Source organism: Aedes aegypti, chromosome 1 (assembly GCF_002204515.2).
Source record: "Aedes aegypti strain LVP_AGWG chromosome 1, AaegL5.0 Primary Assembly, whole genome shotgun sequence".
Classification (NCBI taxonomy): Eukaryota; Metazoa; Arthropoda; class Insecta; order Diptera; family Culicidae; genus Aedes; species Aedes aegypti.
Window position 1 is genome coordinate 27,854,733 of NC_035107.1, and position 576,716 is coordinate 28,431,448.

At 39.0% G+C, this 576,716-nt stretch overlaps 11 protein-coding genes and 3 long non-coding RNA genes across 22 annotated transcripts; 7 read left to right on the forward strand and 7 right to left on the reverse strand.

Annotated features, from left to right (window-relative positions):
• Positions 1 to 10,506: 10,506 nt before the first annotated feature.
• On the reverse strand, positions 10,507 to 161,665 carry LOC5573727 (gamma-aminobutyric acid receptor subunit beta-like). 2 transcript variants are annotated; one of them, XM_021839245.1, is made up of 9 exons: positions 161,030 to 161,665; positions 71,656 to 72,281; positions 50,538 to 50,641; positions 29,710 to 29,777; positions 28,576 to 28,999; positions 28,020 to 28,135; positions 27,513 to 27,900; positions 11,530 to 11,754; positions 10,507 to 11,464 (listed from the first exon to the last, which is right to left on the reverse strand). In XM_021839245.1, the coding sequence occupies exons 2-9, from the start codon at positions 71,814 to 71,816 to the stop codon at positions 11,292 to 11,294; spliced, it is 1,659 nt and encodes a 552-aa protein (XP_021694937.1). In that variant the 5' UTR covers positions 71,817 to 72,281; positions 161,030 to 161,665; the 3' UTR covers positions 10,507 to 11,291. The 2 variants fall into 2 exon arrangements, with proteins under 2 accessions (XP_021694937.1, XP_021694936.1); XM_021839244.1 differs by lacking the exon at positions 161,030 to 161,665 and adding an exon at positions 100,110 to 100,703.
• On the forward strand, positions 39,585 to 40,376 carry LOC110674818. The gene is made up of 2 exons (XM_021839246.1): positions 39,585 to 39,915; positions 39,991 to 40,376. The coding sequence occupies exons 1-2, from the start codon at positions 39,727 to 39,729 to the stop codon at positions 40,270 to 40,272; spliced, it is 471 nt and encodes a 156-aa protein (XP_021694938.1). The 5' UTR covers positions 39,585 to 39,726; the 3' UTR covers positions 40,273 to 40,376.
• Positions 161,666 to 170,959: 9,294 nt separating the features above from the next.
• LOC110674071 lies at positions 170,960 to 174,791 on the forward strand. Its single transcript, XM_021837517.1, has 3 exons — positions 170,960 to 171,187; positions 171,637 to 171,775; positions 174,571 to 174,791. The coding sequence occupies exons 1-3, from the start codon at positions 170,960 to 170,962 to the stop codon at positions 174,789 to 174,791; spliced, it is 588 nt and encodes a 195-aa protein (XP_021693209.1).
• Positions 174,792 to 176,256: 1,465 nt separating this feature from the next.
• Positions 176,257 to 306,905, forward strand: LOC5566204 (gamma-aminobutyric acid receptor subunit alpha-6). 2 transcript variants are annotated; one of them, XM_021839247.1, is made up of 8 exons: positions 176,257 to 176,743; positions 224,641 to 224,892; positions 260,783 to 260,923; positions 261,003 to 261,520; positions 261,576 to 261,643; positions 261,709 to 262,461; positions 283,278 to 283,653; positions 305,970 to 306,905. In XM_021839247.1, the coding sequence occupies exons 2-8, from the start codon at positions 224,852 to 224,854 to the stop codon at positions 306,122 to 306,124; spliced, it is 2,052 nt and encodes a 683-aa protein (XP_021694939.1). In that variant the 5' UTR covers positions 176,257 to 176,743; positions 224,641 to 224,851; the 3' UTR covers positions 306,125 to 306,905. The 2 variants fall into 2 exon arrangements, with proteins under 2 accessions (XP_021694939.1, XP_021694940.1); XM_021839248.1 differs by lacking the exon at positions 176,257 to 176,743 and adding an exon at positions 197,287 to 197,696.
• On the reverse strand, positions 306,520 to 368,866 carry LOC5568331 (heat shock protein beta-1). 4 transcript variants are annotated; one of them, XM_021839249.1, is made up of 6 exons: positions 368,306 to 368,866; positions 346,228 to 346,260; positions 315,804 to 315,906; positions 314,330 to 314,389; positions 307,568 to 307,663; positions 306,593 to 307,502 (listed from the first exon to the last, which is right to left on the reverse strand). In XM_021839249.1, exons 1-6 carry the CDS (start codon positions 368,488 to 368,490, stop codon positions 307,302 to 307,304), a joined length of 678 nt encoding a protein of 225 aa, XP_021694941.1. In that variant the 5' UTR covers positions 368,491 to 368,866; the 3' UTR covers positions 306,593 to 307,301. The 4 variants fall into 4 exon arrangements, with proteins under 4 accessions (XP_001657982.1, XP_021694941.1, XP_001657983.1 ...); XM_001657933.2 differs by lacking the exon at positions 346,228 to 346,260 and having other exon boundaries at positions 368,306 to 368,865; XM_021839251.1 differs by lacking the exon at positions 314,330 to 314,389 and having other exon boundaries at positions 368,306 to 368,865.
• A 29,111-nt stretch (positions 368,867 to 397,977) lies between these two features.
• Positions 397,978 to 448,339, reverse strand: LOC5568329 (integrator complex subunit 6). Of its 3 annotated transcripts, none has more exons than XM_001657934.2 (3): positions 448,117 to 448,339; positions 412,796 to 413,727; positions 397,978 to 401,247 (listed from the first exon to the last, which is right to left on the reverse strand). In XM_001657934.2, the coding sequence occupies exons 2-3, from the start codon at positions 413,402 to 413,404 to the stop codon at positions 398,479 to 398,481; spliced, it is 3,378 nt and encodes a 1,125-aa protein (XP_001657984.1). In that variant the 5' UTR covers positions 413,405 to 413,727; positions 448,117 to 448,339; the 3' UTR covers positions 397,978 to 398,478. The 3 variants fall into 3 exon arrangements, with proteins under 3 accessions (XP_001657984.1, XP_021694945.1, XP_021694944.1); XM_021839253.1 differs by lacking the exon at positions 448,117 to 448,339 and adding an exon at positions 432,166 to 432,266; XM_021839252.1 differs by lacking the exon at positions 448,117 to 448,339 and adding an exon at positions 423,108 to 423,207.
• A 6,653-nt stretch (positions 448,340 to 454,992) lies between these two features.
• Positions 454,993 to 456,327, reverse strand: LOC5568334 (myelin transcription factor 1-like protein). The gene is made up of 2 exons (XM_021839254.1): positions 456,055 to 456,327; positions 454,993 to 455,998 (listed from the first exon to the last, which is right to left on the reverse strand). Exons 1-2 carry the CDS (start codon positions 456,193 to 456,195, stop codon positions 455,018 to 455,020), a joined length of 1,122 nt encoding a protein of 373 aa, XP_021694946.1. The 5' UTR covers positions 456,196 to 456,327; the 3' UTR covers positions 454,993 to 455,017.
• A 6,505-nt stretch (positions 456,328 to 462,832) lies between these two features.
• Positions 462,833 to 463,578, reverse strand: LOC5565163. The gene is made up of 2 exons (XR_002498811.1): positions 463,329 to 463,578; positions 462,833 to 463,265 (listed from the first exon to the last, which is right to left on the reverse strand). It is a non-coding gene; the product is annotated as an uncharacterized LOC5565163 (long non-coding RNA).
• A 2,854-nt stretch (positions 463,579 to 466,432) lies between these two features.
• Positions 466,433 to 468,255, forward strand: LOC5565132 (COP9 signalosome complex subunit 5). The gene is made up of 2 exons (XM_001649429.2): positions 466,433 to 467,125; positions 467,715 to 468,255. Exons 1-2 carry the CDS (start codon positions 466,558 to 466,560, stop codon positions 468,155 to 468,157), a joined length of 1,011 nt encoding a protein of 336 aa, XP_001649479.2. The 5' UTR covers positions 466,433 to 466,557; the 3' UTR covers positions 468,158 to 468,255.
• Positions 468,256 to 478,423: 10,168 nt separating this feature from the next.
• LOC5568330 (probable RNA 3'-terminal phosphate cyclase-like protein) lies at positions 478,424 to 479,793 on the reverse strand. Its single transcript, XM_001657936.2, has 2 exons — positions 479,686 to 479,793; positions 478,424 to 479,621 (listed from the first exon to the last, which is right to left on the reverse strand). The coding sequence occupies exon 2, from the start codon at positions 479,614 to 479,616 to the stop codon at positions 478,453 to 478,455; it is 1,164 nt and encodes a 387-aa protein (XP_001657986.2). The 5' UTR covers positions 479,617 to 479,621; positions 479,686 to 479,793; the 3' UTR covers positions 478,424 to 478,452.
• An 11,312-nt stretch (positions 479,794 to 491,105) lies between these two features.
• Positions 491,106 to 542,080, reverse strand: LOC5568333 (histone deacetylase 6). Of its 2 annotated transcripts, XM_021839256.1 has the most exons (9): positions 541,831 to 542,080; positions 540,900 to 541,501; positions 527,634 to 528,176; positions 527,262 to 527,533; positions 527,005 to 527,197; positions 494,570 to 494,629; positions 492,435 to 494,294; positions 492,275 to 492,362; positions 491,106 to 492,192 (listed from the first exon to the last, which is right to left on the reverse strand). In XM_021839256.1, the coding sequence occupies exons 2-9, from the start codon at positions 540,900 to 540,902 to the stop codon at positions 491,864 to 491,866; spliced, it is 3,348 nt and encodes a 1,115-aa protein (XP_021694948.1). In that variant the 5' UTR covers positions 540,903 to 541,501; positions 541,831 to 542,080; the 3' UTR covers positions 491,106 to 491,863. The 2 variants fall into 2 exon arrangements, with proteins under 2 accessions (XP_021694948.1, XP_021694949.1); XM_021839257.1 differs by lacking the exon at positions 494,570 to 494,629 and adding an exon at positions 494,449 to 494,508 and having other exon boundaries at positions 540,900 to 542,080.
• Positions 542,081 to 555,578: 13,498 nt separating this feature from the next.
• LOC5570518 lies at positions 555,579 to 556,291 on the forward strand. The gene is made up of 3 exons (XR_002498812.1): positions 555,579 to 555,672; positions 555,733 to 555,847; positions 555,903 to 556,291. It is a non-coding gene; the product is annotated as an uncharacterized LOC5570518 (long non-coding RNA).
• A 2,610-nt stretch (positions 556,292 to 558,901) lies between these two features.
• LOC110674383 lies at positions 558,902 to 559,720 on the forward strand. Its single transcript, XR_002498813.1, has 2 exons — positions 558,902 to 559,220; positions 559,280 to 559,720. It is a non-coding gene; the product is annotated as an uncharacterized LOC110674383 (long non-coding RNA).
• Positions 559,721 to 566,033: 6,313 nt separating this feature from the next.
• Positions 566,034 to 566,845, forward strand: LOC5570517 (39S ribosomal protein L22, mitochondrial). Its single transcript, XM_001659155.2, has one exon. It carries the CDS (start codon positions 566,147 to 566,149, stop codon positions 566,804 to 566,806), a length of 660 nt encoding a protein of 219 aa, XP_001659205.1. The 5' UTR covers positions 566,034 to 566,146; the 3' UTR covers positions 566,807 to 566,845.
• Positions 566,846 to 576,716: the final 9,871 nt, after the last annotated feature.

A 576,716-nucleotide genomic window follows, 5' to 3' on the forward strand; every position in this document is an offset into this window, starting at 1 on the left:
TTTCTCAATTCAATACCCTGATAGCCTTACATGTTTTTCCTCTTCTAGAAATCCATCTACGAATGATTTGGTCTTAACCGACTCTAGTCATCTTTGTAGCCAATTAGTTACTCATGCTCATTTTGATTCTGATCATGTCCCTGTTACATTTCAAATATCCCAAGAAGCGATTCTAAATCCTATCAGCTCCACTTTCAATTATTTACGAGCCGACTGGAATATATATAAAACGTATGTTGACTCTAATCTTGATGTTAACATTTCTTTAGAAACTAAACTTGATATTGACAATGCTCTTGAAACTTTACCAAATTCCATTGCTGAAGCCAGAAGCATTGCAATTCCAAAATGTGAAGTAAAATTTGAATCCGTGATTATAGACGATGATCTTAAACTCTTGATCCGTCTTAAAAACGTGAGGAGAAGGCAATTTCAACGCACTCGCGATCCTGCTATGAAAATTATATGGCAAGAAATGCAGAAAGAAGTCAAGAAACGTTTTGCAGATTTGAGAAAAAAACATTTTGAAAAAAATTTCTCAATTGGACTCTGGCTGGAAATTATCTAAAATCTTTAAAAAAAAAACCTCAGAAGCCAATACCGGCATTGAAAGAGGAAAACAAATTGCGAAAAAGCTCAAAAACTTGCTATGCAGTTTGAAAGTGCGCACAATTTAATTTAGGACTTACTAGTCCAATTGAAAATGAAGTTACTCAGGAGTTCGAAAATATTCTCAATCAAGAGAACGTTTTCGAAAATGCCTGGGAGACTGATTTGGAAGAAGTGAGAACTATTATTAAAAAAATCAAAAACATGAAAGCTCCTGGCGATGATGGAATTTTCTACATCCTCATCAAGAAACTTCCAGAAAGTAGCTTATCATTTTTAGTTGATATATTTAACAAATGTTTTCAATTAGCATATTTTCCTGACAAATGGAAAAATGCTAAGGTTGTTCCAATTTTAAAACCAGACAAAAATCCTGCAGAAGCTTCTAGCTATCGTCCAATCAGTTTGCTTTCCTCCATCAGTAAACTTTTTGAAAAGGTTATTTTGAACAGAATGATGGCCCACATCAACGAAAATTCAATTTTTGCCAATGAACAGTTCGGATTCCGCCATGGACATTCGACCACTCATCAACTTTTACGTGTAACAAATTTGATCCGTTCCAACAAATCTGAAGGCTATTCTACTGGTCTTGCTCTTCTAGACATAGAAAAAGCATTCGACAGTGTTTGGCATGAAGGTTTGATTGTAAAATTGAAAAACTTTAATTTTCCACCATACATTGTTAGAATAATTCAAAGTTATCTGTCAAATCGTACACTTCAGGTTAATTATCAGAACTCCAGATCTGAAAGACTTCCTGTGAGAGCTGGTGTTCCCCAAGGCAGCATTTTGGGACCAATATTATACAATATTTTCACATCTGACTTACCTGAGTTACCTCAGGGATGTCAAAAATCCTTGTTTGCAGATGACACAGGCCTCTCCGCCAAAAGTCGAAGCCTGCGTGTCATCTGTAGTCGATTGCAAACAAGTTTGGATATTTTTTCTTCATACTTGCAGAAATGGAAGATTTCTCCTAATGCTCCCAAAACTCAACTAATAATATTCCCACATAAACCAAACGCTCTTTATTTGAAACCTTCAAGTAGAGATGTTGTCACGATGAGAGGGGTTCCAATAAATTGGTCAGATGAAGTTAAGTATCTAGGGCTCATGCTAGATAAGAATTTAACTTTCAAAAATCACATTGAGGGCATTCAAGCCAAATGTTACAAATATGTAAAATGTATCTATCCCATTATTAATAGAACATTGGAACAAATGTCAAATAATATAATCCTTAATTTCAGGCAAAAATCGTTACAATCTTCTATTGCCACGATTAATGCGTTATATGTTTAGGTTAAGTTAGGTTAAGTATATTTAAAGGGTTTTTTTTTCTCTTATAAGCAGGTGAAATCAACTCACCTGTAAAAAATCTGTACTGCTACGGCAAATGAAATGTTATATGTTGTTAACAAAATGTTAATAAAATCTTGAATTTGTTTTACCAAATTAGGATGATAGTGTTGTCTAATAACACAGAACACCTAGATATAAGAAATGAATGTAATGTTTGAAATGATACTAATAAAGAAATTAAAAAAAAAAAAAAAAATACAGACATTTACTAACACGACCATGGTCTTGCGACAAAACAATGTATTTGATCTTAAATTCTAAACATAATCATAAATTCATTAGGGTAGAAGCACCGGTTTTGGCCATACGCCAGTTGTATCCATAGTGGATTATACACCGTTTTACATAGCCAATCAGCATAAAACCTTTTGTGTTCAGTAGATCACATTCATATGATAGAGTTACATTCATTTACTTGTCCAAATTGATTCAAAACATAGGAAAAACAATTCATTTTCCTTATAATTTTGACTCCCATACACCTATTTTGGCCAGGGCACTCCTAATTTGGCCACTCTCATTAAAAATCAATGCAATTGGCCAATTAAGGAACCGAAGTTAAATCTCTGGCCGAAACTGGTTCCGTTGGCATATATTAACCAACGGGATTTTCAAAGCGAAAAAATGGTTTAAGCTCAGTTTTGATATTTACACGCATAATATGGATTGAAAGCTTGCATTTGACATATCTGTAGTATAAATACGACTTCCCATTTAATTTTAAAAAGACACGGACACCGTCTTCAGCCATTTAGCTGCACAGACTGTAACTTAACACTAGACAACGGACAAGCATGCTCCAATGGTACAGCCGAGAAACATTCCTGACGAAAAGTTTCAATGGCTGCAGCGGGAATCGAACCCACACCTCATGACACGATGCGCTCATTGCCTGACGACACTAACCGCACGGCCACGAAGCCCAATTTTTATTGACATTTTCTCTTAGGCTGGCCAAAACCGGTGCTTTTACCCTATCTCCGTTCATTATAACCTGTAGCATTACCACAATCAATTTCTGCGTTTTATTTGGCGGTGGTTATAATCACGGAAGTTAACCCCATGCTGCCAGTACTCTGTTGGTTAGAACACCAACAAATTGTATACTCTAACTCTAACTCTAAATGAAAAATGTGAATTTTTTGCGTTTCTACTGAGAGTGTTGAAAAATCCCATTTATAAACAAAATTGACATGACTTAACGGTACTGTGAATTTGGCGTATTAATTTTGATTACCGATAATAGTCAAATTATTCTGAAGTCGTAATTTACTGGTTTTCTCTAATTCTGTTTCATATATTACATCAAACACAATCAAACATTCTAAACATCTTAATTTTCCGGCAACGCAGTCTTTATTAAAGTAGGTACAAGTTGTGCACAAAAAAGGAAGTGATTTTCGTAGCTATGTACCAAAAAAACCTACACCAGACAGTTATAGTTCGACAAAACATAGGACAAAGAACGAAAACTATATTTACCCCCTGAGGAAGACCAATACCCGTGTCGAAATGTCGGGCAAATAAGCACCTCGTTTTACTTTAATAAAGACTGCGTTGCCGGAAAGTTAAGATTAAAACATACAGTCGATACTCCACAAATTCTAAACATCAAATCCCAAAAAAAAATCTAAGACATTTCTTATGTTTTACTTTATAACTCGTCTAACTATGTTAAAAACAATGTTTCGTCTGTTGCTAAGTAATTCTTGCTGAAACCAGGCCACCATAGTTAGGTACATATCGTTAGAATTCCAATTTTGTCGTAGTTCGTCAGAATAGGCTAAAACTTGAGAAAACTTTAGAGGACATTTGTCGCTTCTGTTTCGCTTAGAAACATGTAGGGTACACAACATTCAAACTGCATACCTTTTCGCGTTGACACTTATAGCCCCGCCTATCTCCACCAGCAAAAGATATTCCAACAGTGGTACCAGCGAAATTTTTCCTCTATAGTTTATTATTTCTATTGTTTTGGTTAACTCGTATTAATTTGAAGAGAAGCTCATTTTTTTCTCTCAAAAATCTTTGTGAAAATCCTCGTAAAATTGTTCAGAAAACTCTGGAAGAATTGCAGAAGCAACATAAGTTAAAAACTTCTTCGGGGGTTCCTAAATATAGCATTACATAAACAATTCATATTAAAAAAAAAAAAAAAAAAAAACAGAATGGAAATTTTATTGTAGGTATTTCAAAAGGAATTCATAGAGCTATTGAAAGCATAAAGGTTGAAGAATTAGCGAGAGTTATTTAAATAGTAGTTTACGGAACAAGTTGCAGAATGATGATTTTTACAGCACGAGTAGTAAATATATCCTACGAGGCTTGCCGAGTGCTGTAAAACTCGAGTTCTGCAACAAGTTACGCAGGGGAACTTACGTATTCTCGACAGTCTAAGACGATGGCGTGTTTCTTTTGTAATTTTCTCGGACATCAACAGACAAATTCTGTGTTTGTCTGTTTACATTTATGTGTTGCTCAATCCTCTATCGATTGACACTCACATACGTGTCAAAATGCTTTTGGAAACGATTTTACAACGCTGCGAACATCTCTTGTCAGTGTGACTATTGTCGGCAGCCTCATTCTGTTCGGCAACTTTCCCATAAGAACTGCTGGTGAATCTCTTCGACAGCTCCAAGTCAGTCGCATTTTGAGTCGTGTTCATTTGAATCGATGAACAAAGAATCATCTGAATGTTTTCATTGATGTGTTTTGACAGAAAAATACTGTGTTTTTGACGTTTGAAATTTGGTTGCCGATAATAGTCGAATGGTGCCGAAGCCGTAAGTCTCCCTACAACATTTTTTGCAATTTCGTAGAACACCACTTGAGGGTATCATGAATTATATCGGAATGTATTCACCATTATTTTAGGATTTCTGAAAACTTGTTGCGTTATGATTTATTACGCAACTCAAAACAGTTGCGTAATGAGAAAGCGTTGCGTAATGCGTAATCACAAATACTTGGCCTCTTTCCGCGAGCTTCAATAAGGGTTGCCATGTCAAGAAACGTAACATGTCGGTTGCCGAACATGTGATGAATGGAAAGGTGGAATCATAACTGAGACAAGCACTTGAATGACGTTGAATGCATATATGTATGTTACACACTAAACTCTTACGGTGAATTTCACCGTAATCCCAACAGCTGAACAGTTCGGTGAAATAAAACACCGTAATTCCGTCGAAATTTTACGGATTCCGGTGATTTTTCACCGAATACTGTAGAAATTTACCGTACTCCGTTAATTCATTTCACCGAACTGTTCAGCTGTTGAGATTTTACAGGAATCCGTAAAATAATTTAAGTGTGTAGGCTTTCGGAAATGATTGCAGTCATAACCCGACGCTCGTAAAATTCAATCTTTTCTTACTTTTTCATTGTAATTCACAATTGTTACGGTTAAATCTAAAACTCTTCAATGATGGCTCTTTTTTTTTGCTTCTGTTATGTTTATCTTACTCGCATCTTAGTTTACATAGTTGACGTCAGTATCATTTCATGAATGAGTGTGCTTTGGGAATAATGTTTTTTTTTTCTCTAATATAGCTATTCTGGTTTGTTCCTTATGATATATTTCTATTCAGTTTGGCTCTTTCTAATCGGTTGTTCAATTTGCAAGAATTTCGTACCGATTGTTATAGCCTAGCAAGGGGTTGTCCATTAATTACGTAAGGGGTTATGGGGGAGGGAGGTTTGGCATTTCTTACGCGCCATTCAAATTATTTTTGATTTTCATACAAAATATCTTACCATGAAGGGAGGGGGGTTGAAAAAGTGCCAAATTTGTCTTATGTAATTAATGGACGGCCCCAAGTGCATCATATCAATCGTAGCCATCTCTTGATAGCACTCCGCTCTGTGAACACTTGCTTACTTTAATGTTACTGTTTCATGTTTCTGCCAAATCCAATAAATTCTGAAAATACTTTGATTGCATAAGAAAATAAAAGAAATCATAATTTCATTCTACCAAACTGGAATGATCCTTTGATTACATTTACAGTAGTAAGAATATTGAAAATGGCAATCATGTGTCTTTTCCTTCCGAATTTTATTACGTAGCATCTAAACAAAAACTACATTGTAATATGAGCAATTTTGATCTTCACTGCCTCATTAATATAATGGGGGGGCTTATAATCGTTGATACTATTTATTTTCTTAACGGACAGTTAAATGATTATAACAGATCAAAGTAACATTGATAGAAAATTTTCTTTCTTCGTGAGTTGTTTACATTAATGTATTTAAAAATCTGCTAGATATTTAACAATGGGAAACAGACACTCAATCATGATTTTCACGCGGAGAGGTCCACTGAAACATTGACTTATGTGCGTAACTTGTGAACCAAGGTAAATGGCTCACAGTCCACTATTATTCATCCTATAGGCGAAGCCTAATGTGGACCAGGGCTGACAATCAGCTCAAAAAGTATTTGACAAAGAAGTTCAATACATAGGCATCATGCCCGTGCAGAAATTAAATTGAAAGTTTATGAAGAAATTTAAATGTTGAGTAAATGAAAACAAATTGAGATGTAACTGGATTCTTCTAAAAAATATGCCAAAAAATTGCTCAAATTATTTTAACGATTTTCTTTCTTCATTCTTCCTATGCGATACATTCAAGTATTTCATGCTTTCTTTCAGGAATCCCACCAGTTATACTCTTAAAGTATACTTCCAATCATTCTTTAGACATTTCTATTATAATTCCTACAAGGAATGTGTTAAGGGACTCCTATCATACTGTATAGAAAAATCAATGAAGAGTTATCCTAGAACGAAGTTCTTCATAATGGAGGAAGTTAAACCTGTGACATTGTTTTTTAGGAATTTCTTCATAACATTAGAGGAATTCCTAGAGATATCTTCTTCTTATTTGGCTTTACATCAATTATCTTGATAAAGCCTCGCCAACAATAATTCGCCAATTCACTCGGTTCATGGCCGCTTCTCTCCATCCTCGACTGTGACCCACACTCTCCAGGTCCTGGTGCACCTGGTCAATCCACCTAGCTCGCTGCGCCCCACGCCTTCTTGTTCCGACCGAACACCATCTTTACAGGGTTGTTGTCCGGCATTCTTGCAACATGCCCTGCCCAGCGTATCCTTCCAGCTTTAGCTACCTTCACGATACTGGGTTCGCCGTAGAGTTGAGCGAGCTCGTGATTCATCCTTCGCCGCCACACTCCGTTGTCCTGTACGCCGCCGAAGATCGTCCTTAGCACTCGGCGTTCGAAAACCCTAAGAGCTTGCAATTCCTACTCGAGCATAGTCCACGCCTCATGCCCGTAGGGAACTACCGGCCTTATGAGCGTTTTGTACATCGTACATTTGGTGCGGGGGTGAATCTTTCTTGACCGCAGTTTCTTCTGGATCCCATAGTAGACACGACTTCCGCTGATGATGCGCCTTCGTATTTCCCGACTAACATTGTTGTCAGCCGTCAACAAGGATCCGAGGTAGACGAACTCGTCCACCACCTCGAAGGTATCCCCGTCTATCGTAACACTGCTTCCTAGGCGGGTCCTGTCGCGCTCAGTTCCGCCAACCAGCATGTACTTTGTTTTCGACGCATTCACCATTAACCCGTCTCTTGTTGCTTCGCGTTTCAGGCGGGTGAACAAATCTGCCACCGTTTCAAATTTTCTCCCAATAATATCCATGTCGTCCGTGAAGCAAACAAATTGTCCGGATCTCGTGAAAATCGTGCTTCGACTGTTAAGTCCGGCTCTCCGCATGACACCTTCAAGCGCAATATTGAACAACAGGCACGAAAGTCCATCGCCTTGTCGTAGTCCCCGCCGAGACTCGAACGAACTGGAGTGTTCGCCCGAGATCTTCACGCAGTTTTGCACACCGTCCATCGTTGCTCTGATCAATCTTGTGAGCTTTCCGGGAAAACTGTTCTCGTCCATGATTTTCCAAAGCCCTATGCGGTCGATACTATCGTATGCCGCCTTGAAATCGATGAACAAATGGTGCGTAGGGACCTGGTACTCACGGCATTTCTGGAGAATTTGCCGCACGGAAAAGATCTGGTCCGTTGTCGAGCGGCCGTCGATGAAACCTGCTTGATAACTTCCCACAAACTCGTTTGCTATAGGTGATAGACGACGAAAGAGAATCTGGGATAGCACTTTGTAGGCGGTGTTTTGGATGGTGAATGCACGATAATTTTCACACTCCAGTTTGTCGCCCTTTTTGTAGATAGGGCATATAACGCCTTGCTTCCACTCCTCCGGTAGTTGTTCCGTTTCCCAGATTCTGACTATTAGTCGATGCAGGCAAGCGGCCAACCTGTCCGGGCCCATCTTGATGAGTTCGGCTCCGATACCATCCTTGCCAGCGGCCTTGTTGTTCTTGAGCTGTTGAATGGCATCCTTAACTTCCCCCATCGTGGGAGCTGGTTGGTTTCCGCTGTCCGCTGTGCTGACGTAGCCATCGCCTTCGTTGTCCTGACCTTCTGTGCCTGTGTTCTCTGCGCCATTCAGGTGTTCATCGTAGTGCTGCTTCCACCTTTTGATCACCTCGCGTCCGTCCGTCAAGATGCTCCCATCCTTATCCCGGCACATCTCAGCTCACGGCACGAAGCCTTTGCGGGATGTGTTGAGCTTCCAATAGAACTTCCGCGTTTCTTGAGAACGGTATAGCAACTCCATCTCTTGGCATTCCACCTCCTCCAGGCAGCGCTTTTTGTCCCGAAATAGGCGGGTTTGCTGTTTCAGCTGCAGTCTGTATCGTTCCACGTTTTGCCGCGTACCATGATGCAGCATTGCAGCCCGCGCTGCATTCTTCTCCTCTAAAACCTCCTGGCACTCCTCGTAGAACCAATCGTTTCTCGAGCTCTGTTCCACATATCCGACAATGCTTTCGGCAGCGTCGTTAATGGCTGCTTTGACTGTCCTCCAGCAGTCTTCAAGAGGGGCCCTATCGAGCTCGCCCTCATCCGGCAACGCTGCCTCAAGATGCTGCGCGTACGTATTGGCGACATTTGGTTGTTTCAGCCGCTCGAGATTGTACCGGGGCGGGCGTCGGTACCGTACATCATTGATGACGGATAGTTTTGGGCGCAGTTTCACCATCACCAGGTAGTGGTCGGAGTTAATGTTAGCGCCACGATAGGTTCTGACGTCGGTTATGTCGGAGAAGTGCCGTCCATCGATCAAAACGTGGTCGATTTGCGATTCTGTCTGCTGAGGTGATCTCCAGGTGTACCGATACGGGAGGCTGTGCTGGAAATAGATGCTACGAATGGCCATATTCTTGGAGGTGGCAAAATCTATCAGTCGTAGGCCGTTCTCGTTCGTCAGCCGGTGGGCGCTGAACTTTCCAATCGTCGGTCTGAACTCCTCCTCCTGGCCAACCTGAGCGTTCAAATCTCCTATGATGATCTTGACATCGTGGCTTGGGCAGCGGTCGTACTCGCGTTCGAGCTGCGCGTAAAATGCGTCCTTGTCATCATCAGTGCTTCCGGAGTATGGGCTATGCACGTTGATTATGCTGAAGTTAAAGAATCGGCCTTTGATTCTTAACTTGCACATTCGTTCATTGATCGGCCACCACCCGATCACGCGCCTTTGCATATCACCCATCACTATAAAAGCTGTTCCCAGCTCGCGTGTGTTGCCGCAGCTCTGGTAGATGGTATGATTACCTCTAAACGTTCGCACCAATGCTCCTGTCCAGCACACCTCCTGCAGCGCTACGATGTCGAAACCGCGGGTCTTCAGTACATCGGAGAGTATGCGAGTACTTCCAATAAAGTTGAGAGATTTGCAGTTCCACGTACCGAGTTTCCAATCGCTAGTCCTAGAGATATCTCTGAAGATATTTCAAGAAATACCTCTGGAATACTTTTTTGTGAATATTTCTTTGGGAAACCTTTGGAGGAATAAGAAAAAGCACCCAGAACAATTCTCAAAGAATTGTAGAAGATATCTCTGGATGAACCTTTGAAAATCTCACTGGGTTTCATTTGACTGCTACACTGTCATGAAAGATTGTTTTGAATCATCACCGGTAATTTTCGGGAAACAAATCAAATCGCTCAGAACTCACCTCCGGCGTAATTCTTTCTGAGCGTAATCTCTGATTGAGATGACTTTAGTCATGATTTTCAGTGAACCCTCGACTACAATTCGACATATTGAGTGCTTCAAATTATCTACGTTTAAATAATGCTTAAAGCCTTCTCTCACTATCATTACGTTAACTTACTCGTATTTCATTCGTCATCACATTTCCGAGCTTCGAGTCCTGCTTCTGGTTAGCCCATTTTCAAATACCTTACTCTTAAAACTCTCACAGATCCTTCATTGTCTTACCTTGTTAATATATTCCATTTTGCTAACTGTTTAATAAAAAATCAAACAACAGTAACATCTTCCCGCAATGGTTCCTTATGTTTTTTGCATTGATGACTCTACGTAATTAGACTAGTATCAGTTGTGCTGAACGATTTTCTGTGATTTGCTTAGCTTTTAAAATTGTCAATTATACTTTTTCATTTTGTATCTGCTTGTTGTACTCAACATGCCCTAATCTCCGCTAGAATCTAAGATGTTTAGTGAGCTGTGTTGTCTCATGATTATTACTTTCGTATGATTTTGTTTTTACTGTCACGCTTTAGGATACTCTTCTCTATCTCTCACACAATCATTCCTTTATGTTTTTTTCTTCGTTTTAAATTTTTCATTCTCCTACAAATTAATTTTAGTTTCCATTTTACTTGGACAAATCTAGGTGATTCTAAAACGCAACTACCATTCATTATGACGGATATATGTTTGTTTGCTTGTTTCATTTTCTCTCTCAAAGTTTGTGAGCTTGCTTAAAAACTAGTTGCAATTCGTTTTCCTACTTGGCGTCGCGTCGTCATCGGATTTTATCGTAGGAAAGTTGGTTTTTCGTTTGGTTATTTCTCACTAATGTTTTTTGTGTTTCATTTTTTCATATTTTTTTCATTTGGAAGGTGTTGCTCTGAACTAACCGGATGTCAAAACTCTGGTGCGTCAAATGTCTAAACTCGGCAGCGGAAGGATTATTGTTTTCTCGAATGTGCATGCGTTTTATCACTTTGTTATTTCGGTAGGGTCCTGAAACTCTACTGCGAACTTGAGGAAAGAGCCCGCACATTCTATGCACTCCCAGTAGCTAGCTCTAGTACTGCCCTACAATTGCACTGATGGATGGTGGCGATGGTGTTGGTAGTTTGAGAACTACTGCTATCACTAGAACAAATCCTCGGTCCGTCTGCTGCGGGTTGGCTGTGACTTACGTATCCGGTTAGTTCGCGGAAGGTCACTCCAACACGTAGAAGATCCAGTAGCCGGCGTTGAACGCCGCGAAACTGACCGGAAAGATCACCCGCGAGTACTTGTCGATCACATTGACGTCCTTGATCTTCGGGATGGACGCCTTGATGACGGATGCCCCTCGCTTGATCGCGTGCAGCATCTTGGGCCGGTTGTTACCTGAAATGGAGAGTGTCGGTACATAAGCCTTCAAAGTGTCCTAGATTCTTAGAAATTCTACAGACCTCGATTACCGCGGTACCGTAACCCACTGGACCGGGTGCTGGACCCGTAGGGCCGAGCGATCCGGAAGCTAGGAGGGAATTTGGCTAGATCTACGGCGTCCGCTCCGGACGACGAGGTCGTGTTGGCGTAGTGCCGATTTCGGAGCGACGCGATCGGACTCATGCGCACGTCCTGCAGCTCGATGATGTCCTCGGATGAACATCCGGCGCTATTTTCCTGCTTTCCTGTGAATTAGACGGAATGATCGGAATACAATCAGAAACACTGCATGGTTGAGTAAATCAAGTCTGTTAGCCTGTTTATTAACCCATGATTCGACTTCGAGTCTAGTACACGTCACTGAAGACGGCCTTACAGTTGTGGTTCGAAATATGCGTATCTGTCAAAGGATACAAACTCTAGTGGAATTAAACGGTAAGTACTCAATTCGGTTTTTCATTTACTTATAGGTATTCCGCTAAACATATCAAAGATTTATTATCAATAAATCCAAGATTATTGACTCGGATATTGTACACCAAAACCTTTTATTACGTTGATTCCATTTACGTCAACAGACCAACAATCGTAATCAGTAATCTTTCGACGATAAATCATTCATGTGTTTACTATAATTTTATGACGATAAATCATCATAAAATTATAGTAAACCAAGTTTAACATTTTTCGGTAATCATTGAACTCCTTTAAACTAAGACGCAGGGTCTTACACGCATAACCAATGACCATTCTGAATTTAATCAATATTGTGTTCACTCAAAGTTGCTGTACTATCAGGTTTCAAAATTCAAATTCGATTGATTGCAGTTATCCAAAAACTTCGTTGAGATAAGTCCTTTGTATCTACAAGCGTAACCAGGTTAAAGGTTAAAATTTACTGAATAAGATTCATACCCACACAGACTCATTCAAACATATTCCATCAAGTTAAGAGCCCAACATTTAAATCTTTCGAGCTGAAACCTATAGATATATAGACAAACAATTAACCTTTTTGACCTAATGGAAAAAGTATTTACCCAAACAAGCTCAATAGAAAATGTTCTAATAAGTTTTGACATCAACAATTGTGTGCGGTTGTCCAAAGGCTTCTTTGAGTGAAAGCTTTCTATAGGCATAATCAGAGATTTTTAAATGAAGTTCATCCCCAAGCAGATTAGAACAAACATATTCCATCCATTGTGGAGTTCAACGGTATTCCGAGGTTATCCAAGTAAATTAAACTTGGTAGAACCTAAGTATACGAGTCTGCATGGGTATTATTCTAGTTTGCAATGATCTAGAACGCCACTCAATATGATCGTATATTTGATACTTCAAGTAGTTCATGGGTGAACGTTGTTGAACTCAAATTTTGGTAAAGTAAAATTACATAAGTACGTATAGGTATCAATCTTGTTCCTAATTCTCAAAAGATAACTTGTTGCGTTTGTAGATCTGAAGACCTGTACCGCCCATAAATGCATAACAGTCCCACGTGAGTTTTTGTCATTTTTTAATTAATTACGGGAAACGTTATCAAATTGCATGCTTTTTCATGGTATTATAAAAATAATACGTTTGTTCTAGAAATGTTAAAAACAACATCGAACTTGGTCTGTTCCACGTTACTAATAAACGCATGTCAGTCGCGAGACTTGTATGATAAGGACATGCGACAAGTTGTGTTGAGAAGGAAGTCAAATAAGGAAAATATACTTATCTACAATTATTGTCGTAACCCAGAGCGTTCGTAAAAAAATCTCCGGCACACTTTGACGGAAGAACCGTTTGATTCAGCCAGATAAAATACAAAGCTATTGGATTTCTTTGGGTCGCCTTCCTCGTACTTGTAGCGACGCCGTCTTTGAACATCCACTCGTTCCACGCTCTTACGAATATAGCTGGTTTGCTCTCGTTAATCCACCGTGTTAAGACGAATAGAGTTTTTCTTCGATTTTTAAGCCCACAGTTCAATATACACCTACAAGCGACAAGCTTTACTTGGTGCGGAGCTTCTTGGCGTTGTGTCTCGCTCTCATTTTTTTGTTCTTTTGTTTTTTTTTGGCGAATTCAGCAACAGCCGTTTGACTTCCATCTGAGTCCATTTCATCAGTCCCCGTCACATATAGATACAGTTCCCTCCAGCTATTTCAAATGGCTTACCCAGTGCTACGTCTTTGGTGGAAACTAGAATCTACCGTCACCGCCTGCATTGCCGTCACAGCTTTCTTTATCGTCGAAGCCAGCGAGGTTGTCTTTAGAACCCACGTCATTGTCCAACGGGTCATCAACGGCCAAATTCAAGCACTCATCCACGGAACTATCAGAAGTACCATTACTTTTCAAATAATCGAGAGCAGAAATTTTCGCGACTTTGAATACGGACACTAAACTGTACAAACAACAATAATTCACATGTGAAGACCGATGCATCATAGTAAGCGCTGATACTGTTATGCGTTTATTCTCGTACATTCAAGAGAAAATAAACGCATATCAGTCACGCGTACATTTTCCCGTATAATAACTAAATATTTGAGAAAATTAATAAACAAAATGTATTTAACACTGTAATCAATAGTTCCTTGCACTATTTGAGTGCAAATTTTTAATATAATTGGAGTAAAGAAAGTATGAAAGTGTTCACGACTTCTATCTATCTATTGCTAGTGAGACTGGTATGCATTTATGGGCAGTGTACTCGAAGTAGTTCTTATATGATCTCATACATGCATATGTTCAAGAGCCTATTTGTTTATTGTAGCCTTATTTGAAATTATCATAGTAGGCCTTGCCTGTAAATTAGAAATAGAATTGTCATTAGGTAGTCAACCATCAACCAAGTAAGATTAACAAAATATTAGGTCGTACCGTTTTGATTCATATTACGGACAGCTTCAAATTCCGGACACTCTACTTTGTATGGGAAACATTTCACACGAAATGTTTCAATTTTTGCCGTTTTAAGGCACGTTTTAATGAGCATTTTTCATAGATATCTATTAAAATGTATAACGTCCAACCAGGTCCGTCGCACTCGGGCTCAGATTGGGTACCACTTCTAGTACTGCATTTGGTCCCTCGGTAGTGCAAAAGGTACCCAAGTTTGACAGATCGCAGTACACTTTGAACGGCATTCTAGATTACCTCATGAGCCATAAAATTTTGGGCAACTGCAAGGGACATGGGGGTCTTTAATTTGTCTTTGGTCCAACTTCCTTAGGCGTCTCTCTAGTGGTTTAACGATTTCATTTGATGATTTGACTTTTCTATTTATGATTTGTTTGACCTGTCCGGAATTCGAATCGAAGTGTCCGGAATATGAGGCAAAAGTAAGGAAGCGTCCGGAATAAGAATCATGTAAAGTCCAGTTAAGGGGATTGAAGGTTCGATAACGTGGAGGAATCCTACCGATTGATTTATTTTACATGCTTTTTTGTGAGTTATACTTCACTGAGGCCTTAAGTGTCCGTAATATGAATCAAAACGGTACCAACACCATCGTCTTTCCTTGGTTACGATTTTTGGCCTTGGTTACGGTCGGCTATAACACGGCGACGAGAATGGGATAGAGGCATCTCGTAGACCCTCAAGAAAAATCTGAAGAACACAATCATGCAGTTCATCAATCTCATCGCGTGGCAGCAGCATCAGATTGAAAACCTGGGGCACCGAGGCATCCGATAGTCGGCAGCGAGAAGACCATCGAGTAATTGGCAAGTGGAATTCAGTAGGTCCAGTACGATCCGGACAGTATGAGGACGTTATCAATCAGGACGGCCAATCTCTGGACGATGCCGCCCGTGTTAAGTTGCTTCCTCGCAAGCTACGTATAGCTTCCGAAAAAAAAAACCCCAGGACTACTCGTTGGGAAAACCGTCACGAAGCTGAAAAAAAAAACTGATCGGTCGACAGAAGTCGGTCTTCCATTCCCGTTACCAGTGCCTGCAGTACGCCAAAAGTGACGCGGACGGCTTTACCTCGTATGCTGCCATGGTGAACAGTTTCAACTTTCCAAGCTCACCGCAGATCAATTCAAAGCGCTTCGTTTCTTCTGTGAACTCCAATCGTCACGGGATGCGAACATCCGAGCCAGATTGATTTCGAAGCTGGAGGCAGACAAAACCGCAGTCAACGAACTAGGAGAAGCCACCAGCAAGATTACCCTGGAGAATCTCGTGGAAGAATGTCACCGCGTGGCCAATCTCAAACAGGATACACTGATGGTGGAGAACAAAGAAGCACGCAACGTCAATATTGTTTCTCGCAACCTGAAGAATCCTGTGAATAGCAAAAAAGTACCCAAAACGCCATGCTTGAAGTGTGGTGACCAGAACTAGTATCCGTTCGCTTCACACACACTTGTTCAAGATGCAAGCAACAGTGGCACAAGGAAGGGTACTATTACTGCAACAAACCCACACCTTCGAGGTCATTCAAGAATTCGAAGCCCAAAGAGAACATCAAGACGAGAAGCATCCACACGGTTTGCAATGTTAGAAGCAAGCAGAAGTTCATCCCGGCCTGACATGAAGCCTGACGCACATTTCTCCTATTGCCCGAAGCGACCACTTGCGTACGCTGCACTTCCCAAAGTAGATGCAGAACTCGAAAACTCCTGAATGACCTCTTTGCGGGACTGGTTGGGGCACGTTACTTCACACATCTCGACTCATCCCATGCTTATAAACCTGCGAGTCGAGGCGGAGGAGGAATCACGAAAACTGCTCACCGTGAACACTCATCACACCTTTTCCAGTACAACCGACTGCCCCCTGGAGTCAAGTCGGCACCCGGCGCTTTCCAGCGTATCATTGACAGCATGGTGGCCGGCATATCTGGAGTCAAACCATATCTGAACGACGTCTCCACAAAATGACGTTTCGCACTCTCCCAGATCGAGTGCCTCGGACACATCGTTGATATGGATACACGCTCAAGAAAGTGTTCTGGAAAACGTGAACTGTCAAAAATACACCATGAACAACCATCATGTTTACATGAACGTTCTCGGAACTAGGCAACGCGTTCACATAAACATGATCTAGTTCACGGTGTATTTTTGCTTGTTGACGAGTTCACGACTGCTGTTCACGGATACAAGAACGGACTTTTTTCTGTGTATATTGTAAATTTTGCACCTAATCGAACGCGACGATTTGAAATTGTCGCCGGTGAAACCGTCGCCAAAATCGTCGCCAGCCAATCAGGCGCTGCGAATTTGACGTTTCACCAGTCTTACCAACATAGTGGCACAGTATTCGACCCAATCCATAGAAAACGGATGCCATTACCATGATGCAGCCTCCTAAAGACATCCAGCAGCTCCGCTCTTATCTTGGTGCTGTGAATTACTATGGTCGGTTCGTCAAGCCGATGAAAAAGCTCCGGGCACTCCTGGATAATCTGCTCCAGAAGGATGCCCGCTGGAATTGCAAGAAATGGTCAGGAAATTTCCTACAGTGAGCACCATTTGAATTGACATTTCTTTTCAACTGCATACTACGACCAAAGAAAAATGCTTTTCTTGAGCATTTCTTGCCATAAATTTCCCACGCATCGAGATAAGCGATTGCTTTTCTGTTGAAGTGCATACTTCGCTTTAAGCCTGATTCGCTGCTGACAAGTAATTTCTCGGCCTATCTTGATGCATGGAAAATTTCTGCAAGAAATCGATCAAGAATGCGGTTTTTTCTGATCGCAGTACGCAGTTGAAAAGAAATGTCAGTTCAAATGGAAGCCACTGTAGAAAATTTCTGCAAGGAATCGGCGAGAAATTTCTTCAGCGATTCCTTTTCAGTAGCAAATCAGGCTACCCACTACGACGCTTCCAAGGAGATCATCATCGCAGCAAATGCATCAATGCATCGGCTCCCGACCAGTGAGGTGAAGGCAAGCGCTCATGCCTCTCGTTCATTGACACCAGTAGAGGTGAACTACAGCCAATTTGAAAAAGAAGCATTGGTCCTAGTCACTCGTTTCCACAAGAAGCTCTACGGACGCCACTTTCTACTTCTACAAACCGACCATCAACCTCTCTTCCCGGTTTTCGGTTCAAGGAGGGGATTCCGGTATACACAGCAAACCGCTTGCAACGCTGGTCCTTGACACTTGCTGTACGACTTCGACATCAAGAACATTTCGACAACGAATTTTAGCTACGCAGATTTCCTTTCCCAAAAGATGTCAGCACAACGTAGACCAGATGAAGATTACGTAATAGCCGCCATGCACGTTGAATACGAAGCGAAAACACTTCTCGACGACACCATTAGCAATCTTCCAGTCAAGCACGAGATGATAGTGGCTGAAACGCGAAGAGATCCAGTTCTCCAGCAAGTGGTGAATTATCTCCAAGAAGGTTGTAAAGCAAATAGTAGATCCTGATGTCAAGAAGTACTTCGCTAGACGGGTTGGACTTCAAATCATCGACCACTGCGTCATGTTCGGCGATCAAATAGTCGTGCCACTCAAATTTCGCAAACGGATTATTCATAGCTCTCGATCGTGGACACTCTACTACTGGGCCTATCTACTGGCCTTATGTAGACGACGATGTATCGCAATTTGTTCGTTAGTGCACAGCGTCCGACGAAAGCAACACTGGAATCGTGGCCCCTCGCAGTGAACCGGTGGCAACGTGTCCACATCGATTTTGTTGGCCCAATCGACGGGTACTACTATTTCGTCATTGTGAATGCCTACTCCATGTGGCCCGAAATTTTCCGTACTCGGTCTATCACCATAACGGTGACGTTGAATCTGTTACGTGAGATGAGATATTTTCCCATTTCGGCAACCCGGATACTTTGGTCTCGGACAATGGCACAAAAATCATTAGTGTGCAGTTTCAGCAGTATTTCCGGGAAAATGGTATTGCCCACCTTCGGACCGCTCCTTACCACCCACAGTCCAACGGCCAAGCGGAGCGTTTCGTCGATTCCCTCGAGCGTGCTCTTAAGAAGCTAAGTAAGGGGGAAGGCTCGCCTACACAGCACTTGCAGACATTCCTTTCGGTGTACCGAACTCCAAACCGAAACACATCACAGTCGGTGTCTCCGGCAGAAGCGTTCCTAGGACGATCGGGACGTACTACGTTGGAACTTTTGAAGAAGCCTGATCATGTATCCCTAGCAGTCAAGAGCCACAAGCAGAATAACCAGTTCAACCGTCGGTATGGAGCAGTCAAGCGTGACTTCAAAGAAGATGACCTGGTGTATGCTGAACAGCATTCCTGAAACATCAAGTCTTGGGTGCACGTCGAGTCATCGGGCGGAAAGGTGCCATAGCTAGCAACTGCCATTGGAAATCATGAAAGAGGAAGTACAATCTCCTATCGCCATCGCTAGACCGGCTGAAGCAACGCCGCTGTCGGATGTTCCCGGAGCTCCTATTTCCGCCGACCTTTCTACGCCAGTCTCACTCGAAGTGGATTGTCCTGACGAAGGTGCGTCGGGAACAAGCCCTGTGCCACCGATTGAAGATGTAGAAGAAATCCAGTCCGCATCAGCGATCGGGCCATCTGAATAATGTGGAGAATTTCGGAGACGAGAATCAAGACTTCCACGCAAGGGGTGGATCACTCCTGATGCATTTGATGTATCGAGCAATATTGATGCATTCAAATGCATTTAAATGTACACTTGTAGCTCAAATCATGGCTTGCTCAATCGTTTGGGTGTTGTCCTTATCAAAGTGTCAAACTTGGTATTCCCAACATTTGAAAGAGTTATTTCGTTTTCCAAGAGTTGATCAACAATAAGTTTCGTAATACTTCCAAATTATAGATGTTTGTGAATCGAATTCGAACACCTGTGAAATACAGTTATAAATGTGGTTTGATCCAAATACTTTCGAAGAGGAAGAGTGAGCATCTGTTTAGAAAAAATAAAGTAGTTCTCCGTGTTATTCCAGATTGCATCAATGCATGATTTAAGAGTCACCGGGTGCCGCCTGTTATGATCTGTAATGAGTGTATATCCTAGGGTTAAAACCAAACAAGGTATATTCTTCTCACGGGATCAAGCGTAAATAGTCAGCGCACGTTTCTCAACCGGGGATACGCGGATCTTCGACCTAGTTGAAATTGTGAGACCGGAGGCAGGTGACGAAGTGGAATTACGCCTTTTCGTAGGAACAAAATATCATATCCAGCGGATCAGTTGAATGAAAGAAAAAGAAAAGCATCAATTTCAAGTGTCCTTTGTGCTTTCAACCACCATAAAGCAAATAAAAAGAATTATGTTGTCAAGTAATTTCTATTTATTTTTTCTTGATAAAAAAAACATCAAGTGGATGTTTGTTCCATAGCTCGATCAGAACTACAGATCTTGAGAGACCAGTTTTTGCCGCTGTCGTCCGAATTTAGTTAGGTCACGTCGCCTTACAGACTGTGGATTTCCCACATATTGGTTTCTGACTACTCCTGCTTGCAAGGATGCAGTTTCGTTTCCATATGGAAGTAGGAAAAGGCTCATAATTAAAGAATTTCTCAAAGCCACAATGTCTAAAATTTCATAAATGCGTAATGATTAGGCATCAAATGCAAATTGGAATGGTACTTTCGGGCTTCTTTCTCGATAATCTGTAATAAATAACGATTAGCAATGAATTCCAATAAAAAATAACGAACCATTTTCAAACATTCACAACAAACAAATATGCGTTGCTACAGAACGATACGTTGTTAAGTTGGTGTTGTTAACGTCATAGCTAAGTTGATTGGAATGTTGAAAAAATGCATCTGATGCAAATAAATGTACATTTGATGTACACTGAAGAAGTGATCCACCCCTTGCTTCCACGATTGCTCTCTTCTTACGACTTCTTCCAAGAGGGGGAGACATAGTAGGCCTAGCTTGGTTTGAAATTATTATAGTGGGCTGTGCTGCCCATACTCGCATAACAGTCCCATTTGATTTTTCGCCACTTTTGAGTTAGCTTCATGAATAGTATTAATTTTTAGTGTACTTTCTAAAATAAAACTCCAAATTGTATCTTTGTATGGACAAAATGTGAAAAAAATACCAAACCATGTGCGTCCCATATTGAAAGTACCCGCAAAACAGTCCCATTTGATGATTATGAAGAAATTCAACTAAACCTATTCCTGTGATGATTTCTGAAAGCTTGCATTGTAAATTATTTCCTTATAGAAACAATTAAACGAATCAGGAAAGTACAACTCAACTATAATTAAGAAAAACTCTTATTTTTGTTTAAAAAAGGTTTTGCCATAACGACTTCTTCTGTTCTTCGATTAATATTAACACTACATCAGGCTAGCTGCCTGTAAACTAAAATAAAGCAAAATAGTTTTCTTTAGGCTATTCTACTGCTCCACTTTTCCTGCGGCCAATCATGATCAGAATCTCCGGCAGGCTAAAGTCCAACAGCGAGAAGTGAGAAGCTTGTTTGGCCGCCGCAAGATTACGCACATCGTCGCTTGCATCGTCGCCAGTGTTTACATGATCAAACTAAGTGTTTGCAGCAACAAATGCCGAGAAATAGGAAAGCTCCTGGCACCCATCAGGATTATCTATATCTTGAGAACCATCAAGTGGACTAAAACATGTTTTATTCACCTTTCTTTGATAGTTTTCAAATCCTTCACGCGTCACGTGCTGTGATTTCAGCAAGCCTTCCATATGGCCGACCGCAACGGTTAATTTGAATTCAGGAAATCTTCATAATTTTCTCAATTATATATCACCACTGTACAGCTTAAGAACTTCAAGGGACATTATTACTATTGAAAGATAGTTGATAACTGAAAGCTGCAAAAAAGTACATTGCAATCGATCGTAAACTCGAACAACAATGTGTCAAGGTGAACGATAACAAAGTAAGCGAATCCCCAGTAATGGGACTGGTATGCGGGTATTCAAGCGTTTAGCGAGAGAAATACTCGGATAACGAGTACTATCTGTAATAACCCTAATTTTGATAGGAAAAAACAACCAGTTTTACTAAATTTAAATTATTTACGGTTTTTGCACATTGCAATGATAGTATATTGAGCAATGCCACCGGCATTTACTACTTCCAGCAGCAGAAGAACGAAAAAGGAGGGTTTTATGTTTAGAAGCGTTTTTCTCGACATCGTGATTTTCCTAATGGGACTGTATTGCGAGTATGGGCAGTGTGCCTGTGAATTAGAAACAAATGTCATTAGTTAGCAAACCATCAACCAAGCAACCAACACCATCGTATTTCCTTGGTTACGACTTTCAGTTACAGCTATAACATATGGTCAGTATGGACCAATGCACGAGTTCATTAATTTGACGTTTGAGCGGTGCCGAATTCACTCGTTGCCATGGTCACGTAAATAACATGGCACCGCTCAAACGTCAGAAAGTGAACTCGTGCATCGGTCCATTCAGACAGACTGGATCAAGTGTTTTTTTAATGGTTTCAGGAAAACGTGCCCCAAGCCTTCGAAATATCAAATTACTTGCATTATTTGATGTAATAATGGAACATGTGTGTTTGATGATACATTTGTATCAAGAGAAGATCGGATAAATAAGAATTGCAGGTGTTTTTAACGTATCTTTGAAACGCCAAAATTTCATATGGATATATGGATGTTGCTCATTAACCGTCGAGAGATCACTAGTTACGTTTGTAGATCTGACGACCTAAACTCAAATAAATTTTAGGATAACCTTCAATAGTCTTTGAACTCATAACATTACAACATTACCTTATTATATGAACCCTAAATATCATGGTTCTGTCATGTCTTTCAGTATGCTTGTAGATCTACCTGTATTCAAATAATTATTGGATAACTTCGAACAGTCGTTGAACTTCAATTTTGGTAGAGAATAATCATAGAAGCCCGTATAGGTATAACCCACGTTCATAATCCTCCAAAAGATCATTGGTTACGCGTGTAGCTCTGAAGGGCTGTACTCAAATAAGTTCTTGTATAACCTCAAGCGATTACCCAAGCAGCACAGTTTGTTTCAACTCAAGAATAAAATATTCTCTTGAAACTAATCCAAGTTGTCAATGGTTGAAAATATGACTTGCAATTGCACTGAACAGCAACGAAAAAAGTGCAAGAGGCGGAGTCTGTTTGCAACATATTTAAGTTATATCAAAATTGCTTATTTGTTGCAAAATACTTGAGAAAAAAAAATTGAAAACAAAAGTATGAACGAGAATCAAACATCCGACCTCAAGATCACCAATCTTCTTCTCTACTCTCTACTCCACCAGCTCTTCGAACAATTGCTTCGCCAATGCACTATAAAAGCAACCACATGGCTCATTAATCAAAGCTTGTTGCTTATAACTTTACTGCACTCTTCGGAATACAAGTTCAATACTGGCGAAATTAGACCACGCCTGAAATAATCTAAACGTTTCGCAAAAACTTCCGCGCATCACATAAGAAACACCTTTGAAACAAACAAACTATTGCTAGACCATGTTTTCTTTGTTAGATGATACCTAAGGTGCAACACAACCGTATTGCAACTGGATTGAAACAAACAAACTTCTAGCTGTCATACACGTAGTTCAGTGCAACTTTCTCGCAGCTGGGATGAATCTTCTTGAGTTGTGGGTATGGGAACGAAAATTGAATGCAAGTGGCGGATGCTTTCAATGAAAGTAATTTGAAACATAACATTAAAACCGTCATTTTGGGAGAAGTTTCAAGAGTCTGTTTGAAAAGTTGCTGAAAACATTAAGATAAACTTGACTTCATTGCTATTTGCAAAGGACATTTGCAGCAAATCTCATCGTTTTAAAAATGTTGAACGTCGAACAAGAAGTTAAATGCATGTGTATTGGAACGGAAATGAAACTTTATGAGTCTTGATATTGATATGCAACCGAACTAGAACCCAGTAAGTAACAGATGCTTTTATTGATACGTGATTGAAACCATTTTAGAAAAGCATCTCTTTGGAATCTCGTTTGCTACTTGGGTATTATTCACAAAACTTGACGGAAGATATCTTTATCGTCATTTGTGGGTACAGATGTTGTCCATAAAACTTTGTGAGATCACTAGTTACGTCAGTAGATCTAAAAACCTGTACTTGAAGGAGGTTTTGGATAACCTCAAATGTCAACGGCTGAAGTCCTGGTAGCGTGTAATTATATACACTCGTATAGGTATCAACCTTGTTCATGGAAAATTGTGGAATGAATCCTGCAAGCAAGTGTGGATACTGGTATTTCAGTGTGAATTCTTCGATTTCAGAATAGATCATGGGATTCCAATGTAGATGCTGGTATTTCAGTGTGGGTTTTTTGATCCCAGTGTGGATCCTGGGAATGTAGTGTGAATCCAGACATTCTAGTCTGGATTCCCGTAATTCAGTGTGGATTCTTTGGGATCATTGTAAATATTAGTAGTAAAATATTGATCTTGGGATTTCTGTGTGGATCCTGAGATTCCAGGCCAGTGTGGATTTTTCGATGACAGTGTTAATCTTAGGATTGAAGTGTGTATTCCAGGATTTCAGTGTGGGGCCTTGGTTTCCAGTGTGGATCCTGGGATGCTTGTGTACATTCAGGGTTTGCAGCGTGGATCATGGGATTTCGATTTGAATCCGGGGATTGTAATGGGAATCGCAGGATTTTAGTGGATCCTTAGATTAGGTAGATACGTGTAGATCCTGATATTCGAGTGTGATCCTTGTATTCCAGTGTGGTTACAGATATTCGAGTGTGAATCCTAGGATTCAGTATGGATCCTGAGTATTCCAGTATGGTTTCTGGGATTCCAGTGTGGATCCTGCGATTCTGGTTTTCCAGTGTGGTTACTGGGTTTCTAGTGTAAATCCTGGGATTGATTTTGTGTGGATACTGGGATTCTAGTGTGGATTATTGGGTTTCAGTGTGGGTGTTTGGATTCCAGTGTGGATCCTGGGAATCCACTCTAAACACTGGTATCAGACAGTAAATGTTTGGAATCCAGTGTGAATCCTAAGAATGAAATATGGATCCTGTTGTTTCGGTCTGAATGCTATAATTTAAGTGTGGATCCTAGGATTCCAGTGTAGATTGTGTTACTGCATTGGATCTTGGGTTCTAATGTGGATATTAGGGTTCCAGTGTGAGCCAGGTATTCCACTTTGGATCCTGGAATTGTAACTTTGATTGTAAAATTCCAATGTGGAACCTGAGATTTCCGTGAGAATTTTGAGGTTCCAAGGTGAAACCTGACTGGGGATGAGCCTCCAAAACGGTAAATACACCTTGTTTTTTTATATTTCACCATATTCATTTTTTTAATTTCTTAATCTTTATCAAAAAGATATTTTCACTGTTAGATGGATTAATCAAAATTTTTCTGACAAGCTAGACAAATGTTAGCTAGAAATGAAAGAAAAATAATTTTGTAATAAATCGATTTTTTCAGTTTGCAAGTTTGAGTGTGTTACTGCTCGCGAAGTACCAACTTTGCAGTAGTATTAGTGTAGACTTTCATACTTAAATATTTAATTACTTTAATAAATTTTCGACAGCCAATATCTCAAAAATCTGACGTGCGGTGACATTTTTGGAAACGAAAATATATTCAATAATTTAAAATTGGGTCCAAATTTTTTTCTTATAAAATTTTGCTTTAGTTAATAACTCGATAGAGGTGTTCTTGCTACTTCTTTGGCATTTTTTTCCGCTCAAATAGCAGCTATTTCATATTTGAACATTAATTTAAAAATTGGTCCAAATTTGAACTTCGATACTTTTGATCATGTTTGACGTTCATTATGTCGACAAAAATGCCACACGAGTTTATCTTTTCAACACTGGGGTTGTTCCTATGTGACATTTTGGAAGGGACACGGAAAACAAAATACACGCAAGATTTGAGTTCAATCTAAGGGGAATGACAAAACTACAAAAAAATATTTTCAAAACTTAAATCAACAAAAAACATTTAAAAATTGAGTAAACATGTGTTTTTGTTCGTTGGGTTGGGTATTAAAATTGGGTCAGGAGCTTAGGAACCTACTAAGCTTATAACGGTATTTTGACGCTGACTGACAAACACTGTTGTGCTGTTGTACTTTTTACATTCGTTGATACGCAGTAGTGTTGGGCAAATTTAACCAGAATATCGATGTTACAAAATCGATTCAAATTCGATTTGTCGAATCGGTTCACCGTTTTAATCGATGTTTTTAAATCGATTCGATTTTCAAGCTCATAATGCGCGGTTGTGCTACTTTTCCCCGAATGTCGGTTCCCCGAATGTCGTTTCCCCGAACGCCAGTTCCCGAATGCCAGTTCGCCAACTACCCCGTTTCCCCGAATAACCCAGTTCCCCGAAAAATGTTTAGCACTCATAATTGTCATAGGGTGTCTGTACCAATGGTTGTAATGTACCAGTAGATTGGACTATGGAACAAAACTTACATTTTTCGATAAAAACGACATGTGCTATTTTTGGTGGAAAGATTATCCCTAGTTTAGTCGATTTGCCAAATTTCAGCTTTTTATTTTATCAAAAAGTCATATAAATAATTAACTCTATGCAAAAAATTTGCTCCCTTGCACCAGTATTTACCGTCGTGTTCCTGTTATGGATCAACGGATGGAAGCAGTTTTTAAAATGGATGTATAAAAATGGAGAAAAGCCCCAGAGATGATCTTTATGCATCATTCGAAAGATATTAATTGCTGTTCCGAGGGAAAAATGTTTTAACTATGTAAAAATTTATCATTTTGTTTAAAATCGCTTGTATCATTCCCGAACGTCTACTACTGGAGCACTAGCGCTACTACTGGAACACGTGTACCAGTAGTGGCTTGAGCGATTTTATGTTACAAAATAAGTTTTATATTTTTCCCATATAGTAGAGGTTGAAATCTTTCTGTTGACGCCAAAAGATCTCTGTTAAGGCTTTTCGTTATTTTGTTATGATTTTTTATAGCTTAGGTAGTCCACTAATGGCACCGGCACCCTAACTTTTTGTATTTCAAGGTGGTGAAAGTACCGGTCATCGGATATGCACCCTTCTTTATTTGATTGGCGGTTCTTTCGAGTTTTACCGTCCTCAGCATTTTTGGAAATATGTGTTTTATCGAGAATGATCACATATATCCTTCTTTTGATTTCTAATCATTCTTTCTAGTTTAGCACCCTGTCACTGAAGACTATTCTTGCACTTTATTAAACTGCAACATTTTTCGGGGAACCGGGTCATTCGGGGAAATGGTTTTCGGAGAGACGGGTCATTCGGAGAACTGAAATTCGGGGAAATGACATTCGTAGAATAGTAGCACAATCCAATAAGACGCATATTGTGGCCAAATATAAGCTCAGTAGCTAAAAAAAACCACAACCGAAGTGAATCAAAAGTGCCAAGAATTGGATCTGGCTCCCCATGAAAATTTGCAAAATAACTCTCAAAATAAGACCAATTGCTTTTTGCGTTTGATTATTTATTTCCTTCAATCAAATAACGTTTGAAATAATAAATCATACATACAATGCCTCAAAGCTATGTTTAAGATTCATCAGCTCATTGAAAAAATCTAATCAATTTCATACTTTTGAATCGAAACAAAAAATCGAATGATGAAAAAAAATCGATTAATCGAAACGAAAACATCGATGTTCGGAACATCGATTCAAAATCGCTCATCGCTAATACGCAGTCCGGTACTCAACGAATTTATTTATTCTAACAGCCTTAAACTGCCGTTGGACTCACGGCTCGACAGGTAATATTTGTTTACCATACTCATAAACCGCCGAGAGACTGCTTACGCGTTATGATTCCTAGACCTGAATTCAAAAGTTTGTTGCTAGCCCTCAAAAATCATTGAAATAAATGGGTGTTGATCTGAAAGTCTACATTCCAATTAGTTCTTGTATTACCCAAAATAGGCGTTGAACTTGTTTGATTTTGCGTTAGTTTGAATCGTAATAATAAAAGTCCCGCAGATTACTAGAAATCTTTAAAAATCTGAACACCTTGTTGCGCAAACTACTAAATTAAGTAAGTATCAAGTAAATACTCACTTGAAACCTTCTTCTCCGCCTCCTTGTTCTTTTTACTTTTCTTCTTCGCCCTCGCACCCCAGTACGTATAGTTAACAGCGGCATACTCCAGCAAGGCCGCGAACACAAACACGAAGCACATAACCAGGTAGATGTCGATGGCCTTAACGTAACTAATCCTTGGCAGCGAACTCCGCACTCCAGTACTAATCGTAGTCATCGTCAGCACTGTGGTAATCCCAAGTGCCACCCTGGCCGAAGTGGCCTCGTGGTTGATCCAGAACGATACCCACGACAGCATCACAATCAGGATGCTCGGCAGGTAGGTCTGGAACACGAAATAGCCAATGTTGCGCTGCAGTTTGAACGATAAGGACAACCGCTGGTATTCTCCTGTCGCCAGTCTTTCCTGTAATTGACCGTGGAAAAAATGTGGATAAATGATTATCGGAAACGGAAGCTGCATTTATAACGGCGCTAGCTGCGACTAATTACACTTGTAGAATGAATTAAAAATAGGGCACTCACTTTTCTATCATTAGTTTCGTAACCTATTATGGTGAACTGTGGCAGTTCTGCTTCCTCCACGCCTCGAATCGGAGTCGACCGCCAGTACATCAGAACGTCCGATACGGTGTAGCCATCTACATCCGACGAGCATGAAATTTGAAATGGGGAAAATTAAGTTCTCTTCTTCTCGAATGAAAACCCACATCGTTACACGTTCATATCGGGCGTTAATCAATCTCGTGGGTTTTCCCGGTGAAAGCGAGCAACGTGATTTGGTCGACGAACAGTCGTAAAATTTTCCATCACGTTGCACAGTGGGAAAAGATGAACGCAAATTAAACAATAACGGTTATTTTGCTCAACAACAAATGTTTCCTCGAGAACATTTTTTTTAATTACAAAACTGACACTTCCACGTGAATCCGGCGAATGAAACTTTGTCGATTCCTTTCCATATGAAGGTTTTAGATAACCGCAATCAACCACAACAATTAGATGCTTTTTTAGGTTCCTATTTTCCCACTGTACTATTGACGCCTTTTGTTCCTGAATAAATCTTTCAATTCCTACTCACAGCTCTCAATCTCCACGGTGCAGTTTTGCGAATCGAGCGGATAGTAGTGCAGGTCCATCATGCAGGCCAGCGTCGTCGTGAAGCGCATCCCATAGGTGACGGATCCGTCGCCGGCCAGCCTCACCAGCTTGTTCCGCTCGGTGACGTCGTGCAGGAAGCTGTTCTTATCGTTGGCGAAGAACGTATCTGGGACCCAAATCTTCTCGGCAAAGTCCCCCGACAGCGTGATGACGTCGTTGGCGCCGTCGTCCTCAATCATGATGTCGCCGTTCTGGTCGTACTGCCGGCTGCCGATTTGCGTCCCACCGGAAGCCGCCGACCCCGAACCCGATCCCGGAACGTCCGGGCCCCAGATCGAGTACGCGTTGAACGCTAATCGCTCGTCCTTCCAGTACTGATTAAGGTACATTGTTATCGTGTAGTCCTAAAAATATCCCAGTCACAGTCAAGCTCCATCGCCATGTATTAGGGGATTAGAGTGGTGCAAAATATCGTTTTTGCTTCATTCAATTCTAGGTGAGTGCCCTCCTAAAATTTGAACTCCTTTGAGTGAAAACTGAGACTGCATGGAAGGTAGGTACTATGCGAAATGGAAGTAATGCATTCAATCGGGTTTTTAATGTGCTTTTTAGGGTTAGTACTACTCTGATACTGTTAGATAGGTACATTTATCAACTTCAACTTTGTCGAAGACCGTTTCCAAATAAATAGCTGATTATTGATTGTTGTCCAAACGAAGGATCTTAAGGTGAAGATGAATCGAAGCCAAACCTCAATTTTTCAAGAGCACAAATCTGGAAAACCAAACTTTTGTTTAAACTAAAACTTCATCGCTAGGCCACTTGCTGGTGGTGACCAATCCAAGTTTTCAACTCAAACGGAAGGTCGGTGATTTAGCTACGATTCATCTTCACCACAAACATTGAAGTATTTGTGCAGTCTAAGTTTTCTTCGAATCAATATGAAGATTTTGAACCACCCTAATAGAGATTGCAACTAGAAATTGGTGGCCCATCGCCAGGTGATGTGAATTGTTGATGGCAAAATGATGGATTGATTGATTCGAGTTCCTAATTGTGACTGGATGGTGGGGTTGATGAGAGTGGTGGATGAGATGATTCGGACGATGCTTACCATATTAACTTCTGAAATTGCATCGAAACTAGCTATCGTTAGATCCATTCCTACGTGTAGTGGGTCACCTGTAAAAACAATTTGAAAATAGAATTATAGCTAGGAATGCAAATTATAAGGAGTGAACTCCCATACCAAAACCGTATTGAAGAAGGGGTGGGGTGTTCGCTGGTTTAAAAGATTCATTTTGGAGTATCTTATACTGCCCATACTCGCAATACAGTCCCATCAAGAAAATCATCATGTTGAGAAAAACGCATTCAAATATTTATGCTAATGTTTTCGTTACACTGTTACTGACAGTGGAAAGTTCTCGTGGCATTACTCAACACAGTTTCATTGCAGTATAAAAAGATGTTCAACTAAAATATAAACAATGCGAGTGTTTTTAATGCCCAAATCCAAACTTTTGCCATATGGGACATGTTATCCGAGTATTTCTTTCGCCAAACGCAAGTCTACCCGCATACCAGTCCCACGTCTGACCTAACCTCGAAACTCCATATAAAAAAATGTCAACAATTCCAGCAGTGAATGTCAACTCCATATAAAAAAATCTAAACAATCCCAGCAGTGAGTGTCAAAGAGCAGGATAGTCAATTGAGCGTGATGAAAGAGGGACAGAGAAGGAGAATTTTTCGTGACGTCACCATGCACTCTTCTATTACTTGGGACTCGCTTACTATGTTATAGCGTCACCCTGACACTTCTCAAAATTACAATAGATTTAAGATATCGTCAAACGGGCTACTTTTGACACTTGCGTTCTGGATTTTTTTGCAGCAGAGCGATTCCACGCCGTTTCACAAAACCGATTATTTTTGTATTTTTTGAATCGCCTGAAAATTTGCATACAAATTCTTTATGACCAAAAATGCCATTATGCACTTTCAGACCGCCATTTTGAACCTCGACTTATTTTTGAGAAGGGCGTATCGGAAAATGCATGGCAAATCTTTAAAAAACTGTAACTCAAAAACGGTTTGTCCGATCGATTTGAGATCTTCTACAAAGTTGTAGGTATTGCTTAGGACTATACACGGAGCCGCAAATCAACCGAACTTTGACTTCTTTGACGCAATTCGGTTCTTCCGTGGGATAACCCAAATTTGAGTTAACTGATATATACCTATCGTTAGGTTGTTTATTTGACAACGGCAAAACAAACAACCCAGTGCAAACAAAATCTACCCAGCGTTAGCTTTCGAAGTCTCCGTGATGGGTAAAAACAACTTAACGTTAGGTAAACTCGAAAGAACCGAAATTTGCATGCATGCAAATAATTACAGATTTAAAAAAAATAAATTAAAATCAATTTTCTATGAAAATGCATCTGTGATTTTTATTATTTTTGGACATGTTTTAGGAGACCACTTATGTGATTTATTGCACAATGTTGCATAATGGAAGAATTATGGACAAAAAAGTTATAATTTTATAAAATATTACAAATTTTGAAAAAAATCGAAATAAAGGAAAACAATATTTTTTTATGTGTTTATTTGATAGTACAGAAAATGCATTGGAAGAGTACTTAAGAAAAATGTTTCTAGGTTGCATCAATTTCGAGATATACTCATACCGTGCACCCCCGCTAATTTCAACGATGCCTCATGCAAACCATCGGGGTTCATTTTTAATTTGAACATCTAGTCACCCTAGAAACATGTTTCTGGTTACCTCTTTCGCTGTTTTGTGTTGATTCTGCGTTCTGTTCCACAGCGTTCCATCTCACTTCACTCCGTTCCATAAGTTAAATGAAGTTTGAACCATTTTTAATCTGAACGATGTGCAAATGAGCGGGGTACAGATTAAAAAGTGTTCAGATTAAATGTGGTCAAACCAACGTGGGTACCCGGTACTTATATAAAATTTTCAAATAAAAAAAGAAAAATAGGCCCTTTTCAAACATATTTCGTGTTTCTCCATTCCGGAAAATTTTATTTTGATTTCAACAACACAAACCAAGTCAAGTCAAGTACACAACACTGAAGACGGCTTTACAGTTGAGGTTGAAATACGCGTATCTGTCGAAGGATACAATAGTAGAATTAAAAGGAACAGTACTACTCATCTTTTTGTATATTTACAGGTATTCTACTAAACAGGCTCCACAAGGGTTTTCATCACTTTTGCCTATGTTAGTAGGTATGATGAACATACACGTTTTTCCCATACCCATACATTTGGACATGGTAGATGAATAAAAGAAAAACGTTCCTTTTTTTAAACGTCACAACCGACAGGTGTGATATTGAAACTTTTTTAAAGCAGCCTGAAGAATTTGTATCATATTTTACTCGTAAATTGGAGAAACTAATACCTCATGATTTCATCAAAAAAGAGCAAGCTACATTTTTATAGATGGTGAATTTGTGATTTTTCGGAAAACTACACATTTATTCTTCAAGATGAAGTTCAAAGCCATCATTGGAATGCTCAGCAAGCTATATGATTGGGCTCAAAATCGGAAAGAAGAGTAGCTTACACAAATCTTCTTTTGTTATTCAACTACTGAGGAATATGATATCATTTCACAAGATCTTAACCAACTATTTTCAAGTGCAAAAACAGTTCAAGGCACTCAGAAATATCACTCGTTTATCCCTATCTCTGAAACACAAATTGAAGTTAGACAATTTTCGAGCTGTGACGATAACAAGAAAGTAGTTGATATAATTAAGAAATAAAATTGTTAAAATTTTAAGCTTTCATTCCAAACAAAAAGATTGGAAATCGGTTAAGCTGTTCAAAAGTTATTTTTTTTTAAACATTACAAATCTAATGCGCTGAGACCTACAGTGTGTGCCGATAAAAAATGACTGATTTTTATTTTCAAAAAAATATAACTCAAAAACTAAAAAAAATACATCGCTGAAAATTTGACAGTATACGTAAAATTGAGAACAGCGATAGCCCCTTCGGTCCCGAAGCCTTCAAAACACGAAATAACGGAAACTATTGAGTTTTTTCATGTAAAAAACACATTTTTGTGAATTTTTATATTTTTCCTGAAAAGTCAAAATCTGTAGCCTTCATTTCATCCAAAAAGATTGAAAATCGGTCAAACGGTTCAAATGTTAAAATTAAAAAAAAAATAAAAATTTTGCAAAATCGCGATTTTTCTGGTCACCTTATTTCGGAAATAGTCACCCTAATCGATAAATACAAAAATACGTGTATCCTTATTTCGGATAAGGAACAAAATAGCAAATTTTCACGGAATTCGGAGACCCACTAGATCTGTTTTTCATGGAATGGCTATATATATATATATATATATATATATATATATATATATATATATATATATATATATATATATATATAATCAAAAAAAACAAACAAAAATAAACAAAATAACAAAAAAAACAAACTCCTTCTCCATGGTTGTACGATCTTGCCGCGATGAGAGTTTACCCATTAGCTGGGCTTAGCCCTGGGGACCAAAGGTACTCCGTTGTGATTGAATCACATTTTTAATGCCACGTTTTGATTTACCGTGTATATCTCGGAAGTGATGCATCTCAGCTAAATTTTACTTGAGTATTTTTTGATAGAAATTTTTCGTATTTAAAAATATATAGTTATTTTTCTGTACTCAAAAAAACGTACAAGTAATATCGTTTAACATTAATTCGTTTTATTTATTTTTTTATATAATTTATTTTTTATCCAAAAATTTTCCGTTTTGAGGCATTGTGCAAGAAATTACAAACAATATGCTGCAAAACATATCCAAAAATTAAAAACATCAATTTTGCGGTTTTTAAGAACAATGAACTTAAAATTTTCATATGAAAATTTCGTTTATATTTTTTTACCGTGCATACTTTTTTAAATACTTTAGTATAGGCCTCTGCACTGTTTTGATTTTGTATGGGATTTTGACTTTTACTAGCCTTGTTGTTTACAAATTTCATGAAAGAGTAAAAGGGAGGGGTACATTCTTGTGCAGAGCCCCATATAGGTTTTGATCAAACAATAAACAATTCAGCTACGATTCACTCAATCAAACTAAAATATTTCTGGAATGGAGAAACACGAAATATGTTTGAAAAGGGCCTATTTTACTTTTTTTTATTTTAAAATTTTATATAAATATGAATATATCTCGGAATTGATGCAACCTAGAATAAAATTACCTAAGTACTTTTCGATTGCAATTTTTCTGTACTTTCAAATAATCACATAAAAAAATATTGTTTTCCTTTATTTCGATTTTTTTTTTTCAAAATCTGTAATTTAAAAAAAATCATAACTTTTTTGTCCATAATTCTTCCATTTTGAAAATTTGTGCAATAAATTACATACACACTTAGATTAAATTACTGGGGTCGGTAAAATTTTACTGGGTTTTGGAACTACCGAAAAAGTCAGTAAAATGAAAACTGTCGCCACGCGAAATTGAAAAGCAAATTTCACCATGTTTTATTTCTTATCGATGTATGATATAAAAAGAAAGCTCTCTGCAAAATTTCAGTGAAAAATCTCTGTTTTTCGATTTCTGACATTTTGTTTTAGTTTACTGACTTTTTCGGTAGTTCCAAAACCCAGTAATTTTTACCGAACAAATTGAGTGTGTAAGTTGTCCCCTAAAACATATCCAAAAATAAAAAAAAAACAAAATTTTTTTTTTTGAAATAAAAAATAATCTGTAACTTTTTTTTACAGTGCATTTTTCTCCAAATAGTCCTAAGCAATACCTACAACTTTGTAGAAGATCTCAAATCGATCGGACAAACCGTTTTCGAGTTACAGATTTTTACAGATTTGCTATGCATTTTCCGATACGCCCTTCTCAAAAATAAGGCGAGGTTCAAAATGGCGGTCTGAAGGTGCAAAATGGCATTTTTGGTCTTAAAGAATCTGTATGCAAATTTTTAGGCAATTCAAAAAATACAAAAATTAAATTTAAAAAAAAAATCGTCATGTTCGGTGGAATTGCAACACGTCCTTTTCAAATGATAGCACTTGACTATTTAAGTGGATTTGTCAAAAGTAAATCGGGGAACACTGACTTATTAGTATGTTTGGACATTTTTTCCAAGTACGTTCGCCTGTTTCCTGTTAAGAAAATCAGCGTGGATAGCTTGACAAAAATCATTGAAACTGAATGGTTTTTCAAACTGGGAGTTCCTCAAACATTGATCTCAGACAATGCGGTAACATTTTTGGGAAACAAATTCCAAGAATTGTTAAAGAAGTACAATGTCCATCATTTTAAGAATGCTCGGCGTCACTGTCAAAACAATCCAGTAGAGAGAGTGAACAAAGTCATTTTGGCATGCATCAGGACTTATTGTCAGTGTGATCATCGTCTTTTGGATACGCAAATCGCTCAGATCGAATTTGCTATCAATAATACGAAACATTTTTCTTTTTTCCGTTTTTCCTCGTACATGGGTATGAATCGATCGTAGATGGAAGGGACCATCTTCAAGATAGGCAAACTTCTGATCCATCAATAGATCAATTTACTCAACGAAGAGAAGAGGTTGTGGGTCCTTTGTATGAAGAGGTTGTTAGGAATAATAAGAAGCAATTTGAGAAGTATAAGCAAAATTACGATAGCCGACACAAAGCATTACCCCCAACTTTCTTGATAGGGCAGAAAGTGTACAAAAAGCACTTCGAGCTGTCCAATGCAGCGGAGCATTATGCTGCGAAGCTAGGTCCAGTGTACGTCCCTTGCAAGGTAATTGCCAGGAGAGGGGCAACTTCTTATGAACTGGAAGATGAGAACGGCAGGAATTTAGGTGTTTTCGCTGCTCAAGATTTGATCTCTGAGTGAATGGTGTATTAAGTGTTAACTGTGTAAATTAGTGTGAATTTGTGTGAACAGAGAATTAATTGTATATGCGATTTTGTATAGTGTGAAAAACTGTGTGCAGTGAATTTGAGTCGATGAATGCTAGGATAAAGATGGCCATCTAAAGCATGAATGAGGAAAATGTTTGAATTGAGTGTTTTGTAGTGTAAAATTAAGTGCAAACGGGTAAAGTGTGTAGTATAAATGAGTTTAATAGGTTATATTATGAGCAGTCGCAATAGCCGAAAGATACCTTCTGTATCCTTTAGGCGAGGTAAGAACAAAGTCTTGCCTTCTCAGTCATAAGATTACTTTTGCAGTCTCTTGACGCGAAAATATTCAAAGATTTAGGTATTGAAATACCGTGGTGCATCAATACCCGGACGCTTAAGTCGACACAAATGTTCAAATGCTAATATTAATGTGTTGTTTCAGAAAACCTTTAATGTAATATTGTTTCGAACCTTGTTTAACTCAAGATCTTTACGCTACTGATGAACTTTTTGGTAAAAATCATGTTTTCAACATGAAAATCATTCAAATACTTGAGCATGTCTTGTCCATAAATCCGGACAACTGATGCAAACGGTGTATTTAAATCCGGACACTTATGAATCAAAATCCGGACACTGTGTAATAGCACATAATATTCGTTTAATTTTAATGAAAATCATATCAAAACGCAATAAAATATAGATATTTAATAAGCTTGATGTCTGCGTTTGCCCTATAATGTCAAAAAGAATAGCACGTTTGTAATATTAGCAATTGACTACCTGAGCCGAGGTGCGTGTGGCTTGAACTGCAGTCGGTGCAGATCAAACTGTTATTATGAAAGTTTAACACTATTTATTTCACATCGAGTTAAATGTTGAATACTCACAAAGCTTCCAATAGTTATTTTTCAAGTTTTCTCTTATTTTTTCTTGCACAAAACTCACTTACACTAATTATACCAGGGTCTTTTATATTTTTAGGGAAGAATTACATCTTTTAGAAGATGTCCGGATCTTAAAACACTGGCTTGAAATCCCGGACAGTCTCTAGAAGCACCGATAAATATGTATTCCCGACTTATTCACCAACATTGAAGTCACCAAGCTTTTGAAATATCTTTTCCTAAACACTTATGGTTAAAACTTGCTATAAAATATAGTTCACAAACTGTTCCTTCAATCAAACAATGTTCGCGCGGTCATCGATCGTTAAACTTGAGTTGGAGTCAGAACGCGGAGAAATGACGTTCAACACGAACAAATTATTTGTTTTTATTTTTATTTTTTGTTTGACGATGGTTACTAGATTAAACATAAATGTAAAGTAATAAGCATTGTTAATAATCAACGGAGTGAACAAAAACTCAACATATTGTTATTTAATTTAACTCTAATTGACTAATATAATCAGAGTGTCCAGATATTGGTACCGTCCGGATTTTGATTCACCACGGTATGCAATAACAAAAAAATTAAAACGTCAGTTAAGAAAAAGTACGAATATGAGAATCTCATTAAATTCCTGTCTAGACAGTCAGAAGCGATTCAAAAATTCTTCTGACATGGTAAGAAAGAATCGAGCATAGCTAAATCTAATCAGACTGGTCGTGAGAAACCTTCAGTTTTCTCATGACTCGACAGGACTCAATCGAAAATACAAACAAATTCTAAATAGTGTGAGCCGTTGGAGATTCTTAGCATTCCTTCGATGCAGGAATAGTATTTGTTTTGATAGCAGATGCTGAATTGAACACTATAGTGTGAAATATACTCCAGCACGATCGGTATTACAACGACAGTTCAACCCTTGATCAACTACAACAACCGCAAATCGAAACTGTTTGAACCGTTAGTAAATTCATAATGCCTCTGTATAAGATCTCAAAATCTGACTCGACAAGAATGTTCTCTAAAATGGATTACGGATTACACTTGACAAAACTGAACACTTAATAATCTGGACGGCAATTGGCTGTCGTGTGAGTGGATTTGACTGTAGTGATTTAGATAGCAGTAACATTGTGTAGATCATTATAGATGCTCTCCCCATATTACTGTCTGGTGCGGGGGTATTGTAACCTGCCCTCTGGCTTGATTGTTGCGGTGAGTATCCATTGCTCTCGTGGATTGAGCCTCTGATGGTGCTCATAGCCCGCCAATCAAAACAGAAGTTTCGGGCCATGTATATCATGTCAAATCACCACACAACAACACTAACAATAGAACAAATTCAACGGATCAATCGTTGTCAAGAGTCGATTGGTCGCGCCGCATGCCTCATGGATGCTCCGCTGGGCGCAAGCTGCTAAAGTTTAAAACTAATCAATAGTCTTATATTCCACCCGACATCACCCAACCATTCTCACACCAATATCCAGTCAAAGAACTATCTTTGCCATAAAGCCAAAGTACCGGTATTAGGAACCCTAACACAGGGGAGCTCATTCTCTGATAAGAGATTGAGACGCATCTCTCGAGATCACGAAGGCCGATCTGAGATGAGCACCACTCCATAATACACGCACCGATAGAAAATATAATCTATCCACACTTATGAGAAGCCATCAGTTGTCGGTTCATAGTCAATCAGACCGTGTGGTATAGTGCTATCCAGTGAAGCAGTGTGCGTAGTGTCTGACCGATGTAAGTTGCACGGGATTGTGTGATGCACAGCAGAAGACCATTTTTCAATTATTTCTGTAGAACGTAGTCTCGCAATGGCAGAGTTAGAGTCCCTGATGAGTCAGCGGGGCTAGAGATAAACCTTTGAGATCGATAAGACTATGCAAAAACCGAAAATGATTGAATTATTCAACTAATGCGTGCTTTGATGCCTACTGTAGGCCTTCTCTTTTTCAACCAGCAAACCCATGGTGCTGCATTTTGCCATGATGGGTGATGTGTCGTGGTGTGAGCATGAAAATGGCGTGCGAAGCAGCGGGGTTGCCGGCATGGTGCCGGTGGTCTTCATTCCCCAAACTGTCCGGACAGACGAGAGCTTGGAGACGCCGAGGGATACACGCCCACACATCCACATCACACTCCAACAGAACCCTAGGATAAGCAAATTGTGCAAAGTGCTCGCAGAAGCCATTCTGGATTATTACAAATTTGTCTCCTAGTCTCATGCGCCCTCTGCGGAGTGGTGACAAGGTGCTAAGGATTTTCGAATTGTCATTGACTATCGAGAAGTCAATAAGGCTATAGTCCGTGAGCCATAGCCCATGCCGTCTTTGGAAAAGATATGGACTGACATTCCACATAACAATGGATCGTTGTTCTTTTCTAAACTGGACTTAAAAGACGCGTATTTTCACGTAGAGCTACATGAAGATGTTCGTCACGTAACTACGTTTATGACCGCAAACGGTTTAATGCGTTTTAGAAGATTACCCTTTGGTTTGTCGTGTGCCCCAGAATTGTTTCAGCGGGCCATGGAGAGGATACTGATAAATTGCAAGGGCATTATTGTATATCTCGATGATGTACTGGTATTCGCGCCTTCTATAAAAGAGCTTCAGAGCAATGTACAAAAAGTTAAAAGCGTGCTGGAGAGTCATAATTTGACTATAAACGAGGAAAAATCGACGTACAACCAGAGAACGGTTGAATTTGTCGGATTCACCCTGGATGGAAGTGGCATATTACCCACACCGAAAAAGATTTCGTATATAATGCGTTTTGAAGAACCTAAGGATGTATCCGAAGTTCGGAGTTTTTTGGGCATGCTTACGTTTATCAGTCCATTCATCAAAAAATTTTCCCACATGACAAAGCCCCTACGCGATTTGCTCAATAAAACCACCAAATTCAAGTGGACTGAGCTACAGCAATTTGCATTCGACGATTTGAAACGTGCGGCACAAAACGATTTGGTAAAACGAGGTTACTTCAAGGACGAAGATCAGACCATGCTATACACCGACGCATCTCCATGGGGATTAGGAGCTGTTTTAGCTCAGGAAGACTTTGTGTCCATGGAGAGGCGCATAATAGCATGGGCATCGAAAAGTTTGACTGACGTTGAAAGCCGATATCCGCAGTTGCACCGTGAAGCGCTGGCCATTGTCTGGGCCATGGAAAGATTTGCATACTATCTCCTGGGACGCAAGTTCACATTGCGATCTGATAGCGAAGCGCTTATGTTTATGGTGAAGACGAGACGTAGGCAAACGGATTAGGTCGCGTGCCGAGAGTTGGTTTTTGAGAATGGATCATTTTCACTTTGACTTCGAACATGTGTCGGGCAAGGAAAACATTGCTGATGCAGCGTCTAGGATTGGTGGAAAGCGTAACGACACGCAATTCGGCGCAGAAAAAGAACCACATGAGTTGTGTTTAGTTGAGGCAGACTTATATAATATTAACGATCAGCTTTTAGCTCTGACCTCTACACAGGTAAGTCAAAATTTGTTTGCGTTGGTTTAAGAGCGGAGCGATAGTATTTTTTTTTTTCTTTAATAAAAATTTTAGGTTCGGGAGGAATCATTGAAAGACGAAGAATTGCAGACAGTTGTGCAGTGGCTGAACAAGGATGTAAAATGGCCACCGAGTATTTCAAAGTACCAACCTTTCCAACGCGAGATGTATGCCCAAGGAAACGTTCTCCTAAAACAAGAAAAACTCGTGCTTCCATCTACATTGCGTAGACGGGTTTTAACTGTAGCTCACCGTAGCCATCCGGGGATGTCTACAATGAAGAACTTTTTGAGGCAAGGTCTATGGTGGCCGAACATGGATCGTGAGGTGGAATAGTTCGTGAAAAGTTGTCCTGAGTGCCAACTTGTCATGGCCAACAGTAAACCCTTGTTACCGTTGGGGCATAAAATCCAAAATCATAATGCCGAATAAAAAGAAAAATCTATTATGTGTTTAGTTCGTCAGTAAGGTTAAAATGTTAGTCGCTTGAAGCTATATTAAACTTAAACTATGTGTGTACTAAAAAGTAATTAAAACTTAAAAGAAACCTATACAACAAGCATGCACACTGAATATGTTAGGAGAAATAAGTACAATTATTAAAAAGAAATCATGATTGTTATTTTTTTTAACTAGTTCGTTTATTTGGGGCTCAAATGCGTGTAACGCTTTACGGAGCCGAAATTCATTTTTGTACTATTTACAATTTGTTTACTTTTTCATTGCCAAAGTTAGTATGGGATGGAGCCAGGGTACTCGTGGCAACTCGAGGTTAATGGTCACAATTTTGAAAGGGAAGGACATGGTAAGGATTGGGTTTAGGGTTCTCTGCAGCTCATCCGGGAGGTATAGCGTGGTAGCTCTATTATCGTGTCATGGCGTTGGTACCAATTTCTTGCCGGTATTCGTCTGCCGGATGGCCAGGATCCTCAATCCAACACAAAAGGGACAACACAGAAGAAAAAAAAAAACTGGAGAAGAGAACACAAGAGAATTAAACTTTTATACAAGACAAGCGAAGGAAATCGTAAATTGCGACCATATAAATGAAATCGCGGGTGCCCAACACATCTCTAACTGGAACATAGGGTTGTCTACCTCGGGCCGCAAGGGTATCCAAAAGTTGCGCTCTGGAGGCGTCCATATCCGGGCACTGCCAAACTACGTGATCGATGTCGTCATAACCGGAACCACACCTATTACAAATATTGCTCAGCGCGAGGTTAATCCTGTGTAGATGTGCATCTAGCGAGTAATGGTTGGACATAAGTCTTGACATCACGCGAATGAAATCTCGACTTACGTCCAAACCTTTCCACCAGGCTCGCAAGGAAACTCTAGGAATTATGGAATGTAACCACCGTCCCAGTTGGCTATTTAGCCAATCGCTTTGCCAACCGTGAAGAGAACTTTGACGTACTAAATGAAAAAATTCATCGTGTGAAATTCGTCTATCATAAATCTCACCTTCCTCAGCGCCCACCTTTGCGAGAGAGTCCGCCTTCTCATTGCCATAAATTAGGCAATGTGAGGGGACCCATACAAAGGTAATCTTATATGATCTTTCGACCAGTGCACACATCTGCTCTCTTATTTTTGTAAGAAAGTAAGATGCATGCTTTACAGGTTTCATCGATCGGAGTGCCTCAATAGAACTGAGGCTATCCGAGAAGATGAAGAAGTGGTCTGCGGGCATGTTTGAGATCATCCCCAAAGCGAAGTTGATTGCTGCCAGCTCAGCAACATAAACCGTGCAAGGTTCCTGAAGTTTTCGGAAGGCGGAAGAGTTTTCATTGAAGACACCGAAGCCAGTGGATCCATTTATACGGGACCCGTCAGTGAAATATCTCCTGTAGGAATCGACATTCTGGTACTTTGCGTTAAAAATACGTGGGATAGTAATAAATCGAAGTTGATCTGGAATTCCATGAATAGCTTGTTTCATGGACAGATCAAATTCAACAGAGGAACTGTCATTGGTGAAGCGTACACGTGGGGGGTTATAACATGGAAGGCTAATGTCAGATGACATGTAGTAGAGATAAACTCTCATGAATTTTGACTGAGCATTCAGTTTGAGCAATTCTTCGAAATTTTCGATAACGAGTGTGTTGCTCACTCCACACTTAATCAGTATTCTTAGCGAGAGCTCCCAGAATCGGTTCTGTAGCGGTAAAACCCCTGCCAGAACCTCTAGGCTCGCATTATGTGTTGAGTGCATACACCCTAAGGCGATACGCAAACAACGATATTGAATTCGTTCCAATTTAATCAGGTGGCAGTTTGCTGCTGAGAGAAAACAGAAAGAGCCATACTCTAGAACAGATAAAATAGTTGTTTTATAGAGTTTTATGAGGTCTTCCGGGTGAGCACCCCACCATGTTCCGGTAATTGTTCGTAGAAAATTGATCCTTTGTTGGCATTTTTCCGTTAAATGCCTAATATGAGTTCTCCAAGTGCCTTTTGAATCAAACCAGACCCCAAGGTATTTTGAAGTCAAAGACTGGTCGATGTCTCTTCCCAAAAGCTTAAGCTTTAGTTGGGCAGGATTCCGCTTCCTAGAAAATACAACCAGTTGAGTTTTTTGCGGAGCAAACTCGATCCCTAAGCTTCTAGCCCAAGTGGATAGATTATCAAGGGAATTTTGCAATGGTCTTTGCAGAATTTCTGCTCGTGGGCCCTTCATAGAGACCACAGCATCATCTGCAAGTTGTCTAAGCGTGCATGGTTCTTCCAAACAGTTGTCAATATCTTTAACATAAAAATTATAAAGCAAGGGACTTAGACATGAGCCTTGGGGAAGACCCATATAGCTAATTCTGGAAGTTGTCAGTTGACCGAGAGTGAAGCTCATGTGTTTTTCTGACAACAAATTGTACAAGAAATTATTCAACATTCCAGGTAGTCCACTATTGTGCAGACTTTCTGACAATATTTCTATGGAAACTGAATCAAAAGCGCCCTTAATGTCCAAGAAAACCGAAGCCAATTGCTCCTTGTCTGCAAAGGCTAGTTGCATATCTGATGAAAGCAACGCTAGACAATCGTTTGTTCCTTTGCCCTTGCGAAAGCCAAATTGTGTACTGGAAAGCATGTTGTTTGATTCGACCCAGTGATCGAGTCGGGATAGGATCATTTTTTCTAACAATTTCCTCAAACATGATAACATAGCGATCGGGCGGTACGAATTATGATCAGACGCTGGTTTCCCAGGCTTTTGAATAGCTATTACTTTGACCTGTCTCCATTCAGGTGGAACAATGTTGTGCTCCATGAATGAGTTGAACAGGTCAAGCAACCGTCTTTTAGCGATATCAGGGAGATTTTTAAGAAGATTGAACTTAATCATATCGCGTCCCGGAGAGGAGTTGTTTGATGAAAGAAGAGCCATAGAAAATTCCAGCATAGTGAATGGTCTGTCCAACGCATCGTCTCTCTGGGTTTCCCAGAATGGCGGTTGAGCTGGAACTGAGTCTGGACAGACCTTTTTTGCGAAGTTGAATATCCAACGATTGGAGTATTCGTCACTCTCATTTGAGGATGAGCGGTTTCGCATGTTGCGAGCCACTCTCCAAAGCGTCGTCATTGAAGTTTCTCGTGAGAGGCCATCGATGAAACGTCGCCAATAGCTGCGCTTCTTCGCTTTAATAAGATTTTTCAGTCTTTTTTCGAGCTTCGAGTACTCTAAATAAAGTTCTGAGGTACCATATCTACGAAAAGCTTTAAAGGCATTAGATTTTTCTCGATACAACTGAGTGCATTCATCATCCCAACCAGGTGTGGCTGGTCGTCTTTTGAAGGATGCACTTGGAACTCGTTGCTTTTGGGATTCTAATGCACTTTTATAAATCAATTCTGTTAGGAATCGATACTCATCCAACGGTGGGAGAGTGTTGAATGATTCGATACCAAAAGTTACCGCTGATGCAAATTTTTGCCAATCGATATTCCTAGTGAGGTCAAAAGGAACCTGAATTGACTGTTCTGACCTTTCAACATTATTTCTGATAGAAGTTATTATGGGCAAGTGATCACTACCATGGGGGTCATCGATCACCTTCCACATGCAATCGAATGATAGTGAACTTGATCCCAAAGACAGGTCAAGACGGCTTTCTTTGCCGTCGGATGAAATACGTGTCACTTCACCTGTGTTCAAAATGTTCAAGTTGAAATCGTCGCATAAGTCATAGAAAATAGCCGCTCTATAATCGTCATAAGATTCGCCCCATCCAGTACCATGTGAGTTCATATCACCCAGTATTAAAACTGGAGATGAAAGCATGGAGACTGCATTCCAAAGATGACGGCGGTTTATTGAAACTCTTGGAGGAATATAAACAGAAGCTACGCAAAGATCTTTACCCTTTACGTTTATTTGGCAAGCAACGATTTCTATGCCTGGATGAGTCGGGATGGGGATTTTGTAGAATGAATGGCACTTTTTGATCCCTAAAAGCACACCCCCGTAATTATCATCTCGATCCTGGCGTATAATGTTAAAATCGTAGAAGTTAAGATCATCTTCAGAAGAAAGCCATGTTTCACAGAGTGCAAATATATCACAATCGGAATTGTGAAGCAAAAATTTAAATGTGTCTAATTTAGGTTTTAGACTATGACAGTTCCACTGTAGCACAGTGATCATATCTTGTACCTCACTTGATGAATTAGCCATCGAAAGATATGATCGAAGCAAGGAGGGGCCACGAGATAGTCAATTCCCTGAGATATTCTTCTATAGCGGGGAGAAAAAGGTCGAGTATGCCTCTGAATGAGTCTGAAACTCCGAGAGCATTACATATGCGATCCACAAGGGCCGTAAAAGTTATCAGTCCTCGCTTAGCCCGGGGGGTTTTCGAGGAAGAGCGAGGGACTTCAGTAGCATTTCTTTTGCTTTCTTGTCTAGAGCTTCTTTTCGAAGTGTATTTTATCTGTGGAGGCGGGGGCGGCAGATCTTTGCTGCAACATGGAACGGAAGCATCAAAGACCTGTTTCTTCGGGATTTTCAAATTTGCCCCACCTCCTTTGGAATTAGGCAAACTTCTGAGGGAAGATTTCAATACCTTACGGCGCAGTCCCGGAGAAGATGGAGACTTCCTTTTTCCGGGTGCGTGTACCTCCGAAGAATCTCCCCCATCGGTTTCGTCGTCGTTCGCTTCATCGGAAGACAACTCTTGAAAAGAGTTACCAACTGGGATGGCTGATGAAGACTCTTTTGCAGGCGGATTTAAAGCTTTCACCATTTCCGCATACGTCTTCTTGGAGCGCTTCACAATGGAGCGACTCTCATTTCGAATGCGCCTTTTGTATGCCGGGCATTTCTGCAAGTCATGAAGATCCTCACGACAGTAGCTGCATTTTTCAGCTTCCTGTGTGCAATCATCTTCCAAGTGAGCTTGGTTGCATTTGCCACAACGGGGCTTGTTGTCGCAAAAGCTAGCACTATGACCAAGCTGCTTGCAGTTGGTACAATTGAATACCTTCGGCACGTAAAGACGCACTGGGTAAAAAACACTATCGATGCAAACAAATTTTGGGAGGACGGAACCAGGGAAAGTCACTCGAAACGAGGCTGACGGTGAAAACACTTTCTTATTTCCTTCCATGGAAGCTGATTGTAATTGTTTACAATCCAGTATAGCCACATCAGGAATGGACCGGTTCTCAAAAACGCCTTTGCCTGTCTTAATGTCTTCACAGGTCAGACTCGCGTCGATAATTTTCCCTTCCACCTCAACCTCTCTGGCCAAAATATACACATAATATTCCACAGTAAAAGCCTCATGCTGAGCAATCTCATTCGCTGCTTTGTAACTAGGTGCAGTTACACGCAGCTTGGATTGCTTCACTTGGTGAATAACGGTCCCAGGATATTTACGCGTCAGCTCTCTAGAAATCGAGAGCACATTCAAAATCTTGTTTTTGCGCCGGAAATAGACAACCCAAGGCCCAGCCGAAGACGGTTGATAAAACCGCGTTCGAGCAACGAGATCTTTAGGAGGCGTATCGCCTCCATCCGAATCGTCCATGCGGGATAAAAATCAACCACAACCAAATAAGAAAAAAAAACAAAAAAAAAATATATGCAGAAAAAAATAACCTATCAGTGGACTATTTTGTACACACTTCCCCTGTACGGGCAAAAACAAAAATACTAAATACTAATAAAAAAAAAAAACGAGAAAAAAACTTAACCAATTAGTGGGCTATTTTGTACACGCCTCCCCTATACGAGCAAAACTTGCACCGGGAGAGAGACAGAAGTGAAGCGAAAAACAACCTTGAACTCAACGCTATTTGTTCGGAGATGCGAAAGCAATTCTATAGATGTATACAATAGATACTTATCCGTTCCCGTTCGATAACCGCACAGCAGCTGGTCTTCTACACTGTAGGTAGGGAGAAAAAACGTATCGCCGTTCTCACTGCTGATTTATACGGGGGAACCAATCACCGGGGGATGAAGGTGACAATGTTTTATTGTGGCACGATACCAGTTGACCCTTGTCAATCTGGTTCGCTTCCTTCACGATGCGCGGTTTAAAGCACTACGGTACAATACTGCACTGGTAAAAACCACACGGGCGGTGGAAGAAAAACCCAAAAAACTACCGACTGCCAAAAACTGAACTGGCTTGTTCAAGCGCACAGCAAGGAATGAAATCATGATTGTTAGTTCTGTTTAAATTTGTAAAATACATTTAGAACATTGCACACAACACACTAAAAACTGCTGCAGGGGAAACTTTCGAGGAGTTGTCGCGAGTTGACGAAAGGACTGTGAGAAATAGAGATGAAAAAGGGAAGGGAAAGGGTAGGCTACTGGGGGAAATAGAAAGCTGGCTCGGTCTTTTTCTTGTAGTGAACGCCAAAGCTATAAGACGTTCAATTTCAGCTAAAGCTGTTAAAAAAGCTAAAGTTAAACTTTAAGGAAATACCACCAGTGGTACAAAATATCCAGAATTACGCCGTAAAATACGTGATAAGTGAATCAGCAGGTGAATTCCGGCGCACATTTTCTTCGAAGAGAAGAAATTTTCTTCCATAATCCACCAGCAAGAAAATTTTCTTTTCTTCGAAGAAAATACGCGCCGGAATTCGCCTACAGGTATGCTATTTCAATAATAAGAAATAATTAGCAATCAATAAACCCAGTAGCCCATAAACCTAACCCCAAACCTACCCTAACCCTTTTATGCCATTAGGACCCAATAGTGCTTTGCACGAACGTTTTGAGGCGCCCAGCCCAAATTAGAAGCAGATACCGCCGAAGACACCGGATAATACACCCGATTGGTTGACGTTCCTTCCCGATCGGGCTAATAGGACTCCGAATTCCGCACATTCAGCGCAATCTCCCACCCCATTGTCGGTCGAAGGCCATTCCCGACAGGAGTATAACCTTTGAGGACCCGACATCTCGAACGAGTGGAGCAGCCACGTGCCGCCTAGTTCGAGATAGGCTACGTGAACACCTCGCCTCCATACTGCCTCCCAAAAGCGACCGACCGACCCTAGCAGCAGCAGCAGTAAGCGCCGGCCGGCCATCCCATCGCCTAACACCCACACAGCCCACACAGATCTTGTGAGTAACACCCAAATAAACTAGTAAAAAGCATTTAGAGTGTTGCCTTTTATTGAGCCTTTGATTAGCCTTTCCTATAGCCGATCCTGAGAGCAAAAAGCTCACGCTCTAGCTTGCCGATAATCAGGTCTTGCTGAGGGGACATCCTACTCCCAAGTAACACCCTTGCCAATTACATTGACGGAGCTCCCAAACAACCCGTGGGAATACGTTTCTATTATTATTATTATTATTATTATGCTTTATTAGAGACACTTTACCACATATCTGAGTGGCATTCGTGTCTGATACGTTTCTATGGATTTTGCTTCATGTTCGGATACAATGAATTGGAAAGCATTAGTGCTTACAGATAACTATTCCAGGTTTCTAGTAGCATTACCATAGAAAAGACAGACACTGAAGCTGTCAAACGGATCTTACGTCGTATTTTTAATACTTATCATGCACCTAAAACCCTAAAAGCTGATAATGGGCCACCATTTAACAGCTTGGATTTGCAAACCTGGTTAAGAGATGTTTAGGGCATTAAACTGATTCGTACTACACCACTTAATCCGACTGAAAATAGCCTTGTAGAGCGAAGTATGCAAGGAATCAACAAAGTAGCAACCATAACCCGGCTTAAAAAGCAAAATTGGAAGGATTCCCTTGCCGACTATGTTGCCGCTTATAACTCTTGGCCTCACAATGTAACTAAAGTTTCTCCCGCCGAATTGATGTTGGGAAGGGCAGTGAGGAGCCTGTTACCCAACGTCAAAGCCGATGCTGTGCAGTCACTAGATAGAGAGCTACGTGATCGTGATCGAATTGCTAAATTTGATCGTAACGCAAGGGAAGATAAGAAGCGTGGTGCACATCTAAATGAAACTCAGGTTGGAGATATGGTATTGGTTATGTAGCAGAAAAAGGATAAAGCGGACACAATTTATAAGAACGTGATACATAAAGTGATCAAGATTTCTGGTGCCGGGAGGGCTACGGTAAAAGATATGACGACTGATAAAGAGTACGACCGTAATATCAAAATGTTGAAGAAGTTTCGGGCTCTACCTCCGCAAGAAACATACGGATCGATAAACCTTGAGGATCAACATGAGTCGCAAGTATCGAAGGACATGCTTACTCCAACATTGGCGCAACCTTCAAGACAGGATTCGGACAACCCGGAATCGAGTCCCAAGAGACGAAGCTTGAGAGACATAAGACGACCAAAGCGTTATCTTAATATGTGCGAGGAATCCCGTGAATCATCGGAGTAAAACAGTTTACATTTCTTATTAAAGGGAGGATGTGGTATCCTTGGTCCAGGAGTGAACATGACTAGATTACAAATGTATATGTGAACTAAAAAGAGGTTGAATAAAGACTATTTGGAAGTGGAGAGCTAATGGGTTTTCAGTCTGTGTGAGCGGTCTGAAGATGGAGGTTATTTAAAATACCACAGTCACCGCCAGGAGAATTAGATTGACCTCAGTGACCACGCTTGGAGCAAACCACTGAAATCCGAAACAAAAAACGACCTAACAACTGATGGACGTCAGACTTCATACACACACTCGGTCTCCCAGTAGATGACACCACCGACATTGCACTGTCACAATTAAAAATCGCACACTTGACACAAGAACCAGGACCCTGACCTAACTCAATGACGACGACATCGCGTGATTTGATGCCAATGGGGATTGGGATTTCGGAAGAGGAGGAGGAAGTGTTTCCATTTTGATTGGTTTGCGGTTTTTGGCAGCGACATACACTTGAAAATTGCCTCGCAGTCGAGTAGCTAGCTGGATAATTAGTGTTAGAAGCTTCAGGAAAATATGGTTACATCAACTTAAATGAATTAAACCACCACTACACGTGTCTTTTGGTCTAGTAATTGCCGCGTGAAATCCGTTTGGAGTTCTCAAATCACTGTCAATGATTATAAAACCCGGCAGAACCGGATCGAATTTGTACATTTTGTTTTAATCTTTCATGCATGGTTGCTCGAGATCCGCTTTTCCAGATTGTAGCTCCGTGCAAGTGCAGCGATATTCAAATTTAATTGGAAAAGTTCCGCCCGCTGCACGCTCGATGGGAGGCACGGTGGTTTAGTCTAGAACGAATGCCGGCCTAAATTACAAACTCTCATTTAAATGGTAAATATTAATTAACTCATAACGCGTGGAAGAGATGGACAAATTATGGGTGAATTGTGAAAAGAATCCACGTGCTCAGGTGAGATTCGAACCCACTACTCATGTATGCTAGACGAGAGCTTTGCCCAATAACTCGGAAGGTAACAAGTTTCGAATTATGACCACGGGCATTTGCGGGCTACTATTAACTTATGATACTTTTTCAACAAATAGGGTAAACGCTCCCTTAGTGAAAGTAACTCCAATGGTGGATATCCATGAAGCTATGTAATACAGTTATTTCCCTACAAAATATTGCATCTTTGCACCTTTAGTGGAGCAACAGTACTCATAGTGAAGGGTCCCACTAGAAATCAATGGATTTTCCATTAAACGAACCATACTAAAAACATACCTTCACTAAAGTAATAGTGTTCCTATTATTGGTGCAAGGATTTTCACAGGAAAATTTTATAAAAAAAAATCATGATTTTCATACATTTAAAAGATAGAAGGATTGAAATTCTATGGACCGGCACGTTGAAATCACATATTTCATTATTTTATCAGCATATCAGCTGTCCACTTATAGAGTTGTATAAAATTCAGAATCCAGTAAATATGTTTCAAACTTTGGATTCAAACCACATAAGTGTAAAGGAGCATGAGAATAATATTACCATTCGGAGGAAACTACATCGATTTTTCAGATTTTAACCACCTTCGAGCCACTGCACTGCGGGATGACGGGAAAGCGAGATTCCCTCGCCTTCGTAGCAGTTGTTCGACTATAATTGGAGTATAGGTACGAGCCGTTGCACTCTAAATGAATAATGAACCCACACAGTTTTTTGAATCAGCTTTCGGTGAATGGGAAAGGATATACTTACCGCCAAAGTTTGGCCGCAACCGAATGTCGTAACCTTCCAATATCCTAGAAATAGTTTGGGTGACGTTCTCCAGTCGTCCGGCTGCCATCGATTTCGAGTGTCCACTGGAAATTGAAATGAATGGGAGATTTTACTCAAACTGGCCGATAGTAGTAGGGGATATAGTATATGCTATAATTCAATGTCTCAAACAATTAAGAGTGTGAATGTAATTAAATTTTAATCAATTTGTTTTCAATATCCTGCGTCCTGGGAAAAATTAAGAAAAAAAATGATTTTAACTCACTAGGATGCTGATACCAATGGTTGTAATGTACTAGTAGATTGGACTATGAAATAACACGTATGTTTTTCGATAAAAACTACATGTGCTATTTTTTTGTGGATAGATCGCCTCTAGTTTAACCTATTTGCCAGATTTCAGCTTTTTGTCACATCAAATGACTATTTGATTTTCTTTAAAAAAATTTCTACCTTGCACCAATAGTTGCCGTTGTGTTCCAGTAGTGGATCAACTGATGGAAGCAGTACTTGAAATAGATGTATAAAAATGACGTAAAATCCCAGAGATGATGTTTATATACCATTTGAAAGTTTTTCGTTGCTTTTTCAAGGGAAAAATGTATAACATATGTAAACAGAAGAAATGCGAAAATTGTTTGAACGTGAATTTTGCATACACAAGCATTATTGTTATTGTTTTTGTTAATGAATGTGATATCTTTTTGATGTAGTGTATTATAATGTAACTTTGCTATGTACAATCATTTTTATCAAAGTTTTTACTAACCTAAATAATGTACTAAAGCAATAAAGTTCAAAAGTTTTGTTCTCTAAAAGTAAGAAAAGCGTTTTATCGTTGTATACTCTGGTGATAAACTTTCGATCTACGAAAATCTCGCTTAAATGTTGAAAATACATATAGTTGGTTTAATATCAGAGGATTTGTTAGCTTTTATTTTGAGTTTAATCATATATTTCAATTTCTGCTCAAACATCTTTACTTGACATCTTCAAATAGATTCATGCATAAAAAACTACATGTCATAGCCTTCAATTTTGATTTACAGACAAAAAAGTTAAGGAAATACGTTTTTGGTGTGGTTTTCTAGGTAAAACAAATTTTGAGTGTTATCGGAAATTAATTTTTTTGCTCAAACATGTTCATTTGACTTTCACAATCAATTTGACGTCGAAAAAACTATAAGCCATCGCTTTGAATTTTGAATTACAGGCAAAGGAGTCCAAAAAATAGGGTTTTCCGTAATATTTTGAGTGAAAGAAATTTTAAGTGTTATCAAACATTTAAATTTCTGCTCATATATGTTTACTACGCTCACACAAGCAAATTAATGTCGAAAAACCTGTATGTCATCGCTTGAAATTTTGTTTTATCGTTGAGTTTATGAAAAAATGCGTTTAAAAAAAAAAATAGGAAGTGCCTTTTGCTTAATAACTTTGAGTAGACGCATCTATTTCAAAAACCCAAAAAGGACCATCAATCTTGAACAGTGTCCGGTTCTAATGCTGACGAAAATTGGATATCACTTCGAAAACGACAGAGATAAAGTTGTACTTCCAACGTTTTTTGGACCCTTGATAGTTGGACTAAGTTTTCACCCCCTTGGTAGAAGAAGAGTTAAACATGATATGACGATGGTCGTATTTTATGGGCCATACTGTACCTATTTCTAGACTAGATTCTAATTTGTTTGCAAACCGTAGTTGTATGTGCGCATCTATTCAATGTGACAGGTTTGAATTAGTTGAAGAGTGTTTCAATATGTACGTTTAACTTGAATCTGGTTGGTTTATATTGAGTTTAACAAGCTACTGACGAGAAAGAAAAATGGTTCACCGTAATACGTAAAAATAGACTCAGATGGGTGAGCTCGTTTTATGCTATAACTACAAACGATTTTTTCACAACCTTCATCAGGATAAGGAGTGTATCGAAAAGTAGTCGCAAACATTCACTTTATTGAAACAATATCACCGCATCATAATTTTTAAATACATTGTAAAGTATTTCTGATCAAAAAAATGTTTGTAGGTTCAACCCAATATTTTTGAGACTGTTTTGAATGTTTGCGGCTACTTTTCGATACGCTCCTTACATCCAAAAAGTATCTCATATAATTTTCTGCGATACTGTCAAGATTATAAAAAAATGCTATTAAGAACGACATAACTCCTCAAATTAGCTCTCTCAAAATTCATGCTTAATTTAAAAGATCAGAAGTATTTTTGAATCAGTCCTTTAAAATTGTTTTAGTATTTCCTTGACCAGGACTAGCCGATTTTATTAGTTACAGTGGGATTCCGTTTTTGGCATGCTCCGTTTTTGGCATGCTCCGATTTTGGCACCCCCCGATTTTGGCAACATTTTTCAATACCATTAAAATTTGTAATTTTTTGTAAATATTATCGTGTTTGTTGCTTTAGTCATTTGAATAGCATGTCAACTCCACACCAATTACATTCCAGAGCTCCATTTTCGTCGATATTTTCCCAAATCTCACCAATTACTAAGGACTCGGGTACGCGCTTATTTATTTCAGAATGGTCATTGGTCGTACATTGACAACGTTTCATGAGACCAATAATCTCCACCAGTATCTCAACTAAAGACTAATTTTTTTCTTAGGCATTCATATCGAGTGACCAGCCCACTTGAGTCTGCCAATAGGTGATACAATAAAAAACACTTTTCTTCAAATTCGGAACAGCTTGTTTGAACAATGCACCAGCACCGACATAAGAGCAACAAAAAATCTATGACTCACACAGAGTTACAATCATAAATCTTGTCTCATCTTCTTGGCTCACTGTCTTTATTATTATGCATTTACATACATTGCGCATGTAAAAAAAACACCGCAATAATAGATACAAATATGTACAGCAAAATGTCGTGTATCATAACTTTTAATAATTTTCATTAAATAACATGACAAATGCGAGTACGGTCCAAACTACAATTTATTCTCAATAATATCATTGAAGCGTGCGATAACTACGGTGGTATTGGTGTGTATATTGATCTTTCTGTGTCAACTATTTAAAGCTACGTTCCCTCTTTTCTATAGCCTCTGTAAGACGTTAGATTTGTTAAGGATGATCCAGAATTCTGTACAAGATTGTTAATCAAGGATACGGGTCTCAACTACATCAATATGTTCCTTACGAGCTGAGTCTATGAGTTCCCTAACTGTACCCTGGAGAATCCTTAAGGAATTCTTGGATCTTGTGGGATTTTTCAGAAATTTTATCGAAATCATGAGGATATCTGCAGATTCCAAGTGGATACTGAGAGCTTCTTGAGGGATCCAAGAATTTATTCAAAATCTGGTAACTCCTAATAAACTCTAGGGCGTTCTGCAATTTTTAAGCGGGATAATGTGAATTTCAAGTAGTATTTTTAAAATTTATGTCGAAAGCTTGGGGAGTTGAAAAGGTTCCCAGAGGAATTTGAGGTGCGCTAGTGGTAGCCTAATAATAATAAACTTTAAATGTTTTTTTCATCGGAGAGCAAGAGAATTTTCAGCAACATCGCAGCGGAATTCCAAGATGTTTACTTCTAGAAAAATCCTGAGAACTTTATGCGAGATCCTACGGGTGCTTGGCAAGATGCTTTAGAGCTCAAGCGTTTTTTCTGTAGACCCCTTATGAGAACCTGAAGATTCCTTTAAGGTTCTTGAGGTTTCATAACAGGATGCTGTGCATTTCAGTTGATTTCATAAGGTAGGTGTCAAACATATATCAAGCTCAATTTAAAATTATTTCAAGTAAAAACTAAATTCTACAAATCACGAGTCACGTTTATGCATCATCTCATGTTTGTATTTGCCCTTTTGATTGCAGTCAGCCATTCAATATCAGAAACATAAGTTGAAGAAGCCATTCTAAACCGCCCGAATTTTTCAAATTTTACGTTGAAGTCCAAAGTTAAACTGATTTTAAATGATCATACAATGAGAAAAAAGCAAATGCCACTTTGCAATATTCAGCGCTTTTGATTCATAAATACGTCTTTGTAAGAAAACAATTTTTTTTTTCGTTTTCTCTCATAGTTTTAAGAAAATGTCCAGTTCTTGAATAAAGGTCACTTACGCGATTATTGGTTTTAAAAGGCCCCCTTATACAAAAATTATACTTGAAGCTTCTAAAAAATAATTGAAGACGTTGATGAGTAAAAACGCCACAAGAAAAACGTTTGCCAGATTTAACATTACGGGGCTATAGATTCATAGCATAGTATAATCCTTCGAAAAAATGATTCGAAGTGAACCTTTTCGAAGTCTCAACGCCTTATGATTCCATAAAAATGATGTATTAACATTGTAATGATGTTTTCAAAACTAATAATTGAAAAAAAAATTGATATATGGGTTCCAATTTTGGCACGGTTTCGTTTTTGGCAACTGAAAATTTAAACTTTGTTGCCAAAAACTGGTCGACTAAATGGTGAAATACTAAATTCGTGTTTCTTTTGTTTCTAGGTATTCTACTTAACAGCTCGAAGATTTATTTTGCACATATAAAGCTGTCTGGAATGTTTCACTGAAATGACCACTTAACTTGTTTGATTACTTTACAATGACATTTTGGCTTATTTGACATCAGAAATCATTTACTCGAAAAGGCGGATTTCATACAAAAAACGATACAAGTCAATTTCACAAGATATGAAAAAATTTCCCATATTTGAACTTTTTTACGGTTTTCGAAACGATGAAAAGTTAATTGAAAAATGGGGGTGGTTCAAAATGATGGATGGGGTATAATGCCATTTAGTATGGAGAACGAAGAGTCAGCAACCATGCTTCTCCATGTGTTTGCTCTGTGGCATGGAAACGCTTATTCGTTAATGAAATCATCGGAAAAGCTTACGACTTAGACAAAAAGTGAAAACTGTTGAATTTCACAGGGAAATTAGAGGAAAATCTATGAGTTATGTCCAAGGTTTGTAGCGGCAACTAAGCGGTTGTTAAACACATTTTTCATCGTTTGGCAAAGAATACAAATCGAAACGTTCTAGAAATGATCCAATGAGTCGAGACATTTTACTCCATCTGTGCGTATTGGGTCATGTTCCCCTAACTAAACCACGAAGCTCCTGGTTAAAACTAAAGATCATAAAGGGGAGAGAGGAGAGAATAAGATAATGTCATTGATTGCTCTGTTGAGCCGGTAATGATATCGGAATAAACTCTTAGTCAATTCTGGTATTTAGATACAATAATTGACCTATACATGGGTTCACTATTTGATATTTAGGCGGTGCCGTGTTATTTATGTGACCATGAAAACCAGTGAATTCGGCACCGCTCAAACGTCAAATTAGTGAACACGTGCATCGGTGACCATTATCCCACACGCCCCATTTCTGGACTTCTGGATTTTTTCTCCATAATTTTTATGTCTTTCAATTTTCCAATGCTACGATTACGAAAAATTTATTGAAGCCCAGATTTTCATCACAAATACCGCTTTTCATAGTGCCCACCTCAGCAAGAAACTCCGCTTATCCGTAGCCCGTAACCGAGCATTGGTGATTGTGTAATGCGATAAAGCACTCAAAATAGATCCTGAATAAAATACGAGTGCTTCAGCTATTCTTAAAATCGATCAGAGTAAAAACAAGAAGCATGTAGAAAGGTGCATGATTTTCTAAAAAAATCAATGGGAACATCTGGGTACAATTGGAAATCAATTTTCAATTTCTAAAACGTTGACAAACGCTTCGAAAATCTCAGCAATGTATGCTTTGAAATCGGACAAGCTTAAAATTGCTCTGCAAAAACTTTTATTCGAAGATCTCAATATATTTGATAAAGTTAGGAGAATAAGGTTGTAATAAATTATGCTCATCATATTTAAAAGTTTTGACAAATACATTCATATCACAAAATTCGAGCGGAATTTTTGACGCGTATATACCAAACGCAAAAATCGAAACTCGACCAGTGGATTACAACAAAATTGTATCAAAATTATAACAAGAATTGTTACAAATAACAAATCATGTTTCACTTTTGTTAAAAGCATGGCAACAAGTTTCTTTGTAGATGCTCCCAGAAGCATACCCGACTAAGGGTACATAACAAAATTATATCAGCATATGTTATTATGTTATAAATTTTTTTCGAACATAGGTTGTTACAAACTTGATGCAGGATGTTGTTAAAATAACTAAAATTATAACAAAAAGTGTATGAATAGTAACATAAACATAACAAAATGTGTTTTAATTCTATCAAAAACATATCAAACCAAGTTATAATGTTTGATACAAAGTATCAAAATTATAATACTGTTCGATATACGATAATATTGTATATTATTGAAATGCATAACTATCTATTTATGTTGTTATAAAGTTGTTAAAAATAAACAAAAAAATATCTTAAAGAGAAATAAAACACATTATGTTATATTTCTGTTTTATTATGTTCTATGGATAACGGAGCCTAACAAAATTATATCATAATATGATATGCATATCATATTCTGATAAAATTTTATTATATTTTTGTTACAAGCCCCTAGTCGGGTAACCTTCGAAAGTCTTGCTGTTTTATACCCATATTGAAGTGTTTTCGGACATATTTTGAATTGGTCACAACCCTCGGGGCACCTAGCATCTACTAAAGGGTGGTCATGCAAGCCGGTGATGCTGAAAATGCTTCGGGAAGCATCAATTTTGAAAATATTAAAGTTTGATGCCTATATTGATATGGTTCCAGATATGTTCCTAATTGGCAACTTGCTCTAGGGCACCTGGAACCTGCTATAGAGTGGTCATTGCATCTAATGTTTCGGTATATCATGTTTGGTGAGCTCCGGATAGCATATACATGATTGGAAACACGAACATGACTGACCAAATTTTCCGGAACCAGTTCTACGGAAATGGACATACAGTCGACTCTCCACATCTCGATGTTGCTTCGGTCCCTTCATTCTGCATACAATTTCTCCCTCCATATCTCGATATCCTCCTTATCTGGATATCTACATATCTCGATGTGTTCCTGTTGATTTCTTGTTCCCAATTTTCTCTATAGGGCTCTGCACTGTTTTGAATTTGCATTGGATTTTGACGTTTACTGGCCTTGTTGTTTACAAATTACAAGGTAGAGTGAAAGTGAGTGATAGATTTGTATGCAGATCCCTATATGTCGGTATGAACATAATCAAAGGTTACTAGATCAGATTTATGAGAATCAGAACAAACTGGAAACTCGAAATGACGTATTGGCTTGTTGATATGTGGAATAGCTGAAAAGAGCGTTCAAATTGCTTTAGAACTGATGAAATATCACTCAATTTTCAGAAACTTTCCTTACTTGTACCAATAGTTGCGGTAAAGTGTTCCTATAGTGGAGGATCCCGTAAGAAAACAACGGATACCGCAACTATAAGAACACAAATTAAAAATATACCGCAACTAAAGGAACAGTGTACCAATAGTGGATGTATTATATTTCACTGACATGCCGTGGATTACTGCGATGAAATCATGTTTCTCATTAAGTCAATGATCGTTACTTCCCGTTACAACAATAACATGTACATTAATTGCGCTTCTTGAATTAAGGCGGTTAAATGAAGTTCAATCGTGCTTAGTACATCAACTATTGGTACATCTACCCTAACGGAGTAATTTTCAATCAAGTGTTCATTAAACTATTGTGCTTTGTGTCGATCTCTCCCTATCTCGATGTGTGTGGTTCACAATAGATGTGGGCAAACGGGAGCGCCACCGAAGGTTGACGCTTCGCTTTTGACGTTACTGGAAGAGTGAGATGTTGGTTTGTTCGCTATGCCTACTAGATTGCCTGATTAATGATCGGGTGTCAACTTCACATTCTTTGGCTACTAGGATGCCGCTTAGAGTAATCAGAACGTCACTGTAAGCATAGGGTTGTAATACTGCAGATTCAATACTACACATCCTCCCTTTTCTCAGGATTTAAAATGCAAAAAAAATAAAAATAAAATTAGGCCCAATAAAAGAGCCGAAACGTCGGGCAAAGCAAAACATACCGTTTTGATTTTTTCCCATGACTGAGAAAGCCAAATAAACGTAGTTTAAATCTCAAACATCCCAGTCGAATTTATCTACAAAAATTAAACGTAATGTAAATGCTATCTGCATTATTTAAATTATTTCCAACAAACAATGTTCAACACACGATTGATCATCATCAAACAACCACCTTTTGAATGTATTAATATTTTTTTAAACACTGCGGTCACTTATTAATATGAATATTTTATTATGATTTATTGAAAAACTTCATCCACGTTTTTGGGAGATGTACTTTTTTAGGAGATGTAACTATGTGCACCAAATTTCTTTCTTTTTATATATGACATTTAATCAGATTTAGTTTTCTCTCCAATCGATATTTTGAATACTTAAAATATATATAGAAACTAAGCATAATACATAACAATATAACCTAAAGACAGTTGTTTCACCTACAACAGGTTTCAAGATAGTTTATTCTACTCCTATCAATTTGAACCGAAAAGTTTACTATGTTGCAGGTTATATATTTGATAGTATCTGTTAAATAATTTATTCAAATGACCAGAACGTTGTGTAACTAGTTTAAAATTTGTTAACATTTGAATAAACTAAATGGCTCGAAGTAAGCAGATGGACACAATCTCACTGTTCACTACTCAGAAAAAAAAATCTCGAGAATCTCAATGTAAAGTGAAATTAAAAGAAAACTACGCACGCAATAAGTGATCATTCAACTGCCGATAATCTAAGTAGTGGAGCAAAAAACAACTATTCTAGCAGTCAAACTAATCCATATGATGAAAATATATATCGGAGTATTGAGAGCAATTTTTGTTTCTTATAAACTCGACTTTTCTATCAGAAGATTTATATTAGCATTTCTTTAATTCCTTCAATTATAAGAAAAAAGTCAAATGGTCGATTTAAATAACAGTTTATAATAAATATTATCTACTTGTTTTCAACCGTGCTTTTCTTTTTTTCTTGTGACAATGATCATACCTTAATGAATGTTTGCCCTTTACTGGCATATACCAGATTTGCTAGTATATCCGAAACATAGTTTTGGGAACTTGCAATCAGAAGACACAGTGTGTTTGTATGACAAATTGAGACATGAATTTGCGAAAAAAATACGCGTTCTAGTGAGACTCAAACTCACGACTCCGTGTACGCTAGACCGGCGCTTTAACCAGCTAAGCTACAGAACACCTTATGATTCTGCGGAATAGAAAGCCAAACTGAATCCGTTCATAGTTCAGTACTCACTGTTCATAGTTAGCACTCTGATTCAGTTTGGCTTTCTATTCCGCAGAATCATAAGATGTTCTGTAGCTTAGTTGGTTAAAGCGCCGGTCTAGCGTACACGGAGTCGTGAGTTTGAGTCTCACTAGAACGCGTATTTTTTCACAAATTCATGTTTCAATTTGTCAAACAAACACATTGTGTCTTCTGATTGCAAGTTCCCAAAACTACAATGATCATACCGTGTTCAAAAAATAAACCTATCCAAGTAGGCTGCTTGCACGCACGGATACCTGTTGGGTGTTTTTCTTTTTTCACTATTAATATGTTCAAATAAAAATCTACAGCGACAAATTTCCAAATTTCCATCGTATTAATCTTTCGGAATTGTTAGAAAAAATCATCACAAAGTGGGTCAATATGTGGTGGTTGAAGATATCGTTAAGTATAAGTATAGGATTTCCGTGAAATGCACAATTCTTGGCGTTTTACTTTGAAACACAATAACAAAAACATTAAAATGTCATGTTTTGATTTAAAAAACAAATCAACAGATCATGGTTACCTCAGATTAGTAACACAAAATTGGGGAAGCACTTCTTTTTTTACTTACGAAAACCAGCACATGGACATTTCGATTCGTCGGCCATTGCCTACCCGGGGTTAGATTATTGACTATCAATACTCTCGTATAATTAACTGCCAGTAGCATGTTTTTAGTAGGTCAAGCAAATACTTTGCCAATGATCCTCAATCACACATAATAAAACAACCCCAGTGACACACGTGTTATAATTGTATATTATCAACTGATATATGACCAAAATTAGTCATATATAAGTTGATAATACACAATTATAACATGTGTGTTGCTCGGGAACTTCACTGACACCCCTTTTTTTACTTTTTTTTTTTCTTTAAAACATCACTCACTTATTTTTTTTCTCGACACATTGTATCCTTTGAATGCAGCATCGGAAAAAAAGTGGACACTCCCGTTTGCCCATGGATGATTAAAATGGTTCTATGGAAACACTCGAATTTGTTACCGTAACAAAATAACTGGCAGGATTCGCCAAATGTGTTGCTCACAATAGATGTGGGCAAACGGGAGCGCCACCGAAGGTTGACGCTTCGCTTTTGACGTTACTAGAAGAGTGAGGTGTTGGTTTGTTCGCTATGCCTACTAGATTGCCTGATTAATGATCGGGTGTCAACTTCACATTCTTTGGCTACTAGGATGCTGCTTAGAGTAATCAGAACGTTACTGTAAGCATAGGGTTGTAATACTGCAGATTCAATACTACACACGATGGTCCCATCGATATCGAGATGTGGAGAGGCAACTGTATTTCTCAAGATTTTCAATGAATCCTAATGCGTCCACCAGCATTCAACTTCCTATTAGTTGTAGTTTCTAGGAAATTGTAAACAACAATACAACTTCATACCACACAAAAATAGTAGCAACAGAAAAATGCCATTTTGACATGACCTCAGAGAATCCGGAGCATGTCCGGTGTCCGGTGGCGTATGTGCATGGCAAAGCAAGTTCCTGAAAGTAGACCAAATTTGACGTCGTTTGCTTCCAGATGTATCCAACTTCATAAGTTTTTCATAAAAGTATAAGCACACAAAAAAATCTGCACCACCAACTAGGAGTCTAGCCGCAATAAATTGGGTTCATATTACGAATGACAAATGCGAAGTGAGAAACCAAACCAGTGTGAAGTAGAATATACGTATAAGTCAGTCAAATGACTTGCCACAAAATAAATGACAATTTGTGGCGCCATAATATGGAATGATGCGATGATAATAAGGATGACTTTCACCGCCAAGATGGTTGGGCTATGTCGATTAATTTGATTTAGAGCAAGGCTGGAATGTGAATTAACTTTCAATTGTCATTTGAGTTCTGCAGTTCATCCATTTACTCTATATTGAATGTAATCAGCATAAAACTGTACATTTAGAATGTTTGTGTTATTAGTAGTTAAGAAGAGTTCACCAATCGCATTCAAGTGACACAAATGACAATTCGGATACTTATCGTTGGGCTCCGTAAAAAATCGAACCAGTCACCAATTTTTCTGGTGAAATCGTTCCACTTGCCAGACTTTTACAATGTCAAAATTATTCGAAGGAAGCAATACATACTTCGGTTTATGTCCCGTCATTGCTTCCAATTGATTCCGTTTGTGATCGATCACCGTCATTCCATCAGAAATTGGATGCTGTCTGGTTGGCTGTGTGTCACTAAAATGAGATACCGTAATCCGGGGTAACATTGATCAGCGGGGTAACATTGATCGGGATGACTCATCTTGTTAAACGTTCAAATAAAGATTTATTGATGAAACATTTTCGAACCATGAATGGTGCCTCTCTTTCGTATATTCATAAGCTTATGATAATTAAGGTTTTTGCCAAAATTGCGTTTAGTTCATGCGCAAATTTGTCAACTTTTTGAAACAATGATTTCTATCATTTTCACTGACACTACCGAAAATTCATGTCTCACATGAGTTCTGCAGACGATGTGATCAAGGAAAATGCGGGTGTTACTAAAAATGACATCGCCAAAAACGAATCCATTGTCAAATCTTTCATAAGTTTATTCAATTAGGCAACATTAACTAATTACTATTACGAATGTAGAAATTCCTGAGGAAATTGCCTACTTTTAGGCGTATTACGCGGTTCAAGGTGTTTTTAATTTTGAAATAACTCAAAAAGTAAATGACTTGTAAGAGTTTGGTCTTCATATTCGACTTCAGGGGCCCTGATTTTAGTAAGTAACGACATTTCCAATATTAGCGAACGTTGTTTACTTGGGTGATCAATGTTACCCCATATCAGCTGAATCAAAAAATCACTTAAAACATTTATTTAAACATAATTAAATCTTTCGAAAAACAAAATAAAGTACATAGCTAGGAGCGGTGGGTGCCAGTACTTGTTTTAAAAATATGAAACTTGTAACATTTGTATTGTGAAATGAAAAATTTAAGAAAAACTAAAAAAAATGATCAATGTTACCCCGGATTACGGTACTAACTGCTTTCCGTAACGAGACTGTTATGAATATCGAACCGCACGGATAGGCCCTTAGTGGTAGTACATACATATATCTAACTGTTATCAGCCGACATGTTTTTTGCTAAATATAAGCCAGTATCATCTTGCTGATGGTTACCCGACCAGAAATACATAACAAAAAACAACTTATTTATATCAAGAATTGTTATTTTTATCAACGCTTGTTTTATGAGGATATGTTGCAAAATTTTCAGAACATTTTCCTATTACATCATAATTGTAACAGAATTAGTTATAACCATGAGAAATGTATGCGATATAGCCATTGAAATTATATATCTAATTTGCATTGAATTTTGCTAAAACCATTCATTTTAATCTCGTTTATTATATACCATTGTGTTATAATTCAGATATAACTTTATCAAGGCCTGTTATAAGTGCGATATCATTTGGTTTCATTACACCTAATCGGCTATAATTTAACGCACATTCTGCTGTTTCATGTTTTCAAATATTATCTACATTTGTTAAAATTGTGTTATTCCTTTCTAATCGGATATGGGGGAGCTTCTGTGGTGAGGTTGTGATCATCCTTGTATCGCGCGTGACGTACACACCGTGATGATGATGGCATGAGTTGCGAATAAGCGTGCGAAAAAAAACAGACCTTCTGGTAATGACTGACAACGGGTTTGGATGAAGGATGGTACAACCGGGAGAGCATGCCTCTTCAAGGGCGTTGTCAATGGGAAAACAGTTTAAAACTGAGTTATTGTGCGCGATTTGCCCTTCTTATCCTCGGGGGCTTTCGCTTTCGCTCCTATGTATGCTGACGATATACATGTCGGATGACTGTAATATGACATCGTGAAGCTCAGTCTGTTCAGCAACTTTGGAAAATATATTCAAGAACGTGTTGCTGGGCCTTACTGTTGAAATTGTTCTTATCCTTCTGATGTTTCGTTAGGTACAGTAACCTTATAGATAATACCCAACCAAGGTTTTTTTTCAATACTACAGCCAATTATCCTTAAATTAATAGTCTGTATCACAATCCCAAGCCTCTGAGAAAAGCTTTCCAAACTTCTGGAAGAAGCTGCACAAGCATCTGAGAGATGCTTCTCAAGCATCTGGAAGAAGCTTTCTCAGCTTCTAGGAAAAAAAAACTTGTCTAGTTAGTTCTTATAGAAGTAGCTTCCTAAGCGTCTAAGAGAAGCTTTCCAAGCTTGTGGAAGAAGCTTCTCAAGCTTCTGAGAGAAGCTTTCCTAGTTTTGAGAAAAGCTTCCCAAGCTTTGTGGTGAAACTTCCCAAGCTTCTGAAAAAAAAAAACTTCTCAAGCCTATGGGAGGTGCTTCCCAATCTACTGGGAAAAACTTCTCAAGCTTCTGAGAAAAGCTTCCCAATCGTTTGGGAGAAGTTTGTTAAGCTTCTGGGAGATACTTCTGAGAGAAGCTTTTCAAGCTTTGAGAAAAGCTCCCCACGTTTTTATAAGAAACTTCCCAAGTTTCTAAGAAAAGCTTCCATGAGCATGGAAAGCTTCATGCTGCTGGGAGAAGCTTCCCAAGCTTCTGGGAAAAGATTTCAAAGCTTCTGGGAGAAGGTTCCCTAGCTACTATCAGAAGCTTTCCAAGCTTCTGAGAGAAGCTCCCCAAACATCTGGGAGAAGCTTCCCAAGGTTTTCAAGCTTCAAGAGAATTCTACTGATAATAAGCTTTCCAAGCGTCTGAGAGAAGCATCCCTTACTTCTGGGAGAAGCTTCCAACTTCTGAGAGAAGTTCTCAAACTTTTAGGAGAAGCTTCCCATGGTTGTGGGAGAGGATTTCCAAGCTTCTGGGTGAAGCTTCCCAAACTTTTCGGAAAAGCTTCCTAATCTTCTTGGAGAAGCTTTTCAAACTTCTGAGAGAAGCTTCCCCAGCATCTGGGAGAAGCTGCCCATTCTTCTGGGAGAAGCTTCCCAAGTTTCTTCAAGACGCTTTTCGAGTTTCTGGGAAAATTTTGATGAGCTTCTGGAGAAAATTGTTCAAGCTTCAAGAGGAATCTGTTGAGAATAAGCGTCCCAAGCATCTGAGAGAAGTTCCCAAACTTCTAGGAGAAGCTTCCCAAGCTTCTGGGAGAGGCTTCCCATGTATCTTAGAGAAAAAACTTTTCAAGCTTCTGGGAGAAGCTTTTCAAGCTTATCAAGCTTATTGTAGCATACCAGTTGGATCCATAACCCAAAATAAAACCCATGTTGTAAAATAACACACACCAACCATCCTAGCACCAAAGCAATGACCAGGCAATTATGCAATCACAAACGGCACATATGGAAGTCATTAACCACCGAGGTGCATCGTTCTATCGGCTCACCTTACCTCCCTCGGTGAGGTCCGGAGCTGGTTGCGGGCAACTCGGAGGAGTCAAATAACAAGCCAAGCCAAAGTGATCGCGACAAATAACCGATATTCTGCCCATAACTGCATAACAGTCACATTCGACATTTTTGACAATTTCGAGTTAATACCAGGGAGAGTCATCAAATGACAAATACTTTCGATCCATTTACTAAAATCTGTGAGATCCGAATATTCGGAAAAAATACCAAGTTGTTTTGTCACATTGTCAATTGTAACCGCATAACAGTCACATTGAGATTATACATGAGCCTCATAATGCAGTGGCAACGAAATTTCTATCAGAATTTTTTTCTGACTACTCACCCAATAAGCGATATGAGTTGTACAAAATTTCAGCTTCAAATAAGCACTTTTGAATTTTTAGTGATTTTTTGAAATATCAGTTCTCTCCCATACTGCAATAAAATGCAAACTTGGTACCCCATTTACTCAATGCCTACTTTTGTCGAATATTACAAATATGCAGTTATGGGCAGTATTGCTTAGCATGCAAAGATGAACTTTTTGGTCACATTGTCAATCCAGTTGTCTCACCTATGCAACAAATTACTCTTTCTATCATACACACTTTAGCAAACTGTTCCAGACCTTGAAAATGTATAAAAACCTTTGAACTGCAATAAACGTGACGATTCTGATACATTAGCTCGACCCAATTGGACGTGTCCAAATTTGGCCATCGACCACTAATTGAAGAACCCTTGAGCGACCCAACTGACAGACGTCAGGATGGCTATCGTTTAGCAAGTTAAGTCAAGTTCGTCGCGATTCAATTAAGAACAGCGAGGTTCGCAAAACCACGTTGTACCGCGGCGTACCAGTGATCGCGGCGTACCAGTGATCGCGGCGTACCAGTGATAAGTGACCTAAAAGTGATAAGTAACTTAAATTATCAAGCTTATCAAGCTCAATAAAATGTGATATTAAAACGAAATAACAAACATGTTGTCAGTTATTAGTCTAATCTTAGCTCAAAAAGACGCTTCTATATTTACTACAGTTATGACCATTTTTCCGTTCTTCTCTTTATTGTAGAAAATCATACAAGTAAAATTGCGCCCCTAGGGTTTATGACGGATTACGTCACTTACTTTTTAAGAGGGGACTTCCTAACAAAAAAAATTGCACTCCGACCACTACATAACATAATAATGTCATCGAATGAGAACTGTGTCCCAATGCTTCAGGAATTTGGCCTTTTTCCGCCCGTATAATGGGGATTGCGCACTTATGGTTCTCTAATGTTGTCCTTTTATATAATCTCGTATACAAAATGGCACTCCTATGATCCAGGTATTATAAAAAATCATTGAAAAATGCAATGTAATTAAACCTGTGCCCATAAAATTCAAGAATAATGGTGATTTTCTCAAAAATCAGTAATACCATGTAATGGAAATAGTACTTCTATGGTTCAGAAATTGTGACAATTTGTCAGGACATCTCCCCTTTTTGGGAACTACTGTATAATGAAAACTACGCCTCTGTGATTCAGGATTTTAATTATGGAGTAATATCATATCATAAAAATGTGCTCCTCTGACTCAAGGATAATAAAAAAAATTGTGGGCTTCGTAGCCGTGCGGTTAGTGTCACCGAGGCATTTAGCCGCATCGTGCTAAGGAGTGTGGGTTCGATTCCCGCCTCAGGCCGAAAACTTTTCGAGAGGAATGTTTTCCGACTGTGCCACTGGGCGTTGCATGCTAGTCCGTTGTCTAGTGTGGTGCTTTCTTCAAAGGGCAAACAGCCCACTGGAAGCATTAACGTGTAGTGTCTTTAAAAAAAAAATGTCAGCCGCTTCTCCAAAGGCTTCTATTTTCTCATGAAATTATTTTTTTGCAATTTCTCAACGTAATAGGCTATTTTTGATCACCTCAATCTATCATTTACCCCTCTACCTACCCCTTCATATTTTACCGCAATAAAAATATTCAAGATTCGTGTAAAATACGGCAGACTTCCGTGGGCTGATCACTTAGTGCGAATGTCAGAAGAAAGAATTGCAAAAATAATATTCAGCAGGGAACCAGGTAGGTCGGCGGCTTCGGGGAAGACCACGAATACGCTGGCTGTACGCAGTGGAAGAGGACCTGGCGACTCTAAACGTTCGGGGCAACTGGAGAAGTTTCGCTGAAGACCGACGAAGATGGAGCTCTACAATACGCTGTAGCCATCAAGGTATCAAGGTAGGTAAAAATATTCAAACCTTGTTTCTCGATTTTTTTTACCATTTTTTCCCAAATTCTTAAAAACGATTCTAATTTTAGAATCTGTGTCAATATTGTCCATTGGAAAACTGGATCCTAAGATATTTCAAATTTCCTTGGGGGACCGACGCGTAGCTATAACCCACGTTAATATCTCAGGCTACAGATTTTTATATTTTAATGGGTATACTGCAGTACACTTCAATGGGTTCTATTTTCTAATAAAACCCCATCCCTGTGTTCCAAGAATTATGATTTTTTTCTTACACTTCCTTAATTGAAATTTATCACGTTATGCAAATTGCGCTCCTTTGGTTTAGTGATATTGACATTTTTTCATAAAATATTATTAACAAATCTATTATCTAATTAAAATTGCGCTCCTATGATCCCATCCACAAAACAACTAGTCACTGTAATCTAATGAAAAGTGTGGCCCAATCATAAGGGAATTGAGACCATTTTTCCGCCTACCTCCATATTTTAAATAATAATCTTATGAAAATTTTGCCCCTTTGCTTCAGAAACTATGGTAATTTTATTCATTCACTACTCAAAAATGTTTTTCTATCATATACATTTCACTCGAATTATACTGGAATTACTTGAAAAAATGGTAAAAATTGCGCCCATATCATTCTATTGTTAAAATTTTTCCGCCGATCACTACTCATTGGGTGAAATCAATAAATGAGAACTATGACCCTTCCATTGACGAATAATAGCTTTTTTGCGCTCGCTAACCTTTTTTAAATTTTAATCATAAAATGAAAATTGCGCCCATATGATTTTCGAATCGTGATGAATTTTTTACCCACTACTCAAAATTCTTCTCTCAGGGCTAAAAATCTCGTTAATAAAGTCAAACCAACCAAAATTCTTCACCCACCTACTTATTGAATAATATCGTGCAATGAAAATTGCGTCCCATAGGGCATCAAAGTTCAGAAATTGTTTTAAATTTTTAATTCACTTCCCGACAAATGGATTACAACAAAATTGTAGCACAATTTTATCAAGATTTGTTACAAGTAACAAATTTAGTTTAGTTTTTGTTAGAAGCATTTTGAGTTGATAGAGGAAATTATAACATAATTTAAACAAAATCAGTTAAAATAAAAAACGCTGTTTCAATTTAAAACTTAATTATAACACAATTTGTTATAGAAAAATTGCTTATACAGTTAACTCTCCCTTACTCGATATTCTGTATCTCGATATCGAGTTAGAGAACCATAGTAAAAGTTGGTTTTCATGGCTAACTCGATGGTCCCTTGGAACGCAGTTGCATTGCTTTTGTGTTCTGTAACTCGATACCTCCCTAAATCGATGGTCCCTTCAATATCGAGTAAGGGAGAGATGACTGTAACATATTTTGTTATAATTCAGTTATGGAAAATAACAAAATGAATTATATTTTTGTTTAGTTTGTAACATAATGAGTTACATTTTTGTTTAAATTATAACATATTTTGTTTCAATTTTGTTTAGCCTACAGGAATTTTGTTATATTTTTTGTTATTTTAAGGTGAAGATGAATCGAAGCCATACCTCAAATTTTCAAGAGCATGGATCTGGAGAACCAAACACCCGTTTAAGATGAAAACTTAATCGATTACTCGCTGGTGGTAACCAATCGATTAAGTTTTCAACTCAAACGGGTGTTCGGCTCTCCAGATTTGTGCTCTTGAAAATTTGAGGTTTGGCTTTGATTCATCTTCACTTTAACTACTAACCAGCGAAAATTGTAACATATTTTGTTAGAAATATCGTGCTAACTGAGTAATAAAGTCTGTTACAACTCTGTTGGAATCCACTGGTCGGGTTTCCATTAGGGTTTGATCATGTTATGAAAATTGCATGAAATCATGACATTTTTTCTGCCCACTTACTCACATTAACTTGTATCATATAAATGGAATCATGCCCTTTTGATACTGTATTTATGACCTTGAATATTATCAAATATACAAAATGGCACCCCTATGACCCCTATGACCACATCTTTATAAAATAATTTCAGGTTATTAAAATTGCGCCCAGGAAACCAGGAATTATGGCTTTTTTACCCACTTTCTTATTGAGTAATGAAAATTGCGCTACTATGGTTCCAAAATTATGACAATTTTAGTATCCTTCACTTATTGAGAATAAGAGTGTAATGAATCTTACGCGGCTGCGAAAGTATAACAATTTTCCGCCCATCTTAAGCAGCAATATCATATAGTAAAATTTAAACCACTTTGATTAAGGGATAGTAACAAACGCCCCTATCATCCAAGAATAATTAATCTTTTCTGTCGCCCAGCTCCCCCATTGAATTATATTATTTCATGAAAATTTCGTCCCTTTACTTCAGTTCATTATGTTTAACTATTCATTAACTTATCAACAGATTTCTGTCATCTAATGAAAATTGCGCCCATATAATATCGTTTTCTACTCAATGTGTACCTAATAAGAATTGCGCCCGTATTATCCAGAAGTTATAACAATTTTCCGCCCACCTTTGCTTAGTACAATATCATCTAATGAAAATTTCGTCACCATGTTAAAAAAATGCGCCTCTATCATTCATGAATTGTGACAATATTGTCCACCCATCTCCACTCATTGAACAATAGCATTCAATTAAATGACGCCCCTTTGATAAATGAAGTATAACTGTTTTCCAACCACTTTTTCTCTTAAATTTTGGTTATATGAAACCACTGGAGAATATGCAGTACAAATAAGAAGGAGAATTCACTATAAAATATTGGAAGAAACACTGAAAAAGAGGGTTTCTGTAAAAACCCTTTTCCTGAAAGTTTTTCTGAACGAATTTTCAAAGAAATTTCTGTCTCAATAACTGAATAAATTTCCTGGAGAAATAAAAATTTTGGCAGGATTTCCTATAAAAAAATATAAAGAATTTTTGTAGATTGCACTTAGAATACTTGTACAGGTTTACACAAGTATTTTTTATAAAACTTGGAAACTCTGGAAGATTTTTTTTTCTTTCTTTTCTAAAGTGTGTTTTAACTGACGCTAGTTCAACGCTCAGTGAATTCTGAAAGAATATCTGACTGTCTTCTCGGAATTTTAGGCAAAATTCCTTCCGCAATGATTTCAGAGTAAATCTCCGGGAGAACTTCTGAACACTTTCTCCATAGAACTTCTGTAAGAATTGTTGAAAGAGCTCATACAAGGATTTCTCAAAGAACTCCTGGAAATTTATTCTTGAAAATGCCATTAAAAATCGGAAAGTTCTCCGAAAAAGTTGCCAAAGTAGACTTCAGTGGAATGCCTGTAGAAATCTCTAAATAAATCTTCAGGAACATAAGAAGTAGACATCCTTGAATTAATTTTTAAAGTCTCCAGAAGTTACACCAGAATTTTTGCAAGAATTTTCCCAAAAATTCTTTAAAAAATTAAAGAGGTCACTCTTGTGATTTTCAAGTCAAGTCAAGTCAAGTCAAGTCAAGTCAAGTCAAGTCAAGTCAAGTCAAGTCGAGTCAAGTCAAGTCAAGTCAAGTCAAGTCAAGTCAAGTCATGTCAAGTCATGTCAAGTAATTCAGTAAGTCAAGGCGGTAAATCTGTCCGTTTTTCAGAGTAACGACCTTTTCGTCTTGACCCATTTTTACGGAACATCCCATGACCCAGCCTGAATACGAGTAGATTTTTTTTCACAGAAGAATTCGTCATCTGTATTATCACTCCATCCTTATTTTGAAGTTATGTTGCAAATGGGACGAACCAAAAATCGATAATTTCCCTCATCCTGAGCCTTCATTGACGAGAAAGGATAGAGACCATTCTCGCCGTGCATTCCCGGAGGCTGAAAACAATAATGATTGATACCGAACCTCAGCCCCAACTCCCCTGAGAGCGTCTAACCGCTCTAATGGGTAGTTAGGAAAACCTATTCGTCCTTCCACAGGTTGATACTGCTCATGGCAGTCATTTGATGTCTGTCCCTCCTTTTGGTTGCCTCACCGAGAGCACCATAAAAAAGTGGGTTCGATGGATTGGACGAGATCAAAAGTCGGTCACAAATTTAATGAAGCTGAACGAGAGAAGTGGTCCTTTCGTTCGAGGCTTTGCGCTGAAAATGGCAAACGACGTTGTTCGTTGGGGATGCTGGTCCCCCTCATAATACTCGAATAATTGATTTCCTAAAAAGGATAAAGAACGGTACTCACCCCTTCACAGCTAATCCCACTTGAAATGCGTGTAGTAGCGCAAATCCCATCAGCTGCCACCACATCTTCACTTTGCACCCCCGCCCCTCCCGGCACCTTTTATTGTGTCCTTTGGAGTTCCTCCTGGCGGCGCTGTGTGCACTATAACGAACCTCCTCCATGTGGTTTCGCCACAGTTGACTGCTGCGGCTGTCGTCTTCGTCGTCTTCGGTTCAAGGCCTTTCCCATCCCCGTGTGAAAAAACGCTCCACTATGACCAGAACTGGGCCCATTACCACTACCGAACCGGAAGCCACCAGTTCCCATCCCGTTGCCATCGGTTACCACGGCACATCACTAAGCAACCACCTTTGGCGATGCCAACTACGATCGTGGCCAACTCATCCTTTTCGCAGCCGGAATGAAATTTTAAATTTTCAATCAAACACTTCAATCAATCGGAAGTGTCTCTCGACAGAAGCGCACAGAATTCGTCCGACGTTTTCAGGTTTAATTACGGCTGTGCCTCCGTCTACCGGTCATTTTTTCCCTTCGTTTGGATTATTTGCACGGGTTTGCTGGCACTATTGCACTATGAACACGATTTTATTCCACTTGGAGCATCTTCCTACGCTGGAACATGAAATCTGGAGGAAAGAACGAGAAAAATTGGGTCAACAGATTAGTGTACAATAAATTGATGAAAAATAAAATGGAAAGAAATATATTTAAACACCCCATGAACGACTCTCGTCAAATGGAGAGAGCTATATAAGTTTTCATTTTGCGTGTTTTGTTCAGTTTAAAGTCTTTGGATATGGGCGAAAGATAATCCATTAAAATGAACTGATTCAGGTTTCAAACCCATGTCTTTTCATATTCATCTTTATTTATCTACAAGCTCCAAAACCTACTTTGAATCCAAGATTCATACTATTCGGAATGTACGTCTGTCCATTGAAATAATTTTCTCACGCAAGTTCATTCAAACATTCCTCGTTGTCGTGGCAACACTGACGAAAACTATGCTCCTCAGTTTCAGCACCACACACTTTGTTGTGAAAAACACTTTCAACAAAAATGAAAAGCGTTTGCTTGCTTTGATCCATTTTTTTCTCAGCCTACTGGGTGTTTTCCATTGTTGCGATTTTCCTTACTGACTGGTAACAGAAAAACTAGGTAGGCGAACGATGGCCACCGCGCATTCCTTTAAAGGCTTACGTTACGAACCAGATCTAGTTTCGAGTGATTGTTAGCAATGGGAAAAGTAGGCTGAAACAAGCTAGAAAGTGCTTTTTGTTGCGAAAGCGGAACGTTCCGGGATTATCTGCTATCGGCCAGAGAGATGGTAACAATGTTAGTCAATTAGGAATATGGAGCTACACACTGTGCTTTTTCAGGGAATTGAGGAACTTCAAGCGAACCACATCCAGGAAGAGTATGCCGAAAGAGATTGCTTTCGATGCTAGACCAAGTGAAATAGGGTATCCGTCCTATAATGGAGGAAGTATGCACGATGCCCAAATCTAAATCGTATTTCAGTTTGCAAAACCTAAATATTATCGCTTTTTTTTTGACGTAGAACTACGTCTTTCTTCTCTATACAGGAATGAAATTGGAATTTCATAACCAAGAGCGTTACGTTGGCATGAAATATTTTAAACGTTTATAACTTTTTGCTGGATCAACGAAATTCCTTGATTAGCACCTCAATCGATAAACAGAACATCAAAGGTTCATTTCGTTTACTTACTGAATCCCACATACCTGTCCAAATAGTTTAATAACTGTTTTAAAAGAGAAAATATAATCTATAAATATGGGGTGCTAGAGAAAAGTTGACGCCATTTGCTTTTCACTCTCCGCTTGGATCGCATCTCAGTAGGCAACAGGTCGGCTTGCTCTGACCGGGCGTGCTTCTCAGGCACAGACATCGATAGCGAAGGACCTCCCCGTTTGTCTTGCTTCGCTCAAATCAAACTGTCGAGCGAGCGAGAGAAGATGCCGTCCGAAGCCAAAGTCATCACCGCTGCCGCCGCCAAGAAGAAGAAGAAGAAGAAGAGGAAGCAGTTCACAGGAGAATTTGCGGTCGAACTGTGAACACGGTCGGGTGAGTCATTCTCGCTTTGTGGTTCACCGCTTGTCTGCGTTCACCCAGCCATCATCATCGCCGCCATCATCAGATTTCGACTTAAGCCAGGTGATCCACTATCTGTTACTGTTGAGCGCCGTCCACGCCACTTGCTCAAATTTATACATTTGAGTTGAGGATTCCCCATTTGACAATGGCAATCAACTGATAACATCCCGCAATGTTATTTATCTGTGAAAGCATCAATGCTAACAAAGCCATCGGCCCTTTTCAGGGCCATCAAATTAGTGGAAAAGAGTTAAAAGAGAAATATTTTCGACTTTATTTATGATTTCTTATATTCCTAAACAAGTTTCACAGCTTCATACAAAATTTCATTTGCCATGAATAATTTATGACTCAACAATTTGAGAGTGTACTCGCGGACGCTGCTGCAGTGCCATCGGGGTGAGTGCTCAACATTTCACAACGATTGTAAAATAGAGTGGCATTTCCAACAGCGCCTTTGATGTTCCATATTTTATGGGAACACTTTGATTAGGAAATTTATCACATGTAACAAAATTGCGACATATTTAGAATGCTTTTGAAAAGACATTCTCATTGAATCATTGTAATAATTTTGGCACCCATGGATCAGAAATTTACCTTCATAATAAAGAAAATTGTTGATTATCAAAAGCTTGTATTGAATTATAATTCATGTTCGACAAATTTCTCACGCATAAGCATTCTCTGCCATTTTCAAGTAGTTCTAAGCCCAACACATTATTGGCACATACCCATTTCCCAGATTGGTAGATCAGAACGTGAAGAGCACAAAAAGGAGGAGCATCATCTTCTATTCTAAGGTTATAAAACATGCTTCCTTCGTCGGATTCAGTTTCATTCCATTTCCTCTTTCGAACTGGTAAGAGCTCCTCCGAACTTGCTTAGCGAGAAGTACCTCGCTGCTTTCTAGCAACTGCTGAGCAGTTAATCTTCAAGCTGCCAATTTAGCATCTGGTTTGTGAAATCGCTCAAGATTTCTAGGTTGACCGACTCGCACTTCCAGATTTCGACTCGTGATAAACTCAGCATTGGTGTGCAGTCAAGAAACAAGCCCGCTTGGATACCAGAGCCCCTGAGTGGCTGATCCGAGAACCTGCTTATCGAGCGTCTGGCTTGTGAAATCGCTCAAGATTTCAAGATTGAGCTACGTTTCCAGATTTCAACTAAATCCCTGTGATCCGCTACCCGGTTGCTGTTGTGCACCCATGAAATATTCAGCTGGTTTGTCGTGTAAACAGAGAAATTATTCACATATACACTTTCGTTGGGGTTTCCCTGTTCAACCATGGCTATCAACTGATAACATCCCGTAGTGCTATTCATCTGTGACAGCATACAACCTCAATCGGCCCTTTTCAGGGCCAACAAACGTTGTTAAAAGAGTTTATTGGACCATATTTCCTGATTTATCTATCATGATCTAAATCTAGCGGTATTGTACAAAACTTGATTTTGTTCACATAATTTATTCCACATAATCTCATGAAATTTGAGAATTTACTCATGGATGCCACTGCAGCGCCATCGGACCGTAATAACATCATAGTACTCAGCATTGTATGGCATTACTAACAGTATCGTTGATTTATCATATAATGGGGAATAGACCGGCCCAGCTTAGTATGTGAGAAAAATAAAGTTGTATAATTCCACGGGGCACCCGCCAGGATTATTCCTTAGGGTTAGAGGAAGGCTTCCTGAAAATGTTAGCTTATTTGGTCGTTCCATGAGCTGGCGCAATCGGATTGAAGTTAACATGAGATTTTCAGCTCAAACATATGGGGAACAGCACATCATCTTTGGTTTGGTTTAGGAAAATTGTTGATCACGTTCAATTGAACTCAGAATGTCAAAAACACTGCTTGATACCATAGCGAATGATATTGTAGAAGGTTGTATGATGATCAAAATTGAGAAAGTTGGTGTTTTAACTATCCGAAGACGATTGGCAATACTGCTTAGTATTTCTTCAACATAGCTGGGTGGTAGCCACTAAGTGCATCATAGCCACCTATGACGCTGGGCGAGCTGCGATACAAGGTGCATGCATATATGTGATTGTACGGGAGTGCTGATCTAAGCCTAACTTTCAACAACTGAAAGGTTAATTCAAATGAGCTTAAATCCAGATACATCCTTCTGCAACTATGTTAATTAGGATATAAACTAGTGAATTCATCATTCTGGGTTGAATTGTACGCGATTAACTAGTATACGGAACTAAACAGTGATGTAAGATGAATTTTCAATATATTTGAAACGAATATTCCATACAAACTTCGAATTAAATGCGCCAGCTGGTGGAGCAACCAAATGAGTTGAAATTTTGAGAGAGCTTTTCTCTTACCCTAAGGCACATATCTAGGGGGTGCCCCGTTGAGTTTTACAACTTTTTTGTTTAAGGGCCAGTCAAATGGGGAAACACTCCCTGAATTCTCGAGTACGGGAATTGGGAAATGTATTAAAATTGCAACAGATTTTAAATACTGTTCACTAAACTGTTTCTTGACCAGTTGTAATAAGCATCTATTGATCAACATGTTAGTTTCAATAAAGAAATCCATTGCAAATGTTAACAGAGCATTCATATTAACGTATGTATTGGGTTTCGAATTCCGATTTCCATAACTTTTACGCACATTGATAAGAAATATTTAAAATTTGCTCGAAGGCAAAACATTCGTGTTTTTTTCATTTATAGTAAACTATTGCAATGATGTTTTATTGACCATCCGAACGCGTCCATGAACTTTCAAAGATATGTAAATCCCTAACCAAGACATCAAATTCATATACCTTATGTCCCAGATTGGTCGATCAGAAGAAGGCGAAGAATACGAAAAGGAGGAACATCGTCTGCTATTCAAATTTTGTAAAACATACTACTTTCGACTGATTTGGCTCATTTCATTTAAACTTTCGAGCAAGTAAGAGCTTCTCGTGATAATCGCACCATCGGCACAGGTTAGGCACCACTACAAGAAGCCTCATGATCGGATGAATCGAAAAGCTGCCAATCTTGGGGTATGTGAAATCGCTCAAGATTGAGCTACGTTTCCAGATTACGACTTAATCCCTGTGGTTGTCATAATATAGCCTAGTTCCCAGATTAGAAAGCGAAGAAATAGGCTGAATACGAAATAAGCTATATGAAATTGATGTCTTGGTAAGATGATCATTATGCTGTTATTGCATCCCGACGGCATTGCAGCAGCGTCCTCGGAAACATCCTCAAATTATCGCATTGTCGATTATTCGTAATAAATCAGAAATTGTATGATGCTACGAGATGAATTAAAAGATTATAGCAAGTGTGTAATTTACACATTAGGAAATATTACACAAATCACTCTTTAGTACATACTTGTTTGCCCTGAAAAGGGCCTATTAAGGCTAAGTAGCCCGTCATTCGTTTTGGCAACAATGATGACTTTTCAGCTTGCATTTCAAAGTGATAAAACTCAGTCTTGATAGCTTATATTGACTTGAAAAAGTATCACTGTACGCGCTAACATTCATAAAGTATGCTGATAATTTTTCAGCTGTGTCAGTGCAAAACCAACTAATTTTCTTTGATTCGAAATCGCGAGATGAATTAGCAACAATCATTTACGACGCGTACAAATTTCAATGACGGCCTACTTCGCCTTAAATTGTTTAATTCGAGTAACACGGACGCATTTTGACGGCGCACTGGTTGAATAATCCTCCACGCCAGATGAGGTTTGCGGTGGCGGCTTCTTCGGGGGCTTCTTCATCACGGCGGTCTTTGACAATTGGTCAAGGGGGTGGTCACTCTACGCAGTGTGCCTAGCGCAGCTGTGGCACATTTCGGCGCATTGACTGGCACAGCGTTTCAAAGTGGGTTGCTATAAAAATCACATTGAACTGAAATTTCCATCTCAGCAATCATTGGTTTTCTGAGTTGTTTACCTTGTAGCACATACGAAAAATGTTGACATTAGGGCTTCGGTTCGAGAAAGACCTCCTTATACATATATTAATTAACCATTAATAAACTTTCTTCTTATTTCAGAACGAAGCACCATGTTTGTCGCAGTAGTGTTTCATATGTTGATAGTTCAGTCGAGATGACGTGATTCATTCTGGCCGAACAGGATCCGCTTCCGTTGCCGTTCCGCTGTTATTGCGTTCGGGCCTTTAGAGTGGCACCAAATCAGCAGAACCCATAGAATCGTGATGGAATCGACTTTGGTCAAGTCCTATACTAAATTGGTATTGAATAAAAACCAATGTTAAAAGATAAATAAAAAAAAGCGTCTGGGACCTTGTCATCAACTCATGGAGCCCATTCACAAATTTTATAAAGCTGGAGGGGGGGGGGGGTCGTCCAAACGATTTTACGGCTCATATAAAAACTGAATAATGTTCATACAAAAATCGTTACAAGGGGTTGGGTGGGTGTCCAAAATAGCCATTTTTTGCGTTATGAAGCAAATTAGTGATCCCATAGCAAATTCAAAAGGCGATAAGACGGGGAAAAATATAGGGAGGTCTGGGGAAAAATAGTCAATCGTGCTTATTCTGCGCGGCGTGTGAGTCGAGACGAGTCGCTCTCACCGCGAGTGACGTGAGACGACTAATGTTAATCAAATGGGAGCGAGTCGACAATTGTCACCTCATTCGACTCGTGTCACCTCACACGCCGCGCAGAATAGGCACGAATGCCTTTCCTTCCTCGAGCTGTTAAACATACAATTCTCCCCGAATAAATACCGTAAGGTGGTTCCGGAGAGAAAAGGGTCTCAGACCAAGGGTAATGTCTGTGCATTCTGTACACCAATTGAACAATTCAACGAGAATTGCTCACTTACAGGGCACCTTTTTCCCTTTAACGGCGTCCCCCCGTACCTAACCATAAACACTACGTATTGCAGTTCTCGTGTTGTCTTGGTAGTTGTGTTGGTCATTTCCTAAATCTTCCAATTGAAGTCTCATAGGCCTTTCTCGTAGGTAGGTCGTTCGATAATGTGAAACGTATCCCGGAATAGTAGCACCGTCCCCTAAGAAGTACTTCAGAAGGATTAATGGAAGTTCAGAGAATCTCAAATTTGTAGAACGAGAGATAAACAAGAAAAAAAAATACAAATCTCAATGCTTGCTGAGAACGATTTTTCGTAATTTCAGTTCATTGAATTTTATGGCATGCTACTATTATAGCACGTTTGGCACGCTTGGCGCACTTTGGCGCTCTGAAGGCACAGCTGTGCCGACTGAAGTGCGTAGAGTGACCACCCCCTTGCAATTGGTAGGGTTTTGCTTAGGAACTGCCTTGTTTTTCTCCTCCGTCTTTTGGTGGCCACAACCATCTCATTCTCCTGTGCACTGCTTCCTCTTTTCTTCTTGGCGGCGGCAGGGGTGATGGCTTTGTCTTTGGACGGCATCTTCTCTCGGTCGGTCTACGGTCAGTTTGATTTGAGCAAAGCAAGACAAACGGTCCTTCGCTATCGATGCCTGAGAAGCACGCCTGTTGCCTACTGAGATGTGATCCAAGTGGAGAGTGAAAAGAAAATGACGTCAACTTTTCTCTAGCACTCCTATTTATAAATTTGCTTGAAATCAACGTTCTCTTTTAAAACAGTTATTAAACTATTTGGACAGGTATGTATGATTCACAGAACGACAAATGGTCCTTTTCAGGACCACCAAAATGAGTCCAAAAAGAGGTAATTTTTGAAAATTTCATCCGATCAATAACAGCACAAAAGTAGTACACTTACAGATTCATACTCATGACAAATTAAACCCATATTCAATTGCGGTGTAATTATTATCCACGATTTAAATTCACAGAAAAGATCGAACACAACTAATTAATTTATTGGAATTATGCAACAAAGCATGCATGGGTAATAATTGAATCTTTCAATGCCTTCCTTATTTGAAGATTGTAGCGCATAAACTTCAAAATACTGAGAAACATATAAAATATACGTCTTTTAATAGGTTAACTATTTTGGCAACACTCCTGTTGTTCTACAGGCAATCAGTATGATGTAATTGTGTCAAATCAAAAGTGAATAGATTTGAAAAGGGTCTATTCTGATTTTCTCATACACTGAGAAGAATATGAACCTTAAAAATTACTGGCAAGGTTTGGATTTTGATCCGAATTAGCTGATCGAACCATATTCGAAGAGTGATATTCAAAAAAAAAAAAAAAAAATCCTGGGACATCGCAATCGGATTTTGAGAGGTTGGGGTACCTCTTTTTACGACCGTTATCGGGGGGTCGTAAAAAAATCTGGGTAATAATTATGTTTTTGAAAAATGCAACGTCTATATGCGGAAATACTGATTCGGGATATTCGGCAAAGTTGAAGCATGGATTGAGAACTTTCCAAAATGGCCGTTCAAGTTTTCATATTTTGGTAATAGATGGCAACACTGCCCGATTGTTATCAAAAGAGCCAATTTTATGGGGGTGTGATATGCAAATACCAAAAAAATTCAAAGATGACGGTACCGAATGTTGACCAAAGTTGAAGGAAGTGTTGCGTGCTATACAGTCGGCCGAATCACGAATGTTCATGTGGCTGGCAGCACTGTTCAAGAAGAATGAAGAAAAGATCAAAACCATAAAACTTGAGCGGAACAAAAAATAGAATGGTTAGCAACATAGCAATACTCTTCAACTGTAATCCAGTTTTTCATGAAGGGTTCAAAATTTTGTCGTAGCTGGCAACACTGCTTAAGTGAAATTTTGTCACCGGCAGTACAAGTGTGCATGCAACTTTTGTTTTGCGAATATCTCAGGACCCTGACCAAAGTTGTTCATTAGCTCAAGCGCTATCATTATTAAAGCTATGAGGTTCAAAATTTTGCCAACAGGCAGCGCTAGTGAGCGTAGAATTTTTGTTTTGCGGATATTTCAGGATTCTGACCACTTAGAAAGATGGCGTCTTCGGCAAAGTTATTCAGTAGCTCAAGGACTATCATTATTCTGACCAAGAGATTCGAGATTTGGCCACCAGGCGGCGCTAGTGAGCGTAGAATTTTTGTTTTGCGGATATTTCAGGATCCTGACCACTTAGAAAGATGGCGTCTTCGACAAAGTTATTCAGTAGCTCAAGGACTATCATTATTCGGTTCAAGAGATTCGAGATTTGGCCACCAGGCGGCGCTAGTGAGCGTAGAATTTTTATTTTGCGGATATCTCAGGATCCTGACCACTTAGAAAAATAACGCCTTCGGCAAAGTTGTTCAGAAGCTCAAGCGCTATCATTATAAAAGCTATGCGATTCAAAATTTTGCCAAGAGATATCATTATTTTTGTCAAAAGATATAAGGTTTTTCCCACCAGGCAGCGCTAGTAAGCACGATATTTTTTGTTTTGCGGATGTCTCAGGATCCTGGCCACTTAGAAAGATGGCGCCTTCGGCAAAGTTATTCAGAAGCTCAAGCGCTATCATTAAAAAAGCTATGCGATTCAAAATTTTGCCTCCTGGCGGCGCTAGTGAGCATGAAACTTTTGTTTTGCGGGATCCTGACTACATAGACATGGCGTCTTGGGCAAAGTTGAGCTTCTCAGCAAGTTTATCGAAGACGCCATCTTTCTAGGTAGTCAGGATCCTTATATATCCGCAAAACAAAAGTTTCATGCTCACTTGTGCCGCCTGGTGGCAAAATTTTGAATCTCATAGCTTTTATAATGATAGTCCTTGAGCTACTGAACAACTTTGCAGAAGGCGCCATCTTTCTAAGTGGCCAGGATCCTAAGATAACCGCAAAACAAATGTTTCATGCTCACTAGCATCACCTATTGGTAGAATTCCGCAATTCAGTGATGGTGGTGCTAGCCTTTGAACTACTGAACAATTTTGCTGAACATCATGATTCTCTATTTTGAATACTTTGTAAGATATTGGTCATTTATAAAAACGGTCGTTAATCTGAATTTCGGTCTTTAAAAAGTGGTCGTAAAACGAACCGTCGGTATAAAAACGGTCGTAAAAAAAGGTTGGACTGTAATACCATTCATTCTCTCGGTAATAACTTGGTGATAGAGCTTTCAAGAGCAGCAACCTTTACAGACCAAAACCTTATCGAGCCATTCAGCTTATCAGTGAATAGTTCAATTCACGGTGAAATTCTTGACATTAAAAAAATGAAAACAACTATGCAAGTACCATCGTTGGGGGTGAGATTTGGCCAAAAATGCGTAAGTTCTCATTTATTTTTAAATAATTTTCGCAATTTGACTTGATATGTTCGGTTAAATATGAGAATACGTTGCAAATGCTAAACAAATAATTGAAATCTGATTATTTTCCTTTAAATAGGAACCATTTGAAAATTGGCCCATACTTACCCCTTCGAGAAGGTGACATTGGGCCAAACAAACTACACTCAGGAAAACGAACTATCGATAAACATAGGAACCCCAAATGAAAATTCGCCACAAGAAATTGGATTGAAATTCATAAATTTACGTCATGGAACCGAAATTTGAAAACTAAATTGTTTTCCCGGCAACCTGGAATCGAACCAAGGACCTTGCTTAGTTTTGTAACAAAAACTACCCAAAAACATGATTTTTTAAAGAAAAAATCGAATTTCTTTGGATTATTTAAGTTTTTTTTTGCCGCATATTACATGTTTCATATAAAACTTATGTTTCTAAAGCATTTTGTTTGAATTACAAGTTGAATAGTGTATTTTTTTAACATGTGCAAATATATCATTGTTTATTTAAAAAATGTTGCCAAGTCTTTTTCAAAGGTTTAACAAATAAGGAAAACCAGTTTCAGCTTTAAGAATATTGTTTAACTGATAAAAATTAAAATGTTGAATAACTTGGTCAATACAGTAAAATGTGGTGTATGCAAAGTTTTAACACAATTAAATTAGCTTCAAAACCATGCAAAAAGATTTGGAATCGGTTGAGTATTCATGAAGTTATGGTCAAACAAAGATATTTTTTCAGTAAAAAAAATGGAGTAAACTACTTTTTATTGAAACTAGTTTTGATTTTACACAAATTTGATGTTCTACAAAGTTTTCAAAAAAAAAAAATATTTTTAAGGTAATGGTGCTGAAATTACCGAAGTTATGGTGACTTCACTGAAGGCCATTTTTTATAACTTGAAAATTCACCTCCGAGACGCTTGCACCTCTAAATTTTAATATTTTTGGCTCAAACTTCGAGGTTTCTCTACTAATATGATTCGAATTCAGAAGACTACACGAATTTTTGGTTTTGAGAACTTTTGAAAAATAAGCCGCACCCTAAATAGACTGTAGCGCATGTGCGAGTAGCAAATAGGAGCATGCATGTACAGTGAATCCACAATTAAGAATCACCCACAATTTATGAATCAGCTGCCTTTAAAGGACAAAATAACAGTAAAAAATATCACAAAACATCACGGAAACATTTTCGCTTATAATTTATTTTGAGTAAAATTGTTTACGTGATGTTTTGTGTTGATTTTTGTTGTTATTTTGTCATTTAAAGTCAGCTGATTCATAAATTGTGGACGATTCTTAATTTTGGATCCACTGTAACTCATTCAAACGCAACTCTGAAATTCAAGTAATCCGATAATCGCGTTCCATGGATTTTTCTTGCAGAGCACAATATTATGAATCAATTAACCATGACGTCACGCTGCAACTTCTAGGTTGGATTCGCACCTGCTGCAAGTTTATTACCCCAGTGATGGAAAGTGGCGAACACTTCTTCTGAACTGGAACAAAAACAAAACCAAACGCTCCCGAGCGTCAGAGCGCTGGTTTACTCGCATCTGTCGGCTCCCGAGTAACTGAAGCTAAAAGTGATTCGCGAACGTGTTCAGAGCTGTTCAGAGTCATATTGTGCTTTTGGGAAAAAAGCTTCTTCCCCTCCGAGATTTATGGTTTTCAAGGACATTTGACTACAAACTAGTAGTTTACTGTCGATATGATGGATATACAATTAATTTGTCTGTCAAAACCATAATAAATCACACCTTGCTCGGTTACTCGCGAGTAAACGCTCCCGAGCTTGTTTCTACTTATTTTGACATGTTCTCCCGAGCAGACGGGTGCGGACTTACTCACACCTAGCCAGTTCCCGAGTCTGTGATGTTTGTTATGCGTTGGTATACACTCGTGAACTGCTTCGTGATGCGAACTTTTCCAGCACTGACCATGACATGGCAATTTTTAAAGCCGAAATGCTGCCATAGTGAGATTGAATACAAAATTTATTCGATAAAATAAATGAAAATGAAATTAGGCTGTGTCCATTTATGACATAACGTTAAAATGTACAATTTTCGACCATTCCCCCTCCGCAACGGCCTTTGCATGAAAAAAAAGTGTTTGAGCCGCAACGTTTGAGCCTACTCCCCCTCCCCCTAGAGCATTACGTAAAATGTGGACGGCGACTTAGTCTGCATAAATTTAGTGGCGTTGTGTATTCAATTTGAATCTCCGCTATTTTATTTCTAACTCCAATTCTTTTCTCAGTGTAGTCTGTATTTTTCTGCATTGGCCCTTTCACTACACTCATACTCAAACTTCACTGTCATTCAAACATCATAATCAAATCGAATTCTTTTTAAAGTATTTTACTTTGAAATCCGAAACTCTGAAAAAGCTTCCAAACCAAATGACAGATCCCCCTTAAAACCATAACGTAATTTAATACTCTCAATCACAGCACCTACCATCTATCATCAAACATCAAAAATCTGCAAAAAGCTACCGCACTGTTGTTAGAGTCTGACCCAGAATTGATCGGACACAATCCGTAGTAGTTCTACGTCAAACCCGCGGTAATGTAACAGAAATTACCCACCCCAATTTATTTTTTTGCAAAGTGATGTGATGAAACTATTCTTTATCTTTTCGTTGATTTTTTCAGGTCTACGATTTCTCATCTTCATATTTGGTCTGCTTTTCGCTCTTTGCAGCATTGAACAAATCAATGAAAAGAATGAAAAGAGTGGTCCAAGCTAGCAAAAAGCATGTCGCTCCGTACGGAACAACGCTGACTATGCTCAGAATTTATAGCGAAATATGCTATTTTGCCAAAACATCACCGATCAGCATGCATGAAATCTTTTACTACCCATATTTGCATACAAATATCTCTCCCCAACGAGCAGTAAGCGCATATGTGCTGAATTTTAGCCAGTGAATAATTCAAATTCGCTTGTTGCTGCATAGCTTTTCCCGTGCCTACTCGGCTTGTTTTTTATGTAATTTTTGATGCTCTGGACAGACACTCGCAGCCTACTACAACCGAACAGGAGTTAGTTTATGGAAACATTCTTCAAATGTTTCTTCGCCGAAATACGAAACCCAGACCCATCCCTTTCCCTTTCTCGGAACAAATGGAATATTCATCAGCCGTAAGACCGGGTCGAAGCAACAGTCGCAGGAAAAAGGGGTCCGCCAGGAAGGGATGAAATAAGATATATTCCAGAATCCTGCCTCGCCTACCCTGTTGCTTTCGTTCAACCCACCAGAGTTTGGTTCATCTACTTTCCATGCATTTCCGGGGGCACGGAGGGGCGGAAATCAGACGCAGAAAAGAACCGACGACGACGACGGATGGCGTCGTCGTAACCCACAAGAAGGCGATATGTGTACACGGACAAGATACTAATCGTTGCGCAACACCATGAGGGTCGATTTGGTGGAGGTTGAGGGACCGGATGGGTTCTCCATGAGGGTGGGGGATAACAAATGGGTGCCCTCAGGCAAGTCGTGGTGTCGTGCTCATCACCGCTGATAAAGGTTGTGACCTTTGATTTGAAAAGGAAAATTGGATTTGAAGAGCTTCTACTAGTGGGGAAAGAATTCACTGGATCACTGAATGATGTTTTACTACTAGCAGGGAGTGTGAATTGTAAAATTGGTCTTCGATAGTCGTGAAAAGCAATACTAGTTTCAGTTTCTTTCTTGTGAATTCTTATGTACTTTTCAAACCATTTATTAGGTAAGACGCTATCATTTTCTAATGAAATTCAAGCCTGTTTGGTAATACTTCTATTAGATTATTGGAGTGCTCGGTAAAACTTCCACTAGATTTATTTTGAATCTTACAAACCTCTGGCATTAGGTTTGCAAAATGATGTTCTGACCATTTGCACCAAAAGTTTTAGGGTAAACAGGTATAATACGCCCCCCCCCCCCTAACGAAAAATTGCTCTATTGCAGTGGAAAATGGATTACTTCTATTGTTATTGGTGTCAAAGTGTTGTTTACTTAGTTGGTCATGCTCTGCATGCAACGTTCTCTTGCCAGGTAACTTCTAAAAAGAATACAAGACGTTTTCTGTAAACGGTCCAAATCTTGACGTTTCAAAACAAACCGGGCAATATGCCCCTCCCGTAGAAAAAGTTCCGCAGCGCTGTAGAAATGTTTTCAAGGAGAATTCCACCACTTGCTAAGCTTAAAAGGGTCTATTAGCAGTCTTCTTCCGGTAAAAGTTTTTGTAATAAGTACGATAGTAAAGGATGGGCTTCATTTACAACGAGGCTTCCCTATCGGACCCAAAATTTTACGCCAAAAAGCTGATTTTCGATATTTTCGGTATTTCTATTGATTGTTCATACTACACAAAGATCTTATATGTGCAACATCAGTTTTTCGTGGATATTCACGGTGTGTAATCATATTAACGTGTCAAATAAGCCTTAATCCCTAGAAAATAAAGTGGGGCGTATTGCCCGGTTGGGGCGCATTATACCAATTTACCCTATAAAAAAAAACTAACAAAACTTCGCTGATTTCCCATTTTCCAATCTAGGGGAACTTACGTATTCTCGACAGTCTAAGCAGCTGGACTTTTAAAAAGGCAATTATACACAACAATTAAGCACAAGCATTAGCAGGAGATACCTGAAACACACTTGAGCACTCTTTATTCATTGGTTTTACACAAAACACTATTTTGTTCTCTAAATCATCTGTTTTTCCTCGCCAAAGTCACGAGGCACTTGTTCCTTTAGCGGCAATGCAATTACTATTGTCGGCAACTAAAATGTTCTCTTCGACAATCCAAAACTATGTAAAAACGAGCTTATGTTTTGGTTACTTTTCGCATGTGTTGACAATGACTGAAATTAAACGTCACACATTATGTTCTACTGGTTGAAAGGGCCAATGCAGAAAAATACAGACTACACTGAAAAGAGCGTTGCAGTTATAAATACAGTAACAGAGAATCAAATTGAATGCACAACGCCACTTAATTTGTGCAGACTAAGGCGCCGTTCACACATTACGTAACGCTTTAGTGGGATGAGAAGTAAGCTAAAATGTTGCGGCTCATACATATTTTTTTTTTCATACAAAGACCGTTACGGAGGGGGAAGGGGGTCGAAAATTGAACAGTTTAGCGTTACGTCATAAATGGACGCTGCCTAAATTCGTTTTCATTTATTTCATCGAATATTTTTTGTATCAAGTCTCACTGTGGCAGTATACTCCACTGCACTGTGACGTCACGCATCAATTTTGACAGGTACTGGTCCTGTTGTTTACAGTTTGGACTTTTTCGAATCATTCTTAATTTCGTGAAAGTTTGCTGCGAGGAGAGGTCAAATCCACTGCAGATACCCACGGATCGTATTATTCTATCTTGCTACCGTGGAAAATCGTCACCATCAGCATGCTGGTGATAGAAATGCGAAGATGAAAAAAATGATGGAAAAAACGACTGAATCCGAAACGTAAACAACAGGACCAGCAGCTGTCAAATAAGTGAGGTTAGGCTCGTCATATGCAGCGCTCTATTTCGGCTGTGAAAATTGACATGCCATGATTACTTGCTTCACACTGGTTTCTTCTCCTTTGAAAGAACTGAAAACAACGGCACCAGTGCCTGTCAAAGCTTACAGGTACTACGGTTGTTAAGAAAAATTTCCGGTTTACGGTAGCCGCAGAGTTCTACCGCAGCTGTCAAAGTTCTACCGCAGGCTTTGAAATCATTTTATCATTGAAGCAAACATTTCAATCATAGTGGACGTGAAAGAGAAAACGCTATGAAAAATAACAACAAACAACAATCATCAAGACGGTATCCAAGGTATCATTGAAGCCTACTGATGATTTACCAGTGCAAATCAGTGATATGACAGCTGCGGTAGCTTTCCGTTCTACCGTAAAAGGGAAAATTTTCCCTAAAATTGCAATACTGTCGTCGAGAGTGACATTGGACCAAATTATAATCTGAAATATATCAGCAAGCATAGGGAATATTAAAAAAAAAACTTTAATGTAGTATTCCTCACGGCATAACAATAAACAAGGCAGGCTTTTTACTGGTGTAAACTCGAATTTAGTTGTAAACATGTGACGTCACTTCTATCGTACTATATGCCATCAGGACCACTAGACCTGGGAGGGAGAAACCGATACAAAATTTCCCTACGTCAAGGTGAGCCGAGATTTCTGCTGTCACGAACTGACACTGTGAGCCCGGATCTTTCGCATTTCATCCAAATTGACAACAATCGGTTGAAAATCAATTCCTGTACGTCTAAAAAGCAATGCCACGATAGCACCTTTTTATTTTTTTCAATATAAGTATTGAAACACGCATCTTTTCACTCTTTTCAAATAAAAATGATAACAAAACGCACAGAAAACTATGGCCCTTCTCCATGTTTGTCCAGGAAGATCTAAGGTGCACAACAAACGATAACTAGTGTTTTTCCTCAAGCCTGCCTTGATTGTCATTGGTGAACTGGAGTTATCCTGAGACAAGACGTGACAGGTCAAAGTACAAAAATGAAACCAATTGCCTGTCAAAAAAGACCACTTCTCATTGGTCGTTTTAGCAAAGGCCTACTTTCACATCGTTGAGTTTGATTGCAACAGGGCACTTTGTTGCTAGTCCGGCCGTGTTGCTAGTTCATAGATTAGAGTTTTCACCAAAAGTTTGTAAAATTTTCATTAAATATTTCCCCCAGGCTTGGAGCATGTTTAGAGGGGTTTTATCATACACTACTATCCCCCCAATCTGATCAAAGTTGTAGCAGTATACGATAAACGGTCTCTCATAATGTGCAGCATGTCATGATAGTTACAGAGAGCGATAAGTGAGAGATTCTCTCAATTTTCTCAGGATTAAATCCCTGGCTACAATAAATAAATAATACCTAACTGAGACCAATATGATGGAATTTGTGTAAATTTTCTCTTGAAATATCGCCGAGTTTGAATTTTAACCAAAGTTTCTAAAAATATAGCACACTCTATTTCACTAAATGAATGAAACTTGCACGAAACAATCAAATTATGGGCCTTGATTTTTGAATTTGTTAACAAGATTTGTTTAAAAAGAATACTAGTAACACTGGCTTTTGTATCGTCAAGGTTATCGACTGAAAAACAACGGGCAGTCTCAATTGAGCTGTCACGTCCTGTCCTAGGAATTATCTTGCAGTTGGGAAAAGTTTTGTTTCATATTTTGTGTGTAGTATCTGTGTCTCCCTCCCAGCACTGGTCCATTCGTTTTCACAAATTTGTTCGAGATGGATAGGAATGACGTCATCAAGTAGCTGTCAGTTTTCGGAATATATCACCTTCTCAGTATTGTAACCGTGGTAATCCTTGAAATTATCTACAACTACAGTCAAATTTCGTTCTTTGCACTATCTTTAATAAGCGATTTCTTCACCACCGCTTAGGCCTTAAACCTGGTTTAATCGTATGGGTAAACGTGGTTTACGGCTTAAGCGAAGGTGAAGAAATCAGCCCTAAGTGAGCTACGTTTCAATTGGGCTCCCGTTAGTTGGGCTATAGCCAACCTAAAACGAAGGCAAACGTCATTTTCTGACATAAGGCGCAATTTATCAATGTTGATAGCTCCGTTTTTTTTTTGTTTTATGTTATTTGACAGCTCGAAAATCAGCCCGATTAGTCAAAGTTTTGCACTAAGTGGGCTACAGGTTTAGCACAACGAACGAAGCTTGACTGTACTATCAAAATATTAGATTCATGGAACTAGTAGTTTATTTTTAATAAATCATCGACAAAAGCTTGAAAAAGGCCTTTTTAAATTGAAAACACAGATACACAGATAATCTCGCTTTTAGGAGGACGAATACTATTTTGAAATCTCACATTCCTGTCCATCATATCATCCATCATATTAAAAAGCTCTAGTAATCATGAAAGGAACACGGCTCTCTTGATTTGTTCTTATTGCGTATCAATTCTACACGCAGCGAACTGGACTATAGAAATTCATATATTTTGCCTTAAGAATGATGAAACGATTATTGCAACACGAAAGCAGTATGTATCGTCTTAGCATCACCCCACATTAAGGCGTCGATAGACAAAAGGAGTGCGCACGAGCCTATCGATCACAAGGTTCTTGGAGCGATTCCAGGATGCCGCGAAAACTATTTTTGTTTCGGTTTTATTACGTAAATTTATGAATTTCAATCCGATTTCTTGTGGCGAATTTCCATAAGGGGTTCCTATGTTTATCGATAGTTCACTTTCCTGAGTGAAGTTTGTTTGGCCCAATGTCACCCCCTCGAAGGGGTGACTTTGTGCCAATTTTCATACGTTTCCTATTTAAAGGAAAATAATCAAATTTCAATCATTTGTTCAGCATTTGCAAAGTATTCTCATATTTAGCCGAACATATCATGCAAATTGCGAAAGTTTTTTAAAAATATATGAGGACTTACGCATTTTCGGCCAAATCTCACCCCCAACGACGGTACTTGCGCAGTTGTTTTCAAATTTCTTTAAATGCAAAAAGTAAATAATTTCACTGTGAGTTGAACTATTGGCTGAATGGCTCGATATGGTTGTGATCTGTAAAGGTTGCTGCTCTTGAATGCCCTATCACCATGTTATTTCCGAGAGAGTGAATGGTAATATTAAAAAAATTCCGGTTGCGATGTTTCACGATTTTTTGTTGGTTTATGATTAGCACTCTCCGAATATTGTTCGATCGGCTTATTCGGATCAAAATCCAAACTTTGCCAGTAAAATTTATTTGCGTTCATATTATTCTCAGTGTATGAGAAAATCAGAATAGACCCTTTGCAAATCAATTCACTTATGACTTGACACATAAACATCATCCTCTGATTCGCGACTACGAAGCTGTTGATGTTTTCTTCGGTTTTCTGTGAGAAAAACAAGGAGAGATATTTTTGGCTTTTTTCACGCACACGATGACAGTTCCTTACGAGGTTTTCCGTTGGCGCGAGTGCATTGTCGAATCTCTTTTTGCTTCGTAGTCGCGAATTGCCTGTAGAATAACAGGAGTGTTGCCAAAATAGTTACCCGAGCAACACACATGTTATAATTGTGTATTATTAACTAATATATGACTAATTTTGGTCATATATCAGTTGATAATACACAATTATAACATGTGTGTTGCTGGGGTAGAGTAAAGTGGGGCAAAAGTTCGAGTGGGGTAAGAGTTTCTTTTCAAGATTTCTAGCTCAATTCAAAACAAATCTTCTAAATGTCATGGTGGTTCGAATGCTATTCAAGTAAGAGACTTTCACTCCAAATATCATAAAAATCGATTGAGATTTGGAAAAGTTATGACTATTTGTTGTTTTTCGACGTAAATATTGTAATTTTTGGTCAAACTTTTGTTGCATGGAACCAATTGAAGATAAAATCTTTTTCAATATTTTATGTAAGGGCGTTTCTAGGTCTATCATAAGGTTGCTTTGAGGTGTATTAGTTTTTGCATAAATGCTTGTAAACAATTTTTGGCCCATAGTGGGGCAAAAGTTCGAATCAGCGGGGCAAAAGTTCGACACATGTACAAAATCACGGAAAAATTTGCGAATTGCCTAAAATCCTCATATTATCTTCAAATTTAGTTAAATTTGTCTGATCGTGTGAAAATTGTCACAAAAATTTTAAATTTTCACTTAGTTTTGCGAAAAACTGCTATTTTTGAGTATATTACAATTAACTCGGTTTTGGGCAATTTTTTGATGAAAATTTAGTGTGTATTTTTCGTTAAACTTAAGTTAACGGCTGGTGTAAGGTATGCCTGTCATAAAAGGATCAATATTTTGTGTTTTAGCCAGCGAACTTTTGCCCCACACTAGATTCGAACTCTTGCCCCACCGGTGGGGCAAAAGTTCGAATAAGACAATCAATTTTGAAACTGTTATAAATAAAAATGAGTAAATATTTTGACACAAGTTTGTTCAGCAAAGTTATAGTCAATATGTTGAAGGTTCACTGTATGGTATTTGTTTTGTTTTAACTGCTATTGTTTTCCTGGAAACTTTGATTATACCACTAAGGTCGAACTTTTGCCCCACCTTACTCTAACCTATTAAAATACGTATATTTTATATGTTTCTCAGTATATTGATGTTTAGTATTGATAGGCTCAATTATTACCCGTGCATGCTTTGTTGCCTAATTCCAATAAATTGATTAGTTGTGTTCGACTTTTTGTATGAGTTTAAATTGTGAATAATAAATACACCGCAATTGAATATGGTTTCCTGGCAACCTTGTCCAGTAATAAATAGTGATTGCCGAGGAAATCAAAGTGCATTAATTTTAATATGTGATTTGAAACATTAAAATTAAGTATTTTCGAGTGCTTTATATACAAATCGAAAGTTCAATAATGCATAAGTGATCAGTGCGTAGCTTTTGTGAAAAATTGTAATTGGAGCGGAGAATTGGACCGTTTAAAGTAGTGAGTTTTTCTTAAGCTGTTCTTGTGTTGTTTTATTCGGCAGCTCACGAATGACGCTAATTTCGTAAGCATTTATTTCATTTAATGATTAAACCAATGTTATATAATATTTTTGTGAAAGATGAGATCCACATGGAAGATTATAGTTCAAGGAATATGTTGAGTACATTGAAGTTAACTCTTGTTCCGTAGATAAATTTTAACAAGGACGATAAGTTAGTGCTGCCGAAAATATCCTCAGGGTGCCGAAGCCGTCATTTACCCTATGTAAATATGTCAAAAATGTGGAACATAAGCCGGGATTAAATGCTGAGAAAATTGAGAGAATCTCTCACTTATCACTCTCTGTAACAATTATGATCCGCAACAAATCATGAGAACCTATTTATCATCTTCTGCTACAGTTTTTATTAGATCAGGAGGATAACAGTGCATGATAAAACCCATCCAAACAAGTTCCAAGCCTGGGGAACACTATCAATATTAGATATTCAGGGACACCTATTTCCCATTGGGGGAATAAGTGAGAAAAATGGGTTCTATCATCGTTCTCTCTTTGGGGCTCTTGTTTCCTGCCGTTCTTCTTCATGCTTGCTACAACTTGGGAAACAATACCCGTTATGAAGCGATACAGATGTGATGCATTTATTCGCTTACTTTGATCGTGCATCAAAATCGGCAATGCTTGAACATAAGAACAAACTGTAAATAACTCTTTTTCTTCTTCTCTCTGACTTTAAATTCCAACTGAGGAAGAGCTTGCTTCTCAGCAGTGTTCTTATGACCACTTCAAAAATTATTAATTGAAAGCTTTCTTTGTAAATTGATGTTTTTTGCATTTGTATATCATGTGACAATCACGAAGATACTCTCTCTGGGAAGTCAATCCCAGGAGCCTCAGCTTGGTTTTGCTGAATAAGTACGCGTTTACCGTCACGGCTATCTGAGCTCCTAACTCCAACCCGAGCTACACACATGTTATAATTGTGTATTGTCAACTTATATATGACTAGTTTTGGTTATATTAGTTGATAATATACAATTATATTATGTGTGTTGTTGGGGAAATGCCTAACAATTGGCAAAAAAGGTTTCAACCCTTCCTGTTAATTAAATCTGTATCATGTTATTGGTTAATATGAAAATTAACAACAATATTTAATAATGTTTCCATTTTTTTGCATTTTTTTTTTTTTGAACTTTTGACATTTCGTGATCTGAGTGACCGCTCGATTTCATAAAAAAATTTTGAGCTCGGTTTTTGGTTTCGGTTGCATGCACAATTTTGTCAGTCAGTCGCGGAAAGCCTTTAAAAGACACGGACACATTAATGCTTTTAGTAGGCATTTTGCCCTTTGAAGGAAGCACCACACTAGACAACGGACTAGCACGCAACGCCAAGTGGCACATTCGAAAAACATTCCTGACGAAATTTGTTCCGGTCTGAGGCGGGAATCGAACCCACACTCCTTAGCACGATGCGGCTAAATGCCTGGTGACACTAACTGCACGGCTACGAAGCCCACAACAATGGTAAATCGATCAGATGTATTCTGCGTATTCTTGTACATGCTTATTTTCCACACGTTCTCCCTTAATTCACATTATGATCTAACCCTAAAAGCCATTGTTTAGCAAGTGTGTAGCTTGTTGTTACCTAAGGGGTGCAAGCTGAATACCAACAAGCAGCCAGGTGCTGTCAAGCTCAAATTTTTCATCAAAATGATCCGAGTATGCCTAGGAATGTGTAGCCATTACTTCGTCACGCTAAAAACCGGTATGTATTTTATGTGACACAAAAACTATCAACTGTTGAAAAAACGTTTACTTGATCTTATTGATGCGCAAGTTGTTCAGATTTTTTGTAACATATATGTTTAACTAACAAACAGTCACAAACTATCTGATTCAGCTGATTTATTGGACTCATTACCTGCATCAAATTGCAGAAGCTTTGCTTTGTGTGAAGAATTTTAAGTGTGCGTATTGAAAATGGTTTCCTGCGAGACAACCAAACAAACATCGGTTAGCACTGGTGGAAAAATTTATGTTCAAATTGAATGACCAAAATATTCTAGACCGCACCCCTCAGGATGTTACGAATGAATTTAAACGTTATTGAGCAATGTAACGATGAAGAGAAGATCCTCTTCTATCTGCTAGTGGTGATAGTTGATATCTTGGTCATTAATTTGCATTAAACACATTCGATTACCAATGGCTTTTAGGGCGAGATTATAAATTATACGAGAATTGTCTCTAATTCACCTTGATACCGTCGTCCCGCCAGCAAACCGGATGGCGTACAAATCACTCAGCTCACCGCAATTTGTAATTATATATTGAGCATTGCTCATCATTCATGTAACTTTCATGTACGTATTATATGTTACAAACATGTTAAGTTGTGGTGCTATGGGACTTCCTGAAAATCCACTGAGATTCTTTCGGAAATTCTTCTGATATTATTTCACTCTAACCTCTTTTTACGACCGTTTTTTTACCGACGGTTCGTTTTACGATCACTTTTTTACGACCGAAATTCATATTAACGACCGTTTTTATAAATGATCAATATTTTAACGAGTATTCAAAAAAGAGGATGATGATGTTCAGCAAAATTATTCAGTAGTTCAAGGGCTTAAATATGGTGGTCATTGAATTGCGGAATTCTGCCACTAGGCGGCGCTAGTGGGCATCGAAATTTTGTTTTGCGGATATCTCAGGATCCTGACCACTTAGAAAGATGGCGTCTTCGGCAAAGTTGTTCATTAGCTCAAGGACTATCATTAGAAAAGCTATGAAATTCAAAATTTTGCCACCAGGTGGCGCTTGTGAGCATGAAACTTTAATTTTGCGGATATATCAGGATCCAGAATTTTTGAATTTTTGAATTTCATAGCTTTTCTAATGATAGTCCTTGAGCTAATGAACAACTTTGCCGAAGACGCCATCTTTCTAAATGATCAGGATCCTGAGCTATCCGCAAAACATAAGTTCTATGCTCACTAGCGCCACCTGGTGGCAAAATCTCGAATCTCTTGGCTAGAATAATGATAGTCCTTGAGCTACTGAACAACTTTGCCGAAGACGCCATCTTTCTAAGTGGTCAGTGTGGAGATTCAGTATTTAACCGGAGAAGGAATCACCCTTCACGTGATGTTCACACAACTTACCCAGACAAGTGACAGTTCGCAAGTGCCAGAAAGAATATGGTTAATGCACCAGACCGCTTGCTGCGATCAATTATATTGCCACTTCCCAACACAGTGCAATCTATGCCTCACATTCTCCCTCTGCTCCAAAGAAATTAAAGTTAGTTTTCGATTAATGATAAACAAACAAAAAAAAAATGTTACAAACAATGACAATCTGCATTTTAGAACTGGTTATCCCTAATCACTGTACACTATGTAAACTTGTCTAGCGTTTCACATTTTTGGCAAGCTGTAGCTCAATAACATCGTGAATCGTCCCACGTAACTCGTAAATGACCTAATTATTTTTTTCATTGGCAATTATGTTGAATTTTTATTTTGTTCTGCAATTTTCTTCTTAGATTTTTTTTATATATTTATTTATTTTTTAAGCATCGACATTTTACTTATCAAGATGTACTCCGCTTTGGATTAATAGCTCTATTTATTTTATTGCTCAATGTTCTGTCCTACAGGCTGGCTATACTTCCATGTTTACTGTTTTGTAATCTGTTTATTACGTGACGTAATGCATTTACAATCAAGTCGTCGAATTTTATTCAATGTGTACAAATAATATTACAGACTTGTCTAGGAAACAGAATATATAAAATCTCTGATACCGTCAGTGGGCAATAATTTTTGCATAACAGAGTGTAATCGGCATGTAACAAAATAAAACAAACTACTACAATAGCTTATTTTGCTTCACATATTTTCAAATCATTACATATTTACATTATATTCCAATTTGACAGTTACACACAGTGACGTGAAATGATAATCTTTGTTTCATTTTCCTTTCCTGGATTCATCTTTCTCTATGGCGAGCAGAAACAACAATATTTTGTCAATACAGTATTTGCTCAAAGTAAAATGACAAAAATTCTGACATTTATTCAGTGCGATGTTTCCGAAGCTCATTTTTTTCCACGACACAAACCGAAATATTCGAAAATTATCATTTCTCGCTAGCGGAAATCAGAGCTCATTTTTAATAAAGGCAATACCAAGCTGTACTGTACAGAATCTGATATTTTTTTTTGTTAACGGATATTTCCGGGACATGGTTTTGTGTGACACTGAATTAACATCGTTATGGCACTTAGTTCCTTGTACTCTCATGATAGTCATTAACCGACAGAATATATGAAAGTGACATCCGATTGCATATTAAACATCTAAGTAGGCATGCTAAAACGTCAACGCCTCACTCATCCAGTAACGTCAGACCAGAATGGGAAGTTTATCGTGGAACTTTCACAAGCCAGCTATTATTGTTCTCAATTAGTTACCATGCTGGGGCTTGGCATCCCCCAGAACGAACAACATACTGCACGCTTCCGTACTGTCATTTGCATATAGTAAAACAACAGATTTATCCATTCTCGCTTTTCGTCAGCGGACATTGCCAGGGTTCTTCTTCTCCTCTTCTAGCAAACAACACACTGCGACTTTCTTTCTGACATTTGCGCTAAGCAAAACAAAAAAATCGCCAATTTTTGCTTATCGTTAGCGGAGATTGCCCGAGCTCCTCATTCCTACTGGCAAACAACACGCTGCAAGCTATTTTTCTGATATTTGCATTGAGCAAATCAACAGAGTCTACAATTTCAACTTCTCGTCAGTGGACATTGCCTGGGTTTCTCTTTCATCCTGACAAACAACACACTGTAAGCTTCCTTTCTGACATTTGCTAGAAGCAAAACAGCAGAATCAAAAATTTTAGCTTCTCATCAGTGGACATTGCCAGGAGCCGTCCCTCCTGGCAAACAACACACCGTAAGCTATTTTTCAGATATTTAGATTGAGCAAATCAACAGAATCGACAACATTAGCTTCTCGTCAGTAGACATTGCCAGTGCTCTGACAAACAACACACTGTAAGCTATCGTTCTGACATTTGCTAGAGCAAAACAACAGAATCGACTTGAATTTGTTTTTTTTTTCATGCTGCTGTTTTCACCGATACGTTCTTTATACCAACTCCTGCACTGTAGATTCTCCGCTCGGCTTCCACACTAGAACGCCAATATTCTTCTTTCCACGAACATCAATCAGCTGCAGATACTATCAGCTATCACTTTCATCGAGCACCAAGACGTACCTTCCAGATTCACCAGTATGGGCTTCTTTAAAAAAAATTATTTCTTGCATGCACGCTGCAGGGTGATTCCTCCTGTAAAAAAATAATGCCAGGTAACTTTTCCGCAAAATAGCGGAAATCTGGCAGGATCGCCAGTGTGGAGATTCAGTATTTAACCGGAGAAGGAATCACCCTTCACGTGATGCTCACATAACTTACCCAGACAAGTGACAGTTCGCAAGTGCCAGAAAGAATATGGTTAATGCACCAGACCGCTTGCTGCGATCAATTATATTGCCACTTCCCAACACAGTGCAATCTATGCCTCACAGTCAGGATCCTGAGCTACCCGGAAAACAAAAATTCTATGATCACTAGCGCCGCCTGATGGCAAAATCTCTAATCTCTTGGCTAGAATAATGGTAGTCGTTGAGCTACTGAACAACTTTGCCGAAGACGCCATTTTTCTAAATGGTCCTGAGGATCCTGAGATATCCGCAAAACAAAAGTTGCATGCACATTTGTACTGCCTGTTGGCGCAATTTTAATTAAGCAGTGTTGCCAGCTACGAAAAATTTTTGAACCCTTCATGAAAAACTGGATTACAGTTGATCTTTTCTTTATTCTTCTTAAACAGTGTTGCCAGCCACATGAACATTTGTGATTCGGTCCACTGTATAGCACACTACACTTCCTTCAACTTTGGTTAACATACGGTATCGGTATCTTTAAAATTGTTTGATATTTGCATATCACACCCCAATAAAATTGGCTCTTTTGACAACAATCGAGCAGTGTTGCCATCTATTACAAAAATATGAAAACTTGAACGGCCATTTTGAAAAGTTCTCAACCCATGCTTCAACTTTGCCGAATATCTCGAATCAGTATTTCCGCATCTAGACGTTGCATTTTTAAAAATCATAATTATAGCTCTGATTTTTTTACGACCCCCCGATAAAGGTCGTAAAAAGAGGTTGGGGTTATCTTTATTATTATTATCTGTATAATCGAGACTTTCAGCCTGTAGCTGGTTCGTCTCCATCATTCTCAATCTTCTGATACTATTATATGTAGTAATATCTCTAATCGCACTGAAATTCTTCCAAAAATCTCTCTGGGACTTTCTTTTGGATTATCCTGGAAACCTCTTAAGGGTTATTATGAAAATCCTTTCTTCCTAAAATTTAACTGGAATTCTGCCAAAAATGTTTCTATGATATTGCTTTCCAGAGGAATGGAACCCGTTTCAAAAATCTAGGATTCTCTGAATTTCTGGATTTTTAAGACATTTTTCGGGGATTCTTACAAAAAAAAACCCTCGGAATTTCTTTTGGAAATCCATCCCTAATTATTATGTTCGTCACTCTGATATTTTCCCAGAAATCTTTGATTAGTTCTTCTGTGAATTTCCTTGGGACTTCTACGAATATCCCTCTGAGATTCTTCAAGAAACATGTCTTGGATTATTCCAATCTATCTGAGATTCCTTGGAAATTCATCTGAAACTTTAATAAAATATCTATTCTTTCACTGCCAGATTCTTCCGTTCAAAGTCTTGGGATTTTTTCCGAAAATTCCTCTGGAATTCTTTCGTAAATCCCTATGGAATTCTTCCGAAAATTCTTTCAAAATTGTTTTGATATCTTGCCGCCACTCTTCACGAATTTTTTCTTCAATCCTTACGGAAATGTTGCTTTATTGTTTCCAGAAACATTCCAAGAATAATTTCAAACATCCGTTTAAGGTTATAACAAAAACGGCACTAACTAACATAATGTTATAATATTTTGCGATTCTTTAATTTGAGTAATTATATTTTTAATTACAACACTGTAACGCAACCTTTTTGTGCATCTTAATTGAAGGAGAAAGGGAAAAATGACTAATTGCTTTAAAAATAGTACTAAAACCGACCAGCTACACCATTCGTGCAAAGTCAGCTGGAAAAAGGCAATGAAGCCCCAAGCGGCAACGACCATGAAGGAGGATGAAGTAAATGACAAGAGGCAACATCCTCATTCCCACTCCCCTAACTCACTGCATCACTCATCTGCACACGTTCTGCCTTCAGTTGCAGGTCCACTTTTATCGGTCGCCATATAGCACTCTATACATCATCGGCTCACTTTTACTTCACATCCTCATTTTTCAATCAATAATTTTATTAAAAATTTCACACTCTCGTTCCACATCGCCATCGGCCACAGCTTTCGGTGGCAGGCCCCATCATGAGGAGGGTTCCATGTTGCCATTAGTCACAAGAGCTTGTCTCGGCCGCTTGTTCCCACCCCCCAAAAATCCCGCGCCAATCTCCCGCCACTGAATTTGTTAATTAATTCGACGTGTTTCAACTTCCCTCGCAGGAGAACCACCTACCTTCTCTTTCTCTCCGGCCGAGGCGAGAATCGGGTTGACTATTTCCACATCCGATAATCCATTCCGGGGATCCCCATCACCACCACCCTTCCCCCAAAAACCAACACTGCCACAGTCTATTTAATGTTCGTTCCGCTTCAGTAATTATCACCTCTTATGAAAGTCAAATCGACTTTTCGACTTCTGTTCTTGCAGCTAATCAGATACGACACCGAACAACTTCCCACGGCACGTCCTTCGGTGACAATGATCCTGCAGACTCTCGGTGGGTAACCTCAGTAGGAAAAATGACCTCCCTGTCCCATCAAATTACCATTTCAAACTTATTTCGCTTTTCGCTTTATGATTGCGAATTTCAAACAGAAAAAAACTGCACAAACCACCGCACTCGACACGAATTGGAGCTTTTTCGATTTTTCTTTGGAGTTAGTTGGCCACCACCAGCTGGATTTTCTTCACAGTTCACCGCGCGAATCAAAGAAGCTTCTGCGGTCTACTTGGCCGTGGCAGCCTACTAGGATTCTATCATCTGGCGCTGAAGGCAGAAGCAGCCACGAAAAACACAACGCTTGCTGCCACTGGACTGGCTGACTGACTGACTGCTCCAATGTGCGGATGCTGAGAGCGAGAGATGCTCTCGCCACAGTTATCTGACGTGTGGGGGGTCTTCTATCCTCTTTGTTGGGGATAAAATGCTTCCGCCTTTGACAGGTAGTCAGTTGGTATAAGAGTGGGGTGGTGGAAAAGCTGATGGGAGGGGATTTTATCTCGTGTGAATGTCCTAGCTTTGGATCGAAATGGTGTGGAAGAGAGACCAATGACAAAGAACTGTCTACTTGCAAGCAGGATGGAGAGAGCACCATATGGTTTGGATGGATGCTGCGAAAATGGAGACGGCAGTGCCATCTATACGTGATAGTACAGATTTTCACAAGGAATAGGGATCCCCCGTTACATATTTTTACCTTTTTTAAATATTTCATGATACGTTTTAACCACATGTCTGAACGCAGGAATTAGTTGCTTCGTGTAGAAAAATGCAGTATTGTTCAATTAGTTAGTATGTACTACACAGAAAAAAATCCGTTCTCGTATCCGTGAACAGCAGACGTAAACTTGTCAACAAGCAAAAATACACCGTGAACTAGATCATGTTTATGCGTAAACATGATGGTAGTTCATGGTATATTTTTGACAGTTCACGTTTTCCAGAATTCTTTTTCGAGCGTGTAAGCAGAGAACTAGTATACCAGTTACTGATTAGGAATATTCTTCCGGCTTCCATAACGTTCAAGGATCTGTCATTGTAATCATCGTCATCATCAAAACTTCAACTGCAGTTTTTCTTTTCAAAACTTAAATTTTTTCGACGAATATGTGTTAACTGTGTTCCGGTTGGAGATAGAAAACAGTGAACTAGACTTTCATGATTTTGAATATACCTGTAAAGTTGGGTATGCTGTTTTGCTAAAAAAAAGTAAGAATTCTGCGGAAGAAATTGTCAAGAAATTGAATAAAGGGCGAACACGAAATTATTAGGACACCGAAAATGTCATGCCAATTTTCTTATAGGGGGAGATCCCCCAGTACCGGACAGCACCCAATACCGGACAAAGTCGAAACATTGAGAAATCATGGTCCAATCAAGATGGTGTATTAGTAGTAAAGGAAGCTATTATGGAGACTAATGTTTGCGTAGAATAACACATCCTTGAAATATGCATGCCGTCTGAAAAAAGTACAAAAGTTTGAAAATTTCAAAAAAAAATTACGTGTTGCCTTAATTTTGAGCCTATTTAATAATTATTTTGAATATTAAGAAATACTTTGGATCACGCAAGCATATTCGAACATAATCCTATTTTGATAGTATGAATATATTTTGTACCATAATTGGACTAAATATGGACAAATTACAATTTTGTTTTTTTTTATACTCATTCTTCAAAATTGTTTGAACAAAATTTTCCTCCTCTTAATATTGCATCTACCTTCAAAAATATTCCCGGATTTCAGAAAATTAATGATAAAAATGGAGAAAATAATAATAATAACAATATTTCAGGCAGTGAAAAAATTATTTTTCCATTTTGAGCATTTTAGAAGAAATATTAAACTTATTAGGTATGAGCGATATTTGATAAAATCTAATAAAGAAGATTTTACCTTTTTCTTGTGAATCTTTTTGCAAAACTCAACTCATTTGGACCCTTTTTGTCTTCATTATTTTCCTAATGGCTTCGGACAATTTCAAAGGATTGAATATCTTGCAATGGAATTGTCACAGTATTTCCCCAAAAATTGATAGGCTTAAAGCCATGTTGACAAATTATGATTTAGATATATTTTGTTTGAATGAGACTTGGCTCACTAAGGATAAAGTTTTTCGTATTCCATCATACCATATTGTTCGTTGTGATAGAAATGTTCCATTTGGAGGGGTATTGATCGGTATCCGTGATAATATTGAATTCAAATATTTGGATATATCTCTCAATACTAATATTGAATTTATTGCTATTTCCGTCAATTATGATGGTTTTAAGTTTTCAATTATTTGTATGTACATTCCTCCAAATGTTTCTTTTTCATTATCTGAAATTAAAAATATTGTAGATAATGTACCTTCTCCTTTTTATATTCTTGGGGATTTCAATGCACATAATTTTGCCTGGGGAAGCGATAAAATTGATGGCAGAGGTTCATTAATAATGGACCTGATTGACGAATTAAATTTAAATGTTTTGAATGATGGATCATTTACCAGAATTGCTGTTCCTCCAGCTCATAATTCAGTTATTGATTTATCATTTTGTTCCAGTTATTTATCATTTATTTCGTCCTGGAAAACAATTAACCAGACAACCAGAAGTCGCATAACAGTTTACGAACAAAGTCATTTATACATACAAATTACATCACACTCGCACTACATGGTGAATGAAATCGTTTGATCGATGGGTTTCCTCGCATAAAACGTTATTTTCTGAGTTCATATGTACATTATGTTTCGTCCCGTATACTCGTACAAAGTAAGTCGGATCAATCCGTAGCAGCTGTCAAATGAACTTTGTTATCATAAATTAAGTCGCATAAGAGTACAGATTAGTTCGCAATAAAATCGATACACTCGCATTGCATGCTATTTTTCATCATATAATAATGCACGTATATCGCCTCCACTTATGTACGTATAAGGCCTTTTCGCACCATCTTATACGTGTAACTTTCCACATATAAGCATCGCATAACGCAAAAGGTGATTCCGTTATACGTACATTCTGGTTGTCTGGGTAATGATCCAAACGGTAGTGATCATTTACCAATTTTAATTCAAATTTATAGTTCTAAAAGCAATTCAAAATATGCTTTAGTAAATTCTCCAGATTTATGTAAAAATGTTGACTGGAATAAATTTTCTGATCTAGTTTCTTTTTCTTTAATACATTTTGATTACTCCACAACTCTACTTGAAAATTATGAAATATTTTTGAAGCTTTTAATGGAAACTTTAATAAAATCGTAAACAAAAAAACATGTCTCTAAATCTCCTGTTAAAAAACGTCCGACATTTTGGTGGGATAATGATTGTTCATTAGCTTTAAAAAATAAATCTGATGCATTTAAAAAAATTCGAAGGTTTGGTTCTAGGGATAATTACTTTTCATATTGCAAAGCTGAAGCACAATTTACTAGGATAACCAAATTTAAGAAAAGAAATTATTGGAAAAATTTGTTCAAAATCTTGATAAAGAATCTTCAATATCCACTTTATGGAAAGTTCCAAGAAATTTAAGAAATTACGAATTTTCAACTCAACCTATTTTGGAATATTCTTCAGAATGGATAGAAAAATTTGCATCAAAAATTTGTCCTAATTTTGTATCTCAAAATATAAATTTTAAAACTCATCAAACATTTAACTATTTTCCTGAGCTTTGTGCATTATTTTCTCTGGAAGAAATAAATTTAGCTCTATCTCTTACTCATAATACTTCTCCAGGAATTGATAAAATAAAATTTATTGTACTACAAAATTTACCGTTTGAAGGCAAAATGCATTTACTATCATTATATAATTCTTATCTTCTTCAAAATATATTCCCACCAGAATGGCGTTTTGTAAAAGTTATTAGTTTATTAAAATCAGGTAAAAATCCTTCATTGGCTGACAGTAGAAGACCTATTAGTTTATTATCATGTGTACGTAAACTTATGGAACGAATGATTTTGAATCGCCTTGAATAAGGGAATAAAAAGAGAGGAATAAAATTTTTGCTTCATCACAATATGGTTTCAGGAAAGGTTGTGGTACTCGTGATTGTACTGCTCTTTAAGCATCTCAAATTCATCTTTCATTCAATAGAAAGCAAGACATGGTTTCCACTTTTCTTGATGTTTCTGGAGCATATGATTCTGTTCTCATTGATTTATTATATGAAAAAATGTTAAATTTCAAAATTCCTATCGTTTTATCAAATTTCATATGTAATTTATTTTCTTTCAAAATTATGAATTTTTTTCACAATGAATCTTCTAAAATGGTTCGTTATAGCTATTTTGGTCTACCTCAAGGATCTTGTTTGAGTCCTTTCTTATATAATTTATTTACAAGTGATTTAGCATCTAATATACCAAATGGTTGCCATTTTTATCAATTTGCTGATCACAAGGTTTTATCTGTCAGTGGAAAAAATAGAGAAGTGATTCGTCATTTTATGCAATGTGCATTGGATAATATTTGTAGCTGGGCACATACAAATGGTTTTACGGAATATGGTTTGATTCCAAATTAAGGCTAAGTAGCCCGTCATTCGTTTTGGAAATAATGATGACTTTTCAGCTTGCATTTCAAAGTGATAAATTTCAGTCTTGATAGTTTACATTGACTTGAAAAAGTATCACTGTACACGCTAACATGCATAAAGGATGCTGATACTTTTTCAGCTGTGTCAGTGCAAAACCAACTGGTTTTCTTTAATTTGAAATCGTAAGACGAATTAGCAACAATCATCAACAACGCGTACAAATTTCAATGACGGCCTACTTCGCCTTAACGTGGAAGTTTCATATTCAGTATATTCAAAAAACGTGTTCGAAGCGAATAAATTTCCTTAAAACAATTACTGGTGCCTGGTGGGGTGCTCATCCTTCCGATTTAATAACACTTTATACAACGACAATACGTTCTGTTCTAGAATATGGATGTTTTACCTTTGGAAGTACTGCTCCTACACATTTTTCTAAAATTGAAACAATTCAATATCGTTGTTTGAGAATTTGTTTAAAATTAATGAATTCCACTCATACAAAATCTGTGGAAGTTTTAGCAGGAATTGTTCCATTGAAAATTCGTTTTCAAAAATTAAATTGCAAATATATTACACAATGTATTTCGAATAATCATCCGATAATCACAATTTTAAAAACATTAGCTGAAATTAATCCAACAAGTAAAATTTTAGACTCCTTCAATCATTGTATAAATCAAAATATTATAGCTGATTCGTCAAGCTTTTTTTTATAAATATGAAATTCAAATCCACTCGTTCCAATCTTTAATTGATTGATCTTTACATGAAGAATTGAAACAAATGTCACACAATGACTATCCTCGGTTTGCTAGTTTGTTTTTTCACCGTAAATTTATTGGTGTAAATGTTGACCAACTTTATTTTTCAGATGGATCTTTAATGAAGGACATTGCAGGGTTCGGAGTATACAATCATTTTGCAGCACATTTTTTTAAATTACAATCTCCATGTTCTATTTTTATTGCGGAATTAACTGCATTATATTTTACATGCAGTTTGATAAAAAATCGTTCACCAAATATATTTTTTATTTGTTCTGATAGTTTCAGTTGTCTTAAAGCCATTAGATCCGTAAATTTTCATGCTAAAACTCATCATCTTATTCTAATGATAAAACAATTATTATTTGAACTAAATTTACTAGGATTTATCGTTAAATTTGTATGGGTTCCATCCCATTCAAAAATTTATGGTAATGAACAAGCTGATTCTTTAGCTAAATTGGGTGTTCGTTGTGGTATTACATATAACCGTAGTATTTCTGCATCTGAATATCATACAAAATTTAAGAAATCTTCCTTAAATGATTGGCAAACGTCTTGGGACTCTAGTGATAAAGGGCGTTGGTGTAATTATATTCAACCAAAAGTTTGTCTAAATCCATGGTTTAAAAATTTATCAGTTAGTCGAAATTTAATTTGTAGCATTTCAAGACTGATTTCAAATCATTATAATTGTAACAGTCATTTATATCGCATTGACATAAAAGATTCAAATTTATGTGATTGTGGACCATTCTATGAAGACATTGATCATATAATTTTCCATTGTTCAAGATACGTTATACCAAGGAATAAATTTTTAAAACAAATTCAAAATTTAAATCATACTACTCCAATATCTGTTAGAGATATTTTAGGAAATATGTGCCTTCCAATATTGAAACTTTTATTTCAGTTTTTGAATGAAATCTCATGTATGATACTTGTCTTTTTTTTCGTATGTTTCTTTTCAGCTTTGAAGAACAGTTTTCTATATGTGGTACCTTAACTATTATGGACCTTTCCTAGGACCTTTCACTTCTTCAAGGATTTGGCTCTGCTATGGATCAATGCCGTTTGAGCCTCTTATTGTTAAGATTGTTTATTTTATAATGTTTTTGGAAAAGATGAAGAGGTTTTGGGCCTTTTTGAGATAGATTTCTGTAAGAAATCACTCAAAGGGGTTTTTCCCTCTTCCAAAATTTCAAGTTAAAAATAAATAAATAAATAAATAATAAATACAATTTTGGTTAAGCACCTCCTGTCCCCCAGTTTCGGACAGCCTGATTTGTTATATGATATCTTTGTAATTATTGCACCAGTGTCTCAAAATACATTCATTTTCCATGGATTCCGTCGATCATGGTATCAAAGATGCAATAAAAATAAGGAAAATGAACATTCAGAACAACATCGTAAAATGTGCTATTTTTCATCATATAAGAAAGAGGTTTTTTATGTACATCTTGCTAACTAAGAAATACTCAAATTGTTCTTGTAAATGTTGCAAATGCATTGAATTGGCAATTATATACTATTCCTATAGTAAACACATTCAATAATGTTCAAATTTACAGAATTCGAGGCATGGGGCAAGACACTTGATCTGGTATAAAAATATTAATATATATTAATAATATTACAATTGGTACTAAAGATATTATCTAGTGTGCTGGGAGTTTCCTTTCGATTAGGTTTTCGAAACATATGGGTAGAGGGATGGTACACAAATTATGTCACGCTAAATTTCAACTTTTCGGACCCCCCCCCCCTCTTGTCACGTTTTTTGTATGAGTCCTCCGATTTTTTGTAAGGCTTGTCACGCTTGGCTTGATCCACCCCCCCCCCTCCTGGGCGCGTGACGTAATTTGTGCATAACCCCAGATTGACGAAACTAAACAATAACGATAAATTTGAAACTTATGTGAAGCTAGTTCAGATCTGTAATTTGATCTAGTAAATGAGTCGTGGTTGTACGAATTATGAAGTGAACACTTCTGAGCCGATTTCACACTTAGATCTTGTGTTTCATCATTCCTGAAAGAACGTGTAAAAATTGCATGATGAATGTGGATTAAATAAAATGCAATGTCCAAATATGTCCAAAACACCTTAGTTCTTTCATGGATGGAAACAAGGGACACTTAAATATGCGTAAGGAGCAGAGTATCCACTGCAAAATGTCCGTATAAATGATTCAGTTGTCCACATCAAGCGATGTCTTTTTCATAACAGCCTCAGATCGTTTTCGATTTGAGAAACATAAGTTTCTTGGATTTCCCCAAGAGCATCGCATGAAGAATATCCTTGAAGATCAAGGATATTCATAATATGTTTCGGCAACAGACCGACCGCTGCTTGGATTCTCTCCCAGAAAAGTGAATGATCCTACAACATTATAAATGATATATGTATTGCATTTAAATTAAGGATAAAAGCATACCGTGTTTGAGTCCATCATGTAGGTTGATGTTGAAACGTCAGATGTCTTTGTTTCTTAAAAGAAAACTCACACCCACCTCGATGTGTTTCGAAAATATTAATGGATTAATATATATTAATTGATATTAACAGATATTAATACCAATATTATTGAGTGTCCTGCCCCATGATTCGAGGCATTTCCAGATCGTGTCCGGTATTGGGTGCCACCTTTCAATATCGATCAATTTGGTACTAAAAAACATCATCAAAATGCAATGTCAAAATTCATATTTATATTTTCAAATTTATTTTTGTACACTATAAAAATGATAATATTTATCATAAATGAGTAACACGAGCGCATAAAATCAATATCTTACGAATTATGAATTTAGTGGCTTAAGTGTCCGGTACTGGTGGATCTCCCCCTAATGTTTAGAATCAAACCAATATTTTAGGGTAGTTTTATACGTATATTTACTTCAAAAATCAAAAGAAAAGTTAATCGATGGAGCCTTGAGTTGAAGGCATTTTCGCTTGATGCCCTCCATCAAAGTCTTTACAGTGTCATCCGGTACCAGTTTCTCAGTTTTTGTTTTCATTTTCTTTACATGTCCTTCTCGTCTTTGACTGTATCCTTGCTCTTCCGAAGTTCCCGCTTCATTATTGCCCAGTACTGCTCCACCGGGCGCAGCTCTGGACAGTTTGACGGATTTATGTCCTTTGGAATAAAATGGACAGAATTGGCCTCATACCACTCTAGGCCACTTTTAGAATAGTAGCATAATGCCAAATCTGGCCAAAATAGCGGAGCTTCGGCGTGCTGCTGCAAGAACGGCAAACGGCGCTTCACGAGGCACTCAGATTTGTAGATCTCGCCATTTACTGTGCCCTTTGTCACGAAAGGCTCACTCCTCAGTCCGCAAGAGCAGATGGTCTGCCAAATGAGATATTTGGAGGCGAACTTCGACATTTTCTTCTTCTTAAATTTGTCGTCCATCGAACTTGCTCTTGCCGGTGAAAAACTCCAACCCCGGAATTTGCTTAAAATCGGCTTTTATATACGTTACGTCGTCCATCACTCAGCAGCCATATTTTGTCAGCATCTTCTCGTAGAGCTTCCGTGCCCGAGTTTTAACTGTCGATTGTTGCCGCTCATCGCAGTTTGCGAAGTTCTGTACATTGTATGTATGTAGTCCAGCAAGGTTCTTTGCATTCTGGACGTAGCTCTACGACCGATCTTTTTAGCCAAATCACGGCTGAATACGTTGGGATTTGCTTTAATCACCCGCTTCACCTTTCCCTCCGTCTTTTTGTTCTCCGGTCCCGGTTTTCTTTCAGCTCCCATGTCTTGGTCCAACGTCAACCGCTCCTGGAATCGCTTCAACACTCTGGAGACGGTTGAATGGTGTATGTTCAACATTTTTCCCAACTGCCGGTGCGACAGGTCAGGAAATGTCAGGTGTTGGGAAAGAATTTGTTCTCTCGACTAGCATTGGTTCACCTCCATTTTCGATGAATCGAAAAATACGACTTCGAGTTTGACAGCATGTAAACAATACACATCAATGAGAAAGTGTGCAAAATTTGGTTGATTTTTACCCAATGGTAGAAAAGTTATACCCTGTTGGAATGTGACGCAATAATTTCGTGTTCGCCCTTTACAAGTGCGCTCCATTTGTATTGACATTTATTTTCAACTGCGTACTGCGATCTGCTACTGCTTTTCTCAATCATTTCTTGCAAGAAATTTCCCACGCATCGATATAGGTTTTTTTTTTTTTTTTAAATCTTTATTAGAGTGTATTTTAACGCACGAGGGCTAGTTCTACACTTCATCGATATAGGTGATTACTTTTCTTTTCAGGAGCAGAGTCCCCATAGCCGCACAGACAAACAGACGTATCAGCTAGAACAATTATCAATTTTAAAACATAGTCACGCGAACATCTTCGCCCAATGCTAAAAACACTTCTTTTGGCCAACCGCGTACTAGGTGGCGGTAGTGAGCAAACGTCAAAATCGAACAAAAGCGATGCGAGCGTCACGAGTGGTCCGTCGGCCAACTATCAAATATTAGAATTGGGCGCTATTCTGCTGTGCGATGAAAATAATTAGAGTGTTACGTCTGTTTGTCTGTGGTAGCCGTGATATTATTTATGGTGTACTCGGTTGGAACATTGAAACGTTCGAACCGTTTGAACCTTGTAATGTAAAATTTCACAATTTTTGATTCCATAAATTACCCCCGTTATGCTTTTAGGGAAAAGTGGAATTCAAAAGAGACATTTTCGGATTCTTTAACATAAAATATGATTTAGCGGGGAGGGAGTTGACGAAATTTATGCCTCCAGTACCAAATTCTCCAAATACTTCCATAAATGGCCAAACTATTCAAGATCACTATACTTCTAACTTCTACTTGGGCTGTGAAATGGTGAGCCGACAACTAGGAAGGAGCGTCCAACATAGCTCTGGTCCTCACAAGTCCCTACCTCACGCTTCCACGGGTCAAATGATGACAAAGACCGCCAGCTAAGGGTTGCGTACTTAGCTGGTAGTGCAGCCTGGGCACTGTTGTCCTTCTGACATCAGCTAGAGTGAGGAGGTGCGTCTCGAGCGTCTGTCCACCAAGGAGGTGCGGCTCAAACAGCGTCTGTTCTGGCATCCAGCGGCTGAGTATGAAATGCTGTATCACGTCAGCTACACCTAAGGTGGCAGCCACACCATCGTGATGTAGGTATCGCGACCCTGGTAAGGTAACATATCGAATTTCTTACCTACCACGAAAAATGGAGAAAGGAGAAATAACAAACGATATTTTCGGCAATCGACCTGGCAACGAAATAAGGACTATGATTGGAAACTCGGTCAGGAATCAGGAATGTCAGGACGTTAAATGAACCCGGACGAGTGAGCCTTTTGGCTCGTGTTACCGGCAACACTGTTGACCGCGAAACGGCGGTGAGACCACTGTCCGATCCCTCGCAACTGAGCGGTAGTCGCCAAGTGGAATGACAGAACGGAGAAAACGGAATCAGTGTCAGATTGAAAAACAAACCGTGGAAGCATTATTGAGAAGTTCTTTCGTGAAAGTTAACCGCGTGTAATGAAACATTATCCGGTGGATTTATTATAACTGATCGGTAAAAGTGAATAATAACTGTAGTGATTTATGTATTAAATGAATGTGTCCGCTTAGGTAACGCAGTTAAGTGTTCTGATAATTACAACGCAGTAAGTGGTAAATTGAATAGTCGACTAAGGTATGTCCGTAAAAACAGTAAATCCATTCGTGCCATATTGAATTAAGCGAGGTATGCACCACAACAGAAAAGTAATTGCCTATCTCGATGCGTGGAAAATTTCTTGCAAGAAATGGTCAAGGAAAGCATTTTTCTTTGATCACAGTACGCAGTTGAAAAGAAATGTCATTTCGAATGGAGCTTCCTGTAGAAAATTTCTTGACCATTTCTTCCCGCAGAAATTTTTACTTTTCTTGAGCGGAACAGCATACTTAGCTTTAACCTAGAAAATAGCATGTGGATTAGTTGTAACAGTAACTGAATTATTTTCATACAGGATAGCACTCTTACAGTGGGACAGTTAAGGCAAACAGCGAAAAATCTGAAGTAGAACACTGAAAATGTAAGCAACTGTATACTGTAACTGAAACCATTTGTAATTATGAATTTAATACATTACAGCATTGAAGCTGCTAAGTCTGCAACTGCAAGGAACGGTGTTTGTTCTGACTTTCGAGAACATTCTTCAAAGATTTTCATCCGGAGTTGGATGACTGATGCCCATTGCTACCCCTGAAGAGAAGCTCAAACTACCGGGAAGACCGATTGAACGACCCACGACTGAAGACAACCATCATCATTACCGCCGACGGAAAACTGGAGGTTTGATTGCAGCAAACTCATGTCAGTAGAAGCTCTTTTATCACTTTACCTGCACCACAGTTGTGGTCTTTACAGTTAGAGATTAGTAGGCCTGTCTTAGAGGCAACTGAAATTAGGCAAATTTATTTCAATCATGCCAAGAAACGGCAAAAACGTCACTAGTACAGAGGGTATTGATAAGCCATGCAAAAAGTGCAATAAAAGTGAGGGTGATGATAATTGGGTCTGTTGCGATGGGTGTGAATCGTGGGAACATTTCCGTTGCGCGGGTGTAAACGAGTCAATCGCGGATAAAAGTTGGAAGTGCCGTGATTGTCTTGCCGATTGGGACGGTGCAGACGATGAATCGAAATCGGGAGTGTCGTTTAATGAATCTTCCGTGAGTAAAAGCAGCAGTCGTGCATCGCAAATATTACATCTCAGTCTGCAGCACTTGAAGGAGCAACGGAAGCTGAGTAAGCTGCGCGCAGAGGAAGCCGCCAAGTTGAAGCAGCTGGACGAAGAACAGGAGTATCTGAAGCAGCGATACGATTTGTTGATGCAGTTAACTGACGAAAAAGATTCTTCTAGTAGGCGAAGCGGAGTAAGCAGTAAACGGACCGGGATAAGCATAAAAAGTAAACGTGACCAGTTGGAGAAAAGGAGTCGGAGTCTCCACAATGCCAGCTGTTCCAGCATCTGTAGCACAACAATTCGAATCATCAGTTCCGCTCCAACCGTCAACTATAGTATCGAATGCAGTACTTTCGGGACTGCAGGATCTTCGAATCCGGAACCCCAACTCGATTTTGGAGGCTTTACCCACCGCAAGCTCGGCGCTGGGTACAATAGTTTCTGCAGCTCCTATTATGACGTCGCACATTTCTATTGGTTCAAGTGGTATGATGCCAACAGTTTACGGAAGTCACCCGTACTACACGGCCGCACCAATGCGATATGTGGCGCCAACAAATGCGACAGAGGGATTCGTCCAAGTAAACCAGTCGCAAAGCAGTTCGTCATGCGCTCAACCGCAAGGAATTCCAGTCGATGCAACAGTTTTCCAAGGGAATATATCAACTAGGAACCAAGGAGGAGTGCCAGTAGGATCAAGTATGTTCCAGCCACCATTTGATGCGGCCGGATCATTAGGAACGGAATTGGGTGCAGTGCGAATTAGTCCTCCAGTAGGGCCATCGAGTGCCCGTCAAGTAATGCCTCGCGAGCTGCCGAAGTTTAATGGCGATCCGCAAGAGTGGCCATTTTCTTCAGTTCTTTCAAGAACACAACGGAAGTTTGTGGGTACACAGATGCCGAAAATTTAGCAAGATTACAACGCAGTTTGGGAGGATCTGCATTAGAAGCAGTTAGAAGTCGACTACTGCTACCGGCTTCAGTACCATATGTGATGGATACACTTCACAAACTCTACGGAAGACCGGAAATTCTGATCAGTTCTCTCCTGAAGAAGGTGCGAAGCGTGCCACCGCCCAAATCAGATAATTTGAGCGCTTTAGTCACTTACGGTATGGCGATACAGAATTTGGTGGATCACATCGTCTTGGCCGATCAACAGGCCCACCTGTCGAATCCGAATTGATCGACAAACTACCCACCTCACTGAAGATGCAGTGGGGTACCTACAAGCAAGCGTTTGCGGTTGTCAACCTGGCTACCTTTAACAGTTTTATGGCGGGGCTGGTGAATCTGGCTTCAGAATTGACCATCGATGTCGACTCTGCTCAAAATCATCACAAACAAGTTAGAGCAGAAAAACCGAAGCAGCGAGAGAAGTTATTCACTCACGCCAATGAGTCACCGTGTGCACCATCGAAAGAGAAAGAAGCGCCAGCTGAAAGGACAAACGCAAAAGCTTGCTCATATTGTGGAAACGTAAACCATCAAATTGTGAACTGTGCCAGCTTCAAGTCATTGAATATCGGAGAGAAATGGAAAGCTATGCGCCAGAAGAATTTGTGTCGGTTGTGCTTGGTTCCGCATCGAAAGTGGCCGTGTCATTCGAAGAAAGAGTGCGGCTTTGAGGGCTGTCGTATTCGTCATCATATGCTTTTACACAGTAGTCAGCCCAGCCGAAGTGAACCTGTAGAAACTACGAAGCCAACCGAAGCAGTACACCATAACTATCACCATACGCAGTCGTTCTCCCTTTTCCGTTATCTGCCAGTTACACTCTATGGAAACGGAAAACAAGTGGAAGCATACGCTTTCCTTGATGATGGATCGTCGTCGACATTGTTAGAAGAGACGATCGCAGTTCAATTAGGGATTAAAGGAGAGCCGGACAACCTTTGGTTAGGATGGACCGGAAAGATTGGCAGACATGAAAAAGGCTCTAAACGAATCGGCGTAGAGATTTCTGGAACTGGCAAGCAGGAATCGTTTCAGATAAGCAACGTACGGACGGTGCGTGAGTTGGGACTTCCCCGTCAAAGTTTAAACTACAGTGAGCTGTCGAAGACCTACTCGCATCTACAGGGCCTGCCAGATAGCAGTTACACCAATGCAAAACCATATATTATCATTGGCATCGAACACGTACATCTTCTTACTAGTCTGAAGGTTCGCGAAGGTGGAAAGGGTGATCCAGTGGCTACAAAAACCCGCCTCGGATGGTTCGTCTACGGAAGGAATACTGGGAACGAAGGATCCGTCGAACAACTGAATCTCCACATCGAGAAGGATATGAGTAACAGTGAAGCTGTACGACTCGATGGAGAAGTTCTTTGCCGTCGAGGAATCTATTGTGACAAAACCTATGGAGTCCGAACAAGATCAACGAGCTCGCAGTATTTTAGAAGCAACAACAGTACGCCGATGATCTAGAGTTGAGACTGGTTTGTTGTGGCGCAAGGAGAACATCCACTTTCCGGAGAGTTACCAGATGGAGATGAGTCGACTCCGGGGATTAGAGAAGCGTTTATCCAAGGACTCTGAGCTTTGAAGAAGAGTGACTGAACAGATCAATCGAGCACGCTCCTAACATTTCCTACGATACGAAGCATCCAGTAGTACTGCCAAGAAGCCACAGGACCACGTACCTTCTTGTGCTCAGTTTTCACCAGCGTTTCCTTCACGCCAACAGTGAGACGGTTTGTAACGAACTAAGGCAACAGTTCTACATTCCGAGGATGCGAACAGTAGTGCGGAGCGTGTGTCGCAGTTGTCAGTTCTGTAAGATTAAGAAGGCAACTCCAGCGCCACCATTGATGGGTCCACTTCCGAAGGTTCGCCTAACGCCGTTCATTCGGCCATTCACTTATGTGGGCGTGGATTATATGGGTCACTTCGAAGTGAAAGTTGGTCGCAGTATTGTTAAGCGGTGGATACCCGACTAAGGGTACATAACAAAATTATATCAGCACATGTTATTATGTTATAAGGTTTTTTCGAACATAGGTTGTTACAAACTTGATGCAGGATGTTGTTAAAATAACTAAAATTATAACAAAAAGTGTATGAATAGTAACATAAACATAACAAAATGTGTTTTAATTCTATCAAAAACATATCAAATCAAGTTATAATGTTTGATACAAAGTATCAAAATTATAATACTGTTCGATATACGATAATATTGTATATTATTGAGATGCATAACTATCTATTTATTTTGTTATAAGGTTGTTAAAAATAAACATAAAAATATCTTAAAGGGAAATAAAACACATTATGTTATATTTTTGTTTTATTATGTTCTGTGGATAACGGAGCCTAACAAAATTATATCATAATATGATATGCATATCATATTCTGATAAAATTGTATTATATTTTTGTTACAAGCCTCTAGTCGGGTATGTCTGTTCACCTGCCTTACAGTTAGAGCAGTTCATTTGGAGTTGGCACACAGTCTATCAACAAAATCCTGCGTGATGGCATTCCGACGATTCGTCAACCGACGAGGTGCTCCACTCGAGATCTTTTCAGACAACGGCACCAATTTCGTAGGGGCCAACCGTCAATTAACAGAAGAGATGCAAAAGATCAAGGCAATCAATGGAGACTGTGCCTCTACCTTCACCAATGCGTGCACGCAGTGGCACTTCAACGTTCCAGCTGCTCCCCACATGGGAGGACCATGGGAGAGGATGGTAAAGTCAGTGAAAGTAGCTATGGCAGCCATTTCTGACAGTCCGCACCATCCTAGCGACGAAGTGTTTGAAACGATAATGCTGGAAGCTGAAGGAATCGTGAACAGTCGTCCTCTAACTTACATTCCGTTGGATGCAGCTGACCGAGAAGCGCTAACTCCAAACCACTTTTTGCTGTACGGTTCCAGGGAGTCAAACAGCCAACAGTTACAGTCGATCAGTTGGTCACTCTCCGAGACAGTTGGGTATCATGGACGGGTTTTGGCGCCGATGGGTGTTGGAGTATCTACCGATGCTCACAAGAAGAACAAAGTGGTTCGAGAACGTAAAGCCGTTGGAGCCGGGTGATCTGGTCGTGATAATCGACGAGAAGATACTGAACAGTTGGGAAAGAGGACGAATCCTGGAAGTCTTTCCTGACAAATCCGGTCAAGTGCGACGCGCGGTTGTGCAAACAGCTCGAGGAGTATTCGCCAGGCCAGCACTTAAGCTGGCAGTTCTGGACGTTTCTGGAGACAGAACAAAGTCGGATGAAGTCGCTCCGGAGACGGAAGTGGTTCACGGGTCGGGGGATGTGACCGGCAACACTGTTGATCGCGAAACGGCGGTGAGACCACTGTCCGATCCCTCGCAACTGAGCGGTAGTCGCCAAGTGGAATGACAGAACGGAGAAAACGGAATCAGTGTCAGATTGAAAAACAAACCGTGGAAGCATTATTGAGAAGTTCTTTCGTGAAAGTTAACCGCGTGTAATGAAACATTAGCCGGTGAATTTATTATAACTGATCGGTAAAAGTGAATAATAACTGTAGTGATTTATATATTAAATGAATTTGCCCGCTTAGGTAACGCAGTTAAGTGTTCTGATAATTACCACGCAGTAAGTGGTAAATTGAATAGTCGACTAAGGTACGTCCGTAAAAAACAGTAAATCCATTCGTGCCATATTGAATTAACCAAGAAAATAACATGTGGATTAGTTGTAACAGTAACTGAATTAATTTTCATACAGGATAGCACTCTTACAGTGGGACAGTTAAGGCAAACAGCGAAAAATCTGAAGTAGAACACTGAAAATGTAAGCAACTGTATACTGTAACTGAAACCGTTTGTAATTATGAATTTAATACATTACAGCTTTGAAGCTGCTAAGTCTGCAACTGCAAGGAACGGTGTTTGTTCTGACTATCGAGAACAATAATACTTTGTAGGCCGCATTTAGAATAGTGATCGCTCGAAACTTCTCACAATCTAATTTGTCGCCTTTCTTGTAGATGGGGCATATTACCCCTTTCTTTCACTTCTCCGGTAGCTGTTCTGTTTTCCAGATTGTGCCTATCAGCCGGTGCAGACAAATGGCCAGCCTCTCCGGGCTCATATTTATTGTTCTTGAGCTGGTTGAATGGCATCCTTGACCTCCCTCAAAGTGGGAGCTGGTTGGTTTCCATCCTCCGCAGTACTGACGAAAGCATTTTCTCCGTTATCCCGTCCTTCATTGCCTGTGCTCTCAGCGCCATTCAGGTTCGTCGAAATGCTGCTTCCAACTTTCGATTACCTCACGCTCGTCCGTCAGAATGCTCCCATCCTTATCCCTGACATCTCGGCTCGCGGCACGAAGCCGTTGCGGGATGCGTTGAGCTTCTGATAGAACTTACGCGTTTCTTGAGACCGACACAGCTATTCTATCTCCTACAGGCGGCGTTTTTTTCTCTCGAAAGAGGCGGGTCTGCTGTTGCCGTTTCGTCTATAACGCTCCATGTCCTGCCGGGTCCCTTGCTGCAACATGACCGCCCGCGCTGCATTCTTTCGCGCTCCAGCATCTGCCTACATTCCTCATCGAACCAATCGTTCCGTCGACTCCGTCCCACGTACCCGACGTTGCTCTCAGCTGCATTGTTGATGGCTACCTTCACTGTTCTCCAGCAGTCCTCAAAAGGGACTTCATCCAGCTCACCCTCTTCCGGTAATGTAGCCTCGAGGTGCTGCGCGTATGCCGCTGCGACATCCGGTTGCTTGAGCCGCTCTAGGTCATACCGCATCATCGAACCTGTCCAGCACACCTCCTGCAGCGCTACTATGTCGAAACCGCGGATCTTCAGTACATCGGAGAGTATGCGTGTGCTCCCGATGAAGTTGAGAGATTTGCAGTTCCACGTACCAAGCTTCCAACCGCTAGTCCCTTTACGTCGCTGTGGTTTTCGCCGATTGTCCCAGTTCGTATTCTCTCGTTGATTATTCGTTGCTTATTTTTTTTAAGGCCGGCTTGCTTGCAAGGCCTGACACCAACCCCCTAGATTTCCGGAAGACCATTCCCCCTAAATGTTCGGAGGACCATAGTGCACAGTTAAGCTTAGAGTCCATCTCTGGCACTTGGACGATGATCAGCCGCCCCAGACATGGGGAACAGACGCTGTTGTGAGCCGTCCTAACATGGAGTACAGACGCTCAAGGTTTGCAGAAGCAAAAGCAAAAGAAATTCCTTGAGCGATTCCTTTTCAGCAGCAAATTAGGCTTTAAGGTCGATTTCTTCACCTTCGTTTAGGCCATGAACCACGTTTACCTATACGGTTGAACTAGGTTTAACGCCCTAAGTGGAAATGAAGAAACCGCTTATAAGAGCAGTAATTTGTCTCCAGGCAATGACAGAAAGCACTTTCAGAACGATCCGGCAGAGGCAAGTATCCGTGTAGGTACACGCCAGGACGTACGACGGCTGTCTACGAAATGTGCGGCATTGGTTTGATGTGAGCTAAATGGGAAAATTTTAAATTCTTTCCTGTGGCTGCCGTAGTTGTTGTTGAAATCCGCCTGAATTCGTATAGCTCCGTAAACGAATGAGCCATTGTTGAATGGCTGCTGCCTTCTTAACTGCCCTCGAGCAACGAAATTTCTGCCGGCATCATCCACATGACAGCCATTTGGAATTCCTGGCTTTCTGGAGGTGTGGTTCGGGGGGATGGCATGGTAGTCGAATAACGAACGACGGAAAAGAACGTCCTACCCCCACTTACACACCAGGTGCATGGTTGACGAGTTTTTGATGCTGAAGACTCCAAGCATGCGGACTATGACTGAAAGGCACGCATGTTACACATGGCTTTTCCGGTGGAAGTGACGAAGGGGAAGCGCGCCAACAAACATTTTTTTTTTTCACTGCCATATCGGAAAGATAAACTGGCATTTTGGAGGCTCGCCTTTGGGTAATATCGATTTGGGGAACGCTAATCACTTCGATGTATGGGGCACCATGCTGCTCCATTGAAAACGTTTCTTCACGGCACACATTAACGCCAAATATCGCTCATGGAACAACATATTTTGTTAGAAAAATTCAAAGTCATCTTTCAAATCATACATTTTAGATTAATCATCAGAAATCTGAGTTTGATAAGCTTACTGTAAAAGCAGGTGTTCCTCAAGGCAGCATTCTGGGACCAATGTAGAAAAATATTTTTAAATCTGACTTACCTGAGTTACCTCAGGGCAGTTAAAAACCTTTTTTTGCCTAGATACAGGAAATTAATGTTATGTTTAAAATGATACTAATAAAATAATTGAAAAATCATACTTCTGTCATATGTAAGCACTGTTTACCCACATCAGAAAAACCGATCATAAAATATGCAAACGATTTTGTCAAGTCCAGATTTTTGTAAGTCCTCTTCCACTAACAAGCGCATCGAAGTAGTCCACGTGGGGATAAGTAGGCGCCGATTTGTAACAATCGATGAGACATGATAATATCGAACCGAGGAAAAATGCATTTCTCAGACGACTGCAACGTGTGCTGTTGCTGTTGCTGCTTCCACTGGTTACTATTCTCGCAATCAGCTGGGGCGTGTAATTGAATTTTTCCGAATCCGTCATCGTCGTCAACGTCTACGTAGAGAACAGTGGAACGCCGTTTGTTATGCAACCTGATGTCTAGCAATCGTCGACTCGGCAAAATAGGCAGCAGCAAACGGATGTAACGAAGGGAGGCACCTGCTGATGTGTGGTCGCCTGATGGCGCTGAACGTAGGGGGCCATGTGGGGAATATTTTGCAGGGCGCCCTTCGTGAGCGTCTAAGAACGTGAACGCTTTCCTTGTAGGGCAAAGTGGATCGAAATGCACTTACGGAGTGAAACGGCTCAGTTTACATTTTAAGGAATTAAATATTATTTAGTGTACTGGCAGAAACTACTGAAAATCCGTTCAATGGTAGTATGAGTACAGAATGGCCCTGAAAAGGTGCGATTCACGATCTAAGCAAGCGAAGAAAAACATTCTATCTCTGTCGCTCAATAATCGGCAATGTTTCGCAAGTTGTAACAAGCTTGATAAATAATAGCAGCGAACAAGAGCCCCAAAGATAGAGTGATGATAAAATCCATTTTTCTCGTTTGTTCATCATTGGGGGTAGGAGTTTCATTTTACTGCCACGATAAACAATACCGGAACATCCGATAGAGATCGTTTCCCCCAGGCTTGGAGCTTATTTAGAGGGGTTTTTTCATGCACTGCTATCCCACCGATCTATAATGCTTGAGCCTGAAAAATAAATGATTAAGTAAAAAAATCCATCCTATCTAATCAGAGATGTAGCAGTATATGATAAACAGGCTCTCATGATATGCTGCAATTCATGCAGAGAGCGATAAATGAGAGATTCTCTCAATTTTCTCAGGATTCAATCCCTGCATATAAGGCAAATGGGGTAAAAAAGTGAGCCTTTATTTTTCGTCAAACCTAATTAAAAGTAAATTCTGTGGTGTAAACGATTTTCTTGAGAAAAAGTTTGCTCCTTTGGCTAGAGATGTCTTAGAATCTTAGATCAACACTGGCTGTTTTTCGAGCTACAATATCGAAGAAGCTATCGTCCGATGTGAAGAGTCTGCTGAAGATGGCAAATAGCTTGCTTAAAATTACCACATCGATGTGGTGGAATGTGAGACAATGAAGATGGAGATTAAGCAGCTGAAGGATAAAGTACAGCGATCGCCGGAGGAAGATCAGGGAGATGAGAACAGTGGGCTGAAGGCGCAAATCTGGAAATGACGCATGCGCAGATTTACAGAGTGGGTCAAATAGATTAACGGCGCGAAGATCTGGAGAAGAAGAACGAAGCAATTGGTGAATTGCAGTGTAGGATTGAGGAAAAGCCGTCGAATGAAGAACTGGAACTACTAAAAATGGAGTATAAATGATGAGATTGAAGAGCTCAAAAAAGAACTAGAGCTATTGGGGATCGAGATAGCGGGGGAAATTGAGGAAGCATAGGCCAACTTGATTGCAGCGACTAAAGAGATTTAGATTTTGAAGGAGATGGTAGTCAAGCAGATGCAGCAACTAAAAGAGACGCATCAAGAGCATGAGAATGAGATTGCTGGTAAGCTAAAGGAGATCCAAGACTACGTGATTGAAGAGCAGAAAATGGCAGATCAGGTGGAAGAGTTGAATCGCCTGTATGTGGGTGAGCAACATTCGACCGACATAAAACGGCATTTTTTTCTGTTTTTGTTTTTTTTAATTAGTATTATTTCAAACATTCCATTCATTTCTTATATCTAGGTGTTCTGTGTTATTAGACAACACTGTTGGAGAGCAGTAGGCCATGAAAAAGAACGAAGAAAACAATTTTCATTACTTGCCAAACCGCATGTTAGATTAGTGCAATAAAGCGAAAAACTCCAAATTAGAAACCGTTGAAATTGTAATTTCATTCTTCATGGCGGAGATTTGCCGAAGAAAAAGGGAGAAGTGTTCCGTCGGATAGTTTCCGACCATTTGCAGGTGAGCGAAACTGTCAAAGCGATTCCGTGCCAGCCTCTGTGAAGAAGCAAGAAGAGCTCCCGAGAAGACGTTTCCGTCGTATTTGGCCCTTCTCCGTTTCCCAGGTGAGCCCGACCCTGTCGGTGAATCCGAGCGAGCGAATCCTGAAAAAAACACTATCATCCTAATTTGGCAAAACAAATTTAAGATTTTATTAACATTTTATTAACAACAGAACAACTGGCATCACTGCTACTTGTACGTAATGCAAATTGTATTCGGTCTCGTATTTAAGCTTCGTTTTATTTGTTAACCACATCCTAAAATCGCCGTTTCTGTTCCCCGTGTACTGTATACGTTCAGTGAATCGAGGGTTTATGAGTTAACGTCTGTGATTAGTGCCTTTGTGATATAATTGCTAATTGCGCTAAGTCGTACTTCGTTTTGCCGATAAACAATACCAATACTGCTCTCCACGCTGAATTAAACCAAAGCGACGCACCCCGGTGGATAGCGTAAACTACAATTGCAAGCTGCGCAGCCAGTGTGCTTTCACCTACTCGACTTGCAAGCAAGTTAAATTCGTATTCTTTGAAGTAGTGGTGCACATACACACTCGCATCCGTGCATTCGACTTACGCTAGCATAAAATACCAAGTGTGTGCTAGAATAAGGGCCAATCATCTCGTCGAAATGACCGCTGCGCAAAATCGATCAAGCGTGGCGAAGAAGTGATTATTTGCATGGGATTCTGTGATCATGTCGTTCATTTCATTCACATCGACAAAAATACCATCAAAGCCATTAATGATTCATCTAATTTGAATTGGATGTGTGATGAATGCGTGAAGTTGATGAAGTTAACGCGCTTCCGAAATGTCATCTCTTCCGTCGGAAACACGATAAATGAGCTCACCAGAAATCAACAAGCTGCTCACGACGATCTGAAACGGGAATTAATGAAGCATAGTGAACAAATCGCTCAGCTCTCGAATCAATTCAACTCGGTTACTCCAGTACATCCCGCTTCTATCAATCGTCGCGCACCAAAGCGCCGCCGGATGGAATATGATCCTCTAGTTACCAAGCCTCTTCTTGGTGGTACAAAGGCGACTGACATTGTCAGTATTGCAACCGTGCCACTGCCAACTGCTTTGTTCTGGATTTACCTCTCTCGACTGCATTCTAGCGTTAAACCAGATGCAGTTGAAAAATTAACGAAAAAGAGCCTGCAATGCAATTCAGCAAAAGCTGTTCCTCTAATCAAGCAGGGAACAGATGTGAATTCGTTGAATTTCATTTCACTCAAAGTCGGCATTGATCCTGAATACCGAACAGCAGTCCTCGACCCTTCCTCATGGCCAAGCGGAATTCTCTTCCGTGAATTCGAAAACACCAACGAACGGAACTATTGGATGCCCGAACCAAGTACTCCATCGATCCTTGTTACATCAGATTCCGAAGTAACTCCCCATCAAGCCGCCATGGACACTGCTGACTGCTGACCACAAAATAATAAACCACGACGCACCGTAGAAAGCACAATGGAGACCTCTTCTCAGATCGGCGCAGTCCAGCCAATTGCAGCCATCGTACATCGGAGTCGTTGTGGTCCTGCTGTCGAATCTGTGGAAGGGGTTCTCCAGCCCGCTTTTCCAGGCAAGTACTCCAACTCAATAGAACAAACTCTTCCTGATCGTCTCCCCGCTTCCAGTACATTAACGATGTCCTCTGTACCATATCCCATCGCATCGTATTTGTACCGTTCATCATGCTCATCAACATCCAACCCGGGACGCTCGACACTAAGCACTATGGAAGCCCCTGGTCCACCTAGCTCATTCGCGCCATCGAGTGTCGTCGAAGAAACGTTGCAGCAATTTCGTTCGTGCTATCCAAGTCGTCCCGGCCCTGAGTCTAGTGTTGGTGAAGGGGTCTTCCAAGCCACCTGCGATGGCAAGTATCTTTCCAATAATGGTGTGTCTTGTCCTGACGATTCTTCAATCCCTAGGGCCGCAACCAATGCGAGAAATGATGCGTCGGCTCCCACCAATATTCTAATGTACTACCAAAATGTTGGCGGGATCAACAGCTCTCTTGCCGAGTATCAGTTGGCCTTCAATGACGGTTGCTACGACATCTACGCCCTTACCGAAACCTGGCCTAACGGAAATACTTCTACTAGCCAACTGTTTGACGACTCTTATTGCGTCTATCGACAAGATAGGTCATCCTCGAATAGTGAAAAATGCTCAGGAGTTGGAGTTTTGCTAGCCGTTCGTTCAAACTACAAATCCCATGTGATAGATCCTCCTGCAAGTTCGATGGTTGAGCAAGTTTGGATCGCTATCAGCACTGTTGATGCAATGCTATATTTATGCGTGGTCTATATTCCACCAGATCGTGTAAATGACGAAATTTTAATCGAAAAACATCTCGACTGGTGGTCTCACAAATGGGACCAAGAGACAAACTCGTTATTCTGGGTGACTACAACTTAAGTGCGATATTTTGGCAACGGAATTTTCACGGTTATCTTTTTCCCGTCGCAACCCGATCTTCGATTAGCCTGGCTTCGCGGAAACTTCTTGACGCGTATAGTACCGCTAGACTCCGTCAGATGAATGATGTGAAAAACGAAAATAATCGCATACTGGATCTGTGCTTTTTTATTGAGGAAATACAAAACGACTGTGTGGTAATGCAGGCTCCGTCCCCACTCGTAAAAATGTGTAGGCACCATCCACCTGTGCTGACGAAAATTGCGATAAGACCACAACTACGCTTCCGTGATACAACTGAAGGTGTCAACTACGACTTCAGCAAGGCCGATTTTTCCGGAATGAATAATTTTCTTGCGAATGTTGACTGGGACGAAGCCCTCCACGATTCTGAAGCTAATCTCGCTGCGTCGACCTTGTCTGGTATACTGCTGTACGCTATTGACCAGTTCGTTCCAGTCAAGCTCAGGCGCGATACGCCCAAGCCAGCGTGGTCGAATACCGGACTTAACCATCTGAAAAGAATGAAAAAATCAGCTCTTCGGCGACATAGCAAGTACCGTACAGACTCTAGGCGAGCAACATACATGGAAGTGAATGCCGAATACAAGAAACTCAATAATCGTCTGTTCAACTCTTTCCAAAATCGTTTGCAAAACCGCCTCAAAACTAACCCTAAAAGATTCTGGCGTTATGTAAATGAGCAAAGAAAGGAGGTCGGATTGCCCTCTACGATGACCGATGGCCTGAACGAATTCAGTTCCACCATGGACATTGCAAATCTTTTTCGCACCCAGTTCAGCAAAGTTTTCATCAATGAGCATCTCCACCCTCAAGACATAGCCAATGCCACCACAAATGTTCCTCGACTACCTGCATCAGTAGAGCAGTTCACTATCACTGACAACATGGTCATCTCGGCTGGAAAGGAACTGAAATCGTCTACTGGATTTGGCCCTGACGGCATACCTTCTCTAGTCCTCAAACGCTGTATGAATTCACTAGCATCGCCGCTGGCAAAATTATTCAACACATCTCTAAGCACGAACGTTTTCCCGGACTGCTGAAAACACTCCTATGTTTTTCCAGTGTTTAAAAAAGAATGTAGACAGAGCGTTTCGAATTATCGTGGAATTGCTGCATCTAAATTGTTTGAGTTAATTGTTCTTCGCAAACTAACTCAGAGCTACTCTCATTACATATCGCCAAATCAGCATGGCTTTATGTCTAGACGTTCAACGACAACCAATTTGACTTGCTTTACCTCATTCGTGATACGCCAAATAGAATCTGGTCACCAAGTAGACGCGATACATACCGATTTATCGGCAGCGTTTGATAAGATGAACCATCAAATTGCAATTGCGAAATTTGACAAACTGGGCTTGAATGACAACATGCTTCTCTGGCTGAAATCCTACCTGACTGGACGAAACATGTCCGTCAAAATTGGCGAACATGTTTCAATGCCTTTCTCGGTCTGGTCTGGCGTACCTCAAGGTAGCCACCTCGGGCCTTTCTTGTTTTTGCTTTACATGAACGATGTCAACTTTATTCTGGACTGCCTAAAACTTTCTTACGCTGATGATACCGTGAAGGCCCCTAACTCTGCGCAGCTCCTAACTCTGCGCGCTTTCACCAAAATCCATCAAAATCTGGTAAAATACTTACATTTTTGTTCAAAATTTATTTTTCATATATTGCTACAATAGTAATAAAAAAGTACGCGAAGAATTTTCTTGACAGATTTACGTTTATTACTTTAATAAAAAATAAAATAGCTTTAAAAATATTGAAAAACGTCCAAATTGACTGCCGTTAGCAAAAATGCTAAGGGAGTACCTCATCACTTAAGTCATTTTAAGCAAATTAAAGAGAATATATTTCAGATTTTTAGTACGTAGGCACTATTTTATTTATCGAGCAATCATCACTGGTGAAGTGCAACTTATTTTCTTTTCATTTTCTTATTCTTCTTAAGTGCGCATAGTAAGGAACCATTTTTCAACTATGTTCCTTACTATGCGCAGCAGGTATAAAACGTTATTTTCAACATACAATCAACCCTCCAGATGTCGATATCAAAGAGAACCATCGACTTGTCGACACCATCGAGATATGGAATAGAAATGCTTTGGAAAATTGTTTGATGGGACCATCATAGTAAGGGAAGATTAAAAAATGACATCCATCATATTTTAAGGATTTCTACACTCCGTCCCCTTAATCCACTGTCGCGATTTTTACAGTACCTAATGAATGCATTGTCACATTTTCGTAGACTCCTCCTCTCCTGAACGATGGACGTAATTTTTGAATGCTGCATTGAATGCATTGAATGCAATAAAATAATTCTGATTTTTTGTATAGTTTCATGAGTCAATATCGAGTAATGGAACATCGAGGTTTAATCGTTGGTTTAGATTTTAGAAACCTAAGTTAAATAGATGTTTTGGAAAACATATGATGATTTCGATTGTTTTGAGAGTTGCACTTAATGGCATTCAATTGAATAATAGATAAAATTCACTTCACTTAGTAAACTTGTGTTAGAGACATTTCACGCTCCACTGGGGACGTAAAGCCGTATAGAGCAAGAAAATGAAGATTAATTCGGAGTTTAAATGCTAGTAATGCTTTTAGTAAAATACTTCAACTGTTATAAAGAATTTATCGAGTGCGCAGAGTTAGGAACCTAAATGCGCAGAATAAGGAGCATTGCAAAAATGTATGCGCAGAGTTAGGAACACGAACACCCTTGAGAAAAATTAAAAATTTGCTATAAAAATCATTACTTAGTGAAACTTTTATATTTTTTCCTTATACATAAGATCAATAAGTATTTGCTTCCAAAATTTCAGAATATTGTGTTTTGTTTTCAATTAATTACAGCTGTTTGAAAATTGAAAATCCTCAACTGCGCAGAGTATGGGGCCTTCACGGTATAAAGCTTTACTGCACAATCAATAAACCGCAAGATTCTGAGTTTTTGCAATATCAGTTGGAAATATTCGCAGAATGGTGTAATATCAACAGGATGTCCCTAAATGTGTCCAAGTGCTCAGTGATTTCATTTGGCCGCAGACGCACACTTCTACAGTTCAATTATGGTTTGGCTGGTGTCGAACTGCAACGTGTAACTACAGTGAAAGACTTATGCGTTCTATTGGACACTAAGCTGACGTTTAAGGATCATGTTGCTTACATCGTCTCGAAAGCTTCTGCGCAGCTGGGTTTTCTGTTCCGCTTCAGCAAAAAGTTCACCGATGTATATTGCCTGAAAGCTTTATACTGCTCAATTGTACGCCCTATCCTGGAATACTCATCGGTTGTATGGTCACCATTCTACAGGAACGAGATTCAACGAATTGAGGCCCTTCAACGCAAATTCGTGCGCTTCGCCCTTCGCCGACATAGGTGGAGAGATCCACTGAACTTGCCAAGCTATGGAAACCGCTGCAAACTTATTGATCTGGACCTTCTTGAACCTAGACGCAATGTAGCAAAGGCGTGCTTCATCTCTGACCTTTTGCAAGGATCAATAGACAGCCCTCTGCTGCTCAGTTCATTGGACATTAACACTCGTCGCCGAAATCTCCGGTTTCATCCATTTCTGAACATTCCTTCCGCCAGAACAAATTATGGCCTTCACGAACCAATGCGTAGCATGTCCCGTGTGTTTAATAGTTGTTATCATGTGTTTAATTTTAATGTATCGCGTAGAACAAATAAGTGTAATTTTAGACAATTTTTATGTTAATTCATGTGGAATGTTTGTTTAGATTGTTTGTGCTTTTAGACTTAAGATCAATTGTCATTGGGGTGGGAACTTCACCTGTTGACTAAAGCAGTAAATAAATAAATAAATAAATAAATAAATAAATAAATAAACAACATATTACATTTTATTTGCCGTAAAAGTTCAGATTTTTTACAGGTGAGTTGTTTTCACCTGCTTATAAGAGAAAAAAAAAACTCTTTGAATTTACTTAACCTAACTTAACCTAAACATATAACGCATTAATCGTGGCAATAGAAGATTGTAACGATTTTTGCCTGAAATTATTGATAATTTTATTTGACATTTGTTCCAGTGTTTTAACAATGGATATTCTATATAACTCATTGGTACTATACCAGGGAGGAAGCTTCTGAATCATTTTCAAAATTTTATTTTGAATTCTCTGCAGAGCTTTCTTCCTGGTATTACAACAGCTAGTCCATATTGGTACAGCATACAACATGGCTGGTCTGAAAATTTGTTTGAATATCAAAAGCTTGTTCTTAAGACAAAGTGATTTTCTATTAATAAGGGGATAGAGATATTTAACAAATTTATTACATTTGAAATTTACATTCTTATCAAGCATGAGCCCTAGATACTTAACTTCATCTGACCAATTTATTGTAACCCCTCTCATCGTGACAACATGTCTACTTGAAGGTTTCAAATAAAGAGCTTTTGGTTTATGTGGGAATATTATTAGTTGAGTTTGAATTTGATTATTTGTTGTCGGTTAATCAATAATGATTCAAGCCACCTTAAAAGTCCTGGTTCGATTCCAATCTTTTGTAATTTGAAAAGTAGCATAAGAATGTCAATGTGATCAAAAGCCTTTCTAAAGTTTGTATCAAGAGTTTCTACATGATTTCCATTATCCATTGCAGTCAATGTATAGTTTACAAACTCTAGCAAATTGGTTGTCGTCGAGCGACCTGCAAAGAAACCATGTAGCATGTGAGTTATGTGAGTATACTAGGATAATTACGTATGTCTGATTTTTGGCCTGATTTGAAAATAGGCACTAATGAAGAGTTTTTCTATGTTTTAAAGAGGTGTCCAGACATGTTGAAAAGCCAAAGCAGTGTAGTAGTCAGCTCCTTTGCCAAACATTTTAAAAATGATGGAGGAATCCCACAGGACCAGCAGGCATCTAAATCTTTTAGATCCTGGAAAATATCCTGTACTTGAATTTGGTTTACACCAGTCGTGTTTGAAAATTCTGGGCAAAATGCGATATATTCACGGTCGCGATCATTTTCTGAATGTATTGTACATACACTACCCACCATAAGTATGGAATCGCGTATTGCAACACTCATACTGAGTATTGCAGCACCTTGAAAAGTTTAGCATCACCTAAAATGAATATTATCTCGTGATTCTGAAGTGGTAGATCAATGTATTTTTGAGGACATCTTAAAAATACGTCTTTGAGCCCCTGCGATTTTTTATTTTTGTTGAAAAAAATTATATCGCTGGATTTTGGGTGATGCTAAATTTAAAAGTGCTGCAATGCTCAGTATTGCAACGATTCCATACTTATGGTGGGTAGTGTATGTTCTGGAAGAATCCGGCAAAAAGATTGCAAATTTCTTCAGGGTTATTGCCAAAATTTTCTTCGAGTTGCATTATGGTTTGGTTTTCACGTAATTGAAGAAGTTTTTTGGACTGGACCTTATCTCAAATTCTGTTTTTGAGTTCTATTGCTCAAATGCATTGCCGATCGCTAAATTCAGTTGATCACAGATATCCAAATTGTCGTTGCTAGATTTGGTGTATTAAAATATATGTTTTTTTATTAGCATGTTTTATTTCAGCGTGCATATTTAATTTGACCGTGCATGCTTCATATGAGTATGTATGTTTTGCTCAATCGTTTATGCTTTATTTAAGCGTGTTAAAATTGACAGCTAGAAAGCTCTGAAAAGCGCGCACTAGACTTTGCATGCGTGTCTTGTGATCGAGACTTGAGTTTAGTGAAGGATTTTGTGGCGTACGGTTGTGCTGGTTTAAAACCTACTTGATCGGCCGATAGCAGAAATCAGTTTTCATTTTGATCCGGATACTACAAAAATATTTTGATAAGCACTCAACGTCATTGTGTTTTTTTTTTTTTTTTTTTGGTTGCGACTTTTAAGATTTTTTATGTTCCTGACAAACCAGATAGGATATTTTGTGTTTCAGTGACGCTGCTTGAGAGAACATTATAAAATAAATCTACAGCGTATTCACATTTCCTTCATTAAAAAAAAGTTTGCCAATTTATATTGTTGATTCTGTGTCTAATGGACGCATATTTTGCTGAATGGTATTTAAAGACTTCTTCGTGTTCGCAGTCATTAGGTCTTTAAGTTGGCATTTTGAACCATCTTCCCCTAGGTAATACCTACTTGGATTCTGTACTGGTAAGACGAAAGCAAAAACAGGTTCGAAAGATGAAGAGGTTATGATGGCGGGCATGAGAGCATGGCATGTGGATGGGGGTCCTATTTATGATGTTATGATGAATGCAATAAGGAGGACACTACACGGCAGGAAGCCAAGCAGTAGGAATGAAAAAGGTTGCATTTTTCCGTATTCTGTGTAGGTAAACAAAATAATGCAATATTGTGTAACATTTGATTGGATAAGCCGATTGAAAGAAATGCATCCATGAGAGTGAGATTTGTTGTGTACCAGCGGATGGACTCGGCTTCCTATTAGACAGTAATGGCAGTTATGGCCAAGAGTTTCTAGCTCATTTCGAATCGTGATGGGTTAATCTACTTTTCCTTGATAGATAAACATGCATAGCTCTAAACGATCGATAGTCATCCGGAGCTTCTGAGTCAACTGAACGTGATGATTTTCTGCAAATCGACAGATCGAAACTTCGGCATGACTGATTTCGTGAAAAGTATATGTCTTGTTTTTGTTGCCTGTTGAATTTAGTGTAAGTAGAAATAGATTAAGACCCCATATTTTTAAATGTGGTTTCTGTGTAATGTTAGATTTTTGTGTAACAGTCACTGTGAGATCACACATTAACCTCGTAATGTAGTAGCAAAAAAAAAAATATCAGAATTCAGAATATCTACTCACCCAATATGCGATATGAACTGTACAAAATATCAGCCTCGAATAGGCGCTTTTGAAATCTTATGCTACGTTCAGACTAGAGCTGATATTGCGTAATATAGGCTCTCTTGATATTTTTATATCCTGTAAATAAAGAATAAAATAATATGTTAATCTGTTTACAGTCCGAGATCTCTCTTCTGCGCCTACAGCAGCCAGTATTTATAGCTCAGAAATCACTTAGGTAGGGTAAAAGCACCGGTTTTGGCCAGTGTAAAATATCAAAACTGAGCTATAACCATTGTTTCGCTTTGAAAATCCCGTTGGTCAATATAGGCCAATGGAACCAGTTTCGGCCAGAGATTTATCTTCGGTTCCTAAATTGGCCAATCGCATTGATTTCTCATGCGAGTGGCCAAATTAGGAGTGCCCTGGCCAAATTAGGTGTATGGGAGTTAAAATTATAGGGAAAATGAATTGTTTTTCTTATGTTTTGCATCAATTTGGATGAGTAAATGCATGTAGCTCTATCATGTGAATGTGATCTACTGAACACAAAAGGTTTCATGCTGATTGGCTATGTAAAACGGTGTATAATCCCCTATGGCTACAACTGGCGTATGGCCAAAACCGGTGCTTCTACCCTACGAACAAGTAAAAGGTGCCAGAGTCATAAGATAGAATGATGAATATCATTTGAGATAGGCAGACATGATAAATATCAGAAACCATGCATCTAGTTTTCACTGGAAATAAGAAGTATGACGTTTGATATCAAGATAGCCTGTATTACGTATTATCAGCACTAGTCTGAACGTAGTGCTGAAATTCAGAAATTTTAGTTTCTTGCCATACTGCCATAAAATGCACACTTGGTATTGCAATCTACTCAATGCCTACTTTTGTCGAACGTAACAAATATGCAGATATGGGCAGTCTAAAAGGAAGGTACTTCAATCTGTATTCCGCCATTTTTAACAAGCAAGTGACAGCTGGCGATTTTGGTTTGGTTGAAGAGACCAAAGGATACTTAAAAAACAACATCCCAAAAGCATTCACTCTCTAATCCATCGTTCACTTCTTAGGTAAATAGTTGACTTTTCTTTTATTTCACTAATTCTGTTCAGAAATTACTTAGTTCACATGCAGGGAATCGTAAAGTATTCAAAGTTTATTTTTCATACTCATTATGATGCGTACTTTTAAACTCAAGATGAAACAAGAAGGTGAGTGTAAATTTCCACTTAACTGCTGTAACTTGCAGTAAACAAGTCCCAACAACTTTATAGAAACAGTAGAGTGCAAAACTGTGTACACAAACGTGCCAGCTAGCCAGCTCGCCAGCTGTCACTTTCACGTCCCCCACAATGTTCTTCACCCCGCATCCACCCAGTCAACATTTTGGTTGGTATTACTTTTTTATACATCATTCTATATGATTCAATTCAATCGTATACAATGCATGAAAAGGTTACCAAAGTGGAGGCTATATGCGTACTTGGCACGACTTTTTCAGACTTGCTGCGATCAGATATACAGTCGCCTCTCCACATCTCGATATCGAAGGGACCATCGAGATAGGGAGAGATCGAGACAAAGAACCAATTTTTAAAGAATACTAGATTGAAAAACACTCCGTTGCCAAGAAAGTAATACACAAACAAACGTCAGTTTGCGCTCCTAATTTGTTTTGAATCCCAAAACTTTGGTCTAGTAACCTTCGATATTGGTCATATCGACATACGGAGGAAAAATTGAGAACGAAAAATCAACAGAATCACATCGAGATATGGAGATATCGAGATAAGGAGGATATCGAGTTATGGAGAGTGAAAATGTATGCAGACTGAAGGGACTTATGAAATCATCGACATAGGGAGAGATATCGAGATGTAGAACATCGAGATGTGGAGAGTCGACTGTACGATGCCACAAAAATTTGATGAAAATAAAAAAAAAAACAATGTTTCCAGCAAGCCCCGAACACCAGGCCTCTGGATTAAGAACCTGACACCATACCACAGCACCACCAAGGGCTACATGAAAGACAGGTCATTATTTGCCAATATTAATGCATATTTCATGTACAGTGACACTTGCTTTGTCGTTTTTTGAGGCCCATCATCAGCAGATACCAAGTTTGTGTGGCAATTTTTGCGAATTTATTGAGATTTCATACAATGCTTTCTGTCCAAATTGATATATGATCTGTCAGTTTATACAACTAAACGCGATTTAATGTTGCTCTATTTGCGACATTTTTTTACTGTCAAAGCAGATTGTCGTTTATGAATCGTATTGGGAATTTATATACAAGTTGTGTTGACATTGATAACGCCTTATTTAGCATCATGTGCAATTCTGACGATTCGACGTACAAATATGTGATTTTGGATGCACATTGTTATACGATACGTGGTTCACTGAACTGTGACTGTTTAGATCAGGCCTGCCCAACCTTTTCGCCTCAATTTTCGTTGAATAAACGAATACCTGCATTTTGAATAAACGAGAAACAATATTTTCTCTTTAAGTCTAACAATGTGTACCCTTATAGTTCTGAATGAACAATGAACAACATATGATAAAAATGCTCTACTTTTCCACGTATTTGCACCGGCTTTTATACAAGCAATTATTTTATAAGTGATTTATTATTAAATATCTGTTTTTTTTTTCAATAGCATGATAAAAGGCAAGTTATATATTTTTTTTTAACGTGCAACTGTTTTCACCAAAATGTAGGGTGCAGACAAAGATGGTTAAAAGGAAAAAGATGATCGACTCTTTATTTTGCCGTATATTTTGCGGACGACATGTTATTTTAGTAACACTACTGCCATCTGTTGAGTTAAAAGCGCGTAAACATTATATTCAGCTAAATTCAAATCATCGTGCAAATAAAAAACAAAAAGTGGAAGAAATCAAAACAACCACACTTAAAAAGTGTTACACAGAAGTGAGTTCGACTCACATAACATCAGGCTTTTCTGGAACAACACAACATTTGAGTAATTTTTATACATACTAAAATATGTGCTGGTTTTTTCTTCTTTTTCTCACATTTTATGCCATTTAGAGATGATTGGCAATATCACTCAGACATCCCCGTTTGAGCTTTGTACCTTTTTTCAAGCGTGAATGTCATAAACGAACACCTCAACATCTGGTGGTCACTAGGAGAACGTTGCATATTAGTTGGCTTTTGACTCACCAGAGCGGCACTATTCATGTCGCCTAGAATAAACGGGAGTCGGTTATCTTTTTCCTTCTAACCATCTTTGGTGCAGAGCTATTTGGGCACTTCCATGATTCACTTAAGCATGGGTTTTTTTTTTCTCGGCCGAATTGTCCGAAACTTTGCAATAAGAAGCTCTTAAATACGAAGCATATTGGGGCTAAATGTGAGCTCAAAAGCTTAAAAAAACACTGCCAAAGTGAATCAAAAGTATCAAGAATAGGATCCGACTTCTTATAAGTTGTTGTGGCATTTGAACGAAAACAAAACTATTTAGTTTTACATACAAAATTCAATTTGGTTGAAATCTATACTTATTAAGGCAAATTTGTCACTTATTTGGTAAACGAAAATTGTTGGCGTAAAATTTATGGAAATGTAAACTTTATCAAAATAATAAACCAGAATAAGGCACCAGCAGTCTTCCCAAACAAACATCAAACACGTTGGGTACTGGTGTTTTCGTACTCGCTTCGAACCCTATCCTCGTGTTCAAACCAAAACCACGAAGCAGATCACGAACCAGTACCAAATCTCGAACTTGTGTTTGGAGAACCAAAGTTCAAACCGATGCTCAGAAACCGGTACAACCGCACATGTACACCGTCACAAGTACGCGGCAGCATCAGTGTGTTTTGTTTTGTATTTTTTTTCTCCCGTAGCAGTGATCTTCTATTTTTAGGCAACAATGGCGCCTGCCACGTCAGAATGCTGACCAATGTGGGGGAAGGGAGAGGAATTGATGTTGCATTTATACTGGCCCACTGTAAACCGTGAAGTCCGACTGCATCTACGCCAGTTCATGCGGGAGTGTATGGATTGGGGGAAAGGCATGGCAGAGAGGTTTGCTTTTGTGGTTAGCAGACTGCCTATGTACCTATCATGCGTAAGGAAAGGCGTGCTATAATGATGAAATAATGGAAGCGTTAGGGAAACGGTTTCTTGTCCGTCTCTGGTTCTAGCGTTTTGCTCTGAACGAAGTTTGAGTGTGATAGATTAAAAATGAAAGATAGAAGCAAGAGAGAGATACAACTACAAAGTATGAGGAAAGGGACGGGCCTGGGAATGAACTCATGACCTTCTGCTTATGAAGCAGGAGCGGTAGCCATTAGACTACCAATCCCGTCTGGAAGAGTTTGTCGGGATAAAGGTTGAAGTCCTCAAGATTCTACAATCAAATCAAACGACCGTAGAGCAAAACTACGAATTATTGCCTGAATTTGAAAGCATTCCGTTGTTGAGTGTCTGCGTTCCGATAATGCGCTTTTGTAAAGAAGACAAAATGCACCCACCCACCGGTATTGTTTGACATTCCCAACCCCGCCGCTAGGAACAACCCCACATGCAAAGGAAGCCACTCATTCATCTTGAAAGAGTGCACTGCTTCAAAACGGGAAGGGATACTTTGCAATCCTTCCGCGCGCCTTACATCGCCTCACATCAATCACCCTCCTGGAAAATCGTGTGACAATCTGGAGGGGTTGGCTTCAAATGCACAACTGCAGGGCTGGTAGCGACAAGTGTTTTTAAAATAGTAACTTTATAAACTTCCTGTTTTTCAAAGGAGACCAAAGCAGAATCAAAAAAGAGTAAAATGAGATAATCCGGCTCCACGAAAATAAAACAAAAAGAATAAAAACAAACAAAGGGTGATGAGATTTTTTATGATGATCAGAGAATTAGACTAGGTATGTGACTAAGGATAGTTCTAAGAGATTCCTTTTGACATTACATGCGATAAGCATAGCTGCTCGTTGGGGTGTCCCAAAATTTTCACTTTGTCAGAAAACTTCGGAGCTTAAAAAAATCAAACATAACTGTAAATTTCCTTTCAGTTGAAACTTTCATTCGTTTCAATATTGTACCTTCCATCCATTCGACATTTTGTCAATTCAACCTTTTGTCCCTTCGATGTTTTGTACATTCGACCTCCAATTCATTTGACCTTGAACTATATATCCATTCGACCTTTCATCTTACAACCATTGCAAGTATTCATCTGTATAGAGTAGGCGATATTTAAAAGAAGGGTAAGTCTCATATGAAAATATTCACTAGAACCAGGGCGCGTCCACGTTTAAAACCAGGGTTCTGAATTTTCGTATCTACACGCTGTGAACTAGACTATAGAAATGCATACATTTTGCCTTATGAAAGGTGAAACGGTTATTGCAATACGAAAGCATTATGTATGGTGCTTTATGCGTGATGTACGAACGAGCCAAACGATCGCAAGGTCTTTAGTTCGATTCCAGGTTGCCGCGAAAACATTTTTTTGTTTTCAAAGTTTGGTTCCATAAGGCAAAGCTATGAGCTCCAACCCGATTTATTGTGGCGAATTTTCATAAGTGGTCCCTATGTATTTCGATAGTCCATTTGCCTGAGTGTATGATGCGAAATCTGTAATTTTTCGCACGGATGGAGAATGCTTTTTCGCTTTCTCACGTGAACATCTTATTTTCGCTAACACTTGCTTTCCCTAGAGTTACGATGATGGAGGATAACCGAAAATCATTCCACTCTGGGGATAATTTTTTTTTTGAACCCCATCATATTTTCGCTCACTAACATCTCCCGATAATTATCACTATGTGGATAAACAAAAAACTGGTGCCGGCGACGGGATTCGAACCTAGAACAATCCATACTACCACATCAACATGACGAAAGCAGTCGTTAATTTGGTGCATAAAAGCAACTGCTGCTCGTGGCAATGGATACAGGATAAGTTCTCCATGGGTAGGAGCAAGAGAAAATGAGCGAGAAGTGTGTGATTATCTATTTTCGCTCTGTTTTGTTGGTGGATAATTTTGCAAGGCAGTTTTCGCAGAAAATTGTTGTGAGGGAGAAATCCACTATCGTGAGAGTAAGTAAGAATTCGGAACCATGTCCTAACGTTGGCAAAAATTTAGTGCACAGTGAAGCTAAGAAAAATGATAACATTATATTTGAGGGGCTCAAACGCAAAGGGGTGTGGGTGACATTTTAGTCGGTTTTGAGTTAAGTTGAGGAAATTCTACTGTCTGCAAGCTGAAAAAACTTCAAGGTAGATTTTCTCAAAATTAGGTTCTTGTTACTGAAACCCATTTGCTGTCGTTGCCACAAGACTTAAAAAATCTTTTCGTCCTTACAGAGTTTGTAGCGACTGAGTGCCGCAAAAATAAGAAATTAGAGATCTAAATGGAGCCAAAAAGAGGTCGAAAATTGAGCAAGAAATGGAACCAAGAAATCAAAACGAAACATAATAGCAGCCGGATGATAAGAGTTTGATTCTTCATAGCATCAGAGCAGACATTTCTCTAAGATCTTGGATTTTTTTTTCGAGAATTCTTCGTGACATTATGACAAGTATTACTGTAAATGTTTTTTTTTTCATGATTTTCTCTAAGAACTTTATTCAGGTGTTTGTCAAAATGTTCAGATATTTCTCTGGAAATTTCTAAAACAGTTCATGATTTCCCAAGGAATTTTTTCACGTAATTTGCGTAGAACACCTCATGAATTCAATTTGCTTTTTTTTCTTAATGAGAACCACAGAAATGAAAGTTATCCAAAGATTATTTCAGAAATCATCTAAATTCCTACAAAAATTTCTTGAGACATGTTTCAAGAAAGTCCTAACTACTCTAAGATTTTATCCAGTGATTTCCCTGCCAGATTTACGGGCAAAACATCTTTCAAATTTAAATCCTTACCTTCTCCCGAAATTTTCAGGAATTTTCTATAACATTGCTTTCCGGGATTAATATACGATTTCAACTAGAGATTTCTCTAAAGCTACCTCCAAAAGTGCTTTAGAGATTTTTTCTAAGATTTCTACAGGAATTCCTCCATATATTCTTTGAGAGTTTAACTCGAATGTTGCATTGTGTGTAAGCTTCAATGAAAAATATTTTTAAAAAATCATCCTCTTTTACAAGAAATTTTCGAACTTTCCCCGAATATTAACCGGCACACAGTATTTTCCATCCTCATCCATCTTTTTGACAAGATCATCCCATCTAGTTCACAGTTCGTCGATGTTCTAACGATACTTCCATTTGCTCTTAGATTTCACTTCAAAATAGCCCAAAATCTCTAAATCGGGCTGAATTGGAGTCAATTAGGTGGGTTGAGGGTTCACGTAGATTTCATCATCCATCATGAAAAAATCCTACAATTGCGTCAACACTTGATCAAACATCTCATCCCGTTGCTGTAATTTTGTTCCCTATTTGGTTGTCTGCAGACATTATATTATTGGAGCTTCAATGCCCGAAGACGAATCCATTGCACGGTACTGCGTTCAGCATCAAACTTTTTGGCCAAATCGCTGTCCGACATGTTTGGATTGATCGCAGTAGGCAGCGCGCGCGAACGGATGTGTTGAACATTGATCTGTCACGTTTTTATCGTCACCGCAAATGGATCATTAAAATAACCAAAACGGCCACTATGGAAAGCATAGATAGCGCCACCGTGGCCTTGTGTGTTTGTGTTTGTTATTTTAAATGTACAATATATTAAAAACGTATTTTTATCATGACAACGATGGGAATGTTACTAAAATAAATTGATTTAACAAAAAATGAACTGTTCGTCGTTGTAAGTGTCGCCATGTTGCCTTAAAACAGCCAAAGTTGTGCCGATTTATAAAAATGGACAAAAAAGTTGCTTAGGAAACTACAGGCCTATTTCAATACTCCCCACATTGTCCAAACCACTGGAAAAGATCATTTATAGCAGATTAACCATTTTTTTCACTAGAAACAATATAATTGATAAAAATCAATACGGGTTTCAACCAAAATCCAATACTACAAGTGCTGCTGTTAATTTAGTTAATCTAATTCAACATAATATTGACAATCGGCGAATATGTTCGACCATTTTTATAGATGTTTCTAAGGCTTTTGACTGCGTGCCACATAATGTACTGATGAGAAAAATGTACAGCTATGGTATAAGAGGAAACGCTTTTCGTTTAATTGAAACTTACCTTAAGAACAGAAAACAATGCGTAACTATTGATGATCAGATTAGCCATTTAGAAATAGTCAAGTATGGTGTTCCTCAAGGATCAATTTTAGGACCATTACTCTTTATTGTGTTCATAAACGATATTTTTAAGTTGCCACTCAAAGGTAAACTCCAATTATATGCTGATGATGCTTCCATTGTTTATAACGCTAATAATATTGAATCATTATATTCGGACATGCAACATGATTTGGACATAATTCACAGGTGGTTTTACGACAATGGATTAACAGTAAATGCAACAAAAACTAAGTTTATCATTTTTTCAAGCACTGATCGTTTTAATAATATAAATTATAGTTTATGGCTAGGTAACGAACAAGTCGAAAGAGTTGACTCTATATCCTATTTAGGGCTTTTATTGCAACAAAATCTGAAGTGGAATATGCACGTTGAGCATGTATATAGAAAGCTAGTTAAATTTCTCGGAGTCCTAAGGCATAGTAGTTACATGCTTCCGGTCAAAGAGAAGAAGAATCTCTTTTATGCTCATGTTCACTCGCAAATAAGTTATTTGAACATTATATGGCAAAATGCTCCTACTTACGTCATGAACAAAATTGCAACCACATTGAATAAATTCATGCGGACTATCTTTTGGGAACAATATTTAGATCCAAACACAAGAACGCCAGATTTATACATAAATAATCGAATAATGAACTTAAATCAAATAAGATTTTTTTAATCAGTTTTGTTTATTTTCAAAGTAAAACGTAATTTAATTAAGCACAATTTTGATATTCAATCATCGCATGAATTACACCAACATAATACACGGAATATAGGTAATATGAGCCTTGTGACACCCAGAACTAATTACATAAGATTTGGATGCATATATCCAGCAATTGTCAATTTCAATAATTTGCCAATGAATTTAAAACAAATAATTTCGTTATACTTATTCAAAAAAGAACTTAAAAAATTTGTTATGGATAACATTTTATAAGGAACTAAACCAATGATTTGATGACTCTCTTGTGCACACATATAGGAGAAGTAAGACCTCCAAATCAGTCTTCTGGCTGTCTGAGGTCTATTATGATTAACATTTTGCACTATTAGTTAGGGGAAAACAATAATTGTAAACTAGTTTTAAGAAACTTTGTACACTCTTTAAATTGGGGTTTTTACGCCTGGGATTGAAACATAATAATGAATATGAAAATGTTTCCATCTTGGCTTTGCCCCTTGCTGAAAAAATGAATAATAAAACAAATAATAATAATAATAGACTCTTGTACATTATCATTAAAACCCCATACCTTTCCTTTTATCTAGTTTTATCATAATAAAACAATAACATTTTTAAATGGTTTGACGCTAAAAGTGTCGATTCACCATATGTTCACGTTGTCTTTAGAGTATTGATAGGTGATTTTTTTAGCTGAGGTTGCCTGTTATAATTCTTACCCACTAACACAACTCCTTCCCGTGACAACCATGGAGATGCAGAGGTGATCTCAATCTCTAGTATTGTAACAATGAATGTCATACTATAATTCCTTCCCTTCCCCGATGACTTTAAGGACTTGGCTGGTACCGTTATTGACTGTTTAATGATTGAAGTTCTCGTAATTGTACATTGAAGATGGAAAGCTACTCCCAACCTGAGAGAGACTCGCGAAGAGGAAAAATATCAACGTCATATGCAGCCCAGTTTCCCCTCTCACGAAACGTCAAATGCAGCCCACCGTTTTTATGGCTGAAAAAGTGAAAAGTATTGTGTTCAAAGTAAACTGTTATTAAAAACCTCGGTCGGCGGAGCAGTTTTTTCCAAAGTTGCTGATAAATCTAAGCAGAAGATTAATTATTTCTAATGTCTGCTACGTTTGCTACGTTTGCATGAAATTTCACTCAAACGGCTATCTATGATTCGATGTGATGCAAACTCAATAATTTTTTGCTGAGAAGTTCATGTGAGGATTTGAACAGCATGCGCATAATTGATATAAACACAAAGTGGAATAAGAAAAAAACTCAGCAATCACAGAAAAAGAAGACCGTTTTCAAATATTTGTGCGCAATTATTTCCTTTTTCTTTTCTTCCATGTTGAATTTTTCAGAAGTGCGTTCGAACTAAGCTGCGAAAAAAAATCAGTTTCTAAATTCGACCAGTATAGTCGTTGTAAGAACCAAACATGTTTATCGTAATTCTAGGTAGGCCAAACTTAGATAACACATGGATAAACAACAAAAATTCAGTGAATTTCTGTATGTATTTTTCTTCTTTGCATCGAAGTGAACCGGCTAATCACAAAAGCTTTCAGGACATTTCTACGGAGATTCTGAATCTGCCAAGAACTTCCAGACTCTAGAGAATGTGATGTGGGAGTTCTATAGGAATTGCTCTGAAGATCATCTAGATATTCAACATTGAGTGATAGATTTTACTAAGAGTGATCGCTTGTTCAGATATAACTAGCACTCTGAGCAATTTTCTCAAAGACAGGAATATTCTGTCTTGATTAGATTCATAAATATCCCTCAATTGCAACAAACCGGAAGTATTCACGCACATCAGTGTCACGTAGTGGATGAATCTGGAACTTTGCAAGGTCCATCAGGGAAGCATTGCTTGCTCTGAACAACTTTATAGAAGACTCCAGAAGTGGCATATGCTGAATGAAAGTGAGCATTGTCCTGTAACTCTCCCAAATATCTGGTCGGAAAACCAGTTCCGGAATATCCCAATTTCATGCACCAAGCGAGAGATGAGCAAATTTTGTGGATGGTCATAAACCTGTCGGTTCCCAGACCTGATTACATAAAATTAGCATTGAAGGTCGATTTTTTAAGTCCGAACCGTAAACAACAAGGCCATGAAATTTCAAACACTTGTACTAGAGTGTTGTTCTAGTATTTCGTTTATTTTCATTTCAGTCAGCATGGTGTATTATATTAAGAAGGTGATATATTCCGAAAACTGACAGCTACTTGACGACGTCATTCCTATCCACCTCGAACAAATTTGCGAAAAAAAAAAATGATCTAGGTATATCGTACGATAGGAGCGACGTCACCTGTTTACAATCAAACTTGATATTTACATCAGTAAAGAGCCTGCCTTGTTAATTTTTAGGGAGTCGATGCCGGTTATGGACCCTTTGCGTATTATGAACCCCCTACAGAAAAACATAAAATTAACACTCAAAGCAACCTTATTCCTATGAAAATCCTCCGGGGGAACTTCGATCGCATTGTTAGTCAGCAGTTTCAGACAAAATATTTGGTTTGAGACGCATAAATACAGATAATTGAACAGTTTTGTAAATGAAACCACACAAAAGGGTCCATAATACGCATTGCCAGGTGGGTCCATAATAGGCACGTCGGCAGCGAGCCAGATTACATGGGAGTCAAATGGAGGGTCCATAATAGGAAACGTCAAATTTGTAAACATTCCTATTATGGACCCTGGAAGGGGTCAAAATCTAATACAAAATCAAAACAGTGCAGAGCCCCATAGGCCACTGCACTGTTTTGATTTTGTGAAGGATTTTGACATTTACTGGCCTTGTTGTTTACATATTTCAAGTTAGAGTGAAAGAGTTAGAAAGATTTTTGTACAGAGGCCCATTGTTCTCAATATCGAAAACGAGATACCGTTTAGTTTCATATTAAGTACGGACACTTTTATCATACAATCCATGAAAGTATTCCAGATGATATATAAGATCTTTCGTAGAATTTCTGAAGCTTTTTTTCAATGAATCCTAGAAGAAATTTAAAAAAAAAATAGTGGATTTGTTCAATTTTGTTGCACAAGAATCTCTGAGAGTTATCTGGAGAAACAATAGTTTTGTATCTGGATTCACTGTAAGCAGAAAAAAAAACCGTATCTAAAGAAAATCCTATAAAAATGCAGACTAATAGAGACTCGCATAAAAAAGTGACCAAGCTTCTAAAAAGAGACCTACTACAAGCCCTGCAAGTACGCTTGCAACACTGCAATGGTCTGATCCAGAACCGGACCAACGAACTGCAGCTTGTTGTCCGGAAGTGCTTCCACCACTTCCATCTTTCCCCTGTATTCCGAGCGCCGTTTATGAAGTGGACCAACTAAATGCTTTGTGTTTGCACAACCATCGGTGCATCGGTGTTTGTGGTCGGTGGAGGAAGACGGGCCAGAAGAAGGATAATGATGGCACTCTCCCCTTCGCTAAATCTCGGGCATTTCCGTGTCATGCTCAAAGAAAGTGGAAAGGATGCCAAGTTCATTACGTTCCGCGCGCTTTGTCCTACCCCTGCTTGTCACCACCACCGGTTCATAGTTTGAAATTTTTCATTTGACCCTAGTCCCCGTTGCCTTCCCTTCCGATGCTATATTCTTAGTATTTCGGGGCGCGCGATGGACGTTGCTTGTCGTCTTAGGTCTTAGCATATTTGTAAGACGGCGATTGGATGGATTGTGAATGGGGCGGGGTGGGGGGCCATAAGGGAGTAAGGAAGCTTTATTGTGGTCTGCTCATCGCATACCGATGATGCCAAATGGCCCCGAGGGCAGGCAGCTTTGTCGGAATGTGTGACGAGGAAAGTATTAAAGTGAAGAGAAGAGATTGTACACGTTATTACAATGAAGACGATGATGGTTCAGGCGTTCGTTGGACGGAAGCGACTTGGCGATTTCGAAACAGTGGAAGTGGAGGATTTATTATGAAATGCAGTGAAGATTGCAGAAGCTCTGAATGGCGTGTACCGAGGGCAATGTTTGTTGAAAGCAAGCAATCGGGATTATTGTCGAAGATTTCTTAAGAAACTGGTATTGAATTGACTGTACTCAATAATACAATAGCGTTTACATCAGTGCCCAAAGAGAAAAAGATTGGCTACATCAGACTATGTTAAGTACTGCTTGTCCGAACTCCCACTGCTGAGACAAGCATAAATCATTATTTATTTGATTGTTTATTTGATACCTTAGTAGAGCGTGAATAGACACTTTCAAAAGAATCATATGAAAATTTGCGAAGATGTTCCTTCGAAACATAAAAAATACTTCAGAATTCGTAGTAAAGATCCTCAGAAACTACTCTTTCTTGAATGATTTTTGCAGAAAGTTTTCAAGGATTCCAAGCATTTCTCGTTATACTCTTTTTGGAATTTGCTGCCGAGTTTTTTTTTTCATATAGGTATAATTTAAAGAGTTCTTACTGATTCAGATATTACTTAAAGAGATGTTACTCTTCTTACTTAAAAATGTATTTCAACAATCATTGCAAAAAAGTGGTTTTTCAGTAATTATCTACCCATGTTTCGCCTCTTCTTGGCATTGAGTCATCACTGAGACAGAGCCTGCTTCTCAACTCAGTGTTCTTATGAGCACTTTTCGCCATTTTCGCATACTCTATGTCCAGGAAAGTCAAAGAAATTTCCCTTTACGAAAAGAACCTGGACCGGCCGGGAATCGAACCCAGCCACCTTCAGCATGACTCTAACAAATTATTGGTTCACCGAAGTAATGTAGCTCGTAATAATCATGATTTTCACAAATTAAGATATTTATAAATAATTAAAAAAATTTAATTGAAAAAATGTTCTTAGCGATTTCTCAGAAAAGTTTTCCAAAAATATATTTGCATTTTTTTTTGAAAATTCTTTATGTGTTTCTTTAGGTTTATATGAAAATCAATTTGATATTGATCCCCGAATTTCTTCAAAATTCTCGCTCGCAAATAATATTTTAAAATTTCTTCAAACACGATTACATTCCAAATTTATTAATTCCAAGTTTTTTAACGGAATACGTTCAGCTATTTTTTCATAAGCTCTTCCGTGAAAATATCCAAAAAATTCCCTATAATTTTTTCAGTGATTTCTTTGGAGAATTATATTATTGATACCACAGAATCATTACGAAAAAAAAACACCAGAGATCTACCCAAGCAGTTTGTGCGGTGACTCGGTATAGAACGGACGCAAATAAATAGCACGCGGTGAGAAATATCGAGCACGTTTCCAGCGAGCACGTTTTTCAGCTCAGCTGAATTGTTGTATAGGTTTCTGGTTTGAAGTGGATAAGTGAAAACAGAATTGTAGAAATGGCTGATGTTGAGCTAAGAGTTAACTCATTGCGGTTGCGCTTCGAGAGAGCCCAGAACCATCGGATGTCGACATTTTCGGTTTCATGAAGACAAGAATGGGGCTGAAAAGTGAAAAACTCTTGTCTATGTACAAGGACAAGAACGACGTCTCGGTCATCATCAAATTCAAGACCGAGGAGGATATGAGGAATACGCTTAGGAATCTCCCGGATACTATGGAATTTGCATACAGCAAGAATCAAAGTGCAACAGAGAAACTTTCCCCGGCAAACGCCATTGTGCGTTATGTGAGATTGTTTAATCTTCCTCCGGAAATCGAAGACCGTGAAATCGCGGCCGTGCTCGGAAAATACGGTAAAATTGTTCGAATGGTGAGAGAAAAATATAGTGAAGAAACAGGTTATCCTATTTGGACATCTGTGCGAGGTGTCTACCTAGAGTTGAAGGACAAAGTCGAGATTCCTGCGTTACTTAACGTTCGGAATATGAAAGCACGTGTTTTCTACGAAGGTTTGGTGAACAAGTCCTATCAGTGTGGTAGTGCAGAGCACTTAAAAGCTGAGTGTCCACAGAAGAGATCTGTAAACGAGAGAATGGCGAATGCCAGTCAACCATCATACAGCGAGATTGTGGCTAATGGTAATCGTTGGAGCAAGCCAACTTTGCAGAAAGGGGTAACTAATGTTACAAGTCCCACTACGACAACTAAATCAGCTATTGACGCCGTTGACGTTGTTGGCGGTATTGCTGATACAATGGACCAGCAGCCAGTTTCGTCTGGCACTAACACGCATTCAACTGAGCAGTCTGGAGAGAACCTGAGTACACTCAAAAGCACCGAGATGGGTGTAGTACAAGGTCAGCGAATGAACCGTCAGTGAAGCAACCGTCCATCACAAGTAGGGGTCCGTTCAAATATAACGTAACGCAACAAGGGGTGGGAGGGGGTCTTACATAGCGTTACGGTCCATACAAAAATTTAAAATGTTCCATACAAAAGTTGTTACGTGGGGGTGGGAGGAGGTCTAAAATTGACAAATTTTGCGTTACGTAATATTTGAATAAACTCTAGCAAGAGGGGAAAAAGCGATCGTCGATGGAGATGGAGACGCCGTGTCGGTGATAAAAGAGCAAGCGAAGGGAAGCGGAAAGAGTTCATCAAACAAAGCAAGAAACAAAGGACAGAATACAAATCAGTTGTCTGACTCGGACAACTCAAACAGAGACTTGGAGCAGCAGATCAAATCGAGCAACACGATCGGTAACGTGAGCGATGCGCTCGACCGCATTACCCGGAGCAAAACGAAGCAGATAAAACTTTCTATGTCAGGTGAGCAAGCAAGTAATGAGGATCCAGTCGAAGGGACGAATGAGGCAGAGATGGAGGAAATTTCTAATGAATCAATGAGTGATAATAGTATTTGAAAGACAACATGAACTTTATTCTTAATGTAGGTAGCATTGATTTGAATAGCAGTACGACAACTGTCAATAAGCTTTTGCTGAGAGATTTTATTAATGTCAATGATATCAATATCTTGTTTTTACAAGAAGTGCGATACGCGAACTTTTCCTTTATTCCGTCTCATCGTGCGGTTGTTAACGTTGATGAAAACGGTTCCGGAACTGCTGTACTTGTGAGAGCTTCTTTCGATATTGCGCAGCCATTGCTTGATATCGGTAATAGAATAACATCAATAGTAGTTAATAATGTTAATTATGTAAACGTTTATGCATATTCGGGAACAAATCGCAAGAAAGAACGAGACTCCTTATTTTTGAATGATCTGACTGTACATCTTAACAAACCAGGTGCCTCCACGAATGTTGTGGGCGGAGATTTGAACTGTATATTGAATGGATTCGATTGTGTGGGTGAGACAAAAAATTATTGCACGGGCCTGAGACAGTTAGTAGATATGTGTGGATGGAAAGATGTTGCGCTATCGCTGAGAAAAAACGAATTCACGTTTCACAGAATCAATTCAGCTTCGCGGATTGATAGATTTTATACCCATGCTTCTTTGATCAGTAATATTTTTTCTGACCACTGCGGAATTTTGATGAAAATTAGGGGGAACCAAACCGATAGTATACCTAAGGGAAGAGGTTTTTGGAAGATAAATAGCTTGATTTTGAACAACGAAAATACATCCGAGCACTATTCCGTTGCTTGTACAGAGTGGAAATTACGGCAAACCCATAATGATTACATCGACCGATGGTGGAAGGAAATTTTTAAAAGTAAAACTAAGCAGTTCTTTAAAACAAAAAGCTGGGAGCTAAATTCAAAAATTCGAGAGGAAAAGAATTATTTTAACGGTAAACTGTATGAATGGATGCATAAAAAACAGAGGGGTGAGGAAACTTGGCTAGATATCAAGATAATTAAATCTAGAATTATTGAAATTGAACATGATCGGCTTAAACATTTGTCAAATTGTATGAATGACACTTCCTATTTACAATGAGAGATAATAAATGTTTTTCAAATTGCCTCTCAAATTAAATATAATGATTCCAGTAGATTTTTGAAATTGAAACAAGATAACACGGTGATTGTCGATCCAATGAAGCTCAAAACATTGCTTTTGAACATTTCAGTTTGCGGTTTAACGACACTGATTTGAACATTACATCCGATGCCTCCAATGATCCGATTAATTTTATTACACAGAAAATATCTATCAAAGATAGTCAGAATCTTTTTGAAATGTCTCCGAAGAGGAATTGAAAAATGTAGGAGGACATGGGGCAAGAAGGACACCCGGGGTAAAAGTGCCACCTCTAATTTCACGTAGTTAAAATCAATTTTTTGATGTTTAACGCAGGATAAGTATAAATTGAGTACTAATTGAGGGTTGTGTAAACATTACAGTTAAAAATGTTTAGTACAAAAAATTAGAAAAATGTCTTTAACTCACCAACGCAAAATATGCGAAATATTATAAGAATGTAAGACTGGAAAACAAGGTTTGACTCCCAATAAATACAAATCATATTGATTTTTCTGCACAGTATTGATGATTTTCAACATCATAGCTGTGAGGATTTTTTTTCGAAAAAGTCCTTTTGACATTAAATTTTACATATATAATAACAGTATGTCTTATGGGGCAAGAGGGACACCGCAATTTTCTCATATAAAATAAAATGAACTTTTATTTTTCTTGTTTAATATTGCATTAAATCAATGTTTTCTACTAAAGAAAACCAAAATAAACCATCTTGGACATTCAAAATGGTTTCTGATTTTTTTTATTATTATTGTTACAGTCAAATAAGATGAAAACTAAATTAATTTCGTAAAATTACTTTTTAACTATAAATCAACTTTTATCCCTCAGTTTTTATCTTTACTTACTCTACAATTTATCGTTTAGGTGGGAAAATAATAATATACAAAATTTGTGGCATTTTGCTCTGGTGGTCTTCTTGCCCCGTGCCTCGTTTAAAAACCTCATAAGAAGGGACATCTTCAAAAATCTCAAATCATCATGTGTTTCTTATATTTTTGAAATCTATCGATAAAATAATTTAGGACAAGAGGTGAGCTTGCCCCTACACTGGAATAATCTTCAAAAATTGTGCTAATCAACCATGATTTGAACCTATATGTCTTAAGGTGTCCTTCTTGCCCCCAGCCCCCCTACTTGCAGATTGTGCTAAAAAGCGTACACCGGGCCCAGATGGCCTTTCATACGAGTTCTACTCCAAGAATTTCAATTGTGTGAAAGACGATATGATCAGACTTTTCAACTCTTATCTTTCGGGAGCCCTTAAGCCTCATAAAGGCTTCTCAGATGGGGTAATAATTTTAATACCAAATAAAGGAACTCGATCGACTACGTTGGATGACTATCGTCCGATTTCGTTGCTTAATTGTGACTATAAGCTTTTAATGAAGATAATTGCCACTAGAATTATGAAAATACTTGATAAATTATTAGGACCGGGACAAACAGCTTGTTTAAATAACTCATCATGTATAAATAACTTGACGGATTTACGAAGAATCTTGACGCGTTCATGTGAAACAAAGAGGTTTAGGGAGTATTCTGAGTATCAATCTGAACAAAGCCTTTGATCGAGTGGATCATAATTATTTGTGGAGAGTGTTGGAAAAGTTCAATTTTCCACAACAACTGATAATGTGCATTAAACATATTTATAAAGTGGCCTCATCTAGAGTACAAGTCAATGGATTTTTGACAGATGAAATAAAAATAAGTACTTCTGTGCGACAAGGATGGCCTCTTAGTATGATTTTGTTTGTGTTGTACGTAGAACCTCTTATTCGACAATTATCCGCAAATTTGACAGGATTCTGGATTTATGATAAATTTATTAAAGTGATAGTGTATGCTGATGACCTCAACATTGTTGTGAGAAATGATAATGATATTGATTTGGTTTTAATGATATTTGAAAATTTCTCAAAATATGCTAGGATTAAAATATTTTTTTCCAAATCAACCTTTATGAGATTTAATCAGGCTCGATTTTGACCTGAATTGGTTAAAGAAGTTGATGCACTTAAAATTCTTGGAATGAATTTCCATAGAAGCTGGTATAAAACAATTGTAAATAATTATGATACCGTGATTAATAATATAAAGCTGACATTGCAAAGCACTCAGTAAGAAACCTTAATTTGTACGAAAGGTGTTGGGTAGTGAATACTTTTATTTTGTCGAAAGTTTGGTATGTTGCTCAAGTTTTTCCTCCTTTAAATCGACATTTCGCTCAATTGAAATCAGCTCGTGGAAAGTTTTTTTGGTCCGGGCATATTTTTAAGGTAGAAAGAAATCAATTATATTTAGAATATGAACAAGGTGGACTGCAGTTAGTGGACCCAGAGTCAAAAATTAAAGCACTTTTTATTAGAAACATATTAAATAATCTTGATAACGCAGGCGACAATCATGAAGAATCCTACCTTTTAGATTTTTCGATTCCCCAGAGACTCACGAAAAATGCTAGGTTTTGGTTAGAAGAAGCAAATGAACTACAAACGAGGTTTGATCTACCAAGCACTAAAGTTTTGTATGCTTGTTTGGTGGATAGAAATAATTGTACGCCTAGAATTGAGAATTTGGTAGACGTTGATTGGCCAACAGTTTGGAAAAACTTTAACTACAATTTCATCCCTACCCAGGATCGTGCAAAAGTTTTTTGTTTTGTAAATGACTTAATACCAAACAACAGTAAATTGTGCACCTACGGCATTCGTAGCGATGATATTTGTAAAAGATGTGGTCACCGTGATAGAAATAAACAGAGGCTAAAAGATTGCCCAGATGTTGCCAAAGATGTTTCATGGCAAAATTCATAATTCAAAGTTTGGAGGAAATTTATGCGTTACTTTGAAAAATCGTTGAAGAATTTCTGATGGACTTTCAGAAATCAGGAACCATTCGTATAAAAATCCTAAAGCTTTTCGATATAAAATGTTGCTTGATTTTTTCTTCGAAATTGGCCAAGAAAGCGTCATGCGAAGGAAGGAGAAACAACTAAATGTTAAAGCAGATAGCAACAACAGATGGATAACGAAACAACCAACGATGAGTGATTATCTATAATTAGAGGTGAATAACTACATGATAATAGGAATCTCTAATGAATTAAAGAAAATCAAATAATTTAAGGACTCCATCAGAATCTTCTTTAGAAATATTTTTTGGAAACTAGCAGAATTCCTTCTTTGACTTCTGGATTTCCCATAATTTCATCAATTCATCATCACCTGCAGGAATTGCACAAGATTTCAATTCCAGAATATAGATTTTTGCAGAATTGATAAAATTATTTCCGAAGCACCGTAAATTCGGGTGAAATTGATCACCGTGTCACACAATTTATTGTTGACTCATAGATCACCAACACCAATGTAACCTGTGGTTAATGAACATTGTTTGTCTCAACTATTATCGAATTATGTTTTGTGAAGTTTTGCGTGTTAAAGAATGATCATTTCTATGAAAATAATATAAAATTCCAGAACTGTGTTCGGTGAGGAATTGGCAGACATCAATAAAATTTTAGTTCAAAACAATGATTTGGACATGGTGTCAGCCTTAAAGATTGTGAGGATGCTTAAGATATATCCCCAAAACAGATTGCATCATCAAAATTCGTACCAACTTGCTCATTTTGTAGAAATAATTGAATATCTGTTCAATATTAGTAAATTCTATTGGAAATTGCCTACATTTAGGCGTTTTCCGAGGTATTCTTTGAATTTAATTATTGATTATTTCAGTAAATCTTGAATTGTTAAGAATTTGGCAAGCATAATCGGATTCAGGGACCCTACCCAGTTATTTTGCTAACTGTTTATTCATAGATTTACAAGTATGCCTGGGGGTTTACAATAAATTTCCTCTGGAGATTTGAAGCTAAAAGACATTTCAAAAATACTTTTCGAATATAATTCCTATATAATCCGGGGGTTTGAAATAGAATTTACAGAAACAAATAACGAATGTGATAAAACTAAAATTCTTGAGAGTGTAAATTTTTTTCTTGGGAAAACTTAGTATAGAGTTAAAGCAATAAGTTCATACATGCGAAAATAATTTAGATAAAATTGAAGCGAAAACAAAAAAAGTACGTATTGCTGACATAAAAAAACTATGACTGATTTTTTGAACTTTTCTTAGAAGCCTCAGCCAGGTTGAAATTCCTTGAAGATGTGTTATGAGTTAGGCCAGCGGTTTTCAGATCGTGCTCCGTGAAGCCTTGGCAGGTGCTCCTCGACACTTTTGAAATTTGGTACCAATACTTTGAATATCTCAACTTTGTTTAATAAAATAAGCTGTTAATTACACCAAACCAAACCAAACGTGCAATTTTCATTATCAAACTTCCATCTACCTCGGATATCTTAACAAAAATGTTCAGCATTTGGGCTGAAATTTTGTAATTAGAAGATCAAAAGTATTCTGTCGGCGATTATTTTTGGGACAGTCTTAGCTGCAGAATTGGAATTTATTGAATTTAATATGGAAAACAATCCTTAAAGTTGGAGAAATCCATTTTTCTAAGACAGGATATTTCGAAACCTTCAGAATGTGAAAGTTGACACCACAATACAAGATTGAGAAAATTTAAAGAGTTGTATCAGAATGATGAATATTTCCGTGAGTGTTGACCTTTGGGTAAACCCATACAAACACAATTGTTTCAAAATGTGTGGCTTGGAATGCCGAATTGTCACAGCTTATAAGGCCTGAATTAAAAAAAACTTGCTCAATCAATAACAATAAACATTTTTAGATCAAAATCAAAAGTTTACAATAAAATCAAGAATAAAGAAAGATTGGTCAACATAAATCTCACTATACGATTTTCGTAGGGAATTATAGGGTCGATTAAGCTGTGTTATAAAATTCGGATTTCAAACAGAATGATAATGCAGAACTGGTGCTCCGCGCAACAATTTTATTTCAAGAAGTGCTCCGCGAGCCCAAAACACTGAAAACCCCTGAATTAGGCCTTCTTTTTCACCAATAACACAGCGTAACAAAAATGACACTTTCGCGTGTCTCAAGGATCAAATTATGTGTTTCTAGTAAATTTTGGGTCGCTGAATCTGATGCCGTTCTCAGAAATGTTCCAGCACGTCACAATTTTTAGCTACAGGTCGCCAAAGTTGTATAAAACACTGGTTTTATTTATGTTTACATGAAATTTAAAGTATGATTTATCAAACTTTTTTGTGATATAATCTACCAAACATGCTTAATAGGACATGAACTTTCAATTTAGATACAAATCAGTTGAAATTTTACGATAAAATTTAGGTTAAATCGATTTTTTTCAACATGTTTGCAGTCTTCATATAAAATTTTTCGTTTTTCTTATATGGCATAATACAATACTTTTCTGAACCACCAAAAAATAAAATTTTACCATCGAAAATATTATGAACTTCGTTGATAATTATTGTTCTGTACATAAAGTTTGAATTCTGTGACAAATTGAGCAAACAAATTGCCGTACAAGTTGGAAAACTTGCATGCAAGTTGGCTGAAACAGTCAAGTTTAGCATTTTCAACACTCAATATCTCAAAAACTAGACGTGCCATGATATTTCTGAAAACGGCAATGGACTCAGCAACCCTTAATTTAGTAAATAGCGGTATTTTGGTTCTTGAGACAAAACCGTGTTCCGCAGTGTAATTCCTACTGTCTTATATCTAAGTTCCTTAAGTAATTTTGCCAACAGCTTTGTTTTTCAATTAATTTTGTCAGATATTATACGAATTGTAGTTAATTTATGGATTTCTTTAAAGAAATCTTATGAAGGCAATCATTATCACCGGGCACTCTCCAAGAACATGGGAAATTATAATGCAGTTGAAATGCTGCTCTATGCTAAACCATTTGAAATACAGTCAACTCTCCCTTACTCGATATTCTGCATCTCGATATTTCCCCTAACTCGATGGAATGCGCAGTCCATTCAATTTAGCATACTTTGTTCTCTCTGTAAGTCGATACCTCTCTGTTTGAGTCTCCCATGCAAATTTACCTCTGTAACTCGATTTTATCATGAAATTTTTCAAAAATCCTCATCATGTTAATAAATTCCATAAATTTGAATATTATGATTGTGGAGTTTAGATAATCAACGAGAAAGGAATCACCCTCCACGCAATGCTCATACAACTTACCCAGCCAAGTATCGAAACGCAAGTGAGGCAGAGTGTGAATGCACCTAATGAGCAAGTGACAGTATTGTGTTAGTAATGGATACCAACATTGACAATATAACAGTTCGCATCACAGAAGAACGTCTAAAATCGATTGCTGTGATCAACCCTCATGCCACTTATCAACGCAGTGGAATCTGTATCCCACAATGATTATGCTTATAGTTAAATTATGGGTTTCAACTTCTTTCAGTGTGATAGAATTTTAATTTTTTGTTGACTATTCAAAAGGTGTGAAGAAGATGAATTTGTTAGAATTCTACTATTTTTCACATTAAACAGCTATTTTGAAAAATATATTTTGTAAAATTCACGATAATTTCACAATTTCAAGAATGTTTTGTTCTGTATCTCGAAACCTTCATAACTCGATGGTCCATCCAATATCGAGTTAGGGAGAGTTGACTGTAGTATTGTGCGCACTATTCAGAAAACACGAATTTAAGGAATCGAATAAGCAAACTAAGTTTGAGTTTAACAGAATTTTCTCGGCATACTATTAATTTTTAAGTTTGTTTATGCTTTTTTCTTTTTCCAAAGTGAAGTGAAGGGTTGGAATTTCATTTGTCATTGGTCGAATAAAATGTCATTCTTTTGAAACCATATGATAGCCAGACTACGGAACGGTTACTTTGAAGCTAGTGTGAAACAGTATAAGTTCCACGCACTTGTCAATACTTGCATGTCATCAATAATGCTCCGCAAACTTCAACATTACTATGTGTATACATAGGGGCCCAGATAGCCGTAGCGGTAAACGCGCAGCTATTCAGCATGACCATGCTGAGGGTCGTGGGTTCGAATCCCGCTGGTCGAGGATCTTTTCGTGAAGGAAATTTTCTCGATTCCCAGAGCATAGAGTATCTTCGTACCTGCAACACGATATACATATGCAAAAATGGTCAATAGGCAAAGAAAGCTCTCAGTTAATAACTGTGGAAGTGCTCATAGGAACACTAATCTGAGAAGCAGGCTTTGTCCCAGTTGGGACGTAACGCCAGAAAGAAGAAGAAGATGTGTATACATGAGCCATGTGAAATCTATAAACAGATAAGTGACCTTAAAAACTGGACATTGTATGTAGACTTTTCTGGAGAACAAGACTAAGTTTCATTAACAATCAATATATTAATTTAAGACATTTTCGTCGAAAGTGTACTGCTACTGAAATTTCTATGAATCAAATGGAGACAAAATACAGCTAACTCTCCCTTACTCGATATTCCGTATCTCGATATCGAGTTAGAGAACCATAGTAAAAATTGATTGTCATGGCTAACTCGATGGTCCCTTGGAACGCAGTTGCACTGCTTTTGTGTTCTGTAACTCGATACCTCCCTAACTCGATGGTCCCTTCAATATCGAGTAAGGGAGAGATGACTGTAAAAACTTTCCTTTAAAAAAAGCTTAGCATATAACGTTTTAAATAGCTCCTTAAATAAAGTTTCTCACAATGTGAAGTATTTCTTACGTGTTAATATAATGCTACTGTACAGTGACCGGCGAAAAAAATAACATCAATAGAGCCGTAAGAAAGAAACTCCCTTTGTATAAGTCATTTACACATCAGAATCAATTTATTTACACACACTCAGCTTCTGTTGGTCCTATTTAGAAAGATTTACTCATATATTGCATTATTCCCGTTAATTCAAATCCACCACTGATGGAATATTTATATATCTCCGATTTGAGGTATGACAAAACAAAAGATCATTCAACGGATTTTCCGTGTAGAAGCACCTTCCGTAAACCACTATTTTGACGTTTTATTGTTTACATCCCCCTCAAAGTTCTGCTGCAGCTCGAAAAAGTAAACGTGTTGAGTGCACAGAAAGTATTTTAAAAGCGACAGAAATGAGTGGCAAAAAATATCGCTACAGGTCTGAAATCCTATCTTGCGTTATTGCAATCGGAACCACACCCAGCACGAAGTTGTCAAGAAATATGGAGTGATCAGTAGTGCAGTTCAGAGGATTTTTCTGAAGTACCAAACGCTTGACCTGGATATGAGAAATCTTGAGAAATCAAGAAAAATCCGTTTTTCACCATCCGAGTAATAAAAGAAAAGCTGAGCCTACTGATTTTAGATCGTGGAATATGTTTACGCATCGCAGAACAAGGGTTGAAGAGTCATTTTACCACGAAGCGACCTTTCGTCAGCCAGAATAACGAGAAAAAAAATCCAATTCGTCCAGAACAACATAACTAAGCCTCTGGAGCTCTGCAGTTCTGGATACGTGTTGTGTGGTCCAAGTATGAGCTGTTCAACACGAAACGACGACAGAGAGTATGGCGCAAAAGTGATAAGGGACTGCAGCCGACAATGAAGCACCATGAAGATAATTTTATGATCAGGGGCTGTTTCTCGTAGTTTGGAGTGAGTAATCTAACCTAAACCAATGTCATCGTGACAGCAGACGGCTATATTGATGTTCTATGTGGAAATCTGGAGGAGTCATTGCTGAAAATACACCTTTCAGCTAGACTTTCTTCCGAACCTGTCGCATTGAACCCTTGAAATGGCCGCCTCAGAGCCCTAACCGGACCCAATACCTCGGAAGCCTGGTGGAAAGAATGGCAAAACGGTTGCAGGCTAATCAAGGCGAAAGGGGGTCTCATAGCTCAATTGGGTGTACTTGCTTTTGTTTGATTTTTATCACTTTTTCTATTGATTTTTGAAATTGATCATAATTTTGTCAAGCCCACGTAAACAAAAAGCACTTTGATTTGCCCTGCGTACACGGCAACGCGGTTTTACTCAAATCTTGGTTGTTTCAACGCAAAACCGCATTTGAGCCCAATAACCCAAATTTGGCTAAATTTCCTTTATTAGGTACTTGGCCCTTGAAGCCATAAGAAAGATTTACTTGAATTTAGTTTGATTCAACGTAAAATTGAGTTCATTCAACCCAAGCTTGAGAATAATGCATTTACCCAAATTTGGCTTGTTGGGCCGAACTACTCCCATTGAGTAGTTGCAGCTCTCTCTATTTTTGACAACATTGGTGGGGTAGAGAGAGAAAATCGAAAAATTTTGGGTTGAGAGAATAATCGATATACTTAATTTTGGGTAAAGTCAACTCAAAAATTAGGAAAACTGTTTTTTTCCGTGTACTAATACAGTCAGGAATCCTATTAAACGCATTCCTATAATACACAGTTGAGCGTTATAAAATACCCGGGGCTTATGGGATTTGATCAATTTGGGTAGCATAGTACTGTCTTGAGCAAAGTTATAGTGTTTAGTACAATATACTTTTAGGAGTTGAGAATCATCGTTCTAGTTGATAACATGGTCGGTAGAGAATGCAAACTTAGTAAAAACTGATATCTCTAGATCCCGATGTTTTGGAAGGTTGGTATCTTCGGCTAAGTTGTTCAATAGCTCAAGGTCTGGCATGATTCGTTCAGATACGGATTTACGCCACCAGACGGCACTAGTGTGCACGAAACTTTGGTTTTACTCAGGAATTCTGACGAATTATGAAGTAGTATATCTCAAAACTCTGACTACTTGGAAAGATGGCGTCTTCGCAAACTTTTTCAGTAGCACAAGGGCTTATTTGAGACAAGAAATTCGAGATTTTGTCTCCAATGTGAATGACCACCACATGTAAGGCCCTTAAGCTACAGAACAACTCTTCCGAAGACACCAACCTTCTAAAACTTCAGGAAAAGTAAAAATTCTGCGGAAGAAATAGTCAAGAAATTTTCTACAGTGAGCTCCATTTGAAATAACACTTCTTTTCAACTGCGTACTGCGATCAAAGAAATATGCTTTTCTTGGCCATTTCTTGCAAGAAATTTGTCACGCATCGAGGTAGGCGATTACTTTTCTGCCGAAGTGCATATTTCCCATCAAGGCTGATTTCTCACTTTAGGCATTTGCTCCATTATTACTTGGGACTTAACTGCTCCTAATTTTTTTAACTTTTATATAATCTGTAGACTTTATGACATTTCAATTCAAATAAAATTAGGTAATCGAGATTTTTATCGTTAAAATAGTAAAATGTTAACACATTTTTCCATGTGGTACTTTATAAATAGACTACAAAAAATGGAAATTTTATCACCCTGAAATAGTTTGTAAACCTTTGTTAACTATCAGTTCAATCATAATATTAAAATGCATGAATTTTAATGATATTGTAAGGATATTTGATATTTTTCATATAAATTTCATATTAAAGAGATAAACTTGCATGAAAAAACGGAACAGATATTTTCGAGTTAGAGAGCATCCAGTTACAGAGGTATCGACTTACAGAGTGATCAAACTATGCTAGATTGAAGGGACCGCGCATAGCATCGAGTTGGGGGAAGTACCGTGATACAGAAGAGTTGATTGTAGTTTCAAACGCGGTTTCAAAATAGTTCCAGAGCACCGCTTATCTGGATCGGCATCGATATTTATTTTATACTTCTTAAAATATATATCCCAAAACGGCAATGGTTTAGCTCCTATGGGGTAACATTGATCACCCATGGAAACAACGTTGAAAATATCACTACTTACTTAAATCATGGCCCCTGAAGTCGAGTATGACAACCAAACTCTTACAAGTCATTTACTTTTTGACTTATTTTAACCTTGAACTGCGGAATACTGCTAGGTAGGCAATTTCCTAAAGAAATTGTGCAGTCTTTACAATAAAGCTAAGTATGCTGTTTCGCTCAAGAAAAGTGAAGAAATTTCTTGACTGAATGGGTTAAGAAATTTCCTACAGAGAACCCCCGTAGAAATGACATTTATTCTCAACTGCGTACTGCGATAAGAAAAATGTGATTTTCTGAGCGATTTGTAGTTAGCCTCGATTTAGCCTCGATATTTAATTTGCTGTTGTAGGGTTCTTTCGAGGCTAACTACAAATCGACCGAGGCTAAGGTTTTGGTGCATTTTATCAAAAAACCGATAGCTGCATTGAAAAGATCACGTCTTTTCCAAGCGGAAAACATATAAAAACCTTTGGGTTTGACCACTTATTGCTGTTTTAAATGCGAAAACAAATTTTGCCATACTGACTTGCATGCAAGTTCCGAGGCTAACTACAGAAATCGAGGCTCAGAGGGAAATCAATTAAAATCAAATAGAAAACGCAATAATATTTGTTCTAATGCAATAAACTTATTATAAAAGACCGTCAATAAGTCCCCAATAATAGTACATCCAACAATGAATGGTAATAAAAATTAATTAGCAACGCTTATTATTAAAATCTAATAAAAACAGTGTATCAATCATCCGCCTCACAAAACCATCGAGGCTAAGATTTTGGCTGAATGAATATGCAAATCTCGCTCACCGCAACATAGACGGGATCCATATAAAGCGATTGGTGCATTGGAATTGAAAATTCGTTTTCTTCTTCCTTCTGACGTTACGTCCCAACTGGGACAAAGCCTGCTTCTCAGATTAGTGTTCTTATGAGCACTTCCACAGTTATTAACTGAGAGCTTTCTTTGCCGATTGACCATTTTTGCATATGTATATCGTGTGGCAGGTACGAAGATACTCTATGCCCTGGGAATCGAGAAAATTTCCTTTACGAAAAGATCCTCGACCAGCGGGATTCGAACCCACGACCCTCAGCATGGTCATGCTGAATAGCTGCGCGTTTACCGCTACGGATATCTGGGCCCCTAAAAAAATTCGTTTAGTTTTCTCAACTTTTTCCTAAATTTACGGATTTTAGAAAAATACTCACAACTTTGCCAGATTTTCTTTGTCACCATTTCTGGAAAGAAATTTTCCACGCATCGAGATAGCGGCTGCGGAATTTGGTTTAAACTGTGTGGTTAAATTTAGATTCAATCGACTTTTTCAACATGCTTGCAGCCTCCACACAAAATTTTTCGTTTCTCTTATATGGCAAAATGTAATACTTTTCTAATCATCAAAAAATAGCATTTGAGCAACGAAAGCATTGTGAATTTTTTGACGATAATTGTTTAACATATAAAGTTTGAATTATGTGGAAAATTAAACAAACAAATCACCATATAAGCTGCCAAACTTGCATGGAAGTTCTGCAAAGCTTACGTCAAATTCTGCATTTTTAGGGGTCTATTTTGTAAATCGAGCACATTCGTGGAACTCGTCTGTAATAACTGTCGATCAAAGTAAGCATGCATATTTCAGGGGTCTATTTTGTAATTCGAGCGAATTCACGTGACTCGTCCGAGGTCATTGTCGATCAAAGTAAGCATGCATATTTCAGATGCCACCCGTCGACTCCCATAGTAATCCAGTCACATTGAGTGACAACTGTCGATAAACTCGAGTGAGAGAGCCGAATCGAGCGAAAGTTTTGGTCGACAGTGATTCAAGTCGAGTCATTTTGATCGACTCGACTTATAAAATAGACCCCTTAACTAGACGTGCTAATTTTTTAAAAACGGCAATGGAATCAGCAATCGTAAATAAAATAAATAGCGGTATTTTGATGCTTGAGACGAAAAAGTGTTGCGCATCTAAAGTCACTGTAAGCCTTAACGAATATGATTCAATATAAATCTATTTCAACTCGTGGATTCTTACCAAGCCAAGCTACAAAAACAGGTTATTATTATGGTCCATGTCACAGCTCTTCAAAGAATTTCTGTTCCATGTTTTTGATATTTTCTTCAATGTCGACCCATGACTACTGGATAATTCTCTTTACACATTCTAAAAGCTTAATAAACGAGCTAAAATAGTTTTCCCACTTCGCAACGTTTGCCACGTGAACGCTAGCGCTATGTTATATAATAGACAATACAAACATACAATACATCATACAAACATTTCCATATCAAACTTACGGCTAAAATTAACTCCCACTCGTCTTTCGCCGCTGGCTGGATTGATCGATGAACAATGTCTCACCATGCGTGCAAACTACAGCAAAACGGCGTACAGCCATCGTCTTCGTTCAACCGTTTCAACATGTCATCCATCCATCGGAAGAAAACTACTATCCAAACCTCTCAAACGGTTCCATCACAAACTGAAACACGGAAAGACACCGCCTGCTATGCACCTCACTCCGCCTACTCACATCACGACAAGACGGCAATGCAAATCACACGCCGTAAACTATGCAATCCAAGAATTCCGGTTGCATCCCGCCTACTGTTCCTCACAGAGAGGTTCAAACCGAATCACGCTTTTCTTCTTCATTTTCTTCTACGGAAAGCATCTTGAACTGTCAGTACATGGCAACCCTACCCCAGGCCACAGCATCTTATTAGCGGTCCTCGAGAATCTCGCTGTTCGTGTCTTCCACTTTCGCCACCGCACCGTAGATTCCCTTCTTCGCAAAGCACTTGATCTGATCTAGGAAATCCACACCGAAGAACTCTCCACTGTAACAGCCGGAACGGCACTATGGCTTACGTGGCCAAAAATACTCACATGGACCTCCTCTGATGGCCGCTCACGTCGTCGTCGTCGTCGTCGTCGTCAAGTCGGTCAAGACGAACGGGAATCCCTTCCGAGGACACGACAAATTGGGAGCGCGCGCGAAGCCACACTGGATGACTGATGGATCCGTCCCCGTGGTGGATGCTGGATTCATCATTTGATGGGGGATGGTGAGAGCGTCCTTTTTTTCGCTCCAGGAGCGAATTGAAGGGAGCAGTGCTGCCAGCCATGGTGTCCATTGGAATCAGATGGTATTTAAGATTAATTTCGGTTCCTAGAAGTGATGAATAGCTTCTAAGTGAAGTACATTCTTCTTTAGGAAAATCTATATAAATAAAAATGGAGTGGTGTTTGTATGTCACGAAATGGCTTGAGAACGGTCCAACGGATTGCCGCAAGATTTTCACTGTTGCACTCTTCAAGGGATGCGACGTGTTCGTGCGAAGAAAAAATTCAGGAAAGTCGCCGGATTTATCGGAAAAACGGGAGAAGACTAAGGTGTAATTTTTATGGGGGATTTCTTGACGTTTTCCAACAGCCTACTTGATGGCAAAACAAAGTTTGCCGGGACCACTAGTATTCTAATAATTAACTAATAAATTCGAAAATCAAAATCAACTTCATTGCCAAATTTTACAATTCTCCTGAATGTAGGCTAAAAAAATTAGAGAAAAGGGAATCAGAGAGAATAGACGGCGCTCTCTGCGAGCGTTTCCATATCATCGAAGCAAACCACGTGTTACATTCGGCTAATGTGCTTCAGAGTAATCCGAACAGTGAAGTATAACTGAAAGGAAACTAAATTTGATTATCTATGCATCCTACGAAATGATCCATCTGATAGTGAAAAGCAATTGAAGAATCCAAAGTTGGCAAATTCTTGTCGACTCGATGATTCATTATGTTGCCAACATGGAAGTTTTGTACATGAATAACTGAAATTACCGTTCGCTTTTCGTTACATCGACCTTGTCTATTTCCAAAATCATATTCTCTCAAAAAAATATGTGATTGAGACTAACAGAGTTTTAAATTCCTACAGGAGATGTTCCTTTAAGTATTCATACAAAAGTTTCTTTAGGGATTCCTCTAGAAGTTACCTTATAAATTCCTCCATAAGTTCTTCGTGGAGTTTCTCCGGGAGTTAATGAAGCGATTTTTAAGGAATTCTTTCAAGGATTTTATCAGTGATTTTTCAATGAATTCTTCCAGGGATTTCAGGAACTTCTTCAGGAATTGATCCTAGAGTTTCTTCAGGAATTTATCCAAGAGTTTCTTCAGGAATTCCTCCAAAATTCTCCGCAAGCATTTCTCCAGGAGTTCCTCCAGGAATCTATCCTAGAGTTCCTGCAGGAGTTCCTCCAGATATTCTTCCAGGAATTCCTCCAAATATTTCCCAGAAGTTCGTTCAGGAATTCCTACAGCTGATCCTCTAGACATTGCTCCAGGAATGTCATTAGGAATTCCTCAATGAGTATCTTCAGAATTTTTTCCAGGAGTATCTTCTAGAATTTTCCTAGGATCCTCCAGGTATTCCTCCAAATGTACCTCCAGGAGTTGGTCCAGGTATTCCTCAAGGTGTTCCTCCATGTATTCCTCCTGGAGCTCCTTCAGGATTTTTTCCAAGAGTTCTCCAAGGATTACTCCAGGTATTCCTCCAAATATTCCTCCAAATATTCCTCCAAGAGTTCCTTAAAGAATTACTCCTGGAGTTTCTTTAGGAATAACTGCAGGAGTTCCTCCAGGTTTTCCTTCAGGAATTCCTCCAAGTATTCCTCCAGGAAATCCTTCAGGAATTCCTTCAGGAGTATCTCAAGCGATTACACCAGGAGTTCCTCCAGGCATTCCTTCAAATATTCTTCCAGGAATTCCTTCCAATATTCCTCCAAGAGTTCCTTAAAGAATTACTTCTGGGGTTTCTTTAGGGATTACTGCAGAAGTTCCTCCAGGTTTTCCTCCAGGAATTCCTCCAAATATTCCTTAAGGAAATCCTTAAGGAATTCCTCCTGGGATTTCTTCAAGAGTATCTTCAGCGATTACTCCAGGAGTTTCTCCAGGCATTCCTTAAAATATTCCTCCAGGAATTCCTCCAAATATTCGTCCAAGATTTCCTTTGAGAATTAATTCAGGATTTTCTTCAGGTATTCCTCCAGGAGCTCCTCCAGGTATTTCTCCATATATTCCTCTTGGAGTTCCTTCAGGAATTTCTTCAAGAGTTCTCCAAGGATTACTCAAGGTATTCCTCTAAATATTCTTCCAAGAGTTCCTTAAAGAATTGCTTCAAGAGTTTCTCCAAGGATTACTCTAGGAGTTGCTCCAGGTTTTTCTCCAGGAGTTACTCCAGGTATTCCTCCATGTATTGCTCCTGGAGTTCCTTCAGGAATTTCTCTAAGAGGAATTACTCCAGGTATTCCTCCAAATATTCCTCCAGAAATTCCTCCTAATTTTCATCCAAGGGTTTCCTAAAGAATTTCTCCTGGAGTTTCTTTAGGAATTACTGCAGAAGTTCCTCCAGGTTTTCCTCCAGGAATTCCGCCAGATATTCCTTCACATATTCCTCCAAATATTCCTCCAAGAGTTCCTCAAAGAATTACTCCTGGAGTTTCTTCAGGGATTACTGCAGGCGTTCCTCCAGGTTTTCCTCCAGGTTTTCCTCCAGGAATTCCTAAAATATTCTTCCTGGAAATCCTGAAGGAATTCCTCCAGGAATTATTCCTGGGATTTCTACAGCAGTATCTCCAGCGATTACTCCAGAAGTTCCTCCAGGCATTCCTTCAAATATTCTTCCAGAAATTCCTCCGAATATTCCTCCAAAAGTTCCTTAAATTATTACTTCAGAAGTTTCTCCAGGGAATACTCCAGGAGTTGCTTCAGGTATTCCTCCAGGAGTTCCTCCAGGTATTGTTCCATGTATTCCTCTTGGAGTTTCTTCAGGAATATCTCCAAAAGTTCTCCAAGGATTACTCCAGGTATTCTTCCAAATATTCCTCCAGGAATTCCTCCAAATATTCCTCCAAAAGTTCCTTAAAGATTAATTACTTTCTTCAGGGATTATTGCAGGAGTTCCTCCAGGTTTTATCTCAGGAATTTCTTCTTAATATTCCTCCAGGAAATCCTTAAGGAATTACTCCTGGAATATTTCCTGGGATTTCGTCAAGAGTATCTTCAGCGATAACTCCAGGAGTCTCTCCAGACATTCCTTCAACTTTCCTCCAGGAATTCCTCCAAGAGTTTCTTAGAGAGTTACTTCAGGAGTTTCTTCAGGGATTACTCTAGGCGTTGCTCCAGGTATTCCTCCATGTATTCCTCTTGGAGTTCCTTCAGGAATATCTTCAAGAGTTCTCCAAGGATTATTCCAGGTATTCTTCCAAATATTCCTCCAGGGGTTTTTCCTGGGATTTCTTCAGAAGTATCTCCAGCGATTACTCCAGGAGTTCCTACAGGCATTTCTTCAAATGTTCCTTCAGGAATTGCTCCAAATATTCCACCAGGAGCTCCTTAAAAAATCATTCTAGGAGTTTGTCCAGGAATTGTTCCAAGAGTTCCTTCAGGTATTCCTCTAGCAATCCCTACAGGTAATCTTTCTGAAATTGCAACATGAGTTCCATTATGAATTACTCCAAGAGTATTCTCAGGAATTTCACCAGTTATACCTTCAGGAATTTCTCTCAGAGTTCCTTAAGAAATTGCTCCAGGGATTACTCCAGGTATTGTTCCAAATATTCTTCCAGAAGATCCATAAGAAAAAAAGCCTAGAGTTTCTACAGAGATTACTTCAGGAAATCCTCCAGGTATTCCTATAAATATTGCTCCAGGAATTCCTTAAGAAATTCCTGCACAAGTTCCTTCAAGGATTACTCCAAGAGAATCTCCAGGGATTGCTCCAGGAAATCCCTCAAATATTCCTCAAGGAGTTCTTTAAGAAATTCCTCCAGAAGTTCCTTTAAGGATTCCTCCAGGAGTTTCTCCAGGAATTACTCCAGGTATTGCTCCAAATATTCTTCCAGAAGTTTCATCAGGAATTACGCAAGGAGCTTTTCAAGAGTTTCTCAAGGGCTTACTGCAAGAGTTCCACCAGGCATTCCTCCAAATATTTCTCCAGGAATTCCTCCTTAAAGAATTATTTCAGGAGTTTCTTCAGGGGTTATTTCAGAAGTTCCTTCAGGTAGTCTTCCAGGATTTCTTCCAAGTATTCCTGCAGGAATCCCTAAAGGTAATCTTTCTGAAATCGCAACAGGAGTTCCATTAGGAATTACTCCAAAAGTATTCTCAGGAAATTCTCTAGGAGTTCTCCAGGGATTATTCCAGGTATTTTTTTTTCAAATATTTCTTCAGGGATTCCTCAAAGTTTTCTTCCAGGAGTTCCATGAGGGAAAAACGCCAGGAGTTTCTCCAAAGATTTCTCCTAGAGATCCTCCAGGTATTCCTATAAATAATGCTCCAGGGGTTCCTCCTGGAGGAATAGAGTTCCTTAAGAAATTCTTCCAGAAGTTCCTTCAAGGATTCATCCAGGAGTTTCTCCAGGTATTGCTCCAAATATTTCTTCAAGAATTCCTTCAAATATTCTTTCAGGAGTTCCATAAGGAATTACCCCAGGGATTACTTCGGGACTTTCTCCAGGGACTACTTCAGGAGATCCTCCAGGTATTCCTACAAATATTGCTCCAGGAATTCTTCCGAATATTCCTCCAGGAGTTCTTTAAGGAATTCCTCTAGAAGCTTACCCAGAGATTCCTCCAGGAGTTTCTCCAGCAATTACTCCAGGGATTCCTCCAAGTACTCCTCAAGGTATTTTACCAAATATTCCTCCAGGAATTCCTCCAAATAATACTCCATGAATTCCTTCTATATTTCCTCCAGGAGGTCAGGAATTCCTCCATGAGTTCAGGAAATCTTCCAGGAGTTCAAGAATTCTTCCTGTAGTTCCTTTTGAAATTCCTTCAGTAGTTTTTCCAAAGATTCCTCCACGAGTTCCTAGACGAATTACTCCAGGAGTTCCAACAGGAATTACTCCATGATTTCCTGCAGGAGTATTTCCAAGAGTTTCTCCATTAATTCCTCCAGGAGTTCCTTCAGAAATTCCTGGAGAAGTTCCTCCAGAAATTTCTCAAGCAGTTCCTCCAGATATTCCTCCAGGAATTGCTCCGAATGAAGCTCCAGAAGGTCCTCCAAGGATTCATCCAGGAGTTTCTCTAAATATATCCCAGAATTTCTCCAAGTGAGGAGTTTCATTAAGAATTTCCCCAGAAGTTTCTCCAGAGATTCCTCCAGGAGTTCCGCAATAGATTCCCTAGGAGTTCTTCCAGTAGTTTCTTCTGGGATCCATTCAAGAGATCCTCCAGGAATTTCTACAGGAGTTCTTTTATGGATTTCTTCAGGGTTTTTTTTTATGGATTCCTTCAGGAGTTCTTCTAGGAGCTCCGTCAAGGACTCTTTCACAAGTTTCTTTAGGAATTTCTCCAGGAGTTCGTCCAGAAATACCTACAGGAGTTCTTTCAGGGATTCGTCTTAAGATTCTTCCAGAATTTTTTTTCAGAGATTCCTCCAAGAGCTCCTTCAGGGACTTCACCAGCATATCCTTCTGGGATTCCTCCACTAGATCGTCCAAGGATTTTCTCAGGAGTTACTCCAGTGATTCCTCCAAGAGTTCTTTGAAGGATTTCTCCAGGAGTTCCGTTAGAGAATTCTTCACGAGTTCCTTCAGGGATTTCCTCAGGAGTTACTTTATAGATTACTTCAGGAGTTCCTTTGTGGATTCCTTCAGGAGTTCCTCGGGGATTTGTCTTGGAGATTCTGCAGGAGTTTTTCCAGGAGTTCCTTCATACATACCTCAACGAGTTCTTTTAGAGCTTCGTCATAGCATTTCTCCAGAGTTCTTTTTCTAGAGATTCCTCCGGAAGCTACTTCAGAATTTCCTTCAGGGATTTCTACACGAGTTCCTCAAGAGATTCCTCCAGATGTTTCTCCAGGGATTTGTCCAGGTATTGTTTCAGAAATATCCCTAAATATTCATCCAGGAAATCCAAGAGTTCTTCAAAGGATTTTTCCAGGAGTTCCGCTAGAAATTCTTTAGGAGTTCTTTCAGGAGTTCCTCCTGGAATCCCTTAAGGTATTCCTTCACGAGTTCCTCCAGGGATTTTCTCAGGAGTACCTTTATATAATTTATTTCAGGACTTCCTTCAGGAATTCCTCCAGAAATTCCTACAGGGGTTGCTCCAGGCGTTCATTCATGTTCTCCGAGAAATCCTCTAGATATTTCTTTAAGAATTTCCCTAAGATATCCTGTAAAATTTCTTGATGGAAACTTTGGAGAAAAAAAATCATAAATGACTTCCTAACTAAAACTCTTGCATTCTCGGAGGAAATTTTGAAGGAATTCGTGAAGAAATTTCAAGCAAAATCCCTGAAGGAATAAGTGGAAGAATCCCTATACGAATTACAGAAAACCCCTAAAAGGAATTGCTGTAGGAACTCCTGAAGGAATCTTTGGAAGGATTTATGGAAAGGATTCGAAAAAATATTCTAGAAAATATTCTACTAGAAAATAATATATCTGGATGAACTTTTGTATGAATCCGGGGATGAATGCTTGGTGGGATTTCTTGATTCTGGAATATCTTGGAGGAATCCCTGAAGAACATGCTATAGAAATTTGGGGAGAAATTTCTGGGGGAGAAAATCTCTGGAGAATATTCTGGAGGTATCTTTGAAGAAATCCAGATTACCTGGAAAAAATTACTGTTTTTTTGCAAAAATCCCTGGAATAATTCCTGGAGAACTTTCAGGAGGTATCACTAGAAGAAATCCTGGAAAAAAATGTATGTGTATCTGTAGGAATCACTGGAAAAATACTTGGATAAAATGCGTGCAAGCACCATGGAGGAAGAAATTTCCGAAGGATATCCTGGATGAATTCTTGGAGTAATTCCGGGAGAAATACCTTTAGGAAATCCTTAAATTTCATGAGGAATAGTGGAAGGAGCTCTTCAAGGAATAAATAGGCGAATCCTTGAGAGCCTCATTGGAGATATTCCTGGCGATATCACCGACGCAATTCTGATAGGAACCCCTGGAGAATTTCCTAGAAGATATCATTAAAAAGTCCTGAAGGAACTCCTGGAGAAATCCCCAAAGGGACTCCTAGAAGAATCTATAAAGGGATTCCTTGGAAATACCCCCAGGAGGAATTCTCAGAAGAATCTTAGTTTGAATTCTCGGATTAATCCCTAGAGAATTAAATCCCCAGAAGAATTTCCGGATCAATCTCTGCAGGAATTGCTTGATGAAGGAGGAATCTCCGTATACAAATTCTCGTAGGAATCATTGAAGGAATACTCGTTGAAATTCCTGGAGGAATTCACCTTTTTTTTTCAAAAAAGATCCCTGTAGAAATTCCTCGATAGAGTCCTAGAGGAATGCTAAGAGAATTTCCCATCAGGAAATCCCGAAGAAATTTCTTTAGAAAATAATTTGGGAATCTCTGAATTGAGTTCCATTCTTGAAAGAATTTTGCAAGATGTTTTAAAAAAAATCATAGAAAATAAAAAAAAATGAAAATAATCACACATATTCTTCTTCAGGAATGCCTCATTATTTCTACAAAGAAACGCTGGTGTTCTTTGAAAAAAATAATTTAAAAGTTTCGCTGGAAAAATCTTGGAGAAGTTGTGTGCCATCCAGTATTTGCTTACAGGAAAAAACTCAGATTGATCTAGGAAGTCGTACTAACCTAGGCATAGATCGTTTAAGGCCTTTAAGGCTATTTTAAGGCCAGTTTAAGGCTATTTAAGCCTAGAATGGCTTTGGGAAAAGCCAAGAATGACTATGGGAAGAGCCATAAATGGCTCTATGAAATGCTAAACACGGCTTCGAGTAAAACTGATGATGCTTGGGCGGTTGAAGGCAGCCTAGGAGGGACTGAATACGGAGATGAAGATACAGGTCGAACGGTTTCAAGCGTTGGGGGAGCAAGTGTGTCAAAGCGCGGAGAAGTTGAACAAGTTGGAGGTCGATTTGGAGATCAGCGAAATGGAGAACAGAGACGCTGAAGAGTAAGTTAGTAAAGTTGGAACAGAGAATGTCGCTGGTGGAAGAGCGGAGGAATTCTATGGAACGACAGAAAAAGTTGCTCGTTGATTAGCTGGATGAGAAACAACAGGAGTTCATACTGCATGAGGATGAGCTGATGCAGCGCTTGGTGAATCTTTCGCAACGCGATAAAGCAGTTGAAGGCAAACTGGAAAGGAACTTCTAGAGCTGGAATGCAATCGTCGGGACGTGAAACACCAGAGAGATCAACATCAGCCGAAGTTGAATCAACTGAAAGTGCAGATTGGTGCCTTCGAGAAAAGTTCCAATCGTGCTTCCGAGCTGGAGAACAAGAACTACAATCTAACTCAGGAAGTTGCAGCGAAGGTCTTGGAGAAGGACTCCGAGATCGATCAGCTGGAGTATGAGCTGACTAATCAGCTGTCGAAGATTGAGGATGCGTGCAAGCAGCGGCCGGAAAATGTGGAACGGACGCGGGACAGCAATTCGGACGTGTAAGATGAAGTTGTTCGTCTGCAGGAGAATATGTACCCTCTGTAACAGCAGCGGACGGTTTTGCAGAAGGAAACTACATGGTATAAGATGCGGAATGAGAGCCTGAATAATGAAAAATAGCAAAGAACTGCAGGAGCTTTGCAAGCAAATTGTGCCAGATCAGACCGTTTTGGAGAATTTGAGGGCACACCTTAGCGCAGAATCATCAGTTCGAGATCTATGGGTATCTGTGCAGAATGAGATGGCTTAGCCAAAGGAACGACTCGATGGGAAGGATCAGCCGAAGTCCCTCAACTGCAGCAAAAGAATCTGCAGAAGCAGATGGCTGCAAGCGGTGGTCAGGTGGAAGATCCTTTCTCGAGCTAACAGGCAACTCCCGAAAAATCGGCGGCCGCCTTGGAGGAGAAGATTAGGGAACTAGAAAACGACGCCACCTGGAAAAATTCACGGATACAGGAGCTGCAGATCGAGAAGGTCTTGGCCGATGGAAGTTTGGAGGAGTTGAGGAAGCAAATGCATTTGTTTCAGCACAACGTGCAGAACAATGAGGCTTTGGAAACACAACTCGCACAGAAGAGCTCCGAACTGGAACAGTTCAGTATTTATGCAGTTGTCCCAAAAGATTCCGCCGAAGAAGCCGGATCAAGAGGTCGAAGCCATTCCAACCTTCAGTGCTTTGCAATTTTTCGCCGCACCAAGCAAGGTCAGTACCCCCCGCACTAGGATGGGATGAACCGGTAGCAGTGCAGCACCAAGTAGCAACCAACCAACCGAACGAACTACAAATGCTTCGCGATGAAATCGAGCAGTTGAAGGCACGAAATGAAGCTGCTGTCAAGGAGATTCGAAAGTTGCAGGGCAAGTTAGCAACGGTTGTGGACCGTGATAGCGAGTACCAGCAGCTGAAGGACGAGGTTGATATCCTACGAGCGCAGGACGCTTCGTGGAACCAGAAAGTGGACGAGAATGCAGCAAGATTGAGGAGCGTAGCACAATCGCTGCAGGAAGAGCAGGTGAATATTAGCCAACTGGAGGAGCAGTTACACAGCAATTCGTCGGCTGCAGTGGCGCCAATCCGTGGCGTCATTTTTTACCAATTCAGCATTTCAGGGTCCCATCTTTGAGGACTTGGTCGTGTCCAAGAAGGCATAGTGCGCCAAGTGCGTCAGAAAATCGCGAAGAATGGTCCGTGGAAGAACCTGCAGTGGTGTCAACGGCTGTAACATCTCAGCATGCCGTCGGCTTCATGAGCATGGTGGATGATCGTTAGCTGGAGAACCTTCGCGAGCAGAGCGAGCTACAGCCCAAACTAATCCACGAACAGGAAGACCGATCAGCAATATACCACGGCTCAATCGATTATAGAACGGCTGCAGCAAGATCTAAGTCCACTTCAGCAACGGTACGCGGAACTGGAGGCTCACCTACAAGCCTAAAATATGACGAATTCCTCCAACTGAAGGATGAAATCGACATCCCGCGGGCGCAGAACGCCTCACTGAGCTACGAGGTGAATGAAGCGACAGCCAAGCTCAAGAACTTGGCGAAGCTATTGCAGGAGGAACAGTTGAAGGTCAATCAGTTGGAAGAGCAGCTTCACAGTAAGGAATCTAGTAAAAATGGTTTCGGAAAAAAACTTGGTTTTTGGTAAAAAAAAGATTGGTTTGGCGCTCAAAATGAAACAATGCGTCGGCATAGGGAAAAGCCAAAATGGCTGTGAGAAAAGCCAAATGGCTTTGGAAAAAGCCAATATGGCTTTGAGAAAATCCAAAATGCTTTAGGGAAAACCAAAATGGCTTTGGGAAAAGCCAAAAAACTTGGAAAAAAAGCCAAAATGTCTTTGGGAAAAGCCAAAATAGCAACGGAAAAGCCAAAATGACTGAGAACAGCCAAAATATCTTTGAGGAAAGCCAAAATGGCTTTAGGAAAAACCAGATGGCTTTGGGGAAAGCCAAAATGGCTTTGGTAAGAGCCAGAATCGCTTTGGGAAAAAACCAAAATGGCTTTTGGAAAAGCCAAAATGGCTATGGGAAAAAAACAAAATGCTTCCAGTAAAGCCAACATTGCTTTGGGAAAAGCCAAAAATTACTTTAAGAGAAGCAAAATATGGCCTTTAGCATAGCCAAATACGGATTGTATGACATTTGCCAGAAAACCATTTGCCAGAATCAATTCGCCAGAATGTTTTTTGCCAGAAAGCCATTCCCCAGAATGGACCATTTGCCAGAAACCCATTCCCAAGAATCATTTTTTTGTAATTCATTCTGATCCTTGATATCAATTGATTGACAAATTTATGGAAAATTTAAGGCTACCGAATTTACCGAATTTATGGCGGAATTGACGAGAAATTAATATTTTTTTGCTATATAGCTGACCAAAATAAGAGATGAGATATTAGGCACGAATTCGTCGAATAGATATGTTACTGAACAGTGTATCATTGCCAAACATCGCACAACAACTAAAAAGAACAGCCTTTCATTAAAAGAAGGACAAGTTAACATACACGAAGAACGATTAAGTAGAATTATCCCCAGAAGAAGACTCGATTTTGAGTCGAAACGTCGAGAAAAATCTAAAAACATCGTTTCGATTCCTCCCAAGACTGCAGTGCCGAATCCAGTAGCTATTTAGGGACAGGTGTTGACTATCTATCCACCGATTTTTGCATTTTGCACGCCACCAGTCTTTCTTAGATTTATTTTTTCAACTGTAGTTATTGAAAATAGATTTGAAACTATATTGTTTATATAACTTCCATTGTTTCTGTAAGCTGCAGGCAGCAAAACACCTTTTCAGTATAATTATTGTGTGGTACTGAATGAACATAGCCATTGATCTTGTCTTTCAACCCTGTCAACCATCATGACAATCAAAAGCCTGTTGAAAGAAGCCCGAGAATGTAGCGTCGGATCGGACATCAAACGATCTAGTAGGCATGGCACAACTTCGACGCCTCACTCCTATAGTAACGTCAGAATGTAATGAAAGGTACTTCATGGGGCTCCCGCTTGCCAACAACGATTCTGAACTCCACATTTGGCGATCCTGCCAGAATTTCAAATAAATTTTCGTGTTCCTGGAGAGCCTGGATTTGTTAGCAAGCGGGAGTGTCCACTAGAAAATGTGTTTGTGTCGATACTTCTTAAACCACGTGTGAAAATAAGTGTTCAGAGTGATTGTGGAGTGAAGTTTGAATCTGATAAAAAAGGCATATATCTGTAAGTAAACAACAATGTGATATTTTCTATGAATAAGAGAAAACTGATTGACTGATAGAAGAGGAAATATTACATGAATATGTATTGCTGTGTGCGTTTGAAATGCAAATATCAAATACGGGAGCACCAAACGCGGTAAGATTTTCAACAACGAAGGAGAAGTCATAGATTGATTTTCATTGCTAGGTTGGCGGTGATATGGACTATGGTTGCTAGGTAACCCGTTGAAGCAGCAATGTTTCTCTCTGTTCTTGTTGTTGCTCTTATTGAACACCAGCATCAGCTCAACTATTTGAGTTGCGCGATACAGGCTTTGAAGTGAATATTTTGTTTTGCTTTAGAATTCAAACAGATTGCTTCGATGGAAATATTTCAATGTAAAAAAAATGGAGAAAGTGTTTCATCTGTTTTATCCAATTCAAAGATTATGTTCATTTCGAGCTGATTCATATGTTATGAAGTGCACATTTTGCTTTTATCAGGGACCTATTTTCTGCATAAGTTGAACCGAAAAAGAATAACGTTAGGAACTGAACTATTCTTTTTGCAGAAGGCAATTGAACATATCCGTGCAACAAGTGTATAAAAAAATATCGTATAATAAAGAATAATTTGTATAATAAGTATAATTTGTATAATAATGTGATTTTGAAAAAGAGAAGTGAAGTGTTGAAGCTCTATAAGCGGTTTTCTTGAATATTAATCATTTTGTATAACTTACACACTAAGCTCTTACGGTGAATTTCACCGTAATCTCAAGAGCTGAACAGTTCGGTGAAATTAAACACCGTAATTTCGTCAAAATTTTACGGATTCCGGTGATTTTTCACCGAATACTGTAAAAGTTTACCGCACTCCGTTAATTTATTTCACCGAACTGTTCAGCTGTTGAGATTTTACAGGAATCCGTAAAATAATATAAGTGTGTATCAATTAGTATTCAATCTATTTTTTTATGTTGAAACAATATGAAATCCTAATGCAAGGAATTTGGTCTTAATTTGAGCTGAACATTCTGAAGGCACAGTATGCCTCACTCCGGCAGGAAGTCGATGAGAAGTCCGATCGCATCAAGCGAGTCTGTTCGAACAGAAAACATGCGTGTCCGATCTAAGAGGAACAACTGGCCACTCGAAAGCAGTAACCTCCTTCGACTGCTGCCTTCTTCGGAGGCCAGCTGCAACCACCGGCAGCTGCCGTTTTCGAAGAAATCATTTCGCCGAAGAAAGCGTACGTGGTCAAGTCCACCTCTTCAAGCGTTGTGCTGAAGTGTCGAATATCCGAGAAGGTCGACTACATTCGGCAATTGGAAGTGGAGAAGGAGCGACTGCTGCAAGAGATTGTCGAACTGAAGGTCAGATCAGGCAAGTTGCTGGAGAAGCTCAAGGAATGAAAGACCAAGAGCGCTACGTTGCAGCGACGTTCGTCTTCGATGGAAACCAGCGAACTAGATCTGCCCATCCAGGAGGAGCTCAACGCCCAAATCATGACACTGGAAGGATGGTTGAGCTGAACGATAGAAGGAATCCGCGGAGAAGAAATCACTAATAAAGCAACTCGACGTGTTGGTGGTCGCCAACGAACGGTTCACCAAAAATAAGGAACGGCAGGACGCGCAAAGATGGAAATCCAGGTGGCCATGATCAAGGAGTTGAACACAATGCTGCAACAGTTGGAAATTGAGACAATGAGAGCGAACAAAAAGAGAGCAAACCGGTTGAACAAGGGCAATCCGAAGCAGTAGACGTTGGATCTCCTAACCATCGAACCCAAGAGCTGGAGAGAGAAGTTCAAGATCTCAAAGGAGACAACGAGGAACTGCAAGCGCTTCTGGATCGCAAAATCCAAGATCTTATCGAGAAAATGGTTCCAAAACTATTTAGACCAACCTGGAACGCTTGAACGAACAGAAATCGCAGGAAACTGAAAACCTGATGAGCAAGAACACCGAATTGACGCAATAGATCGAAAAAATGGGCACCGAAAGCCTGTTCCAATCGGCCGAACAGGAGGTGAAGCTTCAGGAACAGGTGTAACAGTTGAGCGCTCAGCTGCAATACAAAGAAGCGGTGATCATCCACTTGGGCGAACGGGTAGAACAGCAAGCGAAACCCAGTCACTAGTGCAAGAAATTCTCGTTAAGAACCAGGAAATCAACAATCTAACAACGGCATCGCGAGTGCAGCTGCTGGAAGCCGAAAGGCAAGAGATGCAAAACGCCTTTGATAAAAGGCAAAATGAAGTCAAAAGCCAAAATTTCTTTGTGATAAACTAAAACAGCTTTGGGAAAAACCAACATAGCTTTAGAAAATGCAGTGTTGACCCATTTTGCATAATGACGATTCGCAAAAACAAGTTTGACTTAATGGACGATTCGCATAAAGCATCTTCATACAAGAACAGGTAGCATTTTAAAGAAGGTATTTAATTCTCATCATGCCAAACGTCCTTATGACTATCGTCTTCATGCAAAAAGTCCCACTTCCGGAAAATGTCACAAATGGCTTTGGGAAAAGCCAAACTGGCTATGGGAAAAGACAAAATGCTTCCAGTAAAGTCAAAATAGCTTTGGGAAAAGCCAAAAATCACTTTAAGAGAAGCAAAATATGGCCTTGAGCATAGCCTAAAATGACTTTGAATATAGCCAAAGTTAATTTAGACATAGACATAATTCTCGCCATTTCCAGCAATAGCAATCACATAAACTGTTACACTCTCTCGCTCGGGATTCCTCCGCAATGTGATGCTGCGAATGAGAAAAACTCTTTTTTTCCCACCACCTTCAAGAGAGGCCCGCGTCGAGCCACTCGGGGAAAAGGCGGGAAAAACTCCGGCAATGTGGCCGACGGACTGACTGACTCTGATCTGCTAGTCGTCTTACGGAACACAACCGAAACTCTAAAGGCGGAATCACCGCACGATATGCTCGAGACGAAATAAAAACGGACAGCCTAATCATAACGTAACGGCGAATCGAACGGGCCGGATCGTTGTCGGGAAAGTTCCGTTCCTTTTCAGGGGCCCCGAGTTGCGGTTTGTGTCCCTTGCGAAACGACGACGACGGTTAGATTCGAAGTGCGTTTGACGCGTGGTCCGTTGAAATAGTTCGTTTTTTTTTTTTCAAGGGGGTTTCACAGAGTGAGAAGAGGAATCCCGGTGGAATTTCGTGGTCTTCCGGGTGCGAGTGTGTGCGATTGTGATCTCTGGTGGTTTTGCGGTTTGGACTTTGGGGTTTGATTGACAAGCGAAGGGTAACTCGGTGACTTAAGATTCGATTTGTGAAACAATTCAGTTGGAACGTGAGCTATGTGAATTCAACGAAATCTAGAAGAACTATTCTATATGGTAAGTGTTCTTCTTCTTCTTCTTTCTGGAAATATGTCCAAACCAGAGCGTTAATGATTAATCATAAATTTAATCATGATTAATGATTAATGATTATGATTAATCAAAAATGTTAATCTTTAATCACAAAAAATCAAGAGTTAATCATTAGTCACTAATCACAATCATTGCAAAATTATGTTTTAATCATTAATCATTAACCATAATCATAAAGATCGTTAATTTTATTCAGTAATCATAAACTTAATCATAAGTCAAACATTTAATCCATCATCAATCAATCATTGAACAAAATTTAACAAATTTTACAACATTGCCTTCTAATGTATAAATCAATTTTGCATTTCTTATATCTTGTGACACGAACAATGAGATTTTATGCCCAAGGAACGTCGAAATCCAACCAAGTACAGCATGGATTTGCTTTGTTCCGAAGACGTTTTCATAAGACTAAAAAAGACCCTTAAATATTTCCTTCATGTAAGACGGTGCATTTCTTAGTTGTATTGTCCGAAGACGCGGTTGGAAGCTTATATGTGGTACCATTCTACATGAAGGATTGCTGTTTATAGGGGCAGATCACAACATTTCGACCTAGCACTAGTTTATTGGCCGTACATAAGATTGTTGTATACTTTGTATCAAAATCCGAAAATTGGCACAATATTTTCAAGATCAAAGTTCTTTTCCCCCAGTAGGTAGTATTTCTGTCAATACTCCCTCGCTGTTTTTGTTCACGTTTGATGTTTGCAATATAACATCGCCTGAAGAAATCCACTGAATGTAGCAGAGCGTTAAGTTGATCTTGATTAAACATACGATGATTATAATCGATAAACTATGATATTCTAAAACTAGAAGAGTTTTTGAGTGCTTGTGAAAAATGGTGCAAAACTATCGAGAAACAATAAAGTTATCGCGTTTTGAATATTTTTTAGTGTTAAAAAATGAAGCTGCCGGTAGAGGGGTTAAAGTAGTTTCAGGGCACGGATTTTAAAATTTTGGGTTTTGGTTCAAACTTAAATGTAGATTCAGAAAATACGAAAAAAAAACTGAATACTCCTAAACAAGCCAATCCTTCCGAAAATTCTTATATCAAATACTTCAATAATTCCCTTGAAAATTAATTCAATTACTTGGATTGCAAAATTCATGAAGTTTATTATATGGAAAGCTTGGTTTCAGAACTACCAATATAGTGCTTCGCTATCATTTTGGAGGAATTTTTGGAGTATGATTAAACAACTTATTGAATTTTAACATTTCGCTTTACAAAAAGAATACTAATAATCACTAGAAAGGCAAGCAAATAGCATTCAACTTTTATATGTATAATTATAATACAATCACATTGTAGTAGGCTGAGATGAGGAATAATGTAACAGTAGGCTGAGAAAGTAAACGTACAATAAATGTCATTAATATTATAGTTCTCAACTGAACATGTTGTGTTCTCACATTACTACATTGGCGACGAGGATTTGTTCAAACTCCCGTACCGGGTTGAAAAAAAGAGAAGGTGGACGAAGAAGAAAAATATTGACCAAGTTGAAAAACATTTGTGCTAGTACTAGCCAAATCGGGAAGTGGTTGAAGAGCTTTTACTGAAGTCTGAATTTCCGGCAGATTTCCAGACTTGTTTTTGGACTAACGCTGCCTTATGTAAAGTAACAGCGGTCATTTGTGTGGCGGATGGACGATTGTTCTGGTGAGTTTTGTGATCAAATGTGTTACTGGTTGTGTGTATTTTATGTGCGCAAGTGAACCGACTTTATGCACCGAGGATCCACCGATGTAAAGTAAGATGAACTTAATTATGAGCTCATTGATTGTTGTATTGGATGTTGTAATAATAATTGGAAAAAAAGAATCAAGAGAAGGTCGTATCAGATACGTAATGTGAATATTATTTACATAAATCTTGAGTTGACTGAAAAATCACATTTTTCTACGGAACTGCTTCAATATAAAATGATCTGCATTTTGATAATTTCTAAATCATATTTGTTTGAATACGCTAAGCAAATTGACAGACAACTGGACAGACAGATGGACTGATCAATTCCATGCTTACTATGATAATATTTTGAAAAGGTAAAAAGACAACGTAAACATTCAATCACACTAAGACTTGAGATAAAAATTTAAATTCCAAATATACACTTTTATAACAGTCTTCAGGGATGCCTAGCTCGATTCATCATGGAAATTTTCCTAAATATTTTAATTGTGCATTAAAATTAAGAAAACAAACTTTGTGGCTAATCTGCACTAAAACAACGAGAAAAAGAAAGATTCTAGATTATTAGGAGAAGTAGTACTTGGCGAACTGAATACGAAATACGGTCTTTCATAAATTGTTATCATTAAACATTGTTTGATTTGCATTAAATTTTTTTTTTTCCTTGTCTGTAGAGCCTTTTACCCACTGCGTCCAATAATTAGGAATATTGTGGTATGACCCATATTTAATTTTGTGCTCATCAAATATCCTCTCACAATTGAGATGTGGTGGACAATGGTTGATGGAGCACGTTATCCCAACTAGGCTCAACTCGTTTTATAAAGTTTATTACCCTGTTTGGATTGCATTGCCAAACTTCGGAGGGCTCCAATAACCCTTTTCCAAATATTGACAACCTTTGATTGAACAATGCTCCACAGCTGCAAAGCAAGTGTTCAGCGGTTTCGTTTTCGTTCAAACAAAATCGACATTCTGAGAATTGGATTTTTCCAATCTTGTAAAGGTAATACCTGCTCGGGCAGTGACCAGTCATCAGACCGGTTATTACCCTGGTATTTTTTTATTAAGATTCAATATGGCCCGGGCTTTTGACAGACTGGGTCTAATAAATCTTTTCGCTTGCTTGGCTGTATCCGTGGCATTCAAATTAGTTTCTACCATGGACATTTCCCAAGTTCTTAGTTTCATCCTAAGAGTACTCTCAGGAACTCCACAAAAAGGTTCAGGGCCGACGAAGCTCGAAGCTGCACCCTGTCTTGCTAGATTGTCGGCGATTTCATTCCCTTCAATACCACAATGGCCGGGAACCCAGTACAACGTTACTTCGTTCCTACTGGCCAATTGCTTCAAAGAGAGAATACATTCCCACACTAACTTCGATTGACATGTAAATGCCTTTAGCGCATTTAATGCTGCTTGACTGTCCGAGAAAATACAGATCTTAGCAAACCTGTAATTCCTTTTGAGACAAACATTTGTGCATTCTAAAATTAGTCATTATTTATTTTCAACTTGGAATAGTATCATGAAGCCTCAGTTTGTATATATTATTTATATTTAATACTTTAATTGCTAAAGGATTCGAAGAAAAGTTAAAGATAAATTTCTATCTATTTGATACAGAAATGAACTGATAGTTTTATTTATGGAAGTTTTGAACACTTGAGAATTTATATGATGTATTGTTTACAGAACACTGAAAAAAGTCAAGAAGACAACTAACCTTAACTTAAATAGATTGTGCAGTTGTGTTATTAATTTTAAGCTATGTTGCTACTGTCTTGAATCTGTTATTGAATTTTTATTGATTTATTTATGAACGTGTACCATTCATAAAATTGATTCATTAGAATAGTTATCTAATTTAAACTTTTATGTACTATACCGAAAGTTAAGCAATTGAATGTTACAATTAAACTAGCGTAACATAAATAGATGAATAAATAATTATATATATGAATAAATTGTGTTATTCAAAAAAAAAAAAATAGTGTAATAATCTTTCACGTGAATAATCGTGATTTCATTGAGAGCAGGAAATATAGAACTATACTTCTAAAGTTACAAATTCCCAGATAATGTGTGAGAGTAACTTGACATTACAAATAATTCGTGAAGAAAATAATAGCATCTGAATTGAAGAGCAAAGGTTATGAAAGCTGACAATGCACGATGATGTAATATGTATGGTAACTAATATATGATCAGTATACTTTTGAGGAAAAAGTAACCATCTCTAAAAAAAAAACAAATGGTTGAATCAAAGATGAAATAACCTAGAGAATTCTCGTATAAGTGTATAAGTTACAGTTTTACAGTGAATTTAAGAAGTAAATGGTGCGGCGAATTTTTGTCTAGCAAGATAACAACAATGAGTTTTGGGAAATCACACCACACTCGGATTTCTTATGAAAATAGTAGATAATCTGATAATAATCCTAGCCTCTTTCTGTATCCAAATATAGGGGATTAAGTTATCCTAGTCTATTTGGAGTTGAAAATAAAAATACCAGCGAAGGGAAATTCGAATTCTAGTTCGCTGTATACAAGGAGTTAAAGGAGGTTTACGCAACCTTAGTCTAATTCCTATAAAGAAACGTAGGGAGCTTAACCGAAGTTCTAATCCGTTCCTGTATCCAAATATCCAGCTTTTTACGCTAGCTTGCTATAAATTTTGAATCACCCTCTTCTGACATATCTTGTCTACACTATAATTTTTTTAAAGTTTAATCGAAGCAAGCTTTGTGATTCAGTTTATTGTTGACAACTTGTTCAATGTCAGATTTTTCTACGTTTGTCTTCCAGGTGATTGTAATTAGAAACTATTTTTTATAATGTTTTGTCTTTCTTTTCAGGTTTATAAGCTAGGAGTTGAATATAGCTAAACAAGGCGAATAAAATCAACGGACTGACTTTATTGTGCATCTTTTTTAATTATTATGTTGTAACTGTATTAGTGGGAGCCAGGCCAATAATCACTGCTCAACAAAACAATACGGAGATAGAGAAAACATCTATTGAAGCATTCGTTATCCTTATTGATATAGCAAAATAAATTGAGACATCTTCAATTATGTGATTATATGATATTGCAATGGACGATTAAATGTATACGTCTAGAGATGTGATTCTGGGAAAACATTGGTCAAAAGCTATCTAACCCGCGAGTCGTGTCTGGGTTGTGGGACGACTCGAATAGGCTTCCAATTGAATTATATTAGGCGCCTTACGTCATTTGAGGTGTTAGCCTCTCCCAGAATTACCCTAGATGTTGGATTTTTTTTTTTTGAACCTGTGTTACTCTGACACAAACCCTAGGTTCAACCTAAATTCCTTCACTTTCGGTTATTTCTGGAGTATTCAAATCAGGTCAAACAGTAGATATAATTTAACTATATTTGCTCTAAATATCGTAGTTCGGCATCGTAATGATTGCATTACGGACAAAGACAATACTCATATGCCGGTGAAGCTCATATTAAAATGCCGACCACATACTTTCCCGACACTTTGCGACTATTTTCACGCAGTGGGAGGCTATATTATGAAAGATGATCTATATTGGAAGAACTGCGGAGGACTACAATGATATCTATTCCAACGATGCAGCATATGATCAAAATATCCCTTTAACTGAGGACCTAAAATCGAAAAAGAAGTGTATTAAAATGAAAAATAATAAATTTCTAATTAGCTTGATACTACGAAATGCACAACAAGTGAAAATTCTTGACAGTTAAATCAACGAACGCAAATCCTTACCTACTAAGATGTTATTATAAAATCGATAGGCAAGGAATGTCAAAATCCAATCACCCCTTGCTGTTTTATAGCTAGCGTAAAAAGCTGGATAGGGGGTAAAGTTATCCTAGTCTATTTGGAGTTGAAGCAGATATAAGAATGAAGAGGATTTCGAATTCTAGTCCATTCTAGATTGAGCTTAAAAAGACCTTAGTCAATAAAAGACCAAAATGAAGGTAGGTATTTCAGTTCATTTGGCACATTATCTAGTCTATTACGAGATGTAGGAAGTCAGCAGAACTTTAGTCCATCTCCTTAAATAATAAAGAGATATGCATAGGGAACGAAATGTTCTAGTCTGCAATAGAAAGACCAGATGAAGGAGATACGTCTCAGACCATTTGGCAATCCACAACATAGAGAAATTGATCTAAATCATAAATTTAATTTTATCTTGTGGTAAAAGGATACAAAACATTTATTTAACATAAAACAAAATTATTTTGAAGTTTTTTTTACTGATTGTTATTTTTACTAAATTTCAAGAATGAAGCAATACTGCGTAAGAATGATTATCAAGAACTAGAAAAAAAAAACGTTTTATGATCAATTCAAAATGTCTACGGTATAGGTCAAAAATCTCTGTTTGGGAAAAGAGATAATAAGTATTGAGAATGTCTAAGTATATAATATTTTAATTTCACAAATGATGATCAATTTACTGCGTATTTATTTCCAACCACATTTAGATTACTGCGCTATGAAGAGGGAATTACAAAAGAAGGACCAATGGATCAAAACCAATGCTGGAAATATCGTCATCAATCATAGTGTGGCTTTGCTGATCACACCACTAAAGCAACACAACAAGCAAGAAATCAAAATATTCGATGAGACTTGAAATTTGATTTAAGATAAAGTTTTAGAGATCTTTGTCATGTATCTACTAAAAATAGGGTATATTAGTTACGAAGGAAGACTCTATGAACGTTTTATATATTTCAATTTGGTTCTGTTGTTGTATAAAAAAAAAGTTATTTCATATCATATTACTATTTGAAGAAAGGGAGAGATGTAGTAGGCTGAGATGAGGAATAATAAGACAATTTACACCGTCTTCAGCCAAAGGCTGCACAGACTGAACGATCACTAACATTAGGCAACGGACAACACATAACACCCAGTAGTCCAGCGATGAATTTTTCGTTTGACGAAAAGTTTCCAGCGACCGGAGTGGGAATCGAACCCACACCCCGTGACACAATACGCCTAAACGACTGACGCCGCTAACCGCACGGCCACGAAGCCCCGAATGTAACAGTAGGCTGAGAAAGTAAACGTACAATAAATGTCATTAATATTATAGTTCTCAACTGAACATGTTGTGTTCTCACATTACTACACACATGAATAGCAATATATTAGAGTATACAGGGGTTTGCGCGCCTTACTAATGATTTTTTCAACACCAATATTTTAAATACTTTCCCCAGGAAATCGACAATCCTTAAGAATGTTTAAGTTTATCAATAACGCTTGAAACGTCCGTTTAAAACTTAATAATTCATGAAGTTGGACTTGTTGCAAGCTACGCTTCACAGAGCCAATACCGTGACCTGCTCTAATTCCGTGTTTTGCCTAATACCGTGTATTTGAGAATTATGTGAATTTCTAGCATATTGTACAATTTATTTTTCTAAATGATTGTCACAAACATTAGCACATTAAGTAGTATTTAGAAAGCCATGACAAACTTGAACTAAAGTTGCACACACAAACAAACAAAAATAATGTTAGAATGTAATCGCCTGGTGCCAACACACGGTATCAAGGCACGGTTGCTTATGTGTTCCAAATACCGTGTTTCAGTTATAATTTAAAAATGGCGAAGTGAAATATATATATTTTATTTCCCGAATCAATCATGCAAACCTCAAAACGTTGTTTGATACAAAAGTTTTATTTTTGATGCGTTTCGTTCGTTCAATTGAGAGATGTTTCAAAATGTGACCCGGCAGTCGGAGTCAGATGCACGGTATTTGAAACACTAGTATCTTTAACAACATCAACTGTAACTATGGTTAAAATTTTCAAAATAGTTCAAATCATATTTTTTATGCAAAGTATATAAAAAGGTCTACTATAGAAAACATGAAAGACTTGAAAATAATCTTACGTTATTTTTATCTGATCGATTGAACCTTGAGTTTGTTTAACCTCGCGGTAATAGAGCATGTCACGGTATATTAACCACTACCACCAGGATACTGGCTCTTCAAACCAGAGCAATTAATCACGATTTGTGATTGAAAGCTGTGATTAATTTGCCATAACGAAGTTCAAAATATTTTTATATAGGATTGTTTGTTAATCATCAGTAATATTCATCATTATCTAGTGTTAGTATATAACCCACTGATTGCATACTTCAAGTCGATCAGTGCATATTTTCGGGTATTTAATCATTCGTTATTGAGTTATAAATTGATTAATCAAATTAATAATGATTAATGATTAATCAAAGATAAATCATAAAAACAATAATTAAATGACATGAGACGCCCAAAACACCTTTAAGTATGCAACGAATGCATCAAACTCTTTAAAATTTATCGGTACACTTATGATTAAAAAAACTGAATCAAATAGCTCTCATCATGATTTTTGGTTCAATCATCAATTTTTCAATCATGATTAATTTAACGCTCTGCTCTTGAACCATCCTTATTTAAATTCGGTCTGCAAAACAATGAAGCTTGATTAATCGTCAATAAATTTTGAGACTCACTATAAAGGGGGCTCCCGACTCTTATGGGGCTACTTCAGTACTCGTCGTAATTGAATTCGGAACTATCGTAATTTACGAATCGATACACGCAGTTTCAAAGACAAACTGCAATCTTGATATTTACGGAATTTCGTTAGAAGACGACAGAAAAACATAATTTTTAAAAACTACCGTAAAACAACATTACATATACTTCGCGTATGGATTAAATGGAAAAAATGATGTGAAATTTGCGATTAAATAACACGTCTTCTAGGTGAGAATCGAACTCACGACTCCCTGTTCACTAGACAGGGCGCGTTATCCAAACACTACGAGAGAACTCACGGATGCAGAAGTTAACCTGAATTCGATTTCAACTAAATAATCACACACTACTCGCCAACGACTTGTTGGACGAGATTTGTAAACTGCAAGCTCACAATGAGTCGCGACGTTCACAATATAAATACGATAAATCAAGCGTGTGCTAGCATTAGGGCGTAAGTCGCATCATCGAATTCTCTTCATCGTTAATAAAGGTGACAAGACACAAGTTTGTCACCATTTTTTTACCTCAGGATGGCATCGCTGCCAAGCGTACTGAAGTGAAAAAATGCTAACAAAACCGCATCTTGTCACCTTTTGTGACAGAAGAGAAGATCGATGAAGAGAAATCGATCATGCGACTTACGCCCTTAATCTAGCACACGCTTGAAATGATAATTAAAAAAAACTATTGTTTTGAAATTGAAAATTTTGATCAAATTTGACATTAGGCATGTAAGGGTTAATCATAATCACTAATCATACTGAGTTTAATCATTAATCATCTAAAATTGTAATTTAATCATAAGGGTTGTTCATTTAAGAAAGTGGACACGTGTTTTTTACAGTAAACTGTTTATTTTCGAAGTCATAATCATTAATCATACTCTAGCTTATAAATCAATCATAATCATTAATCATGACATAAGAAATTTCAATCAATAATTTATAATAATCATAATCATTATTCATGATAAAATTGAATGTAATCATTAATCACTTAATTAATCATTGCGACCCGTTAATCATTAACGCTCTGGTCCAAACTGGGAAAGGGCCTGCTTCAAAGCTTAGTGTTCTTGGGAGCACTTCCACAGTTATTGGCTGAGAGCTTTCATGGTCAATGGACCATTTTTAAATGTGGGTATAGTGTGGCAAGCATGAAGATAGTCTATGACCAGGGATGTCGAGAAACTTTCCTTTACAAAAATGTCCTCGACCGGCGGTATTTGAACTACAGACCCTCAGCTTGGTCTTGCTGAATAGCTGCGCGTTTACCGCTATGCCTACCTGTGTTAATGCTATTGCCTCAAATTAATCCAAATCATGTGTCAATTACAGTTTCATAAAAAAGTGTTAAAAAGAATGTAGATATTCCGATGAGTTGGAAAATTACCAAAATAAATTATACCATTACCGTAAAATCATAGTTCTAGAATCCATAAATATAGTTTGATGGAAATTTTAAACATGTAAGACCATGCTAAACGTCATAGGAATCAATTGCGTCGCTCATAGACCTTTGCTAGTTGCAAATTTTCTCGTAGTTTCGTACTTGCCATAGAATTCCTAGGCTGGCTCTTTCAGTCATCTAGGAGAAGTAGCTTGCCAAAGGGTATCGTTAAACGGGATAAGTTTAAAAGTTTTTCGGAAGAAAATCTGATTATTTTTCAGATTTTTATTCTATAGTTCTTAAACAAGTTTTCTTCATATTGTTGGCATTAGCGTGGTGATCTACGTGCATTTTCACACAGTTGTTAACTGAGAACATTCATTGCCAAAGTTTTCATTTTTGTATTCGTGTATCGTGAGACGGATACGATGAAACTCTATCCCCAGGGTAGTCAATGAAATTAAAATTACGAAAAGATCCTGGTCTGACCGGGAATCGAACCTAGACAGCTTCAGCTTGACTCTGCTCTGTAGCCACGGGCTTTAGCACTGGGCTAAGGATGTCCCCCAAAATACTAATACTCGTATAATTTATCGATTCTTGTTGATGGATTACATAACAATTTATTTTGAATGTATGTGTATTAAAGTGGTTCAAAAAATCGTTTTTGCTCCACACCGCCCATTCGATTCTAGATCAAATTCTGAGTGTCCTCCCAAAATTTGAGCTCATTTGGATGAAAACTGAGACTGCAGAAGCCCTTCAAAGTTTAATAAAAATTACAATGAGAAAGGCAACTAATTCATTCAATCGGTCATAGTGTTTGTCCATGTGCTCTTGGGGATTAGAGCAACGTTGATACTGTGAGGTACAATTATCAGCTAAAATTTTGCCGAAGACCATTTTCAAATCTAACGCCTCAGTAATTAGTTATTGATTCATATCCAGTCACAAATTCTTCAGCAGTGCTCATTTAATTTCTGAACAGGCAACATTGCTGCACCTAGCACGAAAGATAGCACGCACTAATCATGGCTACTATGTATTACAGGTATGTTCCGTTTTTATCACGTTCCGATTTCGTCAACAAATTATTCCGTTTTTATCAACACAAAAAATTGATTATATTTAAATTTTCATAAAGTTCCAAATATAAACTAAATAACTTATTTTGAAGCAATCGAAATGCTTTTTAATAGCTCAGAGTTGAATTTTCCTCATTTTGTTAATAATGAGCATCTACGATACATGGTAGATGTCAAGTCATTTACGATTCAATAAGGTTTGACTTCTTCTTATGCAATTATTCAATTGGATTTTTCAAACGTAGCATGTTCTGTTGGACATAATTGGACCATCCTTCAACAACCGGGAGTTGCTCTGGCCACGTCCTAGCAACAACTGGAATTTGTGATTAGTTAAATACGTACTTAAGAGAGTTGCAGAACCCTCTTCTTTTTCTTATAAGATATGGCTTAAAAAAATTTTCTATGTAAATTTGATAGACATATATACCCCCCTCCGCCTGTGGTATGAATTTTTGTATGAAAATAAAAAATAAATTGTATGGCACTTAAGATATCTCAAATCCCCCTGCCTGTCCCCATAATCGCTTACATGATTAATGGACGATCCCATACATGTTCAGCTCTTTTTGATAAGGGATGCACTTGGGAATAAACTCAAGATTGTTTGGGAAACGGCAAGAGGTATGATCAAGTTTATTTTATTCTTAATAAGACTGTCGACCTTGTCGTAGTTTGGACATTACCTTCTATCTCCCAAACTCGATAGCATTGCACAAATTATAGCAAACAGCAATTGATTAGATCCTGTTCCAAGGGGTAGGGGAAGAGATCCAGCAAAACTAAGAAATCTGTAGAATACTTGTTTTTAATTAATTATGATTCGTGGTTTACCAGCCGAAAGAATTTTGAAAACTACCGAAAAACTAAACATTACATATACTTTGCATTTGACCATTTAATCCATTGGCAAAGTATATGTAATGTTTAATTTTTCGGTAGTTGTCAATCTGTAGAAGATTTTGTTGCCAGAACGGCCTGATAGACTTACATAGTTGTTTCATTCTTGCATTGGTCAAATGTTGTGACGTGTTTGAGTGAAGGAAACGTTTTGGAAAATTATCTGTAATAACTGTGTTCGTTGTGACAGTTGGGAGTTTTGGGAGCTCGCAATCTAAGCCAGCTGTCTCCTCTCTCTCAGTTATTTAATATTATTTTTACTCAACAAAAAACTACAACTTAAGTTAGTTTATTGCCAGTCTATTTGTGATCTAACGTAAAGTTCCATACGCCATGATAGCGGAACGTCAACGGAAAGCGAAACCGGTTCACCAGCATGAATCACACCATCCTGACTGAGCTGTCAACGAACGAAAGTGAACCAAGTCTGGGTCGACAAGCATGCTACAGTTCATGCTGGCGAACTGGTTCCGCTTTCCGTTGCCGTTCTGCTATCATTGCGTTTGGGTCTTAAAGCTTAAAGGCGATGGTGGTGCTGTTCTAGATTGGCGATTAGTGCATCCTTGTCGAAGTAGAAGAAAAATCACCCCAATCATTTTACTGTTAAATTTGGCAATTCAAAGCACAGAAAACCGCATAAAGTATTCATTTCAATTGCAAAACTTTCGCAACATAACTCCACATTTGTGACCAAAAATGCAAAAAATGTACCGTAAAATGGGGTGAAATTGATAAATTTTGAGAGACTCTGTTCTATAATTCTAAGTAGGGTGCATGTCTTCCAAATATTTTTTAAACCTGTACTGAATCAAAGTGTATCGAATTATACAAACGGAATTTTGACAAAATCTTATCTTATAACAGAAACATTTTTTAGAATTGGAGTTTTTGATTCCGATGTGAAATTGATTAATTACTGCAATAGTTTTCATGTATTAAAGAGATATGTTATTCACTAAATTTGAGCTCACGAAATCCAAATCAAATCTCGAAAATCTTACAACTTTTTGATAAATCGGTCAAATTTAGAATTAAATGTTGTTAATTACAGAATACACCATATTATACGCCTAAAGATAAGCAATTTCTTCAGAAATTAGTAACTCGCTCATTAAAAGAACATGTTTTTTCTCTGAAAATTAATTTTAATTCTCAATACTGATTTAAAACTGGGTTCACTAAACATATCTGGAATGTATGAAACAGTTTATTAAAATGGTGCTTTTATACAGACCTGGCAATAATCGACTGTTTGAAAAAGAACCCTTCAACACTTCATCAAACATTTCCTAAAAAATCTGTTTTCCATGGTATAATTATCTTGAATGTCAAACCGAATTTAGGAACATCAAGCGCAGCTATCAGGTCATCATTTAATTTTTAATAATTCAAATCGGATCATAGTTCTCTTGACGGTTTATACATGAGGGTACGGGAATGATCAATTTCTCCCCACTGATCAACTACTCCCCGAATTATGGTACCTTGGCAAAAAAAAGCTCTCAGTTGATAACTGTGGAAGTGTATATAAGAACAAGTTGAGAAGAAGGCTCTTTCTCAGTTGGGATGAAATGCCATAAATAAGAAGAAGAAGAAGAAGAAAAATAAAGATGAAGAAAAATAAGAAGGATGAAAAGTAAAACAAGAAGTTGTTTCTTGTTTAATCTTTCTTTTTAAAAAATTATCTGCTTGCCCCACTTCCTCGTAGTTATTTTTACAAATATGGCGTACCTTGTGATGCAAAAGACATTTATGTGATTATCATTTTAATATTCTTTATTACATTTATTGAAATTCTAACTAAGAAAACTAGAACTATTAATCATTTATAATAAAATCATATTGATTGATAGGAGTCTGCAATCAACTTTCATTGCGAACCTATAAGAATGAACAATCTAAATGCTCCTTACAGCTCTTAAACGTCGATACTGTGCATTAATATGATGAAAATGTGTATTATCCTGACGAAACTACAATTTTCATTTCAAATTTGTAAAATATTTTGTCTAAGAAAATTATTCCGTTTTTGTCACGGTTCCGTTTTTGTCAACTGAAAATCGTCGATCGTGTTGATAAAAACGGAACATACCTGTACTGCATATACCCAGTGAACAGCCCAATAATTATAGCCAAAGTTTTACAACTCATTCAAAAATCAACAACTAATTACTGGGGCGTCTGATTTAAAAACGGTCTTCGGCAAAGTTGTAACTGATTATAGTATCTCACAGAATCAACATAGTTCTAATCCCCAAGAACACATGGGCAAACACTATGACCGATTGAATGAATTGCTTGCTTTTCCAATAGTAATTCCCATATAAACTTTAAAGGGCTTGTGCAGTCTTAGTTTTCATCCAAATGAGCTCAAATTTTGGGAGGACATTCAGAATTTGATCTAAAATCGAATGAGCGGTGTGGAGCAAAAATGATTTTTTGAACCACTCTAATGTGTATACAATCCACCTCCCACTGACCGGCAGTGCTTTTATGGAAGAAATTTGTCTGCAGCTATTTATTGACACACGGTGAAATCTTCATAGATGCAGACAATTTTAGCCCTGGCGATTAAAGGTGATAACTCTACTACAATTCCAACGACCCATTTCAAGAATGGCTTACGCGCTCTAAAATTTATTTTTAATTTTCATACAAAATATCTTACCTTGGGGGGGGGGGGGGGGGGGGGGGGGTTGAAAATTGTCTTACGTAATTAATGGACCACCCCAAACCTAGCACAGGACGTGACAGCTCAACTAAGACTGCCCCGTTGCTTTTCAGCCGATAACCTTGACGATACAATAACCAGTGTTACCAGTATCCTTTTTGAGCAAATCTTGTGAACAAATTGAAATATCAAGGCGCATAATTTGATTGTTTCTTACACGCTTCATTCATTTACTGCAATAGAGGATGCTTTATTATTTAAAACTCAGGTTGATATTCAAACCCGGCGATATTTTTAGAGAAAATTGACACAATTTCCATAATATTGGTCTAAATGAGGTATTTTTTATATTTTTTAGTATTGTATGAATACATGCTTGGAACTTAATATGGCATATAAATAGATTTGTAAATATAAATATAAATGATTCAATGAAAATTTTGCAAACTTTAATCCATGAACTAGCCGGGCTAGCAACAAAGTGCCCTGTTGCAATCCAACTCAACGATGTGAAAGTAGGCTTTTGCCAAAACGACCAATGAGAAGTGGTCTTTTTTGACAGGTTTCGTTTTTGTACTTTGACCTGTCTCGTCTTGTCTTAGCCCCAAACTAGCTGGACCAGATAGTTTCTGACCTGAGACGAGACTCGCGGAGACGGTCTTCTTTTTCTGCGATTGCTGAGTTTTTTCTTATTCTACTCAGTGTTTACATCAATCTTGCGCAAGCCGTTCAAACACTCACAATTAGTTACTCATGCTGATATCGATTCTGATCATGTCCCTGTTACATTTCAAATATCCCATGAAGCGATTCTCAATCCTATCAGCTCCACTTTCAATTATTTTCGAGCCAACTGGAATAAGCATAAGCATAAGCATTGATGACCGTACAATTCGTAGTTGCTACTCCGTGATTGACCAGAATAATCGAAGCTGCACAAGGAACCAAGAGATGTAGCTTGGGAGTAGCGTTCCATCTTCAATGTACATCTTGTAGAACTCTAAACATTGAAAAGACAATAACGGCGCCGGCCACGGCCTTACGGTCATCGGGGAAGGGGAGAAATATTAGTGTGACATCCATTGCTACTAGAGACCGAGATCACCTCTGCGTCTCCTTGGTTGTCACGGGAAGGAGTTTTGTTAGTGGGAATCATAGCTGCATGATCAGGATTCACCTTGGTAAGTGATGCGATTCATGCACCTCAGTTCAAAAAATCACCTATCAGTACTCTGAAGACAACGTGAAAATACGGTTAGTCGACACTTGTAGCGTCGAACCATTCAAAGCTTATTTTTGTAATGAAAAAAAAACAGGTGAAAGGAAAGGTATGGGGTTTTAATGTTAATATGCAAGTGTCTATGACGACACTTACCGGACGAACTGTTTATAATTTGTGGAATCAATTCATTTAAGCAACATTCCCACCGTTGTCATGATAAAAATACCTTTCATAATACATTGTAAATTTAAAATAAGAGTATGAAACGAGCTCACCAAAATGATCATCCATCCTTGATTAAGCTGCTGTAGATAATTTAATAGGCATGTTTATTTCAAAATAGCAAGATATCGCTCCAGCGACGCAAAAATTTGAGCTCGATTGCACTCGTGCGAACTAAAACAAGACGAGAAAAAAAAGTCCGGCGGCGCGACGACGCAAAGAAAAAAAATGATTTTTCTGGTAGAGATGAAACGGAGCCAAAACTCCAACCCTCAAGAGCACAAATCTAGAGAATCAGACAGCGGTTCAAGCTGAAAACCTGATCGATTGGCTATCATCAGCGAGTACCATTCGCCCTCAGCCCGATCCACTGTACGGCTTTCCAGACTCGTCCTCCTGAAAATTTAAGGTCCGGCTTCGATGCATCTCCACCTTTTGCTTGGGCTTTAACGAAGCACTGCCCAGCAGAACGCGTGCAGAATAAACCGTTTCATTTCCACTACACTTTTTCTAGACACTTTTCCTTCAAAAACTACACCAGCCGTTTCACCAACCGAATCTAATAATTTACGAAGACGAAAAATTGTGACAGAACAATTTTCACCACATCCGTTCGAGCGCGCTGCCTACTGCGATCACTCTTATTTTCGAGCCGACATGAATATAAAAGAAACATATATTGACTCTAATCTTGATGTTAACATTTCTTTACAAACCAAACTTGATTTTGACAATGCTCTTGAAACTTTAACAAATTCCATTGTTGAAGCCAGGAGCATTGCAATTCCAAAATGTGAAGTAAAATTTGAATCCGTGATTGAGGTACCGCGGGGCAAGTGGGAACGAAAAAAACGATAGTTCAAACAAATTGTTCAATAAAATTTTCGAATGTCAATATTTTTCAAATCCAACAACACAATCACGTTTTGGCAACATATTTGCTGGTGTGTGCATGAAACTAATCGAATAATTTCGAAATTGTGAAAACCTTGGAAGAAAGTTTTAGAATAAGCCAATGGACGCAGTTACCTAGCTAAGCGGGGCAAGTGGGACACATCCAGTTTCATGCGTCAATCCACATCAGTAAGTCAACCATTACAATAATAGGATTGATAAGTCATAGATTTTTAATTTTAAGTACATATTCGATGTACATATGGGATCAACCATAAAATTACGTTACGTTTTAGGAAGAAACACTTTATTTAATAGTATGTCACCTCACATTTAATATTAACTGAAAATTCTTCAAGAAAAGCGTAAAGAGGAATAAAACATGTTCAAAATATATCATTTATAAGTTGTTAATTAAAATGTAGCACATAAACAATCAATAATTGACTAAATTATAAATAAGTTTTGTTATTATTTATATGCATGGCAGAAAACCACCTTATGGGATGGAATTTTTTTCCATCACTACTTAATTTGGTAGAAATAACAAATAAAGTTCAAATAACATAAAAAAGTAATCTTTCTCATGATGCATTTCTAATTTTAGCTGTGTGTTTGTTCAATTTTGAAGAATAACAACACTTTTCTTCTCCCTCTTATGCAATTACGTAATTTGAGGTTGATCTTTTTTGATAAAAATCATTTGTTTGAATGTTTTAGTGCTACTCTCTAGCAAAATGTTTAAAACGTGTACGAAAAGTTTTGATTCTGGTTTTTGTTTTGATAGGTCCCACTTACCCCAGGTACAAATATATTTTGGGGTAAGATAGACCATCGAAAATTTCATATGAAATGAAAACAAAATACTGGTTCATCGTTAGCAGCTTGTAATAATACTAAAAATTATAGCTTACTGATGGAAATTCGATTTAAAAAAACATTTATTTTTTGCGAGTCAATGCAAGACGTGCAACGTGTCACAATTTGTCATGCAAGTTGAAAATGGCGCTGAACTGACAACTGTAACATGAACCACATGGTAATAAAAATAACAATATGTTTAGTACTAAATACATTCCTTGTCATTGTATCACCAACGTTCTAGAAGAATACCCCCATGAAAAACTTTTCCTAGCTGAGCTATGACGAAACGCCCCACTTACCCCGGATTCTCACTTGCCCCGGGGTACCTTATAGACAATGATCTTAAACTCTTGATCCGCCTTTAAAACGTGAGGAGAAGGCAATTTCAACGCACTTGCGATCCTGCTATGAAAATTATATGGCAGGATTTGCAGAATAAAATCAAGACACGTTTTGCACAATTAAAAAACAAAAATTTTGACAATAAGATTTCTCAATTGGACCTTGGCTCTAAGCCCTTTTGAAAATTATCTAAAATTTTGAAAAAACCTCAGAAGCCAATACCGGCATTGAAAGAGGAAAACAAATTATTACTAGCTAATTGCGATAAGGCTCAAAAACTGGCTATGAAGTTTGAAAGCGCGCACAATTTTAATTTAGGGACTTACTAGTCCAATTGAAAATCAGGACTTCGAAAATATTCTCAATCAAGAGAACGTTTTCGAAAATGCATGTGAGACTGAATTGGAAGAAGTGAGAACTATTATTAAAAAAATCAAAAATATGAAAGCTCCTGGTGATGATGGAATTTTCTACATCCTCATCAAGAAACTTCCAGAAAGTAGCCTTTCATTTTTAGTTGATATATTTAACAAATGTTTTCAATTAGCATATTTTCCTGACAAATGGAAAAATGCTAAGGTTGTTCCAATTTTAAAACCAGACAAAAATCCTGCAGAAGCTTCTAGCTATCGTCCAATCAATTTGCTTTCCTCCATCCCTCCATCAGTAAACTTTTTGAAAAGGTCATTTTGAACAGAATGATGACCCACATCAACAAAAATTCAATTTTAGCCAATGAACAATTCGGATTCCGCCATGGACATTCGACCACTCATTTACTGTAACATGTAACAAATTTGATTCGTTCCAACAAATCTGAAGGCTACTGGTCATGCTCTTCTAGACATAGAAAAAGCATTCGACAGTGTTTGGCATGAAGGTTTGATCGTAAAATTGAAAAACTTTAATTTTCCAACATACATTGTTAGAATAATTCAAAGCTATCTATCAAATCGTACACTTCAGGTTGTAACGACTTTTTACTGATCCGCCTGGAGATTCCATAGGAATCCCGCAGAGAATACGACTGACAGCATTTTTAGTACTATCTCTCAAGAAAGGGGGAGATTGCTACGCTCGCGTTACGGAATGTATGGCTCCACTCGAAATTCTCCGGTACCCCAAATTCAGGTAGCATAACGGATTGAGTATGAGTGCTTGCTAGGTGAGATAGCTCACCCCCAAACGATATGGATCGTAATAGGGATCGCGGCACCTACTCTTGAGAGAAAAAGAGAATCCCCGGATCGTGGTTTCACGTGGCGGTTTATGATTGGCCACTTTTTGTCTGCATTAGGATCATCCGATGCATCACACGATAATCCGTTGGGCCGCGAATTGATGGTTGAACCTAGATGAGGTAGTTTTTGGGTGGAAGCCCTCAATCAGTTTTGTGAAGTCGAGCGAGCTAGACTGAAGTGATTTAAAGTTTGCTAGTGCCTTGAAGTTATTGTGGCTTATTATAACTTAGGTAATCCGTAGTTAAACCTATTCAGTGGATTTAGTTTCCCATATTTAGGCGAGAAGATAATTTTTCTGGTCAGATAATATCTCACAAAATAAAATTGTGTAGTTTGCAGAACACAGGATACCAGCATACATACGAAAATTAGCCTCTTTAAATTGTGTGCTTAGTTAAAAAAGCTGTGGTAAGCAAAATAGCGATTAAACATTAGTGGTGTAAATCCTAATATCGTTGTCGGGTAGCTTTCCCTTCAACGAAGGGTTTTTTCTTTAGTTCCAAAAAACCATCAAGTGCTACGCGTATAAGCCTCACCACCAAGCGTCTCGGGCCGCATGCGCCTCAGCCAGCAACGCTGCGTACTATTCCCATTGCCCACGTGTATACGCCTTCCGACGCCTTCGTCACGCTGACGATCCTCGCTCACCCGTGCTTTCGTCCTTCGGCGCCAGGGTAGGGGTTCCTGGGGTAATATGCACCACTTAAGGAAAACGTCCCGAAATGAACACTAAATGACATGTATGTAGTGTTTTAATACACGAATCCAGTTGGTTTGGGTTCTCCCTACATGGTGTTGGAGGAATTTCGATCATAATTACATTAGATTGTTGGATAATTGAACTTTTTTCAAACACTACTTTTGCGTGAATTAAGATTGATGCGGGGCACTATGCACCGCTTTTTGGGGCAGAACGCACCGCAACATTGAGGCACGACGCACCTAAACAAAGGGGCATGATGCACCACAACAATGAGGGAAGATGCACTATCGTGTTTTAAACGTAATTTTATTTATCGTAAAAACACGAATTTTGGATGATTTTCGTCCACAAGATGATACAATTGCGCATAAATATGCTAATAAAGACTTCAAATGACCCAACTTTTATGATTGTAGTTTATTTTGGAATGGATCGTTCTGCCCCGACCAAAGGAGTGCATGTTGCCCCAACCGGGCGCTTAACAGAAAATGTTATGGAAATAGAAATCGTTATGTTTTTTTCGCCAAATCATGTCATCAACAACTTACCCAGTCTCTAATCATCTGTTTTGTGGTGAAAGGTTGTAAAAATCTCTTTTCATCGCCTTCAAAACAACAGATGAAATGATCGGGAAAGTTACATCAGAATCGTGTTTTTCGAGTTTATTGTTCTATCTCCCTGTTAAGTTTGTCAAAATGCATCAAATTCTCAGGGTGTCAACAATTCGCCACGTTTCATCAATCCGCATAGCGTTTTTCTCTCAAAACTCGTTTATTTCAGAGAAATTGACAAGGTGCGTTTTGCCCCGGCAGTGCATATTACCCCAGGAGCCCCTACGCTCAAGTGGAACGATTGGCGCGCAAGCCCCCAGTGGACGCCGTTTTCCAGCCTGCTTTGATGCAACAGCGACTGCCGTCGCTCTTGACTGGAACAGATTCGTCGCATCACACGGTTCACGCACGAGGAGAGCCAACGCAACATTTGGTCGTATCAAAGACTGGCGCGTGACACCGTCGGAAAGAAAACTTGTTGCATCCAGTGCGGCTTATCCATCGCACGACCAACGCCGGTGCGACACAGTTGAATTCATCGCCAGCACACAATTTGTTAAGAACCGTAAGTTTAAAATTAGATCCTTTGAGCTCAAGGTAGGGCCCTCCCACGCAAAATTGTAAACTAATTGTAAAATCACCCTATAGGCATGAATAGACTATCGCTTCCTTTACCTAATTGATTGTAGCTTACACTTGTTTCAATTTAGAGTTTTTATTCGGAGATCCTTTTTTCATTTCAAAATTCGTAGGTACTTCGGTTGGGGTTGTCGGATAAGACCGAGTGTTTGAGCCACTAGTAAAACTCGCCCTTGGACAGAGTCTCATAGCCGGACCTGTGAAAAGCGTCAGCAGTCTCCCTAACCCGGGAGTGGCGCTTAAACTGCTGTACGTTGTGTGCACAACAATAGTGTTACAAGGTTAATTATCAGAACTCCAGGTCTGAAAGACTTCCTGTAAGAGCTGGTGTTCCTCAAGGCAGCATTTTGGGACCAATATTATACAATATTTTCACATCTGACTTACCTGAGTTACCTCAGGGATGTCAAAAATCTTTGTTTGCGGATGACACAGGCCTCTCCGCCAAAGGACGAAGTCTGCGTGTCACCTGTAGTCGATTGCAAAAAAGTTTAGATATTTTTTCTTCATACTTGCAGAAATGGAAGATTTCTCCTAATGCTTCCAAATCTCAACTAATAATATTCCCACATAAACCAAAAGCTCTTTATATGAAACCTTCAAGTAGACATGTTGTCACGATGAGAGGGATTCCAATAAATTGGTCCGATGAAGTTTAGTATCTAGGACTCATGCTAGATAAGAATTTAACTTTCAAAAATCACATTGAGGGCATTCAAGCCAAATGTAACAAATATGTAAAATGTCTCTATCCACTTATTAATAGAAAATCAATACTTTGTCTTAAGAACAAGCTTTTGATATTCAAACAAATTTTCAGGCCAGCCATGTTGTATGCTGTACCAATATGGACTAGCTGTTGTAATACCAGGAAGAAAGCTCTGCAGAGAATTCTAAATAAAATTTTGAAAATGATTCTGAAGCTTCCTCCCTGGTATAGTACTAATGAGTTACATAGAATATCCAATGTTGAATCATTGGAGCAATTTTTTTTTCTGTCTTTATTAACGACATTTTTAGCCCTGGGCTAGTTCATCTCGGGACCAACGGCTTTGCTTCCCTTCCGAAGGAAGTCGTTACTGAAAATTTTTAGTGACTATCTCGGAGATGGGATTCGATCCCAGGTCCTCGGCGTGAGAGGCGTGTGTTCTAACCACTACACCAGGTCCGTCCCCCATTGAAGCAAATGTCAAATAAAATCATTAATAATTTCAGGCAAAAATCGTTGCAATCTTCCATTGCCACGATTAATGCGTTATATGTTTAGGTTAAGTTAGGTTAAGTAAATTGAAAATGTGTTTTTTCTCTTATAAGCAGGTGAAATCAACTCACCTGTAAAAAATCTGAACTACTACGGCAAATGATATGTAATACAGTAAAAACCCGATTTTGTCAGTCCCTCGATGAATTTTAGGCTGATCAAATAGGGAACCTGACAATATCGGGTCATTTTATTTTGTTCCTATTTTTCAAATTTTGACGTGTTTGATGGTTACATAGACTTTCAAGAAGGCGATGGACATGGGAGTAGACAGTTTTTTTGATCAGGGGCTCCCCCTCCCTTACATTGGTAATATCGATTTTTAGCACTTAATAAAAGGCATTGCCGTTGCCCCCTCTGGCTACGCCCATGCGTGCATGACATCAAACATCATCATCAATTTTAATGTAAACGTGGTAAAACATGACGATAACAATTTTTTTTTGACAAATTTAAAATAGGCTGACAAAATCGGGTCAAAAAGCTGACAAAATCGGGGGCAGACAAAATCGGGCCAGTATTGTATCTTGTAAACAAAATGTTAATAAAATCTTAAATTTGTTTTACCAAATTAGGATGATAGTGTTGTCTAATAACACAGAACACCTAGATATAAGAAATTAATGTAATGTTTGGAATGTGACTAATAAAGAAATTCAAAAAAAAAATTGAATTCTTTCCCAACCAACGAGTTATTAATCGATTAAAAAAAAGCTCGCAATTTCAAAGCAATAAAACTCAGTTCGTAAAGTTACCAATGATCCGGAAAAGTATCAGTATATGTGCTCACATGCAGAAAGTATGCTGATACTTTATCAGCTACGTCAGTGCATCAAATTTCAATGACGGCCTACTTCGCCTTAATGCAACCACAAATTCCTATTAAATTTATTAACAATCTTTTCAATTTCAAGTAGCCTTCAAAAGATACTGGACGTGAGTTACGGCTTCTTCCATCCGAAATTATGTCAGCATGCCACAGAACTATATCCAAACCATATTGTGGATTGGTTGCCTTAAGTCAACGACCTCGAGAAAAGTCAAATTTCAATGATAGCAAATCTCAATTTGTTCTCTTTCGAAACTTCCAAAAAGCAAACAGACCACAGTCCCTCGGTCAACAAACTATTCTCCATTGAATCGAATTTTAGCCAACACAAGTCGTCGATATTGCCACGACATGAACAACCCATTTCACAGTACAGAGTACATCCCATGCTGCTCCTGAAAATGAGTGATGTTAAATCAGTCGGAAACTAATCGGTCCATTCACACCACTCACCACTCGACTCATACATCACCTCATTCCATCACCCATTCGTAGCCAAGCTTTAGAACGAGATCCACTCTCTTGAAGACTGAATTAAAAGCCATTTAAGCACGTTCCTGGCAGGCATAGTTGCTTCTTAAAAAAAAAACGTTTCACAGGTACTTACCCCTTTCCCCTTTTTCACTTCCGTCGCCATCTATTTGTTCCCGATCCGATGTATCGTTTTCGTATGTGATGAATTAGGATATGAAGGACGAAAGCCTCCTACAAAGCACCGCTTGATGGTGCAGAAAATAAAAATGAAAGAAATTTGTTCCCTGTGAAAGCCGGGCAACCTTACTCTACTTAGGCGCTTTCTTGTTTTGTCTCTTTTGCTGAAGCTTTCTTCGCACTTTCACTAGCAGGCGGTCGTGCATGCGAAGCACATTACCTATTAGGCTTTTAAACGATTCTTTTTAACGATCGGGGATTAGTTTGAGAAGGAAGGAGTACAGATCCAATTTCAACGGCTCAACTGCCGTGAATCGCAAGTCAGTCCCATCTGCATTTTCGTAAAATTTGAGTTCAGTTCAGTTTTCATCATCTTTTCCAATGCTCTTTCAGCTGCACTAATGAAATAATATGATTTGTTCGGAAAAATTAGGAAAAAACAGCAAGTCAACTTGTCCCATAATGAAAAGTAACCGCATATCAGTCCCACTACAGACTTTCGCACCATGGAACACAAAAATGTAACTTGTTTTGATCATCTTTATATTTTTCTCGAAAAGATATCATAGTGATAAGCAAGTTGTGAAAGTTTCATTAAAATTGGAACATGATCTAATCCTCTGGAATTTTTTGAATATTCGTATGGAAAACGAGTTTGAAAACTTCACAGCCCATTTTCTCAATGCCTACTTTTTACTGATGGGACTGACTTGCGATTCACGGCAGTCAAGGTTGAATAAAAATTGACATTCTATGGTTTGTTAAGTTTTTCTTTCTTCTTTATGACGTTACAAACCAACTAGGATATAGTCTGCTTCTCAGCTTATTATTATTTTTTTTATTTTTCTTTTTTTTTAAGACCCACCACTGACCCCCACACCAAAGAGCTCACACAGAGAGCCCCCTGGTAGTGGACACTTACTTGTATAAAACAATTTTAAACTAATACGCGGAGGTTTGAATAACATATACAAACAGTGTGAAATCCCAGTGGAAAATTGTTCCTTTGAAAGGATGCACAGACATAAGGAATATATAACAGATTGATAAACATATTACAAACTACAGTGATAACGATTGTGGCTTAATATTACAAAAAGTAAATAACTACGAGTAAGAAAAGATGCAGGTAAAAACTAGCATGAGCCAGAAAAACCCTACATTATTAAATGGTTGACACGTTACAGTAAGTAATCATTTACATTCCTCAGTAAATGTTGCTTGAGCTTGCTTTTAAAATGAATGTTGTTAATTATGTTTTTTAAATCATTTGGAAGTGAATTAAACTATAAAGGGCCGTAACTGGTGATACGTTCTAGCCCCAGATTCGTGTATGCTCTGCTTCTCGAAAGCTCAAATGCATGTCTAGTATTATGAATATTTAATCTATATGGAAAAGAAATGTTGTGATGGAAACTGCGGTTGTTCAAAGTATTGTGTACATACATAATTGTTTTGCAATCGCGCAATCCAAGTACGGGGATGACTTTGTGATTCAAATTACTGTAGAGCGAAAATGTTGGGAAGAATGGAGATAAATTAAAAATGACTTTCAAGCATCTGTTCTGCAAAACCTGTAATCTCCTAATTTTCGATTTTGCCGCATGACCCCAGACAATAATGAGATACTGAAGAATTGAATGGATACAAGCATAATGAAATTGCATTAGTACATCTTTGTGCACAAAAGAACGTACTCTTTTCACTAGTCCACATAACGACACCATTTTACCTGATACATTTCTTATGTGGCAATCCCACGAAAGGCAAGGATCCAAATGCAAACCCAAATATTTGAAAGATGAAACTTTTTCAAGATGAACATTTCTGACGCATGGGTTAGGATGTTGCGGTATTGATTTACGGGAAGAATGTAAAACCACATGCTTTGTCTTTGCCAGATTTAACGAAAGACGATTGCCATTGAAGTATTCTATGAGACTCTCAAGATCCTTTTCAATATCGTTGACAATTAGTTGAACATTTGCCTGCGGGTAAAACAATGCAGTGTCATCCGCAAAAAGTCTTGGAATTCCTCGAAGTCTTAAGTTACCCAAATCATTAATAAAAACTAAAAACAATAGAGGACCAATGTTACTCCCTTGGGGCACTCCAATATCAATTGGGCGTAAACTACTACGAACGCCATTTATTACAACAAATTGCTTCCTATTTGAAAGATAACTTCTCATAAGATTGTTTGCGATTCCTCTTATACCACATCTGTCGAGTTTTTTCAGAAGAATTTCGTGGTTTATTGTGTCAAAAGCTTTTTTCAAATCAATGAAAAGACCTCCAACAATGTTTTTTTGATCTATTTGACTGATCAATTCATCAATAAGCTCAATAATTGCAGTAGTAGTTCCACAACCTTCCCGAAAGCCGTATTGAAATTTATAAAATACATTGTTGGCACACAAAAAACGTACAAGCCGGCATGTTAGAAGTTTCTCCAAAATTTTGTTCAGGACTGACAAAGTAGAAATTGGGCGATAGTTAGAGGGAACCTGTTTGTCTCCAGATTTGAATACAGGTGTAACTTTTGCGATTTTTAGAATATTGGGATAAGATCCAGTTGTTATCATTTTATTGAAGAGCTTAGCCAAGATTACTGAGAATGGCTCTATGTTAGCTTTCAACAAATCTGCTGGAAAGTTGTCATACCCTTTGCTTTTTCTCACATGAAGCTGGCTTATCGAAATACGAACTTCGTTCGTGGTTGTTGGTCTGAGAAATATAGTGTTGCTAACATGTTTTGCAGTTTTTAAAAAAATCATAATTGTCATTTGGCAATTTATCGGCCAAATTGTTTCCAATGCTGGAGAAAAAGCTATTGAATACTTCGGCAAAATCATACTCTGAATCTAATCACCGTCCATCTTTAAGTAACTTTATTTGTTCGGTCTCCTTAGAACGGCCAAATATTTGATTAAGGGTTTTCCACACATTGGCATGACTAGAACTTTTCAAAATGTTTTCGTAATATACTCTTTTGCATCGTATTTTCGCATTTTTAACTTTTTTAGAAACATGAGCCAGCATTTCAGTATTACGTCTATCATTGGGATTGATTTTGTGTTTTTCAAGATAATTACTTTTTATTTGTATCAATCGCCAGAGGCCATAAGTCATCAATGGGCAATGTACTCCTTTAATTTTGACAATTTTAGTTACGGTTTTAGTACACTCAAGCAATAATGAATTATAACTTGTGACAAGAGTGTACAAAGTAGCATCAACATCGTCAGTGATTTGAAGATTATTTAACAAGATTGAAAATTGGGTTCGCAGTTTCTCGTGATCTACCATTTTTATTTTAAGTTCTTGTTGCCTTTTACCAACACCGAAAGGAAGAGACTAAATCACAGGAAGATGATCACTCATATCGCTAAACATAGTGTTATTTTGGAATTGTGAAGCAAGATCCATTGGACAAATGCAGTGGTCTAAGATATTGTTACTTATTGGGCTCGTTGGAATAGTATTTGCACATAAATATCCGTAAGATTCTAATAAATTTTTATAACGAATTACTATGTTGTTGTTTTCCATGTTGATTGGAACGTTTACATCGCCAAAAAGAAAAAATGGTTTAGACGACGTGGAGGTTGATAACCAGCCTTCTAAAATATTTTGAAATTCATTGTAATCAAATGATGGTGGACGATAAACACCGACAACATTGAGAAAGTTGCCACGAAATTTGATTTCTAAGTGCACGTAGTGCAAGCCATCAATAGTTTTGTTGTCTATCAATTTATATTCTAAAGATGTTCTCATAAAAACAGCTAACCCACCAGACGAACTATCACGGCATGAGAAAAAAGCACGGTAACCAGGAATGTTATAAACACAAATATTCTCCATTTTCAACCACGTTTCACCGACAATTATGACATCAATATCTATTTTACACTCATTCACAAAATAAATCAATTCATCAAATTTCTCAAAATTATTCATTCCTCTTACATTCCACTGGAACACATTCAAACAGTTGTAATTCATCCCACAATTTTGATTAAAAGCATTTAAACTATTATAATACTTATTTACAATCATATTCGGTAAGGTATCCATTTTAAACATTTAGGTATTTATACTACTAATCGAAATTATTCGTGAAATTATTTTACTGTACATTTTTTCTACGCTTAGGTGACGGAGAATGCCCAGAAGCATTAGCGTCATCAGGCCCGTGTGTAGACAGCAAGAAGCGATTCATAATACGACTAAGATCTTCTCTGGTTTTAACAATCTCTGGTTTACTGCCATCATCTTTCTTAACCAACACAACTCCGCCCCTACCAGCCCAAACGTACTTAACATTCAGCATTTCCTGGTGCTCTCTAAGCTCTTTCAAAAGCTCCAAAGAGAGAGGAGACAACTCATCTCGTAATGTTACGTTCATCGGTTTCCCATTAACATTGAACGTTTTATCGATGGCTGTTGAAAGTAATTTTCCAAACTGTTTTTTCTTATTGAACACTGCCTCTTTTGATTCACTATCATGGAATACAATTCTAATAGGAACCAGCTCGTTACTAGCTTTGGTGTTGACAAAAATACGCTCAGCAGATGCTACAAGTTCAGAGGGATCTCTGAGTCCTAAGTACAAAAGTATTTTTTCCACTAACTGCAGTACATTTTCACCAGGAACAGTAGGAATACCCCACACAACAGCTTTCTTAACCAAGGATGCTCTGTCAGACCTATCCACATTAGCTTCTAACTTATGTACCATACCCTGTAACTGATGCTGCGATTTTTTCAAATGGTCTATTTCCTCTTTCAACTTTTCATTTTCTAGCTTTAGATCCTTAAAATCGGTGAATTGTCATCATCAAATTTAGCAGATAAAAATTCTTGGGATTTTTCGATTGAAGTTGTGATTTGTTTAACGTCTGCTTTAACCGACAGCATTTCCTTAGCAATAGATGCTGAAACAGTTGCTTTCATTTCAGCAGCAAACGAAGACATCAAGGAGTGATTAGTATTTTGCATAGTTACGATTCGTTGATAAATAGCAGAACAATCAGATGAACAAAAATATTCGGTATCCCTCATACGACGCACAGTATTTCCAACAATGTTTTTACATTTAAAATGAGAACTCGTTAAACAGTACATACACGTTAAAAATTTGGAGCTATCCGTATCTTTTTGAGAACAAATATTGCATATATAAACGTCATCTGTATCCATTATGCAAAGTTTAGATGAAAAAGCAAGCTGAAGCAAAAAAATATCAACAAACAGAAATGTAAATAAACAATCTATATGAGGAGCAACACGAACTAATACTAAAACGTAAAATCAGAACAAAATTGAAACACACAAGCTATTTGGTTCAATGGGGTGAAGTACTAGAATAACGACAGATAGGTGTTGCCAGATACAAACATTTAATAAAAAGTCCTACGGTTTTTTTGTGCGTGAATAATAACCAAAACAATAACGACAACCAATGCTGAACATGAACTCTAGTATCCACGGCTAGTCTGTAAAACGAACGTTGAAGTTTGTTTTCCAGCCTACCAGACTAAACCGCTCAACCAGGACCAAAGCACTTTGCTCGTCAAGTAGCCGTTTGGGCGGCAAGAAGTATCACAAATACAAGCTTTTTTTGTCTAGGGAGCGAGACCACAATGAGCATGAATCAGATAACTAACAAATGTTTTCGCACGATAAACCTTTGAAAGAATCGACTACACTAGCAAAGTGTATCTATAGGTGTACTAACAATCAACTTCTACTCAATTCGTTACATTTTCACCGACATTTTTTTTCGTTTCAATACAGCATCGACAGCATAACAACAGCAGCAACAACAAGCAGGAGCGCGTTCAGAATGAATCACACAAAAAACAATAGACCCTTTTATCAAGATCACTAATGGGCATAACAATCTGTTTTTTCAGTAGTATTCAAATAGTAGCCACAACCATAACACCATTTAGCTTGCACAACAACGTTATCACTTTACAATCGCACAAAAATCAAGAATTAATTTAAGTTTATACACAATTAAACTGAATTTAAAACGCGGGAAGCTAAAGATTGCGTGTCAACCATACAACAGTGTTGCCAGAATTCTCCTTTAAACAGTTGTTAACTGATAGTTTTATTTGTCATTTTGTTATTTTGGCATTTCTATATACACTCTTAAAAATAATGAAAATTACTGCGGAATGACACATGATGTAAGTGATGAAATGACGTAAAAATGTGTTCTGAAAAATGTATTGAACGAAAAATGTAATTTTACATGATGAAGGACATAAAAACGATGCCACTATGATTGATATTTCTTGAATCAGACACCATAGTATTTAAAATGTGACACAAATTCACGTCATTTGGCTCGCTTCTTTTATGTGCATCCAAAAGACGTAAAATCACATGATTTTTTCGGAGTGTGTAATTTGGCAAGTACGAAGATACTCTAAAGACTGAAACGCGCAAAAAATTAGTCAACTGCCTCGATAAGCGGCTGCTACCATTCCTGAAGCAACATAATAGACCTACAGTGAGAGGCAAAATAAAGTGCCCACCTTACCAGTTTTCGAATTTCTCTCATTGATTTGGTTCAAATTAAAGTTAACACACCTAAATCTTTTGTGATATTTTATTTTTGATGTTCTTTTAAAGTTGCACTTACGAAATTTTGATAAAAAAAAGAATTTTACTTAAAGAAAAAGAAAATCAATTTGTATTGAAAAAAATTGGGGTGGGTAATGTCTACTACATTACCGCGGGGTTGACGTAGAACTACGATGATTAATAATTTGATTTGTCATGTGTATGAATTTGTAAGTGTACTATTTTTGTGTTGTTATTGATCGGATGAAGTTTTCAGAAGTTAACTCTTTTTGGACTCATTTTGGTAGTCCTGAAAAGAACCATTTGTCGTTCTGTGGTTTCGAGAACCAGTGTATGGTGTTCCAGGAATAATGCCAGGTGTTTGAATTTGTTTGTTTGGTCGTTGCTTCCTTGTGTTGCTTGGTTGGGTGATCGGTTTCTGGCTCCAGCTGTAGTTCGCCAAACTCCTCCAGTAGATTAGATGTTTGATGGCTCGGGTGCTTCGATCGTGATAATCGATTGAATCGGTCCAGTGCTATGGTCTGTAGCAATATCCATTGCATCAGCATTTAGCACGTCTCAAAGCGTCACTAATCGATGATTGCCTAAGCGCTGCAGCTCATTCCTCAAGTCAACCCTTGGAATTGCTGCCTTTGGCGTGATGGAACTGGGAAGAATTGGTAGAGTTTGTTAAAAATAGTCCTTGCAGTGTAGTAACCCGCGACAAACCAACATATACCAATTGCTGATCCAGACTTTTGTCATAGTCATCCAGACTTTTGTTGCTTTCAATTCTCCGCTTCGATCGCACCTCAGCAGGCAACAGATTGTCTTGCTCTGACCGGGCGTGCTTCTCAGGCACAGACATCGATAGCGAGGGACCTCCCCGTTTGTCTTGCTTCGCTCAAATCAAACTGTCGAGCGAGCGAGAGAAGATGCCGTCCGAAGTAAAAGTCATCACCGCTGCCGCCGCCAAGAAGAAGAAGAAGAAGAAGAAGAAGAGGAAGCAGTCCACAGGAGAATTTGCGGTCGAACTGTAAACACGGTCAAGTCATTCTCGCTTTGTGGTTCACCGCTTGTTTGCGTTCACCCAGCCATCGTCATCGCCGCCATCATCAGATTTTGACATAAGCCCGGTGATCCACTACCTGTTACTGTTGTGCGCCATCCACGTCACGAAACTTTCGGTTCGTCGTTTAAGCAAATAACTTGCTCAAATTTATACATTTGAGTTGAGGATTCCCCGTTTGACCATGGCAATCAACTGATAACATCCCGCAGTGTTATTTATCTGTAAGAGCATCAAAGCTAACAAAGCCATCGGCCCTTTTCAAGGCCATCAAATTAGTAGAAAAGAGTTAAAAGAGAAATATTTCCGACTTTATTCATAACTTCTAATATTCCTAAATCAATTTCACGGCTTCATACAAAATTTCATTTGTCATAAATAATTTATGACTCAACAATTTGTGACTGTATTCGCGGGCGCTGCTGCAGTGCCGTCGGGGTGAGTGCTCAACATTTCACAACAATTGTAAAATAGAGTGGCATTTCCAACAGCGTCTTTGATGTTCCATATTTTGTGGGAACACTTTGATTAGCAAAATTATCACATGTAACAAAATTGCGACATATTAAGAATGCTTTTGAAAAGACATTCTCATTGAACAATTCGTCCCCTTGATGCTACAACTAGATAACTCGAAATTTGAAATTTTTGACTTCAATATGTCAAAACATTTTTCTTAATTAGATCTGCAAAATATCCACAGGTCTTAAGCGTGTGATTCAAAATACACAAGTTAAAGATTATTTTTCAATCATAATCTCTGCGATTAACCATCACCTTGTTAAACGGTCATACTTTCAAAGTTGCACATCTCAAAATTTTGATTTTCGAGTTATCTAGTTGTAGCATTAAGGGGACGAATAATAATAATTTTGGCACCCATGGATCAGAAATTTACCGTCATAATAAAGAAAACTATTGATTACCATTATCTCGTATTGAATATTTAGTTAATGTCAACCCTTCCAGCAATTCATGTTCGACCAATTTCTCACGCATTAGCATTCTCCGCAATTTTCAAGTAATTCTAAGCCCAACACATTATTGGCACATACCCATTTCCCAGATTGGTTGATCAGCGAAGAGCACAAAAGGGAGGAGCATCATCTGCTATTCTGAGGTTATAAAACATGCTTCCTTCGTCGGATTCAGTTTCATTCTAATTCCGCTTTCGAGCTGGTAAGAGCTCCTCTGAACTTGCTCAGCGAGAAGTACCTCGCTGCTAGAAATCTGCTGAGCTATTATTCTTCAAGCTGCCAATTCAGCATCTGGTCTGTGAAATCGCTCAAGATTTCTAGGTTGACCGATCCGCGCTTCTAGATTTCGCCTCGTGGTAAACTCGTGGTCACAGCATCCAAGCTCAATCGGCCCTTTTCAGGGCCAACATACGTTCATAAAAGGGTTTATTGGATGATATTTACTGATTTATCTATAATGATCTAAATATCGCGGTATACTACAATTTGGTTCACATAATTTACCCCACATAATTACATGAATTTGAGAATTTACCACTGCAGCGCCGTCGGAACGTAATAACATCATGCTACTCAGCATTGTATGGTATTTCTAACAGCATCGTTGATTTATCATATAATGGGGGAACACTTCCTAAATTCTCGAGTATTAAATTGGAAAATGTATTAAAATTGCGACAGATTTTAAATACTGTTCAATAAACTGTTTCCTGACCAATTGTAATAAGCAACTATTGATCTGAAATTTTTCTACATGTTAGTCTATTGCGTTAATCTGAGAAATAGGCTATATGAAATTGATGTCTTGGCAAGGGATGTACAAGATGAGCATTATGTACTAATTTTCCAATTTCCGTACTCGAGAATTTTGGAAGCGGGGGCCGTGATGCTCGGGATGGATTGTCCTCCATGCCTGGTCCTGGCTGGAAATATTCGTGGGGAGAAACTCGACCCTTCGCTGCAGGAATTTCATTAACAACTCTTTGGTAAAGCAGAAATTTCTGATAAAAGTGAAATTTTTCAAAACAACTCTTATTGATTGGAATATTTATCAACAACTCTTTGTTAAGTAAAATCATCCTTAATAACTCTTTGCTCCATCGCCAAACCAAACCATTTCATTGAATTCATCAAGTACAAGAATATGAATGGTAAGGAGAGGCAGATGGTGTACATTTTGCTGGCGTTACTTTCGAACAGGTCGCCGGTTGGCGCTGACTACTAGTCCGTCCACTGAATGATTTTCAGTTGTTGCTTTCGCTCTCTGGTTCCGTTCGCTTCTCGCACACTGCTGTGGCTTTCACGCACTCTTCTTTGCTGCTCCGCTGCTTGATCCGTTCGTTATGCCGTTCGATTTGTGAATGAACTGGGAGCAGAACAACCAGTGGTTTTATTTGCTCGAGCTCCGTTCACCGATGGCGAGTGGTGGGGTTCTCGCTTGGTTGTTTCGTCACTCCGTTCGCTGCTCGCACGCGATTGGTTATTGCTTTCGCGCTATTTTCGTTGATGGTGTGATTCTTCGCTGAGAAATAAAAACTAAAACTCTTTTGATTTTTCATGCAAAATGACCAACTTTGATAAACTATATCTCACACTGAGGAAAAGAACGTATGAGGTACATAAGAATTTCTTATGGAATAACGACATAAGAAGTATTTTGTTCTTCATTCGAGAATCTTATAACATTCCACAACTGACTTATGAAATAACACTCATTACATAGACAGATATAATTCCATAAGAAACTCTTTTTGGATATCAAACGCATCGATCATTGGCATTCATAAGACAATCTAATGGAGTACGATTTTCTTAACAATTTCATACGAAGATCTTATGGATTACGTGGAGAGATGCTAATAACAAAATATTCACGATTGAGATTCATAAGCGCGCGTATGACAATGATTAGCAACACTTGTGAAAAACAGTCGACTTCCTATCAAAAACCACGTAAGAATTTCATACGAAATTCTTTTGGAATAAAGACATAAGAAGCATCTAATGAGACTCATAAGAAAAACTTGTGAACTTCCATCGATCATTGCGTTCATAATATAAATAGGTATAATATCATAAGATACTCTTATGAAGGATCATAGATATCAATTATGGAATTCTTTGATACCATTATGTATTTAGAGAATCGCTCTTTGAATTTAGGAAAATAAAAATATTCATAAGATCTCTAATGATAACGACAAGAATTTCTTGTGAATATCGGACGTTTTGTGTTATGAAATCTTATGAAAGAGAGAAAACCAGTCAAGAAATCAATCCACAAGCGTTCTCTTATGAAATTCGTACGCAATTTCTGGCTCAGTGCAGTTATTTATGGACAGATTTGAATGAAATTTTAACAGAATATCAGACATAACTTAAATTTTAACATATGTTTTTGAGTGATTTTTCCAATCACACGTTGAAAAGCAGTAACGGTTTGACTAAAGTGATTTTTTTGACGATTTTTTATGATTGACATAACTAAACATATTGAAGGAATAGCTTCATGGTATCTTCAGAAAAGTTGTAGATTTTGACGAGATGAATAAGTTTGTTGAAGACAGTTTTTGTGTAAGGCTATCAGATTTTAAGATAAAAAGTTTTGAATTTTTCGTCGAAAATTACAGTTTAGTAAACCATTATTACTTATAAACTTGTGATTGGAAAAAATTTCAAAAATATATGTTAAAATTCGAGTTACATATGATGTTCTGTGAATGTTTCATTCGAAAACATTTCCATAAATAACTGAGATCTAACTTACCAAAGTTGGTCATTTTGTATGGAAAATCGAAAAAGTTGCAAATGCATGCGAATAAGTTGGGGCCTTCCTTAGCCGAGTGGTTAGAGTCCGCGGCTACAAAGCAAAGCCATGCTGAAGGTGTCTGGGTTCGATTCCCGGTCGGTCCAGGATCTTTTCGTAATGGAAATTTTCTTGACTTCCCTGGGCATAGAGTATAATCGTACCTGCCACACGATATACGAATGCAAAAATGGAAACTTTGGCAACAAAAGCTCTCAGTTAATAACTGTGGAAGTGTCATAAGAACACTAAGCTGAGAAGCAGGCTCTGTCCCAGTGAGGACGTTAATGCCAAGAAGAAGAAGAATAAGAAGATGTGAATAAGTTCTCTGTTTATTCGACAAACAAGCTTAATATTTCATGGGTACACAACAGCAACAGAGTAGCGTACACAGGGATTTAGTTGAAATCTGGAAACGTAGCTCAATCTTGAAATCTTGAGCGATATCACAAACCAGATTCTGGATTAACAGCTCAGCAGGCTCCTAGCAGCGAGGTACTTCTCGCTAAGCAAGTTCGGAGGAGCTCTTACCAGCTCGAAAGCGGAAATGGAATGAAACTGAATCCAACGAAGGCAGCATGTTTTATAACATTGGAATAGCAGATGATGCTCCTCCCTTTTGTGCTCTTCGCTTTCTGATCGACCAATCTGGGAAATGGGTAAGTGCCAATAATGTGTTTTGCTTGGAATTACTTGAAAATTGCGGAGAATGCTAATGCGTGAGAAATTGGTCGAACATGAATTGCTGGAAGGGTTGACATTAACTAAATATTCAATACGAGATAATGGTAATCAATAGTTTTCTTTATTATGACGGTAAATTTCTGATCCATGGGTGCCAAAATTATTACAATTGTTCAATGAGAATGTCTTTTCAAAAGCATTCTAAATATGTCGCAATTTTGTCACATGGGATAATTTTCCTAATCAAAGTGTTCCCATAAAATATGGAACATAAAAGGCGCTGTTGGAAAAGCCACTCTATTTTGCAATCGTTGTGAAATGATGAGCACTCACCCGACGGCACTGCAGCAGCGTCCGCGAGTACAATCCCAAATGGTTGAGTCATAAATTATTCACGACAAATGAAATTTTGTATGAGGCCGTGAAATTGATTTAGGAATACTAGAAGTTATAAATAAAGTCGGAAATATTTCTCTTTTAACTCTTTTCCACAAATTTGATGGCTCTGAAAAGAACCGATGGCTTTGTTAGCTTCGATGTTGTTACGGATAAATAACACTGCTCGGACCAGCAAAACTCAGGGGGCTTCTGGTATTTGTTCCTAACGGGATTGCTTCTTGACCACCAATGCTGATTTTATCACGAGTCGAAATTTTGAAGCGCGGGTCAACAGCTCCTCGGCCGATGAAATTTGCGGCGGCGATGACGATGGCTGGGTGAACGCAAACAAGCGGTGAACCACAAAGCGAGAAAGACTCGCCCGACCGTGTTCACAGTTCGACCGCAATTTCTCCTGTGGACTGCTTCTCTTCTTCTTCTAGGCGGTGGCAGCGGTGATGGCTTTAGCTTCGGACGGCATCTTCTCTCGCTCGCTCGACAGTTTGATTTGAGCGAAGCAAGACAAACGGGGGCGTCCTTCACTATCGATGTCTGTGCCTGAGAAGCACGCCCGGTCAGAACAAGCCGATCTGTCGCCTGCTGAGATGTGAGCCAATCGGAGAGTGAAAAGCAAATGACGTCAAATTTTCTCTAGTCACCCCTATTTATAGATTTGCTTGAAATCAACGTTCTCTTTTAAAACAGTTATTAAACTATTTGGACAGGTATGTGGGATTCAGTAAGTAAACGACATGAAGCTTTGATGTCTTGGCTTTCGATTGAGATGCTAATCAAGAAATTTCGTTAAGCCAGCGAAAAGTTATAAACGTTTAAAATATTTCATGCCAACGTAACGCTCTTGGTTTTGAAATTCCAATTTCACTCCTGTATAGAGAAGAGAGACGTACTTCTACGTCAAAAAAGTAGTGACAAAAATAAGTGCCCACTTCCTTCTTGGCCCCAGAAAAGATGATTTAAGAAAAATAAAAAGCAATTTAATAGTTAATGTGTCCTCCTTTGGCCTTAAGGACTTGCTGGAGGCTCTTCGGCATGCTTTTCACCAGGTTTTGTAGGTGTTGTGGATCTAGTTCTTCCCAGGCGCGCTCCAAGGCTTCAAAATAATTATTTTTGTTGGTAACACCAGTTTTTTCAACCCTGGCATCGAGAATCGCCCACAAATTCTCGATGGGGTTGAGGTCTGGGCTTTGTGGAGGCCATTCCAGCGGTTTAATCCGACAAGACCGGAAAAAAGACTTGGTCTTCTTTCCAGTATGCTTCGGGTCGTTGTTCTAGAGAAATATGAATTTCTCTTCAAGGCCCGTCTGGATCAGCGAAACCTCCAGATTTTCCAGCAAGATGTTAATGTAGGAATCTGCCATCATTATTCCGTCGATTTTCACGACGCTTCCTACTCCACTCCATGAAAAACACCCCCAGACCATCACATTTCCTCCTCCATGCTTCACCGTTCCTTGGATGTGGTGCTCTGCATCACACACGAGCCCGCCGCTCTCGGTTAGACAGCTCGAGCTTCAGGAGCGCCACATCCAAGGAACGGTGACGCATGGAAGTGTGATGTGATGAAATGTGATGGTCTGGGGGTGTTTTTCATGGAGTGGAGTAGGAAGCGTCGTGAAAATCGACGGAATAATGACGGCAGATTCCTACATTAACATCTTGCTGGAAAATCTGGAGGTTTCGCTGATCCAGACGGGCCTTGAAGAGAAATTCATATTTCTCTAGAACAACGACCCGAAGCATACTGGAAAGAAGACCAAGTCTTTCTTCCGGTCTTGTCGGATTAAACCGCTGGAATGGCCTCCACAAAGCCCAGACCTCAACCCCATCGAGAATTTGTGGGCGATTCTCGATGCTAGGGTTGAAAAAACTGGTGTTACCAACAAAAATAATTATTTTGAAGCCTTGGAGCGCGCCTGGGAAGAACTAGATCCACAACACCTACAAAACCTGGTGAAAAGCATGCCGAAGAGCCTCCAGCAAGTCCTTAAGGCCAAAGGAGGACACATTAACTATTAAATTGCTTTTTATTTTTCTTAAATCATCTTTTCTGGGGCCAAGAAGGAAGTGGGCACTTATTTTTGTCACTACTTTTTTTTCAATACAAATTGATTTTCTTTTTCTTTAAGTAAAATTCTTTTTTTAATCAAAATTTCGTAAGTGCAACTTTAAAAGAACATCAAAAATAAAATATCACAAAAGATTTAGGTGTGTTAACTTTAATTTGAACCAAATCAATGAGAGAAATTCGAAAACTGGTAAGGTGGGCACTTTATTTTGCCTCTCACTGTATACTGTTTTGGCCAGACTTGGCGAGTTGCCACTATGGGAAAAAGGCAATCGAGTGGCACGATGGGAACAACGTGGTTTTGGTACTCAAAGTCCACAACCTTCCAAATAGCCCAGAACTCCGCCATACCGAACAGTATTGGGTAATTTTATGGAAGGGGTTAACTTGAAGGCACGGTAGTTCGGATTCGGCAAACCAAAATAATAAACGAACTATTTTGCCTTTAAATACAATAATTAAGCTACCAAAAGAAAATAAGAAGGTTTTTGTATCATGAATTTTGACTGAAGGATACGATTTTTTGCCGACCAATTTTTGCGACACTCTATGCTCTAGGAAATCTATAAAATTTCTAATCAAAAAGAGGATCGTTCGTTCAGTGGGATTTCGAAAGATTCTATAAGCAATCTAAAAAGCTTCTCATTGTTTAAGCAGCTTGGAAGGATTTAATCCGTATTGGGCACAGTGAAAGTAAAATTACTTAAACCCTCACTGCTCGGCGAATTCTTAAGGTAAAGATAAATCAAAGCCAAACTTCAAATTTTCAAGAGCACAAATCTGGTGAACCGAACGCGAAACGGATGCTTGGTTCTCCAGATTTGTGCTCTTGAAAATTTGAGGTTTGGCCCCGATTCATCTTCACCTCAACGAAATCAAATAGTTTTTTTTAAGACAATTTACACCGTCTTCAGCCATAGGCTGCACAGACTGAACATTACTAACATTAGACAACGGATACACGGAACGACCAGTGGATCCAGTGAAGAATTTTTCGTTTGACGAAAAGCTTTCTCCGACTGGGGCGAACCCACACTCCCTAGCACAAAACGCCTAAACGACTGACGCCGCTAACCGCACGGCTACGAAGCCCACAATTTTGTCTATATACGGTATATCTAGTTTCTAAAAGTGGCTAGAGGAACTCGGGAATGTTCCTGTGGCCGGAGTTATTCCGGTCGGTCATTGGGTCAGGTCGGGTAAAAAAAGCATTGTTTTGGGGCATGCCTAGTTATCTTTATTTGCTTGCAATGACAATCATTTAAATTTGCATAAATTATTAAGATCTGATATTCAACATTATTAATAAATCGTTTTGCGTTGTTTGGAATGTACCGGATGCGACCACTAGGACTGCCTTGAAAAAGCAGCTGCTGATTAGATACAAATTGGACACTTTTTCGTAAAGCTGAGGCGTTCCGGCGATCCGAAAATGGTCATCTCAAAATGTTCCTAGAGCTTTGTAGGAAATATTCAGAAGTGTGCTCAGGTTGATTCTGATACCAAGGGACTTGGAACAAAAGTTTAAATGTCTTCCAGACCAGACAGTGCAGAATTCCCTTTCATTTGATTTTGAAGCACGATCAAAGCAAGCGAAGAAAAACATCCCATCAGGGGCTGTCCATTAATTATGTAAGGGTTTATGGGGGGAGGGGGATTTGAGATTTCTTACGCGCCATTCAATTTATTTTTAATTTCCATACAAAAAAATCTTACCATGGGGGGAGGGGGGGGGTTGAAAAACCCCGAAAATTGTCTTACGTAATTAATGGATCGCCCCTCAGCTGCGGTCCGTGATCAGCAATGTATCGCAAGTAACAAGTCTGATAAATAGGAGCAGCAAACGAAAGCCCCAAAGAGAGTGCGATGAAAAAAATTTCTTTTTCTCACTTGTTTACCGTTAATCCCCGAACTTCCGATAGCAATAGTGTCACCCAGGTTTGGAGCTTGTTTAGAGGGGTTTACTCATGCACTGCTATCCCAATCCCAATCTGATCAAAGTTGTAGCAGTAGACGATAAATAGTCTCTCATAATGTGCTGCATATTATGATAGTTACAGAGAGCGATACGTGAGATATTCTCTCAATTTTCTCAGGATTCAATCCCTGTTCCAGACTGATTAATATAAAAATGTGGACTGCGAAAAATGTACTGATCGTATTTCCTTTTCATTAAATAATTTTGAATATTTTTTATCGTCACTTGAAAAATATAAACAATTTTCGAAAATATTAAATCATTGATTACTGAAATCTCAAATAAATAAAATCAATTTTTTTGCACTAAAAACAGACGTCCTTCATTTTGGTGGGATAATAATAATTCAATAGCATTTCAAAAATAATCAGAAGGTTTCAAAAATTCCGCCGTGTTGAACCAAAGAAAAAATACTTTGCATATTGTGAAGCTGAAGTTCAATTAACTCGATGTATACATAAAAAAAATAATTATTTAAGAAATTTTGTTAATATCGACACGTTGTTTTGTTGGTATCGCGAGTTCAAAAATGAAGCCGAAAAACCACGAACAAAATCAATATACTGTTTGTGTTTTGTGTTTGAGTGAAACCAAATTACGAAAGCTTTCTGAAGCGATCGCAGCAAACCGTGTACGCGGGCGTTTTTAATGAATTTTATGTCACGTTTACTTCGGTTCCGGTTACTTTAAATTCGGCTGGTGAGAACCCGAATTGGCTGATGGTTAGGCCATCCCTTACATTTTGGAAATTCGAAATGTTATAAGTTCGTCATTGTAATGTGCTCGTTTTGGTGAGAAAAAAATCAGGTTAAAATTTGAAGTCCGTACGTGGACGCTAAATGGCCCTGACGGTATTAGGCGTAGATGACCCCGTGCGCAAAATCAAGCTCGCTGCTCTAGTGCACGCAGCATGAGTACAAAAAGCCACCAGTAAAAAATTGTCCTGCGCGCGTTGATAATCAGCATAGAAGTTTGTTTTCTTTGGGGTGATTCAAATATTACGTAACGCAAAATTTCCCTCGCCCTCATAAAAGCTTTTGTATGAGAAATTTTTAATAATTTTATGGACCGTAGCACTATGGAAGACCCCCTCCCTTCCCCTGTTGCGTTACGTAATATTTGAATGATCACTTTGTAGTTATGAATTTTAGGTCAGCGTGCAGTGTTATGAAGATATCCACAGTATAAATATTATTTTACTTAAAATTCTAAGCTGATTATCAATTTGTTACTGGTGGCTTTTCGTACTCATGTTGTGTACATAAGAACAGCGAGCTCGATTTAGCGCACGGGGGTCCAAGAATTTGGCACCCACCATTCGAAAGATATAGTATTCAAGCATCTTCTCCGTGAATTTGAAAATTATTTAATGAGGGAATCGAAAGTTATCGTGATTTGAAGGTTTTGAGCTATTTTGGAAGGGATTTTTACATACTTCACAATTATCCCCAACAGTGCATCATTATTAATTTGTAAATTAGCCGAGTAACCATCAGATTTGCACTAAGCATTCAAAACATATGATATCTAAGCATCTTCTCTGAAAATTTGAGATAATTTCTTCGAGAAAATCAGAAGTTGCAGTGATTTGTATATTTACCATTATTTCTATGAAGTTTAAATAAGAGCTGGTTTGTATGGCTTTGCTATATTAAAGTACACTAAAACCTCAATTTACGAAGTCTTTTTTTACGCTACCTCAATTTAAGTCACTTTTTTACGCAGTAAACTCAATTTACGTCACTTTTTTTACGCAGTGCGTAAATTGAATTTTGACAATTCTGTGGGAAATTATTGACCTCCGGTTGGGAAAAACCGTTGGAAACCCATACAATATGGGTATTTTCGGAATGGGCACGATGAGGGGATGACGAAAATCAATGTCCGGCGCCATTTTGTAATCCAAGATGGTGACCTCTGGTTTAGGAAAATCGACGCCAATTTGGAATTGAATCAACAAGGCTACCAAAACGAATGACAGGCTACTTAGTTATAAGAGTTTAGATTTTATGCTATAAATAAGTATCATCAATGTACAACTACTTGAGTTTGTAGATACTCAGGCCCATATGTCGTGGTCCTCGCAAGTACAAAAACATCGACACAACTCAACTCAACATTTCGTTTGCAAATTTGGACAGTAAGAGGCCTTTGCAATATTGAAGAACTATCTATTGAAGATTGGTTACGCTTGTATATCCAGGGGAATTTCAGGAGAAATTGCAGGGAAATTTCAGGAGAAATTCCAGAGGAATTTCAGGAGAAATTCCAGAGGAATTTCAGGAGAAATTCCAGAGGAATTTCAGGAGAAATTCCAGAGGAATTTCAGGAGAAATTCCAGAGGAATTTCAGGAGAAATTCCAGAGGAATTTCAGGTGAAATTCCAGAGGAATTTCAGGAGAAATTCCTGAGGAATTTCAGGAGAAATTCCAGAGGAATTTCAGGAGAAATTCCAGAGGAATTTCAGGAGAAATTCCAAAGGAATTTCAGGAGAAATTCCAAAGGAATTTCAGGAGAAATTCCAGGGGAATTTCAGGAGAAACTTCAGGGGAATTTCAGGAGAAATTCTAGGGGAATTTCAGGAGAAACTTCAGGGGAATTTCAGGATAAATTCCAGCGGAATTTCAGGATAAATTCCAGTGGAATTTCAGGATAAATTCCAGCGGAATTTCAGGAGAAATTCCAGGAGAATTCCAGAAGAAATTCCAGGGGAATTCCAGGAGAAATTCCAGGGGAATTTCAGGAGAAATTCCAGGGGAATTTCAGGAGAAATTCCAGGGGAATTTCTGGAAAAATTCCAGGGGAATTTCTGGAAAAATTCCAGGGGAATTTCTGGAAAAATTCCAGGAAAATTTCAGTAAAAAAATCAGGGAAATTTTTGGAAAAAAATCAGAGAATTTCAGTGGAATTTCAGGATAAATTCCAGATATAAAACATAGGAAACATTTGTAGAGAATTACTTTGAACGACTTTTAAGGAGTTATTCTAAATACAAATAAAGGGAAATTTGAAATGGATTTTCTTGAAATAAAATTTCCTTTAAGTCCCTCATTTTCATCCCTAATAAAATATCACAAATCTAATAAAGGAAATGCCCTACGATAAAATACTATTGTTTTTAATATCCCATTCAAATTATGATTTTTCGACAGAAAGGACCACCCTTATGGAAAATAAATGAACCACTCTAATAAAATACCACATATTAAATGTAGAAAATGGCTTACGATAATGTGAGAGATGTTCCAATGCTATTGTCTTTAATATTCAATTAATTTATTTATTTTTTTATATATTTTAACAAAAAGGACCACCCTAATGAAAAGTAAATGTACCACCCTAATGAAATATCACAAATAATATGCTTTCAGTGGCCAACAATGATATAGAATATGTTTCAATACTATTGCCTTGAATTTCTCAGCAATTGAATTCAAATCGTTCATTTCAAATTCAATTCACTCCCCCAACTCAAAGTCCCAAAAGGTCGATTTTTTCAAAAAAAAAAAATTTCCAAATAACACCAGATCTCGACGTTTCATGCATTTCGAAGACATCTGCCATCCAAAAAAAATTTCGATTTCGGAAATTTCATGAAAATCGGCTTTCACTACTATTATTCTGAACACAACTGTACACCCAATACCTTTAGGGTCGTTGGGGGACCACTTTGCGTCCACGTACGGACTTCAAATTTTTACCTGATTTTTTTCTCACCAAAACGAGCACTTTACAATGACGAACTTATAACATTTCGCATTTTCGAAAATTGAGGGACGGCCTACTGATGGTGCTATGCGACCAGTAGATGTTCTAATGAATGTTTTTTTTTAAGTGATTAAAGTGTTTTTCTTCGCCGAGATTGAATTTAAAAAGAGCTTGTGTCGTTCTGCGTGCTAGATTTTTACGTGATTTAGCTGGTGGTTCTACCGGTACTACGCCACCCGATTGGTATCTCGCTTGTACTTTGAAACTATTCCTGTTGAAACAAGGCTTTGCGTAGTAAAATAAGACGAAATAAAATCGGTAAAAGTGGAAAAATGTTAACCTAAAGTGTGATCGATCGTGACTATTTTCTCGCATGTGTAAAAGGAGAAGAAACGAAGTAAATGAAAGCTTACATGCCCATGGCACCGTGGCCTTCGATGAATTTGGTAAGATTGTTCTGATTTTTCATATTAATTTTTTGAAGTGTATATCACGGTAGCGTTGTGCAAATTGAACCAGAACATTGATGTCACTGAATCGATTCAAATTCGATATGTCGAATTGATTCACCGATTTAGGGCCCTATTTTATAGGTCGAGTCGATCAAAAAGTACTCGACTGGAGTCACTGTCGACCAAAACCTTCGCTCGACTCTGCTCTGTCACTCAAGTTTATCGACAGTTGTCACTCTATGTGACTATGGGAGTCGACGGATTACATCTGGAATATGCAGGGTTACTTTGATCGACAGTGATTACAGACGAGTCGCATGGATTCGCTCGATTTATAAAATAGACCCTTTAATCGAATCATTTTAATCGATGTTTTTGAATCGATTCAATTTTCAAGCTCATATTAAAATTTACCAAAAAGCTCTAAAATAAAACCAAATGCTATTGTATTTGATTATTTAATTCCTACGATCGAATAACGTTTGAAATCAAAAATTATACATTCAATGCTTCAAAACTAGGTTCAAGATTCATTAATTTATTGAAAAATTATAATCCGTTTCATACTTTTGAATCGCAACAAAACATCGAATGAAGAAAATCGAATCACTCGATTTTGAGTGATCCTAACATCGATTCAAAAAATCGATTATTCAATGTTCGCAACATCGATTCAAAATCGCCCAACGCTTAACGTTCAACGCTCCGTCATCGTAATCATCGTAATCATCGAAACTTCAAAAGCAGTTTTTCTGTTCAAAACTGAAAATTATTCGATGAAAATGTGTTCACTGTGTTTCGGTTGGAAAATAGAACACAATGAATACGTTTTCCTGTAAGTTTGCTTGATTTTGAACGTAAAAACTGCTTTTAAAAATTCCGAAATTAATGACGGATCCTGCCCTCTTAAGTTCCACCTTAAAATAAGAAGATCATTAACGTTTGCCTACTACTTCTCCAGTTTAGTGTCTCTGAAAACGTTAGTAGGGGCACAAGTCGGCCATTGTGACGGCCATATTTGGATTTCGAGATTTTTCACCTGTTGCTGCTTACTTTTCGATACAATCCCTTATTTCAGTTCGTAGACACCCAGATTTGGCAAACCATAGTATACTGCGCTATGTACGTTTTGCTTAACCTTCTAGATTTTGCGCTATTGGCTCACGAGATGTACAACATTGTTCAAAAATACAAAAAGGCCTTATAGTTTTGTCTTTTGGTCAAGTATTTTACATAAAATGTCTCATGTTGGATAGAAAATGTACTCTGTGGAAATGATGTCCTCCATTCGGCGATCACCATAAAGCTTTCCTTGCGGTGCAACTTCCTTCGCACCGGAACTGGTACGCTTACGTTGTGGTTGCTCACCGTCGAAAAGGAAAACTCCTGTGGAAAACCAAATCAACAATCATTCAAAACGTGTCACAAGGAGGATGGGCCAAAACACTTCTAAAGGTTGGTAGAATTTGAACTTCAAGTTGAGAATGAATACAGTTTCAGTGGTATAAAAATATCCTTAAAAGTGGAAAACAAATCTACCGACTCAGCATTGTAATAAAAACTAGAAATTACTTCCAGTGTATTCGGAAAACTTTTGTTGACTTCGCATTCAACGGCCAGACTGTAGAATAGTTTTCCAAATTTAAGGCTATACAATTAAACCTCTATGAGTCGATATTCTATGACTCTATATCGACTCATGGAACCAGATGGGCCCAGATAGCCGTAGCGGTAAATGCGCAGCTATTCAGCAAGACCATGCTGAGGGTCGTGGGTTCGAATCCCACCTGTCGAGGATCTTTTCGGGTTGGAAATTTTCTCGCCTCCTCAGGGCATAGAGTATCTTCGTACCTGCCACACGATATACACATGCAAAAATCGTCATTGGCATAGTAAGCTCTCGGTTAATAACTGTGGAAGTGCTCATAAGAACACTAAGCTGAGAAGCAGGCTCTGTCCCAGTGGGGACGTTAACGCCAGAAAGAAAGATCGCGTAAGGGAGGTAGCAAGTAATAGAACACAAAAACAGTGCAACTGTGATTCAAGGGACCATCAAGGTAGCCATGAAAACCAACTTTCACTATGGTTCTTTAATTCGATATCGAGATACGGAATATCGAGAATCGCTAAAGAAATTTCTCGCCAATTCCTTGCAGTAATTTTCTACAGCGACTCCCATTGGAGCTGACATTTCTTATCAATTGCGTACTGCGATCAGAACAAAGCGCATTCTTGATCGATTTCTTGCAGAAATTTCCCATGCATCAAGATAGGCCGAGAAATTACTTGTCAGCAGTGAATCAGTTAGTTGTATATCTTGTAGTAGCCTTAAACAATCAGTGGATATTGTGCAGAGGTAGCGCTCACAAGGTAGATGATTGTACATTCACAGTCGCTTTAACATACATATTACTATGTTGATTACGTTGAAGGCCACGTCCTCGTATGCACTAGATGTAAAGAGGATTGTTGGATTTGATATCTATTGATACTATGTAACCCAGCATACCTCTGCATTTTCCACAGCCAGCTTAGACAAACATTAGTGAATAATGGTAGGGCATGCTGTTCAGTGGTTAGATTAAAGCAGGTCCGTCGCACTCGGGCTCAGCTTGGGTACCACTTCTAGTACTGCATTTGGTCCCTCGGTAGTGCAAAAGGTACCCAAGTTTGACAGATCGCAGTACACTTTTCACGGCATTCTAGATTACCTTGTGAGCCATAAAATTTTAGACAACTGCAAGGGACATGGAGGTCTTTAATTTGTCTTTGATTAAAGTGCAAATTAAGCAAAATTCAAAAAAAAAACTGTAATTTGATTGGAAATGCGAAAAAGTTTCAAAAAAATTGTTGCTCTTCGGATCGAAACTAGGTTGCAGCAGGACTTTTGCACCATTATCCCCAACTTGTTTTCCATGATGCCCTATTTTCCGCTGCTTAGACGCTCCAAATAGTTTATGTTCGCGAGCCGGCGTTGGCTTTATCCTCCAGTTTAGCAAAGGAAATTTCAACAAACTATACATTTGCAAGAGGTAAGGAGCAACACAATGAAACTTTTTCCTTCCCTTTTCTCCTATTCTCTGGGCGGTTGTTGTGCGGTCATGAATAAAAGATTTCAATGAAAGGCGTTGTCGCAAAACGCTCATGCTCATCGGCGATGTAATAGATTCGGGATTGACTCAGGATGTTTCTCGTTATACGATCCGCCGGAGTGGTGCGTAATATGGGCGAGATTCGAAGGTTTTTTTTTATGACACTCGATAAGATGATATTGATAGCTGTAGAACATGTTACTGAAATCGACATCAAATCTGAATATTGTGGAATGAAAATCAAAACGACTTGCATTTACTGGATAGACTTATTCTTGTAAAACGAATTACATAAAATCCCATTCTTTCAATTTCAGAGTCACATCTTCTTCGAAACGACATCCATCACGAACGTTCGGCTGCAATGAGCTGAATAACGAACGACTCCGATGCAATTCCATTGAAACGCCATCCCAGGCAGAAGGAAGGCATTATTGTATCGAATCCCCCCAGCATCTGGAGGAAGGCTTCTAATTGGAACGAAAGGCACCCACTCACACAATTAGGAGGATCACTTGTCGTACAGTAATGATTCTACTATTGCTACTGATTGGCTCGTTTCCGGGAACGTGAGTATGAATATTATGTGACATATTGCCTCCACGTACGCTGTGGAATATGACACATTTCAGAGGAAATTGGTTTATGTCACATTACAATGCAGAAAGAGAATTTCAATGAATAAAATTTGGATTTTTTCATCTCTAGTACAAATAATCATGTTTTTTCTGGTGAACATTAAAACTTAAAACTTAAAACTTAAAACTTAAACTTAAAACTTAAAACTTAAAACTTAAAACTTAAAACTTAAAACTTAAAACTTAAAACTTAAAACTTAAAACTTAAAACTTAAAACTTAAAACTTAAAACTTAAAACTTAAAACTTAAAACTTAAAACTTAAAACTTAAAACTTAAAACTTAAAACTTAAAACTTAAAACTTAAAACTTAAAACTTAAAACTTAAAACTTAAAACTTAAAACTTAAAACTTAAAACTTAAAACTTAAAACTTAAAACTTAAAACTTAAAACTTAAAACTTAAAACTTAAAACTTAAAACTTAAAACTTAAAACTTAAAACTTAAAACTTAAAACTTAAAACTTAAAACTTAAAACTTAAAACTTAAAACTTAAAACTTAAAACTTAAAACTTAAAACTTAAAACTTAAACTTAAAACTTAAAACTTAAAACTTAAAACTTAAAACTTAAAACTTAAAACTTAAAACTTAAAACTTAAAACTTAAAACTTAAAACTAAAACTTAAAACTTAAAACTTAAAACTTAAAACTTAAAACTTAAAACTTAAAACTTAAAACTTAAAACTTAAAACTTAAAACTTAAAACTTAAAACTTAAAACTTAAAACTTAAAACTTAAAACTTAAACTTAAAACTTAAAACTTAAAACTTAAAACTTAAAACTTAAAACTTAAAACTTAAAACTTAAAACTTAAAACTTAAACTTAAAACTTAAAACTTAAAACTTAAAACTTAAAACTTAAAACTTAAAACTTAAAACTTAAAACTTAAAACTTAAAACTTAAAACTTAAAACTTAAAACTTAAAACTTAAAACTTAAAACTTAAAACTTAAAACTTAAAACTTAAAACTTAAAACTTAAAACTTAAAACTTAAAACTTAAAACTTAAAACTTAAAACTTAAAACTTAAAACTTAAAACTTAAAACTTAAAACTTAAAACTTAAAACTTAAAACTTAAAACTTAAAACTTAAAACTTAAAACTTAAAACTTAAAACTTAAAACTTAAAACTTAAAACTTAAACTTACTTAAAACTTAAAACTTAAAACTTAAAACTTAAAACTTAAACTAAAAAGGCAAAAGGCAAAAGGCAAAAGGCAAAAGGCAAAAGGCAAAAGGCAAAAGGCAAAAGGCAAAAGGCAAAAGGCAAAAGGCAAAAGGCAAAAGGCAAAAGGCAAAAGGCAAAAGGCAAAAGGCAAAAGGCAAAAGGCAAAAGGCAAAAGGCAAAAGGCAAAAGGCAAAAGGCAAAAGGCAAAAGGCAAAAGGCAAAAGGCAAAAGGCAAAAGGCAAAAGGCAAAAGGCAAAAGGCAAAAGGCAAAAGGCAAAAGGCAAAAGGCAAAAGGCAAAAGGCAAAAGGCAAAAGGCAAAAGGCAAAAGGCAAAAGGCAAAAGGCAAAAGGCAAAAGGCAAAAGGCAAAAGGCAAAAGGCAAAAGGCAAAAGGCAAAAGGCAAAAGGCAAAAGGCAAAAGGCAAAGCAAATCTAGTCAAGTAATAATATCTATCAAAACGATGGAACTATAAAAATTTAAAAATCCTCAGGAGTAAATGGAAAAGAATAAAGTAAAATTAAAAGAAAAAAAACAGTACGAAACCTTGGAATTCAAAAAAGATAACTTATTAGTCCGTCCCCCAGTAGAAAATAAATTCCAAATAGTTAAAATATGAACAGACATAATAAAAAAAAAACAAGAACATAAAAAATCCAAACTAACTCAAACCTAAGCTAAAATATTTGAATAGAGTAAAATGTAGGACCGGTAGTATGAAGGACTAGAAGGAATAAAAGAAGTAAAAGAACATGAAAGATTAATCAAATTATGGGAACTAAAAAATACAAACATCAATTGGAACTAAAAATAACACCTAACAAAACCAAGGATAAACAACTAAACCCAACAAAGAAAAAAAAGGCTATAAAAGCTATCGGTTGATCCGATTAAAGTAACATAGTTTTCGCAAAAGAGCACAAATAGTATAAAGCAAATGAAAGGATGGAGAAATTTAAAAGGAAATTAGTGAAATCGATGAAATATTAGCAGTATCGACCAGAAATCAGAGAATCTACAAAAAGTAAAGAAAGGATTGAGAACCAACTTGTCAAAACGAACACGTAACAAAGCAATAACATCACAGCACTCATAGCGTTGATCCTACATGCCAATACCATAAAACCAATCTAAACACGCTCTAATTCCTCGAGTCCTCGAGTCGATGGCCAACGGCCAGCCCAAAATTAGCCGCCATGGTCAATAAATAAAATCCAATCAATTAGATGATTGTCACATGTTCCCTCCCACGCTCTCTCTCGTTCTTTGTACGGCTTATTCCAGTTTCTCGGAATGTAACTCCCGAAAAAAGAACACCACAGCCGGTGAATGCAATAATCCATACACTTTGGCGGCATTTTCCTGTCCATATTGGGAGGGGATGACGTGACACCCTCGTCCCAAAATTCTCTTCCGGTTCGATCATCTTTCGCTCGCTGTAAGGCAAGCTGCATACATTCCGGCTAATAAAATGTGCAATAAGTGCAGGCGTTCTTCCCGGAAAGCTCGTCTTGTTGTGCAGTTCTTGAGGAGTAGGGTGTGCCAGAAAAATCAATGTTTGAAAAGTCATGATGCTCGAACCTAAAATGAAAAATTTGCTTAAATTTTTTGATCTACATAAGTTTTTAAAAACGGTATAAAATCGATTTTTTCAGTCATATTTTGATAAATTTTTAAACTTATACATACCGTTGTCTAGGGTTAGAATGGGTCAAAACACATAAAAAACGTGTCAAAGTTGATTGTTGAAAAACGCTCGTAATTTGACATGAAATATTATTTCCAGTATTGGATACGTTCGTGGGTAATGCATGTATGAATGTTGAAAAATATGTTCGAAAGTCCTTTATTTTTTACTGATCCAAAAATGTATGAAAATTAATCCTCTTCTACTGCATAAAGCCAGCGTATTCGTGGTCTTCCACGAAATCTCCTATTTCTACCTGGTTTTCTGCTGGTCACGTTTGCACTAAGTGACCAGCCCACTGTAGTCCGCCGTATTTCACAAGCTTAACATTCACATCTTAGTACCCCGTGATTCATTCGTCTGCATCCCACCGAGTATTGTCCGCAGCACTTCATGCTCGAAAACACCGAAGGCTTTCCGGTCTGCCTTTTTCAACGTCCACGTTTTGTGCCCGTAGAGATCCACCTGAAGAATCAATGTTTCATACAGGGCAATTTTTTTTTTCGTTTGCAAGATACGGGACCTAAACTGGTTACGTAGTCCGTAAAAGGCCCTATTCGCAGCCGCAACACGTCTTTTCGCGTCGCGGGAAACATCGCTGTCACATGTCACAAGTATTCCAAGGTAAACAATTCGTCAACAACTTCAAATACATTCCCATCGAGTACTACTTCAGCACATACACCATCAAGGCTGCCTTTATCTTTATCATTATCTGTAACCATGTACTTCGTTTTGGTAGGATTAATGGTCAGGCTTATTCTCGCTGTCTCCCACTACAGACCTGCGATTGATTCCAATAAGATCGATATCGTGCGCAAAGACCAGAAACATGTTTTGGTAGTGCCGTTTCTCTGCACGCCAGATCTCCTAATAACATCCTCGAGTGAAATGTTGAACAGTAAATTCGAAAGTGCGTTCCCCTGCTTCAATCCGTCTAACGCCACAATCGAGATTGACTCCTCGTCTGCAATCCAAATACTTGATTTCAAACCACCCAGCGCAGCACGTATCGGCCTAATTAGTTTCATCAGAAAACCATGTTCAGACATTATCTGCCGCCTCAAAATCAATAAACAGATGATGAGTCTGCGAGTTAAACTACCGGAACTTATTTAGGATCATTCGCAAGGTAAACATCTGATCCGTAGTCGATTTACTCTCACGAAAACCAGCCTGTTATTTGCCAACAAAAGACTCCTGTTAAACAGGATTTGCGACAGTAATTTGTAATCCCTCTGTAATTGACACACTCCAGCCTGTGCCCTTTCTAGTAGATTGAGGCCATCAACCAGCCGCAATCTTTTCCAGCCGATGCTATCTTCGTCCTTCCATACCTTCAGTAGTACTCGGTGGATCGACTGGTAAAGCTGTTTGGTTCCGTGCATGAGAAGCTAGACTGGGATCTCGTTCTTCGCAGCAGCCTTACAGTTCTGCAGCTCGCTGACAACCTTTTTAACCTCTTCTACAGTCAGCGGATCCACAGCTCGATCGTTATCATCAATGTGTACCCTGTTTCTCGCTACATTTCCATATTCACCGTTCAACAAGTGCTGAAAGTGCTTCTTCCACCTGGCAGTCAACGCCGTTTGCTGTTTTTTATTTCTAAGGTGTTTCGCTTTTCATCGGCTCTCGTTGCCCTATACCGTTCTCTATTCTACCGGGTATCGCCCTTAAGAAACTGGCTTCAGGCGACATTCTTCACTTCTGTCACTTGTAACATTTTTTTATTTAGAAATATCCCTGTGAATTCAGTTGTGAAGCTTCTCAGTTGACAGCTTCAATGATAATGAACACTATAAAATGTGCAAAACAACCACATCTCCTTTTCTTCAACAGAAAAAGTACAATTTTCCAACATCAAATCAATAGGCAAACATGTTAATGAGTTGATGAGTTTGATAGAATTCCACACGTTTTCAAAACTTGTAGGAATCCTTTAGTAACGTAAATTTAGTTATCTATCTTATTTGTTGCTAAACCTTTTTGTAATTTACCAAATCAGAACGAACCTTCTGGACGGGGTTTGGTGGCCCAATGGCTACCACTTCTGCTTCATAAGCAGAATTTCATTTGCTTCTGTCTTCCACTCTTAATATATCACAATTTATAGCGTTTGCTAGAGCCAGAGACGGACAAAACAATCGTTTCCCGACGCTTCTATAATTTTTGCACACCTTTTCTTACGCCTGATACATAGGCAGTGTTCTAACCAAACAGCAAGCCTCTCTGCCATAAAATTATACCTTCCCGCATGAACGGGCGTAGACGCAGTGGTATATACGGTCTACAGTGGGAGCCAGTTTAATGCATCATCAATTCCTCCCCCTTCCCCTCATTGGTCTGCATTCTGAAGTGGCTGTTATCGCCGAAAAATAGAAGATCACCAGCACTTAAACACTGAGGATGTCTGTTAGTCCCAAGCACTCATCTGGTAGCTGATCTGGCGATACTGGAGTAGCAACAACGGGCGACCAATCAAGCTCAAGGAGTCTATAACTGATTAACAGTAAAAACTAAACCATTGTGAATATGTGTGATATGTGTGAAATAAACGTATTTTGAAGGAAGAAGAATGAGTATGTGTTGAGAGATTCTCGTGGAAAATAGAGAATGTTCGTTATTGTTTTGTTTCGTGCGACTAAATCGAATCGAAAGCTGAATTTTACAAGTCTGTTTTAATAATCAAAAGCTAATTCATTCAACATAAATCTAAGCTAAAAAGTTGAACATACGCAAATGTAGAGCTCGGAAAAACTGCAAAGAGATATATATAGTTTGGTAATGACAGGCTGAATCATAGTTGCTTTGGGTTCTATATAGTTTTCAATTTTGTTTCCCGAAAAAACATAACTTGTTCTTTGGCAAAGCTGCGCTGGTCTATAAAAAATTGGTTTAAGTTTCACATGCATTTATTTTAATATTTCAACCGATCCTTTATGTAATATTACTTGTTTCAGTACTTTTTATAGAAATGCTATTTTAATATAGAAATAGTCGAATTAAACTCGTCGGAACGAGTAATGTTAAGACACACCAGTCATTAGATTCGGTACAGGCAAATGAGAAAAGATTATGGCCACCACTATTGTGCTCAAAAAAACGAATTCGATCACATGATGAAATTGGCTCCATAATGCCTTATAACGCATAAACCTATGAAAAATCAGTTAATACTTTTATAGCATGTATTTTCGGTTTGTAATTTTAAACACTCTAAGACGATTGAAGATTACTTAAAAAGAGGGATGTGATGATGGACGACTTCTCGAGTCTAGTACACGACACTGAAGACGGCCTTACAGTTGAAATCGAAATACGCGCTTCTGTCAAAGGATGCAAACTCTAGCGAAATTAAATGGTACAGTACTAAATTCGATTTTTCATTTATTTATTGGTATTTCACTAAACAGCTCGAAGATTTATCATCATAACAAAATTATTATGCTAATATTAACCGTCGGGGTCAATTTTCAAACTCCTTATACATTTAGAATAGTGGTTCCCAACCATTTTATGATCCCATTATCCATTGGAGATTCAATAGGCTTAGCTTTCAGTTTTTTCTTAACCGCTTCAAGAACGCCACCACCAAGGGATTTGACATTGTTTCTAGCGCTACGATCACATCGAAACACCTCATATGAAGGTCCGAAAACTTGATTGGAAACAGTACGGGAATTAGGCCATGTTTCCGTTAGAACGATAATGTCGAAACAATCGTCGGAAGTCGCCAAAAGGTAACTATTAGTTTTGCAATTCAATCCGCCAGCGCTTTGGTAGTAATTCATAACATCGTCAAAAGTGCGTTTGGGGTCTGTTGGAACACGTTGGGTCATGACTTCCGCACCAGGGGGGCCTGACTACCTGAAGCCTAAACGACTTAATTCCATGAGATCCGGTAGGGGGAGTGTTAAGTGATCACGCGATCCATTCCAGCAAACTTCGGATGGAAACTCCAAAAGAGCGCCATCGACAGAAAACATCGAAAAGTGGCCGGCTACAGACATCTGAGCATCACCATTTGCGGAACTTCAGAGGTCGTATATCCGTGAATCAATAAGAGCATACTTTGGAATGCGGCTTCTATGATTGTCTCCGGCAGATACTGGCATCGGTCCTGGTAAATCGAAGTTCGAAGCTGAGCCTGATAGTTCTTCGAGTACGCTGGAAACAACAGGAACTTCAGGATTGCTCGTATTGCTGTCGTACTTGCCTGAGATATGATTCTGGAAGACCTCATTTTCCAACTCACACGCAGGTCCCGGTTCTGGCTGATTGGCGGAAGGGACTCGACAGCGGTGAGTGAAATAGAGGCTTCCTTAAGGTGAAGATAAATCGAAGCCAAACTTCAAAATTTCAAGAGCACGGATCTAGAGAACCAAACATCCGTTTAAGCTGAAAACTTAATCGATTGGTCACTAGCTGGTGGTGACCAATCGATTAGGTTTTCAGCTCAAACGGATGTTTGGTTCTCCAGATCCATGCTCTTGAAAATTTGAACTTTGGCTTCGATTCATCTTCACCTTAAGGCTTGCTGCAAATTTGAGTCCCGGTGTCCGATTAAGAAACACTAAACATATTTGAGTTGATGTAGACACACTGAAAGCAACAGGTGGTGATGAACTCTCTGTAGACAACACTTCTCGGCTACGTCGAAGTGGACAGAGCCTTCGATTTCAATTAGAAACTCATGCCAAATTTCGAATGAACTGAAGGACAATGTATTAATGACCCTCTCCTTGGTCACAGCCGAACAACTTGAACGTCGTCAGTACTGAGGCATTTTTTTGTTAAAATGCATACTTGATCAGCTGACACATCTTTTGCGATCCGAGATATGTCCAGCTTTTTACGCTAGCATGCTACAAATTTTTAATCACCCCTTTCTGACATTCCTTGCCTACCCCATATTTTTTATGATTGAATCCGAGTAAGCATTGGAATGAAGAAAAAAATATGTTGGCATGGCAAGTCAACAGTTTTCATTGTTTATTTTAGGACATGAAAATTGTAACAGTTCCTTATTTCCTACGCATCTGTTTTTTTCCTAATTTGAGGCCGAAAAAATGGACAATTTCGGTAATTTAGTACATTGGTTTAAACTTATTCGAAAGAATATGCTTGTACGTACGAAATGGTTAACTTAAGATAAGGGATTAGACTTCCTGAATTAAGCAAAAAAAAATGATATTCATTTAGAAGACAGATCATGGAGTACAGTTGACCGGCGCGGTTAAACCGTTTAGAGCAGTTTTCTAATTATTGCTTTTGTTTTGACATGTTTTTATAAAACTTGGAGGGGGATCTATGTCTTTTTTCCTTCTGAAAAGTATTCGTATGTCAAAAAATGCAATAAGTCGTAGTATATAATATGCAATAAAACGTAGTTTAGACATGTCAATTTATGTCAATATTCTAAAAAGCCCATGTTTGAATTGGGCCCAAATTAGATTATACAAATCTCCTATCCAAACATTAAAAAGCAATGTCTGGCGTTTCTCATAGAAATAGTCTAAACCTGAGAGAGACTCGCGAAGAGGAAAAATATCAACATCATATGCAGTCCAGATTCCGCTGTCACGAATCGTCGGGCTGCATTTGACGATTTTTATTGCTGAATTCGTTTTTATTGCTGAAAAAAATGAAAAGTATTGTATTCAAAATAAACTGTTATTGAAAATCTCAGTCAGCGGAGCAATTCTTCCAAAGATTCTGATAAATCTAAACACAAGACTAATAATTTCTAATGTCTGCTACGTTTGCTGGCATGAAATTTCACTCAGGACATATTTGCCACTCTTTATTCCCTTAGGATTACGCGATTTTATTAGCGTTCATATATAACTTGATCAGTACGCATATAAGTGGGAATAGTTATAATTATTGAGGCTCGTTGTTGTCTTAACTAATTCGACGATTCAAATCTTTCGCCAGATAGTTCCATGAGTCTTAAGTTTCTAAAATAGTGTAAAGCAAAATAAATTATTTAGAACCTAAATAAGATAAAATTTATCTTATTTAGGTTCTAAATAATATTTAATATTCAACCAAAATTCGAATACACAGAAATGGTCGCTCCATAAAAATAAGTTAAAATTTTTGATAGCAAAATCAACAATCCTAAATAACAGCCTACTAAGACCAAATCATAAAATTTGTAGCAAAAAAACATCAAAATCGAATCACCCCTTTTAGTTTTATGGCAAGCGTAAAAAGCTGGATACAGCCAGAACTTAAGTTGATTCGGTGGGACCGTACCGATTTCGATTGACGGAGATGGTGTGCTACCAGTTACCAAGTAGCAAAGGCGGCTGGTTTCTCGATATTGAAATAGCTGCCGTGCTAAGCAGCCACCGGCTTTTGGTGAACCCTGGGTCGATGCCAACACGTTTGGAAGGCTTTAGAGTACATGAACTTAAATTGGTTAATTTAAGTTTGAATTAAGAAGAAAAATTTCTTCTTAATTAATCTCTGCCTTCAGTTCATCCATAATCTCGGTTTTCAGATTCGTCATGATGTCGCTATGGGAGTTAAGCACATGTCGTTGGCCCATCTCATAAGTGACACGTGCAGTGTTACGGAGGCGCATATCTTCCATGAGCATAGCACATGAAGGACAGAACCAGAACAATCGATTGTTTCTAATAACCTTCTCAAACACATCCCAAGTAACATTTTGGATTCTCACTGGTTTCAAATATTATTATGATAGTTGTATCACACTGCAAAATAATATCACCCGACGTCACACTTAGAACAAACCTGAATCAAAATCATAGTGACGAGGACATGTACGCCCAATGCAAAAATCGGTGTGTATGGTCGACGCACGGTGGCGACGCACGAGGTCCCCGTTCTCGGGTGATAGAGCACCTCTCAGCAAATGGATGCTACGTATTTAATTGAATACTCGCTCGTGCCTCTATTTCCGCTCGCACCCAGCTATCGTTCAGTGAAGGCGATCACCCACCACACTCATGCACCCAGTTTTGCTCTTCATACACTCAAAAAAATCCAAACGTCATTGCTACGTGAAAAATCACGTAGATCATTCCAAATTCATTTTGCCTTCACTTCACCTGACTAAGATAAAGATCACTAAGCCATTCATAACCATCAAATAGTGAATCGGTAATTGTTACTGAGGTTACCTATCGCACTTACGTGAAATTCATTTTGACATCTGCATATTGTACGTACATTCGGTGTTGAGCGCAAATCCTAAGATGGCGCCCGCTTGATTTTTGCAGAACTTCAGAAGCTGCTGAACTTTATTTAAACCCTGTGTTAGATTGATTTTAAGGTAAATATGCTTTGAATACCGAAGAATCCCTGCATTACCTGATTTATAACCTCTATCAATTATAACACGCGAAGGCTGCAACAAAACAGAACATACTCACAACATTTGGGAAACAAGATTCACAATGCTCAGATTGAATATAAAAATATCACAATCTTTTAAATTTGTTTACATTTTCCAATTGGGAATTAGTTTTCTTCCAAAGCCTATTAGAGATAAGGTTGGTCTATATTATAGTTAATTTAATGCAAAACCATCTAGGTCCTATTGAAACGCTTCTTAAAGGCTACCGGAAAATCCACGTCGTTCTTACTTGTAGCGCCGGTGGAATGGACGAAGTTCAAAAGTTCATGCGTTCATTCTGGGCTACCTATGATTAACCTACGTGAAAAGTGCGATGGAAAAAAAATCACGTATATTTTCACGTAACAATGAAGTATGAATTGACCGTTAGGGTTTCGCTCTAACTTTACAATATATTCCCAAATTTCCTAGCACTCATAATAAATTGCAAGCAAATGTTACCTTCCGGTAACACAACATACAACATTTCATTTGTCATAGCAGTTCAGATTTTTTACAGGTGAGTTGATTTCACCTGCTTATAAGAGAGAAAAAAGAGTTTTCAAAATACTTAACCTAACTTAACCGAAAAATATAGCGCATTAACCGTGGTATAGAAGATTGCAACGATTTTTGTGTAAAATTATTATTTATTTTATTTGACACTTGTTCCAATGTTTCAACATAGGATATTCTATGTAACTCATTAGTACTGCACCAAGGAGGAAGCTTTAGAATCATTTCCAAAGTTTATTTTGAATCTTCTTCAAACCTTTCTTCCTGATATCACAACAGCAAGTCCATATTGGTACAGCATACAGCATGGCTGGCCTGAAAATTTGTTTGAAGATCAAAAGCTTGTTCTTAAGACAAAGTTTTGATTTTCTATTAATAAAGGGGAAAGACATTTTACATATTCGTTACATTTGGCTTGAATGCCTTCAATGTGATTTTTAAAACTTAAACTTTTATCTAGCATGAGCCCTAGATACTTAACTTCATCTGACCAATTTATTGTAACCCCTCTTATCGTAACAACATGTCTACTTGAAGCTTTTTGTTTATGTGAGAATATTATTAGTTGAGTTTTGGAAGAATTAGGAGAAATCTTCCATTTTTACATATATAAAGAAATATCCAAACTTCTTTACTATCTACTACAGCTGACACACAGACTTCGTCCTTTGGCGTACAGAGGTCATGTGTCATCCACAAAAAAAGTTTTTTGACTTCCCTGAGGTGACTCAGGTATGTCAGATGTAAAAATATATTATATAATATTGACCCCAAAATGCTGCTTGAATGAAAACTAACCCCTCTACCGGCAGCTTCATTTTTAACCGCAAAATTCAAATTCAAATCGTTATAACTTTTTTGTTTTTCAATATTTTTGCACCTTTTTTTTTCACAAGTTCTCAAAAAACTCTTCTAGTTTTAGTAACTTGAATCCCCCATTAATTTCTCTGGCTACAGAATTTTTATCGTATTCGGATATTCACTCTTCGGAACAATACATTAATGAGAGTATATTGTGAAAAAATGAAGCAATTTGGTGCAGCCGTCTTTAAGTAATGATCATTTAGGTTTCTGGAACCACGCTGGCCAAATAAAGATCTTAAAAACTTCAAAAAACATCATATCGTAATATTCAGATATCTCCAAGAATACTGAATCGATTTAAATAATTTTTTCAGAGAAGCTCCTTATTACCTAGCATTATACAGCCCACATTTTATTTTTTTTTTGGTAAATTGATCAAAAACAAAATGGCCGCCAAAGACATTTTATTTGGAAAATGTCGGTCCCCCAAGGAACATCGGAATATCTTTAAAACCAGATCACCAATAATTAAAATCGACACGGATTCCTAAACTAGAAGAGTTGTTTGAGAACTTATGAAAAAATGGTGCAAAAATATTGAAAAAAAAAAGTTTGAACGATTTGAATTTGGATTTTGCGGAAAAAAAATGAAGCTGCCGGTAGAGGGGTTAATGAAGTTGTGATAGTATGGACCAACATTTTTGTTCTACAAAAATGCTATAAATAAGCATAGTGGGGCCCAGATAGCCGTAGCGGTAAACGCTCAGCTATTCAGCATGACCATGCTGAGGGTCGTGGGTTCGAATCCCACTGGTCGAGGATCTTTTCGTAAAGGAAATTTCCTCGATTCCCAGGGCATAGAGTATCATCGTACCTTCCACACGATATACACATGCAAAAATGGTCAATCGGCAAAGAAAGCTCTCAGTTAATAACTGTGGAAGTGCTCATAAGAACACTAACCTGAGAAGCAGGCTTTGTCCCAGTTGGGACGTAACGCCAGAAAGAAGAAGAAGAAGAAAGCATATCTTTCATCGATTGTGCTACTTTTCCCCGAATGTCGTTTCCCCGAATGTCGGTTCCCCGAACGCCCGTTCCCCGAATGACCCTTTTCCCCGAATGCCATTTCCCCGAATGACCCAGTTCCCCGAAAAGTGGTACTGTTTGAATAAGAGCTCTAATAGCTTTTAGTAGCAAGATGGTGAACTAGAAAGAACGATAGGCAATCGAAAGAAGGAGGTATTTGGTCTTTCTCGACTATACACATGTTGCCAAAAATGCTGAGGACGGTAAAACTCCTAAGAACCGCCAATCAAATAAAGAAGGGTGCATATCAGATGACCAGTACGTTCACTTACCTGAAATGTAAAAAGTTATGACAATTATGATTGCTAAAAACTGTTCGGGGAAGTGAGTTATTCAGGGAAACGGGATATTCGGGGAACAGGCATTCGGGGAACTGGCGTTCGGGGAAACGACATTCGGGGAACCGACATTCGGGGAAAAGTAGCACAACCCTTTCATCATAGGGTTGAGCACCATAACTTATAGAATATTAGTTTTTTTTTCTGGGACACCCTATTGAACAGACAGTGAAGATGGAAAAAGGGAATGTAGTGTAATATATGCTGCATGTCGTCGGTTTCAAACGGTTTGCACCCGACCCAAGCTCAAGTCCATATGCCAGGGCATAGTGCAACAGCCGCTGGAAAAAAGTTCACCTGGCGGCGGATACACAGAATGCAAGACCGCTTGCTTGTTTGGTCGTGTCGCCCATCCGGTTGGTTAGCATTCGAAGACGATGCAACGATGCTAGGATGACAAGAATGCAATAGTTCAGCGTTATTTACTCACTTTAGTGCTGAAAGTTGGCCGGTCCGTATCCGTTTCTTCCTGGATCCATGTCACGTGCCCAGGCAGAGATGAAAGCAAACGGTTATTTGGTAGTTTATGGTAGCGTGTGGGTTAAGAAAATACAGCGGCCACTAACTGGGATAGACGTGTCACGGAAAGGTGACCGCAGTATTCACGAAGGAAAGTGGTTCCGATGAGCATACAGTCTGTGGTTGTTGAGTTAATAAATAAGGCTTGTGCCCCGATCAACATCGCGTGGCCACACGTGTTACAGTGAGTTTTAAGTGGAAGAACTTGCAACTGGCAGGTGGCATTTAAACTTCTGCTGCCAATTAATTGGCTTGTCAAATGTTCAAAGGACACAACTCGGATATCGGGCCAGGCAATTCCATTTATTATGGAAGGTGAAGTTTGTCAACCATTTACTATTTGAATATTAAGGGGACTGACTGTATTTGAACATTTGAACATTTGAACTACTCGTATCATCTTTGGATGTGATACCTATCACTTTTCGTTCTAAATTTATAACTTGTTGTCTTGTTTCTCCATGCTGGCTTTACCAACTAAGTAAGCGTTGACAAAAATGAGGCAAAATATGTTCCACTGCCGTTATTACCAGTATGACGGAATCAATCGAAGTAATCAGGATTTGTATCAAATTAAGGATTGTGTCGATTTATAAAATGTTGCATAGGGTAGGTGTACCAGTTATGGCCATAAAGGTTCCCTATTTCGCCATACGTAATAACTTGAATGTCTTGACATTTTGAAAAGTTTTTTTGTGTTTAGGCAGTTAGAAATAGCTTATATCTTGATGTTAAAACATTCAAAAAGATTAAAAATGTGGAAGTTATCCGCATTTTGCATATGGCCAAATAGGGAACCACTATGGCCATAACTGGTACACTTTCCCTATATATTCATTTCTTACGCTAAACCGAAGTTTAGCACAACTCCATTCAGTTTCATTTTGACTTGTAATACTCAATACTTACAATTATTCCATAATGCAAAGTATTTTGAGGGCAAGTTGTTTGAAATAATACCAACCTGAAGCGAATGCACTGAACCGCACCGAAGCCAGATGAGATTTATTCATAAACATGCTTAAGCGCTGCCAACGGAAAACAAAACTATTTTGCGGAAAATACTTTCCCACCGACAACCACGTGCCACCAGCTGCATTACCCACTTGAGGTCCCTAGCGGAAACTCGGACGGATTCTCAGGAAAGTCTGTTTTAATTAGTTTTGAAATTATTCTAATTTATATGGATGGACACATGGCGTGTGGTGGGTGCAAAAAAGGGCTTCCCGAAGCTTCGCATCTTGTTCATTCCACTTGATATGGTCAGAAACAACGGTGGATGCGTTTGGATATGATTTGCATTTTTGTTTCAGTGCATTTTTCGCGCAATATAAATAAAAATATTCAGAAAATTTATAGCCTACCGTGCGCCTCCATTTGCTCCACAGTACGATTGAGACCACAACGTTCCTCCACAATTTAATATTGAATACAACGCCATAGAAAAAGCCAACCACTTAATCATTCCTCGAAATGTATACTCCCCACAAATTCGCAATGCCATACATCTCGCAAAAGAACATCCTAAATTTGTTTACATTGGATTACATTGCGCGAAAGTCGCCCTGTCACAGTTTCAATTCTCCTAGCATCGCAGTAGGCGCTGACGACATTCGTCCGGTGGTGGTTTCCAGTGGCAACCGACAAAGTACGGTAAAACGGTTGCCTTATGAATATCAATGAACGAATGGAGTCACGTGCGATGCACTGGCAAAACGTGCTCCACATTAATATTCGCCAATCCTTTCGCTTTTGGCGCACGACGACGAAACCGAACCGAAACAATATCTTATTGCCGGATGCGCAACAAGCAGAGGGCGCTATTTTTGGTATGAGGAATTCCTCTTCAACCGCAACTCGCCTACTTGTTCTCGTTCGAAACAAAATGTTCGGGAATGTCGCCTTCTTCGATGAGCCGACATTTACATCTCATTGGAAACTTTTCCCCAGCCTCAATGTTTCTCCGTCGAAGGATCAAACTGCGAGAGGATGGGCGAAAAGATGGTCAAAAGAATGTGCCAAGTTAGCCCAACTGTGAAAAATGTTGTCCCAAGAATCCATCTCCACTGGATGTTGATGTTATTGAATTGGATTGGTTTTGCTGCATAGCGGAGAAGAAAGAGGGTCGCCTGCTTGAGGTGCTTTTGAGTTGTAATCTTTATAATTACCCTTTCCCACAGGGCACAAATTAGGAATGAAAATTAATTTGTTGCAAACTTTTCCTGAGGTGACAAACTTTTCCGAGCTTTGATTTGGTTTAATCTGGTTGACGGATCGTGAAAAGCTGCATTGAACTGGAAGATGTAGAGATTTTCATAGAATTTATTTGGGTGAATACATTTTATGCGGCTTCAAAAACTAAAGATCAATATAGTTAGTGTTTTCAAATTTAATTTTGCACACTTTTAAAATGGTAATATTGTCAATGATAATGAATAACGAATTTAGTATCTTAGATGTCCAATGCTGAGGGATCTAATTATGTATTTTTTTAGCCTCGGTATGGGGAGACTATATAGCATAGTGAACATGAAAATACTGACAAAACATCAGGCATCAATTTGATTTGGGGATGTAGGTCACATAATTCGTTCAGACAAATGAGACAACATCATTCTTGTTTCCTGCCCATCGCGGTTGACTTTAAATGATACGAAACACTTCATTATGATGTTTTACGTTTCTTCTCATTTTGCTCATCAAAATTCAAATTCAAGTGTCTTTTTATGCAGTTTTTCGCTTGCTCCTTCGCTCTTGATGCTGCACATCAATCCCGCAGTAAGCCATGCTCGGTAAAACAAGTCAATCTGCTGGCACAGTAGGCCGATATCGCGCACCCCCCAATGTCAACTAGATTCTGGTGTTGGTTATTCCAAGGACACGGACCACTGTGATGGCCTGACAGCATCGCTATCAACAACGCGCGAGTACTTATCCCCTATTCCATATTCCATCCATCTTCGTCCGGCGAAATGAGACGAGATGTCAAGTGACGAAAGTGCGGCGGATAGGTATACCAAGCTCTACCTTTGAAACGCTTCTTGACTCTTCCGCATTTAGCCGATGACAACAGTTTTAATTGCTCTTGCTTGTTTGCAATCCGTTTATTCCGACGACAACGACGATGGCTAAGGATGAGTAGTAGGGTGCGGCGAAGTTTTTTGAAGTTTTTAAAACCAAAAATCCGTGTGCTCTTCTCAATTTAAATCACATAAAAAAAAAAAAGAAAACTCAAAGTTCGATTTAAAAAAAATAGATTTAAAGGTAGTACAGCCACATGTGAAAATCAATTTTCAAGTTATAATATATAAGCTCCAGTGAAAATTTTATAAAAAATAAATGTCATTTTCTAGCCAATTTTGAAACTTTCAGCATCATTCTTTTGAAAACTATATTCATTAAAATGTTGTAATCTTAGTTATAAACTGGGGATGCGAATGAGAAATCAACAAGCAGCCAGGCTGCTGTCAATCTTAAATTTTCGTAAAAATGATCTGAGTGTGCCTAGAAATGTACGGTCATAATTTTGTCACGCTAAAACATGTTATATAACTTATTTAACACAAAGACCACGAACTGTTAGGAAAAGTTATACTTGGTCTAAATTACGCATGAGTATTTTAAAATTTATTTAAGATATGTTTCTAACTAAAAAACGGCTAGCAACTTTCTGATTTGGTACATATATTTATTGGGTTAACTGCCTACATCGATATGTTGAAGATTTGTGTGAAGTACTTTAAGGGTGCACTTTTACTGTGGTTTCCTGCGTGACAATCAAACAATCAACGGTTAGCACTCGTGGAAAAGTTCGTGTTCAATTTGAACAACCTAAATGTTCAAGTCCGCACCCCCTAGCTTATAACTAGTTTTCTTAAAAAAAACTAATTTTACTTAAATATTTTATTCTGTTCTATGATAGTTTCATGGACGCGTTTCACGCCAACTCGAACAGATGCTGACAGCCCCCTCTCATGTTTCAAACTTTCAGAATGTTTTTTTTTTATAGAATAGGGTCCTAAAGCCCTGTCCCAATTTTAATACCAACCACTTAAGTTTAGGCCAGAAACACATGTTTACTCAATTTTTGAACAATTTTCGTAGGTTTAGGTCCAAAAACATGTTTTTATGGTTTTAGAGATTTTGTCACACCCCCTGGTTTAGGCTCAAATTTTCGGTTATATTTTGTTTTCCGTGTTTCTTTCGAAATGTCAGATAGGAACAACCCCAGTGTTGAAACTAAAAGCCTTGTAGCATTTTTGTCCACAAAGTGAATACCAAACATGATCAAAAGTGTCAAGATTCATATATAGAACAATTTTAAAAATAAAAATTTTAAAATATTATAGCTGTTATTTGAGCTTTAAAAATTGCTAAAGTAGTTGCAAGAACATGCTCTTTAGTATTAACAAATAAAAACAAGAATTTATTAAACATTTTAGGACTTCATTTTTGCACTTCTAGCAAAGCTAGAAACTTTCACCTAAACCCGGCTATTTGGGAAGCACATGGGGTTTAGGCTCTGTGGTTCTCACTTAACGGTCTATTACGGTCTATTACGGTCTATTACTCAAAGGTCTACTGCGAATGTACGTCTCGAGTGCGGTAACAGAGAGGGGAAACAACTCTGGCCCACGCCACTTTTATTTGGCTTGAGCTACAAGTCCGATGTCCCCCTGGAACTACCTCTAGGAGACAGGGAGCTTGTTGAGGCCCCTAAGCCTTTTCGTCACAATTTGACTCGTTTAAGCGTATTGTGTCACGAGGTCTGGGTTCGATTCCCGCTCCGGTCGGTGTGGAAACTTTTCGTCAAACGAAAAATTCATCACTGGGCTACTGGGTGTTATGTGTTGGCCGTTGCCTAATGTTAGTGATCGTTCAGTTTGTGCAGCCTTTGGCTGAAGACGGTGTAAATAGTCTTTTCTTTTTCTTTTGTGTTTGTTCCAGTTCAGCAGAAATGTTCCCGACGGTGGAGCTATCCTACTCCGATGGAGAGAACCTCCCGAAACCGGTGGTGGAATATCTCCCGACACCGGTAACGTTACGCGTTGCTCATACTCCGTTGTTGGTGGGTAGAGTGCCGAAGTCGGCCCAGAGATTCCAGTTGGCTGGCGCTCCGACGACTCAAGCCGGTAATACGCTCGCACTACTCAGAATAGCCCCCGACGGTGGATCTATCCTACTCCGACGAAAATTTCCCCGGCGGTGTAAGATCTTCCGAACCGATGCTATCCGGGCAGATGCCGAGGTCGATCCTGCGATTCCGGTGGAAGGAAACTTCCGGTTCACAGATGCCCCGGCGATCATTTGCCGGTGCTGATCCCCAATCTACTCAGCTAGTCCCCGGTGGAAGATCTAGCCTACTCCGACTCGATGGTGGTCGGTCAAGTGTCAGGGTCGATTCTGCAATTCCGGTTGGAGGGTGACTTCCGGTTCACAGGCGTATCGACGACTTTTTAACGATACAACGTTACGCTCGTTCTACTCGGTCCAGTCCCCGACGGAGGATCTAACCTACTCCGATCGCGCCCGATGGTCTCCTCTCATCAACATACTGACTTGTCGAGTGCAGAGGTCGGTCCGACAATTCCGGTGGGAGGTTGGCTTCCGGTTCATCAGCGCCCCGACGACCCAACGTCAAGCGCTGCTCTCTGCGTCTCGTTTCGATTCGGGATGAGCCTGCCAAGTTTCTCTTCGCTGATAGTAGTCGATGTCTTCGGACAGGATGATGCAGATCGGGATCATCCCAGCGATTACGCATGCCGCCTCCGACGATATAGTCCTTCTCGCTTATCACTTGCATGGTGATGAGTCGGAACGTGCTGTTTAACATCCCGATTCCGCTTGGTCGGTAACGCCACGCTCCAGGCTGGCGCACCGTATCTTAGTGGCGATGTTGATACGACAGCCAGAGGACGCCTCTTACTGCATCTAGGACCACCTATGTTGGGCATAAGTCTTGTGGGCGTATTGTTCGCCTTCGCCGCCTTCTCACATCGATCGTCTAGCATGACGCCCAGATGTCTCAGCTTTCGCTGTGATGCTATGGTAAGCCCCCCGACATTGCACGACTGCTTTGCAGTTGCTAACTAGTAGCACCTCCGTTTTGTGGTGGGCTATCTCCAGCTTGACTCCCTCCATCCATTCTTTGACCAGACCAATTGCCTCCATTGCCAGCATTTCTACTTCCTCCTGCGTCTCACCTATTAATGTTAGGATGACGTCATCGGCGAAGCCGACAATCTCGACTCCCTTGGGTAGCTCCAGCGATAGGACCCCGTCGTACAACGCATTCCACAGCGTTGGTCGCAGTATGGAACCTTGTGGGACTCCAGCCGTTATTCTCGACTCTTCGGGCCGGCGTCGGTTTCATACCTCAGTACACGGTTTTGGAAGTAGCTCTTCAAAATCTGGCACAATTAGTCGGAAATCCGCATTCTGTGCAGCGCTGTGGCAATGGCCTCCCAGCTGGTGCTGTTGAATGCGTTCTTCACATCAATCGTTGCCACGGCGCAGTAACGATCTCCTCTACGCTTTTGTTTCAATGCTTTCTCGGCCCTCTCCACCACTGTCATATAGGCCTATATGATTCTGGATCTCCGGACGATTTTCCTGGCTTCGGCAACAATACCAGTTTCTGGATTTTCCATGTTCCTGGAAATTGATCTTCATCCAGGCATTTCTGCATAACCTTCCTTACCATATCTGGATACGCAAGGACCGCTGGCTTGAGTGCCACGTTGGGGATTCCGTTCGGACCCGGGGCTTTGTTCAGCTTCACTGCTTTCACAACTGCTATAAACTCCTCGTTGGAGATCTGACAAGCTTCGGCATTCCCTACCTTTTCATTGCCATATGGTGTGGCCGGCCACATTGTAGGATGTCGCACATGTTTCGGCCGGCGTCGACGGGCCCTTGATTTTCGCCATTATTACTCGGTAGACATCCCCCCAAGGATTAGCAAACTTTCTGCATGTGAAGGGCCTTCCTTAGCCGAATGACTAAATGAGTACTTAATTTGAACATACCTTTTTTGAGGACATTTGTTTTGTTGTTGTGAAAATTTTATCCAAAAATAAGAACATTTTTGTTGTGTTTCACAAAGAGTATAAGTTAAGTATAAAGTACAAGCACTTAATTGAAAGAATTTGTTGTTGTGAAGTACGGTTTTCCTAGAAATCGTGATTGTAGCAGCTCACTAAGAAATACGGACGTAATTTTCAATTGTTACGACACAGTAGGGTAACCAATATATTTTGAACCACCTCGGCCATTTTCCTTAAAATTTCCCAGTTTAAATCGAAAGACCAACTGAATTCGCATGCCATTTGGAAAGTGTGTGTGTGTGTGTGTGTGTGTGTGTGTGTACAATCCACCTCCCACTGACCGGCAGTGCTTTTATGGAAGAAAATTGTATGCATGTATTTGTTGATACCCTTCGATATCTTTATATATGCAGACAATTTTAGCCCGGGAGATGAAAGGTGATAGCTCTACTGAAATTCCAACGACCCATTTCAAGAATGGCAGTAAATACACACACATTCTGAGGTCATTTTCATATACAGTAAGCCCCGCATAAAAACACCCAGATATCAAATGGATATCTGAAATATTTTTACACTTCCCGAATCGAACATTAAATGTTCGACCCTGGCACGTATTTAGTTTCATATGGAAATAGGTAGGTAAATAATAATAAAGAATGATTTTACCAGGATGTAATGCTGTTTCTTCCGTCGCAGCACTGTGCTTACCGCAAAATACAACGCACTTTTACACTGCACTGCGCGCGAAACACGATTAATCCTGCTTGACCGCTTCACCCGCCCCCGCAGGAGCAAGCGGCACGGTCAAAGGATAACACACTACTAAATAAGTCCGCGAATCACGCCACTTTCGCCCCCCCCACTGCACTGCGCGTAAAACACGATTAATCCTGCTTGACCGCTTCACCCGCCCCCGCAGGAGCGAGCGTCACGGTCAAAGGATCACACACTACTAAATAAGTCCGCGAATCACGCCACTTTTCTCCCCCCCACTGTACTGCGCGCGAAACACGATTAATCCTGCTTGACCGCTTCACCCGCCCCCGCAGGAGCAAGCGGCACGGTCAAAGGATCACACCCTACTAAATAAGTCCGCGAATCACGCCACTTTTCTCCCCCCCACTGTACTGCGCGCGAAACACGATTAATCCTGCTTGACCGCTTCACCCGCCCCCGCAGGAGCAAGCGTCACGGTCAAAGGATCACACACTACTTAATAAGTCCGCGAATCACGCCACTTTTCGCCCCCCCCCCCTGCACTGCGCGCGATACACGATTAATCCTGCTTGACCGCTTCACCCGCCCCCGCAGGAGCAAGCGTCACGGTCAAAAGATCACATACTACTAAATAAGTCCGCGAATCACGCCACTCCCCCCCCCCCCACTGCACTGCGCGCGAAACACGATTAATCCTGCTTGACCGCTTCACCCGCCCCCGCAGGAGCAAGCGGCACGGTCAAAGGATAACACACTACTAAATAAGTCCGCGAATCACGCCACTTTCGCCCCCCCCCACTGCACTGCGCGCAAAACACGATTAATCCTGCTTGACCGCTTCACCCGCCCCCGCAGGAGCGAGCGTCACGGTCAAAGGATCACACACTACTAAATAAGTCCGCGAATCACGCCACTTTTCTCCCCCCCACTGTACTGCGCGCGAAACACGATTAATCCTGCTTGACCGCTTCACCCGCCCCCGCAGGAGCAAGCGGCACGGTCAAAGGATCACACCCTACTAAATAAGTCCGCGAATCACGCCACTTTTCTCCCCCCCACTGTACTGCGCGCGATACACGATTAATCCTGCTTGACCGCTTCACCCGCCCCCGCAGGAGCAAGCGTCACGGTCAAAAGATCACATACTACTAAATAAGTCCGCGAATCACGCCACTCCCCCCCCCCCACTGCACTGCGCGCGAAACACGATTAATCCTGCTTGACCGCTTCACCCGCCCCCGCAGGAGCAAGCGGCACGGTCAAAGGATAACACACTACTAAATAAGTCCGCGAATCACGCCACTTTCGCCCCCCCCCACTGCACTGCGCGCAAAACACGATTAATCCTGCTTGACCGCTTCACCCGCCCCCGCAGGAGCGAGCGTCACGGTCAAAGGATCACACACTACTAAATAAGTCCGCGAATCACGCCACTTTTCTCCCCCCCACTGTACTGCGCGCGAAACACGATTAATCCTGCTTGACCGCTTCACCCGCCCCCGCAGGAGCAAGCGGCACGGTCAAAGGATCACACCCTACTAAATAAGTCCGCGAATCACGCCACTTTTCTCCCCCCCACTGTACTGCGCGCGAAACACGATTAATCCTGCTTGACCGCTTCACCCGCCCCCGCAGGAGCAAGCGGCACGGTCAAAGGATCACACACTACTAAATAAGTCCGCGAATCACGCCACTTTTCGCCCCCCCCCCCCCCCCCCCCCACTGTACTGCGCGCGAAACACGATTAATCCTGCTTGACCGCTTCACCCGCCCCCGCAGGAGCGAGCGTCACGGTCAAAGGATCACACACTACTAAATAAGTCCGCGAATCACGCCACTTTTCTCCCCCTCCCCCTGCACTGCGCGCGAAACACGATTAATCCTGCTTGACCGCTTCACCCGCCCCCGCAGGAGCAAGCGGCACGGTCAAAGGATCACACCCTACTAAATAAGTCCGCGAATCACGCCACTTTTCGCCCCCCCCCCCCCCACTGTACTGCGCGCGAAACACGATTAATCCTGCTTGACCGCTTCACCCGCCCCCGCAGGAGCAAGCGGCACGGTCAAAGGATCACACACTACTAAATAAGTCCGCGAATCACGCCACTTTTCGCCCCCCCCCCCTGCACTGCGCGCGAAACACGATTAATCCTGCTTGACCGCTTCACCCGCCCCCGCAGGAGCAAGCGTCACGGTCAAAGGATCACACCCTACTAAATAAGTCCGCGAATCACGCCACTTTTCTCCCCCTCCCCCTGCACTGCGCGCGAAACACGATTAATCCTGCTTGACCGCTTCACCCGCCCCCGCAGGAGCAAGCGGCACGGTCAAAGGATCACACACTACTAAATAAGTCCGCGAATCACGCCACTTTTCGCCCCCCCCCACTGCACTGCGCGCGAAACACGATTAATCCTGCTTGACCGCTTCACCCGCCCCCGCAGGAGCAAGCGTCACGGTCAAAGGATCACACCCTACTAAATAAGTCCGCGAATCACGCCACTTTTCTCCCCCTCCCCCTGCACTGCGCGCGAAACACGATTAATCCTGCTTGACCGCTTCACCCGCCCCCGCAGGAGCAAGCGGCACGGTCAAAGGATCACACACTACTCAATTCGCATGCCATTTGGAAAGGTAGGATTATTCTGCACTTGTATCAGCCGTTTGTACATTAGACTGGCCCAACTCTGTATGGGAGAAAAATAAAGTTGTATCATTCCACGGGGCACCCCCTAACCCTATTTTTTAGGGTTAGAGGAAGACTTCCTGAAAGTTTCAGCTCATTTGATCGTTCAATGAACTGGCGCAATAGAATTAAAATTAATATGGGATTTTCAGCTCACACATATGGAAAACCGCACATCATCTCCTGTTTGGGTCAGGAAAATTGTTGATCGCGTTCAATTGAACCCAGAATGTCAAAAACACTACTTGATACCATATCGAACAATATTGTAGAAGGTTGTATGATGATTAAAATTGAGAAAGTTGGTGTTTTAACTATATGAAGTAGATTTGCAATAATGCTTGGTATTTCTTCAACATAGCTGGGTGGTAGCCACCTGAGAGAGACTCGCGAAGAGGAAAAATATCAACGTCATATGCAGCCCAGATTCCCCTCTCACGAAACGTCAAATGCAGCCCACCGTTTTTATGGCTGAAAAAGTGAAAAGTATTGTGTTCAAAGTAAACTGTTATTAAAAACCTCAGTCGATGGAGCAGTTTTTTTTTCCAAAGTTGCTGATGAATCTAAGCAGAAGATTAATTATTTCTAATGTCTGCTACGTTTGCTGGCATGAAATTTCACTCAAACGGCTATTTATGATTCGATGTGATGCAAACTTAATCATTTTTTGCTGAGAGGTACATGTGAGGGTTTGAACAGCATGCGCATAATTGGTATAAACTCAAAGTGGAATAAGAAAAAAAACTAAGCAATCACAGAAAAAGAAGACCGTCTTCGCGAGTCTCGTCTCAGGTAGCCACTAAGCGCATCATAGCCACCTATGACGCTGGGCGAGTTGCGGTACAAGGTGCATGCATATATGTGGTTGTACGGGAGTGCTGATCTAAGCCTAACTTTCAACTACTGAAAGGTTAATTAAAATGAGCTTAAAACCAGGTACAACCTTCTGCAACTATGTTCATTAGGGTATCAACTAGTGAATTTGTCATTCTGGGCTTAATTGAACGCGATTTACTAGTCTACGGAACGAAACAGTGGCATAGTGTCAATTTTAAATATAATGTAACAAATATTCCATACAAACTTCGAATTAAATGCGCCAGCTGGGGGAGCTACAAATTGAGTTGAAATTTCGAGAGAGCTTTTTTCTTACCCTAAGGCTCATATCTAGGGGGTGCCCCGTTGAGTTTTTCAACTTTTTTGTTTAAGGGCCAGTCTATTGTACATAGACAATGTGTTTATTTTATCTGAAATTAATTTCATTTAATCGGTTCATCCATGCAACCGTTACAACACGTTACACACAAAAAATTGAAGCCGTCAGAAAGTTTTCAAATGTAAACAAAAACTTTTTTTCAAATTTCTGAACTAAAAGTGTAGAATTTCTTCGGTTTTCCATTGTCAATCGGTTTATTAGACTATGTGCAAGCATATTATACAACCAGTGTCGTGGACTTTGTCGCCAAACGATAAAAAATGCCGGGGGTCCAAAATTTATACTTTGAGGATCCAAAATGTATTGATGTGTCCAAAATAATGAAAAACAGTGCTTCACAATTCAATTATTTTCGACGTTTTTTAGATCCTACATGACCGTATGGGCATTTTTATCTCGTAGAAGAAGCTTTTCTCTACATTTTGGCATGTTCTTTGACTTGGTTACACTCTGCAATTTTTTAATTGGGACAAAAAATAAAATCACTTCCTTAGGAGGTCCAAAATATGACCGTTACCCTAATCATTCGTTTATTGCAACGTGTTTACATGGTGGTAGGTCATTTGGCATAAAGTCGTTTGGCATAAAGCCGTTTGGCATAAAGTCGTTTGGCATAATGGTCGTTTGACATAATGGTCATTTGGCATAATTGTCGTTTGGCATAATGAGTCTGAAACGAATAATTTCTTAAGATGACATTCCTTTTTTACGTTTCATATGCTCTTATGCAATCATACGCTCTTGAATAAACTAAAGCATATTAGAAAAGTTATTGCCAATAGTATTTTATTATTTATCCAGAAATTACCCCTCTTTCAAATATTAATTCTTCTTGTGAGTTTCGCTATTGGAATATTTTTTGGCACTGAAGATTTTGATATATTGAACACAAATTTACCCTTCTTTCAAACATTCTATTTTTTTTCTAAACATGATGTAACCATAACTATAGGTATAAAGAGTGTTGATTTAAAATTTTAATAAATTTCACCTTCTTTTATACATAGGTTGTTATTCGGAGCTATATTGTAGATATTTTTGTTTCCAAATGACAGAAAGGAGGCAATCGATGACATTGATCTGCTCAAGTTATTGGCGAAAAGAGAAATCGATTACTGCAGTTACTTCGATGAGTTGTGCTACTTTTTCCCGAATGTCGTTTCCCTGAACGTCTGTTCCCCGAATGCCAGTTCCCTGAATATTCTGTTTTCCCGGTTAGCCCACGACCCGAAAAGCTTTTGGCACTCATAATTGTCGTAACTTTATACATTTCAGGGTGGTGAACGAACTAACCATCTAATATGCACCCTTCTTTATTTAATTGGCGGTTCTTTCGAGTTTTACCGTCCTCAGCATTTTTGCCAACATGTGTATAGCCAAGAATGACAGAATACCTCCATCTTTTGATTGCTTATCATTCTTTCTCGTTCACTATCCAGCCACTGAAGTCTATTATAGCTTCTATTTAAATTTCACTACTTTTTGGGGAAACCGGTTATTCGGGGAACCGATGATTCTGAACGCAATTTTTAATGTATTTTCGTTCCGCGATTTTTTTGGCGTCCAATCTTCTATTGGTGTTACCATGAATTTTGCCTTCTTTTAAAACTAGGCTGTTCTTTATATTTATACTGTTTTGAATTTTTATTATTTAGTTAAGCTAAATGTAAACCATTTTAATATTTTGCTGTATTATCAATTCTTGCAAGACGTGCTGTAAGAATGAAAATTACATTAGAGCCTGCCAATATTCCATTTTTTTTCTTACGAATACATGATCTCTATTCCTTTCTTTCGGTAATAGACGGTGTTTTTGACGTACACTTCCAAAATTTAAATTTATATTAGATCGTTCAAAAGTTTTGCCACACATATTATTTTTAAAATGTGTTGTTCATTTGAGTTATGCTGTGGGAACATTTTTTTTTTGCGTTAGAGCCTCAAACATTTTAAACGAAAAATTATCTGCTCTCATATATAGGCTATTTTACATAATGCTGTAATAATAGGTCTTTATATTAGAGCTTTAAATATTTTGCAAATAAATTTTCCCTTCTTTTATCAAGTAATTTTCATCAAGTGTTACGTCCAAACTGGGACAGAGCAGCGAAATATTCTATGAGTGAAATATTCTACTTAAAAAGTTCTTTGCCAATTTAATATTTTCAAATGTATATCGAAACAAGCTCAAAGATACCCGTTACGAGTTTTATTTAGTTATGATCTCTAATGTCACAACAATTTTTGACAATTGGAAAATCTCTGAACAACATCATGCTTATTAAAAACCTACCAATTTTTAAGCTATGGGCTCGGTGGTGTTGATCTCGGTTAAAGTTTCAAAATCAAATAATCAAAGTTTAAAGGAAAATAATAGCAGATGAAACAAAACAAATACCATACAGCGAACCTCCAACATATTGGTTATAACTTTGCTGAACAAACTTGTGTCAAAATATTTACCCATTTTTAGTTATAACAGTTTCAAAACTGATTGTCTTAAACGAACTTTTGCCCCACCGGTGGGGCAAAAGTTCGAATCTAGTGTGGGGCAAAAGTTCGTTGGCTAAAACACAAAATATCAATACTTTTATGCCAGGCATACTTCATACCAGCCGTAAACTTATGTTTGCCGAAAAATACACACTAAATTTTCATTAAAAAATGTCCAAAACAGGGTTAATTATAATATACTCAAAAAATAGCAGTTTTCGCAAAACTAAGTGAAAATGTAAAATTTTTGTGACATTTTTGGCACGATCAGGCAAATTTCGCTAAATTTGAAGATAATATGTGAATTTCAGGAAATTTGAAAAATTTTCCGTGGGTTTACACATGGGTCGAACTTTTGCCCCGCAGATTCGAACTTTTGCCCCGCTATGGGCCAAAAATTGATTCCAACTATTTATGGAAAAACTAATACACGTCAAAGCATCCTTAAGATAGGCCTAGAAACGCCCTTAAATAAAATATTGAAAAATATTTTATCTTCATTTGGTTCCATGCATCGAAAGTTTGACCAAATATTACAATATTTACGTTGAAAAACAACAGATAGCCATAACTTTTCCAAATCTCAATCGATTTTTATAATATTTGGAGTGAAAGTCTCTTACTTGAATAGCATTCGAACCACCATACCATTTCTAAGTTTTGATTTGATTTGAGCTAGAAATCTTAAAAAGAAACTCTTGCCCAACTCGAACTTTTGCCCCACTTTACCCTATGCCATATGGTCATTATGCCAAACGACGATTATGCCAAACGGCTTTATGCCAAACGGCCTTATGCCAAACGACTTTATGCCAAACGGGATACAATCGTGTTTACATCACTCGTTTATGCTATTTAAAAGTGTCATTAAAGTGAACTCAACAGCATTTCAAAGCTGTGTTTGCAGAAAAATTGGTATTTTATTGCTTTCTAATTGCAACATGATGAAGATTTGCAATGGAAAGCACTACAATTAAAGAAATAGCGATGCACGAATGTTCACTGTACAACATAACCTATTATCAAGGAAAAGCTACTTAAATATTTGGTACGTGGATTGTATGTACCTAAGAATCAAATAATAGGGTAACGACTGTTTATTTCGTTCTTAAACGCTAACAGTTGGCACTAGCTGCAAAAATTACAGACAACAACCTTTCGAACATTCAGTTTCTCTTACTGGCCGCCGAGCGGCTACACTGATGTTTGTATTCCACTCACTGATCTCGCTACGCTGGAATCTCAAATTTCTCAAACTTCCAATACAAGCGCATGGAAGAATGGTAGTCGTAAACTGTCAAAACGTGTGGAAAATAATGAAAAACGTAAATTATTCGCAATTTTACTACCATCCTGCAGCCAAGCTGGTGAAGTTATTGATTATGGTTGTCCAAGCTCCCAATACTAGGTAATGCATTTAATGTAATTGATTATTAAGTCCACCCTGGTACTAAAATACATCATCAAAATGCAATGTCAAAATTCATATTTATATTTTCAAATTTATTTATGTAGACTATAAAAATGATAAAATCAATATTTTTCGAATTATGAATTTAGTGGCTTAAGTGTCCGGTACTGGGGGATCTCCCCCTATAGTTTATAATTTTAAAACAAGTACTGGCATCCTAGCTATCGATTGCAGTTGATGGATTGCCAAAAGATTTACTTTGAATGGATGTATAATTTTACATATAATCGAAAGCCAGTTTTCTGTTTTGAGCGGTTCCTCGCAGTTTCGCAAACCCGATTATTTTTGTATTTTTGAATCGCCTGAAAATTTGCATACAGATGCTTTATGACCAAAAATGCCATTATGCACTTTCAGACCGCCATTTTGAACCTCGCCTTATTTTTGAGAAGGGCGTATCGGAAAATGCATGACAAATCATTAAAAAACTGTAACTCGAAAACAGTTTGTTCGATCGATTTGAGATCTTCTACAAAGTTGTAGGTATTGCTTAGTACTATATGGAGAAAAATATGCACGGTAAAAAAAAGTTACAGATTATTTTTTATTTCAAAAACAAAATTTTAAAATCGATTTTCTCCAGAAACGCAGTTTTGATTTTTTTTATTTTTGGATATGTTTTAGGGGACAACTTATGTGATTTATTGCAAAATGTTTCAAAATGGAAGAATTATGGACAAAAAAGTTATGATTTTTTAAAAAACTACAGATTTTGAAATAAAATCGAAATAGAGGAAAACAATAATTCTTTATGTCATTATTTGAAAGTACAGAAAAATTGCAATCGAAAAGTACTTAAGTATTTTTTTCTAGGTTGCATCAATTTCGAGATATACTCATATTTATATAAAATTTTCAAATAAAAAAAGAAAAAAAGGGCTTTTTCAAGCATATTTCGTGTTTCTCCATTCCAGAAAAAAATATTTTGATTGAGCAAATCGTAGCTAAATCGTTTATTGTTTGATCAAAACATTTATGCTTAAGTATTGAAAAAAGAGTGCACGGTAAAAAATAAAAACGATATTTTTAAATGAAAATTTGAAGCTGATAGTTCTTAAAAACCGCAACATTGATGTTTTTAATTTTTGGATATATTTTGCGGTTGTTGTAGGTATTGTTAAGGACTATTTGAAAAAAAATAAGCACGGTAAAAAATAATGAGAGTTTTTTTAATAAAAAAAATTAAAATCGATTTTCTATGAAGAGGGCACAACTTATGTGATTTATTGCACAATGTTTCATAATGGAAGAATTATGGACAAAAAAGTTATAATTTTATAATATATTACAAATTTTGAAAAAAAAATCGAAATAAAGGAAAAAATATTTTTTTAATTGGAGAAACTAATATCTCATGATTTCATCAAAAAAGAGCAAGCTACATTTTTAAATAACACAAAAAAACAATTTGATAGAAGGTGAATTTGTGGTAATTTGTGATTTTTCGGAAAACTACACATTTATTCTTCAAGATGAAGTTCAAAGCCATCATTGGAATGCTCAGCAAGCTGCTTTGCATCCGTTTGTAATATATTATCGTCAAGATGGCAAAGTCAATCATTTAAGTTTTGTTGTAATTTCAGAAGATTTGCGCCACGATTGTGTATCTGTCAACTTATTCATATCTTAAATGATAGATTTTTTGCGATTGGATCACAAATTAACTGTCAATAAGATATATTTTATGTCTAACGGAGCTGCATCACAGTATAAAAATAGGAAGAACTTTTCAACTCTTTGGCAATTTAAAATCAAATATGGTATAGAAGTTGAATGGCACTTTTTGCAACATCACATGGAAAAGGGCCATGCGATGCCATAGGAGGGACACTGAAACGTAAACGTTTGCCAAAGAACGTGAACATCCGATAAAAAATGCTAAGGAACTATATGATTGGGCTCAAAATCGGAAAGAAGAAATATATATATATATATATATATATATATATATATATATATATATATATATATATATATATATATATATATATATATATATATATATATATATATATATATATATATATATATATATATATGTATACATATATATTTAAAAAAAAACAAACTCCTTCTCCAAGGATGTACGATCTTGCCGCGGTGAGAGAGCTTTACCCATTAGCCGGGCTTAGCCCTGGGGACCAAAGGTACACCGTTGTGATAGAATCACATTTTTAATGCGTTTAGATTTACCGCAGTTACGTCCTTATAATACTGAACGCGAGATATATGAAAGAGGTTTTTGATAGGCATCTTGCAAACTAAGAAAAACTCAAATTATTCTTTTAAATGTTGCAAATGCATTGAATTGGCAATTGAGCGGTTCCATTTGAATTCGAATGTCGGTTTACTTTTGTATTTTTTGATTTGGATGAAATTTTGCACATGCTTTCTTTATGCCCAAAAATGCCTTTTTGCATCATCGGCTCGCCATTTTGACTCTAGCCTTACTTTTAAGAAGGGCCTAAGAAAAAAAATCCTTAATAATTTTCAAAAAGTTATAACTTAGAAACGGTTTGTCCGATCAGTTTGGTGCCTTCCGCAAAGTTTAAGGTTATTGTTGGGACTATCTGGAAAAAAATATACACTGTAAAAAAAATGTTGTAACTTTTTATATATCGAAAATAAAGCTTAAAAATCAATTTTCTCAAAAATCGTATTTTTGTTTTTTTTTTATATGTTAAAGTAGACAAAAAATGAAGTCTTTTGCACAGTGGGTCAAGATGGAGAAATCATGGACAAAAAAGTTATGATTTTTTGAAAAAAGGTTGATTTTTCAATATGGTTTAAATAAACTTTTTGAATGATTTTCGACCCGATTTTATGAAAGTACGCAAAATTTTCAACAAAAAAGGTATATGAGAAAATTTTGCTAATTGCTACCGGAACATTTGAAAAGTTTATTATGACCTATAGTGTACACATTCAACGATGTTCAAATGTGTACAGAAATCGAGGCCTTTCCAGATCGTGTCCGGTATTGGGTGCACCCTTTCAATAACGATCAATTTGGTACTAAAATACATCATCAAAATGCAATGTCAAAATTCATAATTATTTTTTCAAATTTATTTTTTTACACTATAAAAATGATAATATTTATCATTAATGGGTAACACGAGCCCATAAAATCAATTTTTCGAATTATGAATTTAATGGCTTAAGTGTCCGGTACTGGGGGATCTCCCCCTATAGTTTATAATTTTAAAACAAGTACTAGCATCCTAGCTATCGATTGCAGTTGATAGATTGCCAAAAGATTTACTTTGAATGGATGTATAATTTTTCATATAATCGAAAGCCAATTTTCTGTTTTGAGATTACTTTGATAATGGAGTTTAAATCGAACAAAATTGAACGTAAGATTTATAGGGCATTGCATACCTCTAGGCGTTTAACGTTATATGGAAATTTCTGACTTAGATTACAAAAATGATTCCCGTTTGTAGAAATGCTTTTCGCTAGTTTTTTTTTCTCGTTTGTGATAAACTAAGTTGAGAAAGCATATCTGTTATAGCTGAGTGGTTTGATGGTGCTGTTCAATGCTTTCTGATAATAATTTTAGAAAAAAAAGCTGTGCTACGCAAAGTTGAATATTTCAAATCAGTTTTGCTCCTCATATTGGGTGTGTTTTGACGGTCTTGATAACGGAAACTGTCATTCATGCACCCATGCCGTTCTATTGAGATATGAAACCGTCCAGATTGTGTTTTTTGTGGAAACGACTTCTTTACTGGACCTTAAGACAATTTAACGGATTTGGTGAGTTTGTTCCACTGCTTATTTTCTGGCCTCTGTGTATTATGGGGTAGGATATTTATTTCTTCTCGTTTCAGAGAGCGAGGAATGGCGCTTAAACCAAAGCTAGGACACTAGGTGGTCATACCTGTGCCGCATCCCCGGATGACAAACGCGCATAAAGTGACAATAACTTTCTTAGCTAAGTCACTTCCAACGATGATAGAAACGTTACATCCACTTTTACACCCAATTACAAAATTTCAATCCGATCGCATCACTCGCTTACAGTGAATCCTAGTCCATTACCCTTCCTATCATCCAACTCCTTGACATCTATGAGGACGTCGGTGTGTCACTGGTCTCTCTTCAAATAAATGTCATATCATCATTACCCTTCCCTTTCCTTGTAACGGAGAAGATGGCCGTGGCTCTGACTTCCGATTGAAAAGCTATTTCATCTAAAATATTTTTTCATGAGCAATTGGAATGAGAGTGGAAAAGTAACTAACAATCTACGAAATACTGAAGGTCAAATTTCATAATTTGCAAATTCACTTTTAAGTCGCTTATACCACCTCTATATCTTAATAATATTGGATCAAACTTGATATGAATTCAGAAAAGTAAACGAACTTTTGTTTTTGAGAACTTTCGAAACTTTCAAAGCCACACCCTAATGAGTAGGAAAGTACCTTTCTGCTCCACTTATGCTGCAATTCCACGCCCTTTCATTCGTCACGTGGTCGCTGAGTCGATCATTCGCCGGTAGTTGTTTCATGTTTTCTCCCTTTGGCTCAAGGAGGCACGGTCCTCATGAAGAGGATAAGCATGATGCAGATGACAATGATGATGATGGTCTTTAAAGCTTGTGGACTGGTGCATAAGAAGTTGGGAAAAATGAAAGGGGGAGTAAGTCCTCTTCGCGTGCTTAATTTACCGCAGACAGCTACTTCCTTTTGCGGGTTCTTCCGGAACGCTTCCAGTCTGTGTGGGTTGTGTGTGGAGTTGGTATGGTAGACGAAACGGAAGGAAGTCCTCGGGAGTCAAGTGCGAAATGGCGTTGAAAAAGAAACGTTAATATGACAGGCTGAACTAGGAAAGTATACTCCACTACCAGACATTTAGAAGCTAATAGGATGGGAAGTTTGTGGAATAGAAAGAAGAAGATGGATCAATTTGTTAAGTTGATCTTCGTGTTGATTTTATCTGGTTTGTCTTTATTCGGGAAATAAAATGAGCTTCTGGAGTTATCATAGCTAAGTGGGTATAAGTGTAAGATACCTCAAAAAACTTGAAAAATTTCCACGAGAAGCTGGAAAAGCTTCCTCGAAAAGCCTGAAAAGCTTTCTCAAGAAGCTAGAAAAGCTTCCTCAAAAATCATGGAAAGCTTCCTCAAAAGACTTGAACAGCTTCTTCAAGAAGATTAAAAAGAGTTCTCAAGAAGCTTGAAAAGTTTCCTCCAGAGGCTTGAAAAGCTTCCTCGAGAAGCTTGAAAAGCTTCCTCGAGAAGCTTGAAAAGCTTCCTCAAGAAGCTTGAATAGCTTCCTCAAGAAGCTTGAATAGCTTCCTCAAGAAGCTTGAAAAGCTTCCTCAAGAAGCTGGAAAAGCTTCTTCAAGAAGCTTGAAAAGCTTCCTCAAGAAGCTTGAAAAGCTTCCTCAAGAAGCTTGAAAAGCTTCCTCAAGAAGCTTGAAAAGCTTCCTCAAGAAGCTTGAAAAGCTTCCTCAAGAAGCTTGAAAAGCTTCCTCAAGAAGCTTGAAAAGCTTCCTCAAGAAGCTTGAAAAGCTTCCTCAAGAAGCTTGAAAAGCTTCCTCAAGAAGCTTGAAAAGCTTCCTCAAGAAGCTTGAAAAGCTTCCTCAAGAAGCTTGAAAAGCTTCCTCAAGAAGCTTGAAAAGCTTCCTCAAGAAGCTTGAAAAGCTTCCTCAAGAAGCTTGAAAAGCTTCCTCAAGAAGCTTGAAAAGCTTCCTCAAGAAGCTTGAAAAGCTTCAAATCTAGATTCAAATTCATTTTCAGATTTCAGGATCAGTTTTGGTTTTGGATTTCAAAAAATCGAAATAATAAAAATAAATGGATCAAAGAAAACCGGAAAAATTGTAATATGTCAGGCATATAATCGATTGTCTCCATTCCCTATTATATCTCCTGAAATCCAGAACAACATGATAGTGACATCATTATAAATAAGGTATGCGTAAAGGATTTACAATCCTGACTAACGACAATCGTCTCTTGGAAAGGGGAAATCAATTTCCAACCAAACCAAAAAGAATCGAACTACCATTCAATATGGGGCACCTGCCCGTAGAATTGTATGTTGGTAGAAGTGACTTAATCGTTAAACAAAAAAAAAACGAAAAGGAACGTCCACAACAGCGATAGCTTTTAAAGTTGAAATGGAAAGCAGTGCAGCAAATTTCCACTTTCATTTGCTGTGACGAACGTCGGCATTCCCAGTGGGAAACCTGTTCCGATCAGAGAGTTGCATTTCTCAAGCAAAGGGTTTCGGTGTTAATATTAGTTTTCCTTGCATTGAATGGCAAACACAAAGAGGGACCGAATCGAACGTTGCAAGAAGATAGAGTTCAAGATAGACAGAAACATGAACTCGATTTAGGATTTCTTGAGGTGAAAAAAATCAATTAGAAAGAGATTAAGCTCCCTTCTAAATAAAGCTGTACGAGAGAGTGAGAGAATTATCGAAGAGGGCGCTATTCGCTGTACTGTAAATTGTTTCTCAATAATTTCGGCTTGCTGTGATGTCAATCAAAGAAGGCCAAATTCGCATGAATCGGTTAAAATCTAGGGATGAATCGAATATTGGCGTTCTTACCCTACTATATCAATCTTATTCTGTTTCACTCTGAAATGTGTATCTCCTGTGTGTCGCCTGGAGTGTCGTTGAAGAGAAATCGAACTAACGACATATATTTTTACCTGTTTCATGTTCCTGCATTATCTCCCAACAGATTAATTACGTTCGTCTCGAGCTATTCGGTAAAAGCCGGCCACGTGCAACTGCACAACACTCTCGAGAATGGATTACTGATTGCAGCCAACGTTTCCATCGGGCATTTACGGAAGCACAAATATTTCTATTACATTCCGCGGTAATTTCATTCTACCAGTGGAAAATGACGCTTCTGCATCAAAATTTCTCACCTTTCTGTACTATTTCCTCTTTTTTAGGATCAATAACTCACCGCACAATCGCAAACAAAGGAACTCCTCAACTTACGCCAAGGCCGACTATGATGATGATAATCAGCACAGTGGTCGCCCTTTGCCTCTTGAACTCCGCCGTCTACGTCATATCTCCATACCAACGGGAGGCCTACTAGATCATGCGCCACAACAGCAACCTCCATCCCCACCGTTGTCTTCTCAGATCCAACATCCTCAACAGCTACAAAAATTCCAACGCTATTACATCTACAACACAGCCCCGCGAAGGCGTAATCTTCCATCGTCGGAAATCGATGGCTTCATGGCCAACAAGAATCAACTGTTCAAAACGGGAACACGACCTTCTGCGGCGCAGCTGGCCAACGGATCGCTCAACGACGGTCGCTTCGAAGACGCCATGCTACTACGGAAGGTCAGGAAGCGCTCCGCCGCGGACGACATGCTCAGCAAGAACATCACGCTGATCTTGGAGAACTTGCTCAAGAGTTACGAAAACTCGCAGATGCCGACGCATGGTCAAAGTAACTTGCTTGTAGTTTTGCCTCAAAACTTGTTTAACACTATTCTGTATTCCAGACATTCCAACGATTGTCAAAACCAATATCCTCATCCGGAGTATGGGCCCAGTTTCGGAACTTGACATGGTAAGCGTCATCCAAGCATGCCACATAAATTCGAAGAATCAATCATGTCTTCTTTCATCTTCAAGGACTACTCGATGGATTGCTACTTCAGGCAGTACTGGCGCGACAAGCGCCTCAGCTTCCACGGTCCCATCAAAAGCCTCTCGCTCAGCATAAAAATGCTGGAGCGCATCTGGCGTCCGGATACCTACTTCTACAACGGGAAGCACTCGCACGTTCACACCATAACCGTGCCGAACAAGCTGCTTCGGCTGAGCCAGGACGGCGAAATTCTCTACTCGATGCGCCTCACCATCAAAGCGTCCTGTCTGATGCAGCTGCGCAGCTTTCCCATGGATCGGCAGTCATGTCCGCTAGTCCTCGGCAGCTATGCCTACTCCCGCCAACAGCTCATCTACCAGTGGAAGGACGACGACTCGGTCAACTTTGTACCGGGTATGACGCTGTCGCAGTTTGACCTGATGAGCTTCCACCAGAAGAATTACACGTTCGCGAGGAGGGAAGGCGAGTTCTCGGTGCTGCACGTGTCGTTCAACCTGCAGCGGCACACCGGATACTTTCTGATTCAGGTGTACGTTCCGTGCATTCTGATTGTGGTGCTGTCGTGGGTTTCGTTCTGGATTCATCGGGAGGCGACCAGCGATCGGGTTGGGTTGGGGATCACGACTGTGCTGACGCTGTCTACGATCAGTTTGGACTCGAGGACGGATCTGCCCAAGGTGCGGTACGCTACCGCGTTGGATTGGTTTCTGCTGATGAGCTTCTTTTACTGCATTGCTACGTTGCTGGAGTTTGCCGGGGTGCATTACTTTACAAAGGTAGGTGGTTCTGATTCGTTGATCGATACTTATGGATTTTTTTGAAGACTGACAACGTTTCAATGGAGGTTTTCTTGGATAGTTTCAATGGAGCCTTAGCGGCTTCCTTAGAGAAATCCTCTAAGCTTCAGTAGAGAAGCTATTGAGGCTTCCGTAGAGAATCCCCTGAGGCTTTCGTAGCGAAGACCTTAAGGCTTACGTATAGAAGCCCTTGAGGCTTCCATAGAGATTCTGCTTTCGTAGAAAAGCCCTTGAGGCTTCTTCAGAGAAGCACTAGAGGCTTCCGTAGAGAACCGTGTGATGCTTCCGTAACGAAGACCTTGAGGCTTCCGTAGAGAAGCCCTTGACGCTTCCATGGAGAAGCCCCAGAGGGTTCCGAAGAAAAGCACTTGAGGCTACTGTAGAGATTTCCTTCAGGCTTTCGTAGAAAAGCCCTTGAGGCTTCCGTAGAGAAGCCCTTGAGGCTTCCGTAGCGAAGATTTTGAGGCTTCCTTAGCGAAGCCCTTGAGGCTTCCGTAGAGAAGCAATTGAGGCTTCCGTAGCGAAGATTTTGAGGTGTCCGTAGAGAAGCCCTTGAGGCTTCTGTAGAGAAGCCTTTGAGGCTTCCGTTGCAAAGATTTTGAGACTTCCTTAGCGAAGCCCTCGAGGCTTATGTAGCGAAGATTTTGAGGCTTCCGTAGCGAAGATTTTGAGGCTTCCTTAGCGAAACCCTTGAGGCTTCCGTAGAGAAGCAATTGAGGCTTCCGTAGCGAAGATTTTGAGGCGTCCGTAGAGAAGCCCTTGAGGCTTTCGTAGCGAAGATTTTGAGGCTTCCTTAGCGAAACCCTTGAGGCTTCCGTAGAGAAGCAATTGAGGCTTCCGTTGCAAAGATTTTGAGACTTCCTTAGCGAAGCCCTCGAGGCTTCCGTAGCGAAGATTTTGAAGCTTCCGTAGAGAAGCTGTTGATGCTTCCGTAGCGAAGCCCTTGAGGCTTCCGTAGCGAAGATTTTGAGGCTTCCGTAGAGAAGCCCTTGAGGCTTATGTAGCGAAGATTTTGAGGCTTCCGTAGCGAAGATTTTGAGGCTTCCTTAGCGAAACCCTTGAGGCTTCCGTAGAGAAGCAATTGAGGCTTCCGTAGCGAAGATTTTGAGGCGTCCGTAGAGAAGCCCTTGAGGCTTCCGTTGCAAAGATTTTGAGACTTCCTTAGCGAAGCCCTCGAGGCTTCCGTAGCGAAGATTTTGAAGCTTCCGTAGAGAAGCTGTTAAGGCTTTCGTTGAGAAGTCTTTGAGGCTTCCGAAGAGAAGCCTTTGAGGCTTCCGTAGAGAAGCCTTTGAGGCTTCCGTAGAGAAGCCTTTGAGGCTTCCGTAGAGAAGCCTTTGAGGCTTCCGTAGAGAAGCCTTTGAGGCTTCCGTAGAGAAGCCCTTGAGGCTTTCGTAGCGAAGATTTTGAGGCTTCCTTAGAGAAGCCCTTGAGGCTTATGTAGCGAAGATTTTGAGGCTTCCTTAGCGAAACCCTTCATCATCATCATCATCATCATCATCATCATCATCATCATCATCATCATCATCATCATCATCATCATCATCATCATCACATCATCATCATCATCATCATCATCATCATCATCATCATCATCATCATCATCATCATCATCATCATCATCATCATCATCATCATCATCATCATCATCATCATCATCATCATCATCATCATCATCATCATCATCATCATCATCATCATCATCATCATCATCATCATCATCATCATCATCATCATCATCATCATCATCATCATCATCATCATCATCATCATCATCATCATCATCATCATCATCATCATCATCATCATCATCATCATCATCATCATCATCATCATCATCATCATCATCATCATCATCATCATCATCATCATCATCATCATCATCATCATCATCATCATCATCATCATCATCATCATCATCATCATCATCATCATCATCATCATCATCATCATCATCATCATCATCATCATCATCATCATCATCATCATCATCATCATCATCATCATCATCATCATCATCATCATCATCATCATCATCATCATCATCATCATCATCATCATCATCATCATCATCATCATCATCATCATCATCATCATCATCATCATCATCATCATCATCATCATCATCATCATCATCATCATCATCATCATCATCATCATCATCATCATCATCATCATCATCATCATCATCATCATCATCATCATCATCATCATCATCATCATCATCATCATCATCATCATCATCATCATCATCATCATCATCATCATCATCATCATCATCATCATCATCATCATCATCATCATCATCATCATCATCATCATCATCATCATCATCATCATCATCATCATCATCATCATCATCATCATCATCATCATCATCATCATCATCATCATCATCATCATCATCATCATCATCATCATCATCATCATCATCATCATCATCATCATCATCATCATCATCATCATCATCATCATCATCATCATCATCATCATCATCATCATCATCATCATCATCATCATCATCATCATCATCATCATCATCATCATCATCATCATCATCATCATCATCATCATCATCATCATCATCATCATCATCATCATCATCATCATCATCATCATCATCATCATCATCATCATCATCATCATCATCATCATCATCATCATCATCATCATCATTTTTTTCATCTACCATCTCTTTTTTTCCGCCAGCCTACTCCACTGCCTTTCCATCAGGGAGCCTACTAGGAACATGGTTTATTATACTGCCATCTTTTTTTTTCATCCGCCAGCCTACTCCACTGCCCTTCCGTCAGGGAGCCTACTGGTTTTTTTTTCTACCATCTCCTTTTTCCACCAGCCTACTCCACTGCCTTTCCATCAGGGAGCCTACTGGGAACATGGTTTATTATACTGCCATCTTTTTATTTATTTTTTTCATCCGCCAGCCTACTCCACTGCCCTTCCGTCAGGGAGCCTACTGGGGACGCTTTCACGTTATTTTTCCATTTGTCTCTTAATGTTTCACAATATCAAACCATTCCAAACAAACCTACCATCTGCGCCATTGTAGTATCCACGCTAGATCCACACTGCTTTCGGCCGATTCTGCCATCAGCCGAATTCACCTACGGCTGAAAATTGCACTGCCGTTTGCAGCTACAACTTTCCGCTACAACAATATTCACTAAACTGAGGATTCTATCCTTCGACACGCATCCAAAGTCTCCAGCGCGCTTTTTTTCGAGATCCCTAGCTGTCAATTCTGACACGCTCAAATGGAACATACACGATTGAGTAAAATATACCCACTCATATCAAGCATGCACGCTCAAATGAAACATGCACGCTCATATAAAAGAAATCAATATTTTTCTACACCAACTCTAGCTACTACAAAGCCCTTCTGTAGAGAAGCCTTTGAGGCTTCCGTTGCAAAGATTTTGAGACTTCCTTAGCGAAGCCCTTGAGGCTTCCGTAGCGAAGATTTTGAAGCTTCCGTAGAGAAGCTGTTAAGGCTTTCGTTGAGAAGTCTTTGAGGCTTCCGAAGATTTTGAGGCTTCCTTAGCGAAACCCTTGAGGCTTCCGTAGCGAATCCCTTTGAGGCTTCCGTAGCAAAGCCCTTCAGGTTTTCGTAGCGTATACCTTTGAGGCTTCCGTAGCAAAGCCCCAGAGGCTTCCGTAAAGAAGTCTTTGAGGCTTCTGTAGAGAAGTCTTTGAGGCTTCCGTAGAGAAGTCTTTTTAAAAAAAAAAGACACTACACGTTAATGCTTCCAGTGGACTGTTTGCCCTTTGAAGGAAGCACCACACTAGACAACGGACTAGCATGCAACGCCCAGTGGCACAGTCGGAAAACATTCCTCTCGAAAAGTTTTTCGGCCTGAGGCGGGAATCGAACCCACACTCCTTAGCACGATGCGGCTAAATGCCTCGGTGACACTAACCGCACGGCTACGAAGCCCAGTCTTTGAGGCTTCCGTAGAGATTCTCTTAAGGCTTTCATAGAAATGCCCTTGAGGCTTCCGTAGAGAAGCCCTTGAGGCTTCTGTAGCGAAGCTCTTGAGGCTTCCGTTTAGAAGCCTTTGAGGCTTCCGTAGAAAAGCGCTTGAGGCTTCTGTGGAGAAGCCCTTGAGGCTTCCGTAGAGAAGCCCTTGAGGCTTCTGTAGCGAAGATTTTGAGGCTTCCGTAGAGAAGCCTTTGAGGCTTCCGTAGAGAAGCCCTTGAGGCTTCCGTAGAAAAGCCCTTGAGGCTTCCGTAGCGAAGATTTTGAGGCTTCCGTAGAGAAGCCCTCTGAGACTTCCGTAGCAAAGCCCTTGAGGCTTTCGTAGAGAAGAACTTGATGCTTCCATAGAGATTCCCTTAAGGCTTTCGTAGAAATGCCTTTGAGGCTTCCGTAGAGAAGCGCTTGATGCTTCCGTAGAGAAGCCCCAGAGGTTTCCGCGAAGAAACCCTTGAGGCTTTCATAGAAAAGCTTTTGAGGCTTCCGTAGAAAAGCGCTTGAGGCTTCCGTAGAAAAGCCCTTGAGGCTTCCGTAGAGAAGCCCTTGAGGCTTCTGTAGCGAAGATTTTGAGGCTTCCGTAGAGAAGCCTTTGAGGCTTCCGTAGAGATTCCCTTAAGGCTTTCATAAAAATGCCCTTGAGGCTTTCGTAGAGAAGCGCTTGATGCTTCCCTAGAGAAGCCCCAGAGGCTTCCGTAGAAAAGCCCTTGAGGCTACCGTAAAGATTCCCTTCAGGCTTTCGTAGAAAAGCCCTTGAGGCTCCCGTAAAAACCCCTTGAGGCTTCTGTAGTGAAGATTTTGAGGCTTCCGTAGAGAAGCTCTTAATGCTTTCGTTTAGAAGCCTTTGAAGCTTCCGTAGAAAAGCCTGTGCACTTCTTAATTTCTGTAAAGGAATCACCCGGCGCAAATGGCCTGTTGTTAGTTGGGTCGTGATCACTTACCGGTTGCAGCGCGGCCGTAGGAGAAACTGATGGTGTTGGATCACAGCCTACTTATGCTATGCCAGATTTGAATAATGATCATGTCGGCTGTGTATGTCGACTATGCGTCGGCGGTATTATTCTGTACACTGTAAACTAGTATGACGGAAATAATCAATTTGTTATCATAGGCCACACATCTCCCCCTTTCTTAAAAAAATATTTACTCAGAAATTTATCTTTGCATATAAAAAATGTTGCGTTTGTTTTACTTCCAGTATATCGTACTAGTGTTAACACATTTTAGTTTACACCGGGCCATAGTTCATTTTTTTTCCTTAGCATTTGATTTCAACTGGGGTAACATCTGTCAATGAGCCTCTGTGCGTGTCATAAATTCTTCTGTTCTTATATATGACTTTCACTGTGCGCCGTGAGTTAATGCTGTCTCGCTCTCTCTCACGGGCAACTTGAAAACAGGGCGCACAGTTAAAGTCAAACTTTTGCATAGGCTTGCGAGAGAAAAAAGTTGTGTTATTGTATGTTCAGCTATTTTAGCTCAAGATACTGGCTGCAGCTGAAACGAAAAGTCAGCCCACTTTGTAGGTTTATGTTTTGTTTCGCACTTCGAATAGCTAATTTCTCAAGCAGTATGAATTATTGTTTTATTTTTTGGAGTAGGAATTCATTTTATTTGGTAACAATGTTTTGGTAAGTATAACAATAACAACATTGTCTAAACGAACTAGCAATAATTGCTTCAAATGCTTATTCATCTTTATTAATCAATCGTACGTATTCTTGCAGGTATGACGGTGCTTTTCTCTCTCGTAAGCTTCTGTGGACGACATTGCTAGGATTGGAAAGTGTTTCTTCAGAACCTTCTTGTGTTTTGGGATCACCTGGAGTTTCTTCGATGCGCCACTGAGAAACCTTTTTGGTTTGGGATACGTGTCTCTTTAGAACATTGCCCTCATCATCATTAAGTGTCAAACTGCCGTTATTAGCTTCGATTACCGTATATCTTTGTGAACCGAATCGCGATTCTCCCTTACCGCGTATCAATCGTTCAACTATTACGGTGTCCCCCGGACTTATTCGGCACAAGCGGGCTCCACGACGTTGATCTTCCCGTTCTCTCCCTGCTATTTTTGCATCCCGGTCTCTTTCAAAAAACAGTTTTTCATCTATTACAACTTTATCAAAATCGACTAGAGGAAGGCCTCTTTTGATTTTTCGCCCGGACATAATTTCCTCCGGAGGAAATTTAGTTACGCTGTGGCATGCTGCATTATGAGCATGGATAGCCATATTCAGCTCTTCAACGTAGCTTGTGTCGTTCAATGCAGCGCTCGCCATTGCCTTGTTTATTAACTTCATATAACTCTCTACTAGACCGTTTTGTTGAGGAAACAGTGGAGTAGAAAATATTGGAGTAATATCGCGACTTGTACAGTAGGTTTTATATTCGTGGCCATTGAACGGGGGACCATTGTCTGTCTTTATAAACTTTGGCGCACCCTCCCGTACAAACAACTCTTCGAGCACTTTTCTTACCTGTTCAAAACTGGTTGATTTTACTGGCCGAGCTATCAGATATCTTGACTTGTAATCGACTATGACCAGAATTGATATTCTTCCGAATTTTGCGTAAGGCCCATTGAAATCCAGGGCGATGGTCTCCCATACTGCCTTTGGTGCGAAAATGCGTTTCATCGGGGTAGTTTTTTCCGGTCTACCGTTGACAGCACACGTGGCGCACGAATCCACCCACCTTTGAGCATCAATGTTCATTCCGGGCCACCACACACGCTGTCTCAAAATACTCTTGAGCTTGTCAGCTGAAGGATGACCACGGTGCGACACCTCTAATGTCCGATTTCGAAGAGTTTCTGGGATGACCACGCAGCCAGTCTTCACTAACATTCCATCTCGGGTTGTTAGATCTTTCTCCAGAAGCTGGAATTTCCGTAAATGTTCGGGCCACTGTCCAGAACTTAGAGCGTCTATGACACCTTGAAGGGTTTGGTCTGTAGATGTAGCTGCTTTAATTTCGTTTTCCGTAATGAATTCGATTGCATTGGCTTCCAGACATGCGATCTCCCACGGGCTATTATCTTCGTCGAATGGTTTGTCTTCACCGGTGTACAATCGCGAAGACGGGTCAGCGATATTTTCAGTACCTCGCACATATTCTACGGCGTAGTTATAAGGGCTCAGCCGAAGCGCCCAGCCATCGGCTCTTGTTAAAGCTCTCTTGGAGTCTTCACGTGACCGATTCAGTATAAATGATACACCTTGCGCATCTGTTCGCAGCGTAAAGTGTCTGCCGAGCAAGAAAAACGAAAAATGCTCTACGGCCCAAACCGCTCCAAGAGCCTCGCGTTGGTTTTGAGCATATTTTCTCTCTGTATTGGTAAGAGATTTAGATGCAAAGCTTATGATTCTGGATTTTCCCTGCTTGTCTTCCTGTACGAGTACGGCGCCCAACGCTACAGGTGAAGCGTCTGTGTACAAAATCGTTTTGTCATTTTCGGAGAAAAATCCTAGTGTCATACAACATTTCATAATCTGTTCTTTGACTAGGCTGAACGCGTTGCTATGTCTAGGCCCCCATGTCCAGGATTTGGCAGCGATGATTTCCCATAATGGACTTGTGATGTCTGCGAAGCTCTTCACATGCGGACTGATGAATGAGGCCAGTCCTAGAAAACTGCGCAACTCGGACACCGTGTTGGGTTCTCGAAAATTTTGTATGCTTCTTATCTTTGCTGCATCAACGTGAAAGCCGTGTTCGTCGAGTTCGTAGCCCAAGAATTTGAGACGAGATTTATCGAACTCACATTTCGCGGTGTTTAGCGTCAGATTGTTCTCTCTTAATCTTTTCAAGACTTCGCACACGGTTTTTCGCAAATCTTCCAGTGAATTTGCAAAGATAAGAACGTCGTCAATGTAGACAATTATGTTCTTAATACCCTTCAGAATTCTTGACAACTCTCTTTGGAAGATTTCGGGGGCACAATTCACCCCGAACATCAATCTTGTGAATCTGTACATACCTATAGAGAGAAATCATAGAACATAGCAAAAACGAGTTCAATGCTTAAACAACATCAGGTACTTACCATTTTCGGTGAGGAATGTTGTTAGATCACGTGATTCAGGATGAAGTTCAATGTGGTAGAAAGCGTTGCTTAGATCGAGCTTCGTGAAATATTTGGACCCATGAAGTTTCATCTTCATCTCCTCGAGCAATGGAAGTCGAAAGTATTCGCGATTGATTGCTCTATTCGGGCCTCGCATGTTGACCACTAATCGAAAATCATCCTTCCCCTTGGCAACTGCGGACATACCGCTAATCCAATTGGAGGCGGTGGTGACTTTCTCAATTATTCCCTGTGACTCCATTTCCGCCAAACGATTCTTGGCTGCTTCTCGAAAGGCAGCAGGCACGTTATAATACGCGTTTCTGACGGGTGGAACGGTTTCATCAATGCTAAATTTTATCCTTAAGCCCGGGACTTTTGGAAAAATTGTAAGCTTGTTTGCTTTCTCTAAGCTGTTGATTCTCGCGTTCACATGCAGAATTCCCATGTCGCTTGCCGTTGAGCGACCAAGCAATGATCGTGTTCCATTACGTATGACGTAAAACATTGCTTTTGTAGGAGATGTATTGCCGTTCGACGCCATAATATTTGCTTCGAATGTGCATTCTACGACCATAGACCTGTGCGTGCCATATGCGCGGAGCTCTTTTTGGTTCGATGGTTGAACAATAGTGAGATTTGCCAACCCTGCTTTATATTCTTGCTGAAGGCGAAGCCAATCTTCACCCCCGATAACGTTCACGTCCGCGCCTGAATCGACAAGCATTTGAATTGGACTTGACGAGCCTATACGACAGTCCACCAAAACGTCTTCAAGAGATAGTGCATTAACATACTAAAATGGGAAAATAACGATTCATGAAACAAACGAATATAGATTTCATTTAATTCTGTTTTATTCAAGTCTAATAAATTCAATCATTTAATACCTGTGCCTGATCCATGTGACCGTCAACGTCTCGTGTAGGCGATGCGCTACGTTTAACTTCGACCTGTCGAACGTGGTCTTGACGGCAACAGATTGCGTAGTGTCCACGTTCACCGCAATAGTTGCAGTTGCGGTTCAATGCCGGACATGGCAAATTCGAATGACTGCGTCCGTTGCATCGTCGACAACGGCTCCTGCGTCCTGGATCTTGGCTGTATCGATGTGCTGTCTGCTGCATGGTACGCGAACGTTTTGACTGTGGCCCTGTTGTATCTGTTCTCAAGCGCTTCCTTATCGATTCTTGTACTGATGGTTTTCGGTGCACGTGGTTAACTGCATACGGTTCGATGTTGTCCGCCGCTGTCACTCTTACCGTTTCGTAGGCTTCATCCCGAGTTGCTGCCTGTACTATGTAGTTGGTGTCGTGTCCGTATGTCCTGGCTGCCTTCACCAAGTCTTTGTTTCTCAATCCTTTCAAGAGCTGTGATCGCACAAATCTGTCGTGATCGGATGGGCTGTATCCACATAGCCGGACCTTTGCCATCAAACGGGCGTGGAAAGCAACAGCGGTCTCAGACTTCAATTGCCTCATGTTAGAAAACGCTTCATGCTCAGCGGATGCGTCAGTCATAGACTGGAAATAGGCTCTAATATTGGCAACAAACTTGCGGTAACAGTCTGCGTCGTTCAAACTTGGTCGTAGTTTTGCAGCTCGAACGATTCCTTGCAGTTCGGTTCCCATTGAAAGGAACAGCAACTGCGATCTTCTTACAGGGTCGTTTGCGTTGCTAAGGGTTGCTGCGAGTTCAAAATTTTCAATGTAGCGGTTCCAATCCTCCCACATCTGGTTGGCCGCTACTCCCGCTGGGAAAGGTTTGATATTTTCCCAGCGTACGCTTGAAAAGGAGGATTCATGAGGATTCTTGGGTGCAACAGATGCACACCAATCTTCATCGGGGTCGTATCCAGTAGGACGCATTGTTTGCATGGAGCCCCGAGCAGGTGAAAAAAGCTCAGCAATAGCTAATTTTGATATGGACATCTAAAAGTGATATTAACTTGATAGATATAAGAGATAAAAGATCTGAAAATGATATCTAAAATTTACTCCTAGAATATCATTAGCATATCATACTTAGCTTTTGTAAGATCTAACCAATATCAGCGAGCTATTCGTTTGATCTGCAAACATCAAATTTTGATATGGCTTAGAAGTTCCAGGAATAAAATTAAGATATTATCTTCAGATCTTTTATCTCTTATGTCAATCAAATCAATATCTCGATTTGATGGTCAGAACTTCGCTTCTGCTCGGGGCGTAATGCTTTCGTCATATCAGAAAGTACACTTTCCATTTTCTGAAGGCGGTCGTCCGTGTTCTGGTCCTTGTTGCCATTAATTTCGTTGATTTGGGTTGAGCATATTTCATGGTCTTCCTGGACACTGAGATCCGGTACATCAGTCGGCAACATGAAGTCACTCACATTTCTGGAATCGGAACTTCCCTCACGCTCGTCATCGAATTCGTCGTTTTGTGAATCAGGGATGCTATGAGGAGAGTCGAGTTCTTTCCATGAATTGCAATCAGCTTGAATATCCGTATCGGGGGACCACTCTGGATCGAAATCCTTCGGGGCTCGGACGTATTTGCCTCCGTTCGACATTTCGTTTGTTTTCGCTTTCTGAAACATTTGTACAAATGTTTTGATACATTTTATATTATTGAGTACAATATTGGGTAGTTATACGTGGGCAAAACGAGGCAAAGTGAATAACATTCAACAACCTAACAAAACTTTAATTGATAGTTGCCAAGGCACAGATTTTTTTTTTTTGTTTGACTTTGCGGATTTGAGGGCACGGTGTAAACATTTTATTTAATATATTTTTAAATATATTTATTTAATTTTGGAGATTGTTGGTCCGTCATGGACGAATCTACTCTTCTTTGTGGCCAAAGCACAGAACATTCAATTTTATTCCTAACTTTGCGGACTTCCGGTCACGCTGTTGACAATTTTAGTTGTTTGTGGCCAAAGCACAAAGTCTTTTTTTTTTTTTTTACATTGCGGACTTCCGGTCACGCCGTGGACAATTTTACTTATTTGTGGCCAAAGCACAGAATATTTATTTATTTTTTTTTTACTTTGCGAACTTCCGGTCACGCTGTGGGCAATTTTTTTTTTTTTTTATTTATTTATTTTTTTTTTTCTGCGTTGCGGACTTTCGGTCACGCCGTGAACAATTTTACTTATTTGTGGCCAAAGCACAGAATATTCAATTTTTTCTAACTTTGCGGACTTCCGGTCACGCTGTGGACAATTTAATTTTATTAATTTTTAAAATTATATATGTACATATATTTTTTCTCCTCTGGGACTTTTGGTCACGCCGTGGATAATCCAAAGCACAAAATGTACGATTTTTTTTCTTTTGCGGACTTCCGGTCACGCCGTGGACAATTCACTTATTTTGTGGCCAAAGCACAGAATATTTATTATTATTATTATTATTATTTCTTTTTTTACTTTTGGGCACGCCGTGGACAATTCATAATCAACTGTGGCCGAAGCACGGAACATTCGAAAAATGTCTTCTTTTTTTTCGTTCACCCTCTCGTATGGTTACGCCTGCGAGTGTGGCTAAGTACGGTGAAAAAGATATCTTTTTTTTTCAATGCGGGAACATTTACATCAGAATATCCGTGGTAACATTAATATCCTTCTTTTCAAACGTAATGAAATAAAGATCGAAAAATAAGTGGTCACTGGGGTTGAGTACACGGTTGAATGGCACCATTTTTTTCACCTGGCTGGTTGCGCTTGCACACGCGTGATGAAGTGCAAATTTTAAATTTTTTTTCTTGTTGGTTATGTTCTACCTTGCTCACTTTTTTCACTAGTCACTAGGCCAGTTACCGGGTGATTTCCATTCAAGAAAATAAGGATTAATATTAATTTATTCGATTCGAAAACCAGGTTTACGCTATTTTATTGTCAATTAGCAAACCTGGCAGGATCGCCATTGTGCACTTCTTAATTTCTGTAAAGGAATCACCCGGCGCAAATGGCCTGTTGTTAGTTGGGTCGTGATCACTTACCGGTTGCAGCGCGGCCGTAGGAGAAACTGATGGTGTTGGATCACAGCCTACTTATGCTATGCCAGATTTGAATAATGATCATGTCGGCTGTGTATGTCGACTATGCGTCGGCGGTATTATTCTGTACACTGTAAACTAGTATGACGGAAATAATCAATTTGTTATCATAGGCCACACAAAGCCCTTGAGGCTTCCGTAGCGAAGATTTTAAGGCTTCCGTAGAGAAGCTCTTAAGGCTTTCGTTTAGAAGCCTTTGCGGCTTCAGGCTTCCGTAGAGAAGCCCTTGAGGCTTCTGTAGAGAAGCCTTTGAGGCTTCCGTAGAGAAGCTCTTGAGGCTTCCGTTGGGAAGCCTTTGAGGCTTCCCTAGAGTAGCCCTAGATGGAGCCTTCGAATCTGGAGTCTTCGAATCTGGAGTCTTTGTAGAATAGCCCTTGAGCATTCGGTCGAGAATACCTAAAGGCATCCCTGGAGTAGACCTAGAGGCTACGATTGAGGTTCTTACGAATTCCTTAGAATATGTAACGGCTTTTGCAGAACACTGGATCGCATGTATACAAACTAGATTTGGTTTTGTCGCTACCATGGCGGCTTTTGTATTGTTATATTTAATAATTGTAACAAAAATTACAAAAATGCACTAGGTATTTTGTAAACTACTACTTAAACGGCACCCAGCCAAAATACTTCTAGCGTCATACTTCTTGTTTCAGTAAGCGGCCATGCTGGAACCTTTTCCGATATTCAGATCTACGGCTGGGACGTCTTTCTGTGGTAACCTCCATCGGCGGTACAATGCTCGTCCGTGTCAATGGTTTCATAGTAGGCGTGTATGGCGTTACCATGGGGCCGTAGTCCTTCACAGGCAGAAGGCATCTTCCGTCTACTGGGTTGCATACGATTCCGGCATTTCGTTCGCTTTTCCGTTGTCTGAAGGGACGCTGTAAATTTCATAGCCTACACTTTTCTTGATTCTTCAGAAACTTAACCTTATAAAACTCACCACAGTTCCAGCAAGTACTGGAGCGATCACTCCGATCGTAAGAAGACAAACCACCGCTAACAGCTTCATTATGACGACTGACTCGCTGAACACTGCAAACTGCAATACGCATCCTTTTTCAAGAACCAGCAATCTTTACGCGCCGTGATAGCTTATCGCTTCTCGTTTTTAACACTGAAACCTCCATTTACGTAATGGGTCGGGGGTACGTAAATGGATAACTCTTATTTGAGAAATCAGCTACGAACTCCGTAAGAACCAAATTTCAAACTTTAAGATTGAAGATTGAAGATTGAAGATTGAAGATTCAATATTGAAGACTGAAGATTGAAGATTCAAGATTCAAGATTCAAGATTCAAGATTCAAGATTCAAGATTCAAGATTCTCTTAGATTACAGGTCATCAGATCCACAAGCATAACGTGTGACCTTCCACAGCTTTGCAGACTAGGATAATACCCATACGGGCTCATATAGTTTGGTTCTAGTTACCATGTTTTGAGATCAACGCCTATTGAAGATTATCTGAACGTCCTGCGGGTACAGGTCTTCAGATCTACAAGCGTAACTAGTGATCTCTCGAAGGTTTATAAATAACATTTAAACTCGTATAAGCCGTGTAAATATATATAATGTAAAGGCTCGTATAGGCTCACTGCTAGGTTCTACCAAGTTCTGAGTTCAACGACTCAGTTGTATGTATGTAGGTAGCCACCAATCCTTGCTTGAGTCTTGCTCTGCATGCGGTTCCACTCAACAGTAAGGTTAAATTTTATTACCAATCTGCATTCAACATATCGCTGTATGAAGGGCCAAAAGGGGGGTGGCGGACCCGTAAGTAGAAACACTTACGCGAAACCCGCGGGAAATAGAGAATCTCCTTCCAGCCATATGATCCAACAGATTGAGTATTAGAATTTGCAATACTTGTCGAGCTTTCCACGGAAAGGTTTGTTAGAAGAAGGGCGCGTCAAATCTTTTACAACTGTTAGAGAGAAAAGTACTAGACGCGAACGACTAACACTTTTCCTCCTGACTCCGATTGGCACTCCACTTCATTGTCCAGTTGTAAATTCAATGATGCCCTGATGCTCCCTCCCTCCCCAAAACATGATAAATTCAATAATAGTGATATGTTATATAGTAGAACACATTATAATATATATAATAATATGATAATAAATTATGAAAATAAAATAGTAGTAACAATAAAATATGACGCATTGAAACAGCATCTGAATGCATGCAGCATGTAGTAAACAAGGACAATTACATTAAAGTCATTGTAGCAGCATGTAGTGCAATGATGTTACGGCACATTCTCCTAGACTCCGGCTGACACCCTACTACATCGTCCATCTGTGACTTCTCTGATGCCTTAATGCACCCACTCAATACCCAGCATATAATAAATGAAATAATTATAATAAAATATATAAAATGGAATTTATAGTTGTATATGATATGATTATAGATGTTTCATAATTTCCATTCTTTAAATGTGATGATTTGAACCTCATTAGGTAGTCTCCAAAATAAGGACGAATTACAATTTCCGGAATAGAACGACATGCTGAAATATTAATAGCAATGATTATGTTAGTATCTCCGATGACTCCATGATGCTTCTGGGAATTATTCCAATGAATCAGTATAACAAACCAATTATAAATAAGTAATTCGTGCACCTCCACTGGACTAGTATCTATAAGGAATGAAAATTATCTGTTATTTTATGAGCCAAAGGAATTATTTGTATAACTATTTATTACCTATGAACAGTAGATATAGTACAACGCTACACAATGTGTATGTATGTAGGTAGCCACCATCCTAGCTTGAGTCTTGCTCTGCATGCGGTTCCACTTAACAATACAGTCAATTTTCATTATCAATCTGAATTCAACATACCATTGTATGAAGGGCCAAAATGGGGTGTGCCGAACCCGTAAGCAGAGACACTTACGCGAAAGCCGCGGGAAACAGAGAATCTCCTTCCAATAATATGATCCAACGGAAAGTATAACTAAATTTGCAATACCTGTCAAGTTATCCACGGGATGGTTTGTTGTAAGAAGGGCGCGTCAAATCCATTTCAACTGTTGGGATAGTAGAACCAATCTACAAGGATGTTACGGTTACTTCAACCCTTGACTCCGGCTGGCACTCCACTCCATTGTCCAGCTGTAACTTCAATGATGCCCTGATGCACCCTCCCAATATCACCCATGTTATATTCAATTAAATGATTATCTATAAATATAAATAAAAATGGAATGGTGTTTGTATGTCACGAAATGGCTTACGAAATGGCTCTCCATTTTGTTCGTCAAGGGTTCCGACGTGTTTGTGTGTATAAAAGTTGAAGGATATTCACCGGGAAAGTCGGAATAACGAGAGTGAACGGAACTGTCATTTTGTATGGGACGATTCGTACTGGTTTTCAACAGCCTACTTGATGGCAAGACGAAGTTTGCCGGGACCACTAGTTATGTAATAAATTTAAATACAATAATTTAAAATATGAAAAAATATTAGAAATCTTGAAATAACTCGATGATTTGACCTAGAATCGTTGTATAAAAGATTATTAGTATTAAATACATAACAACATATTGTTCCAACAAGCCTGAAAAAAAATATAATGACAATGCACATTGTATGTGTTTTACGAAGGCTTCCTGCCATTATATCTCCTGAAAACAAATGTCATGAATTAAATAAATCGTTTGCAGGTGCTTTGCAGGAAATCTGTAATCAATTTTTGAACTCACTCTCACATATAATTATGAAGTGCAATCGAACTATAAAAATTAGTAAAGTGTGAACTCGATTTTGACAGCCCGGTTTTGTTTATTTTATTTTCAATACATAAAATGAACATTAAGGCTGCGATATGTATTAGGTTATTGAAAATAAGTGGTGTGAACCCAAAAATGATTGAATCTGTTACATGATATGCATAAAAATTATTAATTTATAAAGTTATGACTGAATAAATTTAAACAGATACATGAGATCATACTTCAACCCATAAATAGTTATGAGTAAACCTGTAAATGTAAATAAGTAACTGAAAGTATGAAAAACTAGAGATGCTCGACAGCCATTTAAACGCGTAAACAGTATCTAGTCGAGAAACAGGTTTCTCTCCAGCCGGAATACAATATCTGGACCAAATCAAATTTCCATTAATTAAATGTATATATAATGAATAAATATTGAAGAAATAAAGTGAAAGTCCAAAGCCTTAACAAAAATACTGGTACTCTGTTGATCGTACGGAAGCTTTTTGTTTCAATGGACCTAAATCACTGCAGTTTGCATGAGCTAACGTTTTAAATAGTGTGTATGCACGGTAATGCAATAAAATGTGATAGAATACAATAGAATAAAATATAATAGAATATAATGCAGAACAACAAAAATATGTACAAAATAATATAAATAGTATAATCAAACAAGGCATAAAATACTATAACTACTATTTATTTGTTCCTACATAAATGAACTTGATGAAACCTCGCCTACAATTTTTCGCCAATTCGCTCGGTACATGACTGCTTCTCTCCATCCACGACCTACGCTCCCCTGGTACTGGTAATATAATGCATTATAGTAATATAAAACATTATAATAGATTATAGTATAGCATAATGTAATATAACATAAAGACAAATATAAACAATATATAACAAGAGAATATAAATCGAATGATTCCAATCGCCTAAACGCTCCGTGTTGTAATCAACTTCATTCCCATACTGAACCCCTAAAAGTATCAAAGATTACGATTTATGTTTTTAAACCCCAAACGAAAACTCAAGAGAGTTAATCCACAGATAAACAGCTAGAAAAATTATCGATTTAAAACATAGTCACGTAATTATTAACGCCCATGCAAAAAATACTGTGTCTGGCTAGCCGGTTACCAGGTGACGGTAGTGCGCAAAAGTCAAACTCGAACAAAAGTGATGCGAGCACCACGGGTGAGCCGTCGGCCAGCTTATAAATATCAGAATTAAGCGCTATTTTGCAGTACGCTGAAAATAATTCGAGTGCTACATCTGTTTGTCTGTGGTTAACATAAAATTAATAACAATGATATAATCTAAAAAGTTGTTGATTCAATGTCATTTTTGCCATCAGTCCTCCGCCACACCAGGAAATGCGCACCAGCAAGCAAAGGCTTAATTTTTTGCACGAAACCTATTTGATGAAGAGGAAAAATTTCCGTTATCACAGTCAAATCGAGCCTTCACAAAATATAACATAACAATGAAAGGCTTAGTTGAAGATCCATCCCTAGTTTTAAACGGTTAAGAGTAGATACAATCCCGAGCTCGTTATGTCGGATGGTAGAACCGAATCGGTTAATAAACATATGTGAATATAACTAGATACGTAACATGAAAAGATCTCACCCAATTAAGGAAAACGATGCAAAAACGTTGGAGTGTTTCCTTTAGACGGCCTTGGTTTGTGGTACTGCTTCTTTGCCTCTTTCCCTTGGATTTACGATTGCACACATGATCTAGTTTTTCTTCAAAACACAACTTTCTGGCTCTATGTTGCCGCACCTATACGTTCTCGTCATTTTCTGACTTCTTCTGCATGTCTTCTCATTCACCCACATATACAGAAAACAACCACCACATTACGCTTTCGAAAAAGTACACACACATTTATTATGCCACCTGCACACACTAATGAACAAAATACTTTGTTCATTCCCCCATCCGCCGCCTGCACTCCCACTTTAAATTTATCATATTTTTTTTTTTCTCGACGCCGGCCACTAGCGACGCCGATCATATAGCATCAGCTCATGCTCTCCGAAACCACCGCACCCATACACTCTCCCTACAGCTTGTGTTCGGATCACTCTTGAAGCTTCGCATGTTAGCACTAACACTTTCAAAATTTAGGCCGTCTTTCACTGAAGAAATCCTTACTATGCCTAGATTTCAAATCAATTAAGTTTTTTTTGTAGCTGATTCTTTCAATATAATATATATTACATTTTTTATATGCTTTTCACTCCGACGACATTCACATAACACATTTTCACCACCGAAAATCGACACCGAACGCGATTTGAGTAGTCGGTACTTGGGAGAAAACCGCAGAGCTTCTAAGAGAACGTCTGATGACGATGACGTGCCACACCGCTTCTGAGTTCAACGACTCAGTTATCCAAAAAAAGGTCTTCAAATCAACAAGCGTAGTCAGCAGGGTGTCGACTACCTGGAAAAACCTGGAAAGTCAGGGAATGTCAGGGAATTTAATTTTTGACCTGGAAAGTCAGGGAAAATCAGGGAATTTCACTAGAGGTCAGGGAAAAATGTAATTACTATAACATCAATCAAGTTGATTGTCTGCAATTTAAAACGAATAATGGAAAAAGATGGTAATCCATCTTTCAAAAATGCAGTGCATCATAGAGCAAATGCTTAAATGCATTGTAGAGTGAACTGTACTTTACTACTTATACTTATCCCCAAAATCTAAATTTTTCTAAAATGAAAAGCATCAACAGTACTCTTCGAAGTTGGCGTGGACCGCTCCAAAAATATTTAGTTCTAAAGTTTCCTAAATCAACTCGTTGCCTAGTTTCGCTTATTTTTCTCAAAATCTTGAGAAAAAATGGAGTTCACTTCATGAAATCATGTCAATTTTGACGAGTTTGCTCAATATTTTAGTAAAACTGGTAAAACCATAAATAGAGGAAAAACAATAAAGCATCTCATTTGAAGAGAACAAATCTGTAGAACAGGATATTTACTGTTTTTTTTTTTCTATCAGGTTGTTGCTGGAAATAGTACGTATTAAGATAATATCGCAAAGTGCTCTTATACTGATATTTTTTCATTTGGCTATCTCTTTCAATTCCAATTTTTCCATTTTGCTATATTTCAAATTTCCAAATTTTTTTTTAAATTTCCTGAATTAGAATTCAAACGTTACTTCAGGATTTTTACAGCTTACTAACAAATATGTCCAGTTTGTTTTTTTTTCTAGGATACTCATGAAACTATCCAGATATTCTTAAGATCCTTCTTCAACCGAAATTCTTATGAAATTCCAGAAAATGCTTGAAAGCTAAAATTTGCGGAATTTGTTTTCAAGGAATATGTGTCTTGACAGTTTGACAGATTACGTGGAGATACTCATAGAAAAATTCTTAGAGGAGTTTCTCCGAGCTTTGCTAAAGATACGACAAACTCAAGAAGAGTATCTGAAAACTTGTTATTGGAGCGTTATTCAATCCCAAAATGCATTCTGTTAGAAATGTCTTGATGAATTCTTCAGGGAAAAAAAATCCGATATGATATGATCCGATCCTAAAATATTAGGTAAAATAAATAACCTGTAACGAACCATCGTGAAATGCTGTTGGCAGTATTCTATGAAAAAATGAAAACATTATCCAAAAAATTCTTTGCGGCTCCTGAAAAAAAAATTCTTTTGACGTATTCTTGTAATAAACCTAAAAAATTAATAATGATTCATTTTTCAAATTCAGAAATCCTCGGCTAGTGTTCAAAATTTATATAAGTACGACGTGCTGCTTTCATTCACGGTAATGATAGTCACACTAAATGTCTGAAAAACTAGTTCGAAAATGGATCATTGAAGGTAGATTTTGCAAGTGCTCACCGCACAAAACAAAGGCGCCACTGTGTATGGAATTTAACATTCTGACAGCATTGATGTTCTGTCAAACACACGAGGCTACGGTGGCGCTATCTATACTTTCCATAGCGGCCGTTTTAGTTATTTCAATGATCCATTGGGACGAAATAGTATCAGGCAACATGAACACTTTTGTGAAATCTAGTGAATTTTGAATGGCTGACAATCGTTCTGATATGTAAAAGGACTCTTCCTTGATCACACTAACAAGAAAAAACTTCTCTGGTTTTGTTACATTGTACAAAAATTAGATTCTTCCACCAAAAAAAAAAATAAGGAGTTTATGGGAGAAGTGAAGAAAAGTCCCTGAAGAAGTATTTTTTATATGAAGACACGGAGACCGTCTTCAGTTATTTAGCTGGACAGACTGTAACTTAACACTAGACAACGGACAAGCAAGCTCCAGTAGTAGTTTAGTATCGGAGTACTTCTTTTTTACAATTTTAAATGTATATTTTGCGCTTGAAAGTTCCAAATGATATGGTCAATACGTGACTCAGAATTTTCTGAGCTTATACTTAACTTTTACTGCTATGAATTATGAAGTTTAAAAGTAAATAATCAATTATCATATCATCTTGAATAAACGCACGAGAAAGTTATCTGACATGTGTATTTAAGTAAAAGCTTTTTCTCAGTTTCATACGATCTAAAACATACCAAACCAACAAATCAGCATGGTCTGGAATTTTTCTGGAAAACGACTGGAAGGTCAGGGAAAGTCAGGGAATTTTATTTTCAAAATTGAGTCGACACCCTGAGTCAGTGATCTTTTGAAAGGTGATAAACAAGATTGATTCCTTTACGAGCTTATTTGATTATACTCTGTCAAGATTTGAGCTCAACAACTGTTTAGGGTTATTCAAGATTTTCATGACCATAACTGTTATCAGTTGGCTCTCTTGGTTAATCCTAGATAGCCAAGGAGTTCGTGAATCCAAGAAGACATAAAAATACATAATATAACGTAAATTTAATTTACGTAAATGGAGATTTCAGTGTATCAATAAATTCATGTTAACTACAATTGATTCCCCATATTTCCTGTTCAAGGTCGGTAGTGGCGAGATCCCGCTGGACGAAGATGAATGGGAGGACATCGACAACGTGGTGGAGATCGGGCTGAACATCATAGGCGGAGGAAGCACCATAGGAGGAGCACCAGGAGGAGGAATGATTCGATCGCGGACGGCTTCGATCCACGATTCACCGCAGCGGTTGATGGCGGCACGGAGGCGCAGTTCGTTGATCTGTCCCATCTACAACGATCCGCAGCATATGTTCAAGGCGACTACGTCGCATCTGTCGACCATGGAGCGAACGACGCAGACCGAACCGCCGAAGGAACCCCGCTGGAAGCAGCTGTGGCTGTGCTTCCTGGGGGACGATCAGTTCCGGCGACGGAGGCAGCGGGAAGCTACCGGGCGGGGTAAGTGTCGTGTGTTACGGGGTGAGAGCGTTCACCATTCTCTATTTCAAATACTGTTTAGGTTAAACAGCTTATGGAGCTTCTTCTCTTACTACCTCGATTCTATACCCAGCCTATTGGTATTTCTAGTATTATGATTAAATCTAAGAAAAACTTTTAGTCTCCAATACAACTAAGAAACTAACTTTTGTAATGATGACAGAAAATCTCAAGATTTTATCAGAAATCATAAAATAAATGGAACGTACTTCCGTGTACAATTAGAAGTATGTCCTATTTAGGTGGTTCAAAAAATCGTGTTTGCATCAAAGTTTGTATGGGAATTACTATGGGTAAGCAATTCATTCAATCGGTCATAGCGTTTGTCCACGTGCTCTTGAGAGTTAGAGCAACACTGATACTGTTAGACGACAAATGCTGCTTATTGGTCCTCCAATGTTGGGCATGATCCTTTCTACGGTGTTAGCTGCTTTCGCTGCCTTTTCGCAGCATAGTCTACGTGGCTGTTGAAGTTTAGGCCTGTCGTCGACCATTACACCAAGGTGCTTCAGAGAGCGTTTCGATGGGCTTGCGTGTCCTCCGACGTTGATCTTCAACTGCTGAACCGCCTTGCAGTTGCTGACCAGCACCCCCTCCGTTTTATGATGAGCCAACTGCAGCTTGACTCCAGTCATCCACGATTCAATGGTGTCTAGCGATTCCGCCGTCAGCATCTCCACCCCCTCCGCAGTCTCGCCAGTTATCACAAGAACTCCCGCCGTGACTTCAATTGACATCCACCATTGAAGTCTTTTAACGGAATTCGAACTGCCAATTCGACAATCCGTTCTCGCCTGCCGAGGATGACCTTCTCCAGAAGTTTGCCAAGAGTATCCAGCAAGCTTATTGGTCTATATGAAGCAGGATCTCCTGGCGGTTCTCCCGGTTTTGGCAGCAACACCAGCTTCTGCACCTTCCATCGGTCTGGGAAGCAGCTTTCCGCTAGACACTTCTGCAACGCAGTCCTGAATATGTCTGGGAATGCCAAGATTACTGCCCTTAGCGCTACATTAGGGATACCATCTGGTCCGGGAGCTTTATTCAGCTTCTATCCTTTCGCAAGTGTTATCAGCTCGGCGTTTGACACTTGTATACCGGCATTTTCTTCATCTACGTCAGCGTACGGTGTGGGCGGCCACGCGGTTGGAGCATGCGTAGGAAAGAGACCGTTCATTATCTCCTTCAGTTTGTCAGGACACGTTTCAGCTGGGGTAACTGGGCCCAAGATCTTCGCCATCACTACTCGATAGGCGTTTCCCCAGGGATTTGCGTCAGCTTCCTGGCACAACACTTGTAGCAGTTTGTTTTACTCGTCGCTATTTACCGTTTGAACGCGGCTTTGGCCAGTTGGTAGGTCACTTTACGCTCTTCCATGCTGGCCTCGGATCTAGCTCTTTGCACGCATCTTCTGGCTCATAAGCAGGCTGCGCAAAGGATGCTCTATCTGTCGTTCCACTAGTATGCAGGACGCCATTGATTCCTGTAGTAGGCTAGCAAGAATGAGAGATCATCATAGTAGGCTAAGATTATTAAAAGAATAAATCTGTCACTTGTATTCTACCACCGAAGCGAGAAGTCGTCTTTTATTTAGCACCATTATATTGGCGAACGAGGTTAAGTTTCCGTAGGAAAAACGGCTGCGAAGTGTCTGGAAGCTCCCGTGAAAATAGAAGCTCCCCTCAAGATCATAATTCCAAAACCCAACAATCAAGCGTTGGAGGAAAAATTGCTACGGTAACTATAATAGTGATATTTTGTATTGTTGCCGCTGGAAATTTCCAAATATGAAATCACTAAGCAACATGAAACGATCGTGATTCTAGACCGTGAACTCGGTTCTTCTGCGCAGGGAATGTTACATTCCAGCCCACAAACGAAACCCAGGATAACGAAGGGAATGACAAGTTCCAGTCCGTATACCTGGTCTACTAGCGTAGGGAATGCAGAATTCCAGTGCGCAATTGAAACCCAGGACAACAAAGGGAATTTATTATTCCAGCCCGTATACCTGGTCCACCGGCGTAGGGAATGCAAAATTCTAGTCCGCAAATAAAACCAGGACAACGAAGGGAGAAATCCAGTCCGTATACCTGGTACACAAGCGAAGAGAATTACGAATTCTAGTCCGCAGGAAAAGATGACGAAGGGAATCCTTGAATGATTCTAGTCCGTCAGAGAAAAACTGTTTGGAAATTTTCACTGATCTCCATGGTAACTGTTGAAAGAAACCCGTGATCAAATCCGACAAAGCACAATCAATGCTCACTCGATTGTTGTGTCATTTTCAATTTACAGCTTCATTTCAGCATTACACCTTTCGTAGAAAATGGTGATGATCCAACGTCTACTCGATGGGAAAACTGGAGAGATCAGTTCGTCTCGTACTTGGCATTGAAAGGAATCGATGACCATGGAGAGATGTATCGTGCACTGATGTGTTTCGGTGGATCAGATGTTAGGAAGATTGTCCAAAATGTTGGCACGGATGGAGGTTGTTTGCTAGATAATCCTTACCGGGCGGCCATGGAAATCCTGGACAACTATTACGCTCCCCGGATGTCATTGCGTTACGAAAGATTCAGATTTCAACAACTCCAGTTTAACTCTCATGAGACGTTGGATCAGTTTACGATCTCAGGCGTCACTGTGCGGTTTCGGTGAGCAAATTGAAGAAATGATGATGGACCAAATCTCGCTGAACATTACTAAAGGACCTACATGGGGCAGGACACTAGATCCAATATTAAAATATTAATATTTATTAATGATATTAATATTGATATTGAGAAGATTATCAAGTATGCATGGAGTTTTGCTGTTTGCCTGTTGCCGGAGTTGCCAAGGCAAATTGATTATTTATGTGAAAAAACAAGTTGTGTTTATCGTCAGATCGTCTGAGCAAAATATATGAGAAATCCGTCCGATGCAACATAGACCACACTGTTTGATTCCAACATCCATTTGCTAGTTTGGCTAGAAGGAGACTGGCACCTTATACGATGCATCACATTCAGTGAAGCTCCATTGTCATAAATGTCCCACATCTTTCTACGATCTCCGGGCCATTCCGCAACAATTTGTCTCCTATAGTATGTCAGATCGGCAAGACACACAATCCACGATCCCTAGCCCCTTGTTTATAAACCCCCCATTGAATTAAATTCAAGATACTTCTGTCAGATGTATTTAGGGAAATCGTAGGTAACTCGATGATATCATAAAAATAATATATATTAATCCGTATTAACGGATATTAATACCAATATTAAAGAGTATCTTGCCCCATGAGGACCTATGTAAAAATGAGAGATTTTCTCCTCTCTCTCTATCTTTCGATTATAACAGTGAAATACTGAAGCTTTTGGGAAGTTTTTCACTATAGATCGAAAGGCAGTTTCTTTGACTAGCGTTTAATACAAAAATCGCAACATAATAGGTTAATGTGACTCAGTTATTGATTAAAGAGAAAGTAAACAAAGAGAGCCTCTCAATGTTAGATAGGTCCTTTAGTAAAGTTTCGCGAGAAATCGTGTTTGCTACGACGGAAGGCGACAAGCTCAGAGCCAAATATCTTAAGGCTGATACATCGCTGGAAGAAATGCTGAAGATTGGTCGAACTAACGAATCAGTGAAGCATCAAGTTCAGGAATTTCGAAGTGCCCTGCCAATTGTTCCGGCTGAGGAGTTGAACGTTGCTGATTGTAAGAAGGTCCAGAAGTTGTGTGGCAGGTGTGCTGGAAATCACGGTTAGAATAACCGGTGCCCAGCTCGTGATTCACATTGTAATTTGTGTAGAATGCCAGGCCACTACGCTCGCTGCTGTCGAAGGTCAAGAAAACCAATGAAACATTTTGACCGAAAATTCAAGAAGCCACAAGATAAACCGATGGATTTCAACCGGAGACTCAAGTTTGTTCGTGAGGTAGATGACGTAACCAACAACGTGGAAGCGCGCGAGCTGTTCCACCTTTCTGGAAAGAGAAGAGTGAATGGTGCTGTTGGCGGCGTGAACATCTGTTTCGTAGTGGACACTGGTACTGATGAGGATGTCCTTAGTGAAGAAGATTGGAAAATACTGAAACGAACTGGATTCACCGCATACGATGTGCGCAAGGGCAGCGAGAAAATTTTTCAAGCTTATAAGCTTATTAAGCTTAAGCATATATGGAAGCCAAAAACCGTTGACGGTGCTGGGTGAAGTTGAAGCTGAAATCAAGGTTGGTTCTGAGAGTTGTATCAGTACGCTTCATGTGATTCAAAATGGAAAATGTTCGTTGTTGAGTGGAAATTCGGCAGAAAAGCTTGGAGTTGTCAAGTTCCTCCATGCTGTGTCCTCCGATGAGCTGCCTCATATTAAAGGTAAGGAACAATTTTAAATTACATCAAAAATGGATTAAATTATGAAACTTCCATAACTAGATATGTGTGCTTCAATCAAAATAGACCGAACGGTAACACCAGTAAGACAGGCATATAGGCGTATACCGATACCTTTGGAAGAGATTACTCTTTTAAAATTAAAAGAGTTGAAAAGTCATGGTATAATAGAAAAAGTTTATGAAGCATCAGAGTGGGTTTCTCCCATGCTAGTGAAAAGGAAAAGTTCAGATGATGTCAGAATTATAATAGATTTACGACAAGCGAATAAAGCAATCGTCATCAATGGATCAAATGATTAGTAAACTCAGAGGAAGTAAAGTCTTCACTAAACTTGATGTAAAACAAGCATTTCATCAATTGCTACTCACAGACGATTGCCGTTACATTACGACATTTATTTCACCACTCGGATTGATGCGATATAAAAGGATAGTCTTTGGCTTATCGGCTGCCCCAGAATTATTCCAAAAATGTATGGGAACGATTCTCGGCGAATTTCCCTGGCTCATCATTTTTATAGATGATATCTTGATTTTTGCACCTAACATTGACATTCTAAAGATAAACTTATATTTACACAAGAACAGTTTCAATTATTTTTGAACATCTTGTATTATATTGTAGAATCTCACTGAACTTGTTCGTGCTCGTCTTCGGGAGAAAAACGTTTTGTTGAATGAATCCAAAACGGTAGAGAATGTGGACCAATTAGATTTTCTTGGCTACCATTTATCATCTGAAGGTATAAGAGTATCAGATGAAAAACTCGACGCAGTAACGAAATTCCGGCAACCGAAATCAGCCGAGGAACTTAGAAGCTTTCTTGGTCTAGTCACATTCGTGAGTCGCTATATACCAGATCTGTCTACCGTTGCCCAACCGTTAAATGCTCTCACAAGAAAAGGTACACCTTTCCAATGGAAAGAGGAGCATCAACTTGCCTTTCAACGTCTAAAATCCAGTTTAGCTAAAAATGAAACATAAGCATTTTTCGACCCTGACTTGGAAACATTTTTAGTTGCGGATACCAGTCCAGTTGGCCTCGGGGCTGTCCTTTTTTAAAAAATCTAAAGATGGAAACTACAAAGTTATAAGCTACGCCTCTAAAACACTTTCAGAAGTAGAACGACGTTACGCACAAACCGAAGCTTAAGTTCGAAGTTCGAGAAGCACTAGTCTCTATTTTCGGTGATCACGCAAGGCAATGTGCTAGAATTGAAAGATGAAAGCTTCGATTGATGTTCTATGATTATAAAGTTATATATCGGCCAGGAAAATCGAATTTGGCTGATCCCTTTTCAAGACTTTGTCATGGAAAAGACATTTCTGTGAAAAGTTTTGATGAAGAAAGCGAACGTATTATATGTCAAGTGTCAGCAGATTCGTGTCCTGTAGCTATACCTATAGCTGAGATTAAAGAAGCGACTAAAAAGGACATAGAGATCGACGAACTCATTAAATGGTTACCATTTCCTGTGAAAGGATTGCCGAAAACATTAAGTCAGTACAAAACAATTGCTAATGACTTATCAACAGATGGTGAAATTTTGTTGAAAGCGCACAAAATTGTCATTCCACGGATTTTGCAACAACGAGTATTGCAACTAGCCAATGAACCCCATTTAGGGATAGATGCTATGAAGAAACGGCTTAGAGAAAAAGTATGGGCTCGAATAGATACGATGGTGAAATCTTATGTGAATTCTTGCAAAGAGTGTCTACTTGTTTCGGAACCAGATGTCGAGCCTATAAGTAGAACACAAATTCCTGATGGCCCGTGGCGTAAACTAACTTTGGATTTCACTGAAGTTTGAAACGGAGTACATTTGCTAGTGTTGGTAGATTACTATTCAAGATATCCAGAAGTAGAAATTATGTCTTCAACAACGGCAAAACTAACAATTTTCAAGCTAAGGATGATTTTTGCTAGGTTTGGGTACCCTGAACAAGTAGTCTGCGATAATGGCCCACCATTCTCTCCGGAAGAGTTCGCGATTTTTTGTAAAATGAATGCAATCACTCCGTGCCATACGCACCATTCCAGAATGGCCTTGTAGAAAGGTACAATAGATCATTGTTAAAAACAATAAGGATTAGCACTGCAATGGGACGAGATTGGAAAAATGATATGTATGACTATCTATTAGGTTGTCGTAACAGCAACACACGAAGATTCCGTTAATTTTGACGATCACGAAACCCTCGTATGAGCGTTCGACTACTTCTTGCATACGGAATTAGCCCATTACTTCGATCGCCGTCGTCTCTGCTCTGTCTGCTACTCAATTGCCGTTATCGGGATGCATTTGATACGGTACTGCAATGATCGCAATGTCGTACTTTGTTTCTGTTGTCGACTGCCACAACAGTTGTTGTGCGGTGTCGCAATGATTGAGGTTCACCTGCGTTATCTTCATTATCATTACTGCCCTGCCTTCGCCTTCTGATATTTGGCGCATTTGAAGCCATCCGTCGTATGGGCGTTACCTTCCTCCACCTTACACAGCATGCACCTTGGTGTCTTCAGGCAGTCCCTGCCAACGTGACCTTTTTCACCACATTTCCTGCAGTGTCCGGACCTGTCCGGGCTTTTGCAGTTTATTGCCCGGTGGCCGAAATCCATGCATCTGAAGCATCTCTCCAACGAATTTGTCTCCCGAGCGATCAGTTTCAGCGCGCAAACCGACTATCCTACCTTGACCTTACCAGCTTCGACGATTTTTTGACTGCTGCGACTGGTAATCGGACGGCAAATAGCAACGGCAAACCCCCGTACGCTCTCCTCAGCCGGACGGACTGCGGTGCTTCTTCCAGGTTGCATTGAGACAACAGCGACGAGCTCCCGACAGGCCGAACTCTTGATCAACGGATCTTTTTTGAGCTCAAAGAGCATATCACCTTTCTGAGTGTGCCTTTTCCTCACCAACATTTCACCCAGCTCCTTCAGCTCCTCCCTCACTCTCCAAAGAATCGCCGCTTAGGTTGTCTTGTCACTTGCCTCAATGACAATAGCATCACCCTTGAACCTCTCACGTTGGTGACGAGTTTCGAACGTACACGAAGGCCTGCCAAGGTTTTATCAGGACGGAGACAGTCTCCTCATAGTCCTATTCGCCGTTTCAAGTTGGTGACACCCATCCTTACTCAGGAAACAGTAGAGTACGTACCTACCTTGATACCTTGATGGCTACAGCGTAGCGTCACGCCATTGCCGGGCGTATTGTAGAGCTCCATCTTCGTCGGTCTTGGGCGAAACTTCTCCAATTGCCCCGAACGTTTAGGGTCGCCAGGTCCTCTTCCACTGCGTACAGCCAGCGTATTCGTGGTCTTCCCCGAAGCCGCCGACCTCTGCCTGGTTCCCTGCTGAATATTATTTACGCAATTCTTTCTTCCGACATTTGCACTAAGTGACCAGCCCACTGAAGTCTGCGTATTTTACACAATTGATAATATTCACATCATTGTACACTTGATACAACTCGTGAATCATGCGTCTGCGCCACACACCATTTTCGAGTTTCCCACCGAGTATTGTCCGCAGCACTTTACGCTCAAAAACACCGAGTGCTTTCCGGTCTGACTCTTTCAACGTCCACGCTTCGTGCCCGTAGAGAGCCACCGGAAGAATCAATGTTTTATACAGGGCGAATTTTGTTTCCGTTTGCAAGCTGCGGGACCTAAGCTGGTTACGTAGTCTTCTTTTCACTTCGCGGGAAACGTCGTTGTCACATGTCACAAGTGTTCCAAGATAAACAAATTCTTCAACAACTTCAAACACATCCCCATCAAATACTACCTCAGCACCTACACCACCGTGCCTGACTCTATCTCTGCCTGCAACCATGTACTTCGTTTTAGTAGAATTAATAGTCAGGCCTATCCTCGCTGTATCCCCCTTAAGAGGCACGAAGGCCTCTTCCACTGATCTGCGATCAATTCCAATTAGGTCTATATCGTCCGCAAAGCCAAGGAGCATGTGCGACCTTGTGATAATAGTGCCATTTCTCTGCACGCCAGATCTCCTAATAGCACCTTCCAGTGCAATGTTGAGCAGTAAATTCGAAAGTGCGTCTCCCTGCTTCAATCCGTCTAACGTCACGAACGAGGTTGACACCTCGTCTGCGATCCGAACACCAGCATAGCACGTATCAGCATAATTAGTTTCGCCGGAAAACCATTTTCAGACATTATCTGCCAAAGCTCATTTCTTTTCACTGAGTCGTACGCCGCCTTGAAATCAATAAACAGATGGTGAGTCTGCAAGTTATACTCCCGGATTTTGTCTAGGATCATTCACAAGCTAAACATCTGGTCCGTTGTCGAACGGCCCTCACGAAAACCAGCTTGGTATTCGCCGACGAAGGACTCCTCGAGCGGTCACAGTCTGTTAAACAGGATGCGCGACAGAATTTTGTACGCCGAATTCAGCAGGGTAATTCCTCTGTAATTGGCACACTCCAGTCTGTGCCCTTTTTTGTAGATAGGGCGGATGAGGTCATCCAACCAGCCGGCGGGCAATTCTTCGTCCTCCCATACCTTCAAAAGTACTCGGTGGATCGTTTTGTAAAGCTGCTCGCTTCCGTCCTTCCCACCAGCTCGACCGGGATCTCGTCCTTCCCAGCAGCCTTACAGTTCTTCAGCTCGCTGATAGCCTTTTTAACCTCTCCTATGGTCGGTGAGTCCACAGCTTGATCGTCGTCATCTATGTTCATCCTGTTCCTCGCTACATTTCCATTTCCACCGTTCAACAATTGCTGAAAGTGCTCCTTCCACCTGGCAGCCACCGCCGTTTTATCGGTCAGCAAATTCCCTTCTCGATCATTGCACATGGCGGGCACTGGTACGGTATTGTGCCGCGCACCATTGACCGTTGCATAGAATCTCCGCATATCATTCCGGTTCATGCTTTCTTGAGCGTCAGCTACCACACTTTCTTCGTGCTGCCTTTTCTTTCTGCGGTGGATTCGCTTTTCGTCGGCTCTCGCTGCCCTGTACCGCTTTCTGTTCTGTCGGGTACCGGCCACAAGCATACGGCTTCTGACGATATTCTTCATGTCTGTCACTCTCTGGCACTCTTCATCGAACCAGTCGTTTCGTCTTCGTCGTTGACCAGTGCCGATCACTTCCCGCGCCGTTGTTGTCACAGTTTCGTGGATAGGGTCCCACAGGCTGTCGACGTCTTCAGCAACGTTGATTCTTCCCAACTGCTCATCTAGTTGCTGACGGTATTGCGCAGCTACCCCATCAGTCGACAAGCGTTGTATATTGAAGCGCAGTGTTCTGTTTGTTGTGGAATTCGTGACGCTGGATTACCGCGTCCGAATTTTAGCTACAACGAGATAATGATCCGAGTCGATATTAGGGCCTCGGAAGGTCCTGACATCCATGACATCTGAGAAATGTCGCCCATCAACCAGCACGTGGTCTATTTGGGAGCAGGCATCGCCACTCGGGTGTCGCCAGGTGTGTTTGCGGATATTCTTTCGTGCGAAGTAGGTACTACTGATTGCCATCCCTCTAGCAGCAGCGAAGGTTACTAGCCGCAGGCCATTATCATTGGTAACGGAATGAAGGTTTTCCGTTCCAATGACGGGTCGGAAGAAATCTTCTTTCCCGATCTGCGCATTTGCGTCGCCGATGACTATCTTGACGTCTTGTTTTGGGCACTCTCCGTAGGCCTTATCCAGGCTCTCATAGAACTCATCCTTCATGTCATCGGGCTTATCGTTCGTTGGCGCATATATGCTGATCAGGCTGTAGTTGAAGAACTTGCCCTTCATTCTCAAAACACAGATTCGGTCGCTTACCGGTTTCCACCGAATAATTCGCTTCATCTGCTTCCCAATCACTATGAAGCCAACTCCACGTTCTGCTCTGTCGCCACCGCTGTAGTAGATGTGGTACTTGAATGAAGTGTTGGCGATGGGGTCCACCACTCGGAATTCGCGTTCTCCGGTTCTCGGCCAGCGTATTTCCTGGATAGCTGCCACGTTCACGCCAACATTTCACAGTTCACGAGACAGGAGCCCAACACGCGCGGGTTCATTCAAAGTTCTCACGTTCAAAGATCCAACTTTCCAATCGTTGTCCTTTATTCGTTGCCGGGTCTGTTGCCGTAAAATCAATCCGTTTGCTCTACTTTTGCCTTTCTTGGTTGGTGAAGAGTCTTCGATAGGCCACCTAACCAGGGTTGCGCTACCTACATCGTGCTAGAGGGGCTGCCTCCTCGGTGCTGACACAATACAGCAATGTCCGTTTGTTCTTTACATGATGACCACGGTCATAGCCATCACAGCCATCCACCTTTATCAGGGCTTTGGACCTGTAGCTCTGGTTCTCAACAGTTTCAAGTTCTTTCGGACATGCACAGTGGCGAGCCGTCATGCGCTAGCGGTGTTCGGTAGAGTACGTATTCCATCCGTAATCCGTGTCCTGTTCGTTGTTCTACGCTGTGACCAGTATACCATGATCTGGATTTTACTGGCAACCATCCTGATGTGCCGGTTGGCAATCCAGAGAGCTAAGGTACTTTGAAAGCGGTACCAGGTCGCTTGTTCAGGGCTACTTGCAGATCTGTGTTTTTTTGTAGAGACTCACCAAAGCCCACTGATGAACCCCCGCCACATCCTAGGTAGACCATTGAGCCCCTGGTCAGATGGACCAGACGCTCGGCCACCTCCCGAAGGAAGTACTAAAGGTGGTATTCCATACGGCTGTGTACGAGTTTCGCTTGGAAAAGGTAAGAATCCTAAGCTCCCACATTACACCCCCTCACTCTAACTAATGTCAGAAGGACAACAGTGCCCAGGTTGCACTACCAGCCAAGTACGCAACCCTTAGCTGCCGGTCTTTGCCATCGTAGACCTGTGGAAGCGTGAGGTAGGGGCTTGTGAGGACCAGAGCTATGTTGGACGCTCTTTCCTGGTTGTTGAGTCACCATTTTGCAACCCACCCTAGTAGCACACATGTTATAAGGGTGTTGAAAATGGCCATTTTTGGCGTTATAAATTTTTTGAATAAACCCTAATTGAGGCAAAATAACTCGTATATGACCAAATCTGGTCATATAAGAGTTATTCTGCCTCAATTATAACATGTGTGTTACTCGGGCAGTATCTCGCGGTGTATCCCTCGGCGATATGGCTATGGCCTATATACTTCAAGCATGGTAATACACCCAGTGGAGATTGAGAGGCTTACGGTGAGATCAACTGTTAATTGGCTACAACTGATTCGTCGAAGATTTGTTTTGTGATATTGTGTTGTGATTGTGTAGTGACTTCAACATGATCGTAGTTTAACCCTCTAATACCCTAATTTTTATTTTCGATCTAAATATCATTTTTAGTTATCTAAAATTGTTCTAAACACGTTTTGGGCAATGATCTATTTTTATTCGCAAACTTATGAATTTTGGTTTTTGATTTTTATAATTTTTATTTTTGAACATCCCTACCCGTTCTCATTTTTTCTTGAAGCCTCTTCAAATTACTGATTTTTGGCAGAAAGAAAAATTCAAGTTTTTACAGTACTTTTGAAAATATTAAATTTTTAATTTTTTCTTGATTTATTTTTATTTTCCGTGTAATTAACGGAAAAACAGATTTGAAATTATTTTAATACCACAAAGCTCTTCTTCTGTGATAGGTTGATCGTAGAAAAATACAAAAGGTACGATTTTTTTATATTACACGTTAAATGAACCCCAGGCATTTGTAGGTTATATAAGAATACAATTTTTCAAACAATTTTCAAAAATACAAAAAAGTTTCAAAAGTCATAAAAAACTTTTCTTATATGCGTATTATGAGTCAGGGTTTAAACCAAAAATAATATAATTTTGATTTCCCAGTTACGAAAAATTTACAAAATTCCAAAGTGTATCCCGCCTGAAGGCGGGATTGGGTATTAGAGGGTTAACTCAAACTCCTATGTTGGCTTCAGAGATTTAGAGCCCATTCAATATCTCACGTGAGCTGAGTGGCGTGCCAACACAGTGGTTCGGAAGGGCAAGTTACAATCTTTCTCTGGAAATTTGAAGACGATATTTGTAGAATATAACACCCGGGGTTATCACTGTTAATGTTTCATAAGAATTACTACGAGGTTTCGAATATGTCAGCCAGTTTTTCAAACGTGAAATGTGTTCAATTGCATACAATAATTCTTCTAAAGTTTTTCAGATATTTTGTGAGGATAACCATCAAACAATTTTTCGGCAATTTCACTAGACATTGCTATAAAAATTGTTGAGACACTTTCCTATTTGTTTTCAACATGTTGACATTTCTCGGATTTGCATGTTTCTTCTTTCCATCAATGAATAGTAATCGTTAAGTGGCAATCGTATCTATTCACTTAAGTGAAAAAATGTTTTTGAACGAATTTGTAATCTGTAATTTGAATCTTTCATTTTAACCAGCAATATATTTCTATGAATGTAACACATACATTATCAACGGTATTTTACTTTAATGTCACTTTGAGTTTGCACATGTGTTTCGAATAAAACATTTCATATTTTTTTTTTCTAGAGAACTGACTTCATTCTTGAATTATTTTTTTCTCAGTCCCGTCTACATATTGTTTTTATAAGGTCACCACCAATTCAGACAACAAATAGTTCAATAGCAGTGTCATCCCAACACGTTGAGTTGCCAAATTATGCTCGTTGCATAATGCAATCGTATGATTATCTTCAGATGCACATTGCCACTGTGGGATACATCATCCATAACAATATTGTTTACAACATTCGTATTTTTTTTTTCTCCATCTGTTATAACTATATTTTTTCGTGCGCTCTCAAAGAGCAACACAGTGCAGAGCATCAACTTCTGTTTTCTTCCTACGCTCTCAAAGCGAAATGCTGTGCAATGCACCAGCCTTTTTTTTTTCGTTTTGTACGCTCTCCAGCCTTTTTTCTTTTGTACGCTCTCGGAGAGCAACGCTGTGCAATGCACCAGCCTCTTTTCTTTTGTACACTCTCGAAGAGCAATGCTGTGCAATGCACCAGCTACTTGGTTTCTCCACGTCCAGTGAAAAGAGATCCGCTGACTTTTCACCTCACCTCTTATTTTATTTTTCTACTATATATTTCTATATCATGAATAAAACGCAAACAATCGGTATCACTGGCAGTAGAATTTTTGTGGCTCTCATACTTTTTCGAAAGTTCTATCCCTTCTATTCTTCATTTCACGCCTCCCACAAAGCCATCATATCAAGACACACATCTCACTATGCGCCTGTTGCATAAAACATAATACCATTGATATCAACCTCAACGATCCAATTGAACCCACGAACACTCTCATATGTTTGTTATATACAGTTTGTATTTTTTTTTTCTGAAAAACTTGCAACTTGCACTTTCCAGAATCATCAAAATGCATTTTGAAATATTACCCAATGTGAAAAGTTTTCACCTAGATTCTGAGTGTTTTCGAAACAGAGTTCATATTGTTTTCCTCTAAGTATCGCAACCGGAGATGTGCTAGGGCACCCATACCATTGAGCGTGATAACCACTATGGGGCTCTGTACAAAAAACATCCTATCTCTTTTAGTGTTTCACCTGTGAACAACAAGGCGTATAAGGCTCTGCACAAAACATCTTTCTCTCACTCTTTCACTTTTCTATCAACTTTGTTAACAACAAGGCCATTAAAATTAAATATATTAAAATAACCACAGCACCTCCACTCCATGCTAGGTGCACTGGAAATGTTTGCGCTCCCTCCACGCCAGACAAAATTTATCAACAATTTCAACCAATTAATTTACCTTCTTACCAATTTGGGACGCCGATCCGGGCACCGATCCCATCATCGTCGCCACTGTGGTATTCCACCTTTCCGGTTCTCTTACACACCACAAACTATTCCACGGAGAAATATTTTTACCTAATTTTTGAGTTTACTTTACCCAAAATTAAGTATATCGATTATAGTTTCAACCCAAAATCTCTCGGTTTTCTCTTTCTCCCACACGAATGTTGTCAAAAATAGAGAGAGCTGCATCTACCCAATGGGGGTACTTTGGCCCAATAAGCCAAATTTGGGTAAATGCAACTTTTCTTATGTTTGGATCGAAAAAACTCAATTTTGCGTTAAATCAACCCAAAATTGAGTATATTTTTCTAATGGAATTAAAGCCAAACTACCTAGTGGGGACCTTGGAAATTTAGCCAAAATTGAGTTATTGGGCTCAACTGCGGAATTGCGTTGAAACAACCCAAAATTGAGTTGAATTCCGTCTCCGTGGCAGAAGTACCGGAACTCGGCTAGGGTTGTCGCAAAATCTCAATTAATCGATTAGTTGGTAATCGATTACAGTCCAAGAATATCGATTATCGATAACGATTAATCGACTAATATTTTTCGATTAATCGAATTAATTCACATTTTTTCAGTAAATATGAGTTCTTACTGCTATAAGGTACACCGGAGTAGGCTAAAACGGGTAGGGCAAAATGAAATACTAAGTTTTAAACATGATGACAATAAGTGTTAGCAGGTTTTCATTCCTTAAAGTTGGTTTCATTTGTTAGCACAATGTTTCTGTAGTAAAATTTTAAATTATTACGAAATTTTACATTTCATGTAACCCCAGCCGTTTCAACTTGCCCGAAATTTAATTGAAAAACAGTTTTAAAAATAGCTCCTAATAGATAAATTCTTGTGAATTCGGATGGACATGCACGATAATTTTTTTTTTAATTTATTAGAATTTATCCAATTTTCGAAGCATGAAGCTGAGGTTCATGGCTTGGTAAATTGTTTCGTCAAGTTATTTTTTTAAATCAAGATGAATTTAAGTATGTTATTAGTATACTATTTAGTATATTATTATTTCGTTGAACCAATGGCCTACATTTATAATTCTGAAGCTTATCCTTTCCTTTCCCATTGTTCATGATTTCCATTATAGAAATGTAAAAAAAACATAGAACTGACCCATTTATGCAGAACATACATGAACGAGTTTTGTAGAAAATTTCTGTTTTGCTTCCCTTACTCCTGGAGAATAATTAGATCGAACTTCCATTGAAATTTGTGATAATTTTATTCATGGTAAATTGTAGGGAATAACTTAAAGAATTTGTAAAACAATTCGTATTTATCAGAACCACTAAAAATGTTTACGGAATTGTTACAAAGTTCTAAGGATATTTTGAAATGAGTTTCTACACGATTTTCGAATGAACTTTTAATTCGTTTTTCAAGAAATTTTAATATCTAATATCTTAATACCGATATTCAGTTTTCTCAGGTAAGCTCTGTATAGGTTACTTCAGAGTTTTCTAACTCTTGACTAGGACTGGTATACTGCCCAGAACTGCATATTTGTCACTTTCGACATTTTTGACAATTTCGAGTTAATACCGTGGAGAGTCATCAGCTTAGCTTAGCTTAGCTTAGACTGACTACACATATCAATGGTTGCTATTCCGGTAATGACCGAAGTCAGTGAAAATGCACAAAGAGTCAACTAGAAGTTCGGCTGGGATTGGCCATAATCTTCTTCAGTGTGCATGATTCAGTGCCTCTATTTATACATGGTCAATAACGGCGCCGGCCACGTCCTTGCAGTCAGGTGGGATTCGGGGAAGGAATGTTAGTGTGTAACCTTTGCTATTTGGAGACCGTGTTTGCCTCTGCATCTCCACAAAGATTACTGGGAGGGATGTTTGTTAATGGGGAGGATCGTTGGGTCACAGAATTCACTTTGATAAGCGATCAGACCATGATAAATAATTATTTGTGAGATATAAACATGCTTATTTGTAAATATAATATTTTCATTTGATATGAACAATATCTAATCTATGTAGAGAAATATTATGCTGACACTTAAAGTGACGAACCTTTCAAAGTTTGTTGAATATAGTGAACCTTTCGCAAGTCTACACTTCTACTACTTTCTGGCGTTACGTCCTCACTGGGACAAAGCCTGCTTCTCAGATTAGTGTTCTTATGAGCACTTCCACAGTTATTAACTGAGAGCTTTCTTTGCCGATTGACCATTTTTGCATGCGTATATCGTGTGGCAGGTACGAAGATACTCTATGCCCTGGGAATCGAGAAAATTTCCAACCCGAAAAGATCCTCGACCAGCGGGATTCGAACCCACGACCCTCAGTATGGTTATGCTGAATAGCTGCGCGTTTACCGCTACGGCTATGTGGGCCCCTAAGTCTACACTTGTAGTGTCGAACTATTCAAAGTTACTTTTTTAATTACGAAAATAAAGGTAAAAAGAAGGTGTTTTGAAAAAAAAATTAGACATAAATAATTTATGAATCCGAGTTTATGTCGACACTGACGAACCATTCATAGTTTGTTGAAAAATCATATTTACGTCTCACCGTTGTAATGATTAAAGGTGCAGTCATACATATTTTATAGATTAGATATAGTAGCATGAAACGAGCTCACCAATTGATCTTTTATCCTTGAGCAGCAACAATCCACTTTCAGCTTCACTAGTTTGCCCGGCTATATAAAAGCACTCGGAGAAAATAGGCGCGCGACCCGAGAGGGAAAACAACTGACGACTGCTCGGGCTTTCTTGACGCACTGCCCATTTCTTTCAGGAAATACTCCAAGAATTTCTCCAAGAAATCCGAGGAAAAGTTTTTATTAAATGCCCTGGTTGAAATCGCTGAAGAAATCACTTAGTAACGTCTGGAGGAATATCTGAAGGAATTCTAGCTGAAATCCTAATAGGATTTTTTGGGGGAATCCCTTGAACAATTCCTAGAAAAATCAGGAGGAATCTGTGGACGACTCCTGGTAAAATTCTTGGATCATTTTCTGTAAGAACTCTAAGGGCAAATACTGCAGTTGAACATAGAGGACGTTGTGTACGGTCTCATAAGGGTTTTCTTGTAGTGTCTTGCATAGGAATCCTAGATGCAAGTGATAGAGAAATATTTTGGAATGTTTTTGGGAAACGCTAGAGATTATTTCGACAGTTTTTTTTATTTATTTTTTTAAATGCCAGGAGGAATAGCCTTGAAAATAATGCCTGAAGGATTCTTGGAATGAATTTCGAGACAATCTCTACCAACTTCTTGAATAAATTCCAAGAATCCTTGGAAGAAATGCCTGGACGAATCACGAAATAATTTGGAAAGGAATCCATAAAGAAATTTATGAAGCAATTCCTGAAAAAAAATAAAGGAATCTCATATTTGAGCTTCATGTTGAATTCCTAGAGACATCTACATGAATTACACAGCTATAAATATTCCTAGAGATCTCTTTGCAATTGTGATTCCTGGAGCAATTTTTGGATATATCTGTGGAAAAATCTCTACAAGTTTATTTATCTATGAATTCCTGGATAAATTAACGGGAGAATCACTCTGGAAATTTTCATACGATATTTCTGGAGCAATTGATTGGCGGTTTGACGGTTATTGATCGCAGGTTTTACGTTTTTTTTACTTTTGTATAAAAATAATATAAATTTCGTTCTATCTTCGTGTTTTGTCATAAAATGATGAATTCGGATATAACCTATTTAATATTTGCTATGGTATGACGTCTTTCTGAGTGTGGATAAAAATAATAGATTTTGAGCTGACGAATGATGGTACAAGATGATGTCCAGGAATTGTCCACACAAAGATCTACCAGAACCGATATCACATGACTAAAATCGATCGTCCATGACTTAATGCTCTTGTGAATCAGAATAAAAAAGTGAGCCATACACGCTTACGGAATTCTGACCATAGGTGTATACCACTTCCTTGTGTACAGCATGATCAAAATTTACAAAAACTGTTCAGAACTCTATTCTAGGGTTTCATACCTTTTCATTAGAGTGTTAAATAAAATTATATTAGATTCAAAAGTTTATTTTTGAGAGCGTTTAAAAGCATTGTAGCGCCGCTCACCGAGGTCACTGAAAGATTATTGCAGCATGGATATGATCGCTTTCCAAAGTTAGTTTTCTTAAGTAAAGAAATATCAGAACTAACTCTTTTTTTAGTGCCAATGTCTAAAAATCACTCCGATGTACAAAGAAAAATAAAAGAGATTTTTTGATAAATTAATTGTAAACATTCGTATAAAAATGTGGGAAAATCTCAAGAGATACTTTAGGAAGATCAAGAAAACGCTGAATGTGGAATCATTCCAAAAGTGAATAAAGGAAATTGAGCAGAATATTTTTCTTTCTTTTTAAGGGGCCCAGATAGCCGTAGCGGTAAACGCGCAGCTATTCAGCAAGACCAAGCTGAGGATCATGGGTTCGAATCCCACCGGTCGAGGATCTTTTCGGGTTGGAAATTTTCTCGATTTCCCAGGGCATAGAGTATCTTCGTACCTGCCACACGATATACGCATGCAAAAATGGTCATTGGCACAGTAAGCTCTCAGTTAATAACTGTGGAAGTGCTCATAAGAACACTAAGCTGAGAAGCAGGCTCTGTCCCAGTGGGGACGTAATGCCAGAAAGAAGAAGAAGATTTTTCTCTTCTCTCTGTAACGTGTAAAACATGGAAACGGTAGTAAAAATTTGTGGCGTATGCAATGACATAATGACCCATGGCCATTTAATTGCTTGACAATATACTGCTTTGAATTGCAAGTGAGTCCCATTCAAACGAATACTAAAAAAGTTCAGGAGATTGACACATGTTTGGATATCAATGAAACTTTCACATTTTGCTTATCATTCTGATACCTTTTGAGAGAAATATTAGGATGATCAAAATACCGTTATTTTTTGTATAACACGTTACAAAACTATGTAGTGGGACTGTAATGAGGTCACATTTCATTATAGGACAATTCGACTTGGTATTTTTTTTTACAAATTTTACCGAACAAATTATGCAGTCTCGTTAGTGTAGCTGAAAGGTCATTTGCGTATGGACTATAAATAAAATACGAGTAAAATAGTAAAATGAAGTTTAATAGTTATTTTTCAATACTTGAAAATTTGATGGCAATCGGATGAAAACTCGAATTTTGCGAATCCATTTTGTGTGTGGCAACTTCATCGTGGACACCCTTTAGGAATATATGTTGAAAACTTGTATAAACTAAAATTGGACAAAAAAGCAGATGGGACTGCCTAGCGATTCACGGTAGTATAGGAATATAGGACTGTGTTTATCGAAAACAATTCTCGCACCGATGATCTTGGAAAACTGATTTGCTGGTTTGCTACTGACAAGAAAAGGAGTCGCCTATCTCGATGCGAAAAGAATTTCTTCCCAGAAATGACCAGGAAATTACATTTCTCTGATCGCAGTACGCAGTTGAGAAGAAATGTCATTTCAAATGGGACTCTGTAGAAATTTTTTGAGTGAAATAGCATACTTAGCTTTACACAACACAGTGTTTTACAGGAAAACATCATCGTAGTTTGAATTGGTCATTTTATTTTGGAAAAATCGTCAAATAATCGAAGTCAATTAATCGATTATCTCGATTATTAAGTGAGCCAGTTATCGATGAAAAATTAATCGATTGGTGAGTTGATTAATCGATTAATCGAAATAATCGATAAATTTGCGACAACCCTAAACTCGGCAGCTATCGTCTGTCTGTCACTCAATACACTCTAACTATATAACACTCAATAGTTGTTAATTTCAACCTGTGTCAAGGTTTGTACCCTTTCGTGACAAGGTTCATATTCGCGACTACGAAACAAAAAGAGATTTACAAAGCACTCGCACTTATGGAAAACCTCGTAAGGAACTGTCATCGTATGCGTGAAAAAAAAGCAAAAAATATATCTCTCCTTGTTTTTCTCACAGAAAACCGAGGAAAACAGCAGCAGCTTTGTAGTCCCGAATAGCATTGTCCAGCGTAACAATTCAATGTAGCAATCTATAATATCGCAGAGCACTACACTCACAAAGGTTTACTCAAAGATTTCTAAACAAACTCGCTCAGGGATTCCGCTAGTTACTCCTCCAGGGATTGATTCGTTCTAAATTGATTTCGAAGCAGAATCAAAGCAAGCGAAGAAAACCATCGCATCGTCCATGATCAGCAATGTAGGGTAGGTGTACCAATTATGGATGCAATATGTCAACAGTAGTAATAAAAATCAAGTTGTAACCGCGTTTCTAAAACGCAAGCATGACTTGTTGGTGTCAATTACTAGTTTAAAGCCTTGCGAATCTGTTGATTTAAACAGTTTTAGTACTAAATTGACTTTAAGCGTCTAAAAATGGATTTTAAAAAGCGTTGTCTTTGTACCAATTATGGCAATAGCGTTCCTAGCATTCGACATAAAAGTGTACCAATTATGGACTATCGAATATTTGCACGAAATGAACTCAAACGCCATGAAGAGCGAATGATAATGCAACGCTTATATGTAATGAAGATATCGCTCATAAAATTTTCCAAAAATTTTGGGTTAAATATATGTTAAATCAATTTTTTGCAATGGATTCATGGGAGAAAATTAATTTTCGAAAAAGAAGTCAAAATGTAGTGTGAATGCAAATTATTATACAAAACAGCATTAATGATTTCACATTACCTTTCCAGTGCCAATTTTCAACGAAAAAAGAGGGAAAATTCAAAAATCGAGTGTCGTTGAAAACCCCTCTCTATCATGAAATTAGCATCTTCCGCTCGCGAATGTTTTCGAACGTGTGATTGAAAAATCTTAGTAATTGAATACAAAACATGAAGATAATGCCTTACCGAACCGTCCCGTCGCGGAAGTCACCAGTAAAATAGCTTTACTTCTTTTATTTTACTGATCAAAAAATGTAAACAAACCGCCTCCAGAGTATTGCCATAATTGGGCTCTCATACACTCTTTGTACCAGTTATCGACACGATTTCCAACTTAAAACAGTAGAATTGATTGCATACCAGCTAAATTTATTCATTTGTTCTCACTAGGTAACATACATTCATCGGTTGAAACAGTTTATCCGGATGAAAACATGCATTTCGTAACGGAGGTCCCTTAGCCAACTGCTAAGAAGGTGACATATATGTGAGGAAAAATTTTCAAATGGTCATTTTTCGAAGCTTATTGCACGAATGTTCTTTTCAAGGTTTAGTTACCATCAAAAACAAATAGTTTAATCATTCCTGTGAATATAAGCCATTATAGTCTAGTGAAACAATAAGAAAAATCTGTTTTTGTTCCCACTATTGCCATAATTGGTACTATAGCCCTAATTGGTACTTCTACCCTATCGCAAGTTTTAGCAAGCTTGATAAACAGCGGCAGTGAAGGAGAGTCCCCAAGAGAGAGAGAACGATGATAAAACCCATTTCTCTCGCTTATTTATCATTGGGATTAGGTGTTTTATTGTATTGACATTATAAGCAATCCCCGATCATCCTACAGCATAAGGGCCCCCATACTTGGAGCATGTTTAGATGGATTTTATCTTGCACTGTTATCCTCCGATGTAATCAAGGCTGTAGCAGTACACGATAAACAGACTCTCGTGATCGGCAACATCAAGTTTGGTACAGAGAGCGATAAGTAAGAGATACTCTCAATTTGCTCAGAATTCAACCCCTGTTCAAGGAATGTCTTCAATAATTATTTTTTAGATAATTTGTTCCCTTAGATACGGAATTCCGCCTGGCACTAGTGAGCAAGCCATTTTTTGATTTGCCGATTACCTCGGGATCCTGGGACTATTTAGAAAGTACAACATTATTTCTATTACAATGAAAACAGTAGATGTTTAGTAAGTTGAGCGCTGTCATTCGATTTTCTGCCACCAAGAGGCGCTAATGAGCAAGTAATTTTTGACGCTTAGGGGAAAACAGAAAAAGTTATCAACGGTAACATCGAGGAGATGATATTCAATGATATTTGTTTCAAACCATAAACATAAGTGTAATAACAAAAACAATGATTAAAATGTTCTCCTTTCCTCTCCAGGAGGCGCCAGCCGTCACGTCAACAGCGTATCGCTGATCGATCAAGCCGCCAGGGTGCTCTTCCCAGCGTCCTTCACCTTTTTCAACGTGCTCTACTGGTTGTGCTACTACACCTACCAGGCGGATTTCACCTGGGCTCCGTTGAAGGAGGTTTAACCTTGTTGATGAGTCGAATCCAAAAAAAGTAGCTTTTAATCAAAAACATGTTTGAACAATATGAACAAATTTGAGTAAGTCATCCAACTTGACAAATAATCAAAACCCGAATTTGCATCCATCGATTAAGGTTTCAAACCATAGGTTAGCGAACACGTTTTACAGGGAAGATTTCTTTCCAAAACAAAATAAGAGAGAAAAACCGGCTCCTATCCTAGTCAAGTCCTGATTTAATTCCTTAAACCGTTCTCCGAATTTACGTTATATAAAATAAATAAAGCACAAATACACAAACGGTTGTTGCATGCTGCTGTTGTTGCTGTTGTAGTAGGTAGTTGCCGTAATATTAAGTGATAGTCGACTCGTGTTGTTCTTGCTTCTAAGTAGCGTCTTTCTTTTACTAACATTGTTCTTCGAAAGCCCTTTGCCCAATATTTGCTTTGACGTTGTTCCAAACTGTGTCATTGTAGCTGCCTCTAAATTGCAGTGACATTTTTCTGATGTTTTTCGAGTAAAAAATATTCCCGTTACAAAATCTCAAGTGAGTTCAGTAGAAAAAGGTAATTAATCCCAGAAACTCATAAAGGCCTCGGTTCATTTTGTGTTATACTGGTTCGTAAGTAAGTAAGTAGGCTGTGGGGCACGGTTAGAGTGCACCGCCTACTGAGTTGATTCGATGGTTTTTCGATGGTGATGCGTGTGGTTAACAATCGGAAAGAATATTAATTAATTAGGTGTGTGCGATGACCGTTGGTTTTAATTCAGAGGGTTATCACAAGTTTGAAATATCTTCCGTTTTTTGTTATAAAAATAGATAGATGAATTGAATTATAAGGGCCTAACAACTAGCCGTAGCGTTGGCGATGTTCCAGTTCAAAATTTTCCTTCTTAATTGGATCCGATGCTTGCTTAGTTTTCTAAATTGGTGGCCATTGCAGCCATTGCTCTCGTAAAAGATCTAATATCGAAACAAATATCGTTGAAAAAGCACGTCTACTTTTTTTTAGTGAATTATGTATCTCTTCTCGCCCTCTCTCACTGGTGATGTCTCTAATAATTGGGTATCGGCTGGTAATTATGGCTTGATGAAAGCGATGTGTGTGAGTTATAAACCACGCGCAGCTTTCCCGAGTACACACATTGATAAAGATTTATGGATGAAACTCTATTTAGGGGTTTAGTGATGGCCAATTGGAATCATGGTTTCGCCGGCGGTCAGAGCCTGCTGTGGTAGTGGAGCGTCCACCGTTAGTACTCCGTCCTTGCTCAAGGAGGACTTGATCAGCTCCGGGTTGCAGCCCTTCGGGAGCAGGAACTCCCGATTGTACTCCCTGTAGACGGACTTGGTGTCGGACTTTTCCTCGTGCTTGGCGTGGACCTACGGTGGAACCGAATCGGTTGGTTAGATGAGTTGATAGGTATCGGGAATCGACAACAACTTACCAGCAGCTTGTTGTCCACAGTCTTGACGACAATTTCCTCTGGGGCATACTGACTGACGTCGAAGCGCAGCTTCAGAACTTTGTTATCGCCATCCTCCTGAAAGTGCGAGATAGGATCATTTAGAGAGGGTTCTTAACGAAGATTTGAAGAAATAAAGGTTTTTTTTAAGGTAAAATCGGCATCTCATAAGATGGAGAGAGTTGAAGTTCAGATATCCTAGGAAACTGGGTAATAGGGTGGTCCATAACCATCAAAGGGCCAAAAATATAAACTACACCCCTAAATTTATTCATATGAATGCCCAGGAGCTATTGTGAAAATTTGAGATAAAACAATCAAGTCTAAGAAGGCTAACGAGATTGAAATTTGTATGAGAATATCGAAAAAATGAATGATACACTTTCAACCACAGGGCGAGCTGCAGCCGATACTTTTTTTGTATCTATAGGACAGATACATACGCGTATTTGGTAAAAGATACAAATTCTAGTTGAAGTTATATGTACCAAGTTCACTAACCATCAGGATATCAGGTTCTTGAGTTACTGACAATTGAAGAGAGCTCGTTACTAGCGCTACCTAGCGGATAGATACCTAATCCAATTTCTCAAGACTAGAGAACTCTTCGTCTGCTGAAGAACTTTGCCAAGGACACCTACCTTCAAGTTTTTCAGGTTCTTGAGATACAGACTATTCAGAAAATTTGTTACTAGCGCCACCTAGCGGATAAATTCCCAATCAGATTTTTCATAACGAGAAATCTCTTGATATGCTGAACAACTTTGCCGAAGGAATCATCCTTCTCATTGCATTCACCTTTAATTCTTTCAGCAATAGGGTCCTGAAGCCATGTTCCAAGTACCAAGCGCTTAAGTTTAGGCCAGAAACAAAGGTTTACTAAATTTTTAAATGCGTTTCGTTGGTTTAAGTCCAAAAAATGATTTTCCGGTCTTTGCGAGTTTGTCACACCCCTTATCGGTTTCTGTTTGTGAGGAACCACTGCGACCAGCTTTCCTTGATCTTTTGTGGTATTGAGAAATAATGAGGTAGTCGATTTTTATACAATAGCGCTATTTATACCTTTTGGAGAAAACAGTTTGTCACCATTAAACTCTCAAAAGCGCGCCCCTTACCCAGGTTCGGCCCCAAAGCTAGTTGAATGATACTGATTTTGATTATACATCTGTACTCTAGCGTTTCAAATTATTGCTTCTACTTATAAGGTTCAAAGTCGTTTTTTGTAACTATATTTTGTAGCTTATCAACCCGCCTTACGGGAATGCCACACCTTTTGGTTTAAATTTTGTTTTCCGTGTACCTTCCAACATGTCCCCAGTGTTAAAAAGTAAAACCCCTGTTGCATTTTTGTCGAGTAAAAGAACATCAAATATGATCAAAAGTGTCAAACTTGAGATTTCGATTTATTTTAAAATTGAAGTTTAAATATAAAAACGGCTATATCACGTTATTATGGCGGGAAAATTTGCCGAAGTAGTATCAAAAACATGCTCTATCGCAGGATTTCCAAACCGGTGGCCCCTTTGGGGCCGCGAACCAAATGCGAAAATTTATTCGATTTAATGTGATTCTCAGTTAGATGTTATTTAGGACGTTCCTGAAGATACCCATTGAATATTTCCAATATATTTGTGGCCCAATCATTGCCAAATTTCACCACGGATTCCTAGTAAAGCATTGAAAGATCTCAAGGGGGATTTTACCAGACTTGGAACCCACCCAGAAAATTTAATTCCAAAATTTAACAAAAAAATTTATACAACAGATTCGTCGCAGATTTTTGATTGTCGTCGTTGAGCCAAGTTGACACCAAATACAGGTCGTTCAAAGAACCGGAATCTGTCTTATTTACGTAGCTATTTGCAACACGATGATTTGGCAACCTGCAGCTAAAAATTGTGACGTGCTGGGACATTTCTGAGAACGGTATCAGATTTAGTGATCCCAAATCGACTAGAGACACATAATTTGATCCTTGAGACACGCAAAAATGTCATTTTTGTCAAGCTGTGTAATCAATATAGAGGTTGGATTGAGGAAGGATTTTTTTAAACTCTGAAATCTCTGAAAATTTCTAGGAATATTTTTTTTTTTTAATTCCATTGAAAATTCTTGAGTCCAGTTCAAGCTAAACGTCTTATTAAAATCTTGTACTCCAGTCGATTTGTGAAAAACTTGTAATCAATTCGATCTGGTGCAAATTCTGAAATCCAATGGTATTTTTAAGGAAATCGTAGTGGATTCGGTGATAATCGTTAAAATACAATGAAGATCTCCCTGAAACACCAGGGCTCCCATCAAAATTATAATGATTCGTAACGATATTACAAAAATTCCCTTCGGAATCAAGTAGATATTTATCGACAGACATTCAAAAGGTTTACACGAGAGTTAAAGATTTCCCCTGAAATCCCAACAGAACTTAAAATCAAAGGAATCTCAAAGATGTTCCCTCTCAAAGATACCCACAAAATTCTTAAAGAGAATTGTCCGGAATCTCATAGGTTCCCATCTGAGTACCAGTGTTTTTTACCAGATTTCTAATATTTCCACAAGAATCCCAGAATAGTGGCGAGAATTGCATAATTATCATAATGAATCAAGAATGTCTTTAAAAATCTCAAAATTCGAACAGGGATTTCATAATTCCAAAAGAAATCATAGGATCCTGGTTGTCATTATTCAATTCCCACCGACATTAATCATCGCAATGCTATAATTCAAACGAAAATTCCATATTCTTACGTTAATCTTACCGAAATCTCAGTTTTTTTTTTCGAAATTATAGAATTCCTAAGGAAATGTCAAAATACCTTTCGCAATATCAAACCTCACATCTCACACCTCACAAGAATGTAGAACACTCAGCTCAACTACATTTTATTCATTCTGCACATTGAATTATATTTCGACAGTTTTTTTTACACAAAGCACTTAATTTTTTTGTTTTCCTGCTAGGAATATAACAATGATTCTAAAGTGAATAATAACATTGGGTTTTGACAAATTTAATGGTTTCATGGTTGAATCACTATTGATGGCATGAGCATGAGCAAATGATTTCGCATCAAAATCTCTACGTGAGTTTTCGAAACAGATCTCAAATGATCTCGCAAGAGAACTGAATGATTGAGATTTTAGTGCGAGTCTACCAACACTGCTCATAAGAACACTAAGTTGAGAAGCAGAATGTGATATTACATCAAATCATTGATCTGGGTATTCAAACAAGTTTTTTTCAACAATTACCCTAGCAAGAATTCAATAAAAAAAATCCTGAAAAGAGGCCATAAATTCGTCTAGGAACTTCTGAATTTATTTCTGCAACAACGGGAGGGATTGCTTACTGGGATGTTCCAAAAATCTTTGCAAAAAACCTTTCAGTTTCAGGTTTTTGAAGCTTTTTTCAGGGATTATCCAAACAATTTGCTTAAGAATCCTTCTGATAAAAGATCCGAATGTTCCACTGAAAATGCCTCGTAAAATTTCGTTCATTCACATTGAATTCTTTCAGCAATTCTAATTGTAATTTAGTAGTTCTTTAAATAAAAAAGAAAATAATTATTTCAATAGTTTTATAATGAGTCCTTGCAACATTCATTGAGTTTCTTCTTCTAATATATTAAGTATTTCCTCGAAAATCTCTCTAGATTGACTCCAGTTAGGTTTTCTATGATTCTGCCATTTATATTTCTATGAACTTCTGCGAAAATTTCTATAAGGATGCCTAATTTAAATCCTTCAGATTTTTCTCCATGGAGCTCCTATTTTAACTAGTTCCTCTTAAAGCATAGTATGCTGTTTCGTTCAAGAAAAGTAAAAAAAATCCTTGAGAGAAAACAGTATTGTGAAAAACTCAATTTCTCACAACTCACGCTTGAGATTTTTCATTCAGTTGTGATGTGTGTTCACGCAACTCAGCAGTCAAAAAATCGTGGATGAGTTGGCTCACCTGTTTGACTCATTGTCTCTTATTTCCACTGTTTACTCGCACACGGCAATAATTTCTTGTTACCCGGGCAGACGGAAAAATCAAAATCATATCTCAAAACGAACAAATTATGATCGCATATCACAATTTGATATTGAAAAGATTATTTTATCGTTCTCAGCGCTATAGCTCAACATCTGAAAATATGTAAACAAGATCAAAATAAGTTCTTTGACATGGAACAAAACATAAAATTACGGGACTGAACAGTGTTTCGTCAGGACAACCTCTAGTAGCAAAAAGTAGTCTCAGAAAAAAGAAGAAAATGTTGCTCTGTTTCCTTGCTCTTCCAACTGATAGGCATAGCCGGATGGTTAGCATGCTTGTGTATAGATCCAAAGGTCGAGGGTTCGATTCTGGTTGCAGGCTTTTTGATTATTCTCATTTTCGCCATCTGTCAGATCATATTTTGATATTGATTTATTAGTCAATCAATAAACTTGTCAGATATTGCATTGATCATATAATATCTTAATGAGATAGTGTTTAATACTTTGCCATATTAATTTTTGATCCAACAAACTAATAGCTGATTATGATCGTCAGTAATTATTTTAAAACAACAAAAATGATCTTGGTCAGCTTTTTCCACCTGCTCGGGTAACCTGGTAGAATTAAAGTAATCCTTTCTAACGTAAACTACAACATTCGGGTTTCACGAGTTTTTAACGGGTTTGGTGACTGAATCATTTTTTACGGTTTGAGTTGATTGAGTGGTTTTGCATCAAAATTTCAAGCGTGAGTTTGCTCTCACGGGGAGCGTATTGATTGAGATTTGAATGTGAGTCTATCAACACTGAGAGAAAGAAGAAGAAATTTTGTACAGAGAGCTGCATTTCAGAAGAACTAATTCAGGAATCTTCGAAGGAACATTCTTCACAAATTTCATAACGTCAAAAATGGCTATTTTATATTATGTATGATTACTTGTATAAGTTGTAACATATCGAGGACACCCACCCACTACCTACCTTTAGACCAGGCCTGCCCAACCTTTTTGACTATTTTTTATTTAAATAGTTACTGTGTTCTCATTAATAGTCCGATCTCAGAAATTGTTGCCTCAAATAAAAGCTTGGTATTATATCTGATTGACCCATGTATAAAAATTCAGAATTATATCAAACTCTTAGCTATATGCAGGCAAAGGCAAAAGCCGCGCCAATTTATTAACTGCGTCACAAGCCGAATGTTTAATATGAAATCGATTTTTTATACTAAATTAATCACATATATTTCCAAGCTGTCATTTGAGATATCGGACAATTTTTGCGAACACACCAACCATTTATGTGGAACTGCAGGAAACTTTCAATGACATCCCGCAGGATTTTCTCTAGAAAGACCCGGAGGGACCCCTGAAATTAAAACAAATTGAAACTATCGAAATCTCGTAGGAATAACTGCCAGAGTTAGGAGATGGATAATAGGAAGTATTGTTGTAGTTTTTCTTAGAGCGAACCCTCCAAGAAAAATCTTTAGTGAAATCACTAATTAAATTTGATGAAGAAACTGCTGGAGTAACCTTTCAATAAATTTGAATGAATGGTATTTGAACCGATTCATTTGAAAATCTGGAAAGAATCCTTGAGGTTATTACTGAGATTATTACTCAAATAATCTCTAGAGGGATTTCTGAAAGTCTACCTTGTAGATATTGCATGAAGCACCCCGAAAAAATGTCTGCAGAAATGCATTCGGAGAACGCCTGTAACAATCTCTGGAGAAATAACTGAAGGTTTCTACTGATAAATTGATAAAGTGATAAACTGTGAGTTTTCCTATAAAATATCCTATAGAAGAGTGCTTTGTGATAAAAAAAAAAGCAATCGGGTCCGATAAAGCGCTTCTCCGGAGTAATCTTGTATCTCAGCCTACGTGTAGAGCGTGTAAGTAGCGAGAGAACAAAGACGAGTATAATAATGGTTTTAAGCTCAAGTGAGGATATTTTATCAATTGGTGAGCTTGTTTCTTGCTTTTGTACCAAATACAACGACAAGTATTTTACCTATGTATGGTTCGTCACAATACTGCCCATGTTCGCATGGTCGAGGTGACCACCACCATTGTCGGGAAAATGCATTGAGGACGCTGCCTAAGTGCCGTTCGCATTTTGGCGCTTACGTCGACTATGCGAACATAGGCAGTATAGGTGTCATCATTAGCTTCTACTCGTGTTTACACAATATATAACTACACATAGCTTCTCATTTATTGAATTTTTGTAATTACTAAAAAAAATGAACAGATATGTTGTAACGTTATACTTAGTCGTTTAGCACAGCCGGAATTTCACTTTTGTGGGAATGTTACTCATGAATGATTGTTTATCAAAGTCTAGTCACGTATCGAAGTGAATTCTAAGAAACGACGAACCTCCTCATTAACATATATCCCTTCCACTGACCTTTGGGAAGATGTAGAGTTCAAGAAGGTCTTCAAATATTAAAGGGTACTCACTAATATTCCTTCTCTCAACTTCATTTGCCTGCTAGGGCAATGACGGTGCCTTTAGATGCGCTACTTCAAGATGATTTTTTTCTATGACCCTTCATGAATATATTTTCTATTGTAAAAAAAAGTCCAGAGATCAGAACTTACGTTCAGTTAGTTTCGGGGACCTTAATGTCAGTAAATCATTTGAAGATATGTAGGACTAGTTGCACGATCAATTTTGGCAATATTGTTACCATTGGGTATATAACGTTTTTTTCCTAAACTCTACTGAATGCAATAACCTTGCATATACTTACTACTTGTTCGACCGTTTCTTTAATCGCCTCACGACTACTAGAGGATTGCAAACCGCTGTCCTAGAGCAATTGAAAAACAATGAGAATTCTGCAAATATTGAGTCCAAAAGATTTGGAAAATTTACTTTTGGAAATTGGGACACAAAATTGACATTGACCCTTATGGAAAGCATCCAACAAATGAGACAAGACAAATTGTTCTAATGAGAACCACTACAACTAGACGAGATACAATATATACTAGAATACGCTCAACCTATGATGCGATGATTGAAATCAATTTTTCCATAACTACACTAGAGTAAACCCAAAGAAAAGAAACGTCAAAATTTAATCATTAAACTACAACCAACCCGACAGGAGTCCTATCAAATCGGCAAGGGTTCTTCTCTTTGAGTTTACTCAAAGCCTGTTGAACAGTACTACCCTAAGCATGCCATGTATAGCTCTGTAACACCGATAGCACCACTCCCGAGAAGCCACAGCACAATCGACGTACTTGATCAGATAGAAATACATTTAAAATACAGTTAACTTTCGTTCGTTGCACTAAACCTGTAGCCCACCTAATGAAGGACTTTCACTGATCGGGCCGAGTTTTTAGCTGCCAGAAAAATGAATACAATAGGCCTTTTCGTATGACAGGTCCGTCTATGCATTTGTTTACAACGGTGGAGGACCGGCGCTAACACAAGGCTGTCATTTCCATGGAAGAACTGTCAAAGAGCTTCCCGATCAGCTGATTTGAAACGTCTTGTGAATAGGCTCATAGAAATTCAGAGCTACCAACATCAATAAATCGATCTTTATGTCAAAAAGTGACGTTTGCCATTGTTTTAAATGGGCTATAGCCCACCTAACGGGAGCCAATTAGAACGAAGCCCACCTAAAGATAGTGAAACGAACGAAATTCGACTATACCATATTTCATGCGTGTAATCTTGAAGGTTTTTCTTTGTAGGAACACCTAGATGATCTGAACCATTCATAGAACCTACTGGAGTTTGGATTCTAAAGAAATACAGTTCAGAATAAGTCAGAATTTCGGCTTCTAACGGTATTTCTACTAGGGAAAACATGCAATTTCGCCTATGCTCTCACCATTCTTTAGTGAAACTCTTGTGTCAGACAAGTAGGCTCTACGTAGTTTAAGACTTGCTGTCAGATCTCGATATCGAGTTATGCAACCATAGTAAAAGCTAGTTTTCATGGCTCCCTTGATGGTTCCTCATAACTCGATAATTCCTTCAACATCGATCTGTAGAAAGCTGACTGTTTTTCCAATGATAATGTTCAAGCAAATGTTTAAGGCTTATTTGAATTCTAATGCTACCCCGTACGCATACACATGCCGCCCACCATCTCTCTTCACCAAATGATAACCGACTTTGACAAATGAAATGACACAGACCCGGTTTGACCCATGAAAAACGCAGACAAAATGCTGATGGAATCACAGTACCACCTCACTAACCTGTATCAGCGGAGAGTTGATGTCCTGAACCTGTGTGCTGCTGCTGCTGGTGCTTGTGCCGGTCTGTGGTCGCAGGGCCGAGGCTGCATTCGATGTGGTGGTGCTAAAATTTCGCACGCGGAACAAGTGAGGGAGAAAAGAGAAACAAAACTGAATTAGTATCGAGTTTTCCATCGCTGACGCTGAAATTGCGGCCTGCTCGGCCAACTGCGATCGATTGGCCGACCTTCAGCGTCATGCTCCTCTGCTGCGAAAGAGGAACGGTTCAAGGCCTGCTATAATGTCATAAACATAAAGTTCGCTAAAATACGGATGATCGATAAATATAAAATGCATCGATGGAGAGAGAGAGAGTGAGATGTGTGTTCAACGTGTTCGTGATTTCGTGGGAGTTAATAAATTTCTTCAAACCTTTTAGTAACAAACGAGCGACAGGGTTCGATTTTGGCCAGCAACCAAAAATCGCAAATTGCAAATGCACTGAGAGTGAGAGATCAGGGATGATGAGTGAAGGAGTAGGTAAGTCACAGCCACCGTTGATTTTCTGACAACCGCGATGCGATGAAGTGTCGGAGCGAAGCGTCGCATCGCAGTCGGCGGTGCTTAATTTCGAAGAGGGGGTCGGATCCTATTTTCGGCAGTTTGGATTCACTTCGGCAAGGTTTTTTTTTTCAGAAGCTACAACGCTCATATTTTTGCACATGATGCATCGCATTATTTTTTTAGGCTCAAGCGAGTTGACGCTTTACGCTAAGTTTTAGACAATTCTACCGAGAAAAACCGCTTTGCCAAAGTGAATCATAGAAGTGCCCAAATAGTTGTTTACCCTAACACCTTCCCGTCCTGAGCAAAAATGATGAAACATGAATGAAATATGTGCGCGACGAAACGAAGCGATATGGGAATGGGAGTGTTTTTCATCTTCGGTGAGGAATTTACGGAATCGGCGACGGCGACGACGATGGATGTCGGCTGGTGTGAGCTATAAATAACGACACCACTGGCAGCCGAATCATAGGGAAAACCATTTTCCCTGGGTGGATATGAAGTGGGAAATGTTGCCAAAGAAGGATTTTTGCTCGCCGAGATCACCAATTAAAATATACTTTTCTTAGTCGGTGAAGATGGATGCGTTGAAAATGTCATGACATTTCACATCTAATTGCAACACGCTTGTCTGGATTATTTACAAGCAAAAACGAATTTCCTCGTCTAAGGGAGTGACATGAAAAAAGGGAAAAATAAACCTCTCAGAAGATTCACGAGGCTTCTTATTACGATATTCATATGCAATACCCTCAATAAGTTATCTCAAATAAATTTTCGTTTCAAATCGTTTTCATCTCATAATTCTTACTTTTTAGAACAATTTTACACACGAAATATGAAACAAACTTCAAGGTAATTCCAGTTCGCCAACAACAATCAAGGCAGACTTAGTGAAAATCACTAGTTTTGTTTTGTTGGGTAACTTCTAACTTTCCGGACAATATTTGAGGAAGGGCCATATTTTTCTATGCATTTAAATGCTTTTTCTAACGAAAAAGAGAAAAAAGATGCGTGTTTCACTACTGTTAATGATAGATTGTTGCGGGAAAAAAATTGTCGTTCTTCACGTTGCCCACGTGTGCGAATCACTCACGGCCAAAAATAGACCATCTGATTACAGCAAGCAACACACCCCGAAAGGCTAAACCGTGTCGCGTGCAACCAATTATTCCGTTCAGCCCTCGTGGCGACAAGAGGTCATTAGCTCTCTAACTTGCCTCTTTTACGCCCTTGCGGCCGCCTTCGTCACAGAGGTATAGAGACGTATGTAAGCAGAACCGCGAGAAATTGGGTCAGCAGTGCCATTACGTACCTAGACGTGTGTTATTTTGATGACAGTGTGTATAACTGACGAAATCAAGAGAGAGAGAGAGTGAGAAGTGTTAAAAAACCGAGGAAAATTGGTCGGCAATCATCCCAACTAGTTTGACGCCCTGCGTGTTCGCCTCTATACCGCCAAGGTGGTGCAGATTAAAACGGATAGAAGAAAAGGAAGTGAAGAATTTTCTCTGCCCGTAAATCACAATCGCAGTAGGTCGTTTTTTTCTGGGCTTGATACACACAGTGGAGGCCGCGACGAATGGGAACCATTTGTAAAGGCTTACTAGATTTCTCGCTGAACTTTTCCAAACGGCATATCTAACTCTCTCTTTCATCAATATTTTAACCGTATTCTGATGCGCTTTTCGTATAAATCGATAACCATGTTTCGAACTATACTGAAAATCTTACCAAAAACATCAGTATTGTACTATCAAAAGAGAGCGAAAGAGAAAAAAATATCTCATTGTTCCTTCGGTCGCTTAGAAAAGTTCAGCGAGTTTTTTCGCCCTTTTGCGCGTTCACCATTTGTCGGTAGCCTTACAATCGACCTCCACTGTATGCACGTTCATCAGTCCAGTAATCTGGAAGGCCACCCACACCTCCGCTCTCTGACATCACGGCTGACTGCAAACCAATTTGGTGCGGTCACTTCCGCGAGAGAAGGTTCCCCTCGGTGCCTTGCGACGTAATTGATGACTTCATCGTCCTCACCACCTCCACGCTCGGCCCTCTTTTCGCACTATGGGCCGAAAATCAAAATTTTGCGACAAAAGCCAAAGAGATCTTTTTAAGGCTAAGTAGCCCGTCATTCGTTTTGGCAACAATGATGACTTTTCAGCTTGCATTTCAAAGTGATAAAACTCTGAAAAAAACTCAGAAAAAAAGCTTGCATTTCAAAGTGATAAAACTCAGAAAAAAAAAATCTTCCAGTACACACTAATGGCAATTATCTACTGATAGGTTTCCATATCAGTAGAAAATTGCCATTTGTGCAAATATTTGTCTAAATTAATAAATACGACAAAATACACAGGTAATACAAAAGTATACCAAAACAAAGTTTATTTCGTCAAGTTTGCAATTTCTTTCTGTTCTAGAGTGGCAAACATAGACGAATAAGAGTTTGTCAGATGTTGTTTCCTCATGCACTGACGTTTGGCAAATGGTAGGCAAACGGCAAACATTGGCCAAACGTCTGAAACGTCAAATTGCCAAATACTTGCCTTGACAAAGTGTGTACTGATACCTTAAGCCAATACAGACATAGTTCCAAAATTATTAGTTGTTATCATTTTTGTGCACGAATACCATTCACGTTTTATTACAAACTAGTGGTCCCGGCAAACTTCGTCTTGCCATCAAGTAGGCTGTAGAAAAACGCTATGGATCGTCCTATACAAAATGACAGTTCCGTTCACTCTCGTTTTCCCTCCCTTTCCGGTGAATATCCTGGGATTTTTATACATACGAACACGTCGGAACCCTTGAGGAACAAAACGGAACAATTATCATTCAAATGCGCTGACCCGTTCGTAAGCCATTTTGTAACATACAAACACCACTCCATTTTTATTTATATAGATATCATTAAAATAAAGAATAAAAGTAGGGGAGGTGAACCAGTTTTGGCCACCCTAAGGAAAAATATTGTTTATACACAAATCAAAAGACCTTTGGGTACTGTCAGTACATTAAACGATGGCTTTCAATTTATACTCAGCAGGGAAAATATAAAAACCAATCAGAAACTTTGTTTTTGTATTGAAAATGGGGGTGGCGAGTACTGGACCATTTGCGCCAGTATTTGCCACGTTTTTAATTTCGGTACCTGAATTTGCCACCTATATTGATTTCTTATGGAGGGTGGCAAATCAGGAACACCATGGCGAAAAATAGGTGCAAAGGAGCAAAAATTTTAAGGAAAATGATTTTTTTCTATGATTTTCTGAGCAAATTTTGAGATTACCAAGAATGTTTTCGTATAATCTTGAAGCAATTTAGCGAACACTAAACAATTGGCAGCCATATATATGGCGAATACCGGCACACCTTCCCTATGAAATAAAATAAAAGCAAATAATATGCTGCTTCATCATTTGTCTAAGCAAAGAATGATCAAAAACAGAAAATTGAAAAAAAACGAACCCTTTCAAATTGTTGCAAGAAAAATCGATAACATAAATGTATTGTTTTTGAATTTTTGAGAACATAAGTAAATTTAACCAGTGAATCCTTCTAAGATTCCTCAAATATTTTTTTATTGGGATTCCTACAAAAAATTTTACAAGGTCTTCTTCCAAGAATACTTCCAGATATTTTTCAAGCGATTTATCCTGTTACTGTTTCAAAGATTCTTCCAGAGACTCCTTTAAGGATTAATCCTGAAAAAACTCTACAGGGATCCATGCAGACCCAGACAACCAGAAATCGCATGAAAGTTCACGTTATAACTCGTTTATTCATACTAATTATATCAAACTCGCAAAACACCGTGGATAAACTCGTCAAATTGATGTGTTTCCTCGCATAAAACCCTTTTTTTCTGAGTTCATTTGCACATTTTGTTTCGTTCCGTACACTCGTACAAAGTAAGTCGAATCAATTCGTAGCAGCTGTCAAATCAACATTTGTTATCATAAGTTAAGTCGCATAAGATCACAGGTTAGTTCGGTGGAATATATAAACACTCGCATTGTATGTTATTATGCATCACATAATATATGCACGCATATCGCCTCCACTTTTGTACGTAGAAAGCCTTTTCGCGACATCTTATAAGTGAAATTTTGCACATACAAAGCCTCCAGGTGATTTCGTTATGCGTACATTTTGGTTGTCTGGGGAGATGTCTCCAAGCCTTTCTCCAGAACAATCTCTTCAAGGGTTACTCCAGATATTTCATCAGAAATTTCTCCATGGATTCCACCAAGAATATCCCCAGGTAGTCTTCTTCAGGGCTCCATGGAATCCTCCAGGGCTCGCTCCAGGGATTCCATCAGCAATTTCTCCAGGTATTCTACAAGAAATTACTACTAGGGATTTTTTCAAAGATCCCTTCATCAACTAACCCAGGTAGCCTTTCATTGATTCGTTCAGGGATCCATGAATTCCAGGTTTTTTTTTTTCAGGAAAATTTCCAAGGATTTCTCCAAAAATTTAACCAACGATTTCTTCAAGATTTTTTTTTCCAAAAATAGGGTGCAAAGCTACATGGGCACTTCCAAGATTCACTTTGGCATGGGGGGGGGGTGGTCCGTCTGGTTTGACAGCCGAATTATCTGAATTTTTACAATAAGAAGCACATCAATGCAACGCATATTGTGGTCAAATATGAGCTCAGTAGCTTATAAAAATCTCAACTGCCGAAGTGAACCTATAGTACCACGAATAGGATCCGGCTCTCTACTCAAAAAAATATCGCAATATGGGTGCCTATGAAAAAAATCAGTTATCTCTTTATTTTGTCAAAGAATTTTCCAAGGAATCTTCCAGGGAAAAGGCAAGGATTTCGCAAGGGATTCTCCCAGAATTACTCTTAGGATTACTTCATGTAATTTTTCAAGTGGTCTCTATAGGGATGGCCCAAAGAATTGCTCCAGCGATTCCTCCAGAAGTTCACCCAGGGGCTTTTCAAAAACTTCTTTAATAAAGGATTTCTTCGAACAACTCCTGAAAAAAATCTTGGAGGAGTCCTTGGGGACAGTCTTATGGTCACCAGATATATATTTTTTTTCTAGAGAAATCATCCGGAAATGGCCCAAAGAATTTCTGCAGCGATTCCTTTAGGAACTTATCCAGGGGCTTTTCAAAAACTTTTTCAGCAAAGGAGTTACTCGAGCAAATTCCTGGAAAAAATCTAAGGGTGATTTCTGACTAAATCCTTGGAGGAATTCATGAGGAATATGTACAGGAATAACGAATCTCTAGAAAAAAAAAATCTCGATAAATTCCTGGAGGATTACTTGCAAAAATCTTTGGAGTATTTCTTGTATTGATTTTCTATGATATATCTCTACGAGAATTCTTGAAGGAATATCTTGTAGAATCCCTGGAGGACACTCTGAAGAAATTCCTGTTAGGAACCATGAAGAAATCTTCGGAATTATTTATGGAGAAATCTCGAGAGGTCTACCTGTGAAATTCTGTAGAAATCACTGGAGAAATAACGGGAGTATTTCTTTGAGATTCCTCCTGGATAAATCCAAGTATTCATGTAGAGATTTTCTTGGTGGAATCCTTGGAGAAGTTTCTGGAAAGATTTAAGAAGGAAGTTCTTTAAATCGAGTAACGATCAAAAGTTCTCCATGGAGGAAATCCTAGAGAATTCCTGATGGAATTCCTAGAGAAATCGCATTACGATAGAGATTATCTTGTAGGAATTTCTGGTACAATCCCTGGAGGAATCGTCGAAGGACATTCGGGAGCAATATCTGGAAGACTGTCTGCCGAAATGGCTAGTGAAAACATTGGAGATATTTCGGGAGGAACTCTTGATGGAATCTCTGGAGGTTTTCCTGAATGAATTCCCGGAATTGTATTTGAACTAATCTCACAATTTCGTTCGCAATCAATAGTTCTCATTCATCAGCGATAAATCGTCATTTTCCTTAGAGGGTCAAAACATTCCATTCTCCTGTCTCATATGTTTCATATGAAGCTATAAGAACAAAAATTGGTTCAAAAATTGATTTTTGAGAGCATTTCAACGTCACGGGTCATTTTTGACCCTTAATTAAAAATTTCAGATTTCTATCTCTTTTCTCTACAAAAAAAGAGCGGTAACTTTTAAAGTGACGATTTGCCAAAAATGACCCCAATGCACAAAGAAGGTTAAATTAAGCACTAAATTTCGTTGACTGCAAATAATGTATTAGGAACTCTGCTTGATTTGATAATTTGAAACCAATCTTATACGAGATTGGAACAGCAAATCAGCATACATGTATCCATGTATATGCAAAAGTTAAGTAAGTGTTCTACCCTTAACATAGTTGATTTAAACGCTTCAAACAATGTGAAATTGTTAGCGAAATGTGAAATTGTTGACAATCTGTCGAGCAATTTCTACAGAACTCTGGAAGCGCACTCTGTAGAAGATCTTGGCTGAGTTTTTGTAAACATTTCGGAAAGGTACTCCTTTATTTATTCCTAGAAAATGATTAAATTATATATCCCATGATTCATAAAAATAGAGTATATTTTAAAGAATTTCTGAGAGAATTTTTGTCACATACACTAAAAATGCTTGTAGATTTCCAGAATTACAGTGAAATATGTCAAGGAGCACTTGAATCATTTAGGAAAGAATCTTCAGCTTCTTAAGTAATTCTACAATTATCCCGGAAGTTTTTAGCTATCACCGAAGCACCAGTTTGCGCCACTGTTATGAATTTACAAGTCAAATTGATTTGATATCTATCAGTTTTCAACATATCTTTCAGTTATCTTCAAGCTATTTCTTCTAATAGGCTCAGTTAAACTTCCTCTGAAAGCTTTTATCACGCTGTGAAAAACCCAAAGAAAAAATAGAGACACATTCACAGCATTTTGATGTTTAAATAAGGAAATCGTAGAACTATGTCACTGGCTGTCAAGTTTCGCAGTTTGTTCTAGTGTTTTCCAAATTTGTCTAAGGCCGCGGCCAGGGTAGACTCGTCACGCGAAGCGACGCGAAAATCCTTTGGAGTTTGATATTTCATTATTAATAATTGATATTCCTTCCCATGCTATTTTCACTTCGCTTCGCAATTCGCGTCTACCCTGGCCGACACCTAAGTGAACTGATCCAAAAAAGGATATAAATTTTGATCAAATATTAAATCCCTATTTCAATTCAATTCAAAATGCATCTTAGTAGTACCGCATAACTCTGTTGATTTGACCGCTAATAATCTGTTTTTTTAATAATCCAGCCTTTAACGAGCGCTAATGGCTGCCGATAACAGACTGGTTTTCTGGTAGGGATCAGTCAATTTGACGATTTGACACCATCTTCTATGGTGACAGAGGGTCCGATTGGCCTGTCAAATAGTCGGGCCCGAGACATCCAGACTCACTGCGGTTGATATAGGGCATGTCCAAGGTGTGTATTGAATGGATTCACCAAACGTCAAATCGTTTGCTCTCTACCAGCGGCAGCCATTAACGCTAGTAAAAAGCTGCACGCAAACAAATTTTGTTGTATCATTTACCGAATCCATGGTAGAATGAAGAACTGCGCCAACGAATTTCAACCGACTACAATCTGTTAAGTTTACTATAATCTGGTAAAAATCACTGAGCAGTGTAGTAAATGCGATCATGTCCAAAGTAGCATCCACTACAAAGCATTGTATTCCATTCGGTGATACCCACCGTACAGTGTGGTCAAAAGTATGATGCAAAACTTGTCAAATCAAGAATGTTGCTAATCATAAATACTGCAACTCTGGTTAAATAAACTGAATATATTTTCTTGTCTAGTGATGTTGACCATGTTTTGATAGAGTTAACAGATGAATGTAGTCGGTTGAAAATCGTTGGTGCAGTTCTTAATTTTACCATGGATTTAGTAGTTTCTACAATAAAATTCATTTCAGTGTGTATTAGCACATCGTTCAAATTTAAAACAATTCAAACGTCAGTTGGGTTATGAATTTTGATTTGTTCAGCCTTCTGGCACCACAAATATAATCCCATGGAAAAAAATGAGCCACCATCTCTGGTTCCTACTGGGATCTGGTTCCCCAAGACAATTCAATGTTTGCAAACAAACCGTCGTTTCGGGACCAACAATTTAATATGGCGAAAAACTTTTCACGGTGAAAATGTGAAAACTTCATGTAGTTTTAAACTGCAAAACCTTTATTATGTTTGATTATGAACAAAAACTTTGTATGTGACGAACTTTGAAAGTAGCATGAAAAAAAGGGAAATATCCGCGAAAACCGGTCAAAATCCGTCGCCAAAATCGAAAATTCCTCTTGAGTTTGATGCTTCCTTCTAAAATGGCTTCTTAGCACTGGGCCGGATTTGTTACAAATAATGTTACGGATAAATCGGAAAACCCATATTTGAGTATTTTTGAACTTATTTTTGAGTTATTTTTCTCTCCCTATTTCATTTGCTCCTTCTTTTGTTGTCAGAGTTGAGTAAGCGGCATAGTACTTGAAGTTGAGTTATTTGCCGGTTAACTGAAAAGAACTTATCCAGTAGGTATTTTTTTTCGCATGGCTGCAAATGAAAACAACTTCTTCCCCATCAACTCAAAATTAGGTTAGTTCTATATGGTTGCCACTAGGAGGCGCTAATGAGCAATGGAAATGTAAAACTTATGTATCGGCCGATGCAGTTCCGATATGCTAATGTTTTGGTAAAGTTGTTCTTTAGATCAAGTGTTCTACGATTCTTCAATATTCTGCTGCTAGGAGGCACTAGAGAGCATAAAATATTTTAAACTCATATCTCACGATGCAGACGCCAATGTTTCCAACAAAGTTGTTCGTTAGGTTCAGGTTCGGACCGTCTTTCCCCAGCGACTCGTGGGACCAAAAATGAGTGCAAATAAGCAAACCAAAATAAAAGGTGTCGACTGCCTCCCTCAGTTCGAAAAAGGCCTCTCCCAGTCGGACGAAACGGAAACAGAGAATGCTTTTGGTAAGCTTGGACTGACCGAAGATGAGCTTCTCAGTAGTTCGCATGAAAACATGAAAACCGACCTCCCTCTGACACTCCCGAACGACCCAGGACTCCATCCTTCGGTTGAACCAATGGACGACGAAGAGGATGGAATTACAGTCACAATAAACTTGACAGGATCGCAGCCATCAATCACAGGATCGAACGTCACCTCGGGTCCTATTGATGGGAAGACCGATCAACATCCAACAGATGACGCGAACAAACAAAAACCTACTGGCACCAAAAAGATCACTCGGAGCCAAAGGAAGCAGCTAAAAGCACTCCGACAAAGTGGCTTAAGCCGCCCTGAGGCCCTATCCAGAATCACGGGGGGTGAGGCTATGGTGTCAACTCCTTCGAAACGCACTCGGCAGGACCTTGACAAGTCTACAAATGCTGAAGAAGAACATAAGCAGAAACGGATGAAACAACACCTGAATCCGAGAAAGCGCGTTGGGCAACAGGAAACCAACAGCTCAACAGCCTCGACGAACAAACCCCCACCAGAAGATAAAAAACAGACTAGTCTAAGCTACGGTGGAATTACCAGTCGCAGGAGAGTCGGAATAATCCCAAAAGACTTCCCCACGACCCAACTTTCAACGACTCAGCTGGACGTTCTCCAGGAGGCACTGCTGCTTCGGATTGAACAACAACGGAACGCGACAATGAAGCCCAAGTTCTCTAACCTTATCTACAAGTCTGGCCATATGGTTCTTATTTGTAAGGATCAGGAGACTGCGGAATGGGTAAAGGAGATAACACCTGCATTAAATCCCCTGGAAGGCGTTGAGTTGGTTGCAATGGATGAGGATAAGATTCAACGTCCAGAACTGATTCGAGCCTTCTTCCCTCAAAGCGCACAATACACCGATGATCGTATCAAAGCTCTCATCGAGAGTCAGAACGATCTGATTACCAACAACTGGCGTGTCATGCAACGGCTCACTCCTAACAACAAGCATGTGGTGTGGGTCTTTAATGTAGATGGACCGTCCATGGAAAAACTCATTCAATCCAAGTTCATCCTCAACTACCGCTTTGGAGAAATACAGTTGAGGAAAGTAAAGAGCACAACCCCAAACTCCAATGACAATCCAACTGGACAGGCGACCCAAGAGAAATCTGAGGAGGCCTCTAGTAGCATCCCACAACCAACTCCCACCATACAGGCTAGCTTGTCTTCCTCTGATGGAAAAGATGCATGTTTGATCTCACTTCCTGGCCCAAGCGGTGTCACATCAATGGCTCCCAATAAGGGCAGTGGAAATGTCAAAAGTGTAAAATTGACCACAGGGGATAAGCCAGCAGGCCTAGGTAAGGGAAAGGACATAAACCAAAATCTAAGACATCCCCCAAAATCAAAAGTTGATGATCCGCAACATCCAAAGAAGGACGGCAAACGTCCGGAAAATGCGGAATGCCTCAGCAATGATTAAAATCCTCCAAGTGAATCTCCATCATGCTCAGTGCGCAACAGATGTGCTTTGCAGGAGATTCACAAAAGAACACCTTTCCGTGGCACTGATTCAAGAGCCATGGGTCAACAAAACTCGAATACAAGGTATTCAACTAAACTCGTATAGGTTGGTATATGATGACAGCCAGCTCTCTCCCAGAGCAGCTATTCTAATACGCAATGATACTAAATGTTTTCCAATTACAGAATTCATCAAAAGGGACATCGTGGCGGTCAGGATGGAGGTTTCTACTGCTAGGGGCAGTACTGAGATCATTATGGTTTCAGCGTATTTCCCTGGCGACGCACAGTGCTTCGAACGTATGGCACTTGGGGACAAAAGTCAGAACTGGATGTTTTATGCGGTTTTGCCCTAAGAAGTTGATGAGAAAGTCGTTATACACAAAAAATCTCATTATTGGCATGAATGACACATATTACATCAGTAATGGCATAAGTGGCTTATACGTCACGTTTTACATTTGACACCATAGAACAGTGCTCGATTTTGAATAAATGTTTAAAACAAAAACGCATGAAAAAGTACTTAAGTCGTTTGCATAAACGATGTATGTGGTATGCGTAAATATAAAAGTGTCTCAATAACCAAATTTTTATAAACATATTAAAGCACGGATTATTCAAACGACTGAAATCAAACCCAATTAGGCTGATACAAATATTAATTTTCTTTTATGTCACCACCTCCCTCAAAAAGTCGAAAATATTGAAGGGGAGAAAAAAAAAGTTCTTTTGTTTTTGTTTGACTTTATAAGGTTTTCGAGGCAAAGAAGCCGTTGAAACAACTACCCTATAGTAAACCTAAGTGAATGGCAAGCATTGGATTTATTTATTGTCACCTTTTTCAAAAAGTAATTAAACAAAAAATTGGGGAAATATTTTTTTTGTTCCTTATTTATTTTTATCCCCCCCCCCCTCTGTAACTTCCAAGTGGTCTCGGACATAAAAGAAAAATAATATTTGCATCAGCCTTATAAAGGTTATATAAAATTTATTTTTATTAGCAATACAATTCATTTCCCAGCTATTAATCATCCAAAAACATATCAATCAAATCATTATCTTCTTTTCTACAAAGAAAGTTGAAATGTCGTGGGTTTCTGTTTGATGATTATTAGAAACAATTTGATACATAGGCTACGAACGAGAGCTCTTCAGGCTCATTATTATTGATAAGAAATACATAGGTTTTTCTTGAACATTCATTGAACGGTATGAAAGGCCTTCCCATGCCAGCCTTTACAGCCGAATTGGAAAACTCTGCATCGTCAATTTTCTGTTTGCGCGGAAGCAAAACTGGCTTTGCTAATCAGTCGGAGTTTTGCTTCACAAAAATATCGTATAATCTTCTTTATTTAGCCCATTTTTGGTGTATTTTGCAGCAATAAAATTTGCTAAACGTATTAAGCTTGTTTTCAAATATCTGGGAGAAAGAATCAGTGCTATAACAATCGTACATGAAATCCACAACATGATTTTTTCGAATACGTGGATTGGCAGAATACCATTGCTTGAAACAATCTTTATTGATGATTGTGGCAGCAAAACCTAAAAATCATAAAATGACATACAATCGGCAGACATATGCAGCTGGAATCACTTTCAGAATTTGAAAAATACTTCAAATTTTATTTTAAAGTGGATTTCAGAAAGGTACTTTGAGGTACTTTTTTGTATGGGGTAGAAAAAGATGGGAGTTTTAATTTTCTTCTGTATTAAAGGAGCTTATTGTTCAGAAGCATCTTTTTCTACAATTTCTAAAATATATCACAGAAAATTAAACGGAATGACTCCTACTTACTTGTTTCAACACGATCCTTAACGATTTTCACTTTGAAAATGTGATTAGTATGGGAATAAAGCGAATTTAAAAGGGATTGGATTGACACAAAAACAATGAATTATATATAACAATGAAACAACTAGTCAACACGTGGTGTTTTGGTTTGTTTGGATAAACGCACGAACTTTCTAGTATCTGTATAACACGCTCAAAACATATGTCAACATCATGGCCTACTTGATTCTTTCGAATATGAAAGTTGATTTTTTGACTTTTGTCCAAGGGACGAAGCACTGTGCGACGCAGAAGACATTCCTCCTCCAGAGATGGCTGCTCTTGTCTCTTACAGTCAAAAACACAACATCCCCTTCGTCATCGGTTGTGACGCCAATGCTCATCACCTTGTATGGGGAAGTACAAACTCAAATATCAGAGGTGAGCATCTTTTGCAGTTTCTTTCCTCCAAAAATATTGACATATGCAATGTCGGTGATAAGCCTACATTTGAAAACATTTTACGACAAGAAGTCCTTGATCTGACTTTATGCAGTCAATCCATCTCGGATAAAATAAAAAACTGGCATGTTTCTAATGAAATATCTATGTCAGACCATAAACATATAGTCTTCGAGTGGGAAGGGGGTCTAATGATTCAAAAGTCGTTTAAAGATCCCAAGAAAACTGATTGGGAAACCTACTCAGCTATTCTCCGTTCTGAAGACTATATAATAGAGCCGAATATTCAGACTATTATACAGTTAGAAGCAGCTTCGGATTCTATTAAAAACAAAATTCTAAATGCTTATCAAGAGAGCTGTCCGATCAAAACAGTAAGTTCGAACAGAGATGTTCCATGGTGGAATTTCAACCTTGATAAACTCAGAAAAACTGCTCGGAAGGAATTCAACCGAGCCAAACGCACTTCTGATTGGAGTCTATACCGAAAGGCTCTGACAGAGTATAACAAAGAAATGAGACGAGCAAAACGGAAATCATGGGTTCTCATGTGTGAAAGCATTGAGAAAACTCCCGTAGCTGCTCGACTTCATAAAACTCTTTCGAAGGATCACTCCAATGGTTTGGGAAGTCTTCAAAGGACTGACGGTTCACTCACTGTGGAACCTCGTGAAACACTGAGTGAAATGCTAAGAGTTCACTTTCCTGATTCAATCCCACAAACGAGTCTAAATGCTGAAGGTGCCAGACTTGACGTCTCAGTTCCACACGGGTTCCTATCAGGGGACTCAGGAGCAAAAAGGGACGCAATAAAGGTTGCCAAAGAAGCTTTTACTCGCGATAGGGTTGTTAGGGCAGTGAGATCTTTCGAGCCATTCAAATCTGCTGGCATGGATGGAATCTTCCCAGCGCTTATCCAAAAAGAGGAAGAGACACTGATTCCACACATGGTAGAGATTTTTAAGGCAAGTTTAGTTCTGGGACACATTCCAAATGATTGGCGTCAAGTTCGAGTTGTCTTTATTCCAAAATCAGGAAAAAAGGACAAAACCAACCCTAAAGCATTCCGACCGATAAGCCTATCCTCGGTAATGCTTAAAATCATGGAGAAGGTATTATGCGAGTATATAGATTCTAAATTTATGAAAACTATGCCTCTTTCTAAATCCCAATTTGCTTATCAAAGCGGAAAATCAACGGTCTCAGCACTGCACACGCTAGTGAACAAGATCGAGAAAACCTTTAATGCAAAAGAAATCGCTCTTATAGCATTTCTTGATATTGAGGGCGCGTTCGATAACGCTTCTTATTCGTCTATAGGTTCGGCAATGTTGAGGAGAAACTTCGACCCATGCATTGCAACCTGGGTACATGCTATGCTAGCAAATCGACAGATCTCATCTGAGCTGAGTGATTCGCGCATTACTGTAATGGCTACAAGGGGATGCCCTCAAGGGGGAGTACTCTCTCCCTTATTGTGGTCATTAGTAGTGGACGAACTGCTAGATAGCTTAGAAAGAAGGGGTTTTGAAGTTGTTGGATACGCAGATGACGTAGTCATTATTGTACGAGGCAAATTTGACAGCGTTATTTCATCAAGGATGCAAATTGCTCTCAATCACACACTCTCCTGGTGTCAAAAAGAGAAACTAGGAATAAACCCTTCAAAAACAACAATTGTACCGTTCACAAAAAGACGAAAGGTACAACTCCACCCTCTTTTCTTGAACCAAATACAATTAGTTTACTCAAATGAGGTCAAGTATCTTGGCATCACACTTGACGCAAAACTAAATTGGAACACCCATCTTCAAACAATCACAAATAAAGGTCTCAATTCACTCTGGGTTTGCTCAAAGACCTGTGGTAAAACATGGGGTCTAAAACCCAGTATGATCATGTGGATCTATAAAACAATCGTTCGGCCTAGAATATCCTATGCGTCCCTTGTTTGGTGGCCTAAGACAAAGGAAGCTACGGCTAGAGCTAAGCTGAACAAAATTCAACGTACTGCCTGTATTGCCATAACCGGTGCAGTTCGTAGTACCCCCTCGTTTGCCCTAGATGCTATACTCAATCTGCCCCGGCTGGATCAATTCATAAAGCTGGATGCTGAGAAAAGTGCTCTTCGGCTAAAACGATCAACAGTCTTACTGTCAGGGGACTTAACAGGTCACCTCAGTATATTAAACGAATTTTCGATAAATCCTATTGTTGAAAAATGTAGTGACTGGATGGAAAAAGTGGTAAACTATGACTCGCCATTCACGGTGGTCTTTCCTTCTCGTGAGGAATGGGAAGGAGGTGGACCCACCATTTCACCGGGATCTATTAAATTCTACACAGATGGTTCAAAAATGAATAATTTGACAGGGTCTGGAGTATACGGACCGAAAACCAAAATCTCTGTCTCTCTTGGACAGTGGCCTACAGTATTTCAAGCAGAAGTCTATGCAATCAAGGAATGTGCGCAGCTGTGTCTGAAAAGAAATTACAGACATGCCACCATCTGTATTTTCTCTGATAGTCAAGCAGCGCTTCAATCTTTGAAGGCTTTCACTTGTAACTCAAAACTTGTGTGGGAATGCATTCTTGCACTGAAATCCCTAGCTGAACGCAATCGAGTTAAACTATATTGGATCCCAGGACATACGGGTCTAGAGGGTAACGAAATTGCCGATCAGCTAGCAAGGAATGGATCAACCAATATGTTCATTGGTCCAGAGCCATTCCTTGGCATTTCAAACTCTGCACTAAACACGGAATTGAACAACTGGTTGTTCGGTCAAATTCAATCAAATTGGAATACAGTTTCCAATGCGAATCAGTCCAAAAGGTTCGTAACAATAAACACGACACAAACACAAAAACTTATAGGTCTCAACAAAAGGGATCTCAGAACATACATCGGTCTAATAACTGGTCACTGCCCAAGCAGATACCACTTATACAAGATCGGTGTCGTCCAAAACACAAATTGCCGTTTCTGTGACGAGACGGACGAAACCTCACAACACCTTCTCTGCTCTTGCAGTGCACACATCCATCGTAGGTTCAAAATATTTGGCAAGCACTACTTACAGCCAGCTGATATTTGGAACGCATCCCCCAGGGAGGTGGTTAGCTTTATTAGGCTGATCACGCCAGATTGGGGGAACTACAACACTGCAACCTAGGACTTCTGCCCATCAATGGCAGATGGTTCAAAGTTCAGTCAAATGCGCAAAGTATTCCGGAGGCACATTTGCTACTGGAAAACATTGTGTACATAGAGTAATAGGGTATATCACAATAGTCCTAAAAAATGGACGCAGTGATCCCACACCCGACAGAAGAAGAAGAAGGTTCAGGTCTACGTGCTATATGCTCTGTTTTTTCGATATTCTGCAACTAGGAGGTGCTTGTGAAAATTTTAAACTTTCATATCAGAACGTTGGTGTTTCTGATAAAGTCGTTCGATAGACAGCTCTTGTGATACATGTCTAATCAGTTCGATATTCGTAAAATAAGAGGCATCAGAGCACTGAATACGTCATAATCTTGTATATCGAAACTTAGTTGAAGGTATTTTTGACAAAAGTTTTTCGTAGCGAGGCTATCCGGTTCATATACGAATAGGTTCGCATTTTGACATATAGAGGAGAACGTTGAATATTTAGGTCATAGAGAACTTCCTTCGAATTTGGCAAAAATCAAAATCAAACAAACCGTCATAAAAAAACTAACAAAATTCAGCGTGAATTTAATTAGAAGTCCATTCTAGAACATGAACTTTGATCATTTTGTAAAATTTTTTGATAATAAATACCCAATTTTTAAAAAATTGGAGAACTGTGCTGAATGTTGTCAAAAATTAAGCTGTTTATAATCGATATGAATTTTCACTTCATTGGATATGTAGTCCATAGCCCAGTCTACCTGAAAAAATTTTTTTGGTAAAAATCCATATGTTTTGGTTAGATAGCATCTAACAGTGTGCAAATATTCAAACACTCTCAATACAAGATTGAAAATAAAATCGGTTAGTTGGATAGAAAATGTGTTCAATATTTTATAAACTATAGATAACATAGAATCTAGCTGCGGATTATTCTCAGTGTAGGACGCGACTACTCAGTTGGGAACCATTGTATTTCCAGCCACATTTTCGTAATGTCAGATTATGGAGAAAGCGATAGTGACGAACAAAAGAATCACGTTTCAGAAGGCACCAGTCTCCAAGTTTGAATTAATAAGGAAAAAAACTGTGCTTAGCATAACAGTTCGGAATAGTTGCTCTAGGAGGCACTAATAAGCATCAAATATTTCACAACCATATGCCTGAATATGAATATGATTGTGAAATATTCGATGCTTATTGGTTCCTCCTAGGCAAAATATGGAATTAGTTGCTTAGTTATTCACAAAAATGTAAAAAAAATACCCTTTGTCATGAAAATTTTATAATTTTGGAAGTTTTAAATTAAGACTTTAAGACAATTATATTAATCATTGTGGCGAATTTTACCAAAACATCGAAACTTCTGATAATACTGAACAATTCGTGTGCGAAATTAGATTTAGAAATTAGATTAGAAAATTATATTATAAGAAAACAGAATATTATTCAAAAAGCGAAGGGGCGGGGCAAAATGTGCCACCTATATTAAAGCTTAAAAACGGTGTACTACAATTACATGGTCTTTTTACTATGTATTATGTATCTATCAAAATAAGCACCTAGAAAAGCTAATGAAATGTATTTTCCAATATTTTACTGTTTATCATTAGCTCTTCTCTAATTTGTTTTAAATAAAAATTATACGATTGAATGAGGTGGCTCATACTACTCCGTTGGGCGGCTCATATTGACCTTCTGGGTGAACACGCAAAAAAACATGATTTCAAAAACGTTCCAAAAATAATTTTCAAGTTGATGTTAACATTAATTAACGACATAACATGGAAGAAAACATTTTAAAGTACAAGTCACTTGCATTTAAACTATAGTTTTTTGCCGATTTTCTATACATTCCATGACATTTTCCTTGAGTGGCCCATATTGCCCCGAACACTCCTACTTAAGTTTGTATTAATCTTACTGATTTTTGTTTATTCTGAAAGTGCTTTTAATTTTGTCGCAAAATCTTTATTTCTGGCACATAGTGCTTCGTAGCCGAGCCTGAAGAGGCCTTACAAACGAGCCTCGCCAGCCTTGAACGGGTTTCAAGAGACTCGGTACTAATATGGTAAAATGACTTCTTGAAAGTCGTAAAATCCCGGCCACTACGGGAGACAAAATGCGTCGCGCGCGCGTTGTCGTTTTGCCTTCCCATCCCACACTCGCCTGTATGTTGAAATTGTTGTCGCTAGCGGGTGGATACCGGCCTACTACTATATACAATGTTGTCATCGATCGATCCGTTTGTTGACGACGGTAACATGACGCCACGACAACAACCACGCATGATACGCGTCGCCTCCTACGATAGAATGAAACCTCTTCAGCTCTCGATATACGAAGGTGATCGACGTGATCGAATGCTCATTGATCCGCCATCCGGCTCGCTTGCTTTGATCTCTTGCTAGATCCGGTGGCGCCTCCTACACAAAACAGTGCACCGCTCGACAAGATCACGCGGTGACATACAGCAGGTGCGAAGTTAATCGAAAAATCTCGATCATTTAAATTCCGCCTCGCCGTCAATTGAGGAATGCTTTTTCAAATTGACGAATCAACTTTACTGAACGCCGGTTTAATCACATGAAGTGACGTGACAGAGATAATCACGGCGCCCTACGTGTTTATTGATCCGTCAATTCCACTTTGAATCGGTGTATGACATCACCATCATGATCATCGTGCATATTATTAAATCGATGACGGTCGGCGTCAACGATCGCGAGATGCATGCTTGTGAGTGGGAATGAATGTAAATTCGATTTGCGGTCGTAAAATAGCCGGTGCCGATGGCGTCCCGTATCTATTATTATAAAATAACGGACGGGAACGGGAGATCGAAAAAACATTTTGTCGATTTTGAAAATCGGACAACGCGCGCTGAAGTTGACGGTGACCGACAGCAGTGGGTTTGTTTGCAGAAAAGAAAATGCTGTCTACCAAAATGCAGTTACGGCGTATCCACCGTGGATGGATTTGGGATACGGGCGGCGGTCAAAATGGATATTTTCGGATTTTTCTCACGCTATACTGCCGTGAATCGCAAGTCAGTCCCATCTGCATTTTCGTCAAAATTGAGTTGAGGAGTTCAGTTTCCAACATATCTTCCTATGCTTTTTCAGCTACATCAATGAGATAATATGATTTGTTCGGAAAAAATAGGAAAAAAACAGCAAGTCAAATTGTCCCATAATGAAAAATAACCGCATATCAGTCCCATTACAGATTTCCGCCTCGAATAGCACAAAAATTAGCCAATCTTTGATTTTCTTTATATTTTTCTCAGAAAGATATCGTAGTGAAAAGCAAATCCAGTTTCTATTCTGCTTTGGTCTGCATCGGACGCAGCTGTAAATTGCTTCCGCGTGTACGTAGTCTATTGTTAGGTGCGGCTTTTGTCCGTTAGTTCGAAACGTTCGGTGCAAATCGTTGATACCGTGTATCATGGAAGCGATTTGTAATACAGTCCAATTCAAATTCCCCGCTGGAGCTCCCCAGCCTTCATGGGAGGAGATTGCTGTTTTTACGAAACGGATGCATTTGGATTTGATGATAATTGAAGCAGTGTATAGACTGCCGGGAAGAGCGCTCTGTTTTAAATATAAAACAGAAGAAGCCATGGAAAACATGTTAAGGCGACAGAAGGAATCAATCAAATTTCATTACACGAATGGAAAGGCTGTGGATGTACGATTGTCGATTGCGGGAAGGAAGAGTACCTACGTGCGTGTTTTCGACATCGCCCCCGAGGTACCCGATAATGATTTAGCTGTGGTGTTTGCTGAATACGGAAGAGTGGAAAGCATCATTCGGGAAAAGTTTCCGACCGGTTTGGGACTCGATCATTTGTACACCGGTATTCGGGGAGTGCACTTAGAACTAGAAAAAGAGATTCCTCCAACTCTAGAAATCAGTAGCTGGAAAGTTAGGATCTTTTATGAAGGTCTTAAGCATAAATGTTTTTTGTGCAGGATGGAGGGACACCACAAAGATGCATGCCCACAGCGAAACTCCAAGAAAAAGGAAAAGGAGACTGGTGAATCGGCTTCCTATGCAGTAGTTGTAGAGTCTGGAGCGTCAGCGTTATCCGATGAAGTGGAATTTATTGAAGAGGAAACAATTGAAGAAGAAGTTATTCTACAAACCGTAGAGAGTGCGGAAGAATTAAGAAAAATTGAGATGCAAAGGAAAGAAGAAGAAGAGGAAGCGGAGCAGAAAAGGCTAAGACAGGAGAAATTGGATGGTCTGGCAAAAATAGCAAACGCGTTCCAGGCGGCTATGGACAGGCATGATGCGAACGAACGCAGGAATAAATTTGCAGCAACTGGTTCAACGTCAACGGAAGTGCTGCGTCCAAAAAAGACAGCAAGAAAAAGCTAGTTTTAATGCATTTTTTCATTGTAGAATCAAAATAGTTTTACAATATCGTTATTCGGCTCCGTTAAGTGCCATGCACGTTTGAGCCTATCAAATAAATGAAATTAAAAAAAAAAAAAAGAAAAGCAAATTGCGAAAGTTTCATTAAGATATGAACATGTTCCAATCCTCTGGAATTTTTTGAATATTCGTATGAAAAACGATTTCCGGAACTTCACAGCCCATTTTCTCAATGCCTACTTTTTACAGATGGGACTGACTTGCGATTCACGGCAGTATAGGTGCACAGAAAAATTACAGATATAAATATGTGCGCGGGTAAACATCAGCATTGTACAACATGTGACAGGTCTCTCTGCTCAAGTCAAGGGCACAAGGTGAACCAGACAAACTGTTACTTAGGTTGTATGTGGCCATTTCCCACAATTTACCATTGTATTGAGTAAATAATTAAAGAAATTGTAGTTATCATAATTTTTAAACTTGTTTAAAACGTAACGCATTACACCGAAATGTATTTTCTTCTGTGACACTTTTGCTACAGCACCCTGTATTATGAATGTATCATATCGCACAGGTGTTTCAATTTTCAAAAGAAAAACACCAGCTTCATCATATGATGTGGTTTGACCGTTTGAACAAGAATGTAATAAATCACATTTAAAGCATAATGATAGAGAATGTATTTATAGGCAATTTTCATTCAATTCTCTTATATTTGATTTTCAAGTTTTGACGAAAGTCAAGCCAATCGCAGTAACCATATATTTCATCTTCTACTTTTTTTGGGGTAACGTTGCTACTGGAACAAAGCATGCTTCTCAGCTTAGTGTTTATTTTTAGCACTTCCACAGTTATCAACTGAGAGCTTTCATTGTGAATTGACAATTTTTGCTCTGATCAACTTCTCGGAAGATTCCAAGGAAATTTCGTGGGAAATCCCATGATGTATTCCCATTTGACAACGCCGATAGTCCGATAAATTGTTTTGCCCTGGAACCGTGAAAAACGCGCCCATTCTAAATTTTCTAAATGTATGTTGTGAAATTCTTAAGATCAGTCGTCAAGAATGGCTCCGACAATTTAACTTTCCAGGAATACTTTCTGTTAAGGTGAAACAGCTTGGAATCCGATTTCCAATATTGCAACGATTGTGGTGGCCATCATTGGATTCCGAGATGTTTCATCCTAATGATCTCATCAGGAATCCACAAAAAAAAACAGGAATCTGATGGAAACTTATTTTTTACAAAGTTCAGATTTTAAGGCTAAGTAGCACGTCATTTGTTTTTTTTTAGCCATGATGGAAATGCAGCTTGTAATTTCAAAATAATGAAACTCAGTCCTCATATTGATACATAAAGGTATCACTAGATGTGCTCACATGCGGAAAGTATGCTGACACTTTCTCAGCAAAATCAGTATAAAACTAACAGATTTTCATTTTGTTATCAGATTCAGCATCAGATTCAGTTTCAGAATCAGTTTCAGATTCAGTTTCAGTTTCAGATTCAGTTTCAGATTAAGCTTCAGATTCAGTTTCAGATTCAGTTTCAGATTCAGTTTCAGATTCAGTTTCAAATTCAGTTTCAGATTCAGTTTCAGATTCAGTTTTAGATTCAGTTTCAGCTTCAGATTCAGCTTCAGACTCAGTTTCAGATTCAGATTCAGCTTTAATTTCAGAATTGATTTCAGATTCAGTTTCAGATTCAGCTTTAGATTCAGCTTCAGATTCAGATTCAGTTTTAGATTCAGTTTCAGTTTCAGATTCAGTTTTAGATTCAGTTTCAGTTTTATATTCAGCTTCAGATTCAGTTTCAGACTAAGAGTCAGTTTCAGATTCATTTTCTAAATCGATTTAGCTTCAGCTTCAGTTTCAAATTCAGTTTCAGATTCAGTTTCAGATTCAGTTTCAGATTCAGTTTCAGATTCAGTTTCAGATTCAGTTTTAGATTCAGTTTCAGCTTCAGATTTAGCTTCAGACTCAGTTTCAGATTCAGATTCAGCTTTAATTTCAGAATTGATTTCAGATTCAGTTTCAGATTCAGCTTTAGATTCAGCTTCAGATTCAGATTCAGTTTTAGATTTAGTTTCAGTTTCAGATTCAGTTTTAGATTCAGTTTCAGTTTTATATTCAGCTTCAGATTCAGTTTCAGACTAAGAGTCAGTTTCAGATTCATTTTCTAAATCGATTTAGCTTCAGATTCAGTTTCAAATTCAGTTTCAGATTCAGTTTCAGATTCAGATTCAGTTTTAGATTTAGTTTCAGTTTCAGATTCAGTTTTAGATTCAGTTTCAGTTTTATATTCAGCTTCAGATTCAGTTTCAGACTAAGAGTCAGTTTCAGATTCATTTTCTAAATCGATTTAGCTTCAGATTCAGTTTCAAATTCAGTTTCAGATTCAGTTTCAGATTCAGATTCAGTTTTAGATTTAGTTTCAGTTTCAGATTCAGTTTTAGATTCAGTTTCAGTTTTATATTCAGCTTCAGATTCAGTTTCAGACTAAGAGTCAGTTTCAGATTCATTTTCTAAATCGATTTAGCTTCAGATTCAGTTTCAAATTCAGTTTCAGATTCAGTTTCAGATTCAGTTTCAGATTCAGTTTCAGATTCAGTTTCAGATTCAGTTTCAGATTCAGTTTCAGATTCAGTTTCAGATTCAGTTTTAGATTCAGTTTCAGCTTCAGATTCAGCTTCAGACTCAGTTTCAGATTCAGATTCAGCTTTAATTTCAGAATTGATTTCAGATTCAGTTTCAGATTCAGCTTTAGATTCAGCTTCAGATTCAGACTCAGTTTTAGATTTAGTTTCAGTTTCAGATTCAGTTTTAGATTCAGTTTCAGTTTTATATTCAGCTTCAGATTCAGTTTCAGACTAAGAGTCAGTTTCAGATTCATTTTCTAAATCGATTTAGCTTCAGATTCAGTTTCAAATTCAGTTTCAGATTCAGTTTCAGATTCAGTTTCAGATTCAGTTTCAGATTCAGTTTCAGATTCAGTTTCAGATTCAGCTTCAGATTCAGTTTCAGATTTAGTTTCAGTTTCAGATTCAGTTTTATATTCAGTTTCAGTTTCAGATTCAGTTTTAGATTCATATTCGGAATCGATTCAGCTTTAGATTCAGTTTCATATACAGTTTCATATTCAGTTTTAGATTCAGTTTCAGTTTCACATTCAGTTTCAGATTAAGAGTCAGTTTCAGATTCAGTTTCAGATTTAGTTTTAGATTCAGTCTCAAGTTCAGTTTCAGTTCCATTTTCAAAATCTGTTTCAGATTCGTTTTCAAAATCTGTTTCAGATTCGTTTTCAAATTCAGTATCCGATTCAGTTTCAAATTCATATCCCCATTTAGATTTAGTTTTAGATTAAGATTCAGTTCACTTTCAATTAAGTTTCATCCTAGATGAAACGAAACTTGACAAAATAAATTTGAATGTCTTTAGTGAAACAATCATCAAATTCAGGGTATCTTTTCCAAAGTAAAATTTTCTTAAAGATATGCCCTGTACCATGAACACGTTGATATAGTAGCCAAAAATTAAATTAGAAAAAAACTTCAACAAAAAATCAGTTTAAAATCTATTCAAGATTTTGCTTAAAATCTCGCAAATGGTTCTTCGATTTTCATTAAAACAAACCACTGCGAATCTCGTTGATGAGGAACCTGTCAAGAAGATACAAATAAAATTTCGAAAGTAATCTGTTAAAGATCTTGGGAAGATTCTATTCATGAAACTGATTGAGATCAGAGAGAAACAACCCAGATGTGCATAGACAGTATGCGGATTCGAGAAGGGGTATAACATATGAATGTGAACACAGCAATTACACCTTCTTTCCACAAAGGTTGTGTTACGACCTGGGAGGGAGAAACCAATACGAAATTTCTGTACGTCATAGTGAGCCGAGATTCTGCTGTCACGAACTGTCACAATGGACAAACTTGGAAAAAGTGCGTAATTGATCAAAACTTTTTTTGGCATTTCATCAAATGTGACAAAAAATCGATTAATAAGCTATTCATGACTATTCAAAAGTAATGTCACGATAGCACCTTTTATTCTGATTGAATATAAAGTACTTAAATACACATCATTTTACTTTTTCTAATAAAAACGAAAATGAAATGCATAGAAAACTTTGGCCCTTTTTCAATGTTTTTCCGAAAATGTGGAAGGTACACAACAAAAGAAAACTAGCGATTTTCATCAGGTCTGCCTTGATTGTCGTTGGCAAGCTGGAGTTTTCTTGCAGTTTGAAAAAAAAAATCATGTCATATTTCGTGTGTAGTATCGGTGCCTCCCTCCCAGGTTACGACTATCGTTTACCCACGTAGTCCTGGCAAAATATTCAGTAGCAATTGCCGATTTGAAACCGAATAGTGTTTCTGTGATATCCAGGAAATCTCTTGAAGGCTTATGGGACCCGCTGAAACATCTGAAACATCTCTGAGAATTCTTCAGAAGCTCCTGAGAACGTATTGCACATCGAATCAGAAATCCGACAAGTCTCGAATAGAGAAGCATCAACGAAGATCTTGTCAGAAATCTACAGGTGTCCTACTAGGAACTTACAGATTTGACGAGAAATCCATCAAGGATCACCACGGGAAATCGCCAATTGTCGCTTTTGAAATTTTTATTGTAGCGCATAAGAAATCTAATAAAAATCTTGTCCGAAAATAAATTAGAAATTTTATCAAAAAAAATGTCTCTAATTTTGAGGATAATCCTTCAATAGTTATAAATATTCTGAAGAAATGTTCTGGAGAAATGTCATTATCCAGCTTTTTACGCTAGCATGCCATAAACTCTGACATACTTGCCTACACTATAATTTTGTTTATGGCAGAATCAAAGCAAGCTTTGTGATGTTGAAAATTGTCATTGAAACGACAGAAGTCTTCTCTCTTGATTTTGAAAACAGAAAATATTGTTTCTTGTTTAATAATTTAATTATTCGACGATATTTTAGGTAAATGAAAAGCGTTCGAAGGCAGCAACTGGGAGAGCCGATTACCATTTATTATGAAGAATCGGTAACCTGGAAGGACGAAACCGATAGAAAATTAATGTACGTCAAGGTGAACTGAGATTCTGCTGTCACTGTGAGCCCGGATATTGAAGAATGGACAAACATGATAAAAACGCATAATTGATCAAAACATATTGTTGCGTTTAAACAAAGTTGGCAACAATCGATTGAAAATCAATTCCTGCACACCCAAAAGCATTGTCACGATAGCACCTTTTAATTTGATCGAATATAAAACACGCATCTTTTTACTACTCCATTTTCCATGTTTGTCCACAAAGATCGAAGGAACACAACAAAAGAAAACAAAACAAAAGAAAAGCGATTTTTTCCCAAGCCTGCCTTGATTGTCGTTTGTAAGCGGGAGTTATCTTGCAATTTGGAAAAGTGTTGTTTCATATTTCGTCTGTAGTATCTGTGCTTCCATCCCAGGCAGAAATGCCAGGTTCGAAGACATGTATTCCATTGGAAGACATTTGAGTTGTGTGGAATACCTTTGGAAGACGGAAGATATTTTAGAGACAATTTCACTTTTCCTGGATTGAAAAAAAAAATTGAAAATCAAGGTTCCAAATAATTGTATCGGTGAACACTCATTTCGATTTTTTGGAGGATCACAAATCTCAACGCGCCTTGTATGATCGCCTCGGTCACGAACACAGCTGTCATGTTTTTGCAGTTGTGAGCTTTCGTCGGTTTCAGCATCGTCCGTAGCAAAAAAGCTTTCGGACATTCATTCTAGTTCATTCAATTGTCAAAACTATCGGTCTCTCAATCGGCAATAGGCCTTTCCAAGTGACGTTTCAAATCAGCTGATCTGGAAGGTCTTTGACAGTTCTTCTTTGAAAATGACAGACCCGTGTTAGCACCGGTCCTCCACCGATGTAAACAAATGCATAGACGGACCTGTCACATGAAAAGGCCTATAACAAACGTTCATTCTCAGTGAAAAACGGGAACTGATTATCACGGTTTCTTTTTCTTACATAATCAGGTGATAATTAGTTGACATGAGTGAAAACGGGCAGTTTTTAGAGATAGGTATTGGCAGCGTTTCTAAAATATTGACTGGTCCGCTGGATAGATTGATGCAGGAATGCCACAGGAATGAGTCAACTTGGAGCTGTTATCAACCATACTATTTGTTAGTATATAATTCGTTCAAATGAAACAGAACCAAATAACCGAGAATCTAAATTTTGAGTTTTGAAGGTTTTTTATGAAGCAGAAGTACTAGTTTTTGAAAATCGTGTCTGATTCATAATACTATATACACAGATAAAAATATTTAAATTCTAATGTAGTGTAAACTGAGGCATAGAGTAAAAATAAACCAAATTCATCTATTTTTACGGCATTTCGTTTAGTTTTCAACTAAAGATGCTTGAATGTTACATGATCGTGTAAATCTAAAGTGCATTTGATTGAAAAATAAGCGATTTATCGTTGACATTTCAGTTTATTTTGATGCTCCAAATATGTGCATGAAAATAAACTTAAATTTACAACATATTTTTAGCTGTGTATACTTTGGGTAAAAGTCGCTTCGGGTAAACGGTTTTCAGGTATTTATTAAAGAATCGCTGGATAGCATTGATAGAATCACTGAAAGCCATTGAGCGGCTACGAGCAAAAAACATTTTCTAGCTGATTTTTCTAATCACAAATCAGTTTAAAATTCCGAATCTACTTTTGATTTTTAATTAATAATAGGCAAGAAATAAGCCTGCAATATGCTCAAAACAACTTCGCCTTGTCGTACTGGTGATATTTTCATTATGAGTGATAATCTGAATGAATGCTGAAAATCATCACGATAGAATCGGTTCAACATATTCCTGACGATGAATATTCTATACCCAATGAACATTATTGCGAGTGATGAAACTTAAGATTCATCCCAAACAGTAAACTAGTATCTCACTGATTTAGAAGGAGTTCATTCATCTGTATCATAAATAAACAAAGAAGCTTTCATTCTCAGCATGAACATTCACATCATTTGACAATGAACCTAATCTTGTAGCTGTAGTGAAAATTATCACGTATCATCAACCTTGTAGAAAATTTCAGGAACCCTTTTAGAAGATTCCTGGTAATCTCTCCACTTATTCCATTAAAAATCCATTGTTTCCTTACAACGATTTCTTCTAAGCTTAGTCCATGAATTCTAAAAGAGATTTACAAATCCCACATTCCAAAAATCTTATTTCTTGTTGAAAACATTCTTAAGCCTGATTCGCTGCTGACAAGTAATTTCTTGGCCTATCTTGATGCATGGAAAATTCCTGCAAGGAATCGATCAAGGAAGCGCTTTTTTCCGATCGCAGTACGCAGTTGAAAAGAGATTTCAGTTCAAACGGGAGTCGCTGTACACTCAGAAATACAAATAGCCACAGAATTACTAAAGTTTATACATTAATGACTATTTTCTATCTGCCTTTTTTCATTATGGTGTGAATTTCTAAACTAAATGTCATTTCGCCTGGGTTGAAGCTTAGCGATGCTTCAACCCAGGCGAATTGACAAATAGGAATAAAATTCCCTGCAGAATGAAAGAGAGGCAGATAGAAAATAGTCATAAATTACTAAAATTTAGTAATTCTGTGACTACCCGTGTTTCTGAGTGTAGAAAATTTCTGCAAGGAATCGGCGAGAAATTTCTTTGGCGATCCCTGTTCAGCAGCAAATCAGGCTTTAAGGAACCCGAATTGTAGTTTTAACTGGAATTCCCTTCTTTCCTGCCTTTTTCTGAGATTCTAAGCTTCATACTGGAATTTTTAACCCAATAATAATGTCAAATTGTTGCTCAAGCATAGAAAAAAGTGATTCTATTTGGAAGTCTTAGTGAAGTCGTCTTAATGCAGTCAACTTTCCCTTACTCGATATTTTGTATCTCGATATCGAGTTAGAGAACCATAGTAAAAGTTGGTTTTCATGACTATATCGATGGCCCTCGTAAAACATGTGTACTGACTTTGTGATCGGTAGCTCAATACCTCTCTAACTCGATGGTCCCTTCAATATCGAGTTATGGAGTGTTGACTGTAATTGAAAATTTTCAAGTGGAAGGCTTTTTTCCGTGGTATTGGAAGACATTAAAAAAAAAATACCTGGCATCCCTGCCCCCAGGTACCAACCATGCGACTCAACGGTAATTTTACGTCACTCCCGTGTAATGTTTTCCATCAAAGGAACCCATTCGTCGCCAACGCGACGCGACGACCGTTCATCAGGTCGATATGGGTGTAAAAATAAACCCACGTGGTGATAGAATGCAACCCAAACGCACATACACCATACATGTAGACCATTTCCTTCCTCGTCGGCTGTCTGTTCAATCCATTAGCACAAGATCCATTTTCCACCCATATGTGCATACGGAATGACGTTACGGATGCACGGGTTGCATTGCACTGCTGATGTAACTCTCAAACCGCAACGTCGATGCATTCTAAGCGTTGGAAGACTTCTTTCCACCTTTTTAAAGCCTTTCACGATAAATTGAAGTACAAGTGGTCTAATGTGTTAATTTTCTCGATCAGGTCGTAACACAACTCAGCTGCAATGCTTGAAAAAACGAATCGAGAGACACAGTCAGAAAACGATGATATCATCGCTGACGGTACCTAGCACCTATTAATAATTAAAAAGCAATAAATAATCACCGCACGATGAAAAGTTTCGATGTTGGGATAACAGAGAGAAAACGACCAGCACGTTTGATTCAGTGTATTTATGTTTTCCGTTTGACAGGTGACAAGTTACACACCAAATGCAAATCGTTCAAAAGAGTCACAGCATTTTTTCAAACGAGAACAGATCACGAGTTTGTTTGCCCAAAAGATGACCGAATGTGCTGGATATTCAAACAAAAACGATGACGACTCAGAGACTCTTTGGGATTATCGATAGAATACAAACGACATTGACACATGCGATTGTCAACAGCTTCGACTTGTGGGCGATAAATATTGACTTTTCACTACTTTTTTACCAGTCGTAGCACGCCGTTGTTGCTTCCCCATGTAGATGACTAGATCATTTGAACAAACAGAATCAATATGGCGGACGGTAAACTGACAGACGGAGTGACGAAACGTGTATAGGATGATCATGGAAGTGTATTTGCGCTCGATGCGAGGGGGTTAAGAGGGATTAATTGATCGTGATGCAATTGATAGATGAGCGAGTATTTCGTGAAGCGATCGCACTAATCGACTAGGTGGAAATGCATGCTCTCGATGTGTTTTTGGCTTTGTTTCTTGTGTCGGTGTTGAATTAGTCAGCGAGAGTAATGAGATAATGACAGCTGATGTCTGATGTTAGGATTCAGGCGGAAAAAAGAACGTAACGAACGAACAATCATTCCTTTAATTTTAGTAACGGGTGGGCGGTATCGTGTATATCAAAATCTACACATTCAACAGGCGAGCGATAAATAATATTTGTGGAAACACAAAAAGTAGAACAGAAACTAGAGTGCGAGTGGCTGACTATTAATAGAAAATAAAACAGAGAGTAGATTGATACTATTACTAGAGAGCGAGGATAAGAACGAGTAAACGCATTCAAATTTTGTTGCGGTTTTCTCTGGTAAATACCTGCTGGACGTCGCCGTCTTTTTGGTGGAAAAACTGTTTTTTTAGTTGGTAGATGGGCAGCAAAAGAGGCAAACCGGAACGCGACAGTTTTATTTGGCATTAAATTTTAAGGTTATGCGCATGCGCCATTGGTTTAGATTTGAGGTTCGTCGTTGACAGGAGGATTATTCGGTTGGTATTAGATTTATTGGAGCAGGAGCGAAAAACATGGGAAAAGAGAAGAAAAATCCATTTGTTAGTTGGGTCAGACTTCCTACGACAAAATATAAAAGAAAAACGGATTTTTCGAAATTAGTTGCGCTACTAAACTGCTACGATGAATGCGGCTGTGATGCTGGATGACAATATTTCAAATGATGAGTAATCCCAGATCCAAGAAGGCTGATTCACTCACACATACATACGCACACATCTCTCAATCGAACAAGTGACTAAGTAAGCGACAAAATCGCTGATTTTCAATCGGTTTTTAAACTTATCGTAACACTTCTTCTTTCTGCGTTACGTCCCCACCGGGACAAAGCCTGCTTCTCAGCTTAGTGTTCTTATGAGCATTTCCACAGTTATTAACTGAGAGCTTACTATGCCAATGCCCATTTTTGCATGTGTATATCGTGTGGCAGGTACGAAGATACTTTATGCCCTGGGATGTCGAGAAAATTTCCAACCCGAAAAGATCCTCGACCGGTGGGATTCGAACCCACGACCCTCAGCTTGGTCTTGCTGAATAGCTGTGCGTTTACCGCTACGCTTATCCTAACACCTGGAGCTTTTAAGAAAAGGCCTTTTTTATTCACAAATTTTCATATTTTCATGTAAAGATATTTTTTTTGTACAACAACATTTGAAAAAAATCTACACTGTTTCTTCAAAATGGCCTAACTGACATGAGCGTTTTATCTTCATAGATCCTCTCTTTCGCTAATAACTTCGCTAAATTAAATAAAGAGAGCAACTATAAAGAGAAATTGATGAATGCAGATAAGCCCTTATGAAAAAAACACAATGCTGAAATCTACTTCTCGATTTTTTTTTAGACTCACTCTCTCAAAATTTCACACATGTTCAACAACAACAAATATTAAAATTATCTTTCAAAATCTTCGGACAGATTTTATTGGATGCAACATCGTTATTCCAAGGAAATATGGTATTTTATGAATAAACCTGATATTAGTCTTTTTAATCGTTAAATTGGGAGTGAAAATTTAAGCTCAGCGAACCAAAATCTATTAGGTACACACTTAAACGGAATCGCCGAGAACCCAACATCTGATAAAACGGTAATAATTTGACGATTCTCGGTAAAACTTTTACCGAGATCTCGGCGAGCGTTTATCGTATTTTTGGTAACGTTCGCTGAGATCTCTGCAAAAAAATTGGATTGCCGAAATCTCGGTAAAATAAGTACCGAAATTCGGCATAGAAAATTACCGAATCCTCAGCTGTTGGGTTCTCGGCGAAACGTTTTACTGAGATCGGTGAAATAATTTAAGTGTGAAGGATCATTCCAAATAATCAAAGTGCGTAAACCAGAGCGTTACCCAGTGTAACCTCACAATCGCCCAGCGTCCTTCAAAACGTAAAAAAATCGATGTAAACCCATTAAAATCAATATTCCTCAATACGCCCACTCGCCAACAGCGTCATCGCCTACTGTCAATAAACTCTTCGATCTTCATTGGCGTACGATCCGAAATGACATCATACGCACACCGCGCCTGCTTAGATTTGTGTCCAACTCGTCCAACTGTCCAAAATCAAAGTTTGCGTTGCATTTGTTGACCGGACGAAGTCCGGACACCGCGCAAACCATCTAGGGAAGCTTGCCTGCGGCGGTGGCGGCTTCGCGTCGCGTTTGTTTTCGGCGCAAATATGGCAATAGGAATGCGTGGCACGATTACGAAACATGTGCATGTGAGCGAGCTGATGCGTTCAAAAGAAACTTATAAATGTTTTAGGAAACTCATTAGTGTGCGACGTGACAAGTGATGAGCGAGCGACTGGCTACTTGGATCGATCCAATCTCGGCCCCTTAACGGACATGTCATGAGTTCGTTAAATGGATTCCTATTTGGAGATCGACAAGAATTTGTCACTCCTAGCTGGATTGTCATGAAATGCTCCGATCGTATATGGAGCTGGGGCGAGATAAAATTCCGCCGACAACAAGATGCTGATCTCTTGTCCAACCTAATTAGCAGTGACCCTGGCCATCGTCATCAAGTAGAGTGAACTCGAGAGACAAGACAATCTATTGGCGGAAGCGGTTGCTAGAAGAGGCGAGCCGGCCACGATAATTCAATGAAATGAATTGAATAGATGGCGCCCAACAATCACGGTATGGCTGTCGTGGAGTGATTTTTTATCTGTGCCATACGACATTTTTAATCAGTTGCAAGGAACGGATTATTGTGCTTATTTACTCACAACCAATGCTCACAACACAATCAACTCAAGTGTAGCTTATTACAATATACTTATCTATTCTTCTGAGTGGTCGCTTGTTTGGTCGCAGCTGGTTTGCATTTACGTCAATCCACACTGAGAATGTAATCATTTACCGTCAAAACATATGAATGGTTTGGAGGATTCTACGAATTTAGTCATAAATCTAGAAAAGGTACATTTTCAGGACAACAATCGATATGTCTCGCGATGAATCCACCGTCCGACTAGGGGGCGCCACTAGTTGGTCCAAACAAAACATATCCAAACTAGGTCAAGCGCAAAGCGTCGTCCAGCGTTGTTTAAACTCTCGCTTTCGTCGCTCCGTCGCCAATCGGAGAATCGGAAACCGTATCATAAAAAGGTATTTTATGACGACAACATTGCATTAACCTTTCGGTCGTCGCGCGATTTTTTGTAACGCGAGTAGTCGCGCGTTGTACTTTGTACAACACTCATGGTTTTGCGAATATCTCAGGAGTCTAACCACTTAGAAAGATGACGTCTTCGGCAAAGTTATTCAGTAGCTCAAGGGCTATCATTATTTTAGCCAAGAAATTCGAAATTTTGCCACTAGGCAGCGCTAGTGAGCATGAAAATTTTGTATCGTAGATCTCAGGATCCTGACCACTTAGAAAGATGGCGTCTTCGGCAAAGTTGCTCAGTAACTTATGGACTATCATTGTTAGAGCTAGTTGATTCAAAATTTTGCCACCAGGCAGCGCTAGTGAGTATAAAACATTTGTTTTCTGAAATATCTCAGGAGCCTGATTACTTAGAAAGATGGCGTCTTCGGCAGAGTTGTTCAGTAGCTCAAATTTTTTCTTTATTTAATCCTTGAAGTTCGAGATTTTGCCAAATAATGATAGTTCCTGAGCTTCTGAACAATGCCTGAAACTGCCTGTCTAAAAAGTCAAGATCCTGCAGTATCCGAAAAACAAAAATTTTATGCTCACTAGCGCCGCCTGGTGGCGAAATATTTTATTTCTTCCATCAAATAATGATAGGTCTTGAGCTACTGAACTACTTTGCCGAAGACACTATCTTTCTAAGTGGTCAGGCTCCTGAGATATCTGCAAACAAAAGTTTCATGCACACTAGCACCGCCTAGTGGCAAAATTTTAAATCAACTAGCTCGAACAATGATAGTCCTTAACTTACTAAACAACTTTGCCGAATACGCCATCCTTCTAAATGACCAGGATCCTGATTTATTTGCAAAACAAAAGTAAAACTTCCATGCTCACTAGTGCCACCTAGCGGTCAAATTCCGAATTAAATGCGGTACCATCAGATAGCGCTTCACATCCAGAACAACTTTTCTAAAGACCTCAAGTTTCTATATTTTCTGGATTTTTAGATATACCGATTTCAAACTGTGGTTTACTCGAACCGTATATAGTGCGTTCATTATTATGCGACTTTCATGTACATTTGTTGATTTTACCGCATTATAAAGGATCATACTGTAAATAAAAACCGTCGAGTATTATTCTTAAGAAGATTCTTGAGGAATACATTTTGGTTTGGTGTCGATAGATATCTTTGTTGCAAAATGATAGCATATAAATCACAACTGTTGTACAAAGTACAACAGCGCGACAGCCCGAAGGTTAAGAACCCATTTATTGTTGTTTCGTTTTCGATCCAAGAGCTCCGATTCGACTGGGGAGATGACTCATCAATTTTTTCTTCCCCTAAATGGTACATAACCTACCACATCTCAAAGGCGTGCTTGGAATCCTGTTTCCAATCCTCTCCCTTACGTATAAACAAAGACGAAATAAGGACGTTCATGTCTCTAGCAGTTGTCCAAAGTTTAATGGCACATGATGTAATAGGTCAGAATCTAGAATGCTGTAAAAAGTGAACTGCAACCTGTCAAACCTATGTAGTACCAATGGACCAAATGTAGTACTAGAAGTGATACGCATTCTGAACCCGACTACTATGCCTTTATTTCGTCTTATCTTGTCTATAATAGCAACCGGCGATGGATTCTACTTCATCTCTTTACAAAACTACCACGCACAGGAAGCGAAAGGAAAGCGTGACAAATCGTTTTCTACAGGGGTGCATGCACGTTCCGCACGCTCTCTGTTTTGATTGTCTAAAGACGATCTAACCATAATATGCCGAAAATAGGAGAACCGTTTTGGAAAGGCAATGCAACAAATGGCACTCATCTGTGATATGACAATGCTTTTCGTAAAATAAACATATCGAGTGTGGATGCAGCTGTTAGGAATCGTGACCTAATGCATTTTTATGTTGAAGATGTTCCATTCTGTTCTATAGAGCTTAGTGGCATTAGAACGCAGGAACACTAAGGTTTAAGGTGGAAATGCATCAAAGCCACAGCTCAAATGTTCAAGAGCACATCTGGAGAACCAGAAAGCCAATCACGTTGAAAATTTGATCGATTGTTCACCACCAGGGAGTGACCCATCGATCAAGTTTTCAGATGAAACGGTTGTCTGGTTCTACAGATTTGTGCTTTTGGAAATTTGAGTGTTGGCTTCTATTTGTCTTCACCTTAAAGTTATCAGAAAGTGTATTAAACAGCTTTTTCAAAAACAGCAATCCATGGTTATCACGCTCATTGGTATGGTTGTCCTAGTGTAGTTGTGGTTATGGAACTTAGAGGAAAACAATATGAACTCTACCTCGAAAATCCCCAGAATCCGGGTGTAAGTTTTTCAATTTGAGTGTTTAAGATGATTCAAAGCCAATACTCAAATTTTTAAGAGCACAAATCTGGAGAACCAGACAGCCGTTTCATCTGAAAACTTGAGCGATTGGTCAACGAGAAATTATCCCATTATCCTATCCTTTCCTGAAAAATTATTGTTACCCTTAACCTCGAACAAACCACGAGTTCCCAAAGGCAACATAGAAAATTAAGAAATCATTATGAATTTGTAATACATTCAAAAGATCTCGACTCCGTAATGCTCATGAGCCTAATAAATAAATAATTAAGTAAAAAGTTGATCGATTGGTCAATCCCTGGTGGGATCAAATCAATCAAATTTTCAGCGTGATTGGCTTTCTGGTTCTTCAAATATGTGATCTTGAATATTTAAGCGGTGGCTCAGATGCCTCTTCACCATAAACATAGGCTAAAGAACTACTTGAGCATTTTCCTTCTATTATTCACTATGGCCTGGAACGTTTTCGCAGCACACCCCTTGGCAGATGTTGAACCTCTGCCAAGATGAATCAAAAGTGCAGAGAAAATATGATCCGGCTTCCTAATCTTTCATAAAATTCACGTGCCGAAAACCATTTTTGACAAAGCATAACACTTAGTCCTTTTTTATTCTAAAGCCAGATTCGCTGCTGACAAGTAATTTCTTGGCCTATCTTGATGCATGGGAAATTTCTGCAAGGAATCGATCAAGAATGCGCTTTTTTCTGATCGCAGTACGCAGTTGAAAAGAACTTTCAGTTCAAATGGGAGTCGCTGTAGAAAATTTCTACAAGGAATCGGCGAGAAATTTCTTTAGCGATTCCTTTTCAGTAGCAAATCAGGCTTAACAATCTAAATCATTATACCCATTGGATTATTATCACTATTTGGCGCCCAAGTCATATACTAATGATAACTTAGGGGTCTATTTTGTAAATCGAGCGGATTCATGTGACTCGTCTGTAGCCATTGTCGATCAAAGTAAGCATGCATATTTCAGATGTCACCCGTCGACTCCCATATGGACCTGTGCACGAGTTCACTAATCTGACGTTTGAGCGGTGCCGAATTCACTGGTTTCCATGGTCACATAAATAACACGGCACCGCTCAAACGTCAAATAGTGAACCCGTGCATAGATCCATAGTAATCCAGTCACATAGAGTGACAACTGTCGATAAACTCGAGTGACAGAGCTGAGTCGAGCGAAATTGTTGGTCGACTGTGACTCCAGTCGAGTCGCTTTTGGTCGACTCGACTTATAAAATAGGACCCTTAAAAGAGGGTTTAGTTAACTTTTTAAGAATGAACTGGCTATTTAACATTTTACGGTTCTGTAATGCATCGGCTCCTATGATGTATTTTCAAGGAGTTTTTAGATGTCGAACCAGGCCCGGATTTGGGGGGGTGCCGAGGGGGCAAATGCACCGGGCCCCCCGATTGAGGGGGGCCCCGAGAATTGAAAAAAGTGAAAGATGAATTATTCTTTACATTAATGATCTTTAATTTAAAATGCATCGGAGATATCGTTTTATGGTTAGCATTAAATTTCATACGATTTTCATCTGTATTTTTCAGTTTTAATGAAAATCCTTCTATTCGGCAATAAAAACCATCCAGGTTAGCGTTAGCGTAGATACGGTATACTTCGTAGATTGAATACTAGCAACATTAATGTTTTGTTTGATAATCTCATCGAGACTGCTTTCAGAAACAAGGCTGGGAAAAAAAACCTTGATCCAATGAAAACATTCAAAAACTTTGAAAATCTTCTCGGGTTTTTATAAAGCAAGTAACAGCCTTTTGGATTAAATTACAGTGCTCTATGTTTTGGAATGATCCTGTAAAATCGAAGATACTCGATAATTTATACATTTTCTTGATTTTACTGTCAGAATACTAAAACTACCAACTTATCAAACACATCGAAATTCTACCAGAAATTTGATGTTTCCATATTTTACTGTTACTCTTTTCCATTTGTGTCTGTTATTTTTTTAAATTTTGCATTATTATTTTCATGGTTTTGTTTAAATATTGCAATTTAAAAAATTGACCTTAATTTTGACTGAAATCTACAGAATTTAAATACAAGTATATTTGAACCAATCCCTAAATTACTAGTTGTCAATATCTCGAACAGTAATTATAAAGTAAGGAACTGAAACATGAGCCTTGGAGAAAGCTTATGTAGCTAGTTCTGGAAGTTGTTATTACACCGCGAGTGATGCTCATGTGTTTTTTTGAATGCAATTGCTCCTTGTACTCAAAGACGAGTTTAATTTCTGATTGAAACATAGCTTGATAATTGTTTGTTGTTTTAGCGTTACGCAAAACAAATTGAGTATTTCAAAGATTATAGTTTAATCGAGTCACAATATGATCTTTTTTTTCTAACAATAAAGGGAATCAGAAATTATTTCACGATATAATACCAAAGCTAACCGTTTCGCTTATTTCTTCAATAACAAATAACATTCAAGTTAATTAAATTAAATTGAAAAAATATTAGTTCATTTTTATTATTGTTATCAAATTCTCGATAATCATATTGTCTTGATTGGAAAAGGAATATTTTTAATTTGATTGAGAATAATTCAGTTGAGATTCAATCTTAACATCTATTGTGTAAGACTTTTCAATTAATTGATACATATGATTTATTTTATGTAACATTCACGAAGTGATGTGGTTATAGTATAATTCGTGTAGTATTACATTTTTTTTTATTTTTTCCGAACATTTTATTTCCATATTACACCCGATTCTGTTTTTGCACGGGGGATGCGTACCGTGCAAAAAAAGTTTTCAGTTCAAAATTTCAAAAACCGTGTAAAAAAAGTCACACCAGTTCTCGACGTTTCGTGCAAAAATAAGGTTTTGGCGGAAAAAAATGTATGGAAACTTTTTTTGCACGGCCGTGTAAAAAAAATCCGTGCAAAAACAGAATCGGGTGTACTTAGAATTTTTCACTCATTTTGAACCAAGGGCCCAGACCCGGGCCCACCGAAGCCCAAATCCGGCACTGTGTCGAACTGCTACACAATACAAACAAGTGAACTTGAGCTCACCACGCTATTGGCGTAGCCAGAGAGCGACAGGGAAAGCCGTTGCCCCTCTCTCCTTGCGTATATTAGCTATGTTGCTACGAAAGTATATTTTTTAAATTTCAAATATTTTCTCCACAGCTCAAATCGAAAATTCCAATAGTGCAATTCCATATTACAATCACATACAAACAGACATCACACTTAGAACGAACTCAGCCATTTCATACCGTCATCATCTGGTGGTCATATTGCACGAAATCCTGTTATGTATAACAAGGAAACGTCAAAAACGAAAAACGATTCGCGCGCCTCTGGTTGTGAGGTTTGTAACAAAGCGAGTTGAAGTTAATCGTTTTATGAGCGGTAGATGTAAATTTCATCAATTTTACGTTTGTTTGTCTGTGGTTCAATTTAAAATCATGCATCTGTCAAAGGTTTTTCCAGAAATCATTGAAAGATTTTATCAAGTATACGCAACAAATCTTTGAAAGAATATGCCACTATTACTATTTGTAAATTTCCTTGAACTCCATACAGGATATTTCATTCTAGGGAAAGTGTACCAGTTATGGTCATAGTGGTTCCCTATTTGGCCACATGTGAAATTTTGATAAATTTCACATTTTAAATCTTTTTGAATGCTTTAACATTAAGTTATATCTTAAATCTAACTACTACAACAAACAAAATTTTTCAAAATTCGAAAATATTAAATTAATCACGTATGGGGAAATAGGGAACCACTATGTCCATAACTGGTACACATACCCTAATCTTTGGAATACTTTTTTTTAGAAAAGTTCTTCCAATTTGAGGATACACTTTTGATAACATAACAACACAATGATGAAGTCTCATAGAGATTTTTCCAGAAATCCCATTTATGTTGCTTCTGAACTTTCTTTGAAATTTTACAAATAATTTTTACAAGGATTCCTAAAGGAAATTCATCCATACACCTATGACAAAAAAGAAAATTCCGGATATATGTTGTATAACAAATTATTTCGAAATTTTTTGAAATATTGGTGGAAGTCGACCTGAAATTTCACCAAAAATATTTCCAATTTTTCCTCAAAGCGTGGATTACCCAAAAACTACCATAAGGTATTTTTCAAAGCATTCCGTCTTAAATTTATCCGAGAATCAATACCGTGATTCTTCTAGGAATTTGCAAAGAAAAAAAAATATATTACCCTATTTTTTCCAGGCAATCTTTCTGCCATTCTCTTTAGAAAGTTGACATGAGTTTCAAAAGCGTTGACTTTTGAATATTATTTTTAAGTCGTACCTATACGGATTCTTCCGAATTATTCGACGCTTTTCGTCTAATAATTCCTTCAGCGATTCACCATGCGACTCTCGATGATTCCACAAGAGGTTTTACCAGGAATTTCATTTGGGATTTTTTTTTCGGAATCGGAAAGAAGTTTATCCAAAAAATTTGACAGGACTTTCAGGAATATGATCTGTAATATTTTGTAAGTTTTTTTTTAAGAAAAACTGGAAAACGAAAAAGTGTAGTGGTTCCTTTTCACATATACTAGATGCAGGTTTTGATATGAAGGAACTCAGATCTGCAGGTGAATTCCGGCACGTAGTTTCTTTGAAGAAAAGAAAATTTTCGTGCTGGTGAGTAATGGAAGAAAATTTCTTCTCTTCGAAGAAATTGTTCGCCGGAATCCACCTACTGGTCATCTACAGTGTTGATAGACTCACGCTCAAATCTCAATCAATACACCCTCCCATGAGAGCAAACTCATTAGAGATCTGCTTCGCAAATCTCACGCTTGAAATTTTGATGCAAAATCATTCAATCAACTCAAACCGTAAAAAATGATTCAGTCGCAAAACCCAACTCGTGAAACCCGATTGTTGTTGTTTATGTTAGAAAAATTTACTTTAATTTTACCAGACTAACAAGAAATTATTGCCGTGTGTGAGTGAACTGTGGACATATGAGACAATGAGTCAAAAAGGTGAGTCAACTCATCAATCATATTTTGACTGTTGAGTTGCGTTATTGAAAACTCACGCATGATAAATCTCAAGCGTGAGTTGTGAGAAATTGAGTTTTTCATAACACTGCACAGTGGTCCAGGAATCAGATTTACGCGGAAAGATGCATTTTGATATTTAAAATGAAACATTAGACGAAAACGGTCTTCTACAAAGTTGTTTGTATTAGTAAGGCCCTTTGTTTGGTGTTATTGAAAATTAGGGTGGACCACGTTTTCATAGAAATGGTGTAACTAACTTTCTTATTTGTAGAAATTATATTATATATGCTTCAGCAAAGTTGTAGATCATTCAATTTCAAGCAACTTTGCCAAAAAAAATTTTTGTATCTCTTAAATTAACCGATTTAAAGCTTTTTTCCTACGGTGACATAGGGTGGTTCGAACAAAACTGGTTTTCTGGCTTTAGCGTTCTCAATTCAAATATCTCATCAAAGAAGTCTATAAAACACCTTTAGAGCTTTAAAAAATGCGTAATTTGATGACTGAAGAAACTTGCTATCTCCTTCCGTTTGGTATTTATTGTTGTTTTTCGCACAAAAACATGCCTACTTTGATTGTGAATTGGGGCAAACATAAAAAATATCTTTTGACAGCATTCAAAAGACAAAATAAAATTGTATATTATATCACATAATTAAAGATGTTATTTTTGTAACTCTAATAAAATGCCAAGAAAAACAAAGGATTTTTAACAGAAAAATTTCAATAACTTTTGAACTAAAATAGTATCATCAATATTTTTGCATGAACATTTGCATTTTGTTAAGTTCTAACATTCTAAAATAAGAAAGATAGGGCTTTAAAACTATTTTAAAGATTTTCATAGTATGTATTTCTTTATAACTTTGCATTTTTAGCATGAAAATGAAATTTTAGACAAAAATGATATTCTAAAAAATTGTTACTGAAAATGTAAGCTTTCAAACTGTGTCATTTAAAACTAGGGTAGTCCACAATATCACACAAATAATATAATCAACTTTTCTATTTTTAAAATACTGGTATATACTATTGGGCAAAGTAGTAGAACTTGAAATTTTTGATCAACTTTGCCAAAAAAAGTTTTTCTGTAGTTCAAAATTTGACCAATCTAGATCATTTTTCCCCAATTACCGCAGGGTGGTCCAACAAAAATAAGTTTTTCAACTCTAGTTTTTTTAATATTAACTTGTCGTCAAAAGTGTCTATGAACGACTTTTAGAGCCTTAAGAAAAAGTAAATTTACATGCAAAATGATTGTTGATATCTATTTTAGTTCAAAAGTTATTAAAGTTTTTGTGATAAAAAGTATTTGTTTTTCAATGCATTTTATTGGAGTTACAAAAATAACACATCTGTAATTTTTTGATATAATATTTAATCTCATTATGTCATTTTGAAAATATCCAAAGAAATTCCTCAGAACAAGAGTGTAATGACAAATTCGTAGGGTTATCTTGAAAGAATCATCGGAAATAATGTTGGAAGAAATAACCTAACACTTGTCGTTAGGTGAGTTTTAGAAAATGTTCTTGAAAATTCCAATATTTTCGGGCCTAAAGTAATCCCTAGAGGAATTACGAGTATATTTTCTAATGGAATTCGAGAAGAAATGCCTTAAAGTAGCCGTAAAAAATTTCTTGAGGAGTCATTAGTGGGAACCTTAGAAGAATACTTTCTGCAATCCTTGGAATACTCCATTAGAAATGTTTGTATTTTTGCTAAAATGGAAGAATTTTTGCTAAAATGTCTGGTAAAACACATGGACTAATTCCATCAAAACCGTTCCTGTTTCCGTTTCGTAATATTTTTCGACGAATTCGCAGTGAATCCACACATGAGAGGGCTTAAACGTAAAATTTAAAATATACCCCATTCCATCAGCAAAGTTTGAAAACCAATTAAATCATGTTGTCAAAGAGTACAGTACATAATCTACTCAAAATCTTCGTATGTTATTACTTGTAAAAATATTGAACTTGGAAAGTCAAATTAAATTGATTTTTACTAAAATAATATAATTTAGTATAATATTAATTAAATTGTGAAAAAGGTCTAGAAGCAGTGATTTTTTGAAACTTTGGATGCCAGTATCTGAGAAACAGTTTTACATAAAATTATACCTTCTTCAGGTGAAGATTTGCAACAGAAAAGGGCTACTATATTACACATTGGTTTGTTGGGAATTTCACCGCATAATGGCGCTAGCTAAAAAGAACATGGTTTTCTGATTTTCCTAAGCGTCTATGACGTTCTGTAACTAGATCTTGGGATGGTCCAAAATTCTGATGATTTGGAATACAGTGAAACCTCCATGAGTCATGGAACCATGCTAACAGCAAAATTTCATGGTTACTATGATGGTCCCTTCGAACAGCATTCCAAAGCATTTCTGTTCCATTTATCTATATTTCCATGAGACGATGGTCCCGTCAGATATCGACGCATGGAGATTAAACATGATAGCTAGTTCAATATTCGACAACTAGAAGGCGGTAGTGAGCTAAAAATATTTCAAACTTACATATCTAACGATGCAAAACAGTTAGAAAATCGGTGTTTTCGGCAAAATTGTTCGCTAGGTGCAGGACTGTTATCACGTTATTTTGCCACTAGAAAGTGCTAGAGAGCATTGTTTTTTTATATCTGTCGATGCAGATCAGTGAGAAGGTTGGTGCTTTCGATGAAGTTGTTTGATAGGCAGCTCTTGCGGTACATGTCTGATTAGTTCAATTTTTGGCAACTGAGAGGAACTAGTGAGCTGAATATTACAAAATCTTGGGTATCGAAATGCTGATAACTTAGTTTTAGGTATAATCGACAAAAAATGAAACCAATGAATCCGTTTTAAGAAATCAGTGGTATTCGTTTGCTTCACCATTTTTTCGTAATGCCAGATTTAGGAGAAACTTCATATGAGCTCGATTTAAATTGATGGGGACGAACGTACAACTTTTCTGAAAGTCACCTGCTTATCATTGCTCTTAGCTTAACCAATTTTACTGAAAACAGAAGCCACCTATTTGATCTGCACCCTGCGATGTATGAATTTCCAATTTTAATGCGCACTAACGACTCCTACCGGCAAAATATGGAACCAACTAAATAAGCATTTTGTAGCCTTCGAGCAAATGAACAACTTCACTGAAGACACTAGTAGTCTAGCTTGAGGCGAAGCAGGCCGTCATTGAATTTTTTACGCGTCGTTGATCTTCTTCTTCTTCTTCTTCTTCTGTCGGGTGTGGGATCACTGCGTCCATTTTTTAGGACTATTGTGATATACCCTATTACTCTATGTACACAATGTTTTCCAGTAGCAAATGTGCCTCCGGAATACTTTGCGCATTTGACTGAACTTTGAACCATCTGCCATTGATGGGCAGAAGTCCTAGGTTGCAGTGTTGTAGTTCCCCCAATCTGGCGTGATCAGCCTAATAAAGCTAACCACCTCCCTGGGGGATGCGTTCCAAATATCAGCTGGCTGTAAGTAGTGCTTGCCAAATATTTTGAACCTACGATGGATGTGTGCACTGCAAGAGCAGAGAAGGTGTTGTGAGGTTTCGTCCGTCTCGTCACAGAAACGGCAATTTGTGTTTTGGACGACACCGATCTTGTATAAGTGGTATCTGCTTGGGCAGTGACCAGTTATTAGACCGATGTATGTTCTGAGATCCCTTTTGTTGAGACCTATAAGTTTTTGTGTTTGTGTCGTGTTTATTGTTACGAACCTTTTGGACTGATTCGCATTGGAAACTGTATTCCAATTTGATTGAATTTGACCGAACAACCAGTTGTTCAATTCCGTGTTTAGTGCAGAGTTTGAAATGCCAAGGAATGGCTCTGGACCAATGAACATATTGGTTGATCCATTCCTTGCTAGCTGATCGGCAATTTCGTTACCCTCTAGACCCGTATGTCCTGGGATCCAATATAGTTTAACTCGATTGCGTTCAGCTAGGGATTTCAGTGCAAGAATGCATTCCCACACAAGTTTTGAGTTGCAAGTGAAAGCCTTCAAAGATTGAAGCGCTGCTTGACTATCAGAGAAAATACAGATGGTGGCATATCTGTAATTTCTTTTCAGACACAGCTGCGCACATTCCTTGATTGCATAGACTTCTGCTTGAAATACTGTAGGCCACTGTCCAAGAGAGACAGAGATTTTGGTTTTCGGTCCGTATACTCCAGACCCTGTCAAATTATTCATTTTTGAACCATCTGTGTAGAATTTAATAGATCCCGGTGAAATGGTGGGTCCACCTCCTTCCCATTCCTCACGAGAAGGAAAGACCACCGTGAATGGCGAGTCATAGTTTACCACTTTTTCCATCCAGTCACTACATTTTTCAACAATAGGATTTATCGAAAATTCGTTTAATATACTGAGGTGACCTGTTAAGTCCCCTGACAGTAAGACTGTTGATCGTTTTAGCCGAAGAGCACTTTTCTCAGCATCCATCTTTATGAATTGATCCAGCCGGGGCAGATTGAGGATAGCATCTAGGGCAAACGAGGGGGTACTACGAACTGCACCGGTAATGGCAATACAGGCAGTTCGTTGAATTTTGTTCAGCTTAGCTCTAGCCGTAGCTTCCTTTGTCTTAGGCCACCAAACAAGGGACGCATAGGTTATTCTAGGCCGAACGATTGTTTTATAGATCCACATGATCATACTGGGTTTTAGACCCCATGTTTTACCACAGGTCTTTGAGCAAACCCAGAGTGAATTGAGACCTTTATTTATGATTGTTTGAAGATGGGTGTTCCAATTTAGTTTTGCGTCAAGTGTGATGCCAAGATACTTGACCTCATTTGAGTAAACTAATTGTATTTGGTTCAAGAAAAGAGGGTGGAGTTGTACCTTTCGTCTTTTTGTGAACGGTACAATTGTTGTTTTTGAAGGGTTTATTCCTAGTTTCTCTTTTTGACACCAGGAGAGTGTGTGATTGAGAGCAATTTGCATCCTTGATGAAATAACGCTGTCAAATTTGCCTCGTACAATAATGACTACGTCATCTGCGTATCCAACAACTTCAAAACCCCTTCTTTCTAAGCTATCTAGCAGTTCGTCCACCACTAATGACCACAATAAGGGAGATAGTACTCCCCCTTGAGGGCATCCCCTTGTAGCCATTACAGTAATGCGCGAATCACTCAGCTCAGATGAGATCTGTCGATTTGCTAGCATAGCATGTACCCAGGTTGCAATGCATGGGTCGAAGTTTCTCCTCAACATTGCCGAACCTATAGACGAATAAGAAGCGTTATCGAACGCGCCCTCAATATCAAGAAATGCTATAAGAGCGATTTCTTTTGCATTAAAGGTTTTCTCGATCTTGTTCACTAGCGTGTGCAGTGCTGAGACCGTTGATTTTCCGCTTTGATAAGCAAATTGGGATTTAGAAAGAGGCATAGTTTTCATAAATTTAGAATCTATATACTCGCATAATACCTTCTCCATGATTTTAAGCATTACCGAGGATAGGCTTATCGGTCGGAATGCTTTAGGGTTGGTTTTGTCCTTTGTGCGCGTCGTTGATGATTGTTGTCAAACCATTTCACGATTCTGAAGTAAAGAAAATCATTTGGTTTTGCACTGCTTATCTGAAAAAGTATCAGTACATTTTCCACATGTGAGCGCGTATAGTGATACCCTGAGAGAGACTCGCGAAGAGGAAAAATATCAACGTCATATGCAGCCCAGATTCCCCTCTCACGAAACGTCAAATGCAGTTGCTGATGAATCTAAGCAGAAGATTAATTATTTCTAATGTCTGCTACGTTTGCTGGCATGAAATTTCACTCAAACGGCTATTTATGATTCGATGTGATGCAAACTCAATCATTTTTTGCTGAGAGGTACATGTGAGGGTTTGAACAGCATGCGCATAATTGGTATAAACACAAAGTGGAATAAGAAAAAAAAAACTAAGCAATCACAGAAAAAGAAGACCGTCTTTGCGAGTCTCGTCTCAGGTGATACCTTTTTGAATCAATATTAATCTTGTTTTGAATTTGTTCACCGGCATATCGGTCTACTTTGCTCGAAGTAAGAGGGAGCATGGAGACGAAAGCAATGAATACTAGATGGTACCGTAAGGCAACGGCGAGAGAAATTGGATTAAAGAGGGCATACCATATGAAATAATATTACTTGAAACGTCCTTCCTTGTGGCTAACGTCCCCTATGGGAACGGCTTGGTGTGTTTTTAGAATGACACAAATTCAAAATATAATTATCACGGTCGATACCTTTGAATGTAAAATAACAATATTAATCTTGTGCACTGAGTTTTATTAATTTGAAATTCGAAGCTGCAATGTCAACATGGCTGCCAAAACCAATGACGGGATACTTAGCCTTAACTCAAACTTGATATTTATTGATTTTTAATATTGTCTGTCTCAAGATAAATCCAATTATGGCGATTATCTGCCCATGTCTTCAAATATAAGCACAGCGGTCACTGATCATACAGAACTTTCAACTTCGAAACATAGTACATGGACTAGACAGCAAGTACACTCATTGTGTTTAGTGACTCCTGATATCTATCACATAGATGCACTGCTGTCATTCTGCGAAAACCACGTGCTTTCAATTTAGGTGGGAAAGTTTTTCCATTCATTTCACCCTGCGGGTGTCAGTTCGCTGTAACGGCTGCGGGCGTACGACCGCTGCGGACTCTAAAAAAAAACATAAGATGATCAATATTTGAAGTTCATCAGCGCCTCCTAGACACAGTTTGTTGAGTCAAGTAGACATGCAGCGTATAGCCCTTGATTCAATGATCAACTTTGCTGAACTTATCAGTCTTCCAAGTCTTAAGTATCTTGAGATATATTTTACCTCATAGCTAATATATGAGCTCCATATAGTCACATTTTCTGAGCTAGTATACTACAGTTGCATTTGTCCCTGATGCAAATATTCACCGAAGAATGTATATCTTTATATATAATTGTTTCTGAGGTATAAACGTCCAAAGTTGCACAATTTTGCTATTTTCGATCCTTTTTCCAAAAAAAAACCCTCTCCGCCATTAACCATCCCCCAACAATCATTCTTTTTTATATTTTTCTGTAGAACTCAAATAAATTTACTGTTCAAAACTGCAGCAAAATCAGTTCATCATCAGTTCAAATTTCGCACAAAGACAACGTACTATTTTCATAAAAATTTCTTTCGAAAATTATGTTTCAAGACAATTGAAAAAAATCTATGCTCAAATAAAAAAAAAACTTACGGAAACGCACTAATGTGTGCAAAAAAAATCACAAACCGATTCACCAACAAAATTGTTACAGTTCTTCAAAGTGCTTTGGGCTCATATTGACCCCAGAACACAGACTAAGGGCTAATGAATATGGTAACGGACTAACATTTGACGCAATGTTCTAAATTTGTGAAAATTTGCGATAGTTCATGCGCAACAAAAAGCATTTTAGATAAATCTGTTAAACCAAATAGCTATAAGTATAAAAACAGTTACTGCAAATATTGTTGTCACAAATCAAAAAAATCACAGGTACGATTTTCAGAGTTTTCATATGTTATAATTTGAAAAGAGATTCAATACAAATCGTAAATGTTAGATTGGGCACTAAGACATACATTTTAGATCACTATGACAGATTATTTTTAATGTTACAACACTACTGTCAATTCGAAACACAACCACAAACAAAGCCGACAATATACAAAGCTATTCACCAGGACGTTCGGGAATTGATGACATGCTTCTCTCTAATTCGCAAATATGTAAAATGTTCTGGAACTGTTGGAATATTCCACAGCAGAAGAAGCACCACAATCTCAATTGAAACGGTAATTATTCGAGATTAGAACTTTACAACATCATTAACCCCTCTACCGTCAGCTTCATTTTTTACCGCAAAATTCAAATTCAAATCGTTATAGCTTTTTTGTTTTTCAATATTATTGCACCATTTTTTCACAAGTTCTCAAAAAACTCTTCTAGTTTTAGAATCTGTGTCGTTATTGATCATTGGTCATCTGGTGTTGAAGATATTCCAAAATTTGTTGGGGGACCGACCCGTTACTAGAACCCCCGTTAATTTCTCAGGCTATAGAATTTCAATCGTATTCGGATATTCACTCTTCGGAACAATTAATTAATGAGAGTATATTGTGAAAAAATGAAGAAATTTGGTGCAGCCGTCTTTAAGTAATGAGCATTTAGATATTCTGGAACCACGCTGGCCAAATAAAGATCTTAAAAACTTCAAAAAACATCATATCGTAATTTTCAGATATCAGTATTCTACTGAACCGATTTGTATGATTTTTTCATAGTAGCTTCTTATAACCTGGCGTTATATAGCCCAAATTTTATTTTTTTGATAAATTGATCAAAAACAAAATGGCTGCCAAAGACATTTTATATGGGAAATGTCGGTCCCCCAAGGAACATCGGAATATCTTTAAAACCAGATCACCAATAATTAATATCAACAAGGATTCCTAAACTAGAAGAGTTGTTTGAGAACTTGTGAAAAAATGGTGCAAAAATATTGAAAAACAAAAAAGTTATAACGATTTGAATATTTATTTTGGGATAAAAAATGAAGCTGCCGGTAGAGGGGTTAACCTTCTAATACCCAAATTTTTATTTACGATCTAAATATTATTTTTCGTTATCTAAAATCATTCTATACACGGTTTGGGCAATGATTTATTTTTCTTCGCAAATTTATGAATTTTGGTTTTTGATTTTTATTATTTTTATTTTTGAACATCCCTATCCTTTTCAATTTTTTCTTGAAGCCTCTTCTGGTTACAATAATAAAAATTTGAGTTCTTACTATAATTTTAAAAATATGATTTTTTTATTTTTTTTTCTGGAACATATTTTATTTTCCGTGTAACTAACGGAAAAACAGATCTGAAATCATTTCAATACCACCAGGCTCTTCCTTTGTGATAGGTTGATCGTAGAAAAATATAAAAGGTACGATTTTTTATAATACACGTTAAATGAATCCCAGGCATTTGTAGGTTATATAAGAATACAATTTTTCAAACAATTTTCAATAATACAAAAAAGTTTCAAAAATCATAAAAAACTTTTCTTATATGCGTGTTATGAGTCAAGGTTTAAGCCAAAAATAAAATCATTTTAATTTCCGAGCTACGAAAAATTACACAAAATTCCAAAGTGTACCCCGTCTAAAGGCGGGGTTGGGTATTAGAGGGTTAAGGCAATGTGCAATGAAGTACGATTGGTAAAAAAAAATATAACCAAAATATATAATCGATATCAGAAGAGACCATCGACTCATGGAAACATCTAGTCAGCGAACAGAAATGCTCTGGAAAGCTGATTGAACCATCATAGTAATTATGAAATTTTGTTTTTGGTTTGGTTTCATGAGTCAATAACGAGTAATGGAACATCGACTCATGGAGGTTTGACCGTATTTCATGACATTACTTCTCCACTGGGACAGATTCTGTTTTTTAGTTTAGTGTTCTAAGGGCACTTCCACAGTTATTAACAGAGTCATTTCCACGCCTAGGTTTTCTTTTTGCATCTGAACATGGATATGACCAATCTTTTAAAGGTCAAACATAGTTTTTCGCTTTCAAATTTCGTTAGCTGGGTGAGGTAATTAATAAATATCAATTGAAGTCATATTTTCAGTTCCAAGTTTTTTTTTTTCAATTCTATAAATGATTTTTCAGGATGTCTATCACCTGGAAAACCTGGAATTATCAGGAAATTTTATTCAACCTGGAAAAAAAAACTGGAATTCTCAGAGAATTTTGGTCACTCTCAGGGGAATTATTCCGAATCGTTAATACATGATAGACTATGTCCTATTTGTGGCACAAAATCTCTTCAATAAAAAAAAAAAACTATTAAAACGCTACTTGAGCTTTTTTAGTGATTTCTATTTTTTCAGGATAAAACATGCTTAGACTAGAAACCATGACTAAGCTTTATAGATGTATAAGCTTATGAAACCAAGCTCAGTTTCAATTGAGTATCGTTTCATGAACACATGAAAACATGATGGACAAAATTTCAAGAATTTCACAATTTTTCATCCATTCTACAAAATCAATAAAATTTGTAGAAAAACGACTAAAACAGGTGCCAACATAGTTGAAAGGGTTAGCAGCATACACCTCTTAGCTGACGCAAACAGTGACAATAATCTGCTTTTAAGGAAAACGAATTTGTAAATTTTACAGTAACTATTCATTGTTAGTGAATCCGGATACGGTTCCGAATGACTTAAAAGAGTCGGAATATACTAATGGTTTATGATTCAGTTACCAACACTGTAGTTTTGTTTGATCAGTATAAAATAATGAGGGAAATGTCTCAAACGACCTTCGGACAAACCCCACGAAACATCCGTATGACTCCGGAAACGATCGTCATACTGAGATTCCCAGTACAGGTCACAAAACTGGAATAGTGTTGTGTCAAAATTTTATTGAAATCGGTTGAAAATTATGGAAATCAGAGCCAAAAGATCACGAAAATTTTGTTGTAAAATTGGTTTGAACGCAAAGGTTAAACAATAATTTCGGATTGCTTCTCATATCATCAATCAAAGGTAATTCAACAAGTCAAAGAAGGGAAATGCCTGAGTAGTGAATGAAGACAAACCCTAAACAGGCATTGACACCACGTGCGACGTCATAAACGTCTCACTGAAGCTTAGATAAGTAAAATGTGTTCAACCTCCACAATCGCAGGCTCGTTAGGCGTTGACTATCACTGAGTTGCAGTGCAACTCAACTCAATTATCTCGGCTCCCATCAAGATAAGCACCATTCACAATACGCATTCCGTACGTCGCGTCGTCGTGCCAAACCGCCGCGAAGCAACAAACGCAAATGACAGAGACGCAAATTCCGGCGTCAAAACAAAGCACCAATTGTTTCCAACCATACATGTGAGAAACAGGCACAGAAAAAAAAACTCCACTCTCCAGCACCATTATAACTCCATTCTTCGAGCGGTTGAAGAGAGCGACCACGACGTGATGACTCATGCTCAACTCCCTTCTTCTGTTGGCGCCCAACCGCACTGCATACCCTCAAAACCGTCGTTAAACTCGCTCCAATGACGTCATATCGACTATCACCGGAAACTTTCCCGTGTGACGAATCACTAGAGTCCCATTTCACCCTCCAGCATCCATCGGGACGTGCAAAATTCGTCAAAAGTGCTCGCAGATGTCAGCCAGAGGCCACACAACCGGCATGCATAACTCATCTCGCTCGCTACTTGACTCACATTTGCATAACAAAATATACAGTCGACTCTCTGTAAATCGATGTTGAAAGGGACCGTCGAGTTATAAGACGCAAAATCGGTTCAAGGACTATCTGGGTAGCCATGAAAAACAACTTTTGCTACTATGGTTCAAGGACCATCGAGGTAGCCTTGAAAACCATATTTTACTATGGTTCTATAACTCGATATCGAGATATGGAAAACCGCGTCGTGGAGAGTTGGCTGTAAATGCTCCGGCCGGCAACGACGGCCGCATTCGCTCATACTCTGTAGCCAGAAAACGTTACACAGAGACACCAGAATGCGAGCGAGACTCCCTTGACTTGAGTCTATAATTAGAATCCCGAAAAATTTCCCGATATTTCACATTCCTGACACACACGTTCCCCGTTCCCTGAGCGGAACCGCATCCATTCTGAGACACTTTCACTCTGATTTGGACCGGGTGCGAAGAATGGGACGAAATGTACGAATGAAAAATCAAAAACGAATCAATCTCCTCAAAGAACACACTCATCCCATCTATTGTTTTCGTCCGTCAGTCTGACGCACTGAACTGAAAATTCCGAATGACATTGAAGCATTGTACACGAGTAAGAGGCGCCCACTTACCTCGAGGTGGTCTCGAAAAAGTTGGACTCGCGGTTCATCAGTTCCGATCTAAATTTGGACATCTCCTCCTCCATCTTTCGCATCTCGGAGTCGAAGCGCTCGCGGATGCTGGCAAACTCCGTATCGATCACGCTGAAGTCACCGAGCTTGATCGGGATGTTGCGCTTGTTTGCACTGTCGGCCATTTTTCACCGGGTTTGTTGTAGTAGGCTGTGATAACACACAATAAACACAATCGTTCGACGATTGGGCGCACTGTCAAAAATCAATCACTTTCGTTTTCGCGAGGAGTAAGACTCTCACTTTCACCAAACTCTCAAACGAGCAAACTAGCAATCGTAATCAAAAGCGAGCTTCTTTGTCAAGGGGCAAGGTCACACTTTCCTTCCCTTTTTCGTTGTACCGATTGATTGCGTTTTTTTTTTATTGCACCAGATTCACACTCTGTACTGAGGGACAACAAAAGTTTGACGTTCACTTGTATAAACTGAACTGGTTGGTCTTACTGTAGGATAACGATACGGCAAACTCTCTTCTGCGACTGAATGGCTCTCCGCGCGATTCGATCGCTTTTATTTCTCGCATAACTTCTGATCTCGCCCTAAAAGCCATTGGTAACCATGTGTGTAGCTCGTTGTTTCTGAGCATTTGAATCGATTTTCATGTTATTTAACAACACTATGTGGAAGAAGGGATCATTTCCTACCTGCCCGTGATGTTGGTTTGGATGCTTATTCTTTCATTTGCTCAGAAACAACGAGCTACACACGTGGCTACCAATGGCTTTTAGGGCGTTATCTCAGAGTATGCGAGATTTGAATGGTTCTCGATGAATGGACTCAGTTGAATGGATGTGAGCGCGAGAGCGCGCGCTCCGCACACAGCGAAATTCTCAAAAAATGGAATGCTCTCACCAAAAGGGTGACCCGACTAAAAACTGTTCAACTTATGGTTCAACTGTAAAGCTTCTAGAAGCGCGGTCGCATTACCTCATTGCTTCAGAACCAAAGCCTACTACTACTGATGGTTGTTGAGAACTTTGCTCTATAAATGGACTCAAATGAGACAACAGCGACGACAAAGTGAATCACTGTTTTGTTTTGGCGTCGCCCACGTGGATCAAGTGTCGGTTGAGACAATCGTCATCGCAGCTATTTGATTCATTCAAATGCGTGGTAGGATTATGACCGCGGACTTGGAAGGGACACCTTCGCCACCAATCGGACGAGTTCTGATTATGGCAATGATTGAACGCGTTTTACATTAGGTAGTGCTGCATTGAGGAGGTGCTGGAGAAATGGATCTCAGTACTGTGCGTTTCATTCAACTATTGTGATCATCTTGCGAAGCTCACCAAAATGACATGGCCACGTGCTACCGCAGAAATCACCACATTGCCTCACCATGTGATGATTTTATTGGTGAAATTCTCAAAGAGCACTATGGACCAACGCACGAGTTTACTAATTTGACGTTTGAGCGGTGCCGTGTTATTTACGTGACCATGGAAACCAGTGAATTCGGCAACGCTCAAACGTCAAATTAGCGAACTCGTGCATCCGTTCATGAAGGATATCTAAAAATCTTGAGTTTTATTGAAGAAGAAGGCTATCATCGTTTTGCATTATTTTGAACCAGTTTTTTCGCTAAAATTCAAGCAATGTTCATGAAAATCTATGATTGCACTGTACTTGATTCTAAAAAGTAGGGAAAGGGTTTTTTATGAAAATTCTCTAAATTTAACGAAAAACCAGGTTGTTTTTAATTAATAATTGCTGATGATTAAATAATGATTTCTTGAGCTTTAGCGATTATCTCGTGAATCGCATAGAATCCTGTAGAGATAAGATCAGGACTCAAGAACATCGTCTGGGGACTATTCCAGAAATTCCTCAGACAATTCTACAATAGATGTGACTTCAATAGGGTCCTAAAGGCCTGTCCCAATTTTAGTGCCAAACGCTTAAGTTTAGGCTAAAAACACATATTTAATGTTTTTCTTTTGTTTAAGTCCAAAAAAACATTTTTTTTTTTAGATTTTGTAACACTCCTTGGCTTAAACTCAAATTTTAGGTGTATTTGCTTTCCGTGTTCCTTCCAAAATGTCAGATAGGATCAACCCCAGTGTTAAAATTAAAATTCCTGTGGTGTTTTTGTCGATTAAGCGAACGTCAAACATGATCAAAACTGTCAAGGTTCATTTATGGACCCAATTTTGAAATTAAAGTTTTAATATGATGTAGCCGTTATTTGAGCGGGAAAAATTGCTAAAATAGTTCCAGTAACATGCTCTTTTGTGTCATTAAATAAAAACAAGATTTCATTTAACATTTTAGGACCCAATTCACTGAAGGTATTCCCTTCCACGAATGTATTAAGGAGTTCTTTTAAAAACATATCAATTTCTTCAATAAATCCATCGGGGATTCTTCCAGGAATCTCTCTAGAACTTACTCAAATGGGGCCTATTGGTAGCGGTAAAAGCGCTACTATCCAGCAAGACCAAGCTGAGGGTTGTGGGTTCAACTCCCACCGGTCGAGGAACTTTTCGTGTTGGAAATTTTCTCGACTTCCAAGAGCATAGACTTCCAAAGTCAAAAATTATTATTTTTTCAAAGAAAGGTCTTAGTTAATAACTGTGTAAGTGCTCATTACAAGATTAATCTAAGAAGCAAATTATGTCCCAGTTGAGACGTAACGTCAGCAATAAGAAGAAGATTCTCTCTGCTATTTTTTAGGAAGAAGAGAAGAATTTCAACAGAAAATCTTCTAGGTTTTAGCCATGAGTGTTAATAGGAATCATAACACAAATTCCACTAGAGACTTTTCCAAAAAAAAGCCCTGAAAATTATGATGGACTCTACAAACAGCCTATCAGCAAATCTTGCATTGTTTCATCAGGAATTCCTCTACAGATTCAGTGAGTTTTAATGAAAATCCTTTATCTGGAATCCACCTATATTCCTCTATCTAGAATCCACCTAGATATTCCTGCAGTCAACCTATTAAAAAATGTTGATGTAATTTAAGGTGGAATCTCAATAGATCCATGCTAACGCATCAGGGAATATTCGTGGAATTTTAATAAATTCATTTCCCTTGAGATTCAGATTGTGGAAAAATTTTGTACAAAATTGTATAAAAAATTCTTAAACAGTTTCTAGGAAACATTCCAGAGGAATCTTTTAAGTGCTCACGGTTTCGCGCGTGTCTTCGTCGCTGGAGATTTTTTTTTCCTGTTTTGGAGCGTCTTGCTGGGTAGTGCTTCGTGAAGCCCAAGCAGGACAGTTCGGTTTTGCGTCGTCCGATAGATTTTGCTCACGGTTTCGCGCGTGTTTTCGTCGCTGGAGATTTTTTTTCCTGTTTTGGAGCGTCTCACTACCCAGCTTGGTGAAGCCTAAGCAGGACGGTTCGGTTTTGCGTCGTCGGATAGGTTTTGCTCACGGTTTCGCGCGTGTTTTCGTCTCCAAAGATTTTTTTTGTGTTTTGGAGCGTCTTGCTGGGTAGGTATTTGAAAGGCCCAAGCAAGACGGTTTTTCGGGACGCCAAGAAGTTTTGCTGTCAGTGTCAGTTTTGTGTTCAGTCGAGAATGGATTACCAACTGGTGAGTTCGTTTCATGCTTATAATAACACATTTTTTCTTGAAAGCGTAACTTTTATGTAATATTAAAACAAACTTTGTATGGTTCGTCACTACAAGTGTCGGCATTATTCCTGTTTCATATAATTTAAAATATATACATGTAATTTTCAGTTTTCATCATTAATAAAAACGTCTTTTGAATTGTTCGACATTATTGATGTTGACGTATTTTTTAAAGCTTCTACCAAAAACTTCTCGAGACAAAAATACAAAACTAGCTTTAAATATAAGTCGTATATATCCCCCTTGCAGTGTTGCTCAGACTCACTTCCCCGAAAATAACATTTTCCGAACTACGAAGCCACGAACTACTACAACCATGCTCTATCCTCCTAAGATAGAAAAGCAGATGGTTAAGCTTGAGTACTGCACACAAAATCGATCAATTTTGATCCCAGAGAGCCACAATTCAAGTTTCGGTGAAATGAAATGAGTGAGTGAGTGAGTGCGAATCATTTCACCGAAACTTGAATTGCGGCCCACCGAGATCGAAACTGTCGGATCCCATGTGCAACACTCAAGCCCAACCACCTCCCCCTCCATCTCAGGAATACAACGCACAGTTATAACAGTTCATGGCTTCACAATTCGAATTTCGGGGAAATGAGTCTAATCAACACTGCCCCCTTGTCCATGGATCGCATCACCGACCAGAGGTGACTCCCAGATCTTTTCCTCCCTCACTAATAAACACCCTTCCCGTGGTGATTGTGGAGATGCAGAGGTATTCTCGGTCTCTAGAAGCAACAATCATTACACCCTAACATTCCTTTCCCATCCCAACTGACTGTAAGGACTTGGCCGGCGCCGTTATTGATCAATAATATTAGATCTGCTAAAATTGCACTTCGAGAGTACCGTAATCCGGGGTAACATTGATCATCAGGGCAACATTGATCGCGATGACCCTCCTCGTTAAAAGTTCAATTCAACGTTCATCTATGAAATATTTTCAGTGCATGAATGGTGATTCGCTTTCGCTGCAAAATGGTGAGTCGACAATCAGGAAGGAGCGTCCAACACAGCTCTGGTCCTCACAAGTTCCTACCTCGCGCTTCCACGGGTCAAATGATGACAAAGACCGCCAGCTAAGGGTTGCGTACTTAGCTGGTAGTGCAGCCTGGGCACTGTTGTCCTTCTGACATCAGCTAGAGTGAGGAGGTGCGTTCTGAGCGTCTGTACACCAGGAGGTGCGGCTCAAACAGCGTCTGTTCTGGTATCCAGCGGCTGAGTACGAAACGCTGTATCACGTCAGCTACACCTAAGATGGCAGTCCCATCAACGTGATGTAGGTAGCGCGACCCCGGTAAGGTAGCATACCGAATTCATTATCCACCACGAAAAATGGAGAAAGAAGAAGAAACGAACGTTATTTTCGGCAACCGACCTGGCAACGAAATAAGGACTATGATTGGAAACTCGGTACCTGGAACGTCAGGACCTTAAATGAACCTGGACGAGTGAGCCTTTTGGCTCGTGAATTGCGAAAAGTTGGCGTGTGCGTGGCTGCTATTCAGGAAGTGCGTTGGCTAAGATCTGGAGAACGTGAATTCAGAGCGGTAGATCCCGTCGCTAACACCGCTTTCAAATACAACATCTATTACAGCGGTGGCGATAAAGCTGAACACGGAGTCGGTTTCATAGTGATCGGGAAGCAGATGAAGCGCGTTATTAGGTGGAGGCCGATCAACGAGCGGATCTGCGTATTGAGGATTCGGGGCAAGTTCTTCAACTACAGCCTGATCAACGTATATGCACCGACTAACGACAAACCCGATGACGTGAAGGACGCGTTTTACGAATGTCTAGACAAGACCTATGGAGAATGCCCAAAACACGACGTGAAAATTGTCATCGGCGACGCTAATGCGCAGGTCGGAAAAGAGGACTTCTTCCGCCCTATCATTGGTAAAGAGAGCCTTCACTCTGTTACCAACGACAACGGCCTACGTTTAGTGAACTTTGCTGCCACCAGGGGGATGGCCATCAGTAGCACTTACTTTGCACGCAAGGATATCCGCAAGCACACCTGGCAACACCCAAATGGCGAACTTTGCAACCAAATCGACCATGTTCTGGTAGACGGCCGACATTTTTCCGACGTCATCGATGTTAGAACTTTCAGGGGTCCTAATATCGACTCAGACCACTATCTCGTTGTAAGCAAAATTCGAGCGCGATTATCAACCGTCTCGAGTTCTAGAAATCGACAATCGTTGCGTTTCAATATCCAACGCCTGTCAGCAGATGGTGTAGCAGCGGACTACCATCAAAAGCTCGACGAGCGGATTAGCGAAATCGACGAAAGCGTCAACCTCAGCGATCTGTGGGAGTCAGTCCACGGAGCAGTGAGCACAGTAGCGCGAGAAGTGGTAGGTACTGCTCAACGAAGACCAAGGAACGGTTGGTTCGACGAGGAGTGCCAGAGAATGACGAACGAGAAGAACATGGCTAGAAGCCGGATGCTGGTGTCTGGTACCCGTCAGAGCAGAGAGCGGTACAAGGAAGCAAGGGCAGCCGAAAAACGGATCCATCGCAGAAAGAAATAGGAGCATGAAGAGGCAGTAATTGCTCAGGCGCAAGAAGCTATGGAAGAGAACAACATGCGACGGTTCTACGAGTCCGTAAATGGTGTGCGGAGAAAAACAGCGCCGTCTCCCGCCATGTGCAACGACCGCGAAGGAAACTTGCTGACGGATAAGACAATGGTGGCCGCCAGGTGGAAAGAGTACTTTGAGTCATTGTTGAATGGAAATAATGGAAGTGGATCTGGTAGCAGAATTCAAATCGATGACGATGGACAGGCTGTGGAACCTCCAACGCTAGATGAGGTAAAAAAAGCTATCAATGGGCTGAAGAACAACAAGGCTGCTGGGAAGGACGAGCTCCCGGCCGAACTTCTCAAACACGGAAGCGAGCAGCTGCACGAACTCCTTCACCGTATCATATCGAGGATATGGGAGGAAGAACAAATGCCTACTAGTTGGTTGGAAGGTCTCATTTCCCCTTTGTACAAGAAAGGGCATCGACTGGAGTGCGCCAATTACCGAGGGATAACACTCCTTAATTCGGCGTACAAAATCATGTCTGGAGTTCTGTTCAACAGATTGAGACCGTATGAGGAGTCCTTTGTCGGCGAATACCAAGCTGGTTTTCGAGAGGGCCGATCAACGACGGATCAAATGTTTACCCTGCGTCAAATCCTAGATAAATTCCGGGAGTACAACTTGCAGACTCATCATCTGTTTGTAGATTTCAAAGCAGCGTACGATTCAGTGAAGAGAAACGAGTTGTGGCAAATTATGTCCGAACATGGCTTTCCGGCGAAGCTGATTAGACTGATTCGTGCAACGCTTGATGGATCAAAATCAAGTGTGCGGGTGGTGGACGAGATTTCATCATCGTTCGTAACCTTAGATGGATTGAAACAGGGTGACGCTCTTTCTAACTTGCTGTTTAACATAGCGCTCGAAGGTGCTATCAGGAGAGCCGGTGTGCAGAGAAGCGGTACCATTATCACACGTTCTCATATGCTCCTTGGCTTCGCGGACGATATCGACATCATCGGGATTGACCGTCGGGCAGTGGAAGAGGTGTTCGTGCCTTTCAAGAGGGAGACAGCGAGAATCGGGCTCACGATCAACACCACAAAAACGAAGTACATGATAGCTGGTGGTCAACGTGGGTCCGGACGTGTTAGTGGTAGCGAAATGGTGCTAGGTGGTGATAAGTTTGAAGTGGTGGAAGAATTTGTGTATCTTGGAACACTAGTGACATGCGATAATGATGTTACCCGCGAGGTGAAAAGACGTATTGCAGCTGCGAGTCGGGCTTTCTACGGGCTCCGTAACCAGCTGAAGTCCCGTAGCCTGCAAACGAAAACAAAACTCGCGTTATACAAGACACTGATCCTTCCGGTTGTCCTTTATGGCCATGAATCATGGACATTGAAGGAAGTCGACCGGAGAGCTTTCGGGGTGTTTGAACGTAAAGTGCTGCGAACAATACTCGGCGGTAAACTAGAAAACGGCAACTGGCGGCGTCGCATGAATCACGAGTTGTACCAAGTGTATAAAGAGGTGGATATTGTCAAGCGCATAAAACACGGCAGGCTGCGTTGGGCTGGTCACGTTGCCCGTATGCCGGAAGAACAACAAGCAAAGATAATATTCAACAGAGAACCCGGACGAGGCCGCCGACTTCGTGGTAGGCCGCGCACACGATGGCTTTTTGCGGTTGAGGAGGACTTAAGGGCACTTAACGTTCAGGGCGACTGGAAGCGATTGGCCCAGGACCGAGCCCAGTGGAGAAGACTCATCCATTCGGCGCAGATTCATCGTAGCGAATTGTAGCCCATCAAGTATCAAGTAAGTAAGCTATTGAACATTAAGGTTTTTGCAGAAATTGAGTTGTGTTCAAGCGTAAATTTTTCAAATTTTTTAAACAATGATTTTCATGATTATGGATAACACGCTCAAAGAATCAAGTCGCACATGAGCTCTGGAAACGATATGAGCAGAAGAAATGCAGTTATTACTAAAAATGACATCGGTGAACACGATTCCGTTGTTAAAATTTTCATATATATATTCAGTTAAGCATAATTCATGAATAACTATAAATAATGCGTGAATTCCTCTGAAAATTGCCTACATTTAGGCGTATTTCACATTTCAAGGTGTTTTTGATTTCGAAATAACTGAAAATGTAAATGACTTGTAAGAGTTTGGCCTTCATATTCGGCTTCAGGGACCATGATTTTAGTAAGTAATGATATTTTCAATATTACCGAACGTTGTTTTCATGGGTGATCAATGTTACCCCATATCAACTAAATCAAAAAAGCACTTAAAACATTTTGTAAAACATGCTTTAAACTTTCAGTTCGCAAAATACAGTATATAGACACGAGCATTGGGTGCCAGTACTTGTTTTAAAAATATAAAAGTTGCAACATATGCATTTTCAAATGAAATTTTTAAGAAATATCCAAAAAAATGATCAATGTTACCCCGGATTACGGTAAGCGGAAACTCCCATCCCTTATTCATTTGGATCGTAGTGCAATTCTAACCAGTTCCGATCAATCACGGAGTAGCAACCATTGACATGTACAGTCAGCCTATGCTATGCTATGCTAACATTCCAGAGGAATCTTTTAATTACCATACGAAGGAGTGTCAGTGAATTGTTACGAATTTAATTGTTCAAAACCCTACAAATACTTGACGAGGTGCGTCTCGAGCGTCTGTCCACAAAGAAGGTGCGGCTCAAATAGCGTCTGTTCTGGCGGCTGAGTATGAAATGCTGTATTACGTCAGCTACACACACAGGTGGCAGCCCCACCTTCGTAATGTAGGTCCTGAAAGAATTTATGTATAAACTTGTGCAATAACCTCTGGACAAAGCACTGATCTTATTGATGAAGATCCTGGACGAATACTTGGTAGAATTCTAGAAAGAATCTGGGCTTCGTAGCCGTCAGGTTAACGGCGCCAGTGTGCTATTTTTGTTTTGTTTTCTGGCAGAAATTGGGCAAAACTATGAATGAACTCCTGAAGGAATCCTTGTAAATTGCATGATGAATAACACAGCGTAACAAAAATGACATTTTTGCGTGTCTCAAGGATCAAATTATGTGTCTCGAGTAGATTTGGGGTTGCTGAATCTGATGCCATTTTCAGAAATGTTCCAGCACGTTACAATTTTTAGCTACAGGTCGCCAAAGTTGTATAAAAGACTGGTTTTATTGATGTTTACATAAAATTTAAGGTATAATTTATCAATTTTTTTTAGATCTAATCCACTAAACATGCTTTTTTGCATTTAAACTTTCATTTTGGATTAAATTTGATTGAAATTTCGCGATTAAATTTGGATTAAACCGATTTTTTCGACATGCTTGCTGTCTCCATACATAATTCGTCGTTTCTCTTATATGGGGAAATACAATACATTTTTAAACCATCAAAAAATAACTTTTCCGCATCGAAAGTATTATAAACATTGCCGATAAGTATTGTTATACACATAAGGATTGAATTCTGTGGCAAATTAGGCAAATAAATTAACTAACAAGCTGGCAAACTTGCATGCAAGTTGGCTAAAATAGTCATTTTTTGCATTTTTAACAGACAATATCTCAAAAACTAGACGTGCTGTGATATTTTTGAAAACGGCAATGGATTCAGCAACTCTTAATTGAGAGAATAGCGGTATTTTGGTGCTTTAGACAAAAACGTGTTCCGCAGTGTAATTGAACAATTTGCTAAAGTAACTGGTGTAATCGGAGAAATCGGTGCAAGAATTAGTGGAGAAAATCTATGGAGGAAATTTTGGGCTAGTCGTTGAGAAAATTGTCAAAGTATTTTTGGAGGTCCTTGAAAAATCTCTGGTGGAATTTCTGGACGAATTCTTAAAATAATGGGTGAAAATCTCTGGAAAAAAAGTTTGGAGACATGCCAGGAGAAATCCTGTAAGTACTGCAAAAGAAATCTCTGCTTAAAGCACTAGAAGAAATCCTGAAGCTTTTCGTCGAGGAAACTGTGAAGAAGTATTTGGTGAAAACCTGTAAATTATGTAACACTCACTGAAGGATTCTCTGATGCTTCTAGAATTTTGCACCGGAGTTCACTTCCAGAAGAAGAAAAAATGAATGTGACTTTTGAAACTCACTTGATACTTGATGGGCTCCAATCCGCTATGTTGAATCTACGCCGAATGGATATTGTCTATTGGGATATTGAGCGGTTCCACAGAAAATGACGACTTTTTTCCCAAATTTCATTTTTATATTTTTTGATTTGGATGAAATTTTGCACATGCTTTCTTTATGCCCAAAAATGCCTTTTTGCATCATCGGCTCGCCTTACTTTTGAGAAGGGCCTAAGAAAAAAATCCTTAATAATTTTCAAAAAATTATAACTTAGAAATGCTTCGTCCGATCAGTTTGGTGCCTTCCGCAAAGTTTTAGGTTATTGTTGGGACTATCTGGAAAAAAAATATACACCGTAAAATTTTTTTTTTGTATTTTTTTATATATCGAAAATAAAGCTTAAAAATTAATTTTCTCAAAAATCGTATTTTTGATTTTTTTGATTTTTTTAATATGTTAAAGTAGACAAAAAATGAAGTCTTTTTCACAGTGGGTCAAGATGGAGAAATCATGGACAAAAAAGTTATGATTTTTTAAAAAAGGTTTATTTTTCAATATGGTCTAAATAAACTTTTTGAATACTTTTCGACCCAATTTTATGAAAGCACGCAAAATTTTCAACAAAAAAGGTATATGAGAAAATTTTGCTAATTGCTACCGAAACATTTGAAAAGTTTATTATGACCATTTTCAACAAATTCACCTTTTTTTTAAAAATCATAACTTTTTTGTCCATGATTTCTCCATCTTGACCCACTGTGCAAAAGACTTCATTTTTTGTCTACTTTAACATATAAAAAAAAAATCAAAAATACGATTTTTGAGAAAATTGATTTTTAAGCTTTATTTTCGATATATAAAAAATTACAACATTTTTTTTACAGTGTATATTTTTTTCCAGATAGTCCCAACAATAACCTAAAACTTTGCGGAAGACTCCAAACTGATCGGACAAACCGTTTCTAAGTTATATTATAATGACCGAAAATTGAAAATTATATCATAATTTTGTATTAAAATCGCTGTATCTTTAAAACGGTAAAAGTTAGCCTGATTTTTCCGTATACCTTTTTTGTTGTAAATTTTGCGTACTTTCATAAAATCAAGTTGAAAAATATTTAAAAAGTTTATTATGACCATTTTCAAAAATTCACCTATTTTCAAAAAATCATAACTTTTTTATCCATGATTTCTCCATCTTGACCCACTGTGCAAAAGACTTCATTTTTTTTCTACTTTAACATATAAAAAAATAAAAAAAATCAACAATACGATTTTTGAGAAAATTGATTTTTAAGCTTTATTTTCGATATATAAAATATTACAACATTTTTTTTTTACAGTGTATATTTTTTTCCAGATAGTCCCAACAATAACCTAAAATTTTGCGGAAGACACCAAACTGATCGGACAAAGCATTTCTAAGTTATAATTTTTTGAAAATTATTAAGGATTTTCTTTCTTAGGCCCTTCTCAAAAGTAAGGCTAGAGTCAAAATGGCGATCCGATGATGCAAAAAGGCATTTTTGGGCATAAAGAAAGCATGTGCAAAATTTCATCCAAATCAAAAAATACAAAAGTAAACCGACATTCGAATTCAAATGGAACCGCTCTATTGGGCTCGGTCCTGAGCGAATCGTCTCCAGTCGCCCTGAACGTTAAGTGCCCTTAAGGTGAAACAGTTTGGAATCAACTTCTAAGATTGAACTAAAACTTCAAAGGCACAAATCTCGCGAAGAAAGCATCCCACAACAGTGCACTTTTTATTTTGTCTTTCTGCACTAACAGAAAGCTTAAACAGGGTGTCTACTCATTTACAGAAATGAAATTCTCTGAGTTTTCCAGGTTTTCCAGGTTTAAAAAAAAAACATCTAGGTTAAAGAAATTTCCCAAAACATACGAATAGTTAATTAAAGATGATTAAAAACCTTTTTCTCAAATGAAAGGCATGTTCGAAAATAAAATTATCTAGGAAAAAAAATGATTATTTTTGTTATTTTTGTTGTTTACCACGAAAATCAAGAATGTTTATCCAGTGATCTGAAAGGGCCTTACTCATAATATTTCTCTTAAAATGGGATTCAGGTGTATGGACTTCATTGACGTACCCACAATATATTTCTGGAGAGCGTTTTGAATTTTTTTCTTTGGGGAAATTGAGGCTGATAGTATGATCATACTAGAAATAATTACATTAGACACCTAGAAGTCTACGGCCCTTTTTGTAATATCTCATGACGGTACAAGTATAACAGCTTGATTTACCATAGATTTCTTTCCCGTATTACTCCGCAGATCTCTTCAGGAGTTTGTTTTGAAATTTTTCATGAACTTTCTAAATAATTCTTCCGAAAAAAATGTTTTATACCTTCATTAATCCAATCTGGAATTTTTCTAATTTCTCATTTCCGTTTAGAGTATCTTTACAAACTCATACAGTAATTCCTCCATTTTTCTTTTTGAAGAATTTCCATTGAAATCTTCATATATTTTCTAGTCATTTATCCAAATTTCAAGCAAAATTTTCAGATTGTTTTGAAAAAAAAAATGAATTTTGAAAGAAAATCATGGAGTAATTTTGTGTGAGTTCTAAGTACGACTTCCTTGAATTCTTTCGAGGATCTATGAAAGACCTCCTAAATGTTTGATTTTTTTTCATTAATGACACTTTACACCAGAAGGGTGCATTCGTGTCAAGGAAAAAGAAACCTTCTTAAAATATAAACAAATATTATCTCCAAATAATGTTCTACAAGACGTTTTGAAGAAAATAATTGAAGTAGTTGGTTCGAATCCCTGAACCTTGAATAAAGTTTTAAAAAATCTATGGAGATTGGAAAATTTTACAGAAAAAATTTCAGAGATATGTTTGAACCACAGCAACAATATTTTGATGATATGCTGGAGACATTCCAAGAAAAACATCTGGATGAACTTAATGAGAAATTATCGAGGAGTTCTTTGAAAAGTTTATATTAATAGACATCATCGAATAATGCCTGAAGAATTTTTTTAGCAATTCCTGAAAGTAATCGAGGATAAATATTTGAAAAAATCCTTACGAAAATGCCTGGAATAAATGAAAAAATCGGCTTAGGAATTATTGTAGGTTTTTTGTGGAAAAGTGTCGAAACGAATAAACTTTTGTGGAAGCATTAGAGCGCTCTAAGATTTTTTTTTTGTATGGTATTCAGTTGGAGCTGCCTGACAGCTTAACTTGTCAAGGCTGAACCCTCGGTCTGGCTTTTGCCAAGTTTCCCCTCTACCAGGACCAATACTCAGACGGACTAGGCAATGGCGCCCACATGAACACTGTTTTTTATTAGTATTGTGACGTGGTAGTTTTTGAGAAGTACCCATATTCCCTTGCTTCTGAGAAAAGGAAGCATTATGAAAATCAGCAGCTCCATTAGAATTTGTTTGAAATAGTAGTGCATTACTAATACTGTCTAGTCGAAATGGTTTTGAATAATTTGTCATTCAAGTGCTATTCTGATTACTATTGTCTTTTACGTAAGATTAGAGTCTTAAATGTCAAGTGTCGTCAACTCTTAACAAAATTAGGCTGTTTAGTAGTAGTTCTAGTTAATTTCATTTTTGTTGTTAAAAGTATTTATTGGTCATTACGTTCATATATCCTTAAAGAAAAAAGTCGCTTTCCTTGTCTGTTCAACAATTTTTCGAAACTAGCAAGTGTACCCTAATGATCGATCTCAGCGTCTTACTTTCCATAGTCATTTTTATAGTGAATATTGAAGAGTAAAGTTACCTTAGGCTTCTATTACAGTCTCCTACAAGATTCACTTTTCGGTGGCAAATGCAATGCTTCACAACGCCTACTTTCTACTTGTAAATTTTGCGAAAATGAAGCTGGAATTAGATTATTTATACCGCTGTTACAAAAGAGGTATTTCTTATTATGGCAATGTAAAAACCATATTAAAATAAGATTGTCGCCACTTATTTCTACTCAGTGAATCTACTAGTCATTTTCCTAAGAGTTCCTAAGTATTCCCTACGTCGTATATTATAACGATGTATCTAGCTAGCTAATAGTAAGAGTGGCTACGGATCATTCTGGTTAGCAAAAGGCAAACTGAACGTCATCAATAGTATTAATGTCCACTTCGAATAGATTAATTATTTGAAATGGGCATCAATTCTATCAATGACGCAGAATGTCCGTTGGATCACATCCGAGATATTATTGCGTCTATGCCATATGAATTATGACGCGGCTTTAAGGCCGCACGGGACGTCATCATAATTACCCTATTCATTTCAAGAAGCAAACCTTAAGAACCACTCCATATATAGATGCAAAAATGTATCACTATGATTCTATATATGTAGTGCACACCCCGATAAATTTTCAGCTTCATCGGTTCACTAAAACTCGAGATTTGCTTCCACAAAGTTTTGATGATTATTGTTAGAGTGAGACGAAAGATAGGGAAAATAACACGGTCTCCCGTGTCCCCTTAAGCAAAAAATGCCAAAATGTGATACCACCACTACAGGTTACGCCTTTGGTTTCCATCATATGGGCTAATGGATTATGCCCTCCCATCGCGGCAAGGTCGCATAACCAAGGGGAGGGCATTAGAGCGCTCTAAGATTTTTGGACCAAATCCTAAAGAAATTCCTCTAAGCATCCATTGAAAAATCGCAGGTAGCACCCCTGAAGAAATTTATGAAGGTATTCAAAAAGAAATCATTGGAGAAATTACTATAAATCCTGAAGCAGTCTGAAGATCTGAGAAAAATATCATTAAGAACTTGTGGAATAGTCGCCTAATAGGTTTTGTAGGTTTCTCTGGAGCCTCTAGAATTTTGCACCAGGTGCTTATTTATTTTGTATAATATCCAAAAAAAAAACAATTTTGTATTTTTTTTTTTTTTTTCAAGTTTTCAACTTATCAACTGCTTATGAACGAGACCCAACTGAAATTGTACTTGCCTTTACTAATTTGGCAACCTTAAGTCCTTGTCTAAACATGTTTTATTCTGATAAATTAGAAATCGTTAAAAGGACTGAACATGTCAACTAGCGTGTTGATAGCGGCACAGCCGACAAAATTTATGGTTGAGGAGATTTTTTGCCACAGAACCCATATATTCTACTATCTATTACTGTTTCAAAATAATTTCCCTGAGTGTAGCCGAAATTCCCTGAGAATTCCAGGTTTTTCCAGGTTGAATAAAATTCCCTGAGAATTCCAGGTTTTCCAGGTTTTTCCAGGTAGTAGACACCCTGTTAAAATAAGAAGATCAGGAACATTTGTCAACTATTCCTCCAGTTTTGTGCTTTTGAAAACGTGAGTAGGTGGAGAAGGCGGCCATTGTGCCGGCCATCTTTGCATTCCGAGATGTTTCAAGTCCTCTTCTACTGCAAAAAGCCATCGTGTGCGCGGCTAACCAGAAGCCGTCGGCCTCGTCCGGGTTCACCACTGAATGTTATTCTTGCTTGTCGTTCTTCCAGCATTCGTACCACGTGGTATAGTGCTAAATTCGGTTTTTAATCATTAATAGGTCCACTGAACAGCTCGTAGATTTATTATCATTGATTTTGTTTCTGTTTGGCGAAAAGTTTGAAATTAATTTGTAAGAGGTCAAAAAGCTTTTTTTAAGGGATCGTCCATAAATGACGTAGCATTTTAGGGGGAGGGGGTCTTCACAAATTTGTTATGATGTGTGACGAGGGGGAGGGAGGGGTCCCAACTTGTGGACGTAGCATTTTAAACTATTTCGGAAAAAAGGGTAGCGCTGAAAAAATTATCAAACTTCTTTGTCATAATTTTAAACCTAAGTTATAAAATTATGATTCAGCTTGATATCATTAATACGATAAGATTAAAAGTTTTCTAACAAATTTCTTATTTTCCTGAAAATTGAGCAGATTTTATGAAGCTTTAAATAGTTATATGAATATTATATTGTATTAGTGTCCAAACTATTTTATTCATCAATAAACCAATTGAAAGTTTAATAAGTAAAGTAAAAGTCAATGCTTTATCGCCTTGGAAAGTATTATGTTTCCATTTGTTAACAAGACAAAGAATCAACCGTTTTAGTTTAATTCATATTTTCTATTTTCCTCAAAAGAATGTAATATGCTCATTTAGGCAAATATTGAATATTATTATAGTAAAGTGCTACTGAATACCAAACTGAAGTATTCCATAAAAGATAACTTCGAATACTTACAACCTGAATGAGGTATGATTGAGCCCTGTATAAAAGGTAAAATGACTCATATAATATCTCATGCATATTCTACAAATACCAAATCTATAATTAGTTCAGGTATTGTAATACCTAAATAATACATGATGGATTTTCATATAAAAGTGAACTTTTTGAATAGTAGTTCAATACCTCCAGCAGACCTCAATAGCTACCGAATACCAAGATGAAGTATTTTTAATTGTTTTTAACATTTTTTTCCAATACCCTCATAATACCAAAATATGGTATTGACAACTGAACATTTTCAGCTGTAAACTTGTTTTAGGTTTTAACAAAAGCGAAAATACTACAAATGAAATGTAAACTGAATTTAACCAAATTAAAAAAAACTGGGAACCACAATTATGTAGCTTAAACAGGAAATGTTAGTTTAAACTGTTTTCCAAATGATTTTTGAGCGCTACGGTATATCAAACTATCATTCGTCAGATTATCCTGACGTTTCAATTTAAGGAAAGTAAATTGAATTGGGTGGTAAATGACTGGACAATGCGTACCATTGGTACTTCGCGTACCTGCAGGTATAAAATAGACCCCATTTGTGGTCCTTAGCCTCTTGTCCAGTAACTCCTATCCCTACCTCCCCGTGGTGCCGCCTGGGATACGAGTAACCGTAGGGAAGATCGGGTAACCAACCCTGGTGGAACCTTGGTCGTATGCTGACAGGGAAGGGGGGCTCCTCTCTTCTGAGGGTGTAGCTTATCAGAGCGTCTGTTCTCCATGTTAGGGGCGGCTCAAAACAGCGTCTGTTTTGCGTCCTAACATGGAAGGAGCGGCTGATCATCGTCCTAGTGCCAGCGTGGGACTCTAAACAGTGCTGTGCACGATGATCCTCCGGCGAGACAGGGGGTTGGTGCAGGCCTTACAAGCCAGCCGTAAAAATCATCAGTACAGGAAGCATACAATGTAAATTCGGACCGGAACAATCGGCATAGACCCAGGCATCGAAAACGGACTAACGATTGGAAACTCGGATCATGGAACTGTCAGTCTCTCAATTTCTTGGGAAGTACCCGCATTCTTTCCGAATTATTGAGGGTCCGCAAGTTCGACATCGTAGCGCTGCAGGAGGTTTGCTGGAAAGGGTCGACGGTACATACGTATAGGGATGGTTATACCATCTACCAGAGCTGCGGCAACAGACATGAGCTGGGCACAGCTTTTATCGTGATGGGCGAAATGCAGAGGCGCGTGATTGGGTGGTGGCCCATCGACAACAGAATGGGCAAGTTGAGGATCAAAGGCCGTTTCTTCAATATCAGCATAATCAACGTGCATAGCCCTCACCTAGCAAGTGACGATGACGATAAGGACGCTTTCTACGCGCAGCTGGAACGTGAATACGACGGCTGCCCAAGCCATGATGTCAAAATCGTTATCGGAGATCTCAACGCTCAGGTTGGCCAGGAGGAGGAATTTAGACCGATTATAGGGAAGTTCAGCGCTCACCAGCTTACGAACGAAAACGGCCTTAGACTGATTGATTTCGCCGCCTCCAAAAATATGGCCATACGTAGTACCTACTTCCAGCACAGCCTCCCGTTTCGGTACTGGAGATCACCCCAACAGACTGAATCACAAATCGACCACGTTTTGATTGATGAAAGGCACTTCTCGGACATTATCGACGTCAGAACCTATCGCGGCGCAAACATCGATTCGGACCACTACCTTGTGACGGTTAAAGTGCGCCAACGACTCTCCGTTGTGAACAACATTCGGTACCGACGCCCACCTCGGTACAATCTGGAGCGACTCAAGCAACCCGAAGTCGCAACTGAATACGCGCAAAGCCTTGAGGCAGCGTTGCCGGAAGAGGGAGAGCTCACCGAAGCCCCTCTTGAGGACTGCTGGAGTAGTCTCAAAGCAGCCATAAACAACGCAGCGGAAGGTGCCATTGGGTTCGTGGAAGCAAATCGACGGAACGGTTGGTTCGACGAGGAGTGTCAGACGGTTTTGGACGAGAAGAATGCAGCGCGGGCGATGATGCTGCAGCAAGGCACCCGTCAAAACGTGGAACGATACAAACAGAAGCGAAGACAGCAAACCCATCTATTCCGGGATAAAAAGCGCCACCTGGAAGAGTTGGAGTGCGAAGAGATGGAGCAGTTGTATCGTTCTCAAGAAACACGTAAGTTCTACAAGAAACTAAATGCATCCCGCAAAGGCATTGTGCCGCAAGCCGAAATGTGCCGGGATAAGGATGGAGGTATCTTGACGGACGAACGTGAGGTGATTGAAAGGTGGAAGCAGCACTACGATGAACACCTAAACGGCGCAGAGGAGGAAGATCAAGACAGCAGGAGGAATGGCTTCATCAGTACGGCGGATGAGGGAGACGTGCCAACTCCCACAATAGGTGAAATTAAGGATGCTATCAAACAGCTCAAAAACAACAAAGCAGCTGGAAAGGATGGTATTGGAGCGGAACTTATTAAAATGGGCCCGGACAGGTTGGCCACTTGTCTGCACCGATTGATAGCCAGGATCTGGGATACAGAACAGCTACCGGAGGAGTGGAAGGAGGGCATTATATACCCAATATACAAAAAAGGTGACAAGTTAGAATGTGAGAACTATCGAGCGATCACCATTCTTAATGCAGCCTATAAAGTGCTTTCCCAGATCATCTTCCGCCGTCTATCGCCACTGGCAAGCAGATTTGTTGGAAGTTATCAAGCCGGATTTGTGGACGGGCGATCGACGACAGACCAAATCTTTATGTTGCGGCAGATCCTCCAAAAGTGTCGCGTATATCAAGTCCCTACGCACCACCTATTCATCGATTTAAAAGCGGCCTATGATACCATCGACCGCGAAGAGCTATGGAAGATTATGGACGAGAACGGTTTTCCCGGGAAACTGACTAGACTGATCAAAGCAACGATGGATAGTGTACAGTGCTGTGTGAAGATATCGGGTGCTTTATCGGACCCGTTTGAAACACGCAAAGGACTTCGACAAGGCGACCCAGACAACCAGAAATCGCATGAAAGTTCACGTTATAACTCGTTTATTCATACTAATTATATCGAACTCGCAAAACACCGTGGATAAACTCGTCAAATTGATGAGTTTCCTCGCATAAAACACTTTTTTTCTGAGTTCATTTGCACATTTTGTTTCGCCTCGTACACTCTTACAAAGTAAGTCGAATCAATTCGTAGCAGCTGTCAAATCAACATTTGTTATCATCAGTTAAGTCGCATACGATCACAGGTTAGTTCGGTGGAATATTTTAACACTCGCATTGTATGTTATTATTCATCACATAATATATGCACGCATATCGCCTCCACTTTTGTACGTAGAAAGCCTTTTCGCGACATCTTATAAGTGAAATTTTGCACATACAAAGCCTCCAGGTTATTTCGTTATGCGTACATTTTGGTTGTCTGGGGATGGTCTTTCCTGCCTCCTGTTCAATATTGCGCTAGAAGGTTTTATGAAACGGGCGGGCTTCAACATGCGGGGCACGATCTTCAATAAATCCAGCCAGTTCATTTGTGTGGTAACCGAAATTTGTCGGCCGAATCTCCTCACACAAAACTCCACATATGTGAATGGTGCGCATTCACCGCAAAATCTGTTGGCAAACTGAAGCTCTACCTTTCATCAATCACCTTCAATGCGCACTATGCATCTCTCTTCGTCTCGCACGCATACTTAATTCATTCATTCTCTTTCATCCTTCCACTCAGCTCACTTCACGATCATGCTTGACGCTTTCACTAATACAACCGTATGCTGTGCGTGTTCGCATCGATTCGATCGTCAACATGAGCTTTCACTGATCTGTCAAATCAAAATAGGCTTGGGCGGTCGTGCCCGTGTTTGATACACTGAAAAGTATTGGCATTCATATTATTTTTTTATCAACCTGCTCGAAGTTTTTCATAATACAGATTCTGTACACCACAATTTGTTTCGCTGACGACGTGGACATTGTCGGAAGAACGTTCCAGGTGGTTGCTGAACAGTATACCAGGCTGAAACGTGAAGCAGATCGGGTTGGATTGAAGGTAAATACGTTGAAGACGAAATATCTGCTGGCTGGAGGAACCGAGCGCGATAGAGCTCGCATAGGCAGACGCGTGACGATCGACGGGGATGAGTTCGAGGTGGTGGACGAATTCGTCTACCTCGGTTCATTGATAACGTCGGATAACAACTGCAGCAGAGAAATTCGAAGACGTATCATTGCCGGAAGTCGTGCTTACTATGGACTCCACAAGACCTTGCGGTCTGGTAAACTTCATTTCCGTACTAAGTGTACCATGTACAAGACGCTAATAAGACCGGTAGTCCTCTACGGGCATGAGACGTGGACAATGCTCGAAGAGGACCTGCAAGCGCTAGGAGTTTTTGAACGACGTGTGCTTAGGACGATCTTCGGCGGAGTATGTGAGAACGGCGTATGGAGGAGAAGAATGAACCACGAGCTTGCGCAACTCTACGGTGAACCCAGTATCACGAAAGTCGCCAAAGCTGGAAGGGTACGATGGGCGGGACACGTTGTGAGAAAGCCGGACAACAATCGCGCAAAAATGGTGTTCAACTCAAATTCGGCCGGTACAAGACGAAGGGGAGCGCAACGAGCTAGGTGGTTTGACAAAGTGAAGCAGGATCTTGGAAGTGTGGGACGATCGAGGAATTGGAGGTTAGCAGCCATGGACCGAGTTAGTTGGCGTAACATTGTGGCGCAGGTCATGTCTTGAAGGACGTAGAGCCAGCAAAAGTAAAGTAAGTAAATGAATTGCTAAGAACACTGTAATAACTTGAATATTTACTGTAGTATTAGCTGTAGTGTGGAACCTCAGGTGAGCTTTTGAGGAAGCCATGAAGATTTTACTTGAAAAAATACACGAGAAATTGTTGGGAAGAGCTTCAGGAGTAATTTCGCATAGAATGTGGGAAAAATGTTTAGACAATATTTTTAAGGAGCTTCATGAGGAATCCTCGGTGAAATTTGAACAGGAATTCCTAGAAGAGTATTATTTATATATTCTTGGGTAAAACCTGGAGCAAATTTAGGAGCAACTCCTAGGGAAAATGTGGATGAATGCTTGAAGGAAACCATATAGGGGTCTATTTTGTAAATCGAGCAGATCCAAGTGACTCATCTGTGGTCACTATCGATCGAAGTAAGCATGCATATTTCAGATGTCACCCGTCAACTCCCATAGTAATCCAGTCACTTAAAGTGACAACTGTCGAAAAACTCGAGTGACAAGGCCGTGTCGAGTGAAATTTTTGGTCGACAGTTGTGCTTATTCTGCGCGGCGTGTGAGGTGAGACGAGTCGAATGAGGTGACAAATGTCGACACGCTCCCATTTGATTAACATTAGTCGTCTCACGTCACCCGAGGTGAGAACGACTCATCTCGACTCACACGCCGCGCAGAATAAGCACAAGTGATTCCAGTCGAGTCACTTTGGTCGACTCGACTTATAAAATAGGCCCCATAATTCCTGAAAGGATAACTGGAGGAACTTGCATAGGAATTCTAGCAGATCTTTCTGAAAAAATCCCCAAAAAAATTCTTCAAGAAATGAAGCATGATTTTTTTTTTCGTAAGATGACTCCTGTAGAAAACATTGAAAGATCTTCTATGGTTACAACTGGGAAAATCAAAATAGTCAAGAAAAGCATTGTAGAGCTCATGGATTTCCTGGAGCAAATTGAGGAAAACATCCTCTAACCATCCCTGGAAACAACGCTGGAAGATTTTTTGGGAAACTTGGTGGTGGAATCAATAGGGACATTTCTTGAATATTTCTGAAACCTCTTGAAGATTCACTGCAAGCATAATAGAAAAGGGTCTTTAAAGACAATTTTGCCTAAAATAGAGACCTTCAAGAGATCTACTATCAGACTTGAATGTTTACAAACTATGTCTCGAAGATGGTAACTAATTTATTTTTCCCAACTACCGTTAAGTCACCAGTCACCGTGCGGGCTCCATTCACCGTGCACATATATAAATTCCTACAAAATATTCATACAATTTTCACAAATTATTCTTTTGTCAGCAAAATAAGATAAAACTAATAAAATGAAGTAGTTTTTGTCACAAAGCATTTTGAAAAACCTAGTTTATGTAGTCAAAATCATGTGAATTCTGTTTGTTAATGAGATTTTTCAACACTCTTAGTAGAAACGCCAAAAATTACCATTTTTCATTTTAACGTTAGAGTACGAAATTTTTCAAAATTTCAACAAGTTTACACTGTGGATATTACTAGTTAGATGTATTTCATCGTATAAGCAATGAAATTTTATGCAAATTATAATTTTTCATTGTGTTTCAGTCAGAACCCAAATGCACGGTAATTGGACCCTTTTCAATATGTATGGTTCCCATTACCGTGCATTACTGTAAAAAGCTTGAAATTAATCGGTAATATTAGATTTATTGTTATGTCGTGATTAAAAAACTTCATATTGAATGTTGGAGTGAATATGAAATGGTTTGGACAATACAGTCAAACCTCCTATAACGATTTTAATGAAAAATTATTTATTTAGTAAATTTTTAAACGTTTTATGGTTTTTATTATAAATGAAGATTTTAATATTCTTAAAAATGAGTGCGCACACTACTAGCAACATAGTTGCTCCATTACCAACGTTTCTTCAAGATACAAAATTAAATCATGACGAAAACTATATGCACGGTGAATGGTGCACTAGTGTGCACGGTAAATGGTGACATAGCACGGTACGCGGCGACCTTAACATTAGATTTTCATACATATTTTTAGAGTATTTTTTTGTTATCCAACACTAGTTTTATATTTTTTCCTGAATTATTATATAATTGCACGCTACGTAGTGGTATTCTAGTACGCATCAAATTATTTGACAAAGTTATACAATTTATTGAAAAGCAAATTTTTCTTAAATGCACGGTGAATGGTAGCTTGACGGTATAATGAAAATGAAAATCGGCTAGTTTAAGAATATGGTCTGTAACATACCTCCAAATCAGTTTCGGATACAATTATGGGCCCCGCACATTTAGGTAGATCCGTCTGAATTACAAAATTAGGGGCCTATTTTATAAGTCGAGTCGATCAAAATGACTCGACCGGAGTCACTGTCGACCGAAAAATTTGCTCGACTCAGCTCTGTCACTCGAGTTTTTCGACAGTTGTCACTCTATGTGACTGGATTACTATGGGAGTCGACGGGAGACATCTGAAATATGCATGCTTGCTTTGATCGACAATGAAAACAGATGAGTCACTCTGCTCGATTTACAAAATAGGCCCCTTAAACAGAGTTATCGAGAATTAATTTTGAATAGGTATTTAGGCCACTCTAATCTCTAATAACATTGATTATGGGGCCCCTACACATCGCCAATCAAGGTCACCCTTAAACTGAACTTTATCTGCTTATATGTGTGTTAGTTTTGTAGAAATCAATATCATAATATTAAATTAAATTCTTACCATAATTTGAGCCTATAAACTCGGGTCCCGGTGCGGACCGCATCCCCTAGCTACGCTACTGTAGGTAGGAGACGTGCCATGTCCTCTCTTGAGCCCCTCGTTATCATGTACTTCGTCTTCGACACATTGATGTTCAGTCCGGCTCTCTTAGCTTCAGCGCTTAGTCGGATGTACGTATCCGCCATCGTCTCAAATAACAATGCCGTGGGTGAAACCAAATATCTAACCGACTTTCTGAAGATCGTGCCACTCGTGCCCACAGCTCTTCCATCGTTTCGCGATGTCGTTCTTCCTGCTAAAGCTTCTTACTGTGGAAGACCAGGTTCTGTCTGTTCCGTGCCTCGTTCGCTTTCGTGCTGTATTGCAGCATTCTCGCCCATGCTGCATTCTTCTCATCCTTCAACTGCTCACATTGTCTACTGGCCGAGCCAGACGATCGAAAGTTTCGGATCGCACTTGAAGTAATCCCTCAATTTTCTTGCCTCACGGGGTCTTGTTGAGCTTCATCTTATAGCTTGTAATCCATCTGTCTTATCCCGTAGTTTATTCTCAACGACTTCAAGACAATCCTTACTTACTTTACTTTTGCTGGCTCTACGTCCTTCAAGACATGACCTGCGCCACAATGTTACGCCAACTAACTCGGTCCATGGCTGCTAACCTCCAATTCCTCGATCGTCCCACACTTCCAAGATCCTGCTTCACTTTGTCAAACCACCTAGCTCGTTGCGCTCCCCTTCGTCTTGTACCGGCCGAATTTGAGTTGAACACCATTTTTGCGCGATTGTTGTCCGGCTTTCTCACAACGTGTCCCGCCCATCGTACCCTTCCAGCTTTGGCGACTTTCGTGATACTGGGTTCACCGTAGAGTTGCGCAAGCTCGTGGTTCATTCTTCTCCTCCATACGCCGTTCTCACATACTCCGCCGAAGATCGTCCTAAGCACACGTCGTTCAAAAACTCCTAGCGCTTGCAGGTCCTCTTCGAGCATTGTCCACGTCTAATGCCCGTAGAGGACTACCGGTCTTATTAGCGTCTTGTACATGGTACACTTAGTACGGAAATGAAGTTTACCAGACCGCAAGGTCTTGTGGAGTCCATAGTAAGCACGACTTCCGGCAATGATACGTCTTCGAATTTCTCTGCTGCAGCTGTTATCCGACGTTATCACAAATTCCGAGGTAGACAAATTTGTCCACCACCTCGAACTCATCCCCGTCGATCGTTACGCGTCTGCCTTTGCGAGCTCTATCGCGCTCGGTTCCTCCAGCCAGCAGATATTTCGTCTTCGACGTATTTACCTTCAATCCAACCCGATCTGCTTCACGTTTCAGCTTGGTATACTGTTCAGCAACCACCTGGAACGTTCTTCCGACAATGTCCACGTCGTCAGCGAAACAAATGAACTGGCTGGATTTATTGAAGATCGTGCCCCGCATGTTGAAGCCCGCCCGTTTCATAACACCTTCTAGCGCAATATTGAACAGGAGGCAGGAAAGACCATCGCCTTGTCGAAGTCCTTTACGTGTTTCAAACGGGTCCGATAATGCACCCGATATCTTCACACAGCACTGTACACTATCCATCGTTGCTTTGATCAGTCTAGTCAGTTTCCCGGGAAAACCGTTCTCGTCCATAATCTTCCATAGCTCTTCGCGGTCGATGGTATCGTAGGCCGCTTTGCAATCGATGAATAGGTGGTGCGTAGGGACTTGATATTCGCGACACTTTTGGAGGATCTGCCGCAACATAAAGATTTGGTCTGTCGTCGATCGACCGTCCACAAATCCGGCTTGATAACTTCCAACAAATCTGCTTGCCAGTGGCGATAGACGGCGGAAGATGATCTGGGAAAGCACTTTATAGGCTGCATTAAGAATGGTGATTGCTCGATAGTTCTCACATTCTAACTTGTCACCCTTTTTGTATATTGGGTATATTATTCCCTCCTTCCACTCCTCCGGTAGCTGTTCTGTATCCCAGATCCTGGCTATCAATCGTGGCAGACAAGTGGCCAACCTGTCCGGGCCCATTTTAATAAGTTCCGCTCCAATACCATCCTTTCCAGCTGCTTTGTTGTTCTTGAGCTGTTTGATAGCATCCTTAACTTCACCTATTGTGGGAGTTGGCACGTCTCCCTCATTCGCCGTACTGATGAAGCCATTCCTCCTGCTGTCTTGATCTTCCTCCTCTGCGCCGTTTAGGTGTTCATCGTAGTGTTGCTTCCACCTTTCAATCACCTCACGTTCGTCTGTCAAGATACCACCATCCTTATCCCGGCACATTTCGGCTCGCGGCACAATGCCTTTGCGGGATGCATTTAGTTTCTTGTAGAACTTACGTGTTTCTTGAGAACGATACAACTGCTCCATCTCTTCACACTCCAACTCTTCCAGGCGGCGCTTTTTATCCCGGAATAGATGGGTTTGCTGTTTTCGCTTCTGTTTGTATCGTTCCACGTTTTGACGGGTGCCTTGCTGCAGCATCATCGCCCGCGCTGCATTCTTCTCGTCCAAAACCGTCCGACACTCCTTATCCTACTAGCAAAAACATTTTTAGAGATATTCAGGTCAAATTTATCGGAAACATCATTAAATAATCTACAACTATCGTCAAAAGGGTCAAAAAAGCGTATTGAGTGCGTCTAGTAGGAATCCACAAAATAGAACGATTACGAAGAGTACGTACAGGAGCATAAAAACAAATGTTACCTAACAAATAATTACAGTCAATACGATTCATAATCAGGTCAAACACGAATAATCTGCGCAATTTTTTCCTACGGTTCGCTAGCGTTTCTATGTCAATTAGTTGGCAACGGTCTTCATAGGCCGGTAATTCGATGGGATTGGACCACGGTAGACGACGTAACGCGTATCTAAGAAACGATTTCTGGACGCTCTCTATTCGATGGCACTGTTCGTTATGATACGGTGCCCAGACTTGGACAGCATATTCCAAAGTGCTACGCACTAAGGAGCAAAAAAGAGTTTTTAAAGCATACACGTCGTCGAAGGCAGCTGTGTTGCGCCGGATGAAACCCAATAGTGCATACGATTTGGCTGTGATGGTAGAGATATGCTCGTTAAACCTAACTTTAGAATCAATAACGACGCCAAGATCCCGAATTTTGTCAACACGTTCCAATTGTTCACTGTCGAGTCTGTACGGGAAGAAGAATGGAGAGCGCTGACGACTGTAGGATATCACCTTGCATTTCGAGATGTTCACTTGCATTCCATTCCTTCCGCACCAGTCCAAAACAATGTTCAGATCTTCCTGAAGTGCACAGCAGTCCAACGGTGACAATACGGTGCGGTAGATTTTTAAGTCATCCGCGAACATCAAACAATCACAGCGAAGAAGACTACAGATGTCGTTGACGAAAATTATAAAAATTAACGGGCCAAGGTGGCTGCCTTGTGGGACTCCGGAGGGAACGGAAAAGGTATCGGAAAATGCGTCGCTAATTTTTACGTAACTCTTACGATTAGTTAAGTACGATGACGTCCAGTTGATGATCCAGTCGGGCAAACCAATGTGCCGCATTTTCTCCACAGCTAACGTGTGGGGCACTTTATCGAAAGCTTTGGAGAAATCAATATAAACTGCGTCAACCTGCTGCCTCTTTTCGATCCTCTTCGTTAATTTGTTTGAAAATGTCATGAGATTTGTAGTCGTCGAACGGTTTTTCATGAATCCATGTTGACTATCAGAACTCCTCGTCGAACCAACCGTTCCGTCGATTTGCTTCCACGAACCCAATGGCACCTTCCGCTGCGTTGTTTATGGCTGCTTTGAGACTACTCCAGCAGTCCTCAAGAGGGGCTTCGGTGAGCTCTCCCTCTTCCGGCAACGCTGCCTCAAGGCTTTGCGCGTATTCACACATTGATGTGTAGTCTGATTCGTCTAGCTTTAGCCTTTAGTCGGATGTACATATCCACCATCGTCTCAAAGTTCAATATCGGCGGCGAAACCAAGTATCTGAAGATCGTGCCACTCGTGTATATCCCCGCTTTCCTCTAATGCAATGTTGAACAGTAAACGCAAAAGGCGATCACTTTGCCGTAACCCTCTGCGAGATTCGAAGGGACTCAATAGTGATATATAGTGGGGACCGATATCCGTACACTTTATAAAAATAGTAAGCGTTTTGTATGGAGTGGACGGATTTAGATTCAACGCGAGCTTCTCGTAAAACTTCCGTGTGTCTTTAGTTCGGAAAAGCTCTCCTAACTGCTCAAATTCACCGTCGCACTAGTCGTTTTTCTGATTCGGAGACGCTGAACTTAGTGCTGCTGCTGCGGTGCTACCTATGGCGGATCGTATGTGCCTCCAGCCGTCTTGAAGAGTGGCGACGCCAAGCTTCTTTTCCGTTTGGTAGGGCCAATTCAAACTGCTCGGCGCGTATTCTTAGGCTACTTCTGAGTTCCATAGCCACTCGATGCTGAGCTGCAGCGTTCGGCTTTGAAGCGAGTTGGTCACCGTCGAAAGTTTTGAGCGCATACGTACAGAAACTAGGTAGTGATCCGAATCTATATTCGCACTGCGGTTTGTCCAAACATTGATGATATCGGAGAATTCGTCGATTGAAACGTTGTCGATTTGGTTTTCGGTTTGATTATCGGGTGACTTCCAGGTGGCCTTATGGATATCTTTGCGAGGGAAGAAGGTGCTTCGGACTACTATACCAAGAGAGGCTGCAAAGTTGACGCATCGTTGGCCGTTGTCGTTCGATACGGCGTGCCGATGATGGTGTAGGTCGTTATATATGCTATATATTATTTGCTGAGTTTACCGCACACACAGATCACCTGACACGACAAGTACTTCTTGGCATAACTGTCGATCTTTTTCTGGAACATCCAGACGGGACTTGCCGACGAACAGCTCTTGGCCAGGGATCTGCTTTACTGTACATCTGTCGTCCATTACGACTCGTCCAATCACTAGCAGTACAGTTTCCAAGTGCGAATTTTATCCATCGTATTCTGTTGATCAGTTCGGTTAGGCACCTTCCTTACCTTGAACACATGAAGACCAGTCCGTGTCATTGCCAGCTGGACGAACCCAATGGAAAAATTGACCATCTTGGCCACGTCCGGAATCGAAAGGTTCGAATTGCATTTGAAGTAATCCTTCACGGAGCTTGAGGAATAGCAACAGGCACTTCTGTACGAATTCTTCCTTATATATTAGGCCGTTGATCGTGTCGGTCGTTAAATATCATCTGCCACAACCACTTTTTGACAAATTTGTCGATCTTATTCTTCAGGAGCATCCATTTTCGGCTGAACCAACCCCTCGCGGTACAGCTTACCATTAACCAACGTATTCTGTTTATCGGTTTGGTTAGGCGCCTTCCTTACCTTGAAGACATGATGTTCGGCCCGCTTTATTGTCTACTGGCCGAACCAGACAGAAGAGTTGATCTTCTTGGCCACGCCCCGAATCGAAAGTTTCGGATTCCACTTGAAGTAATCCCTCACCTTTCTTGCCGCCTTCACGGGGTCTTGTTGGACTTCTATCTTATAGCTTGTAATCCATCTGTCTTATCCCGTAGTTTATTCTCAACGACTGCAAGGCAATCCATCGCGGGTAAATATTTTCTTCAGTGAACTAGGCAAAAGATTATCATCATTCAACAAATAAACCCCGAAAACGCCCCTTTTTCTTATCATGTAGGCGATTTATTTAACATTTATCTATTTACACTCAACTGCTCTTGTCCTTACCGCTACATTTTGTTTTTCTGCCATTATCATCAGTGATTCAATTTGATTTTTTAAATTTTCTTACTTGCGTGATCATTTTTTGCATACTTTCTTTTAAAATTAAAAAAAAAAATGGGAGGGGGAAACATTAACAAAACTACTACTCCTTCGTGTAGAACAAATTGTGTTATATAAAGGCTCTCTCGCTCGCACATTCGACGACCACTTTCGGCCACACCCACTTTCAGCCAGTTTTGAACTACTTTTACACCCTTGGCTAACCGGAAGCAGGAAAAAACTAAACCTTTTTGTTCTCAGTCCTTTCATTTTTTTAACTACACTTTGAACAATTGATCAATCAAATTCTAAGAAGAAACTAACCGTTTTTTGTTTCGGGTACAAATTTACAATTTAACACGCACCAGTTGCAGCACGTGTGCACTTCCGGTCGCTTCTCATATCCGACTGCTTCCGCTCTGATGATTCGAATGTTTGTGTGGCCCGTGGTGGTGCTGCTGCTTGTTGGGGGGATGTGACTGGTGGGGGAAAAGGATACTACTGCTTTTACTAGTGCTACTACTACTACTACTGCTGCTGCTGCTGCTGTTGACAGAACTACTACTACTACTTCCGGTGGCCGACAGTCGCGAATGTCTCCCGGATTGGTGATTCGAATAAGCGCTACTATTGTTAACACAATTTGCCTTAGCTTGCTGTTTTAGCAGAAGCTTCTCTTCCTGTTTCATCGCTTCCAGCTGGCCATCCCACCACTCCTGGATGCTGTCGGCCATCTTCCGCCTCCGAAACCGTAGCGCCTCGTGGACGCACATTTCGATGAACTCCTGCTTGAGCGCGAGATCGCCCTTGATGAGGTGGAGATGCTCCAGCAGTTGGGAGTAGTTTCGCCCGGGCCGCCGGATGTCCTTGAAGACGATGGTCCGCGTCTCGTAGTTCTCCTCGCGACAACGTTCCTTCTCGGCTTCGGAGAGCGGTCGGGGAGCTTTCCGCACCGGAGCGGAAGGTGCCTTGGAGGAGGACGTCGCTGGGGGGAAGTGGTCTCCTCCGTTCAGAAGAATACGTTCGCTAACAGGGGCGGAGGTGGTGGTCGTGCTGTCCGTTTTTGAGGTCGTGTGTTCGCTTTTACTCGGTTTGGGGGGTTTGTGAGGTTTGATGGGCTCCGGTTCAGGAGGAGGTTCCTCAGGGGTAGCGTAACTATTGTTGCCATTGTGGCACGTTTTAAGGATGTTGGAGATTTCCAACACGTCGTTCATGTCGTTGGACGCCGCGCTAGTGGATGCTAAACTGATGGAACTGGAAGTGCTGCTACTGGTGGAGGTGCTGCTGTTTCCGGTGGTCAGTGGTGGCAAACAAGTGGTGCTCGAGGAGGGCACGGCGAGGCTAACCTGGGGAGGAATCGCCTGGTGCAGATGGTGGTGATGTGGATGTGGCGGGTGATGATGAAGGTGATGATAGGGCATTGGGGCAGGAATCGGATACTCGGGAATGGCGATATTTATCGAATCCGGAGGAGGTGGACCCGCGCCAATACTGCCACCTTCGTCCGGACCTTCGATGAATTCCCGGACGTGTGCATTGAGAGGACTCTCCTCATCCTTGTCGTTGGGAAACTCAAAGTCTACCACTAATCGACCGTCCTGGTCGTCATCGAGATCCGCCTCCGAACCCATGCTACTCATCACGGAAGCACTATCATCATCGGATGTGAAATCTGCCAGAGAACTCGTTTCCGACGTCACACTGGATGAAGAGCTCATGCTCAGTCCGAAACACCGCCGTTTGAAGACGTAATCCTTCCTAATTGGTCCCGCTTTCCGCTTCCGGCTCAGTCTTGCATTTGGATCGGTTCTATTCTTCAAAGCCCCTGCCACTTCGCCTCGTCCGCCCTTCATCGGTGCAATCTCGTTCAGATCAGCTTCGTCCACCATGACCATGTTCTTGTCCTTCTTGTACGGATTGCCGAACATGTGCTGTCGCACGTTCGTTGGTTCCAGCTCCCTCAGGGGTGCGTCCTTGTTCTTCAGATACTCCTGGTAGTTACCCATGTCCGCAATCGGCAAGCAGTGCCCACTGTCCTTGGTGAACACCGCAATTCCACTGGTCGGCAGCCGGAAGAAGTTCTCCCTCATTCGAGCAATCTCGTCGATCAGATCCCGCCGGGGGATATCGAACGGGTTGCGGTAGTTCTTCGTCGAAGCCGGTCTCATCACAGTCGGTACCACAATCGTGTAGTTATCGAAACTAGCAATGTCCGCGTGGACCTTGTTGAACGCATCCTTCAACATCGGATGCGACACCAGATCACGCTTCAGCTGCAGACCAGGATTCAGCTTTACCGTCTCCAACTGATGGTAGGCTGGTTTCGGTTGCTTTAACTGCTTGAACACCCTCAAACACAAATTCTCCTGGTCCTGTTTGGCCGTGTTCTTCATCTGTTTCAGATAGTTCGCCACCGCCGGACTCAGATAGCTGTCCAAGTTCTCCGGCAGTATGTATTGCACCAGTTGGTAAGGTACATTCGGTGTCGATGCCAGTGCCCGCCTTAGAAACGGACAATAGTACTGTGGGATCGATTTCACGTAATTGCTAAACTTGTAGATCCAATCGTTTGGGGGATTGAGGTTGTACTTGTGGAACAGATCATTGATCAGTGGCAGAAAGGTCTGATAGTTGTACGGCAAGACGTACAGATTCACCACGGTCATCGTGCTGCTCGGTTTCAGAAAACCGAAAGGCATCTCGATCCCGTGCATCCCGCTGGAAACGATCAGCGGCCACACCTTGTTGGTTTCCTTCTTGGACAGGATTTGCAACGTCAGCGGACTCGGTTCCAGTTCGTACTTGTCGATCGGGAAGTTCCGCAGCATAACCGGTTCATCACAGCACGGGGTAATTATTTTGATTTTCGGATGAGCATCTCGCGGCGGCAGGTTACTCGTTTTGGGGTCCGGCCAGTACGGTTCCGGGATGGGCCAGAAGCCCACCGGAAATGTTTTCTGCTGCGGGTGCTTCTGTACGTAGATCATGCGTTTGATCGACTGGAACTGTAGATCAGCTCCGCCTCCGCCGCCGTTTTCGCCATTGTTGGTCGTGAGCAGCTGATCGAAGTGGATGACCACTCCCGGTTGGACCTTCTGCACCAAGCTTTCGATGCACTGGTTCAGTACGTATTGGGAGCGGATCTTGTACGATCGGCCACCCGTGACCTGAAATAAGGAAATTTATATAGGATTAGATTGAAGCTTGTGATACTTAGCAATTTTAGGACATAAGTACATGATATCAGGTAGTAACAGAAGCAGGCCTTATAATGCTAGAGCTGGCACAATCCGTAATGTAAATGTGTTGGAAACTGTTGGAAATATGGTTCATTTTGTGAATATGAAGGATGGTTTCCATTAATTGGATAGCCGTACTGCAGAAACCTTTACGGAAGACGGCTTTCTTCGCGTTATGTACCCTATTAACTTAGATTTTAAACCTTGAAAATGGACAAGTTATTGAACCAGCTGAAGTGCTCGCAAATACATGTTTTAGCGGTGAAAGGACCAATTACATACCAACATGAACAGAATCTGCTTCTTAGCTTAGTGTTGTATGAGCACTTCCAACATTCTCAAATATTTAGCCACAGATGACAGATATTCATGCTAGAACAAACAAATTCTGAAAACCTGTGTAAATATTCAAATTTAAAGTCCTTGCAATCACTAGCTCTGCCACATAGCGAATTGCGTCAATCAGTGGTGAATATCAGTATCGAAATATTTCATATTCACCACTGACATCGTCATGGGAACTTAGCGATGACAGCGCCACCACGATGATGCTACTTGTGTTGCCATTCAAAATGACCGTTAATTGTCTAACACAGTTTTACAATCGGACTTCAACGTCTGTTATCTGTGATTTAGCTGAGAGCTTTATTTTCCAATGGTTAATTATACGGGACGAGTCGTTACGCTGAAGGCCATTAAACCAAATGCCGTTTTTAATAATAGAAATAGGGGCGATTGACGCAATTCGCTATGTGGCGGCGCTAGTGATTGCAAGGAGTTTCAATTTGAATATTTACACAGGTTTTCAGAATATATTTGTTCTAGCATGAACATCTGTTATCTGCGGCTGGACTTTCTGAAGAAATCATGGGACGAAACTCTTTAAAAATATTAAGAGAAATTCCCAATTCTGGGGAAAATTTTACGCATATCTAGAGTTATTATTGCTTGAGTTTTTGAAAATGTTTAAAACGGAAATCATGGACGAAATCCCAGCGGAATCGATTGAAGAAGCACTGGATGAATTGATTGGTTTTCTTGAAAAATAAGTAAAATATTCTTTGATTCAATGAAGGAATTGGGAGCCTCTGGGGTAATTTCAGGGATTATATCTAAAAAATACAGGTAGAATCTTTAGGATTCATAATTTCATAGAAGAATTTCTAAAGAAGGCCGTTAAAGAAGTAATAAATGAATTCTTTGGGCAAATTCCTAAATTAGTATGATTATTTTTTTGGAAAAAAAAAAAATCTTGAAAAAATGCATTCAGTAATGCGGTTAGTACTGCTGGCACGATAAAAAATCTCCGAACATCCTATTGCAATAGTATCCCCCAAGTTGTCACCCGTCGACTCCCATAGTAATCCAGTCACATAACTGTCGAAAAACTCGAGTGACAGTGCTGAATCGAGCAAATTTTTCGGTCGACAGTGACTCCAGTCGAGTCATTTTGATCGACTCGACTTATAGAATAGACCCCTGGATTAAGGTGCAATTGACCAAGACTAGACTGGTGCAAGCTGGTCAGGATGAGTCGAGTGCACAGACATGGAATAAATGAAGCATGGTAGCGAAATCCGTTAGAAGCCTGCGGTTGGAACGGATAGACTGGTTAATGTTGTGTAGTTTTTATTTCAACACTTGTTATTTAGCTGCTTTTTTGTCTGTGGCCTAATTTCTGCATTGGGATTCTGTTCTTTTCTTGGCTTTTTACTGCCTTAGTTTCCTCTTCGGCTATTGTTTCTCACTCTACTGTTGGTTTCAACAAATTAGTTTGTTTGCAAGCTGATTTATCAACGGCCGCTCGACAGCGGATCAACATTTCACTGCATGGCAAATTTCGGGTGAACACTTCAGTTCGTTTGGATCCCGTTGGGGACTAATCAGGGTGTCTACTCATTTACCGAAATGAATTTCCCTGATATTTCCAGGTTATTCCAGGTTTTGAAAAAAATAATTCTCAGTTCAAGAAATTCTCCAAAATACATAATTGATTGACGAATTTTTCATTTAGATGACTAAAAATTGATTTTCAATTATAGGAGTTTGGATTCGAAACATAAACAAAAATCAAACGATAAATTTCAAAGTATTTTCCATTTCGAAGAAACACAAATATCTGTTTGTTCTAAATGTGTAAACAACTTAAGAAAATATTTGTTTTTTTTTTAATTATCAAGAAATTCCAAAATGCTTTAAAAGTACTTTAATCATAAGTCAGATATGAATTCTATTCAAACATAAAAAAAAGCTTTTCTTTTAAAAAGGAATAAAGATGAACGTGCCTAGAAAATTTCGCTGGACTGCCCATATTTGTTAAACGACGTAAGCGCCAATATGATCAAAATGTATTTTTTCATTGATATGCATTCTTTACCTAATAATACACTGGTTGGGCATGCGAACAACGCTTCTTTGTTCTGGAATATTTGATCTATAAGAGGCAAACGGAATGTAATGAACACAAACACCTACTTATCCGAAGAAACACCTGGTTTGCATAGTATTTATTCAAATAGTTTAGCGTATAAACCAGGTTGCTATGACAGTGTCCTGGTGTTTACGTCAATTCATCCATATAATCATCCATCAAACTCACTGATTAGACGGATAAAACGACGTTTGCAGATGTTAAAAAAGTAAGGAGTTATTCAAAAAGTCTCTTCCTGTCAACTTTTTAATTTCAATCTTTAGCAAATGTACAGATTAGCGGAATTTGGGGCAAGTGTGCAAATTGTTCTCTAACTTTGCCTAAAGCTTATAAAATCTACCAATTTAGCCTCATGAGGTTAGTTTCACATCTTTTCATAACCACTAGGCCATTTAATAAGAAAATAATTTCAAAAAGTAATAGTTTTGGAGCTTCCTAAATATCATCCAAAATAACCTATTTTTCGACACTATGGGGTAAGTGTGTCACCCATATGGGCAAGACTGCCACCGAATGAACATCGCATGTAATTCTACTTGTTATAGAATTTTCTTTTTTTATTAATATTACTTAAAAAGCAGACGCTGATCGGTAATTTAAAAAATAATTTTAAGTTTACCGTAATAAGGGGATGTTTTATAACAAGGTTCAAAACATGCGTAACTCTCTATTACTCAATTCGAATAACTAAAATGGTTATTTTTGTCTCCATTCATTACAATATATGCATTACCCTTATATTACGGCGAATATGTATAATAATAAACTAGATCAGCTCAAAATAACGGTAAAATATTGATGTAAATATGTAAAACGGTACTTAATAAGCCGAAAAACATGTTAATATTGAATATTTTGTGAAAAAATCACTTTGGGGGGCAAAAATGTCAGTTATTCCCCTACTATACGCCAGAAACTACTTCTGGTGCCTCATTTTGGTTTATTGTTATGATTGTGTTGATGATATTTACCTTTTTATAAATTTCTCTCCGATAATTTTTGTTTACCAAATAGGTGGCAACTTGCCCGAATAAGTATACATTTCAACCAAACTGGATTTCGTATGTAAAACTAAATACTCGTTCAAATGCCACAATAACTTACACATTCGAATAGTTTCACGATGTACAGTACGTTTGAAAAATCTGTTAATAATTTACCTTTCACCATGCTATTTAGAAACAACGAAATCTTATAAAAATCCACTCGAATTTGGTTGCCTTTGCACAAGTCGATGTAAATACGTGAAAAATAGAGCAATTTTCATCATATTTTGATCATTGTATTGTGAACTATAAGGGAACATATTGTTAAGCTCAAAGAGAAAATATATATTGTAGTTTTTATAAAAAGCAAGGGTGACACACTTGCCCCTATGGCACACTTGCCCCAAAGTCCGCCATTAACCGAAATTGTTGAAATATTTAAGAAAGCAGCTGGGAACACAAAAACGCATTTTCCCAGCAATGATAGTACTGGTGGTTACATCGACCATGTGAATATGGGTAGTGCAGAGCGATTTGTATTTTTGCATAGATGATGGTCACTTGTTTTTGAAGTTGATATGACGCCATGTATTACTGCTAAATTGGCTGTGGATTTCTTTCACATACTACTCCGATGATCTCTTTAGGGGTTTGATTTGTAATTTTTCATGAAATTTATGAGCAATTCTCCCAAGAATTTAGTTTTGGATTTTTTCTATGTATTTCATTTCCATTTGGAGCATCTTCAAGAATTCAAAATTCTTTTCTATTTTTTCAGTTCTCGAGAAAGTCTTCAAAGTTTTATTTTTAATCATTCATCAACGCATGTCTCCAGGGAATTGTCAAGAAAATTGATCAGATTTTCTTTGAGAAAATCTGCGTGGAATTTCTAAAGAAAATCACACAGTAATCTCTGATGAAACTTGTACGTATTCTAAGTATCGAACGATGAACAATGATTTTTGAAATAACTCCTGAATTCATGATGAAATTTCTTAAGAAACTCAATGAGGAATATCAGGTCGAATTTTTTGAGGAATTTCTTGGAAAAGTTTATATTAGATTTCATCGAATAATGCCTGAAGGAGTTTTTGTAGCAATTGCTGAAAGTAATCGTAGATGAATTTTAAAATAATCATTGCAAAATGCTTGGAATAAATGAAAAAAAAAAATGGCGTAGGAATTATTGCAGGGTTTCTTGGAAAAATGTCGAAACGATTTGTTTTTTTTTTTTCAAGAGCTCTGTAATAAAACTTATTAGAAGAACTCCTGTATAATTCTGGGAAATCTCCTATGAGTAACAACATGAAAAATCGATAAGAGAACAAGTAAAAAAAATATGTGGAGGAAATCCTGGGAGCGTCGTGAGGATTTTTTAGAGTAATCTTTGTGAAAATTACTTGAGGTTGTCTAGGATTTTCTGGAAGAAATTCGAATCTCTAGAGTTCCTGAACCATTCCTCGGGATCTGAGAAATATATCATTTGGAGCTTATGGAACAGTCGCGATATAACCTCTGAAGGTTTCTCTAGAATCTCTAGAATGTTTCATCCGGATTCACTCCACAAGATTAAGGTGAAAAAAATATTTAGAGACCAGTTCGATAAAAATATAGACCTTAAACTGATTAGAGACTTGCAAAGAGACATTGAACAAGATTTTAAGGTGCAACAGTTTGGAATCAACTTCTAAGATTGCACTCAAACTTCAAAGGCACAAATCTCGCGAAGAAAGCATCCAGCAACAGTACACTTTTAATTTTGGCAGAAAGCTTAAAATAAGAAGATCAGAAACATTTGCTTACTATTTCTCAAGTTTTGTGCCTTTGAAAACGTGAGTAGGGGTATAAGTCGGCCATTGTGCCGGCCATCTTTGAACTCCGAGATGTTTCACCTTAAAATAGACCTGTTTCCTGAGAAATGTACTATTTTTTGTGCCTGTATTTTTTGCTTTTTTCCTACAAAGTTGTATTTTTGAAGAAAATAAAAATTGTAGAAAAGGAACTAGGGTTCTCCTATTGTTGAACGGCTAAAAGTCTCGCCTAATAATGCTAAACAGTCTGTATATTCCTTATGGCGTGTTCACAATTAGTGAGCATTTTAGCCGTTCAACAATTGCCCTATGTTTCATATGCTCATGAACAACATCCAACTGGGACTGGGAACTGTATTTGCTTTACCAATTTGGCAAGCTTAAGTTCTGCCTCATTGTCTAAAAATGACTAAAAAATTAAATAACTGAACGTGGCATGTGTCATATTGATAGCGGCGCAGCCGAATATTTTTTTGATTGAATAGATTTTTTGTCACAAAAAAAAACATATTCTACAAAATCCAAAAAAAATCCCTGATTGGACCCGAAATTCCCTGAGAATTCCAGGTTTTTTCCAGGTTGAATAAAATTCCCTGATAATTCCAGGTTTTCCAGGTTTTTCCAGGTAGTAGAACCCTGGGACTTCGACAGGCTGATGGATTTTGGTGCCTGCTGTTCAACATCGCGGTAGAATGTGTCATGCGGAGAGCCGAGGTACATTTTTATCAAGAACCAGCAAATTTGTTTGATTTGCGAAAAGATTTACCTCCGCTCCTAATAAACCATGTCTTCTTCTTCTTTCTGGCGTTACGTCCCCACTGGGACAGAGCCTGCTTCTCAGCTTAGTGTTCTTATGAGCACTTCCACAGTTATTCACTGAGAGCTTACTATGCCAATGACCATTTTTGCATGTGTATATCGTGTGGCAGGTACGAAGATACTCTATGCCCTGGGAAGTCGAGAAAATTTCCAACCCGAAAAGATCCTCGACCGGTGGGACTCGAACCCACGACCCTCAGCTTGGTCAAGCTGAATAGCTGCGCGTTTACCGCTACGGCTATCTGGGTCCCTAATAAACCATGTACAAAACGCTAATACAACCGGAGGACCTCCGTCCGAACGACGGGTGCTTAGGACCATGAATAGATTAGATTCATTTGGATTATATGTGGTGAAAACCGAATGTAAATAAGTTGGATACAACGTTCACAGGAACAGCACTATCTCACACGGTCCCACATGCTCCTTAGCTTTGCGGACGATATCGATTTCATTGGAAGAAACGTCGAGATTAGGCTTGACCGTCAACTTTACCGAAAAGAAGTACCTACATGGTTGCGGGTGAAGAAAGAGGCAAGATTTGTTTTTACTTTTCTTGAGCGGGACAGCATAATTAACTTTAAACGGACACGAAATTCCCTCTTAGGTGACTATCTACAGACACAAACGTTGAAAGAGGCAGATTAGAATGTGTTCGGCATTTTTGAGCGTAAAGTGCTGCGAACAATTCTTGGTGGGTAGAAAACATCGGTTGATAGAATACAGCGCAGACGCATGAATCGCGAACTGTATGAAGTGTATTAAGAAGCAAATATTGTTAGACAACAAAATACGGCAGACCTCAGTGGATTGGTCACTTGGTGCGAATGCCGGAAGGATAGTTGCAGAAATATTATGCGGCAGGAGTCAGGTATAGGTCGCCGACTTTTTGGATGGCGAAGGATCGATGATTCAATGCAGTAGAAGACCTGAGAAACCTAAACGACTGTAGCAACTGAAGAAGTATCGCCGTCGAAGATGGAACTCTACAATACGAACGGCTCTGGCTTGAGGCAACGCTGCAATCATTCAGATATCCGGTATCCAAATAGGTCCTGTTAAGGTCAGCCGAAGAACGGTATTCGATCACTTTTAGAGTTCCCTACTCTGAGAGTACTAATCCTTGTCTGTGCAAATTGACTTCCGCTTTGCACTAGTTACTTCCAAATCAAATTAAGATTCTTCAAATTACGAGTGAGAAAAAATAATTGACTACAGTAGATATGGAGAACAAACACGAACTCGACGCTATTCCAATATCCTTGGACGACTATTCTATAATAAAACTGAACCGTTTGCTGAGCCAAATAAGCATAAACACAAGCATAAGCATTGATGGCCGTACAATGTATCAATCAAACAATTAAAACGGCCGCTAAGAAAAGCATAGATAGCGCCACCGTTGTCTTGTTTGTTTGGCAGAACAGCAATGCTGTCACAATGTTAAATCCCATATACAGTGCCACCTCGGAATCCAAAGATGGCCGGCAACATGGCCGACTTGTACCCCTACTCACGTTTTCAAGGGCACAAAACTAGATAATTAGTTCGCAAACGTTTCAGATTTTGTTATTTAAAGCTTTCTGCTAGTGCACAATGCCAAAATAAAAAGTACATTGTTGTTGGTTGTTTTCTTCGCGAAATTTGTGTCTTTGAAATTTTAGTGCAATCTTAGAAGTTGATTCCAAACTGTTTCACCTTAAAGAAGGAAATGGCCGATAGTTCTAATGAATCGTAAGGTCGAATGGGTAACTAAAATGGGTAAGTCAAGATATGTTGCAGTACCTAGAAACCGTCGAATGGATTGTTAGTTGTTAGATCAGGATAATTAGCATTACATAGAAGTCCATAATCGTGCTTATTCTGCGCGGCGTGTGAGTAGAGACGAGTCGCTCTCACCGCGAGTGACGTGAGACGACTAATGTTAATCAAATGGGAGCGAGTCGACAATTGTCACCTCATTCGACTCGTGTCACCTCACACGCCGCGCAGAATAGGCACGAATATCTGTGGTAAAATACAACTAGAGAGGATTAAAAGAAGGAAAACCATTGATGATTGTCAAGCCTTTTGAAAAAGTAGAAAATGGTCAAATGTTATTTCGGCCTAACGATCTGCTCTGCACATACAGCTACCTACCCTATTGCTGATTTTTTTGGAATTCCTGGTAATATCACGACACACGCTATGTCTGAACCAGACGATTATTAATATCGAATGTACAAAAAAATGGAAATGAAAAATTCCGTTTCACGCTAGAAAGCAGTATTTGGTCTATATTTTCATATTCGGAAAGTTTTAAAATATTCTATCGGTGATTTTTTTTTCCATACATTTTGTATGGGCTGAAATTTATCGTTAAAACGAGTTTTCATGAGTAGTATAAAAAATAGCTAAAAAGTGGAAAAAATCAAAATTTTACCGATGAAATATTTTGAAACCTTTCGATTATGAATATATAACCCAAATCTCGAAAACTTATTCATATAGACTCAAGTCAAAAAAGTGTACAAACTTACTTTATCGATCCTACGTGTTTCGCAGACGAAATTCTACACGTTTCGCTCTGAAATAACTCGATTATTCTCTTTTAGAACGTTTAATTTTCGGATTTACAAATCGACGAAAGTAAGATTTTCAACTTTCGCAACCAAACCACTACTTTCGCCGCCCCGCTGTATGGAGAGACAAAGTGACTTAACCACGAATTAAAACAAAACACTACTTGAGCCGATTTTACACTGGTAGAAAAACGTCGAAAGTAACTGTGTGAAACGGCTTATCATTTTGTTATAATTATTTTTGTTGAAAATAATAGAAACTACCTAGTTTTTGAACGCGATCTGATTGTATGCAAAATTTGAGCGATGTACACGGCGAAAAAATGTTAAAAAGGTGATTCATTTTAAAACAGTTTTAGAAGACAGGTTGTGATTCTTCTCAATTAGTTTTCTCAAAACCGTATGAAAGTTACTTACGTCGATTTGAAAAAGTAATCGAGAAATACTGAACTCTAACGAGAAAAAACCAGAGGTACATTTGATTTTTATAATCGTCTGGTTCAGACAGCGTGCGACAAGTAGGGTGCAGAACCACTTGGGCACTTCCATGATTCACTTTGGCATGGGGGGTTTTTATCGGCCAAATTGTCTGAAACTTTGCAATAAGAAGCGCTTCAGCACGATGCATATTGTGACCAAATATCTTTCAAAAAACCCCACTGCCGAAGAGAATCAAAAGTGCCAAGAATAGGATCTGGCTCCCTATAGCTGGTCGTACTACCGTGGTGAACCGAAATCCGTTCACATTATTAACGACCTAAAATCCATCCTTCCATACAAAACATTTTCTTTATCTTTCCAATAATTTCATCATAAACTAATTCAGGTATTTGCTCAAAGAATCCTGTAGATATTACTCCGAAGAATTCTTCAGGGGTTTATTTAATGATTTTCCACGGAATCTCTTCAAAAATTTCAAGTTTCGTTTCAAAGATTCAACCTGAGCATTTTCTACGGATAACCTCAGAAATTGGGGCCTTCCTTAGCCGAGTGGTTAGAGTCCGCGGCTACAAAGCACAGCCATGCTGAAGGTGTCTGGGTTCGGTTCCCGATCAGTCCAGGATCTTTCCGTAATGGAAACTTCCTTGACTTCCCTGGGCATAGAGTATTATCGTACCTGTCACACGATATACGAATGCGAAAAATGGCAACTTTGGCAAAGAAAGCTCTCAGTTAATAACTGTGGAAGTGCTCATTGTACACTAAGCTGAGAAGAAGTATCTGTCCCGGTGAGGACGTAATGCCAAAAGAAGAAGAACATCAGAAATTACTCCGGAGATTCCAACGAAGATTGTTCGAGAAAATCCCAAGTCCTCCAGTGATTCTTTAATCAATTTCCCTAGGATTTCCCCGATAAAATTTCTTGAGGAATATTTAAGAATTTAAACAGCAATTTCTCCAGAGATGAGTCTAGGTTTTGCTTAGGAAATAGTGGTTTCTTCTATATTTTAATCAGGAATTTAAGGATACTTTCAGAAATTACTCAAGGAACTCCTTCAAAAATACTTTTTTCTATCCATGGATATTCAATTTGAGAAATTACTCAACTAGTGGCTGCAAAACTTCAATACAATCATGATTGAAAACCTTTTAAACCTTGTATAATATCGTTGCATATATGTACAGAAAATGCAAGGTGAATAAGAAACTGATTGTATTAAATTTTACATTTTCTGGTAAGTTTCTTGAATGAAATCGTGTAGCAAGGATTGGAAGATTTCCTAAATTACCAACAGGAGATATGGATGGAATAGTTAGGGTCGGTGTTCCCTTAGTGGACAGTCCCCTATAGTCGCACTAGTGACTTTTCACGGCCGTTTTGCTATAAATCTTTTCAAAACATTTTTTGACATGAAGGTCAGGACCTATTTATCTAAGTACCATTGATTTACATCTTGATTTTGCTCAAAAAATGATCGAAAAAAATATTTTTGCTTAAAATTTGAGCTCCCTTGCGCCAATAGTAAACTTATTGTTCCTATAGTAGCACTACTGAGAGAAACTATTTGTTATTATACGAAATAATTGATGAATTAATAACTTTTTTTACATCAAACGAAAGCTTAAGATCCACACTTTGTAGGAAAAATATAAAAGTTTTGTAAAAATACGGTTTTGATAAGTATTTTTCCGACGCCGTGATGCTAGTGCTACTATAGGAACAGAAATTAGAAATAGTGCTACTATAGGCACATGTATTCCTATAGTGGCACACGCGATAATAAATACAAACATTTGAGTTTTCGTAGGTTTTGTATTTTTCCCACAAAACCAAGATAAAAAGCTATCAGATGATGTAAAAATAATGACGCTAGCGTTATTTTTCGATTTTATACGAATTTTTGTTCTTAGCTATGCGGCTATTGGTACATCGACCCTAGTGAAAAAAATTTGAAGGAAATCCTGAGATAGTCGCTGGGGAAATTTTCAGAGTAATCCCTGATGAAATTACTGAAGGTAGTAGTATAGTGGCTTAAGGATTTCCTGAACGAATTCTGAATAAAATTCTCCCAGCATGCCTTGAGAAATCGCTGGAAGGTTTTTAGACGAATTCTTGTTCGAATTGGAGAAGATCTTCAGTAGGAATTCCTGGATGAGTTCCTGAAAGTGTTCTAGAAGAAATCTCTGAAAAAATCACTAGGAGAATTCCGATAGCTATTCCTTGAATAAGTTAATAGAATAAATTCCTGAAAACCTATGGAATAGTCACGTCAGGATCCACTGAAGGAGAAAGTGACTTCTGAGACCATTTTGATACCTTACATTAAAGACAGAAACCTTCATTAAAATTGTGATAAAGTCTCTTGAACAAGACCTGCTATATGCCCTGTTAATACTAATGCATATGAATCATCCCTCGGCACTTACCTCACACATCTTCTCGATCATCGATTCGTCATGCGGCACCTTCCCATCGACCCGTTCGTCCGCCCGGTTTCCACTCATCCGCAGCACCAACGAAAACAGCCGCTGGTCCCACCGGAACGGTTCCTTCGTGAGCTTCGTCCCGGGGATTTGAGCATGCAGCGGCAGAATAATCTCCTGATGGACCCCGTTCCTAAACGAATACTTCCCCCCATCGGTCAGCACGATGATCACCGATGGTTCCAAATAGAACGGACACCGTCCCTGTCCGTACGTATCGATCCCGCTCTGCATCCGGTTCAGATTCAGTAGATCGAACGCATTCTTCAGCGCCTCACCCATCGTGGTCAGGCCGTTGCTCTGCAGATTCTTCAGCTCGTTCATAAACGTGGCATGGTTCTCCTTCCAACCAGCCTTCACATTGTTCGGTGGATCTTCAAACGTCAACAGCATATACCGATCGCCCATGCAGTCCTGGGAACGCTGTCGGTACTTGAGAAAGGTCTCCACCGCGCCCTTGGCAATGTCCAGATAGCTTTTCTGGACCCCATTGACGTGCGCTTTCTGGCACATGGACGCCGACGTGTCCACCAGGAAGAGGATGATGGTCATTTCACGACGTCACTCCTGCTCGTCGTCTTCCCAATAACACCGCGACTACTTCCGGTTCGTCTCGCTTCAATCTAGACTGTCCTCTCGGTCTCGTTGCTCTCGTGGGACGTGTTGTTACAGTAGAAGGCACGGCGCAGGGTGACTTCAAAATCATTCCTTCCGCGAGTCTCTGGCACCAATTACGAACATGTAACGACCAGGCGGAACACGTGCTACAAGAACCGATTATCGGTTTGGCATGCGTTCCTCAGGAACGTCTGTGGCAGAACCCGCGGCGGGCGATGATCCCGTTCGCTTCGATTCACGGCGTGATTGGTAGTAATCTGAAATGGGTAAAATGAGGAAACGTTAGAATCGCTGTTAGAAGGCAAGGGGAAGAGTCTGTGTCATTGCATCAGAAATAAGTAATTTGAATTCCATCATCAGATCAGGAGGGAACGATCGAAAAATATTGATGATGGCACGAGGGCAGAAAGACATTCGTGAAACAATAAACAACGGCATATGACGAGATAGCTATCTGTGCTTGGCTGCAGTGCAGAACGCCTCTCTCCAGCAGAGCAACTTAGTGAACGTACAGAATTAACCGCTCTCGGCGCTTTTGGGCACAGTGGCGGATTAAGGTAGAGCTAATCACTTGCACTATGATCCTCTTGATGTCTGACTTGGTTGGTTAAACATTGTATGTAATTACAATAATACATCTAAAAAAATCTGCTAACAATATCCATATCATCAGCGAAGCAGACAAATTGACTGGATCTAAAATCCGCCATTCGGCATAATTTATTTTGGCGCAATGCTAAAACGACAGGCACGAAAGTACATCATTTGGCATTGTCTTTCCATTGGCGTAGAAAGGTTTTTTTTTCTGGAGGGAGGCCAGCAAATTCTTGTTTTTCAGAAGTAATGTCGGTCGCAATAATCACATTTTTTATGGATTTCATAAATAGTTTGCATACATTTGATTTTATTTGTTTGTGATTTTGTCGCATATCGCAATACATCAATGATATATGTTAATTTATATTTTCACTACGAAAAATATTCATTCATCTGATCCTGTAAAAAATCCTTCAAAAATTCTGCCAAAAAACTCACGAGGAATATCCCTTATGATTTTTCCACGAACTTTTCAGGTATACCACCATATGCATTAAAGAGATTCCTCTCTGAACTCCCCCGGGTATTTCTTCATCAAATATTTCCATACTTTTTCAGTGCTTTCTTCAAAAACTCCTTAACCAGTTTTCACTGAGTTCTTCCTGGGATTACCTCGGAACATCATTCCCGGGTTTAGTAATTATTATTCAACAGATTTTTCTGAAGTTTCTTTAGGCTTTCTGATCTTACCAAGTAATTACTCGAAGAATCTCTATTAAATTACTTAGAAGAAAACACTTGATCCGCCAGATAATGCTCCAGAAATTATTTTAACGTTCAATGATTTGTCATCGAAATCATCAAAACTTCAAAAGCAGTTTTCTCTGTTTAAAACTAGAAAAAAAAAGATGAAGTTGTGTTCAATATGTTTCGGTTGGCGAATAGAACACAGAGAACACAGTTTCGTGTAAATCTTCTTGACTTTAAACGAAAAAACTGGTTTTGAAAATTCCGAAGTCAATAACTGATCCTGCCCCCTTAACCATTAAAAATTTCTTCAGGTTGGTCCTCTACGTACTTATTACATATTAATTCCAGTTGTCGTTTATTGATTTGGTAAGCATCTTCATTACTGAAGAATTCATCAAGAAATAGTACAAGAAATGCTAGGAGTCGCACCAAAATTATCTTCAAGACCAGCATGCTTCTTTTAACAAATTCTTCAGGAGGTCATCAACAGCTTTTACAGCTTTGCCTTTGTGATTTTTCCTAAAGTTTTTTTTTTCAGATTACTTCAACAAATCCTTTAGGAAACCATTCGACATTTCTTCAAGGATTTCTTGAAAAAATCACAGCAAAAATTATCCAGGACTTCTGTATGTGTATGTGCAATCCCACTGTCCGGCAGCGATATTATCGAAAAAATCTTTCTGCAATGCTTTTTGATGCTTGTGCAGAAAGCTTTAGTCCAGGAGTTAGAAGATGATAACTCTATTGCAGATCCAGTGACCCATTTCAGAATGGCTGGAGAGATACGTCCATTCAGAAGTCACTTTCACCAACAATAAGCCCCGCATGTGTGCTTTACCGTCATCAAATGGATAATGATAATACAAACACACTTCCAAATCCAAATATGTGCTCTTTGGAACTGGCACGTATTTAGTTTATTGAGGTAACAATAAAGATCGGAATAATCTCACCAAATTTATCCAAGATGACTACGACGCTGTCTACCCAACAATTCGAAGCACTTCCTTTACCTTCTCGGAAACAACGAGGCAAACATCAATTGTGATACAAATTTTAGCTCAAAACATGAAACATGCTTTGGATTCGGGTGACATAGTATACTATACAAACCGCCTACCGTAATCTCAAAATTTCAGCTTGAAAATCATCCTTACACCAACACAAGACACTACTGATTACTAGAACCTAACTGATGGACTATCTTCACACGGGTCACGCTGTTATTACTTCACAAATAACCACTTTTTTTCTAAAATGTATGTCGAGTGGCATAGCGACATCAGCCATTTTGCTCTTTCATCGGCCGAATCGAAAACACGGATCCAAGATAAACGTGACAGCGAATTCAAAAACGCAGTCGCTCGCGCACACAGCCTGCTACGATCTTTCACAGCAAAAATATCCAGGACCTCCTGAACAAAAAATAATGAATGATTCTTTCAGATATTATTCTAAGGATTCCTTCTAATATTCCACAAGACTTTCGTAAGTATTGCTTACGAATAGGAATGAACAGGATTCATTTGTGATAAAGTTTTAAGCGATTTCACAGAGACGTTTGACGCAGATATATCTATATTAAAAAAAATCTCCACCAATGTCTACCTAAGGAAATTTTGAAAGATTAAAGCGTTCCTATAAAGTTTCCAACGAAATACGTTCAACTACTTTGCAAAAAACTTTTCCGTGAAAATACTTTATTTATCGATCAATTTGTTCAGGAATTTCTTTAGAGAATTATACTATTGTTTCCCCCCGGGATGTCGTCCTAGAATTTTCCCGAAAAATTCACATGAGATTAATTCAAATATTTTCCAGGGATTTTTTTTTTTTTCAAACAGCACTAAATTTTCATTCTTGAAATTCTGAAAAGTTCTACAGAAATTCCATCAGGTATTTTTTCAGGGTCTAGAAATAACTCCATGTTTCATTTTCCGAATGTTAATCCAGGGATTCTTTCATAAATCTATCCACTTTCCATTTTTGGTTCAAAAACTACTCCATGAACACCTCAATATTTTTTTAGGGATTTCTTTGAAAATTACTTAACGAATCACTCCCTATCCATGTCCAGATTTCTAGAGATACATTTTTAAAGAACTTTCAAAACATGTTGTTGATGGTTTTTGCGTTGCGTTGCGTTGCGTGGTAACGGAGTATTTCGTAGATTGCATACTGAAAGCTGTCATGTTGGTTACTTTACCACTTTTATTCCAATTGCTTCCCGACTAGAGGTACATAACAAAAATATAATAAAATTTTATCAGTATATGATATGCATATCTTACTATGATAAAATTTTGCTAGGCACCGTTATTCAAAGAAAATATTAAAACAAAAAAATAACATAATATGTTATATTTATTGAATATATTTCTATTTGTTTATTTTTAACAATTTTATAATAAAATTAAATACTTACATATGGGAGAGTATGATTGAAAAGTCTCTTGGCTTTCTTAAACCACCCAAGCGGTAAACAAATAGTTATTATCTTAATTTAATTATTGACTAAATTGCAAGTGATTGAGCCCAATTTTAAATTGCTTGTTTTTATAAAAACATACAATTTTCTGTCTATTGCTCCAAATATAAAGTTTTGTTAGAATTTTCATATAATTGATCAAAAAACTCGTAACTGAATGTGTTATCCCGTAATATCAGACAGTATTATAGTTTTGATACTTTTTATCAAAAATAATAACAAAGTTTGATAAGTTTTTGATAGATATACAACATATTTTGTTATATTTATGTTACAATTCATACAACTTTTTGTTATAATTTTAGTTATTTTAACAACATTCTGCATCAAGTTTATAACAACCTATGTTCGATGAAATGTTTATATCATTATAACACACGCTGATATAATTTTGTTATTTACCCATAGTCGGGTTATGGAAAACTATTTTGGAATGAATAGCTGTCCAATCGGAAGTCAGAGATGAGAAGACATGACAATTTTCATTGCCGGCCACGCCCATCTTCTCCGTTACGAGGAAAGGAAAGGTTAATGATGGTATGACACCTACTTAAAGAGAGGCCAGCGACTCACCGACGCCCTCATAGACATCAAGGAATTGGATACAGAAAAGGGTGATGGTCTTGGATTCACTATAAGCGAGTGATACGACCGAATTCAAATTTAGTGTATGTGTAGATGAATGTATCTTTTGTAATTGGGGACAAGTGAGAATGAAGTATTTTTATCAACGTTGGGAGTGATGTAGCTAAGAAAGTTAATGTCACTCCATGCGCGCTTGTTTTCCAGGGAAGGGGCACAGGTATTTCCACCTTATGTCCTAGCTAATTAGCTTTGGTTTAAGCGCCATTACTCGCTCGAGAAGATAAATTGACCCAGCACTATGACTAATGTTGATGGTTTTTGTATTATTTACTACAACAATAATCGTTCTTTTTTCTTCGTCAACGTCGTGACAACGAACCTCGTTCCCAGAGGTATTCATAGGAAACTCGTGACATAATTTTGCCTTATTGATTGGCAGGTAATTCCAGCATCCGGAAAATTTCTTGAAAGTTTCTTAGCGAACTATTGAGGGAATTGAAGAAATTCGAAATTATTCTCTGTTTGTAAATAATCAAACCAATCTTCACCAATTTATTAGCATGATTTTAGTGCGATTTTCGAATAATATCTGCCGTAGTGATCTCATAAATATTTCTGCTAAGATTTTTGGTCTGGCAAGATTTTTGACCTTAATAGCTTATTGCAAGTTTTTTTAAATTATTCCAAGCAATATGCATGGAGGACAGCTAACCTTTCTTTAGGAAATTGGTTAGTTAAAATTTCGAAGATTAAATGGAAAGCTTGAGAATACTTTCAAATCTAGTAAAACATTTTTGGATTTCGAACAGAAGTTCATTGTACTATTGTGAATGAACATGCCAGCAAAAAGCATCTCAACTACCAGTTTTTCTGTTGATTTTTATAAGATCCTTCTCGAAAGTTTATTATAGGACTCTTGGAAAAATGTTTAGTAAATTTTTGGCAAGATTAATAGTAAATATAGTGGGCTCCAGATGATTTTAGCAGAAGTATTTCATTATCTGTTTGTACACACGTCTGAGAATTAGTAGAGTTCTCTGCATCTCTCTTAAGTATGTGATAACTTTATCACACCTGAATATTCTTCAGCTTTTGTGAGGACGTTGCCAGTAGATGTGTCAGTCTTGTGTGAGATCGCTGACTTAAGTAACGAAAGGAAAGAGGCAACTTTCACACACCAGACTAAAAATATACCACTTACGAAATTATGCGAATTGCTTAGTTTCAATGCTATTTTTAATGAATTACAACGTGAATTTTGGGTGTGCCTGCCAAGGGTATCTGCTGTTCCAATGAAATCTTTGGAAGGCATTCATGAACGTTTATTTCAAGACCATACATTTAAGGAGTCCGCGGGATGTTCGTAGATCTTCAAAGGGGGTCGCAGCTACAAAAAGGTTGAGAATCACTGGTGTAGATTCTAAGTCAAAAGACATTCCAAAAACACTTTTCGTAAGCAATCTTCTATAATCCAGGGGTTTGAAACAGAATTTTCTGGATAAAAAAAAACTATAGAAGAATTTCTAACACAATTTGTAGCGATTTTTGGAAGTATATCTGAAAAACTGTAGATAGCTTGTAATATTTTTTAGAGAACCATTTGAAGGAGTTCACAAAAGATTTCTAGTAGAACTTACGTTTCGCTAAGTATAAAAATTTGACAGAATCAATTAATTTTTAAAAGGAATTTCAAGGGAAAACTTCAAACTTTTGAAAGGATAAGAATTATTTGAAAATCTTCTTTTTTTGGGCATTATGCCTGCCTCTCAGCTTAGTGTTCAATGAACACTTTCACAGTTATTAACTCATGAGAGCTTTCTTTGCCAAAGTACGATAATACTTTATGCCAGGGAAGTCAAGAAAATTTCCATTACGAAAAGATCCAGGACCAACCGGGAATCGAACCCAGATACATTCAGCATGGTTTTGATTTGTAGCCACGGACTCTAACCAGTTGGCTGAAGAAGGAGCATATTCCGGAATTAATTTGTAGACATAGAAAACATTGTCGAACGGTCGTCTACGAATCTGACTTAATGACTTCCCATTAACTAATTTACAGTTGGTCGACTGACGACTGAAAATAAGCTGGTTAAATGCTCTGTAGGCAGTATTGGGTGGTATGAATAAAAAACTTTGAACTTTACTACATGTAGCATCTGCTCAAAAACAAAATCCACAAAGTTTACTACACTTTTGGTATGAATAAAAAACTTTTCGAACATGTAGTACTTACTACTTTCGAACACGAGCAGTGACTGAAGCTGCACGTTAAGAAATTTCCATTCAGAGTGCAGAGTGATTCTGCACGTAAAGAACAATCTATTCAGAGTGACGCCTAAAATTAATACAATCATGCATATGAAGAATTTGCATGGAATCTAATCGATTACGCGACAATTTGCACAAATCATGAAGGTGCTGTTATTTGACAAAATTTGTAGTGTAATTTTGCGATTAGTCTGGTATTCTCTTTATGTCTATGATTTTATGATGATGGTACATCAAAGAATTTTCTGGGTGGTTTTCGGCCTTCGCCAACGCCAGTGATTGATGATTTTTTAAATACTAGCTTAACATCTATGAAGAGATCTTGAGATTACAGCTATCAAATTTGGAACCACATATTTTGTAGCATCAGTACTGAGATTCTGGTGAAATTGCGGTAGAATTTTGATGCTCCCCGTGTGTTTTCTTAACAGCATGTTGAATTCCGGAAGTTTTAAGTGTTTCTGCGATATTCTCGTTATTTTGGTGGGGTTTCTGATAGTATCCTTGGAATGTCTAGAACTTAGATTGTCGAGATTTTTATTGGAATTGTAGTGATTCCATTGGTAGTCGTTAGAATTCAATGAGGATCTCCCCATAAAACACCAGGGTTCCCTTTGAAATTATCAAAATTCTTGTCGATTTCACAAAAAATCCCATTGAAATCTATAAAATATTTACCGACATTCAAATCGTTTATATTAAAGCTTTGCTTCGAAATTCCAACGGAACTGGAGATCAACGGAATCTTTAAGGTTTTTACAATAATTACGAAGATTGGTTTTCAGAATTACAAATATTCACACAATAATTCGCAGGAATCCCACCGCAATCTCATAGATTCTTACAAAAATACCGTCTCAAAGATACCCACAGAATTCCAAGAGATTAATATTCGGAATCCCATTCCCACCCCAATTCTAGAGTTTTTAACAGATTCCTAATATTTCCGCAATATTCCTAGAATGGTATTTAAACTTCCAGAATTATCACAAAAAATCCGACATCCCTATCGGAATCCCAAAGTTCCTACAGGAATTCCGGAATTCGAAAGGAAATCTGAGATGTCATAGTTTACAAGTAAAATTCCAAATTACACTATAAATATCTGAATTCCTACCAACATCCTAAAATTCCTAGAAAATAACATAAATATCGTAATGCCAGAATTCACACGGATATTACAAATTGCTACTGCCGGTAATCTTACCGGAATCTCAGCATTGGCGGGGCGAATGTTTTCGTAACCTCAGAATTCCTAAGCAAAACTCAAAATACCTTCCGAAATATCAAAACTCATATCGTTTTCCCATGATTTTTACTCAAAAGTAAATTATTCCATTCAATTCCACAATCTCAAAGCATGTGTAGCAACCTCTGAAGCTAACTACCAGTAGCTTTGTAGTAAATGCTACCTTTATTCATAGCAATGCGTTGTTTGTAGTATGTTCGAAAGGTGTAGAAAGGAAAATGACACAAACATGTTCCACTCGTGTTCCACATATAGCGTTTACTACCGAGAATGTAGTAAACTCAACTTTACTACATTTTATTCATACGGCCCATTAAGAATACTTCAATATTGATCATAATATTTTTTTTTCATTCACATAACTCAGCAGGTTGGTTACCTGTATGTATTTTATGTTTAGTTGTTTTGCGTAGTGCTACTTCCACCTTTCGGCCGTCAAACAAAATACACTTATGTTTTACTACGAGATTTTTTCAAGCAGTTTTTTTTGTCTCGACTTCCAAATGCATTACGGTGCGGCCATAGTAACGCGTCCGCATCCGCGAAGGCGATGTGATCAAATGATTTCCTGTTGTTGACATCCTGCTTTGCTGGCTCGCACACGCGCACGCACCGCAAGACGCGTTTACTATGGCAGCACCCTTAGAGTATTTTAGAGATTGTAACACGGTATACACTTGAAGTTGGAAAATAATTTATGACACAGTTAATAACTGTAGAAGTGATCATAGAATTGAGAAGCTAGGGAGCGGAGTACGTTAGCTCGGTTGGGATTCTACACCACAAAGAAGAAATAGAATTATTGAAGTTTTATCGAAAGTTTAACGGTTTAACGCTTCCTGCAAATACTACGTGCCGTGAGAATAATGGGAGTACACATTAAAAACCGCGTTTATTCAAAAAACGGTGTAAAGACCGCGTTGATTCAAACACGAAATAAAAAACCTGAGTCATTTTTTTCCATACAAAACAATGCTCTACATAATGATTCGTTTGGTCAAGAAACGGCGAAAAACATGAGGCCGACGAAAAAAAAAGACGATTGCTCGGGCTTTCTTCACGCACTACCCGGCAAAAAGAACGCGCAACTCCTTAACATTGAAAACATTACGACATGTGAAAAATTGATGAAATGTTTATGTTCTGTAACTATTTAATAAATAGCGAAAATTTGATAATCAATCAATTTTACTCGGTAACAATCCTGTCTCAGCATTTTTTTGAGAGTCTTTTCAAATTCTTCTTCATGGCGATCAACATCTCGCCAGCACCCCTTCATCGCAAAAAGAAAACCCTGCAGCTGCCTCTGCTGATCACACACGTTCGAGAGAGCACTAAAATTACCATCATCGTCGGTCGTGAGATATACAAAACTTCGCCTCTCACCGATGCGATGACTGACTGCACTGACCGAGCGAGCTCGGTTTTGACCGTTTTGACACACAACAAGCGATGTTCGTTCTTTATCACAATGTGGCATTTAAATATTTCCACAACCTTCCCCACACACTCTCTCGACGAAACGGTTTGGCTCATCGCGTTCTGCTTTGAAGCGCGATTCGCAATTCCCATCACTATTATGCACGTGTTGCTCCACTTCCACTATCAATTTCCCAGCATAGGAAAAGTGCAAAAAAACTATATGCGCTCAAGAACCCATCGATGACAACACACACATGCTATCTATATCATCACAAGCACCATTTGTCCCAATTTAATTACATAAGGCAACAAAGCAATTAACATTTCTGTTTCACCTCCTTATTTGTGGCAGCTCCAGGAATCGCTTCGTTCTTAACACCAAACCACGCAGCCTTATTGGAACGGAGGCAACGGCCAACAAGCACCGAAATCGCCATCCCTAAAACGCAACAGCCGCGGTCGCAGCAACATTGCAAAGCTCACGATAAGCGAGATATGTACCTCAAAGTACAGTCACCCCATAGATGTGGGATCAGTGTTTGGATTAAATGCAAAATTCTCATCAAAGAGTTTTGCAATTATGCGAAAAACATTTAACTTATCATTACACATTTTTATCAAATTTAGGGGAGGGATTATTAGAGTATGTTTAAGAAAAAAAAATACCAATTGAACTTTAACACTTCACTTTTTGTAAAAAAAAATAATACTAAGATCACTAGTAGGCGAGCAAGTACCTAATAACTCTAATATGCGACATACATACTAAATACAAAAAATAGGCCTATCTGTCAAGATAAGCAACATATTAGAGTTTAAAGGTATTTGCTCGCCTACTAGTGATTTTAGTATTTTTTTTTTTTTTGCAAACAGTGAAGTGTGAAAGTTTAATTAGTAATTTTACTTATGTAAACTCTAAATCAGCCTTGCAATCAATCTTAGCTAAACATTTGAAATGGGCCGCACTACAATACGTAAACCTTGAGAACACGTGTGCAAAGGTTCTGTGCTATATTCGTTACTGTCATCTCAAAACCATTCACTTTTGAACAATAAATTCTCGATTACTTTTTCAAATGGACGTAAGTAACTTCCATTCGGTTCTGAGAAAATTAATTAAGTAGAATCGTAACCTGTTTTCTAAAATTGTTTGAATCCCCTTTTCAAACTTTTTTTCGCAGTGTACATCGTATAAATTTTGCATGCAATCAGCTCGCATTCAAAAACTTGGTAGTTCTGATTATTTTCCACAAAAAAAGATGACAAAATGATACACCGTTTTATTCAATTACATACAGTAAGGTCTGCCAACCACTTCCGCCTACCGCAATTTCTCTGCTACTGACCTCTAGATTCTGATGAAATTTGGTACATAACTAGCTCATACTATGTTCAGTCACATACCAAAAAATAAGCATCATCCCTTGAGTTACAACTGAGAAATTGTCGTAGGAGGAAGGTGGGTGGCAGCGTCTTATAGGAGACCTTACTGTTCGATGATTTTGTACCATTGTATTTTTTTTAACTAAAGACGTAATATAATAAATAAATAAATAAAATTGAGTCAAACAGTGTTTTGTTTCGATTCGAGCAGTGAAAATAGTGGTTAGGTTGCGAATGTTGAAAATCTTACTTATACGTCATTTTGTAAATTCGGAAAATAAAACGTTTTAAAAGTGTAAAATCGAGGCTTAGAGCCGAAGAGGTAGAATCACGTCTGCGAAACACGTAAAACTAAGTTTGTTTACCTTCCTGACTTGAGGCTGTTTAAATAAGTTTTCTTCTTGCATTCGATACTTATGATAGTCTATTACGGTTCAATTGAAATTAAAAACCTCATAAAACACAATATCTCGTAAAACTTGTTAAATTCCAATATCATTTTCACAGGGTGTCTACTCATTTACAGAACTTAAATTCCCTGATATTTCCATGTTTTCCAGATTTTAAAAAATAATTCCAGGTTCAAGAAATTGTCCAAAACACATAAATGACGAACAGTGAATTTTATAAATGATAAAAAAATATTTTCAAAGATTGGAGATTGGCTTCGAAAGACTTAAACAAAAAACAATCTTCACTTCTGTCTTTAATCATTAAAGTCAGACATGAAAAAGAACAGTCTTTCCCTTAAAACGGGAGTCAAATTATTAAACATCAGTGACGTAGCCAGAAAATTTATCTGGAGGGCGTTTTGTATTCTTTCCTAGATGATTTCTTGGGGATACCAGGACTAGTTGCGAGTGAGCCAGCCAGAATCAGTTTGATTGCTCATTTGAACAATATTTGGGAATATTTCTAAGACACTTTTTTTTAATTCCTCGTGATATTACGACGATTATTATTGCTCTTTTTACTGTAGGTTTCTTCCACATATAACTCCGCAAATTTTTTAAGGGTTTGTTTAACCCTTTTCACGAACTTTTTAAATAATTCTTCCAAGTTTCGTTCAGATATCTTAGATACCTTATAGAATTTGATCTAGAGATTATCTTTTGTTTTGTATTAATTACAGACATTTTTCCCATGTTCTCCAGAAATTTATACATTGATTCTTTCTTTGATTACCCAATGACTTCTTCCAACATTTCAATTTAGAGCTTCAAAAATTCAAAATTCCTTGAAGAGTTCCTCCATTTTTTTAAGAAATCTCAAAGATTTTTTTCTACCATTTATCTAGGAGTTTCTCCAGGGAAATGTCGAAGAAATTTTAAGGATTTTTTTTCTAAGAATATTTTGAAAACACCAAAATTTGAAGAAAATCCTACAGCAATCTCTGATGAAACTTGTGTGAGTGGGAATTCCAGATCGAGTTTATTGATGAATTCTCGGAAAAACAGCTGAAGAAAAATGATGAAAAAATATCTGTAGCAAATCCTGAGACAAACGCTAGGATTTTTCCAGAGTAATATTTGTGAAAATTACTGGAGATAGTAGCGTTGGAGTGCTCCAAGATTTTTTGCATCAAATTCTGAAGAATTTCCTCAAGGCATCCCTTGAAAAATCCCTGTAAATGTTCCTGAAGGTATTCCAGAAGAAATCTCTGGAGAAATCACTAGGATTCTAGAAGCATTCCTCGGGATCTAAGAAAAATGTCATTAAAACTTAGGAAATAGTTGCGTCATAGTCTTAGAAGGTTTATCTGGAGCCGCTGGAAATTTTACAGATTAATGCAAATAAGTAATTTATCATCGTTTTGATTGAAATTAAAAAAAAAAATTAAAATATCAACCTAAATGAAAAATAAAAATTTGCATTGAAACAGTAACCAACACCCTGAAAAAAAAAACAAAATAGGACATGTTCTACCATGTATTACTAATTCAAAATAATTTCCCTGGTGGTGGCCGAAATTCTATGAGAATTCCAGGTTGAATGAAATTCCCCGATAATTTCAGGTATGCCTGGGGTACCAAGTAATAGACACCCTGTTTTCAGATTGGCCCTTTCATGATTGAGTCTAATAATGAATCTAATCGAGAATTTTAAACTGTGTATACTGCCGTGAATCGCAAGTCAGTTCCATCTGCATTTTCGCCAAAATTGAGTTGAGTTCAGTTTTCAACATATCTTCAAATGGTCTTTCAGTTGCCCTAATGAGATAATGAGATTTGTTCGGAAAAAGTAGGAAAAAAAGTAAGAGGTTGTTTCCGAGATACAACCGCCAAGTTGACGTTGGATAACGTTAGCTTCATCTATTTACTGGCTTGAGACCGGCGCAAACTTATGACAGATTTCTACTGATAAAAATCCAATCAATTTTCATATTATTTGTTGCATGTCAATTCTGACCTATTATGGACATTGTGTGTTAGCACAGAAAATCTGTGGTGTAAGTTTGGTTCGGTTAACACTTCAACGCCAACCGCCCTTCGTGCGCGACACACGTCGTTATCGGAACACAGTTTTCTCTTTCGTCAAGTTTATTCCTGTTGCAAGATGTCCACGTACAGAAGAAACACTCTCGTCGTGGATTTCAGCGTCCTGCCAAAGAGACCCACTTTGGAACAGGTAGAACAATTTCTGAAAAAATTTATCAAGCTCGACATGGCCGATGTAAAGAGCATTCAATTGCACAACTTGAAAAAGTGTGTGTATATTGAAATGATCGACGCAGGTGTAGCTCCCCGGCTGCACAAACAGCATCATCTACAGCACTCTTTCGTTTATGATGGAGTGGACTACTACGTTCCCGTCTACGTGGATGGCCCCACTACAACAGTGAGGATTCTCGACCTTCCACCGCATCTGTCCAACACCGTCATCACAAAACACATGCAGCAGTACGGAAAGGTAATCTCGATCCAAAACGAAGTTTGGAAAAACTTCTTCCCGGGCGTGCCGAACGGCGTTCGCATAGTCCGAATAAGGATGGAGAAGACAGTACCGTCATGCATTGTGGTAGAAAACCACAGCACTGTTGTTAACTACTCAAACGACCAGTCGGCTCGTGTCGATCTAAAGCAGCGCACACAAACAGTTTCTTGCAATGACAATGTGCAAAACAAAACCGACAACCAACACGTTCGACGCGATGCCGTTGAAGCGTCATCGACTGACACCGACGGGTCAAATTCAACCGATGCAGAATCAGATGACGAACATGCTAAGACTGCGAACAACAACGACAAACGTGATGATCAACGTAGAAACGAAACATCGGAGCTCGAATCTGGGAAGCGGCGGTTGTCAACTGAAGCGGATGGAATGTTGGAAAATGAAACGAAACGAACATGCAGTAAGAGTGACCCTGGTTCAGAGTGGAGAATCCATAATACGAGATCCAGAAAGAACTAAAAGGAAGATGTTTAAATTACACTGCTATTGTAAACATGTGAACTGTTGTATGAATAAAGAGTTTTGATTGACACGAATGCACCAATGCGGTGTAAAGTGTCATTAATAAAAAAAAAAAAAAAAAAAAAAAAAAAAAAAAAAAAAAAAAAAAAAACTTCAACGCCGATAGACTCGGTCGATGGAAGAAGAAGCATGAGCGGTAACTCTTGCATCCCAAACAAATATTCCGGTCGAACGTTAGGTCCACGCATGATCCACTAAGATTGGTTCCTTTAGTAGGTTCCGAATCCAGTTTGAGGTTGAGGCACTTCTCCATGAAGTCCGCGAGCTCCATGTTCTCCTCTTTGCTCAAATCGATGTTAAAGTTGCCAGTCACGATGATTGGCATGATCTCCTTTTGATACTCGAAGAAGTTCCGCACCATGAAGAACTTTTTCTGCTTCATAGTGGTATCCGGGGAAATGTAGAGGCAAATCTGCGATTCCAGAGCTCGGCCGTCATGGTCCTGCAAGAAGCGAGTGGCCTATCTGATCGGTTTATTTAAGGATACCAACCTGTGCGCGATCCACGCCAAGCGTGTCAGCATCATACCGAAGGACATCCAACTGACTCGTCGTATCCGTGGAGAACGCGCCTAAATTGAATTGCAGCACAATTTCAAACAAAACGGGTCACAACTATGCATTCGATGTAAAAGAGTTACAACCAGAGACACTTCATGTATAACTATTAATTGATTAATTAATTTTTTTATTTATCAATTATAATTTTGGTTGATTAGTTTTCTAGTTAGCTGTTGATGATTAGTTTTAGCTAGTTGTTTGACAAATTGATATTCTGATCGCTCTAGCATGCTTTTACATGTAGGTAGCGACGACGACAACGGAATTATTCAAAGTACCGTAAAATCGGGTGTAATTGATTAGAAGGGTGAAATCGATCATCGTATCACACGATTTTATTTATTCGTAATGGAGCTCAAATATCAATGTAAGTTGCAGTAAATGAACGTTGCTTGTCGTAACTATTGTCGAATTGTGTGTTGTTAAGTTTTTTGCGTTAAAAAATGTTTATTACTATGAAAATAACGTAAAATTTCAAAATCATGCACTGTGCAGTATTGACAAACACCTATGAACTTCTATTTATAAGCAAGGATTTGAACATGGTATGAACCTGAAAGTTTGTGAGGATGCTTGAGATATATCCCCAAACCAGATTTCATCACCAAAACTCGTACCAATTTGCTCATATGGTTGAAATAATTGAATTTCTGTTAGATATCATTGAATTCCTTAGGAAATTGCATACATTTAGGCGTTTTCCGCGTAATTCTTGAAATTTAACTATTCGTTATTTATATACATACTAGTGGTCCCGGCAAACTTCGTTTTGCCATCAAGTAGGCTGTTGGATAACGTCAAGAAATCCCCCATACAAATTACACCTTAGTCTCCTCCCGTTTTGCGGATAAATCCGGCGACTTTCCTGAATTTTTTCTTCGCACGAACACGTCCCATCCCTTGAGGAGTGCAACAGTGAAAATCTTGCGGCAATCCGTTGGACCGTTCTCAAGCCATTTCGTGACATACAAACACCACTCCATTTTTATTTATATAGATAGATAGATTGCATTGTTAAGAATTTTACAAGCATATTCGGATTCAGGGAACTCAAATGTATCATATAGAGTTGTTTTGAAAACTAATTGATCACTTGTCAATGCCATTATTCATTGACAAGTGATCAATTTCACCCCGAAATGAGATCCTCTGATTTTATATTTTAGAGGTATTTGTTAACACTAAAATGACATTTGTTAGAAAATTTCAGTATATAAGTCGATGAGGCTCACCTTCGTACTTGTTTTCCTGCATTTAGTTGTTTGGCATTGTTAACATTATAGAAAACAGACTAGAAGAACCGTGAAAAATGATCAATTTCACCTGAAATTACGGCAAGTAAAGTTTGTAAGGATGCTTAAAATATATCCCCGAGCCCGATTTCATCTTCTAAACTCGTACCAATTAGCTCATACGGTCGAAATAATTAAATTTCCGTTAGATATCAGGTATTTCCTTAAGGAATTGCCTATATTTAGGAGTTTTTATCACAATTCTTGAAATTAACTATTCATTATTTCTTTAAATATTGCATTATTAAGAATTTTGCAAGCATATTCGGATGCAGGGAGCTCATATTCTTTGTGTAGAGTTGTTTAAAAAAGTAACAACAATCGCATTGACAAGTGATTAATTTCACCACGAAATGGGATTCCCCGATTTTCTATTCAAGGTATGATTTTTAGCACTAAAACCACATTTGTTATAAAATTTTGGAACATGAGCCAAAGAGGCTGACCATCGTACTTGTATTCAGTTGTTTGGCATTTTCAACATGATTGAAAACAAACAAGAAAAACCATGAAATTACGGTACATGTAATCTTCTCAATACGTCAAAACCTTATAACAGCAAGAAAAATGTGCTTGTCTATGAAAAATAAGACATGCCTTGATATTTACCAATTTTTCAATAGTTTAGTCATGAAAATCAATAGTTTCATTATTTGAGTAGATTCGTAGAAAGATTTCCAATCGATTGGTGCAAGAATCTTGAAAATCTATCCGGGCGTTAGTAAGTTATTAACAGTCAAAATCTAACCACTTTTCGTGACGCGAGCGATTTTTCGTTTTTCGAAATTGTACCCCAGTATGTTGCCGTAAGACGTTATCCAACGTCAAAAACAGCAAGTCAAATTGTCCCATAATGAAAAGTAGCCGCAAATCAGTAACACTATAGATTTCCGCACCGTGTAACACAAAAATCAATCGTGTTTTGATCATCTTTATATTTTTCTTAGAAAGATATCGTTTCTGAATAGCAAATTATGAAAGTTTCATTAAGATTTGGACATGTTTCAATCATCTGAAATTGTTTGAATATTCGTATTGAAAACGAGTTTGAAAACTTTACACCCCATTTTCTCAATGCCTACTTTTTACAAATGGGACGGACGTGCGATTCACGGCAGTATAAGACTCGTAAAAACTGTGTTATGTCATCCACCATAACGTCAAAAACAACATAAGATGAAGATGAACTGAATCAACCTCCTAATGTTCAAAAGCACGAATCTAAAAAATAAAATAGTCTGAAATGAAAATTCGATCTGTTAACCGCAATCAACGAATTACTAATCGATCGAATTTTAGCGCGGTCGACTGTTTTGTTCTTTAAATGTTTACTCTAGAAAATTGGTTTGGTATAAATGAAACCGCGTTTAAAGCAAGCAGCTGAGATATTCCAAGACACTACAGCACCAAGTGCTCCGCAAAGCACGATATGAAAACCCCTGTACTAAATTATTGGAGTAACAATAGTATTTAAATTTCACTAATTACTTTAAGGTGAGAAATAATGTGCGTTTGTCATTTTCTCGTCGAATATTGTTCCATCTTCTGACATATGACGGATGGCATGTATCGCTGCTAGCTTCAGCCCAGCGAACTCGGAAGGGTTGCCAGTACTAACATGTAGCTATCTACTCGTGGCAAACCAAATGAATAGATGATTTTTTATCATCTTCTTCTTCTTGGCATTACGTCCTCACTGGGACAGAGCCTGCTTCTCAGCTTATAAACTGAGAACTTTCTGTGTCAATGCTCTATGCCCAGGGAAGTCAAGGAAACTTCCATTACGAAAAGATTCTGGACCGACCGGAAATCGAACCCAGACACCTTCAGCATGACTTTGCTTTGTAGCCGCGAACTCTTAACCAATCCGCTAAAGAAGGTTCCTTTTGATCATCTTTGCTTCAAAAAAGTGATTCATAACCAGGGATGAGAAAAGTACTGGAGCAAACATTTACCGCCTCTACATTTACATCTTTCTACACGACCATCAGAATCCAAAGCAAACCATGACCGTTCAAAACAAAAAATGTCACGGCTCTTCAAAACTGTAATCTTCTTCTTCCTAACGTTTTTCAACCCCGAATGCGAAATGACTCGAGCACAGTGGTGACACGATTTTTGCGGTTTTCGGGGTTTTGCATTTTTGCTCGATAAAGGCAGCATGAAATTGAACTTGTTTATATGTATCGCAATGGAATGAGTGTGCTCTTTCTGTTAGAGCTAATAGATTTCAATTAGTTGAAAACACAAGCGAAATATTAACGATTGAATGTTTTGAAACTTTTTTCAGTCATTCACCTTGGAATGGCTGCCCGAAAACGGTCATAGTGGAGAGACAAAAACAGTCAAGCAGTGTGTGAACCGTTGGCAGCGCAACGCCTAATGGTATTGATGCTGCTGCTGCTTTGTATTTTGGTTGACTGGCAGAATCGAAGAACTGTCGTGAATAGTGGTCACAGTTCGCAAGCCTGTTCATAACTGAAGGGTGACTGTAAAAACTCACTCGCTTTTTCTCCGCGGTGAGCTAGGAAGTAGTCATACTCAGGTTGCCATCTTCATCATGACCAACGTCTTTGCTCGTTTCGTGAACGACGATTTACTTTTATGCACCTTCCTCTCTGTCTCCCATTCACTATATAGGGTACTAGTAGAGTGCCATATGATGCAGCACAGCTTCCTACCTTGTTAAGTGCGTCTTCGCCCGATTCAATTCAATGTGGCACCTCTCGCGATTCTCACACGACGGACGACGACGGGTTTGTTTACGTTTCATTCTTCTTCGCGTCTAATCCGAGACTTTAGCGCGTAGCGGATAGCCATACGTCTCTACTAGCATTGATAGGGGCTATACCCAGTCGCAGTCGACGTGATGTGTATTGGCAAATAGACAGAGGGAGGCAAAGCCACGGCGAGCTAATCGCGCACTGCTTGAATGGAATGTTACAGCAATAGTGAACGTGGCTACGTCGTACAACTCTCGAAAGGGGTTTCCTCCACCGGGCGCTGATAACGGCTCTGACTGAGCCGAGACCTCCCTTTTCGAGACGTTCTTCATGGCCAATGAACTCGCGCTCTCTCTCTCTGTTTCTCTGGGTTTGGATAACTTTCGCTTAGGATGAACAGGTCGGCGATCATGCATTATCCTCTTGAAGGATTGTGTAAGGACTATGAAGACACAGAGCTTCTTCTTTTGAGTTTTCCGTCCTTACTCGGACAGAGCTTGCTTCTTGGAGATAGGGAGCTCCATTTGCTTTCCAGTGTTTATGATTCTAGACGATTGATTTAGTGGGCGGTTAGCGACTGCATCGATTATATTCCTGTTCGTCGCTACCTTTCGTCCGTCAGTCATTCTCAAACTATGATTTGCGCGACCTACCGGACGTTCTTCTTCTTCTTTCTGGCGTTACGTCCCCACTGGGACAAAGCCTGCTTCTCAGCTTAGTGTTCTTATGAGCACTTCCACAGTTATTAACTGAGAGCTTACTATGCCAATGACCATTTTTGCATGTGTATATCGTGTGGCAGGTACGAAGATACTTTATGCCCTGGGAAATCGAGAAAATTTCCAACCTGAAAAGATCCTCGATCGGTGGGATTCGAACCCACGACCCTCAGCTTGGTCTTGCTGAATAGCTGCGCGTTTACCGCTACGGCTATCTGGGCCCCTACCCACCGGACGTCTATGCGTTGAAATTTGCGATGATAAACAGTATCATCTCATGCAATAGAATCATTGTAGTATCGTCATTTTTGATCGCGTAGTTCGCTTTTTATGATGACCAGTATATCTCTCCATTAAGCGATTTTTTGAATAGAATGAATAATGTAACAGTTTGTGGATCCTCAGGTTTCTGAGCACCTCTTCCGTGATCTTGCATTTCAATACCTATCCAAAGGTTGCCTTGAACATGTAGGATTCGAAAATATCGCAACGCATATTGATACTGACCGACTATCCATTCGTCTAATAACAACTTTATCTTCTACTACTTTTTCAGAATTATCAACTGTCGATTAAGTTTTTGTCATTCTCTGCAGCAACACTTCGATCCTCAACTTATGTGGTTCAACTTTCAATTCCCGAGAAACTGATGAGTTATGTACTGCATTGGTGATCGGCCACTTTTCAACATACTTTAGGTTCAGTGTAGACTATTCGTGCAATAGGTTTGTAGCTTGAAGAATGCTTCCTTGTAGTGGTCAATATCTTCTGCAAGGAAATTCAATTACGGCAATGTTTCTGGGCCTTTCAGGTAATCCATATCTCTTTGCACTATTGAGCTGTCGGTGTACATATTCGCTTTAAAGTCTAATGTAGCCAGGGTACATTGAAGAGACGTTTCTTTACTAGGATCTTCTTGACCATAACTAGATATTCTATTATGACGCCGACCAGCGAACTTTTCATACAATTTCAATCGATATTGACTTACTACTAGTATTCTTCCTTGATCCTGGACATTATTGATGATGTATAAAGCCGTCGTGGAAGTTTCCATCCTGGATGACTGTCCGCCATCTCCTTGACCTGTTGCCGCCAGATTGAGCTTTGGTTGACTTGATTTATTTCTTTGTTAAACCTGCAGCGTTATGAGCCTTTGCTGCGCTGTCCTGATGGGTTCCAGTCTAACGCTTGCTTGCAAATTTTGTTCCCATCCCTTCGTAGAGTGAGACCGACCAATCTCCACTTCCATTTTTCATTTTTTTCATTTTCATTTTGCAGCGTTTGGTGGGGCAATGAGAGCGCAAGTCAGTCCAAAGCCGGGGGAAGGGATAGGTAATGGCCGTAATAGTCTATGCGGACCACTTGAACACCATCGGAAAGGATAAGAAGGGTTGGGGTAGGGTATAGGGAATGGAGAAGACTTGACACAGTAATGCGATTAATGCTGCAAAATGTAAATGTGCTGAGAGCAATTAAATTTGAGTTTTGAAGTTAGATTTGACTTATTAAAATTCCAAATAGATCGGCCATTGTACAAGTAAGAAAGAATATGCTGATCGCTTTCCAGAAATTTTATAAACAACAAAATAATAACAATATGAGGGCTGCTGATGGCACAATGCGACGCTTTAGGAGATTTTGATACTGATTGAACATTACTATACAGAGCGCAATTCAATCGATGGTGATAACTTTACAAACTTTATCTGTTTTTGCACTGATTGACGATACTGATTCAAATAAAAATATTTTAAAAATATTTGATATTATTAGTTCATTTGTTTGTGTGATCTAAGTGTTAATAATGGAAAAACATACATACCCTTAATAATAATACTTCCCTGATCAGAAATATTATATTTTGAGCGCCCTTTTCGAAGCTATTCTATCCAGGTATCCATGTACTGCTTTCAATCCTGAAATTATTCTTATTGTGCATGCTCATGCGTTATATTAGTGATGCTCATAATCATGCAACAGATAAGAAGGAGAGAAAAAGAGAATATAGAAACAGTGATTAGTAATGAGTTAATTATGTAGTTTTGTTAGAATTATAAACAATTAAACAGTAGTAATGAATAGCTTTTAAAATGACTTTGCAGCATAGCTGAGCCTTTCGGATCGTAAGACCGATGTATAAAAATAATTTGTTTCGAAATTGTCCGCGTGGTCTTCTAGTGCCCCTATTAGATAAGAATCAATCATAGACGTACATACCGAATGCTCGCCATGACCCTATGACCAACATTTGTATATGTATAGCCTTAGCTGATGTGGCTTTTCTAATAGGTAGTTCTTTCACTCATTGATTGTCTTCAAAACCTTGTCAAGTATAGAAAATTGATTTTATTTCATTTATTACTATATTGAAGCTACATTGTACTTATCAAGTATTAGGTATTATTTTATGTTTTTATCACTATTGTTATTATCAAGGCCAAAATTCCCAGTGAGTGAAGAATTTTATAGTACTAGAACACCATAGAAGATCGCTAAACATTACCTAATCATCGAACGGCTTTTTGTTCTATTATTTTAGGTAGATGCTATTGATCTCCCTTTGCTCCTATCCGCAACCCGGTGCACGCGCCCTGTTGGTTTTCGAAAACCTCGTAGAAGATTACAAACCGTCAATGGCATTCCCAATTACTACCCCACATTGCACATTCAAGGGTCTAATTGTGCTCCTAACCCACCCTCAGTTCGTAATCTTCTCGCCAGTTTGAAATTATATTTTCCCGAAGTGAAAGTAATTTTGATGAGTGATAGCCTAGTGCAGCCCAACTGCATAGTACAGTAGTTTAACCAGAATTTTAGGTCAGAAGATAAAATCTAAATTTTGTAATAAAAAGGTTGCCATTGCTTTGAAATTCACCCAACATCTAATCAAAACTACTAACAACAGCGATCAATTATCAAAATTCATCGCTCCCTGGAAAATATAATCCCAAGCCCAGGGGAGACCGACCAATCTCCACTTCCGTTCCCAAATTTCTGTTGTTATCGTTAAACATCTGCAGCCGTTGAGTATTCTCCGTTAATGCAGACCTAGTTTCATTGGCACATAGGTAGTAATACAGATTTCACGTTGAAGTTGAATATTCAGTGCTTATGATATGGTAACGGACTAGCACAAGAAGCCACAGTTTTGTTCACGGTTCAACAAAGATCCGGATGATTACGATAAGGAACAGTAGCGGTAATAGTATACAACCTTGTCTCACTCCTGCTACAATCCGGATTGGTTCGGACAACACGCCATTGTGCAAAACTCTACACGTGAACGCCTCATACTGTGCTTCAATAAGTCCGACGATTTTGATTCAGTCAAATGCTCTTTAGTATTCAAATAAGGGAACTCTTAGAATTAGTTGACTTTCGCCAGGTCGATACGGACCGTAGCAATACGGAATCTAGAATCTTTACACATGATAGCTTAACTTGTTAAGGCTGAACCCTCGGTCAGGCTTTTGCCAAGTTTCCCCTCTACCAGGACCAATACTCAGACGGACTAGGCTATGGTGCCCACATGAACACTGTTTTTTGTTCGTATTGTGGCGTGGTAGTTTTTAAAAAATACCCATATTACCTTGCTTCTGAGAAAAGGAAGCATTGTGAAAATCAGCAGCTCCATCAAAATTTGTTTGTAATAGTAGTGTGAGTAATTTAGTAGTATCATTACTAAAACTGTCTAGTCGAAATGGTTTTGAATAATTTGTCATGTAAGTGCTATTTTGATTACTTCTGTCTTTTACGTAAGATTAGAGTCTTAATTGTCAATTGTCGTCAAGTCTTAACAAAATTAGACTGTTTAGTAATAGTTCTAGTTAATTTCGTGTTATGTTGTTAAAAGTATTTATTGGTCATTACGTTCATACATCCTTAAAGTAAAAGGTCACTTTCCTTGTCTGTTCAACGATTTCTCGAAACTAGCATGTGTTCCCTAATGAACGATCTCAGCGTCTTACTTTCCATAGTCATTTTTATAGTGAATATTTAAGAGTAAAGGTACCTAGGCTTCTATAACAGTCTCCTACAAGATTCACTTTTCGGTGGAAAATGCAATGCTTCACAACGCCTACTTTCTACTTGTAAATTTTGCGAGAATGAAGCTTAAATTTATACCATTGTTACAAAAGAGGTATTTCTTATTATGGCAATGTAAAAACCATATTAAAATAAGACTGTCGTCACTTATTTCTACTCAGTGAATCTACTAGTCATTTTCCCCCGAGTAATCTTCCCTACGTCGTATATGAAAACGATGCCTCTAGCTAGCTAATAGTAAGAGTGGCTACGAATCATTCTGGTTAGCAAAAGGCAAACTGATCGTCACCAATAGTATTAACGATCAACGATCCGTCATCGTAATCATCGTCATTATCGAAACTTGAAAAGTAGTTTTTCTGTTCAAAACTAAACATTATTCGATGAAAATGTGTTCACTGTGTTTCGGTTGGAGAACAGAATACAGTGAACACATTTTCCTCTAAATTTTCTTGATTTTGAACGAAAAACTGCTTTTGAAAATTTCGAAATCGATGACGGATCCTGCCCCCTTAATGTTTACATCGAGCTTAGCTTAGCTTAGCTTAGACTGACTACACATATCAATGGTTGCTATTCCGTGATTGACCGGAGTCAGTGAAAATGCACAAAGAATCAACTAGAAGATCGGCTGGGATTGGCCATAATCTTCTTCAGTGTGCATAATTCAGTGCCTCTATTTATACATGGTCAATAACGGCGCCGGCCACGTCCTTGCAGTCAGGTGGGATTGGGGGAAGGAATGTTAGTGTGTAACCTTTGCTATTTGGAGACCGTGTTTGCCTCTGCATCTCCACAAAGGCTACTGGGAGGGATGTTTGTGGGGAGGATCGTTGGGTCACAGGATTCACTTTGATAAGCGATTAGACCATGATAAATAATTATTGGTGAGATATAAACATGCTTATATGTAAATATTATTTTTTCATTTGATATGAACAATATCTATGTAGAGAAAAATTATGCCGACACTTGACGTGACGAACCTTTCAAAGCGTCAAGGTCGAAGGATCAAACACAACTCCCTGCCCCCTTAATGTTTACATCGAATAGATTAATTATTTGAAATGGGCATCAATTCTATCAATGACGCAGAATGTCCGTTGGATTTTTGTTATGCACCGGCACGGTTTATGTTTGCAAGAGATGACGGTGTTGCCAGTGTGCTGGTGACAGATTTTTCTACCAATTGTTTTATGCTTGTTTTCGGAACATTTGCTGCATATTATGAAAACTTAGTTTTTCATCACAAGATCACTGATTTAATAAAATTTTAATGTTTTTTGTGATCAATTCACATTAATTGCTATGATTTTACAGATAGCAAATCTGACATCACTGCGCTCAACGATCGCGATGATTGTGCACACATGATAGACGCGTCCCGACGCATCGCACTGTGGACCTTTTCAATTATTTTGGGTGGTCGAAATTGATAAACTCTTGGTATGATTTTATGCTTCGTAGAGATTGTTTCTGTAATTTGAGAGAATCGAAAAACAAACAACGATTGTATAACATTTTGCGGTAATCCACTTCGCGGTTTGCCATTTCGCGGTACGACATTTCGCGGTTAGTACCATTTGGCGGCTATAAACACAGACATGTCTTAGTGTGCGGCGGCGGCGTCGATTCGCAGCAAGTGAAAACCACCGCCATAATAGTTTTAGAGTGTTGCGGTTACTAAAACTTTATAAATATTCGATTCCCGTTTGAAATGTGTTCCTTTAAGAAAAGTGAATGAAAGATTTGTTTAGTGGAAGTGTAGTGAACGCAATATGAAATCCCAAACACAAATGCTTGCTGCGAATTACAATGGAAAAGGTAAGCACCTTCTATTTATAAGTGTAGTTGTGTGAGGCAATGAAATGCGGCATAAGATCGGAGAATTTTTTTTTGAGAATATAAATCTCATGTACATTGTCGATAAACTGATAATGTTGTATCTGATAGTGTTGATTAAATATTGAAATGCCGCCTGAAGCATTTTTCTTCGTATAAATTATCGATAAAATCAGGTGATGAGCAGTTATATTTCATCGATGCTGCAAATACCAATACTATCATAACAATATGTTAATGATTTTAGAAGAAGCCATTTTGTGATGACGCACCAAAAGGCCTTAAGGACATATAGGAAGGAATCCCTGTCATGGCAGTGAAAATGGCTTCCTCACATATACAAACACATTTCTGGAAGTCCACACTATTTCTCAAAATATTTCACTTACATACACTAAGTTCACTCCCAAATTGCTAACGAGACATCAGAACACTATTGCCTCACGATTTCCGTAGGTTTGACACTAGTAGCTGGTGGAAATTTCATGAACCGTGCTGATTTCCAACGCGGACGTTTAACTTTGCTACAATTGTTTACACTTATCCGCCTGCGAACGAAGAACACTTTTCGCCGAATTTTACCACTTTCACTAAACGTAGAACCTCCAACACAGTTTACTTTCACTACTTGTTAATTGAAGAACAATTAGTGGTGGATTTCTGATGGAAACAACTTTAAATTTCACCAAACCGTGCTAAAACCAATCACTTGATCACAGCGTTTCGCTTTTTTTATTTTTCTAATTTTACGCCGGCTGCTCGCTTGCAGGGCTGTCAGATACGTTGATGGTTACGTACGACATCAAGCAATCTTATTTAGTCGGAGGGGAAAAGACTCAAATTGAGGTAGCGATTACTGGCAACAACATCTTATCAATTATAATTTCACTATCACCAACAAATAGGAGAATATTTTTGGTGTACCACTACTTTTATACAGTTCAAGCATAATTCTTCAATCCGACGTAACTGCAAAAATAAACAAATCGAGATTTGCTTTGCATGGGCTTGACAAACGCGTAATCTACATATTGAGCCTACAAAAGTATTCCTAAAACCATTTTTCGCTTTTTTGAAATAAATTTCAATTTTGCCCTATGTGCACTTTACTCAGTGTTTTAATTTGGCTACATACACCCTACGTTTCTAGAGCGACTCAACTGTCAACATTTTTCATTTTAGCACATACACCGTACATATGCTCATAGTAAAGCGACCTATATGCAAAATCAATACATAAAATTTTAATCAGCAGATACGTCATACTGGTTGGGAATCACTAAACATGTTGGAAATCGAGAAATTCGGATTTCCACAGCTGCAGCTAGCTGACGCGTTGGCAAACTGATGTGGAACACCATCTATATTCGGTTCTAGACAATATTTCTTACCAAATTTCTGTTGAACTGTTCTCCATCTACTTTTCTTATTCACGGCTCCGTCAGGTGCTCCTGTTAGTTAAGATGAAATTGGAAACATTCGGAAACCAATATTCGTTGTATAGTTGAACGTAAGAACTAACTTTATTAAGTTTTATGGGAATTTGCAAACCGGTGTATGTGCAACTACAAAACAATACTGGTGTATATGACGTGACGCATGTGAAAAACGAACTGTCAAACCGACGCATCAAGCAAGGTGTATGTATCAATCAAGGTATGGTATCGACGAATCATCATGGTGTATGTGAGCAGCACAAAGCAAAAGGGTTTATTCGATAATTTCCCCAGTTTTTCAATCTAATTCAAAACAAATCGTAATTGTTTAATAGTGGTTAGAAACAGTGTTCTTTTTTTCAACGTATAGTAGATACAGTAATAGAAAAAATGCAAAACATTTTAAATAGGATTTAAAATGCTTAACAATATATTGCATTGCATTTTTCTCGAATCCTTCCGAATGTTAGTTACGCCTATTTGAAAAATCATGCTTGAGTTATTAGTGGATTCAAAGGTGTTTCACCTTAAATATCGCCGCATACTATGAATATGTTTCTTGCATGCAAGTTGGTCGCATACAATCTCATGGGTTTTCCAATGATCGCGTGTAATTCCGAACTGCTTGCGATGCTTGAGATTAAGATAAATTGAGCAGAAATTTTGCGGGAAGTCTCGGAATGTTTTTAGCGACCATTTAATTAACGGGGAGGTGAAATCTGTGATGGTCGGGAAAAAATGGGACACCCTAATCGACACATTGAAATATCGAATCATGGAGCGGGAATGCTTTGAAAAGCTGTTTTAGTGGACTATCATAGTAGTCACAAAGTTTTGTTTTGAGTATGCTTCCATGAGTCGATATCGAGTCATGGAACATCGGCTCATGAAGGTATCACTGCTAAAAACTCTAATATTTGGCGCACATTTATCTTATCAATGCTCATCTTGCTTTGCATATGTCGAATACAAATGTTGTACCTAGATTGGAACTGACGAAACCCGTGCTGAATCACATATTCAACCCCAACCCGATTAGACCTGTGCGCCGAAATATTTTTAATCGGCGGCGGCGTGAGGGCATTTTTGTACCGGCGGCGGCGGCGTCATCGGTGTCACGCCTTTAACAAGCTTCGGCGGCGTCGACGGCGGCGTGCATCGGCGTGAAAAAAATTGACATCAAAATGTTTGAATTTATGTTATTTTTTCCGGCTTTACGATGATATAGAACCTACTTCTTAGCTAAGTTTTCTACAAGCATTTTCACAGTTGTGAACTGAAAGCTTTCTTTGTCACAGTTGCCATTTTTGTATTACTGTTTCGTGTGGCTGGTTCGATGATACTTTATGCCCAAGGAAAGCATTTCCTATAATACAAAAAAAAAACAATCCTGAACTGGCCGGGACCGAACCCAGACACCTTCAGCAAGCCCTCCCTCCAATGTACTCTTTATCCTGAAATGTCGAGAAAATTACAAAAATAAAACTCAAGCGGTGGGATTCAAACTCACTATCCAACACCAAAGATCCTGCTGAATGTTTTCGCGTTTAGCGCTAGATAAATTTGGGAGCATGAATATAAACTACAATAAGAACTATGAAAAAGTTTATGTACCATCACAATTATTCAAATAATACAGCGATTGGAATTGTTGTCTCATATTAGCTTATCAGGAATCATCTTTAAAAATTTCTGAAAAAAATATTTGCAACCGACTATCTAAGGAAAATCTAAAAATAGTTCCTGGACGAATCCTTGTGAAAATAATTGAGAATCAGAATATAAAATACTCAAAGAATTAGAAAGAAACTCGCAGGAATATTTGAAGAAATTACCTCAGAAAAACGTGTATGATTTATCGGATAAACTGTGCAAGAAGAATGTTCGGAAGTTTTTTGCTGGACTTTTGGGAGAACTCTTCGAATAATTATTACACAAATGTTAGAAGAATTCTCAAATCCTGAAACAAATCAAGGACTTTATCAAAATTCTAGTAACAATATGTGTGCTAATGAAGAATAGCTTGGAAGATGTTCTGGAGAAATTTTGGACGAACCCCTTCAGAGATAAAAGAAAATAATCTTGTGAGCATCATTGTAAGTATTACTGAAGGAGTTCTGAGATGAATTCTAAGAACATATTTTAGAGGAAATCGTCGCATAATCCTTAGAAGTTTTGGAACGAATCCCTTAAGAAACGCATTGAACATTTCCAGGAAGATCTTCACGAGTATTACTTAAAAAGTATATTGAAGTATCCCTAGAAAAATGGCTTGAGTAGTTCTAAGAGTGGCTCTTAAACGAATCTCTGGTTTAGTTAAAAACAAAAAACAAAAAAGATCTGTTAATAAATTTTTCGTTGAAAAAAAAACTTGAAGAATACTTGGAAAAACTTTTAGAGAAAGACATACAGTATTTTAAGAGGTTCCACTTGTTTATTTAAATGGTGAGATATTCATGAACTAGTGCATTATGATCATTTTTGAACAGATTTGCAAGCGGTATAATGTTATTAAGCGATATTTTGCTTATGCACATAAAAGGTGAAGAAATTTGTGAATTAGCTACATGAATCCTGGAAACAATTCTGAAGGAGCTCTGAGAAGAATATCTAAAGTGCGCGGAACTCCTATTAGCACTCCACTCTTCCAACAAATACAATACATTTTCGACGATTAAAATCAAGATTGTAATACTATATTAATTACACTATATATACCTACTATGTAAAATAACCAAATCTCGAGTTAGGATGAATAACTGAACCAGTAATCATGTTATTTCATAAGCATTTTTTTGTTATTGCTTTGTTATTATTGCTGTCAAAATTTTTTGTCGAAATTACCAAAGGGATTTTTGAAAGTACAGTAAAGATAATCGTGGAAATTTACTAGATAATCCTGGAACAACCTTTAAGTATTTTGATTGGAGAAAAAAATGAAGATGAAGTCGGCGGAAAAGATCCATGTGAAAATTTCTGGAGAAACTCTAGGAGATTAGATTGAGAATGTTCTGAATAAATTTCAAAAGTAATCCTTAACGGACTACCCACTCATAAACTCGATGAAGAAATGTAGGTAGACTATATACATGTAATCCTTTGAGAAATTCCAAACCGCTGGCAGAATCCTGAAGGAATCCTTGCAATAATTTCTCGATGAATCCCTATGACAACGTTCGAAGTAATTACCAACCAAATTTTTGAAGTGTTACTTAAATAAATAATTGGAGGAATGAGTGCAAAAACATATGAAAACATCCCGGAAAAATTCTTTTTGTAGGTTTATAGAAAAATTCCGGCAGGATATTTAAAAGGAATTTCTAGGTTATCTTTTATAACACGATTGTTTTCAAACAAGAGTGTAAGGTAAATCCCTAATGTAATTTATGAGAGAATATTTTGAAGAATTCCTACAGACTCCCGGAAAAAAATAAAAATTTCAGAGAAGGAATGGAACAATAAATCTCAAATCAGCTCCTCAAGAAAAGACACAGGAATCTTAGAAATATTTATAAATTATTAAGGAAAAAATCAGGATGAGAGAAAACTGAAAAAAAATCATTGACAGCAATTTGTGGGCATACGCTTGCTTCAATTATTTGAGGAATATTGGATAGACCTTCTGTAAAGATTCCTTGGTAGTATCTTGGAGGAACTCATGGAGAAATATCAATTGATTTTTATCGATGATTCTTTTGAGATCCGTTGAGTGGTTACTGAAGGAATCTTAGTAAACATTCTTAGAGTGGTATAGGCATTCTGAAGTAATATCTGAAGGGATTCGTACAGGAAACTTTGAAAAAGTTCAAGGATAAATTTGTGTAGGATATTCCAGGATAAACCTTTAAAGAATCGCAGGAAGTTTTAAAGATGGTGTTGATAGAGAAATTCCTACGAAAATACGTAGATAAATTGTTGGATAAATTCTCTCACGAATTTCTGCAATCCTTATAAGAATTCCTTAAGCAACATTAAATTATTTTGTAGAACATTTTTAATATGAAATTATCAAGTTTTACGAGCTGAATTATTTATCGGCGTGAAAATACAAAATCGGCGGCGAAGTGTTTATCGGCGAATGGAGCACCGCCGATGCCTCATTCGGCGTCGCCGTGACGTAAAATGGATAGGCGGCGGCGGCGTGGCGCGGCGGCGCACAGGTCTAAACCCGATTGAAGTTCGTCGCAACTACAATTCGCTTGAAGTTGGTTTATTCACGTTTTGATCACTGATCCAGTTCCTAAGAACGAAAACAACAATGATGAAAAGTTCGAAAAGTTCTTCTAAATAGGAAGAACAAAGAATCTAGAGTTGTAGTACTCTGAAATTTTGAGTTGTAATGTGTGTGTGTTTACAATCCACCGCCCACTGACTGGCAGTGCTTTTATGGAAGAAATTTGTTTGCATCTATTTTTTGATACACTTAGATGTCTATATAGATGCAGACAACTATAACCCTGAAGATGGAAGGTGATAGCTCTACTGCAATTCCAACGACCCATTTCAAGAATGGCTGTTCATACACACACATTCTGAGGTCGTTTTCATTACACGGTAGTATGCGAATACCCTTTTATTGGTAAAAATTCACCCATTCCCGCTAGAAGTGCCTCTCCACATTTAATGAGTAAACACGGTTTACTCTTTAAAGGGTAAAAGCGGTTTCTGTCAATGGATGGGTAAATTTTTACCCGTTTTGTTAGTCGCCCTCGCGGCATAAAAAGGGTAAAAGTTTACCCATTTCGTAAATGGCGAAAATCAATGAATATTACATTAAAACAAAAACAACGCTCTTCGAAATAAAGTTGCCGAAAAACAAAAGGTTTTTATATTGAAAGTTCAGTATTTTACATTTCAAATAAATGTATTACATATAAATTTTGTTTTTACACTAATCAGTCCTCCATATCCATATGTGCAGAACAGGTCAAATAACATCTGCTGCAGCCTACAGGATCAACGGAAACAACTGAAATTATTTCTTAGTGATCATTTTAAATTAACTTAAACAATTAAATTTAAATTTTTACCCATAAAAGGGTATTCTCAAACCACCGTGTACAGCAAGCCCCGCATAAAAACACCGAGATATCAGCAGATGGATATCCAAAATGAGTTTATACTTCCCAAATCGAAAATTAAATTTTCGACCCTGGCACGTAATTAATGGTTTCAAAAGTTTATAGAATTAAGAACGATCTCACCAGTTTGTTGATCTTTCCATCACTGATTTATGGAAACCGCTCTTGTGCTCATCCTGGCAGGAGTTCGCTAAACACTCGAGAGATCAAACACGACGCGATCCGCACTACTCTTCGATTACCGCTCAACGCGCACTCTACTCTGAAATTTGGAGTTGTAATGTTCTAAAATTCAAATTGACTGTTGTAGTACTCTTAAATTTATGTTGTAGCGCTCAATGAAACATTACTGACAGACATACAACTCTGGGATTTTATATATGATTATTCAAAAAAGAGCATGAAACGAGCTCACCAGATTCGGGCAGCCACAAGTATTTTCACAAAATCACTCTGGCGACGCGAGAAAGCCGAACACGCTTGCTTGCGCTATCCAAAAACACTCAATGTTAGGTGTGTACACGAAAGTTCTTGTAAACTGAAAGCATCACAAGTTTGTTCGTAAACTCGGGAAAGTATTTATAGATACAGTCATCCTACAGTTATGAATCAACTAAAGATTACTTTTCAGAAGAAAATATGATCGGACACAAATAATCCATAAAATTTTTGAATCCCCGGATGAATAATTCAGGTTTGTCCGGATAATAGAACCACGGCTAATCGAACACTTGTATAATCGAGTCCCACACCTGTATAACATTTAAATTTTGTATGTTTGATTTCATTCGAAAACGTTCAAATTTTCTAAATTGCAGGGCTAGTAGCGAATGAGTGTCTTAAAATAGAGACCTTTTCCCTGAAAATAAGGGACAAAAGAGAGACCAAACCGGAATAACAACAAACAAAACAAAACCTAACAGGAAGATAATTCCTGAAGCTTTTCCTCGATAAATCAGAGATGATTTTTTTGAAGAATTAGTAGAAAAGTTTTGTAACAGTCTCTATAGTCTTTTTTGGAGCCTGCATAATTTTTCATCAGAATTTACTGCAAGCAAGGAAAAAGAAATTTTAGAGACGATTTCGGTATTAAAAAATTTTAAAGACCTTTCATCAAAATAAAATCAATTTTGTAGAGACTTGCATTTAAATGGATACTTATTCTTCTTCTTCTTCTTCTTGACATTTATGTACCCACTGGAGCAGAGCCTGCTTCTCAGCTTAGTGTTCCCATGAGCACCTATGCAGTTATTAACTGAGAGCTTCCTTTGCCAAAGTTGCCATTTTCGCATTCGTATATCGTGTTGTAGGTACGATGATACTCTATGCCCAGGAAAGTCAAGGGAATTTCCATTACGAAAAAGATCCTGGACCGACCGGGAATCGAACCCAGACACCTTCAGCATGGCTTTGCTTTGTAGCGGCGGGCCACTCGGCTAAGGAAGGTGGCTTCAATGCTGTTTTAAGGTTCTAATCTCAAATTATTATAGCCTTCAATGCTGTAGTAGTGTTTCTTCTGCTGTGAAACTTTTCAAGCTCCAAAACATTCTACGAATGCATGTTTGTTGCCGAAAATTCTAGGACATTCTACAAAATATCAGTTGCAATGGTCTATCTTTTAAATAAAATGCTGTAGTGCTCTAAACTTTATGTCGTAGTGAAACATTCTAAAGCGTTACTGACAAACAGACAACTTTGAGATTTTGTATATATGATGATATCCGTGAGTTACTAAATTTAATATTGAGATTAATATCTAAACATTATTAAATTAAAACTTTACATGGTAACACTTTTGAGATTAAAATACAGGAAAACGTTGGCGCAATGCAAATACTACTTTTTCATAAGGAACCTCTGATCATGAAGTTGTCAGGAAATACCACGAATTAATACGAATGACATGAAACAAAAATCTTCCGTTCGTACATATACACATAAGAAGGTAAAAGTTCTTACGATACAAAACTATAACTGATTACAGTTTTAGATCCCAATAGGGAAGTAATTCAAAGAAACTGAACAGATAAATTTGTGTGTAAAATTTACAATAAATTTCTAATAACTTGTCAGTCATATCAAGCAATACACACAGAATGTTACCAAAAGTCGTTACTGATAATCTAGATAATAAAAATAGCTATACGTTAAGTGTTTTGACCTAAATCACATTTCATTATCCTGCAATCTTGATTGCACATCATTTACCTCAACAATACTCGCTTTACTAAACTACACTTTACCAGAACTTTCCTAGTAATTCGTAATATGGAAAATGAATGAAAATCGCTGAAACAAATTTCCTAAACAGAAAAATTGCCCCAAAACGAAGGGCGCCCTTAAAATTACCAGCCAAAACAAACCAAGCACAACACTCCCTTCCCCAGACGCGAACCCGCACACACTCGCGAAATGTCACGCGGCGCAGTTTTCTTTCGGAACGGTCGCATCGTGGCGCCACTGTCGTCCATGCCCTTGCTTGCGCCTTCTCACTGCTCACGTTTTGCAAAATGTTCTCACCGCTCACCACACTTCAATCCGTTTTCTTTCGCGTCTCACCGGCCAAGAGAGACCGATGCCGTTTCGCAATTTGTGCCCTGGTGAAATTCATGGCAGAAGAAACAAGACAGACAGCTGGTGCTCACCAAACAACGACGGTGAGAAGTGACCGACGAACGAAAACGACCGAGGACGGGAATCAGCCAGTGGAGAGTGAGACAGTGAGTGTGTGCGTTCGTCGAAGGGGAATGAAAAATTATTTCCCTTTGATTTTGCCAATACCTAGCCACGGATGGATCCGGTCCGTTCCGGGGGTGCCCTTTTCCGGTTCCTGCTGGGCTCCAGTAGCGATAGGTCCGGGTCCCGAAGGGGGCAGACCGCGATAAATGACCGTTTTGGGGCGAGGAAAATCTCCACCATACACCAACAGAGTTTCGACCGACACGGGAGTTTCACTTGTTTTGAACCGTTCTCTTCCACTACTAGTTGACAACTGACAGACAGACGACGACGACGGCTGCTTTTTTGTGGTCGTTGACGATGGGGTCGTAATTTGTGTGCGCCGGAGCGAGACGGAAGACACGGGAGAGATGAAGAAAGGCACTTGCTCTGCTGGTGGCGATCGAATTTCATGTGCCGGCTCGTTTTCGCCAACGGGCTACGATGTTGGCTTGATTTGTTGTCTTTGTTTGGCTGCTGAGGAACAAGCGTGTGAAAATGTGCGTCATCGTTTTCTCTGCTGGCGACGCTTTTTACCGAGTAGGGCTGTGTAAAATAGTTGAAGTAAAATGCGGAAAATTGCTGTCAGGGACGGATACGAATCGGGAGTTCTTTCTGGATAGGGCGTATAGATAAGTCTTAATTCTATTAGAGCAAAGTATACTAAATTGCTTTCAGATTTTATCCGCGGTAGGATTGTTTTGTCTCTCCCAAAATTGCTAAGCTAATGGAAGATGCGCCAATTAACAAACCCAGAGATTTGTTTTATTATAGATCGGACAGAAATAAAGACAAACATTTTTTTAAATATGTTTTTTCTCAATCTCCAAGCGTCGCGACTAATATTTGAATAGTGCGCTGTGTTCATAAACTTCGTAAGAATGCAGCGCCACACATGTCATTATGACAGTTATGTCGGGAACGAGTCACACATCGCGTGGTCCCACACGCGCGTTCCGATTTAGAGGGCGCGCGACAATACCTAAATGTTGTGTTTATTTGACCCAAAATTAGGAATATCGATTATATTTTCACTCAACAATCCCTACATACATTTATAAGCCAAATGCATGGAAGATGGAATGATTATTGCAATACGAACGCTTTATGTATCGTTATAGCATCAACTCACATCAAGGCGTCGTTAGGCGCGTGGTGTACGCACGAGCCTAATGATCGCAAGGTCCTTGGTTCTATTCCAGGTTGCCGCGAAAACGTTTTTTGTTTTCAAATTCTGGTTTCATAAGGCAAAGCTATGAATTTACACCCGATTTATTGTGGCGAATTTTCATAGGTGGTTCCTATGTAATCCGATAGTCCATTTGCCTGAGTGACGGAATCATTGAGCGGCACATTTTTCCGTACGAAAAAGTGACAGCTATTTGATTTGTACAGTAGGCGTTACCGACGTTATAAAATCCACTCTACTTCTCAGTAGTGTACAGCTCAAGTAATTTCGATAGCGGAATCATTCCTTGACCGTTTCACAATCAAAGATGTCTGGCAAACGTCACTACAAAGTGTTAGGTCGATGATCAACTCCCGTCCGTCTTTCCGAAATGTGCTAACGGTGCCTTCGTTGCACAATCGTACGTCTAGCTTTGCTAGAGCCTTTAGTAGGTTGTGACCTCTAACACTGGTTTCCCTGCTACCCCACTCCACGTCCCATGCATTAAAGTCACCTTCAATAGGCACTAGTTTTCGAACTAGCTCGTCAGTCAACTCCTCCAACATCCGATTAAATTCTTCGAACGTCCATCTAGGAGTCGCGTAGCAGCTGCAAAAGTAGATTCCGTTGATTTTGACGATCACGGACCCCGCGTTTGAGCTGGCAATCGCTTCCTGGATAGGAAACCTACCCGTCACTTGTATTGCCACTGTGCCTGTGCTATCCGCCTTCCAATTGGCCTTATTGATTGGTACTCGATACGGGTCAGCTGTTATCGCAACGTCGCACTTACACACTCAATTGAGCTCGGCTAATTTTCATTCTTTTATCGAGATCCGCACAGCCAAGCGATCAACAACTGAATTTTAACTGATATCACAGCTAAAAATCAAGATTGTTCACAGCAGCGCCTTTGGGTGCCGCTGACATCAAACGTCACATTTGCCGAGTTGTCAGCAAACGAACTTTAACCGAGATTTACACAGCTGAGATCAGGATTCTGATATAAGTGTGTAGTTTCTGTTGTCGATTGCCACAACAGTTGCTGTGCGGTGTCGCAGTGATTCAGGTTGATCTGCATTACCTCCGTAACTGTTGGGCTGCGATCGTTTTTAGATACGCACGGCAATTGAAGCTGCCCGTCGAATGGGTGTTTCCTTCCTCCGGTGGGCAGAGCAAGACCCTTGGTTGATTCTTTCAGTCTTTTTTGCACAGTTCGCTTCTGTGACGAGTCTCAGTGGACATATCGACCAGCCAATTCTAACCTTGCCTTTCTCTGCCAGTTTGTTCGCCGTGGTAACTGGTAGCCGAATCGTAGCAGACAGTGTGCCGTCGTACGACTCTGCAAGGCTGCATTGCTTACGCAGTCCATCACTCACCTCGTCCACGGTTGTTATCTCGTCCAGATATCTGCACTCAACAACTGCTACATGAGTAAGTCCTCTTACGACCGCCTCGTTCGCCAAAGATTTCGCGACTAGCTCCTGATAGGCCGAGCTCGCTGGGTCGCCCTTTAGCTCAAACAGCATCGCCCCTTTCTGGATGCGTCGCGTTCTAACCACGATTTCTCCGAGGTCCTTCAGGTTCAGATTGTCCTTAACTTTTTGAAGCACGTTGTTTGGCCGTTTGCCTTAACAAGTATCGGTGCGGCCATAGTAACGCGTCCGCGTCCGCGAACGCGATGCGATCAAAGGGTTTCCTGTTGTTGATATTCTGCTTTGCGGGCTCGCACACGCGCACGCATCGCTCGACGCGTTTACTATGGCAGCGCCCTATGGCATCCTCTGTCGACCACTCACGCTGCAGGTGTCTCTTCGCTTTCTTCTTCCCGTCCTTTTTCTTCACAACCTTCTGATTCTGTTTCTTTTTTATCTTTGGCATCTTTGGCGTTTAAGACGGTTTGCCATCTGTCATCGTTTCCGTCCTTTCCCTTGTTCGTTGTGCTGCTTTTTTGGGACTTCCTTTTCTCCTGGTGACTCTCTGTCTCGCTTCTTCGTAGGTTTATCACCTCGTACCGGTTATTGTTTTTTTTCAATCGACGTACGTAATTTCTGCGGAAGAAATGGTCAAGAAATTTTCTACAGTGAGCTCAATGTGAATTGACATATCTGTTCATTTGCGTATTGTCACCAAAGAAAAATGCTCTCCTTGACCATTTCTTGCGAGAAATTTCCCACGCATCGAGATAATCGTTAACTTTTCCGTTGAAGTGCATACTGCCCATAAAACATGTCGGAATCCAAACATGGCTGTCACAATGGCCGGCCAAGAGCGTAATTTATAGAATTTTGTCTGCGGAATACTTTTTCGTGGTCTGTATTCAATCCAAAGGTGAGTTAACTCACCTAGTTCTTGAAGATTAAAAATCCATTCAATGATAAAAACAATCATCAAAACAAATAAATGAAACAAATTTAAATTAAATCTTCATGAAAACTATTTGATCATTTCATTACGTTTCTGATAGGTACTGACTGACTGACTGACTGACTGACTGACTGACTGACTGACTGACTGACTGACTGACTGACTGACTGATTCAATTGTTCTTCAAAAATCTTTTAAGAAATCGGAGGAGAATCCCCTAAGGATTCTGACGGGAATTCTCTCAGAATTTATTTATTTATTCTGAGTATTTATAATTCTTCCATGATTCTTATTAATTTGATCACTCGAGTGCTGAACGCTGAAGAAGCCTGTAGGTTGCAGACGAAATAGGACTTATCTCTCACAAGATAAGCAAAATATTAAAAAAAAGAAAATTTTGAATCTTGGATCTTGAAAAAGCTTCTCTCAGCAGCTTCAAACAGGTACCCTGAGAGGCTTAGGAAAACTTCTCTAAGTTAATAGGGCTTTCTAAGAAGCTCTCAAACGTATCTTTCAAACGCTAAAAAATGCTTCTGCATAAACTTAAGAAAAGTTTCTCCAACATGCTTTGGTAAGTTTATATCAGAAGCTTGGCAAAGCTTCTATCAGAATCTTCAAAAAGGCTTCATTCAGATGCTTGGCAAAGCTTTTCTCAGAAGCTTCGGAAAGCTTCTCTCAAATGCTTGGAAATGCTTCTCTCAGAAGCTTGAGAACGCTTTTTCAGAAACTTGGAAATGCTTTTGTCAGCTTGCAAAAGCTTCTCTAAGAACCATGGATAAGGCTTCTCTCAGTAGAACAGGAAAGCTTCTCTCAGAAGCAGAGAAAAGTTTCTTTCAAATACTTCTCTCAGAAAATTTAATTTGTTTCTCTTCTAAGATTGTGAACGCTTCTCTCAGACACGTGGAAGGACGTCTCTTAGAAGCTTGAGAAAGCATATTTCAGTAGCCTGTGATTGCTTTCCAGCCGATCTTGGTGAAGCTTCTCTCAGGAGCTTGCTTCAAAAAGGTTCCATCAGAAGTTTAGGACAACTTCTCTCAGGTGATTAGGCTCTGTTAGAAGCTTTCTAAAGAATCTTTCAGAAGCTAAAAAGAGCTTCTTCTAGAAGCAGAATTCTGAAAGGGTTTTCTACAAAGTTCTGAGAGGATTATTTTTAGAACCCTAAGAATAACTCTAACCAAAGTCCTCTGACAGGATTCTCCTCAGAATCCTTAGAGGATTGTCAAAAACTTGGAAGGATTCTCTTCAGAATCCTGAGAGGATTCTTCTCAGAGGATTTTCCATAGAACACTGATAAAATTCCTGCGAAGATTCTCCATATAATTCTGATAGGGTTCTCGTCAGAATTACGAAAGGATTGTTTTTATTTTGAGGAGAATCCTCTTTGGATTACATAAAGTATCATCTCAGGATTCTGAGGAGAATCCACTCAGAATTCTGAGGAGCATCCTCTCATGATTCTGCGGAGAATCATCTCAGGATTCTGAGAATACTCTTAGGATTTTGAGGAGAATTACCACAGGAATCGGAGAAGAATCCTCTCAGGATTCTGAAGAGAATCCTCTCAGGATTATGAGGAGAATCCTCTAAGGATTCTGGAGAGAATCCTTTCAGGATTCTGAGGAGAATTATCACAGAAATCGGAGAAGAATCCTCTCAGGATTCTGAGAAGAATTCTCTCGTGATTCTGTGGAGAATCCTCTCAAGATTCTGAGAAGAATCCTCTTGGAATTTTGAGGAGAATCCTCTTAGGATTCTGAGGACAATCCTCTCAGGATTCTGAGGAGAATCTTCTCAGGATTCTGAGGAGAGTCCTCTAAATTTATTTATTTATTTTTATTTTTTTATTTTTTTTTTAGAATTATTTTCTCGTGATTCTGCGGAGAATTTTCTTAGGATTCTGAGGAGAATCCTCTTAGGAGTTTGAGGAGAATCCTCTCAAGATTCTGAGAAGAATCTTCTCAGGAGTCTGTGAAGAATCCTCTCAGGATTCTATAAAGAATCTTCTCAGGATTCTGTAGTGAATCCTCTCAAATTTTTGCGGAGAATCGTCTCAGCATTCTGAAGAGTATTCTCTCAGGATTCTGAGGAGAATCCTTTCAGGATTCTGAGGAGAATTATCTCGTGACTCTGCGGAGAATCCTCTTAAGATTCTGAGAAGATGCCTCTTCGGTTTCTGAGGAGAATCCTTTCAATTTTCTGAAAAGAAATCCTCTTAGGACTCTGAAGAGAATACTTTCGTGATTCTGCGGATAATCCTCCTGGGATTTTGAGGAGAATTCTCTTAGGATTCTGAAAAGTATTCTCTCAGGATTCTGAGGACAATCCTCTCAGGTTTCTGGGTAGAATCCTTTCAGGATTCTGAGGAGAATTTTCTCGTGATTCTACGGAGTATCCTCTCAGGATTTTGAGGAGAATTCTCTTAGGATTCTGAGGAGAATCCTCTAAATTTTCTGAGGAGAAATCTTCTCAATTTTATGAGGAGAAATCCTCTCAGGACTCTGAAGAGAATCCTCTTGATTCTGAGGAGAATTCTCTTGGGATTTTGAGGAGAATCCTCTTAGGATTCTGAGGAGAATCGCCTCAAGATTCTGAGGAAAATACTCTCAGAAATCTGAAGAGAATCCTCTCAGAATTTGGAGGACAATCCTCTCAGGATTCTGAGGACAATCCTCTCAGGATTCTGAGGACAATCCTCTTAGGTTTCTGGGTAGAATCCTTTCAGGATTCTGAGGAGAATTTTCTCAGGAACCTGAGAAGAATCCTCTCAGGATTCTGAGGAGAATTCTCTCGTGATTCTACGGAGTATCCTCTCAGGATTCTGAGGAGAATTCTCTTAGGGTTCTGAGAGTCCTTTCAATTTTCTGAGGAGAAATCCTCTCAATTTTATGAGGAGAAATCCTCTCAAGACTCTGAAGAGAATCCTCTTGATTCTAAGGAGAATCTTGGGATTATGAGGAGAATCCTCTTATGATTCTGAGGAGAATCTTCTCAAGGTTCTGAGGAGAATCCTCTCAGAATTCTGAAGAGAATCCTCTCAGAATTTTGAGAATCTTCTCTGGATTCTGAGGACAATCATCTCAGGATTCTGGAGAGAATCCTTTCAGGTTTCTGGTAAGAATTATCACAGGAATCGGAGAATCCTCATCAGGATTCTGAAGAGAATCCTCTCAATTCTCTGAGAAATCCTCTCAGAACTCTGAAGGGAATCCCCCAAGATTATGTAGAGAAACTTATCAAGATTCTGATTTTGAAGAGAATCCTTTTAGAATGGTGAAGGAAACCTTTTCTGGATTCTTTGAAAGAACATTCCCAGGGTTTTTGATGCAGATGCTTAATCTCAGGACTGTTAATCTTGTCACATAAGGCGGCTTTCTCTTTATTCTTCTCGGAAGTTAACGAAAGGATCAAACGCCTAGAATAATTTCTTTATCAGAAAGCCCTCCTCACAGCGGGTTTCGTCTTACCACTATTATACACCCGACTATTGTTCGTCGTCCTATACAGCGGATGCGATCGAGCGTGAAGTTTCGCCGCCAGCATGCTGGTAAACTCCATTCCACAAACCTCACATTGCAGAGTTAACTCCTGTGGGGGTGGCGCTTTGGCCGCCGTTTGATTTTGCTTCCGCTTGCGCTTCCTACTGCTACTGCTGTTGCTACTGTCGGATTCGGTTTGCGTTTTGAACGCCGCAGGTTTCCTTACAAAAGGTTCGTTGATGTGACTTTCCAGATGGTTTGCCATATCGTTTGTGGTCGCTCCACACAGCTGGCAGACGGTTTTCAACACGTTTTCGTCGAATTTCTTCTTCCGCCCCGGGGGAAGACTGTCCTCTGTGTCTTCTTCTTCCTCTTCGTCGTCGGAATCATCTTCCTCCTCGCTACTGCTATCCAGCAGATCAATTTGATCCACCCTTGGTTCGATTATAGTCACTGCATCGTCCAGCAGCGATTCGTTTGCATTTGCCGGGGGATCATCTTTCTGTTCTATCACCGGTGAAGTCACTTCCGGCTTTTCCTTCCTTCTCGCCTCTATCGGATCATCCGTCTGAAACGCCTCCGAATCGTCAATTTCCACCTCCTCTTCCCGTTTCACTCCATTACCGCTCCCGGTTTCCGGTGGTTCCACATCCGGTACAAACGCCGTAGTACTTTTCCGCTTCCGAATTCTTTTCGGTGGCCGCTGCACCATTCGCAGGAGAATCTCCATCTCGTGAGATAGCTTCTTTACTCTGCGGCAAACCGCAATCAACATCCGGCCTTCTTCTTCGGTTTCCAACCACGGTTTCCGGACCGTTAGATTCGTGCTGATCTGCAAAATATGATTCGCACGGACACAGGATTGAACGTAATCCTGGATCATTTGCCACACCGCGAAACAATCGCCACAGACGTACGAGTTTTCCGCTGTGAACTGCAATCAACTTCTATATTTAATCTTCAAATCATGTGAAGAATGCGGTTCCTTACCTCCAGGGACAACATCCGCTGGACAAAGACGTACAGCGAGTTGGATTGGGGCTCCTCGGAGAAGATTGAGTAGGAAGCGAGCTCTTCGATCACCTTCAGGCAGAAGCGGCACTGATTGTAGACGATGTCTGGTTTTTCCATCTTTGTGAAAACTTTATTCAACACTACACAACTAGCTTATTAATACTTCTCGGTTTATCCGGAACGGACGTTAGATCCGTAGAATAGATTCCTGAAAGGAATACCAGCCGAAGACGCGACACCGCTGCAGTAAACAAACGAAAATATTTGAAAACTTTGATACGCAAAGCAAAACGTCAAACATGAAGTGCATCCGATGCATTTTTAGCACGATTCGATGCATTCTGAACCGCTGTAAATATATGTTATCGAAATGGGATTCGATTTTTCGACCGAAAATTGTTATGCTAAATGAAATGAGCCACACGTAGAGAACTGGATTATCGAAATTCACGGAAACAGGATTCAACAACTCAATTTTTAAGTCCCCGTTAGTTTGCATTTAATTTCATTAGAAATATCAGGCCCATGACAACCATATATCGATACACAGTGTTCTTCGTAGCCAGGGTGTCCCGGGCGATAAGTGAATATCGCCCACTGTCAGTTGTAAGAACTGTGAAAATAAAGACCATTGTTTTGTTTAATTGTTTGCTATGGTTTGAATATCAATTTTTGATATTCTTAAATCAGCTAATAATGTGCCAAAAAGTTGAAGCACTTTTTTACATTTCGATGGTTTTGGAAGGAGAGCAAACATTAAAAGGCATCCTGCAAGCCTCTAAGCAAGCAATCAGTGATTTAATCGATTCAAATTACCCGAAAATTAGTAAACACATGGAGATGTTGACTACGCTAAAAGTCGTCCCGTGCCATGGGCCTGAGAAATATACACCCCGTTTTGGATTGCTTTTACGCCAAAAAGAGAACTTTTGACCCAAATATCAGAAAAGTTGTATTTACTCACATTTATTGGGCCCTCATTGGGTAGATGCCTGCATTTAATTCTCGCATAATTTCTGATCTCGCCCTAAAAGACATTGGTGACCATGTGTGTAGCTCGTTGTTTTTATGATTTTGAATTAGGTTACACGTTGTTCAACAACGCAATGATGAAGAAAAGATCATTCTCTTCCTGCCAGTTGTGTTGGTTTGGATGTTTGTTCATTTTCTCAGAAACAACGAGCTACACACGTGGTTACCAATGGCTTTTAGGGTGTTATCCCAAATTATGCGAGAGTTATTTCAAGAAGTTCCTCGTTCCGTGACCAAACGCGAGGCTGTTGCTGCACTGTGTCACGTCCTTCTTTTTCGGGCGGTACCGCTCCCATTCAACAATGATGTTGAAGAGCGCTCTCACCTTCATCAGGCCCGTCATGGTGATGGTTCCCTTCTCCAGGTGGGCCAGGTAGAGGTTGGCCCGATGCCTTGTTGATTGCCTCCGGGGTGTATTCCGACATCCCTCGGATGAGCACCTTCAACGGCTTGCTGCCGGGGTCGTAACGCTTTAGTTTACCCTCTTCGAGCGTTACGGAATTTGTGGACGGCGCCTAACCAAAGCAATTTGACCGCTTTCAAGCCACGAATTTGAAAATATTTAATGAAAAATCAAATATAGTTCCATTTTTAAGCCTAATTGCCAACGTCTGAAAAAAATGCTTGCTCATCCAAATAAAACATTTATTTAGATCAATATCAATAAAAAATAAATGGTGCGTGTGTGCTTCACGGCTTGGCTCAAGAATGGATTATCAGATTTTAAAAATTATTTCACTGTTGTATTACAATACGCATAATGTGGCGTGTTCAAGTCTCGCATACTCTGAGATGACGCCCTTAAAGCCATTGGTAACCATGTGTGTAGCTCGTTGTTTCTGAGCAAGTGAAAGAATAAACATCCAAACCAACATTACTGGTAGGTAGATAATGATCCTTTCATCACCTTAGAGTTGTTAAACAACGTCAAAATCCATTCAAATGCTCAGAAACAATGAGCTACACACATGGTTACCAATGGCTTTTAGGGCGAGATCATAAGTTATGCAAGAAGGGAACATAAAATTGGGGAAACTCACCGGGAATGTCAAAAAACAGAGGAAGTGACAGGGGGTGGGAAACTCGGCTCACTGTGCCCGGCACATTATTCGGCACAGCACCGCACATCTGGGCACCCTTCCAATCATTTTTTTTTTCTTCTTTTTCTGCACACGGTTAGATTTGACAGCTGAAATTTTGTTGTTGGTTGTTCGGTTCAACTAGTTTGTTTGTTTCGAAGAAATTAATACTGCCGTCGAGAAAAAGATATTCAATGCAACTGGCTTCCTGTTTCCGAACATCTTCTGTGTGCACAAACGGTTCAGATTTATTAGCACTTTATCAAGTAGGTTCCCTCCCCCTCAGAAGTATATGACGATGTATTATATAATTTCCTTTCAATTCACAGACTGAAATATCATCGAATGCCTATCGAAGATTCCGAACGAGCTTTCCGAATTGGTCAATCTCCTGATCTACCATCTGTGTATCGATATATTAGAGAGACCGCCAAGGGGACCATTATTGACGAACAACGATCGTGCTCCTCCGCAAGCATGCCACTTCTCTGAGAAAGATTGAGCCATGTACGGCTGCGCCAAGTACACACTTAATCGCGCTTTCTCTGTTCGGTATTTTTTTTTACGATGTTCGAACCGTAAAACACAAAAAATACCGAGTTTTCAGCTTTTTCGGTGAAAATTACTGAGATTCAGCGATGCTTTTTCGTATTTTACTGAAAACGGTAGTCGCTTGTACTGAACACATCGTAAACATTCAAACTTTACCGAACAAACTCAGTTGCAGTAAAAAATCAGTAATGTTGAGTAACGAGATTTCGGTAAAAAATAATTTCTACTGAGATATCGTTAAAATATAATAAAAACATTGTTCTGCAAAACATGTCAGCCAAAACGGATGCGGCTTCAACGGTGATGAATATTTTCTGTTCCGGAAAAAAAGTTTTCTTACCCAAATCTAGCACTCATCAGGTCAGCTGCTCATGGTAAGTAGGAATAATCGAATATCTGCGACGTATTCCAATGAAATTTATTGGAATCAGAACAGGACTCACTTTTCTGTTCTGCACAATGCTTGAGGTTAAGTTGCACCAATTTTTGCATGTTCAACGTAATATTGAGACAGAATTGTGGCTTAAAACTCCAATGCTTGAGGTTAAGTTGCACCAATTTTTGCATGTTCAACGTAATATTGAGACAGAATTGTGGCTTAAAACTCCACAAGTTGACCAGCTAAGACAAGTCTTCCCAGTTCCAGATTGTGTGATTCAATCCAAACTATTTGTCGCAAATATTCGATTTCTCATTGTGTGATGAACCTTACCATGAAGAGCTGCCCAACATGCTAAAGATGGAGACAAAAAAGAGTGGAGAATTTGACTGAAAATAACAACTGAATGATTGTTTTATGAATCCTAGATTTTGTTTTGAATATTAATTGAAAAGTAAAACAAATTAGAAGGCATTTTTGGAATTTTGGTTAGCCCTCCTAAAAGCTGAAAAAATCAGCAACCAATAATAAACAAACATTTGCTGAAAAAGCCAGTAATATATACGCTTCAAAAAGTACTGACTATTTCGGTATATTTTGACAATTCCTGGAGCTTGGGGAATTACGGAGTTTTCGGTACGATCAAAAAATTACTGAGATAACTCTGCTGTTCAAAAACCCAGTAAAATTTTACCGACTTCGGTAATAAAATCTAAGTGTGTAGGTCTCCGCTGATGATGAACCAGAAGATCGAAGGAGACAGACAGAGGGACAACAGGAATCCGGTATATCCATCGGAAGAGATGCTAAATAAATATGGATCCGTAGTTGTATGTGGTGTCAATAAAGGCAAAGGAGCTGAGGAAGCTACGGAGGAGTCGTATAAAAAGTAGTGTGTCAGTGTTTGCTAATTTTTGATTTTTCATTATGATTTAAATATATGAAAACTAATGAATTCAATCTTGTGTTCAAGATGTTAGTGACAGTCTCATATTGTAAGCACAATAATAATTTATTTCTAGATATCTAAAACCACCAATTGTATGGGTACATTGAGGAATACAAATATGGTATATTTATGGCATTTATTTAATCACATTTTAGACCAACCACCGCTCCATTACTATGTCACATGTAGCAAGTCTTTGGCATGTAAACCTCCACTGAGCAGCATCAGCAGCGCCCGGATAAAAACGTATCATTCAGTGAATGGAATAAACCATTAATGTACAATATAACGAATTGGATATAATACAGCGTATTGTTATTGAATGTCGAAGCAACATTATTCTTGTATGGATATACAATTCAAAAACAATATAATATATTGTAACAGAACACTGTATTGTTTTCAATTGGTTTTATACCTTACAATTTTGGTCAAATTCCTATTTTCGCGTAAAACAACTGTTGCTTTTTTCTATGTAGCTTTGCTGAAAGAAGCAAACAAAACAAGTTCAGAAAGCAAGAAATGTTGGGTGAAAAATATTCAAAAAGTAAAAATAAGTAGTTTTTTAGAAGTCACTTGACATTAGCTGTAACGACGAATGCAACCATGATACAGTTCGTTGAATTGTTTTTGTATTGTACAACAATACACGAATTGCTTATCAAGACAATACATGAACAATATATCGTATTGTATTTTCAAAATGTTTGTATGAGAAAATATCTATATTTGTATTGTTACGATACTTAACCACCCATACATTATATTGCAAAAATCTCATATACCATACAGTGAACTGTTCAAAACAATATATTGTACTGTAATTGTATTGTCATTTTACAATATACTGTATTGTATTTCCAATATATTGAATGGTACTGTTTCAATACGTTATATTGTTTTTGTATTGTATTTTTTATCCGGGCGGCACGCCACGGTGACGTACAGTGAATCAAATTCAAATTCGTACAGATTACTGTTTTCACATCAAGTTGGGGAAAACTGGTCGCAGGTATCATCTGTTTTTCGACAACCGTAAACTATTGTGCTCGAGTCTTTAATAACGTTGTTAGATGATTTTTGTTATATAATCCAATAAGTCTAACAGTGACTTACATATTTGCTGATGGATCCATTGTAAGAGCGATATTCCTGAGTACTGAAAGAGTTTTTGAAATGAGTTTTAGAATCATATTCAATCCAGGTTTTTACGAGCGCTAATGGCTGCCGCAAACAGGCTCGCTCTCTGGTAGGGATCAGGCGATATGACGTTTGGCTTGGGTCCGCTCAATATAAAACGACCCAAGCCAAACGTCAAATCGACTGTTCCCTACCAGAATGTGAGCCTGTTTGCGGCAGCCATTAGCGCTTTTAAATAACTGGATACTTTTTATTTATACCAAATATGGAAGTGAATAGAAACAGTGTTTAATTTTTGAACAATAGATGACGCCTAAAACCTCCATTATTCATTAAGAAATCTTCGATATATAATAGCTTTTTACCTGGATTTTTATCTACTTGATGTGAAAACAACGCCCTGTACGAATATGGCTGGGCCACTGTACCATCTCGTAAACTATCTCACCCAGGATCTCGCCTCTCTCGATCACTCCGTGACTGGTAATATCCGGTATCCTTGCCAGGTCATCCATTCCGGTGGCATTGTAGATTCCGGTGACATTGTAGAGTTTGATCGAAGTTCATACAAACAGGGGCAGATTGGTTCTCAATAAGGTTCCCAACTTCCTCGTCTCTTCATCAGCAATCAGCAATTATCCCTTGAACATCCGTTGCCCTGGTGGGCATCCACTCGGTTCCTCTACCATCGGACTGAAACGTTGTATTAATCCTGGTATTAATTAGGTTGTAATGTGTAGCTAGAGACACATTTATACTCCAAACCTAGCTTCAAACTTACCGAAAATATGTTCAGAAAATTGAATAGCGGCTTCTGTCGAGTTATAAGTTGTTCAGACTGCAGTTGGTGCTTTAAAAGTTTTCATAAATAAACAAAAACAATCTGTCATGAAACGATCACAGTTGCCAGTTTTTGCAGTGCAACCAGAAAAATGTGACATATGAATTTGATCGCTCATTCTCGCACAGCCGGCACATTTCGGCACAATTTCAAGTGAGCCGAGTTTCCCACCCCCTGATTATATATCGAAGATTTCTTAATGAATAATGGAGGTTTTAGGCGTCATCTATTGTTCAAAAATTAAACACTGTTTCTATTCACTTCCATATTTGGTATAAATAAAAAGTATTGAATATGATTCTAAAACTCATTTCAAAAACTCTTTCAGTACTCAGGAATATCGCTCTTACAATGGATCCATCAGCAAATATGTAAACCACTGTTAGACTTATTGGATTATATAACAAAAATCATCTAACAACGTTATTAAAGACTCGAGCACAATAGTTTACGGTTGTCGAAAAACAGATGATACCTGCGACCAGTTTTCCCCAACTTGATGTGAAAACAGTAATCGGTACGAATTTGAATTTGATTCACTGTACGTCACCGTGGCGTGCCGCTGCTGATGCTGCTCAGTGGAGGTTTACATGCCAAAGACTTGCTACATGTAACATAGTAATGGAGCGGTGGTTGGTCTAAAATGTGATTAAATAAATGCCATAAATATACCATATTTGTATTCCTCAATGTACCCATACAATTGGTGGTTTTAGATATCTAGAAATAAATTATTATTGTGCTTACAATGTGAGACTGTCACTAACATCTTGAACACAAGATTGAATTCATTAGTTTTCATATATTTAAATCATAATGAAAAATCAAAAATTAGCAAACACTGACACACTACTTTTTATACGACTCCTCCGTAGCTTCCTCAGCTCCTTTACCTTTACTGACACCACATACAACTACGGATCCATATTTATTTAGCATCTCTTCCGATGGATATACCGGATTCCTGTTGTCCCTCTGTCTGTCTCCTTCGATCTTCTGGTGCATCATCAGCGGAGACCTACTTGGCGCAGCCGTACATGGCTCAATCTTTCTCAGAGAAGTGGCATGCTTGCGGAGGAGCACGATCGTTGTTCGTCAATAATGGTCCCCTTGGCGGTCTCTCTAATATATCGATACACAGATGGTAGATCAGGAGATTGACCAATTCGGAAAGCTCGTTCGGAATCTTCGATAGGCATTCGATGATATTTCAGTCTGTGAATTGAAAGGAAATTATATAATACATCGTCATATACTTCTGAGGGGGAGGGAACCTACTTGATAAAGTGCTAATAAATCTGAACCGTTTGTGCACACAGAAGATGTTCGGAAACAGGAAGCCAGTTGCATTGAATATCTTTTTCTCGACGGCAGTATTAATTTCTTCGAAACAAACAAACTAGTTGAACCGAACAACCAACAACAAAATTTCAGCTGTCAAATCTAACCGTGTGCAGAAAAAGAAGAAAAAAAGAAATGATTGGAAGGGTGCCCAGATGTGCGGTGCTGTGCCGAATAATGTGCCGGGCACAGTGAGCCGAGTTTCCCACCCCCTGCCTTACATCCTATTTTTATGTTTTTCTACGAAAGACAATTATTTTCAATGATTATTGACGCTTTCAGATCTAATTTATATGCACTCCTGATTTTATTATGAATTTTTGAAAAACTGAGAATTCACCACATTTTGAGTAGTGCGGCACAGTTGTTTCAACCCTGTGGGTAAACAAAGTGGAGATTTTTCCACAACTTTCAATCACACCCCTGCGTTGAGTGTTTGTAGATATGACGAAATATCAATGTCAAATCAAGCACACGAGACGACACGACAAAATGAAGAAATTTGAGATTCACAACGGCCAGCCTTTAATCCTTGATATCTGCTGCTTATGTCGTCATGTTCGCTTATGTTCCGGAACCATAAGACCATACATTCTTCCCCGTTTTACCACTCTCATAGGTCTCCCCGAAAAATCCTCGACCACAGCATATGTCCCTTTCATCTTCCCGCCAGAAGCTCCTGCCGTGTTCCGTGATAGTTCTCGAGAAGGGTTCTGCTCTCCTTCGGCCCTGTGCCCGGCGGCAATCTGGGGACGAAGATATCACCTTGCGACAGCATACTGTTTGAATTACTCGATTCCAATGGAAGCTGCAGGAATCCAAACAGGATCTCTTCTTCCGGATTTCAGCAAAATCTTCACAACCTCAGCCAACCACAAAACCGAGCATGAGTAAGTAGGGCACCACAGCAGCCACAGGCGATGGAGATGGAAAGGATACCCACCGTTGTCATGAAAGATTTCATTGTGCTGGATCTCTTCTCCCATCAAATTAGTAGAACCACGACGATGGAAAGTGCTCGAGCGCACACAATTACCCTTCAAATTCCGGTGGAGGAACCAAAGTAAAAAACATTGAAGACCAGCAGAAGCACCGAGATAGTTTCCGAGATGGGTTTGTTGATTTCAGCCACGGTGGAAGTGGTGGATGAAAACATAAATAAAGGTATCTGTCATGATTTACTCGAATCAGCTGATCAAATGTTCACCACAACGTGGAGACAAAAAATCATAGGGGAAAAAGGGGTCGGATAAAAATCGGAGAAAAATAAATTGTATGGGACCGTGGGGCGTACAGTCGTGCCGCCAGTTTTTCATTGTTTTTCGATAGTTAGGGGCTTCAAAACATATGGGTTCCTTGGGAAAGTTTGTTCAGTAAATTGATAGAAAGCATACAAGTCATTAAAAAAAATTCACGGAAATGGTCTATTGGAATAGCGATATGGATCAATGCAACAGGTATCTCATAAAAAACCACGGAACCATCAACGAATGAACTCGTGCATTGTTTTATAATAAAACTATGAACTTGTTCAATGTGGACAAAGGGCCCATTCACAAATTTCATAACGCTTTAGGGGGTGGGTGGGTGTTTATTCTCGTGGTGTTACGGCTCATACAAAATTTGTAAAATATTCATACAAAAAGCGTTACAAGGGGGTGTGGGTGTCGAAAATGGCCATTTTTGGCGTTATGAAATTTGTGAATAAACCCAAACTGAATCAGTGAAATATCAAGCAGGAATAAAATATAATGAGTTTCACGTTCTAATACAATTTATTAATAAAAGTTTTGATGTTAAGCTGAAAATCATCTTAAGCTCTTGCATAAACCCAGTTCCATGACGGTATCAAATCAGTTAATATACGTTTCCATCGTTGAGTGAGCACTTAACACCAATCTACCCATTCCTAATCATGGACTCAACGATCCAAAGATTCTTCCAAGTCTGCTCCTCCGACTGCCATCGGTCATACCATGGAGCTTGGATTTATTGCATTTTCTTAAAACGCTTAGTGTTGTGATCCTAAAATGATTTATAGTGAAATAAGATATTATTTAATAATATTTGATGTGAAAAATATTTGCCAGATCCGAACGAAAAAAATCTCTTGATGACAGTAAACAAAAAAATCACAAGCCATGGCAAACTGAGACTATTTCTTCAAATTTTCAGTTCAGTTTTTAGAGCAGTTGTCATATGGTGAACATGTGCCGCAAAGTGTGTTGACCCCCTTGCGCCACCCTAGGTCCAGAACCAGTTTTAAGGCTTAAAGCGAAGTATGCACTTCAACAGAAAAGTAATCGCCTATTTCGATGCGTGGAAAATTTCTTGCAAGAAATGCTCAAGAAAAGCATTTTTCTTTGATCGCAGTACGCAGTTGAAAAGAAATGTCATTTCAAATGGAGCTCACTGTAGAAAATACCTTTACCATTTCTACTGCAGAAATTTTTACTTTTCTTGAGCGGAACAGCATACTTAGCTTAACGTGGAAAAGTAAAAATAATTATTCGCAAAATTACAGGTAATCAATGCGCTTGAAAAATATTGTTAGCCAGCAGTTATTTGCTACGTGCTACTGCAGTGTGCTATTGGAAATTTAATCAGCGAATTCTACTAAATTTTCAAAATAAATGTTTGCGAAAAAATTGATTACACCTCTAAGGCCGGTTTGCTACTGACAAGAAAAGGAATCGCCTATCTCGATTCGTGGAAAATTTCTCCCAAGAAATGGTCAAGAAAATCACTTTTTTCTGATCGCAGTACGCAGTTGAGAAGGAATGTCACTTCAAAGGGGGCTCTCTGTAGGAAATTTTTTGACCCTTTCAGTCAAGGAATTTCTTTACTTTTCTTGAGCGAAACAGCATACTTAGCTTTAAGCGTGACGAATTCATGAGAGTACATTTCAGTCTAATGCTGTTCGGTAAAATCAGCGAAATCCATTGCATGTGCCGCTGCAATAAAATTGTTTACGTCTTTCAGTTATCGCATCGTCCATCGTGATGACGCTGCCGTCGGTTAAAATTGCAAACTTTTTGACAGTCCTTCAGTTTTCGGAGCTGATTGTGTGAAACCAGGAAAACAAAAGTTCAGTTCCCGTCGAAAAAATCTCCCGAATTTGCGGAAAAACTCCTTTCGCGTAAAGAATCAACATCCAGGAATCAGAATGGCCGATTCCGAGCTGGCCCGCAAGAACTGGGAGCTGGAGAACAACATCGAAACGCTGCCGGCGAGCGACGAAATCTTCCGCTATGATGCCGAACAGCAGCAGCGAATTCTGGCGGCCCGACCCTGGGACAAAGATCCGCACTTCTTCAAGGACATTAAGATTTCCGCTTTGGCGCTGCTGAAGATGGTGATGCATGCCCGGTCCGGAGGGGCTCTGGAAGTGATGGGACTGCTGCTGGGGAAGGTGGAGGAAGATACGATGGTGGTGATGGATGCCTTTGCTCTTCCGGTTGAGGGTACGGAAACCCGGGTTAATGCCCAGTCGCAGGCTTACGAGTACATGACGGCCTATATCGAGGCGGCCAAGGAGGTGGGTCGGTGTGAGAATGCCATCGGGTGGTACCACAGCCATCCAGGATATGGGTGCTGGCTGTCGGGAATCGACGTTAACACGCAGATGCTGAACCAGAACTACCAGGAACCGTTTGTGGCCATCGTGGTGGACCCGGTCAGGACCGTTTCCGCCGGAAAGGTTTGCCTGGGGGCATTCCGAACGTATCCTAAGGGTGAGTATGGGGCACGCATATCTGGGGACCACATTATTATCAAGCTTGAAAGAACTTAAAGTTTTTCTTTAGAGAGGACAGCGAGGGTTTTGGTATATGATTTTCCTTTTTTTCGATCGTACTTCGAAATCAATTGGGATTGGGAACGAATTCTGCAACGCCTGATCATGCTGGAATTTGTAAGAAAATTCGTGGAAGAACACTTATAAAAATCCTGTAAATCCAAATAGCTCCAAAGATTCCTACGCGACTCCTACACTAGTTCTTTAATAAATCATTCAAAGATTACTCGAGCAAACGCAACAAGAATTCCTCTGTCAAAAAAAAAATGCTTGATAATATTGTTTCCCTAAACCCCTTGTTGCTTATTTGTGTCATTTATCAATAAATCGTCTGCACAAGACAGTTCCTTTGAAAATCTTCAAACATATTTCACAAGTTTTTGCCTATAGAACATACCATAACTAAAACCCTGTGAAGAAAAAAATTATGTTCTTCAAAGATTGATAATAATTCGGTTCCAGGTATTCTTGAGTACATGGAAAAGGTATTCTTGATGGTTGTAATTTTGAAATTCTTTCCTTTTTAGGTTACAAACCACCAAACGAGGAACCGTCCGAGTACCAAACGATCCCGTTGAACAAAATCGAAGACTTTGGCGTCCACTGCAAGCAGTACTATCAGCTGGAGGTTTCCTACTTCAAGTCGGCTTTGGACCGCAAATTGCTGGACTCTTTGTGGAACAAGTACTGGGTCAATACGTTGGGCAGCTCGGGTCTGTTGAGCAACGCTGACTACACGACCGGTCAGATCTTGGATCTGTCGGAGAAGCTGGAACTGAGCGAGGCTAGCTTGGGGCGTGGTCCGTTCGTAGTCAGCGGAACCGATCCGAACGAGAAACGCACGGAAGATAAGCTCTCGAAGGCTACTCGCGACTGCAGCCGGACTTCCATCGAACTGATCCACGGATTGATGGCCCAGATCGCCAAGGACAAGCTGTTCAACACGGTCAACGTGAAGACCACCAAGTGAGCGATCTACTTTACGATATAATTGCTACTCTATAAACATGTAAACGAAGTTCACATTTAATAAATTTGATTAGATTCTTTAGATTTTCTCAATAATAAGCTCACTGTGTGTCAAAAACCGTTATTGATGAAAAGATGACTATCAATTCGGCTCCCACCATTCGACAGGTATTCCGTGAACTAGAAAAAGCTTCATCGATAGAAACAATGCGAGCACAGACAAACATACGTAATACTTAAAACTATTGTCTTAGAAAACCATCGCCCGTTTTGGGCATCCCGGCCAAACAGTGATTTTCGAAAGCGATCGATATACGTTTTGAATCGTTGGCAATCGCCATCGCTGGACAAATATATTTTATATTTTAATACTTACATGCAAACCTGGTGGATTATCCTTATGTCAGGCCAAGGTCAAAACAAAACAATGTTCTGAATCCTGTTAGAATCGAACGTACGTCCGCTGGTGTACAAAACCAGCGCTCTGCCATCTGAGGTAAAGATGCTAATATCATACTCGGTAAGCAGGCCTTGACCAGGTTAAACGGTTTTTTCTTCGCTTGTCATTTTTTTTCCGTTTCAGGATCGAAGTTTTCGAGGCTTTGATTTTCGTTTTTGATGACTTTATTTGTGGATTTTCCCAGTGTGTCTATTTCAAGAGTTGCTGTGCGCGCGCTTAAGTTAACCCCCTTAAAATGGTAGTTTCTACCGCACAGGTTTTTTTGCGTGTAGGAAATGAGGGATTCCACGGAGGCATGCAAGTCGATTCTGATCGACCATTTCAAAAATATCTGAAACTTTGCACAGTTTTTCAGTTCCATCTAAATCGTCATTTTCCGATATCAAATCTTCAAGTTGAGTCACGACTAACTTTTCAAAAGGGTGTATGTGAAAATGGTTCAAAAATATTCAAAAAGCTGCACAGCAAAAACGGTTCGTTCGATTGTTAGACAACTAAAGAAACAAAGTTAGACAACTAAATAAAGATTCCAAAAAAAAATACACACAGTAAAAAATTTTTTTTTTTTTGCATTAAAAAACATCATTTTTGTCACAAAAACTCAAATATCTAAAAACCCTATCGGAATACCAACGTAATTTTTTGAGGGAAAACGGTCCATTATATTAGCTATCTACCATAAAAATTTGGTGATGGTAAGCCAATAAACAAAAAAGTTATGGCATTTCAAATATTTCACAAATTTGACACTTAGTGAAATTTTTTTTTTTTCATTGTTAATTTTTTTTTAAGACCGCAGTTTGTTGCTGAATTTTTTGTTAAGGGTACCACATAAGGTTAACAAGTTGTTTTCATGATATTTTATTTAATTATTCATAACTATTATAGCATCTATTAGAAAGTTAGACGCGATCCAGTGTTGTGATCTAAAGTCTTGATAGTGTCATATTTTTTATTGTACGTAACTGAAGAAAAATTCTCTCAATAGTGTTGAAACCTTTTGATAAAAGAAACCTATAAGAAATCTAATATTGAAGACAAAAGCTACAAAAAAAGTTTTCTATACAGGTATACGACTAGTTTACCTGCAAAAAGTTTACCTCGTAGAGAACAAGGCGGGTCTATACCCAGGTGATCTAGTATACGTAAAGCAGGTGGGTTTTCTCGGCGCTGGTTTTCTCCACAAAGTTAAAATCTGATTACACCTGGGTATAGACCCGCCTTGGTAGAGAATAGACTTTGTTAATCATATTTGGGAGAAAGCGAGTAACTTCAACAACATCAAAAACATGATAGGTACATACCATGAACATACTCACGAAAAAGCTAAAAATATACTACCACTATGGTTATAAAAGATTTAATTGTAAAATTTTTCTTCAGTCAAGCAAACGACACCAAACTAGTCAGTAAAAACTTAAAAGTGATTTTGTTTATTAAAATCTAACGAGCAACATGAGTAGTCGCTTTCTCAACTGTTGCAGGCCGTTTGCAGAAAAAAAGTGTTCGAAAGAGCTACGAAATCTCACCGAAAGCACCATAGATAAACTGAAAGCGGCTGGTTATGCTCCAATGTCTACATTGAATACAAATTTACGCATTTGTACATCCTGCCGTTTAAACGTTGACAAACGGGCAATCTGTACATCATCGGTGGATCAGGTTGCAGGAAGTTCGAAAACAACAACAACTGAGGAATTACTAGATGCACCGACAACAACTGAGGAGTTACCAGAAGTACCAAGTGCAGATAGTCTTGCCACGGTACCATCAGCGACATCTGTTTCAACAAATCAATCAGAAGATGAGTGCATCCAGAAGGTCAACATCGAACGCTTCAACGAAGGGATAGCTGGAATAAAAGTGACTCCGATTAAATGGACGAAGATGGGTTATGTCAATTATCCCGAGAAAAAATACCGTGAAATCAACGAAGCTGTACGAAGAAACTGTAGTGAATAAGATTATTATAGGATATTTATTTTAATAATACTCAGTGTTTAAAAAAAACTACTTCGGCATCACTGAAATGGAAAGCGCACAAACCTATTTCAAGCATGATTTTTCAAATAGGCGTAACTAACATTCGGAAGGATTCGAGAAAAATGCAATGCAATATATTGTTAAGCATTTTAAATCCTATTTAAAATGTTTTGCATTTTTTCTATTACTGTATCTACTATACGTTGAAAAAAAGAACACTGTTTCTAACCACTATTAAACAATTACGATTTGTTTTGAATTAGATTGAAAAACTGGGGAAATTATCGAATAAACCCTTTTGCTTTGTGCTGCTCACATACACCATGATGATTCGTCGATACCATACCTTGATTGATACATACACCTTGCTTGATGCGTCGGTTTGACAGTTCGTTTTTCACATGCGTCACGTCATATACACCAGTATTGTTTTGTAGTTGCACATACACCGGTTTGCAAATTCCCATAAAACTTAATAAAGTTAGTTCTTACGTTCAACTATACAACGAATATTGGTTTCCGAATGTTTCCAATTTCATCTTAACTAACAGGAGCACCTGACGGAGCCGTGAATAAGAAAAGTAGATGGAGAACAGTTCAACAGAAATTTGGTAAGAAATATTGTCTAGAACCGAATATAGATGGTGTTCCACATCAGTTTGCCAACGCGTCAGCTAGCTGCAGCTGTGGAAATCCGAATTTCTCGATTTCCAACATGTTTAGTGATTCCCAACCAGTATGACGTATCTGCTGATTAAAATTTTATGTATTGATTTTGCATATAGGTCGCTTTACTATGAGCATATGTACGGTGTATGTGCTAAAATGAAAAATGTTGACAGTTGAGTCGCTCTAGAAACGTAGGGTGTATGTAGCCAAATTAAAACACTGAGTAAAGTGCACATAGGGCAAAATTGAAATTTATTTCAAAAAAGCGAAAAATGGTTTTAGGAATACTTTTGTAGGCTCAATATGTAGATTACGCGTTTGTCAAGCCCATGCAAAGCAAATCTCGATTTGTTTATTTTTGCAGTTACGTCGGATTGAAGAATTATGCTTGATTTGAACGAATCAATGGTGATTTATGAATGAGAAGAACAAAAAGAATGTTCGGTTGGATGTTCGATCGAGAACGAGTGAAAAAGAGATAGTGTCGGTGTGCGTGTGAAACAGACAAAAAAAAAGGAAAGAAGTGAATGCGTTCCCGTTTCTTCGGCATTCTGTTGACGATTCTTACGTCGAACGGACGTAAATTTGTGTTTAGATTTTCTGCATTCGCGTGACTTTTGGGTTCCGGATGACGATTAATGTTTCGGCTTTATTATTATACTTAGTTTAATTACGAACATTATTAGAACTATAACAGCATTTACAGATTGTTCGAGTCTGCACAAGACTTGAAAATTTTGCCTTTTTTATTTAAATATCCTATAATAATCTTATTCACTACAGAAACCTCTTCAAATTAGGACCTGAGGATGTGGAAAATACAGACTACGATGAGGTAATTATGAATATGAAGGAAAGGTTCTCGAATCTAGCCACTACAAGGAAAGAAAAATTATTGATTTTGTCGATGCTGCCAAGCTCGTGGTTTATTCAAGACGCCATTGATGAGTTCAAAACCAATAGAAATACAGCAAAAGAGGCAAAACAATTCAACAATAACTGTCTTGCAACCAAAAATGCTAGGTCGAGTACTTCATTAACAGATGAGACAAAAGAAAAAATAATTCAATATTTTGAAGACGATGAAGTAAGTAGAGCTATGCCTGGCCAAAAAGATTATGTATCTGTAAAAAAAGATGGAAAGCGTCAAGCAATCCAAAAACGATTAATGATGACTACTTTGAAAGAAGCGTATACACGCTTCAAGGAAATTAACGAAAATATTAAGGTAGGTTTTTCCTCATTTTCGTCCAAGGCAATGCAAGCTTCTATCCAATTCAGGAACACAACACACGAAAATATTAACCTAATCTTACATAGTTTGAAAAGAATCAATTTATCAAAGGATATTAAAATGTTAACTGGTAGTCTTTTGTGTGAAAATACAACATCAAATTGCTATCTACGATCTTGTTCGGATTGTCCAGATTCTTCATCATTGGAAAATACTTTATTCGCTGAGTTTGAAGAAAATTATATTGATCAGTTATCATTTGAGCAATGGGTGACCACGGATAAGTGTGACCTAGAAACTATTGTAAAACCTGTAGATGAGTTTGTGTCATTTTTTTGCTTGAAATTAGAAGGTTTAATTCCTCACGACTTTATTAAAACAGAGCAATCCCGCTTTTTAAAAAATACGAAAAATACATTACAAGATGGTGAATTTTTAGTCATTTGTGATTTTTCTGAAAACTATAGCTTTGTATTGCAAGATGAAGTGCAGTCCCATCACTGGAACGTACAACAAGCTACAATTCATCCATTCGTTATTTATTTCAATGGAAGTACGCAAATTGAACATTTTAGTTTTATTGTTATTTCCGAAGATTTAAGGCACGACTCAGTATCTGTAAATTTGTTCATTGCCAAAATGATTAACTTTTTACGCGTTGATAAGGATAAAGAAATTAGAAAGATATATTTCATGTCTGATGGAGCAGCATCGCAGTACAAAAACCGTAAGAATTTTTCGAGCCTATGTCAATTTAAATCAAAGTACGGAATTGATGCAGAATAGCATTTCTTTGCTACGTCACATGGCAAAGGTCCTTGTGATGCTATTGGAGGAACCATGAAGCGCATGGCCACAAGAGCAAGTTTAGCCAAAGAACGTGAGCATCCAATTAAAACTACAAAAGAACTATTTGATTGGGCGAATCGCAGAAAAGAAGAAGATTTAACAAAATTATCATTTTGTTTTACTACTACTGAAGAGTACGAATTAACGGCATCAGAGCTCAGCGAGCAATATAATAACGCGAAAACGATCCAAGGAACCCAAAAATTTCACTGTTTCATTCCATTGTCAGAAAATAAAATTAAAGCAAAACTATACTCGAACTGTACTGATAATGATGCAAAAGTGTTCGATATTGTAAAAAAATTGAATAACAATAAATAAATAAATAAGTATTAATAAAATGTTTTCATGATCTCATAACGCATACCCAAATCCAAAACTTTTAAAGTTTATATATAACATTTAGAAACTCATCAATCATACTCTAAAAAAATATCCTGGTAAAAAAAATTTTATTTTCGTGTAATCTGTTAATTCATTTTAATTTATACATATATACATATACATATAATATTTATACATATACATAATATTTATACATATAATATACATAATACTAATGAATACATGAAAACGACTTGTTTAATTCACGCAAGGCCCTTAACAATAAAATCAGCAACAAACTGCGGTTCCCGTAATAATTTACACCGAAAAAACATTTTTTTTCTACTTAATATGAAAATTGTGACATGTTTGAAATGTCATAACTTTTTTGTTTATTGGCTTACCATCACCAAATTTTTATGGTAGATAGCTAATATAATGGACCGTTTTCCCTCAAAAAATTACGTTGGTATTCCGATAGGGTTTTGAGATATTTGAGTTTTTGTGTCAAAAATTATGTTTTTAATGCAAAAAAATTTTTTTTTTTTACTGTGTGTATTTTTTTTGGAATCTTTATTTAGTTGTCTAACTTTGTTTCTTTAGTTGTCTAACAATCGAACGAACCCTTTTTTGTTGTGCAGCTTTTTGAATATTTTTGAATCATTTTCACATACACCCTTTTGAAAAGTTAGTCGTGACTCAACTTGAAGATTTGATATCGGAAAATGACGATTTAGATGGAACTGGAAAACTGTGCAAAGTTTCAGCTCAATAGAAAAAAATGAATTAAAAAATTTACCAAATTTTGGTGCTGTTGCTTGGAATCACTCAAATTTGAAATGATCGTTTGAAGCATGGGGGACGGAAATTTCGTCAGCGATACGTCTGTTTATCTATATATTATTTTATACATACCTAAATTAATCTCTGATCACATTCTGATCTGAAACAACTTTAGAAGTTTCTGATGAGTTGGTACAAGAGTCTCTGGAAGACTAAACAATCGAAGCCTTCGAATTTTTCGAAGGAATGAATTTTTCTACGAATTTCATAAGAAATCAATTTAGGTATTTGGCTAAAGATTTAGATATTACTCCGAAGATATTTCAATTCAAGGGAATATTTCCCATGGAATTCCTCCAAAAAATTGGTTTCGGAAACTTGAAGAATTTAACCTGGATTTCCCAAGGATGACCATAGCATTTACCTCAGAAATTCCAACATGAATTGTTCCTAACATTCTTTCATATATTTTTCTAAGTCTTCCGAGGTTTTACCAGGTGATTCTTCCATCGATTTTCCTAAAACATCCTCAAAGTTTTCCATTTAGAACAACTTCGAAAATCCAATCACAAACTTCTACAGAGATGCTTTCAGGGATTTCTTAGGATTTCCTTCAACATTGTCCTCCAGGCCTTTGGCCTTTCACTTAGGAATTTATCTGAGGATAACTTCAGGAAATTATCCAGAGATTCCTCCTAAGATTTCTTTAGAAGTTCCCTAAGTTTTTTTTTTCAAATATTTCTCAAGGAAGTCTTCAAAGACTTTTCCATATATGCAATGTATTTTGACAGTTCGATTGCTGGCTTTCAGCAATTTCTTCATCACGCGATAATCGTTCCAACTTTCATAAGGCAAAATGTATGAATTTCGATAGTCCAGTTCGCTGCGTGTATGCCTTTGGTTGTCAACAAAGCCGCAGGAGTTTCACTGGATATAAGGCTATCCATGAGGACTTTTCGTGATAGGACTGACAGCTAAAAGTGTGAATGCAACCGGAATGAAAGAGTAAACAAATCATGCGAGTGTTATCGGAGCTTTACATTTTCCTTTGTAAACGAAAAGTCACTCCGATCGCGAAACGTCAAAAGCACATGGTAAACAAAAAAACCAGCTGATCGCAGCTGTCTCATGGATTGCCTTATTTCACCGGATTCATCTGAAAGCAATGGCGGCACAATTATGTCGTAGTTTTCAACAAAATTTATCATTTGCTGGACTACAGTCAACTTTCGTTCGTTGCACTAAGCCCGTGGCCCGATTAGTGAAAGACTTTCACTAATCGGGCTAATTTTTGAGCTGTCAAAACACCGATTACAATAGAAATTCAGGGCTACCAACATCGACAAATTGCGGTTTATGTCAGAAAGTGACGCTTGCCTTCGTTTTAGGTGGGCTATAGCCCACTTAACGGGAGCCCAATTAAAACGAAGTGCAATTAAACGTAGTGCAACGAACGTAATTCGACTGTATTCAGCAAACACTATCGATATTACTGATTATACAGTAAAATGTTGTTTGCTGAAGCCGTATCAGCAATTCATTTTGCTGGAAGGTGAAATGAAAATTTGGTGTTTACATACTTCCAGGAGCTTTTCCAGGCATGTCTCCAGCGAAATGTCAAGATATTTTTCAGGACATCAGGAAATTTGCTCTGATGTCGAATAGGGTCCTAAAGGCCTGTCCCAATTTTAGTGCCAAACGCTTAAGTTTAGGTCAAAAACACATGTTTACTCAATTTTTTAATGTTTTTCTTTTGTTCAAGCCCAAACAATATTTTTTTAGATTTTGTCACACTTCTTGGCTTAAACTCAAATTTTGGGTGTATTTTGCTTTCCGTGTCCCTTCCGAAATGTCAGATAGGAACAACCCCAGTGTTAAAACTATATGCCCTGTGGTGTTTTTGTCGATTAAGCGAACGTCAAACATGATCAAAAGTGTCAAGGTTCATTTATGGACCCAATTTTTAAATTAAAGTTTAAATATGATAGAGCCGTTTTTTGAGCGGGAAAAATTGCTAAAATAGTTGCAGTAACATGCTTTAAATAAAAACAAGATTTTATTAAACATTTTAGGACCCAATTCTCTTGTTACTCTAGGAGATCTTCCAAATAAACCAAAAGAATTTCTTTCAAGAAAGCGGTTTATTCTAGAGTTTTTGAATAAATTCATTCAGAGATTTTTTTTTTCAATAATCCTAGGAGTGTGTTTGGGAAAAATTTCAAGGCAATCCCTGAGAAAATTACTAAAAGTAGTAGCGTTTGTTGAAGAGCTAGTCCGCTTAGACCACGCAGATCCTAGCGAGGCTAGCCCGTCCACATCCGATTGCAAATCATAAAGAAATACAATAGGGGAAGGGGTGGTAAAATGAACACCTTAAGGAAATCATCTTGTTTCTGATAGAAAAACGAGGAATTTGTATAGTTCTATCCACAACATCAAAAACAGGGATATTATCTATAGCAGCAACACGAATTCAGACTAAAATAACTGAATTTTCACATATTTTTGTCGCTTGCAAAAAACGATGTATATGTTCATTTTATCTGCCCTATGTTGGTAAAATGAACAGCTGTTGGTGGTAAAAAGAACATCATGCAAAAACGTGAGCAAAACAAATATTTCTGAAAATTTTTATTGCCTTACCGAAAATATATCCATTAAGGATTGTAAACCATTCAAAAAGAATTCTAAAGGTATCAGATTTGACCTCATATCATAACGATATTCACCTCTCTGAAAAACTTCAAGTTAAAGTTACGTCAGTTCTAATTTTCAAACGTGGTTTTCTTAAATCTCAGTTTTCGTTCATATTTTATCATCAATTGACATACGTATCAACTCAAACACTCTGATTTATGCTATAAATCGTCCGTGCGTGATAAAAATTTATCAAAATTTGTTTTTTTCTCGATAAAAGGCAAGGTGTTCATTTTACCACCGCTTCCCCTACAGTAGATGTCTCCCTCAATAGGGCAGTTAACTGACTGATGCCTCAATCAGCAGCTGCAACTCTCTTTATTCATTCCAGGTATATATTTACAATTCAATCACACTTATCCAAATATCATACCTCTCGATAAATCTTCCACACTTTTACCTACGACGACGCATGCTTCTCAACCGACGATTCTTCTACCTGAGGTGCGACACTATACCTTTATTCCAACAGCGTTGAGGTGTTCAAGGATTTCCTGGAGAAAATTCTCTGAAAAAAATCCTATTCTTTGATAAATTTTTGGAATCATTACTGGGAAAGTTGGTAAAGGAATCTCCAGAAAAATTTATTTTCTGTAGCAGTTCCTAAAACTATTGCTGATGAATCTTCTGGAGAAATTGCTACGATATGTGCTGAAGCTTTTCATCAAAAATCTGTGTAGAAAAATCAGTTAAATAGTCGCGTAAGACTCTAAAGATTTCTTTGGAGCCTGCTGAAAATAATTTCAGATTTCACTAGCAGAAGAAAGAAAAGGAGACTTTAGAGATCATTTTGATTAATATAGACTTTGAAGACCTTTCATTGATAATAGAGACATTATAAAAGCGACCAAGTCTCTGAAAGGACACCTGCTACCAGCATTGCAGTAGAAATTACTGTATGTAGTTTCATTTGGATACTCCAGGAAATCCTGGAGCAAAATTCGGAGAAATACCTGTAGGCATCCTGTGAAAAACTACTGGACCAATTCCTAAGAGAATCAGTGGAGAAAATTTTAGAGAAATTTCAGTAGTGATCCAAAAATATGTGGGGAAATAACTGAATCACTTTTCCTCGGGGAACCTGAGAAGAAAATTCTGAAGGACCTGTGGAATACTCGCATGAGAATTTCTTGAAGTTTTTTTTTGGAGCCTCGATGAAACATTTTTAAATTGACGCAGAGGACGCTAGGGTACCATATCTTCAGAATGGTGGGGGGAACTGTTTTGATGGTCATCGTTTTTAGATACACACAGAGTTTCATATTTGCTTAGCATTCCAAAATCTTAACGTTTTATTCTAAATAACCTTCTTACTGTAATTGCTGTACCCGATTCCCACGCATGTCATCATCACTTTGTTAGAACCTGCCATTTCATCGTCATCCAGCTCATCTTCATCGCCTTCCTCGCCAGTGGCATTCTCCAGCTTGAATGTGATTCCGAAAAACTCCCTCAAATGCTGCAAGAAGTATATCGAATACTGAGACAGGGGCCCAATCAAAAACTTGGACACATCCTTCTGTCCCAGGGCCATGTAAAGCGCCACCATCCACTGGAACGCCGAGTCCACGCAACCTCCTCGGTAGATTTCATCCAACAACTTCATTGCGGCTTCTTTCCCCACATCTTCCGGAATGGAAGGCTTTCCCCCGTCTTCCAGGGTCTTGGAAATGGCCTCCGCCGAGAACTTGCTTCCATCGGTCGTTTCTGCCACCAAGTTGACTCCATACCCCGGACTGTTCCCCGATCTCTTGCCCTTGTGCTGGTCCGTATTTATGTAGACATCCGGCAGGAAGTTCAACATGACACCCTTGGCCGATTCGACCGCTCGATTGGCCATGGCCGGAGAAACCTTGCAGCAGTAAGCCGTTCCCCGAATCCGCTTGACCATGGTCTGTTTGGTGCATTGGATGGCCTTCAAGGTTTTCCTCACCGGGCACTTGAAGTGCACTTCTCCGCCTCCTCCGGGCATAATTCCCCGCTTCCGGATAGTCAACTCCAGTCCTTCATCCACCAGCAGGAACCGTTTCAATGCCGCAAAGGCCGAAGCTTTGATGTGATCCACCGAAGGGCTCTCGGCGCTATTCGTCACTCCGGCCAGTGTGACATCCAGGGGAAGCTTGCAGAATGGTCCCAAAGCCACCAGAACATCCAGGAAGTAACCGATTCCCCTCTCAGTACAACAATCATGCTGAAAAGTACCTCCCTGCAACAATCCCGGTTGATAGCTGAACGAGCAACCGCTTCGATCCACCTTGACCCGCGTTCCGTTCGTCACTTTGTCCAGCAGCTTCAGCAGGTCGGTTTCGTACTCCCTCAGGCCGGGGCTCTCGTCGTCCTGCAGTCGAATGTCGCGGATTTCCACCGGTTTCCCACTCAGGGTCGACAGAATAAGGCGCTGCTTGAGGAAATTGCTACCGCGATAGATGAGGTAGCTGTGCTCCTTGCCGACGCAGGTCATGATGGCTGCCGGAATGGAAGATCGACTTTTATTTGTTTGAATAATTATAAGATTTTGAGGATAATTTACCTGTAGACAACGATAAAAAGCGTATTTTTTACGAAACTGCGATCAACATGTGCGACAAACGATAACCGCTTCGTGTTTTGGAGTTTGACAGCTACAGTTGTTTACTTGGACCCCTGCGACTAAACTTACAAGGCCATCTGTGTAGTTACAGCGGCACACTTGTCGGTCGATATAGCAAAGTACACGGAGAAATATTTTTACCTAATTTTTGAGTTTACTTTACCCAAAATTAAGTATATCGATTATAGTTTCAACCCAAAATCTCTCGGTTTTCTCTTTCTCCCACACGAATGTGGTCAAAAATAGAGAGAGCTGCATCTACCCAATGGGGGTACTTTGGCCCAATAAGCCAAATTTGGGTAAATGCAACTTTTCTTATGTTTGGGTCGAAAGAACTCAATTTTGCGTTAAATCAACCCAAAATTGAGTATATTTTTCTAATGGAATTAAAGCCAAACTACCTAGTGGGGACCTTGGAAATTTAGCCAAAATTGAGTTATTGGGCTCAACTACGGAATTGCGATGAAACAACCCAAAATTGAGTTGAATTCTGTCTCTGTGTACCTTTCTCAGGTACCGGATTCCGTAAAATGAGAAAAAAAAAACCTGACTTAATCCACCGATGGTGAGACTGAACCCTTCTTACATTTCCATACAGGTATGAGATAATTATTATTCATCATTCATTTGGAACCTTGTACCAGTACAGTGGGGATTCGCTCGTTGGGGTCCGCTACATGGAATGACTCGATGGTTGGATGTTCGCAGATTGGAAAATATTCCAACTAAAAGCACTCAAATGTCAACAGAAAATGTCAAACTGACTTTGACGTCTGAGTATCGTCGCTTTGAAGTCTCCATATATAGAACAAATGCGTATGTATATGTGCGTTTTGGGGCGATTTGCTGTCCAGATGCGTTCGTGTGGAGCATTTTCACCAGCTGTCAGTCTTTCCTACTAACGGGTCGGATTCGCTAGATGGAAGGCAGTCGTGTTCCAACCAGCGAATCCCCAGTGTATAACTAAACTTTAGGATGTTGTGACTATGTTCTATCTGCCCTAATAGTTTAATGGTTTGCGAAAAAGTCCAGGAAACTGCACGTCAAAAGGCGGATATCGAACTTTATTAGTTTTCATACGCTTATTATCATAGTTTAGAGCAACCGTAACGGTGCGCGACTAAACTAAATTACATAGCGCAGTATCATTACGCTGATCCGTACCGGGCGCTGCTAACCAGGGTAGCAAAATGACAGCGCTGCTTTCGGAAAGCATCGGGTGAGCAAATTTAGCAGCGCGATAGTTGCGCTGCTATTCGATTTGAATTCAAGCATACGGTGTGGGATATGAAATTCTGGTTGGAGTTTTGGAAATCTGATGCATGATGCGCGTGAAGTAGAAATTTCAAAATTTTGGGAATTCGGGTAAACCTTCAAGATTTTGATAAGAATACAGGTCGGACTCGATTATCCGGAGACTCGATTATCCGGGATTCGATTATCCGGAATTTTAGACTCGATTATCCGGAATTTGTTTTTCGATGTTCTTGTTTTTCAATTTTTATGCATGAATCTGAAATAATTTGGTATTGTAATATACAATATGAATGGTTTTGCAGTTTTGAACGTATTTAAGAAAAAGGGGGTTTGAAAAAGTGGATTTTTGTGTATGCTGGTCAAAGTTTTGTTTTTCTTGTAAAGACCCCTACTGTTCCTAGAAATAATTTCTGGCTACGCCACCGCATCATATAAATAAAACAACAACACAAAGATAATATTTAAGTTCTTTTATCGAAGATTTCAATTTTTTTCTTAGTGATTCGATTATCCGGAGTGAAAAAAAATCGATACTCCGGATAATCGAGTCCGACCTGTACTAGGAATCTGATGCAATTATTGGAAATCCGATAGAAGTTTATGAAATATTCGAAAATCCTCGTAAGAATTTATCGATTTCGTAGAATTATGGGATTTTGGGATTCCGACTGGAATCGTTAGAATTCCGACTGGAATCCACGGGATTCCGACTGAAATCCTCGGGATTCCGCCTAGAATCCTTGGGATTCCGACTGGAATCCTTGGGATTCCGACTGGAATCCTTGGGATTCCGACTGGAATCCTTGGGATTCCGACTGAAATCCTTGGGATTCCGACTGGAATCCTTGAGATTCCGACTGGAATTATAAGAATTTTGGAACTGGAATACCAGTCAGAATCCCGAGGACTCTAGTCTGAATCCCGAGGATTCCAGTCTTATCAAAATCTCTTTCCCATTCTGATCAGAATCCCGAGGACTCCAGTCTGAATCCCGAGGATTCCAACCGAAATCACGAGGATTCCAGTCGGAATTCGGAGGATTCCAGTCGGAATTCGGAGGATTCCAGTCAGAATCCCGAGGATTCCAGTCGGAATCCCGAGGATTCCAGTCGGAATCCCGAGGATTCCAGTCGGAATCCCGAGGATTCCAGTCCAGCATCCAATCGAATTCATAAACAATCTCAAAAATTTCCGATAAAATTCTTATAATTCCGCACCAGAATATAATAGATATCCCAGCAGAGTTACAAAAATTCCCAACCTGAATTGATCACCATTATTTTCACAACTCATATGTTAACCCAAAAAGCAACGACCGGTACGGAAACGAGTTACTAAATATGGTAGCCACCGGTGTGAGAATGAGTGACTAAACTAAAATGACAACTCTGGGGGTGATCATTTTAATCACCCAAATAGTCGCCCCCGTTAAAGATGCTCTTAAGAGGGTCTATAAACCCATGTTGCCATCCTGTAAAATAATATAGAAAAATGAAAAATTGATGTCCTAAAATGATTTTGCCAGCGATTTTTTTTAAGATATATGTGCAAGTTTAAATTAAAAAAGGGGAATTTTAGAGATTTTTGAAAATAATGATTTTTATCTCTGTAATTTATAATTCGATTGCAATATGGTTGTGAATGATATCCGAGCTTTCAATCGACGAAAAAAGAGCTGAAATTGGATTAAAAATAGCTGAGAAATTGATCAAAATGTAAAAAAAATGAATATTTCAGAGAAATTTTTTTTCCAGTACTTTAGAAAATTCTTCCAATGATATCTCTGAAACTAGTAATCCGATTTCAATGAAAATTTGAAGGCTTATGATTGAATGTCAGAGCTTTCATTAGCCGATAAAAGAACTTAAATCGGTTCAAAAATGGCTGAGATATCGATCAAAATGCAGACAGTTGAAAATATTAGAATATGCTTTTTCTAGTACTTCACGATACTGTTTGAATCATAACTCTGTAACGAAATGTCCGATCGCAATGAAATTCAATAGCGTTCTATGGGAATGTTGTAGCTTTCTTTAAGAGCTAAAAGTGTTTAAATCGGTTGACAAACGGCTGAGATAATTGAGTGACATTTTTTGTAACACACACACACACATACACACACACATGGGCAGCAGGGACAGGAGTCCAGGGGCTTGACGAACCCCCCCTCTGCGAGTCGGGTGGGAGCTTAGGAAGCATTTCTTAAGCGAAAAAACTCCATGCATCCGTATGGATTACCACCTTTTGGCACTTCTCTCGAGAAGTGACCGAGCTCCTCCCAGTTAGCTCAAGCAGAGGATGCCTAGGATGTGGTGGGGGTTCAACAGTGGGCTCTGTTGGATCTCTGCAAAAAGCCACATATCCGCAAGCAACTCCGTACAAGCGGCCTGGCACCGCTTTCAAAGTGCCTTAGCCCAACCATTGGAGTGCCAACCGGCACATCAGGATCGATGCCAGTAACATCCTGATTATGGTATACTGGTGAAGGCGTTCAACAACGGACAAGCTACGGATCACGGATTGGATGGCGTTATTGGGCTGACAGTCGGGCCATTCTGCTCCCTGATTAAGGAAGGGTGACACCGACCTGAAACGGCGAGTGGGCTCATGGTTCGATTGCCTCCGTCCCGTTAAAACCTTGGCAGGCCTCCGGATACGTTCGAAATCTGTCCATCAGTTCTGATGAGTACGTAGGTTCGGATGGAACATTCCCGATCTACGCCGATCTGGCACTGTACCCGGCCCCCATAAGGGTCCGTGTCAACCCTCGCATGGCCTCAATGCTTGCAGGTATAGTTGCTTGCAGGTACAGATAACCATGGGATCGTGAAGGCGACTACGTACGGCGGATGGAGATAGCGGCTCGGAGGGGAGACCCTGAAGAATGGAAGTAAGCGTAATTGAAGTTGAGGAAGAAGTGACAAATCCGTTTGTCAAGAGTGGATTGGTGCGGACACCGCCGCCGCAAACCCAGCAGGTGCAAAAGCAGCCCACGAACGAGCAGCAGGGTCAGCAGCAGTATAGCGTGTGGACGAAACCACCACAACCACCGAGGGTAGAGACAGCGAAAAAGTTGGTGGACGAGCTGCACGAGTATGTGGATAAGAGAAGTAACGTGCACAAAGACATCAAGGCGTTGGTGATTAAGCTCCAAGGCGCTCTTGGTTCAGCTGTAAAGGAGTGGAAAAACGTAGTGCAGAGAGCAGAAGCAGGGGAGAAGGAGTTGTTAGCGGTTAAAACTGCCTTAGAGGCATGTCGCGCAGCGGAAATGCGAAGGGCAGAAGCCGACACAGCTACGAGGAAGGTCAACACGGCGAGAAGTATCCCCCAGGGGTGCAGTACACGCCCTTCTTTACACCGAAGAGGCCAAGGGCATCGCCTGGAGATGTCAGACCAGGTGGTCCCAAGAGACACAAGGATGTCCGTGTCACTGGAGCTAAACCACCACCAGAAGCAACCGACGTGGTAAACAGCCACACTGAATGGCAGGTCGTTGGCAAAAAGAATAGAAAGAAGGAGAAAGCGAGCAAGAAAAAACCGCCCGAAAAACGTAAGGTCGTCAGGACGAGGAATAAGAGCGAGGCTCTCATCGTCAAAGCGAGTGACGACTCGTACGCCGAAGTTCTACGCGCTATGCGGATGAACCCGGATCTTAAGGAGCTAGGGGAAGACGTGCAAAAGGTCAGGCGCACTCGTAATGGAGAGATGCTCTTTGAGCTGAAAAGAGATCCCAAGGCAGGCAGCATCTCGTACAAGGAGCTTACCGAGAAAGCTCTCGGAAACAAGGTGGAAGTAAGAGCCTCTCGACTTGTAAAGATCTGGACGAGATTACCACGGAGGAGGAAGTAAAATTAGCCCTGAAGGAGCAATGCGAGCTAGGAGAGGTCCAGATGACCATCCGTATCAGGAGTGGGCCTGATGGCACGAAGGTAGCATCAATTAAGCTGCCAGTAGATGCAGCTAATAAAGCGTTGAGAGTGGAGAAAGTATGTGTGGGCTGGTCTGTGTGCCCGCTGAGCGTTTTCCAGCAACCGGACGTGTGCTTCAAGTGTCTGGGCTTTGGTCACTTCGCACGGAATTGCCAAGGGCCGGATAGGAGCAAACTATGCAGAAGGTGTGGCGAGGAAGGTCACAAGGCAAAGGATTGCTCGAAGCCTCCGAAATGCCTAATTTGCGCTGCTACGGGGGATAACGAACACCCTACAGGCGGTAGCAGATGCCCAGCCTCCAAACGAGCGAGAGCAACGAAGTCCCAGTGGAGGTAGTGCAAATCAACCTCAACCACTGTGATACGGCACAACATCTTCTGCGGCAATCTGTTGCGGAACATAGATGCGATGTTGCGATAATTTCGGAGCCATACCAAATTCCACCCGGAGATGGAAACTGGATATCAGACGGAACCAAAACTGCAGCGATATGGACAGTGGGAAAATACCCCATTCAAGAAGTGGTGCACTGCGCAGATGAAGGATTCGTTATAGCCAAAATCAACGGTGTCTTCATCTGTAGTTGTGATGCACCTCCACGATGGACGATCGAACAGTTCAACCGGATGTTGGACAAACTGACGGAAGAGCTAACCGACCGAAGACCAGTGGTAGTAGCTGGAGACTTCAATGCTTGGGCGGTCGAATGGGGCAGCCGCCTCACGAACCCAAGGGGGAGCAGCCTTCTGGAGGCCCTAGCTAAGTTGAACGTCGATCTCGCCAATGACGGTACCACCACCACCTACCGTAAGGATGGTCGAGAGTCTATCATCGATGTCACTTTCTGCAGCCCAGGAATGATACGTGATATGAACTGGAGAGTATGCGAGGATTACACCCACAGCGACCACCAAGCGATTCGGTACCGCTTTGGGCGCTGTTTGCAGATGGAATCGAGTGGAGCCCAGATATACGAGCGGAGGTGGAAAACAGAGATTTTTAACAAGGACGTGTTCGTGGAAGCGATGAGGCGTGAGAATAACTTAGTAAACCTAAGCGCAGAGGAGTTGACTGCAGCCCTATCGCGGGCGTGCGATGCAACTATGCCGAGGATGGGGAAACCTAGAAACTGTCGACGACCAGCCTACTGGTGGAATTCGACGATCGGTGACCTACGCGCACATTGCTTCCAAGCTAGGAGGAGGATGCAGAGGGCTAGCAACAACGTCGAAAGAGAGGAAAGAAGATTGCCCTATAGGGCGGCAAGGGCCGCACTCAACAAGGCAATCAAACTCAGCAAGAAAGCGTGCCTGGAAGAGCTCTACCGCAATGCCAACGAAAACCCGTGGGGGAATGCCTACAAAGTGGCCATGGCAAAGATGAAAGGTCCAGCAATACCACTCGACAGATGTCCGGAGAAAATGAAGGTTATTATCGAAACTCTTTTTCCGACGCACGAGCCTACGGTCTGGCCACCTACACCGTACGATGAACAGGATGTACACGACGAAGAGACCCGTGTAACGAACGAGGAACTGGTCGTGGTATCGAAAGCCTTACCAGTGAAGAAGGCACCGGGTCCGGACGGGATTCCAAACTTGGCCCTTAAAACGGCAATCCAGGAGAATCCAGACATGTTCAGGACTACACTGCAAAAATGTATGGAGGACGGAAACTTTCCCGACATTTGGAAGCGACAAAAGCTGGTGCTGCTACCAAAGCCAGGTAAGCCGCCCGGCGATCCTTCTGCATATAGGCCGATATGCTTGTTGGATACTGTCGGAAAACTGTTGGAGAGAGTGATTCTTAACAGGCTTACGAAGTATACGGAGAACGAGAACGGTCTATCGAACATGCAGTATGGATTCCGGAAAGGTAGATCTACGATAGATGCCATCCGAATGGTAGTGGAAACCATGGAGACGGCACAGAAGCAGCAGAGGAGAGGGAACCGATATTGTGCGGTTGTCACTCTTGACGTTAAAAACGCTTTCAACAGCGCCAGCTGGGTAGCAATTGCAGACTCGTTGCACAGGTTGAGGGTGCCTAAGTATCTATGTCAGATTCTGAAAAGCTATTTTCAGAACCGGACACTGATATATGAAACAGATGCCGGGATCAGAAATCTGTTGGTTACGGCGGGCGTTCCACAGGGATCCATCTTGGGTCCCACCCTTTGGAATGTCATGTACGATGAAGTGCTGAAGCTGAACCTGCCCAGAGGAGTCAAGATTGTCGGTTTTGCGGACGATGTAGTGCTTGTAGTGATCGGCGAATCACGGGAAGAGGTGGAGGTACTGGCAACGGAGGCGATAGATGCCGTGGAAAATTGGATGCGAGAGAAGAAGCTAGCGTTAGCCCATCAAAAGACTGAATTGGTTATGATCAGTAACCGGAAGGCAGTACAAAATGTGAGCATCATGGTCGGTGAGTGCATCATAAACTCGAAGCGAGAAGTGAAACACCTGGGCGTGATGTTGGACGACCGTTTGAATTTCAACAGTCACGTCGACTACGTCTGCAATAAGGCGACAAAGGTGATATCGGCCTTATCCCGAATTATGCCTAACAATTCTGCGATTACCAGTAGCAAGAGGAGGCTATTGGCGAGCGTGTCAACGTCGATCATCCGGTATGCAGCTCCAGCGTGGTCGGCGGCACTGAAGACAGGACGAAATCGTGCCCAGTTGAACCGTACGTTTAGGCTGATGGCAATGCGTGTAGCGAGTGCGTATCGCCGTGCACGTAATAGCCGGAATGATTCCTATCTGCCTTCTACTGGAGGAGGATAGCGAGTGCTACAGGGATCGAGCCACAGGGAGAGGCCGGAACAGAGCGAGAGCCAACACGTTTAGTAAATGGCAGCAGCAATGGAACAACGCAGAGAAGGGCAGGTGGACTTACCGACTGATTCCAAACGTGTCGATATGGACCACTAGAGCGCACGGCGAGATTAATTTTCAACTGACGCAATTCCTGTCTGGTCATGGCTGCTTTAAGCAGTACTTGCACAGGTTCGGCCACGCAAGGTCACCGTCACCCCTCCGGTCGGCTCGTATCGTAGAAGTAGAAGAATCGGTGTCGGGGAACTCTCCGTCGGTGTAGATTAGGTCCACCGTCGGGGACTGGTCGAGTAGAATACGTCGGAACGCTGGTATTGAATAGTCGGGGCGCCTACGAACCGGAAGTTATGCTCAACCGAAATCGTTGGACCGACCTCGGCATCTTACCAGCTGAACTATGGAAAGGAGATGGTCGCCGTAACCGTACGAATGCGGGCTTTGTATGAGCTCAGAGTGGTGCACAAACTGGAGCCGAAGGGCTCAGAATGTTGCATGTAGGTACTAACAAATTGACGGGTCGCCAAAGGGCGAACATAGGTATTAACAAATTACTAACGAGTGGAGCCGAAGGGCTCAGCATGAGGCACGTCGTTGAACGATTTTAAAACTGCTAACAGGAGTCGAAGGGCTCAGGAGCCGAAGGGCTCAGCATGTAGAATAACAAATTGAAGTGGTGCGCTCAGCACGTTGTCCTCCCCTTCGAAGTAATACCGGAAGGTAGTTCCGGAGGGTGATGGTGATGGTACTAAACCTAGGAGAGTGTTTTTAGTGGGGAAGGCACTAAGTGGATCCCACACCGCGCCAAAAATTACACTGGCATGAGCATGAACATATACAGGCCAGTCTATGAAGATTTTTAAACTCCTAGTTGCATGAAAAAAAAAAAACACATACGCACACACATACACACACATATACACACACACGGACATGTGCTCAGTTCGTCGAGCTCTATCGATTGGTATATGAGACTTGGCCCTCCGGGCCTCGGGATCATAAGTCGGGTTTTCAAGCGATCTTTATACCCTTCTTATGGTTTTAAGAAGGGTAAAAAGAGGAATTTAAAGATTTTTTTTGGAAAAAATCGATTTTTATCTCTGTAACTTTTCGTTCGATTGCAGCATATTTATGAACGATGTCAAAGCTTTTAATCGATGGGAAAAGAGCTCAAATCGGATTAAAAATAACTGAAATTGTAAGATTTATGTGCAATTTGAAATTAAAAAACCGATGGTGAGACTGAACCCTTCTTACATTTCCATACAGGTTTGAGATAATTATTATTCATCATTCATTTGGAATGGCATAGAAGGAGCAGTATGGAATTGTGGCATAGAAGAATGGGACATCTGAACATCGGCAGTCTGAAGCAACTGAAGGAAGACTTAGCTTCTGGTATCCAGTTTAGCGAGACGACCACCGCAAATTGTACCATATGTGCGATGGGAAAGCAGTCCCGTCTACCATTCCCTGAGAAAGGTCATCGAGCCAGCGAGGTGCTGGAAATGGTAAATTCCGACATCTGTGGCCCCATGGAGGAGACGTCCCTGGGCGGAAATCGGTACTACGTGTCGTTTACAGATGACAAGACTCGGCGCATGTTCGTTTATTTTCTGGAGAGGAAGTCCGAGGCCGAAGTACTTAGAGCGTTCAATGAATTCCACAGTCTAGCTGAGCGGCAAACCGGATACCAGTTGAAAATTCTGCGAACAGACAATGGTAAGGAGTATGTTAATAAGTCTTTCCAGAAACGGCTGAAGGAACTAGGCATCCGGCACCAGACGTCAACGGAATATACCCCGTAGCAAAACGGTTTGGCGGAGCGCGTGAACCGAACAATTGTCGAGAGGGCTCGATGTTTGCTGTTTGAAGCGAATCTACCGAAGGCGTTCTGGGCCGAAGCGACGAGTATGCCCAGCTTCCGAATAATAGCCAATATTTGAGCTTGATTGGAGGTTTACTCTATGTCGCATTACACACTCGTCCGGATATCGCAGTAAGTACCACGATCTTGGCGCAAAAGTCCAGTTGTCCAAACCAGCAAGACTGGAATGTGTTGAAAACTTCACCACAGTGGAAACACTAACAGCGGGACGAGAAAGGAATTTACAAACCGGAGAGAAACGCAAAAAACACTTGTGTACGCTTTAACGACACTCGAACGAATATTTATTCTCAAAAAAATATAAACAATAACAAACTCGACAACACACAACATAACAATGGTGTGTCCATTAAACATAAATGTTGTCTCGAGTGCGAGAGGTGTCGATTGAACATACACGGAAAGTAATATTCAACAGAATGAAGCTAAGCGAGTGCTGAGGTATTTGGGAGCAACCAGCCACTTCGAGTTGACTCTCGGATCCTCGAACACCGGTCTGGCGATGTATGCTGATGCAGACTGGGCAGGTGATCAGCGAGACCGGAAATCCAAGTCCGGACATTTAATCTTGTTCGGAGGAGGCGTAATCCACTGGAGTTCCAGGAAACAGTCATGTGTTGCTCTTAGCTCAACCGAAGCAGAACTGGTAGCTCTAGCAGAGGGTTGCCAAAAACTCATATGGATGAAGCGACTATTGGAAGAAATCGAAGAGCAATCTACTGAAGCCATCACCGTATATGAAGACAATCAGAGCTGCATAAAGTTGGTTGAGGGTGACCGCTTGGAACGCAAGACGAAGCACATTGAAACAAAATTCTTTTTTGTCCGGGATCTTCACCAACAGCAACAAATCAATTTGCAGTACTGTCCGTCTGAGGATATGCTTGCCGACTTATTGACCAAACCACCGTGTTCGTTTGGAGAATCTGCGAAAGCAATTAGGAGTCAATCCAGATCCGCACGAGGAGGAGTGTTGTCAGTAATAGTAGGCGTGCAGAACTAGAATGTAAGAACATTAAACAAAGTATGCATTGAATTATGTAAAATAAAAATTTTCATTCCACTCTAAAACGTCAACCAAACTAGAAGTTATTTTCTACGGTTCTTTCTAAAGCATTTTGAGTTAAATTTCATGCCAGCAAACGTAGCTTGTGTATAGATTTATCAGCATCTTTGGAAAAACTACTCCGCTGACTGAGGATTTTAATAATAGTTTATTTTGAATGCAATACTTTTCAGTTTTTCAGCCATAAAAACGACGGGCTGCCTTTGACGTTTCGTGACAGCGGAATCTGGGCTGCATATGACGTTGATATTTTTCCTCTTCGCGAGTCTCTCTCAGGTTTTCAGGAGGTATTGTTAAAATTCGCAAACGAGCTGGTTTTGAAGAAACAGGGATAGAGGACCGCGAGAACGCATTTCTTTCTGGAAGGAAAACTATGGCTATAAACATACATTAATATTTTTATTGTATTTCAACTAGTGTGGATTACTAAACTAACAATTTTCATTCAACATTTTGTAGGGTGCATGATGTGCAGTTCTAAAACGCAACCTTTTTGAGTGTTTGTAGGAAGATATGAACTGCATAACATCCTACGGGATCAGTTATTCCTTCGTCCTACTTATGTCGTAGACCTGAACATATTTTGTTTAGTCACTGGCTTGTTCCTTAATTACAAATCGGAATCTTTTATGGACCGTTTCTAGTTACTAATCGTTGGTTAACAATATCAATTTGTCTTTTATTTCCTCTTAGTTGCGTCAAGTTATACGTTAGTGTTTGCTATCACTTCTTTGGTTAGCATTGTTTTTTTTGTTAATAATTTAGATGCCCGCTTAAATACTAGTTTGAACGTTCTAGAGATAAGTTATTCTAAAGAAAATTTCGTTACAGTCAAATAACAATAGGATTATTAGTAGCCTTTAATGGCTTTGTTAAAATCATCCGAAAAATAGTCAGATTAAAAAAATGTACGTGGTTAAAAGCTTTGCCATGCTCGAAAATCGAGGATGTTTCAGCATAGCAATAGCGAATGCCTACGTAATAATACTTTTATGGGATTTTTAGTGTGCTTAACAAAAATTTCGAGCACCACTCAGGATAGGAGGACCCAGGGGGCTCACTTGAAGTAGGCAGTTATCAGATAGTTGGCCAAATAGAGCATAAATATCCGGACCAAAATCTTGGACAAAAACAAATATCATTCCTTGGTCTTGCCGGGCTTGGGTTTGGCCACGTCCAGGAACAGGTCGCTCCCGTAGGACCATACCAGCTCTTCGCCGTCGAATTTGTCCCGATGGACCAGGTTTTTGTACGCGTACAGCACCGGATTGTCGATGTAGGACTCGCACTTGTAGCACCACACCGAGAGGTCGCTGAAGCTGAGGGCCAGAGCGTGGTCCGCCTCCACGCTGTGCAGCATGGCGTGCTCGTTGATGTAGCGACCACAGTGCACCCGGAAGCAGTGCAGACAGACCCAGTTCTCTATCGCGGAGTCGCACCCGGTGCAAGGGGATTTTGTACTGATGGCTGGCGGGGGAAATTGGGATAGATATGAAATGATGATCTATAACGATAACTCGTTTCATAGACTTTATAGGGTCCAACATACCTTCGGGAATATTCTCCGGGTTGAGTTCTTTAAGATGCGGACAGTCCCGCAAGGGAACGACAGCAAACATCTCCTCGTTCTGTAAGGCCTACAAGTCGAAGATCAATAAACATCTCCATCTTGTATTGCCCAAATACCATGGACGAAACCCTGTACTTACCTCTAGATTGGCAGCCAAGAAATCCCTGAGCGTTTCGTGCTTTTCTCCGGTGCTGGACCGTCCCGCGCTTGGTCCAGCCTCCACCGGGTCCTCCGTTTTCCTTTTCCGGCTTGGGCCGGGTTGTTCATCGCCATCACACGGGACGTCGCTTTCGTCCTTTCCCTTCACCGGTGAGGATCCCGCCGACGAAGGCGATCCACTACTACTGCCGGAAGATTCTGTGGCCGACGTCGACAGACGCATTCTGCTGAAGGCACCATTCAGGTCCGGTTCCGCACCGGAGATGTTGCTGAAGTCCGGAAGCTTCTTGTTGAACCGCAACGACTTCCAGAACTTCTCCTGCACTGACAATACGTTTCGCAAAGTTTCCACGCAGGCAGCGTTTGGTCCGTTGTATCGAGAACTCAGGTGTAGCATTGGCAGTGGGTCTCCAAGGAGTGATTTCGTGCACAACGCCATGGCATGCGAGATCGAGTTCACGTTGTAGCCTCCTTCCAGACAAACCACTATTCGACCGTTGGCCAGCGAAGATAGCCAATGGGTAAAGAATCCGTACGCTTCGGGAGTGACTTTGCATCCACCTAGCGGATCCCCGATGGCCGCATCAAATCCAGCTGATACTAGCACCAACTCCGGGTCGAATTCGTACGCCACTGGCAGGATGATCTGCTGGAAGGCCGCCGAATATTCCTGGTCTCCCATGCCCTTTTTGTTCCAAGGGATGTTCACGTTGAAGCCCTCACCCGATCCGGACCCAACTACGTCGAAGTTCGCATCGGTACTCTTCGGGAAGAACGTCCCGTTGTCATACCGATGAACCGAAATGTACAATACCCTGGGATCACTCTCGAAGATATGCTGCGTGCCATTTCCGTGGTGGACGTCCCAATCTACGATCAGCACCCGTTTCAAGCCGTGATCACGAATGGCGTACTGCGCCGCGATGGCAACATTGTTGAAGATGCAGAATCCATGCGGCATGTCGGATTCGGCGTGATGGCCAGGGGGTCGAACGATGCACACTCCGCTTCTCGATTGACCGTTCAACACTTCGTCAACGACCTGCAGGACGGAACCAGCCGCCAACGTGGCACATTCAAACGTCTTCGGGTGGAAGTAGACCGAGTTGAACTGGTCCGCCACCTGCTTCATCTCCTCTCGTTCGACGGTCCTCCGGATCACGTTGACGTGCTGCCGCGAGTGAACCATGCACAGTTCGGTGGTGGTCGCATGTCGCGGCTTGAGGCGCTTCATCCGGGCCAGCAGTTTGTACTCTTCGTGGCGGGTGTAGATCTTGGCGATCCGATCCGGTTGTTCCGGGTGATCTTCGTGGACGTTCCGGTGCTCCAGGAGCGACTCATCGTACACGAAGCAGACGCGGTTCGCAGGGAATGTAAGACGAGTGGCAATCTGGAGCATGGCCAGACGTTCCTCGATACGGGCTTTCTCTTCGGTGCTTTGAAGGGGATAACAGTTGCGGGTTTCGTAGCGGACGGGTTCGGGTTGAGGTTCCGGTTGGACGTAGTATTGGATCACTTGGTGGAAGTTTGGCTGCGGATTGACATTGTTCAGCTCCTCGAGACCGTACGTGTCGTTCAGCTGGAGATTCTTCCAGAAGGGTCGGTGGGTGTGGATACAGTTCAGGATGGTTTGCTGCATGCTTTCGCATGGAGGTTGCAGCTTTTCTACCAGTAGTGGGCAAGGATCGCCGAGGAGTGTCCGCAAGGTGAGGGCACCGCCCTCGGCTAAGGATGACAGGCAATAACCACCTTCCAGGATGACAGCGACACGCCCCTGAGCGAGAGACATCAGCGGAGTTAGAAGATGCGGGTAGAAGGCCGGGGTGATCTCCATTTGTCCCTAAACGAGGAATAAAACAGGATGTTAGAGACCTTTCAATGGTCAATTGGAGGACGGAACGGAAAAGATGACAGAATTTCGATTGGACCAGTTATGGCTCTGATGAGGGGGACGATAATAGATGAGGAGCAAGTGCGCTTGGAACCGACTGTACCTTGTCATCCCCGAGGGCAGAATCATAACCGGCCGAAACGATAACCAACTCTGGGTTGAACTACACAGGAAGCAGGAGAAGAAAACGGAAGATAATTAGTACGGCTAGGATGAATACAAACCTCTGGGCAGCCGTACGCTGCGTCGTAACCGGCGGAAATCAGCACTAATTCCGGTTGAAACTGAAATGGTCAGAAAATGGTTATTTTGGAAGTTTCGACAGTTTGAATAACAGACTCATCCCAAAATATGGTTTTGTTAAACAAGTATTAAAGGCTTATTGTGATAACAACCCTTCTCTTAAGCGGGTTTATATTAAACATTGTGTCTAGAACTAACTTGAAGAACGAATATTTCAGAATCTGGCACAGATTGTCGGAGGCCTGCATTCTGTGAAGCGAAGACAAACCCATCTGGAGCTGTTTGATGCGATCATCAGGTCTAACTTGAGTCAACGATGCGGTCTCGATCTCCTTTTCGTTTCTACATCATAATTTCTTCAGCATTTTAAGGAAGATTCTTCCCAAGTGCATCCAGCAAGCATATGGCCTAAAAGAGTCCAGATCATCTAGAGGCTTCTGGATCTTCAACCAATTCATGGAAAGCTATCTTCGCCGAGAAACTCCCGCAGCACCTTCCTGGACATGTTGGGACTGGATATACCAGGATAAAAGCTTTCAGCGCCTCGTTCGATATCCTGGTGAGCTCTCTATTGGACACTTTCCGATTATCACCCGTTAATTCCTTATCATATGACGTCGTCCAAACCTTAAGTTTACACGTAAACATCTCAGCTGGCGTCTTTTCCACCATACATCGGCTCTGTTTGGCAAGGTGAAAAAGTTTCAATTATAAGCAACTTTTTTTTCGAGGAAATTGCCGAAGGAGCAAATGGAGTTCACGATGGTTCTAGGAATCAAGTCTTCGTTTGAAATCGTTTGCCAAGCAGCATGGTATTGTTACCGGTACGGCAAGTTTTACGTGGTTTGGAGAACTACAACGCGTGGTATTTTGTGACCAAAACGATCCTGATCAAGAAACGGACATGATGCGAAGTGAAGGACCGGCAAAATGGTGATCCGGCGGTAAGCGACGGGGTTTCTGTGGTGACCACCCTATCGAAATAAGCTGGCTGCTGGCTCAGCCATAGCAGAGCGAAATAAAACTATTCAGTTTATTACTGACTACGAACGCGCGCATACCGTTTTCTATACTCGGTCATATCACACACCGTCTATTGTGTAGTCCCTATGCGTGCGTGTCTGGCCGGTCTCTACCGTTTGGTCCGGTCATAACAGTGGCGAACGAGGAGTTGTTTTATTTCCATGATTGGAAATAATTGCGTTTCGCGCGTCGTTCGAGTGGTCGAAAAACAACCGGGAGGAAATTACCGTCGGTATTCCGGAGTGTTTCTTGTGCAGTGATTTGCTGGTTTTGGCTTAAGTTTGCCATACAGTACACCGTACAGTGTTTGGTTTTGTTTCCCGCGGATTGTAGCGCTTGTTTGCTTGCCGTCGGAGGAACAGCTGACTGTGTGTTTTGGTTTGTATCGCTGTTTAACGCTCAATCGCAGGTTTGGTTGTTGCGTTCACGTAAGTACTGCATGTAAAGTTGAAATAAAAAGAGAAAATTCTCAAAGTTTAAAACTGCATGCTTACTGTGGAAGTTTGCGATCCATTTTCTTTCGCCTAGCAAGCGAGGGAAAATAGTTTCATTTTGTTTGTGATGCTTTACTCTGTTTCGCATTCACAGAAAGTTTTTGTCATCGGACTAGTGTGTGTTTGTGTTGATCAATAGTTTATTGCTACAACGTTTGTTTGCGACATTGAGTTTAACCAATGTCATATATAACAGGTCCGGCTCTTAGTATGTGTTTGCTTGTATTAGTCACGAAAAAGTAGTAAACAAAACGATCAGCTGATGGTGACGACAAGGCTGCGAAACATTTTGTTCGCAGCTTTCTCAACGTGACGTCATCTTCGGCTACTTCGTGAACATTCGGCTCGCCGAAGTTGGCATTGCACAGCTACCACTTCAAAACTGATGTTATCACAAATACTAATTTGATGTTCGCCCACACCTCTAAATACCCCACATCGGAGTTTAACGATACATGATCGTTGTCGCGCGGTGAAGTGTTTCATCGCATATGTTTGCTGTATGCAAAGTTGTTTGTGTGTCACAACACAGTGGTCTTACCGCATTAGTTTTTTGCGCGCAATAAAGTTTTTCAAGAAAATAAACAAGATCAGTTTTATGCTCAAAGCGTACAAAAAGTTTGTTTCGATCTGTTTGTTGAAGTTTGTTTTCAGTTTATGATTTAATCTGTAATAAAAAAAATCAATCGTTTTCAGTTTATGATATACACTGTAAAAAAATCAATCGTTTGTTTTCAGTTTATGATTTAAACTGTAATAAAAAAAATCAATCGTTTGGAGTTTGTTTTAGTTGAACAAATCATGTCAACTACGTCGTCTGCAAGTTTTATCAAGCCGTTTATTCCTGGATCAATTTCATTTCACAAGTATTTGGAGGATTTGAATCGTGAGTTTATGCATCGAGGAGTTTACCGTAAGGAAAAGCAAAAAGCTTCGTTTCTTGCTTCATGCACAGCTCAAGTTTTTAGTGAGTTGAAGCGGATTTTCAAAGAACGGAGTTTGAAAGACGTTTCGTTTGGAGAAATTACGGATGCATTAAGGAAGCGGTTTGATGGAACAGAAGCAGAGGCAAAGGAAAGTTTAATCCATGGAGTTTCAAGAAATCGCAGTTTACCAAGCAGTTCCAAGCAATCATTTTCGCATAATCACAATAATAGTTTACCTTCACATTCACGCAAGTTGTTTTGTAGTTTTTGTCGCAGAGAAGGACATATTCGACGATTTTGTTTCGATCGAAAGAATAATAAGGTTAAGTTTGTCGATTCTTCAGCAGTTCAATCACAAAGTTTAGATGTTTCCAACAGTTTATTGTGCGAGTCAGAGTTTTCGTGCGAGGAAACAGATTGTTTAACATTTTCAGTCAACAGAATTAATGAGCCGTGTTATCGGACAGTTTACGTTGACGGTATGCGTTTGAAAATGGAAGTTGATTGTGGTGCTGCCGTTTCCGTCATTGATTCATCAATGTACGAGGAAGAATTCGATCATATACCGATAGAACCATGTGACAAGAAGCTTGCCGTGATAAATGGAAGTCGTTTGAAGGTTTATGGCAAAATTCAAGTATTGGTTGAGTTGGACGGACGATCAGAAGACGTTAATCTGATAGTTTTGCGAAGTGAGAGCAGGTTTACACCTTTGCTTGGACGTGATTGGTTGGATTTGTTTATACCAAGTTGGCGTAGTGTGTTTGCAACTCGTAGTATCAAACAACTGGCAGTTTCTCATGACCAAATTCTAGTGGATGTTAAGCGCAAGTTTGACAATGTTTTCGATAAATCATTATCAACCCCAATCAAAGGTTTCGAAGCGGATCTGGTTTTGAAAGATCATACACCGATATTTAGACGTGCCTATGACGTTCCGTTAAGGTTGAAGGATAAGGTCGTGGAACATCTTGAGATTTTGGAAAAGGATGGCGTCATAACTCCAGTTGATGCGAGTGAGTGGGCATCTCCGGTGATCGTCGTCGTAAAGAAGAGTGGTGATATTAGGATGGTTATCGACTGTCTCTATTAACAAGGTCATAATCCCTAATACGTATCCTCTACCTTTGGCACAAGACATGTTTGCATCTTTGGCTGGCGCGAAGGTGTTTTGTTCACTAGATTTGGCAGGAGCGTATACACAGCTTAAGTTGTCTAAAAAGTCGAGAAAAATAATGGTGATTAATACGATTAAAGGTTTGTTTACGTATAATCGTTTACCACAAGGTGCTTCTTCAAGTGCAGCGATTTTTCAACGTGTCATGGATCAGGTTTTGAAAGGTATTGACGGAGTTTACTGTTACCTTGACGATGTTCTGATAGCAGGGAAAGACGAGAAAGACTGTTTACGAAAGCTTTATTTGGTTTTCTAATGCCAATATTAAAGTCAACTTGCAAAAATGCAAATGGTTTGTGACTAGTTTGCCATTTCTGGGTTATGTGTTGACGGATAAAGGTTTGTTGCCGTGCCCAGAGAAGGTGGAAACAATTCGTAGAGCCAGTGTTCTGAATAATGTTTCTGAGTTGAAGGCATTCTTGGGTTTAATCAATTACTACGGTAAATTTATTCCCAATCTGTCGTCTCGCCTTAGTTGTTTGTATCGTTTGCTCATGAAAGACGTTAAGTTTGTCTGGACTGCTGAGTGTACTAGTGTGTTTGAAGACTGTAAGCTCTCGTTGTTGAAGTCAAGCCTGTCGTTGTTGTGACAGATGCTAGTAGTTACGGGTTAGGTGGAGTCATTGCACATGACATAGATGGAGAAGAGAGGCCCATTAGTTTTACCTCCTTCAGTTTAACAAATGCACAGAAGTCCTACCCGGTACTGCACTTGGAAGCGTTGGCCGTTGTGAGTACCATAAAAAAGTTTCATAAGTTTCTGTTTGGCAAAAAGTTTACTGTGTATACTGACCATTAGCCGTTGATTGGAAGCTTTGGTAAGGAAGGAAAGAATAGTTTGTTTGTGACGCGTCTGCAGAGATATGTATTGGAACTGAACATCTACGATTTTGACATTGTTTACAGACCGTCATCAAAAATGGGAAATGCAGATTTCTGTTCGAGGTTTCCATTACCAGACGAAGTACCAGTTGCACTACAGAGAAAGTTTATTAAGAGTTTGAATGTTTGGAGTGAGTTACCATTGGATTACGTTTTAGTTGCAGAAGAAACCAAACAAGACGAGTTTATACAGCAGATTGTTTACTAGCTGAAACATGGTTGGCCTAAAAAGTTGGAGCGAAGTTTGTTGGATGTTTATGCTCATCATCAGGATTTGGAGTTGGTCGATGGATGTTTATTGTACCAAGATCGTGTGTTCATACCTGTTAGTTTACAAAAACAGATCCTGAAGCTGTTGCATAAGAACCATTCAGGCATTACCAAAATTAAACAGTTAGCCAGAAGAACAGTTTACTGGTATGGCATGAACAGCGACATTGAAAGTTTTGTCAAGTCGTGTAGTGTGTGTTGCCAGATGAATTCAGAAGCAAAGCAAGTTCCTCATTCCTCTAGGATACCAACGAATAAACCGTTTTCGCGTATACACGCTGATTTTTTCTACTTCGACAAGAAGGTTTTCCTGGTCATTGTTGACAGTTTTACCAAATGGTTGGAAGTTGAATACATGAAGTACGGAACAGATGCCAGGAAAGTCAACTCGACGTTCATGAGTGTTTTCGCTAGGTTTGGGTTACCTGATGTAATCGTTACAGATGGCGGACCACCGTTTAATTCGAAGGAGTTTACGGATTTTATGAAAAGACATGGTGTGAAGGTGATGAAGAGTCCACCGTATAATCCGTCAAGCAACGGTCAAGCGGAGCGCATGGTGCGAGTTGTCAAGGAGAGTTTGAAGAAGTTTTTATTGGATCCAGAGTTGAGAAGTACAACAACTGAGGACTTAGTTTCGTATTTTCTGTTTGGTTATCGTAATTCGTGTTAGGAAGAAGATAACAAGTTTCCTTCGGAGAGGTTGTTTAGTTTTAAACCTAAGACGCTGTTGGACTTGATTCATCCTAGAAACAGTTTTAAGAATCATATGACGAAGCCTACAAGTGTGGAAAATCCTAAGCAAGATACCAAAGACTACCGTAAGCCTGACTGGACAGATAAGTTGTGCCCAGGAGACACTGTTTACTATAAAAATTTTAGGACAACTGACGTCAGACGATGGCTTGAAGCCAAATTCCAGAAGCGTGTTTCCTCACACACATTTCAAGTTTCTGTAGGAGGTCGTGTGTGTTTGGCACATCGTAATCAGTTGAAGCAGGCTGGAAGCGACAAGAGTCGGCGGTATGTAACTTTTTCGAGGGGTAAGGAGTATGGACGCAGCAGAAAACGTACTAGAGAGGACGACGAAGAGAGCGATTCTGACGATGCTGAAGATTTTTACGGTTTCCCAGCAGATTCTTTTGTGTTTAGGGATAATTGTGAAAATCCGTTGAATGACAGTCGAGATGGTTCCGGAGAAGATGTTGCAGGTTCGATGTCGCCTGAAGAGTTGGTTCGTGGAGTTCCTGACAGAGGAGTTTTGCAAGCTGACGAGGTTGATCCATTGGAAGGACCGTCATCGAGATGTTCGTCGAGCTCAGATCATGGAAAAGCAAGTTTACGCCGTTCGAGGCGAATCAAGCGTTTCAGAAGAGACACCGAATATGTTTACTACTGATTTCGAATCAGAGTTTGTTTGTTTGATTGTTTGTTTGTTTTCGGTAGTTTGTTTTACCGACTGTTTACAGCAGTACTGTTTTGCTGTGTTCGAGAAGTATCCACGTTGTTCCCGAAAGCATTGAGAGTGTTTAGTGTGAATTTCAGTGTTGGGTATAGTTCATCTAAAAGGGGGAGAACTGTGGTGACCACCCTATCGAAATATGCTGGCTGCTGGCTCAGCCATAGCAGAGCGAAATAAAACTATTCAGTTTATTACTGACTACGAACGCGCGCGTACCGTTTTCTATACTCGGTCATGTCACACACCGTCTATTGTGTAGTCCCTATGCGTGCGTGTCTGGCCGGTCTCTACCGTTTGGTCCGGTCATAACAGTTTCTGAGCAAGCTTTGGCCACGATATGTCTGGACATAGATTCTCAGATCTACGGACTAGTGCGGAACGCCAAAACCGCAAAAAAGCGTGGGATAGTTTGCGAAATACTGACGAGCACAGTGGCTTGACCTGGAAGATTGATCTGTTGAGAAGACTGACGGGAATTTGACTGGTTGGCGCGTAACGGAATGAAGAAGCCATTTTCCAGACGACTCAGGACTACGTGAACGAACAGTTTACGACGAGTCACCAGCTTTCGGAGGTGGGATTTGAAGTGGACGACACCTGGCTGGCGAGCTTGCTGATGAAATCCGGCCTACCGAAGCAGTACCGATGATTCTGGGTTTGGAGTCATCGGATATGTAAGCTTCATACAGACATCATTAAGGCGAAAATCTTGCATGATGTGAAGGTCGATAGTGCTTGCAAGTCAAGCAATGGTGCGTTCTACGGTCATCCGACACAGAAAGAAGCTGATAATGTGGCGTCAAGTATCAACGTAGCGAATAATGCCAAAGCTCGTCATCTCGAAGGGCGTCGTCAATCTGGAAGCAGACATTGGAGGTTCGTCATGTGGTATCGCCATAAAGGATGTGCTGTGTGTTCCAGATTTGGCCTTCAATCTGTTGTCCGTGGGTAAGATTTGCCAGAGCGGATACCAGGTGACGTTCGAGAAGCAATCATGTAAGGTCGTTAGGTTCACGAACGAGACCGTAGCTGTTGGAAAGTATTCTGATGGCCTGTATAGGCTGAAGCTGGTCAAGGATCTAACGGTTCACGTGGCAACTGTGGCATTGTCGATTGGAACATCTTTCAAGGTGAGCACCGGCGGCAACCGTTCAAGGTGAGAGATCATCGTGCTGATAGGGTGCTCGAGCTGGTTCACTCCGATATCTGAGAGCCGATGGAGACGGCATCGTTGGGAAGAAGCAGATATTTCCTGACAATTGTATACTTTTTGAAATCGAAGGCGGACGTCTTGGAAGCATTCGAAGATTTCGAGTCATTTGTCGAAAACCAGACGGAAGAGGGAATCATGCGGGTCAGCACGGACAACGACAAGGAGTACGTTAATCGTGCGATGCGACGATGCTTGCGTCGAGCTGGAATCCATCACGAGGCAACGGTTCCGTACAATCCAGAGCAGAACGATTGAACTGAATTTTGGTGAAGCGCACCAAGAGTATACTGTGTGATGTCGGGCTTGAAAAGCGATTCTGGGCGGTAGCGGTAGCTACAGCTTTGTACGTCGTCAACCGTTCTCCGATAAATCGTCTACAGTCACACCTGAATTGAAGTTCACGGGAAAGCGTCCTGATTTTTTGCACCTACGTGTTTTTGGAACGAGGTCATGGTGCATGTTCGTAAGGAGAAGAGACAGAAATGGGACGAGAAATCAGAACGTTGCTACAGTGAGAACTCGAAAGCGTACAGAGTGTACAACTTCAAGACCCAGAACGTAGCAGTTAGTCGAGATGTATTCCTGAAGGAAGGTCGTCAAGTTACACCGAGAGATGAAGATCCCAATCAAGAGGCCTTTTTCGAAATGATTGTGCAGAATGAGATGGAGGTAGGACAGAAGAACGCAGACAAGACGCTGATCGACTCCAAACTACAACCTATTGCGCTCCTTCCACAACCAGAGGACCTACAACAGTTCTAGGGAGCGCGTAACTCCATGCAATTTTCGAGATTTTCATTTGGGTCTCAGTATTCTTCCTGACGAAAGTTCTCAAATTCCAAAGTTTTGCGATGTACCAGGTGGTTCGACCGTTGACCCTCAGACGCCCCAGGAAGCGATTTCGTGCGAGGACAGCGACCGTTGGAATGACGCGATGGTCGAGAAATATCGAGCATAGATGAAGAATCAGACCTGGGAGCTCACCGAATTGCCTGTTGGAAGGAAAGCACTCCCTTGCAAGTCGAGGATGTTAACTACGAAGAAGCCTACTCGCCCGCGTCGCTATTTTATGTCATTAGTTACGAGGTTGTACCTGAAGATTCACCAGATGGATGCAGTAACCGTGTTTCTGAAAGGTGAACCGGGGGGAGGAGGAAATTTATATGGAGCAGCCAGAAGGATTCAACAACGTTGATCGTTCGAGGAGTAGCTGCAAGCTGAAGAAAGCGCTGTACGAACTGAATCAAGCTAGACGGATTTGATATCAGAAGCTGGATGGAGGATTGAAGCGGCTTGGACTGAAGCGATCGAAGTTCGACACGTGCCGGATTGAGAACGGACGACAGATCCTGATATGTATGAGCGGTGTGGAGCAAAATCGATTTTTTGAACCACTCTGCATGTATATGCGGTGTATGTCGACGACCTTCTCTTATTTTCCAACTACCAGCGTTGGGTAAAACAGCTTACATCGTGATGAAGGATCTAGGATTTGCCAACAAAGTTCTTGGCAATCGAGTGACGCGACAGAAGGAGACAGTGTATTTGGATCAAGAGCAGTACATTCAGCAGCTACTTCAAATGTTTGGCATGGAGGAATTAACGAGGCAGATGAACCCTGGCAGCGAGGAAGAACGAAAGCAGATGCAGAAAGTTCCGTTCCGTGAGCTGGTAAGAGGACTCCAGTTCCTGGCGTGTTGCACGCGTCCGGACATCAGTTTTGCCGTGCATGCAATCAGCCAGTTTACCAGTAATCTAGGCAAACTGAAAATTATTTAGAGGGAGCAAGAAGACGAAAGCTTGACTGGCTTCAGTGATGCGGACTGGGGGAACGACGTCGAGACGCGGCGGTTCATCACGGGATATGTGTTTATAAAATCAAGCGGACCGATTTCGTAGAATTGTCGAAGGCAATCGATAATGACGTTGACGACAACTGAAGAGGAAAAAATGATGGTATCGGCAGCAGCCCAAGAAGCTAACAAACTTTTGCGACAACAAATGAGCAGAAAGGGAAGTCGGTTATTCTCCACGCAGTAAGCACATCGAAATGCGCCAACATTTCGTGAGGGAGAAGATCGGAGAGAACATGATCGGTTTGCAGCATGTTGGCAGTCAACAGCAGGTAGTGGATCTAGTAACGAATGCAATTTCGGCTCACAGATTTGAAACCGAAAGACGTTCTATTGGAATTGGTCATATTCTCGGTTAAAGGCGCAATAACCATCGAATGCGACTTGCTATCGGAGAAGATTGTGAACTGGCATGTTTCTAATGAAGAATCATTGTCAGATCATAAACAAATCCGGTTCGATTTTAAAGCTGGGTCAGAAATAACAGAATGCTATAGAAACCTAAAGAAAGCCAATTGGGATCTCTATCGTTTTCATTTAACGAATAAGAATTCGTATAACTGCGAACAGTTCACGACTGTTTCACAACTGGAAAATGCCTCCAATGGGATCATTGACCAAATGGTCTCATCTTATCATGCTAGCTGTCCTATTCAACAAAGGTCATCTAACAGGGATGTGCCTTGGTGGAATGACAAGCTGGCAGGATTGAGGAAGAAATCCAGGCGATTGTTCAATAGAGCAAAGACCATTTTAGATTGGGTTGTATACAAAAAAAGCCCTAACAGAATACAACAGAGAACTAAGGCACGCCAAACGTAAGGACTGGAGACGGGTATGTGAAAGCATCAACAACGCTCCTGCAGCTGCAAGGCTGCACAAAGTCCTTTCAAAAGACCATTCAAATGGTCTAGGTAGCCTTGAAAAAGAAGACGGCAGTTATACTGTTGACTTTTCTGAAACACTGGAAGTAATGATGAGAACTCATTTCCCTGAATCGATCCCATATTCGGATACAGAACAGGTATCAGGTGAGGCAAGACATGTATGGTCGATAAATGCCTATCAAAAAGTTTGTGAAATCTTCACGCCTTCGAGGGTCGAATGGGCATTGAGTTCTTTTCAGCCTTTCAAATCTGCCGGGAAAGATGATATTTTCCCAGGCTTATTGCAACAAGGAAAAGAGACGCTTTGTCCGCTCTTAACCGAAATATTCAAAGCAAGTGTTGCGCTTTCATATATTCCAAAGGCGTGGCAAAAGGTTCGAATTTTTTTCATTCCAAAAGCTGGAAGAAAGGATAAAACAACTCCCAAAGCCTTTAGACCTATAAGCCTTTCCTATGTTCTTTTAAAGACAATGGAAAAAGTAATTGATGACTTCATCAAGTCAACAATTACTTTTGCCTCTTTGTAAACATCAATTTGCGTATCAATCAGGTAAATCTACCATTACGGCGCTGCAGTCGCTGGTAAATAAAATCGAGAAATCTCTTGAAGCCAAAGAAATAGCCGTGGTTGCTTTTCTCGATATTGAAGGAGCATTCGATAATGCATCCTATAGCTCTACGAGTTCAGCCATGGAAGCAAGGGGCTTGGATAAAAGTGTTATCGAATGGGTTATGACTATGCTCAAGGATCGCACAATTTCTGCTGATCTATTAGGTGCGCAAATATCTATAAGTTCTACGAAGGGATGTCCTCAAGGAGGAGTGTTATCGCCCTTACTGTGGTCTTTTGTAGTAGACGAACTCCATAGAAATTTAATAGATCAAGGTTTTGAGGTAATTGGATATGCCGATGATGTGGCCATCTTGGTTCGTGGAAAGTTTGATAACACGATTTCCGATCGGTTGCAAACTGCGTTAAACATTACTCTCAAAAGGAGTAGGAAAGAGGGGTTAAACGTTAACCCTTCAAAAACTATTATCGTGCCTTTTACCAGAAGGAAAAAGGTAAAGCTTATACAGCCTTCTTTGAATGGAGTTTAAATTCAATTTTCGGAAGAAGTTAAACACCTTGGTGTTACTTTGGATAAGAAATTGAACTGGAACTCTCATCTGAGCAAGGTCATAAGTAAGGGTACTAATGCCCTATGGGTCTGCAATAAAGCCCTAGGAAAAACTTGGGGACTGCGACCTAATATGGTAAACTGGATTTATTCAGCAATAGTCCGACAAAAAATTACTTATGCTTCACTGGTATGGTGGCCCAAGACAAATGTACTAACCGCTCAGAAGAAGCTGGCTAAGTTTGCAAAGACTTGCTTGTATATCAATGACAGGGGCAATGAAAAGTACACCATCGGTTGCCTTGGATGCCCTTCTTGATATACTGCCTTTGCATCAATTCATTAAACTGCAAGCTGCAAAAAATGCCTTGCAGTTTATTCGTTTTAATAAAATACTAGAAGGTGATTTGATTGGTCACATGAAGATCATCAAGGAATTCAATTTAAATGACAACGAAGACCAACTAGGATGTTCCCTTTAAAGTGGTTAAACCAAGCCGCTATACTTGGGATTCTGGTGGGCCAAGTTTACGTCCAGGTTCTATTGTATTTTATACCGACGGGTCAAAGATGGGCGACAATACTGGAGCTGGAGTTTTCGGCCGTGGTATCAGCAAGGTAATCGCTATGGGGCGTAGTCCCACTGTGTTCCAAGCTGAAATACAAGCCATCATTGACTGTACAAATGTTTGTCTCAAAAGAAACTATAGGTTTGCAAAGATCTGTATTTTCTCGGACAGTCAAGCAGCTTTGAATGCTCTAAAGGCATTCACATGTAGATCAAAGTTAGTGTGGGAATGCATTCTTTCTCTGAAGCAATTGGCCAGTAGGAACGAAGTAACATTGTACTGGGTGCCCGGCCATTGTGGAATTGAGGGGAATGAAATCGCCGACAATCTAGCAAGACAGGGTGCAGCTTCGAGCTTTGTCGGCCCTGAACCGTTCTGTGGTGTTCCTGAGTACACTCTCAGGATGAAACTGAAAAATTGGGAAATACCCATGGTAGAATCCAATTGGAACGCCACGGATACATCCAAGCAAGCGAAAATATTCATAAAACCCAGTCTAGCTGAAGCCCGGGCTATACTGAATCTTAATAAAGGAAATCTTAGGGTAATAACTGGCCTGATGACCGGTCACTGCCCAGGTAGGTATCATCTTAAAAAGATAGGAAAAATACAATCCTCTGAGTGTCGTTTTTGCAAAGCTGAAAACGAAACTGCTGAGCATTTACTTTGCAACTGCGGAGCATTGCTTGATCAAATAATGTTAGTATTTGGAAAAAGGTTGTAAGAGCCAACGGAAATTTGGCAAGGTAGTCCTAATAGGGTAATAGACTTTATAAAACGAGTTGTGCCCAGTTGGGACAGTGTGACACATCAACCAATGTCTATCACATCTCAATTGTGAAAGGATATTTGATGAGCACCAAATAAAATATGGGTCATACCACAATATTCCTAAATAATGGAAGCAGTGGTTAAAAGGCTCTACAGATGAGGAAAAAAAACCATCGCACAGTGCTTCCAAGGGCCTAAATTCGTGATCGAAAATGTTTTGCACCAGAAAAGTTGGTTTTAGAGGTATGGTGACTTCAGAGAAGTTGTTCGGGATGTTGAAGCCCTTCTTAAGAAAGAAGTATTCTTGTGATGAATCCACCTAGCAGTGAGATAGATTTTCACTTTTTTGCAAAAGTGGAAATACAGCAATGGTGTCTTCGGCAAAGTTGTAGATAATTTCACTACATGAAAATTTGCTGAAGACACTTTAGTTCTATCTATTGAATTTTAAGAGATATGGGTCATTTTTTGTGAACGACCCCTTAAAACTAGTTTTTTCGTTATATCTCTTTCTGGGTATTTTTGAGATTTTTCACATGTTCTACAAAGTTGTTTTAATTGATACGCATTTCTTTAGAAGACATAAAAATGTATCTCTTATATTTTCGGAGTTATATGATATTTTATGTTGAAAAATCGACTATTTCACCTTCCTCTAACATTTACAGGGGCAAATTGGGGCAACATTTTTAGCTTGCACATAAAAGAGTAACTTAATAGCTATCAAATCCATGGTAACTGACACGTGGCACTGCTTTCCTTGACTACAAAATATTTTCCGTAAAATGTAGAAAAATTTAAAGTATGCAGCTTTTAATACCGTGTATTTTTTAAATACGCCATTTTTCATGGGTCTGGGTCATTTGGCATAAGTTCATCTGGCATCACGCTGTTTGTTATAAAAAAACATTTGGCATAACGGTCATTTGGCATAATGGTCATTTAACATAAACACATTTATAAAGAACAGGTATATTTTGAAAGAAAGGATTTTATTCTAATTATGCGAAATGACCGTTATGACAAATGGCCATTATTTCAATTGGGGTTATGCCAAATGACCTTATGCCAAATGGATTGTAGCCAGATGAACCGTTCCCATTTTTCATGGCTGAGTGGAAAGTTATCAGGTCTTCTAGGATATGATATATTCGGTTATGACTGTAAAAACGTGATCTCTCAAATACTAAATATTTTTGGATATTCTTGACGAGAAATAGCTAGTTATCTTAAGTAAATATTGCACTTAAACTTTTAAGACACAAATCTGGCGAAGTAGGCATCGAACAACAGTGATTTTTATTTTAGCTTTGTGCATTAGTAGAAAGTATTAAATAAGAATATAATGCTTGTTAACTCAATATTTGTTCAGTTAAGTGCTTTTTGAATGCCGACAGAGATATGACATAAGTCGGTCATTGAGATGGCCATCTCTAGATTCCGATATGTTTCACTTTAAGCACAGTGGATAATCAATTCGCCTAAGACTACATATCATCATAGGAATACTTTTGTAATAATAATAGTTAAAAGATAGTCTTTTTATGGAGAAAGAAATTGTTGAGAGAGGATCAAAGAAATAATCTACAGAGGCAAAAATATTGAGATGTGGATAGTCGACTGTATTATCGCACAGAAATATATGAAAAGAGTCTTATTTTAAATTTTCTTCTTCACATTCTCAAAAAGTAGTATTTAAAATCTTAAAAATACAAATAACAGCGAAATTATAGCTTGTTCATGGTAACAAATGATAGTCCGTTTGAAAGCCATTCTGTTCGTATGTCACGCCACTTTAGTTTTATTTATATAAAAAGATGGATAGATTTATAAAGATTATGTTCTTTTGTAAATACAAGAGCAAAATACCAAAAGTAAAGAAAACATTCTTTACTTTATTATTGTTATTATTATTATTATCACTATTATAATTTTAAGCTTAAATAGGATGACTTCCGTATTAAGGCAAATAAATTACTAACATTATTCTATGTGCTTTATACTACGTTCAGTATAGAGCTGATGTTATGTAATAAAGGCTATCTCTTAGAATTCATACATCTAGTTTTCACTGTAAATGAGAATTATGACGTTTGATATCAAGATATCCTATCTTAGGCAATATCAGCATTAGCCAAACCGAATATATAATTGCGTAAAAGACCTGAAAATTGTCACTCAACCCTGAAAAATGGCGTATTTAAAAAATAAACGGTATTAAAAGCGGCATACTTTTAATTTTTCAATATTTTACGGAACATATTTTGTAGGCAAGGAACGCAGTGCCACGTGTCAGTTACCATGGATTTGATAGCTATTGAGTTACTCTTTTATATGCAAGCTAAAAATGTTGCCCCAATTTGCCCCTGTAAATGTTAGAGGAAGGTGAAATAGTCGATTTTTCAACATAAAATATCATATAACTCCGAAAATATAAGAGATACATTTTTTATGTCTTCTAAAGAAATGCGTATTTTATCAATTAAAACAACTTTGTAGAACATGTGAAAAATCTCAAAAATACCCAGAAAGAGATATTACAAAAAAATAGTTTTAAGGGGTCGTTCACAAAAAATGACCCATATCTCTTAAAATTCAATAGATAGAGCTAAAGTGTCTTCAGCAAATTTTCATGTAGTGAAATTATCTACAACTTTGCCGAAGACACCATTGCTGTATCTCCACTTTTGCAAAAAAGTGAAAATCTATCTCACTGCTAGGTGGATTCATCACAAGAATACTTCTTTCTTAAGAAGGGCTTCAACATCCCGAACAACTTCTCTGAAGACACCATACCTCTAAAACCAACTTTTCTGGTGCAAAACATTTTCGATCACGAATTTAGGCCCTTGGAAGCACTGTGCATCGAATTGAAATGAATCAGCATTGTTTTTTTTTCTTAAGGGCTTATCTGCATTAATCGATTTTTCTTCATCGTTGCTCTCTTTGCGTTATTGCAGAAAACTGATTCTGAAATTATCTTCTAAGCAATGTGACTTACTAAGCTTGATCTCCCGTTTGAATGCGGCCCTAGCTTTTCGAAAAGTCGCTTTGCGCTCTTCCTTATCCATCTCCGCTCCTCTGATCTTTAAGCCCACCTCTGATGCAAGAGTAGCGAGTAGCGTTCTGAGTGACTCGTTCCCTCAGTAACCTGAAGGCGATCTGTATCTTGGCTCCAATTTAGGCGAAACCAAGTTGCTAAACGGAATTTCTGAAGATCGTGCCAATCGTGTCTATTCCCGCTCCTAGAGTAGTGTCGAACAGCGCCTTGCAAGATTCGGAAAGAAGTTGACCTGATACTCGGACTACGCATAGTCGCCTTGATTAATCTTATCATTTTTTTTCAACCGTATTCATGCATAATTGTATCGTAGGACGAATTAAAATCTATGAACAAACGATGTGTGGGTATAATTTACTCATGCAATTTCTGCAAAATCGAATATCTGATCCGTTGTAGCTCGTTTTCCTATAAATACTGTCTGATATTTCCCCACGAGTGCTCCTGCAATCAATGATAAACGGTAACAAAAATTGGGCGAGTACTATGTAAGCTGCGCTCAGAAGTTGTGATCGCACGATTATTGGCGCAATCCAACTTGTCGACCTTTTTGTAGATAGAAACACACAACACCTTCAATCCACTCCTCCGGTAGAACTTCTATCTCTCATATCTTGGTAATAACTCAGTGCAACAATCTTGCCAGTGCATTACCACCGTATATCTTCGGATCACTCGATACTTGGTCCACTCCAGCGGTTTTCAATCGACAAATCTCCTGGAGATGTCTCGTCTTCCGCGCGTGCACTCAAAGCACGTTAGTGAAAAGATTTCCGTAACAGTCTCTGCACACGTCAGCTTTTTTTTATTCCTTACTTTTATTTGTAAGGCACTCCGTGCACTTGGCCGCTACTATGTCGACTATCATATCGTTTCTATAGCTACACAGCTACAGAATCTATTTCTATCGTAGTTGCTTTTTCTTTCATACCGAGCAGGTAGAGGAGAGTGCTGCCGTTGATCCAATCCATATCAATATAGCCGTAGACCATTTTGCCATGTTTCCGTGTAGTGTGAGGCAACAGCCTACAAAAAGGGTCAGTGTGTCTCAGTCACCATCCGATACTGACGGAGGATGGATGTGTTCCCCAATACACGGTCCTTCGTGCAGCGCAGGGCTGGTAGCAGTCAGACAGCAAAATAATAGTGACCAAAATGAGCAAAAAAGTGATTAAATAGTGACCAAAAAGTTACTTGAAAACAGCAAGTATTAGTCATAAAAATGGCTAGAAATGAAAATACGTTCTGCGTGTATATTTCCCAAGTAACAATTTCAATGCTTTCTAGTCTTAGATGTTATTTATTGAGGTTTTATTATAGATGCATTCAATCCTAACAGATTTAATGAAGCATTGAAAAGAGCTAAACGGTCTTTTCAGTAAAAACCTCTTTAGAATGCTTTGTAGATATCTACAATGGTTTATGTTAAAACTTATTTGCCGGTCAGAATTGTTGGTAACAAATTGCATTTTGAAGGAGCAGTGTGTGTAGTGTCTATTAAAACCTATACCGTAAAACGGGGTAACTTTGATAATTTTTTCTAAGAAAACTTGAATATTTATGAGTGCTGATTCAAAGAATTATAATTTATATTTTTAAAACAAGTACTGGTATCTTAATTAACGATTGCAGTTGATAGATTGCTAAAAGATATATTCTGAATGGATATGTCATTTTTCAAATGATCAAAAGTCGGTTTTCTGCTTTGGGGTAACTTTGATAATGGAGTATAAATCGAACAAAATTGAATGCATTACGGAACATTTATAGGGCGTTGCATACCTCTAGGCGTTTAACGCTATATGGAAATCTCGGAAAATTTCTGACTTAGATTACAAAAATGGTCCCAGATTGTAAAAATAGTTTTCGCTAAGAGATTTGAGACCGAATTCATGTTCTGCTACAACTAGGCTATCAAGAATAAGTGACGAAATCATTATGACTTCATGAAATAGTGATCGTAGAACAGATTGTTTGTGAGCGTTTTAAAAATGCTAAAATTTTATAAATTTTTATTATTTGCATATAAATCCTTCAATGTACTTGATTCCAAAGAAAATAGCTTTGACATGAAGTGGCATACTAATATTCTTTAGTTTTGCATTCGTTTTACTTAACCGTTTAACAGAAACTTTGTTATTTCGTTAAGTATGTTGTGGGTCTCGCACTATCAAAGTTACCCGCATTATCAAAGTTACCCCGTTTTACGGTATCTAACACTTTTTTTTTTTTGAAATTGTTTATCGGCATATCGGTTATTTTGCTCGAAGTAAGAGGGAGCATGGAGAAGAAAGCAATGAATACTAGATGGATAGGTACCGTAAGGGAACGGCGAGAGAAATTGGATTAGATGTTGAAGAGGGCATACCATATGAAACAGTCTTCAAAAAATCCCTTTCCAAGAGCTGCTGAGATTTAAAATCACCAGAGCAAGATTTGTTTCGCGCGCATTTTTAGTTCAAATCCAGGCATGCAATGAATCATGCCACGTGTATGGGAGGATTGAATCCCAGGATTCGATCATTGATCAATTCTCGCGTAACTTTTCAAAACGGCCTATCTAACAATTCACACATTTTGAGTAAATCGAGCTTGAAGGTTGTGAAAATATATTTTGAAACTGTATCAAAATGAAACAATTTTTCCCCACTGTGTTGCTTGCAGAGGGAAGCAGTGTAATAGAGTTCAACGTAAGAAATGAAATTTTGTCAATTTATTTGGAAATTACACTGAAATCTATAAAAACATCAAATAGGACGTTTTGACCAAAAATATGTACATAGGATAAATCACATAGGTCGTTCTGTTTCAACAATTGTTACATTGGACATTCACTTCGGTCATTTTTTTCAGTTATAGTAACATCGGACATATTGATTTGATTACAGCAAGCATGTTTTATTTAATTTTGTATGGGTTCATTCAAATATTACGTAACGCAAAATTTGTCACTTTTAGACCCCCTCCCACCCTCACGTAACAACATTTGTATGGAAAATTTTAAATTTTTGTATGGACCGTAACACTATGTAAGACCCCCTCCCTCCCTCTGTTGCGTTACGTAATATTTGAACGGCCCCTATCCACGTGCGTTGAACTGCTTCAACATTCAAGTTGAACTGCTCATTTTGTTGCGGTGTGATAATCGCAGGCACCAACTGTGCTTTGTTTTGATTCATTTGAAGAAGGGACGAATGACCTTCGGGTTAAAGTCTCTCACAAACAACAACAAGTCGAGTCTAGTACACGACACTGAAGACGGCCTTACAGTTGAGGTCGAAATACGCGTATCTGTCAAAGGATACAAACTCTAGTGGAATTAAATGGTATAGTACTAAATTCGGTTTTTTCATCTACTTAACAACAATTTGATTCATTCAATGCCACGCCGTCACTTTTTCCCCTGTGTCCATGTGTCCTATGTAACAACAGAAGGAGGGGAAACGTTGAGCTGTATTTGGGACTTTTTGCTTTCTCGCTGTTTCTCTCTCAATCTTCCCCCCGTTTCAATGCTGGTTTCGCCCACACTTGTTCGTGTGTGAGTTACCCACTGCACGACGAGTGGTGACGACTGTGTTGCATTCGGCACCAGCCGTCGGCACAAACAAGAAATAGCGGTGGGAAATGATGACGATGACGGCGCCGTCGATTGTGTTGTAGGAAACCAATGCCAAACAAATACATACAGCTTCTCCGCTCTTCGGTGAATGATTGCTCTGCAAATATATGTGCGCAAGTCGCGCATGCACGTTGCTCGTGTTGCTGCCGTGAAGCATACCATGGATCTGAATCGGATTGATACAATAAGATCATGATGCTCAATATCATTTCCCTACATGCACTCAATACGCTGATAACATGAAAAGAGAACTGGCAGCTGAGCGAATGCTGATCCAATCCAGGGTAAGCCTAAACATGATTTGGCAAAAAGACCAAAATACAGTTTTGTGTACCTCGTTCTCTTTTTGTTATTTGAGCGTATTCAATATTAAATATCGACATTTTGTTGCGGTGTGCTAATCGGAGACACCAGCTGTGCTTTGTTTTGATTCATTCAATCCCACGACGTCACTTCTTCCCCTCCGTCTATGTGTCCTATGTAACAACAGAAGGAGGGGAAACGTTGAGCTGTATGTAGGACATTTTGCTCTCTCACTGATTCTCCCTCAATTTTCCCCCCGTTTCAGTACGGTTTCGCCCACATGACCATGTGTGAGTTTCCCACTGCATGACGTGGTGGTGGTGACGGCTGTGTTGCAAGCAGCACCAGCCGTCGGTTGAAACAAGAAATTGCGGTGGGGAATGATGACGATGACAACGCCGTCCATCTTGTTGTAGGAACTTGAGAAAGGAGCCCACGCCCAACAAATACATACAGCTTCTCCGCTCTTCGGTGATTGATCGCTCTGCAAATATGTGTGAGCAAGTCGCGCATGTATGTTGCTCGTGTTGCTGCCGGGAAGCATATTTATATGCTTGATCGACCATGCATCTGAATCAGATTGATACAATGACATCATGATGCTCAATCTTGTGCTCAATATCATTCCCCTATATGCACGCAATGCGCTAATAATATGAAAAAAGAAGTTGCAGCTGATCCAATCCAGCGAAATGGTAAAACATGGTTTGGCAAAAAGACCAAAATACAGTTTTGTGTAACTCATTTTCTTTTTGTCACTTGAGCGTTTTCAATGTTGCGAGGCAGTGCGACTCTGAAAATATCTACTGAAATGATTGAGAAGCAGTTATTATGGCATTCTATACATCTAAGTAGTGTATCAGACACGCTTCTACAAATCATTCTACCTTTTAAACTCCCTTCCAAAGCTTTATTCAGGAATGTCCAATGTAACATTAGAATCGTGTTTATTCATAAATGTTACATAGGACATGTGGTTGGTTCTCTGATCAAAGGTCCAATGTAACAATTGATTAAAAGCGATGCAGTTTTGAACATTGGTCATTTTGTTAAACTTTTAATAGATTAATTTGTTGTTAATATATCAGAACGAGTGTTCTAGTGTGCTGCTAAGTGGTGCAACGCAAATGATTTGCAATGATAATCTCGATTTGTTTGCATTTGTTACTTAGGACGTTTTGAAAAATTACGCGAGAATTGTTTGATGATAAAATGAATCGAGTCAGCATTGATATTTCTGGCAATGGTAACTGAAAATTCCTGTCAGACAGGACGTTTGGGATGAGTCTATCGTCAATTTCTGACAGCCTTCTGATCTAAACATATGTACTGAAATGACTTCCCTTTTAGATGGGACCGCTTGCTTTTAATCAGAGAATATGAATAAAATGGTATCAGAATTTTAGAATTGACATCCGCAAGACCACGACTTAATTTACCAATCATAGTGCTGTGACGGTCAAATATTTGACTTAATACACTTAACCTAGGCTGGTAATGACCTTCAGTAGAGCCAACTAGTAGGGTGGTTTGATACAATTCTTGGACGTTTCAGATGACCGATTTAATTTTATTGCTTTCCTTACTACTGCGCTTCTCGTTCCATAGGCTCGGTGCTTCATAATCACCATAGAAACGTCGAATATTCATATTGGACACGAGGAACATTTTGTTCTATTTCATTCGGGGAGGGTGCTATACCTATTCTTATATTCAATCAATCTCCAGTGCGCTTCAATGATTCAATCCTAAGATTGAATCCTGGCACAAATCCCGCACGCTGAGATTGAAAAATTCAGGATTCAAAACGATCCCGCTCATTGAGCTGAATTCAAAGCATGCTTATTTGAATCTTGGAGCAGAAGGATGATCTTAGAAGACTGATATGAAACAGTATTACTTGAAACGTCACTTCCTTGTGGCTAACGTCCCCTATGGGAACGGCTTGGGTGTGTTTTGAGAATGACACTACCAAGACAGCCTCATGTTCTGCTGTCGGCTGTCTTGGTAGTGTCATTCTCAAAACACACCCAAGCCGTTCCCATAGGGGACGTTAGCCACAAGGAAGTGACGTTTCAAGTAATACTGTTTCATATGGTATGCCCTCTTCAACATCTAATCCGACTACTGCGATTGCCTGAACACCTCCGAGCACATCATTTTCGAATGTGTAAAACACTTATTGCCCCGTGATAAACACAACCTTGACAAATTCTACTCGATCCAACAAGCATTTGAAGATAAAAATGTCGATACGCTGAAAAATATCTGCAAATTCCTCAAAGACATCAAACTGAATATTTAATGCACTAATCGATTCAAATAAACAAACTGATTCCCAATGAAAAACCGACTGGCGTTATAGCAAATATGCTGTGCCATTTATCAGTGGGTGTTTTTGACACTTCACGACCAGAAGAAGAAGAAGAAGAAGAAGAACATCTAATCCAATTTCTCTCGCCGTTCCCTTACGGTACCTATCCATCTAGTATTCATTGCTTTCTTCTCCATGCTCCCTCTTACTTCGAGCAAAATAGACCGATATGCCGATAAACAATTTCAAAATAAAATCATCACGGTCGATACCTTTGTATGTAAAAAAAGGTATCTAAAACTTCATCCGGTTTGTCTTACACAAGCCAACGATAAAACCCGTAGGACTGCACTAAGTCATGTTAATGACTTCTTAAAACTCAACTTTCCGAAGCTGTGGAATGCAGTCTGCTTATGATTGTCAATTTCATTATGTCGATAATGATGATATCATTATGTCGATAATGATGATAAAGTAGACAATTATGAGTGAATCAGGACACGAAAATATAAATTACATTAATCCTTCTCGTAGAATTATCTGACTACCGTGTGTAGCATTTTTTCCGTGATTGCTCAAACTTCCCGTTCTAGTGGGATAAGTATGCTGCATACAACAGCTGAGTTACATGGAAAAAACTTCCATTTTTCAACCACTTATCGTTTTCTGCATTTGTTCAACCGATTAACCACAGGCTCGAGCCTAACAATAAAATATTCTAGTAGAAACATAATTGGACACACAACGGAACGCATTGAGTTAATTAAATTGCATCACCGGCTTGCAATTCCAATCTGTTTACCTTTTTGACAGCACTGGCTTTCCTGAGTCTATTAAGGTGAAACAGTTTTGAATCAACTTCTAAGATTGCACTAAAACTTCAAAGGCACAAATCTCACAAAGAATGCATCCAACAACCGTGCACTTTTTATTTTGGCTTTTTGCACTAGCAGAAAGCTTAAAATAAGAAGATCAGGAACGTTAGCCAACTATTTCTCCAGTTTTGTGCCTTTGAAATCGTGAGTAGGGGCACAAGTCGGCCATTGTGCCGGCCATATTTGGATTCTGAGATGTTTCACCTTAAGTTTAAGTCCATGCTCCCAAAAAAACAAAAAGTTTTAGTGCAGAACAAATAATCTGATATAAGAATATTTTAGCCAGTGAAGGACTTTGCGTAAGCTTTTTTAAGATCAAAAGCACTTGTTGATGATTATATTGAACGGAATTCACACCAAATGATCTTAAACCGTCGCAAACAAGACCAGTAAGATTTAAATAGATGGAATCCATTTTTATTGCCGCCGTTTCGGGTTCATAATTACATTATGTTTGGGAAATTTTCATTTTTCGATTGATACGAGCATGAAATCATTCTGAAAATGGAATGGAATATTAGATAAACAATTATGATGTCAAAATTGTGGCGCGTTGTTGTAAATCGAAAAGTTTTATGTCATTTCACCAGTTAATTTTGAAATTGATTATTTTAATTTATTATTATTAGTCGGCAGACATCTTGATGGTTTCAATATTATAAAAAGGTGAAGATTTATAAACAACTTATTGTCTGATATTTGGTTTTATTCCGTAATTTAGGATATCGCAAGAGACTCATTATCGCTATTTGAGCTTAATAAAACTTTATAATAGCTCTTATGGATGTTTTATAGTATACTATAAGGGCAGATGTATTCATACGATACAAAACTAAGAAGTTCAGAAACGGTTTTAAGATATACACTCAAAATAATCCACACGTCATTGCTACGTGAAAACATACGTGGTTTTTTTCCATCGCACTTTTCACGTAGCACTTACGTGAATCGTAGGTACCACAGAATGAACGCATGAACTACTGAGTTTCGTCCGTTCCACCAACGATACACGTAAGAGCTACGTGGATTCTCCCGTACTTTTTACAAAGCGGTTCAGTAGGCCCGAGATGATTTTTCAATGGAAGTTATTAAAATATTTTGATATCAACTGCCCTGGTACTGTTTCTCATCTTTCAATTTGGTAATAAAAAGATTAAATTGGAGAGCTATTTAGACATTTATTCTATGCAATCACTGCTCAAGTAGTTCGCTCACGGGTACTTGTGCACTGACGGTATATAGATCAAGCAACTTAAAGTCGTAGTTAAATCAGGACACTGCTTGGATTTGTTTGCCGGCAATTGTCATTTATTAATGCTCTTCATCTCTGGGGTTATGTTGAATTCGCTTCCAAAAGTATCCATGTTCCAGTTAACTTTGCCGCTGTATGGAATAACATCAGATCAGGGATTGAATCCTGAGAAAATAGAGAGAATCTCTCACGTATCGCTCTCTGTAACTATCATAACATGCTGCACATTATGAGAGACTGTTTATCGTATACTGCTACAACTTTGATCAGATTGGGGGGATAGTAGTGCATGATAAAAGCCCTCTAAACATGCTCCAAGCCTGGGGGGCACTATTGCTATTGGAAGTTTGTGGTTTGTTCATCGTGCCAGTAAAGAAAAACACCTATCCCCAACGGTAAACAAGCGAGAAGAATGGATTTTATCATAGCTCTCTCTTTGGGGCTCTCGCTCGTTGCTTCCATTTATCAGACTTGTTACACCTTGCGATATAATGACGATCGTGGACCGCAACAGATGGGATGTTTTTCTTTGCTTGCTTTGATCGTGCTTCATTCTCAAATAAGAGCGAATTCTGCAATGCCTGCATCAGATATAAAACACTAATTAATTTGTAAACTTTGCAAATCCAAACTATTTTTACCTTGAAATTGTTTTTAAAATTGTTGTCAAGTCCGGCAGCTCCTCAAGCTCTTAAAAAAAAAACAGTGGACGTCTTCTTCGCGCTTGAACACAACATCGAATGAATGCGAAATGCGGTTATCAAAATGAATTCAAGAGCCAATGTGAATTTCACGTAACTCTGATTGGTTAACCACGGTAAACATTACCGAGTCACCATTTGGTATTTAATAATAGCATGGTAAACATCACCTTGGCCAGGTGAAGCCGAGGCAAAATGAATTTCAAACGGTCTACGTGATTTTCCACGTAGCAACGACGTGTCGATTTTTTTGAGTGTAGTCTCAACAACCTCCTGTAGTGTGGGCCTATTCGGGTTTAACGGAGTTTTATCAAAGGTTCATTAAAGCTGTTAAGACTAATAAGTTCTAAAATGAGTTTTAACGATATGGTGGTAACAACAGCTTGTAGTAAGTGAAAAAACTAAAAATGTTACTTGGGTTACCCCTCTACTAGCAACATCAATTTCTTACAAAAAAAATATATTCATATTGCGATATTTTTTTTGTGAGCACCATTTTTTTACAAAATTTTTTACACTTCTATTTTTGAAATAAGTGTCGATTTTATTCATTGGTCGTCTGGATCCAGTGATATTCCCAAATTCCTTGGGGGACCGAAGCGTAGCCATAGCCCACGGAAATATTTCAGGCTACAGATTTTTTTCTCGTGTTCGGTTGTTCATTTTTTGAAACAATTTAATACGAGTCTCTGGATGATGTTTGAAGAAATGAAACGATTTGTTGCAACCGATTTTGAGATATGAGCATTTTTGTTTGTGATACCACTCTGGCCGAAGGAGGATCTTGAAAACTTCAAAACACACCATATTCTAATTTTAAGATTGCTTGGAAACGACTCAACCGATTTGTTTTATTTTTTTTTTTGCGGAGAAACTCCTCATTATCTAACATTGTACAGCTCATATTTTATTTTTTTGATAAATTGACCAAAACAAAATGGTGGCTAAAAATAAATTTATAAGGGGAATGTCGGTCCCCCAAGGAACATCGATATATCTTCAAATCCATACAAATTTGAAAATAGGAGAGTTTTTTGAGAACTTTTCAAAAAAATTTAAGAATTTAGAATGTAGAGGACTGCACTAATCTCAAATCTTTCTCAAGATTTATCTGTCCAAGATAAGACTTGATTGTCATGCTAAAATGATCAAAAAGATGGTATTGCTGTGTGCGTTTGAAATCCAAATATCAAATGCGGGAACACCAAATGCGGTAAGATTTTTTACAAGAAATGCGAAGTCAAAGATAGATTTTTCTTGCTAGGTCGGCGGTGATTTTTATAATCGTTGCTAGGTGTCCTTTGATTGTTTTGTGTTACCGCATTTGGAGGACGATTAGTCAAGATTTGCATCTCAAATGCAAACAGCAATACATTTGAGTTTTCATGTATCCTTTCTTTACGAGACGAACATTAGCTAAATATAGGTTACTATGTTATATTTCTGATTTTAGTCGAAAAAATAACAAAATAAAACAAATATTGACCGTTGCACGAATTTTTAGATTCTAATGAAACTGTTCAAGGGTAAGATACAAGTTGCACACCCACTAACATCAGCAGGCACGGTAAAAAATCAGCACGTTCGATTGTATAGATTGATCACTTGACTCAATTCAAAACACAAATCACCATGATTTGAAGAGTTTCTACTTTGGATTTGCTCTACTGTCTCTAGAACTAGACTCTGAAGTGAAAAGTCGTTGATTTTTAACATCATGTCTTTTGTATGAGAGCAATCATTGACAGCTCGTTGTAGAAAGTGATTGAGATCAATTCAATCCGTTTCAACAGATGCGAGTTAGTGTCGAGGTAAGACACTGGACTTGCACTCCGAAGGTAGGTGGTTCAAATCTGGGTCAGGCGGAAATGTTTATTTTAATTTTTTTTTTATTTCAAATCAAAACATGCAACGTTGAATTCAAGTGCTGTAACCTTGATTTTGTAAAGATTCAACAGTAGTGTAAATCCAAGTGCAGAACTATTGATAGCATGGTGCCTATTTTTTACCGTGGGCGTATGTTTTGAAAGCTGTTTATGACGTTTCAAAATAATTTAAAGCAGTCAAACAGATTGCATCATAACTTCTTTATTGTTATGTTCATTTGAAAGCGACCAGCATTTGAGTAAAAAATATCCACCGTATTGCCGCTAATCCACCGCTAAGACTTCTTTTCCTGTCGAATTCTCCTTAAAATCGTGAACGACAACCAATAGCAGTCGACTCACCGGGAAGTTTTTCCTTTGAGAAGCTTTTGTTTGCTGGATCCAGAATGATCACCATCAAAACCGTCTTCGGAATCAGATCCGTTTCCCGCAGGCTCAGGGCGTAATCAATTAGCGATTTGGTATTCCTCCTAACGAAAGATCTTCGAGCCCATTTACAAATTTCATACAGTTAACTCTCCCTTACTCGATATTCCGTATCTCGATATCGAGTTAGAGAACCATAGTAAAAGTTGGTTTTCATGGCTAACTCGATGGCCCCTTGGATCGCAGTTGCACTGGTTTTGTGTTCTGTAACTCGATACCTCCCTAACTCGATGGTCCCTTCAATATCGAGTAAGGGAGAGATGACTGTAACGTTAACGGGGGTGGGCAAATGTCCCCAAATGTTATAGTTATTACAAAAGTAACATAAAGTGGAGGTGGGTGGGTGTCAAAAATGGCCAATTTCGGCGTTTTGAAATTTGAGAATAAACCCTTGCATCAACTTGACCTTAGTCATTGTCTATCGGGTCACCCAAGTACTCCACGTTGAGTGACGAACTAAAACCTTCATTGTTATGTATAATTTAGCACTAGAGCATTCTTCCGATGGCGTTTCTGGCAATGTTCGGGTTATATTCCTGTATCGAGTGAATTTAGATAATCGGTGGATAAGTCTATTATATAATGCTAACCATTCGCGCAAAGTCAAAACAAAAATAGAAAAGTTAGTAACCAAGCACGTTGTCAAGCGCTAATGCGAGTGTATGTGTGAGGTGTGCAAATGTTCACTGTGCAAACATTTTCTGCACAGTAGTCTAATAAGGTGCAAAATGCTCAATACATGAACTCTGATAAACAAACTCATGATAGAATTTTTAGCAAAATTCCTGTTAATGAGGATCATTCTGGTGAAAATTCATTGAACATTTTGAAGTAGAGATGCAAAACGATAATAAATCGAGGGAAAATGTTTGGTTGCAGACGAAATTGTGGCGAAAATCGTAAAACATTCTGAAAAAATCCTGACAGAATTCAAGGTTTAAAACCAAACGAAAAGGGCTCATTCATTTATTTCATAACGCTGAAATTGGCCATTTTGGACACCCCCACCCCCTTAGATGAATGTTCCGCATAAAGAATTAGAATATGATTGCATGCCTACTTCAAATATCCAGAGGCGTCGCGTGGCCTCATTGTCAACCTGTGCACTTCTAAATGAGTATCATTTTATTTTTGTCATTATTAGGTAGGGGAAGTGGTGGTAAAATGAACAGGGGTGGTAAAATGAACACCGTGCCTTTTACCGAGAAAAAACAAATTTCAATGAATTTTTATTACGCACGGACGATTTAGAGCATAAATCCGAGTGTTTGGATTGATACGGAGGTCAATTGAAGTAAAAATATCAACAAAAACTAAGATTTTAGAAAACCACGTTTGAAAATTGGAGCTGACGTAATTTTTGGCTCGGAGGTCTTGAGGTTTTTCAGTGATAAGAATATCGTTGTGATGTGATGTCAAATCTGAAACTTTTACATTTCTTTTTGAATGGGTTACAATTATCTATAGATATATTCTCGGGAATGCAGCGAAAAACGTTAAAAATATTAGTTTTGTTCTCGTTTTTTGCATGATGTTCATTTTACCACCAATAGCTGTTCATTTTACCCACATAGTGCAGGTAAAATAAACATTTCAATTGGGTTTTGCTAGCGATGAAAATATGTGAAAATTTAGCTATTTTGGTCTGAATTCGTGTTGCTGCTTTAGCTAATATCCCTGTTTTTGATCGTGTGCGATAAAACTATACATATTCCTCGTTTTTCTATCAGAAACAAGATGATTTCCTGTTCATTTTACCACCCCTTCCCCTATACCTTGGATTCAAACTATTTTTAATAAAAATGTGTTTTCAAATATAATTTTCTTCTGATTTTTCAGTTGTTTGAAAATGTTTAAGATAACATATGAAATTCAGGTTGTTGAGTTTGATTTATCGATTACACCAATAGTTTTTCTATTTAACCAATTTTTCATGATTATGGGCAAATTGTAAATTTGAACATAAAAAATAATTCTTATTATGCGGGTCATCAGTAACGATTTCAGCAGCACTGACGAATAGAATTACTGATCAGAAACGATCAGTATTTTTTTTCCTTCAAATTCAAAAATAAACACTTTTAAGTGCATCTCGAAGAAAAGTCAAAATGTGTTTTCATATTTCAAATGTGAAAAAAATAAGATACTCAAACATTATTTAAATTTTTGATCATCTTAGAAATCGGAAATAAATGTTTGAGCTATCAAACATACTTCAGATTTTATCATTTTCTTCTTGCTTTGTATGAGAAATATAGTAAAATTTTTATTTCGAAAATCGACCATACTTTTTTTTTCTATCAAACAAAAATATTTCAGGGTTTTTTTTTTAAGATTGTGATTACATAATAGTAGCATTCCTAACTATAACCGTTAAGAATTTTTTGGAAAAACACTATTTTGTGTGTGATTTTACACTGTACGGAGCGAAACGGTCCCCAATACGGGGCAATATAAGCCACAATACTAAATCTTATTATTTTAATTGTAAAATCGTTTGCAAGGCAAGGATAGAGTTTTATACAAAAACTCGGTTGAAACCTGATTTGAATCATGAAATTGTATGTTTTGCTGACAGTCTTATAAATCATGGTTCTAAGAGCTTCATTTGTCAGCAACTTTGTCGTTGAAATAAGTTTAACTAGTTAAAAATAATAGTTATAATTCAAATCACGTGCGGCAACTTTATTGCAATGAAATTGCAAAAATGACATGTATTGATTGTATATTTTTGAGCTTTGACCGGCTATAACCATATTGCCCCGTTCCTAGATGTTCCATATAAATTCTGTTGTATTGAAAATTTGTTTCAGAATCAATTTCGTGCAAATAATGCCTATAGATAGTGGAAAAACGATCTGCTGTGAAAAATTATAAACAATAAACAAAACTTTATACAAAGCTTATTTATACATCCAAAATCGTATTTTCGTAGTAGCATCAACGCTTTAGATTTTCATAAATATATGAAGTACAAAATCAGATTTTCGCACGGTTTTTACGTTGATGGCTAATTGAAGTATACTTTATGAGGTCCTAAGGTTATCACGATCAAAATCGGGTTTTTAAGTTCAAATGAAAGGTGGCTCATATTACCTCGTAAGACCATACTGCCCCTCCTTACCCTACTTAGTGCACGCATCATGAAATATGCTGACTTTTAAAACATACTACAAGCGTGAAGATGCTGGGGTTGACAAAGGACGCGACCGCTCTTGAGTTAGTTTACTGGTTGTTATTTGATTGGCCACCGTAAGTACCACCGTGCTAATGCTGCATGTTATCAACGCGGGTTTTAACCAGCAAACAACAAAAAACTACAGCGTGAGTACTGAGTGCCAAGCCAACTAGCAAAAACTTCCTACCGCCAGAAAAATCACGCTTGCACTTCACACCACAAGCGTGAGAGCAAGCAAAATGGATCTCTCTCGTGAACTGATTTCTCTCTTGTCTCGTCATCCGCACGCTCGAACTGATCAAATTTGTTGATGTAGCAAAACTGTGCACCGGCCAGAGTTAACGCTTTGGCTACTAACACACTGGCATTTGTAGTTCAATTAAGCTTCCTACCACATATGCAGGATTGCGTGTACGATACAAGGCAGCGCGTTTCCCGTTGAGAGTGCACACGTTGGTTTCCATCGTCACAGCAGCAAAGTGTAGCATGGAAAAAAATGTTACGGAGCATACATCGCGCGAAGCGCGTTAGGAAAATTAGGTCTCAGATCGCATGAACCAGCTATTGCATTTCATTTGCTTAGCAAAAATTTAATAATTGATAGGTGAAAATTGTGTTGCAACCTATCAGCAATAGAAAAAACATGAAATGGTATAAATTTTGTTGGAAGAATTATTATATTGAACTTCAAAACCAGTACATATTGTAGGTGGTTTGGATGAACGAGTTGCCACCTGTGCAGTGCACATGTTGCACATGCGGACGCGACGCCTCTGCAAATATCTATATTTCAATTGAACGTTTCAATAAATGAATTACTGAAAATAATCATCACTCAGTAGCGACTCGTAACCTCACGTTTTATCTGATCTACGACCTTGAAAATTACTATTTTTCCATGATTAGATTACAAAGCAAACAGTAACCGATGGAAATCGCATATTTCTGGCTGAAATTAATGAAAAGGTGGATTTGACGATAGGTAATCGCTACTGATCTCACTATTGAATAATTATTATCTTCCAACAATGTTCAAGAATTCATTATAGAAACGTGTTTTTGTATAGAAATAGTTTAACAAAGCTGTGTAAAAAATCAGTGTCAAGAGTAAATCAATGGAAAATGTATTGGAATTTTTGGGATTTCGAATGTAATTTGTGAAATGACTTCAAGCAAAATAAGTACTAGCTATTGAAGTCCTGGAAAAGTTTCTGACAAAGCAAGATTTTTTTTAATGTAATTCCTAGCCATCTCTGGCTTATCTTCCGGAGCAGTTTTGATGATGCTCAAATAGAAAGCTGGTCAAGGAGTTCTTCTAAAGCCGTAGATTACTCAGATGAGATATTGATCCTGGTTTTAGCCAAAATTTTGTAAAATATTTCGGACAAAAAATTCATCCCAGAGTTGCTTTCTAATTTTTGCTAGAATCGTCTCCAAAACTTTTCCCAGCAAATTTTGACATTTTCCGTTGGAAATGTCTACGGAATATTGACTTGAATACTTCCAGAAAGTTAGCCGGGAGTCCATACTTTTCTTGAGTCAAGAATCTTGACGCTTTGATTCCAAAAACACACTATAATTGTCTTTATGATAACAAATATATATTTCTATTTGTTTGTGTTTGAAAAGCTAACCCAGCCCAGAATATTAAATTTCATTTTCATCAGAACACGAAAAAAGTGACTTTAGTGACCATTTTCCTGAAAAAAGTGACTTTAGTGACTTTTTGTGGGAAATAGTGACTTTTAAGTGACCAGGTCAAAAAAGTGACCAAGTCACTAAAAAGTGACTTGCTACCAGCCCTGTAGCAGCGTCTTCTGGTGACTGGACGGAGATTTTGTGTGTGGGGGATTGGAAATCGAACCCATGATCTTCCGCTTACGAAGCGAAAGCGTAACCTCGAGGCTACGGGACCCCCCTCACATGTCAGCTTGTAGTACAAAGCTTTTGCGCGAGTGGTTCAGCTTCTTATGGAACTTTCGTGTATCTTTAACGCAGAACAGCTCTTCCATCGCTTTGCGATCGTTACCTTTTACAGCTTCAGTGCTCGATATTTTGATGCCTTTTACAAAACTTCTGTTCACTACCTAAATGAGCTCACTAAATGCTCTCATTTCAGGGGATAAGATTTGAAATTCCAGACATTCAATTACCTCCATTGCCACGGGCAGCAGAATCTGCTGCCAAATGGCCAGATAATCCCCGTTCGTCATCCCGATCCGGTTGAGCGGCACATTGAAGTTGTAGCCCAATCCCGCTCCTTCTCCGACGTAGTCAAAGTCCGATTCCCGCAGATTCGGCCAGAACTTGCCGCACTCGTACCGATGAATCGAAAAGTACAGTACTCTGAAAAGCAAACGTTCAAATCGTTATCAAAGTTGCACAACAAACATCCCCCTTTCCCGCTTACCTCGGATCATCGTAGAACATCCGCTGCGTTCCCTGTCCGTGGTGGATGTCCCAGTCCACCACCAGGATCTTCTTCAGCCCCAACCGATCCAGCGCATGCTGGGCAGCAATGGCCACATTGTTGAAGAAACAGTACCCATTGTACTCGGCCTTCATTGCGTGATGCCCGGGCGGTCGAATAATCGCCATCCCGTTCTGCACCCGACCGCCCACGACAGCATCTACCAGCTCGATCGTGCTCCCGCAAGCCAGCAGCGAACAATCGTACGAAGACTGCACTCGAAACGAGATAAATTATCGGTACAATTATTCCCCGCTGTCATCGCAATCAAAGTCCCTCCGCAAATAGACGCGATAAGCGCTCCATACTTACCGGGTGCACAAAAACCGCGTCGTAATGCGAACTAAGCTCCTCCAACCGTTCCAGATCCTCGCTTCCCTTCGTCTCTCTCAGAATCTCGACCTGTTCCGGCGTATGCTTCGTGAGGATTTCCTCCTCCGTAGCCATCCTCGGCTCAATCATCTTACATCTATCGACCAGCCCCAACTCCCGACAACGTTCCAGCACCCGGGTAAACCTCTCCGGACACTCCGGATACCCTTCATCCCACAGGCAACGATGCTCGGCAAATCTCTCGTCATAAACCAGCCCCGTCTCGCCACGGACCAGTTCCATCGAGGACATGGCATTACTGTAGATGTCCTTCAGCTGCACTCCGGCCTGATCCGGACCCAGTGCCGATCCTTCCATTTTCAGCTTCCCCCTCTTCTTCGCTTCGGCCAAGCTAATTGGATTCGGTCGGCGGCCGTAGAATTTGTTCCTTCGCTCGCTGGCTTCTGCCGCTTCCGCTGCCTGCTGGGCTCTGGTGCTGATTTTGGCCTTCTGGGCACCTCTTCTGGTGACGACGGTGGAACTCTGTCGATTAAAAATTGAAATTCAGATCAAATTGGGGTCACGTTGTAGGTTTAAATTTTGCGACAACGAAGACGACGATGTGGCACACCAATTTGGAAGCAAACCGTGGACACAACTGAATGGGATGATTCTGCGCGATGGGAATTCGCGGTTTGGCTGTTTGTTGTTTGTTGATAACGCGCGGTGCGGAGAGTGGTATTTCAGAGAGAAGAGAGCAAGACTGATAACGCAAAAAGAGTGACTGAGTGCCGCCGGAAAGGTGTGGAGTTGTTCGCTCCACCTGGTTTCTTATCTACAGTACCCACCAAAAGTATGGAAAAGCCTCCCCAAAAAGTTGAAATTACCGGAGATCAAGAAAGGCAGCTGCGGAAATTATTCTAAAGCTGAGATTCTAAAGTAGTGACTCCCCAACCTTTTTGAAGCTGCGACCCCCTTGGAAGTTTTACTAGCATAACGCCAAAAATGGTAATTTTTGACACCCACCCACCCCCTCGTAACGCATTTTGTTTGAAAATTTTTCCAATTTTGCATGACCTGTAATATCTTAGTGACAACCACCCACCCACACCCTTCAGCGTTATGAAATTTGTGAATGGGGCTCTGCACTGTTTTGATTTTGCATGAGATTTTGACGTTTACTGGCCTTGTTGTTTACTAATGTCGAATTCGTTTTTGAACCCAGGTTGGAACTGGCGCAACCCGTTCTGAATCACAGTTTCAACCCCAACCCGATTCAGGTTCGACCGAACTACAATTAGCTTGACGCAGAGGCGTCGCGTCCGCATGTGCAACATGTGCACTGCACAGGTGGCAACTCGTTCATCCAAACCACCTACAATATGTACTGGTTTTGAAGTTCAATATAATAATTCTTCCAACAAAATTTATCCCATTTCATGTTTTTTCTATTGCTGATAGGTTGCAACACAATTTTCACCTATCAATTATTAAATTTTTGCTAAGCAAATGAAATGCAATAGCTGGTTCATGCGATCTGAGACCTAATTTTCCTAACGCGCTTCGCGCGATGTATGCTCCGTAACATTTTTTTCCATGCTACACTTTGCTGCTGTGACGATGGAAACCAACGTGTGCACTCTCAACGGGAAACGCGCTGCCTTGTATCGTACACGCAATCCTGCATATGTGGTAGGAAGCTTAATTGAACTACAAATGCCAGTGTGTTAGTAGCCAAAGCGTTAACTCTGGCCGGTGCACAGTTTTGCTACATCAACAAATTTGATCAGTTCGAGCGTGCGGATGACGAGACAAGAGAGAAATCAGTTCACGAGAGAGATCCATTTTGCTTGCTCTCACGCTTGTGGTGTGAAGTGCAAGCGTGATTTTTCTGGCGGTAGGAAGTTTTTGCTAGTTGGCTTGGCACTCAGTACTCACGCTGTAGTTTTTTGTTGTTTGCTGGTTAAAACCCGCGTTGATAACATGCAGCATTAGCACGGTGGTACTTACGGTGGCCAATCAAATAACAACCAGTAAACTAACTCAAGAGCGGTCGCGTCCTTTGTCAACCCCAGCATCTTCACGCTTGTAGTATGTTTTAAAAGTCAGCATATTTCATGATGCGTGCACTAAGTAGGGTAAGGAGGGGCAGTATGGTCTTACGAGGTAATATGAGCCACCTTTCATTTGAACTTAAAAACCCGATTTTGATCGTGATAACCTTAGGACCTCATAAAGTATACTTCAATTAGCCATCAACGTAAAAACCGTGCGAAAATCTGATTTTGTACTTCATATATTTATGAAAATCTAAAGCGTTGATGCTACTACGAAAATACGATTTTGGATGTATAAATAAGCTTTGTATAAAGTTTTGTTTATTGTTTATAATTTTTCACAGCAGATCGTTTTTCCACTATCTATAGGCATTATTTGCACGAAATTGATTCTGAAACAAATTTTCAATACAACAGAATTTATATGGAACATCTAGGAACGGGGCAATATGGTTATAGCCGGTCAAAGCTCAAAAATATACAATCAATACATGTCATTTTTGCAATTTCATTGCAATAAAGTTGCCGCACGTGATTTGAATTATAACTATTATTTTTAACTAGTTAAACTTATTTCAACGACAAAGTTGCTGACAAATGAAGCTCTTAGAACCATGATTTATAAGACTGTCAGCAAAACATACAATTTCATGATTCAAATCAGGTTTCAACCGAGTTTTTGTATAAAACTCTATCCTTGCCTTGCAAACGATTTTACAATTAAAATAATAAGATTTAGTATTGTGGCTTATATTGCCCCGTATTGGGGACCGTTTCGCTCCGTACAGTGTAAAATCACACACAAAATAGTGTTTTTCCAAAAAATTCTTAACGGTTATAGTTAGGAATGCTACTATTATGTAATCACAATCTTAAAAAAAAAACCCTGAAATATTTTTGTTTGATAGAAAAAAAAAGTATGGTCGATTTTCGAAATAAAAATTTTACTATATTTCTCATACAAAGCAAGAAGAAAATGATAAAATCTGAAGTATGTTTGATAGCTCAAACATTTATTTCCGATTTCTAAGATGATCAAAAATTTAAATAATGTTTGAGTATCTTATTTTTTTCACATTTGAAATATGAAAACACATTTTGACTTTTCTTCGAGATGCACTTAAAAGTGTTTATTTTTGAATTTGAAGGAAAAAAAATACTGATCGTTTCTGATCAGTAATTCTATTCGTCAGTGCTGCTGAAATCGTTACTGATGACCCGCATAATAAGAATTATTTTTTATGTTCAAATTTACAATTTGCCCATAATCATGAAAAATTGGTTAAATAGAAAAACTATTGGTGTAATCGATAAATCAAACTCAACAACCTGAATTTCATATGTTATCTTAAACATTTTCAAACAACTGAAAAATCAGAAGAAAATTATATTTGAAAACACATTTTTATTAAAAATAGTTTGAATCCAAGGTATAGGGGAAGGGGTGGTAAAATGAACAGGAAATCATCTTGTTTCTGATAGAAAAACGAGGAATATGTATAGTTTTATCGCACACGATCAAAAACAGGGATATTAGCTAAAGCAGCAACACGAATTCAGACCAAAATAGCTAAATTTTCACATATTTTCATCGCTAGCAAAACCCAATTGAAATGTTTATTTTACCTGCACTATGTGGGTAAAATGAACAGCTATTGGTGGTAAAATGAACATCATGCAAAAAACGAGAACAAAACTAATATTTTTAACGTTTTTCGCTGCATTCCCGAGAATATATCTATAGATAATTGTAACCCATTCAAAAAGAAATGTAAAAGTTTCAGATTTGACATCACATCACAACGATATTCTTATCACTGAAAAACCTCAAGACCTCCGAGCCAAAAATTACGTCAGCTCCAATTTTCAAACGTGGTTTTCTAAAATCTTAGTTTTTGTTGATATTTTTACTTCAATTGACCTCCGTATCAATCCAAACACTCGGATTTATGCTCTAAATCGTCCGTGCGTAATAAAAATTCATTGAAATTTGTTTTTTCTCGGTAAAAGGCACGGTGTTCATTTTACCACCCCTGTTCATTTTACCACCACTTCCCCTACCTAATAATGACAAAAATAAAATGATACTAATTTAGAAGTGCACAGGTTGACAATGAGGCCACGCGACGCCTCTGGCTTGACGTTTGTTTGTTTATGTGTTGATCACCGACCCAGTTCCTAAAAACGAAAACGACATAATTTTATGAAGGAGAAAAAGAGAGACACAGATTTGGCCCTAAACATTAACCCTTTCAACCCGAAAAAAAACGTTATAGCCAAAACTTATTTGTTTTTCAATATTGTTTGACCACACAAAAAGCGGGTATCCTTCTCAAATGAGATTCTGTACTTTTGTATTAGCCAACCGGTTCCGAAGTTATTCCCGAAATAAAATTTGTGGCTCGAAATGGCCATTTTCGGCAAAGCGGGGTTTCAATGGATCAATGCACAAGTTCATTATTTGACGTTTTAGCGGTGCCGTGTTATTTATGTAACCATGGATACCGATGAATTCGGCACCGCTCAAACGTCAAATTAGTGAACTCGTGCATCGGTCCATAGGAAAACAATTGATATCTTCAGCTGAAATACTTTTAAACTTTACTATTAAGTGCATGGAAGATAACCTTGTACATTACATCTACAGGGAACCTATTGTCCGGATGTTCCGGTGGATCTATTCTGGGTTCAATTTAGAAAGACGAACACCAGCATGCGACGACATATCAAACTTCATGATTTCAGAAGTCGCACAAGAACATTTGTCACTGTTTCAGTGTTTGGAATATTCTTGAAATAAAAGAGTATGGAGCTCTTCCAGAGATATTACTACAAATCAATAAATATTCTTGAAATACAAGCTAGAAGTCACGTGTGTACTTTAAATGGATAATGTAAGAATTCTTTCAAGATAATTTTGATCCACTAGGAATTTTGACAGGAAAAATTTCATAACACCGAAAAAAGTCATTTTTAAACCCGTTATGGAATTTATGAATGAGCCCTTAAAAGGAAAGAGCTAGCAACTGACCAGGTTGTTGAGAAGCAGGCGATTAGTCAAGATATTTTCAGAAGTACAGTCGACTCTTCACATCTCGATGTGCTACATCTCCATATCTCTCCCTATGTCGATGATTTTTTCGATCCCTTCATTGCAGATTTTCACTCTCCATATTTCATCCTCCTTATCTCAATATCTCCTTATTGTCATGTCTACCTATCTCAAGTGATAATCATCATTCTACTTATGACTCTGGTGCCTTTTATTTGTTCATACCTATTGACTGTTTAACGATAAACTTGTGACGATCGACGCGGCACCATATTTCATATAATGGAGGTTATTAGAACTAACTAGGAGGTTATGATTTGGAGGTTATTTGGAAATTTGTAGGTTAAAATCCCTTCTAAACTCTAGCGATTTTGCGGTGGGATGTTGACGTTTGATCACGAATATGTGACGACCCCTCGGTCGGCGCGTCTCACATCTGATCAAAATGATAAATTTGGCAACCCAATACGTTAGGATACGTCATCCAACGTCAAAAGAAAATAATAAAACTGATGCGATACAGAAAACGTTCCGCCTGTGTTACAAAATTATTGTCTTATCAATTATAACTTGCGTTCACTTATTAATTATAACTATTCTAAATAACTTCCTATATAAATGCTAATGAATTCCATAAAATAAACATCTGAATTCGAATAACAGGTAAAAAATGATATGTAATACATAAAACTTGGTTCCTAATTCATTGCTATCGATGTAGGTTAGACTGTATACCGTGCATATGACAAATAGGTAATTTCCACTGAAATATAATTTCTTGCGACACGCGGTAAGTTTTTAGAAATATTATGCACTATTTGGACCGGAAAAAAGATTGCATAAATACTTACAGGACTATTACATAGACTCTAAACGAGGAAGTAGCAGGAGTGAGGGATTACAAGAAGTTCGAAAGGAAACAGGAGAATAACTAAACGTAAGATGTTGAAACGGTATTGATATGCAATCGCTAAAAGTTAACCTAAATATATTTCAGGAAGTTTTTGTCAAAACCGATTAAAAACATGGATTTCAATTCTTCTCCTCTTCTGAAAACTCAACAATATAAAAACTTCGCTGTAAAGGAGATCGTTCGGAGATTAACAGCATGTCGCGACGGTATGAACCGCAGCAACGAGAAGCTGCCTTCGACGAAACAACGATTGGTCATCATTGCAAGTTGTGCGAGAACTCAGAGAACAGTCGCATGGTCCAGTGCGGCAAGCGTAACGCTTGGTACCACTTCGAATGTGTGGGCGTGACTGCGGATATCGAACATCGCGTTTTAATCTGCGCCGCATGCAAAGTGGACAAAGGACAAAGGGCTGGGGATTTTTTTTATTTCCGTACGGGTTTGGGCCGAAAGGTCTCAGATTTTCATGAAACTTTTTCCACAGGCAGGGCTCATCAATATATGAATAAAAAAAATTGAGAAAAATTCAGGGTCGCCTATTTTTCCGGAAAACTCAGTTGGAAATTTTTTGTTTTCCCCTGACACTACTTTGAAAAATCATAACTCAAGAACGAAGCATCATAGAAACAAAGTTTTTTGTGAAAATGAAAGAAAATTTTCTCAGGAATAAAAAAATATTAACTGGAAAAAGTTTTCCACAAAATTTTCCACCGTTGAGAAAATTCGTAAAGAAAAGCCGGAAAAACTATGTTTCAATTAGTGGAAAACTTTCAAATATATTTTTGAGAAGGTAATTTCATAAGCTTTAATTGCTGAAAATTTTGAAATGTACTTTTTTTTCGTTTTTGAGTTATGGCCAATTTTGTGGAATATGACCATATTAGCCTTTTCTTTGAAAACCCATATTTCAATCGAAGCATCGGAAAAACAAAGATTTTTTATCAAAGCAATTGCAAATTTTCTAAAACATATGAAAAAAAAAGATATGGAATTGATTTTAATGAAGTATATGTCGGAATGGATGATATTTTTCATGAAAAATTACACCGCTAAGAAAAACTGAAAAAAAAACTGTTTCTGCCTCAATTTTTCATTACACTGAAAGGGGATTCTTTCTTTTCTATGAAACAAATAAGATTATTATTATTTTTTAAAATTTTATTTATTAAATTATTCGGTATATAACTTACATTTCCATCTTAATACTATAGGCCTATTCAAATGACGTCTCAAATCAGCTGATCGGGAAGCACTTTGACATTTCTTCTATGAAAATGACAGGCCCGTGTTAGCACCGGCCCTCCACCGATGAAAACAAATGCATAGACGGATCTGTCACATGAAAAGGCCTATCTATTTTTTCAACCGGAAAGATTGTCTTTGATTGCTAACACTAGAAGATTTTCGTTTCTTTGTATTATTAAGAACAAAGCATGCTGTATTTTCTTGGTTTTCATGTGCATCTGAGAATTCACTAGCAAAAATGCTTCATTCGTCTTTTGGTATAAATGAATGATATTTTTTTGTTCCAGGAATTGAAACAAGGTTAGAAAATCTTTCCTGAAGACATTTTTCAGCCTCTGAGTAGTCATTTTCAGTTGCATAGATAAATTCCCAATCTTTTTTAAATTGGTCTTTCACCTTTTGCGACACAGCCCAGTCGAAAAATTGTTTGGCGTTATTAATTTCTGCTGACTTTCTAATACTAGCATCTCTAGCCATTACACACTATCTAGCAGATCTATATGAAACTATGGCTGAGGCAGCCAAAAGAGGAGAACATTGTGAGATGGTCACCCTTGATATCAGCAAAGCTTATGGTCGGGTATGGCATAGGCACATCATGGAAACCGTCATTGACTGTGATTTCGGTACAAACATGAATAAATTCAAAAATAACTTCCTGCAACAACGATCGGCGAGGGTTAGCTTTTCTGGAGTCCTCTCAAAATTGATGCATCTAGAAAACGGTGTCCCACAGGGCTCCGTGCTCTCAGTGTCTCTTTTTTATTGTAGCTATGAATTCAGTCTTCAAGTTTGCACCGAAAAATGTAAAAGTCTTCTCTATGCCGACGATATTGTCATCACTGCATCTGGCAAACGCGTAAGCTACCTGCGACGCAGACTTCAGAAGGCTGTAGAGAGTGTGGAAAGTAAGTATTGGTTTTCAATTGTCACCGGTCAAATCATCCACTATTCATTGCTGCAAGCTCAAAAAGCATCATAATTGGCACCTCGAAGGACCTAAAATTCTTCTAGACGGAAGGGAAATAGCCAAAAATAAGACAACCCGAATCCTCGGAGTCACCTTTGACAGAAAATGCAACTTCAACCAACATACTAAAAAACTGAAAGAAGACTGTAGAAGCAGATTAAATCTTCGTAAAGCAATCTCTAGAAAAGCAGACTGTAAGACTCTATTGTATATAGGAAACTCCAAAGTTACGTCAAAACTTTTCTACGGGTTAGAGATACTTTGCGAAGAAAACATGGAGAAACTTGCACCAATATACAACCAAATTATTAGAATAGCTTCTGGTGCACTTCGAACTACCCCAATTCTTTTCCTAGTGGTAGAGTCTGGATGTCTACCATTTGAACTCATGACTATAATGACAATTAGTAAAAAAGCATGCGCATTGATAGAAAAATCTGATGATGATTCTAATCATATATGGAGGAGAGCTCAAGATGCGTTTCAAAACCTAACAGGCGAAGAAATACCAAAAATATGCAAGCTCGCAACAACACACCAAAGAGCGTGGAATAAAGTGGTCCCTTGCATCGATTGGTCCGTAAAAGCGAAGGTAAGAGCTGGACAGCCTCCTATGTTAGGACTTATTGCTTTCAGAGAGGTGATAGAACGAAAATACCAAGGATATGCTCACTGGTACACGGACGGATCCCTCGCCGAAGGAAAAGTTGGGTACGGAGTTGTAGGACCAGACACGAGATTAGAACTCAGCCTATCGAAACAGTGTTCGGTGTTCACTGCGGAAGCTAAGGCACTATCACAAGCAACCAAACATGCCAGAAACAGATCAGTCATCTTTAGTGATTCAGCTAGTTGCCTAGCAGCATTGGAATCTGTAAAATCGAAGAACTGTTACATCCAACTTATTGAAGCTGATATTGATGGGAAAGACATTCGTTTTTGTTGGATACCCGGACATTCAGGAATCCCAGGAAACGAAAAAGCCGACGACGCAGCACGATGTGGGAGAAACAGATCAATTGCAACAGAAGAAGTTCCTTGTCAGGATACCAAATGGATACAAAAGATGATTTGGAAGGCCCACCAAAACACATGGAGTCAAAATCCCAGGACTACCTTGAAAATAGTTAAAAGCGGTGTTGGAAAATTGACAGATAGAACGGACAGAAAGGAGCAAATAGTGTTAACTAGATTAAGATTAGGTCATTCCATTTTTAATAAGAAGCATATTTTTGAGAAAAAAGAACCTGAAGTTTCTACGTTATGTAACAGAAAAGCAACAGTTCATCATGTACTTTCTGCGTGTCAGCGATACGATGCTGAAAGACAAGAGCTAGGAATAAACAACAATTTGGCTGAAATTCTTAGCAATAAAAACGACGCAGAAGATAAAGTAATAAGATTAGTAAAAAAGATTGGATTGTTCAGTAGTATATAAATTAAATTGTAAAACAAAATAATTTTTGATAATAATGCCCCTTCTGGGTAGTCTCTATAAAAAAAGTCTAGTTCAAACTTTACAGCATGGAAAAAGCCGTAACCTTGAGTACTTGTTTTAATTATGAATCGTGGTTTACGGCCAACCAGCCGAGTGGAAGTTTAACAACTACCGAAAAGCTAAACATTACATATAATTTGCAATTGGATTAGATGGACAAATTGATGTGAAGATTTGCGAAAAATTTACACGTCTTCTCAGTGAGAATCGAACTCACGACTCCCCGATCTCTAGTTGGGGCGCGTTAACCACTACGCCATGAGAGGACTCATGAACGCAGAAGTTAACCTGAATTCGATTTCAGCTCAATAATCACGTGGTCCTCTTTCGCAAAGTGCACCTCTTTCGGAAGAATTAGATGCCCATCCAAACACAACGCTTTCTATATATATCCAATGCCTAGCCCGAGAGCGCATTGTTTTTTAGATATAGGAATAGCACACTACACTAGCCAGCAACTGCGCTGGCTGAGGTTTCTATTGTGTGGGCTTCCAATGGGTCGCGACGTTCTCAAACGACCGGTTACGGAACATGAGTCCGTTGCTCGATAAATACTTGTTTTAATTATGAATCGTGGTTTACGGCCAACCAGCCGAGTGGAAGTTTAACAACTACCGAAAAGCTAAACATTACATATAATTTGCAATTGGATTAGATGGACAAATTGATGTGAAGATTTGCGAAAAAGTTACACGTCTTCTCAGTGAGAATCGAACTCACGACTCCCCGATCTCTAGTTGGGGCGCGTTAACCACTACGCCATGAGAGGACTCATGAACGCAGAAGTTAACCTGAATTCGATTTCAGCTCAATAATCACGTGGTCCTCTTTCGCAAAGTGCACCTCTTTCGGAAGAATTAGATGCCCATCCAAACACAACGCTTTCTATATATATCCAATGCCTAGCCCGAGAGCGCATTGTTTTTTAGATATAGGAATAGCACACTACACTAGCCAGCAACTGCGCTGGCTGAGGTTTCTATTGTGTGGGCTTCCAATGGGTCGCGACGTTCTCAAACGACCGGTTACGGAACATGAGTCCGTTGCTCGATAAATACTTGTTTTAATTATGAATCGTGGTTTACGGCCAACCAGCCGAGTGGAAGTTTAACAACTACCGAAAAGCTAAACATTACATATAATTTGCAATTGGATTAGATGGACAAATTGATGTGAAGATTTGCGAAAAAGTTACACGTCTTCTCAGTGAGAATCGAACTCACGACTCCCCGATCTCTAGTTGGGGCGCGTTAACCACTACGCCATGAGAGGACTCATGAACGCAGAAGTTAACCTGAATTCGATTTCAGCTCAATAATCACGTGGTCCTCTTTCGCAAAGTGCACCTCTTTCGGAAGAATTAGATGCCCATCCAAACACAACGCTTTCTATATATATCCAATGCCTAGCCCGAGAGCGCATTGTTTTTTAGATATAGGAATAGCACACTACACTAGCCAGCAACTGCGCTGGCTGAGGTTTCTATTGTGTGGGCTTCCAATGGGTCGCGACGTTCTCAAACGACCGGTTACGGAACATGAGTCCGTTGCTCGATAAATACTTGTTTTAATTATGAATCGTGGTTTACGGCCAACCAGCCGAGTGGAAGTTTAACAACTACCGAAAAGCTAAACATTACATATAATTTGCAATTGGATTAGATGGACAAATTGATGTGAAGATTTGCGAAAAAGTTACACGTCTTCTCAGTGAGAATCGAACTCACGACTCCCCGATCTCTAGTTGGGGCGCGTTAACCACTACGCCATGAGAGGACTCATGAACGCAGAAGTTAACCTGAATTCGATTTCAGCTCAATAATCACGTGGTCCTCTTTCGCAAAGTGCACCTCTTTCGGAAGAATTAGATGCCCATCCAAACGTGATTATTGAGCTGAAATCGAATTCAGGTTAACTTCTGCGTTCATGAGTCCTCTCATGGCGTAGTGGTTAACGCGCCCCAACTAGAGATCGGGGAGTCGTGAGTTCGATTCTCACTGAGAAGACGTGTAACTTTTTCGCAAATCTTCACATCAATTTGTCCATCTAATCCAATTGCAAATTATATGTAATGTTTAGCTTTTCGGTAGTTGTTAAACTTCCACTCGGCTGGTTGGCCGTAAACCACGATTCATAATTAAAACAAGTATTTATCGAGCAACGGACTCATGTTCCGTAACCGGTCGTTTGAGAACGTCGCGACCCATTGGAAGCCCACACAATAGAAACCTCAGCCAGCGCAGTTGCTGGCTAGTGTAGTGTGCTATTCCTATATCTAAAAAACAATGCGCTCTCGGGCTAGGCATTGGATATATATAGAAAGCGTTGTGTTTGGATGGGCATCTAATTCTTCCGAAAGAGGTGCACTTTGCGAAAGAGGACCACGTGATTATTGAGCTGAAATCGAATTCAGGTTAACTTCTGCGTTCATGAGTCCTCTCATGGCGTAGTGGTTAACGCGCCCCAACTAGAGATCGGGGAGTCGTGAGTTCGATTCTCACTGAGAAGACGTGTAACTTTTTCGCAAATCTTCACATCAATTTGTCCATCTAATCCAATTGCAAATTATATGTAATGTTTAGCTTTTCGGTAGTTGGCGTAACCTTGAGTTTTTCATTGGTTACTAATGTTCAAATGAAAAACTTTTGGTGATTATTGTACCCGTCTATCCCTCCTAAGTAAGAAACAGAACACGCCTGTAGCTCGATTTGAAAAAAAAAAAAAAATAGGTGTGGAGTTGGTCCCCACCGATTTCGATAATCCACCTTATCGCTCAACAACGCGTTCTTAAATCCGCTGTTCCCATTTTTACCCAACCCACGGTACATTAATATGAGCAGCCGTTAAACCCAAGGCCATATCTAACCTTGGAAGAAACACAACCAAACAACGATATCTGGCTGAGCTAAGGAGGCATTAGACCAAAACACACTAACTTTGGTAATTACACTTCGGCGGTCTGAACTCGTTCAGAGAACGGTACTCTCCCCGCACAGCTAGAGCTAGTTCCGTGCCTCATTCTCATCCATTTAATTATAGGCCTATCTATTGCTGCTATGTTGTTTTTGTATTGTTCGTCCGACCGAAGGCACCCCCCATACTATATATCGATCGACTTAACTAACGTCGCGTGAAAGGGAGCTCTTGGTTGTTAGTCACCATGGGCGTTGTATCGTTGTCTTCAAAACCTACGGACGGCGTCTTGTTTGAAGATCGATTTTTGTTTGTTTTGGTAACTAGCCTTCTGATATCTTTGAAGACAAAGTCTTAAATTATTCATCGACCAGTCCCTGAACAAAGAATGGATTCGGTTCTATGTGTCGTATGGTAATCTCAAGGAGCCAAGTATAAGTACTAATCAATATAATATTAACGCTCCTTTAATGAGTGGACAAGGGCCTAACAATCGATCAGGCACAAGGCCAACACGGCGACGATTGCGGTGTCCTTTTATGGAAATGGATAGTTCTACCTTGTCCCCGTAGCCATCGCTTGTCGTCATCAGCCTGTTAATCTCTAACGAATCACTTACCATTGTAGTAGATGAACTGGTTTTATTGCTGCAGCTCCCAATATGCCCAATCGGGGTCAAGAATTCTGCCTCCTTTGCCGTCCTCTGGCGGCCTTCCGGGAGCTTCAATGTCACGTTCTGTTTCTTCTGCTCCCACTACACAGTCCTCTTCTGGACAAGAATCAGCGATGCAAATGCTGATTTATTCTTCCGTTTTTCATCTTTCTGCTGAGCTTCGAGACTTATTTCTTTTCTCTCTGTTTCGTTGGACCGAGACTTAGTGTAGGCCGCACCAAACACCCACTTGATGCTGTTTTTGGTCTTGGATTCCGTCACACACCGACTCCTTGGGAAGTCAATCACTCAAACAACAGCCCAAATTCCCCGAGAGTGGTCTAGAAATTCCTTCAACTAGCACCGATTTCCATCTCTTCGGGTGGTTATTTTTACGACACTATCTTCAGCTTTACAATAGAGCACACACAACGAGATCCCGTCTGCCGCTTTCGCACTTCCCCCCGGGGGGGGCGCACTCGAATTTAATACGGTGTTTTGCTTTTCTTCTTCGCTTGACGGATCACATAAACCGTAAGTAAATCCAACGGGTTGAAAATCGCTCACTGCTGCTCCAAGTTAAAACTTAATGCTAGGCTTCATCCAAAGTAATTTCTTGCAACTTTCCACGCACACCCGTTTTTCTTACGGAACGGCACAACTAGTCCGCGGCAGCAGATGGTTGCAAAATCAGCTTTGGATGTGTGGGAATGACACTTTTGGGACAACCTTCACCGATAGGAAACAAACTCGTGTGGAAAAATCCCTTCGCACACGAGGTTCCTGTAATTAATCCGATTTTGGTCAAAGAACCATTCTGTCCGTGGTCCGTCGTATGTGTCCGTATATGAATGAAAATGGTTTTGCACTGCACACACTCTTGCAAGCGAGAACGCACCTCCTTCCTTTTCGTTCGGCGAGGGAAGCAACCGTTTTTATACTTCACTGCTTCTTCCGAGGAGCGAATGTTAACCATAAATCGAATGGCAAAGCTAGTGCCCGCGGACGCGGTTAGACGAACACTGATTTAAAGCTTCTCTCAAACAAACTTTTCTCATCACCGCCGTGGGGAAGCAAACGCGGAATCGGCCAGCTGAAGGAGGAACTGCGGGAGAATCGCACACCAGAAACTTGAAACAAACGAACCCCGAACGGAGTGTAAATAAAAACTGTCAAACAAGCGGAGTTTTTTTTCTGCGCGATTTTGAACGAGCGCGAAACAAATTTTGTTCTGTTTTGCGATGTTTTTTTGCGCGTCACCGTCACGCGTCCGTCACGCCTTTCGGAACATAAGAGAAAAGATATCAAAAATTGGACAAAATCGTGAAGGTCGAGGAAGAAAAGATAACCCGCAGACAGACGTTCAAGTTAGACCCGCATTGAATTAAACCGTCTCCAAACATCTCTTCGAGAACAGTCTATGTTCCAGTTTCAACCATATCTGAAACTATAGCTGAACTATTGCTGGGTAAAGTTTCGATCATAATGATTATTATTCGCATAATTGAAACCCCGGAGTTTTCGACACCCGAAAAACGGATTTTTTCCAAACCCACGCGTCGGAGCTACGTCGGGCAAGATGCGCTGTGTAGCAGATCCGCTATTCAGCGCACTATGCCCGACGTTAGGTTCAACGTATAGATTTATTTATTTATTTAAGGTGAAGATGAATCGAAACCAAACCTCAAATTTTCAAGAGCACAAATCTGGAGAACCGAACACCCGTTTGAGCTGAAAACTTAATCGATTGGTCACCACCAGCGAGTTTTCAGCTCAAACGGATGCTAGGTTCTCCAGATCCGTGCTCTTGAAAATTTGAGGTTTGGCTGCGATTTATCTTCACCTTAAAGAAAAATCAGTTTTCGTGTGTCGATGATTCCGGCTTTCAACTGGAGACGCGATATTGTTTGCAAAAACAGATCATACCAACAACGAATTGTTAAGAATGTTTACCGTTTCGAAATTTGATTTTTCTGATGTTGATTTTGCGAGTTGACTATAATGGAAATGAATCTCGTATAGGTTAACAAATTTAGTACTACACACTTAATCGCGGTTTCCCTGTTCGGTAATTTTTATTACGGAGTTCACACTGCTATCTAACAAAACTACAGATATAGCTTAGTGATCCTTTATAGAGAGATACGCGGAAGTAAAATGGAATGATTTGGCAACAGATCAGCAGTGCTGATTTTGTTCGGCGTCGAGAATAATATTGTAACACGGACATGACTTCCTCATTGCTATAAAGTGTATTTTGTTTTGTTATAGATCTTTGAGCTACATATCAAAACTAATAAACAGCCGAAAAAAATCAAAAACTAAAAATCGTATTGACAAAAATTCAAAAAAGTAAAACATTTCATTTTTTGCTTCATGCAATATTACTTTTACCGAAATAATTTCAAGCGGATTACATTACTCCTCAAGAAAAGTTCAAAATAAACATAACGCATGTTCGTTTGGCTCACACTTTGACAGCACTCACTGCTCGATTGGCTCACACTTTGACAGAAATGTCAGCTTCCGCGAATCTCTCTTATAAAGTATTTCTAATATAGCTCATTTGAAGCTACTGATGCTCAGTTATGGTTAACTGAAGGGAAGAAAAGCATTTTTCTTCGATCGCTGTTCGGTCTTCTTTAATTGTCGTTTTTTTTCTTTTCCGCTTTAAATGCGGGCCGTGTTTACATAAAATGCCATCCGGATCAACATCCAGTGAAGGAATGTTCACCGGATGAACATTGAGTGGATGAATGTGTAGCGAAATCGTTCATTTTCTGTAAACACGGCCTGCAGTAAAGGTTTTCTTCCCGCTGGAAGTTGCAGCGTGACGTCATCGTAGATTAGTTCATTGGATTTGACAACTGAAACTTTGTTGTCGTTAACCATCTGCAAAATAAATGGTAGTGCGGCTCAACCAATTTGTTTTAAATATCAAAAATTTGATTTTGTTTGGTAAGTATTTACTAAATGGAAAATTTATATGTCTTCGTTTGCTCCCAGCCATTTATCCATTACCTTGCCTCTGGTGCAAGATGTTTGGCGTCCAAATTGATGTTCGGCTCCACGACGGCATTCCATGATAAGGCAATCCATGAGACAGCTGCGATCAGCTGGTTTTTTGTTTACCAAGAGCTTTTGACGTTTCGCAATCGGAGTGACCGTTCGATTACAAAGGAAAATGTAAAGCACCGGCAACACTCGCATGCTTTGTTTACTCATTCGTTTCGGTTGCATTCACACTTTGAGCTGTCAGTCCTATCGCGGAAAGTCCTCATGGATAGCCTTATTACGAACAATCTCGTACCTCTCGACCACACTCTCGCCGATAATATCCAGTACAATCTCTACGGGTCATCTTTCAGCGCATTGGTGCCGGCGTTGAAGATTAGCCAGTTTGGTCGAAAACTGATAAAAACGACAGTGCCAGATCGATTCTCAACCATGTTCTCAACAATATTTTAATCGCCGCAAATGCTGCTCATCACCCAGCAGGAGCATCATCCCAACAGCTCTCTTGATGGCCAGCTCTGCCTTGTGACACCTTGGATATGTCCTACAGTCGTAGATAATCAATTTAATCATTCCATCGTCATCAATCAAATCCGTCCCGCATAATCATGAACCGTAATACCCTGATGAAGTAGCTACGATCCGCAGAAACAAATCTCTACGGCCGGAACAAGCGATACGATTGGAAAAGGGAAGCCCGTTGCGCAAACTGTCAGCATTTCTCGACGACCATGGAGTGCTGCGAATCGAAGGAAGAATTGATGCGGCCGAATTTGTCCCATACGGACCCAAGCATCCGGTAATTCTCCCTAAGGCGCACCGTATTACTGAGTTGCTAGTTCTACGATTTCACCAGCGGTATGCGCACGGTTATGGAGAAACTGTGATCAATGAACTGAAACAGATCTACCACATCCCCAACATGAGAACTGTAGTTCGAAAGGTTGCTAGAAGATGTTCTTGGTGCATTGTCTATCGAGCTGTTCCTAAGACACCGCGGATGGCACCGCTTCCAGCCGCTAGAGTAACACCGTATGTTCAGCCATTCACCTTCATCGGGATTGATTATTGTGGACCCTTCCTAATTCGCATTGGGCGGAGTAACGTGAAAAGATGGGTGGTACTTATCACCTGTTTGACCATACGGGCTGTACATTTGGAAGTAGCGTGCAGCTTGTCCACTGAATCGTGTAAAATGGCGATAAGGCGGTTCATAGCTAGGAGAGGAGCTCCGCTGGAAATTTATAGTGACCAGGGCACGAACTTCGTAGGAGCTAGTAAGGAGTTGCGGACAGAATCAACGGCGGTAAATCGTGCCTTGGCTGGAACATTTACCAATCGTGAAACACAGTGGCGTTTCAACCCTCCCGCTGCCCCACATATGGGTGGCGTGTGGGAACGTATGGTGCGAACAGTGAAGAATTCGTTGGAGACATTATCGACCAACAGAACACCAGACGAGGAGACGTTTCAGACCCTTTTGATTGAAGTTTAAGGAATAATCAATTCTCGGCCGTTGACGTTTGTACCATTGGGAACTGAAGAAGAGGAAGGTCTTACGCCAAATCATTTCCTGATGCTCAGTTCCAGTAATGTAAATCAACCTCCCTAGGAGCCGGTGGCTGATACCGGGCGAACACTAAGGACTAATTGGGACCAAATACGGAGCCTGTTGGATCAGTTTTGGAAGAAGTGGATAAAAGGATACCTCCCAACTATCTGCCGCCGTACAAAATGGTTCGACGACACCAAACCGGTGAAGGTCGGAGATTTGGTGGTGGTGGTCGAAGAATCCGTGCGAAACAGTTGGATGCGCGGGAAGGTTGTGAAGGTGTCTCCCGGCAAAGATGGAAGAATACGAGAAGTAGAGGTGCAGACTACGAAAGGAGTATTTCGGCGTCCTGTTACTAAAGTGGCCGTGCTTGATGTGCCAGTCGATGGCATAGCTGAGGAACACCGAGCAGCAATACGGGTCGGGGAATGTGGATGAGCCCACCTTGAGCACTACCACTTCTCTGGTCACTAAAAGGGATTACCTTCCAAACAAACTGCGACCTACGAAGCATTGAGTGAAGGTCGCACAAAACAAAAACAAAAACGATAGACTGATAACGGGAGTTAAAACGAAACGTGGTACAACAAATTATTCTCTTTAAAATCTCACTAAATTACTTAAATTAACTAATTGAATTCGACGATAATTGTAAGTACAAACACAATGTTATTGAAATTAAAATGAAATATAAATAATGAATACGTTAACACACAGATTAAAAGTCATATGAGCGTTGCGGTCAGATAGACAGGCAGGAAAACAGAATTAAAAGAGACTAGAAACGTAAGTAATAACAGACAACATTTATAAAATTATAAAACTATTGTAATTTTCACGAATGATTAGACTTTCATGACGAAATTGAGAAGCTGCCAATAATGTACTCATGGTACATTTTCAAACACCATCGACCTTTCATCCTTGATTTTAGTCACTACCAGCTGGTTTTGACACGAAAACACGATCAGCTGGAACATGAGAACAATGACGATGACTGTAAACATCGGAGGACCAGCTGGTGTTGTTGTGTACACAAGACCAGCTGGTGAATCGAGAACAAAGAAAAAATGGTAAACATCGAGCCGGCCGGAGAAAACTGTCATGAACATCAGGATAATTGCATGGGCGGCGGTGATCGAAAAGGGGCAGCGAAATCGATGGCGAAATCTGAGAAAGACGAAATTTAGATCACTAAAGTCTAAGTGGTGAAAAAAATCGCAATAATCAAAATAAAAAATCCGCAGCTTAAAGCATTTCCCAGAAAAACCTGGTGTGCTAAAAAGGCGTCCGAAAATTCTTGCCATCTAATCCACCGTAACATCTACTGTTGCACAAACTGTCCATTACTATTCAAAACAATATCGGGATAACTCCGTATAAGATCAAAAATAACAATAAATCAACCCTACCATGAACGGTTTTCACTGTTTCGCAAATTGTAATCGGGAAAATAACTGGGTGATATGAATAAAAAATTTTGAACTTTACTACCCCGCATAGAAAAACACAATTTGCCGTAGTTTCCAAACAGTAAGTTTCTTTTTTCTGTTAAGGTTAGTGTAACACAAATGGTTGTTTTAATTTGGAACAATATGAATTCAAAAGCGTTAAACCATTAAAAACAATCTAAGAAGTCTTTACCGAATAGTTACAATACATGAAACTGTTCACGAATTGTAGCACGATATGAAAATGGAAATTTTCACTAAATGGTAACAAAATAAGATCACCATCAGCCAAATTGTATGTGCTTATACTTACGCAACACACGTCCATGTAGACATGTCACTATACATTACAATTATTGAACAGTTTGGCAAACAGTTGCATGCATGAGTTTTTAGGCACGCCTAAAACAGCTCACTGTGGCTATGCAAATTTAACGATCAGATATTATAGGCAAATATAATGCACCACCGTCATATAGTTCGCTAGGGAGGAACGAAAGAAATGTCACTGAAAAAGTTTCTTATGTCTGAATTTCAATTTTTCAACCTCAATTTAGGTCATAATCAATCGATTATTGTACTATTTTCCATTGACATAATCATTTTCATCCATTATTTTTGCGATACACCTGATATCACAAAAAAATACCAAAAAATACGAATGTTTATTACTTGATATTTATAACCTATGTCGTGAAACACAAATTTTCCTATTTTCTCCCACTAAACTTACATGAACACTGACCGGACCTGTATATTTTCAAAGGAAAAAAATGTTAATTACAGTGAATCCACAATTAAGAATCACCCACAATTTATGAATCAGCTGCCTTTAAAGGACAAAATAACAGTAAAAAATAGCACAAAACATCACGGAAACATTTTCGCTTATAATTAATTTTGAGTAAAATTGTTTACGTGATTTTTTGTGTTGATTTTTGTTGTTATTTTGTCATTTAAAGTCAGCTGATTCATAAATTGTGGACGATTCTTAATTGTGGATCCACTGTATGTTTTTCAGTGCTCTCTGATAGTCTACACAATGGGCCGTATGAATAAAATGTAGTAAAGTTGAGTTTACTACAATCTCGGTAGTAAACGCTATATGTGGAACACAAGTGGAACATGTTTGTGTCATTTTCCTTTCTACACCTTTCTAACATACTACAAACAACGCATTGCTATGAATAAAGGTAGCATTTACTACAAAGCTACTGGTAGTTAGCTTCAGAGGTTGCTACACATGCTTTGAGATTGCGGAATTAAATGGAATAATTAACTTTTGAGTAAAAATCATGGGAAAACGATATGAGTTTTGATATTTCCGAAGGTATTTTGAGTTTTGCTTAGGAATTCTGAGGTTACGAAAATATTCGCCCTGCCAATGCTGAGATTCCGGTAAGATTAGCGGCAGTCGCAATTTGTAATATCCGTGTGAATTCTGGCATTACGATAATCATGTTGTTTTCTAGGAATTTTAGGATGTCGGTAGGAATTCAGATATTTATAATGTAATTCTGAATTTTACGTGTAAATTCTAACATCTCAGATTTCTTTTTGAATACCGGAATTCCTATAGGAACTTTTAGATACCGGTAGGGATGTCGGATTTTTTATGATAATTCTGGAAGTATAAATACCATTCTAGGAATATTGCGGAAATATTAGGAATCTGGTAAAAATTCTAGAATTGGGGTGGGAATGTGATTCATAATATTAATCTCTTGGAATTCTTTGGGTATCTTTGAGACGGTATTTCTGTAAGAATCTATGATATTGCGGTGGGATTCCTGCGAATTATTGTGTGAATATTTGTAATTCTGAAAATCAATCTTTGTAATTATTGTAAAAAGATTCCATTGATCTCCAGTTCCGTTGGAATCTCAAAGCATAGCTTCAATATGAACGTTTTGAATGTCGGTACATATTTTATAGATTTCAATGGGATTTTTTGTGAAATCGATAAGAATTTTAATAATTTCAAAGGGAACCATTGTGTTTTAGGGGAGATCCTCATTGAATTCTAACGACTACCAATGGAATCACTACAATTCCCATAAAAATTTCGACATTCTAAGTTCTAGAAATTCCAAGGATACTATCAGAAACCCCACCAAAATAACGAGAATATCACAGAAACACTTAGAACTTCCGGAATTCAACATGCTGTTAAGAAAACACACGGGGAGCATCAAAATTCTACCGCAATTTCACCAGAATCTCAGTACTGGTGCTAGAAAATATGTGGTTCTAAATTTGATAGCTGTAATCTCAAGATCTCTTCATAGATGTTAAGCTAGTATTTAAAAAATCATCAATCACTGGCGTTGGCTAAAAAACTACCCAGAAAATTATTTGATGTACCATCATCATAAAATCATAGACATAAAGAGAATACCAGACTAATCGCAAAATTACACAACAAATCTTGTCAAATAACAGCACCTTCATGATTTGTGCAAGTTGTCGTGTAATCGATTAGATTCCATGCATTTTCTTCATATGCATGATTGTAATAATTTTAAGCGTCACTCTACAAAACTGTACACACTTAGATTTGATTACCGGAGTCGGTAAACTTTTACTGGGTTTTTGAACAGCAGAGTTAACTCAGTAAAATTTAACTTTACCGAACAATCCGCAAAGCAGAGAAATTCCGTGATGTCAAAAAATACTGACTCAGTCAGTAATATTATCAATAGAAGAATACCGGCTTTTTCAGCAAAACGAACGTTTTATTTACATTAGATTACTGAATTTTCCAGCTATTAAAACGATACCCAGCTTCCCCTCCCCCTCCTATCCTGTTCTTTTTACGTTGGCTCATACAATCTGATTACAATTTGTTTGTGATCTTCCCATTGTAATGCTGTCCCCAATAAAATTCGACGGAAAATTTGTATTCATTGTGTTTTTATTGGATACACCAGATTTCCAATTTATCAAATTTGCGGATTTCCCACGCGCCATTGCGTTTTGAATGCGTCGGGCCAATACTTGTTCCGGATCTATAAAGACATATTTTTGCACAGATTCTTTACATAACCTCAATAATTTTATTCGGATGATGCATTGCAGTTCACCCAAGATTATTTTAGTCCTGCTGCATTCAATAATATAAATTATATCAATAATGGACTTACCAAAGCTGCTTGATGAAACATGGAATTTGAGGTTCGTTTTCCGTTGAGGAGACAAATTGGTCTTAGATCGATCCTCAACCGTTCTAGATCCTACTACTTCACTCCATTGCTGAAGAGAATGTTGCGTATGCGCATTGTAATGTTTTGATTTTGTTTTACCGACATCTCAGCAAAACATTATTTTTACTGAAAACCGGTTATTATTTTTACTGATTTTTTTAGTGTTACTGACTACATACGGTAAGGTTGCAATGTTACGGTGCAGCCGGTAAGAAAATCTACTGAATTACGTCAAAAGCATGAATCATTACTGATCGTCAGTAATTTCTCGACATAATTGATGAAAACTCAGTATTTTAAGCAATTTACAGTTCAAACTGATGGCGCAGGTGGACAAACGGCAGCAGAGAACAGCGTATGGGAATCGGGATAGGAAGCACGAAATGATAAACTCGCGAGAAATACTTTCGAACAACTTTTATTTACTAGCGAATAGAAAACACGTTTGGACGCGTTGAATCGAAAAACAGTAGTGAAAAATAACCGCCAACATTTGCTGCTGTTGCCGGTTTAGCAGAGATGGATTCTGCAGTCGCATGGAGTTGCATTCTCCAGTTGTGCACACCGAGGGGCGTGCTGATGTGTAGCAGTGCAACAGTGCACCTCCAATACTCCTCCTCAATGTGGAACTGCTTCACTGGTTACTTACCAATCCCAGCAGCTCACAACACTTCTTGTGTTTCAGCGGACCCAACGGCTTTGTGAAAACGTCCGCTAGCATTTCTTCAGTCGGGCAGTATTCAAGATTTATCTCCTTCGTGACGCACAGCTCGTAAACGAACCGCTGCTTCGTGTCGATGTGCTTGGACCGACGACTCTGCCTCTCACTCTTCACGAAGGTTAGACAGGACTGGTTGTCCTCCATTATCGTTGTAGGCTTCGCTTGTCCTTCGCCGAACTCTCGAAGCAGCTGCCTCAGCCAGATGGCTTCTTGACAGGCCTCGCTGAGCGCCACGTATTCGGCCTCCATGGTCGAAAGTGTAACGCTGGATTGTCTTCGGCTGGCCCAAGAAATGACGCCGCCGGCGAACAGGAATACGAACCCCGAAGTCGATCTTCTCGTACCGGTATCTCCTGCCCAATCGGAGTCGGAGTAACCGATCAAGTCCTGCTGCTGATCTCCTCCTAGTTGTACCACGAAGTCTCGGGTACCCTTCAGGTAGCGCAGTATCCGCTTTGCTGCACTCCAGTCAGTCTCAGTGGGCGAACAGAATTTCCGCCCCAAAATCGCTGTGCTTGCAACGATATCCGGTCTAGCCACAACGCCTAAGTAGAGAAGCGCTCCTACTAGGCTCCGGCATTTCGTCACGTCGTCCATGGGTTGGCTTGTATCTTCGGCCTTCAGGTAGCCAACGTCCATTGGGGATCTAGCTGGCTTCGCATCCACCATGCCGAACTTCTTGATCAGGTTGTCGATGTAGGTTCCCAAACGTAGCTTGTATTGATCACCATCGCGACTCACTTCCAGGCCAAGGAAATGGTGCACTTCACCCAAGCTTGTCATCTGGAACTCCTTCTGCAAACTCTGGAAAAGCTTCGCAATCTCAGCCTCTTCCGACGATCCGATGAGCAGGTCATCAACATAGACCAACAGGTAAACCATAGTCGTTGCTGTTTGCTTGATGTAGAGGCACGGATCAGAATCAGCTGGTTTGAATCCGTACTTCATCAGGATCTCGTTCAATTTTCGGTGCCAGCACCTTGCCGACTGGCGAAGGCCGTATATACTACGTTTAAGCCGACACACCATCTCCTCCTTTCCCTTAGCTTCGTATCCAACAGGCTGTTTCATAAACACCTCCTCTTCTAGCGATCCGTAGAGGTAAGCGGTTTTAACGTCGAAATGCTGAACGGTCAAACCTCTCTTGGCCGCTACAGTCAAAAACGTACGCAGGGTAGCATGACACGTAACCGGTGCAAACGTTTGCTCGAAGTCAACGCCAGGGCGTTGGGAGAACCCCTGTGCTACTATTCGAGCCTTATGCTTCACCACTTCACCGTGCTCGTTCCGCTTCAGACGAAAAACCCACTTCGAACCTACTGGCTTTCGTGCAGGCGGCAACGGCACGAGTTCCCAGGTACCGCATTGCTTGTGCGATTCCATTTCATCATTCATTGCCCGACGCCATTGCGGGCTCTCGACGGCTTCTTGGAAAGTTGATGGCTCTTCCATGGCGCAAGCAGCTATTCCAACGTCGTAGTCCAGTACGTAGTCATCGAAACGTCGCGGAGCCTTACCGCGCGTTTCCCGATGGGATCGTCGAACGTCCTCCGCAGGCTCGACCTCTTGATTTGCAGACTCGAATGAATCGTTAACACCTGATGTTTCACTCGCCGGAAGCTCTTCATCCTCCTCCTTAAAGGGTATCAGCTTTATCTCGCTGTCCACTGCCGGCTGCATACCAGGATCTGACGCAGCTATCGGAATCTCGACGGAAGACGTGCCGTTTCCGAGCTCCAAAAACTTTGCGTCCCTGCTTATCGTGATTAACTCCGTTTCCGGATCGAGAAAACGGTAACCTTTGTGCTCGAGCGAATATCCGACGAAAACTAGCTTCGTTGCTTTTCCGTCCATCTTACTACGCTTGACATCGGGAACATGCACGTAGGCGTGCGAACCGAAGACCCGCAGATGACTCAAGTCCGGTTTGCGGCCCCACCAAAGCTCGTGCGGAGTCTTAGGGACAGATCGGGAGGGCAGACGGTTCTGCAGGTACGTCGCTGTCAACACCGCTTCGCCCCAATAACGCTTGTCGAGTCCGGCGTCCAGCAACATACACGTAGCCATTTCAGTGATGGAACGGTTCTTTCGTTCGGCCACTCCATTCTGCTGCGGCGTGTACGGTGTGGTGAATTGCGGTTTGATGCCTTCTTCTTTGTAGAATCGACGAAGCTCTCCGTTGTCGAATTCACCACCACCATCCGAACGGATCACCTTCGGTTTGCGGCCAAAAATGTTCGCGGTCCAGCGAACATAATCCTTCAGGTTCTGTGCAGCTTCGCTCTTGTTTCGTAGCAGATACGTAACGGTAAATCTGCTGTAGTCGTCCACGATATGCATCACGTACCGATTACCGCTCGGCGTCGTGTGCTTCATCGGGCCACACAAGTCTGTGTGCACGATATCCAAGACGGCAGATGATTTCCGGTCTGTCACCGGAGGAAAGGGACTACGGGCAGATTTGCCCTCCAAGCAGCACTCACATACTAATTTTAGATTGCAATCACTCACCTTTACGCCACTCGCTAGTTGCTCTTTGTTGATTCGCTCGATGGCCGCCCAATCGCGGTGGCCCAACCGGCGATGCCACTGGTGTTGGCAGTTCACCAGATGCTGATGACCGTCGCTGGCCTTCAACGAAGATTCGCCGCACCGTAGGTAGTACAGGTTGCCACAACGACCACCCATAGCAACAACGTAGCCAGCAGAATCGACCACTCGGCAACTCGTATCGTCGAAACACACCGTCAGCTGCTTTTGCGCCAGCATGCCGACGGAAATCAAGCTAGTAGATAGCCCAGGCACGTACTTGACATTCGCCATGGTAATACGCACCGTTTTGTTGTTGTCATCAACGCCGATCAGCAATCCGCTTCCTTCTCCTTGGATTTGCACCTTCTTGCCATCGGCCACTGTAATCCAGCCGCCAGGAAATTCCCGCAGCTCCTCGAAAAACGACTTGTCGCTGGTCATGTGGGCACTTGCCCCACTGTCGATCACCCACGACGAACACTTTTCACCGGCAGTGAATGCCACACTGCGGCTGTCACTGTGGGCGGCTTTGGCCCCTTCGTTCTTCGGTTCACTTTTAGAACTATTTTCGCCTCCCGACTTGGAGGCAAGCAGCTTCCTACAGTTCCGGCGGAGATGGCCGGGCTTCTTGCAGTGGTGGCACACTCGAGACTCCTTACCGCTGTTCCATTTATTTTCCGTCGATCGCATTGCCTTCTCAGCTTTCACCTTCACATCCCCACGCTCAAGGCGACGATGGTATTCGTCCATCAGCTTTGCCTTAACCACGTCCAGGGAAATGTCGTCATCCGCTCGTGAATCGAGCGCCGTAACGATACTGTCGTACGAGGGAGGCAGGCTGCGGAGCAGCATACATATTTGCGTGTCCTTGTCCAGGTCCGTTCCAGCAGCGGTGAGACGATCGAGAGTTTCGTCAATCGTCATCAAATGCTGCTCAAGGTCACCATTCTCCGGGAGATTGGTCGAACAAAGCTTCTTCAGCAAACTCACACGGACCGAGCGGGATGTTTTCTGGTGGTAGTTTCGAAGCGCGGTGAAAACTTCCTTGGCGTTTGTTTTACCTTTCACCAGCGGCAGCTGGTTATCCTCCAACAACAGCACCAGCGTAGCTCGCGCTTTCCGATCGGCAACTTTCCACTCGGCGAATTTATCGGCACCCACTTCTTCTTCAATCGGAGGGTTTTCCTCGATGACTCGCCACAGGTCCTCACGGCAAAGCAGCATTTCCACCCGCACACACCACGTTTGCCAGTTCGTCCCATTCAATTTTGGGATCTGGAACTTGGCATCACTCATTGTTTATTATTTTAGCGTCCACTTTTCACACAAAATTTCTTCGCTCTTTCGCGGTTCACTTGTCTTCGCTCCAACAGCAAAATGTTCACATGGAGCGGAAATCACTGGCTTACGCAACTCTTGGCTCTCTTGGCCGGAAACACTTTTCGCACATTCTATTCCGTTCCACAGCCGGGACCATAACCTGATGGCGCAGGTGGACAAACGGCAGCAGAGAACAGCGTATGGGAATCGGGATAGGAAGCACGAAATGATAAACTCGCGAGAAATACTTTCGAACAACTTTTATTTACTAGCGAATAGAAAACACGTTTGGACGCGTTGAATCGAAAAACAGTAGTGAAAAATAACCGCCAACATTTGCTGCTGTTGCCGGTTTAGCAGAGATGGATTCTGCAGTCGCATGGAGTTGCATTCTCCAGTTGTGCACACCGAGGGGCGTGCTGATGTGTAGCAGTGCAACAGTGCACCTCCAATACAAACACCGTAAAATAAATTACCGAACTGCGAAACCGAGAATAAGTGTGTACAAGAAGCAGTCGCTCCGTAGTATAACCTGCATCTACTTAGTGAATTTGGAACGTTTTTCCCAACCTACATTGCAATTTTGATGTTTTTTTAACAGGCCTCAACTCGGTTTCCGTCAGATATAGAAATGAGGCCTTTTTGAGAAAAGGCCGCATTTGCAATGAATATCCTGGTTAGCGGAAAATGAGATGGGGCCTTTTAGAAAAATGTTATTTTTCCAACTTTTATGCATATTTTTAAATGACTATTGTATGTTTCAGTAAGAATAGGCTCTTATACACTAAAATCAGCAGAAAACCGATTTGTTTACATTTAGGACTTGAGGCCTTTTCAATTGTTGGTCTTGAATTATGCTAAACTCGCTGGCATTATTCTTAGCGTGTTTGTTTGTCCTGTTCACGAAAACAGAAAAAATGACTTCACAAGTTTGCAAGTTTTTTTGGTAAGTAATTTGATACGAATGAGGATCAAAACAGTATTTAACATTTTATTTTCATTTCAGCATCAAAAATTTAAAATAAGCAAGCGAGAGTATCAACTGCGGATCACGGAAGGCAATCCGAAAATTTTCGCTTGTCCGTAAAAGTTCGATGATTCCACGCAAGTTTTTCTAGCGAGTAATTTGATACGAAAGAGGATTCAAACAGTATTTAATACTTCTCTTTTTTTCAGTATTTGAATCTAAAATAATCAATCGAACCTACGAACTGCGGGAGTATGGAAACTTCCGTGAAAACCGAACTCAACAGCCCTTGCTGCCCCAATCAGCAGATATCGACAAATTATGTCCAGAAATGGAACAGCCGAACCCGAACCTACAGCTACGGGGCGGGGTAAGTTCCGGAAAAACAAATCGGATAATGCAGCCCGTGATTCGGTGTACCCAACGTTTCTGATCGCTGATGAAGTTCCGGATCGACACTTGAATAAGCCCGTATGTGCATCGAATTACAAAAATCGATAACTTTGTCGTACTTTTTGTTAATTTTAAACAAAAATGTAATATTGTGAGAAATTGTGTATTCTAAGTTTTCAATAATAACTCGAGTGATAAAACTAAATGTAAGTGTTTAAGAATTTAGAGGAAAAGAGAAAAAAAACAATACCGTATTTGGTGGAATAACAATAACGAACTATAAATTCATAATTATATATACCGTAAATATTTTCATGAAACCCATATAGGTTAACTACTTATGAACCGTTTGCATTACTGTAGATTGAACCAAAAATGGATTGTATATTGACTGTTTGGCGAACGGGAAACGAAAAATTTTGTTCTGGAAATTTGTCGTTTTCTAATGGTGACATAACTTAAGGTGAAGCGGCGTGTAACTCAAAGAATCATTAGAATCATCATTGATATAACAGTAGTAGTGTCGCCTTTCCATGTATATTTTCAAAACAAACAAACAAAAAATATAACATTTGTGTTAAGCATATTTTTATGTAAACACATGGGAAACTTAGTAGATTGACGAGCATTGGAAATCAAAATCAACTGCTCAATCGTATATATCAAAAGAAAACATTACAGTTTAATGAAGGGAAACGTAATTTCTCTGTTTTTTATTGGATTTATCGCATATTTTTGTTATGCATCGGTACGGTTTATGTTTGCAAGGGATGACGGTGTTGCCAGGTGATTGGTGACAGATTTTTCTAGTAATTGTTATATGCTTGTTTTCGGAACATTTGCTGCATATTATAAAAACTTATCATTTTGCAAATAGTTTTCCATCATAAGATCACTGATTTAATAAAATTTAAATGATTTTTGTGATCAATCCACATTAAATGCTATGATTTTACAGATTGCAACTCTGACATCACTGCGCTCAACGATCGCGATGATTGTGCACACACGATAGACGCGTCCCGACGCATCCCGACGCATCGCACTGTGGAGCTTTTCAATTATTTTGGGTGGTCGAAATTGATAAACACTTGGTATGATTTTATGCTTCGTAGAGATGGTTTCTGTAATTTGAGAGAATCGAAAAACAAACAACGTATGAGTTTCAAGTTTTTATGCTTTGCCCGACCTTTCCGCACTGAAAATTAATACAACAGAAACAAATTTGGATATTTTAAACTATAAACACAGGCATGTCTCAGTGTGCGGTGGCGGCGTCGATTCGCAACAAGTGAAAACCATCGCCATAATAGTTTTGAGTGATGCGGTTGATAAAACTTTATAAATATTGAAATCCCGGTGGAAATGTGTACCTTTAAGGAAAGTGAATAAAAGATTTGTTTAGTAGTGAACGCAATATGGGATCCAAAACACAAATGCTTGCCGCTGAATTACAATCGAAAAGGTAAGCACCTTCTATTTACAAGTGTAGTTGTGTGAGGCAATAAAATGCGGCATGAAATCGGAGATTTTTTTTGAGAATATAAATCTCATGTATATTGTCGCTGAATTGATATTGTCGCACCGCCACCAAACCGGATCGCGCCAGTGAGACTCGCGACGCACCTCAACTCGCGCGATTTTGAAATCAGTTTCTTAGTGTGGCGCTGCATTCTTACGATTTTTATGAACACAGCGCATTATACACATATTAGCTGCGACGCACGGGGCCCGAGAAAACAATAATTATAAATAAATGTTGGTCTTGATTTCTACCGGATACATAATAATGTTGTATCTGAAAGTGTTGATTAAATATTGAAATACTACCTGAAGCATTTTTCTTCGCATAAATTATCCATTAAATCAGGTGATAAGCAGTTATATTTCATCGATGTTGCAAATACTAATACTATCATAACAATATGTTAATGATTTTGGAAGAAGCCATTTTGTGATGACGCACCAAAAGGCCTTAACCGCCTATTCCCCATATTGTAGTTTTTACAATTACCATTCATCAAACTGCCAAAACAGTTTCCGGTATTGTTGATTTATTGTTAATTTGGGTGTTATATCAAACTGTTCAGATATTGTAACATGCGGTTGAGGACTGTTTTGGAAACAGTACAAAAATGGTTCATAATTATACGGGACATGTAGCACCTACTCAAAAACAAAATCCACAAAGTTTACTACACTTTTGGAATGAAAAAAAAACTTTTCGAACATGTAGTACTTACTACTTTCGAACATGAGCAGTGACTGAAACTGCACGTTAAGAAATTTCCATTCGGAGTGCAGAGTGATTCTGCACGTAAAGAATAATCTATTCAGAGTGACGCTTAAAATTAATACAATCATGCATATAAAGAAAATGCATGGAATCTAATCGATTACGCGACAATTTGCACAAATCATGAAGGTGCTGTTCTTGACTGTTGACAAGATTTGTAGTGTAATTTTGCGATTAGTCTATGTCTATGTCTATGATTTTATGATGATGGTACACGGTTAAATATATAAATACTGAAATGATTAAAACCCATACTAAAACCATATTCCGTCTATTCACCCCATGGAATGAATATTTTTTCATTATGCCTTCACAGTATAAACGGTTTTTAAAAATTACAATGCATAATTTTGCATTATTTTTTAGCTGCCGCTATCCTTTTGTTTACATTCAAACCCAATAGCAGGAAAAAAAAACAAATTAGTTAAATTAAAAGAAATGATAGACAATAGGTCGTATGAATAAAACCGAGTACTTGCTCATGCTCAACACGATTTGTGCAAAGTAATGTCTCTGAGCATTTACTCAAAACCATATGAATAAAACGATACTTTACTCAGAGTAAGTTCGAATTTCGAACTTAGCATTTACTCTGTCAAAAGTATTGTTTTCGTTTTGATTAGGTATCTGAGAAGAAAGCCAGCGGTGCACAGAAGAAACCCGTGCCGTTTTTGCCGGCTGATAACGAAGCCACTAACCCCGGCGGAAGATAACTGCCAGCATCACATCTTCCTAGGATGCGTCGATGAGCGCCACTTGGAGGAATGGATAATATGGAATTATGGAATACGTCGAGGGAAATCAACGATGCGGAGCAAAACGATCGGTCACCGCAAAGGTAAGTGTTTGACACTTATTTTATTCTGTAATATATTTATGTTTGTCCTTTCTAAATAGCCATAATCGATGAGTGATAAGCTTCAGTGGAATCGGTACTGGAGGGCAAGTCAAAGCACCAGCGGAGCAAGAAACGGCAACAAAACCCTCCGAATCAGCTACAAACGGGAATATCCGGTCGACACCGACGAACATCGTTTCCATCATGGTCATTGAACGTTTCCATCCGCATATTGCACGGAAGGACTTCGGTGAGGACATGCCACGACCATCCCCAGGAAACTAACGTGTTGCTGCTAGTGTTGTTCCTGCGATCGCTGTTGAAATCCTCATCGGGCTAAATTGGCGTTAGAACAGGATCGAGATCCTTAGGGATGGTGTCCGGTGTTGGAGGATCTTTCTCGTGATGATTTCATGATAGACCGATTTTCATCAAACATCCTTAAACGTATTTAAAAACACACTTCAAAAATCTTCTTACGAATAGATACTGGAACTCGATAGATTTTGAGATAACTTTCTGAAGAATTTTAGAAGAAATTTTCCCATAGGGTAGGTGTACCAGTTATGTTCATAGGAGTTCCCTTCTTCTTTTTCTTCTTGGCATTAACGTCCTCACTGGGACAGAGCCTGCTTCCCAGCTTAGTGTTCTTATGAGCACTTCCACAGTTATTAACTGAGAGCTTTCTTTGCCAAAGTTGCCATTTTTGCATTCGTATATCCTGTGGCAGGTATGATGATACTCTATCTATACCCAAGGAAGTCAAGGAAATTTCCATTATGGAAAGATCCTGGACCGTCCGGGAATCGAACCCAGACACCCTCAGCATGGCTTTGCTTTGTAGCCGCGGACTCTAACTACTCGGCTAAGGAAGGCCCCTTAGGAGTTCCCCTTTTCTCTATATGTCTGAATTCTATTGTTTTCAAATTTTGAACTGTTTCGTGTGTAGTTAGATATCAAATCAAGAGTATTAGAATGTTCAAAATATATAGAATGAAATGTAAAAGCATTCGTAATTTGTCCAAATTTCCATTTGTCCAAACAGGATACAACTATGGTCATTACTGGTTTACTTTCCATGTGAATCAGAAATTTCTTAAAAGGCCTATCAGAAATTATTCCTGTGTTTCCCATCAAAAAATATTCTCGAAACAATCGATAGAAATTTCGCCGAAAATCTTCAGCATGATGGGTGATCATCTCTTGCTGTACCGGGAAATTTTTGGGCTTATTCTACGGAGTGGCGTGAGGTGAGAATTGTTGGTCTCGTGTACTACCCATAAAAGCATAACTGGCCCATATTAATTTTTGAACCAAAACCTTTTGTCATTACAACGTTTATGTTTTCATATATATTTCACTACGCATATAAAAATTAACATAATTGTATGAAAATCTTATGGAAAAATATGAAGTTGACGTAGTTCCATATTGAAAAATAGGTGCATTACAGTCTTTTTATATGAGCTTTCAACCCAAATAGCAACTGCAAAATGTGAAATACTACACATATGGGACATTCTCACATCTTTTTAGAAATTCTAAAAGGAATTTTTGAAATAAATAATAAAAAGGACAAACAATTACTACATTAGAACATTTTTTCAAATGTTACAGTATTTATTCAGGGCTTTAAAAAAGTACAATGATTTTTCCAAATATTCTAAAATTCAACTAATCATATGCTTAAAATTTTCTATCATATTTTCGAAGGGTTTCTTCGAGGTTTGGTGAAAAAATTATTCTAAGAAAATCTCCAGGATTCATTTTAGAGATTTTTGCACTAATCTATCCACTGAAAAATAGAAAACCTTCAAAGATATCACCAGAATTTATTTAGAGAGCCTTCGGTAGAAGTTCTTCCAATGTTATCTTGAGGAACTTCGTTTAAGTTATATTCACAATTTTCGTAGTAATTGCTCTTGAAATAATTTAAGAAAACTTTTAATGATTCCTTTAAACAAATTTCTACGTTAATATAATAATAATTCCATCAGGTTTTTATTTTGTAATATTACAAGCAATAGCGTTAATGCTCCATTGCCTGAAAGCTCTTGTCATTTGTCGAATAAAAGCAATGTCACATCAGTTTTGTTCTCCCTTACTCGATATCGAGTTAGAGAACCATAGTAAAAGTTGGTTTTCATGGCTAACTCGATGGTCCCTTCAATAACGAGTAAGGGAGAGATGACTGTAGTAGAATACGTGAAATGTTATAATGATTGTGGTTACTTGGAGAGTCTTGAAATAGAAGAGTTTACGAGAACTAGTAAAAAAATGGTTCAAAAATATATTTAACCAAAAACAACAGCTTAATCGCGATTTGATTTTTTTGTAGTCACTGTATATAGCAATGACTACAAATGAAATCAAATCGCGATTTAGTTTTTATTTTTGGTTAAATATATTTTTGTACTACTTGTTTTAATCACTGGTTGAAGGTTCAGCCAAAATTATATAAGTACGTTGCATAATTGTTAATTAAATGTCAAGAAATTCGAAGATGTGTCCTTTGGGTAATTTTAAGCTGAATTTATGGAGGAATCCCGAAAAAATCCTGGAAGGACTCGTATTAATATATAAAGGTGGAAAAAGAACTACTGTAGAAACCTGAGGTGCAAAGCTTGGGCAAATTCTTGAATAAATCAACGAAGTGATATGTTATGTTGTCTTAGAAGGTAGTCTTAGAAGGTAGCAACTCAATGAGAAATCCTTAAGGAAATGCCTCAAAGTATTTGTAGAGCAATTTCTTGTAAAATTATCTGAGCTCTTAAAATTGTGACCAGTTCTTAAAAACAAATTAGAAAGAAAAATATATAAAAAGTAAGAGTGATGAAATTTTAATGGAATTTATGAGCAAATTTGATTAACGAACGTCTCAAAAAGTCATGTCCAACGATTATTTTTTTCATCAAAAGTTTTAAGTGGTGAATTTTCTTTAAGCGAAAAAACGATCATAGTAAAACTAGTAATAATTGTTCAAGCATTTCTCTTAAATTCGTCGCGCTGGGTCTTATTATTTTTAAGAATATACCAGGAATTTCTTCAAGTATTCCTTCTTCAATTTAATTAGATATACTACATACGTTATGATTTTTTTTTTCCAAGAGGTGAATTTGAATAAATAAACGTTTTACCTAGAGACTATTCCAAAAATTATTGAGCGTTTTAGTCAAAATATGCTATTTTGGCTCTAAAAAGATTCCAATTCTATCAACTTTGATATTTCCAACGAAATTTTGAGGGATGTGTACGCATTTTTAAACTCTATAACAGAACTTGCTCCGGTGTGACGTAGCACTGACCAATTGTTCTTGGAATTCCACCAGGATGTTTGAAAAATTACTCAGATTTCAACTACTTGTTCTGAAAGTCTTTCAGTCTGCTCTTTTTAACCTTATTACAAATTTAAAAGTAACTTTCACGCTTGTTTATTTTCAACTGAGCATGGTCAGTAGGTGACTCAGGATTTTCTGAGCATTTACTCAGCTTTTACCGCTTTATTCATACGAATTGGGATGTTCGAAAAGTAAATGCTCAAATGCTCAGTTTTATCATACCAACTTGAGTAAATGCTCAAGAAAATGATTTGACAGATGGATTTGAGTAAAGTAAAAGCTTTTGCTCAGATTATTCATACGACCTATTATCAGCGATAAACGATGAAGTGCTTCGACCATTCAGGAAACTTGAACACAGCTACGTGTGTGACATTGATGGGATCGGAGTCTTCTATGGAGTCCATAGTCTGATGGAATCACCCCGGCGGCTGATAAATTCACACCTGGCTCTACACTCTCATGTCTCCGATACGTTGGCGGACCTTCCTACGGAATATCCAGTAGATTACATTTGCCAGCGTGGAGTACGCTGTAGGGTAGGGGGTGAAATCCGCTGAAATAGTGAACAAATTTTTAAAATTATGGTTATGATGGTGTATAATATTATTGTGGAAGTTACCTTGAACTTAACAATATTATCAACGCCGCCTTTAGAACTACTGTTCTTCATCTGCCATCTTGGCCACGTCTATTGTTGATCCTCGGAAGCCTTGTCTTTTCCTTCCTAATATCCTGTTGGCTGAAATATATCCAATTTTTATTACTCGTTCTCTTTGTTAGTTGTATTTCTAACTTACTCGGGGGACACTTGGGGTCATAGCACCGACGAATATCCGAAAAAACTCGCGAATTAATAGTCACGAAATTCTAACTCCACGCGAGAGCCTGCTGATGAAACTACAAAATGAAAAATCACCAAGTCCCAAGTGTAAGCAAAAAAGGCCAAAATCCACACAAAATAATAATTTTCAAAAATGCATGGCATAGTATAAATCTTATGTTTATGGCGCATATTTCATATGCTGCGCAATGCATAAAGATCAAAAACGCAATGGATGTCATAATTCATACTCTAACTAGTATTTTCCAAGTTCTCCGTGTAGTAAATCCCAGTAATCCTTTACTTCTCTATTTGCTCTAACGAAGGTACGGTGCAGCCATCTGGAAAAAGGTTACTCTATGCGTGAAGCGTCGAAAATTTAACCCGGCAAGGTATAGGAAGTGAAATTTCAAATGCTTATATAAAATTAATTACAAGAGCTATTTAAATTCTTTTCAGTACATGTTGATAGAGTATTGATGGGCTACATTATAGACACATTATTTTGATTTTTATATTTCTTTCCTCAATATTCTGCGGATTCTATAGTTTATCATAAATCTAACCCCGTACACTTAACAGAAATTAAATAAAATTTAGTTTTGAATTTTTTAGAAGCAGTTGAAAATTTACTTCCTATGCTTTGCCATGTAAAGAAATCGGAGCTTCAAGCATAGGATCAACTGTGGTAATTGCCTCCGTCATCGCGAATTTCTATATCACTTGTAGCAAGCCTTTGGCATGCAAATTAACAATCGAGTCCACAATGATCCAAGCTTAGCTTTGAAAATCACCTCGACTGAGAAGCATCAGCAGCGTCCATCATGTCATTCTTCAACATATTGGTGCTGGTGAATTAGGGGCAGATTGGTCCTCAAGATTCTTTGAATATACGTTGACAAGCTGATTCGCATTTGGCTGCATGAATTTAATATAAACTAGGGTGTACCAATAGCCGCATAGCTAAGAACAAAAATTCGTATAAAATCGAAAAATAACGCTAGTTTCATTATTTTTACATCATTTGAAACCTTTTTATCTTGGTTTTGTGGGAAAAATATGAAAACTACGAAAACTCAAATGTTTGTATTTATCATCGCGTGTGCCACTTTAGGAATACATGTGCCTAAAGTAGCACTATTTCTAATTTCTGTTCCTATAGTAGCACTAGCATCACGGCGTTGGCAAAATACTTATCAAAACCGTATTTTTACAAAACTTTTTTATTTTTCTACAAAGTGTGGATCAAAAGCTTTCGTTTGATGTAAAAAAGTTCTTAATTCATAAATTATTTCGTATAATAAAAAAATAGTTTCTCTCAGTAGTGCTACTATAGGAACAATAGGTTTACTATAGGCGCAAGGGAGCTCAAATTTTAAGCAAAACTAATTATTTCGATCATTTTTTGAACAAAATCAAGCTGTGTATCGATGGTACTTAGATAAACAGCTCCTAACCTTCATGTCAAAAAATGTTTTCTGAGCCTATAGATTTATATTTTATTATTATTACCATTTTGTAATGTTATTTTGAAAAGATAAAGAGGTTTTGTGCCTTTTTGAAAAGAATTTCAAAAGGAAATCACTCAAAGGGGCTTTTTCCTGTTTCAAAATTTTTAGTTAAAAAATAAATAAATAAATAAATAAATAATAAATAAATAATGTTTTGAAAAGACGGTCGTAAAAAGCCACTAGTGCGACTATAGGGGACTGTCCACTAAGGGAACACCGACCCTATAAAAATATAGGCTAATATTTTCAAAGCTGAACGATCACTTCGACATCTGGTGGCTAGTAGGAGAACCGTCATAAAAGAGGTTGGGTTGAGAACGCACCGTGTGCAGCATAGGAAGGAGCACACATATTACACTTTTTCTCGAAACAGTTATGTTGTAGACGATCAGTGAGCATTGAAAAACATGATAAACTTTTTTTCCTTCCAAAATGTACAGATCCGGTCAGTGCTCATGTACGATTTGTGGTACAAAATTGGAAAATTGGTGTTTGGCTACATAGGTTATAAACATCCGGATTCTTTGTTTATGGCTAAATTTGTTGTGAAATCATGCGTATCGCAAGAATAAAGGGTCAAAATGATTATGCCAATGGAAAATAGTTTAAAAATTAATTGATTATGAGCTAATTTTTGAGTCGAAAAATTGAATTTTGGACGTAAACAAACATTTTCAATGACATTTCTCTCCTTCTTACCTAGCGACCTCTATAGTGGTTATCACGTCCAATGGTATGGATGCCCTAGTGTAGATGTAGTTGTGAACCTTAGAGGAAAACAATATGCACTCTGTCTCGAAAAACACCCAGAATCCGGGTATAAATTTTTCAAATTTGGTAATATTTCCATATGCATTTTGATGAGTCTGGAAAACGTGTGCAAGTTTCTTTGAGGAAAACAAAAACAAACTGTGTATGACGAGCGTATGCTAGTCTACGTGTGCTCAAATGTCACTAAGCTCTATGCTGGTGGCGCATTAAATTTGCCTATTATTGCACTTACCGTATTTTCTCTGCATGAATCAGTGTGATGCGATGTTTTCAAACTTTAGCCAAGGCACCACCCATACTCTTGAATCACCCCCCTGTAATTTTAAACATCGTTCCAATGCATTGAACGCACTCACTTCACCAACCAAAACAAAGAGCTGTCAAAATATCGAATACATAATCGTCGTTCGCTGTGGTGGACCGCGATTTCAGTGAAAAATTCAGTGTTTTCAGTAGATAAACCCGATTCTAAAGCGCGGACAGATGTCCCACCTATTGCGCAGCCTGGGCCGGCTGGCCATCAGCAACTCCAATCGCCTTGTTCCGGCGCTGACCGCTCTTCCGGCGACATCCACAAATCAGTTCCACACGAGCAGCACGTTGTCCAAGAAGTGGAACGGCCACAGCACCGGTCCCAAGCGATGGCTCGAGTACAACAAAATCATTTACCCACCGCAGGAAGCTGACGAGAAGCCCAGGCCAGCTTTCGTCTGCCACCAGAAGACCAACATCAAGTACAGCCCGAAGAAGATGTGGTACATTGCCAGTTTCGTGAGGGGAATGTCCGTAGATGAAGCCATCAAGCAGCTGTCGTTTATCGACAAGAAGGGTGCGACCACCGTCAAGGAAGCGATCCTGGAAGCCGTGGAACTGGCCGTCAAGCGCCACAATGTGGAGTTCCGTTCGAACCTGTGGGTGGCGGAATCGTTCTGCGGCAAGGGCCGGGTCTTCAAGGGATTCCGGCGACATGGTCGGGGTCGGTTCGGAGAGGTCGAGTACAAACACTCGCACTACTTTGTCCGGCTGGAGGAGGGAAGCCCGCCGGAGAACTACTATCCGGGACAGGAGCAGAAGAGTGGCGACCAGATGCTGCAGGAGTGGCTGGAGTCCATGCGGAAACGGAAGGTTATCCATTCGTTGTAAAGCATTTGCGGGAATAAAGAGATAGTTTCGAATTCAAAATGAGTTTAGGTACAATTTTTTTTTTTTTTTTTTTTTTTTTTTTTTTTTTTTTTTTTTTTTTTTTTTTTTTTTTTTTTTGTCGGTAGCGATAGGGGTAGTACTGGCACTCTTAATCTGCCCTAAGCTCCTTCCCAGCATTTGCTTTTATAAGCCTCTATTGCGTTCATCACACAGACGTTCCTAAGCAATGTTGCTCAAATGGTCACTGTGTACGCTAGCAGCAATCAGCCCTTGCCGTAGTTTTGCAGTCTAGTAGTTCAGACTACTATCAAACTATGATAAGGCCTGAAATGCTACTAGAGTGGTTAAAGTGAAGAACGAAATAGTTTTATTAAAAGGTCCTCATTCCCCATTTCATTTCATCACTCACTATCGTCACTTTTATGTTCGACACTATCACGTATATCACCGATTATCACTCATCAACTTTCGTAATACACTTCAGATATACTTTCTATTATATCACTTTTCACATCACACCATTTTCATATAAAGCTGTTAGCATTACCATCTGTTAGCATTACTAGGTAATTAAAAGATATTCAATTTAAATGTATCATTATTTTTGTTGCTGTAGAGTCATTACTATTCAAACTACGATTTAGCACTATGATCAAGAAAGTTACATTAAAAAAAAAATCACTTCGATACATTCTTCTGCACTCGCTGTCATTATGTATTAACACTTTTATCATGCACGTTTGAAGAACTAGGCAATTAAGTTTATATTCAGAAAAATGATTGCACAATGTATTATGGCCATTATTAAATTAGTAGAGTTCACATCATTATTATTATATTTTTAACAAAACTATCAGAATCATTTCCACCGTAATTTTCAAATTTTCATCACTATAGATTTAATTATAAAATCACTATTGGCACCTTCACAATCACTAAATTTAATAACGACGAGTGTAACGCACAGTTCCACCAAACACCTATTCTTATGTTGCATTATAAAACGATTGATCACACGTTGGCTTCGAAACTTAACCACCATTACTGATTAGTACAAAGGATGCTACAGCTCGTGTAACGAATTGAAACATCAAACAACCAGCACTGGTTTATAAGAACCTAATGAGCCCTGGCGGTCCCTCCGTTCGAAGAGGACCTGATAATATGCCTAAACATATTAACAGATCCTCCGCCTGAATGCAGCCGTTTCATGATAAATCATGAACCGTTGGAGGTGTGCCAAAGTATTGGGAAGGTGATATGTTTCACAGACGGGTATTATTATGGTGCACCTTCTACTTTGGCACCGTCAAACCCTGTGATCGTGGCCAGGGAGTTTAGGTACAAGTTGGATATATTTTATAAGCATGGCCCTAATCCTCGGTGGTTATTTGAGTGCATGCTTTTTTCGGTCTTTTGGTTCTTGGATTTTGATTCTATTCGATGTTAATTGTTAGTTCAATTAGATTTAGATTTTGGTATGATTTCCGAAAGCCAAAATATTTGTAGAACAGACAAAAAGCCTGGGGAAGATTCACATATGACGTCCATCTTTTTTTTTCGGAATTTTTCTTTGTCATGCTTTTTCTAATACCTAATACATGCAGTATCACAGTGTCACACTTATCCCCCTCCCCCAAATGATTCCCTTTAAGAATGCCAAAATGGTTTGAGCAAGCCTTAATAAGACTATGAGAATATCAAAAAGGTTATAGAAAGCCAAACTCGTTTGAGAAGAGCCAAAACAACTTTGTGAATGTCGAAATGGCTTGTGGATTACCAAATTTGTTCAAGAAGCCGATTCGGCTTCGCAGAAGCCAATAAGGTTTTAGAGAAGTTCATTTAGCTTTAGAAAAGTTACTTTATCTTTAATGAATATTTTCAATAATTTCACTTCACAGAAGCCAATTTGATTTTAGCTTAGCTTGTTTAGTTTTAGGAATCCATCCATATTTTATTATAGAAAATTCGGACGGCACGTATCTCATTTGCCGCAAAGCTTGATTTTGGCGTTCCAAACTCTTCCGGCCTGCTTGAGACTATACAGGCTTTTCCATAGTAAGCAAACCTCGTCCTTGGCCCCACCTCGGAAACCTTTCGGTCGCTTAATGTGAATGGTATCCTTCAGCTCACCACGTAACTTTACATCAACGTGCTTGACCAATATACCTCGCCGACCGGCAACACTTAGCAGTGTCCGAAACACAGTTTTCTTGGCGACTGGCGCTAAAACCTCATCGTAGTCGGTTCCATACTGTTGAGTTGAGTTGAGCGCGCTATAAGTCTGGCCTTATAGCGAACCACGTTGCCGCTCTCGTCCATCTTCTTCTTGAATATCCATTTGTAGGTAATAGCCTTCTTGAGTGAAGGGAATCTTTAAAGGGGGCAGGATCCGTCATTGATTTCGGAATTTTCAAAAGCAGTTTTTTCGTTCAAAATCAAGAAATCAATGAAAATGTGTTCACTGTATTCTATTGTCCAACCAAAACACAGTGAACACATTTTCATCGAATAATTTTTAGACTTAGACAGAAAAACTGCGTTAACGCTCAACGCTCCGTCATCGTAATCATCGTCATCATCGAAACTTCAAAAGCAGTTTTTCTGTCCAAATCCAAAAATTATTCGATGAAAATGTGTTCACTGTGTTTCGGTTGGAGAATAGAATACATTGAACACATTTTCATGTTAATCTTCTGGATTTTGAACGAAAAAACTGCTTTTGAAAATTCCGAAATCAATGACGGATCCTGTCCCCTTAAGTGGCAAAATTTGTTAAGTTTGGTGAACCGTTGAAGAGAACAATGAACCCGTTCATTCAGGGTATGCGTACCCATCGATCCTGAACCACCATAAAACCGCAACAGCCCAATAAACACACAATAGATACTCCACAGTGGTTTTTCAATAAATTAGATCTTTCTCCTCCAAACACACACTTCTCAATAGCCAAAGAAAGACCATAGTTTCCGCACACCTAGATCCGCGTAGCCGCTCCGAATTATCCAGTAGCATGCCAGCCCTGCGACACAGTTCAGGGGTCTCATGCTGCTGAGCTAGTTATCCGGGAGTCTTAGTTCTGCCGTGAGCCTATAGAGCTGCATCAGCGTCAGTCTCAGTTAAGTCTCATATCTTACAGCATTCACATACAACCAGACAGCCGCAATCTTCCATCTTGATCCCAGTTACCATGCTCTCGGGTACGAGCTCAGGGATGCCCCAAAACACGATGCCACGTGTGCTGACAATTCGGGGTTTGCTTCGCCACAAAGCATGGCTGGTCGCAAAAGGATGCTCGCAGCGATACGGAATGGACTATGTGAATGGAAACATGTGATCCGGCGGCAGGGCCGGATTTACAAATGTGGGGGCCCTGGGACCAGAGCCTAGTAGGGGTTTTTTTTCCCAGAAAAAAAAATGTTGGCGTAGTAGCTTCTCTTTGGTAATTTCCCTTATGAGTTTCTGAAAAACCACAGTTGGCATCAATGGATGTAAGTAGTGACCAAAACTTGCTTTCAGGAAAATTGGTTTTAAAGTTTTTCAGCAATATTTTACTTTGCGCAAATTGTATGAGATCTATAAAAAAACACGTCAATCTTCTACAATTTATGATGTATTTTTAAATGGAAATACTGTCCAGAAAAATTGTTGGAATGCTTAAAAACAGTTCACCTAACATAAAATCTATCAAAATGTAGCTTTCACTTACATTGGACCCCTCAATTGTAATTCAATGTTTTTTTTTTAATCTATCAAATTTACGTTGAATTTCCTTGCTTTTCGACGCACCTGTTGTTTACAGATCAAGTAATGTGTTTATCGCAGTGATGCGACAATAATTTTTTTATTTGATTTATTTTTTGATTCATTTAAAAGAGTACCAAACAAATAGAACTTATAGAAACAAACAAAACTTAAACTTCGATCTAAAACAATATACTACACCCTACAGACAATCCCAAAAACCATTTAGATTGCAAGCCAAAGGATTATACTCTAATTTAAAATTAAAAACTTTAAATTTTTCGATGTGATTTAAAATATTGACACCACTCGTCGCTTTCTATAATTATTCTAAAATGTTCAGTAACCATCGATTGAATCAGATTTTGTGGGGGCCCCTAAAATGTGGGGGCCCTGGGGCCATGGCCCCCTTGGACCCCCCGTAAATACGGCCCTGTCCGGCGGTTCGAATGAGTATCGTTCGTGCGCTGCTGTTCGTTGCTGTTCAGAGGAAATTGCATCTACACAAAATGGACGTACCAACTGCATTTTTGAACGGTAACTTGAAGAAAACTGTTCTATAGATTCCTGAATCACATGAGATCTGCAAATAATATAAGCAAGAAAATTATTAACATAATATTAACTAAAATATTTATAAAAAGGTTAACAAAAAGATTTTTTGACGAAATTTAAAATATTAGATGTGTGTTAACATGGCAAAACAAAAATAGACCAGCAGAAAGTACTGGATACATAAGCCAATAGTAATAGGCCTTTCCAATTGACGTTTAAAATCAGCTGATCTCGAATCACTTTGACAGTTCTTCTATATTGGTTTCTGCACTCGTGTACATACACGTTACATGTCACCAACACTACTTAAAAAGTGCTGGTTGAAAATATAAACAAAGATCAGCTGTTCCCAGAAAAATCAAACGGCAGTATTTTCAACCAGCAAATTTGCGCACGTACGTAACGTACGAACACGTGTTCGTGACACCGCTCGGCGAGAGCTCAATGGAAATGACAGGCCCGTGTTAGCACCGGTCCTCCACCGATGTAAACAATTGCATAGACGGACCTGTCAAATGAAAAGGCCAATTATGTAGTTTTAAACTATAGTGAAATGCATTGAGCAAAAATAAAGTTGTAAGGTTTTGACGTTTACATGTACACATTGAAAGAAAAACTGCAAAAAAAAAAAACACGTGCTCCGGTGGGGATCTAGCCAGGGATGCCAAATCAATTTTTCAAAAATCTGGAAGGTTTTGAAAATTTGTCTGGAAAAGTCTGGATCGTTTATTTTGCATATGGAGAACCTTACAAATTATTTACAAAACCTTACAAATTTAATTAGTATTTTATCTGGATCTTCCAGATTTTTGTACAATTGAGCCTCAAAAATCTGGAATATTCCAGACAAATTTGGAAGGTTGGCAACGCTGGATCGAGCCCACTGTAGGATTCGACAAAATTTATTTTCGGATTTCGTTTATATACGAAACACTTCGGAAAACGAATCATATTTTGTTTATTCATTTTTTTCAAATACTGCCACTCCGATTAAGGGGACACGGGAGACCGTGTTATTTTCCCTATCTTTTGTCTCACTCTAACAATTATCATCAAAACTTTGTGGAAGCAAATCTCGAGTTTTAGTGAACCGATGAAGCTGAAAATGTATTAGGTTGTGCACTACATATATAAAATTATAGTGATACATTTTTCGCATCGATATATGGAGTGGTTCTTGAGATTTGCTTCTTCAAATGGATAGGGTGATTATGATGACGTCCCGTGCGGCCTTAACAATAACGCGTATTTCCTCAACTGAATCCTTCACGCAGAGAAATATATTGTAAATTCAAAGCAATTACGCATAGATTCAACAAAAAATATTTTTGACTCACGGCTTACCAGCAAATTTCTTTGATTCAATATGTACCGTAATCCGGGGTAACATTGATCATTTTTCTGAATGTTTCTTTAATATTTCGTTTGAAAATGCAAATGTTGCAAATTTTATATTTTTAAAACAAGTACTGCCACCCATAGCTCGAGACCATATACTGTATTTTGTTAATTGAAAGATTTAAGCATGCTAAAAAAAATGTTTTAGGCGATTTTTTGAATTATCTGATATGGGGTAACATTGATCACATATATAAACAATGTTCGGTAATACTGAAAATGTCGTTACTTACTTAAACCATGGCCCCTGAAGCCGAATATGAAGGCCAAACGCTTACAAGTCATTTACTTTTTGAGTTATTTTAAAATTAAAAACACCTCGAACCACGGAATACGCCTAAAGGTAGGCAATTTCCTAAGGGAATTCTACATTCTTATCAGTAATTCGGTAATTTTGCCTAATTGAGCATACTTATAAAAGTTTTGACAACGGAATCGTTTTCGGCGATGCCATTTTTAGTAAGAATCACATTTTCCTTGCTTATATCGTTTGCGGAACTTGTGTGAGACATGAATCTTCGGTAGTGTCATCCTTAACAATTAAAATCATTATTTCAAAAAGTTCATAAATTTACGTATAAGGTGAACTCAATTTTCTCAAAAACATTAACTTTCATCAGCTCATGAATATAAGATAGAGAAGCACCATTCATAATTTGGAAATGTTTCATCAATAAATGATAATACGTACTTTTGATGAGATGAGTCATGCCGATCAATGTTACCCCGCTGATCAATGATACCCCGGATTACGGTATGCTTCTTTAAAACTATAAACACTATTTTTATTTCGAAAAATGCATAAAATCAACATAATAATACATAATACATAATTATTGTTGAAACAAAAAATACGATTTGTTGATTCTGTATTATGTATGCATTAGTTCAAAAAAGGCAGCCGTATTGAAACAAAACAAAACATGTTTTATTTCAACAGTAATATATTTTTATTTTAACAAATTATTCCATTGAATTGAAAAGCGGTTTTACTGGGTTTGGGGTCGTTTCGTGAATCATGTTGAATAAAAGTAAAGATTAACCGAAGCCACACCTCAAATCTTCAAGAGCACAAATCATGGAAATTCAGAAAAGCCTTTCAGGTTGAATATCGTCTGCTTATCTAGATTTGTGCTCTTGAAAATTTAAGGTGTGACTCCGATTTATCTTCACCTTGAAAACAAAAATATAGCTTTTATACATTGTTTATTACGTTCATCAAGTTACAACATCTTAGATACAACTTTTCTTCTACCTTATGCAAATCAATAGTACATGTTTCTAAATATTCAATATCGATGAAAACAGTTCTAATCATCGTTTTATAAACTTCATATGATTGAAAATGGTTATTGAAGCAACGTGAGTGAATGTTATGACACACCATTACTAACTTTTCGTCGTTATCCAGTATTATGTCTTCCAATTCATATATGCTTGCTAAATCATTCTGCCGTATATAGAAAACAGTGTTTCTAGCGAATTCTAATCCATGTTTAATAAACTTATCGACGTATTTCACTGCGTTATTGTCAATTTTACAATCATTTAGAAGCTGTACGTATTCAGTTTTAAGATGCATTATAGATAATTTTGAACTCGATAAATCAATTGACGGGGGAATAAACGAATTATTAAACAAGTTGAAAGCAAATTTTAAATTTGCCTTAATTCAAAGCGATTTGCATAAATTGATTTTGTTATTATTCACTCGGCTGTATTGCTTGGCTTCTCGATGTTTCGCCTCTCCTCTCATAGTCCATTGATGACGAGGTGTACCTGAACACAGAATGAATGTTGCATAATGAACAAGGTTGTGGTGTTTTGGCTTCAATTTATCATTGAAAAGTGTGATATATTGTGCATGGTGAGTGCTTACAAGTTTTCTCAAGATATTCAAATCCTATACAGAAATTTCTCGTAGCATCAATATGTGGCATATTTTGAGCAATATGCAAAAATGATTCCACACTGGATCATCTTCTGGTACTAAGTTTCCTATGATGAGTGGTAAAAAGGTAACCAAAGTTTTTATTTCACTTGCAGTCATTTTTACCTTACATTTTGAAATATTTATATCTTTTATATCATCAGGAATGTTAGATGAGTTAAGTTTTCCGAAAACGAACAAGTTTTTTCTATAGTTTAAATCGTCTAGAGAGAAATATTTTTTAGTTTTTATAAAACAGTTAAAATAGTGTCCTAATCCGTATACGCATACACCTTCCCAGAGGTCATGCATCATATCAAAGTAGACGTTATGAACTACGTGGAAAGATGGAATTTGGTTAAAAATACTGTTACTTTTAACGCCCGTCAGCGATACTTCATCCTTAAGTAAATCCTCTTGATAATTGTCAACCGTTCGGAAACTATCTTCGTATTCAATTGTATCATATTCTCTTTGTTCTCGATTTCGCTTACAAAGCCTACAATAATAATTTGCTCGTGCAGATTCTACTAAATCAAGAATCCCTGATAGTCCTAAATTATCTCCAGTGATGTTTCCTACCATGAAATAAACATTTACTTTTTCTCCATTGTATGTGATTTCGAGACCTTTTGTTTCCAACTTAATAAGAGCGTTTACCAAATTACTGAATAATTGTTCATTATCGTACTCTTTTCTGTCTTCTGATAACACGTAGCTGACAACATGTATGTTTTCTAACTTTGTCAAGACATTGGCAGGCATGCACGGAATGTAGCAGTAAATTTCACATACTGAAGTACGGGCTGCAAGAGGTGACACGGTATCGGTGGTAGTAAAATCATCAAAGAACAGGTTAAGGGGAATGACGAGCCTCGAACCTAAACCTATAGTCCTTGTTTTCCAAACACTACCATCCAGTATGGTTCGAATAATGCCATCGCTAGAAGGAGTGATATTGTTCATCACGGTACTCATAACTCCTTTCGATTTACTTCCTTAAAGTAAACTCCAGTGGTAAAATAATTCCTACAATAAATTAATGAATTATAAATCAAAACAAATGAGGACATTCAAAAACATTACCTGTGACGGGATTGCTGTCCATCATCTATTCGTTATGCACAATACCAGGCTGAAGTTAATTACTAATGACAAATTCCTTTTCTCTTATAAGCAGGTGAAATCAACTCACCTGTAAAAAATCTGAACTGCTACGGCAAATGAAATGTAATATGTTGTTAACAAAATGTTAATAAAATCTTAGATTTGTTTTACCAAATTAGGATGATAGTGTTGTCTAATAACACAGAACACCTAGATATAAGAAATAATGAATGTAATGTTTGGAATGATACTAATAAAGGACAAATTCCTTAGGATCGACGAATAGGTCAAGCTCTTTCAGTTTCGCCAGGTACTTATACTCTGAGTCTAGTGCATTTACTGATGAAAGCATTTTATTAAAAACAATTTTACCTTCCTCAGTTAGTAAACCGAGTGATCGCATAACGTCAATCGCTTTAGAAAATGGATAAATAATTTTCAATTTGATATCCTTTTGAATATCAAAGACAGTTTTTCTAGGAACTGTGTATGCATTTAAATATTTGAGGTTGAAGTCTATAGATGCATGTTGCATTTGCTGAATAAGAGCATCCAACTCGGTCGTACACAGCAGATCTTCAAGTCTTTGAGTTGGGTCATTCACTGACATGGGTTCTGGTGTACCTAGTGTATGGGAAATTTGTTCTTGGTCGGTGGCTAGATGATAATTTTCGGCATACGCTGTAGTGGAATCGTTCAACATGGAAAAGGGTATATCTTCAGGTTTGTTTGCTTTAATATTTGATGCTTCGCTGAAATGTGTTTTTAGATGACGATAGAATGAACATTTAACGTTGAACTTTCTGGTACATTCTCCTACGTTGCATTCATATACTTTTAGATTTCCATGGTATTTGCTCAAGTGATCATGTAGCCTTTGAAGCGAAACATTCTTCCAAGTACACCGTGGTGCCATGCAGTGAATCATTTTGCTGAACAATTATTCCGAATTGTAGAGCAAAGGGCAGCGATATGGATTTGATCCGATGGAACATCAAAATCGTAGAGAAACGCAGCTAGCAGATTCCAGATCGAAGATGAATGTCGGGGAAACTCGATGTCGTAGGTTTTATATAGCTTCAAACAAACATCAAGTGCTTTTTGTAGATTTGGCAGCTTGTATGAAACTACGTTGTTCCACACCGAAAACCCTTCGGGGCGATTCAGGTTACTTCC

Excerpts from the sequence above, each read along its gene's own strand:
- LOC110674818 (XM_021839246.1), top strand. The coding sequence starts at position 39,727 with ATGGATCATTTTCACTTTGACTTCGAACATGTGTCGGGCAAGGAAAAC. Across the intron at positions 39,916-39,990 it reads TAGCTCTGACCTCTACACAG|GTTCGGGAGGAATCATTGAA; the intron begins GTAAGTCAAAAT and ends TAAAAATTTTAG.
- LOC5573727 (XM_021839245.1), bottom strand. The coding sequence starts at position 71,816 with ATGGAGGAGGTTCGTTATAGTGCACACAGCGCCGCCAGGAGGAACTCC. Across the intron at positions 27,901-28,019 it reads ACGAAACTAATGATAGAAAA|GAAAGACTGGCGACAGGAGA; the intron begins GTGAGTGCCCTA and ends GGTCAATTACAG. Across the intron at positions 11,465-11,529 it reads ACGGTACCGCGGTAATCGAG|GTAACAACCGGCCCAAGATG; the intron begins GTCTGTAGAATT and ends TCTCCATTTCAG.
- LOC110674071 (XM_021837517.1), top strand. The coding sequence starts at position 170,960 with ATGCTTCGCGATGAAATCGAGCAGTTGAAGGCACGAAATGAAGCTGCT. Across the intron at positions 171,188-171,636 it reads AATCGCTGCAGGAAGAGCAG|GATGAAATCGACATCCCGCG; the intron begins GTGAATATTAGC and ends CTCCAACTGAAG. Across the intron at positions 171,776-174,570 it reads GTTGGAAGAGCAGCTTCACA|GCCAGCTGCAACCACCGGCA; the intron begins GTAAGGAATCTA and ends CCTTCTTCGGAG.
- LOC5566204 (XM_021839247.1), top strand. The coding sequence starts at position 224,852 with ATGATTCTACTATTGCTACTGATTGGCTCGTTTCCGGGAAC. Across the intron at positions 262,462-283,277 it reads GGGTGCATTACTTTACAAAG|GTCGGTAGTGGCGAGATCCC; the intron begins GTAGGTGGTTCT and ends TTCCTGTTCAAG. Across the intron at positions 283,654-305,969 it reads GCGGGAAGCTACCGGGCGGG|GAGGCGCCAGCCGTCACGTC; the intron begins GTAAGTGTCGTG and ends TTTCCTCTCCAG.
- LOC5568331 (XM_021839249.1), bottom strand. The coding sequence starts at position 368,490 with ATGGCCGACAGTGCAAACAAGCGCAACATCCCGATCAAGCTCGGTGAC. Across the intron at positions 314,390-315,803 it reads TCAACTCTCCGCTGATACAG|GACAGCGGTTTGCAATCCTC; the intron begins GTTAGTGAGGTG and ends CAATTGCTCTAG. Across the intron at positions 307,664-314,329 it reads AAGAAACGGTCGAACAAGTA|GAGGATGGCGATAACAAAGT; the intron begins GTAAGTATATGC and ends TCGCACTTTCAG.
- LOC5568329 (XM_001657934.2), bottom strand. The coding sequence starts at position 413,404 with ATGACCATCATCCTCTTCCTGGTGGACACGTCGGCGTCCATGTGCCAG. Across the intron at positions 401,248-412,795 it reads TGATCGAGAAGATGTGTGAG|GTCACGGGTGGCCGATCGTA; the intron begins GTAAGTGCCGAG and ends TCCTTATTTCAG.
- LOC5568334 (XM_021839254.1), bottom strand. The coding sequence starts at position 456,195 with ATGGAAAAACCAGACATCGTCTACAATCAGTGCCGCTTCTGCCTGAAG. Across the intron at positions 455,999-456,054 it reads AGCGGATGTTGTCCCTGGAG|TTCACAGCGGAAAACTCGTA; the intron begins GTAAGGAACCGC and ends AGTTGATTGCAG.
- LOC5565132 (XM_001649429.2), top strand. The coding sequence starts at position 466,558 with ATGGCCGATTCCGAGCTGGCCCGCAAGAACTGGGAGCTGGAGAACAAC. Across the intron at positions 467,126-467,714 it reads ATTCCGAACGTATCCTAAGG|GTTACAAACCACCAAACGAG; the intron begins GTGAGTATGGGG and ends TTTCCTTTTTAG.
- LOC5568330 (XM_001657936.2), bottom strand. The coding sequence starts at position 479,616 with ATGACCTGCGTCGGCAAGGAGCACAGCTACCTCATCTATCGCGGTAGC.
- LOC5568333 (XM_021839256.1), bottom strand. Across the intron at positions 527,198-527,261 it reads ATGTTCTACGATGATCCGAG|AGTACTGTACTTTTCGATTC; the intron begins GTAAGCGGGAAA and ends TTTGCTTTTCAG. Across the intron at positions 492,363-492,434 it reads TCTTGGCTGCCAATCTAGAG|GCCTTACAGAACGAGGAGAT; the intron begins GTAAGTACAGGG and ends TTCGACTTGTAG.
- LOC5570517 (XM_001659155.2), top strand. The coding sequence starts at position 566,147 with ATGTCCCACCTATTGCGCAGCCTGGGCCGGCTGGCCATCAGCAACTCC.